This window comes from Choloepus didactylus, chromosome 2 (genome assembly GCF_015220235.1).
Source record: "Choloepus didactylus isolate mChoDid1 chromosome 2, mChoDid1.pri, whole genome shotgun sequence".
In the NCBI taxonomy this organism is placed as follows: Eukaryota; Metazoa; Chordata; class Mammalia; order Pilosa; family Megalonychidae; genus Choloepus; species Choloepus didactylus.
In genome coordinates, this window is record NC_051308.1 from 64,724,643 (window position 1) to 65,301,358 (window position 576,716).

Consider the following 576,716-nt stretch of genomic DNA (forward strand, 5'->3'; position numbering starts at 1 on the left):
CATCTGTGAAGTTTATATGCATGTATGGGCCTCTTTGTAGGATATTAATTCCATTGCAGAAGCCAATTTGTTCATACATATGGCAGTACCACATTGCCTTAATTATTATAGTTTTATAATAATGTTCCAGAATGATAAGTCCCCTCAATGGAGTTGTCTTCTTCAGGAATGTTTTGCTGTTCTTGGAATTTACTCTTCCATGAGCCTTACATACATAGTTTGTGATACTTCACACTTGGTGAAAGACAGCCCAGCTGATCCTGGAGGCTCATCTCCTCCCCCCTTTAGATCACAAAACAGAAAACTGCATCCAGTGAATGGAGACAGCCTGCCGAGACACAAGGCCTTCGACTGATGTCAGCACTCCTGGCATCCAGGACTGTCCCTAGGTCTTTTTGCCTGCTGGCCATGGGGCACACAGACCATCCATGCCCAGCCATTATTGTGAAAGTTTAGGGACCAATGGCAATCAGCTTGTAAGTTTTAACTGAAGAATGAATATCTTTATTGGTTCTATGACTGTTCAGATTTTCTATTTCTTTTTTAATGTTTTGTTATCCTCTACATTTTTCTAGGACTTTATCTGTTTCATATATATCATCAAATATAGTCACCTAACTTTGTTCATAATGGCCTCTTAACGAGCTGCTTAATTCCTACAGTATTATTTAGGTAGTCTTCTTCATTCTGAATATTGTTTAATTCTGCCAGTTCTATTTTTAGTTTTGATTAATCTTAATCTTATCAGATATTTACTCCTTTTATTACTCATTGCAAAGAAATTTATTTTTGGTTTTATTAGTCATCTCTCTTTTTCTACTTCATTATTTTCTCTTCTTATCTTTACTATGTTGTTCTATTTTTAATTCCGTAAGATAGAGGTTTAGATCATTACTTTTTTTACTAAATGATTATTTTGCAAAACATTATGTTTCACAAAAAGTAATATTTATGTTAAACTGTAATGTATTTTTGCTTTTAATGAATTAATAAATATAAAAACTATTCTGTTTTAATTTCTTGTAGGGTAAATATGGTATATACAACCCACATAAACAAAAATTCTTCATGTATCTCATTAACTTGTAGAGTGTAAAGAGCTCCTATGATCAAAAAGTTTAAGAATCACTGACTTAGAAAGAGTAAAATTTGTCCAAATCACAAAATTATTAAGTAGTGGACCTAAGAATCAAACTCAGACAGCCTGACTTCCAAAGTCAGTGCTCTCATCATTAATTTTTTGATGCAGAGCTACAAAAATATCTCCTCTTACATCTGAAAACCTTGAAATGTATCATGTCAGAGTTAGGGAATTGCAGGCAGGTAAGAAAAAAAACATGGGTTCTGAGTTTTCATTGATTATGCTTACAAGAGCCTTAGCATGCAGTGCTAATCCCATTGTGGATACAAAGGTCTTAGAGCCCTTACCCTGGTATTTCTCATAGGTAGAAAATATTTAAAAATTAAAATGTGAATAAAATAATGAACTATTTCTGGTTCAGATATCTTTTTGTCTGACACAAAATGAGACATCTCAGCTTAAAACTGGTAACAAGACTGACAAACAAAGACTCCTGCAGGATCCCATCTAGTTTAAACAAGGATGGCTCCATCTCCGGAAGGCTGCAACTCTTTACAGAGGTCATCAGTTCTAAAATGACCTTGTTAAGAGCGTGGGTGCATGCTTTTGTCTTTGTTTCTGTACTTTCTGAGCCAGTTTCTTCTTGACCATTTCATCTCTACTGACAGGACTTTAACTTTAGATTTTTCTTTTTGTCCTGGTGAACCCATGGCTTGGCTTCTGAATAATTGTTAGTTGGTTCTGATCTGGGTGGTACAGGTGTCAGGACTGGGGGCTTCCATTGTGTCCACAGATGTGGCCCCACCAGAATCTTCAATCAGGAGTAGGAGTGGGGGAAATCCAAGCCTTCTCCTTACCTCTGGAATGGAGCCCAGCATTCCTGGTCCTGGGTAGGCTAAATTAGTCATTTTTAAACTATTATTTTCTTTTCTTTTTTTTTTTTTAACCGATAAATTTTATTGCATCTTTAAAATCACAAATAGGTCTGGCATCTTGTTTCCATTGCTGCACAACTCTCTTAGTTCTTATTCATCATCCTGCTGAACTGTTCCTTTTTCAGAGACATAGATACTGCCCCAAAATTTTCTTATATCCTTGTTTTTAACTGTTGTTGCTTGCTGAATCAAAGCAGCTGAATTTGATACAAGTTCAATGCCATTTCCTTCAAGAATTAACTCATCTTTCTGGGCTTGAGATACTGAACAGGCAACACCTGGCCTCATCTGAACCCTACGGATATATTTTTCACCCAAGAAATTTCGGATTTCAACCCGAAACCCACTCTCCTGAATAACAACATTGATGGGGGAAGTGAGTGTACACAGCCCTCACCTTGTAACGGAAGCCCAGTGTGACACCCTCAATCATGTTCTGTACATGACTATAGATAGTGCGAACTGTAGCCAGCTCTTTTCTATTTCCCCACTATTTGTCAACCTGAAGCCTCTTCTTTTTCTTCCCAAGTAGACTGAGCTCGACATAGATATGATTGAAGTCCTTCCGCAGGGTTTCTCAGGGTCCCTTCACAACAACTGTGCATCCCTTCAGCATGATGTCGACATTTTCTGGATTGCCGACAGCCTGGCTGCTGAGAATGGTCTTCATTCTCGCAGTAGATGCGGCCCACTATTGTTTTCTAATGTAAGCATTTTAGGCTATCCAATTCCCTCAATGTATTACTTCAATCCAACCCCACAAGTTATGATACATAGGATTTTCATTTTTTTGAAATTCTAAAATATTGCCTAATTTCCACAATGATTTCTTCTTGATTCATGATTTTTGTAGAAGTAATTTTAAATTCCCAAGTACAGTTTTATTCTAGTCAATTTTTGTTATTTTTTCCTTAATTGCACTGTCATCAGAAAATGAAGTCTCTAGGATTATTACTTTAAAGTTAATAGACAACTTTTACGGCCTAGCTCATCATCAATTTTCATAAGTATCATATATATGCAAGAAAAATGTGTATTCTTCAATTCTTAAGGTCCAACATTCTCTCTCTGTATAAATCTTTAGTTCAAATATGCTGACTGTGTTAAACAAATCCACTATTTCTTTTTTTTTAAAGTCAGCTTATTCTATCAATTACTGATAGAGTTATGATACAATAATCTGCTATAATGATAGGTTGCCAATTTTTCCTAGTAGATTTGTCAACTTTGGTGTTCTCTTGCTCTTTCTTCTCTCTCCCCAATTTCACCTCCCCCCACCCCATTCTCTCTTCCAAGGTTGTTAGGTAGAAAAATTAAAAATTTTTTCCATTATGCACTGATCCTCTTTAACCCTACTAATGGTTTGAATTTAAAAATATTAACAGTTTTTTCAGTTCAACATGACAAATTCTGTCTTTTCACTGGTGAGTTTAGCCCATTTAGTTTAATTGCAATTATCTATTTTTAGTCTTTTTTCTTTACCATCTTACAATTATTTCCAATTCCTACACTTTTCAATTTTTCTCCTTTCTTGGCTTATCTATTTTTTCTTATTCCTCTTTCCACCGCAATTTTTTATTCTTAAAGTGATTATCTTAAAAATTTTATCATATACTTTTGATTTTATAAATACAAAGTTAATCCATATTTAAATGACCCTCCCAAACGATAGGGCATTACAATATTCAATAAATCTATGCCCTTCTGCATTTACATGGTATTATTCCAGGATTTTAATTCCATCCTTTCTTTTAGCACAGATACTTTGTTTAAATTCACCTATAAGTTTACCAATTTTATGCTGTTATTTTTCTTTCATGTGAAGAACATATTTTGGAAACGTATTTAATGAAAGTCTATTTTTTGTAAATTCTTATTTTTTTTTTACCTGAAAATTTTTTGTCATAACATGTTTCCAAGATAGATTTCCAGAGACCTCAATTAGAGGTTGACATTATTTCCTCTCAGCAATGTGAAGAGCATATTCCGTTGTCACATGGGTTCCATCCCTGCTTTAAAGGCTTCTTACATTCTAATAGTCTTTTGTTGTATTGGTAACTGTCCTTTATTTCTGTCTACTTTTAAGGTCTATTGTTTATCTTTGATGTCCTTCAATTTTATTAATATATGCCTAGATGTGGATTTATGTTTACTTATTTACTTTCCTTCTGACTTCCTTGCTTCCTGTTTTTCGTTTGTTCTGAAAATTTCTTGACTATTATCACTTCAAATGTTATCTCTCCTTATTCTTTGTATTCTCTTTCTGGGAATCTGGTTAGAGAGATATTACACTGTTTGCTTCTAGTCTCCATTTATCTTTTATATGTTTTTGTGTGCTGCATTCTAGGTAATTTTTTTCATATTAACATATTTATTTTATATTCATGTCTGGTAATTTCAATATCTGAAGTTCAAGTGATTGCAGTCTTTTGGTTGTTTTTATTTGTTATCACTCTTGAAAACATGATATCTTGCATGATTGATGATCTTTGATTGTCAACTCATGTTTTCTTGATGTGTGGGAATACTGAGAGCCTATTATTTATGTAAGAGAGAGGATTTTCATTTGTTTCTGCCAGGTTTCAGGAGTCAGCACTGGGCCAAGGAACATTTTAGATACCTCTAAGTATCCCTGTAGCTATGTAAAGTGACAGTAATGAAGAAACACAGAATCTCAATATCTTAAAACAGTGATGTTTATTTCTCTCACATGCTACATGTTTTTCATGGGCAGTCCATGGCCTGATAGTCCATGTCACTTTCACCTGCAATCCAGGGCATCCAGAATTCTGCTAGTTACCAACACAGAGGAAAAGAGAGCTGGCAAGTTGTGCACTATCTCTTAAAGCTTCTGCCTAGTTATCACAGAAATCATTTCAACTCACATTTCCTTGTCCAAAGCAGGTAACTTAGAGGTACTTCTTCAAGACTGTGAAGAAGTAGAGTCCTCCTGTGTGCCTCCAACCTCTCCATTACTTCCTGATTTTATTAGGTTTAATAATTATTGTATAGTTCTAGCATTTACATTAAATTTTTTAACTAACTTTTCGATTTTCTTCATATCTTAGGTTTACAGCTAATTGGATTTATTTTTTTACAATCAGTCCTTTCCAACTCTGGCTTCTCTGTTGTTTAATCTTTATTTTGATGCATCTTCTTTTCCCTGTATTTTACAATCAAATTTTTAAGACAGACTTTTGGATTCCATTTCTTGATTTCTTGCATATTCATGAATTTATTCTTTTATACTAAAATGTCAACTTGACTGAATATAAAAAGTCTTGAGTCACACTTCCTTTTCCAAAGGACTTTATAAATATTATTTCACTTATGCATAGCATGTGATTTATGTGGAAGAGTCTAACATCACTTGGCTTTTACTCCTTTTTATGGTTTTCCACCTGAATGTCCATAGGATACTTTTTAACTAACATTAATCAATTTTTAATTACTTTTATGGGTTACATGCTTGTTTAAAGATTCAGGAAGAAATGTTAATAGACTTCCAATCCTAACCAATCCATCTCCCTAAGCTTGTTTTTCTTCTTTCTTTAATAAAATATTTATCAAATTATATCATAGATACAGAGAAAAATGTGCACATTATATGTCTAAAGCTGAATTAATTTTATGAAAGTGAACACACCCATGTACCCAGCAAATGGATAAAAAAAAACAGTACAATACCCACATTCCAAAAGTCCCCTCATATTCCTTTCCAGTCATTACTCCCCCAAAGAGAAACCATTATCTTGACTTCTAACAGCTAAAATAGTAAATAGTTTTGCCTATTTAAAAAAAATAGAAAATAAAGAAATTCTTTGGTAAAATAAAAATTCACATAGACACACAAAGACAGATGGAAAGTAATATTATTTTCATTTTGACTAATAAAATATTTGGTTATTGACAGGGCAATATTGAAGGAAAAGAGACATGTATGCTCTCAATAACCATATTTGAATTAAATTTTGTGATCAGTTTGAATGGGGCTTACACTTCCAGACATGCAGGTATCAGTGATTTTTCCAATGTGAAAAAGGTAAGTTTAGTTTTGATTTATTGCCTTAAGTTTAATAATGCCATTTTTCCTTTATCTTAGACTACTGGTTACCAGTCCACTCAACAAGGTCCTTTTGAAAAAGCAAAACAAAATAAAATATTTTATTGAAATAGTACATACAAATTGGCATAAATCATAACTTTACAGCCCCCAGGTAACTGGCACTGAAATAATTAAAAACAAAATTACTAGCATAACAGAAGCCCCTCTTCACTATTCTGATATTTACAACCAGAGTTTTTTTTTTGTTTTTGTACACTATATAAATGATATCATTCTATGTACTCTTGTCATTTCTTTCACACACATTGATCTGTGAGAGTCATCCTTGTGTGTAGTTGTAGTTTGTTCTTTCTCATTGTGACTAAGCCACAATTTATCCATTCATCTGGTAAAAGGCATTTGGATGTTTTTTGGCCATTACAAGTAATACTGTTATGGTCATTTTTATAACATCACATGGTTTTTGGTGGACACATGTATACATTTTTAAAGTACATACCTGGGAATGGAATTGGTAGTTTGTAGCGTATGCATATATTCAGATTAGTAGCTAGTGCCAAAGAGTTCTCTAAAGTAGTTGTACCAATGTCCACTCCTGTAGCAATCTGAGAATTTTGGTTGCTCCAAATCTTCCCCAATGATCAGTAATGCCTGATTTTTTCATTTTTGCCATTTTTTGCAAGGAGCACCCACCGGAGCAGAGAGAAGCTAAGAGTGGCACTCAGACAGAAACACCCTGGGAGAAGCAAGCAGAGAGCTGAGAAAAGCTAGGAGAAACAGAAGCCCAGAGATATTTTGGAGAAAGCCATTTTGGAACAAGAACCCAGAAGAAGGACCAGCAGACGTTGCCATGTGCCTTCCCATGTGACAGAGGAACCCTAGAAGCCACTGGCCTTTCTCCAGTGAAGGATCTTCTTGTTGATGCCTTAGTTTGAACATTTTTATAGCCTTAGAACTGTAAATTTGTAACCTAAAAAATTCTGTTTATAAAAACTAATCTATTTCTGTTGTGTTGGATTCAGCAGCTTTAGCAAACCAGAACCCCCAACATTCAGTACATACAAGTGACCATTTATAACACATGTATAAAGTGAACCTACCTCTGATTAAGAAACAGAACATTACTGTGCTTTTGTGGAATTCTTTGTACATCTTTGAAATTCAGTATCTTCAAAAGCATTGGGTATTTTTTTCCCTACTTTAATTATTTTTTTATTATTTATCATTATTTTGGCTTCTGAAGCAAAGGGTTGAGGTAATCAGACTCTTCATTTCAAAGGTATCTTATTTGTTTAATTTTCTTTACATATTCCCTTTGATCACCACTCCTTGCTCATTCTTCTTCCTCTTTTCCTACTTCCAAATGGCAAACGTGTTAAAGTATTTGATAAGAAATCATTTTTTGTGCACATTCTTCTAAAAAAATGTATTTAATGTAGTAAATAATATGTTCCTGTATATCTTGTACTAGTTCCTACTTTTTTTTTTTGCCCAGCATTGTATTTTAAATATCTATGCAGGTTCATACAAGCATTGCAGCATAGTTTTCCATTATGTGCACCCATCACAGGTAGCTTATCTATCATCTCAGTGAGAGTCACTTAGATTGCTCCAACTTCTTATGATCCCAATAATGATGCACTGCACATCTTTTTACCTGTCTCCTTATGGATGATTGTGAAAACTTCTCTGGTTATATATTTGGAGTTGCATTTTTGGCCCAAAAAGTTTGTTTACCAAATAATTTACACTAACAGACTGCTCTTCAGAATGGCAAAACAAGTCTATACTCTCAAAGGGTACATGAAGATTCCTATATATTTATATCTTGCTATTGTTTTGATTCATATTTCTCTAGTTACTAAGGTGTTAAGCATTTCTTCCTATACTTCGAATACTTATTTCCATTTTGGGGTTTCATATCAGTGAATAGCCTGTTTTATATATTTTTATGTTTCTTTTAATGAGAAATCATACCTTCTCATTGTTGATATGAAGAAATTTATTAAATTATATATTGCTTATATATTCTAGAAATTAACCATTTATTGGTTTCAGATAGTATAAATATCAGATTTTCCCAATCTGTTATTGGTCTATTAATTTTGACCAGGTATATACTTCATTCAGAAAAACCATTGATTTTGTAAGTTTATCCTGTATTCAGCAATCTTGATGAGTCCTTCATTCACAGCTAATATTTTGTCAATTAATTCTGTTTCCTCCAGTATTTTTCTTAGTTTTCTTTTTCTGGATCAACTTAACCTAGAGTACAATATACCCTTTTAATCTAAAACTGAAAATTCTCCTTCTTTTCAGAAAGACATACTTATATTAAATCTTCCATAACTCTGATTGATTTCTAATAAAAGATTTAGTCTTTCATTTCATTCCATTTGCTTTATTCTTTTAAACCTGCTCCAAGTATGGAATATGGATATGTGTGTGTGTGTGTGTGTGTGTGTGTGTGTGTGTGTGTCTGAGTGCATGTGTGTACACTGCTTCCACGATTGCTCTAGTGTCTATAATTGTTTTATTTCTCTCTTTGATACATTTGTTCTTGAATTCTGTAATCTTATTTTTTTATTTCCAGGCTTGTAATTTTTTTCTTTGCATTTTCTTTATTTGAACTCAGAAAATAAGACTTGATATCTTTTGACTTATTGTATTACTCTTATTCTAATGTTGTTTTATCTGTCTTTTTCTTCTTACATTGCTCTTTTCCTATCTATCATCCAGCTCTTTCTTTATTATCAATGAGTTTGCCATCCATCATTATTTCTTTCTGATTTTTACTAATTTGCAATTGGGCACAAATATTTGCTGAAATAAAATTAAGGGTAAGAAGATATAAAGTGAAGCATATCCTCATCATCTCTGTTTTGTTACCTCCTCAGTAAAAGCCTCCAGTAGGCTATTTGCTTTTCCCACATCTGGTGAGCAGAAAGTCTGCAGAATTTTCACAGTAAAATCCTATGTTCCAGGTATCTGAGACACGGTCATCATTTATTAATTTATTTTCAGATGGCTTTGATTATATGGTGTATGTACTCTTGTCTCCTTTCTGAAAAGATGATGCATTTCTGCAGCTTATTATTTATCCTTCTCTCAGTCATCAGTCTTGCTATAGAGTACCTATATCCCTTTAAACTTTCTATATAAGGATAATTGATCCTTCCAAAGCTGTGGTATCTACTGCGAGGGATCTCTGCATTATTTAAAGTATCTCTAGGAGTTTGGACTTTCTCTGGTCACTTTCTCCCTTTTTGGTCCCAATGGTTTTTTTAAAGTTTTTTTTGGAGTTTGTGATTGGGTGTTCCATTGTTGTTGTAGCTGTCTTCATGTTTTACATTTGGTTGTTGTTTCAGTTGGCATTACAGAAGAAATCTGATAAAATTGCAGGAAGGAAGAATGCTTAAATCATTATTTTAAAATTGGATAAAACATTTATCAGTAAAGTATTTTTAATTGCTTATCCTTTAAAGTTTGCTATTATTTTGAAATTTTACATTTTTCTGTGGGTTCAGATGGTCTGATGCTTTGTGGTAGGTGTATAATTACTGCAGAATGTAAAGTTTGGGACCTGAACATGATCATTAGTCCATGCCAATGATTTGAAAATTAGCATCCGAACAGCAGTGAATTTGCCAAGTTAAAAAAAAAATGTAAAGATGTTACACTGCTTAGTTTATTAGCAAAAAATCCTGCTACTGGGCCAAAAATGACCGATAATTATGCAAAGTACTATTAAGTAGTCTGCCATATATGAACAGACATATGCATATATATTGGTTAGGGATTTTTTAGGCACAAGTGATAGAAATCCAGTTCAAAGAGTCTAAAGTAAAAAGAGAATTTATTGGTTCTAATGATTTGGAATTCTTAGAGTAGTGCTTGCTTTAGTCATGGCCAGATCATGAAGCTTAAAAAAAATTACATTGTATTGCTGCAAAATACATGCTGGTTCTTTCTAAGTCATTCACTAGAAGCACACACATAATCTCTGGTTAGAAACCTGGCAGAAAATAAATTTCTCTCTCTCTCAATATCTATACGTGAATTATTCTACTTTCAGTTGTCCATAGTGTTTGATTCAACTTGGGTCATATGCCCAGGCAATTGTGCAGGAATGAGTGGCAGGGTCCCATCATGATCAAATGAAAGGAGTAGGATTGTTATATACAAGAATAAAGTTTTGGAGGACCAAAAATTAAGTCAAATATAATTTACTGGGACATACTCTCTCAATATCCTGATTGCAATATGATGTAGAAATGGGTTTTACATTTTTATTTTAAGTGATGCAGAATGTCTGGAGTTTGTTCTGTCCTTTGTTGTTGTAGTTGTTTGGTTTGGAAAAAGATTGGGGGAAGAATGAGCCATGCAGGCTGGATCATTTCAGTGAACTTTATTCTTTAGTTGCAGATTAGAAAACCAAAGACTTGTAATATTTACTTTGGCAGCTCCAAGTTTTGCTGGGAAACCTAGGTTTAAAGCTGTTCTCTTGTTTCTGTTGGAAGTGAATGAACTAGTCCCTAGAGCTTCTGGCAGCCATCTTGATATCACAGGGAGGGACTTAGAGGCAGAACAATTAAACGCAGAGGAACCAGGTCCTTATCATCATCATTAAGTCACTAAGTATACCAAGCCTTTGCTGAAGCTGCTCAACCTCCAAATTTTTCAGTTGTATGAGATAATAATTTTAATGTTTTAATGATATTGTAGCTCAGCTATTCTGTTACTAATAAAGACAGCATAAGTGATACACCAGGTCATTTGAGTCTTTGACCTTTAAAAATAGAGACAAAATCCCTGTGTCTAAAAATTAACAAGCTGCTAATTTGGGTATGTCACATTTACTTTAATATTCTTTGATGTCCCTCTTCCTATGACTACACTTGCTCTATCTAACTGGGTCTAGTTCCTAGAATCTTCCCCCTGTATTGAGCATACACATTTCACTTTACCTCAACTTGTTAACTTTGTTCTCCTTTCAGAGGCCAGTCCAGCCGCTGAAGTACCTCTGACATTGATCTATTTGCTACTATTGGATTATAATCTGGGCAACTAAATTTTCTCTCCTATTTGATTCATTTCTGCTTACTAGGTTTCATATGACTCTAGCTTAAATGACCTGACTTCTAGTTAGTTCTTCCTAAGCATGACTGAGCTTCACCTAGAAACCTGGACTCAGTCCTTCATCTTCGATTGGGTTTAATGGGGAGCTGGCCCTCAGCAGGACTTTTGAGCAGTTAAGGAAAATGAGATAGGAAGGAAGGATAAATTGGTGGGCAATTAATATATATTTAATCTGTGTGGAGATTATATTTAAAATCTTGGCCCCATTAGATCCATATTCTAATTAACTAAACCAAGGATAAAATATTTGTTGAAGGGTTGTCTGAATACTGAACATAAACCATTTAATTATGGCCTTAGTAGTCAGGGGCTTGTAAGCTTAAAAGCAAAAAAAAGAAAGAAAGAAAGAAAGAAGTGCAAAAGATAAATCAAATTTGGGTTTCCTATTTCTATCTGGGTGAATGCTTTTTCAAAAAGTTAGTCCTAATATTCCTAAATAGCATATACACTAATCAGTAGTTCAATATATTTGGTATTGATATTTGAGTAGGAGGTGGTGAACTTTACTGTTCATTATTGATTTGGCTATGACATTTCCATATTGCTTTTGGCCATATCCTTATTTTCTACAACCATAAAGTTTGCGTGGACCCAGTGTAAAAATTGCATTACTCATTTAGCTCTGTAGCACATGTTCAGCTTGTTGCATCTGAACTCAATATGGTGCACTTTTTTTTTTTTTTTTGCTTTGCATGTGAATATAATTCAAGATGCTTGTTTTAATTTTAAATGCTTATGTGATCTGGCTTCTAACTAGAGAGTATTTAAGGTACTTTTCTGATTATCCATATTTATTATTTCCATGGGAGTTCAGAAGAATCACTGAGCAGTTGGACTTTTTTTTTCTTTTTAACTTTTGAATATTGATCGTGTTCCAATTGCCCTAAGGGTACATACTTTAGTTGATCTCTTAAAAGGTAATCAAAGCGGTTGAATCAGTTGTGGGAAATTTCAAAAGCATAATTAAATTCATCAGTTCTAAACAGCAAAGAGGAGTTTATATTAAGAAAAAAGACTTCTAAAAATGCATATGCTTACATTTCGAAAAACACATGTAATAAGAATCACAACTGTGCTGTACATCATTCTCAAATATATTTAGATGTATTAATATACTTCTCCTTCAAGAAATAAGTATTCTAATTATTCTACTTTACAGATGGGGAAACTGAAACATAGCAAATAAATTGCCCAAGGTCAAGCAACTAATAAATGCCTGGATCAGAATTTAAATCCAAGCAGTACAGATTTAGAACTAGTACACTTGATAACCAAACAGTATTTCTCAGATAGTTGGTTGAGGGAATTAGGAAAGAAGAGGCAAAGTGGGTGGCAATGGGGCTGGGTGTGGGAAGAGGCAAAAGTAGAGCAAATTTTAGTTCAGGCTATGCCTTAATTCTGGAAATCAGAGCCTAGGTGATGGTACTAAGATTTTATGTGTGCGTGTGTGAAACCAGATATGATTTTTGTACCCCTCAGGCTAGAGTGATATAGCTGGGTACAAGGGTAATATTTACATTGAAAATGGGATATATACTTTCAAATAATATATGTACATGCTGAATGAAATAGTCCAAAATCATATAGCTAAAAAGATTTGAAATCACTAATAATATCTCACTTTTTTTGACATCAACTTCTACAGTGATGTATCTAGCATCTCAGGTTCTTTAATTTTGTTCTTTTTTATATTATGGAAATCATACAGGAATCACCTAAATTTTTGCTCCTTGCAGAAGGAATTTCTAAATAATAAGAATCAATAGAAATAAGAGGCAATATTTAACATGCAACTAAAACCATTCAATAGATTTTTTTTTCCTTCTTGCAAGCATTATTCTATATTTAAAATTAAAACCAGCATGGGAGAGGACCTGTCATACCTCAATATAAGTTTCTGATAAAATGCTTTTTAAATTTTCACACCTTACTTATTACATACGCATATGCACATACATACTTGCACACATTTTTTTAAAAGAAGTCTATATGTACAATGCAATTTTCCCTTACTGGAATTGAAAAATTTAGGTAAATATTTGAGCAAATCTTTTTTCCTTCCTTTACCTCTCCCTTCCTTTCTTTTCCTGTTTTCTATCATTCAGCAAACTTTGTTTTTGAATGCCTACTCAATAGTGGACACTGTTCTACATGCTGGCAAAAAAGACAGGGCCCCTTCCCTAGGAGCTCATATCACAGTGGCCGGGGGCGGGGGGTGCAGAAAAATACAAATAAATACCATAAATATGATAGTAATAAATGCTTTTTAAAGAAAATTAAAATTAAGTGACATTATAGGGAATGACTAGGTGGTATCCTTGCATTGGATCTGGGAGGCCTTCTCTGATAAAGTGATATTGAAGTTATGGCAAGAAGGAGGCAGCTATGTGAAGATGGGGTGAAGGCAGTCCAGAGAAAGCAAACTCAGAATGGAAAGGCCAGCAGGTAGAAAAGAAGGGTGACATAGTGGATTAATTCATAATTTATATGATTAATTGATAGACAAAGGCACCTACAAGTTATCAAGCATAAGCTTCCTTTTACAGATAGAGAGAGCATGACTTTTGGAGTAAAAAAACCAAGGATTTGAATCTTGGCCTAGCACTTCCTAACTGAGTAATATTTTCTGGGCCTAACTTTTCTCATCTGTCAAATAAGAAAAATGCTATTTATTTTTCAGAATTGTTGTAAAGATCCTAATATAATTTCTGGGGTATAATAATTATTCACACTGCAGCTATTAAATTTTTCCACTATTATTAACAGTAATGTGTTCTTATGCTGGAATGGTGACAAAGATATGACTTTTTAAATTCACATATTCATTCTTTCATTCACTCATGAAAGAGACAATTATTGATCACCTACTAATTGCTGAGTATTGTGAATAAAAAAAGGCAAAGTTGTAGTAGCCATTGCCTGCTTTAGCAGGTTCTGAGATGACAAGTGTCCAGGTGGAGGGACAATCGTGAATAGGAGTGCCTCCTTCCTTCTATCAGTGGGCAGGATTTGGGACACTAGCAACATAAGGATGGGATGATCTAAGATAAAATTGTAGTTTTCCCCACCTGATGGAGATTCTTTTTTCTCACAGAAAACATATATTTTTTGAATGAAGAAGAATAGTTCAGGCGTGATTCCTGAATTGTTGTAGGAGATCATGTGTCAAAGTCATTGACTCATAACTCCCCCTTTGGCTCTCTGTTTCACCCCACCCCCCAAAAAATAAGAGGGTTTAAAAGCGGCTAAATGGTGATGATATGTTGTCATTAACAGTGATGCTGAATAAGATGTGTGTTTAGAGGAAACCAAGAGAAGAAAAGATACAAACAGGAAGATAACAGAGCACAATACTATTAACATATTAAATTGTTATCTGCCTCTTGTAAAGTTTTCATTTTAAGGTTTGCATACATGTTTCACCTTGAAGACAAGTTTATTTTTAGAATGACTGACAAAAAACGCTAGAAGTGTTATATAAATTATATCAATGATTGAAATTACTTCATAAATCTCCAAATGGCTTCCTCTATATTACATACCTGTGACTTTCAAGTTTAATTTTTATATTAAAAGTGATATTCTACTTTCTGTTTCCTCTTTTCAGTGTGGCTGAAATGAAAATGGTTCTGCTCATATAGCTGGACATGCTTAGAATATAGGAGAGATTTTGTTACATTTTTATTCCTGTAAAAAGAATCTATTTTAGCTTGAATCAAGGGTCAAAACAAAACTAATCAAGACAACACATATCTCTTTACTCTGGCAGTAAAAGTCAGATTCCCTTCTGGCTTTTCCCCTGCCTCTCTAATCCCTCCCTCCTCTTCAGTCACCTTTGGGGTCTCAGAATCAGTGCTCTTCTTGCACGGTACTAACAACCAGGTGCATTATTCTTACTCAGTTTCAACAACCACCTGAATAGCGATGACTTTTAATTTTATATCTCTGGGCAAGAATTTGCTCCTGCTCCTGATATGCAGACCAACTTTCTTGACATCTCCATTTGAGTTCCTACAGATGGTCCAGCATGAAATCATTTTCTTGCTCAAGCCTACTTCTGTATTCCCATCTCATCCTACAGTGATACTCGTTACCTACTTACTTTTCCCAGAAGCCTGGAAATTATCATTGATTTTTTGCTCTCCATTAACTTTCACAATCTCTCAATTATCAAATCCTGTCAATCCTATCTTCTTGATCTCCTAAAAATCAGTCCTCTACTTTCCATCCATCTTGTAACAACTACCTTATTTCAAGCAATTGGCATTTCATTAACAATTAATAATTTATTGATAATTGTTTTGTGAATAATGAACATGGGTGCTATCATAAAATATGAGAGATTTTAACCAAAAACTCAAAAGTATGTGTATATTACATATATCATTTCTATATCAAAATTTAAAAAGAAAAACTTTTTATATCCTAGGCTAGATGCCTCATTTTTGTAGGCAGATAAAAGAATTCTCTTTGTTAGTATGTTACTGTTCCAGTTTGCCAATGCTGCCATTATGCAAAATACCGGAAATGGATTGGCTTTTATAAAGGGGGTTTATTTGGTTATACAGTTACGGTTTTAAGGCCATAAAGTGTCCAAGGTAACAAATCAACAATTGGGTACCTTCACGGGATGACAGCCAATGGCGTCTGGAAAAACTCTGTTCACTGGGAAGGCATGTGGCTGGCATCTGCTCCGAAGTTCTGGTTTCAAAATGGCTTTCTCCCAGTACGTTCCACTCTAGGCTGCAGCTCCTCAAAAATGTCACTCTCAGTTGCTCTTGGGGTATTTGTCCTCTCTTAGCTTCTCCAGAGCAAAAAGTCTGCTTTCAAAGGCTGTCTCCAAAATGTCTCTGTAAACTGCAGTTCCTCTCTAAGCTCCTGTGCATTCTTCAAAGTGTCCCTCTTGGCTGCAGCAAGCTCACTCCTTCTGTTTGAGCTTATATAGTGCTCCAGTAGACTAATCAAGGCCTATGCTGAATGGGCGGGGCCACATCTCCATGGAAATTAACCAGAGTCATCACCCACAGTTGGGTGGGTCAAATCTCCATGGAAACACTCAAAGGATTCCAATCTAATCAACACTAATATGTCTGCCCCAACAAGATCGCATCAAAGAATATGGCTTTTTCTGGGGGACATAATGCATCCAAACCAGCACAGGTACTATTGCTCTCACCTACACTAAACATTGGTTAAGGGGCTTAAGAATACCAGTATACAAGGTGCAAAATTGTAATGTACAGAACCAAGTTTAAAACTGTTTCCAAAAATCCAATCTCATATCATGGTAGAATGAAAGCTTTCACATACATACAGAGAAAAAGAGTCTATGAGATAGAAGATTAAAAGAGTGCAGTGAAAACAGGAAGCCAAAGTAAAAAAGAATGAAAAAGGAAAATGTATTTTATCAGTAGGGAATGACATGACACGACATGAAAAAAAGAAAGTTCAGAAAGACAGGTGGGGGAACTGAAAGTCAAAATAATGACAAAAAAATTAAAAAAAAAAAAAAGTCTGTCTATAGAAAACTGAAAACAGAAAGGAAAGCAAAAATGTCTTCCATTTACTGTTTCAGTGCTCAAATACTGATATATTTTAAGAAATTCCAAGTAAAGAATTTCTTATATTGCATTAATCTTTTAATTTTCTTAAATTTAGAATCACAAGCTACTTCATTTTGAAAACTATATTAAGGCACACAGAAAATCAGTGTATCATTAATGTAGTGGTTGCTCACTGGTTTGTCATGGCACATGGGTACTCTGTATTCTTTGTACCCTAAACAGTGGTGCTGTGACGCTTTTGCTGAGTAGATATTTATTTATTTATGCTTAATGTATTTGCTTCTTCCCTAATTACTAGTTTAAAATCATTGGGGCACTTGAAAACCAAATAATTAAGACTGTTACAAATGTGTAAAATAAGGGTGCACAGCTTTCTTTTAAGAAAAATGTTGATGCTTTACTCTATAACCTTCAGTATCTAAGAGTTCTAATGCTCAATCTTGTTTCTTTTTTACAGATTCATACTGGAGTCTGTTACTGATACATAAATATTTCAGATTTTTGAGTCATCCAAATACATGAAGTCAGAGTATAATAATATGCATATCAACCTGGAAGGTTAAAGAAGTAAATTCTCATAGAGTCATTTTAATAACAGATGTTGAAGTCCAAAATGTAAGCTAGATAGTCTCTTTTTTTGCACAATCTAATAATGTAGTGTTAAAACTTTCTCATTTGGTAAAATGATTACAAATGTTCATGCCAAAGAAATAAAATCAAATATATAACTTTGACTCTGGAGCTAAAGCGAATGTGAAAAAAATTATTAATGTTTCAGGTTTAAGAGCTTTAATGCATCTCAACACATATTTATTGAGATACTGCTATTTTGCAGGCATTATGCTGGAAAGATAAGCCATAGGGAGAAGGGAAGAGATGCAAAAAAAAAAAAATGCATAGATATTGATACAGCATGGTAGAACATAATAAGCACAATAAGCAAAATACTTACAAGATGTGGCAAGGAATCAAAGGAAGAAGGCATCATAATCAGCTGGAAGAATCAGAAATCTAATGGAGGATATGTCAGTTGAGATGTGTCTGGAAGGTTGGTAGGATTTTGATGATAGAGACATAAGGTATGACTTTATTTCCACTGCAGTTCTTCAGGTTTATGTAACCATCCCTTTAATCTAATATTAGACATTTTGCTGATTTCTTCCTGCATTTCTAATCTTCTTCATAGAACTTCCCCTCCATGACTTCTCCCGAGGATTAATTATACAACATTAATCACTATGTCCTGTGCACGCCAACAATTTTTTTCTCTGTACCTCTATTCATACTATTTCCTATGCTTCACATTGCTTCCCTTTCTTTAAATGGGATGCAAAGGAATTATGGTAGATTGAGTTATGTACTCCATAAAAAAAACATAACAAAGAATGTTCTTAATCTTAATCTCATTCTTATGTGTGTGAATCTGTTGTAAATAGGACCTTTGAAGGTGTTATCTTTAGTTAAGGTGTAGCCAGATGAATCAGAATAGGTCTGAATCCTATTACTAGAGGCCTTATAAAGAGAAAGCAACAGGAAAGAGCCATTACCAGAAGTCAGCGAGAACAGGGAAGAGACAGGAGAGGACATCATCACGAGAAAGCAAAGGAACCCCAAGCATTGCCAGCGTGGCAGAATGCTATACCAATCCCCAGAAGAAACAAGCTTTCCAGTCTCCTAAACCATGAGATAACACATTCTGGTTGTTTAAGCCAACCCATTGTGTGGCATTTGCCATAGAGCCTGGAAACAAAGACAGGAATATAAGCTGGTTCATTTTCAATAAATCTTCCCTGACCCCTTTATGAATAATTATGTTATATCACAAGTATTTCCAAATCTCTTTTATATACTTTTTGATTATGGCATCTGTCATGTTGTGTCACTTCAATATGTGTGTAGTAGTCTTGGTATCATCCGGGCCTTAGCTCTATGTTTGTGAAACAGTAAGTATTCAGGGTCTGTGTGTATCCTGATGAAATGAATCCTTGGGTGAAAGAACATTAACAGCAAATAGAACTAGGGCGTGTATGGCAGGGTTCCAATAAGCGGTGGTTGATGCTGCAAAGTAACCTCTGGTCTCCCGCATTCACGTATTCCTCTGAGGGTGTGAGCCCCTAAACGGAACATTCCGAAGACTAAGGCTGTGCAACCTGGAGGTGCACAGTACAGCTAGTAGCAGCAACGGTTGTAATAGTAATTCACTACTATATAATCCTCAGTGCGTTTCAATGAGCTTTCTCAGCCATCATCTGAATGTTTCTCTACAGCGGCCTAAAGTGGCCCTTCATTCTTTTCCGGGATCAGGGAAACACCTCCTTCTTTCAGAATGTGAGAAAAAAGTGGGGCTTTCCTAAGGCTGAAAGCGGGGATTCCCTCTCATGAACGCACATTTTTCACCCCGCCCACCCCGCTGAAGGAGATCAAAGCGAAGGAGCCTGGAGCACCTGGAAATCCTCCAAGCACCTGGCGTCCCCTCCTTCCAGAAAAGGGTCAGAAATCTTCAAATTAGCTCGCCTACATTGGTTGTCCCTAAGGCACCCCCATGCAGTCATTGTGTTATGCTAATTTGGGCAGTTTCATGGCTCGGCCTTCAGCTTCGGCTCCAAAGCGCATTTTGGGGAAAACGGTAGGTTGACGGCTTCTTGGCTCCAAACCCACCGCCCCCCGCTCCCGCCAGCCCTGGGCTGTGTCGGGAGCGCGCCTGAGGGAACTGCACCCGCAGGCGGCCCTCAGGGGAAAATCTTTTACCTGCCTCTTAGGAAAGTGCTTCACCGTTACGTTGAGCTCACCCCCACCCCAAACCCGTCTTTCTAGGTACCGCGCGGTTTTTTCGGCAAAGTAACTTTTGCGTTCCCGCCTCCCCCCCTCCCAGTTTTGGGACCAGAGGCGGTACAGAGCCTGGGGGCGGTTCCGTGGCGGCGTTGATTCTAGTCAGAGCCAGACTTTTGCTCCAGGGCTTGGTTTGCATCATCCCCATCACACCCTTAGGAAAAGAGGAGCCAGCCCCCTTTCAGCCTCAGCTTCCGGCTCAACGCAGACCCCTTCCCCCCCATCCCAACCCCCTTTCCCTTCTTCCGACCCCCTCTCGGCCACATAAAAAAAATTCCTTTCCCTCTATCCTACAGTATTTTCTTTCTTTCTCCCTCCTCCTCATCCATTTGTTGTTTTATGCTTCCCACTCTTTGAGGAAGAATGGTTGATTTGGAGAGCGAAGTGCCCCCTTTGCCTCCCAGGTACAGGTTTCGGGATTTGCTGCTAGGGGACCAAGGATGGCAAAACGACGACAGGTGAGTAGCGTGGTGCAGTGTTGTTCAGTAAATACAGCTGTCCAAGAGACGGGGGCGGGGGTGCCGAAGGGAGAGGAGGGAGAGGAGGAGAGGCAGCCAGAAAGGGAGGCTATGAGACTGGGGGAGGGAGTAAAAGGTGCTCTCATATGTCTCCATTTTGACTCTATGGAGCAATTGCTATAGATGAGGAACTCTTCCTTTTCACTTTCTTTTCCTTGCAATGCATTTATTCCTTTTACTCGGTGCTTATTCTTTTGTGTCTCTGTGATTTCCTGCGGTGTATATCAGGTTGGCATGAGAGGTACACTACATTCAAATGGCACGCAGTATCAGTGCCAAATAATTTTCATTCTTTTTCTTCAGTTGTTTTTAATGAAATTTGAAAATGTATCCAAGTTGATTGAAAAGGCATGTTTGAAAGTTAAAATCTCCTGCATCTATTTACTTTACTCCTTGTCATTGTTGTCTTGATTAGGTGTGTTTACTTGCCACTGGGAATTTTATCCTGTTTTTAAACATTTTTGAATTGCAGGTAGACGATTGGTTTAACTATGTAATAGGTAATTAGTGAAAATGACAACCTTTGTAACAGAAAATACTCACTTTGAACAGATAATTGTGAAAATTATTAATACTGGTGTTTTATAGCATGATACAGCCTTTCCATAATTAGTGTATTTTCAGCCAATATGATATGTATGTCCCAAAACTGATGTTTCATAACCACAATATTGATTATTAGCAAACTGTTGCCCATGTGTTTCATCTATAGCATAAACTACTTTGCCCAGTTAAACTTCTGAAATTCTTCCTGCTATCTCTGTCTCATTTAAATAGCATACCTTGTGTTTGATTGAATTTAGTGTTTTCTGGGGTAGTCATTTCATGTGTCACATGCCACAATTCCTTGTTTTTAAATAATATATGCTAAGTTTGCCAACTCAATTGAAATGTTTCCTTGAAGTTCAGTTGACATTGATGTCCTATTTTAATTACATAAAAGATCCATTATTGGTCCAATCCAACACCTCCTCCTGTCTTACCACTGAGCAATACATCCTTCTTTTCCTTGCCTCCTTACCTCTCAATACCAACTTCTCTCCTTACACACAGGGATTTTATCTTGGGCATCAATTATATACTTCTTCTTTGGTCTTAGACTAATAATTTAAAGGGATTTGGATGTTTCTTAGAGGCTAATATTTGAATTTCTTATTTGTAGGCAAGCACACATATATGAGCTAAAAAAAAAAAAAACAAAAAAAACCCCACATATATGGGTTAAAAATTAAAAGAACAAATACCAAATAGCTAGTATGCTTGGAAATTAAGGTGTTTTGGTTAATTGAAGATAAAGAAAAGGATATTTTAAACAAATTTGCAGCAATGTGAGTTGACATTTAGTTAAACTATATTAGACTAGTTAAACATCTTATCAAGTGCCCATAGAGTTCATAAGTGACTGAGTCTAAATTTATTACAGGACCTCAAGATCAGCATGTAGAATACAAATCCTCATTTTAGAAAGCCTGAGGTTGAGCTGAATACATCGAAGGCATATTTTGGACGTGGTGGTAGTGGTAGTTTACTTTTTTTTAAAAATCATATCAAAGATGTTAATGGTTTATGTGATTGGTCTCATTTTTCTAAGGATGCTGCACAAATATTTCAGTAACTAAGACTTTTGGTTAGTTGAATATTACTTAAATGAATGACTGCTGTATTCAAAGGAAAATTCTTTTGCATATTTAAAATATCTTTCATAATAAAAGTTTATGCTAGGCCAGCTTTAACTTAAGAATCAAGACATATTTGCTATTAAAATGAGGTATGTAGTATTTTAAAAGTTGTTCATCCATTTTAAAAATTTTGATTGATTTTGTGGCTTCATGAAAATTAATATTTGGTTTCATGCCATTTTTGGTTAACTCAGATTTTGGGATATGAAAACAAGATCTCTGAAATCGTAGGCACCCAGGCTTCAGTGCTTTGCGTATTCACTCAGTAGCTGACTGAACTTGAGCAAGTTATTCAACCTTGATGAGGATGAAGAATCTTATTTCTATGATGGTAATAATACTGTCTAACTTATGAAATTGTGAGAAGAGGGAGGAAGGAGAGGTGTAGGACTAACAGCCCCAAGCATTGACTAGTACTTTACCTTATTGTGTTATCTCAATCAATGCTCACAGGATCCCTGAATAGTAGGTAATTATTTTAAAGACTGGGAAACTGAATTTCTGGGAAGTTAAGTTCTTGCCTTGAGCCTTAAGCCTTGAGTAATATACAAATGTAATGAAGACACTTAAGTGAAGTTCTTTGTGACTCAAATACCTCAAGAAAGTCTTAAATCCTTTCAACTTAATCAGTTTATATTTATAGGAATAATTTTACAGCACCTGGCATAGTTTAGGTGCTCATTAAATGTTAGTTCCCTTCCACTCTTGTTTGCAGTTTGAAATTCTTTTTTTTTTTTTCAGAATCCTAAACTAATCTACAGTAAGTAAAACCATCCCTTTTGCCATTAACATGGTCTGAAATTCCTCTTTGCAATTAACTATGAGTAGCAATATTCTCAGTTTTCTCAGTTATATTTATGGACTCAATTCCTACAGAGTTGGGGAGGAAGTACCCTTTCGTATAGAAATAGACAGATGGTTCCCACCAATAGATGCATTTTGTGCTTTGCCCATGTTCTTTAGACTGCTTTCTATGAACACCTTCTGTGAGAGTGTCCCTACCCCGCCACCCCCCTTCCCCCAGTGGCATCCAGAGCACAATAGGACACCATGGAGAGCAAGCCAGAAGTGCCACTGAATAAATGCTTCTGGAAGCAGCCTTCAACCAATCATGGATAGGGAGTTATTGGATAAATACCGTAACTTTCCTGCCCCTTCATTGGGATAATTCTGGATCATGTTTTGCACTGTGCAAAATAGTATTGAACTCCAGTTGCCCACAGTGGAAATTGGCTTGATAATGAAAGCTTTATTGGCCCCTTTCCCCTATTGGTATTTTCTGGGATCCATTCCCGAAGAAACTACTTACACTTCAGTCCTTATCTCAAGGTCTTCTTCTGTGGGAACCTAAACCAAGATGGGTATCTTCTGGATCTAGAGAATCACACCCTAGATAGGATGTGGAAAGTAGACATGTTCTATCATGTTCCTTACTTTAAGAATGTTAAAATAGAGATTTGTTGACTGTGAAAATGAGTGAGGCATAAGATAGATGGATAAAGGGGTGCTGTTAATTAAGAGAGTATATTGGTGAGACTATCAGTATACAGGAAGTGTGTACTCCAAACTGTAGCTTTTCTTAGAACTAACCTTGCAGTAGTCACCTAGATATATATTGTACCACTTTTCAGTAGGAAAAAATATCACAAACTTCTGCAATGTATATGCTACATACATGTGATGTATATAATATATATACAATATATGTATGTCTGTGCACTAATATACATAAACACACACATTTATATATTTATAGTCTCAATCTCAATGCCAACTTTATATAACTACTTCTCCGTCATTTGCATTCTGATATCCTCTTTTTTTAGTGGAACTTAAGAAACAGAGTTAGACTCTGCAGTGCAGAGAATTTAGCTTGTTGATGGTATTTCTGTGGGGCTGTAAAATAAGTGAGAGTTGCTGAACAAGATCATTGCTTGTGCCTTAGGGCTGTCGGTTGCATATATAGTGCGTATTTGTTGCTTTGGCATCCTGAAACATAAAAATTTCATTCAAATGGTTCATATATATTTCTTTAATGGCCATTTTTCCATCTGACATATTTCAATGCATACTACATTTAAGCTTGGTTTTGGGTAGAAAATAAAGAGGAATATGAAATAGTGTCTGGTCTGGAGGTGTTCACAGATAGAGTTAGAGGTGGATTTCTCCCCATAATATTGACAGTGCTGCTTATGTTATGATAATGCCCTTGCAGAATGTCCATTTTAAGATTCTGTCAAGAAGATCCTGCACCGTTTATTGATATGATAGTCAAAATTTGTTTGGAAATAAGCTGAATTCGCTATATTAGAGTTACCTCAAGGCATTCAATATATTTTGAATTTAATATTAAGAATATGTAGTATCTTCACAGTTATTCTCTAATTGAATCTAACATAACAAGATGCTGAAGTTAACTCATTTTATATGGGAGCCATTCTATGATATATAGAGTAGTTGTGGTGTTAAAATCTGTTCTTTTTGTTTTAATTCAGCTATGATTTTTTAAAATAATAAGGATTTAGGGTATTCTTATACAACTGAAGACTGTTTAGTTTCATGTTTTAAATACCTTCAGACAGTTATAACAAACACTTTTTCATCCTTCATCATAACTTAATGATTTAAAGTTTGGAACACAATGAACTTTATGTGGATGAATTGTCACAGCTACAATTACTATTAATAGACAAATCTCAGTTGTAGTCATAGAAGAGTGGACTATTTATTTAATTAAGAGCATTTGAGTTTTCAAAAATCAGGTCGTTGTTTCAACTTGTACTTTTAAGTGTATCTTTCGTATTTCATTGGTGGCATTTAAAAGTAATGAAAGCCAGTCACATAATGCATTGTAGTGATTGAGACCATGAAAAGATTCGAACAAAGAGAAGTCAATCAATTAACAGTTTAAGAAGTATTTATAAAATTAGGAAAACGTTTCAAGAGCTTTAGGAAGGTGTGTAATTTTAGATGTTATTCACTGCACAATATATTACTTTATATATTCTAATTAAATTGGTGGAATGTGTTTTGGATTGGCAGATGACACATTTTTATGCTACTAATTTTATCTCCCATGATAAATTTTTTTTTTTTAATCTTCATTTTATTGAGATATATTCACATACCACGCAGTCAAACAAAACAAATCGTACTTTCGATTGTTTACAGTACCATTACATAGTGGTACATTCATCACCCAAATCAATCCCTGACACCTTCATTAGCACACACACAAAAATAACAAGAATAATAATTAGAGTGAAAAAGAGCAATTGAAGAAAAAAGAACACTGGGTACCTTTGTCTGTTTGTTTCCTTCCCCTATTTTTCTACTCATCCATCCATAAACTAGACAAAGTGGAGTGTGGTCCTTATGGCTTTCCCAATCCCATTGTCACCCCTCATAAGCTACATTTTTATACAACTGTCTTCGAGATTCATGGGTTCTGGGTTGTAGTTTGATAGTTTCAGGTATCCACCACCAGCTACCCCAATTCTTTAGAACCTAAAAAGGGTTGTCTAAAGTGTGCATAAGAGTGCCCACCAGAGTGACCTCTCGGCTCCTTTTGGATTCTGTCTGCCACTGAAGCTTATTTCATTTCCTTTCACATCCCCCTTTTGGTCAAGAAGATGTTCTCCGTCCCACGATGCCAGGTCTACATTCCACCCCGGGAGTCATATTCCACGTTGCCAGGGAGATTCACTCCCCTGGGTGTCTGATCCCACGTAGGGGGGAGGGCAGTGATTTCACCTTTCAAGTTGGCTTAGCTAGAGAGACATGGCCACATCTGAGCAACAAAGAGGCATTCGGGAGGAGGCTCTTAGGCACAACCATAGGGAGGCCTAGCCTCTCCTTTGCAGCAACCGTCTTCCCAAGGGTAAAACCTGTGGTAGAGGGCTCAACCCATCAAACCACCAGTCCCCTATGTCTGTGGTCATGTTAGCAACCATGGAGGTGGGGTAGGCGAATACCCCTGCATTCTCCACAGGCTCCTCAAGGGAGCACTACATCTTTTTTTTTTCCTTGTTTTTCTTTTTTTTTTCTTTTTTTTTTTTTTTTAACTTTCCCTTCTTTTTTAAATCAACTGTATGAGAAAAAAGTTAAAAAGAAAACAAACATACAATAAAAGAACATTTCAAAGAGACCATAACAAGGGAGTAAGAAAAAGACAACTAACCTAAGATAACTGCTTAACTTCCAACATGTTCCTACTTTACCCCAAGAAAGTTACCTAATATAGCAACATTTCTGTGAACTTGCTCCTACTATATCCATCAGAAATTAACAGACCATAGTCATTCCTGGGCATCCCCAGAACGTTAAATAGCTTATCTGTTCTTCTTGGATTATTGTTCCCCCTTCCTTAATTGCTCTCTATTGCTAGTTCCCCTACATTCTACATTATAAGCCATTTGTTTTACATTTTTCAAAGTTCACATTAGTGGTAGCATATAATATTTCTCTTTTTGTGCCTGGCTTATTTCACTCAGCATTATGTCTTCAAGGTTCATCCATGTTGTCATATGTTTCACGAGATCGTTCCTTCTTACTGACGCGTAGTATTCCATCGTCTGTATATACCACATTTTATTTATCCACTTATCTGTTGAAGGACATTTGGGTTGTTTCCATCTCTTGGCAATTGTGAATAATGCTGCTATGAACATTGGCGTGCAGATATCTGTTCCTGTCACTGCTTTCCGATCTTCCGGGTATATACCAAGAAGTGCAATCGCTGGATCGAATGGTAACTCTGTATCTAGTTTTCTAAGGAACTGCCAGACTGACTTCCAGAGTGGCTGAACCATTATACAGTCCCACCAACAGTGATTAAGAGTTCCAATTTCTCCACATCCCCTCCAGCATTTGTAGTTTCCTGTTTGTTTAATGGCAGCCATTCTAACCGGTGTTAGATGGTATCTCATTGTGGTCTTAATTTGCATCTCTAATAGCTAGTGAAGCTGAACATTTTTTCATGTGTTTCTTGGCCATTTGTATTTCCTCTTCAGAGAACTGTCTTTTCATATCTTTTGCCCATTTTATAATTGGGCCTACTGTACTATTGTCATTGAGTTGTAGGATTTCTTTATATATGCAAGTTATCAGTCTTTTGTCAGATACATGGTTTCCAAAAATTTTTTCCCATTGAGTTGGCTGCCTCTTTACCTTTTTGAGAAATTCCTTTGAGGTGCAGAAACTTCTAAGCTTGAGGAGTTCCCATTTATCTATTTTCTCTTTTGTTGCTTGTGCTTTGGGTGTAAAGTCTAGGAAGTGGCCGCCTAATACAAGGTCTTGAAGATGTTTTCCTACATTATCTTCTAGGAGTTTTATGGTACTTTCTTTTATATTGAGATCTTTGGTCCATTTTGAGTTAATTTTTGTGTAGGGGGTGAGGTAGGGGTCCTCTTTCATTCTTTTGGATATGGATATCCAACTCTCCCAGCCCCATTTGTTGAAAAGACCATTATGACTCAGTTCAGTGACTTTGGGGGCCTTATCAAAGATCAGTCGGCCATAGATCTGAGGGTCTGTCTCCGAATTCTCAATTCGATTCCATTGATCTATATGTCTATCTTTGTGCCAGTACCATGCTGTTTTGGCAACTGTGGCTTTATAATAAGCTTCAAAGTCAGGGAGTGTAAGTCCTCCCACTTCGTTTTTCTTTTTTAGAGTGTCTTTAGCAATTCGAGGCATCTTCCCTTTCCAAATAAATTTGATAACTAGTTTTTCCAAGTCTGCAAAGTAGGTTGTTGGAATTTTGATTGGGATTGCATTGAATCTGTAGATGAGTTTGGGTAGAATTGACATCTTAATGACATTTAGTCTTCCTATCCATGAACATGGAATATTTTTCCATCTTTTAAGGTCCCCTTCTATTTCTTTTAGTAGAGTTATGTAGTTTTCTTTGTATAGGTCTTTTACATCTTTGGTTAAGTTTATTCCTAGGTACTTGATTTTTTTAGTTGCTATTGAAAATGGTATCTTTTTCTTGAGTGTCTCTTCAGTTTGTTCATTTCTAGCATATAGAAACATTACTGACTTATGTGCATTAACCTTGTATCCCGCTACTTTGCTAAATTTGTTTATTAGCTCTAGTAGCTGTATCGTCGATTTCTCAGGGTTTTCTAGATATAAGATCATATCATCTGCAAACATGACAGTTTTACTTCTTCTTTTCCAATTTGGATGCCTTTTATTTCTTTGTCTTGCCGGATTGCCCTGGCTAGCACTTCCAGCACAATGTTGAATAACAGTGGTGACAGCGGGCATCCTTGTCTTGTTCCTGATCTTAGAGGGAAGGCTTTCAGTCTCTCACCATTGAGTACTATGCTGGCTGTGGGTTTTTCATATATGCTCTTTATCATGTTGAGGAAGTTTCCTTCAATTCCTACCTTTTGAAGTGTTTTTATCAAAAAGGGATGTTGGATTTTGTCAAATGCTTTTTCAGCATCTATTGAGGTGATCAATTGATTTTTCCCTTTTGACTTGTTAATATGTTGTAATACATTGATTGATTTTCTTATGTTGAACCATCCTTGCATGCCTGGAATAAACCCCACTTGGTCATGGTGTATGATTTTTTTAATGTGTCTTTGGATTCGATTTGCAAGTATTTTGTTGAGGATTTTTGCATCTATATTCATTAGGGAGATTGGCCGGTAGTTTTCCTTTTTTGTAGCATCTTTGCCTGGTTTTGGTATTAGATTGATGTTAGCTTCATAAAATGAATTAGGTAGTGTTCCATTTTCTTCAATGTTTTGAAAGAGTTTGAGTAAGATTGGTGTCAGTTCTTTCTGGAAAGTTTGGTAGAATTCCCCTGTGAAGCCATCTGGCCCTGGGCATTTATTTGTGGGAAGATTTTTGAGGACTGATTGGATCTCTTTGCTTGTGAAGGGTTGGTTGAGGTCTTCTGTTTCTTCTCTGGTCAGTCTAGGTTGTTCATATGTTTCCAGGAAATTGTCCTTTTCCTCTACATTATCCAGTTTCTTGCCATACAGTTGTTCATAGTATCCTCTTATAATTTTGTTAATTTCTTCAGGATCTGCAGTTATGTCACCTTTTTCATTCATTATTTTGTTTATATGGGTCTTCTCTCTTTTTGATTTTGTCAGTCTAGCTAGGGGCTTGTCAATCTTGTTGATCTTCTCAAAGAACCAACTTTTGGTGATATTTATCCTCTCTATTGTTTTTTTGTTCTCTATGTCATTTATTTCTGCTTTAATCCTTGTTATTTCTTTTCTTGTACTTGGTTTAGGATTGGTTTGCTGTTCATTTTCTCGCTTCTTCAGTTGATCCATTAGTTCTTTGATTTTGGCTCTTTCTTCCTTTTTAATATATGCGTTTAGTGCTATAAATTTCCCCCTTAGCACTGCTTTTGCTGCATCCCATAGGTTTTGGTATGTTGTGTTCTCATTTTCATTCGTCTCTATATATTTAGCAATTTCTCTTGCTATTTCTTCTTTAACCCACTGATTGTTTAGGAGTGTGTTGTTTAACCTCCAGGTATTTGTGAATTTTCTAAGTCTCTGATGGTTATTGACTTCTAATTGTATTCCATTGTGGTCAGAGAATGTGCTTTGAATAATTTCAATCTTTTTAAATTTATTGAGGCTTGTTTTATGTCCCAGCATATGCTCTATTCTGGAGAAAGTTCCATGAGCACTAGAAAAGTATGTGTATCCTGGTGATTTGGGATGTAATGTCTTGTATATATCTGTTAAATCTAATTCATTTATCAGATTGTTTAGGTTTTCAATTTCCTTATTGGTCTTCTGTCTGGTTGATCTATCTATAGGAGAGAGTGATGTGTTGAAGTCTCCCACAATTATTGTGGAAACATCAATTGCTTCCTTTAGTTTTGCCAGTGTTTCTCTCATGTATTTTGTGGCACCTTGATTGGGTGCATAGACATTTACGATTGTTATTTCTTCTTGCTGAATTGCCCCTTTTATTAGTATGCAGTGGCCTTCTTTGTCTCTCAAAACATCCCTGCATTTGAAGTCTATTTTATCTGAGATTAATATTGCTACACCTGCTTTCTTTTGGCTGTAGCTTGCATGAAATATTTTTTTCCATCCTTTCACTTTCAGTTTCTTTGTGTCCCTGTGTCTAAGATGAGTCTCTTGTATGCAACATATTGATGGTTCATTTTTTTTGATCCATTCTGCGAATCTATATCTTTTAATTGGGGAGTTTAATCCATTTACATTCAACGTTATAACCGTGAAGGCATTTCTTGAATCAGCCATCTTATCCTTTGTTTTATGTTTGTCATATTTTTCCCCTCTCTCTATTAATATCCTTTATTGTACCCATACCGAATCTTTAGTACTGAACCTTTCTCCAAGTCTCTCTGTCCTTTCTTTGTTTCTCTGTCTGTAGGGCTCCCTTGAGTATCTCCAGTAGGGCAGGTCTCTTGTTAGCAAATTCTCTCAGCATTTGTTTGTCTGTGAAAAATTTAAGCTCTCCCTCAAATTTGAAGGAGAGCTTCGCTGGATAAAGTATTCTTGGCTGGAAATTTTTCTCACTCAGAATTTTAAATATATCGTGCCACTGCCTTCTTGCCTCCATGGTGGCTGCTGAGTAGTCACTACTTAGTCTTATGCTGTTTCCTTTGTATGTGGTGAATTGCTTTTCTCTTGCTGCTTTCAGAACTTGCTGCTTCTCTTCTGTGTTTGACAGTGTGATCAGTATATGTCTCGGAGTGGGTTTATTTGGATTTATTCTATTTGGGGTTCGCTGAGCATTTATGATTTGTGTATTTATGTTGTTTAGAAGATTTGGGAAGTTTTCCCCAACAATTTCTTTGAATACTCTTCCTAGACCTTTACCCTTTTCTTCCCCTTCTGGGACACCAATGAGTCTTATATTTGGACGTTTCCTATTATCTATCATATCCCTGAGGTCCATTTCGATTTTTTCAATTTTTTTCCCCATTCTTTCTTTTATGGTTTCATTTTCCATTCTGTCATCTTCGAGGTCACTGATTCGTTGTTCAACTTCCTCTAGTCTTGTACTATGAGTGTCCAGAATCTTTTTAATTTGGTCAACAGTTTCTTTAATTTCCATAAGATCATCCATTTTTTTATTTAGTCTTGCAATGTCTTCTTTATGCTCTTCTAGGGTCTTCTTGATTTCCTTTGTCTCCCGTACTATGGTCTCATTGTTCATCTTTAGTTCTTTGAGTAGCTGCTCTAGGTGCTGTGTCTCTTCTGGTCTTTTGATTTGGGTGCTTGGGCTTGGGTTATCCATATCGTCTGTTTTTTTCATATGCTTTATAATTTTCTGTTGTTTTTGGCCGCGTGGCATTTGCTGAACTTGATAGGGTTCTTTTAGGATTTCTAGACCAATTGAAGTCCTTATCTCTAATTTATCAGATCTACAGCTTCATGGAGTACACTTTCTCTAACTAACCAGCAGGTGGCGTCCACGAGCCACCTGTTCGCCACAAGCCAGTTCTCCCCTGCTTAGCCTTTTTGGTGAGTGGGGGAGTGAGTCTTGTGGGGTCCAATTGGTGTACCAAGCTTGCGTGTGTAGTTGGTGTTGCCTGCCCTGTATATGGGGTGTGTTTCTGGGCAGTCAGGGAGTGGGGGGTGGCTCTAACAATCAAATCTCCCTGGTGATCCTAGAGTTTTAAAGCTGCTGCAATAGTCTAATCCTTCAGTTCAGTCCTGCCACAGTTTGTCTCTGCCACTGACCCACAAGTCCTTGGTATTGGCGTATGGCTCCTGAGAGTTGAAAGTGGGCCCCTCTTCCAGGCCGTGCATCCCGGGTCCTCTGTTGAGGGATGACTGTGCTATGTCACACGTGAGTGCCGTCCCCCCAGGGCAGTTCTGGGCTGCTGGGCTGTGTAGGAAGGCTCCCAGTCTGCTTAAATAATGGCTGAATGGGGCTTTGTTAATTCATACTGCTCTACCTTCCCAACTCTGGGACAATCAGCTGAGGTTGCAGGGAAGGCTAATGTCCACGCCCAGTTTTGTGGTGTGTGCCTGTTATTTGAAGCACTTCCGTCACACTGGGTTTTCTGGGGCAGTTCTGGGCTATGGGGCTGGCGATGGGCAGGAGTGTTTCCTGTCCACCAGGATGATGGCTGTGAGTGGACACCCCCCTTTTCTTGGGAAGTTGTGGTGTTTAGTGAATTTTCTCAGCCACTGGATTATTGCATTTTGTCTCAGAGCTCTCCTAGTTCTGCTCTTGACTTAACCTGCCCAAATAGCAAGTCTTTGAAGCTTTCTGTATTGGGCTTCTTAGAGTAATTGTTTTAGAAAAAGAAAAAGGGATTAAAAAAAAAAAAAAAAAAAGGGCCCTCCTCAGAGATCTAATGGGTTATTGAAATGCTAAGAGACAAAGCAACCAGGGCCATTAAGGAAAGGTCCACAGAGCAGAGATATCAGCTTTTCTTCGGGATTTGCATATGCGCCTCAGGACCCTTCCCCTTTCTATGTTCACCAGAACTCCAAAAATCCTCCGCTTTTATTTTGGAGTTTTTCGTGCTGTTTTTTTTTCTCTATGCCTGTCTCCTCTCTGCTGGGCTGGCTGCTCTCAGATTCTCTGGTGTCTGGTCTCAGTCTATCTATGGTTGGAGTTTGGATCAGTAGAATGACATTCCGATAAGGGCTGCCACTGCAGTTCTCCCTTTTCCTTCCCGGAGCTGACAGCCCCTCCTCCCACGGGACTGAGCCTGGCAGGGAGGGGCGCGGGTCTCCTGGCCGCAAAAACTTACAGATTTCGCTGATCTCAGTAGTTCCACGTTTTCATGAGTGTTGTATGAAGTATGCCCAAAGTCAGATTGCTCTGTGGTGTCCAGTCCACGCAGTTCGTGGCTTTCTACCTACTTTCCTGGAGGAGTAACTAAAACATACAGCTCACCAGTCTGCCATCTTGCCCCGCCTCCCTCCCATGATAAATTATATATTATTTTGAAAAGTGGCAACTTATTTTAAGGTAATTATTCTACATTCTTGTTTTAAAAATTCAGCTCAATACATACACTTTTAAAATATTTCAAGTGTTATTAAAAAGAATATGTTATTGTTACTGTTATTATTGTTGGAGGTAGGGTCTGGAGTTCAGTGGACAGGTCTGTGCATACATGTGCAGTAAGTCTAAAAATGACTGAAGTTTTTATTTTTAGAAACATAATCCAGACAATGCTGTGTTTCTCAGCAGTGTTAATTTTATTAAGAGAAATCTCCACAAACAAAGGAATAAAAAATTTAGAAACTGAGCAAGGTAACCTGATTGAAAAATCAAAAGGCCTTTGGATACAAAATGAAGAAAAAATGAAATAATAATTCTTGTTTTTCAGTAGTAACCAAGAATTTTGATATTCACATTTTATATAAAAACATACGATCCCTTCTTTTGGGCCTTCCTTTTTAAATAAAATTAAATTATGGCTTTTTAGATTACTAAGAATTTATTTTTAAAGTTTGATTCTACAAAACCAGTGCCATATATTCATTTTCTGTATATGGTTATGTATTAGCAATACTTCTTCTTTGAATATTGTGCTTTTAACTTTTCAAACTACTTGCACATATATAATCAGTCTTAGTCTTAGATCGGGTAGGTTGAAATGCAGTAATCTCATTTTTCACATAATTATGTGGTATTTTTAAAATAAAACTTCTACTAAGCAGTCTCTCCATTGTAGCTTCAGGTCAATCTTGAAAGGTGGATGCAAAAACATATTTCCAAATAAGTGACCAAGAAAAGGGATTTCAGCTAACTTAATTGTTTTATCAAAATTACTAACATACTTTTTTCCTTCTTTGTTAGTAATGTAATTTAACCTTTGCAAAAATGGATTTAAAAGGTAGTCTGAGAAATACTGAATAGAAATGAAGACTAAAGACTCATAGTTTTGCTCTCCAGTAATGGTACAAAAATAAAAATTAAACTAGCAATGTATCAATGTAGCAATGTAGTTACAATGTGTACATGTAGCTAGACTGTGATTTTCTCTTCTTTGTGATGCTAATAGTTAATGCAATGTTTTTATTGGCTTTTACACATCTTGTTCTTGTTTAACATGTTTTATATATTCATAAATCATTTTGTCATTGATGAGTCACCTCTTTTTATTAGTGTATTTGTGTATTGCCAGTGTTGTCTTATGCACCATACTTTTCAAAGTTGTCCTTAGAACATGAAGCAAAAAGAATTTTTTACATTGAAGTTTAATGATTTGTTTATATATTTATATTTTGAAATTGTTACCTTTGCCCTTTCGGAGCAATATTAATTATTATGCATAAAGAGGTTTTTTAAACTAATGCTTTTCCCGAGTTTTAAATTGGTAATTAAAATTTTCTCTGTAAAACTAAGCAAAACAATAGATGATGATCTAGAAAGACTGTTAGTGTCACTCTGTGACAATCCTTGACTGCATATGGGGATCTTCTTTAAGGGTCATAAAAAAAGCAATCCTTTTCACAAGGATCTTAATCAGACAACAGTTAAGATGCAATTTAACTAACGGATATATATAAAAATATTGTGAGCTAGTGAAGAAAGGTAGTCTGATTAGGATAAACTGTGTCCACATTATGCTTTTTTTTCCCAACTTCCTTTTGAAAGTAGTTTACAAATGTTAAATATCTTATTAAAGAAATAGGATTTTTAGATCATGAACCTAGGAATAAAAATAGTTTGGGACAATATATCTTTTTTATTCTTTGTATAATCCAGTGTGGCAGATCTTAAAAAAAGATGGAGTAGGTCAACATACAGGGTCAAAGAATAGGTACAGATGATATAAAATGTATGGAGCATCACAATAACAAGCTGGTTAAAATGATCACCATGTTAGTAAGGCCAATACCATTTTTGCTAAATAACATTTCTGAAGGTTTTGAAGAAATTTCTGAGAGAGTTGTGGAGAGCTGGACTCTGACATTTTTCCCTCCCTGGTTTATGTCTTTTCAGACTTGCTCACAAAGGGGAAGTAGAGCCAGATGGGAAACGCCCACATCTCCATTAACCCAGACCACCGACCACATTTAAAAATATCCTGTAAAAACCCTTATAGCATTCACATCATTCCCTAAGTATCAAGAATTATTCTAGGTACTAGGGATAAAATTGTGAGCAAAGTGGACACAGTTACAGTAGTGGAAACAGACATTAATAAAAAAACAATCACAGAAATAAACTTAATTGCAATTGCCATACGCTATAAGGGAAAATTGTAAGATGTTAAAATAGGGCATACCAGTATGGTGGAAAAGAGGGTTGTTTGGGAAAGCTCTCAGAGAAATCTTTACTGGTATTTTGATCTAAGGATGAGAAGGTGTTACTCAGGTGAACTGGAAAAAAATGTTTCAGGCTGAGGGAGTGGCTTGCATTAAAGGCCGAGTGGAGGGAGAGACAAGGCATTTACAAAGGAGACAGTTGGAGGTAGGGTCTGGAGTTCAGTGGACAGGTCTGAGTGGGAGATTATAAACTAGGACTCACCTACAGCTTGTTACTGAAGCTGTGGAGAAAATCACCTATAGAGAGAAAAGAGTGAGAAGGGTGAGTCTGGAGCACTGACAAAATTTCATCTTCATTACAATCTCAAAAATAGTTGGGTGGAGTTGTAAAAGTGAAATGTGAGTGGAGGTAGGGGACTTTCAGTCCCTTCTGATATTGAGTATATTGCCCAGGTAGAGTAGAGATGGTTAAGGAGGTCCAGAAACACCTCTTTCTGGTAGAAGTGTGGTGGTATGTGAGCTTTTTAAAGATGTAAGCAAATGACCAGGCTGTTTAAACAAATTATGAAGACTGAGCAGAGATATATGTTTGACTATTGCAAATCAACATAGAACATCATTATCTGTCAAACATTTAACATAACCTATATTACATATTTATACATAATATACATTAATAAATAATAATTATTGTGTTTCAGTCTAATTAATGTAGAAACCAAGAAATTAGTCGCATATTGGCATCATGAGTTTTACTTTGTCAGCCAAAAAACATTATTAGTTTTCTATTGCCTAAAACAATTATTAATAGTGACAACTTTTCTGATATGTTTTACAAAGTATAATTTTCTTAATTATATACTCATGTATTAAAGGACAAAGACTGTGATTCCTTAGGAGCTAAGGTTTTCTTGCATGTCCTCTATCCAAATACCTCCCGACCTTCCTTCTAACTTAATGTTTTGTTCGTTTGCATTTGACCTTATAATTTCTTACAACATTCTGGGTTTGGGCTGGGATATTTCACTGCATACTTGTTATATAGGCAGAGTGATTGTGTACTTACTTGTAGCAGATAAATAAAAACCCAGGCCCCAGGAAGGCAAGAGAGCTCTGTGAAATTGCATTGTATCCTCCATGTTTAGTCATCTAGCCAAGGAATGGATTAGAAATTTCTGACAGTGACTCTTCAATAACTACATGAAACTAGAAGCTGACTCTTAGAGAACGTTTTAGATGTAGTATGATTTCAAGGGAAGGGGGAACCCCTGAACATATCTGGATATATAAATCATTTAGATAAATTAAATGTATTTCATCAGTGTTATTAGATTTATTTGTCTCTTTTGTCTGGGAAGTGGAGATGGGTTTGGAGTTGGGAGGTGAAGAGGTTAGAAGTTGGAAAGCCCTAGTTGATGAAGGGAATTGGGGGAACATGCTCCCGGGTGTTGGGGAGAAGAAAAAGGGAGAGCGAATACAGTGAGATTTCTCTTCACAATTTTCTCTTGGCTTTACCATATTAATTTTCCTTTTGTTTTTTTTTCTTTTTTTTTTTTTTGACAAATAGAAGCAGTGAAGGGAAACAGAAACAGAAACCCAAACTGTCAAGTTTGGCTGGTGTGTAGGGCGCTGTGGCTGGCAGAGGAACTCCAATTCTTTGACCCTTTTCCTATTTTGTGTCTTAGCTGGCCCTCTCTTCTGAGCTGTGCTTCAGTACTGTCAGCAGTGCTGCAATTATGCCAGGGTCTTAAACACTGAGAATCATTTCCCTCTGTGTATGCATTCTTTGAACTCCAAGTCATAGTACTTCCAATTTTCACAGTATGTAAATATGTGTAAGAAAAGGACATTGCATACAAAGCCAAAAAGCAGTGAGTCTAAGAAATAGAGGACTTCTTGTTCTTGGCTTTCCTGTACCGGACTTTGCACAGAATCATAATGATGAATTGTTGTTACAAGGGCACACTTAGTCTATCTTGTAAATCACTGTGTGAATAGGGATAAAAGCGGATTAACACATTTCAACCTTATTTAACTCCCTGTGGGAAAACTTGTAGATTGCCTGCATATTGCAAATGACCAGTTATCAACAACAGGGGCCAGATGTGTGGTTTCATAATGGACAGCCTGCTGTCTCAGGTCTGTCAAAAATTGAAATACCACTTGATCCTCTGGGAACTAGATAGGGTGATCGGTAAGCTGCACAAGGACCAGGAAGGTGTGACTCTGATGACTTCAGTCGTTGCACAACAGGTGGTAATTACATTAGCAAATTATAAATGGAAGCTTTCAGTATTTTGTTATTTTGCTTATCTCTCCACAAAAGACTTCATTTGCTATTTCACTTATGGTCCACTGGAAATACATAAGATAAAATGAAAATGGATGATATTGAGTGTAGTGTTTATCATAAAGATAGGAAACATTTATCAAGGGCTTAATATTATGCTAAGCATTGTTGTAAGCATATTGCATGTATTATTTCTTTTAATATTCACACCAACTCTGACAGATTCTGTTATTTTTCTGGTTTTACACATGAATCACCTGAGGCTCAGGGTTACATATCTTGCTCCAAGAATTAGAGCCAGAATCTAATAATTATGTCTACCAACTATATAAAATACACAAATGTGATTTAATGTTTTTTAAATAACAAAAAGAACAAAGTGCAAGCAAATATAAACAATTTTGAAGATTTAAAAATCACATTTTATTTGCATCCCTCTAGGCCAATGGTTGTTACAATGACCAGCTTAAAAGGAAAGTTCTGGAATTTTGGTAATATTTTCTGGAAGGGCATTTTTTCCCTCTAGACCTAAACTGTTGTTCTTTTGACTATTGGAGAGAGTAGATTGAAATAGGAAATTGGCAAAATAACTAAGGCAGAAATTTTATTTGTTTTTTAATTTATTAATATTTCATTTTTCAGAAATAGACAAATGGTAATTAGTCCCTGGGAGTAAAATAAAGATAGTGGATTAGCAAAATGGTTAATATGATAAAAGCAGATGGAAAGTAAATAAAACCTGTGTATATATGAAGCAAAAAAGCATCATACATGTTTTAGTTTCCTTGGCTGCTCAAGGAAATACCATGCAATGGTTTAGCTTAAACAATGGGAATTTATTTGCTCATGGTTTTGAGGCTAAGGGAAAGTCCAAATTAAGGGATCATCTCCTGGTCATTGGCTTTCTGGGGCTGGCAGCTGGAAATCCTTGGCCCTTTGACTTCCCTGGCGGCCTCTCCTTTCTCTTTTGGTTCCATTGATTTCAGCTTTTAGCTGCTACCTCTGTGGCTTTCTCTTTTTATGTGTAAACTTAATTCTACTTATAAAGGACTCCAGTATTAGGATTAAGACCAATCCTGATTCAGTTGAGTCACACCTTAACTGAAGTAACCTCAACAAAAGTTCCTACTTACAATGAATTCATACCCACAGAATGGATTAGATTTAAGAACATGTTTTTCTGGGGTACATACAGCTCCCAAGCACTACAACATAAGACCATATTAGGTACTAAGACTAAAAATGTCTACTTTGGAATCTTTGTCCAGTGTCACCCATCTCCAATAGCTTTTGCTACTTTGGTTATTTCACAGCACTTATCTTTCTTTTGATATGACTAGGTATTTTATTTCAGTATTTCTAAGTAGGACTTTGGGGTTTCCTAATTATACCTCTACTCCCTGAAGTATTTTTACCTCCATGAAACTCATTTTTCTCACCCACCATACTGGTGATAAAACTCTTTTGCAGAACTGTTGTGAGGTTTAAATGTGGTAATGTGAAATTACTGGACCTAGGACTTAATGCTTGGACATACCTAATAGTAGTTCCTTTCACCTTGTTCCAAGGAAGATTTTCAGTGGCTCACAGAAATGTAGACAGTCGTATAAAATATATAGAAAATATGGCAGAACAAAGAGATAATAAGGGGAAGAAATAAATTCAGGTGTAGAGTTGGTACCCAGTATGAATTTCCTGAATTCCTATACCATTACCAGAGATAACCCACAAAGATAACCAGAGCAAAGAAGACATGATCAATTGTATAAGATGAAAAATAAACTAGTATTTCACAGAAAACACAGCTTTCCCTGATGTTCAAATATAAAAGAAATTGCTCCTGTGGATCTTTGGTTAGTGTACATTGTTCTCATCCACTGTTCTATCATAAAAGAATAGCAAGTTTCATAGGACTTTTTCTTAATGTATCTCTCACTGCCGGGTGCTGATATAACTAGAAAGAATTATTCACTTAAAGTGGACCTACAGGACACACAACATGTGCACACACACATTCTAAATATATCTTGTAGGACAAAAAAAGGAACACTAAAAGTTACTGATGGATTATAAATCAGATAATCCTCCCTAAATATTTTCCTTATTTAGAAGGCTTTGATAAGAACTTGAGTAGTAAATGTAGTCAGTAGAGGCTAGGATGATCATCCTTTGTGGGGAATCTATAAGGACTCTAAACAAGATAGATACTAAATTAACACATTTTCTCTTCCCATAAATGCCTAAATTAAATATTATGAAATTTAATGTTCTATTAAGACATTGAAGTATCCTGAATTTAGTTACTTATATAGCACAATGCATCTATATTTACATATGTATACATTATGCACATTATTATAACAGGCGTCTGGGTGCTATGTATTTGATATCATGTAAATAGGCTCAAACTAGAACATATTTTCAACTTACCCATCATCAACAATATTACTATAATTCTCCCAAATTTCAGCAAAAATTTTATAGTAGTTTTGTGTTATATTTTCAGCTTGCTGCCTGAATCTAGTTACTGAGCTCGAACTATTCTTTCTTGGTAGGGTTTCATCCTTTATTACTTAAATTACTACAAAACTTACATGACAGTTTTGTAGTAATTTATTACTACAAAATGTGTTCCAAGTCTGTTCTTTGAGTCCTGTATCCAATAATCTTCTATGGCCAACTCAAGTTTCATTTAACCTATGCACCATTTCATTATAATCTTCCTAAAATATAATTTTAAAATGTAACATCCTTGTTTTAAAACCTATGTTGTGTCACTAATGCTTACTACATGAAATTTAAGATGCTCAGCTCAGCATTCAGTACTCTTTTTCTTCCCAAAATGTTTCCTGAAATTTAATCGCTATAGTTATGCACAGAAATCTGTTCATCCCTGACCTCACGTGCTGATGTCAGTTTCAGTGCCATTGCTTGTGGCAAACCACCATCTGAGGCCGCCTTGCCTCTCCTCTTGCCTGTGTCAACCCCTCCTTCATTACTGGACCAAAACAACACAGAGCCAGGATTATTAATGAGGTCTTTGAAATTACTCTGGCTGTTCACTCTGTTTTATTTGTGGTTATGCTGTTTTATAATTACTCCCATGTTATTTCAGGTATATTTTTCAGGACTTCAGTTCATTTTGGACCTTCCTATATCATTTAACACAATTGTTTAAACAAAGGCCCCAGCATTTTTAATTCTTTAAAATCAAGACGATATTGTGAAAAGAAAAAAATAAATCACATTTACAAATACATATATGCGTTACATATACACATTATTATAACAAAAGGAAGAGGTCACTTGAATTCAAGGTTTTTTTCACAGACGGAAACAAAATAGTTTTTAAAGCTCTTCTTAAACCCAGATATAAATCATTTGACTTGAAAATGGCTTTCCATTTCTAATTTAATATTCACAAGGAGCTCTCCTTTGGAAATGGCAAAGCAGAATGTTCTTCAGTCTGTAATTCATTCTATGGCGGTACAAATGACTGTTAAAGTGAATTCTGAAATTTACATGGGGAGTTGCGCAGTGAAAGCCATCATTCTCCTTGACAGCCAGCAGTGCCATTGTCCAAGGGACTCGTGAAGGTGTTAGAAGCAATTGACTCCATCTCATGCTCAGATAGGTAGTGGTAATAATACTTAAGTAAATGGGAAGAACAGAATGGAATTTTTCTTTGGTCTTCAATCCAGTACAAACCTTTTTTTTTTTTCTTTTTTCTAAGAACACTGCTTATAATACTTTGGAATATGTTTCAGTTTTGCAGTGTTAGTTTGAGTAAAAAGTGGTATTCTCGAAATCCGGAAACAATTTGTAAAACATATTAACAATAATTGCATAAACATGTTCCAAGTCTTCCAATGGAAGAAGATATAGTATTCTAAAACTTGCATATCCCCATTATTATTCCTGTATGTTTTTTCCACAAGGAGTGATCACTTGTGACTTAACATTACTCTTTCAGTACCAGAAAGAAGCATGTATCCAGTCTTGCACTTGGCAGCTTTGCTGCCACGTGGCAGGTAGGAGAGAGGCAAACTCTTGTTACTTGGTAGAAATATATAATTAAATATATGCTACCTGCTTGTTTGAATCGATTATGTGCTCCAGAAAAGCCTATGTTCTTTTAATCCAGTCTTGTGGGGGCAGACCTATTGTGGGTGGGACCTTTTGATTAGGTTGTTTCCCTGGAGATGTGATCCCACCCATTCAAGGTGGGTCTTAATCCTCTTGCTGGAGACCTCTATGAGAGAGTAAAAGGCGAGATATTTTGGAGAGAGAGCTCAGAGAAGCTAAGACAGAAAACGCCCTAGGAGAAGCAGAAGGGCCCACAGAAACTGAGAGCCATTCTGAAACCAGGGCTCAGTAGTGACCAGCAGACTTCGCCGTGTGCCTTCCCATGTGACAGAGGATCTCCGGATGCCAGCAGCCTTTCCTCACAGAAGGTATCTTCCTCTTGATCCCTTAATTTGGACATTTTCATGGCCTTAGAACTGTAAATTTGTAACTTAATATATCCCCATTGTGAAAAGCCAATCCGTTTCTGTTTTATTGCATTCTGGTAGCTTTATTAAACCAGACACTTATTAAAAAAAAACTGATTAATAAGTTGCCCATACTTGCTAATCCTATTCCTTCTACAATGTGTTCCAAAAAATATTTCTTTTTAGTAAACCATTGTAAAGAAGAGGGGAAATTCCTCAGTCCATTGCAAATTGTTTTCAAATTGAACTTATTCCTGCTACCTTATGAGACAGAATAATGTATGAGAGGTACTTGAAGGATATGATCTTAGAATTACATGTTCCTTATATTGTGTTGGAAAGATAAGACATACAAAAATATCTATTATATTAATTAGAAGGGTACAAGGAACAGTGCTATGGAAATATTGGAAGAGGCTTCTTGGAAAGAGAGCTCTAGCAATAAAGTAAATTTTCTATATTTGAATTAATATGTTGGCAATGAAGTGGTAATGGCAAACATAAAAGTACAGACAGTTCGGTACATGGCATGTTCTAGGAAAAAAATGAATAAGTAGGCTAAATTGGAAACAGTATAGGGGATGTGAGGATCAAGATGACATTGGTAGCTTTGGAGAAGATTATAGAGAACTTATTGCCACACTAAAGATTTTGATTTATTTATTTATTTTTTCTGTAGGCTTTGGGGAATTGTTGAAATGTTTTTGATTAGGAAATGGCATGATCAGAGTTGTAGCTTTAGTGGAATTCTTTCAGAACTATATGGCATGGTTTGAAAGAGAAAGGAAATTTATTAAGCTACTTTAATGGGCTAAAAGAGATAGGGCAGTGATGAAGAAAATGGGAAAAGTCAAATAAAAAAACTTTGGAAGTGCAGTCAACAAGACTCAAGAATAGATTGGGGTGAAGAATACTAATGCCATGAAATGAGAGAAACCATAAAGAAAGGAGCAGTTTGTGGGGGAAGCTTTGTATGAATTAGAGATTGCCATGCTTATCCGATGCAATTTGATATCCATTTTGGATTGCGAACTTTGAGAGGGGAAAATTTTGAGAATCTAATTAATATATCTTGCAAGCACCCAAGAAAGGGGTGGTTTAGTACACTCATTTTCATTATTGATCCAATTCATTTCAAGTCAACAAGAAATGGTTGAGGCCTGGCCAAATGTTGAGGTATTTGCTAATGTCCCTGTAAACAAATAATGAAGATGTCGCTACCTCCACTGAACCCACAAAGGGAAGAAGGGCAAATAAGCAAGTAATTGTTTGATAGCACTCTGTTTAAAAGAAAAACAGAACTGTTTCAGTTTGTGTGAATTATTGAGATAGCACAAAGGGAAAATGATTATTCAATGGTATGTTCAATGTAGTACATGCACATAAATGGCACTATGTTGGAGTCAATCCTTTTTAAACCCATTTTTTTTTTTATTCTTCTCTACCTGGGAAGGTAGAGCCATTACATGTACATTTTATAGCTAGGAAAGTCAATTAAAAAATTAAATACCTGACACCAATAGCAAAAATTGTGTATCAATCAGGATTCTTTCAGTTGCAAATCATAGGAAACCTAGCTATGACAGTCTAAATGAATACATTTAACAAAAGATGAAGTCTGGAAATTAGGGCAATTTCAGGGTTGACTCAAAAATACTGTTTAGAGCCCAGGGTACTTCCACCTTCCCCTTGGCATCCTTGTGTGCAAGACTTTCCTCTTGGTCCCTGAATGGTTGCTGTAGTTCCATGTATCACATGCAGTGACAAAGACCAGAGGTGGAGAATTTTCCTTATATTATGCCCTTCTTAAAGGTGAGAAAAGTCTTGCCATAGGCATTCTGGTAGATTTACTCTCATGTCTTATGGGCTAGAATTCTGTCATATGCACATGCCATGCCCAAACCAAACCATGTTCAAAGCAGTGAGACCGCTATGAATGGCTTGAAACAAATACAGGCTGAGGGTAGACTATGCCTTCTCTGCCGGCCTTGGCCCCTTCCAGGAATGTAAGCAAAATGAGGCTTATTTATTGAAAAAATTGTGTGTGTGTGTGTGTGTGAGTGAGTGAGGGGTGGAGGGATGGGAGGATGAGAGGTTGGAAGTTGAGCAAGGGGTATGGCTGTTACAAAGTAGGGAACTCATAATTTTAATACTTAGTATAATTCTAATTCTAATTCTTAGTTTAAGTATAATTCTAGTTGTAAGCATAATTCTTAAAACCATTTTATTTTTTTCTTTCTCTTCCCTTCTGAGCAGTTATCAGAGGAAATTATAATTTCAGCAAGTATCTCAGTTCTTTTGACTAAACAGAATGGTCTGATATGTGAATGTTCTCGGATTTCGTAATGGAAATTATAATGCGTTAAACACTGCACAATTTGTAACTGGGCCCTGTGGAAAATTGTAGGCCACTCTATTGTTCCTGTGATCCACTGATGAATGAATCTTCAGAAAGCTCTTTTTTTATAAAAAAGCAAAATCAGCATTTAACCATAAAGGTTTTGAAGAAGTTTTGGTATCCTAAGTGCAAGGGCGATGAGGAAGTAGATGATAAGGAAGGTAATGTGGCTCTAAGCTGTTGCTGAAGTGAACTCTTCCATATTGCTAACTAACCTCAAAATAGAAAATTAATAGCAGGAAATTTGTTTTAACTATAATTTTAAATTAGACACCCCCCAGGATTGTGAGTGATACAGCGCTTGCCTGCTCTCACTCACTCACTCCCTGAAAAGTCATTCTTTACCTGGAAAAGCCTGTCCTTCATTGCCTAGGATGGTGAAGAAGAGTCTTAAGACCTTGCCACGGTGTGTGGGGAGAAGGATAGGGTCCTGGAGGAGGGAGGAGCAGGTGCTGTCATCTAAAACTTTGCCCTGCATCCCAGTGACTTATCATGCTATTTCTCTTTCCCAGAACAAGTCATCTCTCAATTAGAGTTTGTTCGGCTCATTAATAAATGTAACATTGTCAGTAGCAGGTATCTCTTGATCACCTACGGCAGATGTGGGATTTTTATATAGGTCCTTTCTTTTCCTGCCCTTTTCTTACTTTTGCTGGTTTGACATATTTAAAATGCCAAAATATTTAAAATTGTGTGAAGAGGGGCCATAACCAGTCAGAGAGTTGAGAAAGTAAAGATTGATAAGCATTACATTCTGCTTCATTCCTTTTAACATCTACTTCCACACTTCTTAAATTTCCTGATGTATAGAGAGCTACAGTATTTTTAAAACAACAATGGCTACCAAAATATTTTCTCTAGTATTAGAATAAAAGTTAGAGCTATTTTATTTAAAAAAAAAAAAAAAGCTTTTGTAGGGTTTGTAGGAGCGCATCCTAGGTAATGCTTAAAAATTGATTTAGAAATCTATATGCCTAAATTAAAGAGCTCTTTTAATGAAACGGGATGAGCGCAATAGACTACAGCTTCAATTACTGGCATAATAAATAAAGGGGATGATTAGATTTGCTCAAAACACTGACATAGTTCCAACAATAGCAGGTATCCTCAAGGGTAGCGAAATATAATAAATGTTGATGTTTATGTGTCACAAATGCACGCTCACATTAGATACTTTTATAAGAAAGGGGGCAACTTTTTGGATTAAAGATAGTGAGGCAGTCTTGGGTAGGTCTTTGCTTCAGTAGACATCACGAAGGTAGCTATTTTTAGAACAGAAAAATTAGGCAAAATGTTATCTTTAAACTTAATAGAAAATACAGTTGCTAATATACCATTCAAATAATTTTATTCTTTTACTTTAATGATCAAATTTTGACTTTTAATCCTAATACTTCTAGACTACAAGTATTTTGCTAAATTCTTTGAAAACATTTTAAATATAGGCAGTACATTTTGCTGTTTAAAATTGTTGAAAGAACATGTTAAAATAATTTGACACATATATACATATACACATATTTTATGTAAATAGTGATTTTAAGGGTTATGTTTACATATATGGATTTATACCATACAAAAATACAGATTTTTTCAGATGCTGTTTTCACTTTACCTACTGCTAAGTTTGATTTAAATCTATTAGGTGAAATCTATCTTATGATAGATTATGATATTTTACATTCTTATCTCTAAGTATTTATAGGCATCTTTGGGACATCTGATGATTTTCCTAGAATAAATTCCTAAATGTGGAATTACTCTGTCAATATGTATGAACATGAGTATCAATATTTAACGGCATAGTTCTGAATTGTACTCCAGAAAACATATTGCAGTTTCTGTACACAATAATTATTCCATATATTATTTATTATTTGGTAAAAACTAATTAGTATCCCTAACTTTATAGCGTCTAGTGCATTAAATTAGTCCTTTTTACTTTCCTTACGTATTCTATTTTATCAAGCAGTCATTGGCAAAATAGAAGCAAAAACAAACAGAAAACATGCAAAAAAAAAAAAAAAAACCCAGGAAATTGACATCTTCAGTGCATGTATTAGCAATAACAATAATTTTTATCTCAACAAAATGTTTGCAGTAAAACAATGGTTTTGCTTTACTCATGAATTCTCTGTTTTGCTGTGTGCTAGTAAGAGAAAGAAGGAAAAAGATAAATGAATCAGACATGGACGAAACCCTCTGGAAAAGGCTAGTGATCAAATAATATTAAGATTTTTATTATTTCAAGTTTGTGGCATACTTCCCCTAGGACAAAAGAGCAGCAGCTTTTGTTTTAAATGTTTGTTTTCTTTTTTTTTCTAGTTATTTAATCCACCTTCAGATAATGGCCTTGCAGAAGTTGAACTCCAAAATGTGAGCTATTCAAAAGCCACTTTTGAAGAAGCCATTTAGTTTAATAATAAGAAGAGAATTTGCCCCCCACCCTGTCTCAACTGACAGGAAAGTTCTTTTAAAGTATTGACGATGATGATGATTGAGAATGATAATAATGATGATGGACAGTAATTTTTTTATACTTATCTTATGAAGGCAAGAATCAGGCAGGCATGGAGCCAGAGAGCTCTACTGTTTTTGGCAAAGGTAAATCCATTTTTCTCTGGAATGAATTAGATAGTTAGGAGCAGTGGAGCTTGTCAGTATGTCAAAGCAGGTTAATTTGAACAGTCTTAGATTTTTGTATTGAAACTTTATTTTATTTTTTCATCATGTTACACCTACCTAAGCCATTTGATAGACCTTTTAATTCCAAAAGCAAATATCAAAGATTTGTGGTCATGTATTATACAGGTTATTAGTGGCTCTGCTGTTCATTAAAATGGAAGATTAAATTTAATTACATCTATCTAATTGAAACATATGTGTCTATAGATTATTATAACAAAAGCCTGTAGCTCTAAATCCTATAAGAATCTACCTAAAGTGGGCATCTGAAATTCAAACTTTATATTTAGCAATCTGAATAATTATATAGAATGTTAATAAATGGTAATTCTTGATGAATTGTGACATTACAGTCAGCAACTGAATAATTAAAGGGGAAATGTAATAACTGTTTAATACTGTATACTGTTGTGGGCTCTTACCCAGTATATACTGTTGGTTTTGGGTCCTGCCTACAGCATTTACTATCTGTGTGGTCTTGGGCAATTATTGTAATCTCTCTGGTTATCTGTTTACTCATCTGCAAAATGAAGATATTGATAATAGTAATATTATGTGCCTTCCAGAGATATCAACAGATAATCCATGAAAAGTTCTCAGCTTAATATTGGGTAATAATTACTGTTAAATAAATGTTAACTGTTGTTTTGCTATTTTATTTGTACTATGTTAGAAATTTTAGGATACCCCATCAGTCTTTAGAAGTCATCAATATAAGTTATTTGATTTTTTTATGTTGGGACTTAGAAAAATTTTTTTTAGAAACACATTTCAAATATATGAAGTTCCAGGTTTTTTAGAAGTTTTATTTAAATTTTTTCAGTATTTAGAATGTTTCCTATATTTCATTTAGTTGCTTTGAAAAAGTAGAATCTTGTGTTCCAGTTTGCTAATGCTTCACTGGAGGACAGCCAGTGGTGTCTGGGAAACCTCTGTTAACTGGCATCTGCTTGCTCCCAGGTTGCGTTTCAAAATGGCATTCTCCAGAATGTCTCTGTGTCAACTTCTCAGGGCAAACTCTGGGCTAGTACTTCTAAAACATCAGCAAAACTCTGCTTTCAATGGAGTCTTCAAAATGTCTCTGTAAGTTGCAGGTCCTCTCTCAGGTCCTGTGCTTTCTTCAAATGCCCCTTTGGCTGTAGCAAGCTCACTCCTTCTGTCTGAGCTTATATAGTGCTATGGTAAACTAATCAAGGCCCATGCTGGATGGGTGGGGTCACACCTCCAGGGAAATTATCCAATCAAAGTCATCACCTACAGTTGGGTGGGTCATATCTCCATGGAAACATCTAATCAAAAGGTTACATAACCAATCTGCCTCCACAAGATTGCATCAAAGATAATGGCTTTTTGGGAGCCATAATACATCCAAACCAGCACATCTTGATAGCAAAAGGTTTATTACTGTTTCATGAGCTCTGAGTCCACTTTAACAACATTATGGTGATTGTGCTGTGGAGAATCAAGCTCCAAGCTAAAGAATTCTCTTTCGCATTGCTTACAGAGAACAAGATTTTTGTTCTCCTCTAAGCACTTACTAAATACTGTGATAATTATTCACTGTTGACATATTTCATCAGAAGAATAAGAAGGTATGGGAGGGATTCATGAAGAATATATAGTTCGTAGTGGTAGAAGAAGTTTTTTCTTTCTCAATTTTATTTTTAGTAGCTATCTAAACCATTTGTCCCTGGTTATATATTTCTCCCTTCTAATCTGCCAGAAAATTCATGTTTCCCAAGAGAAAAAGTGGTTTGGTTCTGCCGTTATTGGGGTAAGAAGGTAACTCTTAATATGAAGCAGTTACTGTGATTACATATAACAGAAAAAAAAATGCTCATGCAAATAAGAAATTTTATTCTTCTAGCAATTAACAAACTGGTTTAAAGTTTGCTATAAAGCATTTGATGTGCAAGAAATGATTAAACACTTACTAATAATAGTAATAGAGTTTTTAAACTTCAAATCAACTGTTTAAAAATCCCACAAGGCCTTAAACTTTCAAAATAGGAAATCCATAAGCAGGAAGAGAAGAGAACAGATCAAGTAACCCACTAATTATATAATTAAGAATTCAACAGAGTTGCAATTTGTGTACATTTAAAGATAAATATCCCTGGATTTGTATTCCTTTAAAAGTTATCCAAAAAATGGTGCATTAAGTATATACTAAAGATGTGAAAAATCTCTCATATGTGGAAGGGAATGATTCTTTTTTTGTTTTTTTTGAAATTTAATTTTTTAGGTAGTGCAGAAAAGGTAACAGTTTTTGAGTTTAAAAAGTTGTTTCATCAGTGTTTATTGTCCCTATTAAAATATTGTTGATGGGTTATAAACACTAAAGTAGTTGAAAGTGTGAAGCGTATCTAAAATTGTAGGTACTGAAATTGGTTCAGCTATTACATTTTCAGACCATTGAAGCACTAATACTGTATCCAAGGAATTGATTTGTTAGACCTACCTAATGGACAGGTGAATGGAAGACCTGTTTTTTTTTTATTAAAAAATTATTCTAGGACAGTTCCCTTTGTTGTTCTTTTAATGAGCTATCAAAATTTATTTTGTGACCTTTATAATGAGCATTATTTCAAAATAGTTACCTTCCTCTTGACTATAATAAATAGTTCAGGCATTTCTAATAAATTTGGTCAATTGATTTCATTCATTTGAACAGTTTGCTTGTTGGGATGGGAGAAATGGCAAAGGAAATTCATTAGTGTTGATTGATAAATGTACCTGGTCTGAATAATCAAAATATAGATCAAATATATGTGTAGAAAACCTGTAAAGACCTCTAAGCTTCTCCCCTTCTTTTTACATTGTATTTACTCACTACTCACTACTTGCAAATCAAGCCCTACTCTGTCTTTAAAGAGATAATTTGTTTAAAGTATTTGACACAGCACCTGGAATTGTGTAGCTGCTCATTCTCTTATCTTTTTTTTTGTTCTCCATGCCCGTCCTCTCTCCTGAGCTTTCTTGGTACTCTGCTTTTCTTTGGGCTTATTATTTTAATTTGATTTTTTTAAACTACTCTTTTGTGATGCATTTTTCTTTATATCTCCAATCTCCTCAAATAGACTCCAAGTTCCTTTTGTACCTTATTGTATTTGTGTTGGAAATAACAAGTATTTGGCAACATCAGCCTTTCATACCTGGGAACATCAGCCTTTCATACCTGGGAATGGTCATTATTCTGTGCAGAAGAACATGCATGTGCTGATTCTTCTCCATGAAGTCCAAGGCTAGTGGAAGTTTATCTTAAAAGCATGTCCCACCTCTCCCCAAAACATAGCGTTTGCTTTGTTTGGAACCCAGAAAACGTCTCCTGAATACCCTCCTGGGTAATAAATAGTGATTTTTATTTGTGCTTGGGCAAAGCTTATTCCCACCTCTCCCCAAAACATAGTGTTTACTTTGTTTGGAACCCAGAGAAAGTTTCTTGATTACTATCCTGGGTAATAAATAGTGAATTGTATTTGTGCTTGGGCAAAGCTTATCCAGAATTCCATTTGAAATTTTGAAGCTAATTAATTCCACCTTGAATCCCATGGTTTCTGGTCTTGTAAAGTATACCAATTTACTATTAAAATAAAACTTGATTAGAAAAAAATGACTGGATTTTTCCTTTGATAACCATATTTCTAGTTGCTGTAGTATTTGACAACATAATTTTCTGATAGTATGTTCATTTATGTGTACTCTTTCTTTGGATCATCTCCATACTCACTTGATATAACTGCCCAGCCACTGTCTTCTCTGCTAACCTTTTTGTGTTCCTGGCTTTCTGGAATCCCTGTATCACATAAACAGTTTTCCTTACATCCTCATTTTTTTCAAAGAAAGTTCAGTCCATTTGCTTATTTTAATAGGAGCCAAGTTGTAACATTCAAATGAAAGTTCTTATTTTCATACTATTGCCCTTACAACGTGGGTCTGAATTATGTTGCTGTTCTTCTTACAATTTATAGTTCATTATATCTTCGTGTCCTAGAGGCTTATGTTTTTCATTATGACCTTTGATCTTTCCTAATCACTGTGTTCTGTCCATCTTTTGGTGATTATTCCACAATCATGGAGGGTTTGGGTTCAAACTTCCCTTCTTTCTTTTTACACTAAATCTTGCTGTCATTCTTTTCACCTTCTTTGTACTAATAGACAGTCTGCTTAAGATTCTGCCATTCTCCTTTAGCTATTTCCTGTACTTCTGACCATTCATTCTTTAGTTTCCCTTCACAGATTTCCCTTCTACTTAACCCTAAAAATTATGTTTTACTAAGGTTTCTTCCTTCTTCCTTGGTACTTTGCTCATTTTGCTTTTTACCTTTCTCTAGGTTACCTCATTCAAACTTCAGTGACTTTAATGATACATTGATAATTTCCAAATCTCCAGCTTCACCTTACACTTCTATCCAGAGCTCTAAAACTGCTGCTTACTGGATGTCTTTGCAAAGCTGTCCAACAGACACCAGAAATCTAGAATGTCCTAAATTGATCTTGTCACTTCCAGTCATCTGGTGTTTTCTGTTTTGGGGAATGGTACTGTGCCGGTTTGAATGTATTATTTCCCCCAGGAAAAGCCATATTCTTTGACGTGTTCTTGTGGGGCAGACGTTTTAGTGCTGATTAGATTGGAATTCTTTGAGTGTTTCCATGGAGATGTGCCCCACCCAAGTGTAGGTGATAACTCTGGTGAGATATTTCCATGGAGGTGTGGCCCCACCCATTCAGGATGGGCCTTGATCAGTGGAGCCATATAAATAAGCTGACAAACAGAAGGAACTCAGTGCAGCTGTGAGTGACGTTTTGAAGAGGAGCTACAGCCAAGAGGGACACTTTGAAGAAAGCACAGGAGCTGCAGATGAGAGACAGTTTGAAGATGGCTGTTGAAAGCAGACTCTTGTTCCAGAGAAGCTGAGAGAGGACAAATACCCCAAGTGCAACTAAGAGTGACATTTTTGAGGAACTGCAGCCTAGAGAGGAATGTCCTGGGAGAAAGCCATTCTGAACCCAGAACTTTGGAGCAGATGCCAGCCACGTGCCTTCCCAGATAATAGAAGTTTTCCAGACACCATTGGTCATCCTCCAGTGAAGGTACCCGATTCCTGATGTGTTCTTGGACACCTTATGGCCTTAAGACTGTAACTGTGTAACCAAATAAACCCCCTTTATAAAAGCTAGTCCATTTCTGGTGTTTTGCATTCCAGCAGCATTAGCAAACTAGAACAGGTACCAACACACAACCGGTCATGCAACCTCAAGCATCAAATTCTACCTGTGACTATAAGTTCACTGTAAGTCTTTTTGATGCTGCCTCATAGATGGTTGAAATAGATAGTTGTCATATCTCTGTTTTATCCCTTACACTCATGATTGACATGTCTATTTTTTCTCTTCTGGACATTGAGAAACGCCTAAATAATTTTTCTGCCTCAGGTATTCCCCTATACTCGGGCAGCTGCCTGACAGTTCCCCTGATTGGACTGAGCAACCATGTATAGAGAAACTTCATACTATCCACATCTTACCACCTATAGAACACCATACTTTTGACCAGCTATCACAGACTTAGCCTTTGTGTCATTATTTTTAGGAAGCCTTTATTTTCTACAGATCTCTGTTCTCATAATCCGCTGTATCTTACTCTTTCCAAACATTACTAATACTTCATTTATTATACTTTATCTAGCTTGCTTAAGTTGAAGCAGCTGACATATTTCATCTCTATCCTGAGCTGATCCATGATTGCAATGTAAATGGAGCAGTGAGAGAATAATTCAAAGTCTTGAGACTTTGGCCCAAGCCCAGTCTAAGCTGCCCTGTCTTGCATATTTATGGAAGCACTATGATAGTGGCCAGAACTGAATAACTGGGAGCTTATCTTTCTTTGGTGAGGCAACTCACACAACTTGCCCCCTATCATTCTACTTAACCCTTAAATAACTCAGCTATATTTTTGCAAGTTTGTTTTCCCTGTTTAAGAAAGAAAGCAGTTATTTTTGTTAATGCAAAAGATACTCACATTAGATATTGTGTTTTTGACTCATTTTGAGAGGTTACTAATTATTTCTTATCACATAGATTTTAAGCAAACAGAGAAGATAGAATATTGAATAGGATGCTGCACCATTTTTCCTTACTCCACCCCTCACCCTAGAAACCTCCCTTTTTTCAAGTTTAAAAATACACCTAAGTTTAAGGTAATAAATGGATAAAAGAAGGCAGGCACTGGAATCAAGGAAGCTGGACCTGCTTAGATCGCTACAGCTGCCTCTAGGTTTCCTGCTCTAAGGTATACAAGCTAAAATCTTTTCATGGACCTTTGGCTTGTAAAAAATCTCTTATAAAACATAAGTTTTTGCTAGGTGCTCTTTTAAGTGCTTTACATGTATTAGATTATATGATCCTCATAACAGCCCAGTGAGGAAGCATAATATTATCTCTTTTCTACAGATGAAGAAACTGGGGCATAGTGAGGTTAAGGAGCTGACTGAAGGCTACAAAGCTAGAAAGTGGTGGGGCCAGGAACTCCAGCTCTACTCTTTTTGGGCATTAGGCTATACTGGAATTGGTGAGAAAGGTATAAGAAAAGGAGTTAGGTTGAAATGTTCTTAATTGTTTTCCCTCCAAAATTTAGTGTTGTGCTTGCATATAGAAAGTAATGATTAATAGATGTTAAATAGATACATGCTGATTTTGAAATACATATTATGAATTTTTAAGGGAAGGTCTCCTGAAGGACTCAGTTTTGTTGGTTCTTCCACAGAATTTTCTTATGAGAAAGACTTAATATTCCGAATCAAAGGTGTGAAAATTTAGACATTTGTAGTCCCCATCATTTAACTGTCATCTGTCCATTCAAGTATATATCTACTATAATTTAAGTAAGAGATCAACGAAGTGGAAGACTTAGTTTTCAAAATATAAGTAATGGGAGGAAGTATTTGGATGTCTTTATAAAACATGGCTTTTAGCAAATACTTTTTAGATTAATTGAGAATAATTTATATAGGACTTCTTTCTCTACTTGAAAAATTTTTATGAATGAGTGAAATCAAATCTTTTCTTACTGATATAATTTTCTCCCTTCCTCTCGTTAGGATTTCTGTTGAATGACTCTGGAATGAGTCAGGCTACTGAGAGAATGTTGGATTATGTTAACTTCATTAGACTCAGATTCTGGAATGGTCTCAGGGAATGAGGGAAGAGGAAAAGATGAGACAGTATTCTGCCATTCATTCTCAGTAAAGAGCAAGCAAAAACTTCCAAAACCTTACATTATTACATTTCATGTTTTATGTTATTTTGCTTAGTTTAGATATACATGTCTCTTTCAGTTATAGATAAAACTATAACTTCTTTTATTAAACTGATATAAATCTAGATATTTGTAAGCCTATGACTTTATGCAGTTACAAACTGAAGTATTTAGGAGGAATATTTCCTGCTTCTTACTCCCTAAGCTTCACGTTAAGTAAATCTTTTTATGACAATGAAAAAGTAAAGCACTGAAGCTTAACCTATATTTTTCTTGCTATAGATTAGCATTTATGTGATATAATTCTAAGCCTATGTGATATAGAAAGTTAAAAATGCTGAAAGTATGACTACGTTGCATATAGAGAAAGATGTTAAAAATCTGTTTTCAGCAATATATTTTGTAAATAGTTGTAGTATCTGTAATCAAGGTGATTCCTTGGGAAGAAATTATATGCTTTAAAAATGTTTTTATGAAAATAACACATGTACATCATTCAAAATATCAGCTGTTATCAGAAAACTTGTAAGAGGAAAACAACACCAACAAAACAGCAATGAAAACAACTGACCTCTGCCTCCAATAATCCAACTTCCAGAATAGAAATACTTGTAAGTCTTCTACTCTTTCTTCCAGTGTTTATTTCTCAATACTATAGTTTTTAATTTTTCAGTTTTATGCAGTATCCATTGATTTCCTACTATGAAAGGTGAGGATTTAGCAGTCTGACCACACCACCACAATGTATTTTCCTCTCCCCATCCTCCAGATATTATAATTTTTGCTTAGAGGAATATCAAATAAGTATATTATACAACTATTTAAATACTGTTCAGAGATGGGTAATGTAGTGCATTATGATTATAATTTTTTTATCCAAAATTTTGTTCCTTAGTAAGTTAATGCCTTTCATTGCATTGTTTACTGGTTTTCTAGTTATCTATCAATAATTCTTCACCAAACACTCTAGCAGAACTATAAAACGTTTCTTAGTATAGTCCCACCCATCAGGTAGTTTATGCTATTGTAAGAAGCAACCTTAAATCCCCTGTGGCTCTGCTCCACCGAGTTACTCAGCGACTCCTTCCCCCACCTCAAAAAAAAAAAAAAAAAAAAAAAGAAAAGAAAAAAGAAAAAGAAAAAAACTCTCCATCTTCTGCTTCATTCTGGACTCAGAGCTCTCAAAGTTTCATCACTATCCCTGTCTCTGATGAGTAGGGATGTCCAGTCATCGTTATTTTATCATCTTTGGAGTGCTCTTCACTTTTTCTTATTTGGGTCTCCTCTTCCCTGAACTTATTTATTCCATCATATTGGTGGAGCACATCTTTCAGATGCTCCTTGAAAGATAGTTTTTATGTGGAGAAATTTTGAGCTTGTGTATGTCTGAAAACATTGTTATTCTGCTTTTCCATGTAACTGAAAGTTTGGTTGGATATAAAATTCTTAGTTGGAAAATAATTTCCTCTTAGAATTTGGAAAGCATTGTTCCATTGTCTGTTATTTCCTTATGTTGTTATTGAGAAGCCATGATCACTTGTATGAGACTTTGTTCTAGTTCACGAAAAACTTTATCTCCATTCCTCCAATTTCATGATAATGAACCTTGGTGCAGGTCTTTTTTTCCCCATTCATTTAAGACTGAGTCACCTATAATTAAACGGAAACTCCTTAAGAATTGATGAGGTTTGTTGCCTCTGGACTTTACTATAGGTGATATGGAGAGAAGCTGATTGTTTCTTTGTCATTACTGCCACCCCCTCCCCAAATGCCACTAGTTTTAGTTCTTGTTTCTTGGATCAGTCAGTTTCTACAGATTTGTATCTTCTAATATCTTACCTTTTAGTCCATATTCTAGAGGCTTAACAGAAAAGGAGACCTTTATAGATTAACTTGCATATGTAGCCTTTCACAAGTCCCCTATTTTCAGATACTCCCCTCTCACTTTCTGCTATTCCCGGTCTACCCTGGTCTGCAACAACCGTTTCATCCTCGAGTATTTTTTGGCCTTGGGGAGTGCACTTTGCCTAATTGTTTGGTGGAGAACGGGCTATTCTAATAGACCTTGTGTCCTTCCTGTTTTCTACAACTTCCCACCTCATTCCCAAGTAACTGTCTTTCCAGGTACTGAAGTACTTACCCCTCCTGTACACACAATTAGATGTTACCTTTTACGTCTCTCTTAAGTCACTTGCCATTGAACTGTTCCCTTTCCGCCTTCCAAAAATTCCACAGCTCTCCTGTTTACTGTTATCCCCTTTCCAAGTTTTTGTTGTTATTGGTGGTGGTTGTGTTTTTAGCATGTGGAAAGAAAATGATAACAAACGCATGCATTATTTATCATGTATAAAGGGAAATGTTACCCATAGTTTAGTTTTAGTTTTATAAAAGAATCAATCTAGTTCTTTATTTAGTATATTTTAAGATAAAAATCAACCACTTGTTTAAAAAAACTTCCCTGCCATAACTTAATAAGAGTACTTTCGTCCTTTTTTCAAGGAAAACCAAAATAAAATAATATAATTTTGACTGAAACATTCATGCAAAATATAAACAATTCCAAATGCTCTATAGACAAAATTGTCCAAATGGATCATCTCTGAGGGGATTCTTTGCATCTTTTTCTGTTCAATAACTTATTTAAATTTTTAAACACACAGTCAAGCACATTACATCATGAAAACTGTGAATCTTTTTTCCTCTTTCCCTACCTTTTCTTTTGAAGCCCTCAATTTGTTATTATGTTGATTCCTCCACCATATTGAATAGTATTATTTGCCTTTTTCAACTCGTGATCCTCCTTTGATCCTCAAGGTTTTGTTCTCAGTCCTTTACTTTTTTCTCTCTCATTCTATTATCTTTCAGGGCTCATGCTTAGTTTTAGAATTTTAATTACCCCTCAAGGCATTCTTTACTCTAACAGGAGGGTATTAAGTAACTCTAATCAAAATCCGAAATAACTGAATGGTGAATTAATCTTCTTTGCACACTGTACAGTTAACAATGAACACTTAGAATTCTGAAACTTTTCTGCAAGCTATAGCAAAGAGAACATTTTATCCATGAATTGCCTATCCGTTCTATATTTGTAAATATTCCCAAACCACACTGGATTATTTTGAATATTATTGTAGTTAATATCTGCCTGGCACAATATAACTACATTTTTCTTAATATTCCTATTGGTTATTTACCCTGTTTAACTTTCAGACTCATTTTTGCTTGCCTTGTAGTGTACTTTAAAATTTGTGGATACTTTTTTATTAGGAATAAAGGGGCAATGGGCCATGAGAAGTTTAATCTGCACTCTTTTTAGCATATTGTGGGATATTATTTAATGTTTATTAATTAGTGGTCTGCTGTCTTAGGTCAATGTGCTCAAATCACAGTGATTAAGGTGTGAAAAAGATTTTTATTTCTAATAAAAATTTGGAAATGAGTCATTATATACTAAATTTGATGATTTTAGCTTTTATTTTGTCAAATTTGGATGGATTTTTTTTGTTGTTTAAATATCTATTGAAATATAATTGGCATACAATAAACTGCACTTATATGAAGTGTACATATACAATATGATAAATTTCAACATATATATATATATATATATATATATATATATATATATATATATGAAACCATCACCACTACCAATCTCAATGAACACATTCATCATCCCTAAAAATAATATTTTAAATTTTTTTAGGAATCACTGAAATTATTTTAGTATAATCACTCAAAATAATTATTTTGAGAGTCATCTGTATTGTAGCATATATCAACGGTCATTGTTTTTAATCTTCAGTTGTGTTCCACAGTATGGCTATGTTATAGTTTTTTTATCCATTCACCTGTTGAAAGACATTTGGCTATGTACATTTGAATGGCTGGATCATATGGTGGGTGTAGGTTTAACTTTTAAGAAACTATCAAACTGTTTTCCAAAGTTGTTAATATATTATATTCCAACCAGCAGTGCATGTGAGTTCTAGTAGTTTCACATCCTCACCAACACTTGATATGTACAGTCTTCTTAATTTTAGCCATTATAATACCAAAATGATATCTTATTGTTGTTTTAATTTTCATTTTTCTAGTGATCAGTGATGTTGAACGTCTTTTCATGGTCATATTTTCCATTCATATATCTTCGTCGCGTGCCTTTAAATCATTCGTCCATTTTTCACTTGTTTATTTTCTTACTATTGAGTTTTGAGGGTTCTTTATATATTCTGAATTCAAATACATTATAATATATGATTTGCAATTATTTTCTCCAAGTCTGTGAATTGAATTTCATTATCTTAACAGTGTCTTTCAAAGAGCAAATATTTTTAATTTTGATAAAGTTCCAATTTCTCAAATTGTTCTTTTATGGACTATTCTTTTGGTGTTATATCTTAGGTATCTTTTCTGAAACCAAGATCATAAGGGTTTTCTCCTAGTAGTTTTATTCTTTTAGGTGTTACATTTAGGTTTATGTCCCAGTTTGAATTAATTTTTTCAAATGGTGTGAGTTATGGTTTGGACTGCATTGTTTCATCAGATGGATGTCCAATTACTCAAGCACCATTTGTTTAACTGACTGTCCTTTCTCCACTGGATTGCCTTTGTACCTTAATGAAAATCAGTCTGGTCTTATTTCTGTTTACATTCTGTTTCATCGATCAGTGTTTCTATCTTTATGCCAATACCACACTTTCTTGATTTACTATAACTTTATAATAAATTTTGAAATCAGGAGGCATTGTTCCTCCAGCTTTGTTCTTTTCTTTTGCAAAGTTTTGTGGTTACGCTAGGCATTTAGCATTTTCCTGTGATTTTTAGATACCTTTGTCAATTTCTGCAAAATATTTTGCTGGAAACTTCACTGGGGTTGCATTGAATCTATAGATATTTTTGCTGTGTATAGAACTGAGAATGACTGCATATTTCTTTCAGTATTTTAAAGTTGCTTCTCCCCTGTCTTCTTGCTTGCATTGTTTGTCATGAGAAATCTGCTGTCATCTTTATTTTTGTTCTTTTTTTATGTGCCTTTTTTTCCTTGATTGCTTTTCAGATTTTCTGTTTATCACCAGATTTGTGCAATTTGATTATGATGTACTTTGTTGCAGTTTTCTTCATGTTTCTTTGTGTTTTAGGTTCATTGAGCTTCTTGGTTATGTAGATTTATAGTTACCATTAAATTTTGAAAATTTTTAGCCATTGATTATTTGAATACATTCCTTATTCTTCCTTCTTTATTCTAATTATATGCATATAAGTCTTCTTGCAATTGTATCACAGCTCATTTATTCTCTTTTTTTTTTCTTAATTCTATATTCTTTCTTTGTTTCATTGTAGATTGTTTCTTCTGCTTTGTTTTCAGGTCACTAATCTTTTCTTCTGCAAACTAAACTTCTGTTTTTTCCCAATCAGTGGATTTTTTATCTCACACATTGTTGTTACCATTTCTAGAAGTTCTGTTTGAGTCTGTCTTTATATATTCTAGGTCTTTATCCAACTTTTTGAACATATGAAATGCAGATATAATAACTGTGCTAATGTCCTTGCTTGCTAGCTAATATCTATATCAATTTTGAGTCAGTTTCAATTGATGAGTGTTTCTCTTAATTATGGATCATATTTTTCTGCTTTTTTGAATCCTCACTGGTAATTTTTATTTGATTCTTGATATTGCAAATTTTCGGCATATGTTTTTTTATTTCTGTAAAATATTCTTGGCTTTGTTCTGGAATGTTATGTGGAAATGGTTTGATCCTTTCGGGTCTCACTTTTAAGATTTGTTAGGCAAACTGGATCAGTGCTCAGACTATGGCTTATTTCCTCCCACTTTTGGGGCAAGACCCTTCTGAGTTTCTGTTCAGCACCCTGGAAATTCACAGGTTTTCCAATCTAGCTGGTGGCAACAGGCACAGTTCATGGCCTATGTGAATTCAGGGCACTATTATCACTGATCTTTCGGGTGGTTCTTCCCCCAGCCTTGGCTAGTTTCCTAACATGCATATGCTGATGAGGACTGAATTGAGTAGTTGAGGGAGATTCTCTGAAAATCTCTGGAGGTTATTTTAAGTGCAACTCTCCCCAATCTGGTCCTTTGTCCTGTGAATTCTGTCTTGCTCTTTCCAGACTCTGATACATCTTCTCAATTCATGGAGTCATGCTCCACCTGTGTTTTCTCTCCCTGTGGGAAACTTTCTCAAAGCATTAAAAGCAGTAATTTGTTTCCTGCCTCTCAGGGGTTGCTGTCCTTTGTTGCTTGATGTTTAGCGTCTTGAAAAATCAAGGGGTCTTTTGGTATATTTTGTCAGTGTTTTGGTTGTTGCAGGAGGCAGGGTAAATCTGGTGCTTGCTACTCCACCTTGGCCAGAAACAGAATCTACAGGAGAGATGTTGGTTTTTAAATGAGTTGATACTGTATATTCTTCTTTTAATATAAGTACTTCATATTACTATAAAACAATTGATAAACTAAGAGTATTCTGTTGGTTTAATTGGATTAAAAATGATAGAATTCCTTGGAGAAATATTTTTCCTCTTTGATAGGTTGTCATCTTTTAGGCATTTGTATAAATAAAAAAACTGGTTACTTTTTCCAAGAAAATACTTTGCTTGTAAAGAAGAGTTTAATAACATCATTGGATTCATTACTTGGGAAAGTATAAGCAAGAAGAAAGGGGAAAATACCACTGATTGGACTGATTGCTCTGTGAATTTACCTTTAGCAGTCTTTAAAAATGCACATCAAAACCCAAACTGCCTAGTGATTTAAAAAGTATGATAGAAACATGAGTATGTTAATGTAGTCAATAGTACTTTTTATTTCAAAAGGATAGGTCTGTATAGATAATGAAAAAAATACAAGATGTTGAATAACATATTAGCAGTATTTTCCATTTTCTTTATAATTTTGTAATATGTGTTTATTCATAACTTATCTAATAGACTTTATAGATGCTGTTAGAATTGTACACTAAAAATAATCTGCAAAACGTTCATATAATTATGTACATGACAATATCTGTTTTACTCTGAAGTATGCTATTAACTGGTACTCCTAATGAGTTTTGCCTGGAACATTTTGCTAAATAGAATAATTCCCTCAGGAGAGAGTAGATTGAAATGGAAAAGCACACATTTGAGTTCCTGTGATATCACTGCTTGTTTCTCCTTGGGTAATTAGTTTAATTTCTCTGGATCTCAGTTTCCTCTTTATAAAATAGTAGTAAAGCCAAGAAAACTGGCTTTTGAATCAGATATATTTGTGTTTATAATTTTTAAAAAACTTACTAGCCTTGAGTAGCTGGAACTTTAATTTCTACCTATGTTAAATGAGTATAACTATACCTGTTTGCATTATTTGATGTTGGGATTCATTGAGGATATGTACGTAAAGAATTGAACACACAGCCTGGTACTTCAGGAATACTCACCAAATATTAGTTACCTTTCCTTCCTCTACTTAAGCTAACTCAATGTTGGGATAATAAATGTTGGATAATATGTGTAAACGTATTTTGAAAATATTAAAAATATCATGTAGAAGTTTATGCAAAAACTTTTGGGGTGATAGAAATGTTTTTCTTTGTGGTGGGAGTAGCACAACTATAAACTTTTATCATAAATCATCAAATTACACTTAAAACTGGGATTTTTATTGTATTTATATTAATAAAATGTTATGCATATTAAATGGTAGTATTATGTCTGTGATAATCATACAGATCAAACTGTCACCAAGTTACCTGTAAGTTTGCACCAGAAATGTCCAAAATAAAGAAGTCAGCTGAACTGGCAAACTTATCTGGAAGTTTGGCTTTCCCACAGATACTGGGGATTGGAAGTTTCAAACTGTACCTCACAAAAAGCAGAAGCAGCAAGGGTTATTTGGAGAAGCTGAGGGCAGCTTCTTATCATCCAAGTCATATGGAGATACAGGCCTTGCTAGTAAATTATGCAGTGTGAAGGGCAGGGGCCATTCTGAGAAGAAATGGCAGGGGCCCTTGGGAAAGGCTGTGGCAGGGAACATTGGGACAAGTTAGTTACAGCTTTTATCATCCAAACCATATAGAGGTGCAGGCCCTGCTAGTTGCCGTTATGCCCAGGGCAGGTCTAAATGAGGTGGTTGCTCAAAGGGAAATTTATGACCAAGCCAGGCAAGATGAGGAGGCACCAAATATAATTTCTTTACGTCATCATAAAAGGAAAAAAAAGTTTTTCCCATGTCAGTCCTTTTCTCATTTCAAAATTTATCAATCTAAATCAAATAATACAAAAAATTTATACATTTATTATATATGTGTCCTTAATAACTCAATGGTTTTAGATTTTCCTTAATATTTAAAATAAATCAACTATATCTTTTTAAATCTTTAAAAAGTCATCTCTGTTAAAAAATAGTATGTACTTATTAAGAAGACCTCACTAAAAAATTATTTTTCTTGGGGAAACAGTTTGCGATTTATAATTTGTTCTGTCAGTTATTACATTTCAGTATGTTTATATCGTTGTGTTGAAACAGAAATTTTGTTGTATCGTGTACTGAAAGGAGAGAGAAAACATGGTTCCCTGTTGGGGCGCTTGCACCTTCAGCGATGCCGGAAGCACAACATGGCCGCTAGAGCTAAGAATAACCTTGAATAGCGTCAGCCTTCTTTACGGAAGTAGTAGTTCGTGCCAAGAGTTCGTGCCTAAACAAGTAGCCGCCCATCTACCATCCACCCCAGCAGCAGCTACCACCAATCCCAGACCCCCAGCAGCAGCTACCACCAATCCCAGACCGCCACCTGTCCCTATTAGCCACCCCCTCTCCCTCCAGGGCGTATATACCCTGCCTTTTCAATAAAGCTTTGCAGCTTGATCAGGATACTTGTCTTGCTGTCATTCTTCGTGTCTCTTGTCCCATACCATTCCTCCCTCACAGGTATCAGAGCCTCCGTTGATCGTCCCGCGGGCTGGGACAGTTCCCAAGTTTTGGGGTCTTTCATTGCTACTTTCTGCCTGGTCAGTTCTGTAACAACCATGACTCTAAGTTCTTCCTTTCTAAAATGAAATAGAACTTTTGCTATCTAATAGAGTTGTTGAGAGACTCAAATTAGTTGACGTATTTGAAAATGATTTATAAAAATAAAGTCCATTGCAAATATATGAAAAAATCTGGTTTATTTGGAATGGAAAGAAAATCCCAAACTGATTAATTAAAAATTTTCCTTTTATTGGTATTTATTGACAAGGCACTTTGCATATTTATTCCATTTATGGCTCATAAAAGCCTACCTAAAATTAGATATTATTTCTTTCTTTCTCCAGATTAAATAATAATAACTGATTCTCAGAAAAAGTAATTGATTTACTCAGGACCATGTAGCTAAGATAGAGCTAGAATTCAAACATTTATCCACTATACAGTACTGCATCCATTTTGTGCACTTGGCTGATTTTTCTATATCTGAGAAATCTCAATCATTTTCCTTTTTTTTTCCTCTATTTTTTTCTCAAGAAACTTCAAGTACCTGCTGTAGTTTCATAAGTGAATTCATTCTACTAAGGCATTTACAATGTTCTAAGTGCCTGGGATGAGAAAATCAATAAATAAGAATGCCATGTAGCATGACAAGGTTATAGGCATTATGAGAGTTATAGGCATTGTAAAAGGAAGGACCAGGGGAAGATTTGAAGAGGGCGAGATGTTGGAGAGAGTCGTCCAGATCACTGTGGTAGGAACATGCAGAGAGAGGAGCATGTAAAAGGTATGAAACAGTGAGTAATCCTGGGGAAGGTCAGGAACTGACAAGCAAAAGGGTGCACTTTGGGAGATATTAGGAGATAAGATTGTAAAAGTATGTAGGCCTCTGATCACTGTACCCTTTTCAAGGTTAAGTCATGGCGTGACCTGCTAAGATTTGTGTTTTGCTTGGACGAAGGTTAGTTGTGCTTGAGTGAAAGTTTGGATTACTAAGTTTGGCTGTGATATGAGCAATATGTAAATTGGAAATAATTCCGGGTTTCCTGTTTCTTTTGGGGAAGTTCCTTAGAGTCAATGAACCATTTCTTAGAGACAAACAAATTGTCTAACTGTACCATGAATAAGGGTAATATATTGCCCTGGTAATTGTGTGTGTATGTGCCTATGTATATATGTGTGAGTATGTGTGTATATTTATATGTATGTATACATAATTACATATTGTATTATATAATATAATAGAATACGTATAGCAAAAAATATGTGGATGGAAGAGAGGGGAGAGAGTATTCCTGAATCTTATTTAAGCTTTAGAGCCTCCAAGTTTTTAAGAATCTAAGATGAATATTTATGGGTATTCCTGCATAGATTAAAGAGTGATTTCATTCACTTAGTTGATATTTGTTGCATTTAGGCCATGTGGCCTGCACTTAAGAAAGATGCAAAGATGAAGATCAGTCTCAGGCCCTCTTAGTGAGACTAATATGTATTTCAGCAACTTTAAAGCATTCTGATAAATGTTGTGATAAAAGTTTTCACGTAAAGGAAGTTACTTAAATGTGAATAATCTAGTTGAAATATTACATTGGAGGAAATAATAGAAATTGCCAAAGGCCAGGGCTTGATCCTCTTAATTCTGTAATACTCAAATTTGACAGCTTCCCCTTAGTGCCCCACAAAGGCGTCAGTGTTTTGTAAAAAAAAAAAAAAAAAAAAAAAATGAATTTGGAAATCATGGAGTTAACAAAATAGTTTTCACATTTATGGATTAGCGGACTCAACTTAGTAAAGATGTCGATTTTTCCTAAAGTGATTGATAGGGTTAATGCAATTCCTATCAAAATCTTATTCTAAAATCCATATACTTATATGGATAGGGAAATTCTTTAGAATCAAAAACAATTTTAAAATAGAAGAATAAAGTGGGAAGAACCACTCTTCTCAATGTTAAGGCTTTCAAATAGCTACAGTAAGTAAGACAGTGTGGTCCTGACAGAGGGGTAGATGCACAGCCCAGTGAAACAGAATAGAGACCCTAGAAATAGACTCACATGGGTATGCCCAATTATTTTTTAACAAAGGAGCAAAAACATTCCAATGGAGAAGGAACAGCCTTTATGATAAATGGTGCTGGAAAATTGAGCATTCATAGCTAAACAAACGAACCTTGGCCTAAGTCTCACACAAGCAACTCAAAATGGATCATGGAGTTAAACGGAAAACATAAAACAATAAAGCTTCTAGAAAGTAACATAGGAGAGAATCTTTAGAAACTAGGAATAGGCAAAAAGTTCTCAGACTTGATACCAAAACCATGATACATAAGAGAAAAAAAAATGATAAATTGAACTTCATCAAAATTAAAAATTTTTCTCTGCAGAAGACTGTCTTAAAAGGAAGAAAAGACAAATTACAGACTGGGAGAAGCTATATGTGAACCACATATTTGAAACAGGTTTTGCAGCTGGAACATATAAAGAACTCTCAAAATTCAACTTTAAAACTGACAAACCATCCTGTTAGAAAATGGGCAACAGACATGCAGAGACATTTAACTGAAGAGGATATATAGATGGCAAATAAGAACCTAAAAAGATGCCAGATGTTAGAGATTGGGGGTAGGTGTTTTAGTTTCCTAGTCTGCTTAAAGTAAACACCATGAACGGCTCAGCTTGAGCAGTGGCAATTTATTAGCCTACAGTTTTTTGGCTGATAAAATGCCAAATCAAAGCATCATCAAGGCAATGTTTTCTTCCCCCAAACCAGCTGCTGGCTCCTCTGTCACATGGCAAGGCACATGATGGTGTCTGCTGTTCTCTCCCTTCTCTTCTTGATTTGTTGCTTTCAGCTTCTTGCTTCCGTGGCTTCCTCTCTCTCCCTCCCTCCCTCCCTCTCTCTCTCTCTCTCTCTCTCTCTCTCTCCCTCCCTCCCTCTCTCTCTCTCTCTCTCTCTCTCTCTCTCTGTACTCATTCCATTTATAAAGGACTCCAATAATAGGATTAAGACCCATCTTGAATGTGGTGGGTCACACCTTAAATAATCTCATCAAAAGGTCCTACTTACAATAGGTTTACATCCACAGGAATGGATTAGATTTAAGAACAGGCTGTTCTTGAGTAAGTACAGTGTCAAACCATGACAAAAGGGATAGCACACATGAGTCTTGTTGTGATGTCATGGTTAAGTATCTTGATAGCGATGGTGGTTACATGAAGCTACACATGATAAAACAGCATAGAGCTATACACACACACAATACACACAACTGAGTTCAGTTATAACTGGGAAAACTGAATGAGTTCTTTGGATCACACCAATGTCAATTTTCTGTTTTTGGTGTTGTACTACAGTTACAGCAAGGGTTAACTTTGAAGAGAGTGGGTGATGACAGAATGTCCCTGAGCATTTCTTTGCATCTTCCTATGAATTGAAATTTATTTCAAATACCAAATTAAGGAAAAAACAAACAAACAAGCAGTAAAAATAAATAAACCAAACAAATAAAAGTAAATGCTTCCAGCGGGGGGGGCGGGTATCAGTTTTCATGTCTTCTTCATTGACTGCTAATTGTTAAAAATAAAACTTAGTGAATGTAATGCCTATTTCAGTCAGGTTTTTGTGAGGTAGATCATTCATTCTCTGTCTCCTTCCTTCCCTCCTTTCTTTCCTTCTTTCCTTGTTTCATTCCTTTCTTCCTTCTCTCTTCATTACTTTATTCATGTATTATTTAGTGTTCAAAACACTTTGAACGAGACTTTATAAGTATGTCAAAGAAAAGTATGAAGATCATGTAATAAGTCTTCAGGTTTACTTTGAGTTCTGTAGAGTAACTCATCAGTTTAACTGGTTTAGTAATATTATTTTAAGATCTGATCATTTCATACTGGTCTGATGAATTTAAGGCTGCACTTATTTTATCCTGGCACCCAGTGAAATCTGAAACATAAAAAAACTCCCTTTTCATTTATTTCCCCATTTATATGGAATAGAAGTTATCCTTGAAGTTTGGGGAGAAGCAGAAAACTGTTATCGTTCATCAAGAAACAAATGAAAATCATCCCTGTTCATAAAAGTCTTTGTAGCAACTCTTTGGTTGTTGGTTCCTATATGTTTCTTCTTTCTGCAAAGTGCCTGGCCTTCCATCATCTCAGTACGTTCTCCCTCCCTTTTTCACCAGTCTTTCTTGAAAGCCTGTATTTGCCTATCCAAATGTGTATATCATGCTCAATAAAATAACTTTTTAGTAATAGTATCCGTCCTCCATAGAAAGTATTTGCATTCTGTAACAAAGATGGTCTACGAATCATCCCACTAAGTGGTGACAGTGGATGGGATTTGCTGATAAGGTGGCAAAGCATAATATTTATTTTCCTCACTTAGATGCTTCTTCCTTTGCCTTCTCTGATTGACTTCATGGCACTCTGTTTTCATGGCACACTCTCACTTTCTTGACCTTCTCAAAGGCCAAGATCAAGATACTTAAGGTTCCATTTGGATATTGTTATTTAGCTCGGTCTTTTTCCTGCTACGCTGAGAGAGTTTCTTGCTCACAACTCACAGGCATTAAGTCATCACACAAACAAACTTCTATTACCCAAGGTTAGGCTCCCTGGATTTGAAGGATCCTATGTCAGGCAGAGCTTCCTCTGTATCAACAGAAGTCCCTAGTGTATCCTTGCAAGGGGTCCAAACCTTGAACTTGCAGGTTTAATTTTGGCTTGGAGGTTGAGTAAATTCCCAAACTATGTCACTACCATACCTACCATACCCTCTCCTTTTACAGCCAAGGTATGTTGTACTTTTCTAGCCCATCCAAGAAAGAGAGAAAGTGAGCACCATGTTCTTATCAGTGTGTTTTTTTTTTTTTTTTTTTTTTTTTTCAGCAGATCTGAGACTTATTAAGACAAGACAGAGGGTGGCATAGCACCATTTCTTTCATGGTGTTGGAAAGGTTACCTCTCAGGCTTTGCTTATCTTTTTTTAATCTCCTTTAGACAGTCTTTAAAATTTGCATGATTAGGGTCAGATTTTTAACATGGATGTATGTTACCAAAAATTTACACTATTTCCACTACTAAAACAAAATAATTGACATTCCTGCTTTATGCAGTCCCTGGAGCTTCTCAAATACCTCATTCCTAGCTCAGCTGGACCCTTTCCATGGCAAAAGAAAATTCATCTCTGGGGCAATAATCAAGTCACTGGATCTCTGGAAACATGGATTTCCATAGTCTTGTCACTTCTCCTAGATTTGCACCATTTGGACTCTAGTTTACTAGGCATTACTGCATGAATGTCATATTATCAAAACTAAATTGTTTATTAGATGTGGTTCCCCAATAGAGGCAAATTAGTCAGCATGATTATTGACCAGGTATCCAACTCTCTTTTGAGGATCCTTTTTACTTGTTGAAAAACTGGCTTAATGTCAGTCTCTCTGAGACCAAAAAGTCTACCTTAAGGGGCATATTTTATTCATTTCAACATTTTTATTTGCCACCTCTCTCTGTCTGAATTGGGACCCAGTGCTACAATTCTGGGATGTCCCCTGAGGATAGCCACAACACCTCTCATTCTTTCTCCTCCCAAATTAATATTTTGAGCAAGGAGATTTGGGGGGGATACTTCAGATCCTCTTCTATGCTGCTTTTCTTCCAACAGAAACTGTAAATGGATCCATAAGCGTCTTCCTCATTTGGGTGTATTTCTCCCTTTTTTGTTTAATACCAACATCTTATTCATCTCTTTGCAAAAATACTAATCTTAAAAGCATTTATTATTTTGACAAATATGTATTCAGCATTTCCTGTGTGCTCATCGTTCAGAGTATTGAGGTCATATACGTGAACAAAACAGGCAAACATTTCTGTCCTCATGGTGCTAACATTCTAGTGGGAAGGGGAAAATAGGAACTAAAATATGTAGTAGGCCATGTCAGATCATATCAGAGCAGTGTGGCAGAAGTAGGCTAGGAGAACGAACATGAGTTCACTAGAAGAGTGTTCATGTAACTTAACTGTGCCTTCAGGGCACTTCCCCAGAGGAAAAGATAAATGCTTGGTTTTGTGGTTGAATGCATCAGCTGTACCCGGTTATTTATGGGCATGTTCAAGATGAGTCCCTGGTGTTCAGTGGTCAGGCCTTTGGTCATCACTGCCATCCAGTAGAAACCAGGATTTAGCTATTTCTGAAAAGGAGAATAGTTACTTACCCAAGGAAAGCTTATTCTTGCTTCAGAATCCTTGGTAACCCTGTTTTGTTCTTCCTGTGGCAGCTTGTCATAGATTCCATATAACATCACTATCTTCCATAAACAGTTTGAGTTCCATTGGATCTGCCAGCTTGCAACATGTGCAGAATTTTCTCTTGCTTTGAGAATACTACTCAAAATTGTATTTTCTACTCAATGCTCAGATTTTCTTGCTTACTTGGCATTAAGTCAGAGTACAATCCCAATGTGATATGAAAGGGTTTGGGTGAAGTTTCCACAAATAGGTCCAATTCAGCAAATACTCAGATTCCTTCCTCTATATTGTGATATACTTTATATGATTTTGTAAAGCTAGGTTTAATCAGGTTCATTTAAAATTCAGTACTAAAATCCATTGTAAAAATCTGCCAACACCTGTGGGTTACTCTTATGCAAGCTCCAGCTAGATATTTCAAATGCCCATAGTATGCCAAGCCCTAACCAGCAGAAATCCCCAAAATACTAAAGAATACCTAAATCCCTATCTAAGACTCGATAAAAGTTTCACTCACTACGTTTACTTTTCAGAAACTTAAATCTTCCATAGTGTTCCTATACCAGATAAGTCCCCAAACCCACAGGCAATAGCCTCTCAAAGAACATCAACCACATGCATCTCCCTTCCCCATAATGTCGACACCCCTTTTCGAAATGAACAAGTTAAGGTGGTTACTGCCCAAATATCCCAGAAGATTGAGAAAGTGATCAAACGAGAAAGAGGAGTAGCAACAGACAAGATAAGATTTAACAAAGGATTATGAACACTGAATCTTTATATAAATATATATATTTTTTGTTTCTAGGGTACTAGAATAGCTGGAAGGAAATAACTGACAGGGTGGAACTGTAACACATAACATGCTTTGAAATTTGCTCCTTAGCTACTTGGTAAATTTTGCTTTGAAAGTTATCACATTACTGTGTATATGCTATATTTCACAATAAGGAACTAACTGACATGGTGGAACTATAACCCAGCACATTCTTTGAATTTGCTAACTACTTGTTAAATTGTACTTTGAATATTATAACTTTTCTGTATATATGTTATATTTTGCAATAAAAAATGTAAAAAAAAATCTACCAACATGGTTAGTTACTATTTTTGGAGCAGTATGAATGACCGAATTCCAGCAATTCCTTCAAATGACAAACTTATTTCCACTGTTGTTACATCTTACCTTAAGAACCATGTTAAGTTAGAATTCTGGCTTCCAAAGGAACAAAAAGGAGAGTGAATCATGAGGGGAGGATTCAAACAAGTAAGGCTTCCTCAGGGCAAATAAGAAGCTGTGAGAGCCATTCTGAACAATTTGGTGAGAGGTTGAGGTTCCAGGTCTGGAATCCTTCCATTATCATCATTCCAATTGTTAGGATTCCTTTTGATTTGAATCAATACTGTACATTTCCCAAATAATCTTGATTTGGTTGTGAAATACAATTGCATTGGGTGTAGAACCAATGGAACCGGTATCATAATTTTTTTTTTTTAATAAATCTTATGCCTGCAACAACCGTCAGTAGGAGATTTAATATGGTGAATAATGGTAACTGATTTGCATTATATATATCTCAAATATAGAATTTTAGAGGAATGTTTTAGAATTGCATTAGAAGCAAACATGCTAGTCAGGCTCTTGCATTTCTCATCCTCTTTAAATTAGTTCACAGTGGGAGTCACATAGACCTCTAGATTTTACTTCATTTTAATATCATTTTAATACCTAATTACCCACCTAATTTCCCACATGGATTCTAACTTTGCGCCATCTTGGTAGCTTCCGTCTTTTACCTTTCCTTGCCATTCACTTCTCTTCACTTCCAGTGTAGGAAAACAGGTTTTAAACTTGTTTTCACTTGCAAACTGCTCAGCCACTCTCATCTAATTGAAGCCCCAAGTTATGTTCTCAAACATTGCCAAAAGATTATCAAGTTATTTTCCCAAATACATTTGTCTCTTTAAGAGAACTCCTTCCTGCTCTTGAGATAGTAAATCTATCACCTTTTCCCTTTTTTTCAATCCTCTCAGAAGCATTTTTAATAAAATTTGTATAAGTTTTTCTACATATAACTTGATGTATAAAAAGAAAAAAAGTAAAATTTACATTTTTGTTAGAGGGAGTATTGTGCAGAACTTTCACCGATTCACCATTCTAAGCCTTCCTCTTTGCTCTGGACATTATTGCCTGGATGTTGTTTAGTTACAGGGAGCACCATTGGCTCTCCCCTTTAGGAAACCAGCTACCATAATAGACTTTTTCTTTAAACTTACACTATTTATATATACATATATTTTTTAAATTTTATTTTGAAATAAATTCAAACTTACAGGACAGTGCAGAAACAATACAAACCCCATACACAGAGCTCCAGCATACTCCGACCCCCCTCCACCAAAACCCTGATCCACCAACTTTAACATCCTGTCACACCACCATTTCATTCTTTCCCTCCCTCTCTCCCTCCCTATCCTCCATCATCTATTGCTCTGTCCTCTGAACATATGAGAGCAAGCTGCACACATCCTTGAACAAACAATATAATTCACATATACAATTCCCATGAACAGGAACATTTTTTTATGCAGTCGCATTAGGCGCAGCTAAGAAGTTCAAGAAATTCAACCTTGATATAAAGCTTACATTCTATATTTCCTTTTTTTTTTTCTTTTTTTGTCCCAGCTGTGTCCCTTTGAGCCTCCTCTCCTCCATCCTCAGATCCCATCCAGGATCATCCTTGGCATTTAATTGTTGTTGTCTATTTAGACTTTTTTTTTTTTTTTCAATTGTGGAAACATATATATAGCTTAAATCTTCCCATTCCACCCCTTCCCTAGCATTCCATTAGTGGGATTAATCACATTTAGAATGCTGCAATGCTATCACCTTCACACATCCATTACTAGAAATTTCTCTTCACCCCAAACAGAAACCCTACACTCACTTCTTAACTCCCCATTGTGCCTTCCCCTACTTCTCGTAACCCATACTCTACTTTTTATCTCTATGGTCATATTCTCCAATACTTTCTTTGTGTTTACCATGGGGCTTAAATTTAACCTCTTAAATCTGTAACAATCTTGTTTTTCTTTGATATCAACTTTACTTCAATAGGACCCGTAAACTATGTTCCTATACTCCTCCATTCCCCCACCTTTATATAGTTCTTGTCAAAAATTACATATTTTGCATTGAGTCCAAAACCACTGATTTATCATTACAGTTTATGTATTTTAGATCCTGTAGGAAGTAAATAGTGGAGTTACAAATCAAAAATACAGTAGTATTGGTATTTATATTTACCATGTGATCTTTACTGGAAATCTTTATTTCTTCATGTAGTTTCAGTCAGTTGTTTAGTGTCCCTTCCTTTCTGCCTGCTCAATTCCCTTTAGCATTTCTTATAGGACTGATCTACTGGTGATGAAGTCCCTCAGCTTTTGATTATCTGGGAGTGTTTTCATCTCTCCCTCATTTTTACCCTCCAGTTGTGTGTGAATTTCCTAATTCTCTGATGGTTATTGACTTCTATTTGTATTCCACTGTGGTCAGAGAATGTGCTTTGAATAAATTCATTTTTTTTTTTTTAATTTATTAAGGCTTGTTTTATGTCCCAGCATATAGTCTATTCTGGAGAAAGATCCATGATCACTACAGAAGAATGTGTGTCCTGGTGATTTGGGATGTAATGTTCTATATATGTTTGTTGAATTTCTCTACATCTCTCTCTCCTTTCTTTGTTTCTCTGTCGGTAGGGCTCTCTTTAGTATCTGAAGTAGGGCAGGTCTTTTATTAGCAAAATCTCTCAGCATTGTTTGTCTGTGAAAAATTTAAGCTCCCCCTCAAATTTGAAGGAGAGTTTTGCTGGATGAAGTATTCTTGGTTGGAAATTTTTCTCTCTCAGAATTTTGAATATGTCATGCCACTGTTTCTTGCCTCCATGGTGGCCGCTGAGTAGTCACTACTTAGTCTTATGTTGTTTCCGTTGTATGTGGTGAATTGCTTTTCTCTTGCTGCTTTCAGAACTTGCTCCTTCTCTTCAGTATTTGACAGTCTGATCAGAATATGTCTTGGACTGGGTTTATTTGGATTTATTCTATTTGAAGTTCACTGAGCATTTATGCTTTGTGTATTTATATTGTGTAGAAGGTTTGGGAATTTTTCGCCAACAGTTTCTTTGAATCCTCTTTCTAGACCTTTACCCTTCTCTTCCCCTTCTGGGACACCAATGAGTCTTAAATTTGGATGTTTTATTTTATCTATCATATCCCTGAGATCCATTTCGATTTTTTTGATTTTTTTCCCCATCCTTTCTTTTGTTTTCTTATTTTCCATTCTGTGGTCCTCGAGGAGGCTGAGTCGTTGATCAGCTTCTACTAGTCTTGTAGTATGAGTATTCAGAGTCTTTTTAATTTGGCCTACAGTTTCTTTTATTTCCATAAGATCTTCTATTTTTTTATTTACTCTTGCAGTTTCTGCTTTATGCTCTTCTAGGGTCTTCTTTACATCATTTATATCCTGTGCCATGCTTTTCTTTATGTCCCTTATATCATGTGCCATGCTCTTGTTGTTTGTCCTTAGTCCTTTGATTAATTGTGCCAAGTACTGTGTCTCTTCTCATCTTTTGATTTGGGTGTTTGGGTTTGGGTTCTCCATATCATCTTGGTTTATCATATGCTTTAAGATATTCTGTTGCTTTTGGCCTCTTGGCATTTGCTTTACTTGATAGGGTTCTTTCTGGATATAAAAAATACCAGTCTCTAATTTGTCTGATCTACAGCTTGTTGTTGTACACTTTCTCTAACTAACCAGCAGATGGCATCTGCGAGTCACCTATTCCCCTCAACTCAGTTCTCCCCAACTTTGTCTTTGTGGTGTGTGGGGATCTGATTCTTGTGGGGTTCAATTGTTGCACTAAGTTTGGGTGTGTTGTTGCTGCTATCTGCCCTGAATGGGGAGCTTGTGTCTGGGTGGTTAGGGAGGCAGCTCAGCTTTAATAATCAAACCTCCCATGTGTTCCTGGAGATTTAAGGCTGTTGCAAGAGCATAAGCCTTCATTTCAGTCTTGCCACAGATTGTGTCTGCCACTGACCCACAAGTCCTTGTGATTGGCGTAGGGTCCCTGTGATTTCAAACAGGCACAGTAAGATAATAAGAGGTCATTTAAAAAAATAGAGGTAGACACTAACAAATAGTTACTATATTTTAAAAGGACAATATCCACTTTTAAAACAATGTTATTCAAATTAGAGAGACCAATGAAACAGTATAGAAAGTTCTGAAATGTTAGGAAATTAATATACGAAGTTAATATGTCATCAGAAGTATTCAATTAACACTTTTAAAAAACTTGTAAAAAAATAAATTTAGAAATATAACTGACCATAATGATCAGAGAAATTATTACCAATATTTGAATAGATTGAGAAACTAAACGTAAAAGTCCTAGAAAAGCTGGGAGAGGGTAGAAATTAATACTTAGGATATCATTGAAAGGATGGAAACTTTTTAGGATTAACATTTTGATAGTAGCGATGTACCTCATTGATGATTCCTGCCTTGTGTCTTGTCTTGAATTATTGTTGCTTTAAAGGGATAGAAAAATATCACAAAAGGACACATCAAAAGACTACTGTAAACTTCTTAAAGCCCAGAGCTATGTTTCTTATCTCTGTATTCCTAGCACAGTGTCTTTCTGGAAGGCATTTAATTGACATTTAGCATTTGCTTCAGACACCACAGAGAGAGAGAGACAAGAGCACATTATATTATATAAAGAAAGCATTATAATTTGTGGTAAATGCAGATGGAGATTAAGAGAGAATGGAGACAGTATTTAACTCAGTCTGATTGGGAGCAAGTTTCAGGGAGATTTTATTTTGAGAAATGCATTCTATGCTTGAATATTAGAGCTGCTGAGAATTGTGAAGTAAACAACCAAATAAATTGGCACCCAGAGTCGAAGGTTCTGAACATAAAATAGTAAAAATCCTACATGAAGGAAGGCTTTAGTACTGAGGAATAGTTCTGCTGCTGAGGAAGGGTTCTGCTGTTTCATTTCCCACATAGACTCTTTCAATGTGTTTTCCACTCACTTCAACAGTTCTTCACTACCTTCCTCTCTTTCTTAACAGAAGACCTAACTTTCTACTTCAGAAATACAAATAGAAACCATTACCCATGGAGCTCTGTTAATTTCTTATAACTGTCTAAATGAGCATACAGCCATACTAAATCTCATGACACAAGGAAAAGATGTCTTTCCAGGTGGATGAAGAGATAATATCTCCGGATTTCATCCTTTCCCACTTCCTGATTAATCTCAAGTATCAATTATCTGGCTGATTCCATTTATAAGGATTGCAGAGAACCATTGGAAGTTCCCAGATTTATGCCAACAATCATATCTGGGATTTAATCACGGAGGAACTTAAAAATATGATCAAAACCTAGCAATGCTTTTTATGTTGCTTTTAAAATATCTTGTAATAGAATAAAATGCTAAATCTTATAATCTGTTTATGTACATCTTATACTTTTCTCATAGCAGGTACCCATATTAACTTGACATCTCTATGAAGCATTCATTTACCACCTTTAGCTATGGTAATGGTGTACAATTTCCTTCTTGTTGCCAAGGAAGTATCCTTTAGATGGTTTTTTGCTAATTGGCACTAGCATGATGAAACTATAAAAATAGTTTATTCGATGTGAAATTACAGGTAAGCTTCCATTTAGATTTCATAAAATTTCCATTTTTTGCGATCTCACTCCCACAGCCTCAATCTACATTTTATTACTTCACTCCTGCCCTATGAAATAGCCTCCTAAAAGAGTGGTTTCTAGTCCCAACCCATTTGATTAAAATATAAAACTGAGCATATTTTACCTCCCTATATCCCTTAAACATTTCAGTGCTTTCTGTTCTTCTTAGGATATAGACCAAAAATCTTAAGATGGCCTTCGGTGCTTCATGGGCCCCTTACCTATCTCTCCAGCTTTCTCTCCGTCCATGCTCCCCTCCTACACATTTCTAGCTACATTGTTTCTATTTCAGTTTATCACAACTCACACCACATGGCTTTGGCATTAGATTATTCTTCTGCTTTACCATCCCTTTCACTTAATTTAGCCATCATCATCTTTACATCTCAGCTCAAGGATTTCTTTCATTTATAGCTGTTTCCTGCATGAGATTTTAAGTTACAGGAGCACAGTGATTATACCAGTTTTAGTTCAGTGTTGCATTATATCAAGCTTAAAGTATTTTTTCTTGATGCATAGTAGGCACTTACTAATATTTTTAAAAGAATGAATGAAAACTAATGACATGACAAATCAATTTATTAAAAAAGAAAAAATGGAATTGAATATCAAAAATCTGAATGGAGAAAAACTTCTTAAGAATAAAAAGATTCTTTAAACCTGTCTATTGAGGAAAAAAAAAGATGTATTTGATTTAAAATGTTCCATGTGTAAACACGAAAACACATGCTCACAGATTAAAAGTCAGACAATACATTGGAAAAGTACAGCAATGGTTTACACTTTTTACTATAAAACTTTTTCGAGGAGATTTTCCAAGGATTTAAATAGAAAACTCAGAAGAGATGAAATACAAATAAATACTAACCACAGAAAAAATACATCACTAATAAACCAAGAAATGTGCATTAAAATGAGATGCCATATTTAGCCCTGCCATTCACAATTATAATACTGGATTGAAGAGAATATAGTGAAACAGGAACTTTCTTACAATGCTAGTGGGAATTTAAATTTGTTCAACCCTTTACAAAGTGATTTGGCAGTATTTACTGAAACCCTTGAAATGTTCATGCTCTTTGAACAAGTAAATCCAGTTCGCGGAATCTACCCTAAGGACATAATCTAAAACACAGTAAGAGCTTTGCACTTAAAGATGCTTATGTTTCACAATTTATCGTGCCATAAAATTGGAAACAATCTAATACTTGATGTTGAATGAATGGTTTATTAATTATGGTTTATGTATATTTATGAGATGAATTTCTGTGCAGGTAGGGAATATTATTTTTTCAGAGTTTTTAACCACCTGAAAAATATGTTCATTTGTATCATAAATATAAATGCATAAATAAAATGCTATAATATTAAGTGACAAAAGCAACATTGCATTTGTTTGCAATAACCTATATAAAAATAAATAGATTATGTAAAGAATAGTTGAAAACACACTTCAGTCTTCAGGTGATTTAAAAAAAAAATCTTATTTAGGTGGAGTCAATTTAAGGAAAGCATTCAGTGAATGATTTTTCCCAACTAAAACAGCTATTTGTTTACCTTATTTTTTATTTAGGCATAGCTTTGTTTACATGTACCTCATTTGTATTTCAAATAAACATGCCTTTCACAATATTACCTGCTTCATGAAGAATAACAGTGCATGGCCACTTTTTCACAAAACTACACAGAAACCTGTTTGATGGAATTAGAGAATTATAACTAAATATTCTTTACAAAATAAAAATGTTTTAAAAGCTGACACATTTGATTTATGTACCTTTATCAGAAATCATAAAAAATAAGTTTCGTCTCTGAAAAAAAAATATACATGCTAACTCTACAAGGATAGATAAACAGAAACCCATCAGAAAAAATATGTAGAAAAAAGGCAATTATAGGAGATGAATCATGAGCTTTTTTATCTTGGCATTTTTTCTTTTTACCCTGAGCTCACTGCCTATTTGTTTTTTGGTTTTTCTGGCAAATCATTGACCAGGTCCCCAAAGACACTAGAGATTTTGAGAAGTTATGCACTACTTGGCTTGTTGCACTGGTTGTGGGCATAGGTCTCTTTTTAATTTAGTGTTGCAAATATTATTTTTCTAATTTTCCTACAAAAAAATCAGTCACATTTTTATAATCAATGTGATTCTTTTTTTAAACTTTTTATTTTGAAATCCTTTCAAACTCGAAGGACAGCTACAAAAAAAAAAATACAAACCCCATACAAAGAATTTCAGTGTACCCCTACGTCTCCTAATATACCTTCTGTCTGTCTGTCCATCTATTTATCAATCCATTTTTTGAATACTTGTGTGTGGGTTGTATACATCATGTTTTTTGAGCACTCAAAATTGCCTTGCACATTTCCTAAGAACAAGAGTTTTCACTTATGTAACTGCCTTAAGTGCAATTATCAATCTCAATAAGTTTAACATAGATATGAAGCTTACAGTTTATACCAATTTTTTCACATCCCAATAATGTCTCTCTGAGCCCTTTCTCCTCCCTTGCTAGATACCATCCAGGATAAAGTATTACATTTAATTGTCATTGTCTCTTTAGTTACTTTTTCTTTTGTTTCTTTTTTTTTTCTTTTTAAGTCTTGGGAACATGTCTACAAAAATATTTTCCCATCCCAACCACTCCCAAGCATGCCATTCAGTGGATTTTATCACATTCACAATATTGCAGTAACCTCACCATTTCCATTACTAAAATATTCCCACCTTCCCACACAGAAACCCTATACCCATTATGCATTAAGTCCCTATTTCCCCTGGCCCCTGCCCCTGGCAACCTATACTCTAATTTCTGTCTCTAGGAGTTGCCTATTCTCCATTATTTTCTTTGTAATTACCATGGCTTCAATTTAACATTCTAAATCTGTAACAATCTTACTTGCTTTGATACCAACTTAACTTCTTCAGTAGTAAACACAAGCTATGTTCCTATAGCTTTCTGCCCCACCCACCTTTATGTGATTCTTGTCACAAATTACATGTTCAAATCTTATGAGTCTAAATCCATTGATTTATCATTGCATTTTATGCATTTGCCTTATAGATGCCATAGGGACTTTATAAAAAAAGTGGCTTTACAAATCAAAAATACAATAGTACTGGCATTTATATTGACCTATGTGCTGGTTTAGATGTGTTATGTTCCCCAAAACACCATGTTCTTTAATGCAATCTCATGGGGGCAGATGTATTAGTGTTGATTAGGTTGGAATCTCTGGATTAGGTTGTTTCCATGGAGATGTGACCCACCCAACTGTGGGTAGTACCTTTAATTGGATGATTTCCATGGAGGTGTCACCCCACCCATTCAGTGTGGGTCTTAGTTAAATCACTGGAGTCCTGTAAGAGCACACAGACAGAAGGAGCTTGTTGCTAAAGCCAAGAGAGACATTTTGGAGACAGCCACTGAAAGCAGACTTTTGCTGACACTTTGCTCCAGAGAAGCTAAGAGAGGACAAAACATCCCAAGAGCAACATTTTGAAGAACACACAGGAGCTGAAAGAGGAGCTGGAAAACAACCTTGGATCAGCAGACACCGGCCATGTGCCTTCCCACCTAACAGAGGTTTTCTGGACACTATTGGCCTTCCTTCGGTGAAGGTATACTTGTGTTGATGCCTTAATTTGGACATTTTTCATGGCCTTCAGAGTGTAAATTTGTAACCAAATAAACCCCCTTTATAAAAGCCAATCTATTTCTGGTATTTTGCATAATGACACCATTAGCAAACCTTAACAATCTATGTCATTACTATCACTGGAGATCTTTATTTCTTCATGTGGCTTTGATCTATTGTCTATTGTCCTTTCCTTTCAACTACAGAATTTAACATTTCCTATAGGGTTGGTCTAGGGGTGATAAAGCCCCTCAGCTTTAGTTTATCTGAGAATATCTTAATCTTGCTCTCATTTGGAAAGATAGCTTTGTCAAATATAGAATTCTTGGTTGTCAATTTTTTACTTTTAGTACTTTAAATATGTTATTCCACTGTCTTCTTGCTTCCATGGTTTCTGATGAGAAATCAGCATTTAACCTTATTGAGACTCCATTGTATGTAACATGTTGCTGCTCTCCTGTGGCTTTCAGAATTCTTTATCTCTGGAATTCGACAATTTGATTTTAATATGCCTCAGTGTGGTTTTATCCTGTTTGGAGTTCTTTAAGTGCCTTGGATGTGTAAATTCATGCCTTTTGTTAAATTTAGGAAGTTTTCAGCCATTATTCCTTTGAATATTCTCTCTGCCCCTTTTTCTATATCTTCTCCTTTTGGGATTCCCACAATGCATACATTGGTACACTTGTTGGTATCCCATGGGTTCTTCAGGTTCTGTTCACTTTTCTTTATTTCTTTTTTCTGTTCCTCAGACTGAATGATTTCATTTTTCTTGTTTTAAGTTCTCAAATTCTTTCTTTTTGACAGCTTCAATCTGCTGTTGAACTCCTATAGGGAATTTTTTACTTCTGTTACTGTGGTTTTCAGCTCAGTTTGGTTCCTTTCCATAATTTCCATCTCCCTAATGATATTTTCTTTGTGTTCATCTAATATTTTCCTGTTTTCCTTTATTTATTTGTCCATGTTTTCCTTTAGCTCTTTGAGCATATTTAGAAACATGTTTAAAAAATCTTTGTCTGGTGTGTCCAAGTCTGTTTCTCCTCATTGATGGTTTCTAATACTAATGCTTTAATCTCATCTTTTGCCTGAATGATTGCTTCCTGCTTTGAAATCTTTTGTTCATATCTGGTCATTTTGATATTTTATTTGTTTTAATCCCTGGGATTTAGACACTGAGGTGTCTGTTCCTTACTGTTCCTTAAGCTTGAAGCCAGCTGGTGTGACAGAGCTTTCTTTTTGGTTGCCAGGACCTAACAAAAAAATAAAGAAGGAAAGAAAGAAAGCATCTTTTCTAGTCTTTGCAAATTGACCCGTGCACATGCTCTCCTTCAGGGCTTATCCATAAAATGACTTTAGAGTAATTAGCTGAATAGCTTCAGGCTGAAGTGTAGGGGCCATCCTGATCCTTTCTTTGCCTGTGTCTTGTCTTGGTCATGAGTGTATGCCTCTCGTTCCAGATGTTCCCTGTTCACTGGGAAACAGTTTCCTCAAGGTCCTGGGCAATGCACCGAATGCCCTATGGAGAGCAATGCCTTGCTTCAGGTGACACAACTTGACTGCTTTCCTGCAGCATTGTGTCGGAGGTTCTGTGATCTGCCTCTACATGTATGGCAAGTCCTGGGACATTGAGTCCCTCAGACCACCACCATGTAACCAAGAAATTGGGATTTAACAAATATTTATGATGACTGAAGCATTAAATAGAAACCTTTTTCTAACTTTCTAGGATACTGTAGAATAGCCAAAGGAAATACCTAAAATTACTGAAACCCACTGAATTGCAAATTGTAAAACCTCTTGACTGGTCCTGCTTGTATCCCCTTATCCTGTTTTACAACGTTAGAGTCTTTTAATGACAGAGACAACCCCTGAATTTAATGAGGGCACTTGATTCCACCCAGAACTACCTTCTGGCTACAGTGTTTATATTTGTTATAGTAATTGCTAGCTTAGTTCTAGCTTAGCTTAGCTCTTTAAATTTGTAAATTGTAGTCTTTTATACTTGTTATTGTAATAGTAACAATTCCATCTCTCCTTGTTTGAATCCATAAAACCCTAAACTCCTAAGATGCCTGGGGACATATTTTTAGGTCCTTAGGCCATATCCGTTCTCCTTGCTTCAGTTTGTAATAAATTCTTTCTCCTTTTGAAACCCCAGTGTCATAGATTTGCTGTTATGTGCATGAGGCAGAGAACCCCATGGAGAGAGCCCTGTGTTTGTTTGGTATCAGCCAGACAGATTGGTCCAGACATGCATGCTCCCAGTATGTGCACGAGGGTTACTTTGTTTCCTCCAAATCTGGACCAGGGATCTGCACTGGGAGCACGGGGCAGCTTCATGCTGGGTTGATGGGGCTGGGGGAGAGGCCAGGGTGGACACTACAAGATCCTACTGCTTAGTAGTCCTTTTCTTGATTTGGCACTCACCTTGTTACTGCAGTCCATTATCTTTTTTCTAGAGCTTTGAGAAAGATTTTTCTTCCAGTGGTTGCTGGTTATTCAAAGATCCTGTGGGGGCACAGAGCCCTGAAGCATGTTACTCTGCCATTTTAATGGGCAGGCCCCAATGTGATTCTTTTTTAAAGTATGTAATCCAATATACTCAATTCCAAGGTAAACCATAGTCAATAAAATAAAAAATAAGATATAATATCCCTACTTTATGGTCTTGTTGTTAATTGATCATTTGAATTGGACTTTTCCACGTTTAACCATTTAATTTCATTTGTCATATATTATTTGTGTATGCACATTTTCATGTGCTATATGAAAGTTGCATACAAAATTTCTTTAATGGTGGATAGAATGGGGATGCTGTTGCTGAATGTATTTTTTAAGGCTCATTATATAGTGTCATTTTCTAATTAGAAATAAAAATTAATCTCTCACTCTTATAATATCAGCATGCAGTTAAACAGAATTTTCTGAAAAGTATTAGATATCATTGACTTTGTCAGGATGCTCATTTGTAACAGTTCCATGACAAGAGTGAGATAAAGTATTACAGAGTTTTCTTTCCCTGACAGGATGTGAAGTCTCTCCCATCTTACCACATAACAATAATCAGATCTCGTTATTTCTTGTTAATAATTTTGAAAAGTATTGTTTTATAAAGTTTGATTTCCTTGGGAAGAAAAGATGGGCCTTATAATAGTAAATATAAGATTTTATTTAAAAGCATGTAAATACTGAAACATTGATTTATTGATCTACTTGATCAAGTAAATTACCTAAAAACTGCTATTTTTTTCTGCTCACTTTTTAGTAATCTAATTTTTTTTTATTTTTATATACTTCTTATCAGTTTAATGAGATTAGAATGGGATGGTGTTCAGCAAAATGGAATTACATTGCTGTTAAATAATAAATCCTCTATGCATGCTAATTCATATTGCCATTTTTCTTAGCAGTTCACTATTTTTTTTTCTATATACAAATCATGCTGGGTCATAAGCTTTATATGAAAAGAATTTCCACAGGGGCCAAGAAAAATTACGTCTTAACTATTACCACCAGTCTGCCTACTACAAGTGGCACAGTTCTGTGGGAATATTTACTGGGATCATTATATTTCTCAAAAATGGTATAGAATGATATTTATGTTTTTGATTAATTCTCACTCAAAATTGTGATGAAAAATCCAAGTAGTATTAGAATTTTGAAGGAATAATGAGAATTTATGCACCCATTTTTGTCTCTCAAAAATGGGATATTTTGCTTTTATGTACTATTACAGAAACCCCTTGAAAATAAAGAAACTCATGATTTGGATCATGAAACAATCAGGAATTCCTTTTTTTTTTTTAAAAAAAAATGAAACTTAGAGATTGGCAGAACTTTTGAGCCAATTGAGGGATGTCATTTTAGAATTAGAATATGGACTCGTTCCTTTATGGCATAAAATATTTTACTTGACTCCTGCCCCCCATCCCCTACACACACCTTTATTAATTCTTTTATTCAGGTTTAAGAGAGGGGCTGGAATTGGGTAGGCAACTACTGTGATGACTTCATAGAAAAGGACAAGAAAGAGAAGAAATGTCAACAGTTTGTGGGTCACTGTATTTATAAATATTTCTGACACCTCACAGAATCATACTAACTTTGATGCAGTGCCCAGATTCTTATTACATTCTGAACTTTTTAAAATAAGTCTTGCAGGTTGTGATTACTTACAGTTGGAACAATTCAAGAAGGATACCAACTAGGGTGGCTAGAGGAGTGCAAATTTCTCCTCACTGTAAAAGAGGACAGTTAAGTAAGGAGAGTGTCGTCTGAGAAGCTATGTTTCCAATGCCTGGAGATCTCTGAGCTCTTCAGGAAAGTGATCATGTTTAAGTTGTTGTAGCCTTTTTACCTTTCACCAAATGCTGCCCACAGCTGATGTTCTATAAATGAATGTAATTGGAAAAGGAAACGGATTTTTTTTTGTCATGGTTCAGAGCAACACTAAAATATTAAGAAGCTGCAGGAAAATACATAGAAGGAAGACTTGTTCCCTGTCCAGGAATGGCTCTGCATCACTAACATGACTGCAGATGCTGAATGTTCACTTTCCATGAAGATTTAGATGGTATCTCTCTCAGGGATCAAAGAAAATGGCTTCTAAGGGCCATTCACATTTTAATATATATGATCTTATTTTATGTGTCTTTGTCCTACAAACTGCAATCACCTTGCTCTAAATGACGTAGTTTATTTCTGTAATCCTCTTTCTCCATTTCAGAATCCCTCTGTTTTTTAAATAGTTCTTCCATCTTCAGCACCCTCAGAATCCCAATGTCTGTTTGCTACACACTGGCTCTTCTGTTCCATCTAACCCTACTCTACACAGACACTCCTAAATAGCAAATTTATGTTTTGCCCCTCTACCAACAACAAAAGCTTTTATTGCTCAGAGCTTTTGTGTAACAATCTGATGAAAATAATTCAACAGAAATTATGGGTTTAAGATGGATTTAATGATCCTGGAGAGTATTTAAGCATGAGTTAATCCTCATCAGTCTCTAAGTGGTAGGCATACAGAAGTCAAGAACAGGGAACTTCTGAGCTTTTCTTGCCTCTTGGAGGCCAAGCTGAGCCCTTTCACTTTCTTCAGTGATTCCTCTGGGGCAGTGCTATAAAAACATGTGCTGGGAACTGAGAGCATGGTCTGGCACAACTACAAATGTCTGAAATCATGAATCATAAATATACTGAATGTGAAGAATTTCTTGTATTTAGAAAAATATCATTAAGAACATAATCTTCCCACATAGAATTCAAAGTTTCCACGGGGTCTATCTGTGTTTACTCTCAGCAGTCCCTCTCCTTTACTTCCTTCTGCTGCCCCCAAGCCTTTGATTCAGAGAACCGATACATTTGCCTGAAGGAAACAGAGTTCCCATGATAACTAAGCATAAAAAGGATAGAATTGAGAAACAGAGCATGCTCAGTTTTCTTATGTCTGCTGCCTGATTTATTTTAGAACCTCTACAAGAGAACTTGTAGTGCTTATTTTTAAACCTGTGTATGTGGATAAAATATAAATGTGGTCTACGTATAAAATTCTAAATGTTATCCTATATATTAACACAAACTATAAAATATTGGAGAAATACTATAAGGCTAAAGTTACTTTCTTGATTTTGATAGTTTATTATAATAGTGTATATAATATAGAGATTACTTACAAGTAAGGTAAAAATCCACATTTTTCTGACAGCATGATCACAAAATGTTCTATGTTTAAAATAAGCAATCTTCATTCTGCGTGTTTTCTTACACATGGTACTTGAGGTAAAACAGTTAAGAGGAATATAGATAATCCAAAGTTTGATTTTCCAAATAATTTTTCCAGGATCCATGGATTTAAATTTTTTTCACTCAATCCTGCTGAGAAAGTACATACATTTTGAAATTTAGTCTATTTGAGCAATACTTTCTTCCCTTTAAACTGATAATAAGCATACGGGAGTGGGATTGAATTGGAGACAAGCTGTTGATTTCGACTGAACAACAAAAAATTTAAAGGATCAGAAATTTTTTGAACTATGCAGAGTTCAGCTAAATGGAATCATAAGTTCAGTAAATTAATTTAAAAGAGTCCCGATCTCGAATTTATAGGAAGAAAAGTATGGTTGGGGTGTATAACATAAATGGGGTTTATTTTGCTTAGTCCTTAGAATGATTTTATTTTGCTTAGTCCCTACAATGATATAAATCATAGTTTTCAGGAAATAGAATTAAGAGTGGAATAGGGATACTGAAATTCACACAATGGCAGTAAGATAATTATTATCATACCTATCATATCACCATCTTTTGCTGTCTTTTGGTTTGTTATTTATTGGAACCATGCAATTATGAGTAGCATATGTGTTTAGAGTTTTGTATATGCGAGAAAGATTTTGAATACATAGAGAACATGCACTAGAGTTTGATCTTATTTTAAAGCTTATAATTATAAATTTTCTTCTTTTATCTATTGAGAAAGTAGGCTGGTGAGAAATCAAATGGTAAATTAAGAGATGGCCTAGGAAGTAAGAGACCTGGATTTCATTTCTACTTTTATGACAGTAGTAAGCACAGCCATTTAACATCTCCGGTTCTCATTCTCTTATGTCAGTTTGTAACTGACAAGAATGAACTAGAAGACCCTTTCTAGCTCTATATGGTTTGCCCATTGAAAGAAACAGGTCAATGTTTGAAAATTTGTAAAACACATTATGCCAGTTTTGGGGCCTTCTCACCTGCATTTCATTGCTATTCTGCCCTCTCTCTTCTTGCTCATCGTTCCACTTAACCATCCGAGCTCCAGGGCTCATGAGACTTCTTATACAAATCTCTCATTTTTGCAAAGGATTTTGTGTTTTATAGTTAGCTGTTTAGTTTAACCTCTGTCAAAAAATACACATGTCCTATTCAATTAAGTCCTCTCAGCCAGCGCTAAAAATAAATACTCTAATGTCGGTGCTCAAAATTTAGTATATATTGTAAGAATCACCTGGGTAGCTTGTTAAAATGTACATTTGGAGCCTGACCTCAGATATTTGGCCTCTATAGGTTTAGGTTGTAGCCCTTCAATGTCCATTTTTAACAAATACCCAAACAGACTCTGATGCCAGTGATTTGTGGTCCACTAGTTTAGAAGCGTTGCTCTAAGATTTTTGTGTATTGCCAGAGATTTGGATGTATTTAATTTATCATGCACAGATCATAGATGGAATATTTGAGGTCTGTGAGCTGATGCTTCAAATCACATGATAAATTGTAAGTGATGTTTATAGATTTTATCCTATAGATCTTTCTCACACTCTCATGGATGGGGGCCTGTTACCTTCAGAATAATTCTGTGTTATCTTTTTCCTATGAAACTTCCCATGTAGTTGATCACTTTGGAATATTTAAAGTTTATGTGTAAAAAATGGGGTCAAAAAAGAGAAAATGGAAGAAAATGACTATTTTTTTATTTGGTTAAAGAAATCTGACAAATTATGATAAACTATGATCTTTCAAAATTATAAATTTAATTGATTAACAGATTATAGAGAAAACTGTTTTATCAGAACTGTATAATTTAAAGGAATGATGATTTTAAAGTTTGTGAAAATAGATCTTCCTTGACTTACTCAGGAGGGTAGAAATGCCACCACGAGGGTGGGCTTTTACTGTTTTTATTTACTAATTACTATTGCTTTCTTTTATCTCTGTAGTATTCTCATTTTCATGGCTTATAAATGTTCTCTTATTTAATGACCACTCTGTGAAATTCGTTAAAACCTTACTACTCAATGTGCAGCCCTGTGGGCTCATTAGAAATAACTGGATCTCTGGACCCACTCCAGACCTACTGAATCAAAATTTGCATTTTAACAGGATCCATAGCTGATTTGTATTCATATTAAAGTTTGAGAAACTGTGCTTTGAAATACTTTTTTCTATGGACTCTACAACACTGGAGTTTACTTCTAATCTATTACTTTGCAAAATGATGGAGTCCTAATAAAAATTTTAAAAGAATAGCTGTATTTTTGTTGCAAAAATTATACTAGTTTTTATAGAAAATGAAAGATAATACAAAAAATACAAATAAGGAGACTCAACCAACCTCTCAGAAATAACATTATTAACATGATAATTTCAGACATTTCTATATATAATATAGATTTAAATAGCGATAGAAGGATGAATGGATGGATGGAAGGATGGATGGGTGGATGAATTGGGAAAGGGTGGGAGACAGAATTACTAAAATGGAGCTATGCTATATGAAAGATAATAAATTAATTTTTTGGAATTGATAAAAACAAAGTATTTAAAATTGAAGATATGGTTGAATTTGAAGTACATATTTCTTTACAAGAAAAGATAATAGATTTTAATAGAGTTTTCTTAAATATAATAACATTGTGAGATGGATGAACTTCAAATTTAGACTTCTGTTGTCTGTCCAAAGACAGATGAGGAAATAAGTATGCTTGTACTGCCTCACACTCCTAACTCCAAATTTTGTTTCATAAAAACAATTTTCTTTACAATGACAAGGTTTCTAATATTTACACTCCATTCTAAAATAATGTCAGTAGCTGTTTAAGTTTATATCTGTATTTAGGGGGATATTGTCTTACCCAGCAGTACTTATCATAGAATCTCTATTCATTATAGTTTAGTTTGATTCATCCCTTAAATGCTAAGATTTCATTAAATATTTTTATTTTTTTCCCAAGAAAATCTAATGATTATGGTTTTCTTTGACTTCTTGCATGCTTGAGAAGGTATTTTGCCTTTATACAGGAAGGTCAAATTGCATGAGAATATAATTCTTTAGTTACTCTTTGTCGTAGGTTAGATATTGCTGTATTTTCTGGCTTGGATTCTTTGCATGGAGAAATATGGGATCACTCTAATCTACCTGCCCTCTCCTTGTGCTTTACTGAATATATATATAAAATTCTTTTTCTGTGTTCAGTACCTTTACCAGGGTATTAGTTTTACCTATTTGAGATTCATTTTTCATGGCACAGCATGTGCTAGAGATTCAAGTTTTCTTTATTTCAGTTAAGTGTTCTTCTATAAGACCTTTAATAAATGTCTTACTTTCCTATACTATCTGTTCTTTTTTTTAGTAATTCAATGTATGTGCTTAGATTTCTTTGTTTACTTTCTATTTCAACACAGTAGTAATAATAGCTTTTGTAATGAGGAGGGGCGTGTTTTGTCACTCACCAGATGCCGATGCTTAAGTTCTTTTTTTTCCTGCAATTTTATTGAGGTATAGTCACATACCCTGTAACCATCCACAACGTACAATCAGTTGTTCACAGTATCACCATATAGTTGTGCATTAATCACATCAATCAATTTTTGAACATTTTCATCACTCCAAAAGTAATAAAAATAAAAATAGGAATAAAAATAAAAGTAAAAAGCAACACCCCAAACATCCTGTGGTCCCCATCACCCCCTATTATTCATTTACTCTTTTGTCCCCATTTTACTACTTATCTGTCCATACACTGGATAAAGGGAGTGTGAGCCATAAGGTTTTCACAATCCCACGGTCACACCATATAGGCTATATAGTTATACAGTCATCTTCAAGAATCAAGGCTACTGGATTGCAGTTCAATAGTTTCAGATATTTCCTTCTAGATATTCTAATATACTAAAAACTAAAAAAGATATCTATATAATGCAGAATAATCATCTCCTTAATGACCTGTCTACTCCAAAACTGTATTTTGTTTAATTTCTCTCCCCCCTTTTCGTCAGGAAGGCTTTCTCAATCCCATGATGCTGTGTTCAGACTCATCCCCAGGAGTCATGACCCATTTTGCCAGGGAGATTTACACCCCTGGGAGTCATGTCCCATTTAAGGGGGAGGACAGTGAGTTTACCTGCCAAGTTGGCTTAGAGAGAGAGGCCACATCTGGATATTTAGGTTTTTCCTTCTATACCATCTCTGCTCCTTTGGGTATTGGCACCCATCTTCTGTTTCAGTGTTCTGAGCTATGGCATCAGCGGGCCATTGGGCCAAAATTACTGGATAGTGTCCATCTGTTGATAATATAAATATCAAATTTCTAGCTGCTATTACTAGAAGACCATGAACCCCAAGGATGAGAGGAGTAGCTATGAGACTCCTTCTGTCAGAAGATACATACTTTTCCCTATAATAGAGACAAATGGTATGACACCAAAAGTACAAGTGACAAAAATACAATTGATATATTTGTCCTTAAAAGGACACCATCAAGAAAGTGAAAAGCAATCCATGGAATGGGAGTAAGTATTTGCAAATCATAAATCTGATAAAGGACTTGTATCTAGAATATATAAGCAACTCTTGCAACTCAATAATAAAAAGACAAATACCAAATTAACAAATACTCAAAGGATTTGAATAGACATTTCTATAATGAAGCTATATAACTGGCCAGTAAGCACATGAAAAGATGCTTAACATGATTAGCCATCAGGGAACTGCAAATCAAACCCACAATGAAATATCATTTCTTACACAATAAGATGATTATAGTCAAAAAAGACAGACAATAACATGTGTTGGCAAGGATGTGGAGAAATCAGAACCCTCAAACACTGCTGGCGGGAATGTAAAATGGTGACACCACTTTGATAAACAATCATGTTTCCCAAATGATTAAACATAGATTCACCATATCACCCAACGTTTCCAATTCTAGGTATATACCCATGATAAACGAAAACATATATCCAAAAATCAAGTCCACAAAAACTTGTATATGCATGTTTAGAGTAGCATGATTCACAATAGCCAAAAGTGGAAACTTAAATGCCCATCGCTGATGAATGGCTAAATAAAATGTATGTCCATACAATGGAATCTTATTCAGCAATAAAAAGGAGTGAAGTACTGATAATTGCAACAACATAGAAGAACCTTGAAACCATTATACTAAGTGAAAGAAGCTGGTCACAAGAGACCACATATTGTATGATTGCAATTTTATGAAATATTCAAAGTGGGCAAACAATAAAAAGAGGAAGTACAGTAGTGATTGCCTAGGGCCAGGGGTGGGTGAGATGGGAAGTGACTACTGATGGGTATGGAGTTTCTTTTGGGGTGGGTAATGAAATTGTTCTAAAGTTAAATTTGGTAATGGTTGTATAACTCTGTGACTATATTAAAAACTATTGAACTGCATATTTTAAATAGATAAATTCTATGCTATATGAATTATATCTCAGTAAAGCCATTAAGAAAACAAAAGACTAATGGAGTACAGTTTTGAGTTTTGCTTCCTTCCCAGTTTCTCTTTAGCCACTCACCATGTTCAGCAGTCTCACTAGTCTGACCTCTTTCCTACCCTCTGTTTCCCCAAGGGTCACTCTCCTGAACCATCCCTATAACCCTGCTGCTGCTACTTCCTCTCCACCAAGGTGGCCCACCTAGTGGTGGAGGTGAAGGGGGGAGCTCAATGGATGGAGGTGGTTTTATTCTTCCCTTGTTCTCTTTTTATCTTTGCAGTTGTGTTGCTATATCCTGTTTCCCTTCTGAGCAGGTTATAGTTATCTTATAGAACAAACCAGCCCTCCTTTTTTCTCTCTGGATTTCCAGAAAAATGTCTTAGGAAGTTAAAAAAACTGAACCATGACAGTGTTTTACTTGGTGAGAAACATCTGATAATCTATAGAAATGTAACTTCTGCTAGTAGATTTTTGCATGCATTGGAAAACTTAAATATATTTGGGCCACATTGTTTGTTGTCCTGCCTGCTGGGCTTTTGAGAAATCCACTGGGCTTACCTTAAGAAAAAAAAAATTCTAAGAATGAGGATTATTGTTTTACTTTTCTTTTCTTGTCCAGAAAAACATGTCATAACAGTTTTAAACCCAAACTTATTTTTTGTGAAGTCCGTTATTATTCCAAAGTTTTTTTTTTTCTCAATTGCTTTCATCCTGAGAAAAATTGCACTTATTAGTCTCACAGGAGGCATTATTTGTATTATACAACCAATTTGATCATGTATAATGAGACATGAACGTGCCAAGCCTGCCAATTTGCCTTATATTGCTCAGGGCATTCTTTTTCCCAAGGAGCTCTGTGTCTGAAAACAGATCAAGATAAAAAGACTGTTCAGTGGGAGTATGGAATCATATCAAGCAAATTACACAAACCATCCAAGTGTTTCTGACATCCAGAAGTTCACTTTCAAACTAGGGACATCTAAGACAAATTTCTTTCCAACTTCTAAATCTAAAATTCTCCAAGTTGCTCTCTTTGTTATTCAATTGCAATTCCATTCATTAGCAAAACAACTCTGTTACTTAAGGAAGAGAATTATTAGAGGCTGAAATATATTTTTAATTATAAAAAAGGCATTTATTTTTGAACAGGTCATACATTCACATGGTTGGAAATTTTAAGACATGTATAAAAATGAATAGAGCTAAAATTCTCTCATATCTCTGATTTCACCCAGTTTTCATTTCTGAAAATCACAGTTTACCTGGGTCATCAATTTTTGTACATGCTTTCTATAAAAATTTATTTTATAAATATGGATATATATGTATATGTTTCTTTACTTCCTTCTTTTTTATAAAAATGATAGGGATTATATAGTCTGTTTTGTACATTTCTTTTTTCATTTACAAGGAATCTTGGAGATATTCTATGGCAGTCGGGTGTTTTTATAAAGCAGCAATTTGATCTCTTTTGTATGAATACCATATTATTGATTCAACCACCTTTCATGGATATTTAGGTTGCTTTGTAGATTCATCCAAATTGTTGTGTCTGTCAATAGTTGGTTACTTTTTATTGCTGAGTAGTAGTCCATGGTATAGATGTACCATAGTTTGCTTAACAGTTTATCCATTGGAGAACATCTGGGCTATTTTCAGAGTTTTGAACTATTATAAATAATGCCACTATGAAGATTTGTGTGCAGATTTTCACTGAAAGTGTTTTCATGGTTCCGAAGTAAATTCCCACGAGTTCAATTGCTGGGTCACATGCTAATTACATTTTTTTTTTGTTTTCTAAGAAACAGCCAAACTGTTTTTCAGAGTGGCTGTACCATTTACATTACCACCAGCAATGTAAGTGCACTGGTTTTCCATGTCTTCACCAGCATTTGGTGTTGTGACTTTTTAATTTTAGGCATTTAATAGGTGTATAATTGGTCTAATTTTTAGATTATGAAGTATGAAATATTTCAAACAGTAAAAGCCACTGAGAAAATTGCAGAAAATTATAGCACTCATTAACCAAATATGGGATGATTCTTCAAAATTACATTTCATAATTTTTCTATTGTTTGGTTTATATCTAGACTTCTATCTCCCAGTGGAAATATTTAACATATTTTTTTCCATCAGGACATCTGTTACCTTCACAGATTTATCTGAGAACTTTAAAGTAGAATTCAGTGTGCTTTATTGCTATCCAATCTAACAAAATTTATGCTTCTGTGATTATACGGGATGAAACTTTAGATTAGTAATACCTCATGAGCTCTACATGAGAAAATTTACTGAGATTAAATTTTAGTCTTGATTTTAGTATACTCACAATTGCAATATGTTAAAATGTTAATTCTCTAAGATATTGTTGAGAGACAGATGGGATAATTATCTACTTATCAAATTTAATTGTTTGGAAGCTACCAATTAATTAAATTGTGAACCAAATTTCTTATGCATGAAACTTAACTCTAATGAATTCACTTTCGGAATGGTAAGTGAACAGTTTTCAATACTTACACAACTATAATTTGAAATTAATATTTTGCTTACACATTTGCTAAATATTTGCATTATTCAGCTATAACTTTATATAAAATGTCTCCCTCTATGGATTTCTGTTATTCACTTTGCATGGAACATTTTTTCCATTCCTTGGAAATTTACCCTTTGACTCTTGGTTCCTTGGAAATATTCTTATTGAAGGCCTTGCTGAAACCTGTATCCCCTTTCTTTAGTTTCCTTGGCTCTTGTTTCATAACACACTTAACCACCAGTTCCTCAGTACTTATCTTTAACATAAAACTTGTTTGTCTTCATAAGGCAGACTATGTATCTTTTGTCCATTAGTCTTTCCCCAGCACTAAGTTTAGCACTTTACCCACAGTAGACACTCAAAAAAAATCTATGTATGTTTTAGTGAATGGTTAAATGAATGAAATAATGGACAGAAAAGCACCTCATACCTTCTAAGTTTTATGCAAACGTTCATTATTCTTTCTCCAGTAAGTTGCTTGCTCCTAATGCCCAGTTCTTTGAACCTTGGATCTCTGGAGAGTGAGGAGGTAGAATAACTCAAGAGAATTATAAGTACAAGGAAACAATGTAGAAAGTTGTCCTGGGGTCTAGTTTTCTCCAACCACTTTCAGGAATCTTGATTTTACATCTCCATCTCTTCTATCCAGTAATCTGTATTTTAGAAAACCAGAGTTCCATAAACATGTTTTTGTATTTGCTTGAAATCATTGCTCTCTGAAGTTTTATACCCATAAATCAAATGCTGCCAGGTTACTTGAAAAGACTTGTTGTTTTGTTGGTATGTCCATGAAAGGGTAATACATATTTGTGTCAGCTAATAGAAAATAGTTAAGAAATTATTTTCTTTAGACAAAAAAACACATTTTAGAAATTGAGCTGTCTTAATAGAATATGTTAGGTAGGTTTTAGATTGGTGTAAATGAGTTAGTTATTTAACTTTTTAAATCATGATACTTAAAATTATAAATGCTCTTGTATATTTCTTTCTTTTTAAAATTATATTGTATATATATTTTAATCTCACACAGAAAATGATTGTACATAGAGAATTTGATCACCTCATCTTTAAAAAAGATAATTTTTAAACATTTGAGTTGTTAATATTCAATAGATATAATTAGTAAATGGTAGATCTACAAAGGTACAGTGAAAAGTCTGTCTCAAATTTTCCCTTCTAACTACCCAATTTGTATACCACCTTCAATCAATAAGCACTATTAGTTTCAGAATACCATTTCATTTCATAAGAAATGATGGCCAAAAGTGTGGAATTATTGTATTATTAATACTAAATGTTCCATAATTAAAAAGTGAGTCTCTTAAATGTGCTGCTAAAAAATAACAAAATAAGTTGTGATAGTTAATTTCATGTATCAACTTGGATAGATTATGGTGTCTAGTTGTTTAGCCAAGTAAGCACTGGCCTGATTGTTACTGTGAGGTGTTTCATTGATGCATCTACATCATTAACCAGTTGACTGAACCTATGGCTGATTACAGCTACCATCAACAGAGGACATTGCCTTCAGCAATGAGAAGGGTCTTCTTATCTAATCAGTTGGAGGTCTTAAAGGGAGAAATGAGGATTTCAGCAATCAGAAAGAATTTCTCTCTCTACTTCAGACAGCCAGGTTTCCTTGGGAATTGAATTTCATCTTCATCAAGTTTCCAATTTGTGGCCTGCGCTATGGAATTTCGATTTGCTAATCCCCATGGTCACATGAGCCGATTCCTATAATAAATCCCCCTCCATATATGTAAATACATACACACACACACACACACTCACACACACATGCACACATACAAACACACTCATACACTGTAGGTTCTGCTTCTCTGGAGAACCCTGAATAAAACATATTGTAAGGCAGAGGATACAATATCCTGCTCCCTAGAGCAAGGACCAGCAAAATTTTCCCATGTGAAGGGCCATATGGTAAATATTTTTGGCTCTGCGGGCCTTATGGTCTCTATCACAACTACTCAACTCTGCCTCCATAGACAGTATGTAAACGAATGAGCATGACTGTGCTCCAATAAAACATTTTCATGGTACACAGTTTCTGTTTTGGGAGATGGAAAATTTTGGGTAATGGATGATGGTGATGATAGCACTGTTAGATCCCAGAAGGAGAAACTAACATGTAGAAGGAGTTTCTAACCCGGGGGCCCTGCAGCTTATCTCACAGAAAACAGGTGCCCCATAAACTAAAGAATGAAGGCTGTTCAAGGCTGTTCAGCCACGGTGGCACCTCAGAGGCGGGTAAGGCAAGGTCAGATATATCCATAAGACGAAAACCAAAAGGCCTGCTCTCCCTAGCCAGATAATGCAGCTGCTTTCCTAAAAAGAATATTGTCTCAGAATTCTACCAACCAATCAGCCCAAAATTAGATAGGCACTTACCCAATCCAGGCCCAGAACATCACAGCAGACACCCTACCCAATGTGGGTTCCTTTTTTCGTTGAAAAATGCTGCTCTCAGATAGAGAGTGGGAGCCATTATCTTTTTCTTCTTTTCTGCTGGCTCCCACTTGCTTTTTTTCTCTAATAAATCTTAAACTTTATGCTTAAACTTTAACTCACTGCGTTCTGTGGATTCTTGAACGGCTCCGAACCTGATAAGCACAACATTGTGAATATAACTGACACCATTGAATTGTATATTTGGATGTGGTTAAAAGGGGAAATTTGTTCATGTTTACCCTGTTTGGTGTTCTCTGAGCTTTTTGGATTTGTATATTCATGTCTTTTGCTAAGTTTGTGTGTTTCTCTGTCATTATTTCTTTGACTATTCCTTCTGTCCCTATCTCTCATTCTTCACCTTCTGCCCCTGTCATAATGTGTATATTGGTGCACTTGTTGGTGTCCCATAGCTATCTTAGGCTATTTTCACTTTTAGTATTTTTTTTTTCTTTCTGCTCCTTAGTCTGACTCATTTGAAGTGTTAGGTCTTCAGGTTCACTGATTCTTTCTTCTGCCTGCTACAATCTGCTCTTGCAACTCTCCTGGGCATTTTTGATTTCAGTTATTATGGTATTCATCTCCAGTAGTTCTGTTTGGTTCCTTTTGAAAATCTTTACTCCTTTACTTAAACCCCTATGTTGTTCATTCATTGTTTTCCTGATATTCTTTAGTTATTTCATTGTACTTTCTTCCATCTCCTTGAGCATTTTTATGATCATCTTTTTAAAGGCTTTGTTCTGTATGCCCACATTCTCATCTTCTTTGTTGATGTTTTCTGCATTTTTATTCTCTTTCTTTGGATGGGCCATCATTTACTTTCTGTTTGTCTTGCACTCTTATCTTGCATACTATACATTATATAGTTTATTATATTAACTCTGTGATTTACTCTCTGGGATGTTTATTTCTTAAGTTTGCAACCAGCTGGTGATACTATACAGATTTTCTTGAGCTTCAGCCCTCCTATCAGGAAGGTCTGCCCAAGGCAAATGCAATGTGTGGGGTTTTTCCTGTCTTTCTGGGCCTGTCTTACCCTGGGCTTTTGCTTGTTAGTTGTTTTGGAGTTCCCCTGTCTACAGGTGTTTCATTGTCCCCTCTGTTTCCCAGGAAACTGACCTCCCTCTCCATGGCTTTTGATACTGGCAGGCTTTTTCTCCAGATGTCTGCCTCTATAGTTCTGTTCCTTTTGTTGTTTGTGCTGCTTTTGCCTGGGTCAAATTCTGGGAGGAGGATCACCTCAGAGAGGACTTTCCCAAGTCTGTCTTTCTTAGCCAAGACAGGGCCAGGACCCATGAAAGGGGAGCAGACTTGCTCCAAAGTGCCTAGGGTGGGGGGAAGATCAAGGAGGTCACCAAAAGTTTCTCTGACAGCTCCCCAAAGCTGAGCTTCCCTGATCTGCCCAGCGCCAAGTGTCCCATGTAGTCCTGAAGAAGTGCTGCATCTTTAAGTCTCCACAGTCCTGGGAGGGTTGAAACAATAACCACCTTTGTATGGGGCAGATGGAAACAGTAGGGACCCTCGGAGCTGCGACCCAACAATCTGAATTTGCTGATCAGAAACTGTGATCACCGATTGGCTGTGCCCACCCCTGTTCTTGGGGAAGAGGATTTTTAAGTCCCGTTCTGTCACTAGCAGCTATCCAGGGACTGGATCCTGCCAGCAACATGACTTGAGAGTGGGAGACAGGTGCTCGTAACAGCCACAGGGAGAAGTGACTTACAGTTCTTTACAATAATTTATCTGCCTTTTCTTCCCTCTCTTCCCTGGATGCCGTACAGTGTTCTTCTGGCCTCTGGAGTTTCAAAATAGTTGTTTTAGGTGGTTCCTGCCTGTTTATTAGTTGTTTGGGTGTGAGGACTGAGTCCTGGAGCTCCCTACTCTGCCGTCTTCCCTGGAAGTTCTGGGAAAGTTTACTTTTAGGTTTGAATTTAACAGCTTCAAGTCTGTTAATTGGTTGAGTAGTCATGCCATAAAATATTCTTTTCCCCTTGAAGTATAAATTATGGCACTTTTTTAGGGATTTGAGGGTTGAACTCCTACTGAGAATATTCTGGCAGTATTGGGTCCAATATAAATTATTGGACCTAAATTGCCAGACTTTATAGATAAAAGGCAATTTCTGTAATTTAATTTGGGATCATTTCCGAGATCAGCATTTAGATGACTTGCTGAATGACTTCTAGATGCCATAGGAAAGTATTGATTTCATATGTGCTTCCAAAGTTTAAAGCAGAAGCTAATACTGTAACATGCCATTGCATCTTACGCTGATAAGAGTTGCAATAGTGACTTATCAACTGTTAAGACAAGTGAGCATAAAAATTTCCTTTTTCTTTGTGAAGAGTAGTTTATTTAAAATAAACACTAAAACTGTGTGTCATTAAATTGAAAATGGTTGTCAAGAATGTGAAATAATGCTGTCCTACTTTGTAGACATTAATATCACTAAAAACATGGTTGGATTCTTAATTTTTTTGCAGTGTAAAAGAACAAAATAGTGATATCTGGAGATTTTTAGAAATGTCAGTAATCTATATTAAAGCATGATAAGCTTATTGAGAAATACTCAATATATCAATAATTATACTTTATATACCTATAATAATAATTTAAAACAGTCCCATGAGCATGCTGTATTATCAGTAACCATATAGTACTTGACTACCACACATACAAGGTACTCACATATTTATTGCATGAATTAGTGAATTCATGAATGAATGATGCCTAGCTTCAGTATACTTTGTTTCCCCAAAGAAAAAATATAATTTTCTTTCATTTTTATTTCAATCTTCAGTAAAATAGAAATGTTATTCTCATTCATAGCTGAAGAAATTGAGCCAGTTTACCTGGATAAATTAAATATGTGAGTTAATTTCCATTTATATTTGTATTCTGTTTTTAGTTTCTACCTTCAGGAATGTATTTAGGAAGACTTTGAATGAAATGCATAAAATGCCCCTGTTTTGACAAAATATGAAACTGTAACATAATAAAACTCAAGAGATTAGAGTAGGTTTTCTAATTTAAATTCTAATAGAGATATTTCATGGAAGTTCCTATTTCATTTCTCAAGCTCCCATCCTCTGACTACATTTTAAAGTCAAATTTTCAAGTGGACAATGCTAGGATATTAAGCAAACCTTAGGAAAATTTTAGAATATGTAATCTAAGGCAGCAAAATGGTCCATTGAAGAATTGAGTCTTTCATTTTAGTAAACTCTTATTCTAATATGGCTTGACATTTTCTATATAACCATAGATGCTTCAGATCTGGGTTCCTCATGAACATAATTACCTTCAGTGAAAACCTGGATTGTACATACACTCTTATCCTAAAGGTGTAGTAATGCCAAGTAAAACCAAGGTTTTAAAAATGTACAAAGGAGTATGATTCAAAATAAATTTATTTTTTGTTATTTTTAAAGAACGCAAATAAAGATAATATTTACTACATTTACTCAAATGTTTTGCAAGACCGATTTTCATTTTTTTTTTTAAATTGAGATCATCTTTAAGTGAATGAGCTTCCCTTGCTGTCCAATTTCCTATGTGCTACTGATAATACCTTTAAGTTAGTATTGCCTCAGATGATCAATTGTACAAACATATACATATACAATACATATATAACAATTGGAATTTTATCTTTTAAAATTTTAAAGGTAAAATCAAATCAAAGAAAAAATATGAAGTGGTTAGTCACTTGAATAATACATCATAGTGAGTGCCCTTACCTTGATGAGGTCCCCACAGTGCTGTGTCTCAGACTTACCTTAGATGTTAAAGAATTTGATTTTGTGAAGATATTCAGAGTTGAATAATTTCAGAGCAACTGACTTATGCTTAGCAAACTAAACTATACCTGAGAATCAGACCATGATGTTAGGGTAGTGACTTTGTTTACATTGGATCATATGCAAAGGGAGGAAATTTGTAATCAGAATTGAACTTTGATAAAATGGAATCAGATAAACAGAAAAGGAGGTGGATTTTGAAGGTTATATAGTATCTAGTCCATGTTGTGACTAGTTACCCCATTAAGAGAATTATAATAAAAGAATTCTCTAAGATTGAGAAGGGTGACAATTCATCGGGTTTGTTTCTCTGTGCCCCCACATCAAGGTGATTCATCAGAGAGACAATTGATGTTGTATCAGTTCTATAATGTGGTCTGATTATTCTTGCAAAATATTTTAAGATCTATTTAATATAAGTAGATAAAAAAGAATAAATTCCATTTTATCAGTTTTGAATCTACTTTCCTTTGTTTCAGGGTTTTACCTTTTAATCCAAGAATTAGACTTCTATCCTTTTTTTTTTAATTAAGATTTTAACAGCTAAGACGAAAGCTTCTTTTAAAATGTTTGTTCTACTTAATGTTAATTTAGTTCTCAACAACTTCACTGATTTCCCTATTTCCTTTTTATTCTTCATCTGAGAATATCAAGACAGATATTTCTGTATCAGCTGAAATAGTCATCATGTCTTGCAAATTCTATGTTGATAATAATTTTGTTGCATGCATATATTTATTGCCTGAAGTAGGACTTCAGAACAAGAAACCTTAAAATAATGTACCTAGGCAGTTTGGTACTTTGAATGCAGAGACAATTTCCTTCATAGTCTAGTAGGAAATCAGTTTATTCCATGGTACAATACCTCTACTTATGATTTTCTCTCAAAGAATAAGTGTACTGAAAATGATTACCTACCAGAAGCACTCAACAATGAAAAACAGACAATCATCCACTAATGAGAGCAGGTTTTGCAAAACATGGTTTTCTGAGAGAGTGCACTGTATGTCTTTCAGTAATAAAGATTTCTCCTTTCTTCTTCCCATTCATCACCTTCCAAGACCTTGCCCTCTGAGTGCAAGAACACCGGTCCTTAATGACAAGTATCACAAACTATTGCCAAATTGTGAATGAAAGCCAACTCTTAATTAAAAAAAGTTATTTTGGGGCAGATTATCCATGAGAAGAGAACTCTCTTGACCCAGGAACCTGGTAAAAAGTGTGGAGGCCTTCCCTCCCTACCACCCATGCATCCTTCTCTCTTTTAGCTTTATGTACTTTATATTCATAGTACTTACACAAATTTGTAATTAAACATTTATTACTGTGCTTAATTTTTCCTTCTGACTAAAATTAAGCTCTATGAGGACAGGGAGTGTTTGCTTATGAAAATAGGAACTGTTTATACAGGGTATAAACATTACTGAATGAATAAATAAATACTCTGCAATCTAGCTGAGATTTTTCTTTTCACATGGATTGATTTAAAGAATCATTGTCTTTCTGACTTGGAAGAAAAGTGGTCAACTCTGCTCATTTTACAGGTGGGGAAACAAAGTACCCCCAAAAGTTAGGTACTTGAAAAGTTTCCAAACTCATTTGGTTCATAATAGTGCTCTCAATTAATGTCAGTACAGTTGGTTCATATTTAGTTACTTTCTGGATCACCATATTTCTCCTTTTAAATGATCATTGCATTTATGAGACATAAAGATACCTCCACAAAGAAATAAGGACCATGATCTCCTTTATTTATTGAGGAATACTTTGCTTTGGTGTACAGAGTCCTGAGAAGGCCAATAAATTGTTGAACGTTGGAGGAAAGCTTCACCAAATCAGCAGCTTTCTCATGGTCGTTCTATTAGCATCGGCAAGAAACCCTTGTGCTTTAGAAGATAATGGCAGGCATAAGCAATACCTAAGTGTATTGCAATATCTTTAATGAACACTTTAGTAACTAAGTTTATAATACAAATGCTATTCACTACATAATTTTATTTTCCTTGATTTGCCTAGGATAGGAATGAAATTTTGGTGTGTGCAGATAGAGATCTGTGTGTGTATGTGTGTGTCCATTATTTGAGAATTTCCTTTGCTTTTGAATTACTGTTGCGCTTTTTAAGAAGGAGCAAATCTTGAATGACCAAAGCTTGTGAGGGAGAAACAGTGTCTTTAAGATTATATGGAGAAGTAAGCATTCTGAGCTCCTTTATTTCATTGCAGTGTCTTGTGTCATACGGTTTTAAACCTTGATTTACAAGAGAAGCTCAATAAGTTGATCATTCATCAAAACATATTAGTAGAGAGGAATGTTATTTAAACATCCCTTTGTATATGGATATGTTCAAATAGAGAGAAGTAATTGATTTTAGCTCAACCACAGAGAATAATTAAAGATGTTAAAGAGTTAAGTTGCTGTTGATACATTCCTGTTATTACAATGCACTAAAGTTTTTTCTACTTTTTAATTTTTATTTTATTTAATAAATACAATTTGGCTAAGTATGATGAAAATTCAAGGATTAAGTAAGAAGTATATGATCTCAAGGATTACATGTATCATTGGGGATTGATTCTTGTCCCCATAAAAAAGCATGGGGTCCCAATCCCTGGTCCTGTGGACATGAACCCATTTGTAAATAGGACCTCTGAAGATGTGTTTTAGTTAAGGTGTGGCCAAATGGAACGAGATTGGGCCTTAATCCAATATGGCTGAAGTCCTAATAAGCAAAGGAAATTGGATGGAGAAGCGAAGCCACAGAAAAAATGAACAAGAATTTGGAAGTCAGTGGAACCTGGAACTGAAAGGAGAAGATGCCGCCATGTGCATTGCCATGTGATGGAACAGCCAAGGAATCCCAAAGATTGCTGGCCTGCCAGAAGATCCTGACCTCGACAGGAAGCAAGCCTTCTATCTAGCCTGTGAATCCCTGAGCCAGTAAATTCTTGTTAACCCAACCCTTTGTGTGGTATTTTTTTTTTTTTTTTTAATAGCTAGGAAACAAGACATGTATCTTCTCTCTAATTTGGCTCAACATTTCCCTTTCTGTCTGGTTATAAAGATTTATGTTCCAAGTTTGAGCTCTACAAGGAATAAATATTAAAGAAGTCCAGGATATTAAGTTTAAAAATGAGTTTAGTTGCTGAATGGTTCTGTTAATGTTAGTTTTGGAAACTTAGATGATGTGCAGATACCTTACATGGAAATAGTAAAAATCAGCTACTCTTCCTGTCTTTTGCTTGGCTACTGCTGGTGTTTTTGATACTATTCAAAGAGTCAGAATGAATTGTTCCTGGCAGTGTGGACTGTTAGCTCAAACTCTCATGTTTTGAAAAGATATCTGATGGAATTAAGTTTGAAATCAGAGTATTTTTTCTGTTGATCCTCATTTGCAATCATTGTGAAATAAATATATTTGAACATGTGATAAGGTATCCCTTTCATAAGAGGAAAGAAAGACTCATGAAGACTTTGCTTACTAAAAAACTCACTTTACTATAGAATTGAGGAAAGGAAGCTAAACCACAAAAGTAAATGCCTTTGTGATTATGCATAATCAGAGCAAGAAAGTTAATTAATTTACCGTAAGCCTAGCTAGATTACCCAGGTACTCCCAGTGGCCACTTTATTTAACTTCTAAATTCTGAGAAATACTGCTCCAGAAGTCTTCACTCCCATCAGCAGCCATTTTGGTCTAATTACATTAAATTGCTTGTATAATGACATATCTGATTACTTCATTGAGAGACTCTAGTACTGACCGACTAGAGAGTCTGCTGAAATAATCACTGGGCTCTTGAGTTATTTTCATCATATCAGTAAACTTATTACAGAACTACATTTCTCCCTGGTAATACTGGGTAGCCTTACTAAAAAGTGAAATTATATCAAATGTGATAATGGCTATTACAAGAAAACTAGGTTAACAAATGCATGAGGAAGGAGACATTAATTGAGAGGTTTCTACATATCAGTTTCTGTATTATGAAATTCCCATGAACTCTCATTTTATTCTCAGTAACTATAGGAAGCAGGAATTACTACCTCTATTTTACCTAGAAAAAAAGCCTGAGACTCAGAATAGTTAAATAGCCTTGGCATATTCAAAGTCCCATAGCTGTATTTAAATGCAAGTCTGTGTTGCTACAAAGTTTATCCTGTTTTCACTCTGTGCTACCTCTCTCAACATTGTAATCCTCAAATGGTAACCTGTGCTTTTGGGCGTCTGTTTGGGGATTCTGCTCAGAGATCTCTGAGGATACATTTTTCCTAATGGGGCTGGTGGAAATGTATGGATCCAGTTGGGTTGTGTTGAAGAAAATGCCTCCAAACGTCTAAACAGCAAGTTAGCCCACACATTGTACATGAAGGAACAGATAAGCACCCTCGCTGCCACAGTCTCTACAGCAAATTAAAAATTATGAGGATATTAGATGGTAGGCTTCTTGGTACTTCAATAGTTATAGGTTGTTCTAGTTTGCTAATGCTGCAGAATGCAAAACACCAGAGATGGATTGGCTTTTATAAAAAGGGGGTTTATTTGGCTACACAGTTACAGTCTTAAGGCCATAAAGTGTCCAAGGTAACACATCAGTAATCAGGTACCTTCACTGGAGGATGACAAATGGCGTCTGGAAAACCTCTGTTAGCTGGGAAGGCACGTGGCTGACGTCTGCTCCAAAGTTCTGCTTTCAAAATGGCTTTCTCCCAGGACGTTCCTCTCTAGCAAGCTTGCTCCTCTTCAAAACGTCACTCACAGCTGCACTCCATTTTCTCTCTTTGAGTCAGCACGTTTATATGGCTGCACTGATCAAGGCCCACCCTGAATGGGTGGGGCCACACCTCCATGGAAATATCCCATCAGTTATCATCTACAGTTGGGTGGGGCGCATCTTCATGCAAACAAACTAATTCAAACGTTCCAACTTAATCCCCTCTATTCTGTCTGCCCCACAAGTTTGCATCAAAGAATATGCCTTTTTCTGGGGGACATAATACATTCAAACCGGCACGTAGGTCAAGAACTTATATTCTGTATAATTGGTATTTACACTCAATATTTGGCCTTTGGTTCAAATATTGAGTGTAATTTCTTGTGTGAATTTAACAAATAAGTCTGGAAAGTTGTCAGGGAGCTGAAGTCCAATTGGCTGCACTAACTGGTAAGTAGCTGCTATGCAAGGATCTCTCATTTCTTACCATTGATTTGATATCATATCTAGTATGGACTATTTTTAGTGACCTAATGTCACCAGAGGACAGTTATTTGAATCTTAGTATATGACATTCAAAAAGTGATTTTTATGGAGATAAGCATTTTGGGAAGTAAAGTCTTGGTACAACCTATGATAGTGATGTTACTGTTTACAAATAGTGTGCCTTATTTGATTAGTTTTATTTTTACTATATAAGTTGTATGTGGTCACTTTAGGAAAGGTGGATAATGCTGATTAACCACAATAACCACAAATATTCTAAAACTGCACATAGTCTCACCAAATACTAATAATTTGGCATATAATATTCAAGATTTTTTCTCCATTTACATGTATATACTTTACCCAAATGGGGTCAAATCGCAATGAGATTTAGTAACCTGTTTTTTAATGTATTTACTGGTTTTTTTCCTAAAAGTATTGTGGCAGTTTGAATAGATTGTGTTCCCCAAAAGCCATTATCTTTGATGTAATCTTGTGTGGGCAGACGTTATCAGTGTTGATTAGATTGTAATTCTTTGAGTGTTTCTTTGGAATGCCCCCCACCCAGCTGTGGGTGATGACTCTTACTGGATAATTTCCATGGAGATGTTGCTCCACCCATTTGTGGTGGGTCTAAGTTGATCAGTGGAGCCATACAAATGAGCTGACATAACAGAAGGAACTCAGTGCAGCTGAGAGTGAACTTTTGAAGAGGAGCTACAGCCAAGAGGGACAATTTGAAGAAAGCACAGGAGCTGCAGATGAGAGACAGTTTGAAGACAGCTGTTGAAAGCAGACTCTTGCTCCAGAGAAGCTAAGAGAGGACAAATACCTCAAGTGCAGCTAAGAGTGACATTTTGCATGAACTGCAGCCTAGAGAGGAAGTCCTGGGAGAAAGCCATTTTGAAACCAGTACTTTGGAGCAGACACCCAGCCGTGTGCCTTCCCAGCTAACAGAGGTTTTCTGGACACCATTGGCCATCCTCCAGTGAAGGTACCCGATTGCTGATGTGTTACCTTGGACACACTATGGCCTTAAGACTGTAATGTGTAACCAAATAAACACCCTTTTATAAAAGCCGATCCATCTCTGGTGTTTTGCATTCTGGCAGCATTAGCAAACCAGAACAAGTATATTATGAATGTCATTATTTTTGATTGCACAATATTCTGTGCTACTTATGTACTAAAAATGTTTAACCACGTTTCTATTATTGAACAATAATATTGCCATGAGTTTTCATAAGCAAAAACAAAGCTAGGATGAGTAAGGCTACCAGAAATGTCTATATCCTACTATGTTCCACGGGTGTCATATAAATAGCAATATTTTCCCAATATTTGTTTGCCTTTTAATGGAATTTATACATTTTACATACACTTTTCATTTTCATGAATTCTTACATGTTTATAATTTCTTTTATATATTCTGGCATCCCTGTCATGCCTATAAAAATCCCTTCATTTATTGTGCCCCTCTATGGGTCAACCAATTAAAGGCACTTGTTAAACCATAGTGACCTCTAAGAATTTGACATTTAGTGTGTGTGCATTTTTTATCATAGAAAGCCCTGACTGGTGTAACTGAAACATGATTCTTTTATCTGAGTTGTAAGCATTGTGTGCTGAGTGGACATAGCTACAGTATTATGACTTCCTTAAAGTTAACATGATTTGGTTTAACAGAGAAAAGTGTATAGGTTATATTTTTGAAACAAGTGATATGTTCTGTATTTTGAACACCAAACATCTTGAGACTAAAGAAACATAAATAGATTTTTATAAAGAAGGAGAGAAGAGTATTGCACAACTTATTTACTATTAATGAATGCACAGTGCTCTGTAAAATAATCATGTTAACCAGTACACTGGTCTTCCTGCCTCATCAACATTTCCCTAATAGTCTGTCAAGTGATGCTGAATCAAAGATAGCATTAAAGAAAATAGAATCAGCTGCTGAAGCAGAAATGTTTACATCCTATAAAATCCTTCCAAAGTAAAGGTAAAATCAAAAGACTCCATTTCCTTTGATCATACAACTGGATTAAAGGAGTTTGTGGCTGTAAACAAATTTCTTTCTCTTGAACAAACATCTGAGCAGAAGATCCTAATGCCTCCACAGCTAGTTCCTTGTGGATCCACATTTGTGCCTTTTCCACGACTTCAGTCATCGGTATCTGATTCAGGAGAAAGGTACTGTAGGGTAAGCTGTAACAGCAAGGGACTGAAATCATGAAGACAGTGTTTGAATTAATCATTTGTTCTTTTTTCTTTCCTTGTCTAAAATAGAATACTTTTAATCATCTGTAGTTTCAAATGAATTTATGTATCCTATTTTAAATACATTTATTTTAATGGTCAAGAGATGTTTCAGAAAATTCTCTTTAGAATTAGTAATATTTAATTCAGCAATTTATTTCTGAGATCCCTTATAATAATTAAGTATATAAGGTGTATCTGTACTTTAAATTATTATTGGATTGTTCTAATTCAGCATATCCTTTCCATAATATTATTCAGATGGCAGTTATGTTTTATTCTAAAATACAGTCATTCTAACATTATGTTTTTAAAAATATTTTAAGAGTTAAATATTTATTTATAGCATTATATTAAGCATGAAATGTATGAGGAAATCTAATGCAAAATCATATCATGCCTGACTTTTTCTGCTCTTGAATGACTAGAATGGGTTTCTTTTAGAATGCCTGCTCCTGTTTTCTTTTATCAGTACATTTTAGGCCAGGCTACCAGAATTGCAGATGGGATTGTAACAAATACATTGATGTCACCAGTCAAGGGAATAATTCTTCCTAATGAGCAAAGGAAGTGCTAACAAAATTTTTATTACTGGCAAACAGCTATGAGCCAGCAAGAAGAAAACTCCCACAAAAGAGAAAATCTCAATTCCATTAATAATTATGTTTATGATCACTTTGATGATGAACACTTAAAACTAAAAAGCTTTTCCTTAAATGGACAGATGAAGTGTTTGGGTAATAACCCACAAAAAGTAAAGATTTGTTGTGTTTCTTATTGGCTTTTTAGTCAATAACACCTTCTTTGGCTTGCATATCATTGGAAAATTAGAAGCCAGTTTATGTCGTTTCTATTTGATTCTTGTTTGAACATAAAGATAATTACCCTAAGAGAAGTGGGGAAGGAATCACAATTTGTTTCTGTGTTTGAAATGGCAGCTTGGAATTTTCTGTTGTGCCTGGAGGAAAACCAGTGGTATCTAAAGACCATTTCTCAGTCTTTGTGAATACTTGAGCCCACCCAGGATTGTCATATTGGAAATGTAAAGATTTGTTCAGACTAATTCTGCTTTTGATTTTAACTTTTCAGAGAATATAATCTTAGGTAAAATCAAAAGGACTTGTCTTTGTATAGACTTCCATTGACCACAGAACTGGTGAATTAAGTAAATGAGGAAATTGTTTAAAAATGAGACAAGATGTTTTGTCCTAAAAAGCATAAACTTTTAATTTTTTATCTAGAAGTATATGTAATAGTCATGGTCATCTCTTACAGAAATGGGTGACGAGATCATAAATGGTGACCTGATTACTATTGTTCCATTATTGACCATTATCTTATTTTTTCAAAAAGTGCCTACTAATACTAGTTAATTGTAATCCGTATGAGGCTAAGAAAGTTGGTAACTTGAAGGAAGGAAGAAATTGGAGGTAAAATATAAAGGATTTTATGGAATGTAAGCATTTCAGCTTCAGCAGCTGATTCTAATTTCTTTAACGCTTTGATTCAGCATCACTTGGCAGACTATTAAGGAAATGATGAGGCAGGAAGACCAGTGAGCTGGTTAACATGATTATTTTACAGAGCACTGTGCATTCATTAATGGCAATTAAGTCATCATGATATGTTTTCAATTTTTGCTTTGTCACTATGTGTGAAAGAGACATGACTTTGTCCAAATTTTTCTGGGCCTCAGGTTACTATCTGTTATCTCTAAGGAATTTCTTGTGTAGGAGGTGACCGTGATACTTTGCATCTAGAATTTGTACAAGATAAAATGTAATAAATGAGAGAGTGAGTCTTCAAAATACATTTTTCCTCCATGTAAAATTCCACTTTTAATGGATCCCAGCTTTATGACTTACTAACCGTGTGATCTTGGGCAACTTACTGAAACTTTTGACCTTCACCAATCTCATCTGTATAATGAGGGTCATAATTAGAGCTCAAATCATTTTTGTAACAGTAAATGAAAAAATATATGCCTGGCTTATAGCAGGCATATATTAAAATGCTGTGATCCATCTGAGTGCTGTGACTGATTAAAATATAAGTAACGTTTGGAAATGAAAACTTTCATTGGTGATGAAAATATGTTTTCATCTTGTTCATATTTGTTATATGAGATAGTGTTTATTTTTAAAATTTTATTTCAGTTTTACACTTATCAGTTTTCTAGTCTAGGGGAGGCACATAATTAGGATAAAGCAATTGGCTAAATAAATTTTGGAGATACATATGTAGTAAAATAGATTTCTTGAATAGTTTCTCAGCCTCCAAATTAGACCTTTTCATGGCAACTGCTGAAATAAATTAAGAAGTAGATTTAACATCTGGAGATTACAGTGAAAAACTCTACTCTTTGTATGATATACTTCTTCATTTAAATTATGTTACTTCATGTGCACCAGCAAGTTCGCTTCACATTAAATTATTTAAACTAATTGGAACCTTTCAAATTGTAATTTTATATTTTTATTTAAATGGAAGTTTCTGAGTAATTAAGCGTATATCCCTCATATGCTAGAAATATAAGCTACTTTCAGATGGCACATGCTGATTCACAAGCAGAATAATGGTTTCCTACTAATATTCTTCCCCATGAAAGAAACTCAAACAGCTTTTAAAGTACTTGAAACTCTAAAGATAATGGCCTCATTTTCAGAAAATTTGTTAGATAATTAATATAATTCACTTACATCATCCTGTTTTGGTAGTGAAGTGTCATTATTTACACATGAATAATTCTGAGCACATTTCAGGTAATTTTACCTAACTTTATTGTGCTGTGATGCATTTCTATATCTGTACTTTGAGCCTTGTGGTCATAATATCCTATACTTGAATGACAAGAGGCAAATTACTGAAGCTAATAAATGGCCTTCATAAATGCTATGAGGTCTACTTTTTCCCACTAAAATGAGTAAAACAGATACTTTACCATTTCAAAAGCCCTTTTATTTATTCAACAAATATTTGAGGGACATGCTATAGAATCAACTCACTGAGGGAGATGTGGAAAAGTGCAAGACACAGCTGGTTGCTTTGTGTTGGTAACATTTGGAGAGCAGAAGGAACACATCGGATCATCCAAATAAAACTACAAGGTAGGTCTAAGTCAGAATCAATGTTACTTCATAATATATATATATAATTGTTCACATGTATTATTCATCTATTAATATATTCATATAATATGTGATATATTGAACATTTGGGCATATAGATGGAGATATACACATACGTGTGTGAGTACCCACACACACACATACACATTTACCTTCAGCTCTATTCCTGTGTACTCAACTATCAGCTCAACCTTTCCTCTTAGTGCTCCATACCTGTTGCTAGAATAGCTGGATTTTTGCATAGAAATCTAAAAACCACCTTTCCCTCATTCTCAGTCCTTAGGCCTTAAGTCTAGAACTGAGATCATTATCTATTTGTCATCCCATCATTTTCCAACACTCAAAAACTACTGAAATGCTAATCCTTTCCTGGTATTTGCTATCATGGCTCCCACATCTAATCAGATGCTTCAAACAGAAACCTGGGAGTCAAAATTGACTCCTCGCTGTTCTTCAGAAAGACTCAAATATCCAATAGAACACCAAACTCTCTTCTTTCTATTCCTAAATAAATATTTGGGGTTTTTTCATTACTTTTATCATCTTTTCCTGTACTTATAGGGTTTTCTCATAGCTAACTTGACCACTATTGACATAATTTCTATTCGGACATGAACTTTCAAAAACCACAAATGCTTAAAAAATAAATCCCTGTTTAAATGACTCCCCATTATCTTTAGTTTACAGTCTAAGTTTAGACCCTTTACTGTGGCTTACAAAACCCTGCTACCTTTTTATCATCATCTTTCTTCACTTTTTCTACTCCAACCAGGCCAATAGAAAATTGATGAAAAACTGAAGACTTAATAATAAAAATTCTTATTTATAAATGTTGAAACAGTATTTGGTTAAAACTTTTTTCCTAAGCTGTAAGACAGTTTACTTAACCTGAAATTAGATATAGCTTGATAGTCCTCCCTACCTATAGCTAGAAATAAAATTAGAATGAAATTTTGTTAATTGGGAACTACCTCGATTGGAAGATACCTAAAATACTACGTGAAATAATGCCGATGTAGAAACGTTGGTTAGCATCAAAAATAAATCTTATTACGTTTGCCCTTAATATATGACTTGCTATATTTTAATCATATCATGTCTTTCTTGTACATTTAAAACACTGACCTTAAATGATAGTATTATTCTGATCACCATATAAGTGGAATTTTATGAAATATTAAAAATCGATATAGAATATGGTGATAGTGATGAGGTAATTGCTTATTTCCTAGTTTTTGTAGAGGGCATTAGTTATTTCACACTACTTGGCATTCATTCTCTTGTTTTGGGTTAGCATTCTTGATTTCTTTCTGGGAAACCACCTTTCCCTCATTCTTAGTTCTTGAGCCTTAAGTGCCCATTTCCCCTGCCCCCACGCCCTAAGCCCTCAAATTGAGGTTGAAGAATGTGACCAAGGCCCAGCCTCTGAGAAATTTATATCCTGCTGTACTCCTATTCAAGTAGAGAGTTGTTTCTCTATCTTATTGAACTTAACCTGATGGATGTAATTTCTGGAGCAGTTGCAATCTTCCTGCTAACATGAGGGAAAAATCTGTTTCTGAATAAAGCAAGGTAAGCAAAGTTGGGAGAAGTGAAAAAATCAGGTCTTGGTGAAATTGATGAGCTGCTACTTCAAGTCACGCTTGCAGTCCTCTTCATTCTGGCACTTTTCACTTATGAGGGAATCTTAATTTTTTATTTATTTTTATTTATTTTTTTTAATTTAAGCTAGTTGAGTTTTTTTTGATAATTGCAAATCAGAGTCTTATATGCTATAACACGTAACAAATAATATAGTCAGTTCAGGCATCCTAGCAAATTATTTCAAGAATTAAAGTGTATACATGTAAGATTTAGTATCTTTATTACTTCAGACTTTGTTGACTCCTTATATATATTAGAACATTATTTTGGTATATGTACAGCTGTCCTTTATCAGAAACTTCTGGAACCTCTAATAATAATATTTTTGACATATGTATTATTTTTCAGCACATGTATCTAGTTTGTGATAGGCCTCATTTATGGATACCTAAATAAGTTAAACTCTTGTTAACAAGAATTAACATGTACTGAATTTACAAATATCTTAGAATGAATAGAATGAGTAATTTTTAAATATACATGAAAAAATGAAAGCTGGTTTGAAGTGAAATTGCCAAGCACACTTTCTTGTTAAATGTAATTTATAGAGATCTTTATATTCTGTGATGTATTGTTTCCCGGTACTACAAGCATTACTGGCATTTCCTTTTTCTCTTCAAATGGGGCCAAAAGTGATTCTATCATTGAGAGCATAAATTCCTTGGCATTTGGTTTTCAATTATTTCCACAAGTTTTTTCTATAGTGAGTCTTTAATTTCATAACTTTTTTTCTACCTCTGAAGAACACTGTTCTTGTTGCTAGAGTCTATGTTTGCTTAATTTTTATTAATGTAAAAATGAAATGTATGTTTTCATAAATACTACAAATATAAGCACATTTGATATTCTTTAGTACTATTTAGAGTTTATCATCCATATTAGTGTGGAATGACTGCCTCTTAATGGAAACCTAACAGCCTTGAATTTAGAGTTCGAAGGGCTTCCTGGTGGGGTGTTGATGTGGGGTGGAAGCTTTCTGAGTTCTGCTGGAAGCCTTAGGGTCATGAACGGGCCATGTTGTAATTATTACCATAGCTGTGGCTGTTAGTAAAGGTTTCTTCATCTCAGAAATGCTGGAAGGGCCTTGCAGCAGAATCTTCATAGTTCCTTTCCATGAATATTGAAAATGACCTAGAATTTTTTCCAGTGTTCCTTTAGTATTTTAAAACATACTTCTCAAATTTTCTAAACCAGAGACATGGATTAAGGCTACTTTCATTTGCAATTTGAAATAGGTTATATTCTTGTTTGTTTCTCTCTAAAATCTCTGATGATTGAGAATGCAGACTTGTTGGCAAATAGTTCCATGAATCTAAAAGGCATTTTTTAGCAGAATTACTAAATTAACATAGTTATATATATATTTAAAGATTTATTAATATGTAAAAGAAAAACATCCAAAAAGTTACATATATAGAAATCAAACTATTGTATGTTTTTAAATAGAAGTAATTGACTAAGTATTTAAATATGTAAGTGAATATTTAATACCATACATTTTTTGGTTAAATGTTTCAGTAAATATTTGAGTAAATGTTTAATGTACACATTTTTAGCCACATATTACCAGTAATTTATGCAAAGTAAAATAATTGTTCTGAAAGTAGCAGCAAGAAAAATAGTTTTTCTTCTCAGTGGTACTTCTCTCACAATTAAGATAATGCTACTGATTCCTTTGGTGGACTAAAGATGGGAGGGTTAAAAGAGATTGCTGGATATGAAATCCAATTAAGCCCCAACATTAATAAGTATAAAGAGAGTATGACTGAAAATTAGAAAAATATGCAGAAGAGATAAAAAATAAATAATAAGACAAAAAAAGCAAACTTTTACATAGCAAATTCAAATCAACACTCAACAAATGTATTGGGTATCTAATATGTGCACCTCACTCTGGCTTATGTTCAAAAAACACAATCAAAATAAACAAAATCCACACAGTTCCTGTTCTCACAATTTTAGTGTAGAGCAGAGCCATTACAAGCAGCTTTGGAAGGACACACAGAAAGAAACATGCCCTCAAATCAACTCTTGATGGGGCTCATAGTTGGATGTTATTAATGATTCTTTCCATCTGGTAGCTTCCTATCTATTTCTTTCTGTTTTTGCTCATTATTTTTGTAAAGCACAAAGCAAAGCTTTTTCTATTTTGCTCAAATTTAAAATTATTTAAATATTTTCCCCTTTATATTCCTGTGCCCTTTTCCTTAGCATAACAGCTGGTTAGTTGTTTTCCTCTAAGGTCTATTTGAAGGATACAGACCATTAAACATGACAATTTCAATACATTGCAATAATTACTATGGTGGAAGAAATAAAAGGTACTGAGCAAGAATATATGTACGTCATTTAATTAAGACTTTGGAGAGAAAGAAGGTTCAGTGACCTCTGAAAGGAGAACTAATGGAAGGAATGCATGGCCTAGAAGCAAGGCAAAACAATCTTTTGTTAATTTGGGAGTCATTGATTTTTGTTAAGGTCCTGCAAACATTTTTATTGAAAGGTAGTGACCTATAAACTGAAAAGCCCAATAACTTGTATGGAAATTAAATCTGGATGAGGAAATAAAGAGGTATAATAATATGCTAGATTTTTCATATCATCCATAGCAAATCAGAAGCGTGCATTCTTAAATTATCAAATATATTCTCCCTTTTGGAGCAAGGTTATTTGGGAGTTTCTGTTTCCCGGCATAGATGCCAGATGGCAGCAGCCACAGATTTCCAGCCTCTGCATGCAGATAGTTGTCAACTTTAATGTTAACTGGGTGTTAAAAGCAACTATTGCAGAATAACTTAATTCTGTATATAGTAGTGAGCATCCACTATGTCTAGGTGCTCTGCTAGGCACTGGAATGCAATTATAAGCAAAACTGATAAATTCTCTTTAGTAGAGCTTGAGGTTTAATGAGGTTTTTTGAAGCTATGAGTTTTATTTTCACTTAAGCCAATTCTGAATTTTTATAGAACCCTGGTTGCCAGCATTTCAATTAATTTGGGGAAGGAAAGAATGGGCATAAGGAAAATTAACAGGTTAGATGAGAGTGCTTCACTTCTCAGTCACAATAATGTGATGGGGAGAAGAAAGTGGGTGATCATTTCCTACCCTCTATGTCACTATCCACCACTCACACCAGAGATCCAATCTGGCAGTTTTTGCAGTGATCAAATTAAATGTCACATCTTAGAATAGAAGACTTTGCACAACACAGTACTTTCAATGATGTGAAATAATTTGCTGTGCTTTTTTTTGTAAATTAATAAATGGATAGGGCTTCTGTTTGAGTTCACTATTTCTGTTTATCACTTCAAGTTGTATTTTGCTTTGCTTTTTCTTGAATTGCCTTAAATTTTAAACTGAAGGCAAGTTTAAGTATCTTTAAGTCACTATTGCTAGTGCTTACTGAACATGATCATTGTAAGCCTTTTTTTTCTTCTTTCCTATTCTGGTAAAAGATTTTCGCTACTCAAGAGACTCTAGAGAACAATATTAATATGTGTTCAAGTGAAAAGAGGATTTGGATGTGACTTAATGACTTTTGGTTAGAACCACAAGGACAATTTTGTGTCAGCATAAATAGGCAAGAAGGTTCCAGGGAAAAGAATAATTCAGTTTTTGATATGCTAAGTTGGAGATATCTCCTAGAGCTCCAAGTAGAAAAGTTGAGTAGGCAGTCGAATATGTAGGCTTGGGAGAAAGGACTGGGCTGGAGATAAAAATTTGGCTCTCCTGTGCATATAGATGAAATTTCAAGGCAAGGTCACTACTTTTGGACAAGACTACTACTTTTAATGTGGCTAAAAATAAGAGGACTACATTTAAGAAGATAAGAGAAAGAACAAGCCAAGGATTCTCAGAAGGAGTATCCTGTCATGTAGTGGGGAAAAAGCAAAACGAGAAAGCTGTGTCCTGGAAGACAAAGAAGAAAGTGATTCAAGGATGAGGAAGTGATCAGATGTGTCTAATGCTGACAAGACAAGTAAGAATGCAGACTCAGACCTGACTCCTGCATTTTTCCATGTAGAGGTCACCGGTGACCTGGATAATTGCAGATTTGGTGGAGAGGTGGAGTGGGCTGAAGTGAGAATTAGAGGTGAGGAACTAGAGAGCATGAATTCAGGCTCATTGATAGCAAGTCTCAGTCATTCTCTTTTTTCTTTTCCGTTCCACTCAGAACCATGGCCAAGGAGGGGTGGGGAGCCGCAAGCGTGCCTACCATCTGTTCCTGCTGTGAGGGACTTTTCCTAGTTTGTGACTAAAAATGTTACCTTCCAGGACCTTGGCTCTTTGTAGGGGATCTCTGAAATCTCAGTAGGTCTATGGCCTGTCAAAACACAAACTACTTACCACAAAAGATTGGCAGATAGATCCCGGTGAACAGCAGCTTCATTGCTAGCTTAGGTCTCTGGGTTCTTATTTTCTTGTCTTTTCTAGCCTTTAAGGATTTCCCTTACTTTACTGCCAGCTAAGCCATGAATGTTAAAAAGTGTGTGTATGTGTTTAATGATTTGTTTAACTTTTTTTAGGTGTTCCCTTTTGGGAGGGTTTCACAGGACATCTGGCTTACCATATTGTCAGAAGAGCAGAATCCTGAATTATTTTAAAAACTTTTTTATGGTAAAGCAAATTTGCTCTTATTTCTATGTTGGCAGTTTAATCATAATCAGTTGCTTGTTTTTTGATCAAGCAGAGTTTGTCATTAAATTCATATAACATTTATTAAAAAGTAATTGCCAGTATCTCAGGTAGGTTTCCTCCAGAAGCAGACACCAAGACCAAGGATATTTATTAGAACCAGCCTCTGTGAATGGAAGGAGGAAGAGGCTGGATTGTGCAGAAGAAAAAGTGAAATTGCAATGCTAGTCCAATAAAGGCCCACCTATCTGGTGAGAAGTTCCAAAATGCATATTGTCTGACATAGTGTTCCTTGTTGGGTCAAAATGACTAGGTATTTATATCCTCATTTCTATCAGTTGCCACATGTGGAGTGACCTGGGAAAGCCATGGCCTCAGACAAGGCTGCTTTTTATAGCTGAGGCGGACCCTGAAGTTGCTGAAAGCTAGAGAATATCTGTTGACTGCTGTCTTCACAGCCAGACTGCAAGTTCTTCCTTGAGGGAGGAGGGATCTGGATGGCCCACTTACATATTTACCACAGCCAGTTACATGGTTCTCTACATGTTAGGACTTAGGAAATAATACTTGCTTACTAAATTTCCTGAAACTGAAATCATTAAGCATTTCTTTCTCATATAAATAAATCTTATTCAATAAATTCCTAAAATGTCTATTCAGCTCTGGTAAATAAAATGCATTTTATAATCTGTTTAAGTGTATTTATAATCAGGATTAAAACTTTAAAAAGTAAATTGGATTCATATAATGTTTGTTTCTAGGTTAGAGCCCACATTTCATCAAGGTTAAGTGTGTGGGCTCTGGAGTTAGACTGTCTGGTGTGAATATTCACCACTTATGTATTGTATGACTTCAGGCAAATGCCTCTGTCTCATAATATGCAAAACAGATATTAATTGCACATACGAGAAGTTTGTCTCAAGGATTAAAAGAGACAATATGCAAATGTGATAAGTATAGTGCCTGGGCATTTTCAATAAATTGTTCCTCTTGATAATATTATCACTGTTTATTGGTAAATTTCTTGGCTTTTATTCAAGTTCTTTTAATTATCAGGCTTCTTTCTGTCTTTCTACTTTCATATCTTACCTACCTGATATAATTCCAGTGCTCTTGCCATTTTAACGACTTTTAAGTCCCTGACTGTATTATACTTATTATCCCACATTTTTTCCATTGTTCCTGCCATTTCTTATATAAGAAGTCGTCTTCCATGTGTCTTCTCTTCCCATCCAAACAGCCTATTGTGTACAGCTCCCTATTAAATTACTAATGCTAAAGATTTGATTCATAACAGTTATTTGGGAGAGTATGGAAGTTTCTTCTCACATAGCAACCTGGAGTCCCCATCTTTTTTTGTAAATATAGTATATTTAAGAAATGTTTCTATTCCCAGAGCCTCAGAATTAGTTTAGTTAGAATTTTTAGTTTGTGGCATACATTCATCCATGGTCTATAAATAGACCCTCATTTCATTCATTCATTCACTCTTTAATTTATTAATTTATTGATTTTATATAGACACCTGTGGACATTTCAAGAACTAATACTTAATTTATAACTCACTTCTTACTCTGGATTTCTCTACTCTTTTCCCTGGTCTCCCTCCCAGAAGTCATCACTCGACTGATCTTGTGCTTTTATCCTCTTGCTTTTAAGAAATACAATTTAACAGATGTATTTATACCTCTAAATACTCTAAATAAGTAAAATCAAATGATTTTAGGTATTTTTGAACTTGGATAATATGTTGTATATAGTCTTCTGATGCAACTTTAATGCAACAGTGTGTTACTAAGATTCATTTATGTTGTTTCATATAATCTTGACTCATTAATTTTATTGCAACGTTCCATTATATACATAGTGCCAGTTCGAATGTATTATGTCTCCCCAAACACCATTATCTTTGATGTAATCTTGTGTGTGCAGACCTATCAATGTTAATTAGTTTGTAATTCTCTGAGTGTTTCCATGGAGATGTGCCCCAGCCAACTGTGGGTGATGACTCTGATTGGATAATTTCCATGGAGGTGTTAACCTGCCTATTCAGGGTGGGTCTAAATTAAATCACTAGAGCCACATAAATGAGCTGACAAACAGAAGGAACTCAGTGCAACTGTGAGTGACATTTTGAAGAGGAGCTACAGCCAAGAGGGACACTTTGAAGAAAGCACAGGAGCTGCAGATGAGAGACAGTTTGAAGATGGATGTTGAAAGCAGACTCTTGCTCCGGAGAAGCTCAGAGAGGACAAATATCCCAAGTACAACTAAGAATGACATTTTTGTGGAACTGCAGCCTAAAGAGGAACGTCCTGGGAGAAAGCCATTTTGAACCAGAACTTTGGAGCAGACACCAGCCACGTGCCTTCCCAGCTAACAGAGGTTTTCTGGACACCATTGGCCATCCTCCAGTGAAGGAACCCGATTGCTGATGTGTTACCTTGGACACTTTATGGCCTTAAGACTGTAACTGTGTAACCAAATAAACCCCCTTTTATAAAAGCCAATCTATCTCTGGTGTTTTGCATTCCAGCAGCGTTAGCAAATATATATATATATATATATATATATATACGCCACAATTTAATTACCTATTTTCCTGTCAGTTGATGTTTGAGTTACTTCCTTTTTTTCTTTTACTTACACCACCCATGCTTATTTGAACATTTTAGTACATGCATCCTAATGTACTTGTGTACGTTTCTGTATGGTATTTATCTAGTAGTGAAATTGTTGTAAGTACAGGCATACCTCAGAGATATTGCAGGTTTGACTCCATACCTCTGCAATAAAGTGAATATCTCAATAAAGGGTGTCACAAAAATTTTTTGGTTTCCCAATGCATACAAAAGATTATACGGTAATCTAATATGTATGCAATTGCATTATGTCTAAAAATTCACGTATCTTAATTTAAAAATTCTTTGTTACTAAAAAACGCTAACCATCGTCTGAGCCTTCAGCAAGCCACAACTTTTTGCTGGTGCAGCATCTTGCCTCAATGTTGATGACTGCTGACTGAGAATGGTGGTTATTGCTGAAGGTTGGGATGGCTGTGGCAGTTTCCTAAAATAAGACAACAGTGAAATTTGCCTCATCGATTGTCTCTTCCTTTCATGAAAAATTTCTCTATAGTAAGCCATTCTGTTTGATAGCATCTTTTTTATTTATTCTTTATTATTTTTATCATACTTTTATTGTAGAATATAGTATATATACATAGAAGTGATAACTTTCCAAGTGAAACCCCCCAAAAAAATTAGAGATCAAATTCCAAAGAATGTCATAGGTTGCAGTTCCACAGTTTCAGTTATTTCCTTATTGTGAAATATGACATGTATACGAAAAAGGTAACATCTTTCAAAGTATGCTTTAACAGGTAGTTGTGTAGGAACTTTCCAAAGTTGTTATGAGTTATAGTACCATAGTTTCAGTTATTTCCTTATTGTGAAATATAACGTATATATAAAAACGTGACAGCTCTCAAATTACAATTCAAAAAGTGGCTATAGAACAAATTTCAAAGGATGCCATGTGACACATTTCCACCATTTCAGTTTTTTCTCTCTATCCATTTTAATACCCCAGTAACTAAGAAAAAGAAAATTATATAAAGATTCAATATTCATAATCTTTTGTTAAATTCCATCTTGTCTGTTGCTACCCCTTCCTCTAGTTTAATCACTTTCCCGATGTCTAGGCAGTGACCACCTTAACTTGCTCATGTTGATAAGGGGTGTCGACTTGATAAAAAAAGGGAGCACATCTAGTTGATGTTCTTGAAGAGGCTATTGCTTCTGAGTTTTGGGACTTAGCTGGCATAGTAAGTCTCTGAAGGATTTATGTTTCTGAAGAATAAACTTAGTGAGTGAAACTTTTATAGAGTCTCAGATAGAGATCCGGGTATTCATTAAGGTTTTTGGGAATACTGTTGACTTGGGCTTATCATATTGTGGTCATTTCACATATCTAGGTGAAGCTTGCATAGGAGTAACCTCAAGGACAGCCTCTTGACTCTAATTCTCTTAGCTACTGAAACCTTGTTTTGTTGCCTTTCATTTCCCCCTTTTGGTCAAAAAGGCATTTTCAATCCCTTGATGTCAGTGTTAGGCTCGTTCATAGAATCCGTGTCCCACATTGTCAGGAAGACTCATTTATCTGGGGTGGGGGGGTCCTGTCACATGTCGGGGGAAGGGTGGTGAATTTATTTGCAGAGTTAGGTTTAGAGAGAGAAAATCCACATTTGAGCAACAAGAGTTTCTCTGGAGGTGACTCCTAGGCATAATTATAGGTGGGCTTAGCCTCCCTTTCAACCATAATTTTCACCAGAGCAAGCCTCAAGATTGAGGTTTGACTTATAAATTAGGGGGTTCCTAAATTCACATAGCATGTGTTATGTTCACGATAATCCATCCATATCTCACATTATGTTTGATAGCATCTTATCCACAGTAAAACTTCTTTCCAGATTGGAGTCATGCTTCTCAAACCCTGCCACTTCTTTATCAACAAAGTTTATGTACTATTCTAAATCCTTTTTGCCATTTCAACAATGTCTTTAGCATCTTCATCAGGAGCAGATTCCATCTCAAGAAGAAATCACTTTCTTTGCTCATCCATAAGAAGCAACCCTTAATCCATTCAGGTTTTATCATGAGATCACAGCAATTCAGTCACATCCTCAGGTTCCACATCTAATTCTAGCTGTCATGCTATTTCCAGCACATCTGCAGTTACCTCCTCCACTCAGAGTCATCCATAAGAAACTGGTATCAACTTCTTTCAAACTCCTGTTAATGTCAAAATTTTGACCTCCTCCCATGAATCACAAATGTTCTTTATGGCAGCAAGTATGGTGAATCCTTTCCAGAAGGGTTTTCTTTTTCTTTCTTTTTTTTTTGTTAGAGGAGTTGTGAATTTATAGAATTATCTGCATAAAACAGAAGGTTTTCACTTTATTTTGTCCAGATCTATCAGAGTAATCACTATCTATGAAAACTATAGCCTTATGAAATGTATTTCTTAAATAATAAGACTTGAAATTCGAATTGCCTCACTCACTGATCCATGGATGTAGGGTTAGCAGGCATGAAAACAAAATTAATCTCATTGTACGTCTTCCATCAGAGCTCTTGGTGGGTGACCAGGCGTATTGTCAATAAGCAGTAATATTTTGAAAGGAATCTTTTTTTTCTTAGCAGTAGGTCTCAACAGTGGGCTTCAAATATACAGTAAACCATGCTGAAAATAGATGTGCTGTCATCCAAGCTTTGTTGTTTCATTTGTAGAGCACAGGCAGAGTAAATTTAGCATAATAATTCTTAAAGGCCGTAGGATTTTTGGAATGGTAGATTAGCATTAGCTTCAATTTACAGTTACCAACTGCATTAACCCATAACAAGAGAGAGAGCCTGTCCTTTGATGCTCTGAAGCCAGGCATTGACTTTCCCCCTCTAGGTGTGCAAGTCCTGGATGGCATCTTCTTCCAATATAAGGCTGTTACATCCACAATGAAAATCCGTTGTTTAGTGTAGCCACCTTCATCGAGATCTTCTGGATAACTTACTGCAGCTTCTACATTAGCAATTGCTGCTTCACCTTGTACTTGAATGTTATGAAGTACAGACTTCTCTCTGTAAACCTTATAAAGCAACCTCTGCTAGCTTCAAACTTTTCTTCTGGAGCTTCCTCACTTCTCTCAAACTTCATAGAATTGAAGAGTGTTAGGGTAATATAATTCCTCTCTGTGAAATGCCATTTCACATCTTTTACTTATCTTTGGTTAGTATGTTTGTTCTTTTCTTAAAAATAAGACAAGAATTCTTCATATATTATTGATTTGAACTCTTTGTTGTTTTTGTTTTCAAATATATTTTCCTAGTTGTGAACTTGTATTTTTGCTCTCTTTAAGATTTCAGGTGAGCAGATTATTATCTCTGATAAATTAAGCTATAGAAATATAGTGATCTCATTAGTCAAGTTATTTATTGTTTACATTCTTATCTTTCCAGGCAAAGGTTTTATCAATATTTTATGATACTCCTTTTATGTATCTGAAGTACCCTTTCATTATTCTAAGGTCAAAAAGATATTCACTTTTACTTTTTAATAAGAGTTTGAAATGTTTCTTAACCAATCTGGAGATAATTTAATCCATATGGTGTGAGATGGGGACCAATTTCACTTTTTTCTATTTGGATAGCTATTAAAAAGTCCATTTATTGAATAGTTCGACTTTTTGTCCCTATTGATCTGATATAACATCTTTGTCATGTATCACTATTCACTATATGCAAGTGTCAATTTCTTGGCCTTCCGTTTTGTTCCACCGGTCTGTTTGACTTTTCTGTGCCACTTCTGTAGTGTCTTTAGTATTGTAGCATTATGATAAGTCTTGATATCAGGGAGGGCAAATGCCTGCTCTTTCCTCTTCTCAAAAGTCTTATTTGATTGATTACCCTCTTCAGAATCAGCTTATCAAGTTCCATAAAATACCTTATATGGTTTTGACTGAAATTGTGTGGAATCTATGGATTAATTTTACAGTGTAAATAAGAATGTTTTCCAAAGTGATTGTACCAACTTAAATCATACTAACAATTGATAAAAAATCCTTTGTAGACTTAGAAGAGACTGTTAAAATATATTTTTAAAGGTTAAAAACATCGAGATCATACAATTATAAAATGAAAACATCAAAAATTATAATGAACTCATTAATGAGGGAAACAGTAAGATGTTAAAGCTGGTCCAAACAGCATGTAAGAAGCTAAGTTTTTCTAGGCAATGTTAGTATTAGATTGCTGGGTTAAACTTCCCCCACCCCAAACAGTCCAAAAGGGCCATAAATCATAACTATTCTGGTTATCTTATGAGGCAGAAATGTTTCATCTCTCTTGGATGAAACTCAACAAGTTAACTTCTCCCCCTTCACAGTTGTAAAGTAGCACAGAAAGTATAAAATCAAACCAGCAAGTGCAATGAAAGGATACGTAGTAAACTCTTTTACCTATTTCCAAGTTTTGGATTGGTTTTCTGACAAAACTTAGTGAATTATTCTCCAGTATAACATTTTTACATTTTAACTAAATTGTTGTCTTTTGACAATCTTCTTGGACAGTTGAGGAAAAACATATTTTGGGTGGGGAGGATTTCTTGACAGAGGCCTTGCTTGACTATTCAAACAGTGAGAATGTGATAACTTGATTTTTAAATTATTGCTATATACTTTGTAATATATGCATATATTTTTAAATACTTTGACATTTAGATTTTAGATTATTTGATATTTACATGTCTATTTTTCTCTACTTTTATATATAATAGTAAACAAATGAAACAAATATCCATTAGTAGGGGGTTGGTGAAAAATTAGAGGATGTTAATGGATAGATGCTTACTAAGTAATTATTAAAATGACTATTTAGGACTGTATCTTCTGCTTTTGAGTAAAAACATTTAGGTTATAGAACAACAGATGTAGAATAATTCCCTTTATGCCATTGTTTAACTAACAGAAATGTCATGAGTCAACCTGTTAATGAAGCAAAACTAAGTTTATTCAAACTCTCTATAGTAAATAACTAACTTTAGCAATGTTTCAGAATGGAGATGTGAGAAGTGACATATTTTTTAAGCTTATGGATCTGGGCTCAAGTGATGTAAGGCTGTCTTTCAAGGCAGGAAAGTAATTTGGAATGGGCAAATCAAATGGTAAAACATTTAAGATTAGTGGACACAATGCATTGAGGGTTGTGAAGCAAGTATTAATGAGTAAATTATTGTGTGATAATTGGTCCGTTTATCCAGATAGAAAGACTATTGTTTCCAGTAAACTGATCTGTGGGAAATTTCTGAAAGAACCATGGCATTATTTATTGAGTTACACCCTTAATTTTTCCAAGCAAATGTTTCCTGGAACAATCAACTATATCAGATTGACATGGGTGACCCACAGCATTATCCTAGTCATGTTGACATAGGTGATTTTCGTTATCAATGCGCGTATGTGATAGGAGAAAAGCCTGAAAATGTGTTGCCCAAGATATTAGCATTTGTAGGGTAAGCATAATTTGAACTTTTGTAAGAGCTCAAATAATTTTAACAACAAAAATACATTTTTGTTCCAAATACCTTTTCATCTAGCCCCTCACCGGATGTTTCACATTCTGTGTCCCAGTGAACTTTGCCCATTACTGAATTATAACTTCTCTTTATGAGCGGTGCAAAATGAAAGAGACAGTTTGGAGGGTTGGCTTAGAATCTCATGTCGTTTTCTCCAGTTTGAAGTGTTTACATAAAAAGTTCGTCCTTCCTGCATTTTAGCATTTCCAGGTTATTTTCCTAGGCTACTTAAAGCAGATACTATGAAATGGGTGGTTTAAACAATGGGAATTTATTCGCTTACAGTTTGAGGCTGAGAAAATGTCTGAATCATCACAGTGATGCTTTCTTCCTGAAGACCCACTGCCAGCAATCCTTGACTCCTCTGCTACATGGCCACGTCTGCTGGTCAATCTCTTCTCTGCTGGTTTCATTACTTTCTGCTTCTTGCTTCTGTGGCTTTTTTTTTTTTTTCTTTCTTCTCTTTCTCTCTCTGAATTCATTCTATCTATAAAGGACTCTGGTAAAGGATTAAGACCTATCCTGAATGTGGTGGGTCACACCTTAACTGAAGTAACGTCATTAAAAAGTCCTGCTTACCTTGGGTTTGCACCCACAGGAATGGATTATATTTAAGAACATGTTTTTTCTGGGGTACATACAGTTTCAAACCACCACAACAGGTGATTTCTAGTTTCATAGTAACAACCAGCATCTGTCAAACATGACCAGTCTTTTTGAGAACCAATGGTTCCTTCTCTCAGAACACACATTTCCCCCCAAAGTAGGCTTTGCTGTTTAACCATATCCTTCCTTGCCCTCTTGGTCTGCATTAGCATCATCATCTTTTCCTTCAAGGTTTTAAAATGACTGATGTAATATTCCAATCTGGATTAGAGATTACATGGTATATTTTATGATTATCTTGAGGAAGAAAAGACAGTCTGTGCTGCCTGTAGCTATATTATATAAGTCTATAAGCCTTATGGGACTGATGGCTCTGTATTTCCAGAAGGTATGTATGCATATATGTGTATGATTTATATATGTATACATATGAATTTTGCCTTTGGGTGCTTGTGTGTGTATATATGTATGATAGGAAAAAGAGGTGAGGTAGGAGAAAAAAAGTAGAAGTGGTACAGAAGCATGCACGGTTCCTCTTTTCTAGGGGAAAACATGAGGATACATAATCTTGATGAGAGGTAATTTATTACAAGTGCAAATGATGTGTATGTTTGTTCCCATTTTTATATACTTAACAAGATAAAAAGAAATAAATGGTTTATGGCTTAGCCCAGACCTGCCCCTCAGGCAGTGAGGTGACGGCTCTAAGATGCTGAACCTTTTTTGCAATTTAAGGATGGAAAAAAAGTACACCTTTATTCTTCTTACTATAGTTTTCTTTATTTTTTACTTCCCATGGTTAGATTTAAGTCAAATTGGGGTTGTTTAAATTTAATTATTTTAAATAAAAGGAGAAAGTACAAGGAGCCAGCCCTGCAAATAAACATTCTATAGGAGGACATTAGTTTTCTAACTGAAGAGAGATTTGAATACAAAAGTACTCCTGGGTGGATTTTTAATGTGTTTTACCATGGAAACCAAAAGATTGTGTATTTCCAGGTAACTGCAAGCCATGATTACCTAGGAGTAACTGGAAAGTAAATGCAATTTTGTAGGGTCTATCACCTTACTTTTAATGAAAGGCAATTGGTGAATGATTAGGACCCATGGATTCTTTCCTCAGTATCCTTTTATCAGCACACACATACACAATAGCCAGGTCCTCCGCCCCAAAAGTGATGTTATTTCAAATTTTATTAAAAGAAAACACAGGGAATGCTACTGAACATCATCAGAATTAATCTCTACCTCCTTTTAAGAAGATACCAAAATAAAGGGGGTAAGAAAGCTAGGCTGAGTTATTATGAAAATAATATAGGCAAGAAGAGGTTGAGAATTGTCTTAGGAAGACCCCCAATTTCTTAAAATAAGGTTATTTTTGTACATGTAGTAAAGGTTTGAAGCCAAATAGAGATTCCTTGGGATCCCTTGATGAACTGCAAAGCTTCTGCTTTAAGATGAAAAGTGGATGGTATGCTTTTATTTGTTTGTTTATTTGTTTTCTTTACAAGGTTCCATATTAATGGTTGCACTTTTTAAAAATTTAGTTATCTGAAGTTAGGTGTAGTAACTATTTGGAAATGAATAGGAAACAGATTTAAAGTCAGTAACCAAAGGACAGAACTAAACAACCATTTACCAGTATCCCTGTATAATTCTGATGTTTGCAGTGTTATTTTGTAATATTTTACAAATGACCTAGAACTCTCCTAAGTAAGGAAGTGTCAGCTGGACAAGGAGGCAAGAGGCAAGAAAAATAGAAAGATCAATGTCCCAACTCTGTCTTACAGTACTAGCTGTAAGAACTGGACATGTTAATGAAATTATTTGAATCAAAGTTTCTTTTCCGTAAAGTTAGCACTGCCTTACCAAAGGAGTGACAGGAATAATAAATGCAATTTTAGTGGTCTGTCAGCTTATTTCATAATGAAAGGTTATTGATGAGTAATTAACACACATATGTTATGAAAATGAATGCATTAAAAATTATTTTAATTTCTTCCCAAATATTCATTAAACCATGGTGGGGAAGGGGGCGGTTGTGTGTGGGAGAAAGTACAAAATACACAAATGAACTTCTAATTTAATAAAATGGGACAAAACCTGTTTCAAAATATCTGAGGGGATTAATGATCATTAATCATCTGGTGGATCAGTTAGGACTGAAAAGGAGCTTCCAAGAATTCAAGTCACCAGAAACCCAAGTTTCACATCATCAAATAGGTATAAGCTAGGGAAAGGAAGGAAGACATTTTTATCTCTCCCATCATAATATTGACTCAGTGTCTTTAAGTTTTGTATAAAGATAACCTGGGGACCTCACTACACAGTTCATTTGGGCATTCAGCTTTTAATTGTTAATGCTTAATAGGTCCCAAGTATTATGTGAGAGACTAGAGATACTAGGGTGAAAAACTCAGTATGGTTCCTGCCCTTGTGGAGCTTGCATTCTGATAGACTTACTCGGTATGACTGAGGACTGCTACTGTCATTACTGGGAAGATCTTGCACACCAGAGAAAAAGACTTTAGAGAAAGTAGAGAGAACCTTAGAGTAATGTATTAGAGTATGTGGAAAGGGGTAATTCCCATAAGTGTAAACCCACTTTAGAGTTTGTTAGTGTTGAGAATAGACTGAAAGAACTTTGGCAGCAGTATTTGGAGAGACTTTACTTTTCTCTTTACTCATTGGAGTCAAAGAACCAGGCATGGAATTGGAGGATGCCACAATCTAAAAGCACAGAAGTGACACCAGTTGAAAATCTCTTCAAAATGAGGAGTTATACTGGGAACTGTTTACATTATCTTGCCATGTAGATTTTCTGAAAGAAGACAATCGACAAATAAATAGACAGAGAGTAAACAAAGGTGCATCCACTAAACTTGCCTGGTGGTAGTGACCATCAAAAATCCCGGCATATATTTAGATATTACCTTGTTTGAGTTAGGTATAGAGGAAAAAAACCCTCGTACATAGATAGACTCCATGAGTAATATTGCAGAAACAATGGGAAGGAGGATGGAAATGACACCAAGTCCATGGAAATATCCAATCTAGAGGTCACACCCTAATCAAAAAGATTAATCAATCTGGCCCTACAAGATTGCATCAAAGAATATGGCTTTTTCTGGGGGACATAATATATCCAAATCAGCACTGGGAGGTTGTATTTTAGCAAGCTCCTGGATGGTTTTTACTCTAAATTCAAATGACCAGAGCCTCAGAATGACAGGAAAATGAAAAATAAATGGTAACAAATGAAAATCACAATTAAGACAGTTGATAATTTTTAGGGAAAACTGACAATGGTTATTTAAAAAAAATATCTGCTAGAGTATTTAATTTGTTCCAGAGCACAGAAAAATCTGAAGAATTTTTTCCAATTTTTAATTGAAGTTAGGGTAAAGAATATAGCATATTGATCTTAATTAAAAATATAGAGAAAAGCTTTAAAAAATATCACTACGTATAAGGAGGTTCAATATTGTAGCCATTTACAGTACGAATAGTAAAAGTTAAAGATTGTAACAAAATCATTTTTAAGATAGCAACCAAAATTATAAAATATCTGAAAACAAAAGCCACAAAAAATAAATGGGACCCATCCAAGTGAAACAGTATTACATTGATGATCAATAAAAAATGACTTTATTAAACCATGATAACATACACCAAAATGAAAAGACACAATGTTATGATTGGAATTCCAATTTATTTCTTGTTAAATACAATCATAATTCCATTATTATATTAGGGTAAATGTGACAGAATGATCATAAATTTTATTTTGAATTAAAGCATGTGAGAAAAACTACATTTAAAGAAACGATGAGAGCAAATTTGCCCTGTTATTCAAAACTGTATGGTTCTGGGAAAGATACAGAAAAAGTACACTAAAATGGCCTGTTTGATAGAGGTAAATCCAGACAGATAAATAGAGGGTGGGTGAGAGGGAAGGAGAAATACAGTAAAGAAGGAAGGGAGAAAGGGAGGGAGGGAGGAAGGGAAGAAGTTAGGAATAGAGAGAGGAAAGAGGGAAGTAAGAAGATAAAAAGGAAAGTACATAGAACTGGAAAAAAAAGAAATACTAAGAGGATAAAGTCAATTACAGTTATGGAGAAAAATGGGCAGGATAAACACAAAACTCTATACTAAATCCTGGAACACTAGATAAGGGAAGCACAGTTGTCATTAAATTAAATGAAAGGAGAAGCTCTGCTCTATATTATACACAGAAAACCTAAGGGATACTTTCTGCACCTAAGAGGAGAGATGGATCAAACAACTTTTTGCCTTTTTTTTTTTTTAAGCATTAGCTTTAAATTCTTGTTTTAGTTTCGTCCATGCTCCTCAGTGGCCATATTGACTCAGAGATATTACTAAATTAATTCAGTTTTAGTTTGTATAATCTTAAAAATTTATGGGGATTTAGAAATTGTTTAATGAAGCACCTCACACCTTGCAAAATTATCTCTATACTCATTTGCATTTTATCTAGTCTCTGTCACATTAGTATATTTGAGAGCACCCCATCTCATAATGATGACCATTTCAAAATAAGATATTTCTCATTCGTAATTATCATATTTCTCTGAAATTTGCCTTGTAATATTCTGTGCAATAGAGCAACACACTATAAATCATTCCATTTTAATAATAGTGGCCATTTAAATATTAAAAGATACCCATTGCTAAATATTCATATTTAGGTTAAACATTCCCAGTACCTAGTTCTTTCCTCATATGATGTTTTACAGATCCCTTCCCTTATTATTTTGGTTAAGCCTTTAGATGATCCCATTTTTTTTCAGTTAGTGTTACATATCTATAACTTTATTACAATATGTATTATTTTTTATTTTTAAATATATTTTTTATTATGAAATCCATCATGTATACAGAACAAGTCTCACAGCATGATTCAACAAGTAGAGAGCAAATTCCAAAGAATGCCATGGGCTACAGTTCCACAACCCCAGCCATTTTCCCACCGTAACACACAACATATATATAGAAAGGTGATAACCCTCAAAGCACGATTCAACTAGTAGCTACATAGGCAATTTTAAAGAATGTCATGGGTCGCAGTTCCAATGCCATGAGATCTCATTTTAATTAAAAAAAAAAAATGCACCTCTATTACATACCTGGTACAGAGCTCCAGATATAGAAGAATGGACTCACATTCTTATAAATTTGTTAACTGGAGAAAGTAAATCTGCATGGCCTTTGCTGAATTATTTCTGTAACAGCTGTATGTCTTCTCAAATCTGCTTTTGTATCCACAGCTATTTGAACTAATTTAGTATGATATCAGTATCACAGTTACGTTATTTGAAATGAATTGTCTTTTCATTTGATAAAGAAAGGACACAGATCCAATGATGGATTTCCAAAGTACTAAGAGTTTTGTATTTGTATGTGTATATATGTGTACATGTATATTTATAATATGTGGGTGTGAGTAGGTTTGCGTCTGTGTGTACAGGTGGTGTGTATGCACACAGCCTGCATGTAGAAGGGTTCTCCTGGAAGATATCATTGGGAATTTTACTGCTTACCAGAGAAATCAGCAAGTAAGAGAATCTTGACGTCTGTCTGTTTTTATTTTGCATATCAGCTGTAAAAATCAAAAGATGGAAAGTAAATGAGAAAACGAATATAAATTGAAAATTGTTTGTGGGTGGACATATTTTCTTTAGGGATAAGAGAAAATTTGGAGAGCATTCAAGTCTTTTTGAAGATATAACAGGTAAAACTTGGTTTGCAGTTGATAAAAAAGCCCTTTTGCTTTTTGGAATAAGAAATTGCTTTTTAAATGGTTTATGAATCTTCTTGAATATACAGTGTATTAAGGAGATTAGAAGATAATATAGTAATGAGATATTTCCCTAATACTTGAGTATGATTATGTATTAATTATTTTTCCCCCAGTTTTCACCAACAGATATACTTCTACAAAAAAAGCTGTGTAGTTTATATAAACTATATGATCAAAATATTATGATATTAGAATAAACAAAATGAAATCTTTGTTGTTTGTGCAAAGTATTAAAATGCTTTCTTGGCTTTTTATGGAATCTGAACATAATTAATGGATTTGAGACCATCTCATTAAGAAAATTTCAAATGATGATGAACAAGTCACCATGCACTGGACACAATTTTTCTATTCCCTCATTATTTTGAAAATATTAATTATGCCACCATCTTTTTTTTTATAAAACGAGCAGTTTATTATTAGCAACATTGTCACATATATGGCTTCCAAATTGAAGAGAACAATAACATTCACAGGCAATAAAAATAAAAACACAATAAAACTATGCTCTAGATAGAAATAGAACCACAAATTTATAATAATGAATTCTCAATTTGACAAATATTGATTAAAAATTGAGTAGGTTGAAGTGAAAAATGAACATTGAGATCACATAATCCAACCATATCCTTCTGAGGAGCAAAATTGAGGCCAGAGTTTCAAAGTATAAATACATACTATGAAGTTATTATGTAGCAAAGTTAAAATTCAGATTGTGACCTTGCAATTCAATATCTGTTTCCTTGTCAATTGCATGACTGATTTTCTTCTCTCTCTCTCTCTCTGTTCCTGTCTCTCTGTCTCTCTGCACACACACACACACAAAGACACAAACATATAATTCTTTTTTTTAAACATTCATTTTATTGAGATATATTCACATACCATTATGCCACCATCTTTTAAGAGACAGTTTGCTACAATGCAGGAAGAAAGCAAATGCATTTATTGGAATGGTACTTTTTTTATGCTGCTGCTATTATTTTGTAGTGGATTAAATATATAATATTTACTCCTTTAAGTGAATTATCTGCTTATAATCTATTCTATGGCAACTTTAACATTCTAAGCATCATTACCACTCCTGTGTTGACCTATATACATATTTTAACATGAGTCTAAATAAATATGGAGGTAAAGTGTCATTAATTTGATGTCCCAAATAGATTATAAATGAGAGGAAGAACTAACTCATTCTACAAGGTCAACCACACCCTCATAACAAAGCCAGGTTAAGATACCATAAGAAAAGACCAATAACTTTTAAGAATATAGAAGCAAAAATCCTCAACAAAATACTAGCAAACAAAATCCAAGAACACAGTAAAAAGATTATATACCAGTATGAAGTGGGATTTATCCCTGGTATGCAAGAGTGGTACAACATAAAAAACAATTATTGTAATACACCATATTAACAGAACAAATTAAAAACACATGACCATTTCAATTGATGCAGAAAAGGCATTTGACAAAATCCAGCACCCCTTCTTAATAAAAATATTTAGAAAACTAGGAATAGAAGGAAACTTCCTCAACATGATAAAGGGCAATTCTGAAAAATTCACTGCTGACATCCTGTTTCATGGTGAAAGACTGAAAGCTTTCCCCCATACATTAGGAACAAGACAAGAAAAATGCCCACAATCACCACAGTTATTCAAGACTGTACTAGAAGTTCTTGCCAGAGCACTTAGGCAAGAAAAAGAAATACAAGGCATCCAAATTAGAAAGGAAGAAGTAAAACTTTCCATATTTGCAGATGACATGATCATATATTCTTAGAGCTAATGAATTCAGCACAGTGGCAGGGCAGAAAATCAACATCCAAAAATCAGTAGTATGTCTATACATAAGCATTGAACAATCAGAAGAAGTAAACAAGTAAAAATTCCATTTTCAATAGCAACTAAAAGAAACAGATATCTAGGAATAAATCTAACCAAGGATGTACAGGACTTGTACACAGACAACTACAAAACATTGCTGAAAGAAATAAAAGAGGGTCTAAATGAATGGAAGGATATTCTGTGTACATGGACTGGAAGACTAAATATTGTTAAAATATAAATTCTACCCAAAGCAATTTACAGATTTGACACAATCAGCAATCAAAATTTAAACAACTTACTTTGCAGAAATTGAAAAGATAATCATCAAATTTAGAAGGAAGGGTAAGGGGCCCCAAACAACTAAAAATGGAGGATGAAGTTGGAGGACTCGCACTTCCCAATCTTAAAACGTATTACAAAGCCACAGTGCGATGGTTAAATTCATGTGTCAACTTGGCCAGGTGCTGGTGCCCTGTTGTCTGGTCAAGCAAACACCGGCCTAACTTACTGTGGACTTACATTTTATGGACTTAAATCATCAGTAAGTTGATTGCATGTATGGCTGATTACATCTCTAATCAACTAAGGGGAGTGTCTTCTGCAATGGGAGACATTTAACCCAATCAATTGAAGTCTTTCAAAGGAGAGGTAATGAATTCAGCAGTCAGAAGAGAGAATTTCCATTACTACTTCAGCCAGCCAACCTCTCCTGGGGAATTCATCCAAAAGCTTTACTGGAGTTGCCAGCTTCCAGCCTGCCTATGGAATTTGGACTCATGTATCCCCACAGTTGCATGAGACACTTTTATAAAATCTCATATTTACAGATATCTCCTGTTGGTTTTGTTTCCCAAGAGAACCCTGACTAATACAGTACTGTGCCAGTACTAATATGGTACTGGCACAAGGACAGACACATAAATCAATGGAATTCAATTGAGAATTCAGAAATCAGCTGACACATTTATGGCCAAGTGATTTTTCAAAATAGGGCAAAGACCACAGAATTGGGAAAGAAAGGTCTCTTTAACAAATGGTGTTGGGAAAACTTGGTCTTCGTTTGCGAAAGAATGAAGAAGGTCCCCAACCTAACACACTATACAAAAATGGATCAACTTAAAATGGATCAAACACCTAAATAAAAGAGTCAGAACTATCAAATTCCTAGAAGAACATGTAGGGAAGCATCTTCAGGACCTCATGGTAGGCAATGGTTTCTTAGACTTTACATCCGAAACACAAGTAACAAAAGAAAAAAATAGCTAAGTGAGACTTCATTAAAACTAAAAACTCTTTCTTCTTGAAGGACTTTATCATGAAAGTAAAATGACCACCTACTCAATGTGAGAAAATATTTGGAAATCACACATCCAATAAGGGTTTAATATGCAGAATTTATAAAGGAATCCTTCAACTTAGCAACAAAAAGACAAACAACCCAATTAAAAAATGGGCAAAAGACTTGAATAGACATTTCTCCCAAAGGTAGACAAATGGCCAAAAAGCACATGAAGTGGTACTCAACATCATCACCCAGCAGGGAAATGCAAATCAAAACCACGAGTTACCATTTCACACCGGCGAGAATGGCTATTAGAAAAACAAAATTAAAATTGTTGGAGATGATGTGGAGAAATAGGAACACTCATTTTTTGCTGGTGGAAATGTAAAACATTGCAGCGCTGTGGAAGACAGTTTGGGAGTTCCTCAGAAAGTCAAGTATAGAATTACCATATAACCCAACAGTAACAAAGGAATTGAAAGGAGGGCCTCGAACAGACATTTTTTTTTTTTTTTAGAGTGTTTGTAAATAAACTTTAATAAAATTTAGAGGGGGGGATGTGAATATATTTCAATAAACCTGAATTTAATTAAAAAAAGTAAATGAGAAAGTGGGTTCACAATTATAAACAACTAGAGAGTGTTACAATAGAATCTGTTAAAACTATTTTTTTATTCATTTTATTGAGATATATTCACATACCATGCAGTCATACAAAACAAATCGTACATTTGATTGTTCACAGTACCATTACATAGTTGTACATTCATTACCAAAATCAATCCCCGACACCCTCATTACCACACACAAAAAAATAACCAGAATAATAATTAAAGTGAAAAAGAGCAAATAAAGTAAAAAAGAACACTGGGCACCCTTGTCTGTTTGTTTGTTTGTTTCCTTCCCCCACCTTTCCACTCATCCATCCACAAACTAGACAAACGGGAGTGTGATCCCTATGGCACCCCCAATCCCACTGTCCCCTCTCATAAGCCACATTTTTATACAATTGTCTTCAAGATTCATGGGTTCTGGGTTGTAGTTTGATAGTTCCAGTTATCCACCACAGCTACCCCTCTTCATTAGAACCTAAAAAGGGTTGTCTATATTGTGCGTAAGAGTGCCCACCAGAGTGACCTCTCGGCTCCTTTTGGAATCTCTCTGCCACTGAAGCTTATTTCATTTCCTTTCACATCCCCCTTTTGGTCAAGAAGATGTTCTCCATCCCACGATGCCGGGTCTACATTCCTCCCCGGGAGTCATATTCCAGGTCAAACAGACATTTGCACACCAAGGTTCATAGGATCATTGCTCAAAATTGCCAAAAAATTAAAATAACCTAAGTTTTCCAGTTTGCTAATGCTGCCTTTTTGCAAAACACCAGAAATGGATCAGCTTTTACAAAGGGGGTTTATTTGGTTACAAAGTTAAGGCTGTAAAGTGTCCAAGGTAAGTCAAAAACAATTGGGTACCCGCACTGGAGGATGGCCAATGGCATCCGGAAAACCTCTGTTTGCTGGGAAGGCGTGTTGCTGGCGTCTGCTCCAGAGTTCTGGTTTCAAAATGGCTTTCTCCCAGGACATTCCTCTCTAGGATGCAGCTCCTCAAAAATGTCACTCTTAGCTGCTCTTGGGGTTTTTGTCCTCTCTTAGCTTCTCCAGAGCAAAAGTCTGCTTTCAAAGGCCGTCTCCAAAATGTCTCTGTAAGCTACAGCTCCTGTCTCAGCTCCTGTGCATTCTTCAAATTGTCCCTCTTGGCTGTAGCAAGCTTGCTGCTTCTATCTGAGCTTATAGTGCTCTAGTAAACTAATCCAGGCCCAAGCTGAATGGGCAGGGCCACACCTACATGGAAATTTTCTAAACAGAGTTATCATCTACAGTTGGGTGGGTCACATCTCCATGGAAACAATCAAAGACTTAAAATCTAATCAACACTAATAATGTCTACCCCCACAAGATTACATCAAAGAACATGACATTTTTGGGGATCCAAACTGGCACACCAAGTGTCCATCAACCAATAAACAGATAAACAAAATTTGGTATGTACATACAATGGAATATATTCAGCCATAAAAAGGAATGAAGTGCTGATACATCCTACAACATGAACTAACCTTCATTACATCATGTTGAGTGACATAAGCCAGATAGAAAAGGACAAATGTTGTGTGAGCTCAGTGATCTGAAATGATTAGAGTAAACAAACTCATAGAGGCGGAATCTAGAATATAAGTTACCAGGGGACAGGATTGTGTTTGGGAGTAGAGAGCTAAGACTTAAAAGGTACAGAGTTCCGATTTGGAACAATGGGAATGTTTTGGTAATAAATATGCTAATAGAATAAAACTTAAAAAAATACACAAAACTGCACTGCACCAATAGTGAACCCTAAGTTAAACCATGTAGTATAGTTAGTAATATAATTATAAAAATGTGCTTTCATCACTTATAACAAATGTACCATGCCAAAATAAGATGTTAATAATAGAGTGGTTTACAGGTATCCTGTATTTTATGCATGATTGTTCTGTAAACTCACAACTTCTCTAATTAAAAAAAAAAAAAAAAAAAAAAAAGATTTTCAGGCCCTACACCTTAAGATCCTGATAAGGCAGATTAGAGGTTGTGTTGCCTAAACTGCATTTTTCAAATATCCCATGGATTCTTCTGACTGCTGAAAAAACTTGGAGAACACTGATTCATATTTTTCCAAGGATGCATTAAGGACCTTTATCTGTTTAGAATCATCACCTACCACTGATTACATTCATTAATATAAATAATTGAATTGCCTATATATAATTTTTGTGCTGACTGTATATTTAAAAATAGAAAGTAATTGTTTCTCTCAAAAAATTATTTTTCTCAATTCTTACTATTTTGTGGCTGGGAATTAACTCAAACAATATAATGAATTAAATAAAAAAATTCTTATTATATATTGGTCTTTAGATTACAAACATAAAATTGCAAAAGTATTTATATTTAATGATCTTTATAAAACTAAAGATATGATGGAATGCCTATAAATATATATATATATCTTTTTTTTCTGTTTCCAGAGTACAAGTTGAATTCTATATGAATGAAAACACATTTAAAGAGAGACTAAAGTTATTTTTCATTAAAAACCAGAGATCAAGTAAGTCGTTCATGTCATTTCCCTCTCTATGTTTTTGCACATATATTTTTCTCAAAATATTTCCGTTGTGCTATCACTTTGCCACATGCCTTTTATGTACAGGCAATAGAGTCGATTATTTTTTCTGCCAGTCAACTATAGTTATATCTGGTGTTGTTAAGTACTCTTGAAGACCTATGATTCTCTAAATCCTGTATCAATAAGTAGACTTCTGAGTGGATTATCTAGGGTATTAGAAAATTCAGGGAAATAATTTAACTGAGGGTTTCCCACATTTTAACTGTGAGGGGAACTTAAAGCCTCTTAAAATGTAAAGGGCTCTGGCAATTCTGACTGACAAGGACAATACTTCACTGAATTATTTGGGGTAGGGTTCAGTGTTTCCCAATCATGCCTAATAATAACCATCATCTAGGGTTCTCTGAAATGGACAGAATCCCAGCCTCTGTCCCAGGAGATTTGGAATCTGTAAGTGTAGGGTGAGACTCTTGGTTTAGGCACTTCAATGATTCTTATCCCCAGACAAATTTGGGAAACGCTGGCACGAGGTCATGAAATTTGCATAGTCCCTGCCTTTCTAATTCTGTTCAAGGTTCAAGGGTCAATGACACTTGTTGCCTTTCTATAACACCAGATATTTTTAAAGCTATCAATATAATAAGCTGATACACAACTTTCCACATGGTTGCTACTAAAAATATCAGCAGAGAATGGATAGATCATTAGATTGGCGTAGAATTTGAGCTTTCTTAATTTTGATCCCTGTATTTCTTCGGGGCGATTTAAATTAAGTTGTGCCTATAGTGTTCAAAGAGAAAAGCTTGGCTTGTGAAAATGTATCTAAATACTGACCATAGGGAATATCTTAATATTTAGGGTATACTGGTCAGGGATTCTTAGTGGCAGGTTAGCATCAGGGTTAAGACTGTTAACGACTAATACCTTTCTGAACTAGTTGTTTAGAATTTCCAAGGAATCCCCAACAACATGTTTTACATAAAGGGGTCCTGTCATGTGAACAGGTTTCTTCAGTTTCAATACTGACAATCTAGGTCAGACAAGATAGATGTGTCATTTGAATATTTCACCAGCAGCCAGTTTTGTCTAAGCAGTCATTTGAGGATACCAGTTTCTTTTTAACCCAGAGCAATTTCACTAATAACTTAAAAGAGTTTACAAAGATGCTAATCCATGAAATGCATTTATCATTTTAATAGGAAAACTTAGGGAAAAAAATTGCACAATTAATAAACATTAACCTTTTCTTGTTGAGAAACATTACCTCAAGAACACTGTGTACAGCAGAGTAAAAAAAAAAGTGGCATCTCATTTCCAGTTTTATTAAGTAATAATCATAGGAAGGCCTTTCTAAAAATTTTACTGATGATGCACGAGTCAGATACCACCTGATAATTGCAGAAAAGTAATGCTTCTATTAATCAAGCTTTGAACATAATTTACTCATCTTAATTGCTCATCTTCATCATCATTAAAAATTACAGACTATGCAGTTTAGAAGATACATGTATGGTGGTCTTGATTTCCACAAAAATTTTAAGATTTCATTGGTATTTTAACTAAATTGAAAAGTAAGATCCAATTGGTTAGACTCAAAGTGTGTGTGTGTGTGTGTGTGTGTGTGTGTGTGTGTGTGTACTTGTGTATTTCTGTTATCATTTCTCTATAACCAACTCTACAATGTGCTCTGAAGGTACACAGTTTACAACTTATCCTGTGAATTTGTAGCAGCTAAATTTCCTGACCAGCTAAAATTTATTCCAAAATTCATAGAAATACAAAATGTTTAAAGTTATAAGTGTATTTTATCCAACCTTGATTGGACATGAATTGTGTCTTCTGTGTGCTCAAACCTAGACTTACTCTCAGTGTATAATTTGCTGTCATTTGCCATTCATGCATTCTGTCAAACTCACTTTTTGTTTCAATATTCAGCTAATTAATATTCAGCTACCTAGAACTTCAGAGAGTTTTGACAATTGTGGTATTAAAGTTTCTAAATACAATTTAAGTGCTGTATTTAAAGGTGGTATTTTTGGCAATTTTTTTTAGTCTTTTTTGAATTCAGTTCAAATGAAAATCAAATTTTGTTGTTTGTTTAAAGGTCTAAGAATACGCCTGTTCAATTTTTCTCTCAAATTATTAAGCTGCTTATTATACATAATCCGAGTGCTCCTAGAAAACCCTTCTCAAGGAAATGAATGGTAAGGTATCTTACTTTGACCTTCAACATTATTCTTTTGTTTACTTTGAATTTTATCACAATTTAAACTGCTATATAGAATTCATTTTTTTTCAAGGACATTTTAGCTGGTTGAATAAATTAAATTGATCTGGCTTTCAGGTAATACATGAGTATAATCCTGGCAGTTTACTTGTATCTCTTTCTTTTAAAGTTTATTTATTAATCTAATGCTAATACTGGGCACAAATCCATAAAAATTTTATTGCTGATCAGAGTGCTCTAAGTATTGTTTAAAATATATCAATCTCTTCAAGCAACTGAAAGCCTTTCTGTTTTTGATTTACATACCCTCCCAAGTAGTTTACTCTCCTGTATGCCAGTTCTGTAGGTACGTTAAGTTATACTCAAGTTGTTACTCTTGAATGGAATTCCTCTAGCACTATTGGAAAGCATGACTATCTCAGGTCTCAGCTCAGTCTGGTGAGTTGTTTTATCTAGTTGAGAGTCAAATGACTCTTTTTTTTTTAAATAGTTCTTAGTGATTATTCTTTTCTTAATGCAATTTTGCTGAGATATATTCACATAACATACAATCATCCAAAGTGTACAGTTGGTCACAGTATAATATAGTTCTGCATTCAATCACCACAATCAATCTTTGAACATTTTCATTACTCCAAAAAATAAAATAAAAATAAAAAAGAACATCCAGAACATCCCCTTCCCGTAACCCCCCATTGTTAATTTACATTTTTTAATACAGTTTTATTGAGATATATTTGCACACCCTACAGTCATCCACAGTGTACAGTTACTCACAGCACCATCATACAGTTGTGCGTTCATCACCAGAATCAATTTTTGAACCTTTTCCTTACTCCAAAATAAAAATAAAAGCAAAAAGAACACCCAAAATTTTCCAACCCCTCCATCCCACCCTATTCTTCATCTAATTTTTGTCCTCATTTTCCACTCATCTGTCCATACACTGGGTAAAGGGAGTGCAAGCCACAAGGTTTTCACAATCACACAGTCACACTGTGCAAACTACATAGTTATACAATCATCTTCAAGAACCAAGATCACTGGGTTGCAGTTCAACAGCTTCAGGTATTTCCCTCTAGCCATTCCAACACACTCAAAACTGAAAAGTGATATCTATATAGCACATAAGAATACCCTCCAGAGTGGCCTCTGAACTCCATTTGAAATGTCTTAGCCACTGGAACCTTATTTTGTTTCATCTCTCTTCCCCCTTTTGGTCAAGAAGATTTTCTCAATCCCCCAGTGCTGGGTCCAGGCTCATCTCCAGGAGACATTTCCCATGTTGCCAGGGGGATTCACACCCCTGGGAGTCAAATGACTCATTTTTAATGCAGTTTCATATTGCTTTCATTAAATCACATTACTACTATTCATTTATGGACTTTTCTTTTAAGGCTTTAGGCTTTGCTGGAAGCAGTAGAGAAGGGAACTAGGTGTGTAATGGCATGAATAATTTTCATCTTATCACCAAGTTTCCCAGGCTCCTAAACTTTCAATAATTTATAAAGGAGAAAACTTAAATTTGATGACTAACTTCTGTACAATTTTTTCACATGGAAGTTTGCTCTAAGAAAACTTTTTTTGAAATTAAAAAAGATCAAAATTAAGTGGAAATTGAGGTCTGAATATGTATTTAAAGGAATTGATTATTCTTCATCTTGTTTGGGTAGTGAAAATAATTCCACATTAAAGGGGTTGAAGATAAGTTAAAGGTTAATAAGTGATGTTTTATAGTGTAATAATTTAATAATTATATATAAAATAATGTATTTAGTAAACTATAATGATAGATGTTTCATTGTCTCTTTATTTAATACTTAGCATATGCCATTCATTTTATCAGGAGTGAAGATGGAAGGGAACATTCATTACCCTCAGGGAATTTTCAGCCTGTGAGGAAGTTGCGTATTTTGTATTTCTTGCTATTTTTAGACATTGTATTAGTTGTTTTAAGTGTATTATTTCCTTTAATATACACTTAATCTTATTCTTCCCACCTTAGGAATGAAGAAGCAGAGTTTTTCTCATATTTGCATTTATCTGCCTTGAGTTCCTCATGGCTACTTTTATTAATGTCTTTTATCCCTGTTTAACTCAGTGATCACAGGAAGCCATTGCCTTCCCACTCCTCCAAACTCCAACTGCATATTCAACTTTTCTACTTGGATGTTTAATAGGCATTTCAGACTTACCATGTTCAAGACCTAATGCCCCAGTCAGCTTCCTCTGTTCTCTTCCACATCCCAATAGGTGACCACTTCATTTATCCCCGAAACTCTGCTGTGGTCACGTTCTTCCCCAACTACACTTAACAGTTACTCTGGCCAAAATGCTTTGGAGTCAGTTGTGACTTATGTTTTGCTTTAGACTTGCAGCATATATAAATCCATTAGGAAATAATGCCATTTATAACTTCAAGATATATCCAGAATCCTATCACTTCTCATTGCCAACACCCTGATATAACCCACCTTTTTTTTCCCTGGATTACTGCAATAGTCTCCTAATTTATTCTGCTAATTCTGTATAAATTGGTCTATTCTCAATGTAGCAGCTGGTATTCCCTGAAATAGGTCACATTTTGGCATGGCTGTGCTCTGAATGCTGAAGGCCTTACCACAGTCCATAAGGAGCCCTGCTCTCTCTCTAACTTCATTTCCTACTACTCAACCCCCACCCATTCTACTCCAGCTGCACTAGTCCACTCTTTGTTCCTGGATCTTGCCAGACACACTGCCAACTCAGGGTTTTCTCGCCCACTGTCCCTTCTGCCTAGAATTAAGGTCTACTTCCTCAGATCTTTACTCTAAGTCATATTTTCAGTGAAACCTTATTTAAAAATCCTATATAAATTGCAATCACTTTCCAAGACTCCATATTTCCCTTATCTTTTTACTTTTTTCAGTTGCCTTTATCTCTTCCACATCGTCAACATGTTTTACTTGTTTATTTTGTTTTCTGTGCATTTGATTTATATTGGAATTGTGTATTCCATGAGAGCATGGATTATTATCTGAATCCCCAAGGCCTGGCACAAAGAAGGCACTCAGTAGTTACTTATTAAATGAATGAAAAAATAGATGAGTAAATAAAGGCCATTTATAATTTGACCTTTGTTTACATGACCTTGCCAGACTCCCACTGCAGCCATGCTGACCTACTCAAAGTAACTTAAACATACTCTACTCTGTCTTGTCTCTGGACGTTTGAACATTCAACTCCTTCTTAGAAACCTGTTTTCCATGCCTGCCCCTCACTGCTACCATTTTTGAACTTGCTTCAGAATTCTGATATCTTCGGAATAATGATTTCTTGGATAGCACTCCCTCTGAAACTTCACCTGACACCATTCTCTCTAGACGAGCTCTCCTCTGGCTAAGGAATGGCTTTTTGATACTTTATGAGCAACCCCACATATTGCTGTGGTGATGCCTAACACACTGCCCTTGATTTTCTGTTTGTGTTCCACCCTCTCTCTCCGCTTGTGGAGGGCAAGGACCACGTTGTGTTTGCCTTTGTAGCTGTCACACTTAGCACAGGACTTGGGGTGGGGGTGGCGGTCAATAAATGTTACTGAACTGGTGGAATTATGCTCAACAGTGTTATTGATAACATTGTACAATCAGGAATTGTTTAAAACACTGCTGAGTTGTCAGTGAATATTATATGTGTTACATTTTTCTGCCAATGTGTTATTAAAAATGCTGCACTTCACAAATAACTTTCTAAAACATATTAGGATTGTTCTTAAAATTTGATAATTTATAAATACTATTTGTATTAGGGAGACCTGAAAATCATAAAATGAGGCATGATTGGATCATTCTAAGGGTAAGAAGGCACGGAGGAGGGGGCGCTGATAGCTGAGTAAAATTATATTATTTGAAAGCACAAAGAGAATTGTAGGAAACAATTAACTTCTATACAATATTACTTTTATTAAGAATATTCAGCTATAATTATAGAGGATATACATTTGTAAAATCAAATTACTGCAATTAAAAAACATAACACAATAACTTATGGCTCCATTTGAGTAAAATGTCCTGTTCAGTGCCCACTGTCAATGCAATATTGGTTAATGAAAAACAGAAGTGGCCTTTATGAGCACAGGCTCTATTTTAAAATGAGGCTAATTCAGCAAAGAGATTTATTTAATTAGGGCTTATGACATGATAAAGCTACAGATATTTTGTGTTGCTTTGTTTTATTTTTAAGTTCACTCCAGGAGTCACAATTGATATAAACATGTTGCAAGTATGGGCAAACTTAAGGATATGAAAAAGAATTTTACATTTAAATGTGTGCAATTGTCCAAATGACAAATACTGAGGTACACGTAGTCTGCAGCAAATGATTTAGAGCTGTTAGCAAAGGAAACATGTCTTCAGCAAGTAGTTTATGAATTATATTGAAAGATGAACTATAAACATTGATCCATTAGTTCTTCACTCTTTTTCAAAACTCATGCATCCTTCCCACTTTTAAAACTGATGAATTGATTATTACTTTTTAATATCAGATGATAGAGACCAACTTAAGGAGCACACAAATGTGCTTATATTTTATGGTGTTTGAATTTGCATTAAAAATCAGTGCCTGATACGGTAACGTGTTCAGGCGACAATCAAATTCTAAAGATGATTTCTTCATTAGGGTAACAACTATTACAAGTAATAACAAAGTTTTGACTATATATTTTGAATAACTTCCAACAATAGGAATGAAAATTATAACGTAGACCCTTAACACAATTTTCTTCTCTCACGTATATTGCTTAATGTGTAAATTAAAGTAGCAGCAAATGCTTTAACATATAATTCAAAATTTCAAAAAAAAATTGTTTTGCTTACTAAAGAGTCTAGTGCTAGTGTTCCCTATCATATGTTGACCATATGGTGATTGACACAACACACCCAGACACATGCATACGTATAACATGGTAAGGGTAATTTGCCTCCATAGTTTAGAATATTATACTTCTGTTAATGCAATACAAGTAGGATTAGTTTTGTTTAGTTTTGCTTTGTTTTTGGAGAGCTGTCAATCTTTGCATTCCTCTTAAGTTTGTTATCCACAAATACTTTCAGATGAATTATGCCCCACATATTGACCCTATTAGATTCATGTGAGTGTTTACCAAATGCTTTATCTTGATAGTTAACATATCCACCCTTTGACTGTCATTCCAGCTGCCAAAGCTGAGCTGACACTTTCAGCATCTACTTTTCTACAATATTATATATGTAGTTTTTATCATTGATTTTTTTTCTCTTCATGGTAATTTTTGTTAGTTGTGTTGCTATTGATGCTACTTTAATTCCTCTATCATTGAATATTCAGGAAGTTTACCAGTTTTTTTCCCTCTCTATATAGTACTGCAATAAATATTCCTAAACATGTTTTCTTTCCTTCTAGAGCTTTTTTGTCAATAAGGTTGAAATTTCATTTGGAATTATGGCTTGGCTGCCGTTTCATTTTCACCCTTCATTTGTTTTGGAGATTACCTAGAAATCTGCAGATCATTTTCTGCATTCTTTTTCATGATAAAGCCATATTCTGATGGAGGGTTTGGACAATAGCTTTTTACCAGAATTTACATATTGGCCTTCTATATATTTATACAATTCAATGCTAATGAAATGGATGAAAATATGGCTTTCCATTGGAAGTCTTGCTTACCATTGAAGTTTTTGTATCGAGATTTGTAGAAATGATTTTTGTGAATTAACAAAACTGTTCCTCATGACTTAGCCATTTCCAAAAAATTAACATAATAAAATCAAGTGTATTTTTTTCAGTCTTATTTAAATCTGGATACTCTATGATATTTCCATGACCTACCAAGATAATATCCCAGCTTGGAATAATTAACTCTTGCAAAACCCATGCCAGTTACCAGTTTCCCTTTGAAAGTGCTCACAGACTTCTGTTATGCAATTTATTTCATATATTTTTTCCTGGGATTGCTATCTACTTGATCATTTAATTGTTCTTGTAGCTCAACATTTTTCTATCCAGAAAAAATTTGTGCATATACCTCTCTTCACTCTTATCTTTCCTTGGTCTGATTTCTCAAATGTCACTAAGAATATAAGAGAAGGAGTTTGAAAGAGATTATATTGCTGCACTCATAAGCCAAATATTTGCCTTTACTAGCACCATCTATTCATTTATATTGAGTGCCTAGCCTACTATGAGCATCCTTTTAACAAGTTGTTGGGATTACAATGGTGAGTAAAATTGCCTTAGTATTTGATCTTTAGCACAGAGACAGGCATTAGAGAAACAAGTTCACAGATAAATATAAAATTACAACTGAGATGAGTGGTAAGAGAGGTTTGGTGAGTGACATGCCCTAAGAGATCGTGACTACATTGATCAGGCCAGAAGCCTCAGGGAAGGTGTCCCTTAGGAAGAGAAGGTTGGACTAAGTTCTCTAGGCAAAGGAAAGAGTATTTTGAAAGGACTTGTGGTAGGACCAAACATACCACAATTGCGTAAGTCTAAGAATGCCATGTCAAGGATTTTGATCTTTATCTGAGCAAAAGTGCAGAGCCAGAAAAAAAAAAAAGCAGAGAGGTGACATGATCTAAAGCATATTTTGAAAGACTCAGTGTAGTTCTAATTTGATGATAAATTGTGGAAGGCCAAAGTAGATGCAGAGTACCAGTTGATAGGCTTTTGTAGGAGTCCATGTGTGAAAATGGTAGCTTGGAATAAAATGGTTGTGATGGTGGATGGGAAGAGAAGTAGATGAAATCTATAGAAATTGGTGGAAATAATTGAGAAAGTTTGGCAACTAATTGATTAAATATTTATAGCCTAAGATGACACCTAAGTTTTGGGGTACTAACCACAATGGGATTTGGTACTATTTACTGAGATATGAAAAATTGAAAGAGGAACAGTTTTAAGGAGAAATATCATGTTTGATTTGGAGTAACTAAAATTTATCATTTAACTAGTTAGCTATGCCATTCTGTAACTCTAGGGTACTTTAGTCTGATATATTAGGTAGTATCTTAGAATAACTTTAAAGTTTTACAATTCTTTTTTAAAACAAAAATTTTTAAAAAGTTCTTTGTTCCCTGTTTTGTTTAACACATTGCAAAAAAGGACCTGACTTAAGGACATGAAATACGTTTAATATGTTGTGGAACTCCTGTCATATTTCATAACTGTATAGAGTGAGTGGGTTTGGTTTGGTTTGGATTTCAAGGTTTTTATTTATATTTTCTGGCAACACAATGTAACTATTTTCATCTTTTTTTCTAAGTAGAGTATATTACTGGGAATGATTCTCATTTGAATCAAGTCTACACAAAATGATATAGATAACAGAGCATAAAAGAGTGGAAATTATAACTGATGGGACATTAAAAATGTTATGGTGCTCTTTGCAGAGTATGAACAATTTCTAACACTACAGAGAATATCACTTTTAAGGAATATTTAAGGACAATCACTCTTTGTCTTATATAATGTTTTGGTGGTTTGGTAAATCTTTTATAAAAACCTAAAATTTAAATATAATTTGTGCTCTAAATCTGAGTTACCGACTTTATTTTTATTACTTACCCAATTGAATTTGTATTACTCAAATATTAACAACTTTACAAATAACAAAATCCTAGAGTTTACATTAAACTTTTAAATTACTTTTCAATGAAGAATTGAGTAGTAAAGAGTTTGAGATTTTTCTGCCCTGCCATAATAATTCTTTAAATATTTACCTATTATATTTTCATACATTGTTAACTTGAGGCTAAAAAAGAAACTAGAAATTGTTTTTTTCTGAAAAAGGATTGAATATTATAAAAAGAAAATGGAAACAAGTCAAGCTTTTCTAATTTTAATTTTGATATTTTGTCTTTTCTGTGCTAGCAGTATTTAAATATTCTAAATTTAATTTTTATTTTTTTACTAACATCTTATCATTCTTTTCATAGGTCTCATATATTTTGGGTGAACAGAAGTTTACCATTATGGGGCTTACAGGTTATGTACAATTTTGTTCTTTTCTTTATTTTGGGTTTACTCATACCTCACAGAGAAGTACTGTTGGAGAGAAAGCTGTTGACATTCAAGATGTTTGTCTTGCTGTTGAGTTAATCTCAATGCACGTCTTTGACTAATATTTTTATTCCTTTCATTCTGTTTGCCTGAGCCCTGCATTTTAGCTTTTAAGAATTTCCTGGTGATCAGGATTAGACTTCAGAGAGCTTTTGAGAGTGTAGAGAAAAAAACAAGGTAAACCAGTGTCTTAAGTTTTCACAAGTTCCCCCAGTTTACTTAAGGTATTCCTCTTATATAATTCCTGAAATATTAATCAAAAGCCCCTAACTATGTTTGCATTTTCACATATTCTCAGTGTCTAGAACATGGTAGAATCTCAATAAGTAATTGGTAAATGAGTAAATAAATGAAGACATGGCTCATGTCATCAATAGTAAGAACTCGGTTCCTAAGAAAATATTTTTTGTAAATAAAACACAGAAAGTATTTCCTGGTATAAAAGGAGCCCTCAAGAAAGAATAGGAAATATGACAGAGAAGAGCATATCTGAATTATATTGTTGAGATGCTCCCTAGAGTCTCCTTACCTCTTCTTTTTCCCATTTATTATTGAATCCCAGGTCCAGAAAACTTGTTACAAGGTCCCATATTACTTCTATAGATCCTTTCTATTTTATACAAATTAATACAAATTTGTATTAATACAAATTAATTGGAAGGATAAAGTCACTAACATTAAAAATGGAAGAAATCTAAGACATAACTCCTTATGAAATGACCTTTAAGCAACTTTTAAATCAAATATATTTGTTAGCTTTGGTTTACATTTTAAAGTCATGATAATTGCAAAATCTGTGCATGTATGTGGCAATGAAGCATTTCAAGTATGTATGCATTGTGGTCATAACTATGAAATCAAGTTTATATTTTGTCTGATTAATCACTATTTTGTTGATTTTTATTGCATGCTTTTTTACAACTGTTGTTGCAATGTCACATTATTTTACAAATAACCCTTTTCAAATATTTGTGTTCCTTAAAATATGTAGTCTTTTAATTTCAAGCTAGATTCCTACATTATCTTTAAGTGAGTTGCATATTTAAAGTAAGTGAATATTTTTATGAAGTCATATTTTGCCTTGAAATATATTTGCTCTATTAGAATTGCTTTTATTTAATAGTGATATTTTAAAATAATAATACTCATTTGTAAATAATATTATTACTGATTCCTGCTAAAATATTCACTGGATGAGCAAAACATTTGCTGATATGATGTCCTAGAGATATTTAGCACTGACTGCCTCTAGAAAAGAGCATGGCTGATTTTGATAGAAGACATGTGGAGAAAATCCAAGAGGTGTGAGTTTTTTTTTATTATAGCATCATACTGATCCTGACAACTGCATGTGCTTCTGAATGTATTTTACTTATGTTGCCATGCATCCGTTTTTTATTGTTCTCAATTTTTGATATCCATTTAAATTCAAGACTTTCATTCTAACAGAAGAGAAAAACTTAAGCCTCTGAGGTATTTGTCTTTCTCCTCCAGATCTGTCTTAAACCTCAAAAATCTATAAACAAATATATTTGTTTTCTGGGCATTTCCTGTTTATGTTTACTTATTTTGATTTAATTCATTTATCTTAAGGTGCTAAGAGTCTAAGAGAATAATTTGGATATCTTTACCAGTGTTTTTTTAAATTTTTTTTCAGTTTCAATCATAGCTTTTTGGCAGTTAAGCTGTGGCAAGTGTATGTACAATAGGGAATATAGAGAAAGATGGATGTTTGTCTAGGAAGATACAGAACTAGCACTTCCAGCTGCAAAAGAGAAGTGTATTACGAAGTTCATTCAAATACAGTGTGAAAGGTTATGGAAGTACTGATGTGGACTATTTTCTCAAGTGTAAAAAGATGTGGATGTTTCATATTGTGTGAGTTGTGTGATAGGATTTTGCATATTCATTTTGAAGCTCCTATTCTTTTATTTTCTGTATTTTTTGAAGGGAACTTCAGTTTTTGGTGGATGTGCTAGAGGAGGTGGTTGTGGTTTTCCTGGGAGAGGGAAGGTATTTGTGAGTGATTGCATGTTAGGAACTCCCCCCAAAACCCTATTCTTTACATATTATTGTAAAGTCTAGCTAGTCTGCCTATTCTATTCCTACCTTTACATTTGAGATTATACATAAAAGGCTTTTATTAAGGAGCATTACAAATTACAAACTGAGCTATAGTACAAAGGTCAGCAAACAATGGCCTGTGGCTTGTCACCTGTTTATAGAAATTAACTTGCCATATGGCATTTAAAAATTAATTCATATATGTAATTATTAAAATCTGATCATGAGTTGTATTTTAAATGATTGCATTTTCTCATTAATGTACAATTTATTTATATTTTAGGTTTCAGTGGCATTGATAAGTCTATTTGAAACCCTACTCCTTGGTTATCTCAGTTATAAGGTAAGTTATTTTACTTAGACATTTTCGGTTGATAGAACACATTAGTAGCATTTGCTCAGTATGCCTCTATTTATAATTCATACTTGAGGGTAAGACAAGCACTTCTTAAACCACTCTTATTATTTGGATCCTCTCCAATATGTGATAAGAAACTGTAGTAATATAGAATTGATTCTCTTGGTGGCTTAAAATTACTTAACTAATTCCTATGAGTTGATTTATATACATGTTAGTAGTGAGACAAGCAAATGGAATGGTCTGGCATTTTATTGTTCTCAACGTCTTTTCCTGACTTGTACAAAAAAAACTTTGAGGGAGAAAAAGCATGTCTGTTAGGAATTATGTTAATGAGCACTCTAATTTTTAGGAAGCTTGTTAGGCTAACACAAATTAACAAATATTTATTGAACTTCTATTTGATGAAGAGCTCCACACTGTGCATTATTTTCTCAAAGGGTTTACAATCTAGAAATAAGCATGGGCAGGAGAAAATTTTACCGATAATAATAATACAAAGCAGAATCTTAATAGGTACTTTCAGTGAGGTACAACTAAAGTACTATTGGTTCATAGAGATAGATCATATCTGGGATGGAAAGAAAACACTTTACTTAAGCAGAGGCCTTGAATCATAGGTGATGTCAATGAAAAGACAGAACAATAAAGATGGATGGAATTAGCAAAGGCATAAAAGAAGGAATATGCATAGAAATTGGGAGAAAAGATAGATATTTAATTTTGACCAGAATATGGGGAATTTGGGAAAATATCGCTGGAAAGAATTTTGGACAACATTGTGAGATACTTTTATTGCAACATGAATAGGATGCCAATGGAGGATGTTGAATGTGATAGTTCATGATTGTAACTGAGCTTTAAAGAATTATCAGTTCAGAACCTTTGTGAAGCATGGGTCAAAGGGACTTCCCTCTGAAGGCCATGTGCTCAGTTAGGATATGATTGCATTATTAAAGGAAAACCAGGAATGCATATTGGTCTGAGGGGAGGGGATATAGAATTGATATATCTGATGCACAATAAATTATGGAGATAGAAGCTAAAGAAATCATCAACTGATTGGTCAAGACAGGAGTGGAGAAGGTAAAGGTCAAATGTCATTTTAAGATATTCTAATTATGAATGACCGGGAACATGGCAGTAAAACTAAGAATTATTTCAAGAAGAGGAATCAGGTTGGGGTCAGGTTAGATGAAGTAATGGAATTGGTTTGGGGATTAATGAATTTGAGGTGCTGCTAGACAAGCTGGTAGACTTGACATACAGATAATTAGGAGTGAGGATCTGAAGACTGTAGGGAGAGAGACTCATTAAGATGGCAAAGAAAGCCATGGGGATGAGGTAGGCATGGAAGAGATGCTTATGCTGCAGTTGTTGGCAGAAAAATAGACTAATCAGGGAAGACAGAGAAACAGATTAGGAAATTAGAGCATCGATGGAATGGTTGAGTGTCATAATCACAAACTGTACATTTTCAGTTAACTGTTTCTACATCTGCTATATCAGCAAGTGTACTCAAAATAATGTGTTTGGAAAGTTCTCATCTAGTATATCAATTTCTTTCCCACTTTTTAAAACTTAGGGTTGTAAAGATAACATGCCTTAGAATATTTTTTTAATTATAAATTTTAGAGCAAGACATTTTTATAAAATCTTTCACCTTTTTCTCTGATTTCATATTTTTTTAAAAATCATCATGTTCATGTATGAAAAATACATCTAATTTTTAAGAAGGTGAGATTTGTGACTAAGGAAGTATAGAAAGAAAAGAATGAGGGCTCTTCAAGAAATAAATGTAGATTGATTTAATATTTATAAGAAGAACTAGCTTGTTAGAGATGTCCAGGGAAGAAAAGCATTAAATGAAAACATGCAAACTCTGGTAAGTGTATGAAACTTAAGAAAAGGCTAAGTGGAGAAATTAAATTATTTACTTGTCACCCCTAAGAAGCCAGTTTCGATAGAGTACACAATTGAGAGGAAAAAACATTATGTGGAGGATGTTGACTGACTGGGGCAGGAGCTCACTGGAAATAGTAGAATGAGACAGGCAAGACTGCCTTAAGATAGAAGAAATCTGTACATGTGTTAAACAAGAGGGCAAGCTAGAATGGAAGAGAAAAAGACTATGGATAAAACAAGGTTTATCAACAGTAAGAATAAGCAGGACTAGGAATCTGAGTTCTAATGATTAGCTTTGGGAACTCCATTTTCTTCTGAGAGTATAAAAAATGGGAATTGGTGTGTGAGAGAATGTTTTGAACCTAGAGAAGGGAAGTTGAAAAAGTTCATGCGCAATAGTCTCTCGTTCTGGGGGTTTTAAAAGCCAGAACTGAGGATTTCAGAGGTTAAAAGAGGAATTCAGACTCAACATCAGCATTGGTTCTTACCAGAATTCCCACTCAGCCAGCTTCCCCTGGGTAATTCGGACCAGGGACTTCCACATCACCTTTACTTTACATCATGTTTCCAGCTTGTGGCATGCCCATGAGTTTGGCCTTGCCAGCCCATACAGTCACGTGAGCTAATTTCTTATAGTAAATCTTCCATTTGTTCTGTTTCTCTGGAGAATCCTGACTAATGCATATTCCAAAGAAATTATCCAACATTATTGAAGGATTCAAAAGAGTTCATGAGTTTGAATTTATGAAAGGAAAAAGAAGGTAATTCTTCTCTCATCATAAATACTTTCTAATTCTCTATCAACTGCTTTCAAAATGATATTATTTACACACACGTTTATTACATAAAAAGGAGATTAAAAAAAATCCCAGCACAATTTCCAAATCTCTGTGAACAAAAATTTATCATACCTAGAATATGTTTGTTGAATCTGCAATTCTTTTTCCTGTTATCATGTTTTTTTCAGAAAGCATCAATTTTGGAAATTTAATACCAGAATGGCTTATTTCTGGAAAAGAACAAAGGATTTAATCTAGGACTTCAAGATGCTTTATTACAGTTCTGATGATTCTGCCTATTATGCTCTGAAAATGGGAAACTAAACATTGTTGAGTTTATATTAAAAGATTGCCATAGGGTTACTTAAACTAGTTTTAATTCATTGAGAAAATACAAGTTTGGGGCATTTTTCATTAAATATTTCAAATACAAGAATCCTTACATTTAAGAATAAAATATTTTTAAAATATTTTGGTTCAACCTGGGCTACCAACAACTAAGTGATCATAAGTCATGCGGTATTTTAAGTTTTTTTGGTTATCTATATAACAGCTCCAAACAGCCATTTTCTTTTTTGATAAAAATAAGATCATGGCTCATTTTAGAAAATCATATACTTTCTGGGATTATGTTAGTTAACAAATGATATATCCAAACCACATGTTGTAGAATAGTTGAAGTAAAGTTTATTTATATTTTATTGAATTCTCTTGATGAAAAGAGGAACATAGATAGTTTTGTGCACTTAGTATAAATAAAGATAGTGCTTAGCATCTTTTTTTTTTTAATCAAGAAATTACCTCTCTTAAGGAGACTAATGCATTTTATCTCCTTCAGGAAAGTAAGACGAAATGGAGCAAGTATTTAGCATACTTTTGAAACACTTTGTACCTGCTCTTTGAATTTTATTTCATGCCTCTCTGCATGGTGGCATTCTAAGGAAGTGAATTGTCTTTTCATCAAAATTGCTTTTGTCCCGTGGATTTGTATAAGTAAGCCCAGTAGGACTCCCTAATACTGAATGAAATTTATGACTACTTTATATATTTATTTTTCATTTGCTAATTTTAGGGGAGATACTTTGTGAAAATATCCCTAAATTCAGAAGACAACCTGAGATCTTAGAATTAAACCCTTTGAATGTAATTGAAAATATATGTATTTATTTTTAGCAATAAACATATTGACACATGGTACAATTTTAGACCATGATAATTAGTCTTCAGTGGGAAATTTATTTACTTGCCACAAAATAAAAACATAATTACCATGAAGGAACAATAGCCTGGTTGCAGTGATATGTAACAGGTTTTTATTTAGGAGCTCCTATCTGTCCAGCACTGTGCTAAAAACAGCACATACAATCCTGAATACAGCTTGTGCTGACCCTGACCTTGTCAAGTTTAAAATCCAATGTTATGAAGCATTAAATATATAAATACAAACCATGAAAAACAATCTGGAAGGGAACTGATAAAGAATCAAAAAACATAATATGGGGTTTCGATCTTGTGTAAGGTGTGTGGGATGAGGGAGTGAAGAAAGCATCAAAAATCTTCAAAGATTTTGAGGTGAGACTTGAGAGGTATGTATGAATCAACCAGGCAAAGTGGAGTTGGAAGGAAAAGTGAAGATTTTTCCAAGCCTCATGAAGATCTTAAGCAAAGGCCATTGCATATTCTAAGAGCTGAACAGTTTGTGGAAGGAATAACCTTTATACTAAAGGTGGAGTGGTCAACCAGAGCCACATGAGGTAGTGCCTCGTAGGCTGTAAAAAAATTTGTTTTTGTTCTGAAATTGAAGAGTTCAAGAGTTTCAAAGTGAGTAGGCAGATGGTGGGTGGGGTTGCAGGAGCTAGGCACATCAGATGTACGTATAGAAATATAACCCTTGTGATAGTGTGGTGGATTAGCTGGAGTGAGGTAAGAAAGAATTAGTAGACCAATTAGTCTACATAAAGGATAATGGTAATTGAGCAAGAATGAGAAGTGAACAAATGTAAGACCTATTTTAGAAATAGAATCAGAAGGTCTTATTGACCAATTATACTCAGGTAGTGGGTGAAAGGAAGATGAAAGGGTTTTTCCAAGAATTTTTAGACTTGTGTTATTGGGGCACCAGTCAAGGCAAAGTTACAAATTTTCATTTTTGATATTTAAGGTCCCTTTGGGGCATCACTGTGGAGCGGTAGGTTAGCAGTTGGAGTTCTGAGTCAGAATCTCAGAGATGTAATATTTGGGCTTGAGAAACAATGTTGAAAGTTGTCAGTTTACTACTAATAATAAGTGAAATGAAAAGCATAGATGAAATTACCTAAAATGAGTATAAAGACAAGAACTCGTGAAATCCTTTCCTCCAGAAAATTTCCGTTGAATTTCATGGTTATAATTTATTCATAGCTACATTCAGGAAGGCTTTAAATAATAAAATTTTTTCAAGTGTTTCCATTTGGATCCAATAGAAATGTAAATAGTTAAGTTAATGACTGAAAATAAGTTTGTAAATGAAGTAGAAGAGGGCTGTTTCAGTTTTCATGGCTTCTCAAGCAAATACTATGCAATGGGTCAGCTTAAACAATGGGAATTTATTAGCGTGTGTTTTGAGGCCAAAAGAAAGTCCAAATCAAGGTGTCATCAAAGTAATGCTTTCTTCCCAAAGACTGGCGTTCGGGGCGGGCTGCCCACAGTCCTCGGTCCTGGGCTCCTCTGTCACACGGCAATGCACTTGGTGGCCTCTCCTGGCCTCTCGCTTCTCTTCTGGTTTCCACTGATGTTCGGCTTCTTACTTCCTGTGGCTTTCTCTCTGTGCCTGAATTTCATTCTCTTATAAAAGATTCCAGTAGTAGGATTAAGACCCATCTTGATTGAGGTGGGCAACTCCTTAACTGAAGTAACCTCATCAAAAAGTCCTACTTACAATGGGTTCACACCCACAGGAATGGATTAAATTTAAGAATATGTTTTTCTGGGGTACATACAGCTCCAAACAACCAAAAGTGTGTTTACAACATCTGGAAGTTTCATTCATTCAAAATGTGCTTTTTGAACCCTAAAGGTATATAAATAAATAAGCTCAATAAAATGTTACAGGCACTTGGCCAAGAGATTAGTGGTAGAGGCAAGGGGAATTGGGCATTCCAGGCAGAGAGAGAAGTGAAGTAACTAGAGTCCTATTTGTGAAATTTCATATAGTATAATGAGGAGCTTGGAATTTATTATGACGGCAGTAGGAATTTGGCATTTTAGAAAGAATCCTGTGGCTTTAATATGGAAGACAAGTCGGAAAGGCCCCAACCAAGTCAGATACCAGTTATGAGATTTTTTTAATGGTTCCAATAGAAATCATAAAATTTGAATTAATGTGTTACAAATGGAAATGAAGAGGGGAGGATAGCCTTAAGAGATATGAAAGGTTTTTGTTTTCCATGAACTAACGTTGTTCAGTATGTCACAGAGTTCAGACAGCTAATATGAAGCTTACTGTGTATAAATAGAAATGTAGTTCCATATCATCAGTGATAACTGTTCCCATAACGATACTCTTCTTGCTGGTCGGATCAGTCTCTTTACCCATGAACAACTGACACCAAGGAAGATATATAACAACAAGTGAAAATATAGCAAGAAAAGAGTAAGGAAAATACTAAGCTTTCTGGAAACCATGTCATGTAAAAAACTTGAAATAATTGGTAATATATGACCTGTGCAATTAAAAAAATTCTTTGCATAACTAAAATCAGTTACAAGCAAGTTTATTGAACAGGCATGTCTCAGCTCAGGTAGGGAAGGTCTTTAGTCTCCTCTCCTCTTTCATGTCCATGCATCTCCCTTCTGATCCATGTAATCAGATGAAATCTTGAGGAAACCCCATAGCTTTCCTAGTAACTTCATTTACTAGGTAAGCTTCAGTTCAATATTTTAAAAGTTGTGGTCATTGCATGCATATTTAAAGTTCTCACCCAGCTGAATATTTTGCTAAGCTCAGGCCTCCATGTAGTAGGGAGTCATCGTGGGGGCTGTCTCCTATTTCTTCCTCCTCTCGTATTTGATACCAGCTGTTTTGGGCCCCTCTAGGGCTGAGGAGTTGCTGTAAGGGAAGTGAAGCCAGCATCCGGGTTGGAGTTGCCTGACTGGCACCATTACAGTATGGTGTTGAGTCCTTCTGCTTGGCAAATCCAAGTGGTGGCCCTTTTTCCCATGGAAGAATTTGGCCAGCTACCCTGAAACCATAATTTCTTGCTGGCCACTAGTGGCTCTGATTAAGATTCTGGGCATCTGAAGTCCACCATCTGTTGAGGCCCCATTCCCTTCAGGCATCCAGTCCTCTACTCTTTAAAAGTTTAAAGTCATTTTAAAATGACCCTAACTGGTTCCACTCTTTAGTTTCTATATTTGGTTCCAAGAAAACAGGCACTTTTGTCTTGCCATTGGTGAAATTGTGGCTTGTTCTCATCCTAGCTCTCTTTCTCTTTGCTCTGCTGTCTCCTCATTTTTAGATGTTGCACTCAAAATGAGTCTCTGTGTCTTAGCCAAGGTCTCTAAGTGGTTCACCTGAGCCCTTCTCACTTAGCTTGAGGTGATGAGAGAAGTACCGCAGCACCTCTAGCACTATACAGAGGAGTGCTCACTACTGCCTTCTCTTCTACTCGCTCCCACCTCCTCCACTCTTTACAGAGCCTCAAGTTGGGTGATGAACTAATACCAACAAAACCTATCCTTTCATGACTTAGGTCATGGAAAATAGCTGATCTAGCAGCTTGCTAGGCATTGTAATGTTTTAGGCCTTTAAGGCCTCAAGGAAAACTGAGAAGAACTCCCCATTTAGCAGCCAATATTATAAAATAATTGGACATTACAGGGAGCTAGATTGCAATTGCCTTTCAAATAAGTAGATCTCTTCATAAAAGTATAAACTACTTTAGGAAGTTCTGAGTTCTCATGGGCATGCTACCCATACAACCGCACAGAGCAATTAAAAAGGCTTGGTTTAATATATTGGTTAAACTCGGTTTAGTGTTCTCATGTCACTTTCTTGAAATCATTACAATTATTTGAACAAAGCTTCCTGATTTCCATTTTGCACTGAGGTCTGCAAATTATTTGGCCAGTACTGATTAATACTGCTGTACTGCACAGGTCAAGAGGTTAGGATCTAGAAGATTGAAAGATCACTTCCTTTTCTTATGGTTCTGAGATCCTAAATGTGATCCACTCTATGAAATATGAATTTTATTAAAGTTTTTTTAAAGCAAAAAGCAATGTTAATACCAATCATACAATGTGTTATACAAATTATTTAGTATACCTTACTGTAGTGAATATAATTATTAAAGTAAAATATTAAAATTGAGTTACTTTTCAATCCATTCATAGGTTTTAATTAAGGTATTTTATTTTTACTAGTGAATTTTCTTCCATGAAATATTACATGATAAAAATATTTATGTGCAATATTCTTGGGTTATTAGGGCATTTGCTTTACTTTTTAAATTTAACTTCAAAATTGAGAGAGCACAATTACATTCAGAAAAATAATCTCTAAAAGTCTTTGTAACATCTTTATAAAATGATTCAGTGTTCTGTTAATGTAAGCATCCTTATTGCTAGACAAATTCTGAGTGCTGTCTTTTTTCCCCTTTAATGGGATCCAGTATAATTGACTTTCATTTTTATTCATTCTTTCTTGGAAGGGAAACATCTGGGAACAGATTTTACGAATACCCTTCATCTTGGAAATTATTAATGCGGTTCCCTTCATTATCTCAGTAAGTCCTAAAAGAATCTTGAAAGAAAATAATTTATCATTAGACCTAAGACTAGTCTTCAAATCTAAATACCATTAAATCATATAGTAGCTAAGATAAATGGATTTAGACTTTGGTTAGTGTCATGGTGTTAATAAATAAGTAGTGAAATCAGTTGGATAACTGGATTGTGTGATAAAATGAAAACTAATGAGATTTTAACAAAATCAAATGTTTTAAAGAAATATGTGCTCTAGAACTGCATTTGAACAAGTGTAAATATTGCCTAAATATTTCTAGTTAAACCACAGGATTTACTAAGTCCAATTCTCTCTTTAGTAAGAAAATTGCCAACAGTCATACAACCAGCAAACCAGCAGTTTGCTTCTTTATCAAAGTACTGTATAGCAGCTATTTCATGATGATCCTGTTCAACTGCAATCCCATGAATTTGTAACCAGCCCTTTCCCATTTGCTAGAAGAGATTTTGATATCAGTTTGATAGAATTATGCTATTATCTGTTGTTGGGGCTATACTTTCTAACACTTAATTTGAGTTTTGTTTGGACAATTATGAAAATAGTAGATATCTGAAGGTGTTGCTCAATTCTGACTATTGCTTTAATTTAAGAAATTACTACTCAGAGGAGCAACTGAAACTAGAGTAAATGATGAGACTAAATACATATGATTCCAATTGGATGTGCTTCCCAAAGTCCCTTCAAATGGTCGACTCTGGAGAGAGTAAGAAGTGGTAATGTTACAAAAGGGCAATGCCTTCTGCCCTTGTTCCTACTTTTCACTCCAGTGGCAGGAAAGAGAGAGCCAATACCTTATGATATGTTGTCACACTAAAAGCATTAATAATAGGATTTTACATCTAGTGGGAGCCTATTATCATCTTTCTACTTCTGTAATAGTTTTCCCAAATTTTTTTCCCTAAGGAAGATATACACAATGAATGAAAAGATCATATCTGTGCCTTATATTTCATTAATAATGAACATAAATTTTACCACGTTTTGAATCATTATATTGTCTTTAGTAACTTTATTTTCTGTTATACATTTCTTTTCTTTTTTATCTGGGATGTAATTTCTTGCTTTGAGAGAAAAGTTTTAGTTTTGATTTGTTTTTCAGATATTCTGGCCTTCCTTAAGGACTCTATTTGTTCCAGTCTTTCTAAACTGTTGGCTTGCTAAACATGCCTTGGAAAATATGATTGTAAGTATAAAAATGCAATGCAAAAATATTTTTTAAAACATCCTTTATTTTTTTCTTACTTTCAGTGTTCAGGTTAAATAGAGAAGATGATTTGGGGCTGTTTGTCTTGTAGTTTCACATTCTATTTTCCCATAAAATGTAATACATACTATTGGAACTTATTTAGTTATAATTGTTTCCAAATGTTTCATTTGTAAACTTCTTTTAAAAGTATGTATATCTTAGTAAATAGTTTTATTTAAATGCTTTTAAAAACGAACTTAATATATAATATTTTATTGCTATTTGGACTGGTCCAACCAGTTAGCCAATCTTCCAGATTCACACAACCTTCCCTTCCAGTGCAATCTATTCATGTATAATGGGAATCACTGCATTTAAGGATTCAGTATGGGATCTTGTCAGGCTTCCCTTAACTGTAGGCGGTCTCATATTCCATGAAAATCTGCGGGGTTTTGTTAGGCCCTGTGTTGGAGCTGGAGGCTACTCATTTCAAGTCATCACTTTAGATTTAATTGGGTTGGGCTGCAAGTGGGAATGTAGGAGACAGAAAGGGAAGCAGGGGTTAGGATAAGAGATGCAGAGCTGAGAGCTGACCCAAAGCTCTATTTTGCCCAAGGCTGACCCCGTTTGAAATCAATGTTTTATAAATTATGATGAAAATTTGTTTGCTATAGACTTCAGTACTTTTGCTATTCAGCCAATCCACAAGTGTTAATATGGGTCCACTGTAGGCTAAGCATTCTGATAGGTAAACAATTTAAATTTTCTGCTTATTCATCTGCAAAAGAGAATAAAAGTACCTATATTACAGACTTTCTGTGAAAATTAAATGTAACTATATAAATATGTATATATAGAGAGAGTAATATTTCTGGCTTAAGCACAGTAAGGTCTCAGAATTATTAGTTTTGTTCCCTTTTTGTTTTGTTTAGTGTGCACTGATAAAGCCATCCAGTCAGATTTTTATTTTTAGCAAATGATTTTTATAATATTAGCTATACTCTTTATTTTGTTAAAAAATAAATTTATTTTAGAAAAGGCCCCATTTAAAAATATAATAAAATAAAAGATTGCAATATAGAGATATTAAAATCTAAACCTGGCTACACTGAAAAATAAAACTAGGAAGGCAAACTTGGTTTCTTTTAAATGACATATAAATAGACATTATGACCCAAGTTTTGGTGGAACGCAAATTTGCTTTTCTTTTAAATGGCTTATAAATAGACATTATGACCAGCATTTTGCCTAAAAGGAGTATTTGGTTAATATTTGAGTATTCACAAACAAGTGAATGTTTCTAAACATTTATATCAAGTAACAGCTGGAATTTCATGAAGATTCATGGCCACCGGGTGAAATTGTGGACTGTGTAGTGGCTTACAGAGACACTGGGATGTCTTAATTGCCCAAGAATAATACTTGTTTCACTAAACATAGATTGCCTAATTGCTAATGAGTATAAAACAGGGGTGGGGGTGGGGGTGGAAGAGCTCCTTGCCAATTACTGTTATTAGTTGGAAAAAATATACTAAGAAAGAAACCATTAGTCAGACATTGAGAGTAAGAAAAATGTTGTGCAATATTCACTAAAGGTACATTTTTCTATTTTGTTTCTATATTTTGCTAAATATTTGTCTGTTTTCCTGCTCATTAATACCTGCCAGAAAAAAGTAAGGGATGAGATGTGACGCTAATCAATCAACTGTTATTTGTTTTCCTACCAGTTTTGGTTAAATATGTGTACAGGAAAATAAAATAGTGGCTTTGGATCTTAAGTTGGTGAAGTTATTTTTCTCATGATTTTAAAACCATTAAATGTGTATTATAGTAAATTTGAGATACACAGAAAAGTATAGTGGAATATTATAATCATCCATAAGTCTACCACAAAGACTACACACTAGTAATAATTTTAAGTGCTACCAGTATTTCCTAGGCAGAAGCACACAATGTGACTCATGAAATTATATTGCATGTTCAATTTTATAATTGAAGTTTTTGTCTTTTGGCAGTATGTTTTGGATGTTTCTATGGTATTGAAAATTCCTTTTCAGGTCACTTTTAATGGATGTTTCTAAATCCATTGTATAGCTATTGATCAATTTAACCATTTTGTAACCATATTTTAGCAGTATAAATATTTGTTATTTCATATTATGAATATTATAATTTTGTAATAACCGTTAACATACATAAATATTTGTGCCCATCTGTGAAAATTTTCAAGTGGTTAATTTAAGAAATTATGTTATTTAGTAAGTAATTAAGGAATGAATTAATGAAGTAAAATAGAAAGGGCATGCTTCTGAATTTTGACCTATGTTGACATATTGCCTTCAAAAAATGTATAACAAATCACATGAGCAGTATGGTATGTGAGTGCTCTTTTTTGGTTCCTAAACAATGTTAGGTATTATGATGTTATAATGTCTACCATTTGGGAAGGTAAAAATAGATCTTGAATTCACAGTTTTTTGTTTTTTTTTTTTAATATTAATGCAGTTGACCCTTTAAAAAAATTGATTGGCTTTTTATGTTTTTTTCTTTTTTTGTTAATTGCCTGCTTTGTACAGATTTAGAAAATGAGATTTTACTGCAGTTGCACTATTACTTTCCCTTTCTTTGAGTATATTATTTTTTGATCTTTTAAAATGAAAAATTCCCATAAGTGACTATGTTAAGTCATTAGGGGAGGGTTTTGGGGGAGTTCAATGCAATCTCTCTTCAAATGTTTGTAAGGCTAGTAAACTGAAATATAGTGCCTTTATGCTTTTCTCATAATACTATCTTGGTAATATGAATGATATATGTAGACCTAGGCAAAAATTAAAATGTGCTGCTATGTTTTTTAAGTATGTATATTGGGTAAACACAGGATAGTGGAAATGTATATATTTTAAGCTCATGCATATTTATGATTTATCAAAAATTGGGTATGATGTTTTCTGTATTATTTTAGAATGATCTACACAGAGCCATTCAGCGTACCCAATCTGCAATGTTTAATCAAGTTTTGATTTTAATATCTACATTGCTGTGTCTTATCTTCACCTGGTAAGATTGTGCACATTAGCATTTTTATCATGTTTCATTTAGCATAGTTTATAAAGAAAACAATATTATAATATTGTATATGATAGGTGGCAAAAAAAGAAATAAGTAGATGACTGTTTCCAGGAAATATTACCGATAACCTACAGAAATAAAAATTGCCTCCTAACTTTGGTCTTACATAAAAAACAAGAAAGCACATAAATTACTTGGTATTGATATTTATTGCAGGTCTGACATTTTACTAAACACTATAAATAACAAAAACACAAGAATTTGTACTGTATGCTATAGTTGTCAAAACAAGAAATTTTCCTTCAAACCACTGCCATGGAGGTGCCCTTGTCTTTCTACAATCTTCAAAGCAAAATCACTGTTGAGAAAACTGTCCTTGCCCATCTGCCTCTGCATTATCCGTGATGTTTTAGTGTGTGATCAGGCAGAAAGCAAGGGCAGATCTGCTAGCAGCGGGAGGCAGGGCTGGCCCTTTGCTTTATTATGGAAAAAAGTTATTTCCTTTTTTGGAAGGTCACACTTTGACAATTACAGAGTATTCCAGTGTGAAATGGTACACTGCAAGTATAGATCCATGTAAATCCTTAACTAGAGGAAAAATTGTGAAAATCAGAAAATGAGACAGATTATGTCTGTTTTGTAGGAGACTCAGAAATGTGCAGTTGTTCTCTATTGTGGATTTGACTGTATTAATTGCTAATGGAGAAGTATTAAATAAGAGGAACATACTCACATACACCAGTATAACTGGTATATGTGTAAATATAGATATAGGTATATATGTATGAAAACTTCTGTCAGTAGTATCTGGTTAATGTTCTATTAAATGGGCTTAACATATTTTATTGCATACTTTTATATTTTAAAAATAAGCTGATTTTAGTATATTTAATCCCTTTAGATATAAAATGTCTCTCTAAAATTGACACAATGTCATTCCTTCTTTTAGATTTATTGTTCTCTCTTCACGAATTTTTTCTATGGTTTACCCAGTAAATATTTGACTATATAAATAAATAAGAAATACTAACAGTTTTAACTTTTCTTCCAATGTCACCAAAAATTCTTAATGTCAATAAAATGATATTATTTGAGTAATTTAGGAGTTTTCTCATCTTATGTAAGGAAAAGTACTTAAAATAAAAAATATTATATACTTATGTATATGCTAATTTTTCAATTGCTGAAAGAAAATTTACAGAAGTAAAATTAATGGTTCCTAAACGTAATGTGGGATTCTGTTAAAGTATATTTAGTAAAGATGTCATTGAAATGTTAAATTAATTTTACATGATGACACTTCAGTACTTTTCATCCTCGTTAAAATAATTCTTCATCTACAGTGAGCTCTATTTGCTCTTATTTTCTGCCTAGCGCTTCTATATTTTGGGTAGCTTTACTTTCAAAGGAAGCAACTAGACAAATTTTGCCACCTTCTAATGCCAAAGGATGCAACAGCTCTAGATAAAATGTTTTTTATGAGCTACATGAAATTTCCATTATGTAATTTTTTTGACACTTAAATCATTTGTTTCATTTTGTTTTTTGCAGTTGTTGTTTGTGTACGAGTATGTTTGTTTCAACGTTGGACAATTGGGTGGTAGTTTTCAGAGACATTATCTAACATTGAAGCCAAGACAATTATGTATATATGAATCTGGCTCTTAATGTGCAATTATTATATGGGGTTGTGTTCAGCTATTTAAAATGCCATTGCCTTTCATAACTTGTACATTAATATATTTACATTAATATGTTCTTAAGTTATAGTGATCTAGAATGAAGAAACTAATGTTTCTTTGTGTATTTTTCTCTAGCATTACAAGCAAAATGATCATCACAGTAATTTAAAATAGGTCTTATTTGAAATCACTATCAAAAGAATGAATTACCAAGAAAAATACAAATAACGTTGTATTAGTTATTAGATATCATATATGCTGTTTTCACAAAGAGTTATAGCACACACAATACAAAATACACCTATACATAAGAATTCAGCAATGTAAACAAATAGAAATATATTTCTTTTGTTCACAGAAGTCTAGGTAGTCTGTCCAGGAATACTATACCTGTTTGATACTTTGGGGGAACAATTTTCCTTATATCTTGTTTTTCTTCCATCCGCAAAATAAGGTTTCCAGCTCATAGTCCAAGATGGCTGCTGTAGTCCTGCCATTATATCCTAACTTCAGTCTCTAGGAAGGGAGATAAAATGGAGAGGGTATGACCCTTCCTTGTACAGCACAAACCAGAAATTGCATGCATAGTTTACGCTCACATGTATTGATTACAATTTGGTCATATATCTACATGTGGCTTTAAGGAGAGCTGAAAAAATATAGTCTAAATATTAATAAACCCAGTTGAATATTGTATTATCATGGGGGGAAAAAAACCTACATATTATGGAAAAACAGCTTCTCTGTGAACTGATCAATTGCAGAAGTCCATGTGTATATCAGTTGTTTAAAACTCAGGGTGATAGTAGTTTGGAACCCTTGGGCAAATTAATTTATCTACCTTTATTATTTCCACTTCATCAAATGAGGATAATATTAACCACTTTATATATATATAATATATATATATTATATATATATATTATATATATATATATATAATATATATATATTATATATATATTATATATATATATATATATTTAATCAAGATTTAATTAGGTTTGTTTATAAAGGGTCTAGCAAAGTGCCTGTCATATGGCACGAACACTCCAAAAAAGTTTGTTTTCCCATTTTAATGCCCTCTTTATACAAGATGATTAAATTCTCATGTAAGTTCACAAAAACTAATTTTTTCCAGTATTCTATTAATAATACTATAAAATTGTCTATAGAATTGAGCCACTATGCCTAAAAATGTATTTAACAAGAAATATGAGAAAACATCTTCCTTCACTGTAATGTGCTCAGATTTCCTGCATTTCCTATGTATTTTTTCTCTCTACTTATTCTCACTAAGATTAAGACAATAGTAGCGTCACTCTCTCTGGGCACATATCCTCCTTTTAAATTTATGAGCAGAGCATTGTAATATGCTCATGTCTCCAATCTTACTTTGGTCTAGAGCATTTTCCTTATTTGACCTTAGAATACGGTGACAAGTAGAAACCAGGGCATGAGAAGTAGGGGAATGATTCTAGGCAGCAGACAGGTGAGTGACTGCTTTTTAAAGATAAAGATAAAAACTATTTTCAGGACTTATAAGGAGAATTGCTCATGAATCAAGATTCTATCATTTCTGGCTTGCTCTCTGAATATTGAACCGTATACCATGTTTGAAGTTACCACTATTTTTCCTACCCTTGTATCTCAGATATCCTTTTTGATATTGTAGTGAGATCAGCCATAATTAGTTGTTGTTCATTATATCATAGAGCAACACTATCAATGTATTTTCAAATCAGAACTGTTAATAAGTACATCTTAATTTAAGCCTCAAAGATTCAGGAACTATTATTTCATGAATTGGTTGTGTTATTCATGAATCTCAGACTCTTAGAATTACCTGTTTTGGAAGACTGATGTAGTTTTTAGATGTATCAATTCTTCATCATTATTAACATGACAAAGAACTATCATTAAGCATCTGTCTACATGAGACAATATGCTCAGTAACAAACTGAAATAAAATTAAGTTTCTGACCCACACGTTGTTGGGAATGTGCTTGGAATTGTTTTTCCTGTCATTGTAAAGGAATCAGGCTAATCTGTCCACAAGTTGGCTGTGTACTCCTAATGATCAGTAACACACACTTCCAAAGCAGCTGGGATTTGTGATTCAGCTTGTGTCTGTGAAACAAAGCAGAATAAACTGATACATCTGGGAATTAAGTACATGACTTTAGCTTAATTATGAACATATTCTAACCCAAAATTAGTACTATAATTTATAATGCATTTGGTGTTTCTAATTTTACTCTTAAAGACTTATTTTTCACCTACTCTTTTTCAAACTTTAATTTTTTGCTTAAATTAATGTGCATGTTTGCATATTTTCATATTCTTTCATAGAGCTACAACATAAAGAGCTTTATTACACTAATGTTTATTTTATGTTTTAGTCCACTATAAAAAATTAAGTTCATCTGCTCAGCCCTATTTCAGATAAAATTAAATCCATTTATTTATTGTATTAAAACATGATCTACTTAACATTACTAAAGGCCTAATTCAAAAGTATTTGGGATTGTCATATGCATCTTTGTTAGTGTTTATTTGAATCTGAATGCTTGACTTCAAAAACTCTCTACCAATTCAAGTGTTAAGGCAAATAGCCACTTGGGAGTGGACAGTGAGAAGCACTGTAGATTGAAGGAAGTATTGCAACATGGTCTAATTGTGTTATAGCCATTATGATATTTGAGTCATAGTTTTAGTTTGTCAAATTGTTCTGCTTATATTATAAATGAATGATGGCAATTGAATTTGTCTGGAGGTATAACTATTGGCTAACAGCCCCCAAGTTTGTATTACACTAAAACAAATAGTCATCTGTTTGTCCCAACTAATTTTCGTGTCTGTGAGCAGCCATGTTTTAGGCTGTTGGCTAGATAATTAAGTGAAGTTTAAGTTGGGAGAAGGGGAATATAGCTCTTTAAACAAATAATAATAATTTAATTATTAGTATAAATATCTAAGAAACTTAATTTTGAATTAAAATTCTGTATCAAAGCAAACTTATTAAATCATGTCAACAATATATAGTTGTTTTCAGACAGGGAAATATTCATAATTGTAATTAACATTTTAAGTAGTTACTTTGAATCAGGCAGTTTTCTGAGCACTTTACATCGTATTAACTAATTTAATCTTCATAACAGTCCTATAAAGTAAATTCTGTTATCCTAATTTTATAGAAAAAGAAAATAAGGCACAAAATACTGAAGGAAATTACCAAAAGGAACAGCTAGATAGAAGTCTCTTAAATGTCTACTGACCTGCTGTGGGTAATGGTAAACTTTCAGGAAGAAATAAAGATATAATCTACAATGGAATAAGAGTTAATATATTGTCATCAAAACTAATAGTTGTTAGAAATAATGCAATACCACCCACAAGTTTCTGAGGACAATTGATTTAGAACCTAAAATTTTGTATCAAACTAAATGATTGTTGAATTATGACAGTAGTGTTATTTTCAGACATTCAAGAATTCATAAAATATTATAAGGAAATAAAGGATTAAAGATAAGGAAAAAAATACAGGCTGTGAGAAACATTGATATATTCAATAATAACACATTGGTTGTATCATTGGAAAACCCCATTTCCCTCTTCATTTGTCTGGGAAGTGCAGCTAAAGGCTTTTCCAGTCTGAGACAGAGACACCGTTATTATTTTCTATGGCTTAGACTTCTAGCCAAGGGAGTTGCCAGTTGTAAGTTAGGGTGAAGGACTAAGGGGAAGCAAAAGTTGTCAGATTAGCACCAACATAGAATCAGTGATCTTTAATGGGTATTACAGAACCACATGGACCTAAAGAGAGGGTGCTCCAGGGCAGGTGGTGTAATAGATTTTCAGGGAGGATGTTGGCAATAATAACCTGGAATTAAAGCTGCAACTGATGCAGTGTACTTCAGCTGCCACCATTCTCTGTGTTGTCTCCAGAGATTCTGCTAGATAGGTGGTAATATATAGATGAAGGAGGAAGGGATGGAGAGAGAGAACAGTGATAGATGACAGACAGAGAAATAAATAGTGATCTATTGATTGATAGATACATAGATCCAAGGGAAAACAGTCATTAAAAGCAAAATTAGCTGCATAAACAGAGGAAGAGTTCAGATAGATTTTTATATATAGTCTTATAGCCTCTAACACATTAAAGTACCATGGAAAACAAGCACAATAGAAGATTAAAAATCTAAAAGAAAATGATTAAAATATCAGATAGATTAAAGCTATATAAAGTGTTAAAAAGTTGAATGTACTCCACTGTACATATTCATAGCTTGAGATAATATAGTTAAAAGGAAAAGAAAAGCAGGGGAAAATGTTTAAGGAGAGATTAATAAATACAACGTCAAAACAAGTCCAAAATAAATATAATGGCTCCTTTTGAAAAAGAGGACTGAAACATTTTTAAAGGAAAAAAATATGTCATGTCTAATAGAAGCAAACTTTTCCTAAAATTAAAGTTTAAACTGATAACTAAAAAGTCTTACTATTCACAATTAAGAAAAAATGATGCAGTAAGATCAACAAGAAGATGCATACAGGAGAAGTTATGGAAGATAGGTCAAGATAAAGAAAGGACCTTTGAGAATAAGGCCTAAAGCCACAAGTCACGAATAAGGGGAAAACCTCTGGCTGGCCTCAGTGTACTCCACGACATTCCTCAATGCCAGGTCACATTGGAAACATGACTATAAAGCTGTGAGGGAAAGATCCTGTGACTTAAAAACTCTATACTAGCCAGGATGTTCTTACAAGTATAAAAGCAATCAAATGATATTCTCAAAAATAAACACACATAGGAAGTATGATACATATGAGGCTTCCTTGAAAATATTACTTTATGATGAAATCTAATCAACTAAGAAATAAATCAAAATTAAGGAAAAAAGAAAGGAGATTTGATAAAATAATTGAGCTTGGACATAATTTCATTGTAGAAATAAACATAAGTGCTCAGCTTTCAAAGAGATCCTAAGATGTCCTAGTAATTAAGAATGATAGTTAACATTTATTTAATATTTACCATCTTTGCTAGGCATTTTTCCATGTGCTTTATGCATATTAATTTATCTTCATTTTACAGACAAGAAACTGCAGCATAAAGAAGTTAAATAATTTGTCTAAGGTCTGCAATTAGCAAGAAGCAAAGCACAGGTATGAACCTAGGCTAATTGTTTCCAGGGTGTACATGCTAAACTATTATAATATCATTTGTATGATATCCTAGGAGTAATTAACCTAGACATATAAAAATAATAACCACACTAAAAAATTCAATTGGAACTATGATAATTTCCTCCTCTTTATTATTGTGAATTTAAAAAAATGCTGTTAAAAGAGGAATTGTAGTTTAATGTAAGTTGTTAAGATAATAATCTTTTAATTTAAAAAACATTTTTTGATTAGCTCTGGAAAAATCTTTCAGCCGTTTATTCTTTTGAGTGATTAATTATCTCAAATTCAGCAATTTTTTCACTTTATTTTTCAAATTTTAAGGAAAAACAAATACACTTTTAGATTAAATTACCACATTAAAAATGATTGCAGTTAGGTAAAATTATTTCTGTATACCTATTTATCCATATCTCCACCTTTCTGTGTATCTATAGAGAAGTAAATGAGACAATATTAAATGATATATGGGTATAGGATTATGAATAATTTTTCATCTTTTTTCTTTATACTTTCTGTTATGGTTTAAATCTTCATAATAGGTATGTGTAAGCTTGAAAATAAACAAAATTTACCCAAAATGCAAAATGTAATGGTCACAATCAGTATGATTCATAAATTAGACAAATAATTTTCATTAATTTTTTCTAAACTAACTTTTAGATATTTCCTCTTCTATGAAGTTTTCTTGAAAGCTACCTCAATTATGGCAGGTCCCCAAGTTTTATGCTTCCTAAGCAGTCAAAAAACTTGTGAAATACATAATGTCTCTTTAGTGATCAGTTTTTCTTGCTGGACTTTAAAAATAGATACAGCAAAGACTCGGTTCACATTTTTACAACTTTGTCCCAGCATCTCACGTAGTTGTTGAGACATACTAGATTCTTAACAAACATTTGCTGAATTGACAAAAAATAGCATTCTTGCACTAAAATAAATAATGTCCTAGCAATTGGGGATACTAAGCATGTTCAGACCATATTTATTGAGCAAGCTCCTTTGAATACCACCTTCTCACAGTTAATTTTGGTGTAAGGACATGGGAAGGAATCTTTATATTTATAAACTTCCGTGGCAGCATGTAATTCTATGAAAATGATGTTCTTGCATTGTTACTTCTGCCAAAGAGGTATAACTTGGTATTAAAACTTCCATGAGTTTTTTAATTAAAAAGAAATACATTTTGAAATAATTGTTATAAATTTTAGACACATACCTCATAGGGCTAATTTCTGCTGTTAATTCTGTCTCCATATAACTTTTGGATGTATGCCTTGACAATTTTCTCTTCCCTTTTTTTCTCTTAATTTTTGAATTTGTGAGAACAGAACAGTGTAATAAAATTACTGAAACTATCACTTCCTATGTTGAGCACAGAAACAAATTGGCTAAATACTAGAGGCAAGGTAGTAAATATAACATTACCACAATATGTCATGTTTACCTGTTCCTTGGTATTCTTTGTTTTCTCTTCTCCTTTTTCCTTTATTTCTTTCTTAATACTTTGCTTTTGCTTCTCCCTTCTTTTCTAAATTCTGATTCTCTTCTGAAATTTCTACCATTTCCTATCATTTCAAAGCAAAGAAAATACATGTTTCTGCATCATGGCACATGGCACAGGCATCAGGAAAAGGACACTTTTCATGATATTTTTGTATAGATTGACTCCAGGCTAATGGTTTATAACATGACTCACAAATATTTTTTGCATAGGCACAAAGATAATGCCAGGAAAGTGTGAAATTTCTTTCAACAATGGTAAAACTGTCTTTATAGTCCTTAAAAAAAAAATCCCTCTAGAATATGTAAAATCCCAACATCTCAAATATTTTAAATTCCATGGGAATATTAGGTTTTAGGCACATGCTCTAGAAGTAATTAAAATGATTATTTGGAACAATTTAATTGGTATTCATTCAATAAATACCAAAGTGCAAGTTGTGGGCTGATTCGAATGCTAATGTCTAAATTACAGGCATGCAATCAAAGTGCTAGAAGCTTTCAGCACAGAATGCCATTGCTAATTAAATTTTTCCAGTAACTGTGCAAAACAATGGGATTCATAGAGAGTGCATGGATATTTAAGGTTATTTATTTTTTCCATGTGGCTTTTTTCTCAGAAAATATTTTGTTATACGAATTAACATGTACCAGGTGGTGAAAAAGTTTACATCTCAACATTTTCCTTTCATTCAAATTAATATCCATATAAAGCCTGCCACAGCTTAACAAGCTTGTGTTCTTAAATGTACAGTTAACATTTTAAAAGAAACAAATTTTTAAAAAGCACAGAGTAAGTGGTTAGTAATTAATGTGACTTTGTTATTATATATAGGGCCTATTTAAACAATCAAGTCAACTGTGAATTTTCAGACATAGACATTTTTACAGGGTGAAATGACAGCTTGTATTTTATATCCAGAAAGGGACATAAAGACCTAGTTCCCAGAGTTCCACGGGGCAAGGGGTTGCAGTCTGATCACTGATCACTCCTTTTGATTAGCTACTTTGAATCAGGGGGCCCTGGTTCTGAGGGCAGCCATTATTCCCACCTGCCCCAAGAAAAGAAAATGGAGAAGACTTAAAGACTGTGCTTCCTCAGAGCTGTGGGGAACAATTGGAGGGCTGCATTTGCTAAGAAAGTATTAAATCAAGAAGTCACTGGAGCTCTTCCTGGCCCCTCATTTATCCTGTCCCCAGAGCAGTTTGTAGCTGACTAATGTTCCCTTTGTGACTCCCTGGCCTTGTTCTGGCTGGGAAAGACTGACTTGGTAAACTTCTCTCTGGTGTGCCCTCTCCAAGAATTTGCCCTCCAGGCAAAATCAGCTTGCATGGCCTGGAGCAAAGGCTTACGGGCTTTAATTCCAGCAGTGGAACACGTTAGAGATGGAGAAAGTCTCTTTCCTAGGAAGTAGTCAGTACATTCAAACTCCTGTAAACAAGGAACCCCTCTAAGGCCAATAGCAAGCACAAACCCAGGACAAAACACAGGCTGAGAAAAGACAGGGAAGACACTGCACCTTGCATTTGCCTTGAGGGAGCCTTCCTCATAGCAGCACTGAACTCTAATGGAGAACACCAGCTAGTGCAAAGGCAATTTACTAAGATCCTGAAAGGTGTTTTTTGCTTAGGTTTGCTTGGTATTGTTAGCTCCTGACACTGAAGAAAATCTCTTTCATATCACCAGCTGGATAGAAACTCAAGAAACAGACATATCAGGGAATAACTTCCAGAGTTAACATTTTAAAATATTAAAATTTACAGTGTACAACAAAAGAAAAACAAATGAGAAATGATGACCTCCAAAGAAAGAGGATAAAAATCTGGAAAACATCAATGAAGACCAGACATTTCAGACATAAACTTTAAAAAAATGATCTTCAATGTGATCAAGGATATGAAGGAAAATACAGAGAAAGAACTGAAGGATATCAAGAAAATAATGAATGAACTACATAAGAATCTCAACAGAGACAGAAATTTTGAAAAGGAAATAAACATAATTACTGGAGTTGAGGACCATAATAACTGAAATTAAAAATTCTCAGGAGGGTTTCAAAAGCAGTTTGGAGCTGGGAGGAGAATGAACCAGTCAATTTGAAAACAAGACAGTTGAAATAAATCTGACTTAGGAGCAGAAATAAAAGTTATAAGAAGTGAAATTATCTAAGAGACCTGTGGGACACCATCAGTTGTACCAGTATAAGCATAACAGGAGTCCCAGAAGGAGAAGAAAGAGAGATAGGGGCAGATGGAATATTCAAAGAAACAATGACAGAAAATTTCCCAAATTGAGCAAGAAAAAATGTGAATATGCATATCAGGGAAGTCCAGATAACACTATACAGGATAAGCTTGAGAAGAAATTTGTTCTACCATATACTGATCAAACCATTGAATGCAAAGACAAGAAGAGAGTTCTGAAAGCTATAAGAGAAAAGCGATGTGTTAGGTGCATGGTAGTCCCAATTAAATTAAATGCTAATTTCTCATCAGAAACCATAGAGGCAAGAAAGCAGTGGGATGAGACAGTTGGTATGCTGAGAAAAAAATCTACCAAGCCAGTGAAGAATTTTATATCCAGTGAGACTTTTTCTCAAAAATGAAGGCAAGATTAAGACATTCTAAATAAATAAAAGTGAAGGGAGTTTATCACCACTAGACCTGCCCTACAAACAACACGAAACGGAGTTCTTCAGAATGAAAGGAAAGGGTAATTATAAATGCCTATTCTATTGTACTTTTTGGTGTGTACCTCCAGTTCTTACTTCTTATAGTTCCCAAAATGCAAATGCATAAAATGTAATGATAAATCTATGGTTTTGGATGTAAATTGTACAAAAACATAATTTGTGGCAAGTATAAAAAGATGGAGTATGGAGGTTTATAGGAACACTGTATGTGTATGCTATAGAGGTTATGTTGGTACCAAATCAAATATGATTGTTATATAATTAGGATGCTAAATTGTAGCCCAGTGGTACAGAAAAATATATCCAGTGAGAAATAAGAGGGTTCTCAATATGGTACCAAGCAAAAAACAAATAGTAAAGTAGCCATTAACAGAATAATTGAGAGACAAAAAGGTATAAGACTTACGAAGGCAAAATAGCAATATGGCAAAAGAAAGTACTGCATCATCAGTAGCAACTTTAAATGTAAATGGATTAAACTCTCCAATCAAAAGGCAGAGATTGGCAGAACCACTGACCATCTCAGCTGATGCAGAAAAGGAACCTGACAAAACCCAGTAATGCTTCTTAATAAAAACACTTAGAAAACTAGGAAGAGAAGGAGACTTCCTCTGCATGATAAACAGCATATATGAAAAAAACCCACAGCTTGCTACAGCCAAGAGGGACACTTTGAAGAATACATTGGAACTGAGAGAGGAGCTTCAGCTTACAGAGACATTTTGGAGATGCCTTTGAAAGCAGACTTTTGCTCCAGAGAAGCTAAAAGAGGACAAACACCCCAAAAGCGACTAAGAGTGACATTTCTGAGGAACTGCAGCCTAGAGAGGAAGGTCCTGGGAGAAAGCCATTTTGAAACCAGAACTTTGGAGCAGACTCCAGCTATGTGCATTCCCAGTTAACAGAGGTTTTCCAGACACCATTGGCCATCCTCCAGTGAGGGTACCTGCTTGCTGATGTGTTACCTTGGACACTTTATGGCCTTAAGACTGTAACTGTGTAACCAAATAAACCCCCTTTTATAAAAGCCAATCTATCTCTGGTGTTTTGCATTCTGGCAGCATTAGCAAACCAGAACAGATTTTGGTGCCAGGAGTGGGGTGCTGCTGAGTTTGCGAATACCAAACATGTTGGGATGGCTTTTTAAATGCATAAGGGGAAGATTCTGGAAGAATTGTGAGGAGCTTGACAAGAAAAGGCCTAAACTTCTTTGAAGAGACTGTTTGTGGAAATATGGACTCTAAAGATACTTCTGATGAGACCTTAAGCCGAAATGATGGATGTGCTGTTGCAAACTGGAAGGAAGGCCATCCTTGTTTTAAAGTGGCAGAGAATTTGGCAAAATTGAGTCCTGGTATTGGATGGAAGGCAGAATTTGAAAGTGACAACGTGGAATATTTAGCTGATGAGATCTCCAAGCAAAATATAGAAGTAGCCTGGCTTTTACTTGCAGCTTATAGTAAAATGTGACAGGTCCGAGATAAGCTGAGAAATGAACTCTTGGTTTCAAAGAAACCAGAAATTGATGGCCTGAAAAACTCTGGGCTTCCAGGGGGTGAAACCCCAGAAGCTACAGCCCAATGTGAGGATGTAACCAAACATGGAACCTAGCCTCCATTTCAGTAAAAGTCAAACTTGGAGAAGGGGTTAAGCAGAAAAGATTTGTGGAAAGTCCTATTGTCTGACGGCTTTGACCCCTGTGTGCTTCATGCAAAGCCAACAGAATTTTGCGAGCTCTTTACAGACAGAGCTGCTGCCAGTCGGGACTGGAGGAGACAGACAAGGAACAAATTGAAGGAAAAATTTCTTCAAAGACAGTCATGGAGTTTGAGGTCTGGAGTCAAGAGTTCTCAGGCTGGGAGAGCGGAGTGGCCCACACACATGGAAAGGGTGAGTTTGCCCCGGAGGTCGAGGGTGGGCTTTCCGCCTGGATATTCAGGAAAGGTGTTGCCACCTCAGGCCTCAAAGAAGGTGGAGCACATTCCCAAAGGACTGAGGAGAGCCTGGCCACCACCCCACTGTTCTGAAGGGGTTGAGTGTGTGCCGCACAGTTGGAAGAGAATCCAGGTTCTGCCCCAATGTTTGAGGACAGTGGGGCTGAGAAGGTTGTCTCCCCAATGTGTGGATATGTTGGAGCACTCACCCCAGTGTTTGGAGAGAAAAGGGCCGCCACAAAGGCCCTTAGGAAGGGTTAGACTCCCGCTCTCTTAGGCTCCAAGGATAAAGCCTCATTCTGTTAATGACTCTCAGACTTTGAAATCTAATGGAATTTGTCCTGCAAGTTTTAGGAATTGTTTTGGTCCCTTAAACCCTGTTTTCCTTTCAGTTTCTTCTTATGGCAGTGGGAATGTTTACCCTGTGACTGTCCCTCATTTGTATATTAGAAGCAGATAACTTGTTTCAGAGCCAGAGGGGAGTTATGCCTTAGGACCAGCCATGCCTGTGATTGATTCTGATGGGATCTTGTACTTACCTATTGTTACTGAAATGATTTAAGTTTTTATGATATGGCAGTGGGATGAATGTCTTCTGTATATGGAAAGATTATGTCATTTTGGGGTCCAGGGGGTAGAATGTGCCAGTTTGATGTATTATGTCCCCCAAAATGCCATTTCTTTGATGCAGTCTTGTGTGGGCAGACATTTTAATGTTGATTAGATTTTGGAATCCTTTGGTTGTTTCCATGGAGATGTGATTCAGTCAACTGTGGGACAAGACCTTTGGTTGGATATTTCCATGGAGGTGTTGCCCCACCCATTCAGGGTGGGTCTGCATTAAATTACTGGAGCACTATATAAGCTCAGACAAAAGGAGCGAGCTTGCTACAGCCAAAAGGGACACTTCTAAGAATACACTGGAACTGAGAGAGGAACTGCAGTTTACAGAGACATTTTGGAGATGGCCTTTGAAAGCAGACTTTTGCTCTGGAGAAGCTAAGAGAGGACAAATGCCCTAAGAGCAACTGAGAGTGACATTTTGGAGAGAAGCAGAAGACTAGAGAGGAACGTCCTAGGAGAAAGCCATTTTGAAACCAGAACTTTGGAGCAGACGCCAGTGATGTACTTTCCCAGCTAACAGAGGTTTTCCGGACACCATTGGCCATCCTCCAGTGAAGGTACCCTATTGTTGATGTGTTACCTTAGACACTTTATGGCCTTAAGACTGTAACTGTGTAACCAAATAAACCCCCTTTTATAAAAGCCAATCTATCTCTGGTGTTTTGCATTCTGGCAGCATTAGCAAACTAGAATAGAAGGGTATTCCCTCCACATGGATTGAAAGACTAAATATTGTTAAGATATTAAGTCTACCCAGTGTGATTTATGAATTTAATGCAATTCCAATAAAAAGTCCAGCAGCCTTCTTTTCACAAATGAAAAGCCAATCATCAAATTTATGTAGAAGGATAAGAGGGACTGAATAGCCAGAACCATCTTGAAAAAGAAGAATAACGTTGGAGTTTTCACACTTCTAGATCTTAAAGCCACAGCAATTGAAACAGCATGGTACAGGTACAAGGACAGACATATAGACCAATAGAATCAAATTGAAAGTTCAGAAATCAACCCTCCCATTTACAGCCGACTGAATTTTGACAACGCTGCCGAGATCTCTCAATGGGGAAAGAACAGTCTCTTCAACAAATGGTGCTGGGAAAACTGTATCTCCAAATGCAAATGATCTCCATATGCACACCATATTAAAAAAATATCATCTCAAAATGTATCAAAGACCTAAATATAAGAGCCAGAACTATAAAAATCCTAGAAGGAATTGTAGGGAAGCATCTTCAAGACCTGGTGTTAGGTATTGCTTTCTTAGACTTTATACCCAAAGCTCAAGCAATAAAAGAAAAATTAGATAAATGAGACTTCATCAAAATTAAAAACATTTCTGCCTCAAAGGACTTTATTATGAAAGCAAAATGACAACTTACTAAATGGGAGAAAATATTTGGAAACCATGTATCCAATAAGGGTTTAATATCCAGACTATATAAAGAAATCCTTCAACTCAACAACAAGAATTCAAACAATCCAATTTAAAAATGGTCAAAAGACTTAAATAGATATTTCTCCAAAGTTTTGCCAGAAAGCACATGAAAGATGTTCAGCATCATTAGCCATGCAAATCGGAACCAGAATGGGATACCATTTTATACCCTAGAATGGCTACTTAAAAAAACAAACAAACAAACAAAAATTATAAGTGTTGGAGATGACCTGGAGAAAATAGGAATACTTGTTCATTGCTAATGGCAATGTAAAATGATACAGCCACTGTGGAAGAGAGTTTGGTGTTTCCTCAGAAAGTCAAGTATAGAATTACTATATAACCTGGCAACATTATTTCTAGATATATATCCAGAAGAATTGAAAGAACACATATTTACACAGCGATATTCATAGCAGCATAATTCATAATAACCAAAAGATGGAAGCAACCCAAGTGTCCATCAACAGATGAATGGATAAAGAAAATGTGATATATACACCAAAGGGAATATTATTCAGCCATAAAAATGAATGAAGTTCTGATACATGTGGCAACATGGATGAACCTTTAAAACATCATGTTGAGTGAAATAAGGCAGACACAAAAAGACAAACATTGTATGAGCTTATTGAGATTATGAATAAGCAAACTCTTGGAATTAGTATCTAGAATAAAGATTACCAGGGGATGGGGTATGGGTAGGGAATAGGGTATTAATGCTTGAAATCTACATAATTTCTACAGTGAATAATGGAAAAGGTTTGATATGGATGGTGATGATGGTAGCACAACATCATGAACATAATTAACAGCACTGAATAGTATATTTGAATATGGGGGAAACTTTAGGTTGTCTATATTTCTAGACTGTTTTTCTTTAATCCATAGGAAAAAAAATAATAGTCGCCATTCTAATTGAGTCTGGATCTTTGTGTGCTCAAACTTTTCCATTTAACAAGTATATTTTACCCAGGTTGCTCTTTTTACAGTTATTTTCTGTCACTTATTATTAACTTCATTAATTTCTATCTTAATGATAGCTGTTAACACAACAAAATGACAACACGGAGTTATTTTCTTCAGTAAGCTTTAAAGTGTTCTTGCTCTACAGTATAATGGCAAAAGTTGTAAGCTTTGCATCTGTACAGTCCTGGGCTCAAGTTATGCTTTCTCAATTAATTAATTTAGTAATTGTAAGTTCATATCACTTAACTGGTCAAAGACCAGCCTGTTTAAAATCTGCAATGTGGATAATGGTACTACAACAGATTTTTGTGAAAATCATTGAGTTAATGTATGAATGGTAACAAATAGAGATTATGATTTATTTTGTGGACCAATAAATTATTATTAATATCCTTATTAATTGTTAATGTGGAAATAGTTTTATTTTTTTTCCCTATACTTGCATGACAGTGGTACTACACAGCTCTTTTTCTAACTTGGCTACTGTACATATTGCTTTTGTAAGTTTTAACATCTAGGCAGCCTGTAGAATGTGCATAACAAATGCTCTTGAATAAATATTGAATACAAAGGTTGGGAAGTAAAAACTTTTTTGATGGGAAAAGGGTTCACTTTTGAATGGAATATCAGCTGAGGAATAAATTCTCCACTGGAAAATAAAAATAATGCATTTCAGGCAACTTGTATTAAGAGAATTTTAAATGTGCCTTTATGCATAAACACCTATATACCTACACAGTCACACATAGTCTACTACCTACATTGCACCTACTGTATGTCTCAAGGGAATTTAGGTAATTTTTCTGTAAGATGTTTCTGTGCAAGTCAGTAGACATCTGCTAATCCCTTGGTATATGTCTGATAATAATTATGATTACAGAGATGAATATTTTTGGTATATGACCCTAAGGATCTTAGTGTTTTAAGGGTAAGTATTTGTACTAGGAGTATGAACAAAGTACTAATGGAACATAGAAAAGTTAAAATTTAATTTTATCTAATTATTTCTTTCTGTATTAACATGTTACCAGGGGAAGCAAAATGAGGTATGATAAGAAACCCAATTTATGACTTAGGAATTATTAAGAGGACTTTGATTTCTAAAAAGAAAAAAGACAAAATCAGAAATTAGTGAAGAGAGGTATGTTTTGAAGTAAAATGTATCCCAACAGTAGTACAAAGGACAGATTGGGCAAATAGAATCATGCTCTTTTAAGTGCTACTGTATACATGAAATGATAAGACCTAAAGCAATTGTTAAAATAAAATTTAAAAAGCGGTCTAGCTAATAAACCAGTAATGGAGATCAAAGGGACCATTAAAAAATATCTAATCTAAAAGATGGAAATGATCTACTTAAAATGCAGTGCATACACAAAGGAGAGTCTAAAATTGTATGTAATGGTGCCTAAGAGTCTCCCCCTGAGTACCTCTTTGTTGCTCAGATGTGGCCCTCTCTCTCTCTAACTGAGCTATCTCGACAGGTGAACTTGCTGCCCTCCCCCCTACATGGGACCCAACTCCCAGGGGTGTAAATCTCCCTGGCAACGCAGAGTATGACTCCCGGGGATGAATGTGGACCCGGCATTGTGTGACTGAGAGTATCTTCTTGACCAAAAGAGGGATGTGAATGGAAATGAAATAAACTTCAGTGGCAGAGAGATTCCAAAAGGAGCCGAGAGCTCACTCTGGTGGGCACTCTTAGGCACAATTTAGACAACCCTTTTTAGGTTCTAATGAATTGGGATAGCTGGTGGTAGATACCTGAAACTATCAAACTACAACCCAGAACCCGTGAATCTTGGAGACAATTGTATAAAAATGTAGCTTATGAGGGGTGACAATGGGATTGGGAAAGCCATAAGGACCACACTCCCCTTTGTCTAGTTTATGGATGGATGAGTAGAAAAATAGGGGAAGGAAACAAACAAACAAACAGACAAAGCTACCCAGTGTTCTTTTTTACTTTAATTGCTCTTTTTCACTTTAATTATTATTCTTGTTATTTTTGTTGGTGTGGTAATGAAGGTGTTGGGGATTGATTTTGGTGATGAATATACAACTATGTAATGATACTGTGAACAATTGAATGTACGATTTGTTTTGTATGACTGCGTGGTATGTGAATATATCTCAATAAAATGAATATTAAAAAAATGCAGTGCATAGAAGCTAGGGTGGCAAGAGGAAACAAAGATTCTGGGAAGTCTGTTTAACATATCCTCATTTCCCCTCCACTCTTAATAACACCTTTTACCTAGCCATGTCTTTTGAGATAAATGATTGCTGGGATAAGCAGGTTGTGGGGCTAGACAGGTGCTAAGAACAAAGCTACTGTGACATTTTCTACCACTTGGGGAGGAGGAGAGTCTGAGACTAGAATAAAGGCCCTTGAGTGAGGACCAAAAGTGTCAGATCCAGGAGAATGTTGAAGCCTGGGGATATGTTGGAAGAGTGACATTAGCTGGGGTGATTGTGGTCAGTTTACCTGGCCACCAAAGAACTGGGGAAGAACTGGAGAAGCTGACTGAGCCTTTTCTGCCTCTTGAGACTGGAAAGCTTGAACAAAGAATAGTCCAGAGAGATTTCTTTCTGAGTCTCAGCTGAGGTTTCACAACTAGGGCCATTGCTGGCTCCCAGAAGCAAAGACCTGTCCACTTGCCATGATTCTCAGGACCTTCACCACTAAAGGCATCCTTACCCAAGGAGTAGATAAAGGAAAATGGCCACTCACTTAGAGGACCAGCCACCAAAACAGTGAAAACAATCAAAATGGTTTCCTAATGAAATAAACTTGCTTAATAAACAGGGAACAATCGGGAATAAATTTGGAGGATGTATCCAGAAGATCTGATGAATACTAGGAATATCAGAAAGAGGAAGAGCAATAAATCAAGGCAAGATAATTAAACAATAGAAAAACTTATGCTGTGTAGACTAAAGACATGAGCCTGCAGATTAAAATATGAGAAAAATGCACATCTTAGTATATTCTGCTAAAAATACTTAACCCTAAGGACAAAAAGAAAATGTGTTCAAGCTTCCCATAGGAAAATAATAGGTTATTTACTTATAAGATATTATTATAGGTTATTTTCATCTATTTATATAAATATAGGCAGAATGGCCCTCCAAAGATATTCACACCCTAATCACTGTAAACTGTGGCAAGAGGTACTTTGCATATGTGATTAAGGTTACAGACCATAAAATAAGGAGATTATCCTGGATAATCTGGGTGGGTCCAGTCTAATTACATGAGCCCTTTTAAGCAGAAACCTTTCTTGAACTGGAGACAGAGACATGCAGCAGAAGGAAAAATGAGGCAGAAGAGAAGGTCAGAGAGATTCAAAGTGTGAGAAAATCTGACTAAGCATTTCTGGCTTTGAAAATGAAGGCGACCAAAAACCAAGGAAGGCAGGAGGTCACTAGAAACTGAAATGATCCAGGCCAACAGTCATTAAGGAAACGGGGGCCTCAGACCTAAAACTGCATGCACCTGATCTGCCAGCAACCTGAAAGAGCTTGGAGCAGATTCTTCCCAAAGCCTTCCAATAAAGGCCTACATCAGCCAACACCTTGATTTTAGCCTTGTGAGATTCTTAGTAGAGAATTCAGCCAAGCCCATCTACACTTCTGACCTACAGAGCCGTGAGATAATAAATTTGTTGTTTTAAGATGCTAAGTCTGTGACAATTTGTTCCAGCAGCAATGGAAAATGAATTATGTTTATAAAGGAAAAATCAACACAACCATTTTACCTCCTATACTGGAAACTACGAGATAGTGGGAAAACATTTATAAATATCTGAGAGAAAAACATTTAAATTAAAAAGCTATACCTGCCTCCCAGTTTGTAAGAAAGATATTTGAGGAAATAAAAGCATTAAGGCACTACATCCATACCCCATCAGAGTAAAATATTCAGGGAAGAATAATAACACAAAATATGAGGAGATGAGAGGATATGGAATGAGCTATAAACTATGAAATATGTTTATTTAACCAATATTTATTGGGAAGCTAATATATTCCAGAACTACTTTATTGGCTAAAGATAGATGGGCAAGATAAAAAAGTTGATATTTTCATAACAATTAGGGGCAGGCAGAAACGGAAGACTAATAAAAAATAAATAATTACATCTTCTATGCCAGGTATGATAAAAACTATAAATTAAGCAGTATAAATAATATAGGAAGGATGGAAAGTGTAATTTTGTATCATTTGGTGAAAGAAGAACTCCAGGGATATAACATTTGAGGAGACATTTGACTCGATCCTTTCATTGGAGATGTTACTGTTATTGCTGAAGGTATGACCTAAAAATGACCAGAGGTTGGGTGACTAAGGAGCTGAGAAAAGGAAGATTTTTAGATATGAAAGCAGACAAACCATCTGAGAGGTCAGTATGTTTCAGTAAGTAGAAAAACAAAATCATTTTAGGTATTTCAAACGGGGAATTGGTTACAAAAAATATTGGAAGTTCTGGAAGCAAAAAGGGGAATGTGATTATCCCACTGAAAACTGGAAGAACAATATTGAAAACAGTGCAGTTGGAAGCATCTTGGCTGCTGCCTTTAAGAATTCAGGAGCCACTTGATCGCCAACGTGGAGGATCCTGGGAATTCAAAGCCCTTAATGCCATAAGGCTGAGACTTCCAAAATACCTGCTACTGCTATTGGAGTCAGAATTTAAGGGCCATTGCAGCCTCTGGGGTGCCTATTGCTGAAAGGCTGAGCAGAAGCTCTGAAGCCCACCTCCCAGCTACTGCTGTTTTTGCCTAAAAGACCAAAAAAATATGAAAGAACAGGCAAAAACAGCTTCTCAGTTCCCTCCGCACTCTAGTTTCCCAACTGTACGTCCAGATTAGCAGAACCTAATTGGACAGGCTTTCTGCCTCCTGCAATACAAAGCAAAGCATGAAAGAGGAGGGAATGGAACTGGAGGCAACAGAAGGTCTCCTGTTCATAGGTTGTTTGTTGGATTACTTGCATGGATAAGGTCTGAGAAGAGATGAATGAGTTAGTCAAATCAGAGGGCTTAGGCTGCAGAATGGAGATAATGGTCTGTATTATAATATGTAATTTTTGGCTTTGGTAGTGATGGAGATAAAGAGGATGAAACCTATAATGGCATTAGTTGTCATTGTCCTTCATGAGAAGGTGGATTGTTAGTTCTCATGTGAGCTTCCTTATTGAGATTCATTTCATGGGTAGCTTTTAGACATGAAGTAGCAATGTGGTGGTGGCTGGGAGTGGTGGTATTACCAGAAACATTCAAAGCTTCATATGCTTTCCTTAAATCTTGGTCAGATTGATGTCATGACAGGAAAGTGGTTGAGACTAGATACATGCATTTTGTGATCATCAGCCTAAATGGATGATCATTAAAGTCAGAGAATTAGAAAAAAGCAGCTAGGGATTGAACAGAATGGAATCCCTGATGTAAAAAAAAAATCACTTTAACGGAGTAGTAAGAGACAATGTATAAGGATAAGAGACATTGTATATGGATAAATGAACAGTTTGTAAGGTTTTATTATATTCATTCACCTATATGTCTAAAAAACGTGGCAGTTAAAATGTAAAGTAAAAACTAGTGAAATGCAAGGAGAACTTGATAAAAATACAATTGTCGGGAAGATTTCAATAGAGACCCATTTTACTAAAAAATGGACCTGAAAACATTTTTTGATTTCCACTTCGGCTCCAAATATAGCTCTTTCTATACCATCCAGCCCAGATGGTTGTATATTTTAAACCATCATCAACATCAGAGATCTTATAATACATTCTTATTATTCTAAAAGCATTTTCCTATCACCAAGCGACAAAATCCATGCTGAATTCTTACATCTTTTTCAAATACCTTAAAGTCTCTTTTCAAAAATTTTCTTCTCATTTTTTTATTCTTATCTTTCCCTTCTTATTAATTCCTCTTCTGCTAACACCTTAAGTTGGTATAGATTTTTTCCATTTCAGCTGTTCTTTAGATTTCTTATACTCAGGATCATGATTTGTTGCTGTTCTCACAATTTCTTATTAGCCAATTCTCTAAATTATTTCATTGTATTATAGCTTAACCTCTTTCTTGCCCATAATCTTCATTAATGCATTTTAAAGTATTTTGGCTCAGTGTTAAAGGTTCATTTTAGTATTTATTTAGTCTCCTTTCTCTACATTTATTGCTTAAGCTCTCCTCCCTCAGCGTTATATTAACTTTTACCAACATTCTTCTATGCAAATTTTGTTCAGAATATTTCTGTCTTTCCTTAATAATCCAGGTTCATTTGGCCACTTGATGCTCTTTTTATAAGTCTTGCCTGCTGGCCCATTGAATTATACTTATTATAGACCTCTATTACATCTTTCTATATAAGTTTTTGGTATTTATTTTTAGATTGTTGATTTGCTAGCAAATTGATTTCAGGATTTTCTAAATATCTCATTTGAATTTCATATGAGCTTATTCCCTATAGGGTGCCTATTGTGAAGGTGAAAAACCACTTTCAATCCCCTGCTTTATAATTGTATTTTATATTGACAATTGAGAGCACTCAGTTTTTTTCTTTCAAGCCAAATATCCACCAAATGCTTTAACTTTTCTCCTCAGGATTTTTAGGTTTGTTTGTTTATTGACCTTTCTCTAAGTCTTTTCTATTTTATAATACGTCAATTCAAACAGGGCCCGGTGCTGGAAAAAAACCACAAAGATGAAGATAATTTATGTAAAAGTATTTTATAAGTTATAAAGTGCTATTCAAACATAAGGTAGCATTTATATTGCCATAATTTAGGGGACAGATCTCCAGCTTAGCAGAATATTGTTCCTAGGCTTTATTTCTCACAAGGCCATATGAATATACACAGTCTATCTAAAGGGACTTTAGGTAACAAATAAATTCATGGGATTTGAGATATTTTGTTCTGTGACTTTCTTGTATGAATTTAGTTACCCTCTCTGAACCTTAGTTTATTCATCTATGAAATGGAGAGAAAAATTGGGTCATTATTGTTGGGGACAATTAAGGTAGCATATATAATATTCACCTTCAGCGATACCGGTGACATGCAACATGGCTGCCAGGGCTGATGTAAGAACAGCCTAAGCTATAATTAGCCTTCTTCAAGGAAGTAACAGTAGTTCCCGCCTAAGCAGTAGCCAGTTCGCGCCAAAAGCTAACCGTATTTCTGCCTTCCACCCCAGCAACAGCAACCGCCAATCCCCCTACATCTGCCTTCCACCCTAGCAACAGCAGCAGCCAATCCTAGGTCGCCACCCGTCCTTACTAGCCACTCCCTCCACCCTTAGAGTATATATACCCTGCCTTTTCAATAAAATTTTGCAGCTTGATCAGAAACCTGTCTTGCTGTTGTTCTTTGTGTCTCTTGTCCCATACCATTCTTCCCTCGCAGGAGTCAGAGCCTCCGTTGATCGTCCTGCGGGCCGGGACAATTACAACAAAATAGAAGGCAAACAAATCAATATATTTGGGATTAAGTATAAAATCTGATATGAAGCTGAGGAGAAGAGCAAAATTTAATTTTACTTAGCTCTTGGAAAGATGAAAGCAAACATTCTTCAGTGGAATCAATGTTTGTTTGATTTTTCTCCAGAATCAGGAATCCCATTCTGTAAGCAGATTTATTTAGAGGCATTATAAATAACAATAGAGTGTAGAAGCACAATCCATGTTATGTTCTTGTAAAAAAAAAAAAAATATATATATATATATATATATATATATATATATATATATATAAATATATATAATACAAAAATAGCATCAATTTCCTGCCTATTGACTTGTTTTACTTGCCTTATTTCATTCAATTCTTATGGTAGACCTATCACACAATGAGGTATGTATTATGAGGTTAAGGGAAGGAATTAAGCTTTTTTTTTTGGTGGCCCACTGGGAATGGGTCCAGGTTCTTCTAACCATGCTCTGTCTTCTTTTCTATACATATGCAGGCTTAACAGTAGCCTGAAAGCAGTTATTTCAGAGCATTGTGTTGTGGTACAATGTTTGGTGCTTTGTAGTGTTCAACTTGATGCTAGGAGATAGATTGGAAAACATAGATGAATGGAAAGATGATTTACACTTTTACCTAACTTTCCCAGACATCATTTTCTGTCCAGGCATTGAGTTTAAGAGAAGGTTATCAAATCTCTTCTTCCTGTCAAGGACCTGCTTTCTCTATCTGCCTAGGTCATCTCGTAGATGTCAGTGGCTTCCAATACCATCTATAAGTAGGTAACTCCAACATTCCAAAACGACATTCTGATTCTTCTCTTTCCAGGCAGTTCATTCCTCTATTGTATTAGTCAGGGTTCTCCAAAGAAACAGATCCAACATGATGAGTGTTTATGTAGATATTTATTATAGGAATTGGCTCATGTGATCATGTGATCATGAGGATTGGCAAGTCTGAATTCTATAGGGCAGGCACTTTGAAGTTAGAAACTTCAATGAAGGTGAAGTTGAGTTCCCCAGGAGAAACCGCAAATGGTAAATTCTGATTAAGGTGAAATAGTTTTCCCCAGCAGGAGTTGACCAGTTGAAGTTGAGACAGACAGTCTTCTTTGTAATTCCTTAATCCTCAGTTCTGGCTTTAAGACTTCAGACTGACTGGATGAGGAGACTCCCCTCACTGCTGAGGCAATCTCCTTTGTTGCTTGTAGATGCAATCAGCTATGAATGAAGTCAACTATAGATGCAAATCCTCACAGCAATGATCAGGCTGGTGGTCACTTGACCAACTGGACAACAAAAACTAGCCAATTTGACACACAAAATTAATGCTCACATCTTTCTTCTCAGTAAATTATCCCACTATTCACTCAGTCTCTTAAAGAAGTAAAAAACTTGGAATCATTTAGACTTCTCCCTTTTCCTAACACTAAGCATCCAGTCCATCAGCAAGCCCTATTGTCTCTCCCTCCAAAATCTCCCCAGGTTCCGTCTACCTCTCTGTCTGCACTGTCACAACTCCTATTCAAGAAACCATTATTTCTTGCTTGGACTGCTAACACGTTTGCTCTCTTGCAACATAGTTTCCACGAAGTGGTAAGAATATTCTTCCCACTTTAAGAAACTCCATTTGTTTCACAATGCACTTATGAAATGCACTTAAGAAAAGATAAAAAAAAGCAAAAACACGTAACCTGGTTCCCATGATCAGGCCCATGTTTACCACTCTGATTTCAACTTATATTTTCTCTCAATCATTAGGCTTCAATATCCCTACTTTTTTCTGCTCCTTGACCATTTCGAGGGTCAAGGGTTTTGAAATTAGCATTTCCTCTGCCTGTATGATCTTTTCTTAGCTTTTAGCCTCATTTAGAACTTGGTTCATATATCAAATCCTTAAAGAAACTTTTCTCATCAACTCTATCAAGAATACTGTCACGAAAGTCCTGCTACATAATCCACCACGAATCACTTTGTGATACATTAGCCGTCTGTTATCTTCAGGTACTTGCCTTTATCATAAATTAATTCATTTACCATTTTTACTTATATAAAAATTTTACAGAAATGATACTGGTTTGTATGCTGTGTTCAGGACAAAATAGTTGATGAAAAATGGAAAAAAAGAGATGGAAAATTAAATTTATTTCAACTTTAATTACATCCAAAGAGATTGATAATGAGGACAATTTATGAAATACTATTTTCTCCTGTATTAGCCATGTTTTACACCTTTCTACAGGTATTTAAAACATGTTCCAAAAATTTTGAAAACCAAACAAAAACGGAGGGTTACATTTCAAGTGGATAGGGACAGGTTGTAGTAAAAGAATTGGTGTTAAGTCAGTCTTTTTACATTGTATGAGTGGAAGACACTGTCCTGAAATTTATCATTTATGTAGGACAGCATAGCTTAGTTAAATCTATGTTATTTGAGCCATTCTCCCTAATTAATCAGTAGCTAAATAAGTAATTAGTAATGTATTTCACTAGATTTTAAATTTGGTTTCCTTTTGGTACAGAGAAGGATCTAGAACACAGTGCCTAAACAAAGTGCTTTGAGGTAACTGGTTTCCTTCCTAACTGATTTTTTTCTTTAAAGAATACATGTCTAGTTTCAAAAATTTCTCAGAGAAGGCTTATATTATTTTAGTTCTACCAAGTTGGGGGAATGTGATGAAAACTTTATTATATCACTGGTGCTGCCTCTTATGAGTTGAGAGATTGTTGGGCAAGTTTTTGACCCTCTCTGCCCTAAAATACCACCTCTGTGGATAAGGGAATTGAAGTTTTTGGCTTTTTTCAACTAGTGTGAGATCGTTCCCTAGCATGCCCCATACCTTACAAAGGAATGTCATCAGCACTATGTCATTGTATGACATTGATAATTACTAAGAGTAATAATAAATGCTTTTAAGATAATATCTGTTAGATGGAATTTTGAATTGACTGGGTCCCATGGTGAGTAAAAAGTAAATAGCATACTTATTAAATATATTGGCATTTTCAGATGTTATTTTTTTCCTTTGTTAAGTTTTTTTCTTATGGAAAAAAAAACAAAAGCAAAGATTTTCTTGAATGGTAGTATCTTAATTGCAATATTAATTCCTTGCTTAATCTCTTTGAATTCAAATAAAATGATTTGGTAAAGCTCTTACAGATATTTTAAAAATTGAAGTCACAGAAACAAAATGTGCATTAGGTAAAGGTTAACACAAATCATGATTTCCAGGAAATTTCATTAGTTTAGTGTGTGTCATTGACCTCCTAAACCTGCTCAAACCTGCTCTATGAACAAATATCATTGATCAGGAAAACATTTGCAAATTCAGTGTAAAAGAAGAATAATTATTTACGTAGGAGACCATGCTACATAGATACTGATATACTAATTGATATTAGCTTAAAATCAAAACCTCATCAGTAGATAGCTTATTCAAATGTTCAGATTAACTGATTAGATAAATTCTTATTCACATATAATTATATTTGTGTATTACAGAATTATCTGGGAATATTAACTATGTGAAATAGATATAAGTTTACTTAACCATCCTCTATAAGGAGGAAATTTTTCAGTTGACTTTATACAGAGATTAAGTATTATGAAAGTAAAAGTTTTATCATTATGATAAAGTTTCCCTGTTGATGAACATGACTTTTTAATATTACACTTTAAAAATTGTATTCAAATAAATAATGACATAAAAATAATTCTACTTTTGTCAGTAGAGTAATTCCCATTGCTTGCAAGACATGACGACATTTTAAAGTGCATGTTCTCTTTTAGTTTAAATGACTACTTGGACCATTTCAGATAAAAATAAATTAAAGCCTTGTTTTGTCCCTTATTTGATTTCCAGAAAATGTTGACCAGAGATTGAATACTTGGTCTTGCTATGTGGCAGTAACTAGCATGGTATTCCTCTTGGAATATGAAAAACGAGTACACATCAGCTTAACTTAGCTGATACGTATTATTCGGTATCATTTAATATTTCACAGGTGCAAGATCACATAAATCATGTCTATCTTAACTGGCTTCTTGGGAATGAAAAAAGTGCATTGCTAAAACAAACCTTTTCTGAAGAGAATTAAAGAGATTTGTACGTATTTTAATTTTATCAGCCCTAATTGTGAGCCTATCTTTAAGCATTTAATGGTAATTAATGGAGAGTAAAGCTAATATGTTTTTATTAACTCTTGCCTGTGCACTTAATGTTTAAAAATTAAATCAAATAGGCAAAATAAACTCAAACCAAAACAAAAAGTAAATTGCAGGGAAGCAAGACTTTCAATATAGAAAATGCTTTAGGATTGATCTTCCTGGCTTTCCACATCCATTATTTTCTCTGCTCAGAGCTGTGACTACACTTGGATGATTTGCATTGGCAGAGTCTTAAAGGTGATTTTTGTTCTGGAGATTAAAAGTCTTGTATAAATATGGTTGCTGTTGGGTGGGGCAGTAGTAACTGGTTGGAGTGTCAGCAGACTTTTATTAACGAGCTCAACACTTTCCAATTTATCACATCATTCATTCTCTTGCTTAATTTTTTCCTTTGTGCCTTCAGAGTTTTCAGGATAAATGTGAATGCCTTGGTGTTGTATGTAATAAAGTCAATTATAGTTTGTCCCTTGCTTACTTCCTTGGCCTTCCTTTATTTGTGCCACTCTAGATTCTATAATTGAGGAATATTAAACTAATTAAATATTATTAAACAATATTTAATTATTTAATAATTATTTAGTAATTATTAAACAATATTAAAGTTGGACTTTTAATATTCCATTCTATCTTCTTTGCAACTAGTAGAAATTCTTTTGAGTTGTACATGTTTTTGAATTTGTTTTTCTGAAAGTAAACTAATGGTTTGAAAGAGGAGTGTAAATAAAGAAGGCAGAAAAGGCAATGAGGTGTTTGTTGAAAATTAAACCTTAGGAGAAGGAGAGGAAAAAGAAAATATGGTCCTTAGAAGTACTGAGATTTTCTTACTGTTCTATTACTAAGAAGAGAGCTAAGAAATATTTGGAAGAGATCTCTGGCATCACAGGAAGACTTATAAAACCAGTGTAAGTCACTCTTGATAATAAAATCAGAAACATTTATGTGATGTGATGATACATGAACATGCATGTGGGCACATAGAGCACACCTGTAGATGCACACATACACATACTCCCTAGGTGCATGCATACACACACACACACACACACACACACACACACACACACACACACACTCCTTTACTTTGGGGCTCATCCTCTAATATAAAGTGCCATTGAATGTTAGTTTCTCAGGGATCAGTCCTAGGCCCTTTCATCATCTTATTTCATTTTATTATTTTCTTCCTAAAAATATATCATATATTTCGTTATGTTGTCTGTAATCCAGTAAATATTTCAGCATGGATAGTGTTATACAGATGTGTCTATACAAGCTAAGACCTAAGGCTGGGCTAATAAGCTTGTGAAGGACTCTTAACTGTAGTCTGTGGCCAGATTCATGAACCAATAAAGAATACTTACAAATTCACATAAGCAAAATTAAAAATATTTTCCAAGACATATTATTGACAAGAAAGTTTGTTTAGTTACTTCTGCCCTTGTATGATTGGATTATAATGGTCTGGTGAGATCTTTCAAATTTATTTCTTCCCACCCAACAGAGGATTCTGTCACCACATTCAATAAGATAATTAGCTGAACCTGACTTCAGTATATTTTCATATTTACCTTGGAATGAATCTTTTTCAAGGTGTTTTTTGGTATGCACAAAAGAGGGAGAACAGAAACCTCTTCACACTTACAGAACAACAATTAATAAGTATTTGTATATGGCAGAATTTGGTTTATGATTTGCTCTCATCATAAGTGTAGCAGCAAGGTTGTGAGGAGTTAGCAGACTGAAGTTTCTTTTCCTCTAAACTTTGGACATTACGGATATGCTCCAAAAAGATCCTGAGCATTGTGACCAGCCAAACTGTCTTAGGTCAGTTTGCATCATTTTAATTACATCCTTTATTTAAAGACATAACATTTATGTCTCCAGCCCAGACTTTTCCCTTAGCTCCTTACCCATATATCCAACTGTTACTGTGACATTTCCTTTTACAGACCTCAAATTAAATATGTCCAAAAGCAAATTTATGATCTTTCTTCTTGAAATTGTCTACCTCTCTCAAATAGCAACTACTGTTTGTTTTCTTGGGCAATCTAGTTATCTGGTGGACACCGTTCAGACTTCTTGTTCTGTTATGAAATAGCCAATCTTTCACCAAATCTCACAGATACTATCTTCTAATTATCCTCCAAGTCCATCTACTCCTGTCACCACCTCCCTTATCAATTAAATCATAACCTCTTATCTGCACTACAGCAACAGATTTCTAACTGTTTTTCCTGTATTTTCTCTGGTTCCATTCCAATCCATTAATTTCATGGCAACCAAACCAACCTCTGTGAAATACAAAGCTAATTCTATTACCACTTGCTTCATGGTTGTTAAGATTTTCCATGTGTTTTTTGAATGGATATAAAACTCCTTAATATGGCTGAAATTTTCTGCACTTTTAGGATGTAGTGGCTTTGTCTCTGCATACGCCAGAAAAACATGTTCTTAAACTTAATCCATTCCTGTAGGTATGAACCTGTTATAAGTAGGACTATTGATTAGGTTAACTTCAGCTAGGGTGTGGCTTACCTCGATCAGGATAGGTCTCAATCCTATTACTAGAGTCCTTTATAAGATTAATAAAATTCAGACAGAGAAAAAAGCCACAGAAGGAGCAGCCAGAAGTTGAACATCAGCAGACCCCAGAAGAGAGGGGAAATACCAGGAGATGCCAACATGTGCCTTGCCGTGTGACATTCTGAGGACCAAGAATCACCAGCAGCCAGTGTCATAATGTGAGTCTTCAGGAAGAAAGCATCACTTTGATGACATCTTGATTTAGATCTCATAGCCTCAAAATTGTGAGCTAATAAATTCCCATTGTTTAAGCCAACCCATCATGTGATATTTGCTTGAGCAGCCAAGGAAACTAAAACAGATTTTGGTACCAGGAGTGGGGTGCTGCTATTGCAAATACCAAAAACATGGGAACAGCTTGAAATTGGGTAACGGGTAGAGGCTGAAAGAATTGTGAGGGCTTAAAAGTGAGTGAGAGCTGCAGGGAAAGTTTCTGTTGTCTTAGATAATACATAATTCATCATGAGCAGAATGTTGGTAGAAATATGGACATTAAAGGTAGTTTCAGTGATTGATGCCTTGGAAGGAAATGATAAATGTGTTATTGGAAACTGGAGGAAAGGTGATCCTTGTTTTAAAATGGCAGAGAAATTGGCAAAATTAAGTTCTGATGTCAGAGATGGAAGGCAGAACTTGAAAGTGATGAACTTGGAAGGTGTAGCCTGGTTTCTCCTTATAGTGAAATTAGAGAGGAAAGAGTTATGCTGAGAAATGAGCTCCTGGGAACAAAGAAACCAGAAATTGATAGTTTGGAAAATTCTGAGCCCATCCTGATAATGTTCTCTGAGACTAGGGACAGAAGTGGCTCAGTGAGCTTCCAGAAAGAAAGTCCCCAGAGAATATTTCCACATGAAATTTTAACTGAACATGGAACCAGTTAGCCATTTCAGGATTGGAAATGCAGTTATCCATTAAGGAACTATGGAAAGTCCTTTTGTCTGATGGTTTGGACCCTTGCTAACTACATGCAAAGTTGACAACTTTTTGTGAGATAGGTATGAGTGGAACCACCACCATATTGGGCTGAAATGGATAAAGAAGGGATAAACTGCAGGAAGAATGACTTTTAGGTCAGAACCATGGAAGCTGAGGACTGGAACAAAGACAGTCTCCACTCGAGAGGAGGCCCGCCCATGTGTATGGAAAGGGCAGGTCCACACCTGGGCTTGGAGGGGCAGATCATGTGCCCTGGCACTTGGAGAGGACAGGCCTTCCACCTTGTATATCATGGAGAGTGCTGCTGCGTCAAAGCTCAGAGATTTTTGGGCCTGTGCTCCAGCATTTGCAGAGAGCCACCACTGCTCAGAGAGGGTGAGGCCTATGTCCTGTAATTTATACAGAGCCTGGCCATAATCCTGATCCATGGAGAGGTCGGAGCCTTTACCTCAGAGTTTGAGGACAACATGGCCACTGCACAAGTATTTGGAAAGGGAGGGGCTGTCACTTTGTTATAACTGGAGGACAAAACATTGATCCATGGATGACTCTGAGACCTTGGAATTGAATGGAGTATTCCCTGCTGGATTTTGGAATTATTTGGGTCCTGTAACCCCTGTTTTCCTTCCTATTTCCCCACATTGGAATGAGAATGTCACTCCTATACCTGCCCCACCATTGTATATTGGAAGCAGATAACTTGTTTTCTAGATTTTTAAAGGTTCACAGATAGAGGGAAATTGTACCCCCAGACAGACCACACCTGTTTTGCTTTCCTAAAGCTGCTGGAATGCAATATACCAGAAATGGGTTGGCTTTTTCAATGGGGCTTTATCAGATTACAAATTTACAGTTCCAAGGCCATGAAAATGTTCAAATTAAGGCATCAAGAGGAAGAAACCTCTGAGGAAAGACTTCTGGCATCTGGGGTTCTCTGTCACTTGGGAATGCACCTGGCAACGTCTGCTGGTCCTTCTCTCCTGGTTCTGGTTTCACTGGCTGTCTCCAAATGTCTCTGGGCATTTCTCTCTAAGCTCTCTGGGCTTTTACTGTCTCTTATATTCTCACAAAGGACTCCAAAAAGGATTAAGACCCACCTTGAATTGGGTGCATCATGTCTCCATGGAAACAACCTAAGCAAAAGGTCCCAACCACAATAGTTCTGCCCACACAAGAATGGATTAAAAGAACATGGCCTTTTGTGGCATACACGACAGCTCCAAACTAGCACAACATCCGTAACTGATTTTGATGAGACTTTTTACTTAGCATTGTTACTGAAGTGCCCTAAGGCTTTTAGTATGTTCCGGTGTAATTAATGTATTTTGCATGTAGAAAGAGTATGTCTTTTTGGTGCCTAGAGAGTAGAGAGTGGTGATTTGGAGCTGTATATATCCCAGAAAAACATGTTCATAAATTTAATCTATTGTTGTGGGTCTGAACCTATTGTAAGTAGGACTTTTTGATTAGTTTAACTCCAGTTAAGGTGTGGCCTACCTAGATTAGTATGGGTCTTAATCCTAATACCGGAGAGAGAAAAGCCAAAGAGGGAGCAGCCAGAATCTGAACATCAAAAGAATCCAGAAGAGAAGGGAGAGACCAGGAGATGCCACCATGTGCCTTGTCATGTGACACGCTAAGAACCAAGAATCACCAGCAGCCATCCCCAGAATGCCAGTCTTCAGGAAGAAAGCATGACATTAATGATGCCTTGATTCCTATTGCTTAAGCCAACCTATTTCCTGGTATTTGCCTGAGCATCAAGGAAACAAAAACACAGGATGCTCCTTACCTTTTCAGAGCATTCTCACATTCTTTATTTTTCTCTCTGCCCAGGAGTACTTGCTTTTTTCTTATTGTTCATTTCCTCCAACAAGCTAAGATCCCTCCTCTCTAGAATATCTCTTCCCTCTTTCTCTTTTAAGTAAAATCTGACTCATCCTCTCTATTTTAATTTAAGCATCACTTTTTCATTGAGGCCTTTACTGACCCACCTGAGCAGATCAAATCACACTATTATAGTCCTGGGAAGCTCTTCTTTATATATTTTCATATATTTACATGCCATTCTTTTTATCTCTTCCACTAGACTGTAAGTTACATCAAGGGATCAACCATGCCTGTTTTTACATGTCTCCCAAGTCCCTAGTATTAGGCCTGATGCTTAGGTTACACTCATTAAACAGATGAGAGGTAAATACAAAGCCTTTTCTAATGCACATCATCTGCAAAAGAGAAAAAAAATGTAAACACTTTATTGGAGCTTCAAAAGAGGAAAATCCTCAAAATTTTCCCAGAAGCAAGAAGTAATAAATAAAAAATGTTTTCATTTATTAATAGGATGATATGGTGATTACATTGTCTTTATTTACTGCTATATGTGTATATGTGTATATATATATATATATATATATATATATATACATACACACACACACATATATGATTTTTTTTTCCATTTTTTTATTTTGAAATAAATTCAAAGTTACATGAATAGTTGCAAAAACAATACTACCCCATACACAGAATTCCATCATACCCTGACCCCCCCTCCTCCGATAGCTGAATCCACTAACTTTAACATGCTGTCACATCACTATTTCTTTCCCTCCCTCCCTCCCTCCCTATCTATCATCCATCATATATTTCTCTGTCTTCTGAACATATGAGAGTTAGCTGTACACATCCTTGAACATACACTATAATTCACGTATGTAGTTCCCATGAACAAGAGCATTCTTTTATGAAATTCCATTAAGCACAGCTAAGAAGTATAAGAGATTCAACAATGATACAGTGCTTACATTCTGTATTTCCTTTTCCTTATGTCTCAACTGTGTCCCTTCGAGTCACCTGTCCTCCACCCTCCAATCCCATCCAAGTTCATCCTTAGCATTCAATTGTTGTCTAGTTAGACTTTTTTTTTTTTTTTTTTTCAATTGTGGAAACATATATACAGCCTAAATCTTCCCATTCCACCCCCTCCCTAGCCTTCCATTAGTGGGATTAATCACATTTAGAATGACGTTATGCTCTTTCCCACCATCCATTACTAGAAATTTCCCTTCATCTCAAACAGCAACCCTACACTCCTTTCTTAACTTCCCATTGCCCCTTCCCCCATTTCTCTTAACCCAAACTCTACTTTTCATCTCTATGGTTATATTCTCTGATAATTTCTTTGTGTTTACTGTGGGGCTAAAAATTAACCTCTTAAATCCCTATCAATCTTGTTTTTCTTTGATACCACCTTCACTTCAATAGGGCACATAAACTATGTTCCTATACTCCTTCATTCCCCCACCTTTATATAGTTGTCTAAAATTACATATTTTACGTTGAGTTCAAAACCACTGATTTGTCCTTAGTTTGTGTATTTTTTATCATGTAGGAAGTAAATAGTGGAGTTATAGTTCAAAAATTATTGATTTCTATTTGTATTCCATTGTGTTTGGAGAATGTTCTTTGAGTATATTCAATTTTTTTTTTTTTTATTAATTTCTTGAGGCTTGTTTTATGTCCCAGCTTATGGTCCCTTCTGGAGAAAGATCTGTGATCACTAGAGAAAAATGAGTGTCCTGGTGATTTGGGATGTAAGGTACTATATATGTCTGTTAAAATTCTCTATATCTCTTTCTCCTTTCTTTGTCTCTCTGTTGATAGGGCTTCCTTTAGAATCTGAAGCAGGGCAGGTCTTTTATTGGCAAAGTCTCTCAGCAATTGTTTGTCTGTGAAAAATTTAAGCTCTCCCTCAAATCTGAAGGAGTTTTGCTGGATAAAGTATTCTTGGCTGGAAATTTTTCTGTCTCAGAATTTTAAATATGTCATGCCACTGCCTTCTCGCCTCCATAGTGGCCACTGAGTAGTCACTACTTAGTCCTATATTGTTTCCTTTGTATGTGGTGAATTGCTTTTCTCTTGCTGCTTTCAGAACTTGCTCCTTCTCTTCAGTATTTGACAGTCTGATCAGGATATGTCTTGGGGTGGGTTTATTTGGATTTATTCTATTTGGAGTTTGCTGGGCATTTATTCTTTGTGTGTTTATATTGTGTTGAAGGTTGGGGAAGTTTTCCCCAACAGTTTCTTTGAATACTCTTTCTAGACCTTTACCCTTCTCTTCCCCTTCTGGGATACCAATGAGTCTTAAGTTTGGACATTTTATTTTATCTATCGTATCCCTGAGATCCATTGAGATTTTTTCAATTTTTTTCTCCATTCTTTCTTTTGTTCTTTCATTTTCTGTTCTGTGGATTTCTAGGTCACTGAGATGTTGTTCAGCTTCCTGTCGTCTTGTATTGTGAATATCCAGAGTCTGTTTTATTTGGCCAACAGTTTCTTTTATTTCCATAAGGTCTTCTATTTTTTTATTTACTCTTGCAATGTCTTCTTTATGCTCTTCTAGGGTCTTCTTTATGGCACTTATATCCTGGGCCATGGTCCTCTTGATGTCCTTTAAATCCTTTGTCATGTTTTCATTCTTTGATTGTAGTTCTTTAATTAAATTTGCGAGGAATAATGTTTCTTACGAAATCTTTATTTGTGTGTTTGGAGCTGGATACTCCATATCATCTGGTTTTATCATATGCATTAAGATTTTCTGTTGTTTTTGGCCTCTTGGCATTTGTTTTGCTTGATAGGGTTCTTTCAAGTTGTATCAAAAAAAAAAAAAGGATATCTATCTAATTTTTCAGAGACACAGTTTGGTGACGTACAGTTTCTCTAAGTAACCAGCAGATGGCGTTTGTGAGCCACCTATATCCCTCCAGTCAGTTCTCAACCTTTTTTCCACAGAGTTTGGGGAAATGATTCTTGTGTGTTCAGTTGGAGAACTCAGTTTGGGTGTGTTGCTGGAGCCGTCCGCCAATGGAGGAAGGGCAGTTCTCTCTCGGTGTCCCACAAACCACCGGACTTGGTGTAGAGCCCCTGGGTTCTCCGAGCGGATCCCCCCTCCCAGCCGCGATCCTCCCTCAGCCGAGGGAATGCTGTGCTACATCATCAGTGTGCGCCGTCCCTCAAGGGAAGCCCTAGGCCGCTGGGCTGTGCCACAGGGCTCTCAGCTCATTTCAGAATGCAGAATGTGTGAGGCTGTCTTTACTGCAACTCCTTGTGGGCTGAGAGCAGCTGAGGTTTTCTCCATATTGAGCGAGCGAGAGACAGAATATGTCCCCCGAGTCTCCCAAGGTCAGTTGTCACCAAAAGCCTCTGCTTGTTGAGGCTTCGCTGTCTGTATTGAGCAGTTATTATTAAAACCTCACTTGGAGCTGGGATGAGAAAGTGCACAGTGCGGCTTCCGTGAGGGAGGGGCTCCTGGCAAGAGGCTCTCAGCTCTCAGCGCGGGTCCGCAATTTTACTTACAGATTTTATGCTGTGATCTCGGGCATTCCTCCCAATTCATGTCTGTGGATGTTGAGTGTACAGTCACGTTTGTCTCTCCACTGTTATTCCAGGTTATTTACTGTTTTTTTGTTCATTTATGAATTGTTCTGGGGTAGACTAAGTCTTCCACTTCTTTCTATGCCGCCATCTTCCTACCACATATATATGATTTTATTTTTAAAATATGAAAATAATTATAATTCTTTTCTTTGATGATAAAGGTCCTTATTTTTTCCAAATAGGCTTTAGTTTCTTAATATTGGAGTCTCCTAGACTTAACCTATTTGTCTACTTCCTCCAAAATTCACAGTGGGAAATGCACTTTACATTAAGACACAATGCACTTTTCTTAATAAATGACTATGGATATTATGAATACATGCTCTGTGCAGCATTTAACTTAAGGAGTTGAAAGAGAACAAAGCATTCCATGATTAAATGTTCCATCCTCCCTACCATGATCCAAAATACTTCTTCCATCTTTGTACATTATAATATTAATAGCCTATAAGCTATGAGTAAATGAAAACTTTAAAACTGTTCAGCAGATGCTTGCATTTTATTTAAATAATGATAATAACAAACTAAAATTTAATATGATTTTCTTAAAAGAAATACATTCTATAGGACCAGCAATGGGCAACACAGAATACATTTAGTTGAAGTGTTTAATATAAGAAAGAATACTATCACTGATATGGTTGGCATAGTATTAGATAATTTCTCTTACCCTGGTGAACTTCCTTTTGTTAGGTGTGAAAAAAATAAAATGCAGATTTAAAGGTACTTTAAAAGGAATTAAGTTGTTAGTTTTTCTAAATGGAGGAATATTTATTGAAAATGAGATTTAAGAAGTGAATACTTCCTTGATAGTCTTTTTATTTCCAAGTTTAATTAGAAGATAGATGTCTAGTATGTTATATATCGTGACCGTAGATCTATATTGCAAAAACAGGATCTAATCTTTTTTCAGTTCATGTGGTTGTGGTTTAGCATAGGTGCTTTAAGTCTTTTCATTAACAAACATTAACCTTCATGAGATTAAACTGGACACCAGCTAATAAAAAAGTGGAGTTAAATTTTTTTAATGAAATACAATTTTGGGTCTTGCCTTCTGCATGACATCCTCAATTTGGTGACCTCCATTTAAAATAATTGCAATTTTTTTTACAAAATCTGTTTGGTTCTGGCAGCATCGTTGTGAGCAGATTTAGGATGCTTCTTCTATCTTTGTCCAATGCTCAATGGGGCTCCTATGGGCTTACATTGATAAGCTGTATTTTTTCAAAATTGCTCTAGGTCCAGAGTCATAGGGAGTCAACAAAGTCAAGGAATGATGAGGAAGGCACTTTGATTCTTGGGGCTCCATGGAAGGCATGGTGGGTCATTCCAAAGTGCTAACATATAGGTTTTTAAGCAGTATTAAACTGACATTCAGGGTAGAAAAAGAGTATTTTTAAAATTTTAGATTCTGAATTTATGTCTTTAATCTCCTTTAAAAAAAAAAAACAAACTACAAAACTCTGGGGTCTGACAGTTTAAGTTCCTTCAAGGAGAAGTTAATTTAGGGCTGTGTAAACTATCCAGAGTTTGGACAAACTTAGAAAGTTATCCTAGTCATTTTACAATTGAGCAAAATTGATTCTAAAATATTAAGAAACAACAAAAACTGTGAGCTGGTATTCTCGTAGTTTAGTTCATAAAACACATATCCCTTGATGTTCTCAATCAAAACCAAGAACTTTAGCAAATCCTACAAAAATATATTCCACTCTCAGAGATTCACAATAAACATTAGCCTGTTAAAAGGATCTGTAAAGAATTTTGGTAAATAAATTATGCTTAACCCAGAGTTCCCAAATATATTAGATTACAAAACCCTGTATCTGCTTAGCAATACTGACAAAATGTATTTTAAAGGAATGTATTTTGAGATAGGGAACTATAGCCCAAGCTCACATAAAAAAGACAGTTATACAAATCCTAAGGTAACAGATTTCCAAACTAAAGTCAAAAGTACATTTAATTTAAACACCTAAACAAAGCAAAACAAACAAAAGCCAAGCAAATAAAGGAAAACTTGCTAAACATTAATTACCTTAAGAATAGGATAGGAGTGAGATATTAATTACTTTAACTTTATATATTTCTGTATTATTTGAATTTTAATATCAAGAATCTATTAATATTTTTCAGAATGAGGAAGATTAGAATTGTAAAACAAATAATCACTATCAAGTAGAGTTTACCCAAGGCATTTAAGAATGACTTCTCATAAGTATATATTTATAAAACAGATCATTTAAATGTATTGGACATGTATATCTCCCAGGAATGTTAAATTCAACATGTTCAAAAATGAAACAATTTTATCTTCTCTTCACCTGCAAAATTTCCCAATATTCCTTACCTCACGACATTGTTATCTTTTGCCTTCATCTATTGATATATATTGGAAAATCAACAAATATTGATTGAAACCCAAGCAAAATATTATATTCCTCAATAGCTATAGTTGTTTGATCCTGTCCTAGTCATATACTGGGCTGGTTAATTGTGCAATGTCTTCATTCACTGTGGAATTATTAGATGATATGAATAGCTGAAGGACGTTTCTCTATTTTTCTGGTATATGTTGATGGTAACGAAGGTCTAAGTCAGTGTTGAGACATTTGAATACAATTTGCCCTTTAGTCTGTATTACTTAAAATGCGTCTATTTTGACTTTAGGAAAACTTGCCAGAGTGCCTTCCTATGAAATTACTAAAGGATATTTATTCTGCAATAGCGATCTTTAAAATACACGCTGCTACAAGTGATATTCGTCTAAAATACATGAAGCTTAGTATCCTGAATATTGTCCAGAACTATGCAAAAATATAAGCATGGCAGGAATTTTCTGCTTTCTGAGGAACATAGGATTAAAAAATAGGCATATTTAATCTTCATAAAAATATAAAATCCTTAAGACAAGTGAAAGTCAGTGCCTATTTAGATGATAACAGTGACAGTGAGTATATGTGTAAGGTAGTATAAAAAGAGAAACTCTTATCAGGATTTTTTTTCAAAATATAAATATTTTAATATTTAAAACTTAAAGTTATTATCATATAATGATATATTTATTAGTTAGACAAAGCAGTGGACTATATAAATATATATTTATATATAGATACTGTTTTTAAAATATAATTACAACTGAAGTGCTTGCATTCAAGAAATCTAAGTGATAAGAAATCCTTTTAAAACAAGTCGTTAGCCTGATACTGACATTTTGGCAATGAAATAGTGCTTAATCTGTTTTTCCCTTACCGTTATCAAGAAGTTGTTGTCATTTTCCGTAAATGATGACAGCGAGCCTTCCAAAGTTCAACTAATATCAGCGTGACTGCTCTTTCTAAATAGTTAAAGATTATAGGTTTATGGTGCTGATTACCAAATTCTTTTCAGAGCCCTCCAAGCTTGCCTGTATTTCAACCTCCATAGGTTTTGGAAGTTGTGGGATTGAGAAAGAATTGAACAAGATTGCAGCTAATCATTAATCCATGAATGATTTCCTGCTGCTAATATTCCTGGTAGCAAATCCCTAAAAAAGAGGAATAGACTCACTATTTTCTCATTGCTACTCTCCTTCACCACAGTTCCTGACTCTTGTTAATAGTAACAATTACTTTTACAAATGGAAAAAATAGTTTCCTAAAACTATTCTTTATATATTTGATGCTTATATTTGTGTCATTTTTACACTATTTCTTTCATTCTACAAATTGAATATAAATAACAAAACCACTACTCAGTTTATTGAAGTTATTATGTGTCATGTATTTCACTGAGTGCTATCTCATTTAAATTTCATAATAGCTGAAGGAAGAAGTTAATAGTATTACATTTCCTTTTCAGAGGAAAATCATGAAGTTTTAAAAGCTTTCTTTTACAGTTTGTCAGTTACAAAAAGAGAGATATTGTGTATTACCACCAATGTGATCCCTATGAAAAATGTAAAAGAAATGTATTATACTGTAGAATATAGAGGACCTAGAGATAGCAGCTAGTGAAGGGGGAACGATAATCTAATAAGAACGGATAAGATATTGAGGGTAATCTTAACTATATGGGAATGCTGAGGTATGACTATGGTTCATTAATTTTCTTGTGGTATGGTAGGAGCATATTGGAAGCAATGACGTTATTTCAGAATATTTGTTTTTCTTATTCCTTTGCTATGTTTTATTTGGAATTTTTTTTTAAATTTTTTGATAAAGTTTTTTTTAAAGCTTATGTAATTTATCTAAGTTAACATTGACTAAGTTATAAGTGAAAGGTTTAAGTATTGATTTATGATATGATGATGATGATAAAGTAGAGGTCATATTCATTTATGTTAGATGTTAGAGACTCTTTTATGCCTATATTAGGATGAAGGAGCTTTGTCACATTCATCTGTGCCTCTCTAACATCCACAACAATGCTTGAAACTAGGAAAACATCAATAAATGCACTTGTGGTCTTATTTTAGGATATTAGGTGACTTTTTTCCATTATGATGCAGAAGTAGAATGTGTAAACACATTGGTTTTATGTAAGCCATTTTCTTATTTAAAATTTACAAGTATTTTTATAACAGAAATCATAGGAAATTACATTCATTTTTGTTTTTCTGTTTCAATATCAACCAGTACCAATGAATCAGAATAATTTTATGTATACTAACTAAGCAAAAAGGAAAATGAGACATGGTGTAATTTTTTTTTTAATATTTTAAATTATAGTAAATTATTTAATTTAACAATTTTATTCAGGGTATGTGAGATTAAAATAAGACATTTTATTACAAATAAATACTAAATCCAAGCATTTTAAACATGTTTTAAAAGAGAATTATTTCTGCCTAGTCAAAAAACAATATTAAATTTGATTACTAGAAAACTTAATAACAGAATGTTCACCAGTATCTCCTGGCTATGATTATTTATTTTATAATACTTTATTATTAAACTCATTTGTTGTTTACAATTCAGGATACAATTTAAATTGTTTAATTTTGGTCCTAAATTGCTTGAAAAGACATATCTCTTATGACAAGGTGAAACAGGATATGTAATTATGAGTATGTTGGATTTGAGCACATTCTTGGATTTAGTTTTTCTGAAAATCTGTGCCCATCATTAAAATCACTACTGGACACAAGCACAAAATAATATTTAACTTAAATTCATTAACTACTTTTAAGGAGAAGAAGCAGTTTCCATTCAATAATGGTTCCAAGGACATCAGTGAATGAGTTAATAATCTGTATTGAAATGTTTATAATCTCTGAATAGCTTCAAAGTCTTTTGAAGAATGTTGTAGCATTCATACTAGGCAAAATATTGAATATACAAGTAAAAAATTGATGTATATGCATAATGCAAACCAAGGGTATTTCAATGCTAAAACTCCCTTGGCTTTAAAAATTATCTAGTAAAATATTAACCTGTGTATTTACTTCCCCAGAGGACATACTATCTCCCATTCCTTTCTAAAAGTAGTTGATCATTTGGAGAGAGAATATAAGTGAACAATTTAAACATATGTTTCATTGGAATGTCTGATATAGATCTGTAAAATCAGTCTGTATTTCCTATTTTCAAAACATTCCCAGTTGTATAGCCTGTAACCAAAATAGCACACAATAAGTTGGCAGATACACTTAACATTCTCCACGTGTTGCATAAAGATACCCTATGGTATATAAAGATACAGCATGGTATTGGCACAAATATAGACATACTGATCAATGGAATCTAATTGAGAATTCAGAAATAGACCCCCAGATCTATGGTTGACTGGTTTTTGATAAGACCCCCAAATTCACTGAATTGGGACATGACAGCCTCTTCAACAAATGGGGTTGGGAGAATTGGATATCTATATCTAAAAGAGTGAAAGAGGACCCATACCTCACACCCTGTACTAAAATTAATTCAGCATGGATCAAAGATCTCAGTATGAGAGACTGCACCATAAATCTCCTAGAAGGTAATGTAGGGCAACATCAAGACCTAGTATTAGGAGGTCGCTTCTTAGACCTTACACCCAAAGCACAAGCAACTCAAGAAAAAATAGATAAATGGGAACTCCTCAGAATTAAAAGCTTCTATACCTCAAAGGAATTTGTCAAAAAGGTAAAGAGACAGCCAACTCAATGGGAGAAAATGTTTGGAAACCATCAATCTGATAAGAGACTGCTATCTTGTATATATAAAGAAATCTTACAACTCAACAACATTACTACAAATAGCCCAAGTATAAAATGGGCAAAAGATATGAAAAGACATTTTTCCAAAGAGGAAATACAAATGGCTAAAAAACATGAAAAAATGTTCATCTTTGCTAACTGTTAGGGAGATGCAAATCAAGACCACAGTGAGGTATCATCTCACACCAATAAGAATGGCTTAAACAAACAGGAAACTACAAATGCTGGAGAGGATTTGGAGAAATTGGAACTCTTTTTTTCTTCGCTGGTGAGACTGTGTAATGGTTCAGCCACTCTAGAAAACAGTTGGGTGGTTCCTCAGAAAACTAGGTTTTGAGTTACCCTACGATCCAGCAATTTCAGTTCTGGTATTCACCCAGAGAACCTGAAAGCAGTGACACAAACAGATATTTGCACACCAATGTTCATAGAGGCATTGTTCACAATTGCCAAGAGATGGAAACAACTTAAATGTCCTCCATCAGATAAGTGGATAAAGAAAATGTGGTACATACGTATGATGAATACTGTGCAGCTGTGAGAAGGAACGATGTCTTGAAGCATGTGACAGCACAAATGAACCTTGAGGACATAATGATAAGTTAAATAAGTCAGCTATAAAAGGAGAGATATTGTATATTACCACTAATGTGAACTCTGTGAAAAATGTAAAACAAATGTTTTATTTTGTAGACTATAGGGGACCGGGAGATAGATCGCAGCTAGTGAAGGGGGAATGATAATCTGATAAGAACAGATAAGATATTGAGGGTATCTTAATGATATTGGAATGCTCAGGAATGTCTATGATTCGTTAATTTTCTTGTGATATAGTAGGAGCTTATTGGAAGCAATGAAGTTATTTCAGGATATTTGTTTTCCTTATTCCTTTGCTATATTTTATTTGGAATTTTTAAATTTTTTTATAAATAAAGTTAAATTTAAAAAGATACTCTTTACATGATATCAGAAAATGATGCTTTGGACATGTAATGTGAATCAGAAAAGTCTGGCCTCTGCCTTTTAGTAAACTTTTCCTTTTCTTAGTATACACTTTTGTAAATTATAAACTTGAACAAGTATTTTCTAAATACTTTTTAATTTTTATTATGCTATGAGGAGGTTTGAAGTAAGTAGTGTGAAAATTCAACCTTTATAATTTCATAAGCTAGTGCATATTTCTGCAAAATTCCCTTCTAAATTATTTCAGCTCTTACAAGTAATGTGATTTTTTTTGTTTGTTTGTTTACATAAACACAAGATAGCAAAAAGAAAAAGTATTTGCAGGAGTTAACTTTAAAATGAAATGGAGTTGAGATTGTAGCAATAATTTTAGGCAAATCTCTTTCTGATACTGAGATAGATGCTTTTCTTCCATAAAACATAAGCTAGACAGCTGTCTGAATATCAGAGAATATAAGTAACCTGGTTGACTGACATTGGTTTTAGAGTACACAGTATTCATAAAGAGTGACATGAATGGGATTACTGGTAAAGCATTTAATTAGTATTTATTGTGGCAAATTTAGCTTAATAATTCATTTATTTGCAATGTTAATGACATAAAATGTTCGAAATGTAATGAGGCTAAATAAATACAAGTCTTTTAACTGAGTATTCAATTTGCTTTTATTAAAAGATAAATTTTTATTTATATGATATACTTGTTTATTACATATGCAGAATGATTTTCAATAAATCCATTGCATTTCAAATTTTCAAATTTTTCATTTATCAGATTAAATAGTGCTAATTGAAGAAATGCTGGAGTTACAGATACTAGAGAGAATATCTGATGTACTTGTTTATAGGACTTGAATATTTCAAGTGATATTGATTAAAAGGACATGGGAAACTTAATAGATTTAGAGAAAATAACATCTACCTCCTTTGCCCAAAATGTGTTTAATCTTGGTATTTAATTGTATTAGATTCCATAGTTAGGGCAGTTGTCAGATAAAAAAAATCTCATGTTTTCCTTTTCATTCATAAATTCTGTTTTGGTTTACATCTAAATAGACTAACATGTTTGATGATTTAAATATAGGCTATAGAGATCTGTTGTTTACATTCAGCCCTTCATTCATTCAACAATACTACTTGAGCATTATTATGTGCCCAGCACTGTTTTAGGTGCCTAGTCAACATACATGAAGAAAGCACATGACGCTTTGCCCTCATAGACCCTTTACTCTCATGGAAGGATTTAAACAATAATCACCAAACCCAAGAAATGAATAAATTATTTTTTAAAATTAAACAGGATAAGAAAAATGAGTCCTGGAAATTTTAAATATGATGGTCAGTCAAAATAGGCTTCATTGACAAGAGGGCATTTGAATAAAGACTTGAAGGATGTGGAGAGTTAGCCATATGGATACCTGGAAGAACAGAATTCCAGACTGAGGAAATAGTCCATTCCAAGGCCCTGAGTCAGAAATATGCTTGTCAGAAAGCATTAAACCAGTGTAACTGAGGCAGAGTGAGAATGGTAGAAAATGAGCCTGAAAGACATGGGTAGGTCTCAGATTGCATATAGCATCCTGTAAGCAAATTAAAGAACAGGCTACTTTAATCTAAATAAAATAGAGAGCCATCTTGGAGTTTTGAGTAGAGGAGTAACATAAACTGACCCTGTTTTAGTAGGACAACTCTGGCTGACATGTTGAGAACAGGTGGGAGAGTATCTACTGCACTGCAGGCAAGAGATGATGGTGGCATGGATTGTGGTGGTTGCAGTAGAAATGGTGAGTAGTGATTGTGGATTCTGGTTATATGTTGAAGCAAGACACAGCATAGTTTGCTGAGAGATTGAATGTGGGTTGGACAACTCCCAGGATTTGGTCCCAAGCAACTACGAAGCTAGATTTGCCATCATCCAATGTTGAAGAATTTTTGAGGAGCAGGTTGAGAGAAGTTTAGGATTCAAGTTTGGATGTGTTAACTTTGAAGATGCCTATGAGAAATCTAAGAGAAGAAGTTGAGGAAGGAGTTGGATTTATAATCTGGCATTCAGGACAAAGGTCTGGAGAGGGAATATTAGCATAAAAACAGAATTCAAAGCCAGGACATTGAATAAGGAATACCAGGATTGTGAGTGTAAATAAAAACCAACTATTGAGCCATGAGATACTCTAAAATTAAGAGGTTGAGAAGAAGGGGGAGAACTTGCAAAGGAGCCTAATAAAGAGCAACCAGTGAGATAGGAGAAAAACTAAAATAATATGCTATCTTGGAAGCCATAGTATTTCAAGGATGAGGGAATAAACAACTGTTTCAAATTAGGATGAGGACCAAGTAATGACTATTTTATATAACAACATTACAGGATTTTGTTGACATGACCAGTTTGGTTCAGTGATAGGGTTGCAACCCTGATTCAAGTGAGGTTTTTGATAAACTTGGAAAGTTATGCATTATAAAGTCAGGTGATGACAAGTGTTACGAAGAAAAATTAAGCACTGTAAGGAGAAGAGAATGACAGATGGTTCTACTTTTGATTAAGTGGCTGAGGAAGTCCTCTTTGAGGAATTGGCACATGTACTGAAGCTTATGTAATGTGACAGTGAAAGCCATGTTTGGGGAAGAGCATTTCAGATAGAAGAAATCACAAGTGCAAAGCTCTGAGTTGTGTGTGTGCTTAGCATGTTTAAGGAATAGCACACAGGTTGGAGTAGCTGTTGGACAAGGAGTTAAGGGATGGGCTTAGTAGATGGGTTCAGAGAAGAGCCAGGAACTTCTGGATTGTATTCTGAACATGGTTGAAAAGCATTGAGAATTATGAACAGAGAGGAAACAAAATCTGTCCTGTATTTTAAAAGGATCACTTTGTTCTTGGGCTAGATATTTAAATATTCTCTGCTTTTTTTTCTCTTCAGGAAAGGAACTAAAATCATTTAATTATTACAAAAATATTTATTGAGTTAGAAGATAGTATGTTAACATCAACTTTTTTTTATAATGCATTGACAGTTATTCATGAACATAAGCAATGGTTCATTTAATCAGGCCCTAAGAGAAACCAGCTGGTGGGCTTATTCACAAGCAGAGAGTAACTCTAAAAGTAATTCATTGTATTCGACATTGGTCCTTTAAAAAAATGGTAAGGTTTTTGCATTTGTGAATTAATACTGAGATTGTATCAGCTATTGTCAGAGTCTTCATTTTACCTATTGATTTAGAAAGCTGTAGGATATACCTGGTCTTTTAAGCTTAAATGTGACATTAATAAATATGTGAAAGACTCACATGAATTTCCTGAAATTTCTCAATAAAATGTATTTTATATAAGAATTCTTAAAAAATATTTTAAGCATGGATTTAACTATAGCTGTATCATGGAGATCAAATACCTTCAACTGTAATATGATTTATTCAACAAAATGTATTAATATTTATCAATTATGCCACCTATTATCATTTATCTTATATGGTTCAGGAGGTTGAAAAACATGGCCACAATATTTCTGTAGCTCCTCCCATGACTTCAATCTGGAATGATCTTGTGCCTTGTTGTGACCAAAAGAATGGGGTTAAAAATACCCAAGGTCCATCAACTGATGAATGGGTAAACACAATGTGGTATAAGTTAAAGAAGGAATGAAGTCCTGATGCATGCAACATGGATGAACCTTGAGGACATTATGTTGAGTGAAATAAGCCAGACACAAAAGGACAAATATTTTATGATCTCACTAATACGTTCTAAAGATAATAAGCAAACTCATAGATTTGAAATCTGGAATATAGGTGCCAGGAAATAGAATAAGGGTAAAGAATGAGAAGCTGATGCTTAAATTGTGCAGAATTTTTAATTAGGTTAATTATGAAGTTTGGGGACGGATAGAGGTGATGGTAGCAAATTATCATGAGTGTAGTTAACAGTGCTGAATTATGCTTGTGATTGTGGTTGAAAGGGAATTTTAGGGTCCTGTCTGCCACTAGAAGGAAAGCTAGTGGATAAAACATGGTAAGGTGTAATATAGTGAACAGTGTTGTGAACGATGACTGTGGTTAGTAGTACATATATAAGATTGTTCTTTCATGAACTAGAACAAATGTGCATCACTGTTACAAGGTGTTAACAATAGTGTGGTATATGGGAAAAAATTCATCTAATGAAAATCGTGGACTACAGTTATCAGTAATATTTTAATATTCTTTCATCGGTTGTAACAAAGGTACCACAACAATTCCAAGTGTTAATAATAAGGGAATTTAAGGGGTATGGGATTTTTCTTTCTAAAGTAATGTAAATGTTCTAAAATTAACTGTGGTTATGAGTACACAACTCTGGGAGTATACTGTGAACCATGGGTGGTACACTTTGTATAGATTGTATGGTATGTGAATATATCTCAATAAAACCGTTTTTAAAAAATTAAACATGAAAAAAAAAACAAAAAGCACGACTGGATATAAAAAAAGAGAGAAGGTCAGACAAAAGATCAGGAAGCACAGCAGAGGAATTTTATGGTGGTTTAGCTCAAGATAATATTTGTCAAGTTAATACATGAGTATTTTAACTATGATCAGACTTTGGCTTTTAGTTTATAGTCATGTGAAATATAATAAACTCAAAATAATATTTGTATCCTTAAAAATATATAACTAAAATGTCTTCCTTCTCATTCTATTTTATAGTGAATTATAAAATTCATGCATAAATTATTTACATTCTCAAATATTTATTATTTCAAATAAAATAAAAATATATCTCACAGAAATGCTTATTAATATCAAACAATTGTTCTCTTTGGTTGTATTATGGATCTATCTGTATAGTCTCATAATTAGCTTGGCAGTACTGCATAGGGGCAGCTGAGCAAGTAATCTGATACAAATCAACTCATTGGTTTGGATTTGATTATGGCCTGGAAGATCACGCAAAATTCCTAAGCACTGAATGAGAGCAGCAATTTTGCTGGTGACCTGGAGAAAACAAAAAAGAGACAAAATCACTTCTGCCTCAGAAACTAAGTCCCTACCTTCTCTCTTCTCTCGGTCCATCTTCCTCCATGCCTACCCATCTACTGATCCACCAGCTTATACTTTGCCTTACTAAAAAAATATTGGCAGTTGAATATTTGCCATATAGCTGAGACAGATAGAGGAGGTTATATTTAAAAGACCAGACAAGCAATTTGTGGACTTTAAAACAGTGAATGTTACTTCTTAATGGTGGCCGAATAATTGAGTTAGATCTGTTTGTGCACAGAAGCTGGGGTAAGTGTCCAGAAGCATACACTGATTTTTAAGGCAACTTTATAGAGGTATAATTTATATACCATAAAATTCATTCCTTTGAAGTATAAAATTCAATAATTTTTAGTGTTTTTACAGAATTGTGCAACCATCACCACACTCTGTTTTAGAACATTTCCTATTCCCATCATCAGTCCCATGCAACCACTAATCTTTCTGTCTTCTGTCTCTGGCTATTTGCTATAAACAGAATCATACAATATGTGGTCTTTTGAATCTGGCTTCTTTCAGTCAGCATAATGTTTTTGAGGTTTATCCATGTTGTAGCATGCATCAGTACTTGAAGCCTTTTTATTGTTAAGTAGTATTCCATTACACACTTATTTTTATGTGTTGGATCTCAGTATTATACAATGTTTGCATCTTTCATAATCTGGTTTACCGTTTTTTTTTTTAAGATGCTAGCTGTGCTATTTCTAATGCTATTTTAACAATTCTACTTCTGGGACATCTTGCAACAATTTCTGTGTTGCTCCCCTACTTATACACCATCAACAACTTTGTATAGGTGATTGAACCTTTTAAGATATATAGATATCTTCCAGCAATTAAATCTCTCTTCTTCCTGTATAAAAACAAACCAGATTATTTCGACAAGAAATAGATTTAGTAATTTCTGGTCTCTGTAGTTCCTGAAGTGGATTTAAAGTATTTATGTGTGTCATCCATGAAATTCAATATATTTATTTTGAAATTTCTCAAATATGCTTTACTATATCTTGGCAACCATTTTATCCAATGACTAATCAAAATAATGCTATATCATGTTAATGTAGAAATAAAAATACCTTCAAAATTTTATTTTGCAGAGAGGAATGTATACTGTAAAATATAAGAGCTCATATATTAAATGGCTTCATGAAATGTGTTTTGGCTGTCAGGGAATGATGATGAGAAATAATGTGTCCAATTTGAAACTTTCAAGTAATATATATTTGTCTCTTTAGCATTTGTGGAATCCAGCATCTGGAACGAATAGGAAAGAAGCTGAATCTCTTTGACTCCCTTTATTTCTGCATTGTGACTTTTTCGACCGTGGGCTTCGGGGATGTCACTCCTGAAACATGGTCTTCCAAGCTTTTTGTCGTAGCAATGATCTGTGTTGCTCTTGTTGTTCTACCTATACAGGTAAACATAATCATGTTAAATTGTATAGACTTCTGCATATCATAAGAAATACAGGGTGGCTTATTCCTCCAACAGCGATATATTAACAAGCAATTATTAAATCTGATAAATTAATTAAAACCCTATCAGAAATGTCTCTTTTGCAATATGTTAGAAACAGCTTTTTTTCTCTCCAGTTGTGACCAGCAATTCACATCTCTTCGATTCTTCACAATGCTTTCTATTAACTATTGGATATTTAACTGAAATATCTAACTGTATTAATTATAGGACAATTTAGTTTTTAACTACAGGTTAACAGATCAAGGAAATAAACTTGCAAAGGGATGATTTGCCTTGATTCTTGATAATGAACCTATAAACCATACATTGTGAGTACATATGTTGGTCAACTAATGAAACAGACAAAATTTGAAGATAATATATAATAAATATTTTGCATCATTTTGGGAAATGAATAAGGAGGCTGCAAAGAATCAGAGATATAAAATGGGACTAAAGATAAATGAATGCACTCTCCAACCCTTTTCTGCAATGAGCCTTGGGTGCCTATGGGTGGGTAGGTTTAAAACTGGTTATAGCAAATGTAAATCAAATCTGCATTTTCCATTACACAGGCTTTGGCTATAGTGTTTCTTAAATATACTTTACAAATTTGCAAAAATGACCTTCTCACTCTTCTCCATTCCTGCATTTCTTCCCTTTCAGCATGCCTGCCTGAGTCTTCCATTTCCCTCAGGTACTGGCTGTACTGTCCAGCTAAAACATGGTCTTGTGTGCTGTCGGTATTTCCCATTGCATTAGATGTGGGCTGAACTTGACAGAAGAATGGGAAGAGTTGTAGATAAGGTTTTTCTTTTCACACACTGTCCTGGACATGTAGCAGAGGCACAAACCTCTTAGTGATCTGCAATGATATAATAGGAAAATCATGTTAATATGTTTCCTTAAAGACCTGAAGCCCCTCTTCAGCAATCATTTAAGTTTCTTGTTTTAGGGATCACTGATAATTAGAATTTCAATGAGTTCCATCTAGGAAATTGAGTATACATGATACACAATAGATGTACTGCATTGATTTTTATTTTCATGTCTGGTGTTTTTCATTCACATGTGAAAAATGTATTACAGTTTGAACAGCTGGCCTATTTGTGGATGGAAAGACAAAAGTCAGGCGGAAACTATAGTCGACATAGAGCTCAAACAGAAAAGCATGTTGTTCTATGTGTCAGCTCCCTGAAGATTGATTTGCTTATGGATTTTTTAAATGAATTCTATGCTCATCCAAGACTACAGGTACATTTAAATCATATTATCCTCTCTACTGGATCATATCTGGTAACATATTGTCAAACTTACTTAACTGATGGTGCAGCTTGCATTCTGGAGAATTGTTATTTATACAACCAAAGATGAACGAGTAAATGAAGAACTATAGACATAACCAGGAATATGGAAAAAAATGCCAAAGGATTACACAATATTTTGTTTCCTTCTTTATATACACTGAAAAGACAGAATTATGTTAATGCTATGAAGGAAGGGTTTTCTTTGAATTCAAAAGATTACTTTTTCCTCCTTTGGGTAAAGCACAAATTATATTTCTATAAAGCTGCATTTTAACATAAAATGCAATAAAACAATGAAACAACCATTAAAATATCATCTGCTCACTTGAATACTTCAGAATTTATGAAGTATTGTTAATGGAAAAGTAGAAGTCTGGAATTTCCTTTTTTTGTTTGTTTCCTGAGTGTAACTAGGTCCTATTTTTAGAAGCAAATAAACAAAAATTGGACAATAACTAGCTGAATTGAGAACATGAATTCAGAAAATTCTTTTCATCTCTGTATGCAGATAAAATCCTCAGATAATTCTTCTACATACCAAGGTACTGGGCCTATATAGATTTAGACAATTTCTTTTATTACTTAATGGATTTAGTCCAGTCCACACAGCAAAGAGGTACTTGAGTGTCTTGCATTTCATCAATGAAAGTGTGTCAAGAGGTTGGAGAATCCCCAGAGATCAAGACTGTGCTGAGTATTTCTACTTATCCCTCTGTTACTAAAAGTGAAAAGGTCACTTTGTAAATATATTAAAGACCTTTTTAAATACTATATTTATATTTTAGAAAATTAATTATAAGTGTTTTAAATTATTTAGTATATTCATTTAGTATCATATAAATGCATATTTGTATTTTCTTTGAGTAAATCCATTTTTATTTGTCTGATATTTTTGCATATTCATATTGAGAAATTGCCGGTTTCCTCTTTATATCTCATAAAGAAAATCTGTTTGGCGGAAAATCTGATCCCAGAAAAGATCACAGAAATTTGCTTTGTATAATATCAATGAAAGAATTCTTAAAACTCTAGAAATTTCTACCAGATATATTTTTGAGTGATAAAATGATGACTATTTACCAGAGAATTTTAATTCCTGTGGATGTGTTTTTCTAAACCATTGTATCAAGACGTGTACCTTTGTATTTTCTCCAAAGGACTGTGTATTTTGAAATATTATTATCTCAAACTATTTTATTTAATTCTGTCAGTATTATCAAGATTTTATAAATTCTTACCCATTCATGTATTCCCAATAAATTCATAATTATGTATTCATAATAATATTACGAAATGTTACAAATCACTATAAGGTTTTGGTTCTAAAATTAATGACTAGAAATAGGAACTGATACTTAAGCACTTCTGCCTGGTATTCAGTACATATTTTAGGGTCAGCCTATAGTTATAAGTAAGAACTTTATAAGGTGGGACTTTTTTCCAAGGATAAGCACTGATTACCTTCTCTTTATGGTAGAATAAGAATATATAGATAAGACCAAAATTATTGATATGAGATTTTTATGTCTCAGATTATGTTTATTATAGTGTAATGTTATTTAATATGCCAAGGTTGTTAATGCAAATTTTTATTTATTTGCAGGAATTCATTTCAATTTTATCACTTTTCAAGATTTTTCTTATGTATTTTACGTACTAATGTAGCATACAAAACAGCATTACTGCTGCAAGCCCATCACCCTTTTTTTTGTCATAAGATATGTTTATATTCTTTCTTTTCTAAACACAATTTTATTAAGACATATTCACATACCATATAATCCATCCAAAGTATACAGTCAGTGGCTGACAGTGTCATCATATAGTTCTGTATTCATCAGCACAATCTATTTGAGAACATTTTCATTACTTCCCCCATTTTGTTTTGAATAGGATTATTATGTGGTGATTTTGTGTCCTACTGAAATGGATGTGCAAGTTCGAAGGGTGCTACAGATTCCAATGTGGTCACAAAGAGTTATCTACCTTCAAGGTTCAGCCCTCAAAGATCAGGATCTATTGAGAGCAAAGTAGGTATTTTTAAATTTATTTCCATCTTCCACTTTAAAGTTTTGAGTGCTTTCATATCTTTTCTCTCCTCCAAAATTTAGCAATTTTAAGGGTTGCCGAGTGTTCTAGTTTGCTAATATTGCCGGAATGCAAAACACCAGAAATGGATTGGCTTTTATAAAGGGGATTTATTTGGTTGCACAGTTACAGTCTTAAGGTCATAAAGTGTCCAACAATCTGATAACTTCACTGGAGGATGGCCAGTGGTGTCTGAGAAACCTGTTAGCTGGGAAGGCACGTGGCTGGCGTCTGCTCCGAATTCTGATTTTAAAATGGCTTTCTCCTAGGATGTTACTTTCTAGGCCACAGCTCCTCTTCAGATTGTCACTCTCAGTTGCTCTTGGGGCATTTGTCCTCTCTTAGATTCTCCGGAGCAAGAGTCTGCTCTCAATGGCTGTCTTCAAACTGTCTCTCATCTGCAACTCCTCTCTCCAGCTCCTGTGTGTTCTTCAAGGTGTCCCTCTTGGCTGTGGCCAGCTTGCTCCTTCTGTCTGAGCTCATACACTGCTCCAGTAATTTAATTCAGACCCACCCTGAATGGGCGGAGCAACACCTCCGTGGAAATTATCCAACCAAAGGTCTTGTCCACAGTTGATTGAATCATGTCCCCATGGAAACACCCAAAGGATTCCAAAATCTAATCAATACTAATATGTCTGCCCACACAAGATTGCATCAAAGATAATGGTGTTTGGGGGGACATAATACATCAAAACCAGCACATGAGTATGTATTTTGAATATAGAATTTCGCCTCAGTTACACTGCTAGTCAAATTTAAAGTTTGAAAATATAAAATCAGGTGTTTATTCCTCTTTTCCAGGCTAGTCTTAAGCTAAGGATGTTTGGCTGATCATGTCCACACAACCCAATGACAAGTGTCGCATGGTATAATTATCTCAAGCTGTCAGAGATGGGCAGAGTACTTTTCAAGTCATCTCCAAATCCCTGAAAACTGTTTTAAATTCAGAAATAAATGTCTTGGGCTATGCATTCCATGAAATACTGAAACAGTTTGGGTCGGAGTTTGGACTTTAAAGAGTTTGTAATATGTGCAGGAGTTATGACACTTGTGTTGCTGAAGGCCAAAGACAAAAGAGTCCCTATAGGCTGGAAGAATCAGAAATGTGCCAGGTCCCACTTACTGGCTCACTTTTTCTTGTGCATGTGCCAACCAACCTGGCTTGAAAGGTGATGTCATCATAAAGATTTAGGTCACAGGTCATGGGGGTTGGACCACATGAGAGAGTGAGAGCATGGTTGGGCTGACTCAACATCAGGGAGTCAGGATGCCTGCAACACAACATCTGTAGCATCAGAAGCCAGAAGAGAACCTTAGCAGAGTTGGCTTCGCTCAGTGTTTGCTGGTGCTTTTAAAGATTTGAACATACTTTCATGTTTATCCTTGAGTTGTTCCACTTGCTCTTTTAGATTTAAGTCTTCCCACTGAATTTTATGGCATAAATGTACTTTATTTGTTTTTGTCGTTCTGTTTACTTGGATAGCCTCTGTGTGTGTTTGAGTGTGTGTGTGTCAGTTTGTGCGTGTTCTGTGTATGTTTTGTGTTTATGGCGTGGAGATAGAGATCATGGAAAAGAACAGAAAAAAAAATAATAATAAATACCTATGGAATAGACTACCAAGCTCATTTTGCTGCCTCATCCTGCAACTGATGACTGGATACATGGAAATAGCCACTGACCTTACTTTGTACCTGAGATTATTTCAATTCTTTAATAATTTCTGAAATAAACAAAAATCCACAATATATTATCAGAATATAGTGAATGGTATGAATAGTAAAATTAAGCTTTGTTGAGAATATATTAGCAGTTTAGGTGGATTAAATAATTTCTATATGCTTTAATATACATATAATATCTGTAATAAGTCATATTCTGTTAATACCTCAAGTAAACCCTGACTTGAGTCTGGGTCCCTTTGCTGTACATACTTAGTTGCTTAGACTCCAACTTAATCTGTTCATTATATTCATCTGTGCAGTAATCAGTATGCTCAATTTACTGTTTAAAAGTGAAAGTTCTTCACAAAATAACAATAATGTCCATATTATATTAAATATGGGTTTGTTTGATAAACAGAGGCTTTGTTTCTATCTAACTGGTTAATGTAAACTTTTATTAGCTATTGGTATCTAAGGTAGATGTTGTATAGTATTAACATAACTAATTTATTATTATTAATAGAATTAAAAATATTTCTTACCAAATTAATCACTTTTATAAGAAACATCCTCCTCCCCATAGGAATAAAGAATCTAAGAAGAGAATGAGGATGACAAGAGAGGTAGCAGATTGTTAATGCCTAAAGTAAAATGACAGAGTATTTATTTTTATGTTCATTTATAACCCTAATTTCATATAAAAGAATTGGGATTTAACATACCTAATGCATTCTTCAACACAATTCCCCATGCAAGGAACAAGGAGTAGGATTCTCCAGACAAGTTTTAAAGGCCAGTTGCATGAGTTTTGAATTACTTTGTTGAAAATAATGTTTAGAAAATGTTATCCAATACTGAGATTATCTTGATAACCATGTCTCAACGTTTCTCCAGAACAACTATTTGGTTTGTTCTTATTCCATGTGCTTTTTTTATTTTTCCTCTTCATAGAAAACATTTTTTGAAATGGCTTATTTCATCCTAGTGAACCAGAAATACAAATCATTACTCATTTTGAGGGTAAACATTCTTACGTTTTTGGAATGTTATGTTATCAAACATTGAAGCATAAGCACTAAATTTAAGAAATATAGAATCTAAATATGGGGGGTGGGATTTGGAACAGATGATGAATAATCTCAAAGAAGTATAAAAATAGAGGAGCCTTGATTTCTGAATGCTGAGCAGTTCTGTTCCCTCTCTCTTGGTTTAATTGAGACATTGCTGCTAAAATGTAATTAAACATAAAATAAAGAGAAATAACATCCTCTTAACTTAATCAAAGAATATATAGGACAATATAATTAACCATTAAAAAATGAATAACATTTTCCATCTTTTTTTCACTTCTGTTATTATAAAGTATTACATTGTATAGTCAGGCCCACAGTAATTATTTTTTTCAGAGGAGGTTCACTGTCAAATGCAGTCATGATCTTCAACTTGCATTTACACTTGAGGGTACACATTTTATATGTACTTTGTATGCAATATGTGGACCAAAGAATAAAAATTCTAGTTTTCAGACAACCTGTGGCTATTCTAGCATGTGAACATTTTTTCTTTCTGCATTTAGGATGGATGACGCTGAAGCCTGTTTTATTTTGAGCAGCCGTTGTGAAGTGGATAGGACATCATCTGTAAGTTTCTAAAATCTCCTTTAGTGACTGTGCTTTCATCTTTAGAAGATTTTTTTAAAGTTTATTTTTTATCAGCCAAGATTAAATATTGGTGACCTTAAAAATTTGCTAAAAGGAACCAAGTATTTCTAAGCTATATTTGCCATACAATAAGAATAGTTGGATCACTGACTATGTCACCAAGAGTGTCTCTGAAGTCATTTCTACTACTCCTTGGGTTTTCTGTTGATCAAAATGAAATGAATCATGTAGAAACAGAACTTGACCTTGTTTTATTGCATATGACCCATGCTAAGTAATTTTGTTCAAATGGCTTCAATTTCCTCAACTCTAAAACAAGGCAGATGGATCAGGCAGACCGCATTAGAATCAATTAGAGAGTTTCTAAAAATATATGTTGTGAAAATTCGACTCAGGGTATATGGGATGAGGATCATGAATCTTTATATTTTTAAAAGATTCCCAGGTGATTTGAAAACACAGCCCAGTTTGAGAACTTTGGCTTATATGCTCTGTCTATATTTTAGGTGTAAAGTTCTAGAAACTCATAACCAAATTAAATGTCATAAGTTACAATACATAGCTTCTATTTTTTTAAAATGGGTTTTCAATTTATTATTTTTCAAAAAGTGTTATTTTCTGTTGCGTAGGTACTGTTACTTCCCATGTTTCTAAGCCAATGTGTGTATCTTTAGCCATATGTGGTACACAGGTAGATGAGAATGCTTGGCAGCTTCTGTAGAGACTAGGGAAAAAACAAAACATACATGGGTCTCTCAGGTATATGTTTTGCCCTTTTCTGCTACACCTAATAGACATGCTCTAGGATGTATCAGTTTAGGGCTAAATACTGAATTTGGCTGGTTCTGTGTTGCTGTTCCTCTTATTTACTTAATCATTTTTAAATCAACTTTCTCATCCTTCATTTGAATAGGGCATAGACCAAACAAATGCTTGTAAAATTTGTAAAATATTTATTTTTAAAGCATATGTTTTTAAAAATTTGTCTGCTCTCCTCCTTCTCCACGCTTACTACCATAATTCAGACCAGGCAGACCCTCCTCAGCTCACTCAAGCACTGCCTCAATAGTTTCTTAATTAGTTAGGCATCTCATTGAGTAAATCAGTGTATTGAATATAATCTGCCTTATGTTCTGTAATTATTTCACTTATATAACTGTGAATATTTTCCCCCTCAAGTGATACCTGGGTTTTAAAGAACTTGCAATATTTTGGTATCTGTATACTTTGCATAACAAGGAAAGGATAAGCATTAGGAAATAATACATAATATCTTCCATAGTACCCTTTAATGTCATAGGTTTGGGACCTTTCAGTTAAACAAATACATTCCATTTCCTCCTGACTCTACTAAATTGACAGGAAATGAGTAAAAAGATCTACGCCCACAAGGACAAAGTGGATGGTAGATGAGACAACACTAATGCAATTTTGGAAGCTAGAAAGCAGATGGACAAGTGGTAACTGGCTTAACAGACAGAAGGAAGCTGAAATTTAAGCTGAGTGTGGAAAAAACTGAAAAGCAGTCTGCTTTGCGCAATGGAACATAAAATGTCTCAGAATTAAAGGCACCAGATGCCTCTGAAAGTAGGGCTGCATGTTGGACCAGCTACAAGAACAGCGGCTAAAAGTCTGTAAGAGAAGCAGTATGGTTCCTTGACCGCCTCCGCAAATGCACAGTTGGTTATTGTCTTCAACTCAGGAGAAGTTTATTATTTGGAGAATTTGACACAGTGAGATCCCTCATTCAGAAACACTAGGCACAGCTGGGGGTACAGATACCATGCTAAAACCAGAGGAATTAAGAGCAAGTCGGCTCACTCACTGAATATGAAGGACAGGTCAGCACAGCTTCTGCCCAATGGTCTGAGAACTCTGATGGCAAGAACCTTATCTCCACGGACCAAGATTGGAGGAATTTTCTCTGGGAAAATAATTCATGATGAGAGAAAATAATATATATGCAGTCCAGTGCAATATCCTAGACTGATATCCCAGACTAATCGCCACACATTAAAGTCAATCACAAAATATTCTTCCCACATTCAGGTCTACTTCTACTTGTGTTCAGACAATAGGGATTACTAGAAATTTGAGGAAATCTCTGATAAGAACAAGAAAAAATAGATAAACAAAACACTTTGAGAAGAGGAACTCAGGGAAACAAGCAATGCAATACAAATCAGGGGAAAAAAACTTTAAAGTACATATTTATTAAATGTACTCCAAGTAATATGAGATGTTACATATATTAAATAAGACTAATAAACTATATAGTAAAACAAATTTAAAACAAAACAAGAAATGTTCAGTGAACCTAAAAAAGGTCCTAGAAATTAAAAAATATTCTGACGAATGAAAAGTTCAACAAAAGGCCTAGAAGATAAACCTATGGACATTTTGAAGAATGCAGAAAAATAACATGAATAGTAAAATCAAATAATGGAAAAGAGAAAATACTGAGACAATGAAAGGGGGTAGTAAGGGAGAAACAATATCCATAGAGTAGGAATTTAAGAGAGTCAGGAAAACAGAGGTGAGACTATTGGCAAAGATAAAATACATCAAATTTCCTAGACTGTAATTGTTAAATTGAGAGGGCCCATTCATTAGAGATTTTTAAAATGAACTACACTGGTCAGTGAGATGGAGAGAAAAAAGAATGAACATAAGGAGGAGAAGAAAAAGTTCACAACTAAATGATGGAGGATTAAAATGTCTTCAGACTTGTAATACCAAAAGCTAGAAGACAGTGGAACAATGCTTTCAAAATTCTGAAGGAAAAAGGTTTTCCGCTTAGAATTGTGTATCCTAGCAAAATTTCAACCAAATTGAGAAGAGAGAAAAAGATAGTTACAGATATTAAAGATAATTTTAGATATTAATAATTTTAGAAAAATGTACAAGTCTCAGGAAGCTGCTAGAAGATGTGTTTTTTACTAAAATAAGTTAGTAAATGAAGAAATTCGATTTCAGTTCTTTTGGGAAGTGGGATTTCTAGGTCATATGGTAATTCTATACCTAACTTTCTGAGGAACTGCCAAACTGTCTTCCACAGCGCCTGCACCATTTTGTATTCCCACCAGCAATGAATGAGTGTTCCTATTTCTACACATCCTCTCCAACACTTAAAATTTTCTGTTAGTTTTTTAAATAGTAGTCATTTTAGTGGGTGTGAAATGGTATCTCATTGTGGTTTTTATTTGCATTTCCCTAATAGCTAATGATGTTGAGCATCTTTTCATGTAATTTTTGGCCATTTGTTTCTCCTCTTTGTAGAAATGCCCATTCAAGTCTTTTGCCTATTTTTTTAATTGTGCTGTTTGTCATTTTATTGTTGAGTTGTAGGATTTCTTTATATATTCCAGATATTAAACCCTTATTGGATATGTGGTTTCCAAATATTTTCTCCTACTGAGTAGATTACTTTTTACTTTCATGATAAAGTCCTTGGATGCACAGAAGTTTTTAATTTTGATGAGGCCCCAATTATGTGTTTTTCTTTTGTTGCTCATATTTTGGATGTAAAGTCTAAGAAACCATCACCTAACACCAGGTCTCGAAGATACTTCCCTATGTTTTCTTCTAGGGTTTTTATAGTCCTGGTTCTTATATTTAGATCATTGATCCATTTTGAGTTAAATTTTGTATATCATGGGAGATAGGGGTCCCTGTTCATTCTTTTGCATACGGATATCCTGCTATCCATATGCAAAAGAGTGGATAGTCTTTTTGTAAAGACTATTTAGTGAATACATTAGGACTTGGTCCAGACAGTTTTAATCCATCTCTGTCAAATTATTTGTTTCCTCTCCCTAAGTAAGTTGTTCTTTTGGGCTTGGGTGGAGGAAAAGAATAAGTAACTCCTTCTTTCTGAATAGCTAGTCTGGCAACAATTTAATCATTCTGATTGCACTAAACCTTTCTTGTATCCTCAGTTAGAGGAAAATGAACTCTCTAGAATTTTACCCTCAATACAATCAATTCAGTATCCCTGTCATTTTCATGTACTTCTGGTGCACAGTGAGTATCTGGGGATGGCCAGGAAGTCTAAAATCATGGTGTGTTCTTAATGGAATATACTCCACTTAACCAACAAGTGTCAGGTTAATAATTTTAAACAAGTTCACTCACATTAAGCAGTTGAACGACATGGGAAAAAACCATAGTTGATTCTCAGAAATTCTCTTTTTATCCTAGCAGGGATATCAGTTAAAGCTTGCTCCTAGGGTACATGCTCTTTAACTGAGATGAGAAATAGTGTTAAAAACCACTATTGCTAGATAGTGAGGAATAAACATGCAGATTTACATTTTATTGATGCAGTTAAGGAGCAAAATAAAAAGTTTTACCTTATTTTAAAAAGAGATCAAAAATGTAAGGTCAGTTATGTTGAACCTTGGAGAAATAGTTGTTAAATATTTAGGCAATAACAAGGTTTTCTTCCCTTAGCTTTAATTTCAGGATTACATATGTAAAAACAGTTAGTAATGTGATTATGATATCTCAAGGAAAAATTAATATAGACTAACTTTTTAAATATTTGTTCCTGGAATGAACACTTCCAAAGATTATTTTTATTTTTTATTTTTTTATTTTTTTATTTTTTTTTGTATAGACATATTTTATCAGAAGTATTTTTAATGGTTCTAGTTAATTAAATTGTCTTAAATACAAATTATAAAGGGAATAGCTCTACAGTTTCACATTAGTGCATATGTAGTTTCACCTCTAGATCCTGCTTCATTCATTGTGGTAATTTCATTGAAAGGAACTTCCTGGCTGTAAATTCCATGCTTCCTATCTTCCAGTATTCCTATGGCAGATTCTGGGTATTCTTATGCCTAGCAGGAAGCAGTCTGATGTGGAGAGATCTTTCCATTCATTTGATTATGTGATAATTTTTATTGTTATTATCATCCTTCTGCACCCTCCTCATTTCACCATTGTCAGTACCATGGATCAAGTTAGGACTCTATGGTCACAGACTGAGGTTTCACCTGTATCAGCTCAGTCAATCTTCATAGCCAGAGGACGAGGCAGGCAGGTATTCTACTGAGGAGGAAACTGAGGCTCAAAGGCCTTCACTATCTGATCCTGCATCACATCATAGCTAATAAATTGTGGTATTAGGGTTTCAGCTAGTCTGTCCAAAGCCATTTCTTGCAACCTCTACTCTTTCAAAGAGGAGGACAGAGATGAAAATTAACATTAAGGAGCAGAGACAAGGGGGTGCAGGAATGTCTTGAAGGCTGACAGTGGTTCTGGTTTGGGAAATTAGTAGTAGGGAAAGCTCAGATGATAGAGAAGTGTGGCCACACATGGAATATCACAGTAACTTAAGATAGTGTTGCATATGATCTGCCTTGAATGCTACTTCCTGGAAGGAATTATGATGGTCTAAGAATCTGAGTGGAGCAATGCAAATGATAAGCTACAGAAGTAGGAGTGAGGTAGAATTGGAGGAACACAGATTGTGCTCCAATTCTATATCATCATCAAAACAACATGAACTGAAAGTATTTTATTAACACAATTGGTAGAAAAATGTGTTTCTGTGTACTATGCCATGTGATACTTCCTTCATGATTGATAATTTGGAGGATGCTCATATAAGCAAAAGGAATCAGGCAAGCTCAGAGATGGTAGACTTTGTTTTCTTCAGAGCTATTTCAACCTTACCATTTGAATCCACAGTTTTGGCTTTTGTTCTATTCCTGCTACATTGTGTCCATGCCTAGAGAAGCCTTAAATCCCCTCAGCATATTGCAGCCAAACCAAGCATCAATTTAGGATAGTAGCAATTCACACCGGTTTCATGCTGTTTCCTTTTAAACAACTTGTGCAGACCTTCTTGGAGACGTTGTTTTGAAAAAAAAAAAAGTGGAAATACATTCCTGAAACCATGAGGCTAATTGCCCATTTTAAAGTAACTGTGACTGGCTTCTTTCACCATAGAAAGAGAGACTAGCCAATTTTATAATGTGGAGGGCCAGAAGACAGCCTGGGCAGTGGGAAGTTTGGATGCTGCCCATCCTAAAGACGCAGGAACCAGCCTTGGCCATGCAGCAACTGGAACAGGCAAATATCTTTGTCCAGAGTGACTTTCTGCTGAGGCGACATGCCTACAAACCAAATGGGCTCAGGTTTCCTGAATTTTCTTTAATGTTTTATATGCCTTCAATGTTAAATCATCCATACGGCTGAATTGATCAAATCATCCAAATGTATCAAATACATGGCAGGGGAACAGATCTCATCATGGCCGATCTCTCGGAGAGGCTAAACTGCTCAGGTCAGATTCAGAGGATGGCAGCTCCATGCACACCACTTCATGTGGGAAAGAAAAGACAAGTTTCCAAAGATTATTTTTAATAGATTAAATTTATATTGTAATATTTTCTTGTTATATCTATGCATACCTTAAGCATTATTATCTCCCTTAGGTGAGCAATGTACTTTAAAAATCTATAATTTTGAAATTATTCTTAATTTTAAAGAAATTTTCCTAAATTGGTGCTAAAGCATTCTGACATTATGAAAATGTTATTTTGGATTATTTTGTTTGACACAGTACAACTTTTGAAAACTGTTGATTGCACATAATTTCTGAAAGTTACATATTGTTATTATTGCTGAGACTGCAAAATTAAATGGATAAATTGTTTTGTTCTTTTAATAACTAGGCAGAATACTGCCAACCCCAGAATTCTTTGTGTAATTTTTCTGATTGAAAAGAGGGTGAGCGTTTCTAATAATGTCAAAATGAAAAATTAGTAGACATTCCAAAGGATTCTGCCATAGAATCAACAATATTTCAGGAAAAATAAATATATTCCTATGTTAAATTTTATATTATCCTTTACTAGAAAATCAATGGGCAATTATTATTTTAAAATTACCACAGCAGCTGCCTCAGTAATTTTTTTCCTTATTTATATCACATGGGCAAAATCATTTTTTAAAAAGCATTATCTGGTTTTCCTAAAGTCAAAACCCTTTATGACAACTCTAGATTAACTTTATTTAAAAAGAATGAAGCACTATACCCTTATAGTCATAATAATATGTGATTTTTTAATGCTTTTTTTCCTTGAAATGATACAATTTAAAACTTGCCAATATAGTAATACTACTTTTCTACAAAAACCTTACATGTTTTTATGTGTAGGCTGTTTTAGTCAACATTGCTACAATTGTCAAATACATTTTAGCTCAATTTTTCAAGTCCATTCAATAAAGGAAAAAAAGAAGAAAAGGGCCACTTTATGTTATTCAGTCCTCACCAAAATTGTTTTATAGATGAGAGAACCAAAGTTCAGAGGTGTTAATTAAATTTCCCAGTGTCGTTCAGAGTGGCAGAGGCTGAACTCTACCAGGTCAGTACAACTCCAGAACCCTCTCCCTTACACCAAACTGCTTCTCATGGTGGATATTTGCTGTTCGAATGGGTCGCACATTTGTAAATAAAGGTTGTTTCACTGTTTGAAAATTATAATAGGAATAAAATAGATACAGGATTTCAGGCTGCAGTTCTTTTTCTTACTCCTTCCCCTCCTTAATCTATCTTTTAAAACAAACCATTTCTAACTTATTAAAGCTGTTTCTTCTCCATGGCTTTTGACAATATGAGTTACTCACTAATTCTCAGTTTGTCAATTTTAGACATAATTTGTAGACTACGTTCTATGAGAGATGAGAACATAGCTACTTTTAAAATTCCCCTGTTGCTCTCCTACTATTGCAATATATTTATATCATAATTTACTTCCCTTATTAAGGAATATATTTACTTCATATTCATTGAACTATTGTTTATATATTTTGTATCCCTGTGTTGTCCAAACATTTGCTTCCCTCTCCTCCTCTTTCACTCCCCCATTTTCCATCTTCCAATTTTGGTCTTTTGTGCTTACATTTTTGCATCTCAAGTCTGAACATTTATCTTTTGTATTGTAACTAAAGTGAGGTCTTATATGGATGGATTCTAAATATTGATCTCAATAAGCATTTAGAATTTTGCTACTATATATACACTGTTCACTGAAGATCCAGTGAACATTCTTATTATATTTCCTTTTCCTTTCTTGTGTTGCTTTTGTTTTTTCTTAAACTTTCAATGTCAGTTGTACCTTTCAAGTGTCTGTTACCATTTAATTATTTTAATTTTTTTGTGGTAAATATTTATTATGGGTCTACTGTTTTCTACCTAGTATGCTATTGATTTATTGTTTACATTGTAATTTCAAGTTTACATATCTTTACTCAATTAGCTTCAAATTTTCATAAGACTGACATAATTCTTTGTATCCTACTCAGTACCTATCATAGCATTTTATACACAGTCACACAAACACACACGGAAACGTACCACAGTATATCCCCATTTTTAATTATTCATTTGTACAACAAATGTTTATTGAGTTTTCTATGGCACAAGCACTGAATACCAACTGAAGATATAGTAATAAACTTAATAATAAAAAATTCCTGCTTTCATGGAGCTTACCTGTTAGTAGACCTGTCAGACAATGTACAAATTAAATATGTGAATGTATACAATGTTAGATAGTAATAAGTATTAAAAAGAGAACAAATGGAGGAAGAGACATTTGAAATGTTGGGGAAAGCTTAGTGTTTGAAATTTTTTTTTTTTTTTTGATTATGTGAATCAAAGACAAATCTATTGTTTTAAAAACTTTTCTTATCAAAGTTAAAAGTTGTACTCAAAATAATACCAATAAATATTTTAATTTCTACTAAAATAAAAATGGAAGAAAGTATGTTTAAGTGGTAATTATAAGTCAATTTTAGCATTTCAATAAATGTTCTAATAACTTCCCTTGGTAATATTGCAAGGAAAAGAGAAAAAAATGTAAAATAAGATTTTGTCTTTTACTAAAAATTGCATTGCAGGAAAGAAGGAGGGAGGTGGTCATTAGCTGGAGACTGAGTAAATCATACCTCAGTTCTTTTTTTTTTTTTTGGGAAACAGTAGCATCATTTTTATTTTTTATTTTTTATTTTTTTAATCTTCATTTTATTGAGATATATTCACATACCATGCAGTCATACAAAACAAATCGTACTTTCGATTGTTTACAGTACCATTACATAGTGGTACATTCATCACCCAAATCAATCCCTGACACCTTCATTAGCACACACACAAAAATAACAAGAATAATAATTAGAGTGAAAAAGAGCAATTGAAGTAAAAAAGAACACTGGGTACCTTTGTCTGTTTGTTTTCTTTTGGATATGGATATCCAACTCTCCCAGCCCCATTTGTTGAAAAGATCATTATGACTCAGTTCAGTGACTTTGGGGGCCTTATCAAAGATCAGTCGGCCATAGATCTGAGGGTCTATCTCTGAATTCTCAATTCGATTCCATTGATCTATATGTCTATCTTTGTGCCAGTACCATGCTGTTTTGGCAACTCTGGCTTTATAATAAGCTTCAAAGTCAGGGAGTGTAAGTCCTCCCACTTCGTTTTTCTTTTTCAGAGTGTCTTTAGCAATTCGAGGCATCTTCCCTTTCCAAATAAATTTGATAACTAGCTTTTCCAAGTCTGCAAAGTAGGTTGTTGGAATTTTGATTGGGATTGCATTGAATCTGTAGATGAGTTTGGGTAGAATTGACATCTTAATGACATTTAGTCTTCCTATCCATGAACATGGAATATTTTTCCATCTTTTAAGGTCCCCTTCTATTTCTTTTAGTAGAGTTATGTAGTTTTCTTTGTATAGGTCTTTTACATCTTTGGTTAAGTTTATTCCTAGGTACTTGATTTTTTTAGTTGCTATTGAAAATGGTATCTTTTACTTGAGTGTCTCTTCAGTTTGTTCATTTCTAGCATATAGAAACATTACTGACTTATGTGCATTAACCATGTATCCCGCTACTTTGCTAAATTTGTTTATTAGCTCTAGTAGCTGTATCGTCGATTTCTCAGGGTTTTCTAGATGTAAGATCATATCATCTGCAAACAATGACAGTTTTACTTCTTCTTTTCCAATTTGGATGCCTTTTATTTCTTTGTCTTGCCGGATTGCCCTGGCTAGCACTTCCAGCACAATGTTGAATAACAGTGGTGACAGCGGGCATCCTTGTCTTGTTCCTGATCTTAGGGGGAAGGCTTTCAGTCTCTCACCATTGAGTACTATGCTGGCTGTGGGTTTTTCATATATGCTCTTTATCATGTTGAGGAAGTTTCCTTCAATTCCTACCTTTTGAAGTGTTTTTATCAAAAACGGATGTTGGATTTTGTCAAATGCTTTTTCAGCATCTATTGAGATGTTCAATTGATTTTTCCCTTTTGACTTGTTAATGTGTTGTAATACATTGATTGATTTTCTTATGTTGAACCATCCTTGCATGCCTGGAATGAACCCCACTTGGTCATGGTGTATGATTTTTTTAATGTGTCTTTGGATTCGATTTGCAAGTATTTTGTTGAGGATTTTTGCATCTATATTCATTAAGGAGATTGGCCGGTAGTTTTCCTTTTTTGTAGCATCTTTGCCTGGTTTTGGTATTAGATTGATGTTAGCTTCATAAAATGAGTTAGGTAGTGTTCCATTTTCTTCAATGTTTTAAAAGAGTTTGAGTAAGATTGGTGTCAGTTCTTTCTGGAAAGTTTGGTAGAATTTCCCTGTGAAGCCATCTGGCCCTGGGCATTTATTTGTGGGAAGATTTTTGATGACTGATTGGATCTCTTTGCTTGTGATGGGTTGGTTGAGGTCTTCTGTTTCTTCTCTGGTCAGTCTAGGTTGTTCATATGTTTCCAGGAAATTGTCCATTTCCTCTACATTATCCAGTTTGTTGCCATACAGTTGTTCATAGTATCCTCTTATAATTTTTTTAATTTCTTCAGGATCTGCAGTTATGTCACCTTTTTCAGTCATTATTTTGTTTATATGGGTCTTCTCTCTTTTTGATTTTGTCAGTCTAGCTAGGGGCTTGTCAATCTTGTTGATCTTCTCAAAGAACCAACTTTTGGTGATATTTATCCTTTATATTGTTTTTTTGTTCTCTATGTCATTTATTTCTGCTTTAATCCTTGTTGTTTCTTTTCTTGTACTTGGTTTAGGATTGGTTTGCTGTTCATTTTCTAGCTTCTTCAGTTGATCCATTAGTTCTTTGATTTTGGCTCTTTCTTCCTTTTTAATATATGCATTTTGTGCTATAAATTTCCCCCTTAGCACTGCTTTTGCTGCATCCCATAGGTTTTGGTATGTTGTGTTCTCATTTTCATTCATCTCTATATATTTAGCAATTTCTCTTGCTATTTCTTCTTTAACCCACTGATTGTTTAGGAGTGTGTTGTTTAACCTTCAGGTATTTGTGAATTTTCTAAGTCTCTGATGGTTATTGCCTTCTAATTGTATTCCATTGTGGTCAGAGAATGTGCTTTGAATAATTTCAATCTTTTTAAATTTATTGAGTCTTGTTTTATGTCCCAGCATATGATCTATTCTGGAGAAAGTTCCATGAGCACTAGAAAAGTATGTGTATCCTGGTGATTTGGGATGTAATGTCCTGTATATGTCTGTTAAATCTAATTCATTTATCAGATTGTTTAGGTTTTCAGTTTCCTTATTGGTCTTCTGTCTGGTTGATCTATCTATAGGAGAGAGTGATGTGTTGAAGTCTCCCACAATTATTGTGGAAACATCAATGGCTTCCTTTAGTTTTGCCAGTGTTTCTCTCATGTATTTTGTGGCACCTTGATTGGGTGCATAGACATTTATGATTGTTATTTCTTCTTGCTGAATTGCCCCTTTTATTAGTATGTAGTGGCCTTCTTTGTCTCTCAAAATATCCCTGCATTTGAAGTCTGTTTTATCTGAGATTAATATTGCTACACCTGCTTTCTTTTGGCTGTAGCTTGCATGAAATATTTTTTTCCATCCTTTCACTTTCAGTTTCTTTGTGTCCCTGTGTCTAAGATGAGTCTCTTGTATGCAACATATTGATGGTTCATTTTTTTTGATCCATTCTGTGAATCTATATCTTTTAATTGGGGAGTTTAATCCATTTACATTCAACGTTATAACCGTGAAGGCATTTCTTGAATCAGCCATCTTATCCTCTGGTTTATGTTTGTCATATTTTTCCCCTCTGTCTATTAATATCCTTTATTGTACCCATACCGAATCTCTTTAGTACTGAACCTTTCTCCAAGTCTCTCTGTCCTGTCTTTGTTTCTCTGTCTGTAGGGCTACCTTTAGTATCTCCAGTAGGGCAGGTCTCTTGTTAGCAAATTCTCTCAGCATTTGTTTGTCTGTGAAAAATTTAAGCTCTCCCTCAAATTTGAAGGAGAGCTTTGCTGGATAAAGTGTTCTTGGCTGGAAATTTTTCTCACTCAGAATTTTAAATACATCGTGCCACTGCCTTCTCGCCTCCATGGTGGCTTCTGAATAGTCACTACTTAGTCTTATGCTGTTTCTTTTGTATGTGGTGAATTGCTTTTCTCTTGCTGCTTTCAGAACTTGCTCCTTCTCTTCTGTGTTTGACAGTGTGATCAGTATATGTCTTGGAATGGGTTTATTTGGATTTATTCTATTTGGGGTTCGCTGAGCATTTATGATTTGTATATTTATGTTGTTTAGCAGATTTGGGGAGTTTTCCCCAACAATTTCTTTGAATACTCTTCCTAGACCTTTACCCTTTTCTTCCCCTTCTGGGACACCAATGATTCTTATATTTGGACGTTTCATATTATCTATCATATCTCTGAGGTCCATTTCGATTTTTTCAATTTTTTTCCCCATTCTTTCTTTTATGCTTTCATTTTCCATTCTGTCATCTTCGAGGTCACTGATTCATTGTTCAACTTCCTCTAGTCTTGTACTATGAGTGTCCAGAATCTTTTTAATCTGGTCAACAGTTTCTTTAATTTCCATAAGATCATCCATTTTTTTATTTAGTCTTGCAATGTCTTCTTTATGCTGTTCTAGGGTCTTCTTGATTTCCTTTGTCTCCCATACTATGGTCTCATTGTTCATCTTTAGTTCTTTGAGTAGCTGCTCTAGGTGCTGTGTCTCTTCTGGTCTTTTGATTTGGGTGCTTGGGCTTGGGTTATCCATATCGTCTGGTTTTTTCATATGCTTTATAATTTTCTGTTGTTTTTGGCCTCGTGGCATTTGCTGAACTTGATAGGGTTCTTTTAGGATTTGTAGACCAATTGAAGTCCTTATCTCTAATTTATCAGATCTACAGCTTCGTGGAGTACACTTTCTCTAACTAACCAGCAGGTGGCATCCACGAGCCACCTGTTCTCCACAAGCCAGTTCTCCCCTGCTTAGCCTTTTTGGTGAGTGGGGGAGTGAGTCTTGTGGGGTCCAATTGGTGTACCAAGCTTGCGTGTGTAGTTGGTGTTGCCTGCCCTGTATATGGGGCGTGTTTCTGGGCAGTCGGGGGGGGGGGGTGGCTCTAACAATCAAATCTCCCTGGTGATCCTAGAGTTTTAAAGCTGCTGCAATAGTCTAATCCTTCAGTTCATTCCTGCCACAGTTTGTCTCTGCCACTGACCCACAAGTCCTTGGTATTGGCGTATGGCTCCTGAGACTTGCAAGTGGGCCCCTCTTCCAGGCCGTGCACCCTGGGTCCTCTATTGAGGGATGACTGTGCTATGTCACAGGTGAGTGCCATCCCCCCAGGGCAATTCTGGGCTGCTGGGCTGTGTAGGGAGGCTCCCAGTCTGCTGAAATGATGGCTGAATGGGGCTTTGTTAATTCACACTGCTCTACCTTCCCAACTCTGGGACAATCAGCTGAGGTTGCAGGGAAGGCTAATTTCCACGCCCAGTTTTGTGGTGTGTGCCTGTTATTTGAAGCACTTCCGTCACACTGGGTTGTCTGGGGCAGTTCTGGGCTATGGGGCTGGCGATTGGCAGGAGTGTTTCCTGTCCACCAGGATGATGGCTGTGAGCAGACACCCCCCTTTTCTTGGGAAGTTGTGGTGTTTAGTGAATTTTCTCAGCCACTGGATTATTGCGTTTTGTCTCAGAGCTCTCCTAGTTCTGCTCTTGACTTGACCTGCCCAAATTACAAGTCTTTGAAGCTTTCTGTATTGGGCTTCTTAGAGTAATTGTTTTAGAAAAAGAGAAAAGTATTAAGAAAAAAAAAAAAATGGCCCTCCTCAGAGATCTAATGGGTTATTGAAATGCTAAGAGACAAAGCAACCAGGGCCATTAAGGAATGGTCCACAGGGCAGAGAGATCAGCTTTTCTTCGGGATTTGCATATGCGCCTCAGGGCCTGAGCTCTGGCCTGGGCTCTGCCCTTCCCCTTTCTATGTTCACCAGAACTCCAAAAATCCTCCGCTTTTATTTTGGAGTTTTTCGTGTTGTTTTTTTTCTATGCCTGTCTCCTCTCTGCTGGGCTGGCTGCTCTCAGATTCTCTGGTGTCTGGTCTCAGTCTATCTATGGTTGGAGTTTGGATCAATAGAATGAGTTTCTGATAAGGGCTGCCACTGCAGTTCTCCCTTCTCCTTCCGGGAGCTGACAGCCCCTCCTCCCACAGGACTGAGCCTGGCAGGGAGGGGCGCGGGTCCCCTGGCCGCAAAAACTTACAGATTTCGCTGATCTCAGCAGTTCCACGTTTTCATGAGTGTTGTATGAAGTATGCCCAAAGTCAGATTGCTCTGTGGTGTCCAGTCCACGCAGTTCCTGGCTTTCTACCTACTTTCCTCAGCTCAGTTCTTAAAACATCTAAATTTTAGGACTTTTCTAAGTGAGTGACTACAACCCAAAATCTTCTTTGAGAATTACCTTGTGGTTAGTAAGTTACAAAATTTTTCTGGTTTTCTGAAACTCAGTAGAGGAAGGGGGACAGACCTTGAATTCAGATGGCAACAAACTTCAAAGAGCTATTTGAAGGAGTGCAGTTAAGATGCATTTTTAAAGAGATACAGTGTTTGTTGAAGAAAATATTTTGGAACTTATTTTTTTTTTTTTAACAAGACTTTGATAGTCTCTAACTATCAACATGAGTGATTTCTTCATCAAAATAACCATTGTAAAGGGAATTCAGTACCTGAGTCACAGGTCCTGAGTCAGAACTTTTTGCTACATTTTCAGAGGATGGGGGACAACTACTTGTGTGCTACAAAGAAGGAATTTGGAGCAGAGGAATATGGAATCCTGAAGTGATGTGATGGGAGAGGACAAGCAACATGGCAAAGAATCTTCTCTTACTGTGTGTCGCCTTTTCCTAGGAATAGCCCTTAGCTTTCATTAATTGCTACAGAAGTTTTGAAATGTTTCATTGATTAAATATGACTGAGGCATAGCAGTGAACAAACGTTTAGTACAGATAAAGCTGCTGGTAAAATGAAACATTTATTCTAGGAATGGGAAACTTGGTCAGAGACCTGAATTAAGGGAAAGGACAAACCATGCAGATACCTGTAGGTAGCGCTTCCTAAGAGCAAGTTGTGTTCTTCAGTTACCTACTGCTATGTAACAGATTATCTCAAAATGTAGTAATATTTTACTGATGTTAAAATTAAAATTTATCAGCTCTCATAGTTTCTGAGGGTCATGGATTTTGGGGTGATTTGACTGGGCAGTTCTAGCTTGGGATCTCTCATGAGATTGTAGTCAGATGTTGGCCAGGGCTGTAGCCTCCTGAAAGCTCGCCTGGCACTGGCGGATCTGCTTCCCAGGTTGTCCATTTCCATGGCTGGCAAGCAGCTGCTATCTGTTGTCAGGGAGCTTGGCTTCTTTCTACATGGGCATCTCAGTTTCCACAGGACTGGCTAAGTCTCCTCATGGTATGGCAGCTGAGTTCACCCATAATGAGCAATCTAAAATACTAAAGCAAGAGACACAATGTTTTGTTTTGTTTTGTTTTTGTGACCTAGCTTCAGAAATCACACATTGTCTGTTCTGCAACATTCTAGGTTATGAAGCTCAGCCCTGTTTCAGTGAGGAGGAGACTACCAAAGGGCATGTATACCAGGAGGTGAGGATCTTTGATAGTCATCTTGGAGACTGGCTACGCCAAAGACAGGCCCCTGTGACATGCTTTCCATGTTTAAGATAGAGAAACCTGGCTAGTATGACTAGAGCAGAGTGAACAGGGGGAATGGATGATGGTAGATGAGGTCCTTTAGAATAGGTGTGGTAATTTAGTTTTATCCTGAGCCACATGGAAAATCATTAGAAAGTTTTGAGTAAAGGTGTAACAACCCACGCTACATTTTACATAGATCACTGTTAGCTGTATGGAGAACAGAAAATACATCTTGGTGATGGAAATGTGGCAGAAGACTGAGAGATGACCAATTAGAAGCTTAAAAAGATTAATTTAGGTGATAGATAGCAATGGCTTGGATTCACATTGGAAATGATGAGACAGGGTTGGTTGTGGGATGTATTTTAAAGATACAGCTAAAATGATTTGCCAATATATTGGATATGTTTTAAAATAAACAGAGGAGACAAGATAACTTCTAGGTCATATGAAATTTCAATAATATATTGGCATTTATCGACATTGGAAAGGTTGAGAGAAGCATATTTTTGAGAAGGAAATCAATAATACTCTAGGCATATGAAATTTGAAATGCTTGTAAGATATCCAAATGGAAATATTAAGCAGATTGTTGGATATACACATTTGGATTTCAAACTAGAAATAAGGCTAAAGATATAAATTCGAAGTTGTAAGACTACAGATGCTGTTTAAAGCCACAAAACTGGGAGGTCACATAGAGATTGCATGGAATTAGTGAAGAAGAGTCTTTGGATGGAACTCAAGAACAGTATTATATTGAGAGGCCATGAAAAGGAGGAGAATTCAGCAAAGAAGAATGAGGGGAAAATGAGTAAGGAGAAGTTCCAACAGAGTGTGGGACTCTGCAAACTAAATGAAAGATGAGTTTCAAGCAGGAAGAGATGCTTCAAATGCTTTGGACTGAATATTGATCATTGGATTTGGCTATATGGAGATTGTTGGTGACCCTAATAAGAGTAGTTTTTTGAAGAATATTGGTTGGTTAAAGTCTGACACAGTATTTAATACCAAATGGGAATTTCTTCTTGTTCTATCTATATGAGAGTAACTATTACAAGAATGCCCCCCCCACATTAATGATTAGAATATTGGACAAAATAAATGAAACAATAATTGTCAAACTGCATAACAGACAGTGCAAGACTCTGGTCTAAAAGAAAAAAACACCAGTGAGGACAACCCTACAACCAATACCACTTGCTTCCTAGAGACATTTATCAAAACTAGTTGCAGCAAAGGATTATCCAGGCAGTTCTGGGCAGTTACTCTGAGATCAAAAGACAGATCAGAGTTTTGGTTGTTTTTATTTATTTTTTATTTTTGGAGCGGGAAATGGTGGTGATAAGAAAGCTAGAATTTGTGATTTGTGGGGCAGAGTATTAAGAGAAAGGAGCTATGCAGAGAAAAAGCTCCAGAAAGCTTCTGAGGGGTCTCCTTGAGTCCAGGCTGAATAATTAGTGACACATGCATAGAATGAGATTCCATGAGTCCAGACAAAAACAATTAGGGAGGAAAAAAAACCCTGCACAGTAGATGTAAGAAAACAACGAGAACTCAATTAGGGTTCAGAAATGTAGACTTTCAACCAAAGTAGAGAGAACCTATTGAAAATCCAGTGCATTCATTAGAGTCTCTAGAAAGTCCACATCGTCACTATAGGGATAAACTAACCCTAGAATAATGGTACTATAAAAATAGTTTAACAGAGTTAAAAACAAGCCTTGAAATGAGCAAGCGGATATACAAGTAAATTAACTTCTTGACAGAACAAAACTCAAAACTCTTTAAAGGACAACAAAAAATTCAGCAACTAAACAATGTAGCAATCAAAACAGCAAACACCAAATAAAAATTTACTAGAAGCATAAAATGTATCCCATAATTCAGGAAAAAAATCAAAGAATTAAGAGAATACACAATGACAGAGATGATAAAATTGTATTTTTAAAAATATTAAATTAACATGTTAAAGAATATTAATGAAGTGTGAGTGTAATGATGAGGGAATTGGAAATGATATAACAACAACTGAAAAGAGACTCTATAGATAAAACATAAAATATTTAAAATTAAATTGTCATTGGATGAGCTAAGTAATAGGTTAGATACTACAGAAGAAATGTCAGTAAGCTTGAAGAATGAACAATATGAACTATTCAAACTGAAGGCAATCAGAAGATAAAGAGTGCTGAGAAAGAAATAGGAGTTTTGGTGACCCAAGAAATAATATCAGATGAGGACTATAATATACACTTAGAGTTCCAGAAGGAAGGTCTGAGATGGGAGGAGCAGAAAACAATTGAAGAAATAATGGCCCCAATTTTTCCAAATATGATAAAAGTTACAAATGCAGGATCCAAAAACACAGCTCAAGCATGAAGAAATTTAAAATCAATTGCACTGAAGCACACAGTTATCAAACTGTTGAAAGTCTTAACAGCAGCCAGAAAACAAAATCACACACTACATAGTAAGTAATAAATATTTTAGACAGAATATAATTAAACAGCTTAAATAAGCTTAAAAAAATAAACATTGTCTGTATAACATTCTATTTCTAGCAAAAATATATTTCAGAGGAGAGGTGAAATAACATTTTCATGCACTTAATGCATAAGAGAATTTATTGTTAACAGACCTATGTTATGCAAAAATGTTAAAATTCTTTCACAAAAAGGAAAATAATGTCTTATGGGAATTTGGATCTACACAAAGAAATAAAGAGGGCCAGAAATGGTAAATATTTGGTAAATGTAAATAACTTTTAAGATTTTTCTTTAAAATATGTTTCACAGTTCAAAGCAAAACTAACAACAATTAATATAGGAATTCATAACAAATACAGATGTAAAATAGAGGACCATAGTACCACAATGGTTGAACAGAGACAATGGAAATACATTGTACTAAGATTCTCACACTTTATGTATTATTTAAATGAAGACTGTAATAAATTAAAATGTACATAGAAAATTTTAGTTAACTATTAAAAAGATTAAAAAAAAAGACAAAACTGAATACTAAAAAAATCCATTTCAGAAAGCCAAAAGAAGGTAGGAAAAGAAAAAAAGGGAAAGAATAAACCAATGGGACAAATAGGAAAAAAAAAAAAAAAAAAAAAGCAATTGATTGACATAAACCCAGCCATGTCCCTGACTACATTAAATAGGAATGGGCTAAACATACAATTCAATGGTAGAGAATTTTAGATTCAATAAACAGAAAGCAAGAAAAAACTAAATGCTGTCCACAAAAAAAAAAAAAAAAAAAAAAATCATGTAAAAAGAGAAAAGAAGTCACAATTTGATTAAAGGTAAGAGGATAGAAAAATATATACTATGAAAATACTAATCATAAGAAAGGTAGAGTGGCTACATTAAGCTGACAAAGAAAATACCAAGGGCAAGAAATGTTACTGGACATAAAGAGGAATTGATAAAAGAATGAATAAATCAAGGCATCATGAGCCTAAATGTTTATTATCTTATAACTACACCTCAAAATGCCTAAAAAAAAAAAAGACTGGAAAAAGAAGGAAAAAACTACAATTATTTCATAAAATCTCGACTGTTCTCTCTCATCAATTGATAGAACAAGTAGACAGAAAATTAGTAGGGTTATAGAAAACTTGAACTCACTGTCAACAACCAGATCTATTGGATTTATAGAACTGCACTCAACAGCTATAGAATAATGTATATTCTTTGCAAGTGCATATGGAACATTCACAGAGATAAACAATATGCTGTGCCATAAAAGAAATGAATGGCAAAAAATGTAAAAGAATTAAAAAATGCAGATTATGTCCATGATCACATAGGATTTAAATTAGAAATCAATAACAAAACTGCAATTGGAAAACACCCAAATGTTTTGATTAAACAATACCTTTATAAATAAACCATGGGTAAAAAAGAAATCACAAGAGGAATTAGAAATAATTTTTAATTGAATGTAGGGAAAATATAACACATCAGACTTTATGAGATGTAGACAGAATTGTGCCTAGAGAGAAGTTGATTGCTCTAAAATCTTAGAAAAAAAGGTTTAAAATTGAAAGTAGAGAGGAAGAGGAGACAGCAGTTACAATAGTCTAAAAGTGATTTCTGTAAATGAAATCAGAAATGGGGCAGTAACTGATCGATCATATTTGGTCAAGGAAAGCTTTTTTTTCTTTTTTTTTTTAGTGGTAAAAAATTCACCAAGTATATATGGTGAAGGAAATGATCTACCGAAGAGGATAAAATTAATGATGTTAGAAAGAGGAAAATTAGAAGAATGAAATCACTGGATGCATATGACAGGGTGTGATCAGTGCACATGTGAAAGGATTTCCTGTGATTAGTTTGTGAACTGCTCACCCGTTTAACAAGCAGAAAACAGAAGTAGGTACAGAGTCAAGTATATGGCCAATGTGGTGGAGAGAGCTTGTGGAAGATCTTTCCTTATTGTTTTAATTTTCTCAGTGAAATAGGTGAGATCATCAGAGAGTGAGGAGAGGCAGAAGGTGATGGAGGTTTGAGGAAAGAGAAGAAGAGGTGAACTAGTCCAATATGTCAGTGGGAGAGTGAGTAGACTGGGAAAATGTAGAATTCCTGAGCAATTCTCACTTTCCAGATGATATGGGTTATAAATTTAAAGTAGACCTCATTTAGCATTCACATGTATTTATGACCAGCCAGTTGTTAACTTGCAGGTGTGCAGTAGATGGATGCATTTAGCAGGGTTAGAGTTGGCTTGTAGAGAGTACGCCTGAGTGAGAGGGAGGCGAGAGTCTCTTGTGATGCTCTGATTATTTTGATGAAGCATTTGATTTAAGCTGTGAAGTGGTGAAATGAGGACTTGGGGGAGTAAAGGTAGTGAATATTGAAAAGTGGTAGTGTCCATAGATTGAAGGTGCTGATGATGTCAGACATTTGATATCACAGTGATAGAGAGTAGGCTTTATATTCTATATGTTTTTAAAAGTACTAATATCTTATTTTGCTAATATCTTGTTCACTCTCTCTATCATCTAGTGTAATCTTAAGTCAAAGATTCATCCAAAGCTAAGTTTCTTCTCTGAGTCAATATAATACATGCAGAAGATGGCAGAATAGATGAGGCAGAGCAAACTTCTCCTCCTTGAAAGAAACCAGAGAAAAGGGAGAGGATGCCCAGACAGCGTTTCAGGGTGTGGGCGACCAGAGTGGGAGTTCTACAATATATGGTGGGGACTTGTCAAAAAAGCAGAGAAACTGTCTGAAAGGATGGGGTGAGTTTATGCAGCCAGGACCACACTGGGGGATGGCAGTGGTGAGACAGCCATCAAACAAAGGAGGGAGCAACTCTCCACTCCCACAACCCCTTCTCAACACTTAGCTGGGGAGAAAATACTCCTTAGCCACATGGCCAGGAACTCCCATAAGGGAACCCAGGAGGCAGTGGATCCAGTGTTGATTGCATTTACTCTCCCTCCATGAGGTCTGTGGTATGCATGGGTGAGAGGTGGGGATAGATAAGGGCACCACACAGAAGTACCAGGAGCCTCTCCCATGCCCCCAGAGGCTTTCAGGCACATGGCAGGCAGGGAGCAGGGCACATCTGAGCTGGAGGGTGAGGTGTGGAGCCCCACATTTTGAGAATGATCCACTCAGAGGCCCGGGAATCACTAGACCTTACGGGGGCCTTAAGCAGACTCCCTGTCGAACTGCACAGGGCCCACACACCCCCAGGGCTGGCACCCCCAGTGCACACAGAGACTTGGTGTGCTCATTGGATTCCCACCTGGTTTGGACCCCCACCCAGTGCACAGGTGAAGTTGGGGTGAAGCTAGCTTGAGCGTGAGAGGTGACTCAGAGTACCATCTGTTGAGAAGACAGGGAAAGTGCACTCCCGCAAGCTGTGGCTCTGCCAAATATATACATATATATAGAGAGATGTTCAAATAATTCTGCATTTACCAAAATAACTTTATCAAGATAAGCAAATGTCCCAAAGCCAACAGAAAGTCGCAAAGCATATGAAGGTCCAAGAAGATACGGACAAGCTAAATGACCAAATTAAAAAGGCAGAAGAGACACAGAACTTGGAGCAATCAATCAGAGAAGCACAGACAAATCTCCAAAACAACTTCATGAAATGCACAAATATGCACAAGTATAAGAATCATTGGTGTCCCAGAAGTAGAAGAGAAGAGTAAAGGGCTAGAAGAGTATTTGAAGACATAGTTGGGTAAAACTTTCCAAATCTTTTAAGCGGCATAAGTATGCAAATCAAAGAAGCCCAATGTACTCTAAATAGAATAACTCCAAGTAAACCCACTCCAAAACATATACTAATCAGATTGCCAAATGCTGAAGAGAAGGAGAAGGTCCTGAAAGCAGTAAGAGAGAATCAAGTCACCACGTACAAGGGAAACCACAAACGACTTAAGTACTAACTACTCAGTGGGCACCATGAAGGCAAGAAGGCAGTATAATATATGCAGCAAAATAAATTACCCTCTGGATGGTTTATCATTTCCATGGTGGAAGACATTGATTTATTGAAATGAGCTAAGCATATGATTCTTCATAAATTACTTAGTTCTGAAAAACCTGTAGAGTTTGCTTTGTACTTTTAGTTTTATTGACACCATGAATTCTTGGACTTCTTGCTTCTTCAAAAACAAGCATAGCCATATACCTATCAAAGGCTAGGGTAGATAATATAATCTGTATATATATTTTTATATATGATTATATGTATTATATATTTTATGTATTGTGTGTAATCTATAATTGTCACAACATCCCTGCAAGAAAGTTATAACTATCTCCAATTTGTAGCTTAATACACCAAGACTTAGGTTGCCTATTTTATTTAACTTTCTCAGCAGTGTATGGCTGTAGCTCCAAGGCCTAGAATTGAAACTCTGCTTTGTCTGACATCAAAGATATTAAGTTGTAACTATCAAAAAATTTTTATTTAATGACAGTCTGTTAGCTTTCCTCTTAAATCTCAGATTTGTGTATTTTTCTGATTATTATATGCATTTTCAAACATACAGAATCTTAAAGAATAAAGTGAACAATTACTGAGCACTTAAACAGTAATTTTCCTGTATGACCCTTTCAGACAGCATGAGAAAAGAGCAGAAATAAAATATTGATAAATTAAGTTTTGTTTTCTTTTATTTTAGGCAGATACATTTTGGGCATAAAATCATTGATACTATGTTATTCTATAATATGATGTTCCATAAACTCTTTAGAAAGATCTTAAATTTCATTTTGCTTTTTTATTCAAACCAGCAGTTATAACCCTTTCTCAAGAATCTCTTCCTTACTGATTTTATAAAATCGCAGAATTCTTAAACTTGGAAAGACTTCTTGAGATCACTAGAATAAACTCATTTTTAAATCTTCCCCCAAAATATCTTTTGCTAAGTCCTTAACAGATGGTTGTCATTGGACTTACACTGCAGGCTTTCAAGGTAGCTTGGCCTCTTTATGAATCACCTAAATTACTATTTGTTTGACATTGTTTTGCCTGTGAGTTTTGTGAGATTTTAGTATACTGTGGTCATAATTTATTGAACACAACGGATCAATCAGGGAAGACTCATAAGGATTGGGATCTGGAATTGGATTTGTTGTTGGACACAACTTCCTCAGTCTAAGAGGGGACTTAAATGAGCAAAGCTCACCTTTTGGGGGCATAGGGTTCTGGACAATTACTGGAACTCAGACCAAGTGCTAAGAAACAACACAAGGTTTCAGCTTTCAAAAGCAGAGCACAAAATACATACTGCTGCTCTATAAGGAAAGACAGAAAGTTAGTTTTGAACTGGAAATTTGGAAAGACAAGCAGGTTTTTTCATTTAAGTATGTGTCAGAGGTATCACACTGGTTACAAGAATGGGAATGAAAAGCAGGATAACAATCCCTGAGAGATCATTGAAAAAAGCAAGGAAGTATAGATAATCCTAAAACTGGAATCCAAGATGATATTTAGTTCCTAGACATAATGTAAAAGCCCTTATGTTTAAACTTGGCAAGAGGATAAAATTAGACTAGCAAGGTCTAGAATGCTAGGTTAAGGCTTGTTTAATTTCTCTTGACCTGGTGAAGATTGGTCCTGATAACTGGATCTCTGTTAAACCTGTAGGTGTAAGAGCTGCACTATATTTCATTTCGACTAAAACTAGTTAACTTGATCTACTTTCTAATAACCAGCTAAATAAAATGCAAAGATGTATTTTAATGCTTTGACTTCTGTTAGGATTTGTGTTGTATTTTTGCATTTCAGTATTTAATTAAGAGCACCTCTGAACTACTGTTGTATTTATAATAACTATATTCCAAATTTGAAGCATACTTCTTGAAAGGTGTCAGTAACAATTAATTATAATGAACTATGTAGCTTCCCCAATTCAGTCATAATCAAGCTGATTAATTATAGTGATAGGCATTATATGCATTATAATTACATTTAAATAAATTAAAATTATCAAATTAAATTAAAATTATCAGATCAATCAAATTAATACATTTAATTAATCAAATATCAAAAATTAAGTTTTTGGTATTAGAAATACACTTATGCAACCTAGCCTTATAATTTATCAGTCTTTGTATTTCCCCCAGACAAAATAATTGTGAATAAAATAAGCACTTACCCCAAGAATCTTTTGACTCTATTCTGAAGTTAAGGCCTTTAGATTAGGCCTTTAGGGAACTTTCTGAAGAAGTTGTTCTCTGGGCAAAGACTATCTTTGGTAGAATTGCTTAAAAAAAAACAATAAATTTGACTGCTTTAGGATAGATTTGGCCTCCAGTTTGCCATAAGGCTTTTTACTATTATATAAATGTTTGTAACTACTTTGTTCAGTTGCCTATAAATAGGATGTCAATCTGTTTACATATATTAAGTTTCATAATTCTGTTTTACTTTAAAAATCATTGATGTTAAGAAGTAAATTGTCCCATTGATAAATTAGCATAAAGTACTCACAAATGTACAAAATAAGTCATCATATGCTAACTACCTGCAGATATATTTTATAAACTGAAAGTTGGATTGGAAGTGACCTTTGACCAGACCAATGTCTTACCATGTTCAGTATCATAGACTCCATTTGAGAATCTAATAAAAACTCCAAACTCTCCTCAGAGTATAAAATTTCAGCTAAAATAAATATCCCTGCCTTAAGTAAAGTAATTTATTTTAGTTCCTCAACTTTTGGACACTTCACTTTATAAAAGTTGAATTTTACGAATAAATTCTTAGCTGACTTGATTTTTAGGCAAACTGACTTAAGGTGACATGTCCTGTTCTCAGCTGTAGACACCTAGGTGATCCGATAATGCCCTGTGTTAATTTCCTTTGTTATTATAGGCTGTTTATTCCAAGGTTGTCACAATCGTTCTTTTCACTTTTTGGTTAGAGTTAAAAATAGAGGATTTTATTATATAAGAATGGAATTGTCACTAAGAAGAGAAAAAAAAGAAAAAAAGACAGTCTTATTCTCTGCTTTGAGAAGAATGAATTAAATATCTTTTTTCTGTGTCAGTTTTATTATCTGTATTAGAAAACTTTTTCTTTTATATTCTTTATATGACATTTATGCCATAATGTACTTCAATTGTTTTTCTGTTTTCTTCACTTAATACTCCACTCACAGGATTACTGATGTCTGTTTTATCTTGGTGGGGCAGAATACATGAATAAATCAAGGAAGATTTACGGGCTTTTGGGATAAGTACTTAATCTCCTTTATTCATCATTGAATTGAAATATATACTCAATATATTCTATGTGACTGAAATATATACTCAATATATTCTATGTGACTGATGTGCTATATATTATCTCATTTAATGCTCTCAGTATCATACCCTATGAAGTAAGTGCTGTTTTTCTTATTCATGTGTGCATTCATTCATTCAACAGTTTTATTTTAGGAGTAACTGAATACTAGGTATTAAGAGATGAGCTAGGGTGAGCAAAATATAGACATGGCCATTGCTTTCATGGAGTTAACAATTTAGTAGGGATCATCTAAAAAATAAAAACACTAAAAATTAAGTGGGGTTAATCATATGATAGGACAATTACAGAATACAATGGGAACAACTAGCATGGACTTCTATCCTAGTCTACAAGCAATCTGAAGAAAAGGCTTCCTAGAATAAGTGACTTTTTAACAGAAACTAGAGGCATGAGTAGGGGCTAGACAGGAAAGAATGTTCTAGGCAAATGATTCCATGTCAGAAGTCCTGGAGTCTCAAGAGAGGAGAAAGTGCATCATGGCCAGAATAAAGGAGTACAAAGTCTGGGACACAGTGTGCCGGTTTGGATGTATTATATCCCCCCATATGCCATGTTCTTTGATGCAATCTTGTAGGGGCAGATGCATTTAGTCTTGATTAGGTTGGAACCTTTGGATTGGGTTGTTTCCAGCAAGATGTGACCCACCCAATTGTAGGTAATAACTCTGATTGGATTATTTCCATGAAGGTGTGGCCCCAACCATTCAGCCAGTGTCTTAATCAAATTCACTGGAGCCCTGTAAGAGCTTAGACAGAAGGAGCTCAGTGCTACGGCCAAGAAAGACATTTTGGAGATGGCCATTGAAAGCAGACTTTTGCTGACACTTTGCTCTAGAGAAGCTAAGAGAGGACGAAACACCCCAAGAGCAACATTTTGAAGAATGCACAGAAGCTGAGAGAGGAGCTAGAACAAAACCTGGGATCAGCAGATGCCAGCCACATGCCTTCCCATCCAACAGAGGGTTTCCAGATGCCACTGGCCTTCCTTTGGTGAAGGTATACTTGTGTTAATGCCTTAATTTGGACATTTTCATGGCCTTCAGACTGTAAATTTGTAACCAAATAAACTCCCTTTATAAAAGCCAATCCATTCCTGGTATTTTGCATAATGGCAGCATTAGCAAACCAGAATACACACTTAGGAACAGTTTAATAAAGGGTGTTGCAGCCTGTTTAAGAAGTTTGATAGCCACTATGCGGTTTTAAGCAGTCAAATGCAAGTGTTCCAGTCAGTTTTAGTTTGAATGGTCAATACAGTCTTACATGAATACAGAATTGTTGAAAGATTATACAGATTAATGTATAAAGGGTGACTTGGAGGCTGTTGCCCTTGCTCCAAACCAGAAGTGACAGTTGTTTGGACTCAGACTGTAATAGTGGGTGTAGTAGTCATGGTTCTCCAGGGAAACAGAACCAACAGGAGATGTTTTATATGTGTATATATAAAATGTAAATATTATGAGATTCATTATAGGAATTGGCTCACAGAACTTGGGGGGTGGGCAAGTCCAAACATCACAGGGCAGGTCACAAGCTTTGAACTCCAAGGAAAGTTTTTGATACTCTATGGGAAGCTGGCTGGCTGAAGTAGAGACAGAAATTCTTCTTTCGGATTACTGAAATCATCACTTCTCTCTTTAAGGCCTTAAGCTGATTGGATGAGACCTCTCATTGCTGAAGGCAGTCTTCTTTGTTGATTATAGATATAAGCTTCCATAGATGCAATCAACTGACTAATGATTTAAATCCACAAAATACCCTTACAGTAACAGTCAGGCCCGTGCTTGCATGACCAAACAATTGGACACCATAACCTGGCCAAGTTGACATGTGAACTTAACCATCACAGGTCATCCCTTGCCAACTTGGCATCCATGCATATCTCCTTAAACCATCCTTAATCTGTAAATAAAAACCATAACAGTCTTCTTTTCACCTAAAATAATTCAACTGGCCTGCATACAACCAGAAACACACTAAGTCTTTCCCCAGAAGAGGGTACAAGTCCTTGGATAATATTGACTCTTAAATTTCATATCCTATAACTTATATACTATGACATAAAGTTAATACAACTCACTTTATACAAAGATATTTACTTTTTATGTGTATATATTTACATATAATATAAACATATTCATAACAGAACAAAGAAGAATATTCATACCCATTAGAATCCTAGTTTCTGTACGTGGTCATATGGTCACAGCTTGTATTTATAGCTACTTTCTTCCACTACCCATTCCATGTTCCCTTTACCTTCAGCCAGCGCATCAGCTGGTCATGGTTCTTTGCCTGATGGGGTGACCCAAACGCTTATTCCTAAAATTTCTGGGCCGTCATCCTGCCTGAACTGGCCTGTTTTCTGAAAAGACTTCCCTTTCCTCATTGTGGGTCTATTTTTTGACTCTCTCTTTTTCTTCTATTGATTTGTGTTGCCATTTTTCCACAGGTACCACATGTCTTGTTTATTATAGCTTTAAAGAAATTCTTGAAATCATGGAGTTTAAGTTCTCCACATTTTTGCTTTCTTTAATAAATTGCTTTGGCTTTTCTAGGCCATTTATATTTCTACACAAATTTTAGAACCCCTTAATAAATTCCTACAATCACGTCTTCTGCAAATAGATGCAAATTGGTGTCTTCATTTTCAATAATTCTACCCTCTATTTCTATATCTTGCTTTATTTCAATTGCTAGAAATTCCGTAGTACAATGCTGAATAGAGTGGGCAGCCTTACATTGTTTCTGATCTTTGAGGGGGAGCCTTCAATATTTCATCACTTATTATATTGTCAACTATAGGTTCTTCATAGGCACCTTTTATCAAGTTGAAGTTCCCTTCTACTCTTAGATTGCTGAAAGTTCTACCATGAATGGCTTTTGAATTTTTCCAGATGCTTTATGTGTCAGTTGAAATAATTATGATTTTCTCTTTTATCCCTTAATACCCCTTAATATTCTACATGTCACTGATTTTTCCAATGTTAAACCAACCTTACATTTCTGGGATAAAGCCCACTTTTACATGATATATTATCATCAGTATATATTGATGAATTCAATTTGGTTGTAGTTTTTTACAGACCTGTGTCTATATTCATGAGGGAATCTTTTTTGTAATTTTTTTTCTTATAATATCTTTGCCTGCTTTAGGTATTAGGTTAATGCTGACTTCATAGAATGAGTTGGAATGTGTTCCTTCTCTATGTTCTGAAAGACTTTATGTAAATTTATTGTTATTTGTTCTTTGAATACCTAGAATTCACCAGTGGAATCATTTCAGTTTAAGGCTTTCTTGATGTGAAAGATTTGGGAAATGAATTCAATTTCTTTTAAGTAAATGGCTATAATGTTTGTTTGTTTCAATTTCTGTTAATTCAATATATTGTATTTTCGAGTAACATCCATTTTTTCTAAGTTGTCAGATGGTTGGTATGTGTGAAGCAGTTTGCGTCAACAGTATGTCTGGGAACACAGGTTCAGGGAACAACAGAGACTTTCAGGAAATGATCCCTTTATTGCACAGAATAGAGTCCAGAAAGTAAAGATTTCCCTGACTTACACAGCACAAAGAATCCAAAAGAGCAGGGGAAGAAGTCCCCTTATGACCAGTCTCCTGGGGTGGCTGAAAACTGCCCTGGTTCCAGGTCAATAGATGGCAGCTCTGCGTGCCCCAGGGGTGTAAGAAAAGAGAGACCAATCTATACTGTTTTTATCCACTGGAACCAGGAGGCCCTGCCCCTGAGGATTGCTGTTCTGATGAGCATCTGTGGCTACTTTTTCCCGGTTCCTGAGTTTGAGGTCTGGTGGGGGCCCTTTCATTAGATTTAACATCTCCCTCAGGTTGTGGAAGGGCATGCAATTGAAAGGGTGGGGGTAGCTGAAGGCCAGAGGGGAGAATGGCCACTTAGTGTGTTTGTGACTTCCCCAGAGAAGGAGGTGGGGATAGGTGAGATCTGGGTGACGGTCACTTAACAGTTATCGGTGATTTCCTGATTTCCCTAACAGCATGTGCTGCTTCATAATATCCTTTTATATTCTTATTAATATCTATAGGTCCCATAGTGATAACCCTTCTTTAATTCTTGATGTTGATCATTTGTGGTTTTTTCCCTTTTTGCTTTGACTATTCTAGCTAGTTTTAATTTTGTTAATCTTATCCAAGAACTAGCTTTCAGCTCTTCAATTTTCTCTGTGGTTTTTCAGTTTATATTTAATTGGTTTCAACTTATTTTTATTATTTCTTGCCTTTTACTTGCTTTAGGTTTATTTTGATCCTCTTTTTCTAGCTTCTGGTTGAGGAACCATAAGTCACTGATTTTCAACTCATCTTATTTTCAAATATAAACATTAAAAATTCTACTTTTCCCTTTATGTACTGCCATAGCTACATCCTACTACAATTTTCAAAACTTTATTTTTCAGTGATGTCAAACTTACAAGCCAATTGTAAAACAATACAAATCCCAAACATATCCTCCACCTGGATATCCATAGCCACAAACTTTTAATATTTTGCCACGTTTGCCATATAATTCTATCCCTCTATCCATTTATCTATCTCTCTGTTTATTTTCTAAACCTTTGAGAGTAGGTAATATACCTTAAGTTCCTTGAATGCTTAATAGATATGTGAACACTTCCTAAGAACAAGGATATTTGCTCATGTAATCTATACTTCATTTTTTTCATTTTCCTTGAATATGTAAATGTGTATCTTTCACAAAATTCAGGAATTATTCTGCTGTTATTCCTTCAGAGCTTTTTCTGCTCCATTTTCTTTCTTTTCTCTTCCAATTATATTATGTAAGGCCTTTTGTATTGTCCCACAAGTCTGTGAGACTGGTCGTTTTTCTACCATTTTTCTTTTTGTTTCTCAGATTATATAAATTCTATTTATCTTATATCAAATTTACATAATCTTTCTTCTGTCATCTCCAGTTATTACAAAGCATGCAGTGATGATTTTTCAGAATTTTAAAATTTAATTGAAAATTTTTTTTCTAACCATCTGCTGAGATTTTTCTTTTTATTTATTGCAAGCATATTTTCGTTCACCTCATTGACCATACATACAGTAGCTGTTTTAAGTCCTTGTCTGATACTTCTAACATCTAGGTCATCACAAGGTTAACAGCTTTTAGTTGTTTTTTTGTTTGTTTGTTTAAGTCCTTTCTTTTAGTTTCCTAGCTACTAAAACAAATACTATACAATGGGTTGACTTAACAAAGGGAATTATTATCTTATGGTTTCACAGACTGTACAAGGCTTGCTTTTTCAGGATTGGGACCTTCTGCCTGTCTGGTGTTCCTTGGGGGTTTTTGGCTTTTCTGTCACATGGCAGTATCCTCTCCTTTTTTTTTGGCCAGGTTCTTTTGTCTTCTGGCTTCTTTCTCCCATGGCTTTTTTTCTTCCATGTCCAATTTCCTTTGCTTATAAAGACTACAGCCATAGTAGATTAAAGCCCATCCTCCTTTGGTTTGGGGATTATAACTAGTAAAATCTTCAAAGATTCTATTTACTGATGGGTTCACACCCAGGAGTTGAGGCCTGAATATGCCTTTTTGGGGGGACATGATTCAATTCCAACATTCCTGAAAATACGTTAAGACTTTTCTGGTTTTTCATGTATTAAGTAATTTTATATTGTATCTGTAACACTGTAACGGTTACATTGTGGAATCTTTGGATTCTTTTGTATTCCCTCAGATAGTGTTTGTATTATTGTTTTAACAGGCAATTAATTTGGTCAGTTCAAACTACAAACTCACTCACCTTTGCAGTTGGCAGTGGTTCAAATCTCAGTTCATATTGCTTTTATTCTGTACTTTGTATGTGTGATTCAGGGTCAGTCAAAGATGTATAAATTTATACATTGAATTTGTGGTTTCTCTTCTCTGGCTTTCCCCTTTCTTGGGTTCCTCACTCAGTTTCCAGGATTCTTGGTTGCTCTGGCTCCTATCTCTGCTTCTTGTGGCAGACTGGCTATTGTAACCTGAGTCACCATTTGCTGCTGTGGTAACTACAGCTGCCCTCCAGTTAGAGCAACAAAAAGGAGAAATTTACTGCATGCCAGTCATTTCCTCCAAGTTTTGGCTCCTCTTCACAATATGCCTGCTTTTGTTCATTCTCCAGCGCCCTCATGTAATAGTTTTGTAGATTTTATCTTTAGTTTATGTTGTTATGTAAAGCAGGGACAGTTTATAGGGAAATTACTCCTCTGTATTGGAAATAGAACTCCTAGCCTCCTTTATTCCCCTTTCTATTATTAAGATTACAGTTGTTTCTGGTGTAGCTTTCTATCCTTAATGATATTATTATTATTACTAATATAATACACACAATAAGAAAAACAACCTACATTCATTCAGCATTTATTAACTGCCAAGTTCGGTTAAGTGCTTTTAGATGTGCTGTTTCATTTTACAAAGGTGGAACTCGGACTTGCCCTAGTCCATATAGATACTATGGGCAAAGTAGCGTAAGCAGTCCTATCTTTATCATGACACTAAACTTAAATATATATACATTTTACTTGGTGATTTACTTTACTTCTTCTGTTTTTCCTTTCTATTTAAAGTTTTGTACTTCTAATGAAATAAGTAATAATATTTATTTAAATAAATTTAAAGCCTTTTAAATGAATTAGTAGGTATTCATTTGATGGGTATTAGTAATCTTATTGCATTTATGATTATATTTTAAATGTTTATGTGGAAGAGGCAGTATTGTCCACTTAAGCAATTCTTGTCTGCATATGATCTATGGTCATGTAACTAAAAATTACCAAACATCAGTAACAACTTCTTTCTGCACTTGGATAAACAATCCCTCTTATCTAGTATTTTTAATCCTCTTTTTCTTTCCCTGTAACAGCATTTCAAATAGAGCTTTCTGTGATGGTGGAAATGCTCTGTATTTCCATTGTTGGGAACAGTCTCTGCAGACCTCTTGTGGCTATTGAGTACTTGAACTATGGCTAGTGCAATTGAGGAACTGGATTCTTAATTTTATTTAATTTAAATTTAAACAGCCACAAGTGGCTACTGGCTAGTATATGGACAGTGTGACTCTAAAGCATAGCACTCTAATGATTTACTTGACTTATTCAACTTAGTTAAATAATTATTTGGAGGTGACTTATGTAATGGATTTCATGTTAAGCCTGGTTTTGACTCCCTTTCTCAACACCAGCATCTTGTTTTACTTTTTAAACTTTTCTAATATATTTTATTTATTATATCATAGAGTTCCTCATCCTTTCAAACACAGAGTCAAAAATTCTTCTTAGCTTTTTACATTTACTCCTATATAAAAATATAAAACAAATGTTTTTTACCTGTTTGGTCACTGCTGTGGTTTTCATTTTTCCAATCTATGTACATTTTAAAATATAATTACATGTTTTTCCCCCAGGGAAACTGCCATTACAAACTATTGGTTGTGCTGGTTTCCTGAAGATTTCTGACCTGCAGTAATTTTCTGGGAAAATTATTTTTAAACTTGTCTATCTACTCCCCTCCTATTCCTTGCTTATTTTTAAATACTAGTAATCAGCACTAGTTGGTTGAGGTATTAAGTTACCCTTTTTTGTAGAAACACCATATAACTAAAAATCCTCACAATAAATTACTTTGTATAATTAATTGTCAACTATGGATGTGACCATTAACATACTGATTGTTTGTTGTTGTTTATTTTTTACTTTATCTGTTAATAATTTTCCAAATTATTTCAAAATATTTTGACTTCTATTTATCATTTCAGGATCACCAAACAATTTTGAGGGCATGGGCTGTGAAAGATTTTGCTCCAAATTGTCCTTTGTATGTCCAGATATTAAAGCCTGAAAATAAATTCCATATCAAATTTGCTGGTAAGTTTAGTCTCCAATGAGATACTTCTAATTTCTTCACATTCCCATTACAATTATAAGTCATTTCACTGAAGGTAATGACAATTTAATGCATTCATGATTGCACAGAACAAAAAGAATGTCCTTTTTTTCCATCTAGTTGCTGTAAGAGGATTTTTTACTTTATCATGTTGCAAGATAATATTCTGGGGTTGAGTCTTCAGATCTTTAAATAATTTGATGATTTTAGCAGCTGAAATTAATGGATACCTTAGTAAGCCTAAATGGAATAGTAATGCAGATTTGTACATAATATAGACACAGCCTTTAAACTCTGTATATAATAATTTATATTTACCTTTAAACATTTAGAAATATAATACTTTGCTATTGATTATTTTATACATGTGCAAGTTTCCCATGGAATAGAGTTGTATATTAAATATATATTTATGTGCATTTAAATAAACACAAGTTGAGGGTAGATTTTAAACAATTCCAGAAAAAAGTTACATATGAGGCTTATGCTTTGAACTTTAAGAAATTGAACAGTAAAATGGTATTAGATTGTTTTCTTAAATGCTTCTGTTTGAGAAAGAAATGCATTTTGATTTGGGCAGTGATTTATGTACTTTTTTTTTTTTTCAAATATAGCCACCTTGTTGTATAGGACAGCTTCAGAAGTCATTGAGGTGTAAATCATCTTAGCTACTTGTCAGCAAAACCTGTTTCCTTCAAAAGATGTGTTCTCATATCTTAACATGCTTACTTGTTAGTATATGATATTAAAAATTAAATATTTAAATAAAAAATTGAAAACACTGAGGAGTTTTTAAATAATCCTGTGAAAACCATGAAATGCTGGCTATTCAGTTTGCTCTGTAGTAGAGCTGCTAGCTTTCCTACCAATGCCATCTTCAATTTTTTCCCAAAATATATAGCAAACAACCTAAATCAATGGTTCTCAATCCTTACTGAATATTAGTATTTCCTTGTAAGACACTTTAAAGTACTGATCCCAGAGATTCTGTTTTAAATAGTTTGAGTTGGTGCCAAGGCTTGATTATTTTTTCCAAAGCTTTTGGTTATTCTAGTATACCAGAGCCAGGATTGGGAAGTACTGACTTACATTTTACCTATATTTCACATCACTTTAAAGTAGGCATTTTATTTCTGGTATTGGTCAAGTGTTGGCTCTAGGCTCATTTAATTTTTTAAGATAGTTTTATTGAGATATAGTCATATACCCTGCTATCATCCACAGTGTATAATCAACTATTCACAGTACTGTCATATAGTTGTGCATTAATCACCAGAATCAAGTTTTGAACATTTCCTTAATCCAAAACTATTTTTCATTTAGTTTTTGTCCACGTTTTTCTATGCATCTGTCTATACGCTGGGCAAAGGGAGTAAGAGCCACAAGGGTTTCACAATTACAGTCACACCATGTAAGCTACATAGTTAGGCAATCGTCTTCAAGAATCAAGGCTACTGGGTTGCAGTTCAACAGTTTCAGGTATTTCCTTCTAGCTATTCAATATAGTAAAAACTAAAAAGGGATATCTATATAGGGCATAAGAATGCCCTCCAAAGTGACATCTAAACTCCATTTGAAATCTCTCAGCCACTGAAACTTTGTTTCATTTTGCTTCTCCCTTTTGGTCAAGAGGATTTTCTCAATCCCATGATACTGGGTCCAGGCTCATCCCCAGGAGTCATGCTCATGTTGTTAGGGAGATTTATACTCCCGGGGGTCATGTCCCACATGGGGGATAGGCAGTGGGTTCACCTGCCGCATAGACTTATAGAGAGACCACATCTGAGCAACAAATAGGTTCTCTGGGGAGACTCTTAGGCACAATTATAAATAGGCTCAGCCTCTCTTTTGCAATAACAAGTTTCATGCCCCAAGATCGAGGACTCATCCTTCCAAACCGTTAGTCATCAAAGTCTGTGAGAACACGCGTAACAACCCAGGTGGGGACATCTAACATTTCTGCATTTTTTCTCCATTTCCCCAGGGGCACCCTGCAAATATATCCTCATTCTCTGCCCAGATTACTTTGGGATGTATCAGAATTTCACACTATACTGTAAAAACCTACCAGATCTCTCTTCCTATTCAAAGTTCCCCATAATTATGGTGTTTAAATAAACTGACCATACAAGTTAAATTATTTAGTGGACTGCAAAAAATATATATCCTGCACCAAATAAACATTTCTTCCCTTTGTCCCACACAGAAGTTAAGTTTTAAAACACAATCAATATTGTCCTTTACCCTTTGGCCTGATGTGACTTAGTCCAAACCAGATCTGCTTCATTCATATCTCTAATTGAGATCTGAAATTTTTTTCAGCTTTTTTAATGGTTGTTTATGAGGTAATACTGACATCATAGCTGCTGAGCTCTAGCTCAGAGTTTCAGATGTCACACAGATACCCAAAGTTCCAGAGATCGACCAGTTTATATGCAGAGAGTTCAGCATTTCAGAATTTAGAGATAACCATTATGACTCAGGAACATCTGTGACTGCTGTAAGAGCTTACAATCTATGGACCATTACAATAAGCATTCCCCTGATAAGCTGTGCTCTAAGATTCAGTTCTCGGAGTTTACACATTATAGTTAGTCCATATTAGTGGACATTTAGTCACCTTCATTGACTAAATTATACAGTCCCAGTCTTTATTGTCTATCTTTCCTTCTGGTGTCATACTTGCTCGTAGAATTCCTCTTTCAGCTTTACTCACAGACATCTTTGGTCAGTGTACTTATAATATTGTGCTACCATCACACAATATTATGCTATCCGTTTCTGGATCTATACACTCAATCCTGTTAAACTTCAGCATCAAATGCCCGATCTCTATCCTCTATCTGCTGATAACCTGTGTTCTCAGCTTTTGACTCTCAAAAGTTTACTCTTAATGTTAGTACGTATTAGTGAGACCACACAGTATTTGTCGTTTTGTTTCTGGATAACTTTGCTCAACATAATGCCCTCAGGGTTCATCTTTGTTAATATATGTTCCATGACTTTGTTCTGTCTTACAGCTGCATAATTTCCATCATGTTTATATACCATAGGTTGTTTATCCACTCATCTGTTGATCACCATTTGGGCTGTTTCCAACTCTTGGCAATTGTGAATAATGCTGCTATAAACATCAGTTTACAAATGTCCATTTGTGTTTTTGCTTTCAGTTCCTCTGGAGTATATAACTAGTAATGGAATTGCTGGATCATATGGCAATTCTATACTTAGCTTCCTGAGGAACCACCACACTACCTTCCAGAGTGGCTGCACTATTCTATATTCCCACCACAGTGAATAAGTGCACCTCTTTCTCCACATCCTATCCAGCACTATGATTTTCTGTTTTATTGATAATGGCCATTCTAGTAGGAGTGAGATGATATCTCATTGTGGTTTTGGTTTGCATTTCCCTAATAGCCAGTGAAGTTGAGCATCTTTTCATATGCTTTTAAGCCGTTTATATTTCTTCTTTAGAAAAGTGTCTGTCCATGTCTTTTCCCATTTATTAATTGGGTTGTTTGTCTTTCTGTTGTTGAAGTGTAGGATCTCATTATATATTCTGGACAGTAAACTCTTATCTGATATGTGGTTTCCAAATATTGTCTCCCATTGTGTAGGCTGCCTTTTTACTTTACTGACAAAGTCCTTTGATGTACAAGAGTGTTTAATTTTGAGGAGCTCCTCTTTATCTATTTTTCTCGTGCTTTGGATGTAAGGTCTAGGAAACCACCTCCCATCACAAGATGTTTAAGATTATTTCCCTACATTTTTTTCTTAAAGTCTTATGTTCTTAGAGCTAGTGTGTAGGTCTTTGATCAACCTCAAGTTAATTTTTTGATAAGGTGTGAGATAGGAGTCCTCTTTCATTCTTTTGGATATGGATATCCAGTTTTCCAAACACCAGTTATTGAAGAATCTGCTCTGTCCCAGTTGCTTTGGCTTGACTGCCTTGTCAAAGATCAATTGTCCATAGATGAAAGGGTCTATTTCTGAACACTCAATTTGATTCCATTGGTTAGTATATCTGTCTTTATGCCAGTTCCTTGCTGTTTTGACCACTGTAGCTTTGTAGTATGCATCAAAGTCAGGTAGTGTGATGTTCTCCCCTCTACGTGGGATCAGACACCCAGGGGAGTGAATCTCCCTGGCAACGTGGAATATGACTTCCGGGGAGGAATGTAGACCTGGCATTGTGGGATGGAGAACATCTTCTTGACCAATAGGGGGAAATGAAAGGAAATGAAATAAGCTTCAGTGGCAGAGAGATTCCAGAAGGAACCATGAATTCACTCTGGTGGGCACTCTTATGCACAATATAAACAACCTTTTTTAGGTTCTAATGAATTGGAGTAGCTAGCAGTAGATACCTGAAAATATCAAGCTACAATCCAGAACCCATGAATCTTGAAGATGATTGTATAAAAATGTAGCTTATGAGGGGTGACAATGGGATTGGGAAAGCCATAAGGACCACACTCCCCTTTGTCTCGTTTATGGATGGATGAGTAGAAAAATGGGGGAAGGAAACAAACAAACAAACAAAGGCACCCAGTGTTCTTTTTTACTTTAATTACTCTTTTTCACTTTAATTGTTAATTCTTATTATTTTTTTGTGTGTAGTAATGAAGGTGTCAGGGATTGATTTTGGTGATGAATGTACAACTATGTAATGGTACTGTGAATAATCGATTGTACGATTTGTTTTGTATGACTGCGTGGTATGTGAATATATCTCAATAAAATGAATGAAAAAAAATCAGGTAGTGTGAGACCTCCAACTTTGCTCCTCTTTCTCAAGATATTTTTGGCTATTTGGGGCTCCCTGCCCTTCCAAATAAATTTGGTTGTTCATTTTTCTATTTCTGCTACATAAATTGTTGGGATTTTAATTGGTATTGCATTGAATCTATAAGTCAGTTTAGGTAGAATTGACATCTGAACTGTATTTAGTCTTCCAATCCATGAACACAGTATGTTCTTCCATTTTTTTAGGTCCTGTTTGATTAATTTTAGCAGTTTCTTGTAGTTTTTTCTTGTAGTTTTGTTGTCTTGGTTAAGTTTATTCCTAAATACTTGATTCTTTTAATTGCTATTGGAAATGGAAATTTTTTCTTGATTTCCTCCTTCTGTTGCTCGTTACTAGTGTATAGGATAACTACTGATTTTTGCATGTTGATCTTTTAGTCTACCACTTTGCTGTATTCATTGATTAGCTCTAGTAGCTTTACTGTAGATTTTTCTGGATTTTCTACTTACAGGATCATGTCATCCGCAAACAATGAAAGTTTTACTTCTTCCTCTCCAGTTTGGATGCCTTTTCTTTCTTTTTCTTGTCTAATTGCTCTAGCTAGAACTTCAAGCACAATGTTGAAAAACAAATCCTTTGTTTGAAATCTTTTGTTGTCTAAGCATATGGCTTCCTTGATACTGCAATCAGATTTTTCCCAGGCCAGACTGGCCCAGGCCTCAGAAGGAAGCGTAATCAGTATCAAGCTTACCTGAGGAACAGGTTGTCTGACTTTCCCACAAGGCCTCTAGACTCTGTGCTTTTCCTATCCTGCTCAGCAGGTGGCACTTGTCAGCCTGCAGCTCCCCACCAGTGTAAAGCGATACAGTCCCTTTCATTTACAGTGGACCCTGTCCTGGCCAGGAGCTGAGGGTGTCAGAAGCCAAGCTTAAGTTGTATCTGGTCGTTTCTTCCCACCAACCCCCCAGGCCTTGGGGTCTGAATTCTCTGAGAGAGGGCCACCACTTTAGCTGGGCCCCACCCCCTTTTCTTAGGGAAGATACACACCCCAGGGAGTTATCTTCTACACTGGAATTCCTCCTTTGTCTCTCTGACTCTGTTAACTCCACCCTTGCCTGGGTCAACACTGACAGTTGAAAATGCCTGAGGCTTTCTCTAATGAGTTGCTTAGAATGAGAGGAAAAAAAAAGGAAAAAGAGCAAAAGCCCCTTTTCAGAGCCAGTCCCCAGCCAATCAGTTTCACCTGTCAGCTGGTGTTTGTACCCAGTTTTCTATGCCCTTTTACTTGGGACACAGCCATTTTCCGGTATTCTGAGCTCAGCCATCTCCAAAGTCCTCTGTTTTTTATTTAGTTATGTATCTTTTTTTTTCTTTAGCCCTGCCTCCTCTCTGCTGAGAGAAACCTCAGATTCCTGCTTGCTCAGGGCTTATCTGTGTTTGTAGCTCATATTCAGCAGTTCAAATTTGCTAAATTAAAACTGCAGTTGGAGTTTGGTTAAGCTACCTTCCCTTGCTCCTGGCAGGAACTGCTTCTTTCTCCCACAATGAAGTTTTGCAACTCAGCCTGCCATGTCAGCGGGAGGGATGCTGGTTCTGCAGTTTTACTTACAGTTTTTATGCTGCAATCTCAGCTGTTCTACCCATTCCTGACTGTTGCACGATGTGTGAACCGTCTCGAATGTCTCCCAACAGTTGTTCAACACCTCTCTATGCTGCCATATTGCCCCAATCCTAGGCTCATTTAATTTTAACACATATATATGCTTGAATAAATATTTATTAAGCTACTAAAGTATATACTAATCTAGCTTTATATCCACTGTGGTAGATTCTGGGCATAAAATAGTGATAGAAGTGACATGTTTTCCAGAAAATGATTTGCTATGACAGTTTTTTTTTTTTTTTTTTAATGGAGGCAGTAATGACATGGGCACTTGCCAAATCCTGGAAATATGAGTTTACATTTAAGTGTCACCACTTAAGATTTACATAAGCAGCTTAGAATTCTGAACCCTAGTTTCCTCATCTGTAAAATGGTTGTAAAGTATATGATGTTTCTATTCTGTTGATTAGAGTTAGCAGCAAGAACTAAATAAGTAATGTCTTAAACCTGTGAAGTGTTCAATAAATGGATGTCGAATCTGAATCTTAAAACAATATGTGTTTGGGAAGACAGTTTGTAATTGTGAGTTTGTTATAACTAAAATACGGAACAGACTTCAATTTTTTCCCCTTTTTTAGCAAAACATTTGTATCCTCCCACAGATAGATCAAACTCACTGAAATAGTCTACTTTTACAAACCAGAAACTACAGAGATTTTTTACATTGATTCTTTTTCAAATTGTTATTCTGCCATTATTATGATATAGACATTGGAATGGATAGATTCTTTAAATTCTATCACAATAGTTTTTCTCAATTTTTGTCATTAATGCCACCTGTTGAAATTCTTTTTAATAGCAACTGCACTATTTTATGGCTAAGATTACATCATCTTCAGGAAGCTTTTTTTCTATTATGAAAAGAAGAAAGCACCCTTGTTTCTTTAAAATGCTATAACAAGAGTTTGGGGTGATGGATAAGGCTGCTAAACCAATATAATAGATGTTATCTCTCAGCATGACATAAAAAAGATCATGGATTTTACCAAAGCCAGTGCATCAAATTGTCATTTAGGTTTTGTGGTAGAAGTTAAAATAATGGTTCCTCATGAACCATGCTTCCTGTTTCCATGTCCTGTTGTGATGTGACTGCAGCTCTTTCTGTGAACTGATGGAATCTGTTTCCCCATTTACAAGCTAGCTTTATGACTTACTTTGACTAATAATCAAAGGTGACAGAAGTTAGATTTTATGACTTATGAAGCTAAGCCTTAAAAGAGCAAAGCTTCTGTTTTCCCTTTGTTGGAAGACTGCCCTGAGACTGCATGAAAGAAAGTGAGTTTAGCCTCCCAGAGGATGAGAGACCACCTGGAAAGTAAGGCACCCATCCCAGGCATCCCACCTGAATCTAGCTCCCGGCTTACTTACCAGCCCACCCAAAAAATCATGCTGACCCACAGAACTGTGAGAAATAAAATGGTGGTTAAGTCTCTAGGTTTAGTGGTGGTTGTGGCGCATGGTTTGTAATGAAATAATGATTTCTTTAATTTTAAATCATACTCACTTGATAATATTCATCATATTCTTAACTTGTATTTTCATGAGTATTAAATAAGCATGATTCCAAAAATCATGTTTTAATTTCTATTTGCTTAAAGTCTCTTCAATTTACCCTAAATTTTGAAAATCCAACAATAATCATAATTTATGTTTTCTTTTAATGTAAATCCATGTTATTAAAATATGAACAAATAAGAGAAACTTCAAAATTTGATTTATAAATACATAAAATATTACAAGGCAAAAACACTTTAGAAATCTAGCAACTATTTCTTTATGCGGAATTACCGTTCATATGTTTTATGGATCAATATCTCTTGAACAAAATGACCATAGACCTTCATTAACATAAAGTGGTACTACGGCTTATTGACACTATTAATAACAATTAAAATGAACTCTACACTTTGTTCAGATCCATAGGGTAAAAGTCCACATGGATGTGATTTCAGCAATAGAAAAAATATACCCTTATTCATATAACTAAGAGAGGAAGGTAAAAATAGTAAGGCTAAAGATAGATGAAAAGAATAAAATGCTCAGTAGGAGTACAATTACATTAAGAATTTTCTGAATATTAATCCAAGGATACCCAAATTATATTGATAGATTCAAGTGACATAAAAATATACTTTGAAGATAATTGGATTATTTTTATCACCACAAATTTCCTATGTAGAATAGAAAATCAAATTTGCTCATAGAGAAACAAATTTTACTCTCAGCAAGTTGACTTTTTAAATAAATTTGTCAAAATAAAGTGATTAAAACTGCAGACTCTAGAATGAGATGTTCCTGGGTTAACTCTTTTTTTTTTTTTTTTTTTAATTCAGTTTTATTGAAATATATTCACAAACCATACAGTCATCCATGGTATACAATCAACTGTTCACAGTATGATCATATAGTTATGCGTTCATCACCACAATCTATTTCTGAACATTTTCCTTACATCAGAAAGAATCAGAATAAGAATAAAAAATAAAAGTGAAAAGAGAATACCCAAACCATCCCCCCATCCCACCCTATTTGTCATTTAGTTTTTACTCCCATTTTTCTACTGATTTTTTTTCAATTTTTTAACTTTGTTTATCAAAAAATTAAAAACAAACAGGCAAACAACAGCCAAAAAAACCCCACAACATTTCAAACAAAGCAATGGATTAAGGAAAACAAATAACCTAAAATAACTACTTTGCTTCCAATATGTTCCTACCATACCCCAAGAAAATTAATAAACCATGTCCAAACAGAGGAGTAAGAAAACAAATAATCTAAAATAACTACATTGCTTCCAACATGTTCCTACCATACCCCAAGAAAATTAGCAACCCCTAAGAAGACAAAGGAATAAGAGAAAAAAAAAACCTAAAATAACTCTATTGCTTCCAACATGATCTTACTATATCCAAGAAAGTTTACAAACCATAATCATTCCTGAGCATTCCCATAACATTGAGATTACCCTCCATAGTTTATCTGTTCTTATTAGATTATCATTCCCCCTCCACTAATTGGTATCTCTAGGTCCCCTACATTCTACAGTATAAAACATTGTACATTTTTCACAGAATTCACATTAGTGGTAACATACAATATCTCTCTTTTTGTGCCTGGCTTATTTTGCTCAGCATTATGTCTTTTTTTTTTTTTTTTTTTTTTTTAAATCTTCATTTTATTGAGATATATTCATATACCACGCAGTCATACAAAACAAATCGTACTTTCGATTGTTCACAGTACCATTACATAGTTGTACATTCATCACCCAAATCAATCCCTGACACCTTCATTAGCACACACACAAGAATAACAAGAATAATAATTAGAGTGAAAAAGAGCAATTGAAGTAAAAAAGAACACTGGGTACCTTTGTCTGTTTGTTACCTTCCCCTATTTTTCTACTCATCCATCCATAAACTAGACAAAGTGGAGTGTGGTCCTTATGGCTTTCCCAATCCCATTGTCACCCCTCATAAGCTACATTTTTATACAACTGTCTTCGAGATTCATGGGTTCTGGGTTGTAGTTTGATAGTTTCAGGTATCCACCACCAGCTACCCCAATTCTTTAGAACCTAAAAAGGGTTGTCTAAAGTGTGCGTAAGAGTGCCCACCAGAGTGACCTCTCGGCTCCTTTTGGATTCTCTCTGCCACTGAAGCTTATTTCATTTCCTTTCACATCCCCCTTTTGGTCAAGAAGATGTTCTCCGTCCCACGATGCCAGGTCTACATTCCTCCCCGGGAGTCATATTCCACGTTGCCAGGGAGATTCACTCCCCTGGGTGTCTGATCTCCTGGGTTAACTCTTATCTTGCTATTTGTTAATTGCATGGCTTCAGGCTTCTTAAGCTTGAGTTCTTCAATTTGTAAAATGGGGAAAATAAGATAAATTACCCCATAGAATTGTTGTGATTAAAAAAATAGAAACAATCCAAACACTCAGCAAATATTCTATAAATGATTGCTGTCAAAGCGATTGTTGTTATTACTATATCAAGTGCTTATTTCTAATCCTCATAACAAATACATGTTATCCTTGTTTCCAGGAAAAGAAACTGTGGTTTGTCAATGTTTTACCAACAGCTTATTACAGGCATTCAAAAAGCACCTAATTCTGAGTTCATATACATTTTTTCCACAGGATAGAAGAAGAAAAATAACTCTCCAACTCATTTTATGGTGCTAACAAAACTTGAAACAAAATTCATTAAGGGGAGTATGATAAATGACATTTAGAGACCAATTAAATTAAAATAGTTGAAAAATTAGGTATATTAGTAAAATAAACCAAATGATATGTTTAAAAATAATGTAACATCAGCATGTTCAAATTATTTCAGAAATAGATTATCATATCAAAGAAGAAAAATCATATTGTCATCTCAATGGATGTAGAAAAAGCATTTGAGAGACGATTCAGCATCCATTCAAACACACACACACAAACATACCCACACAAAACAAAAATAAACAAGCTAACCAAAAAAATCAACAACAGCAACAACAAAAAAACTGTTGGAAAGCTAGGAATAAATAAGACTGTCTTAACTTAAGGCAAGTTATCTCCACGTTAATCTAGAGAAGAAAAATCATATTTGATGGTCACATGTTGAAACTTTATCCTTAAGTTTATGTACAAGACAAGGATGCCTATTAAACTACTTTACTCAGCATTTTCCTAGAAATCCTAAGAAGTTCAGTAAGGCTAGAAAAATAAATAAATAAAGGGAATAACCATTGAAAAATGAGAAGTAAAATTGCAATTATCCAGATATAAGATTCTCTATAAAGAAAATTATTTTTTTCCTATATACCCTTTCCTTAGGGGGTTTTATCCACTTATATGATTTCCAAAATTAGATCTCTCCCTCAATGTCCACCATGAGCTCCAGTCTTGTGTTTCTAACTTCATAGTCAATATTTCCCACTAGGTTTCTAACAGCCATTTCAAAATTAATACATCTCGATTACTTTAGTTATTTTTAAAAAGTGGTTTCTGATTTATTACATTGTGGTAAATAATGTGATTAATAAAATAGTCAGTGATTGGTTGAGACTTCCTTTGTTTCCTAGAACGTGGTCAATTTTTTAAAGACTGTTTCATATTTGCTTAAAAGGAATGTGCAATTTCTGTATGTTACGTGCAGGATTCTATGTATTTGTACCTATTAAATAAAACTTATTAATTGTGTTACTCAAAAAAAAAAGTTAATACATCTCAAAATAGTTGTTTGTTTTTGCTTACACAGACCTGTTTCTCCCTCAGTCTTCCTTGCACCATCAACTTAGATTTCAAGGGACAAACCTGAGTCATTTTTTTTTTTTTTGTCCTTTGCATCTAATCCATCATAAGAGCCTATAGATAACTTGTTCTGAATATCTCAGCACCAGTCACTGCCACAATTGTAGTCCATGCTGCAATCATCTCACACTGAGGCCATTACAAATGCCCCCTTTCATTTTTTCCCTGGCCATTCACAAATTGTATCTGCAAGTCTACTATTGCTCTTTACATTCTCTACCACATTGGCAGTTGTGGCTGCTGTTTGTGTATGATAGTAGGGAACTATCACATCCTCACACCCAATTGTCAGCCCCAAAGCACTAGTCTTCTCTTTCCAGTACATGGATACCTCCATTTTTTACAATATCATTATTTTTAAGGGATTCTTTTTTTATGGATTACTTTTTGTCACCTTCTGTAGTTCCTGAATTCAAATGGAAGTAGAGCTTTGGTTATGGTAAGTCTCCTTTCCAGTCAGAAACATTTTTACCAATATGTAACAATATTTTTAGAAGAAGGTAATACTGAACTGGTGCTGAAACACATGACAGGGGTAATGGCAGTGTTCCATACCTATGACTAATATAAAAATGTGGTTTTATAACATCTTGAATTCTCTGTCAACCTCTTGTGGAATTAAATTCTAACCAAGCTTCTCCAAGGTCAAATAACTGATCTGAAATCACCTGGGAAAAAAAAGTATGTCACCATATTGTTGACACTCATTAATCTTTTAAAGTGATAAATTGTGTTCTTCCAGTTGCAAAACCATGATTTTTTTAAAAAGGCAAAAATATATAGTAGTTCTGTTTTCAGGCTTGTTTCAGTACCTCAAAATTTAATCAGAATTAAATCAAGCACATATTTCCTTCTCCACCCTACATTTGAAAAATTTTTAAAAAACAAGCATCCAGTAAAAACATATACTTTACTATGAAGAAAACTCTTTTATTGAAAAACCTCGAATGGCCTTCAAGGATAAACCGTGTTCTCCAATTAATCAGTTGCATCTAAAAGAACTTTTCTGTGTATCTCCTAGTAAAATGAAGATACTCAGAAAATCAGTAGGAAGTGAAGCCATATTATAGCAGTAAATAGTTATATTTAGGTTAACAGTCTGTCTTCCCTTCCTTGAGAAAATGTTGTGTCATCTGTGAGCTGTCAGTTACTTTTGCTTCTTCATCTAATTTTTTTAAAAGTATTGGGTCCTGTGAAAATTTCCCACTTCATTTTAATGGGTAGAAGAAGACATAAAAATAAGTTTAATGAATGTGTCATCCGTAATTAGGAGTAAGGACTGGAAAACCAATCCAAAGGTGAAATTGTAACTTATCTATGAATTTTATTTTCCATGATTTGATTATATTGTGTTCATGTGAGAATTATAGTTCATGAATGAAAAAAGAAAGAATCATGTCTCAGTAGTAAAGCTTTAACTGAATGAAATACTTGCAACTAAAACTTGCCTAGAAAAATGAATCATTATACTACAACAGTAGGTGTTAGTTCTGGGAATTTACTAATGTTTTCATTTGTAAAAAGAGGCTTAAAATACAGACAAAAGTAAATTCCTTTTTCCCAATATCATTGACAATGTTGTGTAAACATTTATCTTTCTTACAGTATAGTCATTATTACCATTATAAAAACAGTACTGTCTCAAATATGTGTGTGTATGTCTCAAATATGACTCAAATATGTGCGTGTGTGTGTGTGTGTGTGTGTCTGTGTGGTGTCTTTAGTGAGCCTACTTAGGGAAAATGTCAGCCTTAGAGGAATGATTTGCACAAAAAATAAAGTCTTGTTCAGCTTAACTTCTATTTTTTTTTTTTAACGAAGCACCAGACATCCTGACGCCTAACTTTTTCCTACCCAGAAAAGAGAGCTGAAAAATATTTCCAAGTGATGTAAATATTGGAAATTATCTTGGCTGTCACTAAATAACTTCTGTATGTGCAAGGCTTGATTTTGACCAAATGGTGAAGTGTAAGGTTTTTTTGCTGAGTAATTTCCCCTCTTCCCATATCACACCCACACAGACTTAATTTTATACTTCATTCTTACAGTAATACAATGCTTTGAATTCCTGTACTTTTAATAAATGAAACACTGAATTTTATAAAATCCTCCTTTTTTAAATGGAACTCTTTTTCCCTTTGATTTTTATCTTGTCATTATGGAGCACATTTGCTTAATCTGTTTCTCTGTGTGCACAGTCATTTAAACACACACATCTACAAACAACACACACACATTTGTACTGTAGCATGCATTTTCTAAGAATATGGACTTTCTGTTACATATTGACAATACCATTTTAATCCATAAGAGAATTAACAGTAATTCCATTGATCTGGTTCGTATTCAAATGTGTCATTTGTCCCCAAAATGTCTATTATAGATGAACTTTTTACATCAAGGCTTTTTACTTTTCATAGTATTTTTTCTTTCTTATTTTTTATTGAAATAATTTTAGATTTCAGAAGAGTAGTAAAGATAGTACAGAAAGTTCTTATATACCCTTCACACAGCTTCTCCTAATGTTAACAAATTAGATAACCATGGTCCATTTAATCAAAACTAGGAAATTAACATTGGTATAGATTATCTTTAAAATGAAATATTTTGTTGGATTTATTTCCTCCTTACAAAATAGAAGCTTATTTGTTCTTCCTTTTTACAGCATTTAAGATTTTAATATGTCAGTCTGTTAAACAGCCAGACAAACTTTCCTGCTTGTTCTCTTTGATACTTGATTAAATTGCCTCTGAACATTAGGTATTTCAAGACATTGTCTTACAGGCCACCTACAATTTAGTTAATTCAAAGCTTCTTTATATTTTCCTCCATTTATTTTCTTATAGTTGTATAATTCTCAAAGAGTCAATTACCTGCTTCTGAAAACTAGAGTAAAACATTTCTTCTGTCTTTGGAAAGTGCCAGGTATATTCTATCATATCTTAGACCTATGATTTTTCTGTCTGTCAAGTGGATCCTTGATATAAATACTTTATTAAGAAGGCCACAGTTGTCCCCTTTCATTCTCAAGTCACTCATTCAATGCCTTTTTTTTTTTTCAGCACCGCTGTGAGCCATCGGTGGTTCTAGACACTAGGGACATAGTAATGAACAAGATGGGCCAGCTGTCCATTTCAGCTTGGGGTCCTTTTCCAAGCCCGTTCGTTGTTGACAGGTTTCAGTCCCTTGCAGCATAACCTTCCCTTTCATTAACCAAAAATCAACTGAATTGTCTTTGTGATAGATGGCAACCCAATCACAGGAGTGTAATATCATCATATTCACTTACACTGCCCACACTTAAAGAGAGAGGATTCTACAGGGTGTGTACACCAGTGAGCAGGAATCTTGGTGGCCATTTTAGAATTTTCCCTACCACAATATCCTTGCAAAGCTTAAAAACAGGATTTCAAGGTGTTAGCACATTTTTAAAAAAAGAAAACAAATTCAAGCTTTGTAGAAAATGACATTAACATTGGCCAATATCTATTCCAAATTACTTCATATATCAAAAAACAGTAAATTTTAACCTATGGTAATTAAGGAAAAAATCAAACCAACCCTGTACAGACTTGCTTTCAGAAAATAAAGGAGCAGGGAATAATTTCCTACTGACTTTATGAAGCCAACATTATTTGATTAGGCCAAAGCCAGACAAATATACCTTAATAAATCTCAACAAAATATTAGCAAATAAAATTTAACAATGTATAAAAAGAATACATCATGACCAAGTGAATTTATTCCAAGATGCAAGGGCAGCTTTACATTTAAAAATCAATATGTTTCACCATATTGATACAATTAAGGGGTAAAAGAACAATATGATCACTTCAATGATAAAAGCATATGATAATCAATATGCATTCTTAAAATTTGTCATTGGAAATAAAGGGAAACTAAGATCATACTTTTTTCATCCTCAATAGTCATAGGCTAAATTCATTTCTCTAGTATTGAGAATACACATCAGACACTTTGAAAAACTGACAGTCGAATTCTAAAATTGATAGGAAAATATAAGAAAACTGTAATAGCCAAATAATTGTGAAAAGGAAGATCCATGTTGAGGAACTTTCAGTTACCAGTTTAAAGATTTATTCTTAAGCTCCAGAAATCAAGGCAGCATGGGATGACCATAATGATGGACAATTAGATCAGCAAGACAGGGTAGAGTCCAGAAGTAGACCCACCTATATATGGTCAATTGATTTTCAATGATAGTATTTTCAACAAATAGCTCTACCAACTGAATATCTAATTGGAAAAAAAGAAATGCAACTTGAGTCTTACCTAACACCGTATACTAAAAATTAGCTCAAAATGAGATCATAGACCTAAATGTAAAAAGTAAAACTCTGCAAACTTCTAAACAAAAACAGGAAAAAATCTTCGTGAACTTGGGTAGCAAAGATTTCTTACATGGGACACAAAAACTCACAAGCCATGAAAGAAAAATAAATTGATAAATTGCCCTTCATTAACATTGAAACTTGTGCTCTTCATAAGGCACTATGTTCTAAAAAGGCAAGACACACATTAGGAGAAAATATTCATAATGGTTATATCTAAGTAAGGTATCCAAAGATTTACAAATAGCTCCTTTCACTCAATATTAAAAAGCCAAACAAACCAGTAACTATGGGTAGAAGAATTGAACAGGCCTATCTCAAAAAAAGATATGCAAATGACTTCATGAAAATATGGTCGACACCATTATTCACCAGGGAAATGAAAATTGAAATTATAATGCACTACCACTACACATTAGAATGTGTAAGATTAAATGAACTCACAATATCAAGTGAGCTCTCATATCCTCTTGAAGATTTCATTCTAATGTGGAGGACAAGTGTTAAAAAGGTAAATATTTCAATGAAGACTGCTGTAGAAAAGACTTGCAGACTTTGAAGGAACCTTAAAATAGGGAGACCATGTATGATAGATGGGTTTGGGGAACATGTGAATATAAGCTGGCCCAAGAATCGGTTAGCATCATTAAGTAAATGCAGAGATGAGTGATTCTCATAAAATAAAATAAGAACATAAAATAAGAATCTGAGATGGGGACTGGTAGATGAATTTCCCAGAAACTAGGTCTGGAGAATAAAGCAGAGAGAAGATTATGAGGAAGTTTATAATCCAGTTCCCTTTAACATTATCTCATGGATAAGTGGAAGGTACTGAAGAGTTTTCAAGAGAAGGACATATTAATATATGTATTCTTAGAATACCTCCTCTCTGGAGGCACTGGCAAGAACTGTTTGATAGAGAGAGAGCATAGGTTTGACTGAATTCCTTGAAGAAAGTAGTGAAGGGATGTAGATGCAGAAATTCCAAAAGAGGGAGATATCTGGTAGCTGTTGAGAATTACATGAAGGTTTCATGAAAAAAATAATGTGAGCTACATGTAACATTTAAATAAAAGAACATTAATTGCAATTTTATTTATTATAAGAATAAATATAAAAAGTAGTAGTATGTCTACCCAGATGGGAATGGATAAGTAAAATGTCATGTGTGTAAAGGATTTAATATTATTCAACTATAAATCATTATTAGAAGTTGTATCAAAATGGAAAGATGATACAAATGAAAAAGCTAGATATAGAATTCATTAAAATAGGGTACCAATTTTATTAATATTCATATGCATAAAATTACATTTCATTTTTATATAAGAACATAATTCTATATAGAAAGCAGGGGTCTTGAAAATGGTTATTTTATTTATAGTTTTGAGTTTTCACATATTTTTCCACAAGATCCCAATTATCATGCATGAGTAATGCCATGATAGCATTTGTGAATGGATGCATATATATCTAAGCAGCAAGCATGCTATCCATTTAATTAGGGCTAAGGGTTATGTTGTTGTAAACTATAATAATTCTTTCATGTGAACTGAAGTACAATTAATATTGTTGGTTAAAGATAATGTGATGAATTTATGAATTTGCATGATAAGCATCCTGTTACATTTTATAACCTGCGATCAAATCTCATTTAATATTTTAATATAATGGTCATTTTTAGTGGTGTCAAGTTCTTATTTAAGCTATCAAACTCTCCTGTACAATAAACCATAGGGGCTAAAACTGATGGATCTGCTAATAACTACTACCTTCTTGAGAGGGTTACTTCAGCTTTCAGTAGGAATTTGAAAAAGGCAATTTAAGAAATGGTAGCTATTTTTAAAAATCACCAAGGTGAATGTAATTAGCTGAGATAAGTTATTCCAACAAAAGTTTGGCAGCTCATTTATGTATTTGAAAATAAGAAAAAGAAATTTGTAATGTTGAAATATAGGAGATTAGTGATTTCGATGAAATCAGATTGTGCTTCAATTAATTGTTTATCTGATAGTCATTATTTTGCAGCTTATTAAGATTCTGTTTTATCTGGGGCGGGGGTGGGAGGGGAAGCTAGCATTTTTGTGAACTCATGATAATGTACATATTTAGTAGAATTTCTGTGTTAAACGGTCTATGTATTTTTATGGTTTTTGATAAATATTGCCAACTTGCTCTGTGGAAATATTTAATTTGCCCTTGCAGAGTGGGCAATATTCTTTTTAACCTTGTCCCTTGGTTGAATGCAAAAATAATGTAATAGAAATAATAATGATATTATTATTATTATTGTAGTAGTAGTAGTCAACATTTATATGGTGTTTACTATGTGCTAAGGACAGTTCTAAAGCATTTTGTATAGGTTAATCATTTAATTCCACAGCAACCTTATGAAATGGTGTACAAGTTATCTATTGCTGTTTAATAACCACTCCCTAAACTTAGTGGTATAAAAAACAATAGATATTTATTATCTCATAGTTTCCATGGGTCAGGACTTTGGGAGAAGTGTGGCTCAGGATAATGTCATGATGCTCCAGTGAAGATGTCATTTGGGCCTGTGATCATCTGAATGCTTGACGTGGTCTGGAAGATGTGCTTCCAAAATGGTTCGCTCACATGGTTGGCAAGTTAACACTGGCTGTTGGCAGGAGGGCTCAGTTTCTTGCAACATGAACCATTCTATAGGGCTGCTTGAGTGTCCTTACGACATGCCAGTTCCTTCTCCCAAAACGAATGATCCAATAGAGAACAAGGCAGAAGCCACAACGTTTTCTATGCTGTAGCCTTGGAAGCCACATTCTGCCATTTCTATCATATGCTATTGATTACACAGATCGGCCCTATTCTATGCTGGAGGAAACTACACAAGGTATGAATAGCAGAAAGTGAGACTCAGAGTGGCTATCCTGGAGACTGAGACTGGCTACCACTGGTAGAGTCTATTATTATTCCCATATTATTATTCCTCAGATGAGGAAACAGACGCAAAGATGTTAAGTAAAATGCTTATGGTGCCATACTAAATGGGAGAATCAGGACTTGAATCCATACCTCTGATTTCAGAGAGTATGCTGTTGAGAAATATATAGTATTGCCTTTAATGATTCACTTTAATTTTCAATTTTTTGATAACTGAGTCACACATTTTCATGTATCTATTGTTTAATTTGGATGTGTATTTGTATATGAAATACATTCCTATGCTCTTACTTTCTATAGAGCTGACTATTTTTTGCTTAGTGAATTAAAGAGATTTTTCCTATTCTAAAATTAACAATATGTCTTTTTATATATTGCTTTTTAATTCAGTTTGCAAGCTATCCTTGTGTTGAGGTTATGGTATTTTTAATTAATGGAAGTTTTACTTTTTGCATATTTATAAATGTTTTCTTTATTGTTTTTGCTTCTAGAATTATCCATGGATTAATTTTTTAAAAGTTTAAATAAGTTCATTTTCCAAAAGTTACTTTTTCTATGACAAAATTTTTAGCAACACTTAGAATTTTCCCCTGAGGTCAGAAAAATGTATGTCGGTGGTGAATGACTGAAGTTCCAAACTGATTTTATTCTTTGGAACCTGTTGAAGTGAATGTTATTTTAAAGTGTTGGGGGGACTATTGGTGGAGGTTGGAGGTTGGAGGTTTGTGGTGTTGAGGAAGGTTGATCCATATAGGCAAGAAACCAACAAAACAGAAACATCTAGCTCACTTATCCCATTAAATTAACCTCAATTTGCATGAAGAAACTCCTTTTAATGTCCATATGCCTCCTGGGAAATCTGAAGTATCGATCCTTAGTCCAGGTAAATATCTACTTTATTTTGATAGCTATCTGAATATCTAGGTGAGAGCAGCAGCCGTCTTTATCAATTTTTGTGATGGAAGAGTAACAGTTGCCTGCATTCCCCAAACTCCCTCATTAGCTTGGGAGACCTGGTGGTTGTATTTTCTGCCGTCTGTTCAGTTTAGAGCTGGCTTCAGCCATTTGCCCATCTGGTAGCAAGTCGAACCCTTGAAGTAGTTTTAGGAGAGGGAAGAGCTGTTAGCATATATCGTGTATTTTAACGTGCTTGATTAATCACATGTTATAGTTGTATAGCTTTTGTAGAGTTCTTTGTTGGTGGTTTGAACTTAAATTAATAGTGGGTTTAGGCAAGTTGCTCTGTCTCTCCAACCGTCAGATTACTTATCGGAAAACTGTTTAACAGTACGGTATACACCATAGGGTTTTTGTGAGGATTAATTTATATATATAACTGTAGTTGACCAGGAACCAACAAGACAAAAACATTTGGACCAACTACCCCATTGATTAATTAATTATTAGGTTAATTATAAATTGAGTTTAATAAAAATAAAATATATAAATTAAATATATAGCCATTTTTAAGGTTCTAACCTAAAGTATTCTTTGCTTATCTACTTATGAGAGTATGTAAGATATTTATTGAAACCTCTTAATAATAATATTATATTAATACTAAATAAGTAATGTTTCAGGCTTTATGCTAAATTATATATAAATGATAGGGCTTTTGTGAGCATTAATTTATAAATTGGTGTAGCCTTAGAGGCTACACCAGTATGTACAAAAGCCTAAGCCCTATGGAATATATTATACTGTTTTAAATTTTTAAAGATAAGGAATCTGATGGTAGGAGAGACAGAGTAACTTGCCTAAATCCATTGTTTATTCTAATTCAAACTGCCGACAAAGAACTCTACAACAGTCATACACCTGTAAGATATTATTAACCAAGTACATTAAAATACGTGATATATGCTAGTAGTTTTTTCCTCTCCTAAGTCCACTTCTAAACTTTCAACTTGCTACCAGATGGGCAAATGGGTGGAGCAACCACTAAACTGAACAGCTAACTGAAAAAATACCACCATCAAGTCTCCCAAGCACTCAGCATATAATGGAGCAGTTTGGGGAATGTAGGTAAGTACGCCCTTGCGATCAGTTTTGTTACTCATCAATCACACACTACACACACACACACACAGACACACACATGCACAACAGAATTGTAGCTGAACTAAAATGTTTTCCTCACTAATTCAAAGAGAGTTTGAAAGATCTCTAGGACATTTATTGGTAGCAAATTAATACTGATAGATGTTACAAAAGAAATAAATACAGGCACCATAGGAGGATATAAAAGGACAGCTCTCCTAGCTTAGGGAAAATCAAGATAATACTTAACTTGAACTTATAAGGACCTTGCTCTAGGATGCAGGAACGTTGACTGATAAAGTCAACAAACATCACAACGTTAAAATGAAGCAATAAGTATTCAAACAATTATAAAAACACAGAAATGTTGTTTATACTCAGTATTATTAAAGCAAAAGAAATCTGTCTTACAGATTTATAATTTGCCAATCTCAATTGGGTTGGATTCTATATATTTAATAAGCATTGTGCATTTAGATCATATGAAACTAATAACTTAAAGGTTTTCTTAAACCTATTATCAGCCATTTGACAGCTGAATTCCTCACAATCCTAGAATTGGCAGAATTCTCCAATATGTGTGCACACACACACACTCACTCACTCCCTCACAGTGTTTATTTTATCGATTAAAGCAAGAGTCAGAATAAAACTGACTTGATTGTTAGAGATTATCTATTCTCATTTTTTAAAAAAAGAACCAATTTTCCTAACAATCAATCCACTCATGCTTGTAAACAGTGTCTAATAAGGAAAGGATATGTGAAAGTTCTTATAACATAATTTGTTCAGCCGGTCCATTTAATAAAGTTATTCCCTATACAATAAAAATGAACAACATTCAATTTTTTAAATTGACACTGGTTTCTGTTTCTGTTTAAAAGCTCATTTCCAAAGGATATTTTATTTCTGTAAATCAAAGCCCAGGACTAGATTCGTTGAGTGCACTTTCCACTGTTGACTGCTTGCCAAAGAGTGGTTACCTAGCAACTGCATGGAAGAAGCGTCTAGTAGGTTAAATCATTCACAGGCGCAGAAAATACTGTGGTGCAGGCTTTTAAAAATATATATATTCTGCCTTGTTGGAAAGCAATTATCAATTTTATTTTTCCAAAAGCAAAAGAGATTTTTTGTTTATTTTAAAAGTTTATAAGTTGAATATGGTTAAAAACAACAGTAACAAAAAGAACTACCATTCTCACATAAGCCTATTTTAAAAGTTATATCCCTCCAAAGTGCTTTCCCATCGCTTGAGATGGTATCAGCAGTTTGAGGCCCATCCTTACAGGCTATTTTCTGTGCCTATTCAGGTACACATGCATGTGCACACAGAACAAACCTGCAGAAATCAGCATTTTTATAAAAGTGGAATCGTTACAATTTTAAAATGCAGTTGTATTTTCTTTTATTAGAGAAGTTTTGTGTTTACAGAACAATCATGAATAAAGTAGAGGATTTCCATATACCACCCTATTATTAACACCATGTAACAACATGGATGAATCTTGAAGACATGGTGAGTGAAATAAGTCAGACACAAAAGGACGAATATTGTATGGTCTCACTGATACATCATTTTAACTATTGAATTTTTAAAATATATTATCAGCATTGTTTCAAGATAGTTCATTGAAATATATCCCTTTATTTTTAATAATGCATACTGTGATAATATGCAATATTTATTTAGAATCTTGATAGGGATTTTATATGCATTGCCTAAGTTTCTCCCCAGAAAATCCTGTGAGGTACATCCTATTATAATTCACATTTTAAAGATAAGGTAAGTGAGGCTTAGAGGGCTTAAGGAACTTGCACAAGGCCTGGCAAACTCAACAGTGGCAACACTTGACATAAACGTGTGCTTTATTGAAAAAAAGAAAGATCTGAATCAGAACAAACAAACAGAAACTTTAAAAGGTCAAGAAGAAAATACAAGGTAAAATGAACATAATTTTCATTTTATAATGGAAAAGAAATTAGAAACCATAGGAAAAGATGGACAGATTTTATTGCATAAGGAGTTATCTTCCTCTGCATAATCAAAGCTGGACTTTTGCCACATGTGGTCTTGACAGCAAGAAGGAAAGTATTTAGGGAAAAAGGCTTTGTCTTTAAAAAAATCCACAAATTGCACTCTTCTGCACACTAGTCATGTGGGCATACCTAACTAAAAGGGAAGCTGGGAAATGTAATTTCTACATGGGTAGGCACACATGCAGCTGAAACTTTGAGGTAGATTGAGGGGAAATCAGAGCCTCTATTACTAAAAGGAAGAAGACACAAATACATACTGCAGGACAATCATAGTTTCAGCCACAGTTCAAACCTCTGGCCACCCTTGTATCCATACTTAACATTTTTCCTATATCTTGAAGACACTCATCCATTTCCTGTGAAAAATACTTCAAATTTCCATCAATTGCTGTGTCCAACTCAGAGCTCAAGCATAGCCAGATCTAGATGTGGCTTCTAAGGGTCTGACAAGATGCAAGCTAATAAATTAGTTAGTGGCCCCCTCCCACTCCATATCGATAAACAGTATTCAATAGTGGAGCAAGACGACTATAAGAGAAGACTGGGTTTTGCAAAAAAGAGGAATGGTGAAGACACAGCAGTTGCTGGTCCGTAGCAATAATGAAATCCTCTGGGACTTAGAGACCTCCAAAGCAGTACAAATTTCTTAATAAGATCCCCATTCTGCTCTCTCTTTTCTCTGTTTGTATCCTTTGCTCACTGGGAGATTCTTTCTTATTTACCATTCTCAATTATTGTCAGCTCTGAAGTTGAAATTGGAGAGGATGTGTCCTTTGTAGCCCACATCTCAGCTGATGCAGATTTGGGAGCCCAGGGGTTATTTTAGAATTAAAATATTCACAGACTGTAGATGCTAGGTTTGTGGTTTTTCTCAAAATCTTAGAAGGATTCTGGGCTATTCCATTCCCTTCCATATGTCAGTAATTGCACCCAAGGTTTTTTGTTAAGAACTTTCTTAAACCTACCTCATTTACTAACCTTTGTGGCTCTGCCTCCCTCTTTATAGATTCTAATGGCCGCCACCTTGGCATCATCTGAAACAATTGGATTTATTGGTCTTGCTGAGAGGTCTTAGTGGTAGGCCTTTGATAAAGGCTCTGAAAGTGAAAGTCATCCCGTTATTTAGGAAACAGGTCACTTTCTTGGTTCTGCAAGAGTTCAAATTGTCCAACTCTTGATTTAGATTTCTGGCTGTGAGCAAAGACTGCCCTAGTTAAGAGAATCTATTCCCTTCTCTCTCTGCTTACAAAGTGATCAATTCTTACTTTGTATCATCTCTTTATAAATAACTGGCTGAAATTAGCAAGATGTTGTCAACCATTAGTATTCTTGCCCTTTCCAACCCTCTTTCTAGAGTCGCAGTCTCCATGGATATGTGGTTTCTGCATACAAAGGAGACAATAGATAATAGGGGAAAATAGTAGTCTCTGCCATGAATAATTTCTATACTTTGTATGTCTATAAAACTAAAATTTTATATAACAGTGCTATTTTTTTAATAGAAACTTATTTGATAAAAAATTACCTGTTTGTGACATGAAATGTCCCAAAAAGGAAATCTAAGTAGTTGATAAACCTGAAAAACTGCTCAGTCTCCGGGCTTACTGTAACTCTATCCAATACTTCTTGGTCATAGTATGCAGTGACATCGATTTTCATGAAAATGGTTCTTTAAATATCATTGATACGCTGTTTTATCTCCCCTCTTTCAATGCTCATGTCCTCCATTCTATCTCAACCACCCAGTTCCATGGTCATCCCCTAGAATTTGTCATTACCATTAAATATGACCCCTCTGTAATCTTCATTCCTCAAGCCTCACTGTGACCTCCACCTCCTTTTTCTTCAGGCCACCCCCTCTGCACAATCCCGACTCTCTTTTGACCACAATGGGTCCTGCAATATATTGCATGAGATTTTCACTGCCATTTATACCTAATACAAGTCTTGTCTTCCCTTCTTAGTCTATTTGAATCCCATAGTTCACCATTATAATCCATATCTTCGATTCACCTTCCTTTCATTGCATTTGTCAAAAATCAATCCACATTAAAAAGGTAAAAAAGTCAATCCTTATTAAATCTAACTTTCTGCCTTCAAGGTGTGTATTTCTATACATCCGGATGTGGTTGGAGGATACATAACAAACAAATGTACAAAAGAAAACTTGCTGGCTATACCGACTTTAAATTCATGATTGCTAATTTCCCAAGTCTGTAAGCTGCCAAACAATCACTCTGCAATTCCCTCATCTTTTTCCTCTCTCACTCTTCTTAATAACTATGCATATTTTGTCATTTATCTCCAGCATCCTCTCTAATGATAATTTTCAAACTATTTAATCAAAAAAATAAAACCATAGGAAAAAAAAGTGTGGTATATTATGTTAATAAGATTACCCAAATTCTGACAGTTAATGCAATGCATTTTAAAGATTTTGAAATACAACCTATATGGATTAGATTGCATGAAAAGTCATCAACCAGTTGGCAAATCAGAGTCCTGTCCAAAAGAACTTTCTGCAGTGACAAACATGTTCTTCAGCTGCATTGTCCAATGCTGTAGCCAGTAGCCACAAGTATTATTGAGCACTTGAAATTTGGCAATGCGATGGAGGTACTGAATTTTTGTTTAAATGTAATTAAATTTAATCACAGTTAAATTTAAATAACCACCTGTAGCTAGCGGTATTACATTAGACAGTACAATTTTAGAAGATGGGCAGCAAGCGGAATGCTGAAGTGTTGGAAGTTAGGAAGACCAGTTAAAAAGCTGTTGCATTAACCCAGGTGAAGGATTATCAGGGTCTAAAAGAAAGGTCCATAATCCCTTGGCTGCAATTCCAAAATCAAGAAAACTATGGGAAAAGAAAGTATTTCTGTATCTTTTTTGGGGGTAAAATCCCACCTATCCTGAATTTCTTTGATGGCAATCCCTGCCCTGAGCTGCCATGAAGGTGTTCATAACCTGTATTTTTTCACTTAGTGTAAATATTCACACATTTTGCTGCAGAAATAATAGTGTCTTCAATCAGAAGTTGCTTTCCCATACCTTCCTGGTTGTGTTACATAGTGTATGGTGAATGCAGGGAATTGCCTTTCAAAAATCTAGAAAAGAAATTAATTCTGAAATCTGAAACCTTGCCTAACTGTGGATAAGGGAGTGAAAATCTGTATTACGTAGTGAGAGTGGGAATGGGGGAAAAATCATGAGAGGATTTTAGCGTTTTAGTTGTAGAATCAGTGAGCCTTGGCTGTCTCTTGGCATTAGGGAATGATGGGCAAAGTAGTGGGGAATAATCTGACGAATATTCTCAGATTTCTATGGATTAGGAATAAAAAAAAAAAGAGTCTTAAAATGAGATGAATTCGGGTGAAAGGGAACACAGGTCTAGAGATATAATCCTATTTAACAGATTGTGTTTGAGCTACCTGTACCATATGCAAATAAACATTATTATCTGGTGAAATTACTTTCCTTGGTCAGCTGTCCATAGTGATTAGATTGTTTTCATAAAAAGAGGACTAATTTTACCTTTTATCTAACAAAAAGTCCAATGATAATTTCTATTAACTCATTTAACTATGACAGTGGTTTTCAACCTGTCTGATCCAATGCCACTTTTTATAATAAATATTTTGTAATTCTCACTTTATTACTCTGGAATAAAATTTAGAGATAGCTATCTAAACACATAAATTTAAAATAATAATATAATATCCTAATGAAATATGAAGGAGAAATATAAAGGAGAAAATTAAAAATAAAGAAGCATGTATTCTAATATGTGAATAGCTCAGGCATGAATACGCAAGAAGACACATTGGAAAAGGAGATGTTTGTGTCAATGAGTATATGCCAGCAACAAATACTGACTGATACTGCTAATATATAGTATTCAAACATTCTGAACATGTATGAATGACTCACATACAATGTTAGACAGAATAAAGTAAATTTCTTTAATTATAGTGTTTCGAGATATTTTAGTGTATATTAAAACAGTGCAAACATACTTTGTGTTTGTGTAAAATCACCTCCATTAATGGAGTATATATACTCTTAGCTGGCTGTGCTGAGAGACACTGCAAAACCTTTACTTAATTATAGAAAATGTCATCAGCAAATATAAAAATGACCACCTGAAATGAATTTTTCTTTCCCTTCTTTCCAGTGTCCTCTGATAAGTAAAGTTTTTGACAAAATTATTAAGTACAGCACAATCCTCCCTCAGCCATCCCCCTGCAAACCTGTAGACACACAGTCACTGAGGAAAATGGAAGGAAGGGGACCCCAGTTTTGTTTTGCTTTTTTTTCTTTTTTTAACCACTGAACGAAAATAAGATAATATTTTCAAACTACCACTTCTGCCACATTTTCTCTGGCTTCCCTAACTGAAGAACTATGGTATGTGTGTTATAGTAAGGGCTGGGGATAACTGTATGTGGTATTGTAAATATGGCAATCATACATTCCAAATTTTCTGTTACAGTTCAGATTTTAAAATATTCTGTATAGTTTCATCAAAACATGCATATTTTTCTCAGACCATATGTTGCAATTTTTAGTTTGAAATTTATGGGTCCCCTAAAGTTTTATTGCTATGTGACTTTAAGTAATACAATGCATTTAGCAGTTTCTTTACTTTATATTCACAGATTGGGCATACAAACTCAAAAAATTTTATTGAGAAATTTTGAAAACATAGTGTAGAAACATTATTCTTTTACAAATATTCTGTAAACTTCTCCAAACTCAAAACTGGATTTAGAATCTGCCTGCCTTTCTTGCAAAATATTAAGTATAATGGTTGTGTATTTTTTCTTTTAATATTTTTATTATAATATTTTGAAAAACAAAAAGAAAGACATTATTAGTAGATCCTTGATATTTTTGAGACTGTTTCCTGAGATGTAACTCGAGCCTATAATTTTACCCATAATATGTGAAAGAGTAAAATAAACAAGTTAAGAAATGAAAACAGAAGAAAAAATAATGGGCTCTTTCATATGCTAAGTCATATCATATGTATGGTGCTAAAGTAATTATTTGCCTTTCTGGAAAATTTGCTGAACCATTTCCCAAGTAAACTTTGTTTCTGCATAGATTCCATGATGTATGTGTTCATTTTTTATATTTGGCTTGCTAACAAATCCAACCCTGTATTCCTTAATTTAGCTACAACAGCCTAAGAATATTTCTATTCTTAGAATTTTAAACTTAGTCTTTATTGTCAGTGCTAGCTATAACTGTTGACTAGGGAAGGGAGTTTTTTGTTTCTTCCTTCTCCAAAATGAACAATGTTTTAATCCCTTGTGGAAATAGGAATTTTGTGAAAAAATTGTGTCCTCATGTGTTCTCATTCCTGCATGACAGGAAGCACTTGAGCTGAGTAGCATCATCCCCCTTTTGGTGGGACCTGCACCTCCCACTTGCCTTCTTCTCTAGCACTTTCTATTGTTTATATGTTACTGAGTTTCAGTAGTCATTTATTACCTTACCTGGCTAGACCCTGTCATCTTTTGAGGTGATTAGCAGTTAGGAACCGAGGTTAAAGAATAATTTTAATTTATTTTGACAGTAATTTTTTGATCAATATTATATATTTATTTTCATAATATAGAATCACTTACTGTTATATTAGGCAAATATTATCTAGCATATCTTTTAAAAAACACTTTCTAAGACTTTCAGCTGTGTGTCTATAAATTTAATAGATCAATACCATTTTTTAAAGTTCTGTTGCATTCCATAGAAATATTGGAACTAAAGGAGACTATGTAAAGCATCTCTATATTTTCCAGACTGCACAATAACCCCACCCACAATTCACCCCTTGTACAGATTAAGCATAAGGAAGATTAAACCATTTGTCCAAAGTTCCCAATTTTGGGGCTAGAGCCCATTCGCTTCTTCCATCACTTGACCCATAGTCTAGTAACTCTCTGTCTTATAAAACTTTGTTCTTGGGGATAAAAGTGCACATGTAGAAACATCTCTAAAGCAAATGTGTTTATATTGAAACTTTTGCAAATTTAATTCACTGTGTTTTATTTTTTGTGTGATTTAGAAATACTACTCTCCCAAGGTAAATTGTTCTAATTTACCTATTTTATTTCAAACAGATCATGTTGTTTGTGAAGAAGAGTTTAAATACGCCATGTTAGCTTTAAACTGTATATGCCCAGCAACATCTACACTTATTACACTACTGGTTCATACCTCTAGAGGGCAGTAAGTATATTTTTTCTTTAAGATAATACATTTTAAATTATAAAAAATAATTTAAGTGCAGTTATGTGATTTGGAAATATAGTAAGCCAAGGAATACGGCCAGATATGTACTTATGTTTGTATTTGTGTGAGTAATCTTGATCTGATAAATAGAGACAGATACAGACACATCAAGTTGTACAAGCGCTACAGAAAAATTGACACTTTCTTAGTAATAATTTGTTCTTCTTAGTAATCTTGAGACTCTTTTTTTCATTCTAAATTCTAAGTATCTACATCATTTGCCAGGATTAGGGTTGGGTATGATTTCTGTTTTTGAGACTTAATACTTGTGCAATAAAGAAAACTTAAAAAATCAATTCTGGTAGTCACCAGTGTGAGACCTTAAGGCCGTTTTTTTCCTACTCTAGATAGAGGTATGCTTTTATCTTAAAGCTGTATATACATACTTGACCTCAGTATCACAATTTTAAATTATTGTAGAATAAGAACAAAATAGTTTTGTAAAATTAGTTAATGTAGTATAAAAGAATTCTAAAAGAAATATAAGAAACCATGTCTTTATATGCATTTCAAGGTAGACAGGGGGAGTCATATCATCAGAAACTTTTTGCTTTTATTTGTTTAGTTTAATAGATTCATAAAATACAGAGGTTGTTTTTGACATGGGTGATAAGGAAAATATAATCAGCAAAACATAGTCACCACTTTTATTTAAAGAGTCAAATGTTTCAGTGCATTTCATTTTTTTTCATATTCCTAACTTGATATTTTAGGCAAAATGTTGATTTTGTAAGTAAATTCTACCTTGATGCTTGAAGTTTTGATTATATAAATTTAGTAAGTTGATTGATAGTTATTTAAGTGAAATGTCAAGTCAGATAAATTCAGGAAAAAGAAAATTCTTTCTTGGTTTAATACTAGATAGAATAAGTTGCTGATTGAAATAGTAGATTCCCAGTGGTATTTTAAAGTAGATTTCACTATCTCGTCTCTTATTAAGTCTCTGCTTTATTGGGATAATAAGAATTTCTCAGGAACAATTTTCTCAAAGTTCTGAATAGAAATATTTCTATTATGTACATTTACAAGTCTTCAGTCTCTACAATGGAATCAGTGCAGCAGGCTGTACGAGTTCCTTCTTTGAAGAAAGTACTCAGCAATTCTGATACAATCAAATTGAATAGTAGAAAATTATTTTGAAACTAATTAATCATTAGGATTCTTCACTTGTATTCATTATTTTGCCAAAGAATTATAAATTTTTATTACTTTCTTATTGTACAAACAAAAAATGAGACCAATCAATGCTATATAGCATAGCTTATTAACTTAAACTAAAAATATGTTGCCCCACTCTTAATAAATATTATTTTTTGACTCACAGCATTACTTAGTGAACAAATTGTACCTGACATTAAGATAAGAAAAATGTTCAGTGGCCCTTTGAAGAGGACTTTTCACAATAAACTCCAATGAATGTTTGCCTTATTAAAAAAGAAAATATCTTGTTAAGACATGTATTACATAACTAAGAGTTCCTGTAAATAAGATTGGCCTGTAAAATCGTCTCACAACTAAATATCACAGTAAATGCTAGAGTTTTCCAGAACAAATTTTTTGAAGCAGCTTTGTGGAGATATAATTCATGTACTATACAATTCATTCATTTAAAGTCTACAATTCAATATTTTTAGTATATTCAAAGAATTGTACAGCCATCACCACTTTTTAATTCCAGAACATTTTCTTCCTTCCATAAAGAAACCCCAAACCCTTTAGTATTCATCCACCATTTTCCCCTAATCCCCTTTAAGCAACCACCAATCTAACTTTCTGTCTTTATAGATTTGTCTATTCTAGACATTTCATATAGATAGAATCATACAATATGTGACACTCTTTTGACAATTTGCTTTTACTTGACAGAGGTCATCTCTTTTGTGATAAATATCAGTACTTCATTCCTTTCTATGGCTAAATAATATTCCATTGTATGGATAGATCACATTTTATTTGTCCATACATTATTTGATGGACAATTGGGTTTTCCCAGTATTATAAATAATGCTGCTATGAATATTCATGTATTTCTGTGTGGACACATGTTCTTATTTCTTTTGGGTACATTCCTAGGAATAGAATTTTGGGTCATATGGTAACTCCATGCTTATCCCTTTGAGAAACTGCCAGACTGTTTTCTTCAACAGCTGAAGCATTTTACATTCCCACAAGTAGTGAATGAGGGTTCCAAATTCTTGATTTCCTCACCAACATTTGTTAATATCTGTCTTTGATTATAGCCATCCTTTTGGGTGTGAAGTGGTATGTCATGGTAGTTTTGATTTGCATGTCTTTGAGGTCTAATAACAATGACCGTATTTTCTTGTGTTTATTCATTAATTGTACATCTCCTTTGAAGAAATGCCTATTTGATCCTTTGCCCAGTTTTTACTTGGGTAATTTGTTTTTGATCATTGAATTAAAAGAGTTTTCAAAATATATTCTAGCTACAAGTGCCTTAACAGATATATGATTTGTAAATATTTTTCCTCATCCTTGTGAGAAGTGTCTTTTCACTTTACTGATAGTGTTCATGAAGCACAAAAGTTTTCATTCTGATGACTCCCTAGAATAGCTTTTTAAAAAAGTGTTAAGTTTGTCTTTCAAAGAATGACAATTATATAGCTTCAATTATATTGGTCAACTTTTGCAATACTAGAAGACACAGTAACTTGTGTATCTGAATTCTATTTTTTCTTATTTGGTTTTAACCTTCTATCATAATTTATATTTTCCTTTATATTTGTGCTTTCATTTCTATTTTTATTTAACCTGTGCTACATCCTATGGAGTAATTTGAATAATATCTATCACTTACTTAATTTGAGTAATATTTATCACTTAGCTTCCAGCTTCTTGAAAATATATTAGAAGCAAAATTAAACTAATGAAACAGGACAATTAATTAGGTTCTATTTTTATTCATTTGGCTCCTGGTATTCAAGGAAAGCTCTGTCATAACACTAGCTGGATACAAGCTTAAGGAATAGACACCTCAGAATCCAAATTCCAGCAACAACAGATTAATATATACAAATGTCCAGGTTTGAAGATGGTGCCATAGAGAGGAGTGGAAATTAGTTAGTCCCCTGGAGCAACTAATAAACAACCAGGAACAAGTGGTAAATAATCTGGAACAACTGCCGGGGGAAAACTGTGACTGTCCACACATTGTACAACCAACCTGGATTGGGTGGAATGGCTAAGATTGCAGCATGAAATCTGTAAGTAAAAACTGCAGAACTGCACCAGGAGCTGCGTCCCCCCATGGCAGGCTGAGCTGCATGCACTAACTGTAGGAGAAACCAGCATTCTCAGAGCCAGCAAATACAGCTCAACTGAGCTCCAACTGGGGTTTTAACTAACAAATGTGGATTGCTGAATACAAGCTACAAACATAGACAAAACCCCTAACAAGCAGACAGAGGCTTTTAGAGACAACTGACCTTAAAGAGCCAGAAAGACCAGGTGCTCTCTCTGACCTATGAGCAAAACTCGGGGCCATGGACTGGCTCTGAAAAGGGACTTTCTTTCCCTCTTTCTCTTTCTCAACCTGAGTGGTTCAGTGGAGAGAGCCTCAGCCATTTTCACTTTGCAGCCCTCTGACCCAGACAGGGATGGAGATAACAAAAGCAGCAATTCAAATGCAGAAGATAACTCCCTGGGGGGGGGGGGGTGTATCTTCCCTAAGAGGAAGGAGGTGGGGCGCAGCCCTAGGGATGGCCTTCCCTTCAGAACTCGTACCCCAGACTGCTTGGGAAAACAGCCAAAACAGAAACTATAGGGGCCACACCTTCTTACACCAGTTGGGAGTGACAGGATGACAGGCGCCACCTGCTGGGCAGGTTAGGAAAAGCACAGTGGCTAGAGGCCTCACAGGAAAACCTGTCATTCTTCTAAGATGCACCTTGAATATAACCCCATTCTGAGACCTGAACCCGTTCTGGTTCAGGAAAATCTGATTGGGGTAACCAAGGAAACCAGATGCCTAGACAACAGAGTACTACAAATTACAATAGGAAGAACAAAGATATGGTCCGAAGGAACAAACTTACACCTTAATTAAGATATATTTGAGATACTATTACACTTTAATGAAACAATCAATTAAAGATTTTCAAAGAAATATGCTAAATCAACTCAAAAACTGAATCAATGAGTTCAGGGAATATATGGCAAAAGACATGAAGAATATAAAGAAAATACTGGGCAAACATAAAGTAGAAATCGAAAGTTTGAGACAACTACTGGCAGAATCTATGGAAATGAAAGGCACAGCACAAGAGATGGAAAACACAATGGAGACATACAACAGCCAATCTCAAGAGACAGAAGAAAACACTCAGGAACTGGAGAACAAGACACCTGAAGTCCTACATACAAAAAAACAGATAGGGAAAAGAATGGAAAAATATGAGCAATGTCTCAGGGAATTGAATGACAACATGAAGCATACAAATGTATGTGTCGTGGGTGTCCCAAAAGGAGAAGAGAAGGGAAAAGGGACAGAAGCAATAATAGAGGAAATAATCAATGAAAATTTCCCATCTCTTATGAAAGACAGAAAATTACAGATCCGAAAAGCACAGCATACCTGAAACAGAATAGATCTGAATAGGCCTATGCCAAGACACATAATAATCAGATTATCAAATATCAAAGATAAAAAGAGAATCCTGAAAGTAGCAAGAGAAAAGCAATCCATTACATACAAAGGAAGCGTGATAAGACTATGTGTGGATTTCTCAACAGAAACCATGGAGGCAAGAAGGAAGTGGGTGATATATTTAAGATACTTAAAGAGAAAAACCACCAACCAAGAATCCTATAGCTGGCAAAACTCTCCTTCAAATATGAGGGAGAGTTTAAAATATTCTCTGACAAGCAGACAATGAGAGAGTTTGTGAACAAGATACCTGCTCTGCAGGAAATACTGAAGGGAGCACTACAGACAGAAGGAAAAGACAGGAGTGAGAGACTTGGAACACAATTTTGGGTGATGGTAGCACAACAATGTAGGTACACTGAACAAAGATGTCTGTGAATATGGTTGAAAGAGGAAGATTAGGAGCATTTGGGACACCAGAAGGAAAGAGGAATGATAAAAACTGGGACTGTATAACTCAGTGAAACCTAGGGTGCTCAACAATTGTACAAAAATGTACAAATATGTTTTTACATGAGGGAGAACAAAGAAATGTCAAACTTTTAAGGTGTTAAAAATGAGGTAGTATTAGGGAAAAAATACAATCAGTGCAAACTAGAAACTATAGTGAACAGAAAAAAGAATGTCCAAGTTTAACAAAAGTTTACAAAACATACAAAAACAGGAAGTGATGGCCCAGATAAAGCAGAAGATTAAAGCATTAGAAACCATCAGTGAGGAGGACCACAACTGGGACATATTAAGGAGTATTTTAAAAATGGTCCTAACTATGATCAAAGAGCTGAAGGAAATCAGGAAAATGATAGATGAACATAAAGAGAATATTAATAGCAAATTATGGAAAGTAACCAAACAAAGCTGAAGGCCACAGAAACAGAAATTTAAAATTCACTACAGGGGTTCAATAGCATACTGGATCTTTCAGAAGAAAGAACCAGAGAACATGAAGAAAAGACAGTTGAAATCATTCAGTCGGAGAAGCAAAAAGAAGAGAGAATGAAGAAAAGCCAACAGAGCCTAAGAATTCTGTGGAACATCATTAGACATACCAATATCCTCATTGTGTGAGTCCCAGAAGGTGACGAGAGAAAGGGCCAGAAAAAAAAATATTCATAGAAATAGTGATTAAATTTTCAAATTTAACGAAAACCATGAATATAAAAATCCAAAATGCTTGATGAACTCCAAGCAGGATAAAATCAAATAGACCCAAACTATACTATTTATTATAATCAAACTGTCATAGTATAATCATACTATAATCTAACTGTCAAATTCAAAGATAGAATTCTGAAAGTTGCAAGAGGAAAGAATGTGTTACATACAAGGGAGCCTCAGTAAGACTGAATACCGATTTCTCATTGGAAACCATGGAGGCAAGGGGGCAGTGGGATGGCATATTTACAGTTCTTATGCAAAAAAATTCCCAACCAAAATTCTATATCCAGCAAAATTTCTTTTAAAAATGAGGGGTAGTCTTTGTTGCTCAGATGTGGCCCTCTCTCTCTGGCTAAGCCAACTTGAAAGGTGAAATCACTGCCCTCCCCCCTATGTGGGATCAGACACCCAGGGGAGTGAATCTCCCTGGGAACGTGGAATATGACTCCCGGGGAGGAATGTAGACCTGGCATCGTGGGACGGAGAACATCTTCTTGACCAAAAGGGGGATGTGAAAGGAAATAAGCTTCAGTGGCAGAGAGATTCCAAAACGAGCCGAGAGGTCACTCTGGTGGGCACTCTTATGCACACTTTAGACAACCCTTTTTTGGTTCTAAAGAATTGGGGTAGCTGGTGGTGGATACCTGAAACTATCAAACTACAACCCAGAACCCATGAATCTCGAAGACAGATGTATAAAAATGTAGCTTATGAGGGGTGACAATGGGATTGGGAAAGCCATAAGGACCACACTCCACTTTGTCTAGTTTATGGATGGATGAGTAGAAAAATAGGGGAAGGAAACAAACAGACAAAGGTACCCAGTGTTCTTTTTTACTTCAATTGCTCTTTTTCACTCTAATTATTATTCTTGTTATTTTTGTGTGTGTGCTAATGAAGGTGTCAGGGATTGATTTAGGTGATGAATGTACAACTATGTAATGGTACTGTAAACAATCGAAAGTACGATTTGTTTTGTATGACTGCGTGGTATGTGAATATATGTCAATAAAATGAAGATTTAAAAAAAAAAAAAATGAGGGGTAGATTGGGACATTCGCAGATAAAGAAAAAGCTGAGGAAGTTCTTCACCACTAGACAAGCCCTATAAGAGACGCTAAAGAGAGTTCTGTGGGTTGAAAAGAAAAGACAGTAGACAGCACATTGAAGTGACATGAAAAAATTAAGGTCTCCAGTGAGAGTAGCAACATGGGCAGATATAAATGCAGGTACTATTGTATTGTTTACTACCTACAGGATCTAAAAGGCAAGTGTGTAAAATGTAATGATTGATCAGTGGTTTTGGATCCATAAAGTATAAACATATATTTTTGTATCCATAAAGTATAATGATATAATTTATATGGCTATAATTATAGCCATATAAAAGTATAACCAAGTAATATAATATAAAGTGTAACCATATAAATACTTAAAGGGGGTGGAGCAGAAGGGTATAGGAACATAGTTTGTGTGTACTATTGAAGTTAAGTTGGTATCCAAACAATTTGTAATGCATGTAGAATGTTGAATTTAAACACTATGGTAGCTACCAAGAAAATAATAGAGACTATGCAAGCTCATAGAGACAGGAAAGAGTACAGGTTGCCAGGGACATGATGGTGCAGGAGGAATGGGGAGTTAATGCATAATGGGTGAAGGGTTCTGTTTGGGAAGATGGGAAAGTTTTGATAATGGAAGGGAGTGAGGGTACTGCAATACTGTGATTAATCCCATTGAATGGTATGCTGGATAATGGTTGAGATTGGAAATTTTATGTTGTATATGTGTGTTCTCACAAAAGAAGGAAGGTAGGAAAGGAGGGAGGAATAAAATAAAGAAGGAGAGGGAGAACCTAAGATGGTGGCTAGGTGAGACAGGGCAAAAAAAACACCTCCATAAAAAATACTAGATAAAAGCCAGAAAATGATCCAGAACACTGGTTCCAGCGATACACCAGCTGGACAAGGTCTGCTAAATCCACAGGGACCATGCTTTTGGTGAAACCAGGAGTCTGCATTCTGAAATGAGTGAGTGAGATGGCTGAAAGTCCAGCAGCCACGCTGCGGTGTGGGGAAACCATGGGTTGGTGTTTGGAGATGCACTAGTTCTTTAAAAAAAAAAAAAACAAAACCTGGGAGCAGCTGTGGTTATGTTGGTGAGAACCACGAAGTGAAGCACTGCAGGAGTGGGCTGTAGCCAACACTTTGGTGTCTGGCATGGAGGATAGCCCTCCCCACACCCACTGCTGATTGTCTTGGGGCCAGGGAGACAGAGGGGAGCCAAAAGGAGAAAGAAACCATGCCCCTTGCAGCCATCTCCCCGGCGGGCTGGAGACACTCTTACCTGGGGACAGAGCCATAGCCCAGAGCCACGCCAAAAGTGTTTCCCACAGCATCATGCATACACCACAATATTGGCCGTGGACAGTGGCCTTTAGTGCACCCACAGCTAATTGTCCTAGAGCTGGGAAGGCAGAGCTGTAGGAAAAGGGGGAAATTAACATGCCCCATTCAACCATCTTTAAAGCAGGCTGGGAATGCCCCTGCACGGCCCAGTGGCCCAGGGCTTCCCTGGAGGCCAGTGTGCACTTGTGACGTGGCACAGCCTTCCCTCAACCAAGGTCCTGGAAGAGCTGGGAGGGGGACCCGCTTGGAAATCCAAGGGACCCTACACCAATACCAAGGACTTATGGGTCAGCAGCAGAGACAATCTGTGGCAAGACATAAATGAAGGCTTAGACTCTTGTAATAGCCTTAAATCTCCAGGAACAACTGGGATGTTTGATTATTAAAGCTGCCCTGCCTCCCTAACCACCCAGACACACACCCCACATTCATGGTGGACAGCACCGACAACACACCCAAACTTAATGCACCAATTGAACCCCACAAGAATTAGATCCCCACACATCACAAAGACAAAATTGGGGAGAACTGACTGAGGGGAATAGGTGACTCGTGGACGCCATCTGCTGGCTAGTTAGAGAAAGTATACACTACCAAGCTGTAGATCTGACAAATCAGAGATTGGTATTTTTTTATATCCAGAAAGAACCCTATCAAGTAAAGCAAATTCCAAGAGGCCAAAAACAACAGAAAATCTTAAAGTGTGTGATAAAACCAGACGATATGGAGAGCCCAAACCCAAACACCCAAATCAAAAGATCAGAAGAGACACAGTACTTGGCACAATTAATCAAAGACCTAAAATCAAAGAACTAGAGCATGGCATAGGACATAAAGGACATGAAGAAGAGTATGGCACAGGATATAAAGGACATAAAGAAAATCCTAGAAGAGCATAAAGAAGAAATTGCAAGAGTAAATAAAAAAATAGAAGATCTTATGGAAATAAAAGAAATTGTTGGCCAAATTAAAAAGACTCTGGATACTCACAATACAAGATTAGAGGAAGTTGAACAATGACTCAGCGTCCTTGAGGACCACAGAATAGAAAATGAAAGAACAAAAGAAAGAATGGGGAAAAAAATGGAAAAAATCAAAATGGATCTCAGGGATATGATAGATAAAATAAAACGTCCAAATTGAAGACTCATTGGTGTCCCAGATGGGGAAGAGAATGGTAAAGTTCTAGAAAGAGTATTCAAATTTTCCAAACCTTCTGCACAATATAAATACAAAAAACATAAGTGCCCAGTGAACTCCAAATAGAATAAATCCAAATAAACCCACTCCAAGACATACTCTGATCAAACTCTCAAATACTGGAGAGGAAGAGCAAGTTCTGAAAGCAGCAAGAGAAAAGCAATTCACCACATACAAAGGAAACAACATAAGACTAAGTAGTGACTCCTTAGCAGCCACCATGGAGGTGAGAAGGCACTGGCATAACATATTTAAAATTCTGAGAGAGAAAAATTTCCAACCAAGAATACTTTATCTAGCAAAACTCTCCTTCAGATTTGAGGGAGAGCTTAAATTTTTCACAAACGAATGCTGAGAGATTTTGCTAATAAAAGACCTGCCCTACTTCCGCTACTAAAGGGAACCCTACCAACAGGGAAACAAAGAAAGAAGAGAGAGATATAAAAAAATTTAACAGATATATATAGAACATTACATCCCAGATCACCAGGACACTCATTCTTCTCTAGTGATCACCGATCTTTCTCCAGAATAGACCATATGCTGGGACATAAAACAAGCCTCAATAAATTAAACAAAAACAAAAACAAAAAAACAATTGAATATATTCAAAGCACATTCTCTGACCACAATGGAATACAAATAGAAGTCAATAATTTTTGATTTGTAACTCCACTATGTACTTCCTACAGGATATAAAATACATAAACTCTAATGACAAATCAGTGGTTTTAGACTCAATGTAAAATATGGAATTTTTGACAAGAACCACATAAAGGTGGGGGAATGGAGAAGTATAGGAACATAGTTTATGTGTCCTATTGAAATTAAGTTAATATCAAAGAAAAACAAGATTGTTATAGATTTAAGAGGTTAAGTTTGAGCCCCACGGTAAACACAAAGAAATTATCAGAGAATGTGACCACAGAGATAAAAAGTAGAGTATGGTTTATGAGAAGTGGGGGAAGGGGCAATGGAGAATTAAGAAATGAGTGTAGGGTTTCTGTTTGGGGTGAAGGGAAATTTCTAGTAATGGATGGTGGGAGGGTGATAGCATTACAACATTCTAAATGTGATTAATCCCACTAATGGAATGCTAGGGAGGGCTTGGAATGGGAAGATTTAGGCTGTATATATGTTTCCACAATTGAAAAAAAAAAAAGACAGTCTAAATAGGCAATGACAATTAAATGCCAAGGATAATCCTAGATAGGATCTGAGGATGGAGGAGAGGAGGCTCAAAGGGACATAGTTGGGACATAAGGGAAAAAAAAAGGAAATATAGAATGTAAACTTTGTAACAATGCTGGATTTCTTGAACTTCTTAGCTGTGCTTAACAGGATTGCATAGAAGAATGTTCTTGTTCATGGGAATTCTATATGTGAATTATATTGTTTGTTCAAGGATGTGTGCAGCTTGCTCTCATATGTTCAGAAGACAGAGCAATAGATCATGGATAATAGATAGGGAGGGAGGGAGGGAAAGAGAGAAATGGTGTTGGAATAGGATGTTAATGTTGGTGGATCGGGGTATTGGTGGAGGGGGGGTTGGGGTATGCTGGAGTTCTGTGTATGGGTTTTTTATTGTTTTTGCAACTGTTCCTGTAAGTTTGTATTTATTTCAAAAAAAAAAATTAAAAAAAATAAAGAAGGATTGATGGAAGGAAGAACGGAGGGAAGGAAGGAGGAAAGAAAGGAATAAAGTTCAGAAGAAGGGGGAGGGAGGAAGGGAAAAAAAGAGAAAAGAAAGACAAGGGGGGAGAGAGAGAGAGAGAGAGAGGAAGAGAGTGAGAGGGAGAGAGAGAGAGAAAGAGAGAGAGGGAGGGAGAGAGAGCTCAACTAAAAAGACAATGAAAATAAAACAATACATGATCCCAGATGGAATCTAGCAAGGAATTAGAAAAGACTCAAAGGGATATTATTGGGACATATGAAAAAAATTATATTACTGTATAGACTCCAATTTCGTAAAAATGTCAAATTTGTTGAACTTCATCACTGCACTTAAGGTGACATAATTACATAAGTGATTGTCTTTGTTCTTAGGAAATATACATGGCTGTATTAAGTGTTCAATAAGCATGATGTATACAGCCTGCACTCAAGTATTCAGAAAGTGGATTGATAATTGGATAGTCCGAGAGATCGATAGATGGATAGATGGGTGGATGGATGGCTAGATGGAATAATATGACAAATATGGCAAAATGTAGAATCTGGGTATCTTGGGGGCTGGGGGAGGGGCATTTTTTATTTCTTCATATGGGGTTTGTATTGTTTTTCTAACAGTCCTGTAAGAGCATTTAAAACATTTTTAAAGTTAAAAAATCAGACTCTTTGGGAACCACATGTCCTAATCAAAACCAAATTCCCTCTATTTGTTAGTGCTCATGCTGTAAATGGAACTTATAAATTCATGAAGGTAATGTGGCAGAGTGGAAAGAACATTGATTTTGGCCAGCCAAAATGGTTGACTCACTAACTGCTAAACGACTAACATTGAGCCAATTACATAACCCATTTAATTCGCAGTCCTTTTATCCGGAAATTTTGAGGTAATAAATTTTAAAAAATTTCATTCATTTCTTTATTCATTCATTTAACAAATGTTTGAGTGGCTACCGTGTGGCAGAGCCATTCTCGGTGTTGCGGATACAACAAGGAAACCAACAGAAAAAATCCCTGCTCTTAGAAAGCTTTCATTGGAATTGGGGAGTCAGATATTAAAAAAAAAGTAAGTAAAATATATATGTCATAAGGCAATCATGCTATGGAGAAAAATAAGTCAGGAAAGAACAGGAGTGCAGGCATGTAGCAGTCATCCAATTTAAATGGTACATTCAAAGACGAGGACATCTTGGCATTATATAGAATCTTAATGAGAAGGTTAGAATACATAACGTTGGTAAAATACAAAACAGCAGATAGAAAATTGCAAGATAAAATTGCCTTATTCTCTCTGTGCTAGATGAAGAAAAGGCATTTTATAACAAATAAATTGTAAAATAGAAAATATTATAAATCTGCATCCCAGTAAAGGAATGATGAAAATAAAACGAGGTCAATCAAGGAATAGTTCTTAGAGAAAATGAGTTTTTTAAGCTGAGTATCAAGAGAAAAAGACAACATGACCTGCTGAGCTGGAGGGAAGATTCAGAGAAAAATACAGCAGAGTGGGGGGTGGGGGAGGAAGCTGCAAAGCACAGACCCTGGAAAGAGTCACTGCACCTTAAATATCCTAGAACAAGACTTGAAGGAGTTACTATTGAGCAAGATAAGATATTTGAGTGAGGTAAGGTATTGAGCCACACAGTTATCTCAGAGATGGGTTTTCCATTTAGAGCTTCGGAAAGTACGGCTCTGAAATGCAAGCACACTTGATAATTTGAAGAAACAGCAAGTGTAGCTAGAGCAGAAGGAGGGGGAGAAAGGTAGAAAATGTGAGATCTGAGAGGAATAGGGACCAGAACATGTAGGGTGTTTGAGGCCATTGTAAAGATGTTGTCTATCATTCTAAGAGGAAAAATCATTGGAAGATTTAGAGTAAAACAGTGGTAAGATCTGACTTGAGCTTCTTGGTTGAGCAAAGGCAGGAGATCAGTTAGGAGACTATGGGGATAATCCAAGCAAGAGAAGTTAAGTGTCTTGGACAAGGGTGGGAGTGTGGAAGTAGTGAGAAGTGCTTAGATTTTAGATAAATCTTGAAGGCATTATTGTCAAAGTTTGCAGACAATTGGGATGTGAGTTGGAACAGAAAGAAAAGAATTTTAGCTGCTAATTTTTGAATGATGCAAGTAGAATATGGAAGACCACAAAAGGATTAAGTTTAAGATACTTATTAGATTCCCCAGATTTTGTTTATGCTGTCTGGAGGTGAGGGAGAAGTCTACCTGAGGATGTAAATTTGGCTGACATCAGTGCATATAAACACCATTTTGAAGTCATGGATTATTTTAATGATTATATACAGCCGTGCCTGACCATAGTAGGTAATCAATAGATGTTTGCTTCTTTTCATGTTGATCTATTTGACTAATTAAACAGTTCATAAAATATTGCCAGGAAGGAAGAAGCAGCTCAAATACTTAATTTTTAAAGTAGTATTGCACTTCAAATCTCTCATTGACTCTACTTATCTATATCCAGCAAGCCAGATTCTATACCCATCAAAATCAGACCTTTAATTTACTGTTAGAGATAGTTTGAAGTAGGCAGAGGAGATGCTTTAAAAACAAAACAGAATTCCCAGAACTATGTGTTTTATTTTGGTTAAAGTAGAAAAATTCCAAGAACTTGCACATGTGTATTTTATATCTAAAACAGAATATTTCAGTCTACATCAAAATATGCAGTTTTGACTACTGTAATAAAATAAATGTTTGTGGCTTTTTTAAAGTAGTTTTCAGAATGCAGAATGATATGAATGATATTAGAATAATCCTAAGCAATAAACATTACTGGTGACATGGATATTCACCATGATCAATCTTCTGATTCACTGTTTTAAGCATTACAGAGATTAAGATTAAATACATTTCAAAAAAGATGCCTCCTATACATACAATATCAGCCCTGTTTAATCTAAAGTGATACATTATATTTTTCAGCCATAGAAGTTTTTTAGAGGAAAGACAAATTGCCTCCTTAAAAAAAAAAAGAAAAAAAAAAACTGTATCTTTTAATGATATTTGAAGGTTAGTGTAGAAGAAATGAATTACAGAAAAATTTTAAATAAGAAAATAAAGGATCCTTAACTTTATTATTTGAAATTGTAGCACAAAGCAAAATTAAAAAGATAGGTATCAGAAAAAAATAATCAAATTGCATAAAAGTAAACAAATAATTGTTTTTAGCAGTTCCAAACAGTGATAAAAAATAAGTACAAGAGTATGGTGAAAGGATTTTATTTTAATTAAGTGACATACACACACAGACACACAGGGAGATTTCATGTAAACAAGGAAGTCTCAAATAGAATTCAAGTGGTAAATGATAGAAATTATATATTTTAAGTAATTTGAATGACCAAAAAATAAAAGAATTCCAATGCTACATGCCATAAATACATATTAGATGTGAAAGGGAAGCAAAGTTGCTTTTGTATTCTAGCAGAATCAATGGTGAAAAAACTAGCAATTTTGTAAATATGTTCCACAGAGGTGGTTATTTCATAAGAAGCCCTTCATTAACTTACTGAGCCAGGATGTTATTTTCATCAATGGGATCTGGAAATGGCAGATCTGGGTATTCCTGCAATGCTTTTGTGAAATGAAAATTAACTTATAAACATTATTAAGTTTTGCCTGTTGTTTTTAAAGTAAATGGCTTTTTAAAAATGGAAGGAAAAAACAGAATGCCTTGCTTCATGGTTGTTCCTTAGCTTGGAAAGTTTTTGTGTACCGCTAATCAAATGCAAAGTGTTTGTAAAATTATATAGAGATAGTCTTGTTTAACTTTTTGTCAAGAGCATTGTAATTGTACACATTTCATGTAAGTGTTTTTCAGGCTTTCACAAGTAATTATTTCACCAGAGATTGCATAATAGTTTTATGAAAACTGCAACCACAGTAGAAACAAATTAAGCCAAAAAGTAATTTTGTGTGTGTGATGCATAAATAGTGGCTCTGTTATTTCATGCAGGTGCCAAATCTGTGTTTCAAGGCACAGTTAGTAATGTTTTTGGATAGATATTAATAATTTTACTGAAAAATTATGTACTCAAATAAGATTGGGAAATGCCGGGTTACCCATTATGTTTTACTGACTCTTTCATGTTTTTGTATTAACTAATTTTAGAATTACAGAAAAGTTGCCAAAATAGTCTTAAGAGTTCCCATGTAGTCTTCCCAAATAAGCTTCCCTAATATTTACATCTTACATAATCATAGTACAGTTATCAAAATGAGGACACTAACATTGGTATATTACTATTGACTAAATTATTGAATTTATTCAGATTTTACCAGTTTTTTCATTAATGTACCTTGTCTGTTCTAGCATTGTCTTCAGGATCCTGCATTGCATTTAGTTGTAATTCTCCTTAGCCTCCTCAGTCTGTGACAATTCCTCTGAATTAGATAGGAATCAGTAAAAATATATGGTATGCATGTGGGTGTATATGTGCATTATATACAAATAGATACAGAAATATAGACATGTACCTGTATGAATGCATTAGTATATGCACATATAATTCCTGATCTGTCTGCTGAGAGGGCCTAGAATTAAAGGCATCCCAGCAGCAATGAGCATACTTGGTGCTCAAATCTTGTTTGCTAATCATTCTCCATAAAAGGAACCAGGGTTTCTTGGAGTATTGGTTGATTCGAGGCCTGGGCCAGAGAAAATATTAAGATGGGCCTGGGATAGCTTGTTGTGCCAGAGAAAGGACTTGCTCAAAAAAGTATGAGGGCTTGTTGAAATGATGACACCAAAGGAGTTTCTAATCTTCAAAGATGGAACAACTCGAGCAATAAGATAAATAATTATAATATTGAATTTTAACCTGTAAAGCAAAAAAGTATCCATGAGGCTATAGTGATATAAATAAATAATGGAATAAGTAAATAAATGAGGAGGAACGGATAACTTCCTTACAGAAGAATTTCAATTAATGAATGTAAAAGAAGGAGAAAAATAGAAAGCCACCATTAGGCAAATACCACAGAAATAATTGGGGTTACAATTGGGGTTCCCTAGTGGGTGGCAAATTTAATGGTTGGAAGTTTCTGGAGAACCAGAATAACTGCATGGTTTCCACATGCCTCCTAAGATATTTGATAACTATAAGGAAAAAAGAGTAACTTTACAATGGAGAAACTTGGCAGATATCACCTTAATCAATTGATCAAGATAAACCTTGCTAATAAAAAGACATTTCTACATCATGTACCTCTTCATATGATGCATTGAGAAGGCCACAATATCATTTCTCTGATATTCTTGTCAAAATTCCCTAAGCATGAGTGTATTAATTTCCTAGGTCCGTAGTAACAAAGTACCAAAAAGCTCAGTGGCTTAAGACAACAGAAATGTATTCTCTCATAATTCTGGGAGTTAGAAGTCAGGAATCAAGGTGTCAGCAGGGCTGTGCTCTCTCCAGTGCCTCTAGGTGTGGTGGATTGAATCGTGTATCTTTGGACATGCTCTTGGTCTTGGTTCGCATACTGGGGGACGTGGACCCATTCTACATAAGAGCTCTTCAAGATGTTACCTCAGTTAAAAGTGTGGCGCAACTGAATCAGTCGAGTTTAATCCAGATTGCTGGAATTCTTTAACTGCAAAGTGAAAGATGGAGAGAGGAGCCACGGGAAAAAGATAGAGGCCGGAAGTCAATGAAAGCCAGAGGAGAAAGGCAAAGACACCAAAATGTGCATCACCATGTGACAGAAAAGCCAGGAAACCCAAATATTGCCGGCCAGCCAGAAGATGCAGACCCCGGGAGGAAGCTAGCCTTCTATCCTCTGAAACCACAAGCCTCTGAATTCCTGTTGTCAAGCCAACCCATTGTATGGTATTTGTTTTAGCAGCCAGGAAACAAAAACACTAGAAAAGATACCTTTCGTGCCTCTTCCTAGCTTTAGGTGGTGGCCAGCAATCCTTGGCATTTCATGGTTTTTCTCTGCGTAACTCCTTTCTATGCCTCCATCCTCACATGGCTTTCTCCCTTGTGTGTCTCTGTCTCTGCATCTCCTCTTATCTTCTCGTAAGGACACCCGCCATATTGTATTGAGGGTCCACCCCACTGTGGTACAACCTAATCATAACTAAAAACCCCATTTCCAAATAAGGTCACAATCACATGTTTGGGGGTTAGGACTTCAACATATCCTTTGGGAGACACAATTAAACCCACCTTCTGCCCCCCCCCCCAAATTCATGACCTTCCCACATACAAAATACAGTCACCCCATCCCAACATCCTCCAAAATCTTTACCCATTCCACATCACCTCTAAGTTCAAAATCTCATATAATCAACTAAAAAACTCCCAAATCTCATTTTCTAAATCTTCTAAATCTGGTATGGGTTAGACTCTTAAGTATAGTCCACCCTGGTACAAAATTCCTTTCGATCTTTCAATCTGTTAAACAAACCTATAAAACAAATAATGTTACAATGAGCATTGGGTGTGCAAACATCTGTCCGAGTCCCTGCTTTCAATTCTCTTGAGTACTTACCTAGCAGTAGAATTGCCATGTCATATGGAACTTCTATGTTTAACAGTTGATTTTAATTGATTAATAGTTCCAGTGTGTGAGCTTTCTCAGAGATGTTTTCTGGCAAATTCTTTTTGTTTGCTGTGAATGGGCCATACTTTCTTGTTTGTTTGTTTGTTTGTTTTTTACTTGAGAACTGGACATTCTGAGTATTATGTTGTATATCTCTAGAAATCTAGTTCCCCGACTCCTCTGGAACGTCAAGGATTTTGTTGTTTTTGTTGAAGTTTTTGAGGGCCAGCACCATCAATAGGTGACTTTTCCAAACTGTTTTTGCTCCCAATTAGGGAGTGGAAAGAGAAAAGAAAATAACAACAACAAAAAATGCTTCCTCTTTAAGACTCCTCTACTGCTATTGTCTGAGGGGGTTTGGAACATTGGCTGCTCTCAAAACCAGCCTATCAGTGATCTGAAGCATCTGATCCAAAACAGTGATCAGTGATCAGATGACACCCCCTGGATTTTGGTGGGTCCACGTCCACCAGAATGCGAACCAAGCCCAAGAGCATGTCCAAAGGTACACAATTCCTTACAGCCCACCCTGGCACCAGCAAGCTGCAGCAGCCCCAACTGCAGTCCCCACTGCTGCCTGCCACACATTTGGGGACTGGGGGATGATAGTCACTGCATGGAGGGTGAAATTCACCAATATTTACAATTTACCAGCCTCTTCCCCCAGGTCTTTCCTGGATGTTGCATGGTGTTCCACTAAACTCCAGAGTTTCCCAGTAGTTGATCCTGACAGTCCTGCCAGTTCAGTGGTTATTTCAACCAGGGGACTGTTCCTGGAGTTTCCTACTCTGCCTTCTTCCCACTATCATCCCTCAAAATTTAAGTATCGGCATTTTAGTCAGCTTGCTTCAACAGTGTTTTAAAAGTGTTTAGACAGTATTTTGACTGGAGGACTCCTCCCAGAAAAATCTTTAAGAAAAAGGATATTTGGAGAATAGCTTAAGAGCAAGGTAAATGGAAAATAAAGCAATATTTTATTATGCCCTAGTGTCTTGAACCCAAATATCAAGTAGAACTCTGGGCTGGGTCATCCTGAAGTCTTTTAGTGTACCTCTGACCTCAGTGAGATCAGTGACCTCAGATCACAGTTACCCGTGAGGCCTTCCAATTTTAAAAACTATGAGAGGAAAGAACAATCCAGTGTCTTTCACCAGCACCAGAAAAAGGAGCAAAAAGACTTCAGAACAGTGAAGCAAGGAAGGATGGAGAGACAGGGAGCAATGGAGACATTTTTCTCCTTCTATTGTTGATCTGGTTACAGAAGTCCAGGGATTCAGCTGTCATGTGGGAGGAAGAGAAAATTTCCAAAAAGTGATAGAGATTATAATTACCACCCTGACTTCAAGAAAGGAAACAAAAGGGGGGAGGGAGGTATGCTCATGTGGGCAATCTTTATCTCATTGAAAGTTTGACTCTCTAAAACCATGACACAGTATTACAGTTTGTAATCTGGGAAATCCAGTTCAGTAATGATCTGTATGCTTTCAAGCAAATTAGGTTTTAAAAAATCTATTACGTTCTGTCAGATTTGATAGTATCAACAGGCTTTTCCAAATCTAACACCACTAGCAGCCTAGTATCTTTCCTACAGCGCCAAGGTGAAGAAGTGTCCTTTACCAAAAGGTGCAACTGACCGAATGATAGCTTCATGCTTCCTTCTAAGGGTCTTATGTACTTCTCAGGTAGATGGTGTAGCTTCCTCTCTTTAGCTTCTGATCACTGGTGTCATCTTCTAGATGGCTTCCTGGGAATCCCATTGCCTAACACTACTTGCTGACATCACAGTACTTTCTGGTAAATGGTCCCACTTAGAAGCAACTTCCCTCATCACCTCTGTTAAGCTGTCCAGTCACATCAATTTGGTGTCTCCTTAGGCTCCCCCGGGTGACATATTGGGTTTGCACATTATATATAAACCTTCTATATGAAACACACTTCTTTGTGTGTTTGTATGTATGTGGGTGAGAGAGTGGGGTGGGGATGGGGAACAGGGAAGGGAGAGGGCTGTGCTCTGGTGCTCCTCACTAGGCTGCATCAACCTACCAGTTCTTTTAATTTTCTTCATGCTTCAATATAAGCTGTTCTTACATACTGGGAAGGAGTGATGGACTTTCTGCTGTTCACATATGCAGATTTCATGGAAAGGCCTTTTTCCTATTTCCTTCCTCTACCTGTTGCTTCCTTTCTCTTGCCAGGAAGGGTGGGTGGGAATTGCACTGCATCAAGAAACTGCACAATAGTTCCCACTTGCTTTTCTTCTGAAACTTCCACCTCTCACTTCTCTGGTCTAAACTCCATGGAATTTCTTTTCCGTGGGAGTGGGGAACACCAAAGTTACACTGTAATGCATCTGCAAGTTTATTTCCACTATGCAAATAGTTCTTTTGCTCCAGAGAAGCCTGCTACTTTGACCATGGAAACTAAAAAAGTTGGCACTATTTGTATGTCCCTGGTGATGCTTCTTCCATTTCCCCCATGTTGAAAAACCACTGTACAGCTAGAGATCTAAATAGAGGTAATTACAAGAAAGATAAACAATACACCTGTTAAAGTTAATCTTATTTTTATTTTGTATATGCTAATGCATATTAAATATATCCACGTAAAACATTTTGTTAGGTGTATCCAAAATTTGTTTGACTACTTGAGAAATATTTTCCCTAAGCATAGCTATTAGAAAGTGGAACAGTATTTGATTCAGCATATTTGAGAAATGTGCATAGTGCTCTAATTTTGCAAGTCTTTTGCGTGGAAGGACTTGAACATCTCAGCATTCATTATCAAATTAGGTTCAAACTTTTCAGTTTTATTTCTTTAAGGCCCTCCATACTCTAGTCCTAATTTATTTGAATATCCTTGTCTTAGTTTGTCAGGCTGCTATGAAAAATGCCACAAATGGGTTGGCTTAAACAACAAAAATTTATTGGTTCACAGTTTTGAAGCTAGAAGTCCAAAATCAAGAAATCAAATCAGCAAGGTTTACTCTCTCCTGTTCTTTCTAATGCTTTCTGGTGCTGGCCTCTGGCAATCCTCGGTATTCCTGAGCTTGTATCTCCTTCTCCTTTCACATGGTCTCTTCTTTCTGGCTTCCGTGACTTCCAGGTGCTCTTTATAAGGCTTCCAGTAATACAGATTAAGGCCCTCCTTGATACAGCTTCACACCTTAGCTAAAAATAATGTCTTCAAAAGTTCTTATTTATAAATAGGCTCACATCCACAGGAATGCTAATTAATGTTAAGAACGTATTTTTTGCCAGAGTACACAATTTGCCACAATCCTTATCATGTATATATTCGATAGTCTCCAAATAATGTGATCCCAAATATACTTTGTTGTTTCCCTCCTCTAGATCTTTTTTTGATGTTGTCGCCTCTGTCTTGAATTCATTTCTTCTGCCTCCCTACAAGATTTTGTTACTTCAAAAATTCTTTCTCCTCATGAATATTTTTAAATTCCCTAATTCAATGTGATTTCTCCCTTCCATGAACTTGCATAGAATTTTATTATATTCTGCCAGTGCATACATTATGTTCTTTTTATGTATTTATTTTTTCCTACTTAAAAAGCTGTGATTTCATTCAGGATAGAGAACATGTTTTATTCATTCTTTAACCTTCTGTAACATTTTCACAGCTTAGAGGCTCAATAAACATAAATTAAATAAAGTAGAGGATAGACTAAAGATGATTTATTGAAACCCTGGTTCAAAGTATCTTATTAACAGTATTCATTTGTCTGTGCTCCTTCATGATACCCCAACTGAAATGATGATAAAAGAGTAAAAACTGATAAACTTTTCATCAGTGGAAAAGAAGTGGATGCAGTGCAAACTTTCAGTGAATTTCTAGAGATGGAAAGTAGATAAAGGAATCTTTTCTGATGAAACCCACAGCCTATAATACCCTTAAAGGATGATGCACTGGATCAAAAAAGCCAACTTCCAGTGACACTGGAACGTAAGATTACTAGAAAAACTGAGAATGGAGGTTAGTTGAAGATCTGCATAGAGAATGAGTTATCCCTATTCCAGCCACCAGCAGTACCATTTTCCTGCAATTATGTTTTAATCAGACATTTACCACTGGTGAAAATCAAAAGTTTTTCTTAAAAGAATTTGAACGAAATGCAGAATTTGGAAAAAGATAACTGAAATATAGGCTTGCAATGAGTTTAAGGTTGGGGCCTATCCTTCTGTGGTCTAACATTTGGGAGAGACCCTAAACTGAAAATAGTCTTATTTCATTTTATTCACCTAATGCAAAGCCTGCCATTTAACAAATCTTATTCACATACAAAGGGACCTATTCAGTTTCCCTATTTTCTCATTATACTCAGAATTTTGAAATATGGCTCTTGTCATTTGCTGAATATCAGTATTCAGGATAAAATGAGGGGATTGTCTCCAGCCAGAAGCAGAGCAACTATCTCTGTTCTTATAGGAATTGCTATGGATCTTTGGGAAAGGTGAGTCATGTACTCAATTGTAAAAAAATTTTTTCTAAGAAAAGGCAATAGACTATAACATTTGAAAGGAGAGTGAAGTATGTATTTTGACAGCAAGGTGAATTTCAGTAAATGAGAACAAATATATTTTAAAAGATTCAAATGTGCATTTGAAGTAAAAACAGTAATAGAGAAGAATATTGAGGACTATACATATCGAGGACCATGGTGATGGTCCAAAGGATTAATGCTAAGAAAATCTGTTTATAGAGTCTTTATATTTAGAATAGTTAATATAAAGTTTATGATTATGATCTCCTCTTCAATAACAAGAATAAAATAAATGCACAAATACCAAATAACTTAAAATAATTGTAATTAATATTCTTGAGAAGATTCAGATAGAACAAGTGTCATGGCGGAAAAACAGAAAATATAAAAGACCTGTTGGAATTAAAAGAGTGATTGCTGAAATTAAGAATTCAGTAAGAGCCTAGTAAAATGATGTCATAAAAATCTTCCAAAATTTCAAACAAAAATGCAAAGAGACAATATATAAGCAAAAAGATAATCAGTATAGCAGATCGATCCAGGAGAGATGAGATCTGACTTAATGGGGTTTCCAAAAAATGAGAATAGAGAAAATGTAATGTAAATCCCAGAGAAGAAAGGAGATGCAAATCTTTAAAATGACAGGATCTCTTATGTGTGAATCATAATAAATGAAAAAGAACCACCTTAAAAATATAGCATGGTCAAATTACAAAGCACTAATGATGAAGAAAATTACTTAAAACCTGTAGAAAAATTAAATCTCAGTATGGATCAGGGTTCTTAACTTTAGATAAGAGTATCCTAGCTATCTAGTATAAGCAGAAGGAGATTTATTAAGGAATATGAATAGTTCACAAAACCATTGGATGAGTAGGAAGTTAGGCTCTGCCTGCCTAGCCTAAACTTGCATGGACAACTCCCACTACTACATAACTAACCAAATAAAGGATCTTCAGTTTCTAAAAACCCAAGAACCACGCTACCTGTGCAACCACCTACCACAGCAAAGTGAATGTCCATTGCCCTGGCTGTTTCCTCATTCATCTCACTTCCAAAAGTGATTAGTGGAACCCAGATCACATGTCTGCCCCACAACTAGAATCAAAGATTCCTAAAAGTTATGGTCCAGATGTGAATCAATGGATCCAAATTTTAAAAGCAAGACATTGAACAATTCATATAATGGGATGTAGCAAAAGAGGGCTGTGTTTCCTCTGTCAACTAGAAAATAAAGGCAGTCGTAAACCACAAGAAAACCAAAAAATCCTTAATAAAGCAAATTAAATTCTGCCATAATACTGAACAATAAGTGGTCAGAAGTAAAGATAATTTATTTAAACATTCTCTCTTGAGTAGCTCAGGGATCTGCAGAGAAGGTTCTGTAAGAGTTATTGCAATAGCTTTATTCAATGAGATTTATTGCAATAATCATAACAACATAGGCATTGCTCTTTGGTTCTCTATTTTTAATCTTAAACTATCGACTTATTTATAACTAGTGAACAAAATGCTTAAGCATTAAAGGGGCAGAATTAAAGGGGCTATGAAAAGGGGCTTTCTTTCTCCTTTTTTTCTCTCCCAATCTGAGTGACTCAGTGGAGAAAGCCTCAGGCATTTTCAGCTCTCAGAGCTCTGACCCAGGCAGGGGTGGAGTTAACAGAGTCAGAGAGGCAAAGGAGTAATTCAAGTGCAGAAGATAATTCCCTAAGAGGAGAGAGGTGGGGCCCAGCTCAAGTGCCTGCCCTCCCTTCAGAACTCAGACCCCAGAGCCTGGGGGAAAATAATCAGACCAGAAACAACTTAAGCTGAGGATTAAAGGGTCCACACCTCTTTACACCAGTGAGGCGTGACAGGCTAACAGGTGCCACCTGCTAGGCAGGTTAGGAAAAGCACAGCAGCTAGAGGCCTTACAGGAAAGTCTGTCAATCTTCTAAGACACATCCTCAGGGACACCTGATACTGAATATAGCCCCCTTCTGAGACCTGAGCCCAAAAGGTAACAAAGGCAATATATCAAAGCTAAATGCCTATAATAGGGGGATGTAAGGGAGGGGTATGGGATTCTTGACATTGGTGATGTTGTCTTACTCTTTTATTGTACTTTATTTTAATTTTAACTTTTCTTTTGTTGCTTTTTGGCTGTCATTTTTTTTCTTTCTTTTTCTTTTTCTTTTGTCTCTCTACCTTTTTTGACTCTTGTCTTTGTGGAAGAAATGGAAATGTCCTTATATAGATAGTGGTGGTGGTGATAAATGCATAATTACGTGATTATACAGGGAACCATCAATTGTTTGTTTAGGATGGAATGTAAGGTGCATGAACAAAACTGTATTAAAAAAGAATGTGTTGTTGGATGAACCTTGAGGACATTATATTGAGTGAAGTAAGTCAGACACAAAAGGACAAATATTGTGTGATCTCACTGATAGGAACTAATTATAATATGTAAACTCATAGACATGAGATCTAGGTTACCAGGATATAGAATGAGGCTAAAGAATGGGGAGTGGTTGCTTATTATGAGCAGAATGTTTAACTAGGTTGAATGTAAGCATTTGGAAATGGACTTAAGTGACAGTAGCACGTTATTGTGAGAATAACTAACAGTGCTGAATGGTGTGTGATTGTGGTGGAAAGGGGAAGTTAAAAGTCACCCATATCACCAGAAAGAAAGTTGGAGGTTAAAACATGGAAATGTATAACACAGTGAATCTTGTGATGGAGTCAGAGGGACAAAGGAATAATTCAACTGCAGAAGATAACTCTCTAAGAGGAGAGAGGTGGGGCCCAGCTCAGGTGCCTGCCCTCCCTTCAGAACTCAGACCCCAAAGCCTGGGGGAAAACAATCAAACCAGAAACAACTTAAGCTGAGAATTAAAGGGGCCAGTTAATATTTGATTAACTGTACAAATATTAGAAATCTCTTTCATGAACTAGAACAAATGCACAACACTATAACCAGAAGTTAATAATAGGGGGTAAATAGTGAGAAACTGTACCTATTGAAAACTATGTACCACAGTTAGTAATATTTTAACATTCTTTTATCAAAAGTAACAATGTACCATACCAATACTGTGAGTCAGTAATGGAGGGGAGGCAGTTTAGGGGTATGGGAGGATTTGAGTTTTCTTTTTTATTTTTATTTCTTTTCTGGAGTAATGAAAATGTTCTAAAATTGAAAAAAAAAATTAATTGTGGTGATGAATGTACAACTGTATAATGGTACCATGAACAATTCATTGTGCACTTTGGATGATTGTACGGCATCTGAATAATCTCAATAAATTGAAATTACAAAAAAGATATTGCATCTATAGTTGCACTAGAATTTTAAGTATATAATTGAAATTAAAAAGCAATAGATCTGAGGTTGCAATGTAACAACTATTGGGCCAAATTCTGCTAGCAGATAGGTTTATTTGGTCATACGCATGGTATAAACATTCTTTTCTCTTTTGAATTGTTTTCTTTGAATTTGACTTTCATTGGAGATGCAGCAACCAACTAACCATGTTTTAATTTCCTCGCGACTGAAACAAATACCATACAATTGGTCGGCTTAACCAATGGGAATTGATTGGCTCACAGTTTCGAGGCTAGAAGTTCAAATCAAAGTATCAACAAGGCAATCCCTTCTCCCCAAAGACTGTGGTGTTCTGTGGCTGGCTACAGCGATCCTTGGAGCTTGGCTTTTCTGTCACATGGCAATGCATATGATGATGTCTTCTCCTTTCTCCTGTGGGTTCTATTGACTTCTGTCCTCTTTCCTCCATGTGGTTTTTCTCTGTGTCCTATTTCCTTTGCTTATAAGGACTACAGCCGTATTGGATTAAGGCCCAGCTTCATTTAGTCTGTGCACACTTTAACCAGTAACATCTTCAAAGGTCGTGTTTACAAATGGGTTCACACCCACAGGACCAGGGGTTGGGACCTGGACATACCTTTTATAGGGGCCAAGATTCAATTTGCAGCACACCACAAATCTGAAACTCCCTGTTGTTTTACACCTAGCCTGATCCACATATGTTCTTTATTTGACTTGTCTGGTAGACTGTGGTTGCAGAGCATGCAAAAGAAGAATTAGAAACAGCAATTTGATTATATGAATAGCCCTTTGGAGAGGAGAATCAGGATGTGGAATCTGTTGTGAGGTAAATCTTTTCTCTGATATCTCATGGCAAGAAGTTAATAGATAATGCCTACACTATGAATAAAGTTAACTAGCACTTTATTATTAAGAGACACCATAAAATTCTTCTAATTTAGCTCAGGATTTGGAAGCATAAATTTTTTGGTCAAAATTTAAGCTATTCAAAGAGGTAAAATGCTAATAATAGCATTGAATTAGAAGCCAGAAATATTGTTACGTTTGGTCACTCATTCACTCATTCATTCATTCATTCCATAAAAATTAATCCCATGCATGTGATGCATTTTATGGACAGTGTAAGGCACTATGTTAGGAGTTTGGGCAATATAAACATGAATACATCTTGATAATGAATCAGACCAATACCTATGAGAGGGCAAACACAATTAAACATTGCTTTTATGTAGATTTGGAATATATCACAAATTTCCCCTGGTGGAATTATTTTATTAATAAAGTTATCTTTTAGCTAAGGTAAAATTAGTTTGTATATCTGAGAATAAACCAAATGATAGCAGGGAGAGGCAGTAAAGAAGATTCCTAGCTAATTTTTTTTAATGGTAAAAAAATATACAAATGATAAAATGTTAAGTAACAGAAATAGGAGCTTCTAAAACATCTATTTCCATAAATACTAATATTTATAGACTGTAACTCTCCTAAAAAATTCACTATGATGTTTTAAACTAAATCAGGTAGACTAAAACATATAGCAATGTTATGTAAGTGCACAAGGCACGGAAAACTTGAACAGAAGCTGAACATATGGTATTCAGAATTCCAGCAGAATGTGTTCTGTGAGAGGAAGAGGAAAACTGTTTTAATTATAACTTTTATTAATTTTGAAGTAGAACAGTTTAAAATCAGTGAGAAATTACTATTTAATAATGGAGTTCAACTTTTGAGAATGCATTTTCATTATGTTACTCGAATTTATTTTTTTCACCTGACAGTTTAAAAAGGAGATGAAGTCTTTACATAATTTTAGTTTTTGTTTGTTAGTTTGTTTTTTTATAGTGATTATGTGTTAGACAGCTCCTACTTGAGTTTAGGGCACTGCAAAAAAATCGGAGTGGAATTACTGTGGGAGAAACCGACTTCAGGGGCACTGAATTTTGGCTACCTTCCTGTACAATCTGCCTTCTAAATTTTGAGCTCTATTTCATTTCTTCTTGAAATAGATCCCTTTTGAAATAGAATTCATTGTTTATGTTCATTTTGTTGATAATGCTTGAAAACTATATAGCATTTCTCTATCCTCTTCGTTTTCAACAGCTATTTTTCTTGGCCTAAGAATGGCAAACAGCTTTCTGGTTCCATCTAGTGGCCGAAAATTGATTATTATTATCATCTTTTATATTGTATTTGCAGGTTTTATATTGTATTTCTGATTTCTGTGTTGATGTACAATGACATAAAAAGTTGAGGATCTTCTGATATTCAAGAGTAGAAGTGCATAAGCCTCTTTCTAGTAAGATTGAAGGATCGTAATCTTGTGTTTAATTATTTCTCTCGAGTTCTTGAATACTTTTCTTTCTACATAATAACCATATTGTGTCACTTCTGTCTGCAGACTAGCAGGAATAAATGTCTATTCAAAGTCATATTATCAGTTTCTTTCTCACCCTGACATGTTTTGAAGCTCCTCGCACCCTAATCCCTCTACCCTGTCGCATAAATTACAATTTTGTTTTTGATGACACAGATATAACTTGTCAAAATTATTTCTTCAACCTACAGTAGTAAAACTGTAGATTCCTATCACTGATAGTAGGGACAAGATTAACACAATTTAAACATTTTAAGTTTTAAACCAAGTAAAAGATTGAGATCATTTGTGAATTAACGTAATTCATGTGTGTTGCAGAAAAGCACCCTGGGAAGTATATAAACGAATTGGAACCATGCTGACTTTAAAAGGGTGAAATACTTGGAGTTAAATAAACTGTATTAATTTTAATTAAGTTTAAACCTTTGGTTCCTTGTTTTAGATTTTTTTAAAATCTACTTTTATATTCCTTAAGATGGATCATCAATAAACAAACTTTATTTTAGTTTTCAAGTATAAATCTAACTGTTGTCCTTTTCCTAAGGCAAAAATTCCCACCTAGTATTTGTAAAGTCTGTTATTGAGTAAGTGAAGAATGGATTTTTTTAATTAAATTCAGTTTTATTGAGATCCATTCACATAGCATACAATCATACATGGTGTACAATCAGCTGTTTACAGTACCATCATATAGTTATGCATTCATCACCCCAATCTATGTTTGAACATTTTCCTTACACCAGAAAGAATCAGAATAAGAATAAAAAAAAAGTAAAAAAGAATACCCAATCTTCCCCACCACCCTATTTTTCATTTAGTTTTAGTTTTTGTCCCCATTTCTCTACTCATCCATCCATACACTGGATGAAGGGAGTGTGATCCACAAGGCTTTCGCAATCACATTGTCACCCCTAGTAAGCTACATTATTATACAGTCATCTTCAAGAGTCAGGGTGACTGGATTGGAGTTTGATAGCTCCAGGTATTTCCTTCTAGCTATTCCAATACATTAAAAGCTAAAAAGTGCTATCTATATAGTGTATAAGAATGCCCACCGGGGAGACCCCTGAACTCCATTTGAAATCTCTCAGCCACTGAAATTTTATTTTGTTTCATTTTGCATCCTCCTTTTGTCAAGAAGATGTTCTCAATCTCACAATGCTGGGTTGAGATTCATCCTTGGGAGTCACATCCTGCATTGCCAGGGAGATTTACACACCTGGGAGTCAGGTCCCATGTAGAGGGGAGGGCAGTGAGTTCACCTGCCGAGTTGGCTTATCCTTAGCTTGGAGAGCCACATCTGAGCAACAAACAGGTACTCAGCGGGGGGTTCTTAGGCATAATTATGAGCAGGTTTAGCCTCTCCTTTGCAGTAACAAACTTCATAAGAGCAGGCTCCAAGATAGAGGGCTCAGCATACCAAGACGTCAGTCCTCGATGTTTGCGTGAACATCAGCAACAATCCAAGTGGGGAAGCCCAATACCTCCAAATTTTCCCCCTGGCTCCTCATGGGGGCCCTGCATATGTATTTTTTTTAATTCTCTGCCCAAATTACCTTGGACAGAGAATTTCACTATCGCTATTTCACTCTAAACTATACCATATTTCACTTCCTATTCAAAGTTCCATGTCATTGTGGTGTTTGAACAAAGTGACTGTAGAAGATACATTGTTTAGAAAATACAGATCCTACACCAAATAAACATCTCTTCCCTAGGTCTCACATGGAAGTTGAAGTTTTAACACAGTCAGTTTCAATCTTTACCCTTTTGCTTGACTTGCCCTAGTCTTAACCAGATCTGCTTCATTCATATCTCTAATTGAAGTTTGGGCTCTTTTTCAGCTTTTTTTTTTTTTTTTTTTTTTCTCTTAACGGTTGCTGTATGCACAAATACTGACATTTATATCTGCCAAACTCTAGCTCTGAGTTTCAGGTGTCATACAGATACCCGATGTTCCAGAGACCAATCAGATTATACCCAAAGGAATCAGCATCTCAGAATTTGGAGACAGCCATTAAAATTCAGGAACAGATTTGACTGCTGTGAGAGCTTACAATCTAGGGACTGTTACAATAATCGTTCCCCTGTTAGGCTGTGCTCTAAGATTCAATGCTGAGTTTACACATTGTAGTTAGCCCATATTGGTGAGGCATTATAGTGTTTGCCTTTGTTTCTGGCATACTTCACTCAAAATGCTGTCTACAGGATCCATTCACCTCGTTGTGTGTCCCACAGCTTCACTCCTTCCCGTAGTTGCTCAATATGCCATTGTATGCACACACCACAGTTCACTATTCTGTTCCTCAGTCAGTGTACCCTTAGGCCACTTCCACCCATTGAAAATCATGAATACTGCCTCCATAAACACCAGCATACAAATGTGCATTCATGTCTTTGCTCTCAGATTCTCCAAGTACATATCCCATAGTGAGGTTGCAGGACCTTATGGCCCCCACATACTTAGCTTCATGTGAAACCACCACACTGACCTCCAGAAAGGCTACACCATTCTGTCTCCTCATCAACAGTAACTAGGTACATCCCTCTCTCTCCGTTTTCTCCAGCACTTTTACCCCTATTTATATTTTTTCCTACAATGTTATAGAGATATATTCACATACTATACAATGATCCACAGTGTACAGTCAGTTGATCATGGTATCATCATATAGTTGTACATTTATCACCACAGTCAGCACTTGAACATATTGATTACTATGAAAAAAAAGATTTTTGTTTTTTTCTTTAGCAAATAATAAAAAATATAATAAAATGAAAAATAAAATGTCATACAATACAATATAATAGTAAGGACAGAAAACAGCACCTCTACCAAGAATCCCATATCCCTCCCTTATATCCCCCTCTCATACACATTTAGCTTTGATATACTGCCTTTGCTACATTTAATGGAAGCATATTACACTGTTGCTGTTGACCATAGACTCTAGTTTGCTTTGATTTTGTTTTTTTTTTTCCCAAATACCATCCCATTTTCAACACTTTGCATGGTTGGCATTCATTTGTTCTCCCACATGGAAAAACATTTTTATATTTGTATATTTAGTAACAGTAATTGGCTACTCCAGTTTTTGCCAAGTTATACAGTCCCAGTCTTTATCATCTATCTTTACCTCTGGTGTCATACATTCCCCTATCCCACCTCTTTCAGCTTTACTCACAGACATCTTTGTTCACTATACTTACAATATTGTGCTACCATAACAGTATTATGCTATCTGTTTCTGGATCTATACAATCAGTCCTGCTGAACATTCTGTAGTCCTTCAGCATCAAATGCCCAAACTCTACCCTCTTTCTGTTTCCTGATAGCCTGTGTTATCAGCTTTTAACCCTCAAAGTTTGCTAATTAATGTTAGGTCATATTAGTGAGACCATACAGTATATGTCCTTTTGTTTCTGACTAACTTCACTCAACATAATGTCCTCAAGGTTCATCTACATTATTATATGTTCCATGTCTTACAGCTGCATAATATTCTATCATGTGTATATACCACAGTTTGTTTATCCACTCGTCCATTGATAGACATTTGGGCTGTTTCCATCTCTTCACAATTGTGAATAATGCCACAATAAAAAATGGTTTACCAATGTCTGTTCATGTCTTAACCTTCAGTTCCTCTGAGTATATACCTAGCAATGGAATAGCTGGGTCATATGGCAAATCTATACTTAGCTTCCTGGGGAACCTCCACACTGACTTCCAGAGTGGTTACACCATTCTACATTCCACAACAATGAATAAGTGTGCCTTTTTCTCCACATCCTCTCCAGCACTTGTAATTCTCTGTTTTTTGGATAATGGCCAATCTGGTAGGTATGAGATGATATCTCATTGTGGTTTTGCTTGCACTTCCCTAATAGCCAGAGAAGTTGAGCATTTTTTCATATGTTTTTAAGGCATTTGTATTTCCTTTTTAGAAAAGTGTCTGTCCATGTCTTCTGCCCGTTTTTTAATTGGGATGTTTTTCTTTCTGTTGTTGAGTAGTAGGATCGCTTTATGTGTTTGGGATATTAAACCCTTATCTGATATGTGGTTTCCAAATATCACCTCCCATTGTGTAGGGGGCCTTTTTTACTTTTCTGACAAAGTCCTTTGGTGTACAAAAGTGTTTAATTTTGAGGAGATCCCATCTGTCTATTTGTTCTTTGCTGCTCGCACCTTGCGTGTGAGGTCTAGGAAACCACCTCCTATCACAAAATCTTTAAGATGTTGCCCTACATTTTCTTATAAGGGTCTTATGCTCTCAGTGCTAACGTTTAGGTCTTTTAATACCATTTCAAATTATTTTTGTAAAAGGTGTGAAGTAGGAGTACCTCTTTCATTCTTTTGGAAGTGGATATCCAGTTCTCCAAACACCATTTATTGAAGAAGCTGCTCTGTCCCAGTTGGCTTTGGTTGATTGACTTATCAAGACCATTGTCTGTAGATGCTAGGGTCTATTTCTGAGCACTCATTCAATTCCTTTGGTCAGTATGTTTATCTTTATGCCACTACCATGCTGTTTTTGTCCCACTGTAGCTTTATAATATGTTTTCAAAGTCCAGGTAGTGTGAAACCTCCTGCTTACTTACTCTTTTCACAATATGTTTGGCCATTCGGGGCACCTTGCCCTTCCAAATAAATTTGGTTATTGGTTGTTCTATTTCTGCAAAGCAAGTTGTTGGTATTTTAATAGGTATTGCATTGAATCTATAAATCAGTTTAGGTAAAATTGCCACCTTAACTATATTTAGTCTTCCAATCCATGAACATGGTATGTTCTTCCATTTTTTTTAGGTCCTGTTTGATTTCTTTTAGCAATTTCTTGTAGTTTTCTGTGTAAAGGTCTTTTGTGGCCTTGGTTAAGTTTATTTCTAAATACTTCATTCTTTTGGTTGCTATTGTAAATGGAATTTTTTTCTTGATTTCCTCCTCTTGTTGCCCATTACTTGTGTATATGAACACTACAGACTTTTGCATGTTCATCCTGTAGCCTACCACTGCTGTATTCATTGACTAGTTCTAGTAGATTTGCTGTATATTTTTCTGGATTTTCTACATATCAAATCATGTCATCTGCAAACAGTGAAAGTTTTACTTCTTCCTCTCCAATTTGGATGCCTTTTATTTCTTTTTCTTGCCTAATTGCTCTAGCTAGAACTTCCAGCACAATGTTGAATAACAGTGGTGACAGTGGGCATCCTTGTCTTATTCCTGATCTCAGAGGGAAAGCTTTTAGTCTGCCCCCATTTAGTATGATGTTAGCTGTGGATTTCTCATATATTGCCTTTATCATATTGAGAAAGTTCCCTTCTATTCTTATCCTTTGAAGTGTTTTCATCAAGAAAGGAAGTTGAATTTTGTCAAATGCCTTTTCTGCATCAATCAAGATGATCATGTGTTTCTTCCACTTTGATTTATTAACATGGTATATTACATTAATTGATTTTCTTGTGTTGAACCAGCCTTGCATACCTGGAATAAATCCCACCTGGTCATGGTGTATAATTCTTTAAACGTGCTGCTGGATTCAATCTGCAAGTATTTTGTTGAGGATTTTTGCTTCTATATTCATTAAAGAGATTAGTCTGTAATTTTCTTTTTTTCTAGTATCTTTGTCTGATTTTGGTATTAGGGTGATGTTGGCTTCATAGAATGAGTTAGGTAGCATTCCCTCTTCTTCAGTTTGTTTTGAAGAGTTCGAACAGGATTGGTACTAATTCTTTTTGAGTGCTTGGTAGAATTCACATGTGAAGCCACCTAGTCCTGGGCTTTTCTTTTTTGGGAGCTTTTTGATGGCTGACTCAATCTCTTTACTTGTGATTGGTTTGTTAAGGTTATCTATTTCTTCCTGAGTCAGTGTTGCTTGTTTGTGCTATTGTAGGAAGTTGTGCATTTCATCTAAGTTGTCTAGTTTATTACCATATAGTTTCTCATAATATCTTCTCATTATCTCCTTTATTTCTGCGGGGTCAGTAGTTATGTCTCCTTTCTCATTTCTGATTGTATTTATTTACATCTGCTCTTTTGTTGTTGTTGTTGTTAGCCTAGGTAGCAGTCCATCAATTTTATTGATTTTCTCAAAGAACCAACTTCTGGTTTTGTTGATTCTCTCTATTGTTTTACTGTTCTCAATGTCATTTATTTCTGCTCTAATTTTTGTAATTTCTTCCCTTCTGTTTGCTTTGGGATTAGTTTGCTGTTCTTTCTCTAGTTCCTCCAGGTGAACAGTTAATTCCTCAATTTTTGCTCTCTCTTCTCTTTTAATATGGGCTTTTAGGGCAATAATTTTCCCTCTCAGCACCACCTTTGCTGCATCCCATAAGTTTTGATATGTTGTGTTTTCATTGTCATTTCCCTTGAGGTATTTACTAATTTCTCTTGTAATTTCTTCCTTTACCTACTGGTCTTCTATGAGGGTTTTATTTAGCCTTCTTATATTGTGAATTTTACAACCTTCTGACTGTTATTTATTTTCACCTTCATTCCATTATGGTCTGAGTAAATGTTTTGTATAATATCAATATTTTTAAATTTGTTGAGACTTGCTTTGTGACCCAACATGTGGTCTCTCCTAGAGAAAGTTCCATGAGCACTTGAGAAAAAAGTTTATCCTGCTGTTGTGAGGTGTAGTGTTCTATAAATATCTGTCAAGTCTAGTTCATTTACTGTACAATTCAACATCTCTATTTCTTTATTGATCTTCTGTCTATGTTCTATTCATTGATGAAAGTGGTGTGTTGAAGTCTCCAACTATTATTATAGCGATATCTACTTCTCCTTTCAATGTTCTCAGTGGTTGCCTCATGAATTTTGGGGCAACTTGGCTTGGTGCATATATATTTATGATTGTTATGTTTTCTTGATGAATTGACCCTTTTATTAATATATAATGTCCTTCTTTGTCTCTTTAAATTGTTTTACTTTTGAAGTCTAATTTGCCTGATATTAATATAGCTACTCCCATTTTATCTGGTTGTTGTTTGCTTGGAATATCTTTTTCCAACCTTTCACTTTCAGCCTATTTTTGTCCTTGTGTCTAAAGTGAGTTTCTTGTAGACGGCATACAGACGGGTCCTGTTTTTTAATCCATTATGCCAGTCTGTGTCTTTTTATTGAGGAGTTTAATCCATTAACATTTAGTGCTATTATTGTAAGGGCAGTACTTTCTTATACTGTTCTGCCTTTTGGATTTTATGTGTCATATCTTATTTTTCCCTCTCTCTCCTTTTACCCTTCCTGGTAGTCCTCATTTCTACACTCTTCTCCAACCCTCTCTGTCCTGTCTTTTCCTATCAGCCTGTAACCCTCCTTTTAGTATTTCTTGTAGCACTGGTCTCTTATTCACAAACTCTCTCAGTGTCTTTTTGTCTGAAAATATTTTAATCTCTCCCTCATTTTTGAAGGACAGTTTTGCTGGATATAGAATTGTTGGTTGGCAGTTTTTCTCTTTCAGTATCTTAAATACATCATACCACTGTCTTCTCACCTCCATGGTTTCTGCACAGAAATCTGTACTTTCTTAACAGAATATTTCAATTTCATATTTCTATTCTTTTGCTGTCTTTTTCCATTAACATTTTTAAAAACAACTGGAGCTGGAAATTATTTAGAAATTAAAGGTGGGCATAACCTATCTAGGAAAGATTCTGTCAATAGGGTACTGTTATCTGTCAATAGGGTAGAGCACAAAAGGGTATAAAATAGATTACAGAATATACTATTTTATTAATTGGAGGGCATTTGAGGTTAAAATTAAGGAAATTCACAAACCAATTATTTTCCCTAAAAGTCTGATTGTTGTAAACACATCTTAAATCTTCATTAAATGTCTAGTCATGATTTTCACTGTGCCTTCAATTCTTTGCTTTTGCCCAGAAACCCAAAGAAAACATATCTTGTGTTTTACTTCTGCCTTTTTTTTTAACCTAATTATAGATGTAACATTAAATTAATGTCAGGTCCATTAGTGATTATGAAACTCAGTGATTTAAAAAAAAAATTCTGCCAGCAAATTCATCATAGGGAAAGTAATTGGTTACACCTAAAAAATTATTCTGATGAGGAAGAAAGGAATTAAATAATTAGAAAACTGGAACATTTAGTAATTTAACATGAAAAACAGTGTTAGATTATTCTTTATTCATTTAGAAAAACAGTTATTAAGCACATCTCTGTCAGAATGGATATCAGGTCTTGGTGATAAAATGATAAAAAAGACATGATCCCTCTCCCCATGGAGCTAATTTCACAGGAAGCAAGACAATAAGAATTAATACAATGTAGTGTGATGGTATTATGAAAAAAGAAGTATGTTATTGCAAAGTAATGATTAAGCTCAGGTCAAAGAATGAATAGGTGATAGGAGGTAGAGGGAACAACATTGTGAAAAGGCCTAGATGTAAGAGAGAGTATCATGTTTGGGGAAATCAAAGACAGCTCATAACTGGAGCACATAGCAAAAAATAAGACAAAAGTAATAGACAAAACTTGAAAGACAGGCATAGAATAGGTCAAGAAGGGCTTTGTAATGATGTTGGACTTGTTAAATGGAAAGAGGAAGTTCTTTATGCATTTTCACATTTTTGACATAAGAGTGACAAGAAATGTTTTGAAATTTTAAAAATCATCTTATTATAGAACCACAAATGGGTTTTTAAGGGATGATACTAAAAATGCAGGAATCGACGATGGAGAAAGAGGTTAGAAAACTTGGGTATGTCTCTTGCCTACAAAGTTTAGAAATATATTGTCTATTTATTCATGTAATTATTTACCCTTCAGTCAAAAACAGTCTTGAATTAAGCGTAAAGTAAGAGATATAAAGTAAGATGATGGGATAAAAAGAAAAATTAAGGTAGAATGGTAAGTTGAAGTCAAATGAAAGTTTTTACACATCTACAGGCCATAAAATGCCCTGAATTATTAATAAAGTTAAGACAGTTTGATTCTTGATTTCCTAATAGCCTGAAAAAGAAAATAGAATAGCTACAACATTTACTTTGAGTATTAAAATTACCCGGAACTGAATCAGCTTCTGAATAAAGCACAGTCTGTGTAGTCTCAGACTGCCACGGTTGAACTCGGATCTGCTCACGTTGGGAAAGTACTTAAAGTCATTGAGCCACAGGTTCTTCCTCTGTGAAGTGGGGATAATAATGGCATGCATCTCATAGATTGTCAGGAGGATTTAATTCTGCTATTTAGCATCTACTGTGTCCCAGAAACAGTTCTAGTCACTGCATATCCCATAGGAAACACAATAGACCATGGGGTCCAGTGGTATGGAAAAGGGCGAATGGGGATCAGGGCATGTGGAGGATGGTGACGACTAGAGAGAGCTTTTGAGAAAGTGGGGAGAAGGGCATGGCCGGGAGGGAGGCTCCAAGGCACAGAAGGCCCAACTAGAGTTGGTGGCTCTGAGTGATTTCTGCTGGGGAGTGTTATCTGCACTGATTCCTTGTCAGACTTACTGGGTGATTGTGGGGCAATGGGTTCTGTGGTGAGTCTGAAATGCTGCTTCATGTATTGAGCACTTATGTACTAGGCTCAGCATTAAGAAATTGGCATCACGTCTCATGTTTTCTTCATAAAAACCTTTTCTCACCATAATTGCCCAGATGACGGAAAGAATGACTCAGAAAGGTTGAAAACCTTTTACAGGGTTTTCAAATGAAAATATTTACATTCTGTGGAGGGTTGGAAGTAGATGAGAGGCTGTGGCAGAAATAGATAATAAACATACAAATGAAAGTATAATACGTCAATATCATGAAGATGTCATTTTTCACCCAAGTTTATGAACTTAAGGCCATACCAGTAATTATACCAATAGCATTCTTTTGACATGGACAGGCTGATTTTAAGTTCACATGGAAATATGAAGGAACCAGACTAGCCAGAAAAATTTTGAAGGAACATAATAATGAGAGGGGATTATCTTTAAATAGCTACAATAATTAAAACAGTGTGGTATTAGTAAATGGATAGAGGCAAATCAATTTAACAGACATGTATAATGGGGAATCTGGTGTTTGATAAGAAGTCATTTTAAATCGGTGGAGGAAAAGATGGATTATTCAATAAATTGAGCAACTGAGTAGCCATTTGGAAAAAAATGAAATTTGATACAGTAGTCATAGGGAGTGGGAAAAATGATTACATTCTGATAAAGAAAATAATAGTCCCAAAATATTGGTAACCAGGGAGCACCTCCTATAGTGTAGCTTAGAGTGCTGCCTTGAAAGGATCAGTGACAAATATACAAATAAAAAGCTTAAATCATCACTACTAGTCCTGTTTGTTCATGGGTGATGCACTATATTTTTCATTTATTAGAAAATATTTTAGACATTCTAAAAGTATAAAGAATATTATTATGAACATCCATGTACCTACCAGTCCAGATTTTAAAAATAAAGATTCCAAATGTTTGTGGAGTCCCATATATACCCATCTCTGACTTATGGTTCCTTTCTTTTTCCAAGAACCTAGTTAACCACAATGCTAAAATTGAAGTTTGTCATTTCCATTTTATAGTATATAATTTCACCACTTATGTATGAATCCCCAGATAACATATATAGTATTGTTTTTAATATTTATGCCTTGTGTAAATATTTTACTGACTGTTTCTGCCACTCATTCCTTTTACTCAGTATTTTATATTTGAGATTTTCCCATGATGTTTTATTAGCACTAGTACTTGCATTTTCACTGTTATATATGTGAATATGTATCTATGTGTGTATGTATCCGTGTATCTATTCTAGTTTACTAATGCTGCTGGAATGCAAAATACCAGAGATGGACTGGCTTTTATAAAAGGGGGTTTATTTGGTTACACAGTTACAGTCTTAAGGCCATAAAGTGTCCAAGGTAACACATCAGCAATTGGGTACATTCACTAGAGGATGGCCAATGGTGTCTGGAAAACCTCTTTTAGCTGGGAAGGCACATGGCTGGCATCTGCTCCAAAGTTCTGGTTTCAAAATGGCTTTCTCCCAGGACATTCCTCTCTGGGCTGCAGTTCCTCAAAAATGTTACTCTTAGTTGCACTTGGGATATTTGTCCTCTCTCAGCTTCTCCGGAGCACGAGTCTTCAAACTGTCTCTCATCTGCAGCTCCTGTGCTTTCTTCAGTGTCCCTCTTGGCTGTAGCTCCTCTTCAAAACATCACTCTCAGCTGCCCTGAGTTCCTTCTGTTATGTCAGCTCATTTATATGGCTCCACTGATCAACTTAGACCCACCCCGAATGGGCGGAGCAACACCTCCATGGAAATTATCAAATCAGAGTCATCACCCACAGCTGGGTGTGGCGCATTCCAAAGAAACACTCAAAGAATTACAGTCTAATCAACACTGATAACGTCTGCCCACACAAGATTACATCAAAGATAATGGCATTTGGGGGACACAATATATTCAAACGGGCACACTTTCCCATCAGCAAATCCTTTAGAACACATTCGGAATCCAGCCTTGTCCAAACCATCATCATTTAGCAGGGTCATTGCAATAACCTCCTCACTGGTCCCTGCCGCTTCTTCAGTCTATTCTCAACACAAAACCTAAGAGGGATTCTTGTAAAATATGTCAGGACCTTTTTCACCTGTGTTCAAAATCTACCAATGCCTGCCATGTCAACCAGAGTAAAAGTCAAAGACATTGTAATGTTTTTTAAGCCCTACATGACCCACACCTCTCTCTGCCCACTTCCCTCTCTGGTTTCATTTTTCAGTCTCACATCCAGTCAAACTGGGTTCCTTGCTTTACCTCAGCCATGCTGGACATTCCCCTGCCTCAGGGAAGTACTTGCTACTACTTCTGCCTGGAACGCCTCTATGTGGTTAGCTCTCTTACCTTCTTCAAGATTTTTGTTCAAATGTAAGCTTCTCAGTGAAGCTTTTCGCAACCACTCTAATTAAATTGCAATCCACCTCTTAAAAGATCTCCATATTTCCTACCCTGCTTTATTTTTCTTCCAGTGTTTATCACTTCTAACACATGACATAATTTGCTTATTTCTTATGTTTGTTGTCAGTCTTCCCCCATTTAAAGCTTCCATGAGAGAAAGCATTTTGACCCTTTTTGTTAACTTCCATAATCTTTGAATCTAGACCCTTTCCTGGTACAGAGCAGGTGCTCAATAAATATTTATTATATGAATTAATGAGTGCAAACTGAGAATACTCACCAATATTAGATGGAATAACCAACTTCTAACATTTCTAAAGCAATTACCATGAGTTGAAAGGAGAGAAATTTGTATATTTGCAATTTGCCTAATTTAGAGATTCTTGGTTACCTATCAGAGGTTTTTGAAGAAATCATAAAGAAAAGATGTCTCCTGAGGTAAAAGCCACCAATATAAATAGCATGAAGACAAGCATATGATTTAAAGAAATTCATCTGAGCTGTCCTTTTCTGTTCTCTTCCAAATTTGCGCGTTGTGTTCCCACCTTAGCCCCTGAAATTGGGAATCATGATTTCCTTGAATGGCTTTTAATACCCTTGTATGACAATTATTTGACCCCATGCTGCCATCTGGATTGCAAACAAACCCTGATGAATTAGTTATTGGTAGCCTCGTTTACTTTTCCAGCCCTTCAGTTGGTTTCTCTCTTTGCCAAGTACTGTTTTGCAAAGTTGTACTGTGGTACACATAAAAAAGATGTGTTTGTGTGTGTGTGTGTGTGTGTGTGTGTGTATAAACTGTCAAAGGGAAAGTTTTTTCAACAAGGACAATTATTCTTGGGTGCCTAAGTAATATTTTAGCTATTGCCATGTGCAATCAACAGGCAAAAGTTTTCTTTTGTTTGAGTTTCCTATTTATAAAAATATTTTAACATTATGGAAGAAAATGCCAAGTTTTAAAAGCATTATTATTTAATAGACCCAGGAAAGGGTCTAGATTCAAAGATTATGGAAGTTAACAAAAAGGGTCAAAATGCTTTCTCTCATGGAAGCTTTAAATGGGGGAAGACTGACAACAAACAAAAGAAATAAGCAAATTATGTCATGTGTTAGAAGTGATAAACATTGGAAGAAAAATAAAGCAGGGTAGGAAATATGGAGACTAGACACATTGAAAGTGCCTCCAGAATTTAGCAGTGAGGAAGCTATAACACAATAATCATGAGTTAACATTTACCCAATGCTTACTATTATCCAGACGTCTTCTAAGCATTTCCTTTGTATTACCTCATTTTATCGAACGCAATGAGGCTGGTACTATTTTTTACGGAAGAGGTAAAGTGTCTTTGAGAGCTTAAATAACACACAAGATTGCAGAGCTGGTACTAAGATCAGGCCGTCAGACTCCAAGACTTTTGACCCGTAAGCACACTGTCTCCAAGGAATGAAGTACGAGTGAAACATTTGTCTTAGTTTGCCGGGCTGCTATCCCACAGAATCTTTGGCTTAAACAACAGTAATTTACTCTCTCCATTTTATAGGCTAGAAGTCCAAAATCAAGGTGTTGGTACACTGCTTTCTCTGGCGTCAGTAATGTTCTGGTGGTGGCTTACCCATAACTCAGTCCCAATCTCAATCTGCCTGTGTCCTGTGGTGATCTGGCTCCTATCTCTATTGTGTCCAAATTTCCTTTAATTGTAAGGATTTCAGTTACACTGGATTAAGGCTCACCTTGATTCAGTTTGGCCTCATCTAAATAGGGTCTTTGAGGATCCATCCTGTTTACAAATGAGTTCAAATACACAGGACCAGGGATTAGGACTTGAACATGTCTTTGTAGGGGACATGATTCAATTCATAATTATATTCTTTTTAAAATATCCTTTAAAATATACATTCTTTTTAAATTATACATTCTGTTTAAAATATACATCCCTTTTAAAACATCCTTTTAAAATTTCTGGGTTGACAATTAGAAAATGATTATGTGTACTGTCTCCCTAATAATCCTTTAGACAAAACTCATAGTTTAAAATGTCTTTTTAAACTCTAAATGTGGTATATTTGACATATCATCTGTTTTCATCCAAAAGGGATCTACAGAGATTTTGATGAAATATTTTGATTTTTCTAAATGTATACCTTTGCTTCTATGTATGCTTTGCTTGAATTTGCAGAGTTCATAAGCTTTATTGTACAAAAGGAAATGTAATTTACTTTTAGAAAATTAAATGTCCAGAATGGGAAAAAGAGCTAGTATATAGTTATAATACTTTCTCGTAGGTTGAATTTTTAATATATTTCCAAGGCCACTGAATTAGGTGGCCAAAGTACCCTAGAACAAAAGAAACTTGAATTTTTGTGATAAACTTAATTTAAAAAAAAAATACTTCTGGGAAAATTTTGGAGTCCCTTACTTTTATCATGAAGTTCTTTAACTGGAATATATTCCAATACAACTGGAAGAACAACCCTTGTAGCCACTGCTATAATAGAGACAGAAATTATGAGTATATTTTCCATGAAATTAAGTTTAATGAGTTGAAATGGGTACATTTATAATTTTAAATACATAGTATAAACAGATAATATAAATGATTACAATTTTAAATCCATAATATAAATAATTTTAAATAAGGCAAAATCAAACACCCACAGGAAACAAGTATCATAAATTAATTGAAGTGGGCATATAATCATAACTATAAAACAAATGTTATATGTAAGATGTGCAAGACAGGATATACTTAACAGAGACTAAAAATGAATTTCTATATCTAATTGCTTCATGATTAGAGTAATGCTTTCATTAATTGGATCATGACAAACTCCCACTGCTAGAAACCTGCCATCTCTCTAGCTTATAAGCTTATATACAGTATTAGTTTCAAATTTTTTAATACAGTTTCTTTGTAAGTATTTTTCTTTGTAAAATATTTTATTTACAACATTGGGAGTACCACGCAGAGACATCTTTGCACAGTGTTTGCAGATTCTCATAACTGGGGAACTCGAGAGTATGCATGACAACAACCGTTTCTAACCACATTCACTGTGTTTTTCTCTTTGTGTGTGTGTGTGTTGCAGAGAAGGTCAACAATCACCAGAACAATGGCAGAAGATGTATGGCAGATGCTCTGGGAATGAAGTATACCACATTGTTTTGGAAGAAAGTACATTTTTTGCTGAATATGAAGGAAAGAGTTTTACATATGCCTCTTTCCATGCGCACAAAAAGTATGTTTCTGCTTCCAGACTGGAATAAAATATAAATCAATCATATCTTTTAAATGCAGTTTTCTAAACTACAACCTATATTGGTCCTCATGAGTTGCAAATATTCTGGAATTTTTTGCATGATTATTGAAACATTTAAATTCCTGCCTTCTGTTTGGTATCCGCAACAGGTTAAGATTGTCAGGTGTAATTTATATTATACTAGAAACATCTTACTTTATTGACTTTGTTAACTTTTAGTTTTTTAATATTTTATCCATTAAGAATTCACAAATACATGAAAATTAATTTTCAATACAGATCTAATTTTAAGCATTGGTGAATATTCAAGCAGAGTATTAGCATTATAAAAATAATTATGAACTTAAAAAAAAACTGATGGTGTCAATTCACTTTGGCCAGAGAAATAAGTTAAAAAATAAATGATAGTACCTTCCAATTCCAACATGAAAAAGGTACTTTGAAAATAAAATTGTATGTCTATCATGAAAATAATATATATCAGTATATATATTAATATATTTAACATATTCTGCAATTTGGAATATATCTAGTCAGCAATAAATAGATAATACTTTAATTCTCATTATACATATACTTTTTGTTTGAAAAATATTTTTAACTTCGTTTAGATTATAACACTATAAGACATAATTGAAATTTAAAATATTCAGGACAATATGTGTTTAGGACATAACCTGAGAAATTATATGCCTTTTAAATAGCATCTATTACGTTCAAAGGTTGTTATTTCTCCTAATTAAGCTACAGTCTTATTCAGGACTGTTTAATTTTTTTTTTTTTCCTGAAAATTGCAAGTCTTAAAAAAAAAAAGAAATTAAGGGAGCTGATTCTCATCCTACTCTGGGTAAATTTCTTTCCTTCAGCCCAATGACTTCCAAACTTTTTGAACCAAAGCAAGAAATGCTGCTTTAAAATTTTTGATCAAAGTAAAACATATGCTTTATGTTAAGACCCATACACAAAAAAATTTACAAAACAATATTACCTATTCTACATGAATGCAGTCTGATAGTTTCTATTCTATTCTATTTTTTTAAATTCATTTGTCATAATCAAATAAATTGACCTCAAGACCCACTAAGGACATAGCTACCTATAAAAATGTAGGTCTTGAATTTTTAAGACATTTCATGCTTTAAAATGCTCTGTTTTGAGGTCTTAATTTTCCTCTGTCACAATACTTTACTGATTTTTATACATATGTAAACATAAAAAAGAAAACTAAGCCTTTCAATGCATTATCATTCTTATATTCTTTTTGGTTTTCTTTTTAAATTAAGGTTTGGTGTCTGCTTGATTGGTGTTAGGAGAGAGGATAACAAAAACATTTTGCTGAATCCAGGTCCTCGATACATTATGAATACTACTGACATATGCTTTTATATTAATATTACCAAAGAAGAGAATTCAGCATTTAAGAACCAAGACCAGCAGAGAAAAAGCAATGTATCAAGGTCATTTTATCATGGACCTTCCAGATTACCTGTACATAGTATAATTGCCAGTATGGGTAAGTATAAAAAAGTTTGAAAATACCATTGATTTCTTTCTTAAAGAGAACAATAAATATACTTCAATTTTTACTAAAATGTCAAAGCAAAATTTAAAATATGTTTGTGTATATTACAAACTAGGTATAATTAGGTTTACAGAACTAAACTTCTAACTTAAGTTGGGTAAAAAATACAGATATTGCAAAAGTGCAACCAGCAATTATTTTATATTTCTGATTAAATACCTTACATTCTATATTTCTCTTGTCAGTTCTCTATTCCATTTTCAAGTGAGGCTATTTCAAATATTCTCCTTCCAAAACTCTCCTTCCATTTTCCATCTCCCATCTCACTCTCACCATTGAACTTGACTTCTATTGAAGAAAGGAGGGAGGGAGAGAGGGAGGAAGGGGATCCAGATAAATAAGAATTTCCTTAAAATTTTGACACCAAATCACCCACAACCCTACAAACTTTGTTATTATTTTTGCTTCCTTTCTATCACAAAGTAAAATGTGTCCTTCCTTTTATCTAATACTATTGCTTAATGCCTTCACTTATACATGGGACCCATCCTTCCCAGGGACATCACTCTATTTTAATTCATCTTCATTGCATATTTTCATTTTTTTCTTCAGAATCATCAGCTGATTCCCATTAGTAACATACCTAAATCTTTCTTCCTGTCTGTTTCTCACTGACTCTGTGTATAGAGAAAGAGAGAGACTTCTCTCTTTCTCTGTACACACATACACGCACACATACACACACGTACACAAGAACTTCAGGACCTTGTGCCAAGCCATCTTCACAAATTCCTTGAAAATGTTGTCTAAAGTTGAGGTCTTTAATTCATATTGTCCCCTCAAGTCTCTACCTAATCCAATCTGATATCTGTCTTCATGTCACTGAAACTACTCTTGCCAAGGAAGTCCTCTATTTCACTAAATCCAGTGGGTCTCTCCACAGCTTACGACAGTATTGACCATGTCCTTCTTGAAACATTGTGCTTTTTATCTGCATTGTACACATTCATTTTCCTTGAGTCATCACCTCTGCTCTCATGTTTCAATTGTTTTCCATAAACTGATGATCGCCTTACCTAAATAATTAACTTAAACTTCTCTTCAGAACAATATATTCAATATATTCTATATATTCAGTATATTCAACTGCCTAATTATTTCTGTTTGGATATCTTACAGGAAAATTGAACTAATTTATCATTCCTATTTCCCCTCCATTATTATTTCCATTATTTCCTCCATTTTTTTCCAAAAAAAAAAAGGAAGGTACCATTATCCTCCTCTTTGTAAAGTCACAATCTTACATTTTCACCATCCCTCTCCTCTCATTCTTCATGATTTGCCAAATTCTATTAAATGTGATCATGAAATAACCCCTAAAGCCATTTACTTCTTTCTTTGTCCACAACTAACATTTTATTTTCTGCCTCCACTATCCCTTCCCATGCACTGCAGGATTAACACCATAATCTCTCCATGTCTTCAGTCTTGCTGCCATACACTCTATTTTGCAACCTGAAACCAGTGTAATAAATTTTAAACATAGTTTTGATAACATCAGTCTCTTGAATAAACCATGTTAATTGCTTCCTATTACCCTTTGAAAAAAGCCTAAATTCTATAACACAGCACTTTTAAGTAAAGTGCTTAAAATTCCCATTTTCATGAGACAATCCCTCTTCTCCCAGGCAATCCCAGTTTATATACATTGCCCTGGTATTATTATTAAGAGCACCCCCTTTGCTCTCAGGGATAGCCTAGTTTAGAAACTCAGTTACACAGTCACTCTTCTGATAAGGCTTTTCATTAAAGATTGCTTCTTGCTTTTTGAGTCTCATGTCTTACCAAGCCCTTTTAAGCCCCTTTCCTAAGTTCCCAATCATAATAAATAGTTTCAGTTTTCACTAATGTTTTTTCCCAATGGATCATAACACACTAAGTTTCTTTGGAGGAGAACTACACCCCAATCCCTAATTTTGTCTAGGTAACTACTTCTAATCCTTTATATCTCAGTCTAGACATCATTTTTCCTCAGATCTATTCCACGGCTCTGCTGAGACTTAGGTAACCCTGATTGTCATTGATGTATTCTTCCTCCATAGCAGCACCACCTGTATTTTTTTTGCATTTATTCAACAGTTATTTATTGAGTAACTAATATTTGCCAGAGACTCTTATAGCTATTTGTGATATATATATAAACAAAGAAATAAAGACCCTTGCCTTCACGGAGCTTAATTCTATCAGTAGGAAGACAAGCAATAAGCAATGCATATAATAGATAATTGAATTATTTAGTATATTCAAAGATAAGTAATAAGGGGAAAAAAAAACCTTGATCATAGTAAAGGGTATTATGAATTCTGGGAGGATTGAATTTTAAATGAGGTGGTTAGTAGGTCTCATTGAGAAGGTGATATCTGAGCAAATATTTGAAGAAAATGAGGGAATTACCCCAGTGAATATCTGGGAGAAGAGCTTTCCCTGAAGCGATAACAGCTAGTGCAAAGGTCCTAAAATGAGGCCTGCCTCTCATGCTCCAGGAACAGTAAAGAGACCCATGTGGTTCAAACACAGGGAGGGATGGTGAGAGGGGTAGGAGAGGAGGTCCAAGAGGTTAAAAAGGGGCCAGATGATGTCAGGCTTTGTTAGGCAGTGTGAAAATTATGGCTTTCACTCTAAGTGGAGCAGGGAACCATTGCATTATGCTGACCTATGTTTTAATACCATCACTCCGGCAGTTGTTGAGTATGGACAGCCAGGACAAGGGTCTGGCTGCTTTCAAGTAGAAATGGTAGGATTGAGCCAATTCTGGATATACTTTGAAAAGTAAAGTCAACAGGATTCCCTAATCAGTTGGAAGTGGTCTGTGAGAAAAATAGGGGAGTGAAGAACTCCATAGTTTTTGGTTTAAGCAAGTGAAAAGAGGGAATGGCCATCAACAAAAAATAAGGAAGTCTGGGAAAAGAGCAAGTCTGGTGGGAGGTAGGGCAGGGGAGATAAAGAGTTTAGAACACACTGAGTATCATATGTCTGTGAGATATTGTGAGGAAGATGTCAAATAGGAAGGTAGATATGAATCTAGAGTACAAGATACAGGTTTAAGCTAAAAAAATACAGTTTGGATTCCTGAGCTTATGTACTGTATTTAAAGCCATAAGACCAAACAAGATCATAGAGGGAATGAGTATGGGCAGAAAAAGAAAAAAGACAAAGGACTGAACCCTGAATCATGCCAATATTAAAATACCACAGAGATGAGAAGTCAGCAAAGAAGACCAAGAAGGAGCTACCAAAAGGGTAGTAAGAAAACCAGGGAATGTGTGTCCTAGAATCCAAATGAACCAAGTATCAAGAGAATGGAGTCATCAGCCATGTCTAATGCTGCATCGATTAAATAATTATCTGACGACTGAGAACTGAAAATTGAATTTTGCAATGTAGTGAGCTTTGTTTACTTAATAAGAGTTCTTTCAAAGGAGTGAGTGTATAATGTCATATTGGAGTGAGTTTATGAAGGAAAAAAATGGAAGATGAATTTGAGGCACCAGGTCTAGACAACTCTGGAAAAATTTTGCTGCAAAGGGAAATAAATAAATGATGATAGCTGGTGGAGAAAATACAAGAAAATGAAAAGGGTAGGGAAGTTATGTGTATATGTGTCTTAGTTTGCTAATGCTGCAGAATGCAAAACACCAGAGATGGATTGGCTTTTATAAAACGGGGATTTATTTTGCTACACAGTTACAGTCTTAAGGCCACAAAGCGTCCAAGGCAACACATCAGCAATCGGGTACCCTCACCGGAGGATGGCCAATGGCCTCCGGAAAACCTCTGTTAGCTAGGAAGGCAGCTGGCATCTGCTCCAAAGATCCGGCCTCAAAACGGCTTTCTCCCAGGACGTTCCTCTCTAGCAAGCTTGCTCCTCTTCAAAACATCACTCCCAGCTGCACTCTCTTCCTCCCCCCGAGTCAGCTCATTTATGTAGCTCCACCGATCAAGGCCCACCCTGAATGGGCGGGGCCACACCTCCATGAGAACATCTCATCAGAGTCATTGCCCACAGCTGGATGGGGCACATTCCAAGCAAATCCAACCATCACCAAAACGCCTGCCCCACACAAAACCACAAAGATAATGGCATTTGGGGGACACAATACACTCAAACCGGCACAATATGTAAAAGAAAGAATATAATGGTGAGCTATGGGACTTAATTTAGGTAAGAAGGAGAGCTGGAAAGAGAAGAGGTAAAGGTAAATGTCAGAAAATGAGATGCTAGTATTTGAGATTATGAGTATGTATGACAAGTTCTAGGATATGAAGAGGAAAGTGAGTGGCTAAGGAATGGTGGAATAAAAGGTCAGTAGTGGAGAGGAAGACCAAAAAAAATTAGTCTGGAGTGTTGGAAGAATCCTCTATATGTATAATAAAATTGCCAAAAATTAAGACGGGTGTTGTATTGGAGAGACTAATAGTGATCCAGGAGCTAAAACACCCAAACATATTCAACTATATAGATACAGGTGTGAGGTAGGTAGAGTTGAATTTAATCAGGGTTCAGTTTTGTTAAAAGTGTGCAGTGGATCAAAACAATGGCAAGGAAGCCAATGATATTTTCAAGAAAATAGTCATAACATTTAAATGTAGTATTTAAGATGGATAAAAAGAGAAAAGAGAGCATCAATGGAGCAAGGAATAAAAAGAAAAATTGGTATCTCCAATAAAACTGAAATTCAAGTGGGGTAAAACCATAGCGAGAGTTGGGAATCAGTGGGATTGACCTGGAAAGACAAGAAATGGTGGTGGTCAGAAAGTGGATGCATGAAATGAATAAATAAATTTATTGGTTATAATAAGGGTAAAAAATAATTGTGGAAGTGAAAACCTTTGATAAGGTAAAAAGTAGTTTCTTTAGTGAATTCAAGGAACTGAAAGATCAGGGTGTGGGGAGGTTCATCTACTTGTATTTTGAAAACACTGTGTTGGAGAATCTGACAAGAATCATTACGGGAGAATTGATGAATAAACAATCGTGGATTAACAGTCAAAATAATGAAAGATGATGGGTCATATAATCTGAAGATCCGAGATGTAAAGTTGAGAGCTTATGGAGGAGGAAAGGACAGTGATCTGAAAGTGGCAATGACAGCTGGAGGATATTTACCCACTTCCAGAATGCATCCTTGTCTTTAGATGATTTTAGGAGAAGCAGAGTCCTTAGGGAAGAGCAGTTCTGTAAGGGGAAAAGAAGGTTCATAAAACGTCTTGTTTCTGTAATTGTAATTGCTTTTTTTTTTTTTTTTCCTGGTCTGTTTTATTCACTGTTATATCCTTTATATTTATTTTTTTATTTTTGGAGCTAAGATTGTACTCTGGTAATCTGACTCTGACTCCACTGTCTGTCAAACCCTGTCCATCAGCCTGTCCCTACAATTCTGCTTTTACCTAGGAAATCAGTTCAGCATTCTGGTTCCCATTTGGCTGGAAGCCAAGACATGCTGCCTAGCTTTTTTTTTTTTTTCAATTTTTACAAAGAAACGCTCCTTCCCTCCTCCCCTAGTCTACCAAACCCTTGCCACATAACCTCTAATCTACCCTCTATCTTTGCAAATTTGCTAATTCTGGTCATCTAAGTGCTAGCATACAATTTTTGTAATTGCTTTTTTTCACAGCCAGGTGTGAGATATCAGTGTCGGCAGAATAAATGGGCAGTGACCAAATGCAGATACCAAATATAAACAGCCCTTTCAAGAAGCTTGGCTGTGTTGGGGAGAAAAATGATAAAGAGGTAGGAGGGTGAGGTGGGGCCAAAGATACAGGGGAGAGAGTGACATTAAAGGATCAAGATTCCTTAAGAAGTAGGAAGGGATTTAATTCTGAACAGAAGAGCAGAGATTAGGTTTACACAAAGGGAGGTATTTCTATTTCTTTGTAAACAGAAACAAGAGAGGGAAAGTTTGGTGAAGCGCTCATGCTTGTTTGGAGACAGAGAATTGAAGTTTTTCCATGATAGATTTTCTTTTCTCTTTGAAGCAGACAACGTGGTCACCTGCTAAGAATAAATCTCGTGGGTATGAATTTGAATTCACATTTGTATGCAAGTCATATTACATGCCATTCACTTATTCTTATAAGTCAAACTTAACATCTCCACCCACCTGCTTAATGGAAAATTTAATCTTATTGTCTCTGGGATCTTCATCTCCTCCCACCAAACACAGATTGAGTTACATATTAATTCTGTGTTTATAGGAAAAAAAAATGGAAAGAGGGACTGAGACCATAGTTTTTGATGACTGCCATCTCTAAATTTGCTCAGGTACTAGAGCTTCATAGTGCTGGGCCTTCCATCTTTTTTCCCAAGTGCAGCTGTTCCAGGCAAACTCATATGTGGTGTTTATCATTATCTAAATTTACTGTATTCATTTATTTACCTACCTGGTTATTAAAAATAAAATCCGTATGTCTGACCTGTTCTCTGCATATTCCAAGTGGCTAGACGAGTGCTTGGCACAGTAAGCATTTAACCAATATTTGTTGAATAAATAAATAAAATGGTAATGTCTCTAATATTAAATAAGTGGTTGCAAATCAATGAGAAAAAGATAATCCAACAGAAAAAGGGGAGAAAAGACATAATGAGAAATTTACAAAATAGAAATGGCAAACAAAAATGTTAAAAATTTTTACAGAAATGTAAACTGAAACCAGATATCCATTATTTCACTTTATGTTTCTAAGTACTTTAGGATTTCATAGATCCTATGTTTTGTGTTACAGAGGTAGATGCAGCAAATCCATTTTTTAAAAAATACAAAATGTCTTATCCTTGGAAATGCCCACATGAAAAAAAAAAAAATAAGTAGCCTTTGGGAACAAAGGATAAACAAAAATGTTTCTTGATTATGCTGATTGTACTTCCTTTCACTTTAATCATTGAATGATTAATGATCAATGTCAAATGCCAAACAGATGGCAAAGGCGTTGATGGATTTTCATGTTTTGTTACTTTAGGAACTGTGGCTATAGACTTGCAAGACACAAGCTGTACATCAGGAAGTGGCCCTACCTTGTCTCTTCCTTCAGAGGGAAGCAAAGAAATCAGAAGACCTAGCATTGCTCCTGTTTTAGAGGTTGCAGATACATCATCGATCCAAACTTGTGATCTTCTAAGTGATCAGTCAGAAGATGAAACTACCCCAGATGAAGAAATTTCCTCAAACTTAGAGTATGTTTAGACATTCTAAGATGTAAGACTTGCTGAGTTTTGTGCATTTCATGGGGAACTAATATCCTTACCTTCTGGACATCCTAGAATCAATCCTACATCCTTCCACCAAAACACCCTTCTCTTTTTTTTTTTTTTTTTTTTCTATTGTTAGCTCATGTTTTTTTTTTTTTTTTTTTTTTTTTTTTTTTTTTTTTTTTTTTAGGTTTATTGAAATACATTCACACATCATACAATCATCCATGATATGCAATCCACTGTCCACAGTATGATAACATAGTTATGCGTTCATCACCACAATCTATCTCTGAACATTTTCCTTACATCAGAAAGAACCAGAACAAGAATAAAAAATAAAAGTGAAAAAAAAACACCCAAATCATCCCCCCATCCCACCCCATTTGTCCTTTAGTTTTTATCCCCATTCCTCCATTCATCCATACACTAGATAAAGAACACCCTTCTCTTGACTATAAGATATTCAACCTCTCAAATTGCTGATATCTACATATATTCCAAGCCTCATTTTTCTCTAGATTATTCTTTGTCCTTAAAAACAAAGAATTTAAGTCAGTATTTAAGACATATGCTGCATTTTTCATAATTCTATGCTTTTTAAAAATTATATTGTACCTTTCACCTTTGTTTTTCTTCCTCCTTCTTATTGTAATTCTGTCAATTATTCAATGATATGTAGATGCAGCCTCCTCCATAAAAGCTTTCCTAGTTTATCTCAAATATTAGCATAGTCTTTTTCACAAAATATGGAACAGTAATGTTTTGAATGTGTGTATAAATGAAGTATTATCTCTCTTTTCTAGACTTCCATAATAAAATAGTACAAGTCTATTTAGTATTAGTTTCTTTTCAGCCTGCACTATTTTGTTTACATGTCTTATTCTACACATTTTATTGCCATTTCTTGAGAAAAGGACACTGGTCAAGCCAATGGCCCTAACTTTGTAATTTGAAAGACATTGTTTCACATCTTAGCTTCACTCTGTGCTGCTTATGTGCAAAGTGACTTTGATTAAACAATCTGGCCCACAATTTTATGATCAGTAAACTGGTATAATTACTACGCAGCAATTTGAAGATTGAAACAATGTGAAAAAAGTGCTTAAAATAATGTTTTGTGCAGAGTAAGCATTCAATAATTACAACTATTTTTGGTTGACCTGATAGTAGTGGCAATGATAACACCATGTCCTGACACTTCTCCCGATGTCTTTTGTATCATGGATAATAAATTAATATTGAGTTGAGCTAAAATGAACTGAAATGTCACTGAAATTTAGAATTTTTCTTTAATCTCCCATGTTTTTTCATTTATTACAACAAAGTTTTATGTACTCACAGAACATAGTCCCTTCTTCAAGAAAATATTTTTCATCCCTGCTAGGATCATTAGATTCATAATGGTCTGAGTATCAAATATATTTTTGGAATATGGTCTTGGAAGTAGTGAGAGTTTCAGTAACCAGTATCTTTCTAGGAAATGGTAATATGGGATGTAATTGAAATTCTTTTTTTTTTTTTTTTTCTTTTTACATATGTATCTGGATAGCTTGAAAGAAGATCTTACAAGTAGAAAAAAAAAATTGGTTGAATTTATAGTGGAGATTATCAACTTCTAAATCTGCATATTTTACTCTCTCAGTTAATGTCTGGAAACTAGGATAAACTAGGTTTGAAATTTCTAGGTTTAGCTGGTAAATTTTCATTAAAATCAAGAACTTCCATTTATGATAAAGGAATTCTGTCTCCACTAAATTTTCTTTGACTTCCTAATTTTCATTTATGCTGCTACTTTTTGATAATCCCGTTTTGAAAATTAGTACAGCCAAAATGTGCAGGTGGCTATTTTTATAAAGTCAGCAAACAAACTAATTGTCTTTGATAATATTTTAATCATGGTTTCAGCAAAAACTCTGTTTTGATGGGGGTTTAGCTGAGTAATTAATGCAACCATTTGTTCACTTTTGGTTTTATATATAGGTCTAATGAATCTTGATAGAGTGACTAATAATTATGTGTTTTGTTTTAAATGTGTTTTTGTTGAAATTAACATTATTATTTTTTAAATCTGTCTAAATCCTCTAAACCGATGGTTGGCAAACTTTTTCTGGAAATGACTAGATAGTAAATATTTTAGGCTTTGTGGGCCATTTGATCCCTGTGGCAACTACTCAACTATGCTGTTTTAGTACAACACCCACAGATAATATATAAATGAATGAGCAATGACAGTGTTCCAGTAAACTTTACTATGGGCACTCAAATTTGGATTTCATATAATTTTTATGTGACATGAACCATTCTTCTTGTGATGGTTTTTTCAACCATTTTATATTGATGGTTTTTTCAACCATTTAAAAATATAAAAACTACTCTTAGCTCACAAAATAGGTAGTGAGTCAGATTTTGACCAAAAGCTTTCGTTGCCTATCCCTGTTCTAAATTATTTCTTTATCAAATGTAATTGAAACATAAAGATTCACTGCATGGTATTCTTTGAAGGAATATGGCCATAATTGAACTTTACAATTTTGCATGCCTTACTCAAGAATAATATTTCATATTGTTTTACAGGTATGCTAAAGGCTATCCCCCTTACTCTCCATATATAGGAAGTTCACCCACTTTTTGTCATCTTCTTCATGAAAAAGTACCATTTTGCTGCTTAAGACTCGACAAGGTAAGCATTTGCTGATGTTTCCTCCAAAAATAATTATAGCATTTTACAATTTTACAATTATCTATATTTAAGTAATTTTGTACAGTCTTTTGACTAAAGTATTTGTAAAGGGTACTATCTATTCAAATGCAAATTCAAGTACATAAAGTGGTAAATTTTACTTTCTTAACTGCACTAAAGATTATCCAAATGCTTTACTCCTCTACTAAATTAACAAAATGAGTCACCCAATCATGTTGTTAAAGAAAACATAGGTGCCAGATTCTCGAATCAGTGGACCTTCAACATCCAGAGTCTCCCCAAATCACTTTGGCCAAATGATCACTATTAATTTAACGGGCATTTTGCCTCAAATCTTAAAGAAGAATCACTAGACATGATAAGATGCGCTAGTCCATGTATGAGCCACAAAATTCATTTTTAACTAAACTGGAAGCTAATATCAGGGTCTCGCTCTTAACTCCTTTCCCAAAAGTTTCACTGAAGTTCTTGGTTCCTGCCTGGATGTTCAAAAAAGCCGTGCAAGAATTTTTAATCTTTTTCACAATGTGACCATTGGCTTGAACTATATAACAGTTTATCCTCCTGATGAATAAGAAAGAAAGTAAAAGGAAGTTCCTCAAACCCCCTTTAGATTTTCAAATATGCCACCAATTCTAACAAGGAATTTTGTCTTTTATTCTAAATTTTGGAGTTTTCCAGAGTTCAAATCCCAACTCTCCCACTGCAACTTGAGCAAATTACTTCACCATTAAATTTGGTTTCCTCATCTGTAAAATGGTTGTAATTTTAATTTAATATTAAAATCTTTAAGGATTAGATAAATTAATGCATGCAAAAGGCTTAGCATAGTGCCAAGAACTTAATAAATGAATAGGTACTTAATATTTTTGTTAATGTTTTTATTATTTTTTTCAAATGATAAACATTAGAAGTCTTGAATTTTGCTGTACTCTTAAGGAAGAAGATTAACAGAACATTAGAAAATTCCTGCCTTTATCTTCATGAAGTTGCTTTGCACATCCTTTCCATTGCTCTCAAATATCCATCTGGGCCCAATGAAATGGACTTTTTTGTTGTTGTTCAGTCCTTACTTTCCACTACTTTTAAAACTGCCAGCCAACTGTGCATTTTCTGTATCATTAATAAAGCTTAAGTTTCAAGATCCCTCCCCTGCATTGACCCCTTCCACACTTCTGTGACTAATATTTATTTAAGTTTTGCTTGTTTTCCTTAAGGAGAATCCCCAAAATAATAAGCTTCAGGTCCTACAAAACCTACAATCTCCTCTGGTGGCATTTTAATTCTTTTTATTACACAAAAAGGGAGAAAATATTATGGTACCATAGAATGGAAATGTTTTATCTACTGACAGGGAACCTGATCCAACTGAAAAGCTAAACATTCAGAGATGAAGGTTGAGGGAGGAGAAATAGAATGTCTTTTAAAGCCAAAAGACTACGAGCTGTCTCTTTACTAAGTTAAGAAAGCATAGTTTCTGAGTGTTGCTGATTGGCTAGTGATATCTGTGATTGTCAGTTATTTAGGTAGCACTAGACTGTCTAGAAGCTGTTTGCTATGTAAATGGATGCCCACTTAGAGACCCTGCATCCCACTTGGATTCTACTGCATCCCTGAAGTGTGTGATTTGGGATTATTATGCCCCGTGAGTTCTGTACTAGTATCAGCAGGCTGGTGTCCTGGTCTAGTTTTATCATTACTCATTTCCCTTGTTTCCATCATCCTGTTCTCTGTTTTTGTTTTTTGTTTTTTGTTTTTTTTAAATTGCTCCTTGAACTACTTCTGAGTATCCTTGGAGAAGGTAGTTCTTTTTCCTCTACTTATCTCATAAATATTGAAGTTTTTAATTGTTCCAATATCAACTTGTCACTCTTCTTGTAAGAACTCTTTTTGAATAATCTCATTCCATTCTATGACTTCAGATCCCACTTAATAAAATAATTTTCCAGTCATACTTCCAGTGAAGACCTGTTGTCCTTATTCTTTACATTTACTTTGTCTTCTCCATTCTTTCTTTTACCATTGATAGACCTTTCCTCTGGGTTCATTTTCCTGCTTCCTAGATTACAGCCTTTAGAAATTCCAATAGTGAGATTCTGTTGGCAGTAAATTCTTTCCATCCCAGCTTTCCTAAAAGTGCTGATTCTTGAAAACAGTTTTTTTTGGGTGTTTATAGATGGTTAGTTTTTTTCTCTTAGTGCTTTAAGAATTTTGTTTACTGCCTTCTTTGTTCTACTTTGCTGTTGAGAAGAGAGACATTACTCTAATTGTTGTCACATGTAGTAGTCTCCCTTTACTCTCTGGATGTTTCAAGATCTTATCATCTTGATTGTTCTGTACATTCATTATGATGTGTATGACTCTGGATTTCTCCTTATTAATTTGGATTAGGATTCGTTGAGTTTCCTGAAACTGAGGATTTTGGTTTTTCATTAATTCTAGAAAATCCTCAGTCAATATTTACTTGAGGAGTGTTCTTTCTGATTCTATCTCTTCTTCAGGTGTTAGGATAAAATATGTTAGATCCTCTAACTCTGTCTTCCAAGCCTCTTAATTTTTCCATCCTAGTTTTTATCTATTTTTTCTCAGTCTTGTATTCTGGATAATTTCTTCCATTCAGTCCTGCAGTTCATTAATTTCTCTCCAGCTGCATCTAATTTGTTGTTTAAACTATCTTTGGAGTGTCCATTTTTAATTATTGTAACTTTTATTTCTGTTAAGGTATCTATTAACATCTGTGTGAATATTTTAAATAGCCTCTAGTTCTTTGTTTATACTTTAAGTGCTCTCTTTTATTTCTTTAAATATATAAAACATGCTCATTTTATATTCTTTAAGAACAGCAAAATCTGTGGGAATTATTCTCCTTTATTGTTTCTGCTGACTCATCGTGCTTTGTTTCCACCAGTGTTTTGTAATTTTTTTTAAAGAGATAAAAGGAGAGAATAGTCCACATTATATGAATCCACAGAAATTCTGTTGATCTCAACCTGAATAAATAAAGAGAAATTCCCATCAAGACATATCAAGATGAAAAAGCAGAACATCAGACAGCTCTCCATCCAAATAATTTAGTTTAAAAAAGTCTTGGTTTCATAATGCTAAGTCCAATAAATTGAAACTTCTAAACCCTCAGGAAACAGCAAAATGCCCTCAGGACAACAGTGAGCTTTGATAATATATTTTTATTTTTATTGTTATTGTTATTATTATTTTACTTTTGAATATTTCCATCATTATCTTGCCAGCTCATCTCTGCATTTAAGCAGCTGGGATTTCGGTTTGGTTGGGATTTGTTTGTTTTTTAATCCATCACTTTAGGTATTCAGTACTGAAAATACTCCTGAGATTAATTAGTTGTAATATTACTATGCTTCTGGAAATGAAAATCAGAGCTAGATAATTTGAAAATATAGATAACTCAGATGTCATCTAGCACCAAATTTAATTTATAATAGAACATGTGCACACATATATTGCTAATCTTTTTCTTTCCCCACATTATACTACATACCCACAAATCCATTCACCTTATCCATGCACATCTGTATTTCATATAGCAGGCTGGAAAATTGAACACAGAAAAATGTAACTTTTTCAAATTTTTTAGAAAATAATGGATTTTCTTGGTTAGATTAATTTCACATTTACCTTTACCCTAAATTACTTCACTAAATTTTAGTGGAGTCTAAAAATGGCATTACTTTGTATAATTTTTCTTCTCTAGAGTTGCCAGCATAACTACTATGAGGATGCAAAAGCCTATGGATTCAAAAATAAACTAATTATAGTTGCAGCTGAAACAGCTGGGAATGGATTGTATAATTTTATTGTTCCTCTCAGGGCATATTATAGACCAAAGAAAGAACTTAATCCCATAGTACTACTGTTGGATAACCCGTAAGTATATTTGAAAATACGCACACAAGACAAAGAGTTTTAAATCTTATATTATGTACATCAAATATAATTTATTTTAATTTTCTTGGAATATTTTAAATCAGATACATTATGGCTCATAGTCATTGGGAGGTATATTCTGTGCTGCACAAGGAATATGGTTATGGTTCACAAATACTATCCAAAACATAACTGGAATTCCCCTAACATTTTATTTAAAACTATTTTGCAAGCAATCATCAAATCACAATACCAGTGGGAATCATGCCACTGAAATAATTATAGCAATTTTCCTTAATGTAATCAACTAACCTGGAAAACTCTACCAAAACTGGGCAATTTTGTTCTTTTTCTAAAGAACCATAAATTAACAGAGAAGCACATTAATGATCCAATTTTATGTTATGTTATGAAGCATCATCATAAGTTGCATGATTCTACAACTGTTAAAACCTACATTCTATAACATAAAATGAGTAGTGCTTTACCATGTTCCTTTATTTTGAAAATGTTGGATGATTTACTTTTGTGAAATAAGACTACCTGAGCATTTCAAAATTCTTTGAAAGCATAAGTTTAAGTCACTGAATACAATGGGAAAACCACTGTATTCTGAAATTGTGGTATTCCTCTTTGTGACTCATATAGTAGCAGATGATCGTTAGATCAGTACCAAATTTTACCATCCTCTAGCTCTCTTGTTTCATTCCAAAGTGATGCAAATTTCAGAATAAACTGAAAGAGGGCAAATTTGGTTGCTTTGCTTCTGTCTTTCAAAATTATCAAAAGAAGAGTCTCAAAATAGAGCATCTCCATAATATGTTATAGCTTTATGGCATCATTTATTCTGAATATGTTAAGATCAAGATACTCCTTGATACCTCTTTTGTTTTTAAATGTCACCATTTATCAGAATGTTAATCAACTCTAAAAATTGAGCACACCTGAAGGGTTCTCATTTGAAGAATTTTCAGGTCTGATGACTCATTCACTATTTCATACCATTTGGCATCTAAAGAAAGGTGAAGTACATTTAGGTCAGATGTGGGGTAACAGAACCTTGGAACCAAACTCATAAGAAATAAAAGCTTATGAATTAAAAAAAAAAAAAAAAAGAAAGTGGGTTGTGGAATGGTTAAGGGCATAGAATGATTGTAAAGCACTCCAAGACCTTTTGAAAATGTCCCTAATCTTGAAGTTTCCCTAGTAGGAAGCTCCAAGGGACTCAGTGAGCTGGTATACTAGAGACGCTCAATTAACTATGTGAATTCAGTTGTGCCAGATTTGGGCTTTATTTTGCTACTGGAGTGCTCACCTCCCTGTTGATAGACTCCAAGACAGGAGAATTTACTCTGGTTGACTTAGAGCATCCCCAATTTGTAGGGCTTGGACCAGGCTGGATCAACTCAAGCCCCAGGTTACAGAGGGAAAGAGAAGAGACTTGAGAAGAACTGGAACTGGCAGAGCTAAGGGCAGAGATGTCCTTTTCTCCTTCTGTACATTATTTCAAGATACTATTTCTTGTCCTGGGGATATGCCTCCCCAAGAATCAGTCTTTCCAAATTTGACTGTGGAGTTTACTTCATATAACAGATATTGATTCTTCTCTCTTACAATCTTCAGTATTGCTAAGTAATTCCATTTCAGAATCACTTATTCCCCTTTCCTCATTTCATTATCCCAAGCGGGTGGGTGGCAGGAACCTAGGAAGTCCTTCACATGTATACCTGCTGTAGACTGTGGAATGCCTAGAACCAAATCAGTCCTTTCTGGTCAGTTACCAAAATGTCTTATTCCTGAATGATTGATTTGTATATTAGGATTATAAAATGAAGTGGTGTTTTTACAATCTTAAATGCCTAATCTGTCTATTCACATAAAAATCTGCAAACTCTGTTACTCTTAATTAATAGCAAGCTGTATCTCTGTATAAATATAGATACAGCTTTTATCATAGAATATTTCATCTGAATGGGACCATAGAGGTTATTTAATAAAGCTAATATTTTTTACCTTTACCCACTGTTCATAATAGTAATAACTGTTGAACAATTTACTACAGGACACTCATTATACTGGACACTTTACCTTTATTTTACATTGTAGTCCCATAAGAACTATAGCCACACAAGATAGTATGATCTAGTCTCTAAGAAATGTACCAGACAGCTCAGGATCTCAAAGCTTACAAGTCAGAAGTATAACTTTTAAATAAACCAATGTCTGTGTGACTTGGTTATACCACCATCTCATATTTTACAAAGGAGGAAATAGAGACCCAAAGAAGTTAAGTGACCTTATCCGACATCAATTCTGGGAATAGATCCTGATATGGTATTCCTAATTCATTGTTCTTACAATGCTATGACCTAACCTAGCTTGCAGATTGTTGATACAAGGGATGGGAAGGGTGGAGGGGATGTTAGTCAATTCTTTTTAGAAACAAAAATAAATTTTAACTGGATTATTTTTGTGTTAAAAATTCCCTTTGCTTTTCTGTTGGCATACATTTTGGAATCCAACTATTCATATGAGGTTGTTGGATGATTTTATTGTATTTGATTTTATTTCAAAGAGTCAGGATGAAAGTGCATGCTGTAAAATTTATTAGCTTCCTGTGTACTTCCCGAAAGTGGTGTTTAAGATTTTTATTTGTTGTTCTCTGAACCCTTCAGTTAAGAATGAGGAAACAAAAACTAAACACCAATGGATACAGTTCCAGGGAACTTTATGCAATCTTCTTTTTCTTTTTATTTTTTTCTTAACAACTGGATGTCTGTTGTTCTGCCATGGCTAGAATTTTGTAATCCCTTCTACAAAATTACAAAAAAAAAAAAAAAATGATGTTTTCTTCTTTAAAATATTTCCATATCATGAGAATTAGTACAAAAATTATCGTATACATTTCTAACGTTATTAGTTGGTTAATTTTGGTGAGGTTTGACTTTATTTTAAATTAACATGCATTGCTGAAAATTATATTCAGTGCATGGTTACTTAGGAAATTTAGGTGAAAGAACAATTAATTCCGTATAATGAAAATAATAATAACGGATGACTCAAGTATAGAATTTTAAAATGTGATTTCAATTTATAATATTCACAAAATAATAAGCCAAAATAAGTGTTCACAATGTTTCCAAAGAGAAAGCTTTCTTGACCTCATATGGTAATTAAATAAAAGTCTGTCATATTCACAAAAAGGTTTTACTTGGTTCATTAGAATTGATGTCAGTTCTGATTGGTTGGTTGGTTTTCTATACTGATTTTGATATTTTGATTATCACCCCTAACTAAAGGTCATTGAAACATCTGACAAAGCTATTTCATAGAAGAGGTAGAAAAGAGAGAAAAGATTTGGGCTATCTTATCCAAAGTCACACAAAATGAAGTACAAGATCCAAGCGGATGTTCCAAACTTTACAAAGATTTTTACACAATTCATTTATTAAATCCATCTTCTCTTCAAATTTAGTGCCAAATGAAATTCAGTTGAACTCAGTCCAATAGTAAAAATGGTAAAACTTCTGTTATGTCAGAGTCTATTTTAAATAAATCAAACCTTGAATTCATACAGATCCATGATAAGGTCAAAGCGCAATCTCCTCTAGGCTTAATACACATTATTGAATCTCTCTAAGCCTCAGATATCTCATTTGTAAAATAGGTATAACATTTATCTTAACTGGTTATTGTGAAACTAAGTAAGAATATGTATATAAAGCACTAGCACAATATCTAGCTCATGAAAGAAAGTCATGAAATATCAGTTCTCCATTTGCCAATCAAAAAAATAGTCATTATTTAAACAGACAGATGGATTTGTGTGAAAACAATATAACAAAAAAGAGGAAATTTATTTCAAATGGTTGAAATTAGTCTACTTGTATTTTTTAGGAAGAAATAAATTACTTAAAAATAGAATTATGGAATGCTAACAATAAAATATGTTCATAAAGACACTCATAAGATTGTGCATATTTAGGTGCATATAAGATTGAATTTGTATTTTTGTCTTTAAAAAAGAAATATTAGAGAACATATTAATTACTTTCAAAGTTATCTACTCTATGCTTTTGTTTAATTTGAACTAAAAAGTTTAGTTTATTTTAGTTATTAGTTAAATGGGAAAGAAATAATTGTCCTGAATCTTACAAATTCATGCAAATTCACAAACTTTTTCTTTTCCTAGGAATCACTGTCTATTTAAATATAGAGGGGAATATTTATGTAATTTACACATAATGGCAATTTTTATAATGATTTTTCATAAGCATTTGAGGTCTTAGGTTCATAAATAATCATCTTTCTTAATAGAATCATAGAATACTAATTGATGAGTGTGCTTGTTTTTCTTCTGTTTACTGACATTAGTTGCTTTTATTTTTTTTTTATTTTTTCTTTTATTACTAATTTGAGCATGTTTTGTTTTGGTCTATGCATATTAATTATGCCCTTGATACTTTTTCATCATGTTTATCTTCCTTTTATTGGTATGGAAGACTTTTTTTTATGTTAAGCAAATTTGATCTATGAACTTTGTATAGGTAACACTTTTTTTGTTTAAAATTTTTTTCTTATAAAAACTTTTGTCATGAGCCATATATTTAAATCAATCATTTTCTTCTCTTCTCCTTAATGTAATTTTTTTTAAATCTTCGTTTTATTGAGATATATTCACATACCACACAGTCATACAAAACAAATCGTACATTCGATTGTTCACAGTAGCATTACATAGTTGTACATTCATCACCTAAATCAATCCCTGATACCTTCATCCTTAATGTAATTTTTAGCATAGATAGGACTTCTTTATTCAACTGTCAAATTAAAAGTTGCGTTTTTTTTTTTCTATTGTATTTATGGTTCCAATTTTCTACATTCAGCTCTTCATTCATCTGTACTTGTTGGGTTAGGAGCTAGCATAAAAATGGACATCACCTATTTTTATGAATGTTTCATGGTTTTGCTTAATGTTTCTCAATACATATCTTTCAATACTATAATTGCTATTGTGAGGCTTATGCTTGCCAATTAACTGTCTCCCAATGACTAAAAAGATTAGTCTATTAAGACCCTGTTGTACCAGTTATGTTACTCATTAACTACTAAGCAGTTTGGTCCTATAAACACTGTAGCCAATTTATTTAAAGGAGCAAGCACAATACATGTAAATATACAACCGATTTTTTCTTTACATTTGATGTTCTTTTATGACCAATGTTTATCAAGAACAGTAGCAGATGAATGTATTGAATATACAAGAGTACATTTTGCAAACAGTATGACATATTAGACTCTCTACATTAGATTTGATTGATTTCTCAGGAATATGGACTTGCCAGGTTTCAAGGGATTTGATTTATCTTGTAACCTAGCTGAGTTCATGTAAGGATGAATCATGCTATCATAATACAGGTGTTAATGTATTATCAGAATTGCATGTGACTAAACTTCATGAGTTTGCCTAGACCAAGGCAATGCATATTATAATAATTTTGATGGCCACATAACTTTAATGATCTCTACTAGACAAAGCAACAAAATACAAAGCCCTTATCTTTAGTTTTAACTCTAACAGGGGAATTGACATAACATAAGGACTTATTTTGCCCCCAGTAAGTCTTATTACATAGAAGCTGTTTAATATCTGTATTGAATTGAATGATTCAATGATATTAATTACTGTTGCAAGAAGTGGTCAGATAAGACAGCATGAAGAAATTGAAGTAATCTGAATCTAAAAGGGTGGGCCAGATTAAAAGAAATTATTCCAGGCTAGTATATATAACTGCAATTAATAATGGTGAAGAATTACCCAACTCTGCCACATAAAAGTTATGGGAACTTAACATATTTGCTTTATCTGACTGGGACTATGTGAAAAGAGAGATACAATAAAAATAGCTGCAAAAAGAAAAAGTCACAAGCAAAAAAGATGTTCAAACAACCCTAAAATCTCAGTGGTGCAAAAGAGCAGTAGACTATTCCTGACCACACAAACACACTACAAATTCGGGTGATTTGAGATGATTTTCTTCCCCACAGTGATCAGCAATCCAGGCTGCCCCCATCTTGTGGCACTTGCATCCTCTCATATGCTTTCATGATCACCGAGGCAAGGGAAGAGAGCTAGCGGGTCTTGTATCAGACGTTAAATTGTTTGGCTTAAATGACTCTCCTAACTTTAAACAGTGAAGTGCCCAAAAAGAAGAGAACTAAAGCTCTGTACTACCCAAAGACACTTCAAAGTATTGGGAGTGTATATTGCTGTAACATTTGTGGAAAATAATAAAAATCAGGAGCTTTAAAAATGTTTATAAACTTTGATTCATAACATTCACTAATATGATTGTTTTGGGGTAAATGATAAAAAATTATACTTTAAAATAACTCATCCAAAGATGTCCATGCTGGTGTTATATATAATAGCATGATATTGGGAATTAATTATAGCCCCAACAATTACTAACAAAACATTGAAGATAACTTATAAACCCAATAATTGAGGATTTTATAAATGAATTGTGGTGCATTTATAAGATGTAGTAAGGTAGGGTTATTTGAAATCTTGTAAAGAATGTTACTGATGGCAGGCATTTAATGACAATCTTTGGAAAGTTTCTTTTTTATGCTTCTTTGTATTAAGCATTTTTTTCTTTAGAATATAAAGAGATAGGAAGATGATCAACAGGAAGAAGATAAGTCAGGGAGGAAAAAGAGTTGATTTTGCTGGGATAAGCACCTGGGAAAATATAGGTACTATAATTCCCTTTGTCTAAAATTTCCCTCCTCATTTACATTGGGCAAATTCCTACTCATCCTTCAACACCACGTTAAATATTACTTCCATGAACTATTTCCCAATTCTGCTTCCAGAGTGCAATGTCTAAGTTTTTAGATTAAAACATATATTGTAATGGCATGCTTTTGTACTTACATTCCCAAAGACTCCATATTTCTTATAAGTTAACATAATATTCTTTTTGCAATGTTTGATTATATTAAATATCCTATTATATAAAATGTTGTTGGTACACATATGCTAAGTGAATAGGTGCATGAATGAATTAATAATTTTATAAAATGAATGCAATAGATAGAATGATTTCTAAGGAAGCTTCCGGCTTTAGGATCATTTCCCCTAATATGCATATAATCAAATATTTCAGCAATAATAAATATTTTCTCAGTAAGTACTGAGTAAATCAAATTAAAAGGTGATTTACTTTAATTTTGTATATTGCATATTTTGCACTAATACATATACCATGGTACAAAAAATATATTTGTTAGTATTACTTTTATATTCAGGGACATATTGTGTTGTCATTGTATGTATCTATTAGAGAAAGTTGCTCATAATAGGCTGGTAATTTTATCCCCTACACTTAGGGTCGTCTAAGAAAAAGTCAATAGTTCAACATTTTACAAGGTGTCCTTTGGGTGAATAACTTTTAAATTATCTGATAGCTTTAATCATAATTGAGAGTATCAATTCAGTATTTTTATTGAATTGTGCCATAATGTTTCTGATTTAGAAAGCTGAGATACAACTTGTATTTATATCTCTGAGTGCATTCTCTTATTCACAAGTGCAAATGACAATTTCTAATTAATGTTAAGGAAAAAAGCACTTTAAAATTAATCTTGTCAGCAGTGTTTAGTTGTAGAAATGCAAATTAAGTCAACTTATTTTCTTTCCCTAGAAGTACTACCACTGTTGTGACATTGTGTTTCATTTTGTAACCCATCTGCTACTTAGGCCAGATATGCATTTTCTGGATGCAATCTGTTGGTTTCCAATGGTTTACTACATGGTGGGCTCTATTGACAAGTAGGTGACACAATCTTTGGCACACTAACTAGTGTCCTGTGGTTTGTCCTGTGCTGTGACTTGTTACTGCATGAGTGTACTTTGTCATGTCAGTATTGCAAAGATGATATAATCTGCATGAAGACCTTATGTTTTTGTGTTATACATCTTGTATTTAAATTTCGTATGCAGTAATACAGTGTTTTATTAAACAAATCTTGCTGCATGTCAATTATGTCAATTTTGCTCAGTTTCTAAAGCTAATTCAATTTTGTATCTTTTCTAAGAATACCATTATTAGTATTGACAAATAGTGGTAGAGAAAATCTAAAGGTTTCAACATTGCGATGTATTGACCTCATTGCCATAACTTCTGGAAATCTTCAAAAAAATAAAATATCAAAAAAAAAATATGATACACTTGGAATAACAGAAAATATATGTCACTTTTTCATTTTAAAAAAATTTAACCTGGGCCTTAGAATAAAACATTAAAATTTACCAATTGAGAACTTTTCTACTTGAATTTCATTCTGCAGATGTGGAAAAACAATGTTTTGTAAATTTGGAAGTGTTTTTTTGACTGTGGATACATTAAAGATTAAATAAAGATGGAAATATGTTTAGCCTCCATTCTACATTAGTATCATTTACATTATCAGTTGTCAATTACTAAACAACTAAAATCTAAACTATATAAAAACTATTCAAACCCATGAAAGTGGAATTCTAAATAAAATCAACTCTTATTTTATAACCAGTTATGTTACTTTGAAGTAACAGTGTTATACTAGAATTAATTAGAAAAAGAATATATTTAAAAGATAAAGATTAATCCTCCTGTCTGTCTTGTCTGATGTAAGTGAATTATTGTGAGGAAAAGAGCTAAGAACATCAAAACCCTACGGATAATGATGAAATGGGATTTGCTATGAGTTGATAATTATTGGAGCTGGGTTACTGTCACATGGAGATTCACCGTAAAATCATGTCTTTTGTATAGGTTTGAACATTTCCATAAAAACAAAACTTAACAAACCTCTATGTGTGAAATAAAACAGTCACAAACATTACCTCACATTCATATATTCACATTCTATCCTTCTTTGGAAAAAGGAGTCTTGGATGAGGACGGAAAGGGAGGCTCTCTGTCAATTAGATTATCTGCTTTTGTTTTTGCTGTTTTTTTAAAAAAAAAATTATTCCCTCCAAATTGATTTCTTTCTTGGGCAGCCATCTAGTGGCCAAACTGTGTAAAGCAACTCTTCTTAAGCAAAATAAGGCAGTTAGTTGCCTTGTTGGATAGGGTCGTGGGGAGAAATTTTGGTAGTGACAAGTTATAAGAATAAGTTGGCAGCCTAATTAAAAAAACAAACAAACAAAAAAAGATTAAAATTAATGCAGTAAATATTAAATAAATATAAATGAATAATTTAAAATTAAAACAAGGAAATGAAAAGGCTTAATGCTTCAGAAATAGCATTCCAATTATATGTATTTTCTAGACAATTAAACTCAATTTTTAATCACAATTAGTAAAATCATTTGTCAAGATTATGTCTAAAGTACAACAGCCAATATTTAGAGTATGGAATTACCTGACACATGGGTGTGGGTAGCTGTTAGTTGCTTAGCTTAGGTACTTTACTAGTGAAATTTTTATCAAATATTAATTTCAAGTTCATTAAATTATTGCTTATGACATTGTCATCTTTCCTATCTTAACTTCTCTCCATATATCCTTGTCCAATCAAGCTAACCTTCTACCACATTATTTTCATTTTCATTTTCCTATATAATTACAAGAGATTTTTTTTTTATGGGACAAAAAATTTTAAGAGCTGAAATATGAGAAAGTGATTTAAATTTGTAAGATGGTCTGAAAGCATATGACTTCGACATCATTTTTATGGTGCATAACTGAGTAATATCACATTCATTTTCCATCTAGCTCTTTCTTTTGTAATGTATTTTAAATATATAAGAACATAAATTTCATATATAAAAGGAATACATGAGTAGTGCTAGGGACTTGAACTTGAAGGTCTTCATATTGGTTGGATGTTATGGTCATGGCCCCTTTCACCACAGGAAATTTATTTGGAACAATGTTCTATTTCCACAGTTTTAGCCATAAAATCTCTGCCTCAGAACATTGCTCCTGATTCAAGTGAAATATTTTTTCTGGGCAACTCCTGAGGATCTTGGAGTCAAGGCTTTGGTAATACTCTCTTGCCTTATTACAGAGTAAGAAATCCTGCCTCCTGCCTTCCCATAAAAGGAAAATAATTCCCTTTCACATGACGTGGCTAACTCCACCAAACATGCGCTTGGGAAAGATCCTCAGGGACTTGACTGATCAACTTGAAAATCTAAAAGGAACTGTTCTCCTTTATTTTCACTTCTGTTTAAAATCAAAAGATGTGGACATCAATTTACCCATCTCTTTTTCTCTTCAATTGAATCTGTACCTAGAACATTCATGTACTTGTTCAAGTTTAATCTCTCTTATCCAATCGAATCCTAGTTGTCTAGTTTGCACAAGACAATGAGAACAATGATTTCCCCACTCAGCTTTAATAATAACTTTTTAAAATTCATTGAGAGAATTCAAGGTAACGTTTATCAGTGATAGCTCATAGAAATTTATATCATGGTTTAGCAATTTCTTTATGCAATCAAGGAAATCAGGTTATTCAATCACTTGCTCAAAACTTTAGACTGCTGAACTGTAGGCCTGAATACAATGGATATGTGTATAATATCCCACTTGCTCTTGGCTAGGTAGAACCAATCCATAGCACACAGCTCTTACAGAAAGAAAAATACACTTTAAAAATAAACATCTCATAGTTTTATATTCCTTCATTAGTCTTGACTATCTAAATTAATATAGTAATTATTCATTTCTACTCTTACTAAAAGCACCTTAGGAATAAAAAAATGTAGATGTTTTGCCTTTGAAATAGTGTGTTAACTGTAAAAAAAAGTTCTAAAATGTTTTTTTCTACTTAACTACAAAATGGATATTTTCCAAGTTTTTATATAATTATTACTAAATGTTTTTAATTTATGATAGTTCAAAACAGTTGAAATCTAATGAAATGTAAAGACCCCCAAAATACAATTCATTTTGCATTCGTAGAGAATATTTTAATATCACTGCGATTAATATCTACCTGTGCACACTCTGTGAAAGCTGCCTATAAGGGCAAACTATACAGGCTTGGGGGATAAGCAAGTTTTAGCACTGATCCTACGTTGTTATTTATTTAAAGTCCATTTTTCTCTGTTGATTTTTATACAAGCCTAGATGATTTACTCAGGTGTGGAGTGACCTTTGCTGCCAACATGGTGGTGGTGGACAAAGAGAGCACCATGAGCGCCGAGGAAGACTACATGGCAGATGCCAAAACGATCGTAAACGTCCAGACCCTTTTCAGGTAAATGTCTGAACTCAAAACTAACATTGACTTAGTGGCAAACTTGTGAAACGTTTGAATCTGACTGTGTGTGAGAAATGAACCTGAGAGCTTACGCTGAATTTATGTGCATTTATTCATTCATTTAATCATGAAAACAAATGCTAATTTAGCTCCTAATATGCAGCAGTCATAGTTTTTGACAAGCCATCCATGTTATATTCTTGGTTTTATGACTAGCAGTGGCCGAAGGTTTGCATTTACAAAACTTTGTTTATAACTAGGATTGAATGAGTGCAAGACCACAAATAGGTAACTTACACATGTAACCTTCTCCTTAATTATTTCCCTATTTTCATAAAAACAGCAACAACTACTAATCCAGATATGAATTCCCCTTATGTTCACATTTGTGTAAAAACGAGCAACCCTGACCAGAGAAATCCATGCTAGAAGCAAAGTCAAAATCAAGACATTGACATCTCTTAGAATGAGTCTCCTTAAAATCATTTGAAAGTTTAAATATTTGAAAAATTCCTATTAAAGTTTTTTTTTGTTTAGTTTTGCAGAAGCCTAAAGGAAATATCTGAGCTACCCAAGTTATGAAAGTAAATAAAACAATCTTAACTGTGTCATCCTCCCTCACTCTACCTTTAAACCTTCATATTGTAATAAAGCATATATTGAGGCAAATTATCTCAATATATGTTTTATTGAGTTCAGAATTCAGTGCAAAGAGTCCCAATACAGTTGAATATTTATTGTATGATCTTAGACAAATTACTTTCTTCTCTAAGCCTCAATATCTTAATCACAAGTTGATCGAGATTTAAGAAATACATGCCTTAGCACATGCCTGGTAGTTTTTAATTACTCAATAAATGTTCCAGAAGGAGGAATGCACACACTAAAGTTATTATAGTGAACCAGTTCACTTAGAATATAACTCATTAGTTATTGAGCTATATTAAGGAGTACATCTAAAGTGTATGGCACATGTTTAAAATATAACATTTATAAGCAATTTTTTCTCTGAAGAATAGAAAGCAAAATACAGGGTAGAATATTAATTCTGAGGGGTGATTTTTTAGCCAATGAACAAAGTAAAATCATACCTCTTGATTCCATACTTGATAAAAGTTAATTATAATTGCAACAAGAGTGGATGCTAGGTCTTTTTGACTGAACGTACCATTTTAATTTTCAACTTTAGAGTGAAGTTTCTGTTGCTTCAACTTTCATTGTGTGTTGTCTGAATAAATTACTTTTATTTCACCATAATAGTAAATCTTCATCTTACTGAAAGTTGCAAAGGCTCTAATTAGAATTTTGCAACAAACAAATTGATCAGCTAACCAAGGGCAAATAGACATATGGCGACTGGCTATGCCGACTATCCTTCCTGAATAACTGGCAGAAGAGGTGATCACATGTTATATAAATGAATGACTTTGCTCCCTTAATGATTACACTTAACTATCTTAAGCAGGTGAATATTTTAGGAATTATTCCATTTTCATGGTCTGTAGAGATGTTTAGACTGAATATTTTCAAGCAGAACTTTTCAAAAGGACTATATGATGACACCCAAATTGTAATTACCTCTGCTCTCTCCTTTCCTGTGTCCTGTAAAGGCATTACCATTATTTTATTAAATACATTGCACTGGTTTTTCAGGGAAAAAAAAAATTCTATGAAACCTTTTTAATGAAGTAATTCATAAAAAGCAAATCTAGGCATGCTAACCTGATGTAGTATATACATTTTAAAAGTGAGAAACCTGTAGGTCCCTATGATATAAGAAGTAATATCACTTATGTAGGTAAGTTCCCCAAATCATGTATACTTCATAGTTTCACTTTACAGGGCAGTCAACTACCAGCTGCAAAGTCACATTCTTTGAAGATTTTAATTCCTATTTCACTGTGACTTTTGTCAACACTGCTTCTAATATATAATTGTTGATAATTTTGACAACCCTCTACAGATGATCCTTTCAGTACCCTAATTTATTGTTCTTGTCTTCATCTTACTTACCACTACCGCTTACTTTCTACTTCACTTCTTCTAGTATCCCAACTCTTAACATTCCTTTGTCCCTTCTGGAACCTACAATGTGCATTGATCCTACTACTTTTTCACTGTTTTTCCTCACCTGATATTTTTTCTTCCCTCCTCACCCACATTAAATTCCTTGGACAATCATTATAATCACTCTTGTGCAGAAACCCTCAACATATAATCACTGATTCTTTACTGTGGGCTAGCACTGAACTCAACTCTTTATCCTTTCTCTCTTCTTCCTACTCCCTGTTCTCTGCCCTTTGTGTGCTCTGTCCTCTACCTTGTATGAAATTCCTTAGAGGCAGATGAAAACATTCCAGAAGTAGATCCTATTGCACTTTTAAGTAACCATCAAGCAACCAGAAATATTCATTTGCACTGGCTGGATATAAGACTATTTAGGATTTAAGCCTTGGGCCCCATCCTTAAGGGAACTACATTTTTGCACATTGATTATGCAATGGTGAGTAGTATCTCCAAAATATCTTAAATCGACCCATATGTCTTGATGAGTGCCATTGATTTCCTCAACTGAGAGTCAATTTCTAAGTAATTAACTAGTAAAGCCCCTGGTGTTCACAGAAATATGTATAACAGAAATAGTTTTGATAGACAATTCCAGGTGTGGACTTTTGGATTAAAAAATAATGAACTGAGCCAACCTGCATGGTAAATTAAAATGCTAGTTGCACCTGAAGTGTAACTCAAACTAACACATGCATCTATCATGCTGTTTATCCTGAAGTATTTTAAAGTAACTTACAGATATCATAACAGCCATTCAACTGGCATTGATGGAGCTGGGAGTTAAACCAGAAGATTTCCTAAGCCTAAAGTCAACTTGACTTTAATCCAGGGAGTCAGGATGTGTACGTATTATTGCGTCATACTGTCAAGCAAGGTTGTTGCAATGACTGAGTGGGATGGTTTCCGTAAAGCACTCACAGCAGTGCCAGGCTCAGAGTAGGAAACGTAATTGGCAATTGCTGCTTATTAAAAAAGCAATTTGGTATCCCAAAATTGGTATTTCTAAAATACAGTGGCCACAAAAAAAGATGTATCTAAAGGGACATCATGGTAATTTTATTAATTGGAAATATTTGGGCAAGAAGTTAGATGCACTATTTTATTTGGTTTGTTTCTTTAACTCTGGAAAAGAAAAATCAAATCATGTGATTTGCTCAGTAACTGAATGAACTGGGCAAATAAAGAATACTATATGTTGCTATTTTATATGTGACAATACTGCAATTTATTTCAACATTTGTAAATAACTGTTAGATATTTGGGCCCATGCAATTTTTACTTGTTTATTTCGACATTCCATTTTGATGTGAAACATTTTGACTTTTAAATTTCCCATTTTTAAAACTGCCAAGTAATAAAATAGAGAAATTATCAATTTACGCTTAACTTATATTAGAGCCCAGGAGACAGAAATGAGATGGAGTTCAAGGATAAAATGAAAGTAAGAGTGCTCGGTTCACAAGTTATTGACGTAACTGGTACGGCTATTTTACCAAATTGGAATGCAAATAAAGTTAACTCTTTTGTTCAGAAGCTCAGATAGATCCCTTGAGCTCCTACCTGCCCAGCTTACTAGGACACACAGCTTTACCTGACAGGCTTCTACCCCTCCCATTATTATCCAAGGACCCTTCAGAATTACTCTGTCCAAAAGGACCCAAGGCAAAATTGGAGTATCTCATCTAATTTACTAGCAGAATATATAGGGGATAGGAGGGTGGCTGGGGAAGATTTGGGGGAGAGTTGGGACATAGGGAGAATTCTTTTCCATCGAGTTGCATCTATAACTGAAGCATAGTTTTCTAATTGAAAACTAGACTGCACTGTTCAATGTGTCTTCATCCACTGTGGCAATTATGCATTTGCTGATTCAGTTCCTGCATGATCGCTTAAGAGATGCCATTCCTTCCAGAATACGACAGCCCAGGAAGTGCTCCACACTTTAACGTCCAAAGTTATAGCACAAGTATATAGCATTCAAAGTTTTAACTCATGTTTAATGAGCACTTCTGTAGCATTCCCTTTGAGCAGGATATCTCCCAGCCAAGAGGATCCTCCAGTCTCAGACATGCTCTGAGCAAGAATGAGCTCTCTCCGGCAACAACCTACACTTCTTTGATCACTTGCCCAGACATGTCCTTTTCTCATGCTGAGTTCCCCTTTGTGTGCTCTTAGCAGCTCTTTCTAGTTCCTTTGAAACAGACTCTATCCCAGAGTTTCCATGTTCCTTGGAGAAGGGATTATCTCTATCCCTTTACTCAGAGGAAGCTTCTAAACAAATAACCCACTACCTCCCCATTGACCATTACAGAACACCCAAGGATAGAAGGGGATAAAGTCTTTGTCAAGTCAGATCCTGTTACACATTTCTCTCCCTTGTGCCTAAGGGACTTCATTTACACATGTAAGAGAAAACATTCAAGTGTGAATTCACAGCACAAAGATCTGCCAAAAAATGATTATCTGAATTCCAAATTGAAAGAAAAGCAGTATCTCACTTTCAAATATAAATTTACCTAGCAAGGTAATCAGTACAATTGGAAATAAATATTGCATTTTTTCCATTTTGATAAAAAAATATTGTCTAAACTAAAATTAAATAAGTACATTAGAATATCTCTTGCATTAAAAACAACTGGTTCAAAATGACTATGTCAAATTGGCCTATCAAAATGTCCTACCTTAGGAATGTTTGGCATGTTTAATTTGATGGCATCTGTCATTATTCTTATTTTATTGAGAAAGAAAGGAGCATTGCAAGAAATTTAGCTCATCCTAGCCCCAAAAGGAAAATAATGGCAGATACAAGCCTAGACCACAAGTCTGAATGTCAAGAGGAAGGGGAGATGAGAAAACTCTCCAGGCAAAGTTAGTTTCTCTGAAGCTCTCCCAGAATAATTTTCAGTGCAGAATGAGTTAATGATTAAATAGTTGTTAATTTTCTATGAATGATAAAATTCCAGGCCAAGAGTGATTTGGTTTAGATGTTTTTCTTTTTGTTTTCTAAAATTTAACTGATCAGCCTTGATAAAATAACAAGGGCTCTGTCAATGGAAATATTCAAACAAGTCATGGATCTACCATCTGTTTGGAAAGCCATAGAAGAATTCCTGTGTTAGTTGGATGAACTTTAAGCCTCTTCTATTTGTGGTTTGTTAATGTGGAATGATTGACCCAGAAGTATTTATTGAGTGTCTAATGTTTGGGAGTATACAGGATGCTATTACTACAGTGGTAAATTTGGCAGACCACAGTTTCTGGCCTCAGGAGCAGGAAAAGTATTAAGCAAGTCATTCCAAGATGTAACTAGAGCAGTAGAATGTGGCAACTATGGCAAAAAGTAGAGTGTTAATTAGACCCAGGTAACAAAAATATCTGACCTGGGTTACGGAATGCCTCCCTGGGGAATTAAGTGGGCAAAGAGATGGTTAGAATATTTGAGCTGGGGCAGTATATACAAAGGCCCTGAGGTACTGGGAAAGCAGCATATTCAAGGACTTTGAGCAGAGCAAAGGGAAGACTGATGTGACATGATTTGAAATGAAATCAAAGCCATTCATGGCCTTGTAGATTATGTTAATAATTTGGTCTTTCTTTCAAGAATAGCAACAAATCATTGATGGATTGAGAAGTTTTAAAAGATCATTTTATCTACAATGTAGAGAATGGTTTGGAGGAAAGCAAAAATAGGTGAGAGCAGACCAGTTAGAAGACTTTTGCAGCTCCAGTACTGTAAAAGTATAGAAAGGTGAGTTAAGAAAAAAAAGGATATTGTCTGTAACTTGTCACCAAGAGTCATAATGGTATTGAAGAGGTAACATCGTATGCATATGGGGAATGACTTAATTCAAAATGATATAACCACGAACATAAATAGCACAATTTAAAACAACTGTTGAATATGTATAAATACAAGAGTAATTCTTTTATTCAGAACAAAAAGATTTTTAATGTTTAGATTGGCTATGGTTTACATGAATAAAATTTTAAATACAGGACGTACCCGATTACTTATAATACTCTCATTTATTACTAACTTGGACTTCCTAATGTGTTTAAAATTATTTATAAAAGATTAAAATATATTCACATTTGTTTTAGAATAGATAGTTGTAATTTAAGTTGGTATTTCATGTATCAAAGTGTATTTATGTATCTATGTATATTAACGTATATTCTCTGTTAGTCAAAAACACCATTCCCAGACACCATTATAGATTAGAATTTATCTAGCTCAGTAAGTAATATTTTGATTAGAATGTTGTAAATGTTTTCCAGATTTCTATGTTCTTGTCTTTGTTTTGGTTTAAGATACAAATGCAGTTAGTTTCAGAGTCTTCTCAATAGTTTGTGAAATAAAGTATATGGGATATTTTTCATTTTTATGTCAATTGCCATAAATAACCATATCATAAATACTTAGTGAATGAATTAAATAAAGGCAGGGAACTATTCCATAAATATTTTTATACATGTCCAAAATTGTATTTGCATAGAACTATATTATTTTTCAATTACAATATTGCTTTATTATAATTTTAATATCTTGGGAAAGCAGTTATTGTGTAATTTTATTTCTAAAATGTTCTATATTCAGAATGTATTTAGCTCGTATTAAGGCTCAGAAACAGATGTATGGTTTAAGTATTTTAAAGATACATAATTAAATCTATTAGACCACCAAATCTGTAAACACAAAATATTGCAATTGAATATAAGTAATAAAGTAATATTTTATAAATAGAAATGGGCACTGCAGTAATATTTCATTATATAAGTATTAGTTCTAGATTTTCACTAGGTGGCAGGCTTAGCTAACACATTCAGTTTCTTAGTTTAAAATAACATAAATTGTGTAGGTTCATTTACATAGAACAGAAATGGCACATTACGTTCATTTTGTTTTCCTATCTATTTTTAAATCTATGTCACTTAAATACTATGACCAGGTCACTCGATCATATTATCACTCACTCTTAATAAGATATGAGATATAATACATCTAGCTACGTATGTGTATATGTTTCTATTTGACATAATGTATTAGAAAAGGATTATAAGCAAGCTTATTTAAAGTTAGAAAAGTGGCATATATAAAAGCTAGTATATTTCTCAGAGAAAATAAAAATATTCCAAAACATTTAATTAATTTTCATTGCTTTGTAGCTGTATTTTCTTTATGTATTCCTTCTCTGTTCTTTTATCCCAATACCCTCCCTGAAGTTGCTCATAAACTGTCCTTTCATTAGTGTGTTAATGCTACTTAAAATATGAGCATTCAGTCAGCCACAGTTTATTACCCTCACAAAATTTTATATAGCTTTTCATTCACCATGGTTTGCTGTTTCCTCTGTTGGTCCAAAAAGTTTTTAAGGGAACGAATTTCACTTTGTACATCTTTGTACCTTTTAGAGACCAGAACTTTCTCATTGCATATTCTTGATAATTATTTGTTAAATTAGATATTAAATATTGAACTCAATAAATAAAAATAACAATGATGAAGTTATGGCCCAACAACCATTATTTAGGGGTATAGTGATAAATAATACCAAATGCCACATTTTTTAAATTTGTTTTTTTATATACATATATATATTTTATCACGATTGTTCACATACCGTGCAACTATCCAAAGATCGAAAGTGTACAATCAGTCGCCCATGGTACCATCATACAGCTGTGCATCCATGAATACAATTAATTTTTTTTTCAATTTTTAGAACATTTTCATTACTCCAGAAAAGAAATAAAGACAGAAAAAGGAAACTCAAATCCTCCCAACCCCCTAACCACGCCCCCCTCCATTATTGATTCATAGTTTTGGTATAGTACCTTTGTTACTGTTGATGAAAGAATGTTAAAATACTAGACTAACTGTAGTATATAGTTTGCAACAAGTATATATATTTTTTCCTATATGCCTCTCTATTATTAACTTCTAGTTATAGTGTCATATGTTTGTTCTAGTTCATGAGAGAGATTTCTAATATTTGTGTAGTTAATCATGGACGTCGTCCACCACAAGATTCACTGTTTTATACATTCCCATCTTTTAACCTCCAACTTTCCTTCTGATGACATATGTGACTCTGAGCTTATTCTTTCCACCACCTTCACACAGCTTTCAGCACTCTTTGTTATTCTCACAACATGCTGCCATCACCCCTGTCCATTTCCAAATGTTTAAGTTCACCTTAGTTGTACATTCTGCTCATAAAAAGCAACTAATCCCCATTCTTTAGTCTCATTGTGTATCCTGGTAACTTACATTTCATGTCTATGAGTTTACACATTATAATTAGTTCATATCAGTGAGACCCTGCAATATTTGCCCTTATGTATCTGTCTTCTTTCACTCAGTATAGTGCCCTCAAGTTTTCTTCATCAACCCATTTCTTTTAAGATGGTTTTGTTCACACACCATACATTCCACCCTAAGTAAACAATGGTTGTTTCCCTGTATAGTCACGTATTTATTTATTCAGCACCATCACCACTATCTATTTAAGGACATCTCTATTTCTTCCATAAAGAAGGAGGAAGAGTCGAAGAAGGCAGAGAGACAAAAGAAAAAGAAGAGAGGAAAAAAAAAAAAAAAAAAAAAACCCACAAAACTTGACAGCTAGAAAGCAACAAAAGGAAAGATACCGTTAACCTGAAGTAGAATAAAGAGTCAGACAACATCACCAATACCAGGAGTCCCATACCCTTCCCCTGTTCTCCAGCCCCCCCCCCATATGCATTTAGCTTCAGTATATTGCCTTTGTTATATTAAAGGAAGCATAATACAATGTTTCTGTAAATTATGGTCTCTAGTTTGCATTGATTATATTTTCCCCCCAGTCCCACCCTATTTTTAACACCTTGCAATGTTGACATTCATTTGTTCTACCTCATGTAAAAACGTTATTTTTATCTTTTCTTACAATCGTTGAGCACCCTAGGTTTCTCTGAGTTACACAGTCCCAGTCTTTATCCTTCATCTTTTGTTCTGGTGTCCCACATGGTCCCAGCCTTCCTCTTTCAACCATACTCACAGTCATCTTTGTTCAGTGTACTTACGTTGCTTTGCTACTATCTCCCAAAATTGTTTTCCAAATCTGTCACTCCTGTCTTTTCTTTTCTGTCTGCAGTGCTTCCTTTAGTGTTTCCTGTACAGTAGGTATCTTGTTCACAAACTCTGTCATTGTCAGAGAATATTTTAAGCTCTCCCCTATATTTGAAGGATGGTTTTGCCAGATGTAGGATTCTTGGTTGGTGGTTTTTCTCTTTCAGTATCTTAAATATATCACTCCACTTCCTTCTTCCCTCCATGGTTTCCATTGAGAAATCCGCACATAGTGTTATCAAGCTTACTTTGTATGTGATGGATCGCTTTTCTCTTGCTGCTTTCAGGATTCTCTCTTTGTCTTTGACATTTGATAATCTGATTATTAAGTGTCTTGGTGAAGGCCTATTCAGATCTATTCTGTTTGGGGTACACTGCGCTTCTTGGATCCGTAATTTTATGTCTTTCCTAAGAGATGGGAAATTTTCAGTGATTATTTCCTGTATTATTGCTTCTGCCCCCTTTCCCTTCTCTTCTCCTTCTGGGTCACCAGTAACACATATGTTCCTGCTTTTCATTTTGTCCTTAAGTTCCCAGAGATGTTGCTCATATTTTTCCATGCTTTTCTCTATCTGTTCTTTTGTGTGTAGGCTTTCAGGTGCCTTGTTCCAGAGTGTTTTCTTCTGCCTCTTGAGATCTGCTGTTGTATATTTCCATTGTGTCTTTCAGCTCTTGTGTTGTGCCTTCATTTCCATAGATTCTTCCAGTTGGTTTCTCGAACTTTCAGTTTCTATCTTATGTACACCCAGTGTTTTCATTATACTATTCATCTCTTTTGCCATATCTTCCCTAAACTTTTTGAATTGACTTATTATTGGTTGTTTCAATTCCTGTATCTCAGTTGAAGTGTAAGTTTGTTCCTTTGACTGGGCCATAACTTCATTTTTCTTGGTGTAAGTTGTAGTTTCCTGTTGTCTAGGCATGATTTCCTTCATTACCCCAATCAGGTTTTCCCAGACCAGAACAGTGTCAGATCCCAGAAGGAAGAAATATTCATATCCGGTTTCCCTGAGGGTGTGTCTTAGAAAATTAGTATACCCTGTGATGCCGCAGGTCACTGTGCTTTTCTGCTCAGCAGGTAATGCTTGTCAGCCTGTAACTCCAGACTGGTGTAAGGAGGTGTGGCCCGTGGCTGTTTACCCCCACGCTCTGGGGTCTGGTTCTGAATGGAAGGCAGGTAGTAGAGCTAGGCCCCACCCCTTTCTTCTTAGGGAAAATAACCCCCGTAGCAAGACATTATTAGCACTTAAATAGACTCTGCCTGTGCTATCTCCACCCTTGTCTGGGTCAGAGTACTGGGAACTGAAAATAGCTGAAGCTTTCTCCACTGAGCCAAAACAGGGGCAGGAAGCCCCCTTCAGGGCCAGTCCGCGGCCACCCTCCAGCTCTCCAAGGTCAGTCATCACCCAAAGCCTCTGTCTGCTTGTTGGGGATTCATAGCTCATAGCAAGCAGTCCATGCTTGTTAATTAAAACCCCAGTTGGAGCTCAGCTGAGCTATATTTGATTGCTGGGAGAGAGCTTCCTTCTAGCACCACTAGGCTTTGCAGCTTGGGCTGTGGTGGGAAGGAGATCCCAGCTTGGATCCACAATTTTTACTTATTTTATGCTGCGATCTTGGGCATTCCTACCAATTCAGGTTGGTGTATGATGAGTGTACAGTCACGTTTCTCCCCCTGAAGTTATTCTGAATTATTTACTAGTTGTTCCTGGTTGTTTATTAGTTGTTCCAGGGGGACTAACTAGCTTCCACTTCTCTCTATGCCGACATCTTAGATCCTCCCCACATTTTTAAAATAGTGTATTGACTTTTAATTTTCAAAACCTCAACAGTTATTCTGAATAATTTGTTATATTAGTCATTTGAATTTCCTTTCCAATGGCCTACCTACCTATTTATTGCATGGTTTAGAGGGGGCTCTAGAACCTAACTATGTTGGTGTGAACCCAGACTCTACTAGAATGTGTCCTTGAGCTTGTTTACTCATCTGCAAAACTAATAATGGCAGGTAAATCATAGAGTAGTTTTTCTGAGATTTCAAGGGATAATAAGTGACCAAGTTCATTTCTGTCACAAGTTGGAAACCAATTTGAGGTAAAGTCAAGATGATGAATATCAAAATGTCAGGCTGGGGAATGTGCCTTTGGTGTCTGATTATAGTGGGCTTCCTTTTCCTTATTGCAAAGATCAGGACAATTACAAAGATCCCCCAAAAGTAAGGTCGGTATTGAGCAACATGTCCTAGCTCCATCCAAGGAAGGAGTGAATGAGGGGGTGCAGACTAGAAACACAAAACAAGGGGAAAGGAGGTTCTACCTGATGTTGTGAAGATTCCCAAGTTAATACATGGAAAACTCTTAGAATAGCACTCCAAAAATTTTAGATATTATCATTTTATAGACACCTTTTTACTGACTTTTTATCCCTTCCAAAGGATAAAAAGGGGAGCGACAAAGACTATAAACTCTTAAGCCAGTTTATTATCCCTTATAGAAAGAATCTCAGAGCATGGACATGAGTTTTATTGTCTAAATGAGGCTATAGGGCTTTGCGTTCATTGATTATTTTGGTACTATTTATTCATTTTAGTTTCTGTTGTCTGAGGTATTGACTGTTAGCTGGGACAACCTATATTATGGTAAATATCTTTAGTGACATTGTTATTTTAAAATATTTCCTAAATAAATACATTTGAAACTACCAGATGGCATGAGATTTGGCAGCTGATGACTTTCCTGGGCTTACCAGATGGAGTTTTGCTGGCCTTAAAGTCAATTAATATATATTTTTTTTCCATCAGGCTGCTATTCTAATTTTTTAAGAGTTTGAAATAAAATAAACTTTAATTTATTGAATTTATTACCTTAGGTGATTTTTTAGTGAAAAGAAGTTTAGGGCTACTAGAAGGAAGTCTTTTGGAATACAGATAATGCAGTGTTTCTCCATAAACCCATCTAGTTAAATTGTAGTACCTTCTTCATGAAGATTTACTCTACTAAACCACTTATCCAAACATGCACAAACAGGAATTGAGACATTGTTTATTGTAACAAAGATGTTTATTAAAGGAGCATAAGTTTCAGTAGGCACTGAGAGGGAAACTTTGCCTTTCCAGGTGTTGTGATTTCTAGATGTTACTAATTACAGTTTATCTTGATCAAGAAATAAAATAGTATTTTTTCTCAAAATGGAGATGAAGGATATAATACTGGCTATATTTTGTTCCTAATTTTAAGAGTGGATTTCACAAAATGCTGAGTGATCTCATTCTCAAAGGCTTTAGTTATATATAAGGCACAAATACTTGTCCACTGAAGTAGAGAAGAGGGCACATGAGTTTCAGATAGTTTAGAAGAAACTGTTTTTAATAGTTTTTACTGTCTTAACTGGGATGGTACCCAAAGCCCAGATTTGAGACAGACTTGAGAGCCACATAACCAGGGAAGGGCCAGCCATGGGCTGGGAGAATGACCCCTTCAGGATGCTAAGCCAGCAGGCAAGCCACCTCTGTCTGGGAGAACAAAGAGATCCTGACAAACTTCAATCAGCTTTAGTGAGCTAGAACTGAGGACAGTTAAAAAATCATTTATGGTGCTGGAGTTCAGGGACAAGGCTCCTATCTTAAAAGAAGTGTGCTTTTCTATAAGGCACTTGGAAAGAACAGCACCCTCACGACTGACACTGTGGCAAAAAATGAGAGTAAGGTCAGCAATAGAAACTGATGTGTTTTTCAGCTGCTAACAGGCTGTTTATATCCTGCCTATTTGCAGTCATTTCTAGTCCCAAAGTTCAAAGTGTGGGCTCAATCTAGTGATGGGAATTAAGTGGCCATAACTGAGGTTATGGGGAATAATGCTCATTATCACGTAGAGTGTCTGCCCCAGAGAATTCTAAATGAATTGGACGAGGAGAGCTGCCAATGATAAATAGATGTCAGGTAAGGATTAGATCTTCAACAACAGCAAATATAAAAAGGCATGCTGTATTATCCTGTCCCTTTTCTCTAGAGGAAAAAAAGAAGGGAAATGTCATGTGTGTGCATGTGTGTATGTTTTGTTTTGGGAGGGCAATGGGAAAATGTATGCAAATAAATGAAATTTTCTGGGACATGTGAGAATTTTCAGAACCCTGTTAGAATAACGCAATGCTTTTGCTTTGGCCCTAATTCATTCCAATACAATTTTATTCAAAATAAAATAGTTCGTATTTTTTCTTCTCAGAAGTTTGGTATAGCAATATTTGACATTTAAAAATTCAAAATTATGACAATAGGGAGCCATAGGTTATCAAACAGCTCACATAATGGACAATAAGCTATCATGTGAATTTTCTGCCAATCAGATTATTCCATACAAATTTCTTTTTCAGCATTGTTCACAAAATAACCCTGTAACTTCTTAAATCAGCTTTATGAGTTTCTTTTCTATGCTGTTTCCTGATTTTTAGAGGGAAATGTCTAATAAATGCCAAATTACTGAATTTATTTTTCCTATTGTGCTAAAATGTTTGTTAAAATATACTTTGGAAAATAGTGTTTCATTTTTCTTGTATGGTACAGAACATTTTATGTGGCACTGCCTGCTGTTGTAATTGTGTATAGTTTTATGCCTAAGGCCAGAAATCACTCACTCATAAATACATTGTTATAAAAAATGCCATATTGGATTGTTAGTGTAATGCAAATGTTTCTTTGAAACGTAGGTTGTTTTCCAGTCTCAGTATTATCACAGAGCTTACTCACCCAGCCAACATGAGATTCATGCAATTCAGAGCCAAAGACTGTTACTCTCTTGCTCTTTCAAAACTGGAAAAGGTAAGACTCCACATTATGAAGTAAATTAGATTTAAATATTTTGGTTGAAAGAATATCTCCAGAAATTTCTATGTAGAGAAAGGCCGTGAGATAGTAAAAATAAAAATGCTTTTTTTGAGTTTTTCCTATTTGGAGGCTAAGCTCCTAATATATATTAAATATGAATGATGACTATAAAGCGTATATCCACAGATTAATACAATGAAGATATCTTGTTTTGACAATCATAAACTGAAATCATGATTTATGAAACAATTAACTGCAACAGAAATGTATATACTCATTTAAAACTTCACATATATTGATAAAATTGTAAGTGATTTACTGTCTCATGAGATCTACACCAGGCTTTACAGTTTTCAAATGTCCTTAAGGTCTTAGAAAAAACCTGAGATAAAGCTAAGTTTTTTGCTTACTGTGGTAAGGGAGACCTGCACCTCAAAAGAGCTTTGACATTGTTTCAGAATGGGTAAAACAGGGTCAGAATTTGTTGAGAATTGGAGGTTTGATTTAATGTAGGTCTTTCAAACTGAATAACTTAAGTACGATTGGGTAAGGATTAGGATGCAATAGGCTTTGCTTGGTAGAAGCAGCAAAGTGAGAATTTTGAGGCAAGAGAATAAAAGAAATTTAGGACTTAAACTGTCTGTTGGTGCTTTCCATTGAAGACTTGATGGGCCTTGGAAAAGTGCCTGTGATGAATAATCAGACTGTTTTCCTGGGCAGGACAGTCCAGGATACCTAAAGTAATGCTAATGAAACAGTGGAACTGCAAAGACTTGTATAGAGAAAGCTGTGGTTTGAATGTTGAAGTAGATGGTTTTTGCTGTCAGCTTTTACTTGATACTAATATACGGGAGGATTGCCTGAAAAAGAATAAAAAAGACTCCTTATTCATGTGAAAATTTGCTAAAACTATGCCATCTTAACTATTAATAATAATTTAAGAGATAGAGGTAGTTATGCATTACATTTTTTGGTTATCCTTTCATTCATTTAGCTATTAATAATGCCTAAGAGTCACAATAAAATGCCATCTAACATGACAAAGGGAACTTTTGGGGTATGGTTTCCACCAAAATATTAAAATGAATGTCACACTAGACAAGGGCTTTAAATCAAAGTTTTCTTTTTATTATTACTTTTACCTCTGTATTAATGAGTGTTTCCTTCACTGTTTACCTTGATTCTGTTTTTCTAGTTTGCAAGGCACAACTCATTTTTTAATCCAGAGTGTAAGGGTACACTTAATTGGCCCTCAGTTTTAAGGACAGGAAACTGACCAAAGCAAGCCATCTACCTTTATCTATATAAAACAAATATACACACAAAGGGAGCATAATTGTATCCAGCAGACTAAGTTGCAACAGGTGCTTTAGGAGAAATCTTTACTTATGCCATTGAAAGGGGCTTTGTAAGTGTATAATGACATGTTGTCCCAATAGGGAGATACAGCTCAAGAAGAAAAAGGGACATTTCAAAACTCTGAAGTCAGCACTGTTCCTAATTTATTATAGTGGGAAAATAAATATTTAGTTGTAAGTTAGTTAATATTAAATATCTTCCTCCATGGCATAGACTGTAGACGAGTTTACTGAAAATGTCTATGCTTTCTGCTGTTACTATATATAGCTTGAACTAACTAGGCACAGCCTCAAAATTAGCTTACTGTTCACTATTCATAAATTTCCTCACAAGTATTTTGTAGTTAAAAATTGTATTAGTCAGGATCATCTAGAGAAACAGAACCAACAGATAGATAGATTAAATAGATAGATAAATAGACAGACAGAATAGAGATGATAGAGTTAGAGATAGATTTATTTTAAGGAATTGACTCATATGCTTGTGGGAACTAGCAAGTCTGAACTCCATAGGATAGTCTGGAAATTCTGCTAAAGGTGATGTTGAAGCCTTGAGTCAAGGCTTGGGGAATGTTATCAACAGTAGTGTGGAGCTCAACATGAAGAAGGAATTTTCAAGGTATAGCCAGATAGCCAGTGTGATTCATCAAGGTCAGTGCTGGCAACTACTGAGAAGTCATCCTAGAAGGTGGTTTCAGAGCCAGACTGAGGCCGTTGAATGCTGAGTGATTGGAATTCCATATGTAGTGAATGAGGAGCCATGGCAGGTTTTTAAATGAGGGTTTAGGGGGAGTAACATCATCAGACTTATGGTTTCATCAAATTGATGTAGTGTTTCTGTGTTTATCTGAAAGGATTACTTTGGGGAAAAGAAACACAGTGAATAATTTATTTAAGTAGATTAGGCATGAGACATTGAAGGCCACATCCAGAATACTGGCAAAGTGAATAGATATATGTTGGTTAAAACTAGAGAGAATTCTTTGGTTAAAACTTAGAGAGGTAGATGGTACATTTACTTTCGTATATTAACCTTGCATTATATAATAAGTGATGTATAAAACTCAGAGAAGGAATGGGAAGTATATATATATACACAAATGAATTTAAATGTGTGTGTGTGCATGTGTGTATAAAGACTTGAAAATTGTGCAAATAGATGTATAAATTTGAAAGTTTGAAAAGATAAATTATCAAAGGAAGAAAGCCACATGAGACATAAGCTTAAGTGAGGACTTAATAGTAATAAAAGCCTAAGTTGAAGAGAAATCAGAAAAAAATGAGTGAGAAGTTTAAAAGATAAGATAGAAGCAGAGGTAGAGTGAAGTCAAAAGACAAACTTCTACAGTTAGAATTAGGAAGGATGCAGAGAAAAGCCACTAGATTTGGAATTACAGCATGAACATTCCAGAAGAAAGAATGTAAATCAGGAATTGTAGTCACAAAAGTAGGGGATAGGAAAATGTAAACAGGCAAGCCATTAATTTGGTACCAACAGAAGTCTTGTGTTTTTTTTTTCACCTCACACACTCTTCCGCTAATTCCAATAATTTTATCATCTCACCCCATATAGTATTGTATGGACACAGACTAAAGAAAATAAAATTTCTGCCAGAACAATTTCCTTTTTCCAACAAAGGCAAATGCTCTTGATAGCAAGCCAAATGGAAGAGCTAGGGATATTTAAGTATCTGGGATATTTAAGTACTAATTTCAGTAACTTGGGTTTCTTTTAGGTATTTTACTTTTAAATTGGTGGTTTTTAGGAAAACAAAATAATCATGGAAACTTCAATTGAATGCAGAATTCTATAAGGAAGGACATAAGTGTTAAAAATTATGGTATATGTTTGTCTAGAACCAATAATGGAAATAACTATGATTGTATCATGTAAAACTTTGCATAACATGAATGTTAAACACTTCTATTAAAGAACTGAAGTGAGAAGAGATATGGAATGAACCCCAAATTGTTTCCTGCTTCTTGAATATGAATGTTTTAGACTTTAAAGTATGCAATACGTTTCTTATGATGTAGGCAGCTACTGTAAGTAAAAAAAACTTATTCAGTTTTTCAGTAAAGTTTTGTTGACCATCTGTGTGCCAGACATTGTGTTAGTCATTGTTCATATAATATAATGGAAAGCAAAATCATAGTCTCCACTCTCTCAAAATTTACTGTCTACCTGAGACAGATAATTAAAAAAAACAAGGAATCATAGATCTGAAATGAGCTATTAAAGAAATAACAGGATTATATTCAAGAGTAACTGGGCAAGGCCTACCTTAAATAAGGTGATAAAAAAGGCCTCTTTGGGGAGGTAATATCTGAGCTGCAATGATAAGCTGCCCTGTAAAAACTTGGGAAGCACCTTTAAGGGAAGAGGGAAAGCAATGCAAAAGCTTGAGGTGATGCATAATTTAGCATATTGAATGATTTAATAATAATAGTAGATTGTATTTATTAAGTGCTTATTATACATAAGACTTTGGATGTTTTATTTTATTTAATTATCGTAATGACAGTGGGATATAGATACCAATATGAATACCATTTCACAGGTGATGAAACTAAGGAACAAGGAATTTAAGCAACTTGTACAAGGTCATACAACTAGTAACTGACAACACGTGATTTTAACCCCTATATGTTTTTCTAGAATTCAAGCTCCAAACCACTCTATGTTGTATTGCTTGTCGGATCCATATAACTAAACTTCCCCCAGACAGTTCTGCTGATCTTCAAACTCAGATCTAAATCTTAGCTTGTGATCTGCTTTTTCTCCACATTTCCTATCTTATAGAAGTCACCATCACCCACCCAGTTATCCAGAAATCTGGAGTATCATCCTTGTTCTGGTTTGCTAATGCTGCCATTTTGCAAAATACCAGAAATGGATTGGCTTCTTTAAAGGGGAATATTAGGTTACAAAGTTACAATTCTAAGGCCATAAAAGAGTCCAAACTAAGGTATCAACAAGAGAATACCTGCACTGAAGAAAAGCCAGGGGCATCCAGAACACCTCTATCAGCTGGGAAGGCACATGGCTGGCGTCTGCTGGTTCTTTGCTCCCAGGTTCTGGTTTCAAAATGGCTTTCTCCAAAATGTCTCTGGTTCTGTCTTTCTTAGCTTCTCTCTCTCGGCTCCTGTGCATCCTTGCTTATTTTCCCAGAATGTTCTCTTTAAGCATCTAGGGGTTGTCTCTTAACTTCTCCAGGACAGACTCTGGGCTTCATCTCTTAGCTTTGCATCTCCAAACTTCTGGATCTGTGTCAGCCCCTGAGCTCTCCTAAGGACTCCAGTGAACTAATTAAGACCCACCAGGAATGGGCAGGGTCACACTTCCATGAAAATAACCTAATCAAAGGACCACCCTCAATTGGGTGGGACACATTTCTATGGAAACAACATCAAAAGATCCCACCCATAATAGGTCTGCCCCCACAAGATTGCATTAAAGAACATGGCTTTTTATGGGGTACATAACAGATTCAAACCAGCACAATCCTCCTCTTCTTTCTACTTGCCTACCAAATTCAATCATCATATCCTCTCAAATTTAATGTCTCAATATATTTTGAGTAAGATTTCTTTTCTGCAAATAGCATAGCAAAATGTACCCCCATCTTTCACCAGAAGTGCTGCATCAACACCCTAGTTTGTCTTGCTTAGTCTCCCCATGCTATTGTTACCAGACCAAGGCGGTGGATTCTTTTGCCCGATGGGCTCACATGACCAATTCCCAAGACACAGGGTTTCAAAGAGAGAAAATGTTTTATTGCTAGGCATGAAACGGAGAACGGATGGCCTATTGGCCCAAAATGTGTCTCCCCAAATTGCAGTAATTCTGATAGTTTTATTGTATCAAAAGATGGGCAGGTTTTAAGATAATGAGCACAATGGCCAGGATTATATAATTAGAGGTGAACTAAATATTTAGCGTGCACATATTGATTACATTCTTAGTCACAGAACATATGTAAGAAAATGGGGGCCTTAATATGATGAAGGGTGTGATTTTTAGTATTACAATGAGGTATAGGTGACTTGTAGGTTAAAGTCTAAAATACTACGCATGTCATGCGGACCCATTTTGGTTAGATCCATCGGTTATCAAGATAACTTTGGACTTGAGGTGGGTTCGTTCTGGGCTGACCCAAGCCCCTTCATTAATAAACATTAGGGGCTGCTTTTAATGATCATAAGACTCTAAAGTCAAAAAACTAGATTAATGGGTACAGGTGAAGGTTAGTCACAAGGTTTTTACAATCACAAGAGCACAAGATAAAGGCTATACAGTCATTATCAGAGGTCAAGGCAGCTGAATTGCAGTTCAGAGATTTCAAGAATTTCCTTCTGTCTATTCTAATATACCAAGAAGTAAAAAGGAGTATCTGTATAATAATTCAGTAATCATAATGATCCCTTAAATCCTAACTTCTCGTTTACACTATCTCCCCATCCCCGATCCTTTTTCCAGGTTGTCATCAGAGTGAGCATTCTAAAGCATAAATATAGCCATATCAATCCCTTCTTAATAGTACTTCAGAGTTCTCCCCATTCCTTTAAGATGAAATTAAAAACCCATAAAATGGTTTCAAATAGTGTGGCCACATGTCCCTATTTCTTTTTTTTTTTTTCTTTTCAATGTACTTATTAATAGCATATCCATTTACCTCAGAAGTATCCTAAGATCTGCTTCATGATCACTGTTCCAGTCTCATTTCTGCCCTCTCTATCCAGCCCATAACCTCACCCTCTATGCTATATTCATATGGAATTGCTTATACTTCAAGACTTCCAACCTCTTTTCACTTCCAGGTCTTAGCATATGCTGTCCTTTTTATAGCTTTTACCTTATCATCTGTATGCCCTCAACTTAGAGATCATTTCTGTTTCAGCACCCCAACATTTCCACCAAAAGACTGAGCCAGTTGCCGTTCCTATCTGTTTGCTTCTGTAGCATCTCCCCACTCCATTGTTATGACCAGTTTTGTGAATTCTTGCAGGCAAGGAAAGTATCCATCTTTGTTTACTAGTTACTAGCCCTAATTCTTCTCCAAGGCTTATTACTTGATTAGTACTCCCTCCCATCCCTTCTTAACATGGGGTGGGGGTGGCAATGAGCGGTTTCCCTTCGTTTGAGAGACCCTAAATTTGCTAGATTAGATGTAAGAGCTTACTTCTACAGAAGTGATGACTGATTTATTTGTTTGGCTATACCTATTTTCCTTTGTAAAAAGAAGTTGGCAACAAAAGAAATGAGCACAATTTTGAGATTAACCATTTGTTGACAAGAACATTGTTAACTTACATTATGACACTTCTTTCAAATATACATGAATTTAACATTTACTCTCATACTTTCATTCATTAAGGCAAAATAGCAGTAATGAAACATTTTTAGAAGAAACTGCACATGCCACAACTAACACAAATTCACATATACACAAAAAACAACTTCTTTTTGTCTGATTTTCAGAAGGTTAGCTGTGGATTGGTGTGGCTGACACAGCTTTAGATGCAGGTGGAAAAATGAAAACTAAGATGATGGAAAGCTAGCAAATACTGGATGTGATGGCTCCCATGTACCTTTTATTATTATTATTATTTGTACCCCCATATGACAATAATCAAATGCAAAGTTTTATAGGCATTATGATACATTATGTGCCCTAGCCTATTTTTTTTTTTTTTTTAACATTTGGTTAAATGATTTTATGATGTTTGTTTCTTTTAGTATGTTGCTACAAATCCTTTTGAGAAATCATGTTTGGATAGTAAATAAATGTTTAACAAATTCTAACTGAATTTCTGGGTGTCTTAATTGATTAAGAAAACTTAATTATCACTTGGTTGTAAAAATTAAAGAATTTTTTAAAAATACAAATATAAGTGAATTAATTATATGTTCATAGCTAAAACCCATGTAATGGGAAACAGTTTTTCACTTATGTCAGAAATATTTACCTAGGCAGAAATAAATAAAATATGGAATACTTACACATTTTTTTTATCTAAAATTTCTGAGCAGAAAGAACGGGAGAGAGGTTCTAATTTGGCCTTTATGTTTCGACTGCCTTTTGCTGCTGGGAGGGTGTTTAGCATCAGTATGTTGGACACACTTCTTTATCAGGTATGCAGTATTTCATTTTTTTCTCCCTATGTTTATTTTATAGTATTTCATTTGAATTTTATTTAAATTAAGAATTCATCTAGTGTTCCCATGGGGCTATTAAGTAAAAATAGGCTCTGGAAGTATTTTGATGTATTATTCCCTATATGTAATGATGTGAATGTTCCTATGAAACATTTGGTAAGAAAAACATTATTCTTCAGAATAATCTGTGGAAATTATTTATAGACATTCATTATGCATGTTACTCCAAGCAATATACTAGGTTTTTAAAAAAAGCATTCCTCATAATATACATTCTTTCATGTTTAAAATAAAATAGCAAAGCAGTGTCGATAAACTGATAAGCCAAAAACATTTTAAGCATGTGGAAAATATTGTCTACCTTAAAAAATATTTAAAAAGACCTTACAAAACTAAGATCCATTTATTTTCTTCCTGAATGCCAAAGTTAAAATTGACATTTTATCACAGCTAAGAAGCTCATGGAGATGTTTTTTCACACAAATATATTTTATCTTTTTTAAATCTAACAGAAAGTGAAGAGGGGTGATAGTTAATATTCTTTGTTTCAAGTACTTAGACAATCTCTAAATATTTTCAGTAAAAGAAAAAGTTTTTCATAGGGCTTTAAATTATTTTATAACCAGTCTCAAATTAAACCTTAAAGCCTTTTATTATGCCTATTCTCTTTTTTACTATATATTTTATGTGCCTTCTTCTATGATTGCTTATGAATAAACTAATGCAATGATAGTTACAGTTTTTCTATTGGCCTCTGGGATTTTGTCCATGAGTATGCCTCTAACAATCTATAGCCATCTGCTATGCCAGATTAGTGCAGAAACAAATGCAACAAAGAATAAACACTCTTATTTGCCCTAAAGTTTCCAGATACATTATCTTGGCACACTAGGAGGAAGTCTCCCACCCTAAACCATTACCACACCTAAACCATTACCACACACACATACTTTTAATCTCTTACAGAGAGGATTGAAGGGGAGAGCTTGTTTGAAGAGCTGTGTTGAAACTGAAGTCTTTCTATCAATAGCAGTCATATGCTTGTACAACATTGTACACCACTGGATTTCAGATTCTTTAGCCACAAGGTCCTATGTTTACATAAAATCTCATGAGGAAGTCTAATATATAAGATAAATAGATGCCAACTGTTTTGTAGAAATTGAGAGCGGTAGTAGTAATTTTTTCCTCCTCGTTTTTGCTTCATATTGTATGTTGTACATAGAGATACAGGAAATTGTGTTTTCTGAAGCTATTTCAGAAAGTGGTAGAAAATTCATAACAGATAGCAGCAGAAAATTTGTAACAGAGAAAAAATTTGTATTTTTCATTACATTCCAAGACACACCTGTTTATGTGTGTGTGTGTGCATGCATATGTGTGTATAACTGAAACAAATATCTCAGAATACATGTCTTTTCTACTTGTAATGTGCTCTATTAATTTCTATTTTATTGAATTATATTCTACCTCATTAACAAAAGATTTGCTGATCATAACTCAAAACTCAATTTTATGACTTGTTATTTGAAAAACAATTAACTAGGATAGAATAAGCAAAATGTAGAGACTAATTCCCCTTCAGTGGGGCTTTCGATAAGTTGTTAATAGTTGTTGAACCATTAAGAATGGTTTAAAATCACTATTTAATTCCTTATTAATAGAATTGCCTATGCCTCTGTACCTCTGCAAATGACTGGGTTATAACTCTCAAGCTTTCTGACTCAAGAGACACCTCCTTAGTCTATGGTAGCATGATGACCCAAAATCAAAAAAAAGATTTCAATTTAGCAAGGAATGGTGTAGAAGGTTAGAATATCTGCAACAAATAAATGGTACATAGATTTTATTTTTCAGATGGTCTTTGTGAAAGTATTATAATATCATTTGTTATAGTTTCATTTGATATAAATCAGTTAAAAATTTATCTGCACTACTTTATTGTTTCTAAATTTACTCTTTCAATTGCTTTTAATATTTAAAGCAGAACTTCACTGAGTGTAAAAATGCAGTAACTGCCGTCAAATGAGATATTTTACTGGTGTCCGTATTTCAGTTATCTAAAGAATACCCATTTATGGGTTAAAAATATTTTAGTAATTTAAAACATACATATGATTCCTAAAATGTATAATAAGCATTCTTTTATTCTTAAAAAGAGTATATTAAATACCATCTAAATTTTTATTGGTAATTTAAATGTTATTAAGGATAAATGTTTAGGTTATATATTCAAGAAATATTATTCTTGACTACAGTTGTGTTGTGATTTACTATTAATATAACACTATCCTAGAAATTTCACTTGCTACCCTAAAGAAAACTGTGATTTAGGCAGTATTATCAATCGATTTATAGATGGTACAGCCAGGGCTCAGAAAAATGAACTTTCAAGCAGTTTATGTAAATCCTTGTCTGCAAGCAATGTACACCACATTAAATTATTCCCAAACCCATCACTGTGGTAAATAACCCATACTTGTATGATGTTTGAGTCTCTTATGGTGTTTTGTTTTGTTTTGTTTTTAAACTTACTGGAAGACTTTTACTGTATCTCTCAATAGCCCCCTTTCTTCTTTTCTTGTCACTTGAAACCCAGATCACTTATATATTTTTAATATTTTGCTAAGCTTCATTTTTGTAAGCTGGATACCCAAATTATGAGAAGAATTTAAGTATTGTCTAAAGTGGAAATAGACACTGGGTGAAACTGAAAAAGATTCTTCTATGAATAAATTACATGTTATTTAATGCACAGATGTAATATCATTTGGAGCTGTTCATGCCTAGTCTTTCCTGTGTCTTGATAAAGGTTCAAGACAAATGACTTCTGGACGAGCAATGTGTTAGTGAACAATTCAGTAAACATATTGGCTGTATTACCAAATCTGACCCTAAAATCACTTAAAATAGTCTGTTGCCAAATCTTCAGTTCACTTTCTCTTCCATGAATACATTGTATTCTTCATTTTAGAAAATACTATTTTGAAGTTCCTGAAAATTTAGTGCATACCAGATCATAAATGAAGTTGATTCATGGTTCCACCAAGTTGAATGGTGGCCCCCAAAAAGATATGGCCACATTCTAACCCTCTAGAAAACTACTATACCTCTGTAAACCACAATGTCACTCCTTTGACCTGGAAGAATAAGAATGGACTTTTTTCCTTCTGTTCTGCTTTTGGTGGCAGTGTTTAGTTTTCTGAAACACTTGTTCATGAAATAAACCAGTTGTCTAATAGATTTAATTTTTAAAATATATATATTTTTAAAATATTTGCTACTCAACTGTCTGACTGGTTGTTTAAATTTTCACTTTTTAACACTCAAAGACTTAACTTAGAGCAATCATTTCACGCAGTTTAATAAATCATTGTTACATGTCATGGTGCAACTTACTTGCGTCTGGTTTTGTTTTGTTTTTCCGTTTAGAGCCAAGATTAAATTAAAAAAATTGGAAACCTTGTTCAGTTTATACTGTAACTACTGAGTGATGTTCTAGCAACATATCAAAATATATTTTGCATGTTTATATGACATTCACTATTTTATTTCAACACACATTTTTTGTTATTAAAAATCTAAAAAATGTTTTTATTATGTCTGATAGCATGCATAAAATTTGTCTGTCAGAAAATTCTGCAGAATAATAATTTCCCTTATTTCCATATGAACAGCTTGAGCGTAAGTGTTCATTTAGGACACTGACAAAATAGATTTTTATTTCCTTTTTTATTGAGACTCAATGATGTATTATGAGAAGTAACCTTTTAAAAGAGACAAGATGTTCACACTTCTAGCTGTTATCTGCATTTCATATACATAATAAATAAATACTTTGTCTCTATTGTAGTCATTTGTGAAGGATTATATGATTTCTATAACCAGACTTCTTTTGGGACTGGACACTACACCAGGATCAGGATTTCTTTGTTCTGTAAGTTAATGATCTCTTCATTTGATGATTGTTATGATAGTAGGTTTTGAAATTCATCCACAGAGAAATCTGACCAATTCTTCTATATCACGTATTTTTTCCTAACATATGTTCAAAGAAGGGCATCTGAAGGGTTTGTTTGTTTGTTTTTTAGTCTTTTGAAAACTTTTGAGGAAAATGTATGTATTCTAAACCAATGATCATAAGAAACCAGACTTTCTGTACGAAATACAGAATAAGGGTTTTTTTCTAGCAAGCAATTTGAGACTGACAGGTACAGACATTGGATGCCACACTGTGCAGAGAAACAGTGATCTTGAAGTTTACTCCTTTGGGTTTATAGATGAGTGTACTATGTCCAAGAGAGTTTAATAAAGTGGCTTGCTAACAGTTCAATTTTACAAGTAACAAAGAGGGACTACAATTCATGTCTCTTGTCAGCTTTTGTGTTCATTCTACTATATGCATTTCTCAATAAGGATGTTACCAGAACTTTGGATGAGACAATTTGTTTTTGTGTTGGAATGTCTCTTGCATTTTAAGATTTTTAGCATTGGCTGATCCTGTTCACTAAATGCCAGCAGTAACCTCAAGTTATTGCAACATACAAAAAACTCTCCACACATCTTCCAACATCACTTAGTCTATTACCAGTGCCCAGTTGTCTATTGATACTGAGTTAATACAGTGCTCTACTGCCACACATTGAGTACTTGGTTTTCTTAAGTTTGGAATGAAACAAGGGGATAAGCTAAGGTGGAATGCAATAAATAAGTTTAATGCATGTATGAGGAGCTATAAATTATCATCTTGAGATTTCAAAATATGAGTAAATTCAGTCTTTAACAGATGGACAATAATCACTTTGTTTTTATTTCTTATAAATTTAATATGTAAATAATTCATATGTATTATAGATGAGAATCACTGAGGATGACTTATGGATCAGAACTTATGCCAGACTTTATCAGAAGTTGTGTTCTTCTACAGGAGATGTTCCCATCGGAATCTATAGGACTGAGACTCAGAAACTTACTACATCTGAGGTTTGGAAATATCAAAATATCTCTACTTTGATATTTAATCTGATTGAATACAGTCATTCATAAACATGGAAACTAAAGGATTTCTGAAAGAATGTAGTAGAAAGTGAAAAAGAATTCCATTCTAAGCACATCATATCAAGTTGCAGAGGCAAAAAAAAAAAAAAAAAAAAAAAATCACCACTAATAGTTTTAGTACACCATGTCAAAATTTTACAAAATATTTTGGAATAATGGTCTATTCTAGAGTTTGTGGGCTTTGGGTTCTAGATGCCTTTTGTAGGTATAGGATTTACCATTTCCAGAAGATGTTCAAGAAGCAAATTAATTCTAAGTAAACCTTGAAGTTGTAACACATAAAGAAAAGTTTTCAAGGCAAGTAACCTAAGCTTCCTAATACACTTCCGAACTCCGTATATTGTCATTTGGAAGTAAGCAAAGCACAGAGAAGTTAGTAAACATTGAAGTCACATTTCTCAATTTCTATAATGAAGTCCACTCAGAGGCCAAGAGAGAACTCCAGAAGCAGTGCCATACTGTCCCAGAGAATAGCTCAATAATTTTACAAGAAAACTAGATTCTGCTAATAGGAATAAAATTCCTGATGGCAGCATATATCCGAAAACATATCCATACTCTGATCTGACCACATCATGTGGATCTAAGTTGCTGAGTATTTATATGTCCTTAGAAAACATTACCTTTTAAATTAGACACTTAGGAAAAATAATTCTTGAATAAATGCCCTATACTACTCATATCCATAAACTTGTTTAATAAAAGTTATTGCTTATATTCTTGATACATTTTTCTTTATGAGTTACCCCAAAGTTATGTGAAATTTTGGTTAATTATAGCTTTTATTGATCTTACCCAAAATTACCTCAAGGATGAGGTTCTAATCAGCCATATACATTTTAGTAATCCATATAACCATTATATCATTTTATGATAGTATCAATTAATTCATTTATAGAAAAGAAGGGCTTTATAGGGAGAGCATAAGAGTAATGGAACAGAGTTTTGTTTTCTTCTTAAAATCCATATTTTGACACTTATGTAAATGAATTTTTAGGACAGCAGGAAATAGTTCAACTTTTCTCAGATGTTTTTTCTTGGTTTCACTGTAGCTTCAGGGATGCTAAGTGTAGCTTTATTGTAATCTTTCTTGCCAAATTCGAGGCTGCCATTGGCTGTGGTCCCAGTGGTTCACACTGCAAAGAGCAACACCAAATCCAAAGAAAGTAGGAATGACTGATAGGAGAGATATACCTGACAGGTAAATATGTAAGATGGTTTGATCAGATATGCCTAAACTTGTAATACTGGATACAAAAAAAAATTATTATTACCTACCTTAAAGACCAAAAGAGGACAAATGCTTTCATGCATAAGCCATTAACCATTTCTTATATGACACTGGTAGGTACAATGATTTCCATACAATATAGCACTACAATATAGTGATTTTACGTATAGGCTTTGTGAACTTGAACTATTAGATTTGGCCTTTGGTGGAGTTCTGTATCCATGCCAGTCATTTTGTATTATTAAAGGATTTTGTCATGCTATTTAAATTGTAGGTAGGGAAAGGAGAACTGGCATTTGTATACTACAGATGGGGCATTTAATACCCATTCCTCAACTTTGCCTATCACAAATAAATATCACCTCAGTAAAATACTAATAAATCTCCAAACCTCTAGCTCATATGAGAAACACACATCCTTAGGAAGACAAAAGGAAACTGAGTTGAAAATGTGAATGCACAATTATATGATGGTGTTGTGAATAATTGATTGTACACTGTGGATGATTCTAGGGTATGGGAATATACCTCAATAAAACTGTTTTTCAAAAATGGAAATTAATTAAAGATGACACATCCTATCTTCCTTCATTTAATTCAAACCAACTATTAGAAAATACACATTCATTGAAATGTTATATTTTGTCTATCTTCATAAAAATTTGAGGCAATTTAAATAATTAAAGATAAAAATAGTACCATCAAGCATTGTTACAAAAAATGTCTTAATAGGAGCAGTTAAATTAATATTATTTCACATCTAAAATGAACTGAAAGAAAAATATAAAGAAAAAGAATAAAAATAAAATGAATTGAGTACTATAGTTGAACCCTAAATTCAAATTTTATTTTCCTGGCAAATAAAGCAAAAATAAACTATGTTAATTTATATAACAATTATAGTCTGATACATGATAGGGTAAAAGTTTATAATGAGAAAGATTTTATTTTCCTGACCACTGATTACAAGATAGAAGTATATTCTGTGCTTCCTTATTTAACAGATGTTAGGTAACATATTGAACAGTATCTTCAACCACAGTTTTGCAAAATGCATAAGTATCATTAAAATGAATATCCCTTAAGTCAATTTTCTATTCAGAAAAACTGGGGGTACGCAGGTTAGCCAAATTGTAAGGTTGAGGGTACAATCCCACATACTGCCAATTCTGCCCCAAACTTCTGACAGCAAGTGCAAGGGGTTACGGCCTGTCCTAGTTTGCTAATGCTGCAGAACTCAAAACACCAGAGATAGATTGGCTTTTATAAAACGGGGGTTTATTTCACTACACAATTACAGTCTTAAGGCCACAAAGCGTCCAAGGTAACACATCAGCAATCGGGTACCCTCACCGGAGGATGGCCAATGGCCTCCGGAAAACCTCTGTTAGCTAGGAAGGCAGCTGGCAACTGCTCCAAAGCTCCGGCCTCAAAACGGCTTTCTCCCAGGACGTTCCTCTCTAGCAAGCTTGCTCCTCTTCAAAACATCACTCCTAGCTGCACTCTCTTTTTTCTCTTTGAATCAGCTCATTTATATAGCTCCACCAATCAAGGCCCACCCCGAATGGGTGGGGCCACACCTCCATGGGAACATCTCATCAGAATCATCTCCCACAGCTGGGTGGGGCACACTCCAAGAAAATCTAACCAGCACCAAAACTTCTGCCCCACACAAGACCACAAAGATAATGGCATTTGGGGGACACAATACACTCAAACTGGCACACGGCCCAACTACAAAGTTAGAGGGAAGAGTCCACACAAGACCACCCTCACTTCTGACACAAATCGCCAGTTTGAAGGTTTCCCCAAACGACCCTCAGTTTCAGTAATTCACTAGAAGGACTCACAGAACTCCCTGAAACCTAGTGTGCTCACTTTTATAGTTTATTACCAGGAAATGATACAAATCAGAACCAGCCAAAGGAAGAGATATAAAGGGCAGAGTCTGAGAAGCTTCCAAACACAAAGTTTCCATGTTGCCCTCCCCAAATCCATGTGTGACAGTACACACAGAGTATTGCTAATTTGGGAGGCTCACCTGAGCTTTGGTGTCCAGAATTTCTGTTGGGGCTTCCTTACCTAGGTGATTGGTTGATCAAGTGCCTATGACTTTATGTTAAACAATTTTTATGTGCAGGGTTTAACTCAGTCTTCTGTCCCACTTGCCACACCTCCACCCCAGCAGAATTCAAGCTGAAAACACTTAGTTACAGGGGCACATCATGAGTTACCTCAATAACATAAACTATTGGGTGCCATCCTGAGTTCCATCACCAATAACAAAGACACTTCTATTATTCAGGAAATCCAAGAGTTGAGAGGTCACCTCTAAACCTGAAGTCAGGAGACAAGTGAAAATATATGTTCTATCCCTTTTGCAGCAGGTTGGAAGAGTCTTCCCCAGGGAATCTGACAAGGCAAGTGGCAGGATCTAAAGATACTGATGTAGGAGATTCTCCAGTTTAATAGTCCACCCAGATCACCATGAAACTCTTGATCAAGACATCTCACTTAGAGATTTCAATCAATCTATTAATCCCTACTCTTAAATATACAAAGACAACTGAAATTTTCCTGTGTTCTGAGGAAAGCTACTAATGTGAAATATAAAGACCAAAATTAAAAAACAGGAAGAAAAGAAAAAAAAAAAAAATCTTGGAGGAAACAGACCATCTAGGGAGAAGAAAATTAAAAAAAAAAAAAAGCAAAATTCCATTCCTAAATATCCTCCCAAGAGAAATGAAAATGTAACCACAGAAAGACTTGGACATGAATGTTCTCAAGCAGCATTATTCTTAATAAACCAAAATTGTAAACAACCTGAATGTTTATCAACTGGTTGGTGAACAAATAGACAAAATGTGGTATAATCTTACAATGGAATACTTTTCAACATTAAAAAAAAAAAAAATAGCAAACTACTGATACATGGTTCAGTATATACCAGTTTGGATGAGCCTCAAAAACACGCTAAATGAAAGAAGCCAGACACAAAATACCACATATTGTATGATTCTATTTATATGAAATGTCCAGAAATGGCAAGTCCATAAAGATAGAAAGACTAGTGATTGCTTCAAGTGGAGTCAGGGGATGAGGCAAGGGTGGTGATTAACAGTTAATAGACAGTTATTGGGGTGATGGAAATATTTTAAAACTGATTTATGGTGTTGGTTGCACATCTTGGTAAATTTACTAAAAAATCCTTGAATTATACACTTGAAATATAGATGAATTATAAGATATCTCAAATATGTGTTAGTATAATGATAGACTTATAAAACTATAATTAATATTATTAAAAAGAGATGATATTTCAAAAGTGAAAGATAAACCAGAAACTATTTTCTAAGGGAATAAAAAGTACTTAGAATAAGTTCTTAGAATCAAAAAGAACTCTTAGAAATTAAAAATATGATATCAGAAGTGAAAACCTCCTAAAAATTGTTTAACATAAAGTTGAGAAAATCACTGAGAAATCATAGCAAAAAATCAAAACATAGAAATAGTAAAGAAAAGATAAAATGAGAGAACTAATACAAGGAGTCCAATATCTAAATTATCAGATTTCCAGAGAGAGGAAACAATACAATTGAAGGAATGAAGTATTGGTGTAATAATTCAAGAATAATCCCAGAATTGAAGAGTCTTAGTTTTCAATTGTGTGTAGTCATCAAGCGCTCAGGATAGTGGATTAAAATAGACTCACACCAAGGCAGAGCATCCTAAAATTTCAGGACACTGAAAGAAAGGAAAAAATTCTGAAAGTTTCCGAACAATGTAGGGAATAGGTTTCATCCAAAATACTGCTTCGGATTTCTCAGCAACAACACTGCAAACCAGAACACAATGCAACAATGCCCTCAATATTCTGAAGGAATACTATTTCCAAACTAGAATTCTGTACTCAGCCAAAACTATCAAACATTTATAAAAGTAAAATAAAACATATTTTAGATAGACATATTTTCCAAAAATATACTTCCCATACCTGCTTTCTAAGGAAACTATTTCCACCAGAATGAAGGAATAAATTGTGGAAGAAGGAACCATGAGATGCAGGAAACAGGCATCCAACACAAGAATGACATCACAGAAATACCTAGATGATCGTAAAAGTACCATCAGGCATTAAGGGCAATCATTGCAGATTGGAGAGGGTCAGGAAATCCAGAAAAATTTCTTCAGGGAAATGAAATCTATAGAATACTGGATACATCTCAATATGTTAAAAAGAAATTAAGCAATTGCCAAAGAGCTCAGAAATAGTTATTGATAGGTGCATAATTAATTAAGCAATCAGTAAAGCAATACCATTATTAACTCTAGGAACATAACACCACCAGCAGTGCAAAAATTTGTGCAGGAAATGAATACTATCTATGTTTCCAACATAACACATATGTAAATTGTACTTGGTTTAATACACCCTGAATTTTGATCCAACCAAAATTACACTTGAACTGTTTAAAGATGATAGGACATGGCAAAGGTGGTGTGATAGGTGGAAAAGATTAATTCTTCTTCCATAGGAATAAGTCAGTAGATAAAAACAGAAGTAGAAAAGAAGTAGGAAATAACAATCAAACTTTATATAGAAACAGGGAGAATAAAAACCAACATATCCAGCTAAAAGAGGTAAAAGTAGATGGGTCCTTGCAGGAAATAGAAGAGATTATGGTAGGAGCTGCTGTTTTTCAAAACAAACAGTAAGAATATTTTCAGTATTTAAGCCATAGATTTATAACTAATAAAATGAAAAAAACTAATAGATTTACAAGTATAAATGAGTTTCATTCATAGATTACTTCCACAGTTTGTACTTTTAAGTATTAAATGCTCTCCTATTCTATGAATAATTTTCATTAAATGCTAACATTTGATATAATGATCTAGTAGGGATGACTAATATAAGACTCTAGTCCTCACTTCCTTGTTTTTTTCATGGAGTTAAAAGCATGCATTTTAAAGGCAGATTCACATTTTCGTGCCATGTCATGTCCCAGCCTATCTTCCATATCCTCCATGTTCTGTGCAAAGAGAAAAAGGCTATTGTCAGTTGTGCTACTGCTCTGCTAGTGGGAGTGGGTGGAGCACTGAACACTTTAGCAATCATCTTTGAAAACACAAATGATGATAAGGAATATTGATGATCAAAATCTATGAAATTTATAAAAGTTCTGGAATATTATCTCAGTTATTCTGGTGTGTTATAGATTGGTACAAGAACTATTTCACACACACACACATTTAATCAGTATGCACAATATCTGGAAAATTATTCCATGGAAACTGTTCAGTACAGTTGGGTCTGCCCCTTTGTACTATCTCATCTACCACTATCTGTATGTGTTTGTTTAAGGGAATTCTTTCAAATATAATATGGTCAAGGATTCACATTCATCTCAAGGGAGAGAGGGGAATGTTATTTCTGTCCAAAATCTTTTATCCACAATTCTTAAATCCAAAAGTCTTACTAAATAATTTGGTGGCAATGAACAGAATATTGTTCTTTAGAAATGAAGAATAAGACAACATGATTTTTGGAATACCTAACTATACTAATGGGCTATTCAAGTTTTAGCCCCTTTAGCCAATGTGAAAGCTCAGAATATTCCCATCATCTTCACTATATATGGAGGAAAGAAAAGCAGTCTTACTGTAAATTATAAATTCAAAAATAATGGTACAGATAGTAATACCAATAATAATTTTATGTCCATAAAATTCTAGCAACATAAATTATTAGCATGACTTTTTCTATCAAATTTTAGACAGGCAATTTTAGCAAAAAACAATCTAGCAAGTACAACTTTCAGGTAACTTTTTAAAATAATAGCTTGTTTATCTAATTTTATTCAGAAAATAATAAATAATTAAATAACTAATAATTAAACTATAATTAGATTATAAGTATTATTTGAATGTTGTATTTTGTCCTTGTTGCTGAATGTTTCATGTATGCCTTTTGTTTGATCATTGTCTAAAATGTGTTTTGTGTGTTTCTTTTTCCTTTCTCTTGTGTTAGTCTCGCGAAACAGCATCACAAGTAAGTTTTTTCTGTTTGTCTCCCTTGGCTCAAACTGTTTACTGTATGAAGTCAGAGATGTTAAATGAAGAGGATATTAAAACTTGAATTCAATATTTTAAGTTTTAAGGTAAAACAAAGAAATTAGGCTGCAATGCTTATAAATGCTCAATTTTTAATGTTCTGAATATATTTATATTTCTCTACTAGTATCACAAATTAATTTTACCTGTTTATCTACAAATCATGTTTATATACTAATCCAATTTAGATTATTTTTCCAGAATGTCAATATATCAAATACATAGATATCTTTATGTATTTAAAATGTAGTTAACATTGACAAACTAAGGAACACAACCAATTTAAAAATTTAAAAATGTATTTACTTTCTTAAATTCATTGTAGGCGAAGTTATTGTGCATTTGCTCTCCACTTTTCAAAATTTCAGGGCTAATGTTAACTGAATTTAAGGCGCAAATTGATGCTTTGAGAGAAAAATATTAAGGTGAAAAGAAAACATGTTTACTATTCTTTCCTGATGTTTGCCATTGTAAAGATTAAACTCAGAGAGTACATGTTTTCATCTATTTGTATTTTTTAATTAATGATAGATATTTCAAGATGTGATTTTGGTTTATAAAATGATTTGAAAACTGCTTTTCTTTTACTTCACAAATGCCTGAGATTAGACTGATTTTATGCCTTTTGGGCCACCCTGATATTATTCTCAGCATATGCACTGATCAGACATAAAAGCTTCTAGATTCTGAGTAAACTGAATAAACTAATAGTAAACTGAGATATGCTAATCCTTCAGAGTTGCCAAGAAATCCTGGAACCTTCTCTAGAATTTTGTGCATAGTTTCTGTAAAGTGTAGCGGGAACTTAATGATACTAATAATAAAGCTCAATATCTAATACTGTTGATGGTAATACTGTTAGTAATAGTAATTAAGAGTAGTGAGATATCTGATTTCTAAGCAATTTTCCATGTAACAGTAGTGATATCAAGAAATGGAACGTGGAATGGGGGTTGGAATATTTTGGGTGTTCTTTTATACTTTTATTTTTATTATTATTTTTATCTGTTTTTTGAACAATGAAAATGTTTAGAAATTGATTTTGGTGATGAATGCACAACTGATTGTACACTGTGGGTGATTGTGTGATATGTGAATATATCTCAGTAAAACTGAATTAAAAAAATTATGTGGGGATAGAAATGGATCAAATAAATATTCATATTCAAGTTACCATTTTAAAGGTGAGTTTATACTTAACATTGGTAGCATCTATATTAATCAACGTGGGCTGCCTGAAAGAAATCATTCTATATAGATGTACATTTATTTCATGTTTACAATTACATATCAGTTTTATTTAGATATTTGAATAAGGGCTTTGAGGAAAAAAACAGACCTGATTCCAGCAATACCTTATGTCAGCCTCTTTCAAGTCCAGCCACTGATCATTAATTCTGGCCAATGCTATTTCAAAACCTAAATCCTGGGGCCTAAGACATTGAGACATGCTCCATGCTATATTCCTTCCTTCAAGATCCACATAATTTATATTTGTTTTCTTAACATCTTTTTTAAAATCCTGCAGTCTAATTTAGGTTTGTTTAACTCCAAATTTGTTAAATTTATTTAACTACAGAATACTTTGGAAAAGCTAGCCTAGTCAATTGAGTTGGGCTCCTTTAAGGATACGAGATTTGAAGTACATTTAAAAATGGAAGAGAGGGTATCCAAGAACCCAAGGATAACAAAACAATCAGACTGAAGGCTGAGGGTGAAACTTGGTTAAGTAGCACCTGAAAGGGGAAGTGGGCTGGTGGGAAGATCCTTTGCAATCTAAGGGCAAACAAGGAGGTCATGCATTTCCACATGTCTGATTTATTTCCACTTATTACCAACTGTCTTCTCTCTGTTTGTTCTATAAACATTCTCTCTACTTCATAGCTACATCCTTTCCCTTAACTATGCACATTTTATTTTTTACTTCATAGTCTTTTTTTATTAGAGAAATTATAGCTTTATAGAAAAATCATACATAAAATAGAGCTACCATATACCACTTTATTGTTGACACTTTACATTAGTGTGGTAGATTTGTTACAATTGATGAAAGGACATTTTTATAATTGTATTATTTACTGTAGTCCATGATTAAAATAGGGTCACTGTGTTGTACAGTCTTATTTTTTTAAATTTTATTCTAGTAACATATGTACAACCTAATGTTTCCCTTTTTAACCACAAATATACAATTCTGTGCTGATAATTACATACAGTGCTGTTAATTCACAATGATATGCTACCATCACCACCATTCATTACTATAACTTTTGCAACACCCCAAATAGAAACTCTGTACAATTTAAGCATCAACTCCCCATTCCCTACACCCTCCCAGGTCTCCAGTAAGCTATATTCCAGTTTCCAGCTCCATGAATTTGCTTATTCTAATTATTTCATATCAGTGAGATCATACAATATTTGTCCATTTGTATATGGATTATTTCACTCAATAGGATCTTTTCAATTCTATGTGCTGTACATCTCAGAACTTCATTCCTTTTTACAGCTGAATAATATTCTATACGAATATACCAATAATATACCAATAATATATTTTATTTTTCCATTCATCAGTTGATGGATACTTGGACTGCTTTAATCTTTTGACAATTGTGAATAATGCCACCATGAACGTTGGTGGACAAATACGTGTTTGAGGCCCTGCTTTCAGTTCTTTGGGGTATATACCTAGAAGTGGGATTCCTAGGTCATATGGTAAGTCAGTACTTTCTGAAAAAACCGCCCAACTGTTTTCCCCAGTGATTGCACCATTTCACATTCCCACCAGCAATGAATGAGTATTCCTATTCATCCACATCTTCTCCAATTGTTATTTTCCATTTTTTAATAGGAGCCATTCTAGTAAGTGTGAAATGATATTTCACTGTGATTTTGATTTGCATTTCCCTAAAGGCTAATGATGTTTAACATCTTTTCATGTGTTTTCTGAGCATATGTATATCATTTTTGGAGAGATGTCTATTCAAGTCTTTTAACCATTATTTAATTGTTTTTTTATTGTTGTTTTTTTTTGTTTTTTTGGTTTTTTTTTTTTGTTTTAATAATTTTGTTGTTGAGTTGAGGTTTTCTTTATATATTCTGGATACTAAACCCTAATCAGATACGTGTTTTCCAAATATTTTCTCACATTCCGTAGGTTGTCTTTTTACCTTCATGATAAAGTCCATTAATGCACAGAAGCTTTTAATTTTGATGAGTTCCCATTTATCTGTTTTTTCTTTTGTTATCCATTGTTTGGGGTAAAGTCTAAGAAACCATTACCTAGCACAAGGTCCTAAAGATGCTTCCTTATGTTTTCTTCTAGGAGTTTTATAGTTGTGGCTGTTATATTTAGGTCTTTGATTCATTTTGAGTTGATTTATATATATGGTGTGATGCAGGGGTCTGTATTCATTCTTTTGCATATGGATATACAATTTTCCCAGTGCCATTTGTTGAAGAGACTTTTCTGTCTCAATCAAGTATACTTGGAACTCTTGTCAAAAATCAGTTGGCCATAAATATGAGAGTTGTTTCTGAACTCTCAATTCAATTCCATTGCTATATGCCTGCTATATGGTTCCATGCTATTTTGATTACTGTGCCTTTGTAATAAGTTTTAAGATCAGGAAGTGTGAGATCTCCAACTCTGTTTTTCTTTTTCAAGATGGCTTTGGCTATTCAAGGCCCCTGAGACTTCCATATAAATTTGATAATTGACTTTCGCATTTCTTCAAAGAGGCTATTGGAATTTTGATTGGAATTGTATTGAATTTGTAAATTACTTTCAGTAAAACTGACATCAAAACAATATTTAGTCTTCCAATCAGTGAATACAGAATGTTCTTCCATTTACTTAGGTCTCCTTTGATTCTTTTTAGCAATGTTTTATAGTTTTCTGTAAGTTCCTTACATTCTTGGTTATATTTATTCCTGGATATTTGATTCTTTCAGTAGCTATTGTAAATGAAACTTTTTTCCTTCATTTCTTCTTCAGATTGTTCATTACTAGTATATAGAAACACTGCTGATTCTGTGGTGTTTATCTTGTCCCCCACCACTTTGCTGAATTTACTTATTAGCTCTAATACTTTGTTGTGGATTTTTCAGGATATTCTGTATGTAGGATCATGCCATCTGCAAATAAAGATTCACATTGTCCTTTTCTTTTGGATGTCATGTATTTCTTTCTCTTGCCTAATTCCTCTACCTTGAAATTTCAGTTCAGTGTTGAATAACAGTGGTGACTGTGGGCATTTTTGTCTTGTTCCTGATCTGAGAGGGAAAGCTTTCAGTATGATGTTAGCTGTGGATTTTTCATGCTCCTAGTTTTCTAAGTATTTTTATCAAGAAAAGGTACTGAATTTTGTCAAATGCCTTTTCTACATCAATTCAGATGATCATATGTTAGTTTGTTTTTTCCCTTTGTTCTGTTAATGTGATGTATTACATTAGTTAATTTTCTTGCATTGAACTAACTTGCATACCTGGGATAAATCATACTTGATAATGATGTATAATTCTCTTCATGCATTGTTAGATTTGGTTTGCTAGTGTTTTGTTAAGGATATTTCCATCTATATTCATAATGGATATCAGTCTATAATTTTCTTTTCTTGTGCTATCTTTATCTGGCTTAAGTATGAGTGTGACTTTGACCTCATAAATGAGTTAGGGAGTGTTTCTTCCTCTTCAAATTTTTTTTAAGGGTTTGAGCAGGATTGGTGTTAAGTCTTCTTGGAATGTTTAGTAAAATTCACCTATGAAGTCATCTGGTCCTGGGCTTTCTTCGTTGGGAGGTGGTTTTTTATTACTGGTTTGTTGAACTCTTCTTTTTCTTCTTGAGTCAGTGTAGGCCATTTATGTGTTTCTAGGAATTTGTTTCATCTAGGTTGATGTATAGTTGTTCATAGTGTCCTTTATATAAAGTCTTTTTTATTTCTGTGAGTTGGTAGTAATGTCCCCTTTTCACTGCTGATTTTAGTTATTTGTGAGCTTCCTTTCTCTGCTTTGTCAGTTTAGCTAAAGGTTTGCCAGTTTTATTGATTTTGTTTTGAGAAGTCAAAGAATCAACTTTTGATCTTGTTGATTCTATTTTTGTTCTATTCCCTATTTCATTTATCTACTCTCTAATCTTTTCTTTTTTTTTTTTATTAGAGAAATTATGGGCTTCCAGAAAAGTCATACATAAAATACATACAATACAGAGTTTCCATATGCCACCCTATTATTAACACCTTGCATTAGTGTAGTATATTTGTTACAATTCATGACAGAACATTTTTATAATGGTACTATTAACTATAGTCTATTGTTTACAGTAAGATTCACTGTTTTCCATTCCAATATTTATTTTATTCCTTCATTCACTTTAGGTTTAGTTTGCTCTTCATTTTCTAGATCTTCCGGTTTTGAAGTTAGGTCTCTGATTTGAGATTTCTCTTCTTTTTTAATGTAAGCAGTTAGAGCTGTAAATTTCCTTCTCAACACTGCCTTTGCTACATCCCTTAAATTTTGGCATGTGTGTTTTCATTTTCATTCACCTCAAGACAATTTCCTAATTTCCCTTGTGATTTTTTCTTTGACCTATTGGTTGTTTAAGAGTATGTGTTTAATTTTTATACTTTTGTAAATATTCTGTTTCTTCCTATGTTATTGATTTCTAGCCTCATTCCATTGTGGTCACAGAAGGTATATTGTATGGTATCAATATTTTTTAATTTATTGAGACTTGTTTTTGACCTAACATATGGTCTATCCTGGAGAATGATCCAGTGCACTTAAGAATATGTCTTTTGCTGTTACTTGGTGAATTGTTCTATATATGTCTGTTAGGTCTCATTGGTTTAGAGTATCATTCAAGTCTTCTATTTCCTTAACTGATCTTCTGTCTAGATATTCTATTATCGAGAGTGATGTAAGGCAGCCTCTCACTATTAATGTAGAACTGTCTATTTCTCCCTTCAAATCTATCAATAATAGCTTCCTATATTCTGGAGCTTTGCAATTAGAGGCATATATATTTATAATTGTTATGTCCTTTTTTTGCACTGACCCTTTTATCGGTACATAATGAACTTCTTTGTCCCACATAACAGTTACTTATTTAAAGTCTTTTCTTTTATCTGATTTTAGTACAGCTCTTTCAACTCTCTTTTGACTACTACTTGTATGATATTTATATTTTTTTCCATCCTTTAACTTTCAAACTACTTATGTCTTTGATTTTAAGGTGAGTTGATATGCTTTTTTTTTTTTAATCCATTCTGCCAATCTGTCTTTTGACTGTAGAGATTAATCCATTTACATTTAAAGTAATTGCTGGTAATGCAAGACTTTTTTCTGCCATATTTCTATTTAAAAAAATTTTTTTTGCCATATTTCTATTTTGTCTTTCTAAGTGTTATACCTTTATTGACCCTCAAATCTTCCATAATGTCTATGTCATATTTATTTGATTATTAGTTTTGTACCATTTTGAGTCCCTTCTCATTTATTCCTAAATATATTTTTCATATTTTTCTGTGTGGTTACCCTTGGGTTAAAATTTACATGCTAAATCTTTAACAATCATATATGACTTGATAACAACTTCAATAGCATACATATACATGGTTTCTATACCTCTTATCCTCCTAGTTTTTTTTTTTTTAACGTGTTACAAATTATATCTTTGTATGCCCAAAACCATGGATTCATCATTACTTTTTGTGCATTTGCATTTTAGCACCTGTGATAAGTAAGAAGTGGAGTTACATACCAAAATAAATAAATACATACATACATGCATGCATACATAAATACAATGCAACAGTGTTGGCATGTATAAATACCCATACTGTTACTTTCACTGGAGATCTTTCTTTACGCCACTTCAGTCCACTGTCAAGTGTCCTTTCCTTTAGCAATGCTTATAGAACAGGTCTAAGTGGAAGCAAGCTCCCTCAGCTTTCTTTATCTGGGAATGTCTTAATCTTTCCCTCATTTTTGAAAGAAGGTCTTGGCAGATATATAATTCTTGGTTGACAATTATTTTCTTTCACTGCTTTAAATATTCCATGTCCCTGCCACCTTGCTTCCATGGTTTCTCATAAGAAATCAGCAGTTTATCTTATTGTGATTTCCTTGTACATAACTCATAGGTTTTCTCTTGCATCTTTCAGAACTCTCTCCTTGTCCTTAATATTGGAAAGTTTGATTAAAATGTGTTTCAGCCTTGTTCTCTTTGAGTTTATACTGTTTGGAGCTTTGGGGGCTTCTTCAATGTGCATATTCATATCTTTCACTAAATTTGGAAGTTTTCTGCCATTATTTCTTCTTCCCCTTTCTCACTTCTCCTTCTGGAACTCCCATAATGCATATATTGGCAAACATGATGATGTCTCACAGGTCTCTTAGGCTCTGTTCACTCTTTTTCCTTCTTTTTTTTTTTCTTTCTGCCCCTCAGCCTGAATCATTTCAATTTCCTTATCTTGAAATCACTGATTCTTTCTTCTTCCACTTCCAAAGTGCTGTTGAACACTCTAGGGAATTTTTCATATCAATTATTATGTTTTTCAACTCCAGTATTTCTGATTCATTCCTTTTAAGCATCTCAAAGAGAGTTCCATATTGTTCATTCATTGCTTTCCTCATATTCTTTAGCATGTTTTTCCCTATTTTTCCCTTTATTTCCTCAAGCATATTGAGGATCTTTTTTTTTTTGGTAGGTCTTTGTTGATGGTTTCTGGATTTTCATCCTCTTCCTTTAAATGGGCCATCATTTCCTGTTTCTTTGGTTTGCCTTATAATCTTTTGTTGTACACTGTACATTTTAACATTTTAAAGTGTTAACTCTGGAGTTTAGAGTCTGAGCTGTCTATTCCTTAAGTTTGCATCTAGTTGGTTATATGACAGAAATTTTCTTGAATAGCTGGAGTAATCAAAATAAACAAACCAAAGCAAAAAGCACTGTTTACAGTGTTTGCAAATTGGCCCTGCTTTGGCAGGTGTTTTCCTTCAGAGCTTGTCTTCCTATCAGACAAGCAGCCCAAAGCAAATACAAAGTACAGTGTCCTCTCTGTCTTATCTGAGCCTTAAGTTTATAGGGAGTTCAAATGAATACTTCCTCTACTCTTTTTGAAATAGACCTTCACCCCCTCCTGGGTGCTCTCTTGTGTGATTTAATGCAGGTAGTCTTTTGCCTCAGGCCCCTTAACTTAATTGTTTCTTACATTGCTTTAATGTCTGTAATGTATTTAATTCAGGGCAAATTCTGGGAGGGTGATCCCAAGACAAGTTTCCTAGTTCAGTTTTTCAGACTTCTTACCAATAGATTGGCACTGACTTACTGGCAACCCAGTATGCCCATAGGGGTTACTCTGCCCTCTGACACAGAGCCAGGGTCACACTGTGGAGGGTGTAGGGGAGGGGCAGCAAGGATGCCAAGAGCTTCTTCAGTGGCTTTTGAAGGTGCACTTTCTTGATTCAGCAGTTGCGCAGTTAAGTAAGCCCTTTAGCAATTTTCCATAGATTTGAGGAAGGTCATTGTCTTGAAGATTCTTCTGCTTTTGCCTGGGGAGGATTGGAACAATGGCAGCCCTCAGAGCCTGCCTGCAGTGGTCTGAAGTAGCCAGTCAAAAGCAGTGATCAGTGATCAGACCAGATATCCCCTGAGTTTGGAGGACTGAGTTTTTATATCCTACCTTGGCACCAGCAAGTTGAGCCAGGAGCCACGAGACTGGGTGATGGGGGATAGCAGTTGCTGCAGGGAGAGTGAAATTCACTAATATTTACTGCAATTTCCCAGCCTCTTTCTCCTGTTCATTCTTGGATGCTGCAGAATGTTCCCCTAGTCTCCTGAGTTTCAAAATAGTTTATTCAGATAGTTCCTGCAAGGTCAATAAGTTTTGGTGGAGGGGCTGATTACTGGAGCTTCCTACTCCACCATCTTCCCGCATTCCCTCTCTCTAGCTCATAGTTTTGTTTCTTTCTAACTTTGGTTCCCATGACAGATAGTGGTCTAGATCTCACAGGCTCATCTTTTGTTTCACTCTTTACTCCAGCCACAGGTGATAAAGTGACTGGATTTTATCATGAAAATTCAATTTTGTTCAGAATAATTTAAACAGAAATAATATATATTTTCCTGTGGGGTCACATTACCAGCTGGTCACTTATCAGCTCTGCTGGTTTGAAACTATTATGGACCCCAGAAGAGCCATGATCTCTTACTCCGATCTTCTTGGGTAGAACATTTTTATTCATTGTTTCCATGGAGATGTGGCTCACCCATGTAGATGAGACCTTTGATTAGATCATCTCCGTGGAGGTGTGGACCCCACCCATTCCTGGTGGGTCTTGATTAGTTTGCTGGAGTACTTAAGAGAGCTCAAGAGCCGACACAGACTCTGATGCTTGGAGATGCTTGGAGATGCAGACTGAAAGACGTTTGGAGATGCTAAGCTAAAGCGATGAAGCGTAGTGTTTGCCCCGGAGAAGCTAAGAGAGGACCCTCAGATGCTTAGAGAGAAACTCCCTGGGAGAATAAGCAAAGATGCACAGGAGCTGAGAGAGAGAAGTTAAGAGAGACAGAATCTCAGAGACATTTTGGAGAAAGCCATTTTGAAATGAAATCCAGAGAAAAAGACGAGCAGATGCCAGCCATGTGTCTTCCCCCAGTAAAAGTATCCTCTTGTTGATGCTTTAGTTTGGACAGTTTATGGCCTTAGAACTGTAAGTTTGTGACCTGATAAATCTCCTTTATAAAAACCAGTTCATTTCTGGTATTTTGCATAATGGCAGCTTTATCAAACTGGAACACCAGCTATGGATTTTCTGTCCTTAAATGAAATGCCTACTTTTAGTGCAATCCACTGCAACTAAAGGAGGAATGGAGGTTATGTGCCATGACATATACCCTTCAGTACATTTTATTTAGAGGTTAGTCCTTCTATAAAAGGTTAAGAGAACAATAGGACTGGCAATGGATTTCTGTAACACATTGTTTAATGTAGAATCTATTCTTTAACAGCCTTAACTTATGTTCATGAAGAAGCCATCATTTAATGTTTGATAGTATTAACTTGTGATAAAAATATGCATACTACAATAAAAATAAAATTTTTATTATATTGCATATGTATATATACATTTCTTTTTATGTTCCTAAAATCTTGATGTTATCTTCATGTTAGCTATATTTTCTACTTTCTTCACATTAACTATAATGATTGTCATTATGGCCTTAGCATTTAACACAATCCCTCTTTAGTGTAACTAATGAAGCCATTACAAATGTAAACATTTTCAATTTTTAATTTGCATTTTGAATATCAAAATAATGGTACAATTCAGACACATTAAAACTCAAACTTACCAACAAAAATACAAGTCTGTTTTTGAGCTTGTTGAATTTTGGAAAGAAGTTCTATATTGTCTTAATATCTAAATTGTTTGATATGATAATTACTGCTTTCCTTGCATCATGTATTCAAAACCATATAATGAATGCAGATTCTGTTTATTAAATTGTTTTTGAGCATCTTACATTATTTTAAGTAAGGTTTTATAAGCTGTAACTCTGTAGTACTTTTAAATATTCTTAACTTATATTCACATGTATTGAATGCTTTGGTGTTTACTGGATACATACTAAGGTATCTTCACTTTGGGATGTATGAATAATGTCTTAGAGCAGTGCTTTCCAACCTTTTTTTACATCATAATAAGTACAGGAAATGGTTGTATTTGTTTGGTATGAGGCAGCTCAGGGGTCTCATCTGCCCTGGCTGCCCTCAGGCTGAGCATTTTAATGTCTCATCAGAATATAGAACTGTTTATGACATATTCACAGGGTTTGGGGAGCTCATCTTAAGAGTTTTCATGGTTACTCTATTAGAATATCAGAATATTTTACATACAAACTTTGAATTCAAATGGGATCAAAGGTATATCTCTAAGATGTTTAACATATAGCAATATTTTATCTGATCTGATGCACAAGCAAATTTTCATGTACATTGGATTGATTTCAAAAGTACATTCTTTTACCGAGTATTATAACAAGGTTGCAAGCAAAATTGTTCCACCTTGTCTCTTCAAAAGAGATTCTCTGGAAATGAGTTCAGATCAGGTCCACAGTTGTGGAAATACTAGTTAGACTTCACTCCTGGTCTCAGAAAGAACAAAGTTTGCATTTGGCTAAAAACTTTATAGCCTGTTCTAGTTTGCTAATGCTGCAGAATGCAAAACACCAGAGATGGATAGGCTTTTATAAAATGAGGGTTTATTTCACTACACAGTTACAGTCTTAAGGCCACAAAACGTCCAAGGTAACACATTAGTAATCGGGTACCTTCACTGGAGATGGCCAATGGCGTCCGGAAAACCTCTGTTAGCTGGGAAGGCATGTGGCTGGCGTCTGCTCCAAAGTTCTGGTTTCAAAATGGCTTTCTCCCAGGACGTTCCTCTCTAGCAAGCTTGCTCCTCTTCAAAACGTCACTCACAGCTGCACTCCGTTCAGTCTCTTTGAGTCAGCATGTTTTATATGGCTCCACTGATCAAGGCCCACCCTGAATGGGTGGGGTCACACCTCCATGGGAGTATCCCACCAAAGTCACCACCCACAGCTGGGTGGGGCACATTCCAAGCAAATCTAAACAGCACCAAAACGTCTGTCCCACAAGACCACAAAGATAATGGCATTTGGGGTACACAATACATTCAAACCGGCACATAGCCTAACATCTGAAAATATAGTGAATCTTTTAAACATTTGTCTTGACTACATTGTAATTATATATTTTGATTCATACATGCTTCATTTTTTATTCAGATGTCAAACATCACTACCACTTCATTTCCCTAACTTACCATCCCACATGCAGAATGGCAGAGGTTTGGCCCGTTCCTGAATCTTCAATTACAAATTGGCTCTCACGATTTTTTCCTACTACTTCTTTTCTTTCTCATAAGTGTTTAATTAGGGCTCAAAATCCTCCAAATGACTCCCCACATAAAAAAAGTGTCTTCCCTCCAAGTTTACTGGGAAGTTTGAGACTTCCAACGTAGGTATCCCTCTTACAATACTTTTTGTGAGGGGAAAAAAACTCTCATTGTACTTTGGATAATACCCCTTGTAATTCCAATTGTTTTCTTCCATAATTTTAATCCTTCCTAGTTTAATTTCTTTTTCCTCTTCATCAACTCTCTCCCTTGACCTTGAAATATATACAGGTTTCTCCAGTTCTCAAGAAATGATTCCCCTTTTATTCTATTTTTTCTTACTTTGCTCTTTGTGCTAAACTCCTAGAAAAGTCCGTATACTATCCTAATCCACATTTTCCACAATTCTCCCCACTGCTCTTAGACCTGTTCTTCTATTGCTAAAAATCTCTTTTAACTAAAATCATTGGTGTTTAAAATTAGTTCTCATTTGTATTAACTACTACATTACTTTTAACAGGTTTCATTATTCCCTGCTTCTTAAAATTCTCTTAACCTTGGTTTTCATATTATAAGTTATTTATTTTTCCCCTTTCAATTGGTTTATTTCTTAAAACTTTTTTACCTCTTTCTGCTCTGCAGTTTCTGCTTATAATAGAACATTTTAGATGAAGCCCCTATGACCTGCTCTGTGAAGACTTGTCTCTAATCCATTGTCCCTGTGATTGGCTTTAAGAATCAAGATTCCAAGGAGCTGCAGCAATCACCTTAGTCTCTTTCATAAGACTGGGCTTCATCTTTTTTTTATAGACTACACTGCATTATCCACCTGAAGGAAGCTAAGTCTGACCCATTAATCATTATGCCTGAACTGTATATTATTTCATTTAATCTTCACACAAGCCAATGTGTCAGATAATATGATTATTCTCATTTTTTATTTATATATATATATATATATATATATAGAGAGAGAGAGAGAGAGAGAGAGAGAGAGAGAGAGAGAGGTTGTTCACATATCATACAACTGTCCAAAGATCCAAAGTATACAATCAATTGCCCATGGTACTATCATACAGCTGTGTATCCATCACCACAATTAATTTTTTTTTCAATTTTTAGCATTTTCATTACTCCGGAAAAGAAAGAAAGAAAAAGAAACTCAAATCCTCCCATACCCATAAACACCTGCCCCTCCATTATTGATTCATAGTTTTGGAATAGTACTTTTGTTACTGTTGACGAAAGAATGTTAAAATACTACTAACTGTAGTATGTAGTTTGCAATAGGTTTATATCTGTTTTTCCTATATGCCTCTCTATTATTAACTTCTAGCTATAGTGTCATACATTTGTTCTAGTTCATGAGAGAGATTTCTAATATTTGTATAGTTAATCACTGACATTGTCCACCACAAGATTCACTGTTTTATACATTCCCATCTTTAACCTCCAACTTTCCTTCTGGTGACATATGTGACTCTGCGCTTACCCTTTCCACCACCTTCACACACCATTCAGCACTGCTAGTTATTCTCACAATGTGCTACCATCACCCCTGTCCATTTCCAAATGTTTAAAGTCATCCTAATTGAACATTCTGCTCATACTAAGCAACTGCTCCCCATTCTTTAGCCTCATTCTATGTCCTGGTAACTTATATTTCATGTCTATGAGTATACATATTATAAATAGTTCATATCAGTGGGACCCTGCAATATTTGCCTTTATATATCTGTCTTATTTCACTCAATATAGTGCCCTCAAGGTTTCTTCATCAACCCATTTCTTTTAAGATGATTTTGTTCACACACCATACATTCTGTCCTAAGTAAACAATCATTGGTTCCCTGTATAGTCACATATTTATGTATTCAGCACCATCACCAGTATCTAATAAGGACATCTCCATTTCTTCCACAAAGGAGGAGGAAGAGTCAAAGAAAGCAGAGAGACAAAAGAAAAAGAAAAGAGAAAGAAAGAGAGAAAAAAATGAAAGCTAGAAAGCAACAAAAGGAAAGATAGCATTAACCTAAAGTAGAATAAAGACTCAGCATTACCAATGCCCGGAGTCCCATACCCTTCCTCTATTCTCCCCTCCCCCCCCCATAATCATTTAGCTTTGGTATATTGCATTTGTTACATTAAAGGAAGCATAATACAATGTTTCTGTTAATTACAGTCTCTAGTTTGCATTGATTGTATTTTTCTCCCTATCCCACCCTGTTTTTAACACCTTGCAATGTTGACATTCATTTGTTCTACCTCGTGTAAAAACATATTTGTACCTTTTATTACAATCATTGATAACCCTAGGTTTCCCTGAGTTACACAGTCCCAATCTTTATCCTTCATCTTTTGTTCTGGTGTCCCACATGGTCCCAGCCTTCCTCTTTCAACCATATTCACAGTCATCTTTGCTCAGTGTACTTACATTGCTGTGCTATCTCCGAAAATTGTTTTCCAAACCTCTCACTCCCGTCTTTTCCTTTCTGTCTGCAGTGCTTCCTTTAGTATTTCCTGCAGAGCAGGTATCTTGTTCACAAACTCTGTCATTGTCTGTTTGTCTGAGACTATTTTAAGCTCTCCCTCATATTTGAATGACAGTTTTGCTGGATATAGGATACTTGGCTGGTGGTTTTTCTCTTTCAGTATCTTAAATATATCACCCCACTTCCTTCTTGCCTCCATGGTTTCTATTGAGAAATCCACACATAGTCTTATCAAACTTCCTTTGTATGTGATGTATCACTTTTCTCTTGCTGCTTTCAGGATTCTCTCTTTATCTTTGACATTTGGTAATCTGATTATTAAGTGTCTTGGTGTAGGCCTATTCAGATCTATTCTGTTGTGCTTCTTGGGTCCATAATTTTATGTCTTTCATAAGAGATGGGAAATTTTCAGTGATTATTTCCTCTATTATTGCTTCTGCCCCTTTTCCCTTCTCTTCTCCTTCTGGGAAACCAATAACACATACGTTCCTGCTTTTCATTTTGTTCTTAAGTTCCTGGAGATGTTACTCACATTTTTCCATTCTTTTCTCTATCTGTTCTTTTGTGGGTGGGCTTTCAGGTGCCTTGTTCTCCAGTTCCTGAGTGTTTTTTTCTGCCTCTTGAGATCTGCTGTTATATGTTTCCATTGTGTCTTTCATCTCTTGTGTTGTGCCTTTCATTTCCATAGATTCTGCCAGTTGGTTTTTCGAACTTTCAATTTCTACCTTATGTACACCCAGTGTTTTCATTATATGGTTCATCTCTTTTGCTATATCTTCCCTAAACTTTTTGAATTGACTTATTATTAGTTGTTTCAATTCCTGTATCTCAGTTGAAGTGTAGGTTTGTTCCTTTGACTGGGCCATAACTTCATTTTTCTTAGTGTAGGTTGTAGTTTTCTGTTGTCCAGGAATGGTTTCCTTGATTACCCCATCAGGTTTTCCCAGACCAAAATGGGCTCCAGTCCCAGAAGGAAGAACTTATCAGCATCCAGTTTCCCTGAGGGTGTGTCTTAGAAAATTGGTGCACCCTGTGAGGCCTCAGGTCACTGTGATTTTCTGCCCAGCAGGTGGCACCTGTCAGCCTGTAGCTCCAGACTGGTGTAAGGAGGTGTGGCCCATGACTGTTTTCCCCCAGGATCTGGGGTCTGGTTCTGAATGGAAGGCAGGTAGTAGAGCTGGGGCCCACCTCTTTCTTCTTAGGGAAGATAGACCCCCTAGGGAGAGGTCATTAGCATTTCAGTGGTCTCTCTCTGCCTGTGCTATATCCACCCTTGTCTGGGTCAGAGTGCTAGGAACTGAAAATATCTGAGGCTTTCTCCACTGAGCCAAAACAGGGACAGAAAACCCCCTTCAGGGCCAGTCCATGGCCACCCTCCGGTCTCCAAGGTCAGTCATCACCAAAAACCTCTCTGCCTGCTTGTTGGGGATTCATGCTTTTACTGAGCAGTCTGTGTTTAATTAAAACCTCTGTTGGCACTCAGCTGAGCTGTATTCACTTGCTCAGAGAGAGCTGCTCTCTAGCACCATGAGGCTTTGCAGCTCAGGCCATGGGGGGAGGGGGCTCCTGGCTTGGATCCACAGTTTTTACTTACAGATTTTATGCTGTGATCTCGGGCATTCCTCCCAATGCAGATTGGTGTATGATGAGTGAATGGTCACCTTTGTCCCCCTGCAGTTATTCAGGATTATTTACTAGTTGTTCCTGGTTGTTTATTAGTTGCTCCAGGGTACTTATTAGCTTCCTATGCTACCGTCTTAGATCCCCCCCCCCCATTTTTTAAATGAACAACCTGAGGCTTAGAGATGTTAACTTGACCAAGATGAAAATCTTCAGTAATATCAGACCTGGGTTTATAGTTTATCACTATCTGATACCAGAGCTTCTTTGATCACTAGGTTTTACTGTAGCATTCTATACCAATTTCTGGCCACCTCTCTTAATCCACCATCTGCCACGAGGCCCCATGTGCTTTGTTTGAGAATCAACTTGAGTGTGGACACTTGAACCTTAACCAGATATTTACTATGTAACATCTACCAGAAACACAACCAGAGTTCCCATCTCCTAACAGGGTTTTGAATAGTCCCCTTCCTTTCCTCTATTCCATTACTTCTATATCCAAAGTCTGTATTTTTCCTTTAAACTTTGAAATACCTCTATTGCCTTACTTAGTATGTCCCTTCATTATCTAGTCCCAGTTCATCATTTGCTCCATTCGAACCCTTTTGTCCATTCCCACCAGTTTCATTCATTCATTTATTCAGTAAATATTTATTGAGCACCACTGTGCACCAGATGCACTCTTATGGGTGCTGAAAATGCACCAGTAAGTGTGATTGTGAAACCCTTGTGGCTCTCACTTCCTTTATCCAATGTATGGACAGACGAGTAGAAAAATGGGAACAAAAAGTAAATGAATAATAGGGGTGATGGGGAATGAAATGTTTTGGGTGTTCTTTATTTGTATTTTTATTCTTGTTTTTATTTTATTTTTTTATTTATTTTTTGCAGTAATGAAAATGTTCAAAAATTGATTTTGGTGATGAATGCACAGCTATATGAGAACTTCTTTTCTTTCTCAGATGTGACCTCTTGTAAGCCAACTCAGCAGGTAAACTCACTGCCCCCCCCCCCCACGTGGAACACGACTCCCAGGGGTGTAAATCTCTCTGGCAATGTGGGACATGACTTCTGGGAATAAGCTTGGACCCAGCATCATACAATCAGTTGATTGTACATCATGGACGATTGTAGGTTATGTGACTATAGCTCAATAAAACTGAATTTTTTAAAAAATGCATCAGTAAACATCAAAGACAAATTGCTCAGAAAGCTGACTTGAAAACTGTATGCCTCTTCTTGGATTTAATTACCTCTTGTTTTTTAATATATCCAAATTCTCCTTCTTTCAATAACTTGCATTGTTCAGCCAGATTTTCCTTATTGCACTCACATGCTGAAGAACATATAGAGGATGTTGATACTGCTACATCAAGTCAAATTTCTTCCTACCGGATTTAAAGCTCCCCTATGTTCTGTCCATTCTTTTTTTTTTTTTTTCCTAAGCTACTTTTAATGCAGTTTTATTAAGATGTATTCATGTAGCATACAATCATCCATATACTTGTACATTCACCACAATCAATTTTTGAACATTTTCATTACTCCAAAAAATAAAAATAAAAGGAACACCCAAAACATCCCATACCCCTCCTCCCTCACTATTATTCATTTACTTTTTATCCCCATTGTTCTACTCATTTGTCCATGCACTGGATAAAGGGAGTGTGAGCCATAAGGTTTTCACAGTTACACAGTCACACATATATGAGCTATTTAGTTATACAGTCATCTTCAAGAATCAAGTATACTGGATTGCAGTTCAACATTTTCAGATATTTCCTTCTACTATTCTAATAAACTAAAAACTAAAAAGGGATATCTATATAATGCATAAGAGTTACCTCCAGAATGACCTCTTGACTCTACTTGAGATCTATCAGCCACTGACTTTATTTTGTTTTTCCCTCTTTTGGTCCAGAAGACTTTCTCAATGCTATGATGCTGGGTCCGGGCTCATCCTCAGAAGTCATGACCCACATTGCCAGGGAGATTTACACCCCTGGGAGTCATGTCCCATGTAGAGGGGAGGGCAGTGAATTTACCTGCTGAGTTGGCTTACAGCTAGAGGCCACATTTGAGCAACAAAAGTTCTCAATGAGTGACTCTTAGGCACAATTGTAAGTAGGCTTAGCTTCTCCTTTGCACTAACAAGCTTCATAAAGGTAAGCCCCAAGAATGAGGGCTTGGCCTACTAAACTCGTAGTCCCCAATGCTTGCAAGAATATTGGGAATTCCCCAGCTGGGGAAGTTTAATTTTTCCACATTTTTCCCCAGCCCATCAAGGGGGCTTTGCAAATACTTTTTATTCTCTGCCCAAATTACTCCGGAATATATTGGGACTTCAAGCTAACCTGTACAAACCAACCAGGTCTCATTTCCTATTCAAGGTTCCATGTAATTATGACATTAGAGTAAACTGATCATACATTTTAAATTATATATATATATATATATATATATATATATATATATATATAATTATAAAATCTGCAGAAAATATAGATTTTGCACCAAATAAACATCTCTTCCTTTGATCCCACACAGAAGCCGAAGTTTTAAAATGTACTTAATGTCATCCTCTACCCTTTAGTTTGATTTACTCCATTATCAACTAAGTCCATTTCATTCATATCTCCAGTCAAAGTCTGATCTCCTCTTCAGCCTCTTTAACTTTCTGGCATGGGGCAATGCTGACACTCACAGTTGCAGAACTCTGACTCTGGTCCCAGGCACCACACAGACACCCGAAGCTCCAGGGACCAGCCACGTCACACACAAACAGCTCAGCATCTCAGAATTTAGAAATAACTGCTACAACTCATGAATAGATGTGACTGCTGTATGAGCTTACAATCTAGGAACTTTTACATAAGCCCTTCCCTGATAACCTATGCTCCCATATTCAGTTCTCAGAGTTTGCATATTACTATTAGTCCATATTAGTGAGGCGTTATAATGTTTGTCTTTTCATTTCCGGCTTACTTCACTCAACATACTGCCCTCAAGATCCATTCACCTAGTTGCATACCTCACAACTTCATTTATTTTTGCTACCACTCAATATTCCATTGTATGTATACACCACAGTTCACCATTCAGTTTATCAGGGCCGATGTACCCTTAGGTCACCTCCATCCATTGCAAATTGTGAGTACGGCCACCACAAACACCAGTGTGTTCATGTCCACTGGTAGTCCCCACTCTCAGTTCCTCCAAGTATACACCAGTAACCGGGTTGTAGGACCAGATGGCAACCCCATACTTACCTTCCTGTGAAACCACCACACTGCCCTCCAGATGGGCTGCACCACTCTATTTCCCCACCAATGTGAATAGGTACATCCTTCTCTCAACATTTTCTCCAGCACTTGTATCCCTCTGATTATTTTTTAAACAGTTTTATTCACACACCATACAATCCATCCTAAGTAAACAATCGGTGATTGCTGGTATAATCACATGGTTATACATTTACCACCAAAATCTGTATGAGGACATTTCCATTTCTTCTGCAATGAAAGAGGAATTAGAGGGGGAAGAAATGAATAATGAAAAAAAAAGATAGAAGAAAAAAAATAAAATACAATGAAAAGGTCATACAACGGTAACAACACCAAGAATCCCATACCACTCCTTATATCCCACTCATATACATTTAGCTTTGGTATACTGCCTTGGTTACAGTTAATGGAAGCATATTACAATGTTACAGTTAACTATAGACTCCTCTTTGCATTGATGATATTTTTCCCCTATACCATCCAGTTTTCAGCACCTTGCAATTTTGACATTCATTTGTTCTTCCTCAGGTAAAAGCATTCTTATATTAGTATACTTAATCGTCATCATTGACCACTCTAGGTTTCACTAAGTTATGCAGTCCCAGTCTTTATCCTCTGTCTGTCTTTCTGGTATCATACATGCCTAGCCTTCCTCTTTGACTTGTACTCACTCTCGTCTTTGTTCAGCGTACTCACAAAATTGTGCTACTATCACACAGTATGGTGCTATCTATTTCTGGATCTATAAAATCAATCCTGTTGAATATTCTGTACTCTTTCAGGATCAGATACCTTATCTCTACCCTCTTTCTTCTCCTAATAATCTATGTTCTCAACTTTAACTCTCAACATTTGCTCATCAATGTTAGTTCATATTAGTGAGACCGTACAGTATCCGTCCATTTGTTCCTGTCTAATTTCATTCAACATAATGTCTACTGTCTACCATTTTGTCTTTTAGATTTTATATATTGTATGTTATATTATTTTTCTTTTCCTTTCTCTCTCTTTTTACCCTTACTGATAGTCTTCATTCTACACTCCTCTCCAAACCTCTCTCTCCTGTCTTTTCCTATCTGCCTGTAGTGCTCCCTTTAATATTTCCTGTAGAATAGGTTATCTTGTTCACAAACTCTCTCAGTGTCTGTCTGGAAATATTTTAAACTCTCTGTGCTTGTTTGAATGTATTATGTCCCCCCAAATGCCATTATCTTTGATGTAATCTTCTGTGGGCAGATGTATCAGTGTTGATTAAATTGTGATTCTTTGAGTGTTTCCATGGAGATGCGACCCGCCCAACTTTGGATGATGACTCTGATTGGATAGTTTCCAGGGAGATGTGGCCCCACCCATTCAGTGTGGGCCTTGATTAGTTCACTGGAGCCCTATAAAAGCTCAAACTGAAGGAACGAGCTTGCTACAGCCAAGAGGGACACTTTGAAGAATACACAGGAGCTGAGAGAGGAGTACAGATGAGACACAGTTTGAAAACAGCCGTTGAAAGCAGGCTCTTGCTCCAGAGAAGCTAAGAGAGAACAAATGCCCCAAGAACAACTGAGAGTGACATTTTGAAGAGGAGCTGTGGCCTAGAGAGGAATGTCCTGGGAGAAAGCCATTTTGAAACCAGAACTTGGAGCAGAAACCAGCTACATGCCTTCCCAGCTAACAGAAGTTTTCTGGACACCATTGGCCATCCTCCAGTGAAGGTACTGGATTGTTGATGACTTACCTTGGATACTTTATAGCCTAAAGACTGTAACTGTGTAACCAAATAAACCCCCTTTATAAAAGCCAATCCGTTTCTGGTGTTTTGCATTCTGGCAGCATTCACAAATTCGAACACTCTCCCTCGTTTTTGAAGGACTTTTTTTTTGCCTGATATAGAATACTTGGTTGGCAGTTTTTCTTTCTCAGTATCTTAAATAAGTCATACCACTGCCTTCTCACTTCCATGGTTTCTACTGAGAAATCCACACATAGTCTTATATAGCTTCCTTTGTATATGATGGATCACCTTTCTCTTGTTGCTTTCAGAATTCTTTGTCTTTGACATTTGATAATATGATTATTAAGTGTCTTGGAATGGGTCTATTTGGATCTATTCTGTTTAGGGTAAGCTGTAATTTTATGTCTTTCATAAGAGATGGGAAATTTTCAGTGATTATTTCCTCCATTATTCTTTTTATCCCTTTTCCCTTCTCGTCTCCTTCTGGGACACCCATGACATGTATATTCATGTGCTTCATATTGTCATTCAGTTCCCTGAGACCCTGCTCATATTTTTCCATTCTTTTCCCTATCTGTTCTTTTGTGTGTAGGATTTCAGACGTCTGGTCTGCCAATTCCTGAATCCTGTCTTCTGCCTCTTCAAATCTGCTGTTATATGTCTCCACTGTGTTTTTCATCTCTTCTGTTGTTCCTTTCATTCCCATAAGTTCCACCATTTGTTTTCTCAAGCTTACAAATTATTCATTATGGTCACCCAGTGTTTTCTTTGTACCCTTCATCTCTTTTACAACATTTTCCTTTAGCTTGTTGATTTGATTTAGAAGATTTCTTTTAACATCTTTAATTTGCTGTTTCAACTCTTGTATCTCATTTGAAGTGTAAGTTTTCCTTGGACTGGGCCATATCTTTGTTTTTCTTAGTGTGAGTCATAATTTTTTGTTGTCTAGGCATCTGGTTTCATTGATTACCCCAATCAGATTTTCCCTGACCAGATGGACCCAGATCTCAGGAAGAGGGTGTAATCAGTATCACATTTCCCTAAGGATGAGACATAACAGGTTGTCATTCTTTCCTGTGAGGCCTCTAGACTCTGTGCTTTTCCTTTCCTGCCCAGGAAGTGGCACTTGTCAATGTGCTGCTCCATACTGGAGTAAAGAGGTGGGGTGCCTTTAATTCTCAGTGAACCCTATACCTGCTCGGGAGGAGGGTGTTCAGAGTTCAGAAGCCAAGTTAGCTGTTTCTGTTTTTTTTTTTTGTTTTCTTTTTCCCCAGACCCCAAGGTTTGAATTCTCTGAGGGAGGCAGCCACTTGAGCTGGGCCCTGCCCCCACCCTTTACTTATTGAATATAAGCCCTTTAAAGAATTGTCTCCTTCACTTGACTTCTTCCTTTGTCTCTCTAACTATCTTAAGTCCACCCTTGCCTGAGTCAGGGCTGACAATTGAAAGTGTCTGAGGCTTTCTCTAATGAGCTACTTAGAAGAACAAAAAAAGAAAGAAATCCCCTTTCAGAGCCAGCAGTCCCCATTCCCCCAGTTTCACCACTTGACCAGAATTGGTACCCAGTTCTATGTGTCCAGCATTTTCCAGTTTTCTGAGCTCAGCTGTCTCCAAAAGCCTCTGTATATATTTGTGTATGTATGTATGTATGTATGTATTTTTTTCATCAGTCCCATCTCCCCTTTGCTGGGAGAGACATTAGGGTTCCTTTCCTGCTTGCTCTGGGTTTATCTGTGCTCATAGCTTGTATTCAATAGTCCAAATTTGTTAATTAAAACTGAAATTGGAACCTGGTTGAGTTACTTTCCCTTGCTCCTTGCAGACTGCTGCTTTTTTCCCACAGGGAATTGTTCCAACTCAGCCTGCTGTGCCTGTGGGGAAGGGGCACCAGCTCTGAAGTTTGGGGAGCTTTACTTATAGTTCTGTGCTGTGATCTCAGCCATTCCACCCATTCCTGACTGGTGTATGATGTGTGTACAGTCACAGATGTCCCCCAAACAGTTGGTCCAGACTATTTACTAGTTGTTCCTGGCTATTTACTATTTGCTCTAGAGGACTAACTAAACCCCACCCCTATGCTCCCATCTTGCCCCACCTCCCACAAATGCTATTTTAAAGTTTCTGGCCATTCTTTGGCAATGTTCTTTCTGTTCCTGTTCCTGGTATAAATAATTTATCCAGTTGTTTTACCAGATCAAAGAAGCTGGATGACCAAATGACTTGGAACCAAATGATCTAGATTTTTTATATCTTGACTTCTCCTTTTACTAACTGCATGTGAAGTTTGACTCTTTTCAACCTGTAATAGAGTGAATATTAAGTAGGAATATATTATTATCAGTTCACATGTTAGAAAAAGGCAGAACTGTATTGAGTTTATTGTTCAGATTTAGTAGCAATTAATTCTGTGGCAAAGTACTTGGAGTTACATATATCTTATTTCATCGTATTTCTCTGGTGCCTTGTTTTTGAGTTGGTGACACTGACTTCATAATATGTTTGTGCTGATACACTTAAATTTATAAATAAACTAATAGTAAATGTTCCTGGGATATCAATAATTTCCTTGTAATATTAGTGAAAGAAATATATTAAATAACCTCAAACACATCCTAATGCACACACATACACACACACACAGGCGCTCATAGATGAGTCTGAAATTGTGTAATTTTTTGTCACTTTCTCTCATAAAATTTTACATTCAAATCTTTTTCTTATTTTATTTTACAATTAATTTTTTCTAAAATTTATTAGCCCTACTGATTCTTCATCATTTCATTCCAAACCCCAGAAAAGCATTTCTGTACTAACTTATCTACTTATTTTAACTTAATAAGAGTCTAACTGACACACTTATTAGCAAGAGGCTATTTAAATGCCTATAATCTATTTGATTTAACTTAACTACATAGCCATGACTTTCAGTCCACTTAATGTCTTAAATTGCAGGAGATCATTCTTTTACTTCGTACTGTCACAAGAAGTAAATTAAGCCTTTACTTCCTTGTTGAATGGTTGTTAGAGGCTGCGAAATTAGAACCAAATGGAAATCTATAATGTTGATCTAAGTCACCCAGGTCTTCCTACGGGAATAGTGATCTGTAAGCAACAGTATACTTGGGTAGATGCTACTATTTTATGTAGCTTCTCTATAAAAGAATATGGATATTTATAGCTAACAAGTCTTATATCATTGTATCTGTTCTTTAATTAAAGCACTATATTTATCATAGACATTTTGCTTCCATAGACTCAGGCTCATTTATCCAAAACTGGCATATACTTTAGGGCAGGGGTTCTCAAACACTGTAATATGAAGGCAGTGTGTTTGTGTGTGTAAAATATTTTTGGGTGTGGTCAGGGAGGTGCTGTGCTTATTTTAGAATCACTAGAATAGTTTACAAAACTATATGCTTGTATCTTTTCTCCTGGACTGTTATATGCTAGAAGTGATAGTGATAGCCCACTGACCTATCTTCCCGTGTGTTAGGTGTATGCACATGTGCACAAACACATACACACATGGTCAAAACTATTATCTTAGCCTATATATTCTTGTAATTCTGGGAAAATAATAAGTGAAAATTGTACTGTAAAGGTGACAGAACTAGGAATTAAACTATGATCAAAGAGCAATGGATAAACATGCAGTTTCACCATACCATAGAGGTACAGTATGACCACTTCTATAGGTATGGTGAAATTGCATGTTTATCCATTTCTCTTTAATTTGTTGATTTTGTTGGGTTTGTTTGTTTGTTTCTAAGAAATTTTGGAGTCTGAAGCTATTTTAGTGCATATGAATATTTTATACATATTGTATAAGGATGTACAGTGCAGAATCAAATATATATCCCTGAAAATGACATTTTTGTTTAGAAAGGAAATATGCGTTTGCATTTGGTTACTTCTAGATATAAAAAGAATAATTTGGTTAAGGAAAACCACATTTTAATTTCCTTATAAACCAAAAGTTAATGGTGATGAAATCAGTCTCAATTTGGGCCAGACTTTTATTCTGACCTATCTGACACCCATCAGTAACTTGAGACACTACGGTCTATATCAAAAGTAACTGTTAGATGGGCAAGAATGTCTTGAGGTGTATAAAAGAGCAGTCACAAAATATACAGTAGTAATAATTCTGATGTGATAATACCACTTCACATTTTTTGGCTTCTTTTAGCATTGTGCATACTGACAGCGTTCATCATTGTTTCTTGACAGTGTCAAAGATAGAGCAGGTCTTGGGTGACCAAATAGTTCCCAGAAATTTTCCTGAGGTGGCAGGACCTTGTACATTGTGTTGGGCAATGACCTGTCCCTTCTTGTGAACTCCTTTTGAATGTTTGTTGTCCAGTATGAGTGTGTCAAATAAATCTCCTTGGAAGAGGATGTCATCAATGCATTGTCATACCAAAAGTTGGATACAATAAAGACCATGCCTACAAAGATTGTGTGTGATGGCAGGATTGTTGAAGTACCCTGTTCATAGACAGGTAAAGGTGTATTATGTCCCTTCTAGGGTGAAGGCAGACTGTGGCAGGGAAGCTCTTGAAATAGGCACTAAACAGAATATATTAACCAAATCTATGACTGCAAAGTATTTACCAGTTGTTGATTGGGTGGAGTTAGTAATTTCAGTATTATTAAGAAAGGTGACCTTAATATGTGGGACCACAGCACTAAGATTTTGGGAATCCACTATGGGGTTCCACTCATCCTTTCCAAGTTTAAGAACAAACCAAATTGGGTGTTAAATGGAAAAGCACTTAACATTTAAACGTTTAACAAGAACTCTAAATATTTCTTGTATAATGAGTTTCAAATCTTAAAGGCCCTGTTTTAATTGGTATTGGGTCTTATTAACTATTTTAACTGGGGATGGACAGATGGAAGGAAGGTATATGTGGTCCCATTTTGTCAAGCCAATTGTAAATGCCAAAGATTTAATGTAAGTTTAATTAATTTATTGGGTCACAATATCCATTGCTACTTGGGATATTTTAGGTCATTGCATGTTATGATCAAGCAGAATTTAGGCAAGGCAATAGTTATGATGATTAAGGTGGGACATATCTGTTTGACCTCTGCTTTATATTTGATAAGTCCTCTAAAAGTATGGGGGGTTCCTTATTTAATTTTTTTGAGTACCTTGTTTAAATTTAGTGGATCCCCAGGCATAAGTATAATTTGAGCCCCAATTACTATTAAGGCCATGAAGTTTTCCAATTGGTGCGACTTAGGAGATGTTAAATTTAATTAAGAACCTAAGTTGTAGATGTAGAAAAATGAATGAAAACCCCTTCATATTTTCATTTTATAAATTATTTTAGTAAATAATGAATTTTCAAGTGGGTCAAATTGTATACCTCTGTTTCAGTTTTTTATTTCCTCTCCCTGTGTCCAGTTTTTTTTTGTTGTTGCTGTTGGTGGTGGTTGCTGGATATACTTTTGGGGAATCTGCTGTACTCTGCTCAGATTTATAAATCTCTTCTCCAACAGAGTCTCAAATCAGTATCATAAGGTTTAGGAACCTCCCCAATAGTAGTGGTCACTTAATTGGATTTAAGGACCCTGGGGTTAAGTCAGGCTTGACTTAACTACTTGGCTATGCCACAAGGAGACGGTGGGTGCTTTCCTTACAATCCTGGGGATCAGAATCTTTGTTGCAACAGAGGCATAGGCAGCAGCGAGAGCAGAAGCATTTTGCAGGGCCATCTCCTTAGGAATGTAGACCTCATAATGCCACAGGGTAACTGCTCCTTCTCTGCATAGGTAACCACCCAGATGGGCCTGTGTATTGCACAGGGTATTAGTCTTTCCCCTGACTGCTCTGTGAAATGGGACTAATGCCAGTTGAGACACAAAGCCAATATCACAGGGTAAGACTCAATTCCATGAGCCCAGCATCAGGCATGGCTTTTACTGGAATCAGCTGTGGCTTTTACACAAAATTCAGTGTGAGACAAGCAGATAGGTCTGAGCTAAGATGCATGGCACAGGACACTTTAAGGAGAACCTCAAACCATACTCCCGTCCTAAATGCCAATTATTAAAACTTAGAACTTAGATTGGTTAAATCTAAACAGAGTCTTTGTGGGACTCAGCAAATGCAGCACGAAACAGCAGGGCTCAAAGCATGAACTTGCCAGTAGGCAGCAACATAGCTCAAAAAGCATGCTTGCCAGTGGACAGCAAAGCCAGTTAGCAAACAAAAGCAAGAGAGGAAAGCCCCCAGTGATGGTAGTCATTTCCTAAATACCCTGTTCACTGCGCAGATTGCTGTGGGTATCCTTAAGACACGGAATGGATCCCTACTCAAAAATATGTTTCAGATGTTGAGACTACTCATAACACGTGTGTACCAAGAGAGTATGAAAAAGGCTATAACTCACATACTGAGGCTTTCTGTGGAGAGCAGGGCAAGCTCCCAAATAAGTAACAAGAATGGCTTGAGAGAGCAGGGAAAAGACACTGATTTGGCTTTTTATTATGATTAAGGGCATGGGGTTGTGCTGAGGGTCCCCTGTCGTAGGCTGGGGCTTATGTGGCTTGATCTTCTCACTGGAGCCAAAGGTAGGAACACCTGGGCTTTCCTCTCAGCTTGTCCAGCTATAGATTAGAAGCACCGTCTACTATGAGTAAACCTTAATTTGAGTATACCTTATAAACCTTATAATAAGTAAACATTATAGATGCAACTAAAGGATAGCTAAGGGAGCATGTAGATGAAATCTCTCATTTTTAGAAATGGAAAGTAATGGAATTTTCATTATTCCACAAAGTAATTAGTTTTTTTAAAAACAAACAAAAAAAAAAACCTATTTGAACCTGAATTTCTTTACTAAATATTTGGCTTTAGAATTGAAAGTTTAATCTCAAGAGTCTCATATGTTTTTCCTTGTCATGAAACCCAGGGTAATTATTATTTATCACTATTTTGCAAAAAAACTCAGTTGATTTGCTCAGGGTCATGAAGCATAGGCCTGATGTGGTTGAAAATACAGTCTAGCTGTTTGATTCCAAATTCAGCATTTTTTAGACTATAATATTGGTTATTCTCTAAATACCTCTGGAAATGTGTTAAAAATACATCTGTATACAGGTAACTACCTAGTTTCTATCTCCGCTTAGATCACAGTCTATATGAACATATTCAACTGAGCCTCATGGAAATTGGGTTACCATTTTTCTTTAGATTTTTTTTAATTAAAAGAAATTTCCACTGAACCCAGGGCCACTAACTATGGTGCATATGAACTTAAATGTACATGATGTCTCAAATATTTTAAAGCATTTTTTATTGTGAACTTTAACATATATACATAACAGTGATAACTTTCAAAGTCTGATTTAACAAGTAGTTAGAGGGCAAATTTCAAAGAACGCTATGGGTCACAATTCCACAACTTCAGCTATTTCTATTGTTGTAAAATATACATAGATAAAGGTGTTAACTTTCGGCATGCAGCTCACCAAGCAGTTATATAGGTAATTTCAAAAATTGTTATACGTTACAGTTCCACAGTTTCAGTTCTTCTCTTATTATGCAATATAAGGTATATACAGAAAGATGAAGACTTTCAAAGCACAATTCAAGAAGTAGCTATAATGCAAATTTCAGAGGATGTTATAAGACACAGTTCCACCATGTCATTTACCTCCTTCCAGCTATTCTAACACCCCAGCATCTAAATATATATATATTTATTTATTTATTTACTTGTTTATATAAAGTTTCAGTATTCATAGACCTTTGTTAAATCTTATCTTGTTTGCTGCTACCCTCTCACTTAATCTCTTTCTCCGTCTTCAGGGGTGTCTAGGCAGTGAGCACCCTGACTTGTTCATATTGAAAGGGGTTGTAGACAGTATGGGGAAGGGGTCTGCATCTGATTGTTGATCTTAAAGAAGCTGTTGCCTCTGGGTTTTAAGACTTGTCTGGCATAGGAACAGTCTGGTGGATTTAAGTTTCTGAAAGATAAGCTTACTGAATGAATCTTTTATTGAATCTCAGATAGGGACCTAGGTATTTGGTAACTACTTTTGGTAAGGGCATGGCATACTGTGGCCATTTGGGGTGTCTAGCTGAAGCTTGCATAAGAGAAACCTCCAGGATAGCGTCTTGACTCTATTTGGGATCTCTCAGCCACTCTGACCTCAGTTTGTTACCTTTCTTTTTTAACCCTTTTGGTCAAGTAGGCCTTTTCAATCCTCATGCCAAGGCCAGGTTCATTCCTGGGAGACATGTTCCTCATTCCTCATTGTGTGGGGAGGTTAATGAATTTATTGGCAGAGTTGGGCTTAGAGAGAGAAAGGCCACATCTGGGCAACAAAAGAGGTTCCCTGGAGATGCCTCTTTGATATAATTATAGGAGGGCTCAGCCTCCCATTTACAACCCTAAATTTCACAAGATCAAGCCTCAAGTCAAGGGTTTGATTTATTAATTAGTGGGTTCCTAACTTCTCTTTATATATATTCTATCCCAAGATAAATGCTCAGTTTCTTACATTATCTTGTACAGTCATCACTCAATTATCATAACATAATACCTCCCAGATTTCTTATCAGCTGCTAATTATTTGTCCCTGGTATTAGTGTAGAGTTGGTAAGATATTCCAATTAAATAGAGTCTTCAATATGTGATAGGTAGTTTCTCCATACCACTCTGTTGTTAACCCTCTGCACCAGTGTCATACCTTTTAAGTACGTCATGCAAACACTTATTTAGGTTTACGGTGCTACTCTGTGGGTTACTTGCCTTTAAACAACCATTTATGAACATGTTCACCTTCAATGCATCCGATACTTGTAATTCCAATAATGAACCATAGTCACACCAGACCATTCCCATACCATTAAGTTCACCTGCATTATCATATCTGTACATATTAGATTATCATTACCCCTTCTGTCTATCTCTAGGTCCCCTTTATTCTACATTATAAGACACTTATTTTACATTTTCCATGGAGTTCACATTAGTGGTAATGTAAAATATCTCTCCTTTGTGCCTGGCTTATTTCACTCAGCATTATGTCTTCAGGGTTCATCCATGTTGTCATATGTTTCACGACCTCATTCCTTCTTACTGCTGCATAGTATTCTATTGTGTGTATATACCACATTTTGTTTACTACTCATATGTTGAAGGACATTTGGATGATTTCCATCTCTTGGCAATTGTGAGCAATGCTGTTATGAACATTGGTGTGCAAATATCTGTTCATGTCACTGTTTTTAGATCTTTTGGGTATATACCAAGAAGTGAAATTGCTGGATTGTAGGGTAACTCGATATGTAGTTTTCTTAGGAACAGCCAAACTGTCTTCCAGAGTGGCTGTACCATTATACAGTCCCACCAACAATGAATAAGGGTTTCAATTTCTCCATATCCTCTCCAGCATTTGTTATTTCCTTTTTGTTTAACGGCAGCCATTCTTATTGCTGTGAGATTATATCTCATTGTGGTATGTCTCAAATATTTTTATGATTAAACCTTTCTTTAATGGAAAACATTGGTTAGGAATTCTTTTATAAAATACTAAGCTAACACATCTTCAGTGATTTCATTTTCTCTTTTCGTCTTTAGCAATACTTCAGAATGTCTTGAATTATAGATCAGGAAACACAGTTTAAATCTATTCTAATGTCCATAAAACTAATCTTAAGGGAGTTGTGAATCCAGTTTACAAACACTCACTTTCAAATTACTGGGTGAAGTGATTTATTTTAAAATATCACTGTTTCACAGATTGCTCAGTAGCCTATGACATGAAAAATTGTTCAAGAAAAATTGAGAGGAAGTTGAGATGAGTCATTCTGATGCGTGTGTGTGTATGTAGTTGTGTATATGTGGGTGTGTGTGTATATATAGAGTGTGGAAGGTGTTTGATATATATTTTCTGGATCTGTTATTTTTTGCCTCTCTGAAAATAAATAAATTAATCATGCTCTTTTAGATGTAAAAAACATTTTTTCATTCATAAAATTTTCATTTCTTATTCTTTTAAAGATTTATTTTTAACCTTTTTCAACAATATTAAGTTTGATAAATAATTGGAAAATAATATAACTTTCAGAAAATACTTTACATTTATATGAAAAATGTTGGAGTGGTCATATGAATTTTTCATTTCTTTATTGAACTATATAAATATGCTCCCACAAGCATTTTGTATAAATATGCAATTTTTTTCATTCAAAGAAATGTTGAATTAAATCTTGATTTTTCAAGTTAATGATTCCATTAGGCTTCTGACAATAACAGTACAAAAGAATCAAACTAAAATCCTGTAACTATTCATAGAAACAGTGCAGAAAAATTCAAAGAAACAGTGCAGAATAATAAGCCTCCACTTTTACTTTAAATACTTGTTGTCTTCTTCAGATCCACAAAACTTTAACCAAGGAATCTTTTCCCCCAAGGATTTGTTGATAGCTCTCTGATTTCTCATGAAATATAGACCTTGACAGAGGAAACCAAACCAAAACTCTTAGTCATCCTTCTTTTTCATATCTATTTATCTTTTTCTCATGCTCCGCACAATTATTTCTTTTTCTTTTCTCCCATTGACCATCCTCTCTACAAGTCATAATATTAACTAATATTTATTGAACATTGCTGACACAGGTACCATATTATGCACTTTTCATGCATTTTCTCTTTAATTCTCAGAAAAATTCTATAGGCAAAGCAATACTATACCAAACATTTTTCAGATAAAGAAATGGGATTAATCTAACCCTAACCCTAATCCTAACCCCTAACCCTAACCCTAACCCTCTTAATTTAAAGAGATTAAATTACATAACCAAGAATACAGAGCTGGTAACTGGTGAAACTGTTACTAATCCAGGTCCCTCTGGTGCCTGAATCCTTGCTTTTAACAACTCTTGTCACTTCTGACTCTATAGTAGGAAAAGATTCTACTAAATTTAATATAAATATAATAATAAAAGGCACCATTGTGTATCCCAGCACTACACTATTTCCGCTAGATCATGATGGGATGTTCAAAATGCATGAATTTCAACCACAAGGTGAAATAACAAGAAAGTATATTTATAAATGGAACTTCTTTTAAAATATGCACACACATTCCACACCCATGAATAGAATAAATAATGTTTATCACTGGTGTTATTGATATTGTGAATAAAAAGTCTTACTAGTCTATATTAATAGTAGTGTTTTTATATGTGGTAGTTTACAGTTTACAAGCTTTTCTGTGTGTAATAATTGTGTTAATGTGAATTTTCACAACAGCTCTGTGAGGTAGAAAATCAGTGTTATTCTTATTTTACAGGAATTATACAGTTTTGTTGTAGGGACAGAGCTAGGACACATCAGAAATAGCATTCAGATTGTTGTATATTAATACACAGAAATTCACTGCACTTCTTGTTGTGTCATATTGGAAGAACGGGAGAAAGTCATGCAAATGTCAAGCATGTAAAGAAAATCTTTGGATGCATTGTTAAAATTAATCCCTGAATCCTTCTCTTTACTTTTTTCTTTAGTTTAAGTGGTATTTGCAAAGATACTTTACTTATTTTATGGAAATATTGAAAAAATACTTATGAATCCTTTCAATTTTATGTATAAATCATGATACTCCCTTCCTGGGGGAATTAAAAACTGATGAATAAATAAAGTTAACAAATTTAAAGAAAACTGATGAATAGGGCTTTCAATATTATTTAGCTAATATATGCATAGACTTCAGTTCATGTTTTATATATGTTTTATGTAATGCCTTATACACGTAGCTAAGAAAAAACATTCACAACGACGAATAGTGTTTTATGCTCTGCCTGGAAGAGAAGCAAATCCCCACTAAAATATTTATTAGCTTTCAGTTCTGGGACTTGAATTATAAATAAAAATATATGGACGTAATATCTTGAGTATTTGGCCTATCAAAATAACTATTTCAACATATTTTTAAGAAGGCAAACCATTACTCACAGGGACTCATGACTAGAAAAAAAGACAAAGTTCACTTCAGATAAATTAGAATTATGATTAACAAAAGTCTGCAAGCAAATGCCTAAAATATGAGTGGACTGACATTTTCATTTTTACTACAAAGTGTATATAAACTACAGAACTAAGATTGCTATTCCTTATTGATGGTGCATATTACTCAAGAGTTTATGTATTTTATTTCTACACAGAATATTTCAGTATATTTTGGTAAGACTAGTCATAATGCTTTCAACTTAAGTTCTTATAGCTAAAATATGGTTTCTAAACAATTTTGGTCACATGTTCTCTTACCATGAGGTTGTGAAGGTTAAATAAAGTATTTTTGATATCACTAATAGTGTACTCATTTGAAATGGAAATATGAATGATTATTTGAATTTTAGGTTGAATTTAAGTTGAGATAATTTTATAGCTTGCCACTGGAAATATAATTTAAGGGATTGACTGAGCCACAATAATTTATATTCACTTTTTAAGGATTTTATTGGATCTACTTCCTGACTTTACTTAAATTGGTAATTTAATTATATTATTTTGAAAACGAGCAACACATGCATGTTTAGCTGAAGCTCAAGCTTCCATCCATAGAAGGGAAACACAGTTAGCAGATTCATGAATGCTGCTCTTACCAGCAGTAGAATTCAGGAAGCTATTCATTTGCATGTGCATGATTTTAGAAAGTAAGACTTTCTGTTTTGATCACTGTTGCATTTCATATGACTTCCTGGTATGAGAAGCAACAATTTTGAAATAGGAAGATTTTGCTTATTAAGGTCCTTAATCAAAGGAGAGCTTCCTACTTTAAAAATCAGATTTAGTACCAAAAGAGTAAATCAAAATAGATTTTATGAATTTGCTCATTGTTTTTCCCTCCTATGGAGAGTAGCCTGATTTAAGTTTTAGTTGTGATTCTATAATACATTTGTGAAACATCAAGATGTTCAACATATTTTAAGTTAAAACACTTAGAACAGTTCCCAAAATATGTTTTAATATTTCAATCAGAAAAGCATTTTATGTGGTGAATGATGGGTGCATGAATTAAAAAGTGCATTTTGTGTTCTTCTGGGTCATATGTCATTATGAAGGAATAAAAAAAAAAATTCCCATTTTTAAGAGTTCATTCTAGTGCCATCTATAGAAAGAGCAATAATTAAAACCTTTTAAAAATATTAATCCAAAATTAAAACAATTTTTATAATCTTTATTTAAGTTCATGTGGAAACTTGTAATTGGATTTTAAAAGACCATTATATGGCCTTTATTTGAATAAAATTATAAAAATCTAGTTTTTTTTGTTTGTGTTTCAAATAACTTTATTCTAGTGATGTCATTTATAAGAAACCTTATGAATAAAATTTAAATCCTCATAAAGACTTGTATTTGAGGTGTAAAGATATTTTTAGTAAGTGAAAATTAGAATCTGTGATTATGACTTTGCTCTTTCTGTGGAACATCTCACAAGTAAATATACAATTGTACCATATTAGCAAAGGAACATTATTTCAACTCCAGGCTATGATAATTTCTAAAATATCTAATTATCAATATCCATTTTCTTTAAAGTCTCAAATATCTATCAATGTAGAGGAGTGGGAAGACACCAAAGACACCAAAGAACAAGGTCACCACCGCAGCAACCACCGCAACTCGACATCAAGTGACCAGTCAGACCATCCCTTGCTGCGGAGAAAAAGCATGCAGTGGGCGCGAAGACTGAGCAGAAAAGGTCCAAAACATTCTGGTAAAACAGCTGAGAAAATAACCCAGCAGCGACTGAACCTCTACAGGAGGTCAGAAAGACAAGAGCTTGCTGAACTTGTGAAAAATAGAATGAAACACTTGGGTCTTTCTACACTGGGCTATGGTATGCTCTTTAAAAGTATCATATGATATGGATTTGTGATTTCTTGCCATTAGTGGTTAGATAATTGGCACTAATTTAGCAAGTTATGAATGACATTTTGGTTTTACAGGTCAATTTGTAGGAACTAGTGACATATATAACCTCATACAGAAAATTTTATTGATAATTAAAAATAGCTAAAATTTTAAGCACTTGCTTAGCTTTCTAGACACTTGCTAAATTCTTTCATGCATTATCTTCTTTTTAAATTTTACAAAAATTCACACATGCAGAAACACACAGCCACATCTTATTCCTGTGCCTGAGATAATAAATAGGAGGCACTGATGAGTAACTAAATACACAGCCATAGATGAACCAAAATGTTTGTATAAAATTTGTTTAGTTTCTTGTGTCACAGAAACAATATTTTTCAAAAGCTTTTCATTGAAGCTCATATAGTGTTTGATATCAGATTTGCAGCTCTGTCTTAATAATTGTTGGGGTCCTATGTTAATCTGTCATTGCCATATAGACCATATAGAAAGAGTTTCAATAAATAATGCAATGGTAACTTGAAAATATACCATTTATTACTATGAATTTTATTTTAAGAAATTTGGTCAACTCAGAGGAAAACCAAATGATGAATAAGGGGTGTTTTGTTTTCCTTTATGTATAACTTAAGTAAACCAGGAGCTAAAATAGTGTCAGTATCATGAAATTTAAGAATAAAGTAGGATGCGTTACATATTTACTCCCGTCTCATCTTTGTTGTCTCAATTTGAGACAGTGTGCATAGGGAACAAATTTTAATTATTGAGTTAGATAAAGTTTAAGAGAAGTTGTCTTTATTTCTTTGAACTAAGAAAGAAAAACATTTTCTGAAAGGAAACATATTTAGCTCTGTGCCAGGAGCTATATTAGATACTTTGTGTACATTTTCTCTTGTACTCCTTATAACGTCAATTAGATAGGTATCTCATTTAACTTTTCAAGAATTTGAAGCCCAGAAGACCTTGCACAAGGACATAAATTTGAAATGTATGAAATCCATAATTACATTTCAATTTCTTAAATATAGTACAGACTCATCTGTGATGAGTAATTTCCATATAACCACATAAGGGCATTCATTAAGAAGCAAATTAAAAAAAGAAAATGATCTTCATTTAAAAAATTCACTAACAGCAGTTCATCCATTTAATGACATTAAGCATGATTATATTTCTTATAGGGTTATAGTCCTTTATCTGTGTGCACTTTTCTTAGTTATTATTCAGCTACTTTTTCTTTCTCTAAAAGTTCTATTAAGTTATTATTCTGTCAAGTTCCAGCTATTTTTCATGAACATTTTAACCCCAGGCTGGTCCTATAAACAGTATAGCAGATAATTTTTACTCTTAGGGACACAAAAACACATGAGCTAACTGCTTGAGAAAATCAACAGGGAACATATTATATTTTTAAAATAAAACCTCTATCGGGTTACTGTTATGGCTTGAATTGTGTATTCCAAAAATCCCCATACTTCAGAATTGAACTTATTTGGAAATATGGTCATATCAGATGGAATTAGGCAAATTAAAATGAAGTCATACTGCAGTAGGACAGACCTTTAATCCAATGACTGGTGTCGTTAAAGGAAGGTGAGAGGAGACCCAGACAGACACAGGGGAGAATGCCAGGCGACAACTGAGGCAGAGGTTGAAGCCTAAGGACTGCCAGCAAGCCATTACAAGCTAGGAAGAGGCAAGGAAGGATTCTCCCCAACAGATTTCAGACTTCTAGCATCCAGAACTGTGAGATAATCAGTCTCTGTTGTCTCAAGCCATGCAGGTTGGGGTTCTATGTTATGGCAGCCCTGGAAAGCTACCTTGCATTTTATTATTCTTTGTGGTTTACTTTTATTATAATTTCTTCAGACAGGAAGAAATATACATGTTTATTCCCTCATTCCTTCTTTCTTCTCTCCCTCCATTCATCTAACCAAAGATCCATAAATTCATTCTAGAGCCATGTACTAGACACCTATACTAACACAGTGATTATGAAAACAGGGTTTGGAATCTAACATTTCATGTTTAACCTCGGTTTGTCCATTTATTCCCAACTGACAATAATCCATTCAGCTGATATTAATGGGCTGCCTTCTCATGTCAGGCACCCTTCCATGAGTATAATTATAGCAATGATCCACTCAGACAACATCTCCACACTCATGGAGCTTCCATTCTTTGTCAGCCAGTAGATTTGTCAAATTATTTCATCCCCCTGAGCTTATTTTCTCATCTGTGAAATGGAAATAATAATTCCCATTTCATATATTTGTTGTGAGGGACAAATGAGATAATGAATAATAAAGTCCGTAGCGCAGAACTGGCATTTGGTTAATACCACACATATACTATATTTTTGTTTAGATATTATGTGTATATCTATGCTTTATACATAAAAAGAGTATGATTTTTTGTACACCCCCCCCCCAAAAAAAAACACAATTTTACCTCCTTTGAAGTGAGATCTGCATGCTTTAAAGCAATTACTGTTTTGCAAGTTGGCTTTCCCTCCTTGAGGAAAAGGGAATATCTAACTCATCTTTGTATCCTCAACAAATTACACAGTTCCTGGCACTTAGAAATCCATTAACTGCACATTGAATGTATAAACAAGTAGAACACTTACAGACAAGAAAATTATGTTTCAAATATAAATGATTTCCCTGGGTCACCTAGCTAGTATATTCTTAAGTCAGTACATGAACTTAAGACTTGACTCAAAATACTTTATGCACAATGTGTGATGATTGATTTAACCATTGGTCATAATCTGATTTTTTTTTCTGAGTAGGTCTGAGCTGTTCTGGGAGAATAGAACAGATTACATTGTCTTATTGGATATGGGATGTAAAGGAGAGGGAAAGGGAAACGTCAAATGATGATTTTTGAGGGATCACATTTGAGCCACTGGGTGTATGGTAATGACCTTCCCTGCGCTTAGAAGAAGAAAAGCTTTGGAGTGGAGCCTTGGAGATTTCTAATGGGTGATATCCAATGAAAAGTTGACTTTCTGCTGTCTGGTGCTCAAAAAAAAGAAATGAGATGTATATAAACTTGAGAGCCATCAGCATATAGATTTTCATTAAAGCCATAGGAATAGATAAAATCACCCTAGGTGCAGGCCGACAAAAGAACTCTGAGAAACCCCCATATTTCTGGAACTTTAAGGAAAAAAGAATTTAAGAGAAACAAGAAGCTGTAAAAGAAGTGTCTAGTACTGAGCTACCCAGAAGACGTGCCATAGCCTGTTAGTTATGCTATTGACTGGTTACAAATTTTATTATGACTTTGATCCCTTGTGCCTTCAGGTCAGGTAGGACCTGGACTGGTCAGGGCTACACCCCAAATTGGTCATCTCTAACCATACACAATTTTGTCTCTTATTCCACTGTTCTGTACAAATGTCATTTTCTGTGTATTTCATGGTGTGAATAAATATTGGTAAGCATTGGACTAAAAACACAGGAAAAAAAACTAGAGAAATAAAAGGGAAGGATTAATAGTGTACAGTAATATTGAAAGTTTAGTAATATGTCCTTGGTGACCTTGGTGAGGACACCATCAGTTGAATGGTGTGTGTGAAAGCCATATTTGAATAAGTTGACAAGTAAGTGTTAGGTAAGGATTTGTATATATAGTGGTTTTAAATATATTTGTTACGATTAAGATTGACTATAAGTGACAAGAAAATCCAAAGTAAACATGCCTTAAAATGAGGTTGAAAGTTATATTTCTTTTGCAGATCAAGATATTTGAGATAGTTCAGAGCTTGTAGAATTCAAGTTATTGGCAATTCTTTCTTCTATCCTATTGCCCTCCCATCTCCTCCCATTGCCAAAATTACATCATGGTCCAAGATGTTTACAATCTCAGAGGAAGAGGTGTCCTTTCTATACAAGGTTGATCTCTCTAATTAAAGATTTTTTTAATGCAGTTTTATTGAGATATATTCACGCACCATACAATCATCCAAAGTATACAATCAGTTGTTCACAGTATCATCCTGTAATTGTGTATTCATCACCACAATCAATTTTTTGAACATTTCCAGTATTCTGAAAAATAAAACTAGAAATAAGAATAAAAATAAAAATAAAAGTAAAAAGAGCACCCAAAACATCTCATACTCCTTTTACACCCCCATTATTCATTTATTTTTTGTCCACCTTTTTTCTACTCATCTGTCCATATGCTGGATAAAGGGAGTGTGAGCCACAAGGTTTTCACTGTCACACGGTATAAGCTATATAGTTATATCATCATCCTCAAGAATCAAGGCTACTGGATTGCAGTTCAACAGTTTCAGGCATTTCCTTCTAGCTATTCCAATACACTAAAAACTAAAAAGGGTTATAAGAATAACCTCCATAATGACCTCTCAACTCTGAATCTTTTTTTTGTTTCATTTCTCTTCCCCCTTTTGGTCAGGAAGGCTTTCTCAGTCCCACGATGCTGGGTCCAAGCTCATCCCTGGGAGTCATGGCCCACATTGCCAGGGAGATTTACACTCCTGGGAGTCATGTCCCATGTTGCAGGGAGGACAGTGAGTTTACCTGCTGAGTGGGATTACAGAGAGACAAGCTACATCTGAGCAACAAAAGAGGTTCTCTGGGAGTTACTTCTAGGCAAAATTATAAGTAGGGTTAGCCTCTCCTTTGCAGTAACACACTTCATAAGCGCAAGCCTCAAGATCAAAGAATTGTCCTACTACAATGGTAGTCTCCGATGCTTGTGAGAATATCAGGAATTCCCCAGCTGGGGATGTTTAATGTTTCCTCATTTTTCCCTAGGTCCTCAAGGGGGCTTTGCAAATACCATTTATTCTCCACCCAAATTGCTCTAGATTTTATCAGGGTTTCACACCAACCAAACCAACCAAATCTCACCCCCTATTCAAGTTTCCATGCAATCACGTTGTTTAAATAAACTGTCCATTCCAATTAGCTCATGTAACATGCTACAGAAAATATAGATCTTGCACCAAATAAACATCTCTTCCTTTGTTCTGACACAGTATCTGAGGTTTTAAAACACAGTCAGTATCATCCTTTTCTGCTTAGTTTGGTTTACCTTAGTTCCAATCAAGTCCATTTCGTTCATATCTATAATTGAAATCTGATCGCTTTTTCAGCTCTTTTAACATTTTCTGTATGGGGTAATGCTGACATTCATAGCGGCTGAACTCTGGCTCCAAGTCTCAGGTGTCACACAGATATTTCAAAGTTCCAGGGCCCAACCAGGTTATACACAAACAGCTCAGCATCTCAGAATTTAGAGATAACCATTACAACCCAGAAATAGATGTGACTGCTGTAAGAGCTTATAATCTAGGAACCTTTACCATAAGCCTTCCCCTGATAACCTGTGCTCTCAGATTCAATTCTCAGAGTTTGCATATTATAAGTAGTCCATATTAGTGAGGAATTAAAATGTTTGTCCTCTCAACTCTGTCTTATTTCACTCAACCTACTGTCCTCAATGTCCATTCACCTAGTTGCATACTTCACAACTTCATTTCTTCTTGCCACTGCTCAGTATTCCATTGTATGTATACACCACAGTTCACCATTCCGTTTATCAGTCAGTGTACCTTGGGCCACCTCCATCCATTGCAAACCATGAGTTCTGCTGCCATAAACAGAAGTCTGCAATGTCTACTCATGTCCCTGCTCTCAGTTCTTCCAAGTATATACCCAAAAATGGGATTGCAGGACCATATGGCAACCCCATAGTTAGCTTCCTGTGGAACCACCACACTGCCCTACAGTTGGGCTGTGCCATTCTACCTCCCTACCAACAGGGAGTAGCTACATTCCTCTCTCCACATTTTCTCCAGCACTTGTATTCCTCTGTTTATTTTTTTTAACAGTTTTATTCACACACCATACAATCCACCCTAAGTAAACAATGATTCCCAGTATATTCACATAATTATGTATTCACCACCACAGTCTATATGAGGACATTTCCATTTCTTCCTGAAAGAAAGAGGAAGAAAAAACATGAAGAATAAAAATGCAAAAGATAGAAGAAAAATAAAAATAAAATACAATGAAAAGGTCAGACACCACCATCACCACCAGGAATCCCATATCACTCCTTTATATCCCCCTCTTACAGACATATAGCTTTGGTATATTCCTTTTGTTACAATTAGTGGAAGCATCTTACAATGTTACCGTTAACTATAGGCTCTAGTTTGCATTGATTGTATTTTCCGCACATACCGTCCAGTTTTCAACACCTTGCAATGTTGACATTTATTTGTTCTCCCTCATTTAAAAACATTCTTATATTTGTACATTTAATCACTGTCATTGACCACTCTAGGTTTTACTAAGTTATACAATCCCAGTCTTTATCTTCTATCTTTTCTTCTGGTGTCATACATGCTCCTAGCCTTCCTCTTTCAAGTGTACTCACTCTCATATGTGTTCAGAGTACTTACAATATTGTTTTACCATCACACACTATTATGCTATCCATTCCATTTCTGGATTTATGCAATCGATCCTGTTGAACCCTCTATACTCCTTCAACATCAAATGCCCTATCTCTAGCCTCTTTCTATCTCTTGATAACCTGTGGTCTCAGCTCTCAAATTTCTCTCATCAATGTTAGTCCATATTAGTGAGACCAGATGGTACCCTTACTGATAGTCTTCATTTCTGCACTCTTCTCCAAACCTCTCTCTCCTGTCTTTTCCTATCTGCCTGTAGTGCTCCCTTTAGTATTTCTTATAGAGCAGGTATTATGTTCACAATCTCTCAGTTTGTTTGTCTGAAAATATTTTCAACACTCATTTTTGAAGGACAGTTTTGCCAAATATAGAATTCTTGATTGGCAATTTTTCTCTTTCATTATCTTCAGTATATCATACCACTACCTTCTCACCTCCATGGTTTCTACTGAGAGATCTATCTGCACATAGTCTTATTGTGCTTTCTTTCTGTGTGATGGATTGCTTTTCTCTTGCTGCTTTCAGAATTCTCTGTCTGTGACTTTTGATAATCTGATTATTAAATGTCTTGGAGTCCTTCTACTCAGATCTATTCTGTTCAGGGTACGTTGCACTTCTTCGATCTGTAATTATATGTCTTTCATAAGAGATGGGAAATTTTCAGTGGTTATTTCCTCCATTATTCTTTCTCCCCCATTTCACTTCTCTTCTCCTTCGGGGACATCCATGACACGTATATTCATGCATTTCATGTTGTCAATTCCCTGAGACCCTACTCATATTTTTCCATTTTTTTTCCCTAGCTGTTCTTTTGTGTGTAGGATTTCAGATGTCCTGTCTGCTAGTTCTTGAATCCTTTCTTCTTCCTCTTCAAATCTGCTATTGTATGTCTTCATTGTGTTTTTCATCTCTTCTGTTGTATTTTTCATTCCCTTAAGTTCTGCCAATTGTTTTTTCAAACTTTTGAGTTTTTCCATATCATCCTTAAACTCGTTGATTTGATTTTTGAATCAATTTAGCATATTTATTTGAAGATCTTTAATTAGTTGTTTCAACTCCAGTATCTCATTTGAAGTATAAATTTGTTCCTTTGACTGGGCCATATTTCATTTTTCCTGGTGTGATTCATAAATTTTTGTTATCTGGGCATCTGGTTTCCTTGATTAACCCAATCACCTTTTATCAGACCAGATGGACCCAGGTCTCAGGATGAAACTGTATTCGTTATCAGGTTTCCCTGAGGGAGAGAGCCAGAAGATTGTCAGAGTTTCCTTTGAGGCCTCTGGACTCTGTGCTTTTCCTATGCTGCCCAGCAAGTGGCTCTTGTCAGTCCATAGCTCCAATAGCGATAAGAGGTGTGGTACATTTAATTCTTAGTTCACCCTGTCCTGGCCAGGATGGAGGATATCAGAAGCCAAGCTTAAGCTGTTTCTGTTTTTTTTTCTTTTTCCCCCAGGCCCTGGGGTCTGAGTTCTCTGAGGGAGGGCAAACACTTGAGCTGGGCCCCACCACCACCCCCTTTTCTTATGGAAGATAAGCCCTTTAGGGAATTACCTTCTACACTTGGGTTTTTCCTTTGACTGTCTGACTATCTTAACTCCACCCTTGCCTGGGTTAGTGCTGATAATTGAAAATATCTGAGGCTTTCTCTAATGAGCTACTTAGAATGAAAGAAAAAAAAGAGAGAGAAAAGAAGTCCCCTTTTCCAAGCCAGTCCCCAGCCCTCCAGTTTACCAGGCAAGAAACAGAATTGGTACCCTGTTCTATGGCCCCTTTTCTTGGGGCACAGCTGTTTTTCAATATTCTGAGCTCAGCAGACTGGTGCGTGATGTGTGTCCAGTCATGGATATCCCCTGTGAGTTGTTTCAGACTATTTTCTGGCTATTCCTGGCTATTTGCTAGTTGATCTAGGGGAATAACTAAATTCCACACCACCCTATGCCACCATCTTGCCTGCTTCTCCTTCACTTATTGATTTGTAAGAAAACTTTTTAATATAGAATATTTCCAGCCAGAGTAAAAGAAGAAAGAATAGTATAATTAACCCATATTCACCCATTATCTAGCTGCAGCAGTTGTTAACTCATGGCCTGTCTTGTTTCTTGTGTACTCCCCATTCCCACCTCTCATACTATTTTTAGGTAAGTCCTGTATTTCAGATTCCATGCATCATATATTTCAGTATGTATCTCTATAATTTAAGGACTAGTTTTTAAAAGATAACCACCTTCCTTTATCATACCCAAAAATAGTCCAAATAATTCTTTAGCATCAGCAGATATTTACTTGGTATTCAAATTTCCAATTGCCTCATAAATATCATAATTTTTTACAGTTTGTTTATTTGAATGGGTGATAAGTTCCTTAGTTCTTTTTAATTTATAGGTTTCCCCTATCCCCTATTTTTTCTATTGCAATCTATTTCTTGAGGAAACTTACTCATTGTCCTGTGGAGTTTCACAAACTCTGAATTCCCAGTCTAAATTTGCTCATTGCATCCTCTTTTTTTCACCCCATTTTTTGTTATTATGAATTTATGGACTTAAACATATTTGATGTGTTTTAATCCATTGCAGGTATTATCCTTTTGATCAGATTGTCCTAAATTTAGTCAGTGGACACCTCTTCACATTGCCTCCTGAATCCTTTTCTCATGACATCGGCTGTCTTTCATAGACTTCCATTACTTTCTGTAGGACTAGATGCCCCCTACCTGGAAGAAGTAATTTCTCCAAGGATTTCTGATTCCTTTCAGTGGGAAATGTTATTTGAAAAACTTAATCAAGGTTTAGAGATGCATATTATTCCTGGGTTGTTTATTGTTTCTAGGTTTTAGATATATAAATAGGTAGATAGATAGATAGATAGATATAGATAAAATATCTCATGAGTTCTACAGTACTTACAATTAAAATATTAAAATACAGATTTACAATGCTTTTATTTAATTTTTTCTATCTTATATCTTTACTTCCCTTCTTCTGCATAGAGAATATTTGTCAAAACCTGTAATGATAGAATTATAATGCATATTAGGGTTTTTCCACAATATGCATAAATCATCTCAGAATAATAATTCAATGCTAATACCAACATCAAAAATACCAAAACGTGTATTTTTTCCTTTGTTTTTGCTTTCACTACCATAGTGTATAACTGAATAAGGATATATAGAAAGACTTAGAATAGTCCCTCTTTGTATGGTTTACCACCAGTTGGATATACATTTAGGTTCTTTATTTCTCAATGTTTTGAGATTGCTTTTTCCAGAATTTAATTTTGTTTTATATTTAGGTAAAATATTTACATGATTCCAAAGCCAAATGTCCAATTAAAGATATATTCAAAGAAGTTTAACTTATATCTTTGTCACTGCTACACATTCTTCTTTCCCTCTCTTGTGGTTAATCTTTTTGTTTTAAAATTTATAGTTTATCCTTCCATTTTTTAAATATGGAATTTTAAATATAGATGACAGCACAAGGTGTTCATTTTTTCTACATTGCTTTGTTCACTTAATGTATGTTGTGGACATCACTGACTTAGAAGAATATACAGATAGTCCTGGTTTCCTTTGACAACTGCCTAATAGCCCTTTGTATGTATGTTCCATAGTTACTTGAGTTGTTTGATGTTAGATATTAGGGTATTTCCAGTATTTGGTGATTACAAATAATTTTTGTAATTAATAGTTTATGTGTCAATCTTTTTATATTTTTGCCACTGTATTTTGGGGATGAATTTCTAAAAGTGAGATTACTGAATTAAATATAAATGTATATATAATTTGTTGTTGGCCAAATTTTTCTCCTTAGGTGTGTACCATTTTGTATCTTTAAAGTGAAGTATAAGAGTTAATTTCCCCAAAACTTACTAATAGAATATGTTATCAAATTTTAGATGTTTCAACACACTAATAAAAATGGCCTACCAGTATACTTTCTTATTATGGTGAGGCTGAACATCTTTTCACGTGGATAAATTTAAGCTCTTAAATAGTTTAGAGCTATATGTTTATCTAATTTTTATAGACTTGTTTTTATTCTTTAATATGTTTAGTGGCTGTTTTTGTGTTAGTGGTATTGACACTGTCTATGATATTGGTTGCAAATATTTCTCATTTTCCATTTAGTGTTTTTAATAGAAATATTTTTCTGTATTTTCCATTATTTCTTATGGATTTTGACTCAGAGTTAGAAAAGTTTTTGTCTCTCCCAGGTTAGACAGCAATTCCCTCATGCTTTTTGTTCAGTATGTATTTGGTTTCACTTTTCACATTTAAACATCTGATACTGTTTGAATTTATCCTGGTGTAGAGGGTGAGAAATGGATCAAAGGATCAAATTTTTATTTTTTCCAATATTTTTTTTCAAATTCACTTATATAACACTACTTATTAAACTATACATTCCTCCTCCATGATTTTACATGCTACTCTTATCAGATTCCAAATATGCACATGTAATTGGGTGTATTTCTAGACTCTACTGTGTTAACAATGGTCTGCCTGCCTATTCAGGCAAAAGTACCCACTGTTTTAATTATAGTGGCATTGTAGTACATTTTAATATTTGCTCTCTTTCTTAGCATTTTCCTTGCTATTCTTGCATGTTTCTTCTTCCAAATGAATATTATAATTAATTTGCCTAGCTCCAGATTAAAAAAAAAATTCTCTTTCTGTACTCTTAATCCTATTTCTTACTGTCTTCTCCAAAACCAAACTTCATCAACTAGTCTCACTCTTCCCTAATCTTTTCTCTTTCTCCATTTTCTTTCTCCTAGTTCCTCCTCTAAGTAACTAGGTCTCCTCTCCTTATCTTAACACACACAAGCACACATATACACACACGTGCGTGCATGTGTGTACATACATCCTTTAGTCTTCACTTTCTCTTTAGCTCATACTTCCTCTTGTTTTCTTTCTTTTATCAAACTAACTCTTTGAAAACTTAGTCTACATTCTTGTCTTCACCACACATTTACCCTTAATCTATTTCTCCTTCTCCCTCTCCCTTTCAGAGAACAATATCAAATACAAATGATCCTTATTTCCTTGATGTATCTGCAAAACTGTCCTTTTCTGAATCCTCATTTTCTCTCTTCTTTCTTAATTTTTCTCTGTCCTCCCTCTGAATTTAAGTTTTAGCTAGGCATTTACATTGGAATCACCTGCAAAAGCAGTGTACATGATGATTAAATGTGAAGACTCTAACCCTTTGTTCTATTTTGACTTAAGGGCTATGTACAAATAATAGCAAATAAAATGCTGTATTTGTTGAGTGCCTAATATAAGCTATGTAATGTCCTGAACAACAAATAACTCATGAAGCAAATACAATTAGCGTTACTTCACATAGGAGACAGAGTCATTTTGGATACCATATTGTTGTTACTATTATTATAAAATAAACACCTGGCCTCTTCCTTCTGGTTTCATAGGTCTGGAGTGAGAGTCTGGAGTGAAACCTGGGCATGTATTTTTTTGAAAAAGCTCTCTGTAAATCTGATACACTTCCTTGTTTTTAAATAATTACCTTCCTCTCCTCTTATTTATCTTCCTAAATGGTTTGAAGTTCCTCCTTTATAATCATAATTCACAAATTCCAATCTAGAAATCTTCCAGGAGCTTCAGACTCATACGTACATAACTGCTTACACATACCTGTCTTGATACCCTTCAGGTATTTAAAGTTTAGTATTTCCCAAACTAAATCCATTTTTCCTCTCAACGAAATATTTCTCCTGTATCACCTGCCACAGCTAGTGATACTACTATCCACCCAATCTTCCAGAAATCTGGGCACCGTCTTTGATTTCTGTGACGTGTCCTTGTAGTTATCACCACCTGTCAATTCAAACTCTTTGGGAGATTGGGGTCCTTCATCCTCTAATCATTGTTCTAGTTTAGAAGTAGTCCTCATCAGCTTTCACATGGGCTAGAAATAGCCTGCTAAGTGGTTTTCCTCCCAGTCTTTCCCTTTTCCAGTCCATGCTGCACATTCCCATCAGAAATACATTCCTAAATTGCAAATGTTTAATCCAACAAATGCCCATAGCCTGTGAAGCAAAGCCTTTTGTAGAACTTTGGTTAGTTTAGGTCACTGCCCATATGTTTGCCTAACTGGCATTTTCCTATTACAATGCTATAAAAATGTTACTATAGTTACCTATTTAAAACCTGTCTTAAATTATTATTTTGAGGACATGGGCTCTATTTTGTTCACTTCTGTACTGCTAATGTCTAATATAGTATATTATATATTAGGTGCATATAATTGCCTGATTACCTGGGTTCAGCTTTTAGTGCCTTTATTATTTCCCCAGCCTCTTCTCTTTTCCTCTTTTCTCCCCTAAACTCTTGTAACTTGTGGTATAGAAATACCTAAACTCTTACACTTAAACTTCTTGGGCTGTTTCATAAATGCTTGCCATTATATATTTTATTTCCTTGCTTGGAATGTCAGTACTGTTCTGCGAAACTACCATTCTTCCATCATAATTCATAGTAAGTACTTTATCAAACATTCTTTACTCGCCTCCAAACCAGGATGCAATCTTAAATCTTATTCTTGAATTTTCAAACTTGCAAAAGGATACTGCTTTAGAAGTGATATATTGGAATAAATTATTTGTACACTGTCTCAAAGCAGGGGTGTAAACTAATTTCAAATAATTGGTAAATGACAGTGAAACTGAAAAATACTTTAAAATGTAAAAATTAGCCTAAATAGTTAATATTTAATAATTAAATATTCTTCTTGAAGGCATGGATTATGTCTGACTTGTTCACCTCTGTAATATCCAGTACATTGACAATGCCTAGTACACAGCAGAAATTCAAATTTTCTGAACCATTGTGTGAAATATAAATTTTTTAGAAAAGCTGAATAATAATTTACAATAAAATAATGAAATAATTTAGGCAAAAGTAATAGCAACTACTATAAGGTTTTAAAAAGAAACACATTACTGAATGTAATTATTATCAATTCTGCTTAAAACTTGGGTGGCTTAACTTTTTAAAAACATTATTAGAAATATACTTCCTTCTATTATCTTCAAAATAGGACTTCAGGAAGCATAGTCGGCTGAATTTATATTAAAAAGAGATTTGATTCGTGTTTCATAATTAAGAAAATCTGCATTGTTTTTCTAACAAAATTTGAAAATAATACATAGTTGTTTAATAATTCAGTCCATGGCATAAAAAATTTACAGATTTTTGCATTACTTCTTGGATGTGACTTCTGTTGTACAATTTAACCATAAACATAATAATATAAAAAAAAGAACAGAATGTCATTCGATTTCGTGTGGTTTTGGATAACTTTCATTGCAAATCATTGGAAATAATGTTAAAATACAAGCTGTCATTTTTGAAATGTGATAGTCAATACGCTATCATAACTGCTGGGCCAAATATTTCCAGTTTATTTTTGCTCAAGCAAAAATTAAAGAATATAAAATTATGTTTCATAGGAAATGCTCTCATGGACCATGGCTTGCATAGGATGTCATTTATATGTGGTCTAATAATTTCATGATTGATCTCAGGGTTTAAATTTTGAGATGAATGCCAGCCTTTTTTTTATTTGTTTGTTATAGCAAAAAAAAAGGATGCCAGGCTTAAAAAAAAGATGCCAGGCTTAAAAAGATGTTCAAAGTTGCCAAGCATATAAACCCTGTTTCAATAAATTTTGAAAGTTTTAGCTTTGAAGCTGTAGAAATTATTGCTGTAGTATCATGAAGGAATTGGCAGTTATTGATGAAAAATATGAAGATATATATCAAAGAGAAGTTCATGAAATGTATCAGACTTAGAACAAGATTTTTATACCTGTGTTATGTTTACATAATGCCATGTGGTAACTCAAATGTGGAAAAGTGGAGACATATTTTGTTTACCTTTTGAGACCTGAAACTAAAACTCTGAGACATGAAATTCCTCACCCAGGGTGATTAGGGCAAAGAAGGAACTGAAACTGAGCTTCTCCCCTGCAAATTTACTAACACGATTGAAATCTTCAACATTTTCTGATATAAGTCCTGTTTCTACAGGTTAGGTTGAGATAATTAAAGATAATATAACTTCTTGTGCATGTATTTTCTGAGGTAAACATACCTGTACCCGAAATATATTGATTAGAAGATAGGTACACAATCCCTCACTTGTAATTCTGAAATTCAAAATCTCTGGAAATCTAATTTTGACATAAGTTTGGCACTAAAACTTGTTTGGTCACAGAACCTGACACAAACTGCTTGAAACTATTTGTATCCTTTATTTATCCTATTTATTGTGAATGTTCATATGTTTTACTGCAAAAATATTAATTTGTCTGCTGCTTCAGACCCTGGTGAGGATGTTGCATAATATGCACTATTTGCCAAGCATTACATTCTAAATCTAAAAAAATCAGTTCTGAAACCCATCTGGCCTCAAGGGTTAGAGAGACAGAAGTAGAGTACTGTTATGTTTGGGGAAAACAGATATGGTGACAATCTACAAATTCTTCATGCTTCTTAATTTTTTTTTTTGTAGATTTATGCAATATAGTTTTTTTAAAGTATTCACCTCAAATTTCATGGCACTATCTACTAACTACAGATGTGTTCTTAGGTGTTACTAATTTTTTAACTTCATGTTCTTCAGCCATCATGACAATAAAATCTTCCCAGGGGATATCATGCAACAGTTGTAATTGTAAAGTAGGGAAGATCTGTGAAAAGATCTAGTAACCTACAAACTATGCTGCTTTGACTTCTTCACTATAGTGATTTCTTTATATTAAGAACTGGCATCATTCTTCAATAATCTATTTAGAATGGCTCTCATACTGACTAAAAAAATACTCTTTCAAACATTAACAGAGCCTTAATAATAAGCCCATAAAATGAAAAATATTTTTTAATAGGATAAATAGATAAGTAAGTCTTCCTGGTGCATCTACTGCTACAGATGTCAGCCGATTTTGACATTGATTGTTCTAGGTTTCATAGTCATAGTTAAAAATGAAAGACTGAAGGCAGAATGGAAAGAAATCCATTTAAGTGTCAAAAAGTTAACTAAAAATTGCTAGATGTATCTTTTATTATATCTACCAGAAAATTTTAGTTTCTTTATAAAATAAATTTATAATTTGCCTAAAATAATGGATAAATTAACCAAAAACTGTTTTTCTCCCTAACATGGTGACTTACACCTTAGATATTATCCTTTTATGGAAAAGAAATAAGCAAAATGGAAAAAAGAAAGGATTGCTGTTCCACCCCAAACTTATGATAGATATAGTAATAGTAGTAATAATTGGAGTAACACCATCATTATATTTTCAGACTGCTTAATAGCTCACAGATCCTTTTCATGTTTCCTACAAAAAGAAAATCTCCAAAATTGTAATCAATAAGGCAAGCACTTTTTTGTAGTGCAAAAGTCTTTCACAAATTTATCCTAAAACAAATTAACAAAGAGGGAAATGGCCCCATAGCTTGATATTCCTTCTACAATATTTTATTACATTTAATGCTTTGTACATTTACTGCTTGCATTTAGTACTTAGTATGAGTATCACTGTAATGACTTCATCAATAATTTATTATTTCAAAAGAAATCACAGACATTTTGTTTTTGAAATATCTATCATTTACCTTATCCCAATATAAATGAGTGCATAATATTAGTATGCACAATCAATATGTTCCCAGGATAGATTCCCAGAAAAATGAATGATTTTATATGATTCTGTATTTACAGAACTGAAACAGTATCACAAGGCATCAGTCAGAAACAGAAGGTTTATGTTAATTTTATTCTGTCCATACAATGTTCTTAGAAAAAACAAACTAAATGGTTTTACTTAATGGGTAAAGTAATGAAGCTTTCAAAGGGGTGACCGCTGAGTTGAACATTATTTGTAGGTAAGTGAAAATATTTGAACAATGAGTTTTCCATTTCTCTATATTAAAATGTCATAGTTTTGTTTGATGGAGATATATCTTATTCTTTCTAGAACATTAATTTTTCAGAGATGCCAATACTTTTACATATTTTACCACCATAGTGTACTTAACTGCATTTAAATATACATATGCTTCATCTTTATTACTGGAAATCTAAGTGCCATGCTATGGCATATGTGTAAGAAGAATGTGGCCAATTAAAATAAAATATGTTTTTAATTGAGAAAAAAAGTTAATTGTTTTGCTGAACACTGTACTTTTAGCACTTTATTGTGGGCAGTGCTGGTTTGGATGTATTATGTCTCCCAAAAAGCCATTATCTTTGATGCAGTCTTGTGTGGGCAGGAAGCTATGGGTGTTGATCAGGTTGGAGCCTTTTGATTGGATGTTTCTGTGGAGATGTGATCACTCAATTGAAGGCAAGGTCTTTCACTGGATAATTTTCATGGAGGTGTGGCCCTGCCAATTCAACATGGACCTTGATTAGTTTACTGGAGCACTATATAAGCTCAGACAGAAGGAGCGAGCTTGCTACAGCCAAGAGGGACACTTTGAAGAATGCACAGAGGCTGAGAGAGTAGCTGCAAATGAGAGACAGTTTGAAGATGGCCGTTGAAACTAGACTCTTGCTCTGGAGAAGCCAAGAGAGGACAAATACCCCAAGAGCAACTAAGTGTTATTTTTGAGGAAGTGTAGCCTAGGGAGAAAGCCATTTGAAAACCAGAACTTTGGAGCAGATGTCAGCCACGTGCCTTCCCAGCTAACAGAGGTTTCCTGGACACCATTGGCCATCCTCCAATTAAGATACCTGATTGCTGATGCATTACCTTGGACACTTCATGGCCTTAAGACTGTAACTGTGTAACCAAATAAACCCCTTTTATAAAAGCCAATCCATTTCTGGTGTCTTGCATTCTGGCAGCATTAGCAAACCAGAACATGGCCTTAGTATAAATAGTCAAATGGCACAGAAAACAAAGATCTTTCTAAATGCATTAAAACAACAAGGAGAAAGTTCCTTTTCTGACAAGAAGAACTGGGAACCATTTATCTTCTCAACTTAAATAATCAGAACCCTAGGGGGGGAAAAGTAGTTTTCAGACATTGGGCAAAACAATAGTTTTCATAATTGCAGACACTGGACATATAACGTTGTTCCTTCAGAAAAGGGAAACAAATGAGTTAAGCCCTTTAAAGGCATAAATCAGTGAGGTGGTACTAAAATAGGAAAATATGACTTATATCCAGTAGAAAGATTAATCAATAGAAACAGATCCAGAAAGCAAGGATAGTAAGTAGTTACTATAATGTTCTATAAGTTCAAGAAAATAGAGGAAACATGAGAATTTTAAGGAGATAAATGGAAGATATAAAAAAAGAAAAATTGAACCTCCTAGTGATCCAAAATACAGTGTTGCTCCAGTATTACTAGAGATACAAAATACAGAATGTGAAATGTATAATGGATGGGATTATCATTAAAATAGCTATTGCAAAAGAAAAGATCATTGAACATAAAGACATAGCAGTAGACTGTCCAAAATGAAGCATATAGAGACTTCAACTTGAAAAAAGCAAAGAATTTTGGTTATCAGAGGGTCAACATCAATCATTCTAACATTTGTGTAACTGGAGTTCCAGAGGAGAGAATAGATATTTGAAGAAATTATGACCATTGTTTTCAATTTTTTTTTTGAGAACTCCATTCAAGATCCAAGAAGTTCAATGAAAGCCAAGCAATATAAATCTAAAAAATGAAATAATGCCAAGACACAATATACAGAATTACTGAAAAATAATTTTAAAGAAGATGTCTTAAAAGGAGCCAGAGAAAAAGGCACCTTTTGAAAAAACAACAAATATAAAGGTGACAGCAGGCTCTTTGACAGAAAATATGCAAACCAGCAAAGAGTAGAGAGATCTTCAGAGTACTGAAAAAATAGTCTACCTAGAACTGTATACACTGTGAAAATATTTTTCAAAACTGAAAGCAAAATACAGTTTAAGAAAAAAGTTTAGAGAACTTGTCACCAGCAGATCTGCCCTACAAATAAAAAGGTAATTGAATTTCTTTAGAGAGAAGTAAATCAATAACAGAAATTTGGATCTAAACAAAAGAAATGGTAAATATATGTGTAAATATAAAAGATATATTACTAATTTGTAAAATATTTTTTAAAATAATTTGTTGTTTAAAGCAAAAATTATAACCATGCATTGTGTAATTTGCAGTATATGTAAAAGAAAATATGTCTGACCATGTGGTGAAGTTCTGTGTACCCTAGAAAAATATATTCTTAAATCTAATCCATTCCTGTGGGTGTAAACCCATTGTAAGTAGGATATTTTGATGAGCTTTCTTTAGGTAAGGTGTGACCTGCCTCATCCAGGATGGGTATTAATCCTATGGCTGGAGTCCTTTATAAGAGAATGAAATTCAGACAAAGAGAGAAAACCACAGAAGTGAGAAGCTGAAAGCAACAAAACCCAGAAGAGAGACACCAGCAGATACCACCATGTGCCTTGCCATGTGCCAGAGGATCCAAGGGCCGCTGGCAGCCAGTCTTCAGGAAGAAAGCATTCCCTTGATGATGCCTTGATCTGCACATTTTCTCAGCCTCTGAACTGTAGGCTAATAAATTCCCATTGTTTAAGCCAATCCATTTCATAGTATATGCTTTAAGCTGCCAAGCTGCCTAAGAACTAAAGCAAATTTTGGTGCCAGGAGAGTGGGTTGTTGCTATTGCAACTATCAAAAATGTGGAAACAGCTTTGGAATTGTGTAATGGGTAGAGGCTGGAAGAATTGTGAGGTGCTTGATAGAAAGGCCTAGATTGCTTTGAAAAGGCAAAGCAATAAGGATGCTAAAGATATTTCTGGTGAGGTCATAGACAAAAATGATGATTGTGTCACTGGAAAGTGGAAGATGGGTAATCTTTGTTTTAAGGTGGCAGAGAACTTGGTGAAATTGAGTTCAGATGTTGGATGGAAGGTAGAATTTGAAAGCAATAAGCTTGGATATTTAGCTGAGGAGATTTTCTAGCAAAGTGTGGAAAGTTCAGCCTGGTTTCTCCTTGTAGCTTACAGTAAAATGTAAGAGGAAATGGATAAGCTAAGAACTGACCTCTTGAGCAGAAAGAAACCAGAAATTGATGGTTTGGACAATTCTGAGTTTCTGGGAAGCAGGTCCCTGGAGAATAGTGTTCCATGTCATGGTTTAACTGAGCATGGAACCAGTCAGACCTTTCAGTGCAAGTCAGGATTAGAAATACAGTTATCCAAGAAGGATCTGTGGAAAGTCCTATTGTATTATGGTTTGGAAAACATGCAAAGCAGGAGTTTTTTCATGAGATCTGTATGAATGGAATCACTGTCAACCTGGGCTAAAAGGGGCATGTAAGAGACAAATTGAAGGAAAAATCACTTAAAATGGCATGACCATGGATGCCAAGGTCTGGATCAAAGACATCTTCTCGAGCCAAGAGAGCAAGCCCACCCATGTGTGTGGAAAGAGTGAGTCTTCCCCAGCGCTTTGGGAGGTGGGCCTTCCACCTCGTTATTCAGGAAGAGTTCTCCCACCCCAGTATACTCAGAGATTGGAGCCTATTCCCCAAGAATTGCAGAGTCTGACCATCATCCCAGATTTCTCAGGGGGTAGAGCCTATTCCCTGGGAATTGAGAAGTGTTTGTCCATCACCCCAATATTTGGAGAGGGTGGAGCTTTCTCCCCAGTGTTTGGGGAGAACATGGCTGCTGTGCAAGCACTTGGGAAGTGTGGGCTGCTACTCCATCAGGCTTGGAGGACAAAGATCCGTAGATGACTCTCAGACCTTGAAATCTAATGGAGTATGCCCTGCAGGATTTGGGAATTGCTTGGGACCCTGTGACTCATGTTTTCCTTCCAATTTTTCCTTATGGAAATGGGAATGTTTATCATATACCTAGCCCTCCATTGTATATTGAAAACCAATAACATGTTTTCTAGGTTTCACAGGTGCACTGACAGAAGGGAACTGTGTCCCTGGACAGACCACCTCTGATGGATTTTGATGAGACTTTGTACTAAGCATTGTTTCTAAAATGACTCAAGGCTTTTGGGAAGTTGTGATGGATTGAATGTATTTTGCATGTAGAAAGAACATGTCTTTTTGGGGTGCAGAGGTTGGAGTGTGGTGGTTTGAAGCTATATATACCCAAGAAATATATGTTCTTAAATCTAATCCATTCTTGTCAGTATAAATCAGTGTAAGTAGGATATTTTGATGAAGCTATATCAATTAAGGTGTGACCCACTTCATTCAGGATGGGTCTTAATTCTGTGACTGGAGTCCTTTATAAGTGAAGGAAATTCAGACAAAGAGAGAGAAAGCCACAGAGGCAAGAAGCTGAAAGCAACAAAACCCAGAAGTAAAGGGAGAACCTAGCAGACACCACCATGTGCTTTGCCATGTGCCAGAGGAGTCAAGGATCAGTGGCAGCCAGTCTTCAAGAAGAAAGCATCCCCTTGATGATGCCTTGATTTGGACATTTTCTCATCTCAAAACTGTAAGCTAATAAATTTCCATTGTTTAAGCCAATCCATCTCATGGTAGCTGCTTTAAGCAGCCTAAGAAACTAAAACAGACAATAATAACACAAATGATAGGAAGAAAGAAAAAGAAGTATAATGTAGTAAGGTTTTTATACTACATATAAAGTAGTATGATATTGTTTGATAGTAGCTAGTGGGTATAGTTTACTGTCCCTTGCTCTAGTTTTGAGTTGAGAAAATGTCCAAATCAAGGCATCATTTTCCCTAGAGCAAGGGACAGTAAACTATACCCACCTACCTGTTTTTGTAAGTAAATTTTATTGGAACACTTTCCTACTGCTTTGTTAATGTATTGTCTGTGGCTCCTTTCATGGCTAGAGTGGCAGTTTAGTAGTTGCCATAGAGCCCAAATGACCTTCAAAGCTGAAAATATTTGCTAGCTAACACTTTACAGAAAAAAATTGCCAACCATGCCCTTAGAGGAATTATTAAAAACCTAAATCAAAGAGATATGACAAATAATGGTAATGTGAATAAAATGCAATGAAGAAAATAAGAAAAGTCTCAATCCAAAGAAGGCAGAGCAAGAAGAAAAGAGGAGCAAATAACTGATGGGACAAGTATAACACAACATGGCAAATTTAAGTCCAACTATATTGATAATTACATTTATTGTAAATGGGATAAACACTTAATTGAAAGGCAGATGACATCATCAGATGGGATAAAAAGAAGCAAGACCCACTTATATGCTGTCTAAAAGAAATAGACATAACACAAACAAATATATTAAAAGAAAAAGAATAAAAATTCAAAAAACAAGCATAAATCCAAAGAAAGTTGAGTGTCTATTAATATCTGATAAAGTAGACATGCAATAATATGGATGCATCACAAAAGCATTATGCTAAGAGGAAAGAAAGCTACACACACAAAACAATACACCATATGACTTCTGCAAAAGACAATCAGTAATTAATAGGGCCTTAGAGTCACAGGAGGAAATTGCAAAAAAAAGGAGAGATTTTTGGCATTATGGAAATGTTCTACACCCTAATTTTGGTCATAGTTGCATTTTTCATAACTCATTGAACTATACATGTGGAGTTGGTGAATTTCTTATTTTGTTTTACAATAATGCCTAGGCGATAAATAGAACAGTGGTTATTATTCTAAAACAACTTAAATGATATGCTCAATGTCATATGGCTTACATGGTGCTCAGTTAACATTATTAAATGACTGAATTGAAGAGCAAAATAATGAATATCGTGTGATAAATTGTGATTATCAACTAATCATGAAAATGCTTTATGTAAGTACTACTGTGTAACTGCAAAATCAGAAATCATGGCATATGCATTTTTTTAAACTGTTCAAATAATATGATCAATGTATTTTTCTCCAACACTCAGATACCTTTTCAGGTGAAGTACTTTTAAATTTAAAGCAATGGGTCCATATTTTAATATGAAAAAAATATAATAAATACACTATTTGTGTTTCTGAAGTCTAAAAGACTTTCTGTAATGTGTTATTTTACTCTTTTAAGATTATCAATTAAACCCATTGCTTTAAATTTAGGAATACTTTATCAAAAACATATTGTACACATTATTTGAAAAATGTAACTAACGTACTATCAAAAATAAGCTTACCCTATGTCTTTACTTTGCTGACAATCTGTACAGTTTTGATCCATATCACTTACTATAAAATAGCTACTATCATGATATTTTTTAAAAATTTTATTTTGAAATAAATTCAAACTTACAGGAACAGTTGCAAAAACAATACAAACCCCATACACAGAGCTCCAGCATACCCTGACACCCCTCCCCTGAAACCCTGATCCACCAACTTTAACAACCTGTCACACCGTTTCTTTCTTTCCCTCCCTCCCTCCCTCCCTCCCTTCCTCCCTATCATCCATCAGCTATTGCTCTGTCTTCTGAACATATGAGAGCAAGCTGCACACATCCTTGAACAAACAATATAATTCACATATACATTTCCCATGAACAAGAACATTCTTTTATGCATGCCATTAAGCGCAGCTAAGAAGTTCAAGAAATTCAACATTGATACAAAGCTTACATTCTATATTTCCTTTTTTTTTTTTCTTATGTCCCAACTGTGTCCCTTTGAGCCTCCTCTCCTCCATCCTCAGATCCCATCCAGGATCATCCTTGGCATTTAATTGTCATTATCTATTTAGACTGTCTTTTTCTTTTTTTTCTTTTCTTTCAATTGTGGAAACATATATACAGCCTAAGTCTTCCCATTCCAACCCCTCCCTAACATTCCATTAGTGGGATTAATCACATTTAGAATGGTGCAATGCTATCACCTTCCCACCATCCATTACTAGAAATTTCCCTTCACCCCAAACAGAAACCCTACACTCATTCTTAACTCCCCATTGCCCCATCCCCCACTTCTCATAACCCATACTCTATTTTTCATCTCTATGGTTATATTCTCTGATACTTTCTTTGTATTTACCGTGGGACTTAAATTTAACCTCTTAAATCTATAACAATCTTGTTTTTCTTTGATACCAACATAACTTCAATAGGACACATAAACTATCTTCCTATACTCCTCCATTCCCCCACCTTTACATAGTTCTTGTCAAAAATTACATATTTTACATTGAGTCCAAAACCACTGATTTATCATTGCAATTTATGTATTTTAGATCCTGTAGGAAGTAAATAGTGGAGTTACAAATCAAAAATGCAATAGTATTGGTATTTATATTTACCATGTGATCTTTACTGGAAATCTTTATTTCTTCATGTGGTTTCAGTCAATTGTTTAGTGTCCCTTCCTTTCTGCCTGCTCAATTCCCTTTAGCATTTCTTATAGGACTGATCTACTGGTGATGAAGTCTCTCAGCTTTTGATTATCTGGGAATGTTTTCATCTCCCCCTCATTTTTACCTTTCAGTTGTTTGTGAATTTTCTAAATCCCTGATGGTTATTGACTTCTATTTGTATTCCATTGTGGTCAGAGATTGTGCTTTGAATATGTTCAATTTTTTTTTAAATTTATTGAGGCCTGTTTTATGTCCCAGCCTATGGTCTATTCTGGACAAAGATCCATGATCACTATAGAAGAATGTGTGTCCTGGTGATCTGGGATGTAATGCTCTATATATGTCTGCTAAATTTCTCTATATCTCTCTCTCCTTTCTTTGTTTCTCTGTTGTTAGGGCTCCCTTTTGTATCTGAAGTAGGGCAGGTCTTTTACTAGCAAAATCTCTCAGCATTTGTCTGTGAAAAATTTAAGCTCTCCCTCAAATTTGAAGGAGAGTTTTCCTGGATAAAGTATTCTTGGTTGGAAATTTTTCTCTCTGAGAATTTTAAATATGTCATGCCACTGCCCTCTCGCCTCCATGGTGGCCGCTGAGTAGTCAGTACTTAGTCTTATGTTGTTTCCTTTGCATGTGGTGAATTGCTTTTCTCTTGCTGCTTTCAGAACTTGCTCCTTCTCTTCAGTATTTGACAGTCTTATCAGAATATGTCGCAGCATGGGTTTATTTGGATTTATTCTATTTGGAGTTTGCTGGGCATTTATGCTTTGTGTGTTTATATTGTGTAGAAGGTCGGGGAAGTTTTCCCCAACAATTTCTTTGAATACTCTTTCTAGACCTTTACCCTTCTCTTCCCCTTCTGGGACACCAATGAGTCTTAAGTTTGGACGTTTTATTTAATCTATCGTATCCCTGAGATCCATTTTGATATTTTTTATTTTTTTCCCCATTCTTTCTTTTGTTCTTTCATTTTCTGTTCTGTGGTCCTCAAGGACGCTGAGTCATTGTTCAACTTCCTCTAATCTTGTTTATGAGTATCCAGAGTCTTTTTAATCTGGCCAACATTTTCTTTTATTTCCATAAGATCTTCTATTTTTTTATTTACTCTTGCAATTTCTTCTTTATGCTCTTCTAGGGTCTTCTTTATATCCTTTATATGTTGTGCCATGCTCTTCTTCATGTCCTTTATATCCTGTGCCATGCTCTCACTGTTTTTCCTTAATTCTTTGATTAATTGCGCCAAGTACTGTGTCTCTTCTGATCTTCTGGTTTGGTGTTTGTGTTTGGTTTTCCATATCATCTGTTTTTTTTTCATATGCTTTAAGATTTTCTGTTGTTTTTGGCCTCTTGGCATTTGCTTTACTTGATAGGGTTCTTTCCAGATATAAAAAATACCGATCTCTAATTTGTCAGATCTACAGCTTGGTGGCATACACTTTCTCTAACTAACTAGCAGATGGCATCCACGAGTCACCTATTCCCTCAAGGCAGTTCTCCCCAACTTTGTCTTTGTGGTGTGCGGGGATCTTATTCTTGTGGGGTTCAGTTGGTGCACTAAGTTTGGGTGTGTTGTTGGTGCTGTCCGCCCTGAATATGGGGCATGTGTCTGGGTGGTTAGGGAGTCAGGGCAGCTTTAATATTCAAACCTCCCAGGTGTTCCCAGAGGTTTAAGGCTGTTGCAAGAGTCTAAGCCTTCATTTCAGTCTTGCCTCAGATTGTCTCTGCCACTGACCCCCAAGTCCCCGGCATTTGCATAGGGTCCCTGGGATTTCTGAGCAGGTCCCCCCTCTCAGCTGTGCTCTTCCAGGACCTCTGTGAAGGCTGTGCCACATCACAAGGCATGCCCGCCCTCCAGGGAAGCCCTGGGCCACCGGGCTGTGCAGGGGTTCTCCCAGCCCACTGCAAAGATGGCTGAATGGGGCATGTTAATATCTCCCTCCTCACACAGCTCTGCCTTCCAGCTCCAGAACAACCAGCTGCAGGTGCACCAAAGGCCACTGTCCACGGCTGATATTGGGGCATGTGCCCAGTGCTGCAGGAAAAACTCCCCATTATGCTGGGTTTCTTGGCACGGCTCTGGGCTGTGGGTCGAGCCCTGGGCAGGAGAGTCCCCCGCCCGCTGGGGAGATGGCTGCAAGGGGCAATGTTTCTTTTTCCTCTTGGTTCCCCTTTGCATTCCTGGCCCTGAGAAAATCAGCAGCAGGCTATCCTCCATGCCAGACACCGAGACATTGGCACAGTCTGCTCCTGCCATGCTTCACTGCGCAGCTCTCACCATCTTAACCACAGCCGCTCCCGGGTTTGTTTGTTTTTTTAAGGGAACTAGTCCATCTCCAAACGCCAACCCACAGTTTCCCCACACTGCAGCTTGGCCACCGGACTTTCAGCCAGCTCACTCACTTGTTTCAGAATGCAGACTCCCGGTTTCACCAAGTGCACAGTCCCTGTGGGTTTAGCAGACCTTGTCTGGCTGGTGCATCACTGGGAACTGGTGTTCTGGGTCACTTTCTGGTTTTTATCTAGTATTTTTCACAGAGGTGTTTTTTTGCCCTGTCTCACCTAGCTGCCATCTTAGGTTCTTCAATCATCGTATTTTGAAGGAAACTGACTTTTATGGAGCAGCTCTCAATCACCAGGGACACACAATAGTCCTGAAGGCCGGTCAGTGCTTGGGAGTTGGAATGGGAGGAAAAAGCATTATAGCAAAATAAACAGAACTATGCCCCGTTGATGAAATGGTCTGTTTTTAGACGCAAGTGTCTCTAGTTTTTTCAATTTTATTGAGATATATTCAGATCCACACAGCCATCCAAAGTATACAATCACTGGCTCATGGTATCACACAGTTGTGCATAATCTATTTTTTTAATTGTCTATCAATTTAAACAATAGCATGAGAGTTTTGTTCTTTTGAATATTTGTCAGAGGAGGTGATATAGATTTTAAAATGTTAAATATTAAATACTCCATTTAAAAGAGAAATTGAGTCAAGTAACTAGTTTTCTATATGAAGCTTGAATGTAGGTCTTGGCAGAGTTGAACTTAATTTAATTCTGAAGCTTTTCCCTACATCATGCTACTTGTGTTAATTGCTTCATCTAGTCCTTATTTATGAGAATTCATATAGGAAAGTTATAAGTCCACTTATTTTATTTCTTGATTTCTATTTTATGTATCATAAAAGAGTTCTATGTTTTTAGGAGGTACTAGAATCATATAAATAGAGACTGGCTAAATAGAATTATTGTTTTATCATCTCTATAATATTTTTGACCCCCAAAGAAGACAAAAATAATTGTACTCATAAACATAGCTTGATACTAAACTGGAATACATGAGCAAATTAGGTTCTCGTCCTCTCTCTCTCTCTGTCTCTCTCTCTCCCCCCCCTCCACTTCTCCCTCCTTCCCTCCCTGTCTCCTTTCTTCTCCATGTCCCTCTCTCTTTCTCTCCTTCCTTCCCAATTGCCTCCATTTCCTTTGCTCCTATCCTGCTCCAAGCCACTTGGGCTTCAGTTTTGCAATTCCTATCTGATATTCCTGAGTCCAAACTTGAGCCCCTGAAGTTCATTTCTCACAGAGCAGTCAAAGTAATACGTTCAATAAGAAATAAGATCATGTCACCAATGCCCCCTCCCCTGCCCCTTTACAATTTCTCAGTGGCTTCCCTTTGCAAAATTCAAACTTCTGACCCAGGCCTATAAAGTCTTTTATAGGCCTTGTTTACCTTTCCAACATCACCTCCAGTTAATTTTCCCCTCGCTCATTTTACTTCAGCCTCACAGGCCTGCACTTTGCAATTTAAACCCAACCATCTCAGGCTTTTGAACTTGCTATTCCTTTTGTCTGGAGCACTTTTTACCCCATCTTTGCATAACAAGATCTTCTGTGACTTTGTCTTAGTAAGTCCTTCCCTAATAACCTAGATAATATTGTTCCCCCCACCAAAAAATGCTATCATATTAGCTGGTTTTATTTTCTTCATGTCACAGTATGTATACTATGATTCTTTACAAGGTATAAATTGATAGTGTTCACTACAGTAATAATAGCGAATCTTTATATTGCTGTTCATATGAATCTGGCACTAATTCTTAATTCTATTAATGTTAATATATAATATATATTATAATAAATTATTTTTATTACTTACCTATCATTTAGTCTTGGTAACAATTTAGGAGATCAGACTGTCGTCGTCCCATTTTACAGGTGAGGAAACTGAGCACCAAGAGATTAAAATAAGCTAACTAATTTGCCTAGAGTCACAGACAAAGTAAGTGGTAGAGCCAGGATTTAAATGTTTAGAGCCTTTATTCTTAATTAGGCCTGTCAGTGGTGCTTTTGTATTATTTGAAATGTTTCTCTGATTACAGTTGTTAGCATAAAATGGTTATATATTTTCAAAAGTATTATTGAATGGTAACCTACACAAATATATGTAAGATTTAAATTTCTTTCTTATCAAATTCTATTCCTCTATTTCAAATGTGTCTTTAAAATAGTTCCATGAGAAAATTAAAAAAAAAAAAAAAACTGGAATGGAACTCACTAAAAATAAAATTATTCTGTAAGTACTATGGGAGAATGATTTTATTTCCTTTCTAATATGATCTATTTACATGAAATACTCTGATGAAGCAAAATGTTTGCTATTTGAAGATTTTAATTAAAAATTGTGTATAGTAATTATCATAGAAAGATAAATACTTTATATATGCTACTAGCAATCATTGAATTTTACCCTATAGAATCTCAAAAGTTTAAATATTCTGATCCATCTTTTTTTCCCAATTTCTCAAGATAAGAATATTTTCACTAAAAAATTTTACCAATTATGAAACTTTAATTTCAGTAAGAGGAATTTAAACTATCTAGTGCTTTTTATTTTCAAAGGTTAGAGTACTGTTATCAGGTACATGATAAATAAAGTAGTAACAGATTCCCTTAGTAGATATCTTTTGTTGGATAAGAAAGAGAATCTTGTTTCTGTGATCCATGAAGTCAACTTATCCAAAGTGATTTTACTTTATTCATTAAATACATTGTTTTATTTTCTACATAGATTCCTATTTAATTGTTTGTACCACTGCCACCACTAATGATGATGATGATAGGGTTTTTAAAGAGCCAGCACATTTACCACTTCCCCTAGAGAATTCAGAAATAACTAAAAAGTAAGCATAGGAAATGATTGTTGGAGACAAAAATACCAGACTTACGGCTGATAAAACCAGGACTGTTGAATATGGTTTTGATGTGTGACCACATGGGCTTTTTCAAACCTCATACCATGAATATTAAACACAAAGTCAGACAAAGAGAGACAACTGCATGTCTTCCCCACGAAGTAATATGTCACAGAGCAAGCAGATCAGAATTAACGTCATCTACAGAGAGGCAGATATCAAAGAGAGAGAGAGAGAACACCCTTGATCTCAGCACCTTCCTTCAAACTAATCAGATTTAGTCATTCCTACTTTCTAAGGCAGGGCTAAGGAAAGAAAGGAGTGATTACCTCTGATTGTGATATTACATACCCAAAATGTTTACTCCAATTCCTAAAGTCCATTGAAAAACTAAAATCTTCAGTTTATAATAAATGAATTTGGCTTTTTGAGCAGCATGAAATATTGAAGTAATATCTATTGTAGAGAATTTCTCACTTATCTAGACGATTTTTATAGTAATAGGCAAACCAAGTCACCAGTAGATTTGCGCTTTATACAGGAACAAAAATGAATACATTTTGTGAGTCATACAGCAGTCACATCCATTCATGAGTTGTAATGGTTATTTCTAAATTCTGAGATGCTGAGCTCTTTGTGTATAACCTGGTTGGTCCCTGTAACTTCAGGTATCTGTGTGACACCTGAGACTCAGAGCCAGAGTTCGTCAGCTATGACTGACAACATTACCCCATAGAGCAACTGTTAAAAAAAAAACTGAAAAAGAGATCAGACTTCAATTAGAGGTATGAACAAAATGGACTTGGTTAGGACAAAGGTAAATCAGACTAAAGGGTAAAGAATGATATTGACTGTGTGTGTGTTTTTTCACTGTTTTATTTTTCCAAATGAGCAATAGGCTATTTACAAACAAGCAGATCTCCAATGCTATGTGTTAAAATAGTAATCCTATCATTGTTTGAAATCTAAATGGAAAAAAAACTTACTAAGGCACATTTGATCTGTCAGTTCAAAACAAACTTTCTGATGTAGGGACAGATTCATTTTACTTTTGTCTACCCCCATGTCTACACATGAGCACCAAAATTGACAAAAGAACACTTAATATTGAGAAAAAAAACGGTAAGGAATGTAAATTAAGAAACAGAACATTTTCAAAAAGAAATCTTTGGAGATCAGTTTACTGCAAGTAAAACGTAGTAAACGAGTGCATACTCCTGATACACATAAATGTTAACAGGTAATCCAGAAATGGCAGAGCTCAAAACAATGGATATTAAATAAATTAAAGGTATTTCAGATACAAAGAAGAAAACAAAACAGTAACTAAAGAATGAAATAACCATCTCCATCAACATTAACACAGATAGGAAGTTGAGATGAACAAAACTAGGTACAAGTTTTTCCCTATTGTTTTCATCAGGGTGTTTTTTGTTTTTTTTCTTTAAGCTTGCATACATTAGATTTATTATAGTAATTCTTCTATGCTATTCTAAATATTAATATTTTGCCCTCTAAGGAGAAGGATCAGGAAGAGAAATAATGCCAAATCCTTTTTGAAATTTATTGCCTTGACTGTTTTAAAACTTCAACTTCTATGTGAGACCAAAGGAAAAGAAGTCATTCTGGAGGTTATTCTTATGGGTTATATAGATATCCCTTTTTAGTTTTTAGTGTATTAGAAAAGCTATTAGGAAATACCTGAAACTGCTGAACTGCAATTCAGTATGAAGATGATCATATAACTATATAGCTTACATGGTGTGACTGTGTGATTGTGAAAACCTTGTGGCTCACACTCCCTTTTTCCAGTGTATGGACAGATAAGTAGAGAAATGGGAACAAAAAGTAAATGAATAATAGAGTGGGAGGAGGAATATGGGATGTTTAAGGTATTCTTTTTTACTTGTATTTTTATTTTTATTCTTGTTTTTAATTTTATTTTTTGGAGTAATGAAAATGTTTGGAAGACTGTTGTGATGAATGCACAGCTATATGGTGATACTGTGAATAATTCATTGTGCACTTCAGATGATGGCATGGCATGTGAATATATCTCAATAAAGTTGCATTAAAAATGAATACAACTCCCTTTTAATAATTAAGGAGAAAGGTTGGATATTGATATTGCCCAATAAGTCATCTTTTAAAATTGTTTGCTCTGTATCATAATTGAAAAATACCATTGTTGTTATGGATTTAATTGCGTCCCCCCAAAAATGTTGAAATCCTAACCTCTGGTACTTCAGAATATAATTTATTTGGAAATAGGTGTTGCAGATGGAATTAGTTAAATTAACATGAGATATTAATGTATTAGGGTGCAGCCTAATCCAATATGACTGATATTCTTATAAGAAGAGGGAAATTTGGGCACACAGACAGACACAGGAGAGAAGACGGCCATCCTGTGATGAAAGAGGCAGAGACAGAAGTACAACACCTGCAAGCCAAGGAATGCCACAGATTGTTGGCAAACCACCAGAAGCTAAGGAGTGATGAGGAAGTATTTCCCTCTACAACTTTCATGGGGAGTGTGGGCCTGTTGAGGTTTCAGAGGGTGCACAACCCTCCTGAGTCCTTGATTTTGGACTTCAGCCTCCAGAAGTGTGAGACCATAAATTTCTGTTATTGTAAACACCCAGTTTCTGGTACTTGGTTATGGAAGCCTAGGAAGTGAATACATTTGTCTATATAAGGAATGGAGTTATAAATAATCAAATGAGATGGAGATTATCTAGCAGACCTTCTGCATTTCAGAATATTATGCTTTAGTCTCGAAAATACACTGTCAATCTCCGTTCCTTTGCACGGCATTTGTGGAAATCCACACGAGGAAATTTTCAAAAAGCTTAGATAATTAAAATTGTTTTCTTTTTCCTAGAAACATGATCCTGGTGATCTCCTGTTAGTACCATGTGCTTTGAGTTAGAATTGTACCATTTAGAGTAAATATCATTTTATATTCATTATATACTCCAAGCTCCAGCCGGTTGAGTTAGCCATCTACACCTAGGTATAATTGCCAAATTTAGCAAACAAGAATATGGAATGTCCACTGAACTTTGAATTTCAGATAAAAAACAAATTAATTTTTTAAATATAAGTATGAAACATGCAATAGTTGGTGCATGATAATAGTTAAAAGAGTTTACCTGTAATTCAAATTTCCCCAGGTATTCTGTATTTTGTCTGGTAACCCACCCCTTTTGAAATATCACTTCCTGCTTTACACCATAGATGTGCAACAGAATCTATTCCTTTATTCAAATATTAATTTGATGATCTTGTGATTATAAGCATATACTGAAAAAATTATGGTTGGTCCATTTACTCTGCAATTTGGCTGCCTTGTTTGATTTCCATCCTTAGACACATCTGAATATGAATTTAGATACCATAACTAAAATGTTTAGTCTTTCACATTCACCTGTAAGGTTTCTACTCAGATAAACACAGTGGTAAATACATTTATTTATATATGTGTGTGTATATATATATATGTATATAATTTATATATGTATGCATATATATATGAATGATTCCAGTGAAACAAATTGTTTACCAGGGTCAGCTATGTTGGCCTACAAAAATTGTTATTTTAATTTTACACAATTATTTGTGTATTGTTATGTTTCTATTGGCAAAAAAAAATATATTCTTAGATTTTGTAGCAAAATGCCAAGTATAGTATTTCTTTCATGAGCCAAGCATGTCTACAATTAAAGTGGCTAGAAGGATACTATGGCTCTACAGCAGGGTTTCTAAGAGTCCCTTCACAGCCCAAAAACATTACCCTTGAGAGAAATTTTGTTTATTGAATTATGTGTCCACCTGACTTTACATTTATACCTTACAATAACCTATAAAGCTAAAACAGTGAGATCCCAAAAAGCTGTTTGCTTTTCTTTTTCAATGCCTTATATAATGCTAGCTTGGTTCTCCAGTCTTGCAGCCTAAGGATCAGTCTTGAGTAACTTAATTAATATTAGTAATGAACAGTCTGAAGAAAAAATCAAGAAAAAAATTCCATTTATAATAGCAACTAAAAGAATGAAATATCTAGGAATAAATCTAACCAAGGATGTGAAGGATTTGTACACAACGAAACTACAAGACTTTGCTAAAGGATATCAAAGATCTAAATAAATGGAAGGACATTGCAAATACATGGATTGGAAAGCTAAATATCATTAAGATGTCATTTCTACCTAAAGTGGTATCAACACAATCCCAATCCAAACTCCAACAGCCTCCTTTGCAGAAATGGAAAGGCCAATCGTCAAAGTTATGTGGAAGGTACAGGGTAAGGGACCCCAAATAGCCAAAGCCACCGTGAGAAAGAAGAACAAAGTTGGAGGATTTACACTTCCTGATCTTAAAACTTATTATAAAACCACAGTAATGTAAACAACATGGTACTGATATAAGGACAGACATATAGATCAATGGAATCAAATTAAGGTTTCAGAAACAACCCTCATTTTATGGCCAACTGATTTTTGACAAGTCTGTCAAGTCCATTCAATGAAGGAATGAATAGTCTCTCAACAAATGAAACTGCAAAAACTGGATGTCTATGTGCAAAAAGATAAAGGTAGACCCCTACCTCACACCATATAAGAAAATCAACTCAAAATGGATCATAGACCTAATATAATAACTAGAACTATAAAACCCATAAAACAAAATATAGGGAAACATCTTCAGGACCTTGTATTAAGCAATGTTTTCTTAGACTTTACACACAATGCACAAGCAACAACAGAAAAAAATAGATAAATGGGACACATCAAAATTAAGAACTTTTCTGCATCAAAAGACTTTATCATGACAATAAAAAGACAACCTAGTCAATGGGAGAAAATATTTGGAAGCCACGTATCCAAAAACCTTTAATATCCAGAATATATAAAGAAATCCTACAACTCCACAATGAAAAGACAAACAACCTATTTTAAAAATGGATAAAAGACTTGCATAGAAATTTCTCCAAAGAAGATATAGAAATGGCCAAACAGCACATGGAAAGATGCTCAACATCACTAGCTACTAGGGAAATGTAAATCAAAACCACAGTGAGATACCATTTCACACCCACTAGAATGGTTACTATTTAAAAAAAAAAAGAAAATTACAAGTGTTGGAGAGGCTGTGGAGAAATAGAAACATTCATTGCTGGTGGGAATATAAAATGGTGCAGCCACTGTGAAAGACAGTTTGGCAGTTTCTCAAAAAGTTAAGTATAGAGTTACCATATGATCCAGCAGCCCCACTTCTAGTTATATACCCAAAAGATATGAAAACAGGGACTTGAACAGATATTTGCACATTAGTGTTCATAGTGGCATTATTCACAATTCCCAGAAGTTGGAGCAACCCAAGTGTCCATTAACTAATGAAAGGATAAATAAAATGTGGCATATACATGCAATGGAATATTATTCAGCCATAAAAAAGAATGAAGTTCTGATATATGTGACAGCATGAATCAAACTTAAAGGCATTATTTGAGTGAAAAAAACCAGACACAAAAAGACAAATATTTTATGACCTCATTGGTTTGAAATAATGAGAATAAGCAAATTCACAGAGTCAGAATCTAGAATATTGCTTACCAGGGGGTGGGCTAGGGATAGGGAATGGGGCATTAATGTTTGCTCGGTACAGAATTTCTGGATGGGGTGATGGAAATTTTTGGTAATTGATGGTGGTGAATGTGGTAAAACATTGTGAACATAATAACACTGAATTATATATATCTGAATTTTGTTGAAAGGGGAAATTTTAGGTTGTCTATATATTACAAGAATAAAACTTTTAAAACAACAGGACTGTATGAAAGAGTGAACCTTATTATAAATGATAGACTATAGTTGACAGTATAATTATAAAAATGTTCTTTCATGAATCGTAACAAATGTACCACACTAACTCAAGGTGTTAATAATAGAATGTTATATGAGAACTCTGTATTTTATGCATAATATTTCTGTAAACCTACAGCTTCTCTAATTAAAAAAAAGGGGACACAGCCTTATATTTTAGAAATACATATTGTTTTAGAATCAAAATAATTCATTTGTACATTTCCATGAAAACTTATGGTTAAATTATTTTCCACAGAATTCTTTGCATTCTACAAAAGAAATAAAATATATCATGTAACATCATTATACTGGATATATCATGTAACATCATTTCCGGTGACGGTAATTTGAAAATAGCAAAACATATATATATATTCATGCTGTGAACAAAACTATAACAAGTTCTCATTAGCAGCTATATGGTTTGAATATAAGCTTCTCTCCAATAATTCTTGTCATTTTCGGTAAATATTGTAACAAACTTGGCATTTATTTATCTTCTAGATGAAATGAATGATCATCAAAGTACGCTCTCCTACATCCTGATTAACCCATCACCAGATACCAGACTAGAGCTGAACGATGTTGTGTAAGTTGATCTTTTATCTCACATGAGGCATTTATCTTTAGAAAACCACTAATTTATTTATCTTTATATTTTTAAGTGTGCCGTTACAGTCCCTTACTTCTCCTGTGATATAAATGCTTGGAAAGTCTACGTCTAGCCTTTTGGTCAATAAGCAAATAATTTGCTCTATGTAATATAAAAATAATGTAGCATTATAGGGGTATAAAGGACATAGCAGCATGGATTCTGTATTCAGAGCTAATCTGTATTTGGGAAAACAAGACAGAATAAGTGGAATAATAATAATGAGAACAACTGAAAGGAAAATCTGAAATATCTCACACTGTCTAGTTTTAAATACCTTATGGTTCCTAAAAGCCAAAGTAAAATAGATCAAAATGCTTATTATGAAAGAGTCTATGGGAGTAATTTGATTCATTTCAAAATATGTATTGTATATGTAAAATGTTAACAACACTGCCTTAAAGGTGATGCAGAGATGGGTAAGACATTTTCCCTGACTTCAAGGTATTCACACTCTAATTAGCAAAACTGTCATTTAAGCATGAAAATTTAATAGCAATATGTAATATAACTTTGTCACTAGTTAATTAAGTATCAAATGAATGCAATAGACAAATAGTACTTTTCTAAATTCAAGGACAAGAAATTGTTGTGGGTTTGGTAGTTATAAAGGATGTAAGACTCGAAGTAGGCTCTGATGAGTAGGTAGGGTTTGTGTAAGTGGGCAGCAGAGGACATTCCAGAACAGGAAAATGACTTGAGAAAATGCGCTATGTGGGAACTGCCTAGTGTGTTTTGGTTGGCAGTACTTCATAGTTCACTTTGTTCAGAGAAGAAGCTGTGTATTATTAGCATCTCTATTGTGAAGTAAACATGTTAGAAAAGTACATTAGACCCAACTCTGGAAGGTCTTAGATGACAATATAAGGGGTTTAAACATGACCTTATAGGCAATGGGCAGTGTTTAGATGTATATGTGCAAGAAAATAATAAGACTTTTGAAGAGGCATTTTGGCAGTTGTTGCTGTAAGTGTAAGAGAAAAATTCCCAATGAGTATGTGCCCTTGAAGTACACAGCTCTGAGACTGGGTGAATTCAAGAGATACTTACCTGGGGTAGCTAACTTCAGATTGTATTAGGGACAGGAAATAAATGCCAAAAGTCTTGGTGGGTGTTAGGACCTCAGGTTGTGTTTGTATCTGTGATCAGGAAAAAAAGTAATAGGGTCAGAGTCAGAGGTGTGAGAACAATTGGTGATAGAGACTATAAAATGGACCTTTGCAAGTGGTGTAGAACTAAAGCTACTAATATGCAAAACTAATACAAGCCTATTTTATGTGTTACCAGTTTTGTGGGAGTTTGTGTACAGGGTTGAAAATAATTTTTTTAAAGGAGCACTGCAGGAAGCAATGGGACTGATTAGCAGGATGTCTTAAGGTTTAGATAACCTGGAAGTAGGGAGACCAGTTAAAAGGCTATTATGCAACTATGAGAAAGATAGGAACCTGTATCAAGATGATGGCTTATAAAGGAAGGCTTCTAGATAAATGAACTTATGAAGGCAAAACAGTAAGACCTGGTCACTGATGAAGTGGAAAAACAAAGACTCTAACATAATGCTAAAGTGTGATTGCAAAACAAAAACAAAACAAAGAGCTGTTTCAACAATACAAAATCAGAAAGGGAAACACTTCTAAGTGAATGGGGTTTTTGACTGGGACAAAAAGATGATAATGAGCTCAGATTTGGATATATTGTTTAATTTGCTAAGTGAAAATGTTAGAAAGCCAGTGGAGATACAGGGCTGGAGCTCTGAAGAGAACCTAAATCTATATAGAGAATAATTTTCATCTTCTAGATAAATAAAGTAAAAAAAAAAGGGGGGGGATAATTTTTCCAAAGAGATGAATAAAGAGGAAAAAGTAGAAGAATGAATATTGAATTGTTGAGTAGTGTTCATTTTTAGGGCAAAAGGAAGAATGTGTTTCAAACTCATTAGGAAAATACATCAGCTGGAGTAATTTTGACCCAAAATCAGTATTAACAGATTTCTATAATGATTTAAGATACAACTAGCAAGTATAATAATGCTTTATTTTGCCATGTAATGGCAAAGCTTTGTGGAAGTTTTGGGGAATCAGATGAATGACAGTTTCAGCTGCTTGAGTTCCTAAGGCAGCCATCAAAAATTATATCCAGTAACGATGTTAGATTTATGGAGGACTTAAATTTAGAGGAAAACATCATTATGGTGCATTTGGCTTTCAACTGCCCTTTCCATAGTCTTCACTTTGTCCATTCCTACAGCAAAACCAAGCCACTCTGTTTTTCTTGTCTCCATAACTGTGCATATCTTTCCTTTCAATTCATAGATAACAAGCAGCTTTTATTAATTTTCCAGTCTACCTACCAGTCTACTCCTATAACCCTAACCTTCTTATATATATATTTCAAATTATTACAATTATTCTGATTATATAAATAGTTTTAAAATTATACCTGATTTGTATTTCATTAATATTTTAAGTTATTTGACCCTAAAATAATTATTTCCCATGATTATTTTGGATGGAATGGGAAGACAGTGTTAGTCTTTTGAGACAATAAACATGTCATCACAATAAAAATGCATATTTATAATTTGGAAAAATTTTGATAAATTTAAACTTGCAAATAAAATATGTATGTTACAATATATAGGTAAAATAGACATGATATTTTCAGAGAATTATCTGCCTTTTGGATACTATTATTTTTTGTTAGTTTTTAAGCTACAGCATCTACAAAAAAAAAAAACTTTTGCTTACATCATTGTAATGTGGATTTGCGGTATTGAGATAACTAAATTTTAGTGTAGTTGTAGCAATGATAAATCATGAAAAAATGTCTACCATGACATGTAGTATGTTAACAAAAAGCAGTTTAAGAAATTTGTTTTATTGGACTCATAGATTTCATAATAATAATTGGAAAAGGAACTTTTGCAACTGCATCAATGAATTTAGGGGATAATAGATTATACTCATACCTTTTATGTTACTAAAAAAATTCATTTTCAAAGTTCATTTTAAATGAAAGGACAACATTAATTTGATTCAAAGAATAATGAATCACTAGATGATATGGTGTTAAAAAGTTAATATACTCCATTAGTTTTCTTCATTGATCTATAACGTATTGATGTTTAAAGTAATTATATAGCAGTGTGCATAGATAACAAAATCCAGTTAATATATCCATGGACACTAATCTCAACTTTTATTTGCTTGGAGAATGGAGACTGCAGTGCTTTAAACTGCCTTTTCTCATTTTCATTAAGGGATCTATTTTATGAATATTTTCCCCTTAAGATTTTAACAGGAAAAATACAGTCTTCATTAGCGTTCTCACCTTAAAGTAGGTTCACTGTTCATATTTTGTACCTCATCATAAAATTGTTTATAAAACCATAAAATACCAGTTTCAATTGCATCTAAAACAAGACTTTCTTAAAATGCTCCAATGCATATATTTATTTTCCTTCTCTCCCCTCCAAACTCTCAAAGGCTACCACTGCCTTTGTAACAGAAATTAAAACTAATCCTGAAACTTAAGCTCCTTCATTACTGTTTCTTACCTTTCTTCTTGGCTTTATACACCACTATTCTCTGGTCTAACCAGTCTACTAAAATCAAACTCATTTGCTAAACACATCAGGGACATCCTTCCTCTGTGCCCAGGCCTAGCATTGCCTGCCAGTTTCTCTGTAATCAAGCCTGGAGGGACAAACATGACCCCAGCTTCCTCAATAATGTGTTTTCTAAAGCACTCTGTTGCTCTTTTTGTCTTCCTGGGATGTTTGGAATTTCTTTTTCTTCATTATATCTACTTCATAAACTAAACTCTAATCTTTAGGATAGGGGTCAGGATTTGTGACTTTTTATATTTCCAGATCTACACAGCAGGTTCTAAAGAAGTGGATACTGATGATATCATTTGATAGTCTAAAGTGAAAATTTTTCTTAAGACATATTTCAACAGTAATGAATTGAGTTTAGCAGAGGCACATTTTCTTACTATACTTTTATATAATTGCTTATTATATAAGATCCTGAATTTTTGATTAATAATTTTTCTCATAACTAAAACACTATACATAATATCAATCAGAACACTTATTAAATCTTTATAAAATCATAGTGTATATGAATTGAAAATAATGTAAAAGTTACTGAGATTAAATTTTTGATTTTATGGATGATAAAAACAAGAATTATAGCAGTTGAGTAATGGAAGGATTGTGTCCAGGATCTGGTCTCCTGAACAGAAAAAACAGCCAAAGAAAAGGATAAAATAAATCTTAAAAATGATAAAATAAACCCTAAATCATTGGTGAGATGAAGATGCTGAAATGGATCATAATTGAAAGAAAATCTTGCTAAGGTTCATAGGTATGGAAATGATAATACAAGGCCTGCAAAATTTTACAGGCCAACTAAACAGTGATTCCTTATGTCAATGTTATATATATTTTTAATGCATTTTTATTGTGAACTTTAACATAAATACATAAAAGTGATAACTTTCAAAGTACGATTTAACAAGTAGTTAGAGAGCAAATTTCAAAGAATGCCATGGGTCACAGTTCCACAACTTCAGCTGTTTCCATTATTGTAAAATATAACACACATACAGAAAGGTGTTAAACTTTGTATGTACAGCTCAACAAGCAGTTATATAGGTAATTTCAAAAATTGTTATGGGTTACAGTTCCACAGTTTCAGTTCTTTCCTTATTATGAAATATAGACTATATGCAGAAAGGTGAAGGCTTTCAAAGCACAATTCAATGATTAAGTACAGATCAAATTTCAAAGGATGTTATAGGTTACAATTCCATCATGTCATTTACCTCCTTCCAGCTATTCCAACACCCCAGCATCTAAAAATACATATATATTTATATAAAGTTTCAGTATTTATAGACCTTTGTTAAATCTTGTTTGTTGCTACCCCTTCCTCTCACTTAATATCTTTCTCCATCTTTGGGGATCTCTAGGCAGTGAGCATTCTAACTTGTTCATATTGAAACGGGTTATCTACAGTATGGGGAAGGGGGCTGCATCTGATTGTTGTTCTTACAGAGGCTGTTGCCTCTGGGTTTTAGGGCTTGTCTGTCATAGAAACACTCTGGTGGATTTAAGTTTCTGAAAGACAAAACTTAGTCAATGAATCTTTTATAGAATCTCAGGAAGCGACCTAGGTATTTGGGGACTACTTTTGGTAAGGACATGGCATACTGTGGCCATCTGGGATGTCTGGTTGGATGTTGCATAAGAGAAACCTCCAGGATAGCCTCTCAGCTCTATTTGGGATCTCTCAGCCACTGTAACCTCAGCTTGTGACCTTTCTTTTCTCCCTTTTGGTCAAATAGACATTTCCAATCCCTCATTGCCAGGGCCAGGCTCATACCTGGGAGTCATGTCCCACGATGCCAGGGAGATTCATTCTTCTGGGAGTCTTGTCCCTCATGGGGAGGGGTAGGTTAATGAATTTATTTGCTGAGTTGAGCTTAGAGACAGAGAAGCCACATCTGAGCAACAAAAGAGGTTCCCTGGAAGTGCATGTTAGGCATAGTTATGGGAAGGCTCAGCCTCCCATTTACAGCCCTAAGTTTCATCAGTGTTATATTTGATGCAGCTTAGATGACCCGAAATCTGAAGAAATTGCAGATTTGAAGTAGTAATCTAAAGTGTCAGTGTAAATTCATTTTGCCTTTATTTATGAGTAAAAACTTACTTGTTTGTTTTCTTTTATTAGATATCTCATCCGACCAGATCCACTGTCATATCTTCCAAACAGTGAACCCAGTCGAAAAAACAGCATCTGCAATGCCCCTGGACAAGAGTCTCGGGAAGAAACTCAGCTTTGATAAAAAGAAAATAAGAGACTTTTTTTTCCCTACAAGGATCTTGCTTGAAGCGATTCTAAATCTTAGAACAAAAGTGTGGCTGGTATGAAAGAAATTGGATTGGAATGTATTTAATCATCATACTAAAAAAAAAAAAAAATCTCTTCTCTTAGAAGTACAGGTTATTTTAAACTTAATGTACTACTTACTGATTCTCCTCTTCCCTTAATATTTGAAAGACAGCAATGACTTGATCTTGAAAAAAAAATTAAAACCCAAAATTTAAATATTATATTTGTTAATTGACAATGATCCAAACTGTATGAAGCCAGTTTTAAAATTATTAAGTTTTTGTGAAAGCAAATTTATCCAATGACATTCAGTGCATCACAATGACAGAGAAGACTGTTGCTCCTCTTAAAAATTAATGTGTCACTATATTCTTTACGTTAACTGTTTCATAAAGTCAAGCTTATCATAAATGTCTAGTCTTATCTACATAGAGATTAACAAATAAACTTGTGTAGTTTACTTTTGGTAGGAATCATAGTTTGCTCTAGAATACACATCTTTACGTCATTTTAATTTTTCTTTGTCTGCCTTTTCGTATGATATATTCATTTTAGAATTTGAGATGTTCTTAGCATGTTTTATTATACTTTAGAAACCAAAACATAAACAAAAGGAAATATTAAGTACCTGAACTTTTTATAACTTTAAGTCTGACATGCATCATGTGCCAAGAAAAATGTTCTAAAAAACAAATATCTGTTTTCTACTAAAAGAATGCCTAGCATAGAGAAGGTACTTAATACAATTTTTTGGCTTAAACTTAGTCCAAGAATTGAAACATTAACTGGATCTGTTTAAATGTGAAGTTATGATTTTCCTTAATATTTTCATATGTCTAGACAATATATTTCATTAGAAATGCACTTTAAAATTTAAAGATGCAAAATTATACATTTGGGGTATACAAACACATTTAAAAACACTAAGCGTCCTCCATTATGAATTAAGTATTGAAATAATCATGCAAAGAGTTATATGGTAAAATTTTTCATTTAATTTTGAAAATTCAGGTATAGGAACTATATTTTAACATTATGAGAAAAAAGCAAGTAGTTCTTGTCCTTTAAATTTAATATGAATCATGCAGAATTTCACAGTTATAAATTGACTCTTGGTGGCATCAATGTTTTTGTCTGTATTGCCTTTTTTCCCACCACAGAAACAGACTGAAAACAGCAAGAGAATCTATATGTAGTTTACCAGGTAGTTAAAGTATTTTAAGGTGTTCCCATGGCAGAGACATTTGTAAATTTAAAGATATTTTATTCTAATTTTGAATTTTTATTCAAAATTAGTTCATATATATATATATAATATATATATATGTAGACATTTTATCCTTCTCATAAAGAGTAGAAGGCTTAAAAATCATGGTTAAAGAAAGCCTCTTGTTCCCTCAATAATAATTCAACAGAAAAATGCAAAATATAAATGTGAAATCAAAGATTATAGCCATTGCATAACTTCACTTAGAGCATATGAAATGCCTATTTGCTGTTTTTTTTAAGTATTCTACATTACTGTACCTTCATTTTAGAATAACAAGAACACAAAAAATTTTCCCTAAAATACAAAGAGCCTATTTTTAATCTAATTTAATCAGAGAAGTAGAAGTTATAGCAGGTTACTTAAAATTGGAAGCATGCCTTAAAAATTAAAGATTGTATGCATATGTATGTGTATATGTTATAAATAAATATGAAATATATTTGATAAACACACATATTCACATATAAATTGTCAAAACTAAAGGCAGACTTGACTAATATATGTAATAGAGAACAAAAATGAATTTAGGGACTTTGTTTCAAACTTTCACGACAGTCAAGTATGATGTTTTCTTAAGTTGATGCTTCTTTACTCCATTACAGTTATTTTTAGGAATAAATGTAAAATTTTACAAATCTATTTCCCACATGATCTCAAGTGCAGTATTTTTGCATTGTGACAGCTGTAAGACTAGAATTTTAAACTAGGACATGATTATATTTCCTATAAACCTCAAAATTTTGTTGGAAAAAAATTGGAAATAATTATTTTTGATTATGAACATTGGTCCAAATTTAATATTTAACATAAGTCATACCAGCTTGCTATATAAGATATATGATATATATGTTAGTTTATTAGTCTTTCTGTTATTTAAAGATGAAAAACATGCTTTTAAGGGTCTTTTAACATATTGTTGCCTTTTTCAGTAATTACCCTTGCACATGAAAATAAAACTGAAGTCAATAATAGATTTTGTAGCCTAATAGAAATTGTTTCTGCTTATTGTCTATGTACCATTTTGCTACCAGTTATGTTTAATTGCTTTAAAATAAAATTATTTCTGATGATGAAAATTCTTGAAGTTCTTTGCCAATACGTTAGCTGTTTTGTTATACTGTTATACTTTAATAATGAAATATAAACTATATTTTAGTAAACTATAAAATTCATTTGTCACTTTATGTCAAACCTGAAATAAATATAAAAATGATCTCATGGGAAAGATAGTTATAAATAACTTGCTGCTGAATTACTTCTTAGATTCTGAGTAGCTATATGGCTGGAAAGGACAGGGAGGGACAAAGAGAGAAGGAAAAATGAACAAAGAACAAAGGGAAAAGTAGAAAAGGAAAGAAAAGAAGAAAAAGAAAAGCAAGGAGGGGAACAAATGTAGGAAGTGCAAATTTTTTTATAAAATAGAGAATAATGTTTCAATACACTAATTTAAAGGCCATAAGAAACTGGTTAGAGAAGAGAAAAATAATTTCAAATGCAAAATAGACTTCTGGTTTCAGGCAAATAAAGTGTACACATTTCTCCCTATTCCTCCTACTCAGTACATTAAAACTGTCAGCATAATATATAAAATAAACATAATACTGGAAAGTGGACAGAAGAAAGACTGATTAGGCAACCTGCACCCAAGAAACGACATGGTGGTGAGTTTTGTGGGTTTTCTTTTTGCCTCCTATGTATCCTGGACTGGATGCTGGGCAACATTAATGGTGCAGGTAAAAAACGATGGAAGAAAAGCTTGCTTTTTTCCCAATGGACTTGCTCCAGCAGCATAGGCAGCCTTCTGCACACGAGGCTTCTGATGCTCCCGCCCGGTGGGAGATTTCTCCAGAGAACAGCTCCTAGAATATATGGTGGTCAGCATACCCAGCGGTTTCCCTCAGCACCCTCGGGTGCTTTTGTAGCCTAGTGTCTCTAGTGGGACACTTCCACATGAACAGCTTTCCCTCGCACCCTACAGGGTGAATTTCCAGCAAGTTCCACCGATGCAGCCTCTCATTCTGTGGGACGACTGCCATCTCCAACAGAGTCTGAATTTCAGCCCTGGGGGAGCTCTTTCTTGGGTACCCTGTCTCAGCCCAAAAGATAATAGTTGTGTTTTATATCTGCTATTCTGCAGTATTTTAAAGTTCTCTTTATTTATTATTAACCAATCTATCATTATTAAAAGGATCTGTTTTAAGTAATTTTTATATATATATATAAACTTTCTTTGTTAAATTACTGTGTAGTTTATCTATCTAGATTGAACCCTGGCTGAACATGATGCAGAAATCAGTAGTTCTTAGTCTGATTAAATCTAGTATAATGGTAATATCAAAGTTCTGAGAGACAAGTAAATCTGTGAGACAGAATTTGGGCAAATTCAACAAATTAAATGCACCTGCTGGGAAACTTTTCAGGCAGACAATGCACTCCCTGTGATGGTTGGGTTCATGTGTCAACTTGGCCAGGTGATGGTACCCGGCTGTCTGGTCAAGCAAGCACTGGCCTAACCATTGCTGCAAGGACATTTGTGGCTGGTTAATAAACCAACAGGCTGGTTTATTAAATCATCAGTCAGTTGGCTGCAGCTGTGACTGATGACTCAACGAAGGGTATGTCTTCCACAATGAGAGAATTCAGTAGGCTGGATTTAATCCAATCAATCAGTTGAAGACTTTTAAGCAAAACAGACAGAGGACCTTCACTTCTTAGGCTGACCAGCAAAGCGTTTCTTGAGGAGTTCGTCGAAGTTGCCGGTTCATTTCCTGAGGAGTTCATTGAACACGTTCATTGAATATCCCAGTTCATTTCCTAAGGAGTTCATCAAACGCCTTCATTGGAGTTGCCAGTTTGCTGACTGCCCTATGGAATTTGGACTCATGCATACCTACAGTTCCATGAGTCACTTTTATAAATCTTATATTCATAGATATCTCTCACTGATTCTGTTTCCCTAGAGAACCTTAACTAATGCACTCACCATATGGAGGATTAGAACATTTTGATTTCATATTGCTCTCCTTTAGTCTTTTTATAGTACTGCTCTCCAGACTGCTTGATATTGGAGGAAGGACAGTTTTAATTAAGGTAGATCAAGCTATGTTTACAGCAAATGATTCTTAAAAACAGTCATTTGGCTTGTAATTATTCAATACAGTTATATTTTATTATGATATTGAAAAAAACTGTTTCAATAGAAACAAAACAATCTGTCTTTCTAAGGCTGAAATTTAGGCTGTCCCCATAGAAATATAGTTCCACATAAAACATCTATTTTTCCTCTTTTTCTACCTACACAAAATATCGGTTTCATTTCATGTTGTATCAGGCTGGATATCTTCGCACTTGCAAATTAAATATAATTCCAAAGCGACACATTCTTAGATTTACAGAATGCCACCCTATGATCTGTATGCTATTCATTTTCATGTAGAATATTGGAAAGCTTGACTGGGTCATCAAAATACAAAGATTTACTTACTTCTCTGAAAACCATCAACTTGCAAAAAAGAGAATTTATGGGTCACTGTTACGACTAAATCTGAGGTAGACTCTGAAATTGAGGTTTATAAAACACTACATGGCCATATAGACACACTAAAGTTACGCATGGCTAAAGTAATAGTTTAGAGTTATAACTACTTTTTTTTACCCATTATTATATTTCAAAGATTACATGAATTTGCATCAAATGTAATGTAATCCAAATTTTGATAAAGACCACAAAATGGAAATGTAACGGAATCCAAATTTTAATAAAGACTCAAAAATAAAGATTCCAAAAGATCTGTGAATATATCATATGATCCCACAAGGCAGCTGGCACTTTGTGATATATATTAGGCAAGGCTGGCTTGGTTATACTGCAGTAATAAACACCATAATCTCAGTGGCTTAAGACAATAAATTCATCATTAACTGGAATAATCTCTAATACAGAAAATGATCTAAATTCTTAGGATAAAATATCTTATACATTAATTTGAATAAGTATACAAATCATGGAGTATTATAAATATAATGCTAATATTTATTACCTTTTCTGGATTTCAAACTTGAAATTTTAAATGTTCTTGGGCCAACTAAGTTCAAAGACTTGATTTTGAAAACAGAATATCTTACAATCACTTTTTAATGAAAATGAAATGATTTTTAATGTTTTGAGTGGAAAGCCTGCTGTAAAATGAGTATGAAAGGACTGGTATTTCCACTGGAAAACATATTAATAAAAATAATTAAGAAGCTGTACTTGATTTATTATCTCTAAAGGAGGAAAGTTCTTTATTTTGAAGTTCTCAAAGTCCTCCAAGTTAGCATAAGCAATCTTCACTGCTTGGTTTATTAAAATTAGGATTTATCCTTGTACTAGGAAACAAGTTGCAATTTAATTGGAAGCAAAAGAAGAGTAATCAATTACCTCCAAGTCACTGTTACAAACACATAAGCCTAAATTAGCAGTGAAACAATGGTTCTTTGATCACTTTGGAATGTAAACATTTCAGGGCACATACTTTTTAAATATGTTTATGGAAAACATTTCTACCTGTTTACCAATCTGGTAGTAACATTTATTATATAATGCTAAAAGTTTAAATCACTTAATAAAATTATTTTATGCTATCATTTTTTTCTTTAATTTTGCCAAAATATTGATATCTACGCACTGTAAATAACAAATGATTAAAAGTGTACTATTAACAATCTGCAAGAGCAAAGGTTAGTATTTCAAATGAGTTTCTATAATATTTGTAAAGTTTTTCTTAAACAGCCCTTGCTAAAGATATTGACAAAATCTGCCCTGCTTTATAATTACTTGGACTTTCAGAGCAATTTTTCAGTATTAAAAGAATCAAATTTCCCTGACATCTTTCAATATTCTATAATACTTTCCTTTTGTTTACTTCTTTGTATAAAACAGCCACCAAAGCAATTACCGAATTCATATAACCTTGAAGTTACTTGGTGGAGTAATTTAACATGTTTTTATATTATAGATGGAAGACAATTTTCATCTGAGTCTGAAATCAATTGTTTCTTTGTAACTCTTCCAATATCATCACAAAATAAACTATAAGATACAGATGATGATCAAGGGTAGGTAATTTGTTTTGTGTGTACAATATTGACTACTTCTCTACACATATCCGTGCCGTAATTGCCACACCTTGCATCCTGCAGTGGTGCACTGGACTTACTTTTACAAAGGCAGCTATTAACCCTGGAGCATTCGGGAGCTAAATGGTGGGGCATTTTGGTCATTTGGGAAGAAGGTCACCCAGGATCAACTCCGTGATCTTGTGACATCGTAGGGATGATGCCCTGTGAGCCACCAAAGATGAAGTAGTGTCTGTGTCTGTTTCTTACCAACCTGATGCCGAGTTTTGCTTAAAGTCATAGATGACTCTGACAGAAGGGAGTAGGTGTCAAGATTCTCCTTGGAGCCAGGACTCATTCCACCTGGCTTCAACAGAGGCTCTGAGGAGCATGAAGACACTGTCCATGGTTCCTGGATGATGAAATCTGGAAATGCTTTCTGTAAGAGAAAATTGCTGTAGATCCGGACACTCCACAGATACTGTGTGGCAACTGACCTGCAGTATGTGGTCAAAAACTAAAAAATTATTGGCATGAGGCCCTTAAAGCTCAAAAGTAGGTCTCTGTTGAAAATTATTAAATATTTATTCAGTTGACAATGCCCATCATTGTTTATCACAGTAGTAGAATTGCCATCTGTTCCCAGTATATAAACACAATGCTATTTTTTTCATATTAGCAGGTAAAAGAGATCCTCAAATGTCCAAAGAACAAAACTGAAGCCCAACTTTGATTTTTCTTTTCCTCTTCACTGCTCCTTCAACACATCAATTAATTTCTGGGTCTGATCATTTTTACCTCTCAAATGTCTCTCAAATCCAACATTCTTGCCACTGCCTTTGTAGACCAGAGCACTCAGGCTACTAGTGCTGAGGAGCACGACTACTCTAATAAATCTCCCTCTTGCATTCCTTTATCCAAAGTGTGGTCAGACAGAGTCTTCAAAAATTTAAGTTGATTTCTAGTTAAAATTGTCCAAAATCATCATTACTTTTAGAATAATGAGTGGTATAATCAGACCTGTGCTTTTACAAAAGTCTTTGATCTCATCTCTTGGTCACTGTTTTCCACTTATGTTGCACTGTTTTCAGTGATTCAAATATGCCATGTTCTTTTTCACTAATGACTATACCTAAGTTAATTCTTCTTCCTAGAATTATTTTTCGCTGCCTTTGGCTACCTAATCCCTACTCATTCCATCTTTTCATTCAGTTGTGCAAAGATATTAATTGAGAGCCATCCTTGAAATAAATCATGAAAGGTATTTCCTAAAGAAAGGTCTCACAATATCTCATATAATAATTAATAATAAAAGATAAATAGCCTTCTGTAGATGCTCCTTTAATATCCTGTACTTCTTCTCTGCCCCTTGCCCCCACTGTACTTATATAATTATTAACAGTAGTATGATTAAGTATTTGTTAATAAGGAGGAAACAGAATTTTAAAAGCTGGTCAAAGAATCCATCTCAGGAATAGAATGCCCTTGTTGTTTAGGAATACACTATTAGCCATGTTTGGCTAAAAGAGAAGCATCTCTGGAAATAGCCTGAATAGACTGGGGCTAGGCAAATGATCTCCAAATTTGCCTGCATAAGAATATAAGACTTGGAAAGAAGAAAGAGGATTAAAATCTAGTGAGCAGAATGTTGAGAGAAAGAAGGTATAAGCAACATATGTTCAGGTGTGAGAATTAGATTAAGTTTAGCTTTCACACAGGGTGGGGGCAGCTCAGGGGAATGGCAGAGGGTCAAGAAACCAAGCTATAATTGGTGGCCGGTCCTCCTGTTTATCCGCCCACTGTTCTTGCAAGGTGGAGACTGGTGGGGGGGGGCAAGTAAAAGTTCCTTAAACAGCTTCATAAGTTATTACCAAACTAGCTCAGAGGGCTCTGCAGCTCAAGAACAAAGGAAAGAGGGGTGAAGACTTGTTTCAAATGTTCCAAGTTTGCACAGGAGACTTTTTTTTCAAATGTTTCCAATTTGGGTGGGCTGCATGTTTCAAATTTGGGCGGGCTAATTAGGCTTGTTGAATAGAATGTAACCTCTGGAGTATCCAGCCACTGGAGAAACAAGGGAGGGACTGGCGGTTAGGTGTAGGGAATAAATACTGCTGGGTCTATTGTTCTGTGTGCCAACCCCCCACATTTTGGTTGGGGCGCCCGTTCTTGCAAGATTGTGAATAAATTCTTTTCTTCTCCACAATCGGGTGAATGTTTATTCCTTTTTAGGAATAGTGCTTGTTTCTCACACAGGGAATGACATATGTCAGTGAACTGTGGAGAAGCTTCAGCCAGAGAAATTATCAGTGCCGGGAGTACTAAAATGATTTTATGAAAAGAATGAGAATGACTAATATTTGCTTTAGTATTCTACTGTTGGTTTTACTTCATGTACCTGTTCCTTCCTTCATCAACCCAAATCCACAGTAAATTCTCTTACTTAAAGAACCTTGTCTAACTGATATTTGGTGTATAAAGGTGTCTGCATGTTGTTTAGTAATAAAATGACCAGTGGCTTAAGGCAAAACTGAAAGTGATGAAGATTCATAAAAGAACAGCTACCAAGTGAATGACTCAGCATCAACTTGAGACAATTTGATTTTCTTCTAATTAAGGTAATTCCAGAAGGGGAAATAAGGAAGCTGGGATGTAAGCTGCATCTGTTCAACTTTTGTTTTCCTTGGGAGACACTGCATTTCACAAAGTCAGGGACCATGACTGGGCCCAAGCCCTGGATTATTAACCTTTGATAATTATTTGTTGACTAACAAACAGGAATTGCTTTATAAAATCTAGATACCATGGAATGCTTCATGATTCAGAAATAATGCCCTGGTAAAATAACGTGTCCTGTGGGCCCACATATTATTTGAGTAATGCAAGTTTCTAACTTTTTATGTTTATGTATGGATAGCTGTCCATCAGTCAGAGAAAAGAAATGCATGGCAGGGTAGGAATTGGGGACAAAAGTTAAGAATACTATTTTACTTACTTCAAAAGTTCTGTCTATTCAAATTCACAAACTACAGTTTAGAGAACAAAAGAAAAATCAGTCCACTGATGCTGATATCATTTCATAGAGAGGGAAATGATTGAATTCAAAATCTATGTCCTCAGTCCTAAAATAAAAGAAATTAGTAATGTGGCATGGGTATGATAAAGTGGACAAGAGCAGATGATGCAAATCTCACTGATTTTACGTATTTCATTCCCTTGCTCTCCTTCTATCTTAACTCCTGTGTCTATTACTGTTTTTTGAATATATGTATAGCTGACTAGAGCAAAGAAAAAGCTTAAAAAGCAGATTTCAGAAAGTTCAGGAACTTCCTTTTATGATGCAAAAGATGGCATAAAAAAGTCCCAATTTTTTCCACCTTGTGCCACTATTTTCTGGGTTCAAATCCCCAGGCCTAAAAACCTGAGTAGGCTTCTGCTCAATACAGTGCAACTGAACACCCTCCTCTCTCTAGCACACATTTTGCGTATTTGTGTGTGTGGCTGTTCAATATCTTCCCTTCCAGTTAAAGAGCAATTATTCATTGTAGAATTAATGGGATGCAATTGCCTGCCTCCACTATGGAAATTGAAAGTAGAAGTTCCTCATTTTCCCAATTCCTGTGATCTAGGCTTACTGCCACACCAGATTTCAATGAGGAGCTGATAAAGTGAAAATGAAGGAGTGGTTAGAACTGATTTTTAGTGCCTTACAAAAGCAACAGTGTTGCCCCTTGGTGGTGGCCAACAGAACAATGTCTAGCAACTGTTGTAGTGCGAGTCATAGTATCCTGGCTAGATTCTTTTTCCTATCAAGCTTTGAGACTCATTGATTATTGCCTGTTTTTCAAACCTACCCTTTTACCTTCCTTTGGTAATATAAGCCCATCTGCTAAAGAAAACCCATCTTTTGTTTAAGAGAAATACATTTATCAGTTTTAAACAAATGCGGTAGACTATTTGCCAAAAGAGCCATAGTAATTCTTCTAACTGTATTCACATCATTGGGGATCCCCTGCTTTCTTCACTCTAGGCTTGGCCCTGGAATTTGCTATGGACAATGAGATAACAGCAAGAGGACCAGAGCAAAGACTTGAAAAGGGCTTTTCTTTTGGGAATTATCCTTCTCTTTAGGTCTCTGAGATAACCATATGAATGAACCTGGGTGATCTACTGAAGGATATGAAGCCACATGAAGAGAAGATAAATGGTTCCAGCTGAGACAACCCCCACCCCCTGATCAAACAGCCTGCCACAGATGTAGTGAAGCTATCCTAGGCCACCTGATGCCAGACAATCTGCCAAGTGACCACAGAATTTAGCCAGGATAGCCCAGGCAAGAAAAACCACCAGCTAATTCACAGAATCATTAGAAATAATAAATGTTTATTGCTTTAGGATGCTACATTTTGGGGTGATTTGTTACACAGGAAAAGCTAACTAATACACCAATAATTGTCTCTGATTTTGTGAGCTCTTCAAAGGGAGAGAAAACAGTCTTTTCTGGTTTCTTCATCAAACACCAAATCCAGGATCTCAGGGTAATGTCCTTTCTTTCTCTAGTTCTTCTGTTGGATGTTAAAACCTCTAAACTAGAAGTGTCTAGAGACAACAGAAAGGGAAACAATTCTCTCTCCCTTCAGACCCATATCCTTGTTTCACAGAAGTATATGCTGGCTATAGTAGAAATAAAATCATATATCTGTTACTGGTTCCCATTATACATTTCATTCTTCAAGATAGTACCCAAAATTCAAAATATATTATTGCCATTCTGAGCCTATATGTGAATATTCACCATCCTCTCCATAGTTCTCTAAACACAGTGCTTCTGGGTCACAAGGTACATGGTGATACCAGTTAATATTAAAAGCATTGGCCTATCATCCTATCTCTTTTGTTAGGAAGTAAGTTTCTTGGTCAGATGTAATGTTATTAGAGTATTTCATGGTAGTGACAGCAAGGGAAACAAATATAAAACCAGAATAACTGTACTTCAACTAGAAAGTCAGAAACTGGGAAGTAAAAAATGAATGGGTTCAGGGTTCCATATGTTGACAATGAGGTAGGCTCTGGGTGGAAATTCCATTTGCCACCTGATCTCCAGTGTAATAGCAGTGACATTCCTCAAATCGACTGGACCTCTCATTGAAAGGACTCTGTTGATTCTATAATCTTCATCAAGTGTGAGGGTTGAGTAAGGGTTAGAGACTCCCTCAAGGTTAAATGATGCAGGTTGTACACATCAAGTAAAACTTCAGTGGGTTTTCTATCAGTTTCATTCCTAGGAATCCAGGATTAATTTAACTACTGTTACTGAAATTTTGTTGGATATCTAATGAGGCCTTTGAAATTAACCATGGCACCCTTATTTGAGGGAGTTAAGTACTGAGACCTGGTCCTGTCACCCTGGGCATCCTTCCATCCCTGCCAATACCACTGAAATTGTGGCCTTTCTCAAACCACGTTCCAGACATACAGAAAACAATAATGAAGACCTAGTAAAAATTTAGGTGTTAAAAGCTTTGTTTGGTAAAGGGATTTGTAACTTTAGCCCAGTTCTCATCTTTTTTGCAAGCTCGTTAGATACAGTTGTTAATGAAAGGAATAAGATCAAAGCTTCAGATTACCAACTCAAGCACAGTGGGAAGGACATGAAAATTTCTATGTGTGCCCTGAAAGAAAGTTATTTCTTGTAGCCACAGACTTGAGATTTCTTGAAAACAGATCCAGAGACTCATTGTGTGAGTGACTGAATTACAACATAAATTGAATTCCCAAACTTGTAGGATGCATGTTGTTAGAGTGCATAGATTGAGAAGGAATGGGATGCTGAAAATTGGAATAGGGGCATATGGGTTGATGAGGATGGTGGGGACATTGAAACCCTAGATTCTGCTCTGCAACAGGTCCAGGCTGCCATGTAAACTGCTCTGCCACTTGGGCCATTATAATCCATCATATCTTCATGTTTTCTTCTATTCAGAAAGGTCTATTCTCACACCTCTCCCTCAGACCTCTTTGTCACCAATTCTCCAATCATGTTCCTTCCAAATCTCTGACCATTCAGCCAACCCATTGGCCATAGCCTATGTACAAATTCACCTCCAGCCATTTTTCTTTCAAAGTAAAACAAACAACCAGGTACACTGCTTGAAATTATGCCCACTGGGAGGATTCCCCTTTACCAGTGTTCTTCAGGGATGTCCCAGAAAGGGGATTTAGGGCTCCTGCTGTCTACTTTTGAGTGGTAGCTATATATTGTGCCAAAGCATACATAAACAAGGCCCATGTTTTCTCTTCTTCAGTCAACTGATCATAGGTAAATCCCAAAGAGGCCATAGGTGTGGGGTGGGAAAGAGAAGGTGCTGGAATTTTCAGTGGCAAATATACTGTTTGGTGTCTTTGGCAGGCCCCTATAGGAGAATCACAGTGCATACCTTTAAAATTTTGGAACAAAGTCATGCCATCCTCTGCAGTTATCTATTCTCCTATTGAAAAACAGCTTTTCGGCTGCTACTGGGCTTCAGTAGAGACCAAACACTTAACCATGGGCTACCAAGTTACCATGATGCCTGAGTAGCCATCAAAAACTGGGTGTTATCTGACCCACCAAACTATAAAGTAGGGTATGCACAGCAGCACTCCATCATCAAATGGAAGTGGTATATACAAGTTAGGGCTCAAGTGAGCCCTGAAGGCAAAAGTAAATTACATGAGGAAGTGGCCCAAATGCCCATGGCCCCATAATTGCCACATTATCCCCTCCTTCCCAGTTCACAGCTATGGCCATTTGAGGAGTTTCCTAAGATCAGTTGGCTGAGGAAGAGAATACTTCCATCATGGAAGGGGCAGAAATTTGTTATTACTAGAACAGGCATATATTCTAGATACAAATTTGCCTTCCCTGCATGCAATGCTTCTGCCAAAACTATCACTCTTGGACTAACTGGATCCTGTATCCACTATCATGATATTCTACACAGCATTGCTTCTGATCAAGGAGCCCCTTTCACAGGAAATGAGGAGTGGGAATGGGCACATGTTCATGTAATTCATTGGTCTTACCATGTTCCCCATCATCCTGAAGCAGATGGATTGATAGAATAGTGGAATGGCCCTTTGAAGACTCAATTATGGTACCAACTAGGTGACAATGTTTTGCAGACCTGGAGTAATATTCTCCAGAGACAGTATGTGCTCTAAATTAGCATCCACTTTATGGTGCTATGTCTCCCATAACCAGGATTCATGGACCCAATAATCAAAGGGTGGAAATGGGAGTGGCACCATTCACTATTACCCCTAGTGATCCACTAGAAAAATTTTGCTGCCTGTCCCCATGACTTTAAGCTCTGCGAGTCCACTGGTCTTATTCCCAAAAGGAAGAGTGCTTCCACCAAGAGACACAACAATGATTCCATTGAACTGGAAGTTTAGACTGCCACCCTGCCACTCTGGGCTCCTCATGCCTCTGATAAGGTGATTGAAATAGTACTGCTACAAAACAATAGAGGTAAATAAGAATTTGCCTGGTCTACAGGAAATCCCTTAGGGCATCTCTTAGTACTACCATGCCCACTGATTAAAGCCAATGGAAAACTGCAACAACCCAATCCAAGCAAGACTACTAATGACCCAGACCTTTCAGGAATGAAGATTGGTGTCACCCCACCGGGCAAAGAACCAAGGCAAGCTGAGGTACTCACTGAGGGTATAGGGAATATGGAAAAAGTAGTGGAAGAAGATAGTTATAAATATGAGATACATCCACATGACCAGTTGCAGAAATAAGGGCTATCTTTTTCCTTGTTTTGTTACAAATACATTCATATAAACAAATATCTTTGTTTATTTCCTTATCCCTTATCTTAAGACATAAGTTGTGTTAACTTTAAAGCATAGTATTTAAGCCACAGGATATCAAATTTAAGAGTGACTATTACCCAAGAACTTACATTCTCTTCTGGAGAAAGGGTTAATATGTTTCCAGTTGTACCCAGGATAGTTTAATTATGTTAGGTGAAAATATGACTATGATGATGGTTATTGTTTATATTTGGAGACTAAGTATGGTTTAAGGAGACGTGTGCGAATGTCAAAACTACAAGAAATGGCCTATGATGGCTAAGTTCATGTGTTAATTTGGCTAAGTTATCCACTTGTCAGGTGTCCAGTTGTTTGGTAAAGCAAGCACTGGCTTGATTGTTACTGTGAGGGTATTTCATTGATTTAAATGATTAGTTGATTATATCTATGATTGATTACACCTACAATCAAAAAAGGAGGTTCCCTTCATCAATGAGAGAAGTCTTATCCAATTAGTTGAAGGCCTTAAATGGAGAAGTGATGATTTCAGAAGTCAGAAAGAATTTCTATCTCTACTTCAGCCAGCTATGGGAAGTCCATGGGAACCTTCATTGGAGTTCCCAACTTGTGGCCTACACAATGGAATTTGCACTTGCCAATACCCAGGGTCATGTGAGCCAATTCCTATAGTAAATCTCATAATATTTACAGCACATATATATGTATACATATAATTAATGTGTCCTGTTGGATCTGGTACTCTGAAGAACCCTGCCTAATGATAAAACCTATCTTTATTATTGTTTTTTCAACATTAGTCCCTCCTTGATGTGAGTTCAATACCTGGCTATAGTTTGTTCACAATTTGGCTAAAGTATGCAACTTAACCTACTGTTGAGTTTGTACTCACTTCTTTTGGGTGCTGTGTTAGTTTGAAACTGTTATGTACCCCAGAAAAGGCCATATTCTTTTAGTCCATTCCTGTGGGTGTAGATCTGTTGTGGGTGGAACCTGTTGATTAGGTTATTTCAACTGAAATGTGATCCAACACATTTGGGGTGGGTCTTAATCCTCCTATTGGAGCCCTTTATAATGGGATAAAACACATACAGGAGCTGAGAGATGAAATTCAGAGAAACACCAAGAGAAGTTTAGAGAAAAGACCTGGAGAAGCTCAGAGAGGAACCCACTGGAACCAGAAGCTGAAAGTAATGAAACCTGGAAGCAAAGGACAAGCAGACACTGGCCATGTGCCTTCTCATGTGACAGAGATGTCCCAGATGCCAGCAGCCTGTCTTCAAGAAAATATCATACTGTTTATGCCTTAATTGGGACATTTTCACTGTCTTAGAACGGTAAATTTGTAAGTTAATAAATCCCCATTGTAAAAGTCAAACCATTTCTGGTATATTGCATTCTGGCAGCTTTAGCAAACCAAAACAGGTGTTATCCAGCTTCCTTTGATCCTAATTCCTTATGATAAATCAGTTGGTTTCCTGGATAATTGGACTGAACCACTAAATGATGATTTAGATGGCACACAGCATAATAGACCAGCAACATAAAACCCAAATCTCATTTTACCCAGAAAGAGTTTACTGTCTCTACAGAAAAAACACTTGGATACATATTATAAAAAACTAACATTTATGACCAAACTTTCAGAAAAATAGAGCTTGGAAAAGAACTAGGGAACATATGGCATATATTCAGTGGCTAACTTTTATGGGTCTTAAAAATAAAGGCAAACTAATTAGTCTCAGAGCAATAAACCTCTATTGCTTTAGATTTAGCTGAAGATCTCTACAGCAAAAATTTCATCAACTGATACAGGACTGTTCTTGATGCATGGTACCAAAACTTTGAAATAATATTTGAAAATCACAAAGTAGTGTTTTGGCCAAAAAAAAAAAAAAAATAGATAATTGGATGTCCTTTAATAACATACTGAATTTGTGGCAAAAAATATATCGACTGCTACCTTAAAATTGGTTAGTGATGAGTAGTTTAGTAGAGTTGAAATGATGTTTTCTTTCAGGATATTCCCTGATGTCACAGAGGCCTTGCTTTGGCACAAAAATCTTAGATAATTTAATTCAAAAAGGGAAAAACTTGCCCAAAAAGTGAGCTCTAATCCTTAACAAATAAAAAATTTGGACTGTTGTTCTTTGCTCCAAACTTCTTTATTTCACACATTACAAGAAGGCAAGAAGTGAGAAAAATTTTCCATGCTATCTTTTAGAGAATAATAGGAGAACTGGACAATATCTTTCAGTCCTTAGAAGTCCATTCTTCAGTGTTTATTGAAATGAAACAGGAAGTGATTCAAGGTAGAGAAACTTTAGTTATGCTGCAGACCTCTTGGAGTGGAACACGACCTACCTTCAGAGAAAAATGTTATCTCTAAAACCCCATAGAAAGAACTGTGGGAAGATGGTGGGGTTGGAAGCTTCAGTCCCTCCACCAGAACAACTGTTAAACAAGAACTTTCTGAATCAACTATTTCAAAAGTCAGGGTCAGGGAAGGTGGTTGAAATGCAGTAAATACCAGTAAATTGTTCTTTCCACATGGTGGTCACCATTGCCTATCCCCCACTCTCCCAGCAGGCAGCAGTTGGTCCAGTCCCTGGTGTAGTTGTGCCAGTGACAGAGAGGGACATAAAAACCTTGTCCTCCAAGTTCTGGGGGGGGGGGTGGAGGAGGAAAAGGAGGCACAGTAAAATCACTGATCACTGCTTTTGATTAGCTACTTTGGATCACTAGAGGCCTGGCTCCAAGAAAAGCCATTGTTCCAGCCTGCCCTGGGCAAAGACAGCAGAGGAGACTTAAAGATTTTACACTTCCTCAGAGCTAGGAGGACAGTTGGACGGTTGCATTGCTGGACAGGTGCCGAGTCAAGAAAGCTCAGCTTTGGCATCCTGTGGGAGAAGCTCCTGGCACCAATCTTGGACCCTCTCCTATCCCTTTTTCGGGGCAGTTTGCCACTTAGTGCTCCTTTGTGGGTCCCTGGCCTTGTTCTGGCTGGGAAAGTCTGACTTGAGAAACTCTTCTCCAATGTGCCCCACCTCCCAGCATTTGCTCTCCAGGAAAAAGCATCTTGAGACAGAAAAAGATAAACAATTGAAGTGGGCAACCAGGGCACAGTCTTACTGCTTTAAGTCCTGCTGTGGAATGCCTGTGAGGAAAATGTCAGGTTCCTGAGAAGTAGAGGGAGCATTCAAACTCCTGAAAACAGGAGAACTCCTAAGGTCACCAATCAGTATGAGCTCATCCTGCACTTCACATTTGTCTTGGACTGACCTCCCTGATAGAAGGGCTGAATTCTGAGGGAGAGCACAGCTAAAGCAAAGCCAGTTTACAAAGACAGTGGAAGGTGTTTTCGCTTAGGTTTGCTTTGTTTGGCTAGCTCCTGACACTCAAGAAATTCTCTATCATAGCACTAGCTGGATACAAATTCAAGAAACAGATATCACAGGGAATAAATCCCAGAGTTAAAACTTTAAAACATTAAAAGGTCCAGAGTGAAACCAAACATTACAAGACAAACAAAGTAGCAAGAAATGGTGGCCCATGCAAAGGAAAGGATAAAAATCCGGAAAACATCAATGAAGAACAAACTGTGGACCTATCATACAAAGTCTTTAAAAGATAATCTTTAATATGCTCTGGGAGATGAGGGAAAATATAAAGAAGTAACTAAAATATATCAGGAAAGCAATAAATGAACAATATGAGAATCTCAATGAAGGACTAGATATTGTAAAAAGGAACCAAACAGAATTACTGAAGTTGAAGGCCAGAATAACAGCAGAGTAACAGAAAGGAAAATCCCCTAGAGGGTTTCAACAGCAGATTGAAGCTAACAGAAGAAAGTATCAGTAGAATCAAAGACAACACTTGAAATGAGTGAGGCTGAGGAGCAGAAAGAAAAAATATATAAAAGTGAAAATAGCCTAGGATACCTCTGGCCAAACATCAAGCATACCAATATACACATTATAGGAGTCTCAGAAGGAGAAGAAAGAGAGAAAGGGGCAGAAGGACTGTTCAAAGAAATAATGACAGAAAACTACACAGATTTAGCAAAGCTGTGAATATGCACATCCAAAAAGTACAGAACACCAAGCAGGGTAAATATGAAGAGAAATTTACTCTGTCACATACTGTTCACACTGTCAAATGCGAAGAACAGTGAGAGAGTTCTGAAGGGTGCAAGAGAAAAGAAATTTTTTTTTAATGTACAAGGGAGTCCCAATTATATTAACTGCCAATCTCTCATTAGAAACCAGGGAAACAAGAAAGCAGTGGTACAGAATACTTAAAATACTGAGAGGAAACAATTGCCAACTAAGAATTTTATATCCAGCAACACTTTCTTTCAAAAATGAGGGAGAGATTAAGACATTCCCAGATAAACAAAAAGCTAAAGGACTTCATTACCACTAGACCTTTCCCACAAGCAATGTCAAAGGGAGTTCTTCAGACTGCAAAAGGGAAAAGGACCACTAGACAGTGGTTCAAGTGGCATAAAGAAATAAAGATCTCCAGTAAAGGTAACCATTTGGGGAATTTAAATGCCAGTAAAATTGTATTGTGTTTTTTTTAATATATATTTAAATCCACTTCTTACTCCCAACAGCTGCCAAAATACAAATGCATAAAAATATTGATAAATCTATAGTTTGGGACATGCAATATAATTTGTAAGAAGTACAAAAAGAAGGTGGGGGGACAGAGTGTTAGAGGAATAGTGTATGTGTATGCTATTGAAGTCAAATTGGCATCAAATTAAACAAGATTTTTATATATTTAGAGGGTTATCTTTTAACTCCATGGGAACCACAAAGAAAATACATGAAAAATATATCCAATAGAAATGAGAAGAGACTCAATATTGTGCAATACCTAAAATGAAATAAATATAAAAGTAAGCATTAACAGAAGAATTGATGGACAAAAGTTATAAAACTTACAAAGATTAAATAGCAAATGGCAGAAGAAAATACTGCATTACCAGTCAAAGACCAGCCAAAGAGAATGGCAGAATGGATAAAAAAGTGAGAACCAGCTACATGCTGTTTACAAGAGACACACTTTAAATGAATAGGCATAAATAGGTTAAAAGTGAATGGGTATTTAAAAATATATACGATGCAAGCAGTAACAAAAAGAGAGCTGGGGTAGCTATACTAATATCATATGAAAGAGATTTTAAGCCAAAAATTATTACAAGGGAAAAAGATGTTCACTACATATTGTTAAAGGGGTCAATTCACCAAGAAGACATAACATTTATAAATACATATGCACCTAAGAGCAGAACCCCAAAATATATGAAGCAAAAATTGATAGATTTGAGGGAGAAATAGTTTTATATTGATAGTAGGTGTGCTGGTTTGAATCTATGTACCCCATAAAAAGCCATGTTCTTTAATGAAATCTTGTGGGTACAGACTTATTGTAGGTGGGATCTTTTGATTGGGTTGTTTCCATGGAGATGTGACCCTGCCCATTCAATATGGGTCTTAATTAGTTCACTGGAGTCCTTAAGAGAGACAACAAAGACCCAAACACTGAAAGATACAGACAGAAAGACATTTGCAGATGCTAAGGTAAGAGAAGAAGACCAGAGTTTGCCCCAGAGAAGTTAAGTGAGAACCCACAGATGCTTAAAGAGAAGGCCACTGGAATTAGAAGCTAAAAGCAATGCAATCCTGGAGCAAAGGACCAGCAGACACCAACCATGTGCCTCCTCATGTGACCTTGGAACCCCAGATGCCAGCAGCATTTCTTCAGAGTTGAGGTATCTTTCTCTGGATGCCTTAATTTGGACACTATTAGAGGCCTTAGTAGTGTAAATTTGTGAACTAATAAACCCCCATTTTAAAAGGCAATCTATTCCTGGTATTTTGCATTTCAGAGCAGCTTTAGCAAGTGGAACAGTAGGAGACTTTAATACACCACATTCAATAATGGATAGAAAGTCTAGCAGAAGATCAATAAGGAAATAGAATACTTAAAAGATGCCATAAACCAACTAGACCTAACAAATATATATAGATCACTTCACCCAACAACAGCATAAGCCACATTCTACTTGACTGCACGTGGATCATTCTTCAGGGCAGATGATACCTTAGGTTACAAAACAAGTCTCAGTAAATTCAAAAATATTGAAATCATACAATGTATTTCCTCTGACTACAATGGAATGAAGGTAGAAATCAATAACAAAGGGAGACATGGAAAATCAATGAATACATGGAAATTTAACAACATAATCGTAAAGAACCAATGGGTTAAAGAAGAAATCAAAAGAGAAATTAGTCAATCTCTTGAGATGAGTGGAAATGAAAATATAACATACCAAAACATATGGGCTGCATCAAAGGCAGGGCTGAGAAGGAAATTTATAGTTTTAAATGCTTACATTAAAAAACAAGAAAGAACTCAAATCAGCAACCTAGCCTCAAAATTAGAAGAACTAGAAAAAGGAGAGCAAACTAAAACCAGTGAGAAAAAGGAAGGAAATAACAAAGATTAAAGCAGAGATAAATTAAGCAGAGAATAATAAAAATTAAAACAAACAAACAAACAAAAAAGAATAGAATCAACAGAACCAAAAGTGGCTTCTTTGAAAAGTCAATAATATTGGCATGCCTTTAGCAACTGACAAGAAAAAAAAAGATAGGATACAAGTAACTAAAGCCAGAAATGAAAAGGGGATGTTACTACTGACCCCACTGAAATAAAAAGCACTATAAGAGGATACTATGATAAACTGATAAACTGAATGCCAATAAATTAGATAACCTTGATGACATGGACAAATTCCTAGAAACACGCAAACTACCTACGCTGATTCAAGAAGAAATAGAAGATCTCACCAAACCAATAAATAGTAAAGAGATCGAATTAGTAATCAAAAACCTCCCAATAAAAATAAGCTCAGGACCAGATGATTCACAGGGGAATTTTACCAAATATCCCAAGAGTTATCACCAACTCTGCTTAAACTCTTCCAAAAAATTGAAGAGGAGGAATACTCTGTAATTCAATGTATGAGGAGGCCAACTTCACTCTCATACCAAAGCCAGATGAAGATACCAGAAAAAAAAGGAAATTACAGGCCAATACCTCTTAAGAATACAGATGGAAATATCCTCAATAAAATGCCAGCAAACCACAGAGGACAGCACATTAAAAGAAGTATACACCAGGATCAAGTAGGATTTAGACCACTTATCAAGGGTGGTTCAACATCAGAAAATCAGTTAATGTAACAGACAACATTAACATAATAAAGGAAAAAACCCACAGGGATTGTCTTAGCTGTTGCAGAAAAGGAATTTGACAAAATCCACCACTCTTTCTTGATTAAAACACTTAGAAAATTAAGAATAGATGGAAACTTCCTCTACACAATAAAGAGGATGTATGAAAACCCCATAATAAACGTCATACTTAATGGTGAAAGAATGGAGATTTTCCTCTAAGAATAGAAAGAGGACAAGGATGCCCACTGTAACTACCATTAATCAACATTATACTGGAAGTTCTAACCAGAGCAATTAGGCAAGAAAAATAAATAAAATCATCTAAAATGGAAAGGAAGAAATAATTTTTTTCTTATTTGAGGATGGCATGATCTTACATACAGAAAATCCTGAAAAAGCTACAGCAAAGCTCCTAAAGATAATAAATGAATTCAGTAGAGTGACACAATATAAGATCAACACCCAAAGATGAGCAGTGTTTCTATATACTAGTAAGAACAATCAGAAGAAGGTGTCATGAAAAAAATATTTAAATAGCAATGAAAAGAATCAAATACATAGGACTACCTTTAACCAAAGATGTAAAGGGCTTATACACAGAAAACAACAAAACTTTGCTAAATCAAATCAAATCAAAGGAGACCTAAATAAATGCAAGGACATTCTGTGTTCATGGATTGGAATGCTAAACACTGTTAAGATGTCAATTCTACCCAAAGCAATTTACAGATTCAATGCAATCCCAATGAAAATTCCTTCAGCCTTCTTTGCAGAAATGGAAAAGTCAATCATCAAATATATATGGAAGGTTAAAGGGATCCTAAATAGCCAAATCCATCACAAAAAAGAACAAAGTTTCAGGACACACACTTCCCAGTCTCAAAACTTATTACAAAGTCACAGTAATCAAGACAGCATGGTACTGGCATAAGGATGGAAATATGGACCAATGGAATCAAATAGAGAGTTCAGAAATCAATGCTCATATTTATGGCCAACTTATTTCTCAAAAGGAGCCAAAGATCACTCAATTGAGAAAGAATGGTCTTTTTAATAAATGGTACTTGGAGAACTGTATCTCCATTTGCAAAATAATAAAATTGGACCTCTACATTACACACACATGAAAATCAATTCAAAATCAGTAAGAGACCTAAGTTTTTGGCCAGAACTATCAAACTCCTAGAGGAAAACATAAGGAAGCATCTTCAGGATCTTGTATTAGGGAAAGGTTTCTTAGACTTTACACTCAATGCACACACACACACAAAAACTAAAAAAATAAAACAAGATAAATGTGACCTTAGCAAAATGTTAAAAATTTTGTGCATCAGGGACTTTATCATGAAAATCAAATGAGAACCAATGAAATGGGAGATAATTTTTGGAAACCACATATCCAATAAGGGTATAATATCAAGAATATAAAAAGAAATCCTTCAATCCCAAAAATAAAAAAAAAAAACATTTGTGGTGGTTTGAAGCTGTATGTACCCCAGAAAGGTATTTTCTTAAAAGTTAATCCATTCCTGGGTGTGAACCCATTTTAAGTAGGATCTTTTGATGAGGCTACTTAAGTTAAGGTGTGACCAACCTCATTCAGGGTGGGTTTTAACCCTCTTACTGCAGTCCTTTATAAGTGAATTAAATTCAGACAGAGAGAAAAAGACAGGCAAGAAAGAAACTAAAAGCAATGGAACCCAGAAGAGAAGGGAGAGACAAGCAGATGCCTCTACATGCTATTTGATAGGGCAGAGGAGTCCAGGATCACCAGCAGCCAGTCTTCAGGAAGAAAGCATCATCTCTGTTGATGCTTTGTTTTGCATATTTTCACAGCCTCAAAACTATAAGCTTGTAGCTAATAAATTCCCTTTGTTAAAAGCCAACACATTTTTTTTTAGCATCTGCTTTCAGCAGTCTAGCAAACTAAAACACTACCTAATTTTAAAATGGGCAAAAGACCTGAATAGACATTTCTTCAAAGAAGATATGTAACTGGCTAAAGGCACATGAAAAGATGCTCAAAATAATTAGCTATTGGGAAATGCAAATCTAAACAAAAAATGAGATATCATTTCACACCCTCTAGAATGGCTGCTATTGAAAAGATGGAAAATTGCCAGTGTGGAGAGGATTTTGAGAAATAGGAGCACTTATTTATTGCTGGTGGGACTGTAAAATGATGCAGCTTCTGTGGAAGATAGTTTGGCAGTTTCCCGCAGAAAGTTAAGTATAGAATTACCATGTGACTTGGTAATCCCACTTTTAGGTATATACACAAAAGAATTGAAAGCAGGGACTCAGCTATTTGCACACCAATGCTCATTGTGGTATTATTCACAATTGCAAAAAGATGGAAGCATCTCCTGCTGCTCAAGCAAATACCACAAAATGAGTTGGCTTAACAATGGGAATTTATTAGCTTATGGTTTTGAGGTTACAAGTAAGTCCAAATCAAGGCATCATCAAGGTGATGCTTTCATCCCAAAGAACAGCATTCTGGAGCTGGCTGCTCCTTTTTCATGGCTCCTCAGTCACCTGGCAAGGAACATGGCAACATCTCCTGGTCTCTCCCTTCTCTTCTTAGTTCTATTGATGTTCAGCTTCTTGCTTCCTGGGGCTTTCTCTGTCTGAGTTTCACTCTGCCTATGAAGGACTCCAGTAACAGAATTTAAGACCCATTCTGACTGAGGTGGTCTACTCCATTTTAACTGAAGTCTGAAGTAACCTCATCAAAAGGTGATACTTATAATGGGCTCACACTCACAGGAATGGATTCAGTTTAGTAACATGATTTTCTGGTCTACACACAGCTTCAACCCATGACATCAAGTGTCCATCAACTGATGAATGAATACATCAAATGTACATACACAAAATGGACTATTGTTCAGCCATAAAAAGGAATGAAGTTCTGATACATGCAACAACATAGATGAACCTTGAAGACATCATGTTTAGTGAAATAAGGCAGACACTAAGAAATAGATATTAAATATTGCATGATTTCACCGATTAGAAATAATTAGAATAAGCGAACTTGTAGAGTCAGAATTTAGAATACTGGTTACCAGGGGATGGGGTGGAGGTAGGAAATAGGGAATTCAGACTTAAAATGTACAGAATTTCTATTTAGAATGAGGGAAAAGTTTTAGTAATGAATGCTAGTGATGGTGGAACAACACAGTGAATGCAATTAATAGCACTGAATTATGTATGTGAATGTGGTTAAAAGGGGAAACTTTAGATTGTAAATATGTTAGCAGAGTAAAAATAAATTAAATCTATGGAACTTCACAACACAGTGAACACTAAGGTAAACCACTGACTGTAGTTAATAGTATAGTTATAAATATATGCTTCATCATTTGCAACAAATATAACATACCAATGCAAGTTGTTAATAATAGGGCAATATATGGGAACACTGTATTTTATGCATGATTTTTCTGTAAACCCACAACTCCTTTTATTGAAAAAAAAAACGATATAAAAACCCATATACTTTCCTAGAATCTTCAATATATCTAAAAAGATTTCGGAAACAATGAAATCACAAAATTAATAATTAGGCTTATAGCCCTATATTGGGGTCTGCATGTTCTTGATATTTGGATTCTATTGGTTTAAATCAGGGTTTCTTGACATGTGGATTAGAAACAGACTGCAATCTCTGATCATAGTCATTATTTTAGTATTTATCTCTGTTGATCTGCTGAAATGTATGATCCTCAGTGTTTTAAATGTAGTTGCACAGTTGATAATCCATCAAATGATCTAACAACCAAACTTAAAATTAAAAAACCACTACAAACAAGCAAACAAACAAACAAAAAACACTGATACTTGACACTTAAAGATGTTGAACAGTCTCTTTCAGAATGTCTATATGTGACTGTAACAAACTAAACACCAGCGCAGATCTGGGTTAATCATATCCTCAGATGATAATGACTTATCCTTCCTGTTAGGCTAATGAATGACCAAACAGGAGTTTGCAAACTGAAATCAGTATACTGGTTATTCCTGTGCTAATAAATTCCAACCCAAAGATATTTTTCCTGCCAGTGTTAAATAACTAGCACAAAGAACACTTTCTTTTTGTGTGTCAAACAATATTGGGTTTAGGCAAAAGTTTTGTTTTTTGCTCCAGGAAATACTCCTCAAATATAAGACTGTGAATACACCAAAACAACATAGTTATCAATATTCACTTCAAGATACTTGCCTCTCTATGCCCAATAGTGCAAAGCTATTATGTCATGAAAATGTTAGCCAACCCCAATCAATTCTCTGCTGCAAGACCTTTGCATTCTGAGACTCTACTCAAGCTCTTTCAAAGTAGCCCTTACTGTAATAAGTCTGACAGATTTAGGTTTGCTTGTCCAACATAAAAATCAATTTTTCTGATGACGTTTTGGGAAGTCAATAGTTGACCAAATATATTTCCTTCAAATTCTTTTCCCTTTTTCATCTCCTTATATATATTCATTATATTATTACTTATAAATTTACTTTTGGTTCCTTTAGTATAAGTTTAAGTAAGACACAGAAATTTTTGTTTCTTGCTATACCAAATTCATTGTTTTTTAAATCTCTAGTAATAGACATTGAAATAGATGCATACTCATATTTTCCTATTTACTTTCCCTACATATAAAGAAAGTATCAGCATTATAATATTTATCTTTCTGCAATTGTTTAATCTTGATTTTAGAAGTAAATCTTCATTAGCTGTGAGTAAAATCACATTTATCATGGTTTTTCAAATCATCTATTAGTTGGCTGGACTTTTAAAATATAGTATCATTTTAATGTAGAATAATTTTTCTTTTACTTTTGTGCCCGCCACTTACATTGGAACTCATTGGTTCTCTTACATGTTTTGAGAATGTCCGCTACTGCCCTAGACTTGAATGGCAAGCTTTGGTGAATTCTACAGTAAACATTCTTATAGTGCTCTTTATTTTTCTCTGAACTTTGTGGAAATTGGTCTATCAAATTCTGGCATTGGTTATGTCAATGGAAAAAGGCTGGAAGCCTGCAGCCAGCCTGATAATGTTTTTAATCTTCATTTATAAAGGACATATTTCTGCTAGGATGCCTGAAAATTTTTTATCTTTGAAGTTCAGTAACTCCATTAGCATATGTCTAGGTATTTATTGTTCTGTGTCAGATTTTGTTTCATGAACCACTGTGTGCCCTTTCAATCATTCGATGTGTTATTTCTTTTTTCTTTTAGAAAAACTGTCCTATTACCTGATAAGTACTTTTTCTGTTCTATTTTTACATTTTATTTTATTTACTCTCTGCTTCAAAGAGTGAGTTATTCTGACATACAGCATCTTTTCTGTCATAGGTATTCTACTTTTTCTTCTCATACTTTGTATTATTATAATTTTATAATTTTCTCTGCTCTCAAAGTGATTTTTCTTTGATTTTTATTTAGGTCACTAATTCAGTCTTCAATTGTGTTTCAGCTTTTCTTCTTAATAATTTAGGTATTGATACATTAGTAATTTCCTTCCACTGCAGTCTCACTGCTCATAATGCATTTGTTTTAACAACTCATTCTTTAAAAAATCTCATCTCATAGAATCGTATTCTCATTAAAGTTCTTTCTTACCTGGCATTTCCAGGTAATTATTTCTGTTTCTTTTGATGTTTCTTTTTAATTTAGATTGTTTGACTGTCTTTTGCAGGGTTCATTCCCTTGCTCTTTCTCTCTTTTTCTTCCTCACTCATGCTCATTAGTGTCCATATTATAGTCCTGTTTATTTATTTCTTCTGCACGTCTTCCTTTTGCTTCCTTTTCCTCATCTTCCTTGTCCTCATTTTGTGTCTTCCTTCTTTCTTTTCCTTCTGCTGTATGTTTGCATAGTAATCACTCCATTTATTTTCTTCTTGCTTAATATGATCAAGTTTGTTACGATTTCCTGTTTGTTCTGAGATAAAGAGGGTTAATTCTTCATGACTCTTTCCCACCTAATCTAAGACAAATTGTTTTACTCTCATGGATTGACAGAGCTGATATGCAGTTTTGGTTATTGGACCTAGGCTCTGCCCTTTTTCTTGCTAAAAAAAAAAAAAAATGTTCTACATAAGAGTTGACATGTATCCAGGTCTGCCATACCAAAACAAGTCTATCCTCTTTCCATGAGGCTGAGGAGTTTCCATTGATTTAAAAGCAAATTATCAATTATGTCAGCTACCACTGATAGATCAAATATGATGAAACTGAGAATTGACTGTTGGATTTAGCTGTGTGGACGTCATTGATGACCTTGACAGAGTGATTTTAGTGCATCCTCTCTCCCTTGAAATGCTTGTTTTCTTGGATTTCAGGACATAAATAATTTGCTAGTTTTCTTTCCCTCTGTGACCATCACTTCTCAATTTCTTTTGCTAGTTTCCCATCATTGCTCTTATCTCATACATCTGGGAGACTCAGAGCTTTGTCCTTAGATGTCTCCTCTTCTATAGTGAATCATAATAACTTTGGTAGTCTCTTATGGTCATATGGCTTTAGACACTATCTGTTTTTGATTGCTTTCAAATTTACATCCCCAACTTGGACTTGTCTCTAAAATTTCAGACTCATATTCAATTGCCTTCTTGATAACTCTGGTTAAATATATAATTGGTATCTAAAATTATAAGTTCAAAGCTGCTTCCTCTTTACTTTCTATTTGTAGTAAACAAAATGCCATACTTATAATTTTTTAGGTCAGAAACTTCTTAGTCATCCTTGTTTTCTGCTTTTTTGTCATACCTCATATCATAATTATCTGCGAATCCTGCCAAATCTTCCTTCAAAGCATATCCAGAATTTAACCAACTCTTACTTCCTCCACTGCTGTACCCTGGCCCAGGCCACCATCGTCCCCAGTTTAGATTATTGCATTAAGCTTCCTAATACATTTCTATCCTCCACCTCCCATAATCTATTTCCAGTAAGAAGCCTGAATGGTCCTCTTAAAACATGTTAAATCATGTGAATTAAAACTCTCCAATAGCTTTTCAACTTACAGTAAAATTCAAATTTTTAATGGCCCACATTTAAATCCAGAATTCTGTTACCTCTCTGTCTTAATCTCCTACTTTCTTCCCCTTGCACACTCTGCTTTAGCCACACCTGTTTATTGTTGTTTCTTTGAAGAAGACTAGTATGTTCCTGCCTCAGGGCCCTTGCACTTTGTTTCCTCTCTGGAAGTACTTTTCCTCCAGGTATCTCTGATATTCTGATATCTCTTTACCTCCCTTAGGCTCTCCTTGAACACTATTTGCAAAAATGCAAATTGTGTCCCTGCTCCTCAGACCCTAGCACTCCTTAGCTTACTTACTTACCATATTTCATTTAGTGTTTATCATCATCTGACACACTACATATTTATTTATTTTACTTATTGTGTGTCTCCTCTCATTAGAATATAACCTCTATCAGTCTAGAATTTTTTTCATTTATTTTGTTTGCCTTAGAATCCCCCATGTCTGATTCATAGTAGACAATCATTAATTATTTTTTTAATGAATGCATGACTCAAAAGAAATTCAGCTTCAGTTCCATTCCTTACCACTATACCCACCATATCCCCAGCTGGAAGAGAGAATAATGAAGATGACTGCTGCTAGAGGATTTTCTTTTCCTTTTTTTTTTTCTTTCTTTTTCTTTTTTTTTTCTGATACGAGTCACATTTTCTACTAGGAGTTACTAAATGTAAATGTTTCCTATCTTACCACTACCTTGCTTCCCAGCCCCCAAACCAAAAGAGTAAGCTTTATAACATGCTATATTATTCACTTTTTCATTGTATTTATTGCTTATTGTCCTCTCCCCATATAACTCTATAAGGGTAATTATTTTCATCTAGTTTGTATCCCACTGTATCGCACATACTGGATTCTCAATAAATATTTGTTGAATGAATAAATGGACATTAGTCATTTTTTTAAGCCATCTAGAATCCATGTATCACACTTCCCATGTATCTAGAAAGTGCTCCATTAGTTTTATCTATTGTTAAATATTGTTAATATTAGCCTTTTGTAACAATTTAAGGCTCTTGGTAAATGTGATAATTACAGGAAATAATTAAAGGTAAATATATTACTTTTATCATGCTATTTTATCATCAGTATCCCAAAAAATTGAAGAGTAAAACTATCTAAAATCATACAGATATATTCAACAGTTATTTTTCTATTGAAAATTCATATAAAAGAGACATCACAGAAACTTAGTTCAAAAATATTCACAGCTCTAAAATGTTGCATTTAATTTTCTCTAGTGCTCATTTTAACTTACATAAAAACCATCCCTTTACTGACAGATGAATGAATTGGATTCTCCTAACTCAAACTCTGCTCCTTGCAGAGTATAATTCCAATCAGGTCCCCACCTTACCTATGCATTGCCAGGTTTTCTATTAATTAGGACTCTTCCTGGTGACAAGCCACTTGATTGCCAAGAAAATATACAAATGCCTGTAGTATCTATTAAACCTATCACCATTTTCATTAACAATTCAATATGCACTTCTGCAGAATCTAAAATATACAGAAAGATTAACTAAGGAACAGCAATATATTGTAAATTGTTATAAGTTAAAATGAACCCAACTAAAAAAATATTTTTTCAGAGTGCATGCTTTAGGCACCATTGATCCATATCTTGTCTAGTCTCATTGATCTTTTTCTTTCTTTTTTCTTTTTACAAAGATTTGCAGAAACATGTCACTCAGTAGTTCTGAAATGAAAAATATAGTCTTTTGAAAGAGTTCCATATTTTTTAAGATAAGTAATGAGTGAAATTTTAAAGTGTAACATATGGAGGATATATAAACTATACATCTTCAGTGGTAAATACAGAATGATTAAAAGTGTAAGAAGGAAAGTAAATATCCTGGCTAACAATTTATGTGAGGACCCAGGGCCTGTGGCCCCACCCCTCCTCCATTACTAAGATACACACAGCTACCTACATGACCAGGAAACAGCCCCCTCCCCAGGGGAGGAAGCATTAAAACTTCCCTCCCCTAATTGTTAGTAACAAAATCTCACAAAACCTTTTTGTAAACAAATCTCATGAGATCCTCTTGTAACCAAATCTCACAAGAAACTTGGTTGCCACAAACCTTTGTAAGACACCCTCCACCCCTTGGCACTCCTCTCTCTCTGTGAGATAGTGGAACACTGAGTTCACTCTCCAAACCTGCTGCCATCAGGAAAGATCATCTCCTAATTAAAGTCCCTAATTAAACTCATGAAAGTAACTCAGTGCCAGGCATGTTCTTTGGTCTTGGGGCTAACCTGGGTTGGAACATTTGACTTGCCAGCCAGGAGACCAAGGAAATTCCAGTTGTATCAGGCATGATGAGTCCTGGGAAAGGAGACAGACAAGGGGGAATACCAGAATGACCTGAAATGTCCATATGGGGAGGGGTGGCAGCCATCCTGTATGAGTGGGGGCCATCGAGGGAGAGTGGTAACACCCAGAACTCCCTGGCTGGATTGCAACAGGCCACAGGATGGTTAGGATTTCATAAGAAAAGGGAGAGCCATCAGGCTGCCTCAGCTGTTGCATGGCTTCAGTTAAGAGCTGTGTGCTCAGCTGCAGAAGAGGCTGTGGCAGTAAAAGCTGAGGTTTGCTGCCCAGAAGGGGAACTTAAGTTAGCAAGAGACATGTGGATAGCCTAAGCGAATTTGAAGAATGCATTAAGTGAGAGGCTGTGCCACATAGTTAAAAGTTTAGAGACATTAGCATGCCCTTATGCTAGAATGAGAGGGTACAAGCTTCCCAAAGGGGAAGTCAGGCATATAGTAACTTCTGACTGGGATCCCAAAGTGTGGGACCCTGTTGAATAAGGATGAGTCCCCAACTGACTGGGAACCTGAAATTGAGGAAAGTAAGCATGTTCATCCCCTGGTCCAAGAAAAGATCAAAACAGCAAATTCAACACCCTGATCCCCAGACAGGAGAGGATGGCATTGCAGCTGCCACTGCCCTAGCAGCACCTCTTGACCAAAAGGTGCTGGTTGCAATGTAGGATTATACTGCCACCGAGTTACAGAAAATTGGGAATCAATACAGAAAAAAACTAAAGAAATTTTACCAAATTGGCTGCCTTGCCTGTGGCACACTGGTGCAGAGGGAATACTGCTTTCAGGACCTGAAATAAGCAATTGACCTTGATTATGAGTCACCCTTCCCTCTTTCAGCATATATATTCCTTAGCCACCCAATATGAGTCCAGCTCAGCATTAAATTCGTTAGTGACTCAATGTAAAGAAACTTGGCCCAATGTGGGGGAAATGATTCAGGTCACCCTCCACTGGAGCACACTTGATGAATTACAAGATATACTAAAGGGGCTAGGAATGAAACATGAAGTTTATGTTGCTAACTTTGTGGGACCAGATAACAAAACTTTCACCAGGGTCATAAAAAATACACTCTTACAAAGTGCACTGAGTCAGTGATACAAGACACTGGTGCCCTTTCTTAGCACATTGGTGGGGCAACACATCTCCAGGGCTACCCAAATAGTAGCAGATCTAGGAGAATCTGAACACCTAAAGTGAAAAAGGTCTGGAGTCAGGGCAACAGGTTGTGCCCCCAAAAGACATGACGGCCCAAACAGTGGGCCACACAGACAGATACAGGCTGACCTAATAGCTGCTGGCACTAAAATTGAAGATATTGGTAGAGAGCCAAAACTTGTGCTAGTAAGGTTATGGAGTATGTTGCCAAAAGGGCAGAGATACACCAAATTTAGAACCATATCACCAGAGGGAGTAACAATTCCAGAATATATATTAGGAATTGATATTTTGCAGGATATCACTGTGCAAACTACTGTAGGTGAATTCCATCTCTGGTGCTAAGTGGCCAAAACTATCCAAAGAGAACATGTTAAGTGGTCACCAGTAAAGTACACTCCCCCGGATGCACAGTAGCAGTGTGTCAACATAAGTTGCTGGGGGATATCAAGAAATTACTACTACCATCAAGGAATTAGAGAGAGTGGACATTATAATCCCCAATAACAGCCCATATAACAGTCCAGTCTGGCCAGTAAGATAAACAGATGCAACCTTGCAAATGACTATTGATTACAGAGAGCTTAATAAAGTAACTCCTCCTTTGTTTGCAGCTGTACCAAATACAACTACGTTGTTACAGGACATAAGTATTCAGTTAGGTCAGTTTCATTTTGTGTTAGACCTTGTTAATGCTTTTTATAGTATCTCCTTAGACCCTTCCAGCCAGCCTGTATGGGAAAGACAATGGACATCTGCCATGCTACAAGGATATCTTCATGGTCCCACTATTTGCCATGGTTTGGTAGCTCAAGATTTAAAAATCTGGAAACCTCCTGTAGAGGTCACTCTCTTTCATTATATTGATGTTGTGTGGACAAGTGTTCTAGTTTGCTAATGCTGCCAGAATGCAAAACACCAGAAATGGACTGGCTTTTATAAAGGGGGTTTATTTGGTTACACAGTTAACCAAGGTTAACTGTCCAAGGTAATGCATCAACAATCAGGTACCTTCACTGGACAATGGCCAATGGTGTCCCATAATCCTCTGTTAGCTGGGAAGGCACGTGGCTGGCATCTGCTCCAAAGTTCTGGTTTCAAAATGGCTTTCTCCCAGGATGTTCCTTTTCTAGGCTGCAGTTCCTCAAAAATGTCACTCTTCATTGCACTTGGGATATTTGTCCTCTCTCAGCTTCTCCAGAGCAAGAGTCTGCTTTCAATGGCCATCTTCAAACTGTCTCTCATCTGCAGCTCCTGTGCTTTCTTCCAAGTGTCCCTCTTGGCTGTAGCTCCTGTTCAAAATGCCACTCTCAGCTGCACTGAGTTCCTTCTGTTTGTCAGCTCATTTATATGGCTCCACTGATCAAGGCCCACCCTGAATGGCTCCATGGAAATTATCTCATTAGAGTTATCACCTAGAGTTGGGTGGGGTGCATTTCCATGCAAACACTCAAAGAATTCCAATCTAATCAGCACTGATAATGTCTGCCCACACAAGATTACATCAAAGATAATGGCTTTTGGGGGACACAATATATTTAAACTGGCACAACAAGTAACTCTTTTGCAGAATTGGAACTGGAAACCACCAAGACTGTTCCCTCTGCTGTTGTTAATAAAATGCAAAATTACTCCACTCCACATACTCCTAAATAGCTCATGGCTTTCCTTGGTTTGTTGGGTTATTGGAGACCATTTATACCCCATTCAGTGTAGATTCTAAAACCTTTGTATGTTCTGGTTAGGAAAAGAAAAACATGGGAATGGAATGTTTCATAGCAGCCTGCTTTCAAAAAAGCCAAATGGGTTTTTGCACAGTCTCAAGTTTTATGGGGGGTGGACGCAGATATGCCTTGTGAGTTAGATGTGGTCAGTACCAATATTGGCTTTGGGTCAGGATTTTGGCAAAGGCTAAATGCAAACTGAGCTCCCATTGGCTTTTGGTCTGAGCTCTGAAAAGGAGCCAAACTGTAGTATAGTCCCTTAGAGAAACAACTGTGTGCTACCTATAATACCCTGCTGCAAGTTGAAGGATTAACCCAAAAATGTCCTGTGTCATTACACACTGCCATCCCCATATGGGGGTGAATAAAAAGTATAGCAAATAAACTGCATTCAGGGAGTGCTCAGCTGAGCACTCAGATAAAATGGAAAGCCTATCTGCTGCATCTCAGTGTCTTTAGCAACAGCCACTTAAGTGCAGAAATGCATGATATTCTAGGACCAGTTTCATATGTGGAAGGACAACACTTGTCCCTCCCTGCTGATCCTCCTGAGGTAGCTGTTTCTGTGCCCACCATTGACAGATGTGGCAGTATACAAGAGCATGTCTGGCATACCGATGGATCAGCACACAGGCAGACTGCCACTTGGATGGCAGTAGCCATGATGGACAATATATGGTGAGAAACTGGTACTGTGCAAAGCAGCCAATGGACTGAATTAAGGGCTATATGGATGGTCATTTTTCATGAATCAGGAGATGCACTATTTGTACTGACTGGCAATATTGAAGCAGATGCTTTAGCAAAACTTCATAGCCTGGAGTCAACATTTTATAAGGCTGCTGAATGGAAAACAAGACACTGAGGTAAACAGACTCTGCAGGCTGGTTGCAGCAATTCCATTTGCCTATCCCAAGGTTACAGCTAAAAGACACTGTGGTTGCTGGCCCCTCCTGCTCACTGCGATGATCAAAGATGCTTCTTCACCACCTCAGTCACATCAGCCACAGGCAGATACCAGTCACCAAATGGCAAGTAGACTACATTGGGCCCCTTCCCTTACCTGAGGGTGCAAAATATTCCCTTATGCCATAGACATGGCTGCTGAGCTGTTACTGGTGTTCCCAGTAGGAAAAGCCAACCAGGGGGCTGCAATACATAGCCTAGAGAAATTAAGTGCATTTTTGGGGTCCGCACACATGTGGACAGTGATAAAGGGACCCCATTTACCAGAAAATTAAGCCAAGCCTGGGCTACCTAACATGAAGTCTTATGGATAGTTCATTTGCCATTCAAGCCCATAGAAGTGGGGTTAATTGAAAGAATGAATGGGCTTTTAAAAAAGCAGCTAAAAGATGACAGCAGCAGTGGACCCATTGATTATATCCAGCCCTCACCAACCTCAATTCACAACCTCAAGCAGCCGCTCCCACTCCTGTTTAGTTGGTAACTGTAGAACCCATGTAAGTGCTGCAAATTCAGATTAAAGGAATGGCAATGTCATGACCACAATGAGGTAATGAAAATAATTTGCCCTTGCCTGCACCACAAGCATTAGAATTTGGAGAAAGTGAGGTCAATTGATCATGGTCCTGGCCAATGCAGCCATGCTGGTTGGGAATCCTAAGCCCATGGTGTACTGAGGTCACCCAGATTTATGTATTTTAAATCTTAAATATACATATAGTAAGCCCAGTTAGCCTAAGCTAACTGTAGATTTAACTTAAGAAGTCTCCCTACAATTGCAGAGGGAAAATGTGATATCTAAACCCCCCTCATAGCACCCCTTACCCAGGAACTTTTCTGTCCACTAATGGAAACTTAGCTTGTATATCAGCAGGAATTCCCCATAAACATCTTTGTTTTTGCTCACAGCACCCTAGGGGCCTCAGCAGTAACTCATGCCCACAATTGAATCCAATGTTGGCTTTGCATAAATTTGCCACCTTTAGGTGCTACTGGCCTTTCTTGGGCTGTAACCCCTGTGAATTGGACTGTGTGGAACATCTTACTGGCCTGGCAGAATTTAGCACATCAGAAAATAAGCACAGATTTTATCAATTGTCTGTAGCATCTCTTTGTGGGGTTGTTATTTTTTTATGGGGGGACCCCTAGTGTTCTGTTGTCTTTTGTCTTGCAATGTCTGTCCTATGGTCAACATAGTTTGCTGCATGGAGGTGGATTGTGAGGATTCTGGGCCCAGGGCCCTGACCTCTCCTCCATTACTGAGATGCACTCAGCCACCTACATGACCAAAAAACCAACCCCTCCCCCTAGGAGAGGAAGCATTAAAACTTCCATCCCTTAATCACTGTTAGCAACCAAATCTTGTGAGATCCTGTTGTTACCAAATCTTACAAGAAACTCCATTGTCTCAAACCTTTATAAGACCCCCCCCCCCAACCTTGGCACTCTTGTCTTTCTGTGCAGTGGCATAACACTGACCTCACTCTCCCAACCTACATCTATTGGGAAAAATCATCTCCTGTTTTGTACATCCCTTATTAAACTCATGGGTAACTCTGGGCCAGGTGTGTTCTTTGGTCTTGGGGCTAATCTCGGTTGGAACAGTTTATCATATGATATATATATACAGACTACCTGCTCCTTGGAGTACTAAAAATATGAAATACTCAAGATTTCTTAGTGAATCTAGAGAATAATATTTATACATGATTTTTATGTATTTACATTTTCTTTAATCAAAGTGTTTCTAGAGAATCAACAGCAACTATTTAGAAAGCATTTGCTGTTTTCCAGTTACTAGGTTTGGTTTGAGAGACGTAATAGTGAAATACTCATTATTCTCACCTTTGATGTTTAGAGCTACTGAAATAATGCATCCAATAATGAATTGTACCCTGGTGGCAACATTTTAGCAGTTTATATACTTGCAGGAAAAGATCACACACACACACACATACACACACACACACACACACACACACACACACTGTCTAAAGTTATGATAAATTCTGAATTTAATTAGCCAAAGATATATAACCTCAGAAATAGCAAGCCAGCCATATAAGCAGTTGCACCTATCTCAGGGCCACACCCCAGAGACCTTGAAAGTGGTAAGCAGATACTGGTAACTGTTCATTCAAATAAATAACTCAAGAGATCTGGAAACTCATTTTTGCTCTGACAATTCTAATACATACTAAGGGGAGGGGGGTTTTCATCAACATTCTAAAAAATTTATATGAATGAGCCATGAGATCCCATAAAGGTTTTGTTTGCTTGCTTGTTTATATTTTAAACATAGCTCCCCCTTGGCTCAAATCCAGTAATATCAGGGCACAACCTTTTCTGGAAGAATAGAATCAATACCCAGATATCCCTAAGATTGTTAACAGTTTGGTGCCTGACAATGATTTAAACCCCTTATATCAGAGGGATTCTATACTGAGTTTAGTGCAAAGGCAAAGATCATAATTTATTTTTCTCACAATGGGGTATTTGAATTTAAGAATTGCTTTAGAGTCTTAGTATACAACACAAATCCACTATTGCTGTGTTCTTGGCAACTGTCATTCAACCTCAAATTACACCTTATTCTGAGTCTCATATGCAGGACAGTGGAGAGCTGTTTGTACAGAATAAACAAGTGAAGGAAAAAGTGAAGAAATATTCATGACCATAAAGGCTTGGTGATTTCTTTACCCTTTTACTTTGGTGAAAGGGAAAAAATAATTACGTGTTTGTCTTTTACCTTGCCCTTTTCAAAGTCTCTGGGGAGTGAGGCTGTGGCATTCAGATAATATGCATCTGCTCCCACTGTGAGTGTCCAGCTCATTGTTGGGAGCTTACAATAATGCAATAGGGTGTGGGGGGCACTCTTCCTGCAAATACATAAACTATCTGAAATATTGCAACCACAGTATAATTCATTCCTGGATCCATTTTTCTGTCATACAATTTCTTCATTTTTCTCTTACACAATGGTTGAAGCACTGTATCTAAGCAGCTCACAACTGGCCCTCTAATAATAATTATGGTATGTGTCCTACTCTTCTACCAGTTTTTAGGTATCTTTGAAGTAAGAGCCATATATTACTTATCTATAGCTAAGCAACAAATTATCCCAAAAATAATAAGCTTAAAGCCACACATATTTATTCTCTCATACAGTTTCTGAAGGTTAGGGAATCTGGGAACAACTTAGATGGGTCTCTAAAGAGGTTGCAGTCATCTGAAGGCTTCACTGGAATTGGAGGATCTGCTTCTGGGCTGGTTTGAATCTGTTATGTACCCCAGAAAAGCCTATGTTCTTTTAATCCATTCTTGTGGGTGGCAGTTCTATTGTGGGTGGGATCTTTTGATCAGGTTGTTTCCATGGTGATGTGAGCCACCCAATTCAAGGTAGGTCTTAATCCTTTAATGGAGTCCTTTAAGAGAGCCCCCCCTCTCCCCTCCCATACACACAGAGTTCTGAGAACCTAAGACAGAAGCCCAGAGACATTTTGGGGACAGCCACAGAAATCAGAAGCTAAACCCAGGAGAAAAGGACCAGCAGACTCCAACCATGTGTCTTCCCGTGTGACAGAGCAGCCCCATTTGCCATTGGCCTTGCTTCAGGGAAGGTATTGTCCCATTGATGCTCCTTTTCATGGCCTTAGAACTGTAAATCTGTGAACTAATAAACTCCCATTGTGAAAGCCAATCCATTTCTGGTATATTGCTTTCTAGGAGCTTTAGCAAACTGAAACAGCTTCCAAGCACATGGACATGGTTGTTGTCAAGAGGCCTGAGTTCCTCACCATGGGAGCCTCTCCATAGGGCTACTCACAATAGGGCAGCTGTCTTCCCCCAAAGTAAGTGATTCCAAAGGAAAAGACCAAGACAGAAGCCACATGCCTTTTATTTCTGTTTCAGGGTCACCATCACTCTGCATTATTCTGGACTTATGAGTCACTAAGTCCAATCCACACTCAAGGAAAAGGGAATTAAGCTATACCTCTTGAAGGGAGGAGATTTTGAAGAATTTTGAGACATATAAAACCACAGCAAATCATTTATTATTCATGATTGTATTTTCACATAGCAACTACTACTCTTCTGATGCTCTTGATTTGAGTCCACTACCATTTGGTTCATCCAACTAATTCCCAAAGCCATACCATATACTAAATGCCTTAGTCAATCAAAACCTTCATATAGCTAAATCATTTTTTCAATTTTCATTTATATCTTTTGTGTTTTGATAATGTATTTAGAAGCAAGTCAAATCTGGATCTGATAATTATGATATACCTTGAATTTCACAGTGTCAATAAAAGTACCCATAAAGCCCTGCAAAATTTCTTTGATAATATTAATTCTTTTCTATTTAGAACAAGTATGTTTACATGCTTGTAACAGATCCCAGAGTACAACTATTCCAGTATAAAGAATATAGTGGACAATAATGAGGTCATTGTAAACACATAGAGAAATTTTTACTTTATAAAGATTAAAGAATGATATTCTAGGTGGTAATTTTACTGAGATAGCCTAAACTCTGAAGACATAAACCTATGTATGCATCTTCTAAATGTATGTATTTAATGCTCAAAGATGTATTATAGAATTTTGAGGCCAGGGGTGTTGAAAACACTTTTCCAGTTCCAGAATAAAAATCTGGGTATTGATCTTGAGGATAGCATCCATTGGCATGTATCATTTGCTAAGAGAATTTCACATAAGTCAAACTTTTCTCATTGGAAAGCCACTGAAAGTTCTGAAGGTGAAATGTCACTAAAAGCTTTTTATTAGATTCTGTGTATTGACAAACACATCAGTGTCTGTTTTCATGACAAAACATATATTGGGACAATAAAAAGTAACCCATTTTATATCCATAAGAACTTTATAAGTCAGATTTTTATAGGTATCCTGAAAGTCCTGCTGAATAACATCATGGCGCTTTCTACTTTCTTTTGTTATATCTTCAGTGGAATAGACTTTCTGAAAACCTAACATAAAAAGAGGAACTACATGATATCCTAGTACCAAACTTTATTTACCTGGGCTTTCCTGATGCTGTCTTCATATGACTTTTTATGTGATTGAGAACAGATTAAAAACACCAAAAATGGTGTATTTTCTTTACATTTGTTTCCTTCGTTGATAAGAGATTTGTAAGGCTGAGGATTCACGTGTTTCTCATTGGTTGTCTGCATTAGTCTAATGGGATTTAAATTTTCTCTCACACTAAAAGGTAGACTACTGTTAGAAACCCTCACTGTGAGAGACTTTGTTTCTTTCATTTCCTTAAGAGTTGAAGTTTTTCCTTTTAGTGAAATTTTGTTCTGCAAATTTAAAGCAAGTTCTTCTGCTACCATAACTAGAGCTAAAAAAGGACTGGATTTGGACACCAGAGGTATGAAAAGTAAATAGCTCATTCCTAAGCAGATGGTACCAATTAAGAAAAGCAGTTTTATGAAGCGCAGCAAATGAATACTCTTTTTACAATAAGCCATGTTTCATAACTTTTTCAAGTGTTGTTAGGAACTCGATATATCACAGTAGAAAAAGGATTTCCAGCTGTAAACACTGTTCTTCCCTTCTAAGTAAATACGTTTTTTTCTCTTTTCAGTTTCTGCTAATCTTTTGGAATTATAGGCAAGTTGGAGTCAAAATTAGATCTGAAAATAATTATATATCTTGAGTTTCATACAGTGGCTACAACTAATCCTGGCAAATGGATATATGTCCTGCAAAAAATTTTCATGGCACCAATTCTTGATTCAGAACAAGAGTGTTCTGACCTAAGGAATGAAAACAATATATAATTAATAAAATAATATACACTAACATAATGCATATCAAAAGAAAACTGAATCCAGATTAAATAACCATATTTATTTTAATGAAGACATAATATTAATTTCAGTGGTGAATAATACTTGTCTTTTTCACCTCTCTATTTCATTTCAAGTAGCAGAAAGCATAATCTACTTTGTCAAAATCCAGGAAATGATTTGGTCCACTTCTACTAATGATAGGAGAAGTTTGTTTACAAAGTCTTGTTCATATGTCTGCCTCTGTTTTTCACCTGCTTGCCTTCAAGCTTCTGAAGCAGCAACCCAATTTAAGTCCATCTTGAGCTCCATTTTCTTTCTCTAATCAAGCATTGGGTTCTAGCCCCAGGGTCTGACCAACTTGTTCTCTTTCTTAGGTTTTTCTCTTTCCATGTCTGTGGAGATATAAGGAGCCTGAAAATTTAGTGATTTTTCTGTCTTCTTTCTCTTCTCTTTTGAGCATTGCACGGGAGTGATTAAAATATTGAAGCTGGGGGCAGCCAGCCCCGCTTAGCTTGGCCTTGGGGAAAACTGTGTGTCTTTCCTTTTCTTCTGCAGCTTATGGGCATGCTTTCAGTCAGATTTTCCCCTAATTGTAGGTTAATATTCATAATTTAAGGAAGAAATTGATGTAGGTATACAATTGATCGCTACCATCTTGGAAAATTCTCGGAAATCCGAACTAATACATGGAAAGGGTCCAGCATTTGGTTATAAAAGGACTATGTGAGGAAATAGGATCTCCAATTCTTAGATAATAATCAAAGGATTATAAAGAATTAATACTTAATGTTTTTAGCTTTTGGATTACTGGTATTATTCATTGGTAGGTAACCCTAATTTTGTCTTTAATAGGCAGCCACAAACTCTGTTTTTCTTTATGTGTTTTGAACTTCATTTGGTAACAAAGAAGGAACACTGGAAATACTAACTTAGAGATTCAAATAGCTTGTCCATCACCTCTCTCACATTCTTTCAAATTGGTTCTCATTTATCCAGTTGATAAGCGCAGCCATTGCTATAGATTTCATAGGTGCAGACCATCGGTTAACCAACTGCAAGGCAACATGACATAAATCCAGAATGGATGAAGAACGTTCGAGTTCATTACCAAGTAGGGATTATATCCTCTGATTGGCTGGGGTATAAAAACCAATGGAATTGTTTAGAACTGAAGGAATAGGAAACCAATTTAAAAGAGTTCTTTTTGGCATACTCTGACCATAAAAAATTTTTAAATGTTGTGGGAAAACTATAGCGAAAAGGTGAGATTATTTCTAAATGTGGTATATGAACAGAGATCTATTACAAAATATTTAGAAAAGAATATCAGAAATGTATAAAATATAGATTTTAGTCTTGTAAAAATGTGAAAAATGAGAAGGAAATAGAAAACTGGAAAAAAGTTATGAAGATTCAACAAATAATTTTGGCACTACAAAAAAAGGATGAGAATTTTTCTTTTTATTGCACCTGATTCAAAGGATCTGGATGAAAGTAGTTGCTGTGAAGAGAGAGAGAGAAATGAAATATTGGTTGCACTTAACAATGAGGCAAATTAAAAAAATTATGAAAAAGAAGCATGTACTGCAACTGAAGGACTTATTCAAGGACTGGAAAATTTAAATACTGAAGCAAGGTAAAGTAATACAGAGGGGCATATGCCTAAGGAAATACTGTTCTTTGCTACAACCTCAAGGGACCAATAATGGCACCAATATTCAGGAATCTATTGAGCCAGGACAGATGTAGGGACAAGGTAAATACTTCTCATGGATGTAAGAATTTCTAGATCAGTTGTCAGCTCCAGACACAGGCTGGGAATTCTAGAAGGTATATAGGGCTAAAAGCAGAAGAGCAGAAGGTAGATTATGGATAATGGAGAGTCATAAATATTTTCTAGGGGATTTGACTTCAATAAATGTGAAGTCTCAGTCTTTCTTGATGGGCTGAGACTGTATCCCTAGAGATAACCCACATTCAATATTGCATTGAAGTTCTTGTCAGGTAGAGTTTAAAAGGAAAGTGAAACTAAGACATTTTAAATATATTGGATAGATAAAAACAAGAAAGAGATTTCAGGGGCATCCATCACAAAACTATAATTATTTTCCATAAGATACAATATTCAAGTAAGAGTTTGTGAAAAAGAAAAAAGAAAGTATATGTAGATGTACAGATGAGTTTTCTCCAATGCATATAGGCATATAGTTCCGCAATTTGCTCCTTGATGAGACATTTCTCCCATTTGAGTTTATATTCACATACAGTTAACTCTTGACAACTGATCTGGACTGGCAGCCATTATAGTGAAATGGAAACAAGGATTTTCATCTTCTCTCTGTCTTCTTGCCATGAAGAGAGGATAGAGTGTGAAAACTCTGATGTGCTCCATAGCTGGCAATAGATATATGAGATGCTCCTTTTGCTTGATAAATTTTGCTTCAATTATGATGTTGATGACACACTTGGTAGATATGGAGTGGTCTATGGCTGCGATAGTTTATGTGTCACATTGATTTTTGTAAGTTTGGCCACTTTCTATATTTGGAAGTTGTTGAAAGACCTACATTGAAATCAGTGGAAGACAGCACAGACTCTACATATTGAAGAAAGAAAAAAAGCACATCTAAGTACTTCAGTGTGACTCATTTTTGTGGGGAAAAAAGAAAAAAAGGTGCCATGTTTTTAAAGAACTTTAATTTTAAGAGAGTGTTTTACTATGGAGATGATTTTCAATATTGAAAATCTGGATTATTTATAGGGTTTTCTCTTAAAAATAACAAAACAAAAAAATTATTGAAAATCAAGGAATTTAATAACACAGTGACAAGAGAAGGGAACTTCATATCATACTTCCATATTGGACCTTTTCCTTCCCAAAGAGGAGGCAATAATGATCTTATTGGCATGAATCCAGGACACTAGTAAGTCCCAGTTATTGGTTTATCATTAATCTTGCCCCTTTCTATGTTTCTGGAGAATAGAAATGTGGTACTCAAATAGTCTGCATCTGTTCCTGATCCAGGTGTTTAATTAAATTAGGAACTTACTATAACCTTAGAGTGTGCAAGCATGTGGGGAGTGTATCTTCCTGAAAATATATAACCTTCTGAATATTGTAGCAACAATACAGTTTATTTTTTGATCCATTATTTCTATTCCACAATTTCCCTATTATTTTTTTTTACACAAGTAGGCATGGAGGAGTTAATGAAGAGTTTGAATTTTATCTAAACCAGGTGATTAGAAGTCATTTTTCTAATTCAATTTTATTGAGATTGTTCACATGGATACAGCTGTGTATGAATCACCACAATTATTTTTTTTTTAATTTTTAGAACATTTAGAACATGGATACAGCTGTGTATCCATCACCACAATTATTTTTTTTTTTAATTTTTAGAACATTTTCATTACTCCAGAAAAGAAATAAAGACCAAAAAAAAAAAAGGAAACTCAAATCCTCCCATACCCCTAACCAACCCCCCTCCATTAATGACTCATAATATTGGTATAGCACATTTGTTACTCTTGATGAAAGAATGTGAAAATACTACTAACTGTAGTATATAGTTTGCAATAGATACGCTTTTCTCCCTATACACCCCTCTGTTATTAACTTCTAGTTACAGTGTCATACATTTGTTCTAGTTCATAAAAGAGATTTCTAATATTTGTATAATTAATCATGGACATTGCCTACCACAGGATTCACTGTTTAATACATTCCTAACTTTTAACCTCCAACTTTCCTTCTAGTGACATACGTGACTCTGAGCTTCCTCTTTCCATCACATTCATGCACTGTTCAGCACTGTTAGTTATTCTCACAATGTGCTACCATCACCTCTGTCCATTTTCAAACACTGAAGTTCAACCTAGTTGAACATTCTGCTCATAATAAGCAACTGTTCCCCATTCTTTAGCCTCATTCTATATCCTGGTAACTTATATTTCATATCTATGAGTTTGCATATTATAATTAGTTCATATAAGTGAGACCCTGCAATATTTGTCCTTATGTGTCTGATTTATTTCACTCAATATAGTGTCCTCAAGTTTTCTTCATCAACTTATTTTTTTTAAGATGGTTTTGTTCACACCCCATACATTCCATCCTAAGTAAACAATCAATGGTTCCCTGTATAGTTGCATATTTATCTATATAAGGCCATCTCCATTTCTTCCACAAAGAAGGGGGAAGAGTCAAAGAAGGTAGAGAAACAAAAGAAAAAGAAGAAAGAAAGGGGAAAAAAAACCCATACAGCTAGAAAACAATAAAAGGAAAGACAGCATTAAACTAAAGAAGAATGAAGAGTCAGACAACATCACAAATGCCAAGAGTCCCATCACCCTCCCTTATTTCCCCCTCTTATATGCATTTAGCTTTGGTATATTGTCTTTGTTACATTCAAGGAAGCATAATACAATGTTTCTGTTAATTATTGCCTCAAGTTTGCATTGATTGTATTTTTCCCCCAATACCACCCTATTTTTAACACCTTTTAAGGTTGACATTCATTTGTCTCCCTCATCTAAAAACATATTTGTACATTTTATCACAATTGTTGAGCACTCTAGGTTTTACTGAGTTATACAGTCCCAGTCTATTTTTCCTCTTCCCTTCTGGTGTCCCACATGCTCCTAACCATCCTCTTCAAACCATATTCAGAGTCATCTTTGTTCAGTGTACTTACATTGCTGTGCTACCATCAGCCAAAATCATGTTCCAAACCTCTCATTTCTGTCTTTTCCTATCTGTCTGTCGTGCTCCCTTTAGTATTTCCTGTAGAGCAGGTATCTTGCTCACAAACTCTCTGTTTGCCAGAGAATATTTTAAGCTCTCCCTCATATTTGAAGGAAAGTTTTGCTGGATATAGGATTCTTGGTCGGTGGTTTTCCTCTTTCAGTATCTTAAATATATCACACCACTTCCTTCTTACCTCCATGTTTTCTACTGAGAAATCTGCACAAAGCCTTATCAAGTTTCCTTTGTATGTGATAGATCACTTTTCTCTTGCTGCTTTCAGGATTCTTTGTCTTTGAAGTTTGATAATCTGATTATTAAGTGTCTTGGTGTAAGTCTATTCAGATCTATTCTCTTTGGGGTATGCTGTGCTTCTTGAATCTGTAATTTTATGTCTTTCATAAGAGATGGGAAACTTTTGTTGATTATTACCTCTATTATTGCTTCTGCCCCTTTTTCCTTCTCTTCTCCTTCTGGGACACCCATGACACATACAGTCATATGTTTCATGTTGTCATTCAGTTCCCTGAGATGTTGCTCATATTTTTCCATTCTTTTCCCTGTCTGTTCTTTTCTGTATAGGATTTCAGGTGTGTTGTTCTCCAGTTCTTGAGTGTTTTCTTCTGCCTCTTGAAATCTGCTGTTACATGTCTCCATTGTGTTTTTCATCTCTTGTGTTGTACCTTTCTTTTCCATAGATTTTGCCAGTTATTTTTTCAAGCTTTCAATTTCTACCTTATGTTCACCCAGTTTTTTTTTTTATATCCTTCATCTCTTTTGACATATCTTCCCTGAACTCATTGACTTGGTTTTTGAATTGATTTAGCATATTTCTTTGAAAATCTTTAATTGATTGTTTCATTAAAGTGAAACAGTATCTCAAGTGTATCTTAATTAAGGTGTAAGTTTGTTCCTTTGGCTGGGCCATATCCTCATTTTCCCTAGTGTAATTTGTGTTTTCTGTTGTCTAGGTATCTGGTTTCCTTGGTTACCCCAATCAGATTTTCCTAGACCAGAATGGGTTCAGGTCTCAGAATGGGGCTGTATTCAGTGTCAAGTTTCCCTGAGGGTTTGTCTTAGAAGACTGACAGACTTTCCTGTGAGGTCTCTAGCTGGTGTGCTTTTCCTAACCTGCCCAGCAGATGGCGCCTGTCAGCTTGTCACTCCTGACTGATGTAAGGAAGTGTGGCCCCTTTAATTCTCTGCTTAGGTTGTTTCCATTTTGACTGTTTTCTCCCAGGTCCTGGGGTCTGAGGTCTGAAGGGAGGGCCAGCACTAGAGCTGAGCCCCACTTCCTTTCTCTTAGGGAAGATGCACCCCTTAGGGGGCTACCTTCTGCATTTGAATTACTCCTTTGTCTCTCTGACTCTGTTAATTCCACCCCTGTCTGGGTCAGTGTGCTGCAAACTGAAAATGGCAGAGGCTGTCTCCACTGAACCACTCAGGTTGAAAGAGAGGAAAAAGGGAAAGAAAGCCCCTTTCTGAGCCAGTCCATGGTCCTCGAGTTTCACCCATTTGTCAGAGAGAGCACTCAGTGTTCTGGGCTTCCTTTCAGGGCACAGGGCTTTTCTGGCTATCTAAGTTCGGTTGTTTTCAAAAGCCTCTGTATTTTTCCTTCTTTTGCTTATTTATTTATTTTTTTTCCCATCAGCACCACCTTCTCTCCACTGGGAGCAACCTCAGGGTACTTTGTTGCTTGTTAGGGGTTTGTCTATGTTTGTAATTTGTATTCAGTGGTCAGCATTTGTTAATTAAAACCCCACTTGGAGCTAGGTTGAGCTATATTTGCTTGCTCCAGGAATGCTGCTTTCTCCCACAGTGAGGTCTTGCAGCTCAGCCTGCCATGAAGGGAGGGGCCTTCCATCATGGTTCTGCAGTTTTTACTTACAGATTTTATGCTGTGATCTCAGCCATTCTACCCAATCCAGGTTGGTGTATGATGTGTTGACAGTCACAGTTGTCCCTCAGAAGTTGTTCCAGATTATTTGCTAGTTGTTTCTTGTTATTTATTAGTTGCTCCAGGGGACTAACTAAATTTCACACTTCTCTATGCCACTATCTTGCCCCTCCTCCAAAGTCATTGATTTTTAAGTAAAGGAAAGATATGACCTAATTTATAGTTTTAAAAAGCTACTTTAGGTATTGATTAGAGAATAGACTAGAGGGAGGTAAGAGTGAAAGTAGAAAGACCAAGAAAAAGGCTTTTGCATTTTTTATAAATCATTTTGCTTCTTTCAGATATTTCCAACTTACGACAAGAATTAGAAATCATAATATTAGGTAGGACCCAGGAAATTTCTAGTCACCTTGAAGCTAGCTAAAGCATCAAGCAATGTGTTGTTGAGTAATATATTTGTCCTCATAATATCAATTTCAAAAATTAGAAGTGCTTAATTCCTTTATCATGCTCTATGGTTATAATTTGCTCTGAATTTATTTAAAGACTTGAAAAACAATTTGTGTTTTCATATAACATAACAACTAGGTAATTAAAAATTATTATGAATATGTATCATTCTACCTATTTTAACTTATTTTAAGAATGTTCCATTTCCTCTTACTTCCCCTAAAGTTGTCTCAAGAGAGTTGCAAGGTATGCTAATATATATCATGGCATTATTTTATATGTCAGTGCATAAAAGCACAGTTTATATTACCTTATCTGCACTATTAATGATTTTGTAGATGGTTAAGCATGTCTTCTTTCTCATGTCTCTCATTGGTCTTCATCATCCCTAGGAGGAAAATCAAAATTGTTTTTTGGTCAATTAATTTATTTATTTGCATGCAAGTGTTTTAAATTTTTGTCTATTTATTTACTCCTTTAAAAAGTATGTAAAACACATCCATGGTTGCCATATGGTTTAAAATATTATCTCATTTAATTCTAACAGCAACTTTATGGGTGAAGATGAGGCCCCCCTTCATCTGGGTTCAATGCTCAGTGTGGCTTAATGCACACACACACTGAATGGACTGTGGAGAAAAGAAAGGTTTATTTATGCCAGTGAAAGGGCAGGGGGAACTTCCCAAATCTGCCACCCCATAGCAATTTTTTGCTTGGCTTTTATTCACATTAGAGACAAAGAAAGAAAATCATCTTGGGTAACAAGGTACTGGGGCTGGATAATTTCCTTAGTTCCTTACCTTAGTTATTTACTACTTCCTTTAGGATTTACATCCTTTAAGATACCTGGGGCAAGGTGCATCTAAGTCTGGGTGGATACTTTACATATTGCTCCTCTGTGAGACCAAAATTCAAACTCACAGCTTGCTTACAGTTTTAAGGTTACATTAAAATGCTAATACTACATGAAGTAGGTGCAAATGTTATTGCTGTTTTCTAGATGATAAAGCTGAGACACAGAGGGGTTAAGTAAAATATTGCCTAATTCCACATGATATAGCCAGGATTTATGCTTGGGCAGTGAGAATACAAAATTCATGCTCTTAGCCATTATTCTATGCTGCCATTGCTGTACTTTTTCAAAACTCACTGTATCTTTCTTTATATTTGGCTGCCAGAGCTGTCCACGTGATTGTTGACACATCATTTATAAATGGCTAGATCAACACTACCCATCTTGTTTCACACACCTACATGATATTGCCTTTAATTTATTACAACAGGAAATGGGCCACGGTGCACTTGCTTTTTACTGAGTACAATCTTTAAAAAAGAGTATCTTTTCAACAACTTATATCACAGTTGATAAGTCTCAGATGCAAAGGCATTGAGCAGAAAGTTCAGATTTTTTTAATATGAAATTGAAATTTCAGTGGTTAAGTGTGAACCTTGAGAAGAAGGTAGTCAAAAAGTTCATGCCTTTATAATATGATTTCTCCTTCATTAACAAGCACTGAAGGCCAATTTCCCCTGAATTTAAAATCTGACTATTCTTTGTTGATTGTGTAGTTAAGACAGAACATCATTTTTGTTGTGCTGTGAATATGTTATAGGTATGACATGAGATTTTGATGTTTGTACACTGTTTATAGTGATAAAAATTTAAGCACTCTAATAACTACCTAGCATTTGTAAAATTGAAACTGTATTGAAAAACTATTTATATAGTATCTTCTGTAAATTGTTAAGCCCAGTAACTAGCATTTTGGTGTGTAAGACTTTCCTGAATGTCATCTACTGACGACTGACAGATGAGCCCTTGACCCTCCTGCTGATGCATTCCACTGTGCCTGTTTATTCTTTTATCACCAGTGAAATCTTTTGTTTTGCATGTGAACACTAATTTTTCAGTTTTTCTTTCCTTTAAAATTGCTCTTTCTTTTTACAGTTTTACCTTACATAGAGGATATGGACACATATTATCTTTATTTGGATATTATTATATTATCTGGATTAGGTGCTTCTAGATAGAACATAATTTATTTTGTTAATTACCTAGAATTTAAAAATCAGTCAAACTATGATTTTTGATAAATTTAAAGACATTTTTGTATTAAAAACATTTTATTAAGTATTATTAAACATTACTTAATTAAATGTATAAATCAAAGAGAGGTATTTGCTTTTGCAGATCCAAAAAATTAATTTTTCATGTTTTATCATATATGAACAAAAATAATATTTATATTTTGTAATTATAATTCATTTTTAAATGAAATTAAATTTATATTTCAATCATTTTTTCTGCTTATTGAAATGATTTTTAAAAAGATATTCTCAAGAATACAGATGATGTATTTTTTGAAAATCTATTTCTGAAGCAATAAATTCTATAGCCCCCTGTGGATTGTTCTGTTAATTGTGAACTCTTCTATTTTAAATATGAAAAGTCAACAAATTCGCAAGGCAAGCATAGTGGCATATATATAGATATATATATGGCAACTAATAAGGATTATTTAAATTTATATGCTCCATGATTTTCCTCTTATCCCAAATGATTTATTTGCACAAAACATCATGAAATAATGGAATGATGAAAGTAAACTCTGCCACTATGCAGAAAAAAGAATTTAACATTGTTAAGTCTTTGTAAACTCCAAATAAAAAGAAATAAAGCTTTTCTTGAGCTCTGTTAGAGGAAAGTATCACATGGCAATTAAGAAGCTAGTTAATAAGTGACACCATTAATAGCTGAAACCAAGATGCCTGACAAAATGGGAGAATTGCTCATTACATCATCCAGGATAAACTGTCACCTCCATGTTCTGGACTAATAAATAGACCAAATAAAAAGACACCGCTTTGAAATAATTTTATTATAGGATCTATTACATGCCAAAGGTTATAAAAGTAATACTAATTCAGAAGTTATTAAATCTTTATTGCAGAGCGATGAATGACTCTTTAGACATCAATAAATATGCCCAGATAATAGTTCAGTTAAATCCCTCCAAGAAATGGAAGAACATTGTGTGTTTCACAAAGAAGAACAAAAAAAAAAAAAAAAAAAAAAAAACTAACAAAAAAAACAAGCAACGGGGGATGGATTATTCAGAGAAAATGAATATTTGAGACAAAATAGGTATTATGGAAGCACTCTATAAGTTTGTGTATTGATTGTGTGCAATCACAGAAAGGTATATGGGCTTTAAATCAAGAGTTAGTACTGAAAAGCCTGAGATTAAATTAAGACATTTTCTTACTCACTCTTCCACATCATGGTAAGGAAGCTCAGGCACCTTAGCCTCATTAAATTTAGGGCATCATTGGGTCCAGGTTTAAGTTAAACAAGCAGGTTCCCTGTAGAGCATACTCTAGCTGCACAAGCTATCAAGTTAATCTAGAATTTCCATAAGTGCACCCATATCAATAAATTCAGCCTCAACTAGTGTTATATTCTACCTTTTGTCTAACTCCCTTAAAATCCACTCCCACACATATACCCCAGGGTTTCTGTCAATATATATTAGCAAAGTCTTGCAATTCTTTTGGTGTCTGAATTATTTTCTCCAGAATCATAGTGTATACCATCCCCTTGGAGCATGCATTATATACTAGTTATGGGTCTGGTGGAAACGGGGAGTGGTTGTGATGGGTCTTGAGGAAGTTGAGCATCCCCTTTCAAGGCATCTGCCCCAGAAGAGGTTATCATAGGGCATTTAAGCAAAGAAAGAAATGTGCCCTCAGACACAGAAGGGCAAACTACTACAACTGGTAAGGGAAACTCAGAATGGCTTGGGTATTCAAGATTATTAGTTTCAGCTGGACCAAAGAAGATGTCCCCATTCCAAGTTTCAGGTTCCATCTTCTCCTAATTGATGACCCAGTTTTCACATGTGAAACTTGATGAGACTTTGACTTTAACTCCCTTCTTAATTCAGCAACCCACAAAATTAAATTTTGTGTTTAATTCTCAGCAATATAAGACATATGATTCCAAATATTAAGAGATTCACTTAGCACTGTCAGAGCAGTTCTTCAGTTCTCACCATATGACTAGAGCTGAGTGTTCAAGGACCTGAACTTGTCCTTTTCTTTCTGTAACCCTCAAGTGTACTCACAAGATTCCGTCTCATACCACAGTCATGATTACTGCAGTAATGCTCAATTGTAGCAGCTGTTTGAATTCCTAAGGCAATATGTTCAGTTGATACTTGGTTCCACTCTGACACAGACAATAGCTTGATTAATTGTGATGCCACTGCATGACATCTCATTTCCCACTGGCAATGAGCTCAGCATTATGCTCAGGTCCAAGGGTAGACCAAACCAACAGCAAAATTTCTTTCTGTCAGTTCTAGCTCATGGGATTATTCTCTGTACCAATTCTGCATCAGCCTGGATCTAATGAGGAGAGAGAAATTACACTATAATCTGAACAGGAAAAGATTAATTTTAAGAGTTTTTAACAAAACCATATGATTGGGGTAATATGGGACTGGTTAGCAAAAAGTAAAGAGAACTCTAACGAATATAGGAATCATAGATATAAGGAGCAGCCACCATTCCTAGCAGTGAGATAAGGTACCCAAAGAAGTGCCTGCCTACCGACACCAAGTCTGAGATCCAGACCCTTTGGAGAGAATAACTGTGGCTCCCTAGATGGCAGAGTAATTGCTATGGTGCCACACTGATGGAACTTGCTATAAACCTGCCCCTTGGAATGACAGGGGAAACCAGCAGCAGAAATGTACAGTGCCTTGGAAAAGTCGAATGAAGGATGCCAGGGAAGCTGTTCACAGAGCAGTGCTTTGCTGGCAGAGCTGTGGTATGAAGCCACCTGAGTGGGTGCCAGGGAAAGCTTCTGGCTGCCCTGCTCTGCAGGAGCCTACTGTTAGAGAAGCCATTCACGTCGAAGAAGTCTGTCACTGGAGAAACTGTTCACTGAAGGAGTAGGTAGGTGTGGAAACTGCTCTCTGGAGAAACTGTATACTGAAAGCAGCCTGGTAAGAGGAGTGCACCGGAATAAGGAAGAGAAAAAAAAAAAAAGGAAAAAACCAACTCTTCCTCTTCCAGTGTCCTTCCAGTGCTCTTTACTGACAAACACTAAATATCTTGCCTTCTGGACTTGTGTTTAATGGTCCCAGGTCCATTTTCGTAGACTAGGCTATGAAGAGGGGATTTGGAGCTGAGAGGCAACATTTTGATATTTCCTTCATTGGCTTGGAAGGGAAGTGCTCACATATTAAAGTTTGTCTCTAGACCTGAATTCCATTGTTAACAATGTAATTAGTTATTTAGTATAAAAATATTCAAGATCTGAGTCCCATTTTCAAATTTTTTTCCCTTAAAAAATGGGAAAAGGGGATCAGATGACTAAAAAAAATAGCTGTTGTACAACATAGGAGAAGTGTTAGAAGTTTATGAGTTAAAACAAGAATCAATAAAAATAAAATATGTGAATGAATAACATCACCGATTTGTTGAAGGATAGTTTCTGACTGCAAAAATGCTTTGAAATAGCATTTCTCAAACCCTGATGGAGGTTTGTCAAAAAGGACATAGCAGTTAGCTTAAAGCTCCCATTGGCTTAATTAAGAAAAATTTAAGGATCAGAAAGAGTAACTACTTAAATTAATTTTAAACACTGAATAAATGAAAATCTATGAGTCCAAAGTGCAACTGCATGCACACACACACACACACACACACACACACACGCACACAGATTGATCTGACTGATCTGACTACGTTTTTGTTAGGAAGTGCACATGGTCAGTAAAACAACAAAGGAAAAGTTATAATAATGGAGTTTAGCAGGAGTGTAAAGAGTACTGTTTGCCTTTTAGAGAGCAGGCAATGTTCTGTTTCTTAACCTGATAGTGATTATATGGGTATACATTTTATAGTTATATGCTAAATTTTACATATACATTGCATGATTGTTTCTGTATGTATACTATGTTTCACAATAAAAGAGATTTAAAAATATGTTTTCTATCTTACATGTCTATGAATATGATACTACATTTTAAAAAAAGAAGAATCACTTGACATTCTGACAAAAATTTTTAATTTAACACATTAATTTTAAAAATTAGGTTAAAAGTATTCACTAGTAATTTTTTTTCTATGTAACAATTTGAATCACAATAGAGCAACTTCTGTGTATGTTTGGTGAAATGCTTTTTCATTATTTTGAAATTCTCAATATGAAAAATGTGAAATTCAAAATCCTTTACACATATCACAACATTTTCAACATTTCATTTGTAGAATGAAAAGGAAGATGTGCTACATTTGGAAAAATGACCTGTACATGAAGTATAATTCTACTAAATTCCATTTAATGAAGGAGGAGGAGAGTCTGTCCATTGGAGAAAATATGATAGATGCTATGCTGCCATTTGCTGCCACTTACAAAGTTTCTTATTGATATTGATTATTAAAAACCTAGAGTTAATCATTAAAAAGACCTTTCCAAAAGTTGTGCATAGTTATTTCAAGCATAAATTCTGTTATAAAATATTATGCTGATGAAAGCAAATTCAAGTTTCTCATTCAAATAATTTGAAAAACTGTTATCCTGAAGTTTAACACAATTTTGTATTGGAAATTTTTTTTAGAACTGTATTTTATTGTCTGTATTCATCATATAGATATAATAAAAAGAAAAGAAAATGTTTTCATCAAGTCTGGCATAAAACCTCCTCTAAAATTCTCTCCAGTTGACACCTGTGTGCCATACAAATATTTTCTTTCTGATTCAATGAAAAGAAAACATCTGGAAAACACTGCTAGATAATATAGCAGTTGTCCTCAGCTTGAGGTAGAATGCCACACTCACAGAGAGCATTTAGAAAGAGCACAGGGTGATTTTTGGTTGAACAGTAAATGCCAGCAGGCAAGGCATCAGGCTCAGGAATAACAAGGGTCAGGAATTTCAAAAGTCCTGCAGTGCTTGGGGGGCTGCTACACAGTGAAGAACTCTACACACAAAATGCATTCTCCTTTGAAAAACAATGGCTTTTGTAAACAGTCACTCTTCTTAAAGAGGGGAGATCTGGTATTATAGGATCAGACTCCATTTCTCGCTGGTTTTGTAATTCTTGTCAATTCACTTGTCCCCACCAACTTTTGATTTCCTTGTCTGTAGTATGACTGTATAATAGATTGCCTACTTATCTCATGGGATTTATTTGGTGAGCTATGAGATTATGCATGTGACATTGCTTTTTAAATGAAAAAGTACAATTCAAATACAGTATCATTTATGAGGAGATATGCTCTACAATAATGTCTTTGTCCTTTTATTGAGTTATATAATTCATTACTCAGAGCTCATTATCTTGAATTGCCTTTTTTTTTTTTACCATCTCTATTTTTTTACAGAGTGGTTTTTTTGAAACTCACCCTCCTTATAATAAAAAGATAAGGTAAAAGTGTGTTCACAAAAACATTGATGAGCTTTACTGCAATTAAGTGCCTTTGGCTTAGCTTTTTACCATGTGGCAAATTATGTTCTGTTTATTAGGTTGAATTTGCTGTTTTTGTGGATCAAAGACAGTTAATTATTAGCTATTTACTATGGTTCAACCAAAAAAACTTGGAAATTTTGCCACCACTTTCTGTTTGGATTATTCATAAAGATGGTGAATACATTTAGACCTAAAACAATTTAAAAATGCAGCTTTTACCACCTAGACAAAGCAAGTGTTCTTTGCTCATATAGTTTGAGTACTTTAGTAAAGAAAGTAAAACAGGTCTCTTTATGGGACACTGGTCTTTGCTTTCCTAACAAAGTGAAAGAATCTCCAGCAAGGGGATATTTATGTGACTTTACAATACTTTTTCATGCTACAATAATTAACATCACCTAGAAGACTATCTGGCGGAAAACATTTTTGGAAATAATGCTTCAGATAAAAAATAAAAGGCTTTGGTTTTTATTGATCATAAGAGACATTTACAATAAATTGGTTGTTTTCCGTTCCTTTTTTTCTTTGTATCCACATATGAGCAATTATTGATTTGTAATTTCTTTAAAATTATATTTTCTATTTTTAGTATAGGATGTTACCATATGCACTTAAATACATGGTATGTCTCTAAAAAACCTTCATTGTAGTTTGTAATACACCCATTTCAAATTACATAGCTATATGTTGATTTAAACATTACACATCCAAGCAAATGGATTTTGTAGGTTGATTCAAGTGTGCCGTAAAATAAAAATATTAAAAGAATAGTATACAAATAGTAAATAGTCTTTCCCCTTTCTGGAGAAAGTAGAACCCTACATTATAAAAACAACAGGAAGCAAAACAAGCATTTATATATCTTGATTCTATAAAAAACATTAATTCTTAACTTTATGGATTCTCTGGCCTTAAAATTTGAAATGTCTGGATTTCAATCATTTTACATATTTCAGGTAAGATTTTTTTCCAACTTTTTGCTCAGGAATTGGTTAGAAGAGAAACAAAAAAAATTACTCACATAAATACAAGGCAATCACTTTTTTTTCCTTTCTCCAAATGGAATACTTGTGTTCAACTAAGCTTAGCAGACCACAAAAGGAGACCTGATTATGATCTGTTCTCTTGTTACTAATCATTGACAAAGAGGGTCCTTCTAAATGTTCTGAAATTATTCTCTGGTTATTGATGAAATTATTCTCTGCTTATTAGTAATGTCTTTAGCTCACCCTACATCAGTAGTTCTAACTAGTTTTAAATAATATTGGTCATTTACTTGTTAATACATGTGTCAGCCATTCCCTACTCATTTCTAATAGTTTCTTGCTCATAAAATTAGAGAATGTGCAGTAAAGAAAGTTAAACAATAGGACTTTGGTGTTTGATGTTCAGACCCCGTTCAGGAATTTCCAAAAGAGGGATATAGTGTGCAGTGTTGTACAGAGACACAGTAGAATTCACAGGAGAACAGTTTCCACAAGAAAGCTAAAGTAAGAAATTATTTCCTAAAGTCAGAAGTGGTCAAATGTCTTACATTTTGGAGACAAGGGATAAGAGGAGGACAGAAATGTGACACTTGGTTTTGGCAACTTTGTTTTTCTGTGTGACTTTGACTAGGACAGTTTTAGAGGTGAAGAGTAGAGAAGCCAACCGAACTCGGTTATGGAATAAATGAGGTATGAGGAAGTGAAAGCAAAACTATAGGACAATTTTTGGGGGAAGGTGGGATGTTAGCATAGAAATGGGGTTGGGGACACCTAAAGTGGGGGATGAGGTAAATAGAATTTTTTTTTAATTATTCCTTTTTTTTTAAAGGAATGGTCCAGGAAAAAGTGAGCAATGGATAATTCATGAGAGAGGGAATGACTGCAGAAGGGTAGTCTCTAAGAAGTAAGAAGGCAAAAAAAAGATCAAGAGTACAATGAACTTTTGGCATTAGACAGGAACAAGAACAGTTCATCCGTTTTCCAGGAGAAGGTAGAGGGTGCGGCTACAGATGCTGATGCTTCTGCCAATATACTCAAGCAAAAAGTGATTCTATTCACCAAGCTCACAGATGGCTTCCCTATTGCCTTAGTTCCAGTATACTGATGAGTAACAAAAATTCATAAAATATTAAAATGAGAATGAGATACCAAAATGCAGAAATAGAACAGAACCATCACATTAAAAAAAAAAACCCAGATAATTCAATGAACAACCTAAAATTTTGTGAAGACTCTAGTGTCTCAGAAAAATTAGCAAAATTCTTGATTCTATACAACAAGAAGAATAGGTAAATGGAACAAAGAAAAAGAAAATAGCACCTTAAAATAAAAAAAAATAGAAGACTGAAAAACTCAAAATATTTTGTAATTTGGATAAAAAATAATCTGAGAAAATATAGAGACACAGAGGATCAATTCCTTAACTGCCAAATCTGAATAATAGCTTCTTAAAGAAATAATAGTGAAAATCAAGAGGATAAATCTCTCAAATCAAATCAAATAAAACAGAAGAAATTTCTCAGAATTGAAGAATATGTCTTCTGTTAAAAGAGGACTACGCAATGCTTATATCGATTAAATATAGAGAACATACTGTATCAGTTAGATGGCAAGGCTATTTTGTGCTAATAAAAAATGCCTCAAGTTCCAGATACTTAAAACATTTAAGGCTATTTCATACTTAAGAACATGTCCACTGAAAGTCTGAAGGGGCTCTGCTCTGCACTGTCCTCAATCTGGGAACCAAATTGGCTGAATAGACACTCTCTGGAATATTACTTCATTGTAGCAGAGGAAGAAAATACTCTGAAAAGCTTCCCATCAGCAATTAAATGCTGTACCCCAGAGTGGCACATGTCACTTTCATTTACTGTTATTGGCCAGAACTGGCCACTTGATCCAACCAACCACAGGGCCCAGAAAAAAAAGAGACGGAAATATTTGGTGAGCACAAAAGCTACCACATACATCTAGACAATTGTGAGATTCTGGGCTTCTGATCATAAAAAGAATATCCTAAAAAAGTTTCCAGAGAGATAAAGAAAAGGAAGTAAGTAGACCCACAAACAAAGGGCCATCAAAAAAGAAAAGAAATTCAGATCAAGAGCACATTTCTTATTAACACACTGTGTTAGAGGACAATGAGGATATGCCATTAAAGTTCTAAAAGGAAGGAAATTGTTTTTCCTTGTTGGTTCTATACAAAAGCAAATAATCAATGTCTTCTGGGGGTAGAATAAAGTCCATTTCAACTGTGGAAGAACTCAGTGTTTTCCATTCATCTTTTCCTTTTCGGTTTTCTGCCCAATATACTCTTGTCAATATACTCAAGCAAAAGGAGGAAAGCAATGACTGAAAGCACCAGGTTGACAGTTGTGAAGCAAGTTTAGGGGCAACTGTTTACCAGATTGTAGTAAGTGGACAGGGAACTCCATAAAAAATATCTCCTGGATAACATGGACCCAGTAGAAAAACAAAAATAAAAATTAAAGGCAAATAATACAAGAAAAAGAAAAAAAAAAGAAACCTTCAGATAAATAAGGTATAACATTTTTAAAAAATTAACGATTATATTAGAAACAAAGAACATCAATCAATACCTCCCAAGGTTTTCAGAAGATTGAGTTATTTCATAGCTTGCTGTGCACTCATAATTTTACTATTTTCTCTGCTAATTTAATCCAAATGGACAATTTTCAGTTATCATTTTACATGACCTCTCAATGGCTTTTGTGTGCTTGCTTCCCATGGCTCTATCTGCCTTCCTCTCTGACTTGTTCTCTACTTATTTTACCATCTCTTCATTTTCTGCATTACATGCTAGTGTTCCTTGGTCTTCTGTCCTTGTTCTCTTCCCCTTACCCTGTACTCTTTCCCAAGGCAATTTAATTTACTTCCACAACCTTATATGGAATCTCCATGCTGATGATACCCAAAATTAAACATATCAAGTCTCAGCTTCAGTGTTCTTAGTCAGATTCCTTCCCTAATTAATCTAAAAAGTATCCCTCATTATTCTTGTTCACCATTTGAATTATATTGTTATATTGTAATTATTTGCTTACTGTATTTTTTCATTATATTGACAGCAATTATTGTGTTTTAATGATTGCTATATCCTCTACTTAGAATGCTGCCTAAAATGTATGTGCAAATGTATGTATATGCATATAAAAATAAATATTTTTGAAATGAGTAAAGAATATTTTCTGTTCTATTTACCTTCAGTGGTTTTGGTATATGTAAGAGAATTGTAAATCATAAACACTTTGCCAGGGGAATTTAAAAAAAATGCTTTTGAATTTATCATAGTTTGATTTTAAAATCTGAAGGGAGGTCAAGAATTTAGTAAAACCTGAAAAGAAGTGCTCCACAACTTTTGACAGGAGTGGGAAAATTTTCCATTTCCCATATTACTGATGATCAATAAAAACTTTCTCATTCATGTAATTATATTGCCAAGTTTTTACAAAATATAATATCAGAACTGAAGAATTTAATCCACTCTGAAAAGAATCCATCCAATATCAGTAAATCTAACATCCACGTTGAGGGGAAGTTAAATTAAAAAAAAAAAAAAGGACTTCCTCTGTTTTTCAATAAGGCTGATTCTCAGCTTTGTTTTTGCTTGAATAAGGTAAATGCACATTATATCTCTAAATAAGCTGTACTGTAATTAATTAATCAATTATAAATATTCATTACAATGATTTTGGAATATAGAAACATATCAAAAATTAATAATAATTCACAATCCTAGCATCCAGCCATAATTACTATTAATATGTTGGTGTTTTTCCTTGCAAAGCTATCTCAATGTGGTATGCATATTGAATATTACAGTAGACTGCATTTGCATTTTTTATTTTGATTTTAAACTTAGTGTTACATGGAAGGACTTTCAAAAGCTATTAAGCATTCTCCAAAACATCATTTTTAGAACTGCAGAATTTCCCGTTACTTATATACACCAAAATGTAAACATTTCCATATTACACATAATAAGCTGTTGTCTCTCAGCTCCATATCTGCCCTTCCATATTCAGCTTCTTGACACTGCAAGCCACATTTCTGTTTGACAATTGTTGCCTGTTAGACTCTTAAAAGAGGAGGTGCTAGAGGGATGCTGAAAGGTTAGAGATGGAAGAAGGGGCTTGTTCCTTCCTGTCCGCTTCCTGCAGTTTTTATGTTTATTTTCTGTTGCTCACAGGGTCACCTTAGAATCTCTTATTCACCTGACAACGTGGATTTGTTCCAGTAGCTGCCACCAAATCCAGTTTGTACTTTTTCTAACACTTGCTGAACCAGCTTTGCATTCTGTCAAAGATTCCATCACCAGCTGGCTGTTGCCTCATCTACAGAATTCCAGGTACTAGTCGTATGGGGCTCTCCACTGAGACAGAGTTCTGAGATCTGAGTTCTAGCTCCATGAGTTCTTCTCCAAGTTTCCAAGTCTTAATAATTCTAGTTTCTTCATTTGTTCTCCCAGCCCTAAGTGTGGTTGCTGCTTCTGTAGTTGTTACATCCACGAGTCCTTAATGTGCTCTTTTGCCTTTTGTTGAACAAGAAATAACTTCTCTAAGTCTACCTATAGCATTGACTGCATGAAGGCCAATCAGATAACTGTCACTATTATTTTGGTTTCTATAGATGGTGCCTTGACTTGACACATGTAAATTCCAAATGAATTAAATTTGGAGGAAATATTCCCCATTAAAGGAAACTACAGGTCTCAGGAGTAATTTTTCCATGAAACTTAGTTTTGAAAGTTTATAATAATATTGACAATAATGATAAAAATAATTTTATTCTATTTTATGCTTTTATAATGTACTTCCTCAGATACAAAGCTGATTTCCTCATTCCTTTTATTCAAGCTCTAAATGGATTGAGACATATAAATGAGATCAGGATATCATTTCTGATTTAGATCGCCTTAAAATTATTTGTTATTACACTGAAAGATTGAATTTTCACTCCATTTTCACTCTTCCCTTATTTTACCTTGGCCTTGTGAATTTGCAATTTCTCCCATTAGAGGCAATGTGGAGTGAGTTGCAAGATGCTGTGTGGTGGGAACACAGGTTCAGGCACAACTCTGAGGGAGGACAACTGCTCCCGTCAGGGTCTGTGGAGTGAGAACTCTGTGCTGCCTGAGGGTGAGGTATTTATACCCCAGGGGAAGGGGGTCCTGCCACTCAGAGTTCCCACCCTGATAAGCAGCTGGGACTGCTTGTTCCTAGTTTCTGGTTTCAAGGTACAGTCAGGCCTCTCCATTAGACCTAACATCTCCCCAGGGCTGAGGAATTGAAACATCAGCACACAATAGAAAAGGAAGGGTGGGGTGAGGGAGCCGGGAAATGGCAGCTAGGCGTGTCTCTGACAGCCCCAGCAGGCAGAGTGAACTTTCTTGCTGCTTGACTTGACGTTTAACCTTCTGATTTACTTTGACTGATGGCATGTAAGCAGACAGTAAGTGACCAGCCACTGGAACTAGGAGCATAAGAGAGACAGAGGCAGACTTGGCCTGAACCTGCAGCTTGGAGTCCAGCCCAGCCATGTTCAGCCTAGCTAAGCAAATAGCCAGATGACCTACAGAAATGAGCAAAAATAAAGGAGTGTTTCAGCTCTAATCTTTAGGAGATTAACCCGTTGAAATTTCTAGTACAATTTACTCTCTGCTTCAATAAACCCTCAAATTGCTGCTCTCTAACTGACACAATGAGGGCCTTTAGGGGCTTCACATTTTGCCCATAGATTGCCTCGCAAAACAGTAATACTCAATAAGTAACAGTAATACTCAATTAGTAACTCTTAATCCTTTTGACGGAAGAAAACAGAATACAATGTGGGAGATGTCAAATTATCTGGAAGCAATGCTATGTTAAGAATTCCTTTCCATTTCTGTGTGTCTTGGAGAAGTTCCTTAATTGTTTGCTGTCACTGCTGACTAGGCAAACGTTTCAACATGTGGAGTCCCAGATGGCAAGGAAAGAGAAGGACCTGTCTAAAGTATTGAAAATATTATTTCAGCTTGTTTTTAAGCGTCTTGTTTTCCCAAATTCTTCTTCTGTTTGTTACCATTACAGTACTTGACCCTCCAGGTACAGGACAAGAAAATCATCTCTTCTATTAAATAACAAGAAACAAATAACAGCAATGAATAAAAACAGCAATGTATCTGTTTTCTTATTTTGGGGAAGATTATTTTATCAGCACTGCATATGATTTTCAAGAAAATAGACTTAATTTATTTCCTTTGAAGGGTAGTAAATTAACAATAGATGGGGATGACAAAAACAAGCAAATAAACAAATACAGACTTTGAAACAGACTTTGAAATACAAAGAATGTTGGGAGAAGACACTGACTATGAAAATTTAAAAATGTAAAGACCTGGTTTGGAAAGATGCACAAGTAAAGAACTAATAATTTGGAATATAGTTTGGTTTAAGTTTCGACTTGCTTTGTGATAGCACCATCTTGTGGTCAATTTTAAAATAGTTCTTCCTAATTTAATCAAAGCTAAAGTTTAGCTAAATATAAGGCTTCCTATGAACAGTCTACCATATCTTAAGTTTATACAACAAGTCCTTTATATTGAATTTTAGTACCATTTTAAGAACTGATTTTCATTATTTAAAATTCAAAAGTTTTTTCACTTCACAAATTATTCAGAAACATCTCATTGTACTCCCAAGGGCTTATTTAATACTTAAAAAAACTATTTAATAGTTTTAAAAACCAAAGATATATTTGAACAAAGAAAAAACTAAATATATTATGAGTTATGTACAGAATTCATTTAAAATCAGAAATACTTCCATCTATGGACTTAATTTTTAAGTGCTCTAGAAAAAGTCTAAGAAGGGATATTATCATTATACTTTCAAAGTATTTTGGAATGTAAGGGCATGATCACATAAAGACAGCTGTCTTTAGCAAAGTGCAATATGAAAAAGGTACAAAATTTGTGTTATTTATATTAAATGTTAATAGTGAACATAAACTAAATGTCTCTAGGTTTAGACTTCTCTTTCTCATGACTGTGATAAAGGGCAATTTCAATCAATTTCTATTTTCTCTGGAACCATGTCACAATGCATACTTCCCACAGACTCCCAACATTAGAAATTCAACATTTTTTTAGAATGTTACTTTTTTTATTTTTTTTTAGTGTCCTCTGGTCTAGTTGTCACGTATATTCAGTTTACTCTGGTACGTTAGTTTCTCAGATTTCCTTTTTTTTTGTTTTCATGACCTTGTCAGTTTCAAGGAATGAGTTATGTTTTCATTCTGGCTGCTGTGTGGAGAATGATTGTAGGCATATAAGAGTAGAAAGAACACATAGGACACCAGTGCAATTGAAAGTTGAGAGATAAACTGTCTCCTTTTCTAACTCTTCAAAATTTGGTATGTAATTGCTCTTGCATTGCATCAATCCAGTCTAACCACGTTTCAAGTGCACAATAGCCGTATTGAACAGCACAGCCTGAGAGTATGGGAATTCATAGGTTCTAGGAACACCACCCTCCAAAACAAACATAAAAACAATACCTAAAACCAAATCCTTCTTAGGGTATGAAATTCTAAAAATTCAGGTCACTTCTGGTTTTGTAGGCAGGGAAGAGGCACAGTGATTTTTAAAATCAATGTTCTTTTTGGAGACTTTATTTGGGTCCATAGGTGTAAACCAATATGTCTTTCCCAAGTCAATTTGCAGGTAGGAGCTAGCATATGCCAGGAATCTAGAGCAAGATTCCAAGGTAAGAGTCCATATTGAAAATGGAGGGAAGAAGTAAAGCACCACATCTGAGCAGAAAAACTGGTTTCAGGGTCTAAAGTCTTTGCTTGGCTTTAAGGACAGACTTCTCCAGACAAGATACAAAGACATGCAGGAAGCTGAATGGTCCAAGATTTAGAACACTTCATGTGCAATACAAATGAGGAGATCCCATATTCCAGTTTCTATCTTCCTTTAAGGGATTAGAAAATACAGGCTGATGTATTTGAATTCTCCTAATAAGACAGGACTTTGCATTTATCTGTTACTGTCAAATATATTCAAGCCAAGAGGGTGAGCTTATGAAGTAATATTTAAAGGGAAGCACATCAGTCATGTTACAGTAGGAGGAAGTGGTAGAGCAGTAAAGTGACCCAAATGGAGTGGGTGAGGATGAAGGATTCACCAAGGAAAAAAAAAAAACTAAAATGTCAGTTCCAAAACTTTTGATTCCAGGACCCTTTTACACTGTTACATATTATAGAGGACCCTCAAAATTTTGGGGGCACACATAATAAGTGTGCCAATTGTAGTATTAGATACCTTCAAATACTTTGTCTTGTTTACTTCCTCTAAACATTCTGAATTATTCTTTCTCCAAAAGAAATTAATTGTCATTTTTACAAAGGAGAAAAATGAAGCTCAGGAGGGTAAATAATTTTACTTGGCACCCACACAATGAAGTAATGGCAGAATCTGTCTCCCAGGCTATATTCCTTCCATAGTATCTGTTTTCTTCCCTTAAGAAATAATTATTAAATATGGCAATATTAGCTATTATGGAAAAAATGAAAATAATTTTTAAATAAAGTACAAATAAAAAATGAAAGAACATGAAAAGTTCTGTTGAGAGGAAGTTGCAAAGGAGCAGAAGTTGTTGGTCAAATGTAATAAAAACATATTTTGTTTAAATCTTCATAAAAATAACTGTACCCCAAATGCTGATATCTACTGAATAAAATTAAGGCTTCCACAGAGAGCATCCCCTGGAATGGGTGGTTCAGGTTAAGCAACAGAAGGATAATAGATAGAAGACACACTCTGTGGAGAAAATAGAGTCTGCTTTACAGGAATTGAGATAAAGGAGAAACCTTAGAACTAGAGAGCCTGAGGCATGAGTGTAAGACACATGGGAATTGTACAGACATTTTTGGGATGGAGTCATTACAAGGATGTTTAGAGTCAGTGCCTTGGCTGATAATCTATGCAATTTATATGAATTCTATTTCTGTAAACTTGTAGATGCACAGAAATAGTCTTTAGGATGATTTTTTTTTTTAACCCAGAATATAAGCTTTCAAATGTATGGCTTCTCTCATTTAATCATTCTTGCTGTCACATCCACTTTATTTCTGCATAAAGTAGTGACACCTTGGGTTATTGGGTTAGTCTTTCCTTTGTAAATAACTCCAGCACTTTCCTCTGATAGGCAATTCAGATTATTACTTATGAGGTCCATCAAGCTGCGGATGCAGTTAGCTGCATCAAAAATAAAATATCCATTGCCTTACAATTCATGATATGTCCAGAAAGCTTAAATATTTTAATGTGTATAACATATTTTGTCACTGTAAGTCACTTTCACAACTCACTGTGCAAAAAAGTTGTTAGACGGTTGCCAATATTTTCTCAAATTTGAATCTGTGTGTCATTTGCCAAACAGTTTCTGCAACTAAATTATATAAAGAATTGCTATAATGTATAAGAGTAGAAGAACATTGTTCTAGTTTGCTAATGCTGTGGAATGCAAAACACCAGAGATGGATTGGCTTTTATAAAAAGGGGGTTTATTTGGCTATACAGTTACAGTCTTAGGGCCATAAAGTGTCCAAGGTAACACATCAGTAATCGGGTACCTTCACTGGAGGATGGCAAATAGCATCTGGAAAACCTCTGTTAGCTGGGAAGGCACGTGGCTGGCGTCTGCTCCAAAGTTCTGGTTTCAAAATGGCTTCTCCCAGGACATTCCTCTCTAGCAAGCTTGCTCCTCTTCAAAATGTCACTCACAGCTGCACTCTCTTCCCTCTCTCTGAGTCAGCTCATTTATATGGCTCCACTGATCAAGGCCCACCCCAAATGGGCGGGGCCATGCCTCCATGGGAACATCTCATCAAAATCATCACCCACAGCTGGGTGGGGCACACTCCAAGCAAATCCAACCAGCACCAAAACGTCTGCGCCACACAAGACCACAAAGATAATGGCATTTGGGGGACACAATACACTCAAACCGGCACATTCCACCCCCTGGACCCCAAAATGACATCATCTTTCCAAATACAAAATACATTCATTCCATCACAATATCACAAAAAACTTACATCATTTCAGTAGCAATAGTTAAGTACAAAATCCCATCAAAATCAATTTAGGCATGGTCAGTCCTAAGGCATAATTCCCCTCTAGCTGTGGATCTGTGAACTTAGAACAAGTTATATGCTTCCAATATGCAAAGAAGAGATATTCACAGGATAAACATGTCTACCTCATTCAAACATAAACCTGGAGATAGCTCTTTATTACTTTCTATTACCCCATCTTTTGGTCTTCAAGATGGAGAATTAAATAAATTCATTATGATGATAGACAAATCATAGTTATATGACTTATAACCAGAAATTCTGCCTTCATCTCAGTGAAATTTGCTCCACCCTATACAGAGGTGGAGAGTGAACTGCTATGGTCCATGGGAATAATCAGTTTAATTACCAAGTACATTAGTTTCCTACTGTTGTTATAACAAACTACCAAAAACTCAGTAGGTTAAAACAACACACTTTTATTTTCTTACAGCTCTGGAAGTCAGAAGTCTGAAATGAGTTTTCAGGGGCTAAAACAGATGTTATGGCAAGACTGTGTTTCTATTGCAGGCTTTGAGAGACAAGACATTTCCTTGCCTTTTCTAGCTTCTAGAGCCCACCTGCATTTCTTGGCTTGTGGTCTTTTCTCCATCATCAAAGCTCATCACTTTAACCTCTGCTGCCATTGTCCATCTCCTTTTTCTAATTTTGACCCTCTTGCTTCTGTCTTATAAGGGTCCTTGTGATTATATTGGGCCCACCCAGATAATCCACCATAATCTGCCCTTATCAAGATCCTTAAATTAACCACAACAGGAAAGTTTCTTTTGTCATGTAGGATTACCTATTCACAGGTTCTGGTGATTAAGATGTGGTGACATCTTTGGGTCCTACTATGCTTTCTACCGCAAAAGGGACTTGATTATTGATTCACTAAAATATTTCAAGTGACTGTCAAAATATTTTTTTGAATGCTTATGTCTTACCAGACACTATGTCCTGTCAAAAGCACAGATTTTTGTCCTCAAGTATCCTAGAGTCAAGTCATAACAAGTTTGACAGGTAATTCAGCAATTTCAATGCTTCATGATTAATAAATATGGTGTTATAGGATCATATTGGAGGAACAGCCAATTCAATATATTGGGCTCAGGGAAGGTTTTCTTGAGTTGCCAATAGTGAAAGGAAGAGTAGAAGGATGAGTAGTAAGGAGCCAGTTAAGTTGCACATGCTGGGAGGGAAAGGAAAGAGAAACATAGGAACTTCAAATACTCAAACTCATATATCTATCTTTAGACCCCACCTGGACCTACAATCCATTGCTCCTAACCCATCTTCACTCTCCTTCATTCCCTTCATAAAATCACTGATCTAGCCCACCTTAAATTCCATAGTTCACCATGACAGACATTCTCTTGCGCCTACCCACAACTGCTTTAAAATAGTCTATCTGTGTTTTTGCCAAGTCCACAATACATTGGTTTATTCCAACCATTTGACTTCTCTGTACCTTCAGCCATGTGACTTAGTAAAGCAGGAGAACTCACATATGCTGACTGGCCTCACTTTAAGTTCTTAACCTTGAATCTTAAGGGAGCTGCCTATCCTAATATATTCCCCTAGTCTAGTTACTCTCATTCACTCCTGGGCAACTATTTCACATATATGTTTCTTCTTAAATCTCCACCAACTCCTCTCCCATCCTTATACTCAGCTGATCATTCTGCCCTCTGTCTCACTTTGAGAATCAAGACAATTGGAAAAGAACTTCTACAATCTTCCCCCACCACATTTATCCACCTACCCTTCTTGTACTCCAAATTTTCAGGAACTATAATCTCTCCTTTATTTTTTTTTTATTTTATTTTTTTTTTTACTGTAGATAAATTATTTGCATTTCTGGATCCAATCTTTCTACTTGTGCACTAAATTCTATGTTTGTTTGTTTGTTTATTTGTTTTACGTCCTCAAGGATATCATTCCAGTAATTCTGTCCACTGTCTCCTGTACTGAAAAGTTGTCTTTTTCTCAGCTGAAACATTCCCATTAGCATACTAGCATGTAGTTATTTCTTTTATATTAAAAAACAAAAACGTCTCTTGATTTAATATTGTCCTCCAGGTATTATATCTTGGCTTTCCTTTATGGCAATATTCCTCAAAAGATGAATACTACTAGTAAATAGTTGAAAATACTACTAGTAAATAGTAGAGATGGCATTGAAATCCAGGCAGACTGATTCCAGGGCCCACACTCTCAGCCACTAATCTATACTACCTCTGTAAGTCATAAATAAGCTTCCCATTACTAAATTTAATTATCAATCCTTGCTCCTCTTCTTCTTTTTACCTATCAGCAGAATTTAACAAATCTATTATTTTTCCATTGAAACACTGTCTTCAGTTGGTTTCTGGGACTTCACATTTCTCTGATTATTTTCCTACCTCATTGATTACACTTCTCAGGTTCTAAGATAGATGGTTATAAAAATCTATATTCTTCTTTTATTTGAGGGTATAATGCAGCAACTTTGGAGATTGTCATCCTGGGCCTCCGTGTGACCATAAGTAGGGCAGTTGCCTCAGTGAAGCTGGAACATCCTTCTTGGACTCATATGCGAACAAGAAAAAGATATCCTATTGTATTTGAGTAATCCACATTCAGGCTTCCAGGGGTTTGATCAGCTAGATTTACCCTAATAAATGTAGTCTCCTTTGTTACTTCTCCTGTTCTTGTCATATTCCTAAGTTTGGAATTCTCAGGGCTCAGCCCTTGAATCTCTTCAGTTCCTGGCCTCTTTTCTATCACTCACTTATTTGGTGGCCTCTTTCAGTCTTACAGCCTTAAATCCTCTCTATGTTAATGACCTAGAAATGTCTTCTGTAGACTGGACTTCTCCCGTGAACTCTGGACTCCTATATCTGAATGCTAACCTGATATTCCCACTTGAATGTCTCATGGTTTGTAAAATGTAACATGTCTATTAGCATGCATTTTTTTCCCAACACAATCTTCAGTCATCCTCTTTTCAGTTAATGACCAATCCCTACTTCTAGTTGCTCAGGTCAAAAAGCTTGGGGTCATCTTTTACTCTTCTTTTCCTCTTGCATCCCACATTTAATCCATCTGTACTTCATATTGTCTTAATCTCCAATACTTTGAATTTTTTCACTTATCATCAACTCCATTTTTATTCCTCTTGTCTAAGTCACTACCATGTTTTGTCCAAATTATTGCAAGAGCCTCTTAATGGTACCTGCTTCCATCCTTGCCCTTTATACTCTATTCACATCAGAGCAGATAGATCATTCTTTAAAAATGTAAGAAATTATATCACTGCTCTGCTCATAACCTTCCAACAACTCTCACTTTAAGTAAAAACCAAAGTCTTTACAAGATCCTAAAAGCCCTACATGATCCCTTCTGAACTTATCTTTTACAACTCTTTCCTTTACTCAGGTTCAAGCACCTTGGTTCTTTCTGCTCCTCAACACATAAGACTTAATCCTGCCTCTGGGCCTTTGAACTTATGTCTAGAATTTTCTTCTCCAAAGTGTCTTTAGAGCTCCTTTTTGTTCATCTATTCAAATATTCATTGAAAACCTTTTATGAGTTAGTTCCTCTGCATGCACCAAGGCAGATAAATAGATTAAAACATATTTCGTTCTTTCCTTGCCCTAAAGGATGTGATATTTAGTCATATAGGAAGTAGATTGATGAACAAGTAATCTTTATACAATGTGTTAAGGGAGATAAACGTAAAGTACTGTAGTGATTAGTACCAGAAGTTACTACCTGCCAGTGGAATTATGGACAGTTTCAAGAGGAGTAGTACTTAAGTTATGACTTGAAAGCTAGAGAGGCTGCCATATTGAGAAGCATATCAAATAGCACATGTGAATACAGAAGTCTACGGGTTTTTGAAAAATAAAAAGAAGCTCAGTGTGATTATTTTCACCCCACCCCACCCTTTTATTTGATTTGGAATCAATACACTTGAGAGTTAGGCTAAATTGCATAATGTAAAATATGGAGAGAATGGTTTGTGTGGTTCAAAAGTGCCCCAGAGAGGATTCTAATGCACTATCCTTCTCCTTGCATGGGGGTGGGGGTGGGAGGAGGGAATTCTAACACTTTGCACATTAGACTCTCTAGAGAGCTTTTAATAAATATTGCTGTGCAGGCTCTGCTCTCAGTGACTCTGATTTAATTCTTCTGGAGTGGAAACTGGGCACTGGCATTTTTAGAAGCTCCCCAAATAAGTCCAATGTGTTGCAGAATTTAAGAATCATTGGACTGGAACATAAGCAATGCCGGGGACAATGAGCTAAAAACTAAGTCTGGAGGCTATGTCAAGGCTAGATTGTAAAGGCCTTTTAGGCTGTGCTGAAGGGTTTGGATTTTATCCTATAGGCTCTCTGCAAGATCATGATGTGATCAAATCAGTGTTCTCCGAACAAAAGCAACTTTAGAGACGAGCACGTGGTTGAGGAATGGAAGGTTGTAATAACTCAGGCTTAATTGCTGAGGCCTGAGCCTCTTGTCTTAATTCTCCATGTACCTAGTATAGTGTCTGGCACCTTTATTTAGGATGGTAAATATAAAAGATTTGGGACCATTGAGGGAGAGGAGTTAAAATGTTTAGTTTGTTGAAAAATAAGGATATCTGATGTGAAACATTTTTGAATTAAAATTTTTAAATTCCTGAATAAGTTTGGAAATGAGTGGGTAGAGACAAAAAGAAAACATGTTTGAGTGGTTTGAAGCAATCAATTTGCCTGAAAGAAGCACAGGATTACCTTCATGTTGAACATATGCCTGTCTCATAGTTTTTGCAAAGACGTGCATGATGTCAGCTTGAAAAGCTTGATTAAATCCATGCTTGTGACCTACTAACAGCATCTGAAATTTTTGTCAAGGAAGAGAGACGATTTTATAAGGTTCTCCAAACAGTTCAGGGAGAAGCCACTGTCAAAGAAAGAAAGAAGGCGAGGACAGAGAGGGATTGGGAGCTTTTCATTTCAATAGCTTATGTGGCTCTCTCCACGCTGGCCTTTGTGCTGTCCTCAAAGCCCACAATCCTCATCTCGGAGCCTTTGTACTCTCTGCTTCTTGTTCTCAGAACACTTTCCATCCAGATTTTGGCATGATGCAGGGGAAACTATTTTCACCAATGTGTGTTTCACTATGGCTAACCGACCTGGAAAATATCCAGCTGCAGCCCTCTCCCTTTATTCTAGATTCCTGCTCAGCTGTCATCTATCAGAGAAGCACTTTATATATCAAACCATCCACCTACCCCATCAGTCACTTTGTCCCCTTTCTGTGTTGAGTTTTGTTTCACAACACTTTCACTCTCTGTAAATGAATGAATTATTCCTGAAGAGAAGAATGTTGTATGCACTGAGTTAATTATTCATAGAAGGAACGAAGGAAGGAAGACAGGTGAGCATTTTAGCAGGGAAGTAAAAAAAAATTGTAATTTTGCAGTGTAAAAATTTTCAGAGCTACCACTTTCTCAACCTGTAGACAGTTCTGAAAACCACACTAGCACATTCTGGTTTATATTCAGTGGATATTTTGTTTGTGAGAGGTGTTACTATTCAGGTAACTGTGAGAAGGAGGCTTTGCTAAGGGATAGAAAATGCAAAACTCCTTGGAACTAGGCTTTACATCTACTGTGGTTGGTATTGCATTCCATGTGAACAGCTTAATATGAACTCAATAGATGATTATTTAATTCATTTATGTAAACATTTTCTAAAGACCATCTCTATGTGTCAGCACAACACCAGGTTCTCCTTGTGGAGTGGTGAACAAAACAGACAAGGTCACTGCCCTCCTCAAGCTTGCAGTTTACTATGTGCAGACAAATATTTTAACAAATTATTGCAGAATTAATGTATATCTAGCTACACATTGTTTTATAGTCTAATGCATTAAATTGAAGAAAGCAAAGGCAGACCAAACTTTCTAGATATAAATAAGTGTATTAAAAATTCTTATATGTTTAGTGTCTGAAACAATAATTAATGAAATAACGTAAATTACCCCATCTTTTCCCCTCTGAGTTTGAAATAGAAATAGCCCCAAGAGCCAAATAAACTCAGGTTTATTTCTGGTAGATCTGGATTGGGAAACATAGATTGGGCTTGGACTTGCTGTCAAACTCAGGATTTTTCTGCCTTTTCTCCCAGCCCAGACTTTGGGATTCAACCAAAGGGAGAATGAGGTTTGCACAGAGTCTAATGGTGCCAGGAAGTGTATCTTGGGCATGAGCAGCCCCTCTGCAGGAACAAAGACTTCCCTAGCGATGAAACACTAGGATTAGAACAACAGCGCAGCAGGAGGACAATCCCTTAAAAATAAAGATCCTAGACATTCGATCCATGTGTGTTCAAAACTTTTGTCATTCCTTTCAATTAGACGGCAAATAGGAAACATCACTCCTGTGATGGTAAGCAGCCTGTGTGTGAGAGAAGAAAAGGTGGAATCCTTTCTTTCAGTACTTCCAAGTCAGAAATCCTTATTTTCTAGTTCTACAAAAAGGGTGAGAATAAAAGGACAATTCCCTCTATATTATGGGACATTTAATTGCCATTTTAGGTTCAGATTATGTATAAGATTTTAAATTATCAACTCACTTTTCTCCCCTCCTTTCCATGGATAAAATCCTTCTATCAATGAATAAAGACACTTCATTTCATAGATCACCTTGTGCCACTTACGTATTGTAGTCCTTTCAGGACATACTATTAGGTGGGCTGATATTTTTACCAGAAGAAAATCTTTGTATTTCTTTACAACATCAACTTCTAAATTTTCTTTCCTACCTGATTAAAATGTAATTTATATTAGTTACATGTACAAAAACTCATTTTCTCTATCAAATGATGCATGCAGGTTTGAATTGCTACAATTTACTCTGGTAAGGTTCCTAATTACACCATATATCAAAACCAATAAAACCAACACCCAATTTTATCAGGCTTCTACCTAGGCTCAATCTATATTTAGCCCTGGGACTAGACAAAGTCAAAGCCATCAAGATAGCTTTATTGGTTCACTTAATGTCCTTTCCTTATTCATCTTCCCTCTTTTATGTGCAAGTTTTATTCATTTTCACTACTGTAATTCTCCCTACTCCTTTTTCCACGTCTGTCTTCAGATAGTTTTACAGCATTTCCAGTTACAATGATGTTCCTGATATACTTTTTAGACAGCACATTTATTTCATCAAAGCTTAACTCTTTTTGACTTATTTTTTTAGCCTCTATTTTATAGCCTCCAAGGCTATAAAATTGGACTTGTCTAAAAAATGAATATGTATTTCAGTACATATCATCAATGAATTAAGTCCTGGGAGTACCTTTAAGAATTTCAGATACATAGACCAGGCCGGTGATGGAGATACACTAGAGTCAGGGCTCCTGTCAGTGTCCCTTAAAACACAGAATATGGGTAACTGGCTATGTCACGAACCATCCTGACATGAATCAAATCTCTCCTTGCTGTAGTAGAAACTGTATTTCTCCTCTATCAGTATGGCACTGACTCTTTAGAAGTATCTCAAATCTCCATGTCACCAGTATTCTCACTTTTTAAATTGCTGGTTGAGACTAGCCTTCAAGAAGTGGTTTTGAAAACTGGTTGGGAGCTAAAGCTCTGAGTCCCATAGATCTGAATTTGAATCCTGGTACCACCAATTATGAGATATATTATTCACGGACATTTGTTAAACTTTCTCATGTTCAAAATCCTTGTCCATGATATAGGACTAACAGTATCTGCATGCTTAAATAGTACAGTGGACACACACACTACTATTATTAATATTACTGCCTGTATTTACCTAATACAAACCTTCTCATTGGAACCCACTAGGCTTAGCAATACGTTCTTAGAGTTAAGGCCAGAATCCTTCTGTGCTCCCAGTCACAATTTCCAAGCACCATTCACATGGTTTTTCCCCCTGTCCATTTTATCTTCACCTTATTCGTTTTACCCGCATTGCACCATCACCTGCAGGTTTTATCTTATTCTCTCTTTCATCTAGCTAACTTTCACTCACCCCCTGGTCTAAGCTTAAATTCTTATTTTCTTGGAAAGGTTTTCCTGATTCCCACACAAGTTTAGATCCTTCTGTAATGGACCTTTAGAGCACACAACTTCCTTTCTTACAGCTCATTATATTACACTGAACATGCAGCATTCGTGTTATATAATTTTTTAACAAAAGCAATATTTTTATTTCTCTCTCTGGGTTTTCTTTCATTCCTGCTCTATGCAGTTGGTTTTCCCTCCTGCATTTGGATGGACTTCAAGATAAGTCCCACGACTTTTCTGAACACTTTTAAGTAGTAAAATCTTTTTGGTTACTTTTTGTCACAAACCCTCAGTATACTATGTAATATGTCTACTTCAGTGTAATAATTAAAAATTCAAATTTCATTTGAAGTTAAGACTTTTCACTTCACCAGTTTGGGGCTCTGATAAGGAGAGATGATAGTCAATTTCTTCTCTGTTTCCCCATCTAGTGTTTCTGCCCTTCTTCTGTCTCCTTCTTTCTTTCCTTCCTTCCTTCCTTCCTTTCTTTTTTCTTTAATGCAATCCTCCCTCTGTTATTAACCACAGAATCTTTTTCCCCAAGAGGGTCTTATCTGCAGGGTAAGAAAGGGGTTAAGAAGCCTGAAGTCCTATCTGACTGGTACTCTTGTGATAATTTAGCTTCCATCTTTTCTGGGTAGAGCAGGCGTTTAACTTTTTAAGTTTTTCCCCTACTTTCAATGGAAGTCCGTCAGGGAGGAAGAGCTGCAAGTCAATTCTTCCCTTATTCTTTCAATATTGTCATGTTCATTTATTTGATTTTAGAATATTCTAGCAGTGTATTTTGGCTCCTTTTTGGAATTTTTTTATATCCATCACAGAATACAATTTTATTTACCTGCCTCATAATTAAATATATGTTAAAATATTGCCAAATTTGCTTTACAGCATTTAAAATAAATAGGAAGATAAACAGATAAGTAAACTAGATAATGTGAAAGATATTTTCCCCATCCTGTCCCATTCTTCTGTTCTTTCTTTCGTCAGAGGTATCCACTATTCTGAAATTGGTTTTCTTCATTCCCATGTATTAAGCATGTAATTATATGCATATTATATGTATTTTACTTTTGTTCTTCAAACTTTTGCATTGAAAATAGAGATTTAAGATATACTTCTTCCAAAGATTTACTCCTTTACTCTCAAAAGCCTTTTGTTTTTTTTTCTCCTTGAACAAGTTTGCATGAGAATTTAGACTGCTTTTTGTCTGTAAAGTCTATAGCTCCTGTGAAATGATAGTGTTTAAATTACATAAATGTATATCCATTGTCCTTTGCTGTTCTACCAATGGCTTGATTATATAAACATACATATTTGTATTTTATTTCTATTTCAGGGAATGAAAATATAATAAAAATAAAGAAAAATGGGTTGCTCATTTAAGCTTGATAAAAGGTGTACAGTGGAAGATAAAAAAAAAAAAAAAGATTTGCATGAGTTAAGGTAGTCAGACAAATGGATTTCCAAATACATAATCCTGCCATTCTAGAAAACTATGTTTATGTGTATTCAGTTCACAGGTGAAGTAGCAGGAGAAAGAAGAGTCTGTTCTGGGGAAGATGCTGACAGATGGCAGATTTGCTGATTTCTTTCTCTCATAATGAAGCAGAATGCTCAGCTAGAGTTGCAAGCCAGATATTAATGTGTTTTTCATTTATTGAGTCCAATAAGGTTTTATTGCTATAATGGGTAATGTTTCTAGATGCTCTATGACAGCAGACAATTTATTCAGATATCAAACTAGATTACTAAAGGTACAGTAACATTGCCAGAAAAATAAAATTATAATAAATCCACAGATAGTGCAACATTAAAAAAAAGTTCACACCAAAGATAGTTAAAGGACAATGACTTTTTAATTACATTTTATGGGTGTCTTCATAATGTATATACAAATGAGAAAAACTGCTTACCTGTAAATATGCCATGTATGTATATATTACATATACATTTCACCATACACACAACACATATAATTACATATAAGATGTTTTTCAGGTTTAGTGTGCTTTAGACGTTGTAAAAAAAAGTATATGATGCTGGTTGGTAAACTATTGTCTCTCAGCTTCAGCCCCACCCTTCTAACTTGTGATACTATGTCTAGGATTCTGCAAGCCACAAGTCTGCTTTACCAGCTGCGGCCTGTTAGACTCTGCCAATAGCGGGTGCTAGAGGGAGACTGGGAGTCAGGGACGTGTTCCTTCCACTTTACTTCCTGTGCGCTTTGTGTTCCTGTGAGACGCGTCCTATCAACCCTTTCTTATCCCAACAGCAGTTGTAGCAGCAGCAGTAGCAGCGGCAGTGTCCTTTTATGCTAGCATTTGAATACTAGTTTGCAGTTTTTCTAAGACTTGCAGGAGCAGCCTTAATGCAGCTCCTCAGAGACCCTGAATCAGATGTTTCATCCCCATGGAACTCTTTTCTCCAAACTCAGAGATCCCAGCACCAGCCAAGCAGCAACACAATCCCAAACATCTGTTTCAGCTCTATAGCGCCTCTTCCCCAAGCTTCTAAGTTCTAATAATTCCAGGCTATTACACTTATTCATCCAGCTCCTAACGGAGTAGCTGCTTCCTGCAATTGCTACTTCCATGATAACTTCTCTTTTTGCTTTTTTAGGTACCTAGTTAACAATTTTATACCAAGTTAATTTATTTATATTAAATTCTCTCTTTTAAAATGTTTGGTGTAATTTCTCTATTCTGAACTGGACCCTGATTGATACAGATATACAGAAAATGCAGAAATTCTGTGGCATGTTCGTTCATGAGAAAGTTGAAAAATGCAGCTCTATTATTGTATACGTAGAAAATCAAATTTTCTTAAAACTCAACTATTATCTGAGATTTTCTAGCTACTCTATTAATAATGATGGAATAAGAAATTGTCAATGAAACACAGGTTTTTAGGTGAGAGTGACCTGTGTTAATTCCCAATTTCTTAGGAAACAGACTTTCGCTAAAAGAGAAATACCTGTTACTATCTCCAGGGTAGGAGTCCCATCTCATGGAGGATAGCAACCATGCTTTGCAGATATCGAGGTTGCCAAAATCAAACAAACAAAGGCAAATGAAAAACAGGACTTCCACAGGCACTTGAAGCAACCTTTACTCACATAGAGAAGAGACAAAGCAAGGTCAGCTTCACTAGTGAGCTTTGGCACCCATGGCTGATGAGTCTTGCTACAGAATCAGTGTGGGGAGATGGTCTACATACATCCCTCCTTTTTGTGTGCTGTAGGCCAGAGATCCCACTCCCTTCCTGCCAGGAACAGATAGAACAGTGGGGTGAGCCAGGTGCTATAAAACTCACATACCTCCAGGCACTCTCAAGAAGGGAGTCAGCCCATAATTATCATCTCATCCAAGAAGCCAGGCTAACACATCCAACACCAAGCACAGGGCTTATTTGTGGATCCCAGAGAAAGGTCACAGGCCATGCTTGGACTGTCCACTTCCATAAAAATACATACAAAGTTAAGTTCAGTTTCCCTGCTGGCTTTGCCAAGCCTCATCTTACATCTCCATTGACAATATTATTTGGGCTTTTGAGGCTGATTCAGCTCGCATTATTTACCTGCTTGTATTCGTTGTTGTTAGCCCATTATGTTAGCCCTTTCTGGTTACCTATTTTTTTTTTTTTCTTAAGTCCCCCACGTTCAAAATGTTCTGTGATCTTTTTCCTTGGATCATACCTCTTACTGAACTCTATTCTCCAAAAAATTTTACTGTACCTCTGCAAATTTCATTTCAGAATGAGCAAAATATATCCTTAACCTGTTTGAATGTTCACTATAATTTCTGGTCCTCATTAAAGAAAAAAAAAAATTCCATCCCCAATGTGCTGGTTTGAATGTATTATGACCCCCAAAACACCATTATCTTTGATGTAATCTTGTGTGGGCAGAGGTATCAGTGTTGATTAGACTGTAATTCTTTGTTTCCATGGAGATGTGCCCCACCCAACTGTGGGTGATGACGCTGATTGGATAATTTCCGTGGAGGTGTGGCCCTGCCCATTCAGCTTGGGCCTTGATTAGTTTACTGGAGCACTATATAAGCTCAGACAGAGGGAGCGAGCTTGCTACAGCTAAAAGGGACACTTTGAAGAATGTACAGGAACTGAGAGAGGAGCTTCAGCTTGAAGAGACATTTTGGAGATGGCCTTTGAAAGCAGACATTTGCTATGGAGAAGCTAAGAGAGGACAAATGTCTCAAGAGAAACTAAGAGTGACATTTTTGAGGAGCTGAAGCCTGGGGAGGAATGTCCTGAGAGAAAGCCACTTTGAAACCAGAACTCCGGAGCAGACACCAGCCACGTGCCTTCCCAGCTAACAGAGGTTTCCGGATGCCATTGGCCATCCTCCAGTGAAGGTACTTGATTGTTGATGCATTACCTTGGAAACTTTATGGCCTTAAGACTGTAACTGTTTAACCAAATAAACCCTCTTTATAAAAGCCAATTCATTTCTGGTGTTTTGCATCCTGCCAGCATCAGCAAACTAGAATACCTAACTTAATAGCAGATCTCTAATTTGAAGGAGGTTCACTGTCCAATGTCCCATATACCTTCAAGTCTGTGGCAGCTTCATGGTCTCCTTTTTTCTGAAAGCCATTTCCAGAATGGCTTTCAGAATTCCACACATTTAACCTCAGGCATTGCAGGTGAATACTATCTGGCTTCAGTGGTAATCCATTGACCTTTAAGGCACTCCTCACATTCAGTCCCTCATGGCTTCTTGCCTATATTTGTTCTGCCACTATTTAATCTTGCTCCAAGTCATTCTCCAGTTTTTATTGAGTGAATCAATGTTTTCTTCCTAAAATATATAACTCATCCTGTCACTTAGATACTTACAATCATTTAGGGGATCTTTAGCATAAACCCCAAGCTTCTAAATTTTCATTTAACTCTCCAGTCGCGTATCTCACAAAACCCATCTTCACATTTTATGTGTTATGCTAGTTCCAAAACTACTTAAACATCTTATATTAAAAGTACATTTTTCCTTTAAATTTTTTAATTAAAGGTTCATTTTCTTGACTTTGAGCCTCAACAAGTGCTACTCCCTTTGCAGTGAATGAATTCTCTCCATTATATGACTGGTTACATTTTATTCCAGTGTCAGGACTCACCTTTGGGAACACTTCTATTTTCCCAAGCATGGATTAGGTAACTTTCCATGTGCTCCTATATTTCTGCTATGCATAACTACCATATCACTTATCACTATTTACTGAAGCAAGTGGAAAGACTGATGTATACTAATAAAGAAAATATTCAGGAATGATGAATGATCAAGTTAAGTGTACAATTTAGGTAAATCAAACACTTATCCAAGAATCAGGGAAAACCTCTTCAAAGTAATTTTTAAACAACTAAGAAGATTACATACATTTTTGTCTATAAGAACTTAAATTCAATCAATGATATTAGGTAATAATCAACCAACAAGTAGTCAAAGGATGTAAATGAAGTACATATTAGTACATATAGTTATTCAACACATGAAAAGATGTTTAATCACATTTATTTATTTCAACTACATTGAAACATTATTTTTTATCTAGTAGACTGGCAAAGGTTAAAAAGTTTGATTAAATATTGTAGACCAAGAGTTGTAGATCAAGGTAACTGAGACTCCCACATATTTCTGCTGGGAGTGTAAATTGGTACAGCTTTTATGGCAAAAAAAATTGCAATATGTATAAAAACTAAAAATACACATACACTTATATTACATTATTCAACTTCCAGAAATCTAGTCTATGTATGCAGTCTTTCGGAGGTAAAATGACTATTTACTTATACATAAGGCTACTCAAACACAATATGGTTTCTTAAGCAAAAGGAATAAAATACACTTTTGAACTCTCATACCAAAACAAAACAAAGCTATTTTTCTACCTAATAAAATAGAGCTTTTCTTATAGTCTTATAACAGATAAATATCTCACCCTCTCCCCCAAATAAGACAGTTCCTACAGGCATTGTGTCCATTACTGTGGCTATATGAATAACATCAAATTCTGTCAGTCTTACTGAATATTCTGTCCATTTTTTAAAAGTTAAAAGTACATTTATAACATGATCCAGCTATTCCATTCTTAGGTATTTACCTAGCAAGCGAATGAAAATTTATGTCCATACAAAGACTTGTAGCCTGTTTGTTATAGCCAAAAACTATAATTAAACCATTAGGATGTAAATGGATAAACAGATAGTGGTATATCCATATAACGAATACTACTCAGCATTAAAGAAAATAAACTACTGATATATGCTACAATATGGCTGGATCTCAATACAATAATGCTGAGTAAAAAAAGCCAGATAAAGAAAAGTACATGTGATTCCACTTATGTAAAATTATAGGAAAGGCAAGCTAATATATAATCACTAAAAGCACATCAGTGATTGCTAGGAGATGGAGCAAAGGGGGGTGGGAAGAAGGACAGGAACCAATGGGAGGGATTACAAAAGGGCAGGAGCAAACTTTGGAGAATGATGTCTATGTTCATTACCCTCATGATTATAATGTTTCAATGAATGTATACAAATGTTAATATGTATCAGATTATACACATGATATATTGTAGTTCATTGTATATCAACTCTACCTCAATAAAACTGTTAAAAATGAAAAAAGATGAAATGAATCATGGTACAACCATACAATAGACTATAATGCAGCTATAAATATAATTAAGGAGCTATTTATAAACTGCTAGAAAATAATCTCCAAGATATTTAATGCATTATAAGGCATGTGCAAAGAACGAGTAAAATACACCATCTTTTGTATAGGTTGGTAACTGGTGGTTGATTATAGTAACAGCCCTGAGTATTCATACTTTCCTCTGCTCATTCCTTTTGCAATATAACTTCACTTCTCTTTCCACAAAGAAGATAAGTCAATCTCCCTACTTATTGAATATGGGCTTGAGTCATGACAGGCTATGGCCAACAGAATGAGGTAGATATGGCAGTGTTCCACTTCTGTGCCTAGTCCTCAAGGGGCTTTGTAAGTTTGTTTGCTCTTTTTTGGAACTGCCATGTGAATAAGCCTTGGTGTAGTCACCCCAGTTGCCCATCTGAGACCTGCCAAAGACCAGACGTGTGAGTGAGGCCTTCTAGGCAGCTAATCATGGCCAAGCTGTCAGTGTCCCCAGACACATGAGTGACAGCCCATTTGAAATAAGCTGAGTGAGGCCCAGAGCAGAACCAGGTTACTGTCCCGTAGACTGGAGAGTAACACTGAATACATACTGATTTAAGTCACTGAGTTTTGGGAACTGTGCAATTTATAATAGCTAACCAACATCGAGCAAAAGACAGAACATATGTACACATTATTTTCCCAATTAGTATAAGATAGATCTGAAAATGTAGATAGGTAATTGATAAAATTAGCTGTCTTCAGGGAGGAACAATTGGTTTCTGGGGGGCACAATTGTAGGAGGCAGACTTTTTATTGTATATCCTATCCTGCCTTTTGAAGTTTGAACATGAAAATGTGTCATAAATTAAGAAAAATCAATTCATATTATTTACCTAAATTACCAAACCAAACAACAAAAAATAAAGAAAGAACAGAGATTCTAGTGTCAGACATGTTAAATGTTCAAGTTATGTTCCACCAAATTATTAATTTTGTGACTAGTCAAGTTACTAAACTACTCTTTGAGTCTGTAAAATAGAGTTAACATCAACTTTGTTGCATTTTAGCAAGATTAAATAGATTATTCAAAGCATTTGGGGGATCTTGGAAGAAGGAAAATCTGTTAATGACGTTGGGGGAATGGTCTTCACAGAGCGAGCTCTGGTGGGCACTGGGCCGTTAGGCAATGTGCAAGAGTCTCCGTGTCAGTGAGAAGGGGAATGTAGTCGGAAAGCATTCTAAACCTAATCTAATTCATTATGACTATTACTGGGTCTGCTTTTTATATTTCTGATTATCTAAAACTTACGTGAATTAGTAAATCTGATGTTGGGATCATAATGGTTTGGAAATCAAAGGTTTAAAAAAACAGACAAAATTTCAAAACAGTAACCTAGTAAACTTAAGCTTGAGGGGGGTAGTGACCTTGTCTGTTTTGTTCACCACTCCACGAGGAGAAACTGGTGTTGTGCTGACACATAGGGATGGTCTTTAGAAAATGTTTACATAAATGAATTAAATAATCATCTACTGAGTTCATATTAAGCTGTTCCCATGGAATGCAATACCAACCACAGTAGATGTAATGCCTAATTCCAAGGAATTTTGTGTTTTCTATCCCTTAACGAACAGTTAAAAATGAAGATGAAATGTTTTATTTCTATGGAGCAGTAATATTCTGAATATTTTCTTAAATTCAAAAGACCAGGGAAAAATTGTTGAATTTCTTCCATAAGGAAGGGTTGAAATAAGCAACAGTATCTCATTTTAAGAATTTCCCCATTCTGTCAAGCATTTTTCTCTTAATTTCGTCACCATCATCTTTTCTTTTTTAAATAACAAAGCCTGATGATTAACTTCTTAAAGAATATATTTTTTAATAAAAATATCACACTTAATCCCAGAATGTTCAGATGTTTCATAGTCTCAATGATTTTTTCACATACATTAAACGAGGAAGTCTGCTTCCTCAGCAAGGGAGGCGCATAAGCAGGATAATGCCCAGAACGCAATCTGGCCAGCTCCTGATTCTGTTCTTTACTAGCTGATTTACTTTGGGCAAATTGCATAACCACCTCTAAAAATTGGTATTTGGAAATCTATCTTATAGGGTTGTGAGGGTTAAGTGAGAAAATGTGAGTAATAAATTCTGTAAACCCAAGAGCAAGGCTTTAGAAATGGACTAGAAATGGAAATAGAACTGACCAGTTAGTTCATGCTCCTCACGTTTTATCTATTTTACTCTGTACATGTTTTACTCTTTGTTTTTGCATCTTTGCTTTCCCTAAATGCAAGGAAGATAGTTTCTGATAGTCCCCTTGTAAAACTTTATAACATGTCTAACCACTGGGAAGAAAATAGTTTCCCTTTTTAATTTGCTGAACAAAAATTCTTGGTAAAGGAACCTATTAGCACAAGTTGGATCAGTTCCTACCCCTGGAACAGTCAAATGTAGGGAGGTGGCTGGGTCTCTTTAGGAACACAGCGTATCCCAAGGCAACCATGTGGACAGAGAGAATAACACTAAAATCCTAGAAATACAATGTCTGTCAACCCATTAAGTGTCTATTTTTTGCTTTTTTTTTTTTATTGTGATTTTTTTGAAAACATTGTTATTATATGTAAGAAATAGTGGATTTGGTTGTAAATGAATAATGATCGATTACCTTTAAATAGCAATAATTAACTATGGTACTTAAAATGAATAATCAAACATCTTTAGACATAGTATTTGTGTCTAATATTTGGATAGTTGCTGCAACATGAATCGTCTTTTTAGGTGATAAAAAAGAGAACTAGAATTTTCAATAGTTGTCTCTTGTTCTACATTTTCCTACATTACAGAGAACACATAACTTTTGTTTTTAAACAAACACAAAATACATTATCTTGTATGCTGCTAATAAGTATTAAGGAGTGATGATAAAATAAAATTTGCTATAAATCACACTGGAGCTAACTATAAATAATCAAAATATACCTGAACTTAGTCTGTGTAAACATACCTACAGTATCGATAAAATGCTTCATTACCCTATTTAAAATTAAATTCAGGAAATAATATAAACATTCAGAGAGTATGAAACAGTTATATTTGCCATCTGCCACAGCTGTTAGTCCTGAATGGAGAAAGCAGTCAATGAATCTTAACTATGTGCCTGACTCAAATAATAATGGCTAACAAAAAACAGAAACAACCAACCAAACAAAAAATTCAGCCATGTTTCCTTTAATGTACATGTATATTGGCTCATGGCTAGAATATATGTTCAGGGAGTTGAACGGAAAGGGTATCCTCAATTCTTTCAGCATCCCTGATACTTCGCTAATGCCATTAGTATAAAACTGCAATTACATTAACACTTCATAATTTATGTGTCTATGAAAAGAATATTAGTATTATTAAGACATTTTAATTGTTCCTTTTCCCTAAGAAAACATATTTTGGTACTTTGAGGTAATTATCTAACATCTTCCTCTTCCCCCTATTCTAATGAACTTGCCTTAGTGATAAATAATATAGACTTTGACTCCTAGTTCTTTCTTTCTCCATTTACCTCCCAATATTCACTTCAACGAATCTACTATATCTGTTTTGTTCTCTTGGATTCCCAGCCCCTAGCACAATACCTGGCATATAGTAAGAGCTCAACATATAATTGATGAATATTTAATGAAAGAATAAAACATCTACTCATTTGTCATACAATATGCCAAAGTTATAAACATTTCCCACACTTGCCCATATTATTTTCCTTGTCTGGAAGCTTTTATCCACTCCCCTTGACCTACTTAAGATAGGCCTTTAGAGACCAAAGTCAATGTATATTCTACCATCCTGACTTGAAGCAGCTGATTGTTTTTTATTCCAATATTTATATCATTGTTAATATAGATTTATGTATGTGTGCTGCTTCCTACCTAGGTTTCTCAGCTTAGTCTAAAGTCTATCTTATAAAAGCTACTTGATTATATCACAGCATTTTAAGTAGAGTTTGAATATCTCCCATCAGTTTTGACCCTTTATAAGTTGCATGACAGTTTAACCATGGGACACCATCAGTTCAGATACTGTTGCGGATTGGATCATGCCCCCCATAAAGACATGTTCAAGTCTTAACCTGCATTCCCGTGTATGTAACCCCATTGGTAAATAGGACCTTTGAAGATGTTATTGTTACTGATGTTGTTAGTTAAGGTGTGGATGAATTTAGATGAGGCCGACTTGAATCAAGGTGGGCCTTGATCCATATGACTAGAGTACTCATAAAGCAAAGAAAATTCAGGCACAGACAAGAGAAGCCAGAAGTTAGGAGAAATCTGAAAAGCAGACCAGAGGAGAGAGAGAGAACCATGTGATGGAGGATTGCCAGAACGTTCTCAACTCCAGGAGAAAGCAAGCCCTGCCAAGACCTTGATGTTGAACTCGCAGTCTACAAAACTGTGAGAATAAATGTCTTTGTTTAAGCCAACCCATTGTGTGGTATTTGTCACACAGCCCTGGGAAACTAAGATAGATATCAACAAAGTTCCTCCAAGACAGAACTTTCGTTTACAGATATGAAGAAAAAACATTAATATATCTTGGTCTTTGCTTATTTTAGCAAAGCAGAACAGTTTTCTTAAAATCCACCATCATTTACAAGTTTTTAAAATGCTACAGCATGACAATTATTCATGAAATCTGTTGACTCATCAACCTTTATAATGAAACTACTGCTTATCAGTTTACTACAAAAAAAAATCTCTTTAGCATCATGTGACATATCAATACACAGCTGATTGTACTTTATAAGAGTGGAATCTTTTCAATTTTTCATAATACATCTTGACCTAGCATCTACGCCTATAATTTTCTATGCTAGAATTAATAGAATCTCATCTACCATGTGACTTTTCCTTTCTGGGCAATAATTTCTCCTACTAAATAATTGCTTCTGGAATATATTCACTATGATTTTTTTTTTTACAACTTTATTCTATTTATTCTGAGATTCCAATATGGGTGTTTTTAGAATAATCAGAACCTTTTTTTCCTCGTATGGCTGTGAATTTTAGTTAAGTGTCTTTACATTTTTCTGGAGCCATTTCTGTGTATCTAAGTTGTTTGCCACAGATGATGCATAATGGAATATGACAACTTAATAAGTAGCTTTCATTGCAACAAAGGACTTATTTCATGTCCTCACTGCACTAGTGCAGTGAAGGCACTTGAAGATTGTAATTCTTTATCACAAACATTATTAGAATTATTACTAGTCATTGGCATAGAATCCTTCTCTATCTCATGCATCATATTCAAAAATCACCATGTTGGGCCATCAGACATATTTGTAAAACACAAACACTAATAAAATATAAAACAGAAGGGCATAATAAGTAAGTGAGAAAATAGAAAACATGAAAACCTCAGAATACAATTCATTTCTAATCTGCATAATCCATGTGTGCCGGTTTGAATGTATTGTGTCCCCCAAATGCCATTATCTTTGTAGTTTTGTGGGGCAGAAGTTTCGGTGCTGGTTAGATTTGCTTGGAATGTGCCCCACCCAGCTGTGGGAGATGATTCTGATGAGATGTTCCCATGGAGGCGTGGCCCCGCCCATTGGGGGTGGGCCTTGATCACTGGAGCTATATAAATGAGCTGACTCAGAGAGAGGAAACTAGAGAGAGTGCAGCTGGGAGTGATGTTTTGAAGAGAAGCAAGCTTGCTAGAAAGGAACATCCTGGGAGAAAGCCGTTTTGAGGCCGGAGCTTTGGAGCAGATGCCAGCTGCCTTCCTAGCTAACAGAGGTTTTCCGGAGGCCATTGGCCATCCTCCGGTGAGGGTACCCGATTGCTGAGGTGTTACCTTGGACGCTTTGTGGCCTTAAGACTGTAATTGTGTAGTGAAATAAACCCCCGTTTTATAAAAGCCTATCCATCTCTGGTGTTTTGCATTCTGCAGCATTAGCAAACTAGAACAGATTTTGGTACCGGAGAAGTGGGGTGCTTTTGCTGCTGAGTTTGCAAATACCAAACATGTTGGAATGGCTTTTTAAATGGATAATGGGGAGTTTCTGGAAGAGTTGTGAGGAGCTTGATAGAAAAGGCCAAAACTGCTTTAAAGAGACTGTTTGTGGAAATATGGACTCTAAAGATACTTCTGATGAGGACTTGAGCAGAAATGATGAATGTGTTGTTGCAAAGTGGAAGAAAGGTGATCCTTGTTTTAAAGTGGCACAGAATTTGGCAAAATTGAGTCCTGGTGTCAGATGGAAGGAAGAAACTGGAAGCAACAACCTGGAATACTTAGCTGAGGAGATCTCCAGACTATGTGTGGAGGACATATCCTGGCTTCTCCTTGCAGCTTATAGTAAAATGCGAGCAGAAAGAGATAAACTTAGAACTGAACTCTTGGGTTCAAAGAAACCAGAAGTTGATGGCTTGGAAAATTACAGGCTTCCAGGGGGTGGAATCCCAGAAGCTACAGCCCAACATGAGGATGTAACCAAACATGGAAGCCAGCCACCATTTCAGTACAAGCCAAGATTGGAAAAGGAGTTAAGCAGAAAGGATTTGTGGAAAGTCCTATTGTCTGATGGCTTTGACCCCTGCATGCTTCATGCAAAGCCAACAGAATTTTTGCGAGCTCTTTATAGACAGAGCCATTGCCAGTCTGGACTGGAGGAGACAGACAAGGAACAAACTGAAGGAAAAATTTCTTCAAAGACAGAGCCATGGAGGTTGAGGTCTGGAGTCAAGAGGTTTTGGGCTGGGAGAGCAGAGCAGCCCACACGCATGGAAAGGGTGAGTTTGCCCTGGAGGTCGAGGGCGGGCTTTCCGCCTCGATGCTCTGGAAGAGTTTTGCCACCTCAGGTCCCAAAGAGGTTGGAGCACATTCCCAGGGAATTGGGGAGAGCCTGGCTGCCACCACACTGTTCTGAAGGGGTTGAGCGTGTGCCCCGGAGATGGAAGGGAATCCGGGAGCTGCCCCGATGTTTGAGGAGGGTGGGGCCGAGAAGGTGGTCTCCCCAATGTGTGGATATGTTGGAGCACTCACCCAAGCATTTGGAGAGGAAACAGCTGCGAAAAAGGCCCTTGAGAAGGGTTAGGCTCCCGCTCTCTCAAGCCCCAAGGATGCAACATTGTTCTGTAAATGACTCTCGGACTTTGAAATCTAATGGAGTTTGTCCTGTGGGTTTTAGGAACTGTTTTGCTCCTGTTAACCCTGTTTTCCTTACTGTTTCTCCTTATGGCAATGGAAATGTTTATCCTATGAATGTCTGTCCTTTGTATATTGGGAGCACATAACTTGTTCTAGGTTCACAGATCCACAGCTAAAGGAAAATTATGCCTAAGAACTGGCCATGCCTATAATTGATTTTGATGGGATTTTGTACTTGACTATTGTTACTGAGATGATGTAAGTTTCTGTGATACTGTGATGAAATGAATGTATTTTGTATTTGGAAAGATAATGTCATTTTGGGTTCCAGGGGGTGGAATGTGCCGGTTTGAATGTATTGTGTCCCCCAAATGCCATTATCTTTGTAGTTTTGTGGGGCAGAAATTTCGGTGCTGGTTAGATTTGCTTGGAATGTGCCCCACCCAGCTGTGGGAGATGATTCTGATGAGATGTTCCCATGGAGGTGTGGCCCCGCCCATTGGGGGTGGGCCTTGATCACTGGAGCTATATAAATGAGCTGACTCAGAGAGAGGAAACTAGAGAGAGTGCAGCTGGGAGTGATGTTTTGAAGAGAAGCAAGCTTGCTAGAAAGGAACGTCCTGGGAGAAAGCCGTTTTGAGGCCGGAACTTTGGAGCAGATGCCAGCTGCCTTCCTAGCTAACAGAGGTTTTCCGGAGGCCATTGGCCATCCTCCGGTGAGGGTACCCAATTGCTGAGGTGTTACCTTGGACACTTTGTGGCCTTAAGACTGTAACTGTGTAGTGAAATAAACCCCCGTTTTATAAAAGCCTATCCATCTCTGGTGTTTTGCATTCTGCAGCATTAGCGAACTAAGACACCATGTTTTATAGTATTTAAAAACAGCAGGAGGCAGCTAGTTAGCAGTGTGTAAAAATTCCTTCTTTAGAATTAAAATCTCCCCCTGTCTTTTTATTGTATGAGTAGAACACATTCTCTCATTTAAGTACTTCAGCTGTATGCAAGGGGGAACTAACTGGAGAAGGACATCATCAGCTGTCAGACCCTCCATGCAACAGAGTGCTCACCAGTTACCAGCAACCCCTTCTACCCTACATCAAAAATAGAATAGACTCAGCCATTGGAACACAGTCCTCAAACAGAGCTGCATATCCTCTAGTACAATTATGAATGGGGCTTTCAGTCATTACTTACCCTTATAAGCACAAGGATCACATAGTATGTAAAGTTTTTAAAAAATATGCATCTTAATTTTAATCATATTCTCTCATGGAAAACCTACTGACATCTTACTGAAAACTAGGGTTCCATGGAACCCTGGTTGAAAAAACCTTAGTTGCTGAAATTGAAACATGATAGCATGACAATTGTAAAGGTGAAGAAACAAAACTTGATATATTTCAATTCTGTTATTCAGTATTACCACTTGGAGTTTTTTGTAAGTGTTTGTGTGTTTAAAATTAAAGCCATGAAACAGTGAGCTATGAGATATATTTTTGCTTGGTATATGTGCATTTGAATACATACGTGAAATATTTTGCTGAATTTTGTATTTATTTTTTAAAACTTTTTTTTCTTTTAAAACCAAAGAACAAAATTGGGAAAAGAGTGATTATTGCTGATTATTGCATATTATTATTAAAAATAATTTTGCTGTTTGGGGAGGTGTTAAAGAATGATCTACTCTGAATGTCAAATTCTCTGGGTCACTTGACATTATATTGTGTTTCCCTTCTTAAAATATATTTAAAAACATGTCAATCGTAGGAAAACATTCTGTTAATATGCTGAATTAATTTAAAATTTTTCATTTGTCTTGTTTCCAATTTTGTGTTCTATAAATAGAAAAGCCAAGGAAATAACATATAAATTACTGTCTGCCTCTCTGTGCAAGCTTTCCTGGTTCTCAGTATTTCTTACTACATCTTATATTTGTTTTCAAAATTATATGTTCAGTGTTTAGAAGTTCTATTTGATCCTATTTCAAACATACCTGCTCATTCTTCAATTATAGCTTCTTTGTTTATATTTTCTAATTTCTGTTTTATTAAGCATGTCAAGCATGTTGCATCTATTAATAAGTAAACAATAATTGCAATACCTGACAGCTAAGTAATTTAATTCAACTATTCATGATTTCTCTTCTTTCCCCCATGTTATCTTATTTCCTTGTGTGTTTTGTAACTTTTTAAAAAAAAATATGAGTTCATATTTTTTGTCATTTTTTTCTGTTAAGTTATGTGAAGACCACTGGAGACTAGAACGTGTCATCTCTATTCTGGGCAGCAATTTATGCCCAGGTAACAATTAAGGGTTTATTAAAATGGAAAGAAGAGGAAAATGAATATTCAATTGTTCATTCACTAGTAGATATTTATTCACTCAATAATTCATTCAATGAATGTTTTCTATTCCCTGTCTCTGTCAGGCACTGTCCTAGGAATTGAACATCTTTCTCTCTGAAGTAAGATCTGAACACAATAGCTAATTATTATTATTATTATTATTTTATTTTAGAATTACTTTTTTTATCAAATAAAAAAAATTTCCAAACAAGATAAAGCAAAGCAATGGGAAAAATAAATATTCAGAAATAACTTCATCCCTTCAAATATACTCCTACTATACCAAAATAAAATTAATGAGCCAAAGTCACACCTGAGCGTTCCCATATCATTCAGATCACCCTCAATATCTTGTCTGCTCTTAATAGATTATCATTCCTGGCTAAAATTATTATTTTTTAAAGTCTCATTGTTGCTTTTATATATTTTTAAAACAGGTATTCATAATGTAACTGTACATTTAAAAAATTTATTAGAGAAGTTGTGGGTTTATGCCAATTATTTTTTGAAACTTTGATACTTCCTGCACAACATCAATAAATTCCTTTTGAGAGGAATGTCTGGAAATATTTCAGCAGAATCATTTAGTATAAAATTTATGTATAATTTATATAAAGAAAGTGTAGGCTGGTATTTTTTCACTGTCGTCTTTTCTATATTCTATATTATATTTTATATTCTATCTTTTTAAGCTTAATAGAATTCAGTATATTCTATATTATATTTTACATTCTATCTTCTTTTTAAGCTTAATAGAATTCAGTTTCATTTTCAGAAAGTTTTTTTTTAATTTTAACATTCATTGCACACTGAGAGCATGCCAAGTTTTTAAATATATCAAATGAATTACTTTCTAATATCACTCTGTGAAATAAAAATTGCTCTTCTCACCTGACATAAGAGGAAACTGAATCATAAAAAAGGCTGAGTAACCTGTTTAAGTTCACACAGACATGCCTAACACCAAAATCCATGGTGTCTTTCAGTAGCACAACACATGAGTAATGAATGTCTACTATGTCATAGGCATGGTGCTAACTCCTGGGATTCAAAGAAAAAAATAAACCAGTACCTCTCTTTTAAGACAATACTATCGAGAATATAAACTGATTAGCTATTCTGAGATGTGATAGCTTATGCTAGAAGTATGAGAAAATTACTTGGGAGCATAAAGAAAGGGATAATTAATTGAGAGTTGAATTATTGTTATTCTAGGGAAAAGATAATAATCTTATCATCTTAATAAATAATACTAGGATAACAATCTAGGATTATTCTAAGGATAAGAGACTAGCCTAAGAGATTCAAGGAATTAAAGTGCTACTGAGGCAAAACTTTTCTTCCTCCCCTTTCAATATGTTATTACACATGCCTCTTACATAAATATTATTCACTTATAAGGGCAATTATTTTGAATAAAAAGTTCATAAGAATTACTTACTCCATTTTATAGAAGAAACTAATGGGGTAAAAAAAGATACCACATGTTTCATTATGACTTTATGACTAAAGGGCCAAGAAATACAATTCAACAAACTCTTATAGCGATACTTCATTCATTCAAGAACTATGGAGTGGCTAGCACATTTTTGGAAATTTACAGAACTTTATCTAACTTGAAATAAAGTCTGATTGTAGCTTACTATCCATTCCTCTATATCCATTAATATTTAGTGAAATTTTAAAGTGGTATTAAGAAAGTAGATGCAAATAAATCAAGGCTTAAATTACAGCACTTTCATAAATACTTTCTCAACTACAGTAATCTATTTTTATCCTTCCTAAACACTCAGCATTCACTTTTTGGGGTACATTTTGGTAATTTATTATCCTAGGTAGCATTTAATTTTCTTTGACTGAAATTGTTCTTTCTCTTTTTTAATATGTCATTTCATTTCTTGGCTTTAGAAAATGAGAATTGAGCATAATAAAAATGAACAAAAATTCATAATCTTCAAAAAATTTTGACTCTAGAGAAATTGTAAAAATACTGCAAAGAATACCAATACACTAATCACTGAAATTCCCCCCAAGTTAACATTTGACCTTATTTGCTTTATCAAAATGACTGTTTCATTCATTCCTCTCTGTGTGTGTATGTGTGTGTGTGTGTGTGTGTGTGTGTGTGTGTGTGTGTGTGTGTGTTCTCTGTTATGTTTCAAAGTAAGTTACAGACATGATGACTTGGTATGTCTAAATAATTCCATGTGTATTTCCTAAAAGCAAGGCTCTCCTTTTATATAACTTCAGTTCAATTTTCAAAATCAGAAAAGTAATGTTGATTGCAATAGTAATATACAATCTATAGACACTCAGAATTTGCAAACTGTTCCACTTTTTTTTTTTTATAGAAAAAGAAAAAATTTAGGTTTCAGGAACCAATCCAGGTTTATACCTTACATTTAATTGTGATATTCCTTTAGTCTTCTTACCTTAGAACAGGTCCCCATTCTCTCTGTGTCTTTCATGTCTTGACCTTTCTGAAGATTACAGGCCATTTTGTAAAATATCACTTTATTTGTGTGTGTCAGGTATTTCTTCACGATTAGAATAAAGTGATGCATTTTTGGCAGGAATATCACCAAAATGATCCTATGTTCTTTATGGTTAGTCATATCAGGAAGCACAGGATGCCAGGCAGAACTCATAGTCTGTTATTTGCATTAAAGTTATTTTATTTGCAACATACCCTCTACTATAAAAAAATAATAAGATTAGGTTAGTATGAACCAAGAGGTCCAATACTGACATAGTCTTAGTTTTGATTTGACATTGAATTTCTAACTTTCATTTGTTTTTCCAAAGATCCTATTTGAAATTGATCAGCATTTGTTGTATACCCATTGTGTTCATTCACTATACACAAATGTGTGTGTATATATATATGAAAATGTGAATATATAAACAAATGTATGTCAACATACATATGTGTATTTATATGCATATATATACATGTATATGTTTCATGGGGGTAAAGAGTTGGAAGACCTGTAAGTATGGCCAAAATTAATATTTCAATGTAAGAGGAACATTATCCATTCAGAGTGTTAGGAGTCTGGGGTTCTAATATCTGTGCCGACTTTATAATGACTTTAAGACTTTGTATGAGTTAGTTAATTCTTCTAGGTCACACTTTTCATGATTATTTAATGAAGATAATAGAATGCATCATAATTTTCCTCTCCTAAGGCAAACTGTAAGAATAAAATTAAGCTAATATGTAATATTGACTTTAATTAAAATTGCTATAGAAATAAAGGTATTTTATGAATCAGTAGCTCACAAGCTCACAAGTGTTACCCCATTTATTATTATTTTTTTTTTAGTAAGTAGAGGGTGTTTCACTGAAAAATGACTGCCTACCATAAAAATATTGGATCCTTCTTTGAGAGAAATAGACTAGTAATAGTACAGAACTGTGACATAATTTCACTTTTTAATATTCCAGGCTCTGCCTGGATGAGAATCAGTAGGATACTGCTGAAGGTTTTATAGCTGGCTCATTTATAAAACCTCAAAACTCTTTGTAGATAATAAAACTCCATGCCAGGGCAAATCGTGAACTCCACCTACTTTTCATATATTTTTTCGTAGCTAAGCTTACAGAGCTTATAGAGAAATTTTATCCTTCTTTTTTAATATTCAAGGCTATTGCTAATGCTTTTTCTCTGATACCATTGCATCTCTTTTTTGATAATGTTGTATTATGCCTACAATTGATTTTTTTTTTACTTCATTAATATCTCACAGACCAAGTATCTTCCCTACTTAAATATGTACTAATCGCTCTCTTACTTTGGTTTAACTGTTGATCCACCTCTCTCCTATGTCTCATACACACATGAACAACATTTGTTAAGTATTATGCTAAGGCTGCAAGTCCTTTTAAATCTGTTCTCTATTTTCTATTTTCTCCGCCTGATTATAATTCAAGGTCTCACGTATCTTGTAGTGGAGCAGGGCAGTGGCTTTATGACTGGTTCCCTGCCTTCATGGGGTTCTCTTTTCAAGCTACTCAGATCTTTCTAAAGATTTCTAAAATCAAACTAGTCTTACCCTCTTGTCCACACCTTTCTATTAAGCTCCACCAAATATTAAATCAAGTATAAACCTTCTTTCAAAGAGGGGTGCTTGGTGAAATATATAAAATAGGCCTCTGGAATTGGAAGTGTATTGACTCTATCCTGCCTTGGGCAAGGTTTTGAAACTCTGAAAGGCCCACTTTTCTCATTTCTAATAAAACCTAGAAGATGGCTATGAAGACTACATGAGTTTCATTATGTAATGTAGCCCAGAACACCGCTGATACATTGCCAGTACTCAAATTAATGTGTCCTTCCCTCTGCCATGTAATACTCACGTATTTCTTGGGTTTTTTTCTAACTTCTAGTGCTCTTCTATACACATTGTTCTTATTTCCCACAAATACACCAAATATACTGGAGGCTTTTCTCATTTGTGTGTGTGTGTGTCTTCTTTCTTTCACAATTTAGAATAATCACTATCTTCTCTGCTCCTTTTCTTTTTCTCACCTGTAAAAATCCTATCTGCCTTTCATGAGTCATGTCACATTCCAAATCTTGTATGCATTATTTTCCAAATTCTTCCCACTGGAATACGAATATCTCCTTTAAACTCCATAGCACTCTGTTCTTTGATTGTTACATTTGGTACATTCTACTTTGTATTGTTATTTGAATGTTTGTTGCTGAACTTTACTCCAGATGGTTAGCAGATTCTATGACTACATTTCCTAAGGCATCCAGCTATTTCACATGCTGGGAATTCAATAAATATTTATGCAGCAAATTATATTTTCCAAAGATAGCCACAAAAATATCTCCCATCCCCCTAGCCAATATAACATTGACTGTTCTCCATTTAGAGGGAAAGTGTTTTTCTCCACCTTCTGGAATCTGACCATAAATCATAACTGTTTTGACCAGAAGAATAGGACAGAAGTGATAATGTGTCTCTTGGCTTTCATCTTCTGCCTTTAGAATGTTTGCTCTCGAGAGACTCCCTCTTTGACCTCCTTTATCTTCTTTGTGCTTCAATTTATATAATTTCTGTTGATACCTCTTGATATATCCTCAACATATCTTAAAGTTCACTATTTCATTTCTTCACTGTGTCAAGTCAATGATGAAGAGTTTGTGGAAGGCATTTTTATCTGTTACTGTATTTTTTATTTCTAACATTTCCATTTCATTTGTTCTTATAGTTTTCATCTCTTTGCCCTAATAGCTCATCCAATCATGCACGCTGTCTACTAGCACCCTTAACATAACATGGTTATTTTAAATTCCTTTTATGATGTTGCAGCATCAGAATCATATATGATTATTGTCTTAGTGATCACTCTATTTCTTTGCAGAATTTCTCTTTTTTAATAATTTTCTGCTAATATGTATACCTCATAACTTTTTGTTGAAATCTGGGCATTTTGTGTAGGATAGTGGAGGCTGAGATAAATAGATTTATTGTCTCAGAGTGGCCCTACCTTTTCTTCTGCTAGGCTCTAAATGTGGGTGATTGAGTCAATTAGGCAGGAGTTGAGCTGGGTTTGGGATTTGTTGCTATTGTTATCCTCAGCATATCATACGCCTCAAATACCTCTAGTGTTACCTTGCTTTTAGGGTAGGGACTGGTTTGCCAGTGGGTTTTTCTCATTGTCTACTCCATATTCAATTTTAAGTGTTCCCTTTGAGCTGTGTCTCAGAGGGGGTTTCTATCCACATTGTTGCCACTGTCTCGTAGTAGAATGTTTATTTGCTGGTAGTGCCGGGCAGAGGACCTTCTCTGTGATAAGGATTAAGTCCCAAAGGGTGAGGCCTTTTCAGTTATGCTGCCTCACCCCCAGCAGTAGGTCTGGGCCCAGCACCTCTAGGAGTAGATTTTTTTTTTTTTTTGCACTTCCTTTTCACTAGCTGGAATAGGTTTTCAGTAATGCCCCAAGGGTGACCTCGGTTTTTGTCTTCTGTCCCAGCAGTTGGCTTTGGTCTATAGGAGAAAGAGGGGAAACGGATCAAGAAAGGGCTTTCTTTCTACAGGCCCTGTTATTCTTTGGCCCCAGGCCACACCAAGAGGGCCAGTTCCAAAGAAACTGAGAAGATAAGTATTTGTTGTTTTAAACCTTAAGTTTTGGGGTAATCTGTTACATAGGAATAGATCTCAATAAATGCTATCTATTGATTCCTGTCATGTTGTAGTAAGGACACTTACACTGCTATATCAAGGAGAATTACCTAAGCAGAAACTTTTAATGGCAAAATTAGAATTATGAGTCAATCTCAGAATCTCAGATCTGTGTTTTTTCTACTACATTATACATCTCCTGCTTACCCATTTATCTCTTAATGAACATAAATCTACTGATTAATGAATCTCTGATATCATTTTAGGATTACAGGCTTTCAAGTAGCACCAAATCAGCCATGTTTAGAAATAACCTTCCTTTTCTAAGAGTAATTGCTGGGGAAGTCACAGACACACCTAGTGGCCATCTCCCAGTTCTCGCCTTCCCCACCTCCTTTTCCGCTGTGTGCAGATGTTTTGATTTGTTTCCATTCCACAGCACAGGGGAGATGTTAGGTCTAATGGAGGGGCCTATTGTACTTTCAACCCTGAAACCAACAACAAGAAGCCCCAGCTGCTTCTCAGGGTGGGAATATTCGGAGCAGGACCGCTCCCCCTGGGGTATAAATACCCACCCTCGGGCAGCGTAGATTTGTCTCTCTTCTCCAACCTGAAGCAGGGCTGCCACCCACCATCTTGGACCCCAGCAGTTGGCCTCCCTGGGAGACTGGCCATGATGGGATCTCTTCCCCTGCTCTTTTGGAACCTTTGTGCTGTGTAAGTCATAAAGTGGTCATTTGCTCAAGTTTCTGTTGTTCATTAACCTGTGTTCCCACAATGCACCATATAGCAACTCGCTCTAGGGGGATGGTTACTATAAAACGATAATATATCTGATGTGCCGGTTTCAATCTATTATGTCCCCAAAAACGCCATGTTCTTTGATACAATCTTGTGGGGGCAGAAGTGTTAGTTTTGATTAGGTTGGAATCTTTGGATTAAGTTGTTCTCATGGAGATGTGACCCACCCAACTGTAGCTGATAACTCTGATTGAATTATTTCCATGGAGGTGTGGCCCCACCCATTCAGGGTGGGTCTTGATTGATTTACTAGAGTACTTTTAAAAGAGCCATGCAGGCTCAGATGCTTGCTGCAGCTTAGAGAGACATTTTGAAGACAGCCGTTGAAAGCTGATGCTGACATTTTGGAGAATGCCATTTTGAAATGTAACCTGGGAGCAAGAAGATGCCAGCCACATGTGTTCCAAGCTAACAGAAGTTTTCTGGATGCCATCGGCCATCCTTCAGTGAATTGTTGATGCCTTACTTTGGACACTTACGGCCTTGAGACTGTAACTCTGTAACCAAATAAACCCCCTTTATAAAAGCCTATCCATTTCTGGTGTTTTGCAAATGGCAGCATTAACAAACTGGAACATCTGATTAAGATTCAATATGTGCATAGAAAAACATGAGTCTATATAAAAGAAAAGGTGCCATTGACTATGTGGGTAGTTATAGTTTGGGCTCTGGATAGTAGGAATTTCTGTGAATTTGCCAATGACAAGTGAGGTAGTTTGATTTAAGTTAAATGTAGGCAGTAGAATTAAGGGAGTCATAAAGTTTTACCTAAGTAGGTGAAAGTCATGCTGAGAAGTAAACTTAGAGTGAGCTAAACATTGTAAAATATTATGTATCTTTATCAGTTTAGCTATGATATTTGGCATGGGAAGGTGAAGTGGAGATATCTTTAGTTAGGGTGGATTTATTGCTATAAAAACACATCTAAAATTTCAGTGGCTTACCTTGATAAAGGTTTCTTTCTCATTTACAACACAGGTCAGTATGTGAAAGCATCATTGGAAAGAGGGGGATCTGATCAGGGCTGCTCCATCTAGGCAACAAGGACCCAGGCTCCTTGTATCCATGGCCCAGCTATGTTCCAAGAGCTCAGTTCTTTTAATCCAGCCAGCAGACAACTGAAGAGTCAAATTGTGTAAGTGGTGAAAGTACATATGCTCTAAACTGCCTCAGTGCAGAAGGGAGACACATCACTTCTGTTCTCATGCTGTTGGTGAGAACAATCACGTCTAATTTTTTAAGGGGCCTGGACAGTAAAGCTTGACAGGTGTCAAGACATATGAACACCGGTAAATAACCAGCCAGTTACCACCATGGGGTGCATGTCTTTATTAATTGTAATAATGTTTTGTGATTTTTCTATTACACCGAAAATAAATCAGAGAGGAATATACTTGGAAACAAATGGAAGTGGTCACTTTCTAGGCAGATTAGATTAGCTTAATCAGATATTTAATATTAGCATTATTTCTTCCTGAAATGTTTGATATAATTGGATATAATTCCCAGGAAAAACCTCTGGGTTTCAAGATTATTATTATTATTTATTATTTTTATTTATTTTATTTATTATTTAATTATAAACTCATTTTCTTAATATAGGACAATTCAATTCTCTTTTATCTTGTTGGATGTGTAATTCTGTATATTAATTTCTTGTGTTGGTGTTTAGATCTATATCCTTAATGTATTTTGGTTTACTTTTTCTGTCAACTGCTGAGAGAGAGGTGTTAAAAATTTCAATTATGATTGCAAATTTGTCTATTTCATCCTTTGGTTTTATCAGGTTTTGTTTCTTTATCTTGAAGCCCTGTTAATAGGTGCATATACCTGAATAATAATTAGGTCTTCTTAATAAACTGACCCTTTCATAATTATGAAATGTCACTCTTAATTCCTGCTAAGTGGTCTTATTTTTAAGTCTATTTGTCTGATCTTAATACAGTCACACCAGCTATCTCATGCTTAATATTAGCATGGTATATACATGTCCATTCTTTCATTTTCAACTTATCTGTGTTTTCACTTTTAAAGTGCATCCTTTACAGGCAGAAATAGCTGAGTTTTGCTCTTTTCTTTATCTAGTCTTATAATCATTGCCTTTTATTAGAGTGTTTAAAATGTTGATATGTGTTTAATGTAATTATTAACATGGTTGGATTAAGTCAACCATTTTGATATTTGTTTTCTATTTGACCTCTTTTTTTGTTTTCATTCTATTTCCGCTTTCCTGCTTTCTTTTGAATTAATAAAGTACTTTTAAATTAACTAATTAATTATTCCATTTCTATTTTATTTCTCACATTTGCTTGTATTATTTAATAATCACTTGTATTATTTTTTGTTGCTTAAGAGATTTTAATGTTATCCTTAACCTATTACAGTTTTACTTTAGCTGCTATTTTATGTACTACTTTATATAAAATGTGACTTAAAAAATTCAATCAAATTTACCTTCCCCTCTCCTTTGTGTTTTTTCCATATATTTAACTACTGCTTGATATGGTTGCTCAGGTACCTGAGGCTTTGTTATTTTTTCAATATTTTTCTCTCTTCACTTTAGATTGAATAGATAGAATTCAGAAACTTTATCAATCTATTTTCAAGTTTACTGAGCCTTTCTTTTGCAGTTTCCTATATACTTTTATTCACTTCTAGTATATTTTTCTGAAAATTCCAGTTTTGGAATTTACATAATGTTTTCATAAATTTCTATTTTTCTGTCTCAACATTCCCCATCCATTCACTCATTATGCCCATTTTTCCTTTTATGCCCTTAGACATACTTATAATAGCTTTTAAAAATATCCTTGCCTGAAAATGCTGTCTTTTCACTTTGGTTTCTGTTGCTTTTGATTGTTTTTTTTCCTTGATTTTGGGCTAAATTTTCCTGTTCTTCAAATATATTGCAATATGTTTACAAAAAGTCTCCTGTACCAGACATCATGGATGATACTTGGTGTGCCGGTTTGAATGTATTGTGTCCCCCAAATGCCATTATCTTTGTGGTCTTGTGGGACAGACGTTTTGGTGCTGGTTAGATTTGCTTGGAATGTGCCCCACCCAGCTGTGGGTGGTGACTTCGGTGGGATACTCCTACGGAGGTGTGACCCCACCCATTCAGGGTGGGCCTTGATCAGTGGAGCCATATAAAACATGCTGACTCAAAGAGACTGAACGGAGTGCAGCTGTGAGTGATGTTTTGAAGAGAAGCAAGCTTGCTAGAGAGGAACGTCCTGGGAGAAAGCCATTTTGAAACCAGAACTTTGGAGCAGACGCCAGCCACGTGCCTTCCCAGCTAACAGAGGTTTTCCAGACGCCATTGGCCATCTCCAGTGAAGGTACCCGATTACTGATGTGTTACCTTGGACGTTTTGTTGCCTCAAAATTTTCCAGTTTCATAGCAATTTCACACAGGAAGCATGCCTTGTGACAGTTGCTCCGTTATGGCATTTGATTTCAATGGAATCAACCTGGAGATCAGCACTTAATAGACGTCAAAGTTTGTGTGCTTTTATAAGCCTGTCTTGTGATTTTTTTTTAACATCGTGTAGTTAATGTAATATTATTGTATGGATATGGTGCAGAGTCATGGTTGCTAATTTTTATATTTAATCACAAGCCTTATGATTAATAACCACCTCTAACTTTTTCTTTCTGAAAGTAACTATATGTCCTGGTGAGTATTTACATATATTAATGTACATAGGCCTGATGCTGTGGGAAATAAATGACAACTGTGAAACAGGGTCTTCTCTAATTCATACATGATTTCCTACTCTGCTGATATGAAAAAACTATTGAAAATAATAAATTATGATTTCATTTTTCACTGTACATTTGTAAATGCCCAGTGTTAATAATAAATAAATTAAACCAAAAAAGACATAATGTAGCAAATATTAAATTGCTTTAGCCTAATGGAAGACAGAGTTCTTAGAAAATGTAAATGCCAGTTCAAATGAAAAAGCATGTGGTGTATTTCTAACACATTCTATCACAAAGGTGTCTTTAGAGTATATATGCAGTTGATTAAAATAAATTGCTTCCTAAATCTTGTACTGAGTGAAGACCAAAATAACATATTTTAAAATTAATAGAGTAAATTAGGAAACTTTTAGTTAAATACTGATTGAATGACATTTTCTCTTTTTTAAAAGGAACCATTGAAAAGCATTTTTACTCTGGTGGGAACATTGCTTATATTTAATTATTACAAATTTATACAGCATGTTTTATTGATTTTTAATTTCTTCATTTTAAGACTACACATGAATTTCACTGATTTGTTATGTGTTTTCAAATCCACAAGAAAATTAATTGTGAGGTATAATAATGTAGAAAAATATGATTGATAATATCCATGCATTGCATATTCCTAGGTGACTTAGAAACATACCTCAATCTGCCTGTAAATTCTGTAAGAGAAATAAAAAGATATATGCTTTATATGACTATTATTTATCACAATTATTTATCACAATTTGTCACATCACAAAACAATAGAAACATTTCATATGAATTCTGTGTTATATATTTCATAGTACATATCAAAAAGAAAGAATGAAAAACTCAGGTTTTCTCCAATACTGACATTTCGAAAATGTCATTGTTTATAAGGAACAAATGAAAACCCATATTACATGGCAGAACATTCTGACCTTTCGCTCTGAGATTGATATGAGTTTTTAGGCAAGTTCTGTAAAGACACTCAGAGGCAAAAAATACAGTTACTAATAAGTAATTGAAGATTTCAAAGGCCACAGCTCTAGCAACAATTTGGTCTACAAGCCAGGATATCGAATGAATTTATTTTTCAATTATCAATTTTCCTCCTTGCTTTTATTTTAGAAGCAACGGACCAGTGTGGCCTGTATGGAGTTTTTATGTGTTATTTTTTGGTGGCTTTGAATATTGATTTTTAAAAGTATTTACTTTTTTTAGAATAGATTTATTGTATTACACTTGATATACAATAAATTGACACATTTAAAATGTACAATTTGATTTGATAAATTTGACATAGGTACGCATTTGTGAAACCATCACCACAGTCAGGGTAGTGAATCATACCCAAAAGTTTTCTGGTGCCTTTTGTAATGCATCCCTACTTCACCCGAGCAATCAATCTGCTGTCTGTTACTATAGATTATTTAATATTATCTAGAGTGATAATATGTGAACAGAATCACATAGTATATACTCAATTTATCTGGCTCCTTTCACTAAGCAAAATTATCTTGAGAGTCACCCATGTTGTTGCATGTATCAATGGATCTTTGCTATTTATTACTGAGAAATATTTTATTGTATGCATATGTTGAATTTACTTACCCATTCATCTGCTGATGGACATTAAGGTTGTTTTCAGGTTTTGGCTATGACAAAGCTGTATGAATATTTATATACACATCTTTCTATGGGCCTATGCTTTCATTTCTCTTGGGTAAATACCTGAAAGTACAATGGCTGGATCATATGGTAGGCGTATAATAAACTTTTTATGAAACTGCCAAATGGTTTTCCAAAGTTATGTACCATTTTACATTCCCACCAGCTATATATGAAGGTTTCAGTTCCTCCATATTCTTGCCAAAAGTTGGTATGATCAGTCTTTTTGATTTTAGCCATTCTTCTGGGGTGTGTTATGGTATCTTATTGTGGTTTTAATTTGTAATCCCCTAATGACTAATGATGAGTCTTTTTTACATGTTTATGTAGAATCTGCATATATTAATTTTGCCAATAGTTTATTCAAATCTCTTTCACATTTTTTATTGGGTTGCTTGTTTCTTATGATTGAATTTTGAGAGCTCTTTAGACAATCTCAATTGAAGCTCTTCATGAGGTATATGCTTTACAAATATGTAAGATATATGTTTTATAAGTATTTTTTTCCAATCTGTGGGTTGCCTTTTCAGTCCCTTAATAGTATCTTTTAAAGAGCAGAAATGTTTAATATTGATGAATTATGATTTATTTATTTGTGTTTTTATGGATCATCCTTTGATGTAATATCCCTGGAATCTTTGTCTAACACAAGATCAGAAAGATGCTCTTCCATATTTTTTTCTAGAATTTTCATAGTTCTAACATGTTAAGTTTAAGTCTATGATCCATGTTGAGTTCATTATGGTATATAGTGGGAAGGATGGATCAAAGTTAATTTAACATTTTTCTTTTAGCACATGGATTTTCAAAAGTTCTTGAATGTTTTTGAAAAGACTATCCTTTTTGATGGAATTGCCTTTACAACTTTGTAAAAAAATCAGTTTTAGAAATATATGTGACTCTCTAATCTCTTCCATTCATTTGTGTTTATCTTATTGACAATGCCACACTGCATGATTACTGTAGCTTTTTATATTGATATCAGGTAATCTTAACCTCTCAGCTTCGACTTTCATTTTCAAAGTTGCTTTGGCCGTCTGTATTTCTATGCGAATTTTAGAATCATCTCAATTTCTACAGAAAAATGCTTGGTAGGATTTAGTTTGGGAATGCATTGAATCTACAGATCAATTTGAGGAGAATCGGATTTTATCAGCATTGAGTCTTTTGACCCAGAATCAAAGTATATCTCTCTATTTAGGTCTTCTTTAATTTCACTTAGCAAAGTTCAGCAGTTGTTACTGTACTGGTCTTTTAATTTTTTTGTCACGGTTTTCTCTATATGTATCATATTTTTTGTGCTGCTTATCTTTGTTTCAATTTCTGCCTGTTAGTTTCTAGTACAGAGACATACAGTTGACTTTTCTATGTTGATCTTATAGTATTGGTGAACTAACTGATTGGTTCTAGATGCTATGTTGTAGCTTCCATCAGACTTTCTACATAGTTGATCATGCCATCTGCAAGTAAAGACAGTTTTATTTCTTTTTTTCTAATCTTAATACTGTTTTTCTCTATGTATCTGTGTATCTATCTATCTATCTGTCTGTCTATCCATCCATCTATCATCTATCTATCTAATCTAATTTATCTATTTATTGCTTTATTGTATTAGCTAGAGCCCCTGGTACAATTTTGAATAGAGATAGTGATAATTGATATTCTTATATTGTTCCTGATCTCTAGAAGGAAAACATTCATTCTTACACTATTAAGTATTTTGTTAGCTTAGATTTTTGAAGGTGCTCTTTAGGAAAGATCCAATCTATTTCTAGTTTGCCGAGACTTGGGATTAGAAAACAATGTTGTATTTTGCCAAATGCTTTTCTGTGCCTATTGAGATGGTTATATAGCATTTTTTGTCATTGATTGCTTCTGAATGTGAAACCAGTCCTGTATTCTTACATTAAAGCTCACATGGTCTTTATATATTCTTGGATTCAATTTGCTAAAATTTTATTGAGAGTTTTTACATTTGTTTTACATTTGTATTCATTTGTAGTTTTTTACTATTTGATTTGTTTTTTTCCTTGTAATGTCTGTTTGGTTTTTATTTTGGTATCAGGGTAATGCTGGCCTCCTAGAATCTATTGAGAAATTCTCCTTTCCACTCTTCTTGTGGAAGAGTTTATGTTGGATTGATATCACTTTCTTCCTTAAATGTTTTCTAGAATTCACCAGTGAAGCCCAACCTGGCACAGAGTTTTCATGGGAAGTTTGAATTACAAATTCAATTTCTCTAATAGATATAAGACTTCTAAAATTTCTTTTTGTGTGAGCTTGGATAACTGGTGTTTTTCATGGACTTTGTCCATTGAACTGTTTTCAAATTTATAGGTATATTTTGTTCAAAATATCCCCTTATTAACTTTTCCTATCCATAGAATCTGTAGTACTGTCATATCTCTCATTCCTGATACTAGTATTTTGTATCTTTACTGTTTTTTTTTATTTTGAAATAAATCCAAAGTTACATAAATGGTTGCAAAAACAATACTAGCCCTATACACAGAATTCCATCATACCTTGACCCCCTCCCCCAATAGCTCAATCCACCAACTTTAACATGCTGTCACATCACTATTTCTTTCCCTCCCTCCCTCCCTCCTTCCCTATCTATCATCCATCATATATTTCGCTGTCTTCTGAGCATATGAAAGTTAGCTGCACACATCCTTGAACATACACTACAATTCACGTATATACTTCCCATGAACAAGAACATTCTTTTACGCAATTCCATTAAGCGCAGCTAAGAAGTATGAGATTCAACAATGATACAATGCTTACATTCTATATTTCCTTTTCCTTATGTCTCAACCGTGTCCCTTTGAGCCACCTGTCCTCCACCCTCCAATCCCATCCAAGTTCATCCTTAGCATTCAATTGTCGTCTAGTTAGACTGTCTTTTTTTTTTTTCTTTTTTCAATTGTGGAAACATATATACAACTTAAATCTTCCCATTCTACCCCCTCCCTAGCCTTCCATTAGTGGGATTAATCACATTTAGAATGATGTTATTCTCTTTCCCACCATCCATTACTAGAAATTTCCCTTCAACTCAAACAGCGACCCTACACTCCTTTCTTAACTCCCCATTGCTCCTTCCCCCATTTCTCTTAACCCAAACTCTACTTTTCATCTCTATGGTTATATTCACTGATAATTTCTTTGTGTTTACTGTGGGGCTTAAAATTAACCTTTTAAATCCCTATCAGTCTTGTTTTTCTTTGATACCACCTTCGCTTCAATAGGGCACTTAAACTATGTTCCTATACTCCTTCAGTCCCCCGCTTTATATAGTTGCCTAAAATTACATATTTTACATTGAGTTCAAAATCACTGATTTGTCCTTAGAGTTTGTGTATTTTTTATCATGTAGGAAGTAAATAGTGGAGTTATATTTCAAAAATTATTGACTTCTATTTGTATTCCATTGTGTTTGGAGAATGTTCTTTGAGTATATTCAATTTTTTTTTTTTTATTAATTTCTTGAGGCTTGTTTTATGTCCCAGCATATGGTCCCTTCTGGAGAAAGATCTGTGATCACTAGAGAAAAATGAGTGTCCTGGTGATTTGGGATGTAAGGTACTATATATGCCTGTTAAAATTCTCTATATCTCTTTCTCCTTTCTTTGTCTCTCTGTTGGTAGGGCTTCCTTTAGAATCTGAAGTAGGGCAGGTCTTCTATTGGCAAAGTCTCTCAGCAATTGTTTGTCTGTGAAAAATTTAAGCTATCCCTCAAATTTGAAGGAGAGTTTTGCTGGATAAAGTATTCTTGGCTGGAAATTTTTCTCTCTCAGAATTTTAAATATGTCATGCCACTGCCTTCTCGCCTCCATAGTGGCCACTGAGTAGTCACTACTTAGTCCTATATTGTTTCCTTTGTATGTGGTGAATTGCTTTTCTCTTGCTGGTTTCAGAACTTGCTCCTTCTCTTCAGTATTTGACAGTCTGATCAGGATATGTCTTGGGGTGGGTTTATTTGGATTTATTCTATTTGGAGTTCACTGGGCATTTATGCATTGTGTGTTTATATTGTGTAGAAGGTTTGGGAAGTTTTCCCCAACAATTTCTTTGAATACTCTTTCTAGACCTTTACCCTTTGCTTCCCCTTCTGGGACACCAATGAGTCTTAAGTTTGGACGTTTTATTTTATCTATTGTATCCCTGAGATCCATTGCGATTTTTTTTATTTTTTTCTCCATTCTTTCTTTTGTTCTTTCATTTTCTGTTCTGTGGACTTCCAGGACACTGAGACATTGTTCAGCTTCCTCCAGTCTTGTATTGTGAATATCCAGAGTCTTTTTAATTTGGCCAACAGTTTCTTTTATTTCCATAAGATCTTCTATTTTTTTAGTTACTCTTGCAATGTCTTCTTTATGCTCTTCTAGGGTCTTCTTTATGGCACTTATATCCTGGGCCATGGTCCTCTTGATGTCCTTTAAATCCTTTGCCATGTTTTCATTCTTTGATTGTAGTTCTTTGATTAATTTTGAGAGGTAGAGTGTTTCTTCTGAAATCTTGATTTGTGTGTTTGGAGCTGGATTCTCCATATCGTCTGGTTTTATCATATGCATTAAGATTTTCTGTTGTTTCTGGCCTCTTGGCATTTGTTTTGCTTGATAGGGTTCTTTCAAGTTGTATCAAAAAAATAGGATATCGATCTAATTTTTCAGAGACACGGTTTGGTGATGTATGCTTTCTCTAACTAACCAGCAGATGGCGTCTGTGAGTCACCTATATCCCTCAAATCAGTTCTCAACCTTTTTTCCACAGAGTGTGGGGAAATGATTCTTGTGTGTTCAGTTGGAGAACTCAGTTTGGGTGTGTTGCTGGAGCCGTCCGCCCTGAATGTGGGGCATGTGTATGGGTGGCCAGGGAGGAAGAACAGTTCTACTGTTCAAATCTCCCAGGTTCCAGGAGATTCAAGACCTCTGCAAGAGTCTAAGCCTTCATTTCAGTTCAGCCCCACACCTTCTCTCTTGGTGTCCCACAAACCACCGGACTTGGCGTAGAGCCCCTGGGTTCTCCGAGAGGATCCCCCCTCCCAGCCGCGATCCTCCCTCAGCCGAGGGAATGCCGTGCTATGTCATCAGTGTGCGCCGTCCCTCAAGGGAAGTCCTGGGCCACTGGGCTGTGCTGCGGGGCTCTCAGCTCGTTTATGAATGCAGAATGTGTGAGGCTGTCTTTACTGGAACACCTTGTGGGCTGAGAACAGCTGAGGTTTTCTCCACAGAGAGAGAGCGAGGGACAGAATAACTCCCAGGTTCACCCGTCAGCCAGATATAGCACCCGATCCTCTGGGCTCCCTATCCTGAGACAGATACGTCCCCTGATTCTCCCAAGGTCAGTTGTCACCAAAAGCCTCTGTCTGCTTGTTGAGGATTCACTGTCTGTATTGAGCAGTTAATATTAAAACCTCACTTGGAGCTGGGATGAGAAAGTGCACGGAGCGGCTTCCATGAGGGAGGGGCTCTCAGCTCTAGGTTCTCAGCTCTCAGCACGGGTCCGCAGTTTTACTTACAGATTTTATGCTGTGATCTCGGGCATTCCTCCCAATTCATGTCGGTGGATGTTGAGTGTACAGTCACGTTTGTCTCCCCGCCGTTATTCCAGGTTATTTACTGGTTTTTTGTTAATTTATGAATTGTTCTGGGGGAGACTAAGTCTTCCACTTCTTTCTATGCCGCCGTCTTCCCAGGATCTTTACTGTTTTTCTAATCACTGTATAAAGTATATAAAGTTTATCAATTTTATTGCTGTTCTTTAAGACCCACTTTTGGTTTCATTATTTTCCTAATTTTTTTTGTTTTCTATTGTATCAATTTTCCTTTTGGTGTTTATTATTTCCTTTCTTGTGCTTACTTTGTCTTTAATTTGCTCTTATTTTTCTAGTTTGTTAATGTTGAAACAGAGGCTAGTGATTTGAGAATTTTTTATTCTTTAATATAGCCTTTTAATGCTGTAATTTTTCTCCAAATACTGCCATTAGTGGCATCTCACAAATTTGTGACATTTTCATTTTCATTCAGTTCTAGTACTTCTTATTTACTTTTTTATGTTTTGTAGAACAATGGACTATTTAGAAGTATGTTATTTTGTTTCCAAATATTTGGGGCTTTTTTTTCAGAAATCTTTCTCTTATTGATTTCAAATTTAATGTATTTTTTGTCAGAGAGCATACTTCTCATTATTGAATCCTTTTAAATATATTTTGCCTTTTTTTTACAAACTAAAATCTGGTCTATCTTGGTAAATGTTTATGTGCATTTAAACAGAATATGTATTTTGCCGTTGTTGTATAAAGTGTCCTATAAAGGTCAAGTAGGTCGAGTTATTGATAGTGCTTTGTCCAAGTTTACTATATTCTTGCTCATTTTTTTGCCCTCTCATTCTATCAATCATAATTAAGTGCATTTGTCTATTTCTTGATGCAGTTCTATCAATTTATGTACTTTGATATTCTTTTATTAGGAGCATACATGTTTAGGATTGTTATATCCTTGATTAATTGACTCATTCTTTTTTTATTATGAAATAAACTTCTTTATCCCTCATGATATTCTTGGGTCTGATATCTACTCGGTCTGAAATTGATATAAGTACTCCAGTTTTCCTTTAAGTAGTGTTAGCATGGTATAGCTTTTCTCATTCTTTTACTTTCCATCTGTTTTTCTTTATATTTACAGTTAATTTTCAATAAAGAGCATACAGTAAGGTCTTCCTTTTTTATCCAATCTTACAGTCTCTACCTTTTATTGGGTGTTTAGATCATTGGCATTCATTTAAGTATTACTGTGGTTACATTTGAGGGTATTTGCTTTCTAGTTTACCCTTTTGCTCTTTTTATAGTTTTTTTCTCTTTTTCAGCCTAACTTTGGATTGAGTTTTTTTTTATTGCTTCATTTTATCTCCTTCATTGGCCTGTTAGCTAGAAATGTTTGTTCTGTTATTATAGGGGTTGCTTTAGGGTTTATGTTATACTCTTACCACAGTCTATCTTTAAAGATATTATACCACTTCACATATAAGAATCTTATAACAGCATACTTCTTTTTCTCTCCTTCTAACCTTTATGCTGTGTTGCCATAGACTCTCTCTCTCTATATATATACATATACGTACATGTTATAAATCCTGTAATACATTTTTATTATTTTTGTTAACACCGCCAATTGTATTCTAAAGAGATTTAAATAATAAGAAAAATATTATTTTTAATCATGTAGATGTCATTTCCATTGCTTTTTATTTCTTTCTGAAGATACTTATTTCATTTTGGCCTCATTTTACTTCTGTCTGGAGGACTTTCATTACCAGCATTTTAAAAGAATTATACACCATGTTAAAGTGGGAATTATCCCTGTTAAGCAAGGTTGTTTCAACATAAAATCAATTAATATAATATACAACATTACCACAATGAAGGGAAAACACCAAATGATCATTGTTTCCACTTCCTAGGCTGCTCAAAGCAGATCCTTGAAATGGGTTAGCTTTTAACAATGAGAAGTTACTACCTGACAGTTTAAGGTCATGAGAACGTCCATATCAGGACATCATCAAGGCAACGCTTTCTTCCCAAAGACTGGCTGCTGGCAATCCTTGGCTCCTCTGCCACATGGCAAGGCACATGGTGGTGACTGCTGGTCTCTCCTTTCTTTTCTGGATTTCATTGCTTTCAGCTTCTTGCTTCTTGCTTCTGTGGTGCTCTCCCCACTCCCCCCTTCATTCCATTTATATACGACTCCACTAATAAGATTAACTGTCATCCTGAATCAGGTGGATCACACCTTAACCGAAGTAGCCTCATCAAAAGTTCCTACTTACAATGGGTTTGTACTCACAGGAATACATTCTATTTAAGAACTTGATTTTCTGGGGCTCATGCAGTTTCAAACCACCACAGTCATCTCAATTGATGCAGAAAAGGCATTTGATAAAATACAGTACTACTTCTTGATAAAACACGTAGAACACTAGGAATAGGAGGAAACTTCCTAAACATGCTAAAGGTCATATATGAAAAGCCCATAGCTAACATACTACTTAATGGTGAAAGACTGAAAGCTTTCCCTCTAAGATCAGGAACAAGGCAAGGATGCCCACTGTCACCTCTGCTTTCAGTATCATACTGGAAATTCTTTCCAGAGCAATAAAGCAAGAAAAAGAAATAAAAGCCATCCAAATTGGGAAGGAAGAAGTAAAGCTTTCCTTATTTGTAGATGACATGATCCTACATACAGAAAATCCTGAAAAATCCATAGCAAAGCTCCTAGAGCTAATAAATGAATTGAGCAAAGTGGTGGGGTACAAGATCATCTTTATATTTGTTCCTGTGTTCATAGCGTATCTTTTATTCTGGCTGAATTTTAAGATTTTATTTTCATCCCTGGTTTGGGCAGTTTGATTAGAAGATCTCATTGTATAGTTTTCCTTGTGTTTATTATGCATTGGGTGTGTGGAGGTTCTTAGACCTGTAGGAGTCACATTTTCATCCCATTTAGAAAATAAATAGTCATTAATTGTTCAAATATTTTCTCTGTCCCTTCCTTTCTTTGACTCCAATTACCAATATGTCCTGTATTTATTTTTATATCCTGCTTCCACATTGTTAAGAATTAACTCTGGTCCAGTTTGGCACAGGTTCTCATCCATGGTTAAACCAAGTTTGCATAGAATAAAATGACTGTGAAGAGTTCACTGATGTTTACTTGTGGGAGATGTGGGATCTGAGAGAATTAGGGATCGAACATTATTATGAGTTGGGAAAACAGGAAGAAGACAGAGAAAAAGAGGAAAAGGAGATGGAGGTGGAAATTGCCCTTTCCAATGTGATAGCTTACCCAAGAGGTTAAAATCCGAGACATTTTATATCTAATTTATACCTAGATAAATTTTCTGACTTCTTTAATCATCAGTTAACATTTCATCTTAAAGAAATGATAAAATATTTAATGCATAAGAATATTGTAAGCATATTTGCAACGGCATTTTGTTTTAGGGTATCTTTTTATCCAGACAGAACCCTGCACGACTAAATTTACAACTCTCAAAATATGCAATGCAAATTCTTCAAATGATCTATATCTAGATTCTGTTGTTTTAATGAATAGATGATTTTAAAAACAGAGTCCTTTATATTGTCTACCACAATGAAAGCATTGACATCTCTTACTTTTTCTCATTATTTAGTGTTAATCACACTGACATCAGGCTAATCCATGTCTTTAAACTGTACTTCTTTGTTCAGTCAGCCTGAATAGAATACAAGGAAGACATAGTGACAGTATATGAAGAATCATAACTTAATAAGGGAAAGTAAAAAGTAGTAGATGTACATTTACCAGGGAATCTGGTATATGACATGTGGTAGAGGTACATTATAGATCAGTGGGAAAAGATAAATATCACTAGTCACTTTTCATATGGAAAAAAATTCCTACAATTTTATTCATCTGTCACATTATACATAAAAATGGCAAAACTGTAGAAAATAAGAAGACTATATTTATGACATTAGGGTAAGAATTATTTTATTTGATAGCACAAACATAAATGAAAGTATTGATGTGCTTAACTGTATTAAAATTTAAAACATTTATATGACAATAGTCAAAACAAAATAAGTTAAAAGACAAGCAACACTTTGGAAGTATAAATTTGTAACACAAGCCAAACTTTGGAAGAATGTATATATAATACATATTATGTAACTAATAAATTATTCTTGTTATATAAAGAACCCCTAGAACTCAGTAAAACCAAACCAAATAATACAATAGAAAAGTAAGCAAACATTATGAAGTGGCAATTCTCAGAGGAAGAAACCATTGGCCATCGAATGCCTCCCCCAAATCCTGAAACTCACTGTTTTGGTTTGCAAAAGCTACCAAAATGCAATATACCAGAAATGGACTGGCTTTTACAAAAGGAGTTTATTAGCTTACGACTTTACAATTCTAAGTCTGTAACAATGTCCAAATTAAGACATCAACAAGAGAATACCCTCTCTGAAGAAAGGTTGCTGGCATCTGGGACACCACTGTCACATGGGAAGGTGCGTGCCTAATCAAAAGCTGCCACCTACAATAGGTCTGCACCCACATGGATGGATTAAAAGAACATGGCATTTTGGGAGGTGCATAATAGTTCCAAACTACCGCACTCACTAATCAGGAATTTCAAAAAAATTATGTGGCAACTGTCTCACCAACCAGATTAATAAAAATAAAAAAAGTATGACAACACTAAGCAAGCTTTATAGCCAGAATATGGGGAAACAGGAAATCACATCCTCTGTTGATGAAAGCATATATTGTACACCACTTTGGAAAGAAATTTCACAAATTGGGCATAGCTTTCATCCAAATAAATTTACCTGTAGTTACTGGAACAAGATTTCTAACCAGAGTGCAACAGCAACAGTGTGCTTTGGATGGACTATTGTGGGGCTTGACATCCATTCCTTCAGCTCTTGGTTTTCCAAGCAGGGCCCATGTACTCCAAAGAAGCACAGAGAAATTGTTAGCAAATATTTGTGGAATCCTCAAACTTTATGACTTTTTTTGAATAGGTAAATAATATATGAAGTTTTGGCATTTATTTTTGTAATATGACAGCATTCATCTCTTTATTCATTTAAATTTTAAAATGATTTCAAAGGAACCAATAAAATATCATTAGAAAGAGACACATAGCATTTAGTGGAAATAAGGCATTGCATTATGGCTGCTGCTTTAAAAAGGACCTTGAAATTCTCTTGAAATAAATCAAATTCATAAGCATTTATATATTGTAGAATACAGATAGTTAAAATAGCTTATTGGGAATTCTATTGCAGTGTAAACATATTTTACTTGATTCCTTATGTATTATCTATGACAGATACTAAATTTATTTTCAACACTAGTGATAGTTCAATTTTTCAGTCATTTATTTCTCCCCTAGTCCTCAATAAAATATTATTTTGAAGAGTCATAGTAATAAAATAGTGTAATGGATATCATAAACCATTTATTTGAAAGAACACTTTCCCAATTGTCATCTAAAATGCACCTTGCTGCAATTGATCCAGGATTAATTGATTAT

General features: G+C 35.1%; 1 protein-coding gene, 1 long non-coding RNA gene and 1 pseudogene across 11 annotated transcripts; 1 reads left to right on the top strand and 2 right to left on the bottom strand.

The window, feature by feature from the left end:
* Positions 1–2,106: 2,106 nt before the first annotated feature.
* Positions 2,107–2,686, bottom strand: LOC119516154 (annotated as a pseudogene).
* Positions 2,687–19,164: 16,478 nt separating this feature from the next.
* KCNT2 (potassium sodium-activated channel subfamily T member 2) lies at positions 19,165–465,223 on the top strand. 4 transcript variants are annotated; one of them, XM_037825119.1, is made up of 31 exons: positions 19,165–19,411; positions 20,019–20,072; positions 137,361–137,440; positions 139,563–139,662; positions 147,641–147,689; positions 150,112–150,171; positions 158,561–158,635; positions 159,755–159,838; positions 162,804–162,898; positions 212,925–213,105; positions 214,237–214,401; positions 216,348–216,484; positions 219,784–219,847; positions 253,461–253,569; positions 282,782–282,890; positions 304,953–305,081; positions 325,830–325,979; positions 327,284–327,513; positions 334,540–334,753; positions 337,346–337,451; positions 341,200–341,372; positions 349,141–349,212; positions 352,500–352,634; positions 366,517–366,628; positions 374,027–374,128; positions 378,006–378,089; positions 379,007–379,135; positions 386,473–386,493; positions 421,174–421,474; positions 456,844–456,928; positions 462,730–465,223. In XM_037825119.1, the coding sequence occupies exons 1-31, from the start codon at positions 19,344–19,346 to the stop codon at positions 462,839–462,841; spliced, it is 3,585 nt and encodes a 1,194-aa protein (XP_037681047.1). In that variant the 5' UTR covers positions 19,165–19,343; the 3' UTR covers positions 462,842–465,223. The 4 variants fall into 4 exon arrangements, with proteins under 4 accessions (XP_037681047.1, XP_037681050.1, XP_037681048.1 ...); XM_037825122.1 differs by lacking the exon at positions 19,165–19,411 and adding an exon at positions 19,520–19,599; XM_037825120.1 differs by lacking the exons at positions 19,165–19,411; positions 304,953–305,081; positions 349,141–349,212 and having other exon boundaries at positions 19,648–20,072.
* Positions 55,288–99,863, bottom strand: LOC119526195. Of its 7 annotated transcripts, none has more exons than XR_005215144.1 (8): positions 99,742–99,863; positions 93,928–94,150; positions 89,629–89,788; positions 88,958–89,018; positions 86,482–86,628; positions 85,423–85,624; positions 83,927–84,138; positions 55,288–56,391 (listed from the first exon to the last, which is right to left on the bottom strand). It is a non-coding gene; the product is annotated as an uncharacterized LOC119526195 (long non-coding RNA). The 7 variants fall into 7 exon arrangements; XR_005215146.1 differs by lacking the exon at positions 99,742–99,863 and adding an exon at positions 98,652–98,794; XR_005215148.1 differs by lacking the exon at positions 99,742–99,863 and having other exon boundaries at positions 85,423–85,621; positions 93,928–95,178.
* Positions 465,224–576,716: the final 111,493 nt, after the last annotated feature.

Excerpts from the sequence above, each read along its gene's own strand:
- KCNT2 (XM_037825119.1), top strand. The coding sequence starts at position 19,344 with ATGCTAATTTGGGCAGTTTCATGGCTCGGCCTTCAGCTTCGGCTCCAA. Across the intron at positions 147,690-150,111 it reads TACCATTATGGGGCTTACAG|GTTTCAGTGGCATTGATAAG; the intron begins GTTATGTACAAT and ends TTTATATTTTAG. Across the intron at positions 421,475-456,843 it reads TCTTTCTACACTGGGCTATG|ATGAAATGAATGATCATCAA; the intron begins GTATGCTCTTTA and ends TTTATCTTCTAG.